The sequence below is a fragment of the Notamacropus eugenii genome, chromosome 1 (assembly GCF_028372415.1).
Source record: "Notamacropus eugenii isolate mMacEug1 chromosome 1, mMacEug1.pri_v2, whole genome shotgun sequence".
NCBI classification, from domain to species: Eukaryota; Metazoa; Chordata; class Mammalia; order Diprotodontia; family Macropodidae; genus Notamacropus; species Notamacropus eugenii.
Genome location: NC_092872.1, coordinates 611,391,932 through 611,902,762, shown reverse-complemented (window position 1 = coordinate 611,902,762; position 510,831 = coordinate 611,391,932). Strand labels below are relative to the sequence as shown.

At 42.2% G+C, this 510,831-nt stretch overlaps 4 protein-coding genes and 2 long non-coding RNA genes across 16 annotated transcripts; 2 read left to right on the top strand and 4 right to left on the bottom strand.

Moving 5' to 3' along the window:
* Positions 1 to 18,501: 18,501 nt before the first annotated feature.
* On the bottom strand, positions 18,502 to 21,217 carry EGR3 (early growth response 3). Its single transcript, XM_072634874.1, has 2 exons — positions 20,938 to 21,217; positions 18,502 to 19,646 (listed from the first exon to the last, which is right to left on the bottom strand). Exons 1-2 carry the CDS (start codon positions 21,089 to 21,091, stop codon positions 18,640 to 18,642), a joined length of 1,161 nt encoding a protein of 386 aa, XP_072490975.1. The 5' UTR covers positions 21,092 to 21,217; the 3' UTR covers positions 18,502 to 18,639.
* A 22,139-nt stretch (positions 21,218 to 43,356) lies between these two features.
* On the bottom strand, positions 43,357 to 314,148 carry PEBP4 (phosphatidylethanolamine binding protein 4). 3 transcript variants are annotated; one of them, XM_072634870.1, is made up of 7 exons: positions 313,915 to 314,148; positions 310,109 to 310,242; positions 308,232 to 308,361; positions 174,753 to 174,851; positions 63,790 to 63,835; positions 59,918 to 60,037; positions 43,357 to 43,679 (listed from the first exon to the last, which is right to left on the bottom strand). In XM_072634870.1, the coding sequence occupies exons 2-7, from the start codon at positions 310,234 to 310,236 to the stop codon at positions 43,585 to 43,587; spliced, it is 618 nt and encodes a 205-aa protein (XP_072490971.1). In that variant the 5' UTR covers positions 310,237 to 310,242; positions 313,915 to 314,148; the 3' UTR covers positions 43,357 to 43,584. The 3 variants fall into 3 exon arrangements, with proteins under 3 accessions (XP_072490971.1, XP_072490969.1, XP_072490972.1); XM_072634868.1 differs by lacking the exon at positions 313,915 to 314,148 and adding an exon at positions 310,374 to 310,615; XM_072634871.1 differs by lacking the exons at positions 43,357 to 43,679; positions 313,915 to 314,148 and adding exons at positions 53,874 to 54,099; positions 310,374 to 310,536.
* Positions 300,258 to 301,822, top strand: LOC140520721 (uncharacterized). The gene is made up of 2 exons (XR_011972624.1): positions 300,258 to 300,366; positions 300,876 to 301,822. It is a non-coding gene; the product is annotated as an uncharacterized lncRNA (long non-coding RNA).
* Positions 314,149 to 415,990: 101,842 nt separating the features above from the next.
* LOC140520719 (uncharacterized) lies at positions 415,991 to 428,026 on the bottom strand. 2 transcript variants are annotated; one of them, XR_011972623.1, is made up of 3 exons: positions 427,838 to 428,026; positions 418,994 to 419,757; positions 415,991 to 418,599 (listed from the first exon to the last, which is right to left on the bottom strand). It is a non-coding gene; the product is annotated as an uncharacterized lncRNA (long non-coding RNA). The 2 variants fall into 2 exon arrangements; XR_011972622.1 differs by having other exon boundaries at positions 415,991 to 419,757.
* RHOBTB2 (Rho related BTB domain containing 2) lies at positions 419,731 to 457,699 on the top strand. 7 transcript variants are annotated; one of them, XM_072634861.1, is made up of 11 exons: positions 428,735 to 428,867; positions 431,346 to 431,871; positions 436,619 to 436,820; positions 442,878 to 442,981; positions 443,310 to 443,495; positions 444,341 to 445,362; positions 446,475 to 446,593; positions 450,716 to 450,866; positions 452,152 to 452,240; positions 453,004 to 453,109; positions 454,387 to 457,699. In XM_072634861.1, exons 2-11 carry the CDS (start codon positions 431,810 to 431,812, stop codon positions 454,602 to 454,604), a joined length of 2,259 nt encoding a protein of 752 aa, XP_072490962.1. In that variant the 5' UTR covers positions 428,735 to 428,867; positions 431,346 to 431,809; the 3' UTR covers positions 454,605 to 457,699. The 7 variants fall into 7 exon arrangements, with proteins under 7 accessions (XP_072490963.1, XP_072490962.1, XP_072490965.1 ...); XM_072634859.1 differs by lacking the exon at positions 428,735 to 428,867 and adding an exon at positions 430,801 to 431,091; XM_072634862.1 differs by lacking the exons at positions 428,735 to 428,867; positions 431,346 to 431,871 and adding an exon at positions 419,731 to 419,836.
* Positions 457,405 to 504,003, bottom strand: LOC140520718 (tumor necrosis factor receptor superfamily member 10A-like). 2 transcript variants are annotated; one of them, XM_072634866.1, is made up of 10 exons: positions 503,786 to 504,003; positions 465,960 to 466,062; positions 465,356 to 465,472; positions 463,911 to 464,025; positions 463,499 to 463,575; positions 463,324 to 463,416; positions 461,950 to 461,987; positions 461,139 to 461,327; positions 460,224 to 460,296; positions 457,405 to 459,384 (listed from the first exon to the last, which is right to left on the bottom strand). In XM_072634866.1, the coding sequence occupies exons 1-10, from the start codon at positions 503,843 to 503,845 to the stop codon at positions 459,005 to 459,007; spliced, it is 1,245 nt and encodes a 414-aa protein (XP_072490967.1). In that variant the 5' UTR covers positions 503,846 to 504,003; the 3' UTR covers positions 457,405 to 459,004. The 2 variants fall into 2 exon arrangements, with proteins under 2 accessions (XP_072490967.1, XP_072490968.1); XM_072634867.1 differs by having other exon boundaries at positions 461,139 to 461,285; positions 503,786 to 504,002.
* Positions 504,004 to 510,831: the final 6,828 nt, after the last annotated feature.

Sequence of the window (510,831 nt, the reverse complement as noted above, 5' to 3'; positions counted from 1 at the left end):
GTTCCAACCACTACATTTTTACAGATGAGGAATCCTCAGAAGTCAAGTGACTTGCCCAAGGTCATACAGCTAATAAGTGACAAAGGCAGAATTAGAACTCAGATTTTTTGAGCCAGAGCCAGCACTCCTTTGACTGTACTACACTGCCTTTCTAAGAAGAAGGAAAATGTACTTCCTAGGAAAGGGAAGTAAATGTGATGAATACAATGAGGTGGTACAATGAATGGAGTGCTGGGCCTGGAGTCAGGAAGTCCTGAGTTCAAATCCAACTGCAGATGTTTATTAGCTGTGTGACTCTTGGCAAGTTATTTACCCTCTGTTTGCCTCAGTTTCCTCAATGGTAAAATGGGGATGATAACCCTAACTCGAAGGGTTGATGTGAGGATCAAATGAGATGATAATTGTAAAGCTCAGCATGGTGCCTGGCACATATAATAGGTGCTTCATAAATGCTTATTCCTTTCTCCCTTCCCTTTCTATACATCTTTCTCTCTCTTTGCTAAGACACAGGGCATTGTAATTTCGGTAAAACAAAGGTATCAAATTCTTGCTGTGCTACAAACTACTAGGTATTTGGTATAAAAAGACAAAAGCAAATCATTCCTACTCTCAAAGAATTTGCATTCTGCTGGGTGGATGGGAGGTAGAAAGCGCAGGATACATTATGTACAGGAGCCAGTAAATACAAGTAATACAAACTCAAACAGGAAAATTTCAAGAGTGACTGTGTTAACAATCAGGGAGGGGGTAATATCATGAGAAGCCCCATTGTTAAGGGCACCTGAGCTGTGCTTTCATGGAAGCTAAGAATTTAACATAGGTGGGGCAGAGGTGAGGCAGGAGTACAGACCCAGGGGACCATAAGGCCTAAGCACTGAGTAGAATTCTGTGCTAAGGCGCTACAGTTCAATGGAACAAATATTCATTACCTACTCTGGGTGGGACACCATGACAAATTCTGGGGCAGATATCAAGATAAGCAATGACTTAATCCTTACCTGTAAGTACTTAGTGATTAGTACTAAGTATCAAGTAGTGAGTGATTAGTAATAATGACTGACATTTACAGAACACTTTAAAATTCATAAAGTGCTTTTACATACATTATTTCCTGTCAGTCAATGTGAGTCATTCTGAGATCAGTGCTACTTTCATGCCCATTTTACAGATGAGGAGACCGAGGCTCTTAGAAGTTAAGGGGCTTACCAGAGATTACAACCAGGACTTTACCCTATGTCTCACCTGTCTCACCGCTCCCCCCTCCAAAGCCCTATCTAGGACTCTTTCTGTTGTACCACACTGCCTCTTTAATGATGAGATAGGCCCACCAATAACTATACTACAAGTGAGAAGACAATTAAGTGCATGGAAAAGGACAAATAGCATATTGATGGACTTAAAGAGGGAGGGATCATTTCTAGTTGGAGTGATCAGGGAAAGCATTATGGAGGGGGCAACCATATAGCAGCTATTTTGAGTTGGCTAGAGATACCCAGATATTGGATAACGATGCATAAATATAGCTAAGATCAAGAGAGGTATCCAGGAATATCCCCTTGGCATACCTGCAAGTTTTACTTACATTGGTCACATTGATATAGAAATGGTCTAATGACATATTTTTTAATTTTGGAGATGGGCAAGCCAACTTCATATTGACACACATTATAGATGGAAATTCACATTCTACATGTCTGTCAGTCTGTGGAGTAGTGTTGATGGCAGTAGTGTAGGTGTTGATTTCAACCTATGGCTAGTCAATGGGAAATCTGTAAAGTGGCAAGGGATGATCATCCCTTGGCTGAATTTGGGCCCAAACCTATCCCATATGTAACAAGGACTTTTTTTTTTTTTTGAAGTCATAGTGAGTGGAAGAGGAGAGGGTTGAAGTGGGGTGGGATATTAATTGATGGTCCAGAAGAACTGAAGTCTCAATATCAGTGGAATTTGCCTTAGAATTGTCTGTATTTTCTACTTGTTCTTTCTCTTGTAAGGCACAAATTGCCAAAAACCTTTGCAAGAGAAAGATTCTGTAAAAAACAATTAGGAAGGGCAAAGTGTGCACTAGACTTGGATGAAGAAAACTTGGGGTCACCTTGGCTCTCTTACTGTGTGACTGAGCAAGTTCTGTTACCTCTGTTAGCCTCCATTTACATCACCATAAAATAGAGCTATACTTGTACTACCTTCCTCTCATTGTACTGTGAGGAAAGTGCTTTTTAAACCATAAAATGCAATATAAATGTGAACTATTATTCATATTATTTAGCATATAGTGACTAATAAATACTTGTTAATTGCCTATTATTTATTATTGTTGGTTTTGATTGGAGGGAGTGAGGCACTGGGAGACTAGTTGGAGTCACAAGTGTTCAAAAGAAGGGTGGCATCAGATAAGGCTGAACAGAACCTTGGAGTACAGTTGGACCCTGAAAATTGTAGGTTTCCTTAGCCCAGATTCAGTTATTTTTCTAAGCAAAATGAATAAATGGAAGAGGGTTAAATGGGAAACTCTGTCATGACCCATCTAGAAAATATGCAGAATGAAGGCAGGTTCCAGGAGGTTAAGAAGAGAAGGACTGGTCTCATAGATTTTGCGTGATGGATGAGAATCCCCTCCTCACTTGGCAGAAATGATTTTTGTGTTACTTTTAAATTATGCTTAAAGTATTAAGAGTTTGTAAAAAATGTAATGACAGATGGCCAGGCCAGAACCAAAAGTATGATCAAGGACTAGACCCAAAGACGATACTTGGAAGAAGGTCTTGAGAAAAACTGAGGATCCCATTAATTTCCTGAAGTCTTAATTCTTTATTTAGCATCCAGACCAATTTAGACACTTGGGATCTAGAATTCTTCTTATTAGTTGGTTTTTTAATTCTTTTGGTATCTCCACTAAGTTTATCCTCTACTGCCTTATAGCAGTATCAAAAATCCAGTTTAGTGTAGTGGAGAGAATGCTGGATTTAGAGTCAGAGAACTTGGGTTCAAATCCTCTCTCTTCCACTTACTAGCTGTGTGATCTCAGTTTCCTCACATGTAAAATTGAAGACATTTTACTAGACATCTCTCTTAGCTCTAAATCTATGATCTTATGACCCTGGGTTCTTGAAGATTATGCCAATGGATAACAAGCACTGGCAGGTCCTAGCAAGTTGGAAAGGCTTTTAGTATGGGCTGGCAACAGACTTTCTGTATGTCATCCAAGAACCAGCTTAGCTGAGTTCAGAGAGGCTCCTCACCAGAAGGTTGGCCACCAGATGATGAATATTTTTTGGCCAGTGCAACTCATGATACTAAGGCATGGGGGGAGGGGGACTTGAAATCTCTGTTGGTATAAGAATCATCCATAGCAATAAAATGGTGTCTTCTTTGGGGGAAGCGTTTGAAGTAGGAACCTTTATAAAATTAATTCTTACAAAATTAAGCCACTTGTGTGTTTTGTCAAGGGAAAGCAGCTGGTGTTTCTCCTTAAGGTCTGCATGGAAAGGGTAGGGGTACTCTCCTAGTGGCCAGGTGTGATGATGGCAGTCATATCAGCTCCAAACCCTGGGGAGAATCAGAAGTGGGGGCAGAGAATGGGGACAGAGTCAGGGCCAGCTGGGGATACCAGCTCTTTCTGATTTGTATTATAAGTTAATGAAACAAAGTCTAAATATTATTTTTGTTTAATTGTCTAAAACGGTCTCTTTATATCTTTCTGCTAAAAATATAATTTTAAGATATTTTAATTCAAATAAACAAAACTTGTTTTGTAAATTAACAAGGGTCTTTCCCCCCATAAGAGGTGAAGTCTAAAGTTAAAAAGTAGCAGACATTAAATAGATAGATCATGGAATTACAGAATCTCAAAGTTAGAAGGAACCTCAGAGGTCAGGCCATGCCTAAATAGGAATCCCTGCTATCATATACTTGACAAGCAATCATCGAGCCTTCACTTGAAGACCTCTAGTAATAGAAACCCGCTTCTAGGGGAACACATCATTCCACTTTTGGACAGCTTTAATTGTTAAGGAACTGTTTCCTTAAATTGAGCTTAAATATGTCTCTCTCTTGCTTTCTATCCATTGTTCCTAATTCTGTCCTCTAGGGCCATGAATAACAAGTCTAATCCCTCTGCCTGTGACAATTATTGGGGATATCATGACTCTCCATGAGTTTTTTTTCCACCTCCAGGTCAAAACTTCTCAGTTCCTTTCACAATCTTGCGTGCTTTTATCTGGACATACCCTAGTCTTCCCTAAAATGTGACTCCCAGAGCTGAACACAACCTTGGAAATATGTGTATATCATCTGATCAGGGCAGAGAGGCACAGGATGGTCAACCCCCTCCTTGCAGACATTATATGTGATTAATTCAGCCTAAGATTGTTAGGGGTTTTTTTTACATCCATGTCACACTGTCGACTGAGTTGGCAGTTCATTGAAAATCCCAGAGCATTTTCACATGAACTCTCTGTCTAGCCCTGTCTTCCTCATCTCATATGTGTGAGGTTGATTTTTTTGAACCCAACTGACAAACATTTATAACCTGTTACATTAATCCCTATGATATTTCCTCTCTTATTAGGTTCACTCATTGTTCTAGCATGTTGAAATCTTTTTGCTTCCTTACTCTGTCATGTAATGTATTGGCTATCCCTCTTAGTTTTGTGTCATCCACACATCTGATGTGTGCCATCTACGCTTTCACCAAAGTCAGTGTTAAAAATGCTGAACAACCAAGGACAGATACAAATCCTTTTGACACCACACGAGAGACCTCTTCCAGGCTGACATTGATCCAATAATCATTACTCTTTAGGAGGTAATCATTCTGCCCTTCAGAATCCACCTAACTATACAATCCTCTAGTTCACTTATCTCCATCTTATTTACTACCATGAGAAACTTCATAAAACACATCAAGGAAATCCAGACCTTTATGTTTACAATATTCTCACATTCTTTTAAACTGGTGATCCTGTTCAGAAAAGGAAATTAGATTAAGTCTGGCATAGCTTGTTTTTGGTGAACCTGTGCTAACTCTTGTTGACTACTCCTCTTTTAAAATGCTTACAAACCATAATGTGAATAATCAGATATGGTATATTTTTAGTGATCTAGGTAAAACTCAATGCCACATAATAGAGAGAATCTAATCTCTTCCTATTTTTGAAAATCAGGACAACATTTATCTCTCTCTAGTACGGCAACCACAACCCTATTCTACAAGATTTTTCAAACCTCATCAATAATCATACCCTCAATGCCAAAGGATGTAGTTCACCCAAGTCTGGTGACTTCAACTCCCTGAGAGTGGTCAGATTCTTTTGATCATCTCATTTCCAATATCTTAAGTATTAATTCTCTGTTAACTAATTTTATTCATTTCTAGTGTGAAGATTGCTCTTCTTGTTAGAGAAAACAAATGCAAGACAAGAGTTCTATAGTTCTATTTTCTCTCTGACATCCATTATTATACTGCCTCATTCATTCCATGCAGCAGACATGTCACTTCTTTTCTTTCCAATATAGCTTTAAAAGGTCCTTTTTTGTTGGAATGTTGTTGGAATGTATCACCAGCTCCAATTTGTTGTGAATATTTCTGTTTCTGATAGTATCTGTATAGTGTCATGCCACTCTTTGTATTTAGAATCAATTTACCTGCCTCTTGTTTTCAGCATCTTAAAAATATAAATTGGTTGATGAATTTTTTGTGTATCTACACCAGTCCTTTGAGCGTGTTGTTGTTGTTGAGTTGTTTCAGTTGTGTACAACTCTTCACGACCCCATTTGGGGTTTCCTTGGCAAAGATACTGGAGTGGTTTGCCATTTCCTTTTCCAGTCCCTTTAGAGAATCTCTTATTTTCTTCCTTGTCAGAATCATTAGTGATTATATCATCATAATTTTATTCTTGAGAACTTTCTACTTCTACTGGGCTAACCTCCTTATATAATTTTAAGCCATGGGAACCTATTGATCCTTTCTTTCAACCTTTTGAAAGCTTTCTTTCAAAATCTAGGGCTCTTGTCAAACTATGAAGAGTCTTTCCATACTTTATCTATCATAAACTCTGAGACAGAGTTGTCATTCCCTCCTGAGGTTTGCATCATTTCTGTTCCAGCAACTGGTTTTTCCATGTGGTCTAGAATCACATTCAGGAAAAGAAGTTCTCTGTATTGGTATCTCTGACTTTTGAAGAATGAAATTACTAAGGCAAATCAAGAACACAATAGTTGTTCTGCTTTTAGCCAAGAAAGAATTCCAGCAAATGTCTCCATAGTTGAAGACCAGCATTATAGCTATATCATGCTTTCATGCTAGGTTTGTAATCTGTTCCCCATTTCTTTCTTCTGCTAGATGATCTGCAGTATATTCCTACTATAATGTTGCTTCTTTTTCTCTCTGTTAATCTTGCCCAAAACATCTTCAACTGTGTTCACTCTCGTGGTTCATGTATTTCCCCACATTAGTTTATGTCCTTAATAAGCAATGGTACTTTGTTATTCCCTTTATCTAATCTGCTCCATTTGAGTTCGGTAGGGTCACAGGATCATAGAGTCATCTAGTACAACTCTCTCACTTGCCATAGCCATATTCCAAATGAGTTACATCCCACCAAGCCTCAATAAAACATATGGGGTTGATTTTGCCTTCTTGTGTTAAGAACTTGAGTTTACCTCATTAATTACTCATTCTGTGTGTATTTGTGTATGCATATAAACATCTGCAACTGTTTATTTTATTGCAGCATATCTTCTTTAATTTTACCGGTTCTCTACGCTGATAGAATTCTTCTTTGTTGTATCTCCTCCACAGATATCCTACTTAGAAGCCTCATTCTGGTATGCAGGTAACCCTAAGTTACTGAAAACTGTGTCAGCAGAGTTCACACTCTGGTACATTCTACTAAGGTGGAAAGATTTCAAGTGTAATCTTGGTGATATATGTATTGACTATCCAAGAACCAGTTTAGTTTAATACAGAGAAGCTCATCAACAGATGTTTTACTCATAGATCATGGTGGCCCATGAAACAAATAAAATACAAATACAAAATGGTTGTTAGTCCTATCTACTTTGTTGTAACTGTCCTAGAGCTGTAGGACAGGGGCCAAAGGATCCTAAGAATAAAATAGTTTGGGGATCTTTTCAAACATTAATTCAACTATTGCTTCTCTTAATGTGAGGTCTCAGTCCAGTGACTATTCTATTGATAACTGGAGGAATGGAACCCAATACATGTTCACTTTCTTGGTTATAAATAAAACTGGAAGACATAAAGAAGTTGTGGTTAAATGAAGCAGGGCTCAAGGACTCCTTAAAGAAAAAATAGTAATGAACTTGTAGGAGCTGCTTTTTGCAAAGGCAAAACAAAACAAAACATTTCATAAATACCAGCTACCTCAACTTACAGTGCTCATGATAAACATTAGCAAATGAACCACCATGAAGACTGTTACAGTTTATATACCAATATCTATGGCAGAAGAAAGACAAGCTCTGTTCATTGTCAGTATATATATGGGCTATATGTGTGTGTGCATATATATTTTATATATGTATAAATGTGTGTATATACACACACACATATAATTGGTGGCTTCAGTGTAAAGATAAGAACAAGTTAGAAAGATGAGATATGTTTGAAAACGTTTTGAGTTTAAGAAATCAAAGTGGCCAACGGCTTGAAAATAATGAATACAGACTATAGAAAACATTTGTATATCATGAATACTTTTTCACAAAGGTAGTCAAAAAAGACTTGATACAGCAAGAACTGAGCATCTCAAAAAAATGAAATTAAATATACCTTAACAGAGAGGGATTTGCCAATTTCCAGTGTGTCAGTGGCTTTAGAATCAGGTGACCATATGGTCAGATCATCTATTGGTTATATCAGTTTTCAAATATCAACACAAAATTAGAAGAAAACTTTAAAACGAGAGAGAAACAATCATATCTAATGACAATATCTCCAGGTGAAGAGAGCCATGAGGCTGCCTAAATAGGGGTTAACTGGCCAAATTAGGAAAAAGAGAACAGGTTTAATTGGTATTGGGTCAAATGAGTGGCTGGTGCACTTCCAGCTTAGGTGAGAGGGGGACAGTCTCAAACAACAACCCAACAGCAACACCCCAAACCAACGGAGGGGAAAACAATCTGAAGAAAGCTTGGTATTAGGCCCAACTTAGCCTGATTATCCCTAGAGCATTTATAGATGAAACTGGAGGAAACAACATTTTCCAGAAATTGAAAAGGTTTGCCAGCATTTCGTAGCAATGTATCCATCCTATCATCACTGACAGTGACCAATTGATATTTAAGCCAGATAGATCATTTTGGGAATATGTGTGGATAAAAATGGAGGGAGAACAAATAGAGGTGAAATGTAATACTGCCTGCCTCTTTATAATTATCTAGTCTTATCATTACTGACTCTGGAAGCACCATATCTGGGCTCTATAACCTCAATGCTTTATAGGCCATGGGAGGAAACAGAAATGACCAATAAGATGATGAAATCAGGAAGTGTCCGGGCCTGGTATGCTGTGCTGGACTACAGTTTTAAGTAACAGAGGCAAAAATCTTACATCAAATTGATCTAATCAAATAGTAGATCTGTTGTTGATATTAGTTAATATAATGAATAGAACCGGTAGCATCACACACACACACACACACACACACACACACACGATACAAGATGTGCCCACCTGCCTCACTGCCATTCCAGGGGGGTCCCTTTTCTGGCCTGCTTTGGGAAATGAGGCTACACACATGTTGCAATCTAGGCACCCTTACCTCAGTCCAGGCCATCAATTTGCTGTGGGCTGTAGATTTTATAGTGAGCCTAGCGCACAGGTAACGGTACCAGCATCCTGGAGTTCACGAGAATCCTACACCTGCTTGGGCATACCAATTATACTCCAGATTGGGGAGTACCGTTTCTTTGGTCCTAGTAGCTTCATTCATCACTGCAGACTAATTGTATTTCTTTCTTACTCTTCCACAGGGGGAGAGAAAGGGCTGAATCGGAAGCTCTATGGTTAACTGACCACATGCAGAAGAAATACACAGTATTCCCCCCCAGTCTGTACTGTCTTGGTGCAGTTTTAAGCATTGGTAGTTTAAAACTGAGCTAAGATTTGTGGGACATCATACGTATGCTGAACTCACACAATTGTAATGGCAGTCAGGGATTGATATTTAAGGTATCCCCAAAAGAAATGAGAAATCATAGAACTGTGGTTTGTTGTTTGTTTTTTTAACCAGCAAAAGGTATCAAAGACGATATCAGCAACTCCTTACAAATGTACTTGCTTATGTCTACAAAATCTTTATGCAATTGGTCTAAGCCAGGCGTAGGGAACCTGCAGCCTCAACGACTGCATGTGGCCCTCTAGGTCCTCAAGTGCAGCCCTTTGACTGAATCCAAACTTCACAGAACAAATCCACTTAATAACAGGATTTATTCTGTAAAACTTGGACTCACTCAAAAGGCCGCACCCAGGCTTAAACTCTAAGCTCACACAACGTGGGTGTCCTCGATGAAAACACCATGAAGGCGCAGGTAAGCTTCTGAAGACAATTTTCTGTAGCAGATCACATTTTCACAGTCATACAAAATTGCATGGGAAGTATAGTAAATATAAGAATTCATTGTACTTGCTGCTTTTCTCTGCATTTTCCTTGAGTGGTGACCATGCACATAAGGTCATACAAGATTCTATGACAGATGTAACCATAGAGATGATTTCAATGTACCAAAACAGCATAAAACAGGGATATGTACTGAGACAGCAAACACTGGTGGTGCTGAACTCAAAACAGAGATGGATCCCTGCCGGTGTATATTGATTTAGAAAACTATAAATTCGCATTTTCTGTGTTGCATTGTATTTTTATTATGTTAAAACATTTGCTAAAAATCTGATTGGTTGCATCCAGTAATTTTTGCAGACTAATTGCAGCCTTTGGCTCTGAGTTTAACATCTCTAGTGCCATGCCATATTGTAATGGAGACTGACTTAAGTAAAGACCAAGTGAAAGAGGGATTCCTTATAGATGATGGCTTTCTCTAGAATGTTTCTTTCTGATGACTTTATTGAATCCTGGAAAACCATGGGATTCCCTCATTGTAAACCACAGTCAAAGGAGAATGGCCTCACAAACTACACAGGAAAAAAAAAAAAAACACAACTAAGCAGATAAAGAATGCCTGTTGTTCAGATTATGTTATGCATTTGGGCTGAATTATTTAATTGAATTAATCAGTACTTACATCTTGAACTGTAGGTGGGTAACGAACTAGGTTCAGAATTTAATAGGAGGAAGAGATTGGAATATATTGCATTTGGGAAATTGCAAAGTGCTTCCAGGGACCCCAAGCTGCTCAATGTTGCTCAAGCCTGTCTTCTTAAATACCAATATTATCTTGGTAATACTCTAGGGCTGTAATAGTGGAAGAGCCTGTTTCAGGTGTCTTATACCTTACCCCTTTATAAACTCTATTATCCAGCTATATTGGCCTATATGTTATTTCTCACACATGAAAGTTACTGTCTTCTGATTCAACTCTGTGCATTTTTTCTGGATGTCCTTCAGCCTGAAATGCTCTCCTTCCTCATCTCTGAAAACACCTGGCTTCCTTTAAGACTCAACTCAAATCTCTCCTTCTATAGAAGGCCTTTCCCAGTTCCCTCTGTAACTAGTTCCTTCCCCCTGAAATTAGCATCCATTTGCATTGTATGTATCTTGTAGGTATGTAGTTATGTGCGTGTTGTCTACCCCCATTAGAACGGTGAGCTCCTTGAGAACAAAGCCCATGTTTTTACCTTTCTTTGTATTTCTAGTCCTTATCATAGTTCCCAACATACAATAAGTGCTTAATAAATGCTGGGGGCTGGCCAACAACATAAACTGAATAATAATTATAGGTGATCCAAAGAAAAAGGAGAGACACATTGTGGTTGTTCAGTGACTTGCCTGGGTACACACAGCTAGTAAGGGTCTGAACTCGGGAACAGGAGTCTTCCTGACTCCAGGCCTGGCACTCTATCTACTGCTTCAGACATGTGGTGTTCATCAGTAGATTGTAGCACATTACCAATCAGAACAACTTTGGCTCCTGGGACAAGATTCACCAAATTCGCCCAAATCCAATTCAATCCAATAAATATTTATTAAGTACCTGCTGTATGCCAGGCATTGTGCTAGGGGATGAGTATACAAAGACAACCTGAGAAAACAAAAGCCTATGATCTGTAGGTGCTTATTACTAGGGGATAGGTGGGAATACAGCATGTAAACAGAAGTATACATGGAGTACCAATAGTTAAGGGGATCAGGAGAGCCTTCTTATAGATGGCATATGGGCTGATGTTCGAAGGAAGGGATGCTAAGAGGCAGTGGTGAAGCTCAGTGTATTCCAGGTTTTGGGGAAAGGTTATGCACAGGTACAAAGGCAGGAAAGATGGAATGCTCAGTTTGCAGAACAGCATATAAACCAATTGAACATAACATAAAATACATAAAGGGGAGTGATCAAAAAAGTGTGAAAAGGTAAGCTGGACCAGATTATGAAAGGATGTAAATACCAACCTGAGGAGTTTGTGTTTTATCCAGAAGACTATAATCACTAAAAGTTCTTAAGCAAAAGAATGACAGGGTCATCTGTACTTTAGGAATGTTATTTTGACAGTTGTGTGGAGGTTGTTTTGGAAAGGTGAGAAGCTTGAGTGAGGCTGAGTCCTATCAGGATGCTATTGCAACAGTCTGGGCAAGAGGTGATAAGGGCCTGAATTAGGGTGCTAGGCATGTAACCATAGAGGAGGAGAAGTATGCAACATAAGTTGTAGAGGCAGGATTGGCAAGACTTGGCAATTGAATGAATACAGAGTGTGAGGGAAATGGAAAACTAGAAGGGTTGCAAACATGGGCAACTGGAAAAATACAGTTGTACCCTTAATAGAAATAGGAAAGTCAGAAGAAGGGGTGGATTTGAAGAAGCGAAGGAAGGAGAAGATAATGTTTTGTTTTTGACATTTTGAGTTAGAGAATTCTTGTTGGAGATGTCCAACAAGGGGTCACAAGTGTAGGATTAGATGTTGGACAAAGACTAAGGATGGACAGAGAGTTTGGGAAGTCATCTGCATAGAAGATGATGGATAGACTCATGGAGGTAACCAAATAAGGGACACTACCCACTAGGGGTAGTTAGAGGCCATGACATAGATGATGACTCAGTAAAGGAGATCAAGGAGAGGTCAGACAGGTGGGAGAAGAACCCCCCCAAAAAAAGCAATTTCATGAAAACGTAGAGGAGAGTGTAGTCAACAATGTTAAAGGCCTCCATTGAGAAGTCTTATTTGGCAATTCAGAGTTCAGGGTTAACCTTGAGCAGTTTCAGTAGAATGGTGAGGTCAGAAGTCAGATTGAAAAGTATTGAGAAGTGAGTGGGAGGAGAGGAAGTAGGGATAAAGCAGTATGGATGGCTGTTTCTATAAGTTTGGTTGTGTATTCATAGAGAGATATAAGAAGATAGCTTGACGAAATGGAACTCAAGTGAAGGTTTTTTTTAAAGGAGAGGGGGGAGGGACATTTGGGCATGGTTTTAGGGAGTAGGGAAAGAGCCAAGAGGGAGGGAGTGATTAAGAAGAGTGTATTCGACAGCACAAATTCTCTGAGAAGGAAGGACCAAGGGTATAAGTCCAGAGGTTGGCTTTGGGCAGAAGGAGGGATAGATATTTCTTTGTCAGATACTGGAACAGGGTAGGAAAGAATAGGGAATGGTGCAGAGAGGGTTTGAAGTACATTTAAAGTTGGGGAAAAAAGGTAACTCACATCGGATGGCCTTTATTTTCTCAATAAATAGAAAAAAGCTTCTGCTAAGAAGGCAGGGAGAAGAAATGGTATAGGAGACTTGAGGAAAGATAAGTAGGTTTGAGACAGCCATTAGATAGAGTGTGATAGTCAGGGAAGAATAAAAAAGATTGTTGTGCAGTGGTGAGTGCTCATCTGAGACTAGTTGCTTATTTTCATGGGATCTCTAATTATCAGACTCCTGCTGGAATCCTAATGCTAACAGAAGCTATCCTTACCCTTTGTCTGTTAGAATGTTTTATGGAGAAATATGCCTTCCAATTATTTTTTCCTTTCTCTTCTCTCCTCAACTCAGACTTTAGACACTTTCTGCTCCCATTCCTTCCCCCTGCACCTAGTAGCTTTTTATGTCTTGTTACAGAAAAAAGATGATCTTCAAAAAGAAAGCCTGATTTTGTTGAAGTACTGGTACTGACTAAACTTCCTAAGTTCTTGCTCCACAAATGAGAGCTGGTTGGTAGAAATGAATGGCTTTTAGTTAAAGTTGTTTAGAGGTATCTTTGAACTGTCTCTCCAATGACCAATCAACCCACATGCTTCTGCCATTAGCTAAAGGACTTTAGAAAGACCTTTCTCCTTCTCTGACTTCATCTCTTCTTCCTCAACCCTCAGTGATTAATTTCCAAATGAGACCCTCTTGGATATGTAATTATGAACCCATTTTTAAACCTCATGTTCCCTTTTAGAGAGCCTTCTAGCCTTTAAGGTATCTGCAATATAGTGTCTAATCTACAAGACACACAGAAGCCTCCTACTTGAACTTCAGACTGTTATTTTAAAAGACAAGAAAGCTCAGTGCTCTTCTTTTCTCAGAGTGCCCTCATTTGGGCCAAACCTCCATCCTACTTACTCAAGTCCGAAGATTCAGAGTTGAACCTTCACTCCCACCTCATTTCTACCCAAAACCTGGCAGGTTGGGATGCAGGTGTGATCATATCTGGGGCAACCTTATCTGTTTACAAAGTGTGAATCAGTGATTACACCACATAGGGCTGGTGCCAGTCAGACAGGCTGCCATATTGCCAAGTAACCCACTGGTCAAGTCATGTTGAGTAATACCTACTAATGAGAAGCTACAGAACACACATTATATAGTATACTCTTGAAAAAAAGTATAAACCTGAAGGCTTAATTTGATTGGAAAAGACAGCATGCTAAGGGCAATCTACATGTAATAATGTAGAAACCAACACTTAATAAGAGGTCTTAACAGTCCACGGGCACTATGTGCTAAGCAGGAATTTAGACTGTGGGAAAAGAGACAACAGGATTGAAATCAAGCCTTGGAGGTAGATACTGTATTAGAGCAGTTTGTATGGTTGCTCATGGGCCCTGCCTGCCATGGGTAATATCAGTAAAAAGCTAGCCCCTTTCTCCACTTTTCATTATAGAAAACTACAGTTCAGATTGTTAAGAGTTTCCTAAGGTGAGGGAGGAAATTCAAGATGGTAGCCAACACTGAATTGTGTGGGTGGGAAACTTTACAAGATTCCATACTGCATTCTCCTTGTGTGTCTCTCACTTCAAAGTCATTCTGCTCCAAGGCCCTAATGCACCTGCTCCACCCAGGCCTGGACTGAGCTTCTTGGTGACTTGCCAATAAAAAAGAACACCCACCATCTACTCATTGAGTAGGGAAGTGGGGGGAAGGAGACAGAGAGAAGAATTGTCCCTTTAAAGAGAAGCTATTGGACATTTTCTGTGCTAATTATTTAATCTAGTTTTTGTCTTGGTGGCTAAGATACCCATTTGCCCACCATTCTCCCCTGCCAATCTTGTCTGCTATATGGCTCTCATAATTCTATGTTAACACATTGTCCTCAGTGAGGTTGAAGCTATGGAAAACTCAACAAAGATGCTCAGGAGTTTTCCCAATAGGTAAAGGAGGGGGAGAGGACTGGTTACCATCTTGAACCCTAATATGACTTCTCTAGCAATATACCTCATACTCCCATAGGTGCAAAAAGTGATAAAGAGAAGAATGGGAGATATGAAGACAACTGAGAGGAAAAGATTTGGGTGGGTGGGAGTGGGGAACATATTTCTGTGCTGGTTTGGCTGGCGATAAGTGAAAAACATCTAACCTAGCTAATACACTGATTAAGAAGGGGATGGGAAGGCGGGAGACCTTGGTAAGGGACTTCTTAAGGTGAGAGAAGTATGTGTGTTGTGGAAGACAAAAGGTTCCCTTCACACAGGGAACCAATAGGCAAAGACAGACCTGAAGACAAACCTTTGGCCATTTTTCCCCCTTTTCCTACTTCCCATGGGGAAAAAAAGGTAGATGTTGGACTTGTATTTCAGCAGAAAACAAAGGCCAAACATAGTAAAGAGCATCTTCTGTGCCCTGCTACCCTGGTTAGTCCATATGAAAAATTTCCAAAAGCCAAAGCCACCTTCCAACCAGGCAGTCAGCTCCAAATAAGACTGAAACAAAGCTCCACAAGTCCTGTCCCAGTAGGATTAGGGCTGCTGCATTTAGCTCTCCTCTTCCCATCCCTGCCCACCCTCACCTTTGGTGGCTGCCAAGGCAGTTTCCAGGCACCAAGCTCTCCCTCGCAAGTCTTCAGTCAAGCTGTAGGTAAAGCAATCCTCCCATTTTCTGTTTTCACAAAGCTTCAAGCAAGAGTCTCAACATGGCTGCAGAGAACCTTCGAGGTCCTCTTCTCTTCTCTCCATGCCCCCTTGGTCATTTCAGCAAGATTCCACGAACCAAGAGGGATTTTCTCCAAGGTTACTGATTAGTAGAAACCCAGGGGGCAACAGAGATGAGGGCAGTACAAATTCCTGATTACATCTCAAGGCCCCAGCTGTTAACTCTTTCCCATGAATTCATCCATGAGTGCTTCTCCTGCGGTTCTCACGTCTGGACAGACTGAGGTGTCCCAGTAGAGCAGTACCCAAAACCAGCTAAAGCCAAAAACCAACCAACCAACCAACAACAACAAAAAAAACCAAACCCAAAACCAACAACCACCAAAACTTTCTAAACCCAGATTCCAGATGGCACCAGAATCCTGAGGAAATTCACCCTCTTCCCATTTCACATTTTCCTTGTGAAGGTTTTCTGAGCATGAGAAGTAAGAACAGAAACCAAACCAGTCAAAACAAACAAACCAAAGCAAGAAACAAAAACAAACATGCTCTATACAAAATTAAAAGACTCAAACGCGAAATGAAATTTACAGCCCAGTTGATTGTCAGCAAACACAATATATTTACTGTATTAGCATTTGCTCACAGTGCAAATGGTACGACGTTACACCATTTCAATATTCCTGTTTTTAAAAATGCTGTTTGCATTAACTATATCATATTGGCATTACAATGTGACAAATGAGCAAATGAAATGCTGGTGAAGAATTTCACCTTTTCACAATATCAAGCATACTTTTGGTTACCTTAGTATAAGGTACTATAAATCCAAGAAATAAAAACATCCACAAAATATATTACATCTGGTTTGTCTTTTTTCTAAGTACTCAACTTTATACAAAAGTCTTTCAAAAAATATCATTCCCCTTAGGTTTTCCTGTTTAAAACCTGATTTTGTTTTGTTCCTCTCAGTTCACATAAGTTAAGAGTGCATTTTCTAGTTGTTTTTGTTTTTACATGCAGACATAAAAACCTGGATAGCACAACCTTTTGGCAACAAAGTTTTTTTTTTCCTCTTAGTTTAGCTTAAATGTCTGAGCACAGTTTTATTAAAACAAAAGAAAACTCAGAGCTGTCATGCAGTGACATGCATATACCAGAAGGAGCAAGAAAAAAAATATTAAGGGATATTCTAATTCCTCCTTCCAGCTTTGAAGTGACCAAAAATTTTGGTTTTGTTTTTGTTTGTAATAATTATCACATTATAAAAAGTATTCAGCAAAATACTGTCTCTGCAAAGAAAGATTTTACCCTTCAGCTGAAAAAAAAAATGTGGGCCTTTCCCAGACCTTTTCTCTCCTCTTAGGAATTAGGAAAAGGTAAAAACTCCCCTGGAATTTCACAACCCTTCGTCTTTCCATTTCCTTCTGTCTCAAGTCCCTTAGTATTATTTTATCCACCACCGAAAAGGTGCTTTTTTTCTTCTTAAAGAAAAAAGAGAGGTGGGAAATGCATAAAGTGACTTTAAAAGCAGACCCACGTTGTAAACTCCAGACCTATACACCCTCTCTCAGCAGCTTCCTAACCACAGGAGAAATAAATCTAATAGGTACATTCAATCAGACCTGTGCTGAAAGCTGCTGGGGAGAGCAACTTCCCCTCTCTTTCCACTTCAAATGAGCCACCATAACACATTCAGAGCTGCTTTGGGGTTGGGTTGGGGGGTCAAGTTAGGGCAAGAAGAAAGAGCTGTGAGAGAGGGAGAACAGAGAGGGGCAAGGTTTGGGTATGGGAAGATCATCCAGCAATAGAGGTCAATGCAAAAATCCCCATCTTCCTTTGAGGAAAGTTTGGATATAAACACACACATATACACACTAGTCATGTATATATATCATATATATGTATATAGAATCTCCTCCACAGTTAGCATTTCTTCCAAAAATAAAACATTTAAAGCTGTATATTTAAAGATTATCCACGTGCACTGCACCAGATAACCAAGTACCGTAGTGATATTATCCGGCTAAGGGAATACTCTGTGTGTGTTTTCACACATACACACATATATTTAAGTTCAATTTGTTGTACCATTTTTGTGTGTGTGTGATGACTAGGACAAAAAAAGGGCCATCTCTTCCGTGAGGAGAGGTGGAATATGTGACTTTGCACTGTATGTAAGAAACAAGAATACAACCGGACTCGGGGCGGGGAGAAGGGGGTGCTAGGCCAGCTAAAGGGGGAAGTTGGGGGGCCTTGCTCTTTCTGGAGAAGGAAGGAAAGTGGGGGGCGGGGGGCGGGGAACGGTGAGAGGGCTGAGGAAGAGAAGGGGAGCAGAATCTGTTGAAGTCAGTTCCCTAAAAAGAAAAGTCAAGGGAGAAGGGAAAACTACGTGGAAAGAAGGAGAAGAAAGAAAAAAAGCAGGCTCGGCCACGGCCGCCCCCTTCTCCAGGCAGGTGAGAGTAAGCGCCCTGAGGGCCATGGAGGGAAGAGGATGAGGACGCAGGGGCCCAAGGAGACCCCCAAGGCGGCGGCACCCGAGGCTTTTCTCGAAGGAAGACGGCTCCTCAGACCTGGTCCCGCCCCGCGGGCCGACCCCCGGGACGGGCGTGGGAAGGGCAGGGAGGCCCAACAGCCCAGAGAGCTCAGTCACAAACACACACACGACACACACACACTCACACGCGCACGCGGGCGCGCACACGGCGGGCAGCAAGCACTGCGCTTTGGTGCGCTCCTCATCTCCCCCCTCCCACCCCCGTCTCCAAGATGGGGGGCGGGGGAGGTGGAGACGGAGGGCGGTGGGGTATGCAAGGGTCGGACTGAGCTCCTCACCCCACCCACAAGTCTTCGTAAGGTCCCTGGTGAGTCCCACCTGCCCCCCGTGGATCAAGGCGATCCGAGTGGAACAAAGCGGGCTGGACGCCACCGTTCCACACCCCCCTGCCCGGTGAGGGGCGGCGGCGAGGGGGAGGGCTCCCCCATCCGGACCCCGACTCCTAGGCTCGTGCCGAGGGGGTGGGTGGGAAGCATCACAGGGGACTTGGGGGCCGTGCGTCCAGGGAGAGGCCAGGGCGCGGCCCCTGCGCCTCCGCGGCGGGGTGCCCCATTACTTTCAAGGCAGCAACGGGGAGGCACTGGAGGGGACAAGTGGGGTCTGGAGCCGGAGCCAGGTCCTCAGGCGCAGGTGGTGACGACGGGAGCCAGAGACACAGGGGGCGCCGAGGAGGCGGAGGCCGCCCCCGCCTTCTCCGCCTTCTTCTCCTTCTGTTTGAGGTGGATTTTGGCGTGGCGCTTGCGCTCGTCGCTGCGCGCGAACTTGCGCCCGCAGAACTCGCAGGCGAAGGGCTTCTCGCCCGTGTGCGTGCGGATGTGGGTGGTGAGGTGGTCGCTGCGGCTGAAGCTGCGCATGCAGATCCGGCACTGGAAGGGCTTGTGGCCGGTGTGGATGCGCAGGTGCCGGGTCAGCTCGTCCGAGCGGCTGAAGCGGCGGTCGCAGCCCTCGGCTGGGCACGCGTGGGGCCGTTCGTGGAGCGGGGTCTTGCTGGGCCGGTTGGGGTACTTGCGGGGCCGGATGGGCTTGAGAGTGAGCGGCGGCTGGGGCAAGCTGCCGAAGCCGGGGTGGATCTGCTTGTCCTTGAAAGCCTTGATGGTCTCCAGGGGGGTGATGGGGGGCGGGTTGACCCGGATGGGATCCATGCTCTGGAAGGGCTTGTGCTCCGTCACGGAGCCCATCTCGTTGGGGTGGTGGTACAGGTTGTAGTCGGGGATCATGGGGAAAAGGTTACTGTCCAAAGCGGGCTTGGCCGACTGGTAATCCTGGGGGGAATAGGCGAGCCCGGGGTTGCCCTGAGGGTCATGGAAAGACACGGGCTCCGAATAGAGGTCGCCGCAGTTGGAGTAAGGGGGCAACGCCGGGTACATGGGCTCCACCTCGCCCTGCGGCTGCACCATGCTGGCGGTAGAGGTCTGTGTGCTGAGCGCCCCGGAGGCCGGGGGCACCCCCAGGATGCCGGCGCTCATGAGGCTGATGATGTTGTCCTGACACCAGTTGGAGGGGGAGTCGAAGGCGAACTTCCCCAAGTAGGTCACCGTCTTGTTGCCCGGAGCGGGCTGGAAGGAGCCGGAGTAAGAGAGTTCCTGGTTGGGCTTCTCGTTCGCCAGACCGATGTCCATCACATTCTCTGTGGAGAGGGGGGAGGGAGAGAGGGGAGGGGTGAGTGAACCCGAGCGCCAGCGCCGCGCAAAGCAGGCCCAGGGGCCCAGACCCGTGCCCGGGTGCCGGGCGAGGGTGGGGTGCCAAGAAGAGCGAGCGAGCGAGCTAGTGGGGCAACGAGCAACGCGCGCCCTGGCGCGAACCGGGCGGTGCCGATCTACCGGGCGCAACCTGGGATACAGCGAAATACGTACTCTGGCTCGGGGTGTGGAGTATATGCAACACACACACACGCACACACGCGCGTCTAACACTCGCGCGCACACTCGCGCATAACGCGCACACACATGGAGCTTTATTGTTTCCCCCGAGGAGGGGCAGGCAGGTAGCTGGCTGTAGCTACAGGTAGATGCAGAAGCGGAGCGCAGTGGTCTGTCCCCCTCAGCCCCAACAAACTCAGCCGATTCTCTCCAACCCTTACCCCCGCGAGACCCCTCCCTTATTCCCTAGGATCGGTGGGAAAGAGGCAAGCGACAACCACCGGTACTATCGGATGCTTTGTCCCTAAAGCAAAGGGGGGGGACCCCGTGGGTCTGGAGGGACGCTGAGCGCCGAGAGGTAGCTCCCCTTACTGTGCCTGCTCCCCCGCCCCCACTCCTCCTTGGGGCCTGGAGAGGCTCCGGGCTCTCCGTGGAGGGGGTGGGGTGGGAAACGAGAACGAGCTGGAGAAAAAGGCTGAGGGCAACTTGGCCGGCGTTTCCCCTTCGGGGGCAGTCCTCCCTCCTCTACCTCCCTCGTCCCCTTCAGGGTCCCCAGGCACGGGATCGGTCGGTCCCTAACCCCGCCGCCCCAACCCCCACCCCGGCCGTACCCACACCCAGTTTCTCTCCGGTAAATGCCCTGGAAAGGCAGCGTCGCAGTGCCTCTCCCTACCGCGGGGACTCATCGCACATGGCTCCATTCCCGGGGGGAGGGCGGAAGGGCCGATCTCGTAGAAAAAAAGGCAAGACCCCCCCCTCCATGCACCCGTAGAAAGAGGAAGGGGGAGATCGCCACGCCTAGCGTGGAGCCCGAAGATCGGGCCACCTGCACGGGGAGAGAGCTCTGGAGCCACTAGCACCTACCTCCCATCAGCGGCTGCACCCACCCGGGATAACCAGAGCCTTTACCGCGGCGTCTCCAAGGGAGCCTCCCCGCAGCCCGGGAGGCGGGAGGGGTGGGTGGGAAAAGCAACTCGCCCCCCGGAAAATTCCCAGCGCGCCCCCCTCCCTCCTTCCCTCCCTCCCCTCCTCTCCCCCTCTTCCTTCCTTCCTCCTTACCTGTAGCCATCTGGTTGTAATGAGCCACCGCGTCGCTGCTGCCGGAGAAGAGGTTGAGAGAGCTGGGGATCTCCTCGGGGTACAGATTGTCAGGCAGTTGGTTTAGCAAACTGCTCATGGTCACCGGCAGCTTCTCGGCGAGTTTGCCGGTCATAGCACTCCCGAGCTGCCGCCGCCGCCGCCGCCGCCGATCGCTCTTAGCACAGCTCCCCGGGCAGCGGCATCCGAGAGGCGATCCGTGGTGCGGGGGAAAAGCATGCGAGAGGGAAAGTTCGGGGGGGAGGGGGGAGGGAAGGGGGGAGGGGGGCGGGCCGAGGGAGGAGAGCCCTTTTTGGGGGGTGTGGGTGGAAGAGGGGGGAGGGGGAAGAGGGGGTGCAGCCCTCTGTGCGCCCTTGGGCGCTGTGGTGTGAGGCTAGGCGCTATGCGGGGTGGGGGTGGGGGGCGTGTGCTGCGGGTGGGGGGGCGGGCAGGGGGGCCCCGGCTTGCAGGTGTTGGAGGCTGCCCCTTTACTGATCTCACACACACACACGCGTGCCTGCTTTCCTGGGACCCCCCCACACACACTCCACCAGCGCCACCACCGCCACCGCCACCGCCGCCGCCGCCAGCACCAGCAGCTACACCGCTTCTTAGCAAGCTCACTGCTGCCCAAATGCTCCCAGCCAGGGAACTCCACCAGCCTATTTATCCGAGCCCCGGGAAAGCTCCGTGACGTAGCTGCCCATATATGGACAGACAAAGCCCAGCCGAAGGGGCGCGACGTCACAATGGAAGCTCCTCACAATGGAACATTAGAAAGCAGGAAGCCGCTGCAGCCAGGGTTGCAGCGCTCGCACCGCTCGCGGTTCTAGTTAGCTGGAAAAAGAAAAGAAGGAAATAAAGAGAGAGAGAGAGAATGGAGAGAAGGAGACAAGGAAGCAAGAGAAGGCGGAGGGAAAAGGAGGGGAAAAGAGGAGAGTAGATAGACTAAGGGGGAGGGGGGCAGAGGAGAGCAAGGCCCTTGTTTCATTTTTGTATGTACGTAGTTCCTTGCACATAGTAGGTGCTTCATAAGTGTGTTGAGTTGAATTGGGTGCAGGGGAACGGAGTAAGAGGGGAAAGTGGGAGGGGGAGGAGAAGAGAGGAGAAAGGAAGAGAAAACAGAAAAGGGGAGAATAGGAGGGGAGATGGGGAGGAGGAGGGAAGCAGAGGAGGGGAAGGGAGAGAAGAGAATAGGTTCTTTCGGTTGCCCAAATCTCGGGACATAGTGCGAAGCCTTTTTGGAGAGTCAGGGTTGGGTTTGTAGGATGGGCTCCAGGAGAGAAAGGGAGGGGAAGGTAAAGCAAAGAGGAGGGGAGACGTAAAGGCGCTTCATATTTGAAAAAGCTGAAGCCACGTGTGTGTGTGTGTGTGTGTGTGTGTGTGTGTGTGTGTGTGTGTGTGTGTGTGTTTCAGGTCGATGAGGGGAGGGTGAGTTCACTCTATTGGGGGTCTGTAATGGGGTGGAGTTGGTCCAAAGAGCTTTTAAAAATTGCAACCGAGGAAAATCCCGAGGTAAACAGGCGGCGATCTCTCTTTGGTATCCCCTGAAGCCTAGAGGAAAAAGCTTGTGAGCCCCTCTAGCACTCCGCCTCCACCCCGCACCCTTGGTGTGTTCTCAGTCTCCCCAGAAGCAGCAGGGGTGACCTGGGGGGAGTCCGTTTGCAGCGACAGGGATCTTCCATCCACAATGCCTGAAACTTTCCTAATTAACTATAACCCCAACACTCTCCCCTCACCCTCTGAGCCCCCACTTAGGCACTCCCAGGCTCCCTGGGTTACTAGGGGGGAGCTGCGCTCTTTTTGCCTGGGAATCGGAGGGGCGGCCTGTCTGCGCAAGGAGGAGGGAGAGGTTGGAGTCGGGGGGCGGGGCATCAAATTGTTTGTAAGTTAAAGATATCCTGTCCGCTGCTTGCCCCCCCCCCCCCCGCCCCCAGCAAATGCCTCTAGGTAAAGAAAGGCAAAAAGGCATCTTGCAAAGCAGGCGAGGGATGCCTCTGGCGCAGAGGAACCATCACCCGAACCTGTCACCTCCGTAAAACTACAGTCCGCCCCAGACACCCGCCATCATGCCTCCTACTTCCACCCCGCAACCAGGTCATTTGTGAGACTAGGGGAGAAGGGAGAATTGTTCCCGGGGTCTTCATCAGGGATGATGGGTGGGGGTCGTGGATGCCGAATGGAATCTCGAACGCAGGTCTTAGTTACAGTTTGGGCGGGTCTTGGGGGCGGCAGATACTTCCCCGGGGGCCTCCTCTGCCAGCACATTACGGGACTGCTTGGCGTGAGGCGGGCGAAGGAACGACCCCGTTTTATTTCCGTGGGAGGATTCCCTCCTCGGCGGTCGCGGGGGCTGGGAGAGTCCCGTAACCCCCTAGGGCGCAGGGGATGCTTGGAGAAAGGCACGGATTTCTCCCGGCCGTGGGGGTGGGAAAGCGAGAGAATCCCCGGGTCCTCTCTGCGCGGGGCCTGGAGTCGGGGACAAGCGAGTGGGAGGAACTCCCCAGCCTCCCATTTGGAGAGGGCGGATGGATGCCAGCGGCCTCTTCCCTCCTCCGCTCTGGGGACAGACTGGGGTTCTCTCTCCAAACCATCTACTGTCCTGGGAAAGCGCAGGGATTCCCACCTCCCCCTTCTCCCCACCCCATTCTTCTCGCACCCCTTCTAAAAAAAGCTGGCTCCCCCGTTCCCACCCCCGAAGGAGCGGGGCGCAGCGACTCAGGGCGCAGGCCCGAAAAGGGCCTCGCCGCAGCTCCGTCGCCCCCGGGGGCTGCGCTCTCCCAGCTGAGCCCCTGACCGTGGGCGTGCGAGGTGTGTAAATGTGTGTGTGGATGTGTGCGCGCGGCGCGCGTGGGGACGGGGGAGGAGGCCCGGGCGGCTGCTAGGAGGGTCGCGGGGCGGCGGGCCAAACGGGGAAGCTCCATACAAGGAAAAGATCCGGTGACGCGGCGGTCGCGCCCCTTCTCGGCTCGATTTGGCTGCCAATTCCGGTCTCTGGATTTGCATATTTTGGCTACAAGTGGAAAAGGGAAGGGAGCGGAACCCGCAGCCTTTAAAGGAACCGCAGAGCCGGTCGCGTCACCCAGGGAGGCGGTCTGAAGGGTGGGAAGAATTAGCCCCGGCTCTCAAGCCTCGGGGTGGAGAGGAGGGCTGGGATGGGGGGTGGAGGGCAGGGTCGGGGAGGAAGAGGAGGAGGAGGAGGAGGAGGAATGGCAGCCGCCAGCTGCGCCTTCCCTCTGCACCCTAGCCAGCCCTTGGGGTCGCGGTGCCTTCGGAAGCGGAGCCTCCCACGAGGGTCAGGGTCTGGACCGGACGGCGAGCAGGGATGCCCTCTCTCCTCCGGAGGAGGGAGGGAGGAAGTGGGAGGGCCCCGGCCCCCCCTGAGCCGGGATGGGAGAAGCCTGCAATCCGACCCTCCCCCCAACTTTCTTCACACCCCCACTTTCCTGTCCCAGGACCCCATACTCCGGGAGTACAAATCCGCAAAAAAGTTCGACTGGCGAGAGCCAGCTGCTGCTTCCTGCCCTACAGAATGCCCTTGGCCTCTCCAGAAGATATCTATTCTGAGTTTGCTCCCCAGACATACTGAGTGTTTGAGGGAGAGGGAAAGGGATGGGGTCAAACAAGGGTGCAGGTGGGAGTGGGGGGGATGCTTGGTTAAATTCCCTACCTCTATTTGTTGGGTGCCTTCTGTGTACTTAACACTGCCTTGTAACCTGGAAGCAGGATGTGAGTCTTCAAGGAGCTGATTAAAATCTTTTTTGGGGTGGAGGGGCTCGAGATAAGACACTTTATAAAAGCAATTAGACATTCATACAAAAAAATTCCTTTCAGGCCTTTTTGAGTTCTGAGAGATGTGCTTGGCCAGGACGGGGGAAGGGTGAAGATTTAAAGTTTGGATCAAACCCTCCATCCCGGTCATGACTGTAATAATAAAACTACTTTTCCATCTAAAGTGTTATGTTAGGGCCAACGGGACAAAAGCCATTGAGAAGAATGCTGGAGGAGATGACAATGGAACTTTTTAAGATTAGCAGAAATGTAACAGTTGTCATGAAATATCTAGGAAATAAAATGAAGCGCTCACCACCCTCTACTCCTATCCCGAAGTGTTCCATTAAATGTTGGTCCTTCTGAAATACCCCTTTGGATCCAGTGAGGTGGATCTGAAAAGGGGAGGAGTGCTGCTTTTAGCATAATGGAAGTAGCCGTAGCTGTGGAGTCAAGTGCCCTGGGTTCACATGCTGCCTCTGCACTTTTAATTTAACAATTCATATTTTTCTCTGGGCCTGTTTTCTTTTTCACAAATTAAAGGTCTAGGTTAGGTGAGGAGTTCTTAACTTGGGGTCCGTAGACCCCCGCTGATAGAATTCATGAGGTCAGTGAACTTGGATGGCAAAAACAAATTACATTTTTATTTTCATTAATTTTAATTGAAATTTATCATCTCTTTCAATTACTTAAAAATGTGATTTTGAGAAGGGATCCCACAGATTACACCAAATTATCAGAGCGGTCCATGACACAAAACTTTAAGGACCCCTGGATTCGATTACATTTAAAGTCCTTTCCAGTCTTAGAATCCTTTGGGTCAATGATTATAGGTTCATAGGCCACCCCTTCCATCAGCTGGTGAAGATAGTTTGGTGAAGGGTCTTCACACCCAAGACTCTTATGCAATGTCTGGTCTAGGTGTGATCTGCAGAGAAGATCATTCCCACCACTCACACCTCTCCCTCCCCAAGGACATCAGGGAAGAGCATAAACTCAGGGGAGGGAAAGGGGCACACCTGTGTGAGTGATAGAGGCTGCTCCAGTAGACCCTGGCAACTCAGTTTCCTCTGATGGCAAGTCCTGAGTTCCTCATGGAAAAATGCTACTCATTCCTTCTCTCCAGTGGAGGGGCTGAGGATGTTTGTCTTGGTTTCATTGGCAGTCTCAGGTGAGATTGCTAAGGGCTTAATTACCTGAGCTTGAAGTCCTGAAACATGTAGCAAAGCAAGTAGGCACTGGCTCAGAGTGTCCTCACCCTGGGAGATGGTGAAAGGCAAGCCCAGCCCCTTTGATACCAGGTGCCAAGGGAACCCAACCCCTGTCTTCTCTTCTCTCCTCTCCTCTCCTCTCCTCTCCGCTCCCTCTCTCTTTCTCTCTCTCTCTCCATCTCCCTCTCTCTGTCTCTCACACTCTGTCTTCCAGGTTGTCAGCCAGTCCCACTAGATGTACCTTGGAGGTGGCATGGATGGATGGATATAAGCTCAAGGGACCCAGGAACTAGTGACTTCTTTTCCTTGGTGAATTCAAAGCAGGCCCTTGGATAAGGGCTTGGGGCAGCAGTGCTCCAGATCCCAAATGCACAAAATGCATCTTTCCTCCATCCTTTCAGTTTCCTAGTGTAGTAAAATCTCTTAGAAGAGGGTCGGGTAGAAGTGGTATTAGTGTATCTCTTTTTAGGATTGTCTTACTTTTCCTCTCCCTACTCACTCCCTACTTTATCCTTTTCTCAAGGTGTCCAGCAAAATCTGGAGGGTACCCCCTGTCTCCCACAACAGTGTTCAGATAAACTCCTCCTCTCGGAAGCGTTAACGACTTAATGTGTTGGCTTTTCAATGGGGGATTTGCATTTTAAAAGAGTACCACGGAAAAGAGAAATGTGCTTTACCAGAAAGGATGAAGCTTGCAGTGATAGAATGTGAGGCCTGGTCATAGAGTGAGATAGTTTTTTGCGGGATACAATGCGTGTGTGTGGGGGGCGGTCAGGGGGACTCTTTCTGTGCTTCTTATATTACACCTACATCATCTATATATAAGACTGGTCCTATATGTGAGGGCCTCATGGTTGGGAGACCATCCCTAAAATCCCCCTCAGCCTCCCAGATTATCCCCCGTGTTCTGCGGAGGATGGTAAGTTGCGGAATAGGCCTTCTACTAATACTAATTCTTGGTGGTATCTCATTGACAAACTAAGAGGCCAAGGCAGCTAGGAGGTGCAGTGGATAGAGCACCAGTGCAGGAGTCAGGAGGACACTTGACACTCACTAGCTATGTGACCTTGGACAAGTCACGTAACCCCAATTGCCTCATCTTGGGTCATCTCCAGTCATCCTGATGAATATCTGGTCACTGGATTCAGCTGGCTCTGGAGGAGAAATGAGGCTGGTGACCTGCACAGCCCTCCCTCACTCAAAACAAAGTCAAGTGGAAGTCATGTCATTATTTCTCTGATGGCATGGTCTTCTTTGGCAACAAAGGATGAACACACACAAAAGGCTGCCTCTGCAGAGAAAGAGACAAGCAGAGTGCTTGGGGCAGCAGGGCACTCGATTTGGAGTCGAGGACTTTGGTTCAAGTTCTGACTCTGTCCTCTTATTACCTGTGTGAACTTGAATAAGGCAAGATCTCTCCAGTTTAGTTTATTTGTAAAATGAGAGGATTGGACTGATGATCTTGAAGGTCCCCTCAGGCTCTAAATCGGTGGTATCATGATGTGTATAACTCCTATGGTTAATATTTATCAAGCACCTACAGTCTGCTCTTTTCTTGGTGAGTTGGACAGAGATTCAAGAGATTCCTGTCCTGAGAGGGTCAGGTTGATAACCAGATCTAAGAGAAAAGGTGTGTGTGTGTGGGAAAGATGGTGAAAGAAGACAAGATGAAGAAGGTAAGAGAATGAACAAAACTGTAGGGAATTGAAGGCAAATCTTTATCACTATTGTTGATATTGCAACTACCACCACCACAATAATAATAATAACTTACATTTACTTTAAAGCTTGCAGAATATCTTGCATGTATATTATCTCATTTGAACCTCACAGTAATCCTTCAAAGGAGGTGCTAACCTATATCCACAATACCCATTAACTCTGCCATTACAATAATCAATAAAAATACAAAGTCACATTCAGAGTTTTCTAGGCATACAGAATATTTTCCTTATGGTAATACTTTGAGGTAGCTAATCTAAGTGTCACTTTTCCTATTTTATAGCTGAATAAACTGAGGTCAAGAGGTATGAAATGATTTTTGAGCATCAGGTTCAAACTTAAGTTGTTTTGACCCCAAGATGAATATCCACCCCCATCCCATCCCCAATACCACCAGCATCTACCATTTGCCTTGTGGAGAACATTGTGTTGCTTACCAAGGATATAAAGACCTATGCCATGGCCTCTGATCTCAAGGACACATAAAGAAATACATAACAGTACAAGGCTGGATGTGTTGCCCGCTTCCTTTGCCCAGACTGAACCACTTGCTAGCTCTATGTCTCTTCTTGCCTTCTCCTGTGTCCATGTATTTGCACCTATTATCATCAGTTCTTAGAATGAACACCCTCCTTGTCTTCACTTATTGAAGTCCCTTTTCAAGGCCCAGGTCACCAGTCTTACCTCTTCCTTGGAGCCTTCTCTGATCCCTTGGGTGAGAAGCTATTCCTTCCTCCGTTAATCTCTAGCCACTAGGTTTAACTCTTCCTCTGAAATTCATAATTTTCTAATCCTGTATGATAAATATCTATTTCTTACCTTCTCCTGCTCATCCCGTCTCCCTCCCCATCAGGGTGTAAGCTCCTTGAGGGAAAGAAATAGATCATTTTTCATCTCTTTATATCCAGGGATGAGCACAGTGCTTTGAATATATTAGGTTGTTAATGTTTGTTGAATTGAATTAAATAGACCTACAAGAATAGGGTCCTGAACACTTAACTAGGAATTAGAAGACCTTCCTTCTCACCTGGATTCTGTCTTTTAATTGAGTGAGTCAGGGCAAATCACCTTCTGAACCTTGGTTTTCTTGCCTTCTTCAAACTGTAAGGTAAATTCTGTCAGTATAAGGTATTATTCTATTAACTCCTTGAGAGCTGGCAGAGACAGTATCTTACTTACTCGTGTGTCTCCAAGAACTCAGTGTGGTATTTTGTATGCACACTCAATATATATTTGTTCAATGCACATTCGAGGTGCCCAAATGACTAGCAGTTCAGGAGTTCAGTCAAGAGAGAGGGAGATCTCTGATGGGTGTGAGGTAGTCAGAGAAAGCTGCAATGAAGGTGTTTGTGGAAGGATGGGCAGGATTTGGATAATCAGTGAAGAGTCCAGATGGTGCAGATTCATAGAACTGAAGAGCTGAAAGAGACATTAGAGATCCAAAAAACGGTTCCCTAATTTTATAAATAAGAATACTGAGGCCCAAAGAGAAGTTAAATGACTCACAGGAAGTCCCGTGATTAGTAAGGTGCAAAGCCAGGACTGAAAACCTGGGTCTTCTGACTTTAAGCCCAACGTCTTTCTACTACAATGGAAGAGGAAGGAGAAAGATCTGGGAAGGGTTAATGGGAGGACAGGGGTGGTATGTTCACTGAGAAGGCTAACAGCAGAGGGATGGTATATGTGTCATTTCCCAGTGCAAATCTGAAATCATGCTTAAGTTCTAGAGCACTCAGGTGGGGAAGAGGTTGCTCAGGGGATTGAATCTCATGACTTGAGGATTTGCCGTATTAGTGCCAAGGGTACATGAAAATATTCAATTGAGTCATGTGTTCAGGTGGGTGTCATTTTCCCTGGGGGCTCATGGTGGGACATCCCCTCTTTAGAGTAAAGAAGGATGAATATCTATGTGAAATGGACCCTCAGGGGATGGGACTTTTGGAAAGAGGAACTTGGTACTTGTAAATCAACCGGAAAAGAGAAAAGTGAATGAGTGTGAGATACACACAGACGCAGAGAGGAGAGAGAGAGAAAGAGACAGAGAGGGAAAGAGAGAGAGAGAGAGAGAGAGAGAGAGAGAGAGAGAGAGAGAGAGAGAGAGAGAGAGAGAGAGAGAGAGAGAGAGAGAGAAAGCTGGAAAGAGAAAAAAAGGGGAAAAAGGACAGAGAGAGCCATCAGGATGGGAGAGAAACAAAGACTGAAAAAGGGAAAACAGAGTGAGAAAGCTCAACACAGAGAGAGACTGTTGGATACTTAAATGTTTGGGTTGCAGGGAGGGAAGTAGGGAGAAGAGAAGAGCTACACACAGATATACAGAAAGACAGAAAGAGGAGACAAAGGAAAGGGAGAGAGAGAGATTGAGACAGATGAAACAGAGACAGGCAGAGAGCTGGAAAAACAGACACAGAGACAGCCAATAGTAAGAGAGAGAGAATGAGTTAGTAGAGCTCAGCTACTTATTTCCATCCTAGCAAACAGTCTCCTTTGCTAGGTGTGAGGAGGAGCTGCCCAGGCCCCACCTGTGGGACAGGTGCCTGAATTCCACATTAGTGGTTGATCAGTCTCCTCCCCACCCCGTAGGGAAAACAATTGGGAAACATGGGGATTGCAGCCTTCTATAAACCTTGCACTCCTATCAGCTTCCAGTTACAGGGCCCTCCCCTGAGTGAAAAAATCTCTGACCCTTTCTCTCACTAGGTGAGGCATCTGAGGCTGCCCATTTGTTTTTTTGGGTGCAGATCAACAAGGTCAGAGATCTGGGAACAGAAAATTGAGCCAGACAATACCTCAATCACTCATCACTAGATCCTCTGTTTCTTCATTATAGCAACCCAGGAAAGGAAGGATGAGAGACAAAAGTATTTATTTTTACTGTGTAATGGGGTAGGGAGAGAAATAGATGATAAGATTGAAGCAAAGAAGGACAGACTAAGACACAGAGAGCTATAAAGGTACATCTATCTCTCTCTTTTCATATACATCTATGTGTGTGTATGTATAAAACTTCTTTAAGACTTTTGGTACACCTTGTGCATATGTATATATGTGTGTATGTTAATATATGCACATATGTATTTATATATGTAATATTTGTGTAGAGAGACAGAGAAAAACCGGTAGGGCTTGCTCAAGAGACCAAGATAACCCAACACATTAATGATGGAGTAGGAAACAGACCCTGGCAGTTGTTTTTGAGACATAGTAAATCTATGGTGTGGTACTAGGTAGACAGGAGGCTGAGATACTGTTTCTTCTCATTTCTCTCCAAAGAAAATGGTCCTGTCTTGTTGCAATTTTCTCTACAATAGAAGAAGAATGGATCCTATATGGTATAGTGCTGGGGTGGGGTTGGGAGTAGGGGTGGAACCACCTTCTTTCTGGATTTCCTTCCCTTTGAGTGGTCACATTTCTTGATCTGTTGTTATTTAGTTACTTTTCAGTTTGTGACCCCATTTGGGGTTTTTTTGGCAAAGATGTTGGGGGGGGTTTGCTATTTCCTTTGCCAGCTCATTTTATAGATGAAGAAATGGAGGCAAAGTTAAGTGACTTGTTCAGGGTCATACAGCTAGTAAATGTCTGAGGTCGGATTTGAATTCAAGTTCTCCTGATTTCAGGACTCCATTCACTGTGCCACCTACATGCTCTGATGAAGTGAAAGGAGCATGGGCTCTGGAATCGGAGAACCTGAGTTCAAATCCTCTTTGTGACATTTATTATGCGTCACAATCTCTTTGGTTCTCTTTTTCTTCATTTGTAAAAATGAGGGGGAATGGGCTAGATTTTCCTGAGGATCCTTCTAGTTCTTAATGTGTTATCACATGACCCAGAAAGATCAATTTCTGCTGTTTTCCCACCATATTTAGGGTTTTCCTCTAGAGGTGGAATCCACAGTCCCCTCTGGTTTCAGATTTCCAGAGCAGTGTTCCAGCTAGGAAGGAGGAGGACTAAGGCAAGTTGTAGAAAGTAACCAGGTGCTAGAGTGGGGAAGGGTGGGAGGGAATTAAGCAAAAGCAAGTAAAAGTGACAGGAACCCTGTTAACTGAATGACAGTGGCTCTTGGCACTTTTCATCTTCAAAGCACCAAAAACACTGTAATTAAACCTGGGTATGTGAGTGGTGAGCCATAGTTCAGAAAGGAAACTGAGGCCAGTGAAGACATAGACAAGTGACCTAAAGTTGTGAGAGAAATAGGAGGTGGTAAGTATAGTGGAGTTGAAAAAATGCCCACCCTAGGTTGGAGTCATTAGTCTGTTCACTAGTCTGTGCGGCCATATGACCATGAATGCTGAGCTTTCTTTCCTCATTTGTAAAATGGGGATAATGATACTGTACTGTTAGTTGCCTGTGCTTGAAATGAGGAAAGCACTTTACAAACCATGAAGGGATATATAAATTTGAAGTGCAGTTGTTTTGTGGAGAGTTGAAAAGATCAGGGTCCATACTTTGTTCAAAGTCTTCAATATCCAACTCTGAATTTTATTTACGGCAAGGGTTGCTAATTCAGAAGATGAGGGAATGAGATTGGTGGACATATGAATGTCTTTGGGGCACAGAAATCCAAATTAGTTCAGGAGGACTTTTCACAAGGTCCTGGTGGAGGGTTAGGCAGTTGAGCAGCTAGAGGCCACCTTGCTTATGGTATTAGCTGCCCTTGGGAAACTCTGCTTCTTGGTTATGATGGGAAAGATCCAGAACCAAATTCCAAAATGTGACCTCATTATTTTGTGGATACATTTATAGTCAAGACTTTCTGACTACCTCAAGGATCCCAAAAGCACCAAATAAAACCCCATGTGTTATTTTTAAGATGGTTTTTAAAATTAAAATTTTATTTTATTATTTATTAATAATAATTTTTAAAAAACCTTGAGTTCCAAATTCTCTCCCTCTTTTCCCTTCTTCCCTCCTAAAGAAGGCAAGCATTTTAATATAGATTGTACATATGAAGTTATACAAAACATATTTCCTATACGCTATGTTGTAAAAGAAAACAAACCAAAAAAAAGTATGCTTTGATCTTCATTTAGACTCCATTAGTTGTTTCTCTGGAGGTAGATAGTCCTTCAGAGTTGTCTTCGATCATTGTATTCCTCAGAATAGCTAAGTTATTCCAGTTGATCATCAAACAATATTGCTGTTACTGTGTACAATGCTTTCTTGATTCTGTTTACTTCACCTCGAATCAGTTCATATAAGTCTTCCCAGGTTGCATCACAATCACATACCACAACTTGTTCAGCTATTCCCCAATTGATGGGCATTCCCTCAATTTCCTATTCTTTGGCATTACAAAAAAAAGAGTTGATATAAATATTTTTGTAACATTTTCCTTTTTCTCTGATATCTTTGGGATACAGACCTTGTAATGGTTTTACTGGGTCCAAGGGTATGTAATTTTGTAGCCCTTTGAAGTCTTATATATTGTTAATATCATCTCTGTTTTTACTAGGAAACTGAATCAAGAAAGATAAGGTAGCTGTTCATGTTTTGGTTGCTTACTATTTATGAACTAACCACAGAAACTGATCACAAAGCTGAGAAAAAGAAGCCAGGAGTCCTTTGCCCCAAGTCTGGCCCCAGGGAACTCAACAGCACCTATATACGCACTCACCATGAGTCACTGACAGCACCAGAATACCTTCCAGTTTCCTCATCATACTGGTAATCCTTGTGGGGATTTTTCATTAGGTCATTAATTAAAGCAGGTAGGTATCATCAGGGACTGAGGCACCCAGCTTTCCTCTGAACTGAAGCCTAGTTTCAGAGCCTTAACAACTCAGCCGTTAGGTTCCCTGAGAAACTCATTTCTCAGATTTCTTGCCCTTCATTCTGTTAGTTTATTCCATCCTTGGTTCCAGCTTCTCCCTGAGACAGTTTCCCATTTTGAGTCAAATTCTAATGGCATCTGTAGGGAAGAACAGAGTAGATGGAGCACTCTGAAAGGGTCCAATCATTGGGTTGAAGGGTAGACTTGGATGAGCACAGATGAGTTTGGGTGCCAATTTCCTGTGCTCTGATAACCTCCTCACTCCAGGTCTCTCAAAATCTTAACAGATTGGTTCTTACAGGACATCATAGTAGGGGATATTGGTCATAGCCACAGGAAAACCTAGGGTATTAGCAAATGCAGAACCTCTGGCGATGATGATGAGAGAATCCTTTTAACATCCCTTTGTCAACCACTCTCCCTTATTCTTAGGCCTATATTGAAAATCAGGACTTTCTTCTCAAGACTCTAGGCTTTACCATTTCAATTTCAGCCCTATCCAGGTTTTTTACCCCATGGATCACTCAGCATTCCTGATCTATCCACTAAAGTCCCTTTCCAGTCCTTCCTTAGAGCAGGGAGGTGACCTTGGTTTCCCAAAGGCTATGCTAGTTGGAGCACAGGTCCTGCCAAGATGAAAGGACTTTGCATCCAAGTGTGGTGATGAAGTTTGTGTACCTAAGGTTGGAGAGACTTAATTCCAGGTTGACTACCTAGTGGTGACATTTTTAGCCATAGAACTCATGAAAATCATCTTTTAAGGTATACTAAAACTGTATAAGTGTCGTGAGCTATATGAGTGGAGGGTGTATTCACAGAGAACATTTTCAATACAGGGAAGTACTGAAACATTATCCCTTGTTTCCTCTTGGTGGAACATAAGCTTCTTGAGGACAGGGGATGTTTTAATTTTGTCTTTGGATTCTCTGTGTCTAGCATAGTGCTCAGCACAGAATTGGATTAGATTCTCATTTTTAAAAAAGGGAGGAAAGTGTTCTATTATGATTTGAATTTTACAGGTAAGGAAATTGAGACCTAGAGAGGTAAAATAACTTGTTCACAATCACAGAACTAGTGTCAGAGTTGACACTTGAATCCAGATCTTCTAAGTCCAATTCCAGTATCAAACTACACTACACTACTCCTAAAGTCTATGAATTATTGCCATGGTGTATTTACATATTAGAAGTCTTTTGGGATTCTTGACCCACTCCTGTTGCTCCTTCTCTTTCCCTCCATCAGTGTATTCTGTCAGTCCCTTATGCCTTTGTCATATTCTACCTTGTATCAATTATTCATGTCTCTATTTTATTTCCCCACCAACCAGATTGTTAAACTAAACCTGATGAAGGCAGGTTTTTTATTTGGTTTTTTTATTTTTTTATTTTTCTCTTCCCCCCACCTCACCCAACCTTGAACATGGTTCTATACATAATAGTGCTTTCAGAATAAATCTTGAACACATGATTTGAAGTCAGAAGATCAGATGTTAAAACCAGAACACTAGCACCTGCTATCAGAGTACCTTGGTCAAATCACTTAACATCGTCTTCGCTCAATCTTCTTATACATAAAATGAGTGGGGAGGGGGGGTGGAGTTTGACTAAACAATCTCTAAAGTTCCCTTCCTATGACCTTACCCTATGTATAGTAACAATAGATTCCACTCCAGGAAAAAAAAATCATGTAGAGTAATAGAATGTTAGAGGTGGAAAGGGCCACCTAGTCCAAAAACTGGTTATTTGTAGATGGGAAGACCAGAGTGGTGAGATTAAGGGATTTGTCACACAGGCACAAAGTAGCAGAAACAGAATGCAAACCTGTTCTCAGATTCCAAATCCAATGCTCTTCACTACATTACCCTGAATTTTTGGCAACAGAATCATTCTTAAAATGATCTTGAGGTGCTCTGTACTTAAAGAAACCAGAGATAGTGAAGCCTTCTGCAGAATGAATAATCTCTCTTTTGGATCCTGGCTTTTATTTTTATTTTTTGGCATATCATCCTCATTTTTAGTAAATAGATTTATGGGAGGACATAATTATGAATGGCTTAGAAGGGGAAGGCAGTAGGAGATGCAATCTGCCTTGGTCAAGGAAGGCTAGTGAATAAGAAGGAATGAGGATGAAGAAGACTTTGAATCCAACCTCTGACACCTACCAGTTGTGTGACCCTAAGAGTTATTTCGGCTTTCAGATTCTCAGTTTTTTCATCTGTAAAGCACTTAATAAAGTTGATGTGAAATCCAATGAGAGTGTTATGTGACAGAACTTTGTGAGTCTTAAAACGCTCTATATCGAGGAGGTCTTATAAACAATGAAATCACGGATCCCTATAAGTATCATTGAATTCCTCTTCACTTTTGCGCGTAAGGGAAACCCAAGGCATTGCCTGCGAGCCCAGCGACCCTAAACAATCACTCTCAACCTTACCCGCCTGATATTGGAACCCACCGACTTCACAACTGGGCTTCATGAGCAAGGTAGATGGAGAGGCTCGGCCATGACTCGGAGACACACCTCTTGACAGATGGAGAGAGAGAGACAGAAAGACAGATAGACAGAGAGAGGGAGGGAGGGAGGAAGAGAGGAAGAGAGAGAGAGAGAGAGAGAGAGAGAGAGAGAGAGAGAGAGAGAGAGAGAGAGAGAGAGAGAGAGAGAGAGAGAGAGAGAGAGGAGAGAGAGATATAAAGATAAAGTAAGGAGTGGGAAAAGGGCAAGGGCAGGGATGTTGACATCAAGAACCGGAGGCGGGTCTGAGGTCTGAGTGCCTTGGTCCCCTCTTTCCCTATACTCCTTGACGGTAGGCACTGGTTTGTCGCTGTGGTTTTTGTTTCTTTGTATCGCCAGCTCTTGGCTAAACGTTTAATAAATGTCGGTTGCCTTACCGCTCTTTGCATCAGTGTCTCCCTTCTTCTCCTAGATGGGACTGAAGCTTTTCCCCTGGCTTTCCTCCCGGAGAGGACCGGGCCCCTTGGGGCTACTCTAAAAGTGCGCCCGCGAAAGAGCTCCGCAGTCTCAGAAGGGGCTGGGGAGGTGGGCTAAGTGGACAGGTGGACAGGTGGAGGTGCTGGACTGAGTCCCAAATCTTAGAACCGCAAATTCCTGTTCTCTCCTCCCCCTTCCATCTCTCCTGGCCCTCTGGGCAGAGGTCGAGGCTTCTCCCTGACCTCGAGCGAAAGAAAAAGTAGCCCCAGTGGAAATTCGGCCTCACCTCGGGACCTCGCCCCACTTCCCTTCCCCAGCCACGCTTGGGGCGGGCGCCACAGGGTATTTCGGGCTCGAAAACAAAGCGTCAGATCTATTTGAGGGACTTTTGTTCCATTGGAGCCCAAGTTCGGGGTTCTGCGGCTACCCGGGGCTCAGCCACTTCCCCCGGGACCTGACGCGTTTCCCCTCCACTATGGCCCGATTTAGCAAGTCCGACGCGCCACTTTCAGTCTCAGCTTCTCCTTTCTCTCCCTGGCCTCGGCTGGAGATGGGACCCAAGTTGGGGGAGGGGATCTTGCCATTGCCCATTAATGGAAAGGGGAAGGTAGAAGATAACTTTTCCCATTTTCTATCTGGTCAGATTCCGGCACCCTGCGCTTAGGGAGGCAGCTAGTCCTGGAGGGGGAGGGGGGTAGGGACTGGAGGGTGTGAGCTTTTGTGGTTAAGATTCCACGGGACTGCCCACTCCTCTCGATCTCTCCCCAAGTAGCCTCGTGTGTCTTAATGATTGGTAGGCAATGGGTATTGTTTTTGTACTCAAGGGGTGCCCCGCACTGTATGAACAACGTGTGTAGACAGTTCGCCTGGATGCCTAGAGAGCTGAGTGATGCTACATGTTGTACCGTATGCTGTATCGTATTTGCATAGTTGTGAAAAAACCCTGGGATTTTGTGTGGGCTGCTGAATTTACAATATGTGCGCCAAGTGTGTGCCATGTCCTTGTGGGTCACCCTGCAGAATGGATGTTTCAGGGGGATAGTGTGGTATAGTGATATGGTGGAAGGGACACTGGATCTGGAGTTGACAGCCTGATTCTGCCTTTCTTATCTGTGGGAACTGAGGCAGGTCACTTAGACACATGTCTAGAAGATGAACTAAAAGGTTGTTTAGTTCAACACCCTCATTTTTACAAATGAGGAAACTGAGGCCCAGGTGCGTTAAATGACTTGTGCCAGTGCCAGTCAGCTCCTGTGACTTCAAAATGATCATTCTTCATAGGACTGTGGATTTAGATCAGGAAGGACCTTAGAGGTCATTTGAATCCTACTGTACCTACTGCATAGGAGGAAACTGAAGAATAGAGAAGTTCACTGATTTTCTATGATTAGTGTCTGAGGTGGGACTTGAATCCAGGCCTTCCTGACTCCAGTCCAGTGCCATACCCACTGTCACGCTGATTCTAGGTAAAATGAGTGAGCTGTTTCACATGATTTCTAATGTAGCTTACAGCTCAAAAATCCTATGATTCCTGTGGCCACGGATCTCAGTAGACATGGCTGTGCATTGCTTATATCTTTGTTTGCACTCTTTCTGGGGGCCTGGCAAGAGGATGGATGTGTATTCCCTTCTTCTTTCCAGAGGATTCCTAAGTTTTTACTGACACTCCTCTACCTGGGGCGTATCCTTCGAATTCCTTTTCCCTATCCAAATCCCACCCATCCTCCAAGTTCTACTTCAAATGCCCCCTCTTCTAGGAAGTCCCTGAGTCTATGGGAACCTCTCTCCCTTTTGGGAACTCTTTCTGAGGATCTTTGATACTTGTCTTGCACAAAATACTTTGGCTTTGGAGTAAGAGGGCATGGAATTAAATCCCATCTCTGCCAAGCACTGTGGAAGTTGGAGGCAAGCTGCTTGACCTCTCTGGCCTCAATTTCCTCATCTGTATAACGAGGGGGTTGGTTGGCCTCTGAGGTCTCTTCTATCTCTAAATCTATGATTTGTAAACTCTGATGTTAGTCTTCTCTCCTCTCACTAGTGTGACTGTATCAGCTTCCTTTTGTATCAGTGCCTAGCACATGATAGGTTCTCAATAAACATTTATCATGATCCTACTGTGTGCAAATGCCTATGAGTACATGAATGAATGAATGAATACAAGGCCTCTAGTGTATGTGCAGAAATGCCAGTGTATCTGGGTCTATTTATGGCCATTGCAGTATATACTTCCGGACTTCACATTTGAGTGTGTTTCATGTCTCTGCTAAAGGAAATGAGAATACCTAACTTACTGCCTTTGAGTCTTCCACTTTCACTTTATGAGTGGAGCCAAGCATGGTAGGTGTACCAAGGTGGGGGTTGGGGTTGGGGGTGGGAATCAATATTGTCTGTCTGGTAGAAATGTGAGCTTCTGTAAGGCTCACCAAACTCCTGGCAAATAACCCCAACTCCTCTTCCTTTATTTAACCTAATGCCCCCCTGGTCAGTGAGTTAATGATTATTTTCTAGGGAGGAATAAAGGTCATCTCTTCTTCCTCATCTTTACCCTCACCATAGGAAAAACCTGGCTCCAAGTAACTGAGGTACAAATAGGGGATCCTTGGAGCTGAGAAATCCTTTGCTCAGCATTCCTCTTTGGGCATGGGAGGGGGATAGACCTCCTTTTTGCTTTCCAAACCTATATCTTATGATCCTGCCTCCTAAGTGGGATTTTCTTTTCTGAAATTTTTAAGCTAAATGTTCTCAATTATTTTTCATATTACAGTACATTATGAGTGTCTATTTCACCCTGCCCTCTCCCCTCCCCCCAGGGAGGATGGGCATCTGGAGGTAGTGGACCAGGATGCCACACTGACCCCTCACTCTCACCCAGTGCATCTAAGCTGTAAAGCACATTAGAAACCAACCCCTTCATTTCACAAGGGAACCATCTGAGGCCCAGAGGGTGGAGGGTCAAGATCACACAGCTCTCAGCTAGCTAAAAGAGCTGGTACTCTTAGGACAGTATAATTTTAGAAGTGGAAGGGATCATAGAGATCCTTTAGTTTCAGCTGAAATTGTCTTAGAGATGAGAATATCTCATCCCAGAGAAGAAAAAGGATCCACCCAAAGTTATAGTGGACCGCAGGCTAGCAGGGATTCAAAACTCCTACTCCAGACTCCAGACTCCAGCCTCCAGTCCAAGACTGAGCCATTCTAGTAAGTCTAGTATCTTTTCTCCTTTTCCTTTCTTCTCCCATTTACTCACCAGTCTCCCTCCCCCACCCCATGCTTATTATGCCTTAATGGGCCATGGGAACTCAGTAAGGAACTCTGACCCAGTTACTAGCCCTGAGGACTTCTGACCACTAAATTTGGGGAGGAGGGTGTCCCGTGTGTGTGTGTGTGTGTGTGTGTGTGTGTGTGTGTGTGTGTGTGTGTGTGTATGTAAGAGACAAAGACAGACGAGAGAGAGAGACCTCGCCTGCTCGCGCCTCCAGGTGTGTAAATGGGAAAGTTAATTAGTGACTGTTTGAGATGCCAGGATGAAAGGTGCCGGTGGGGACTAGGTAATTTCAGGTAATATCAGGACAGCCTCTTCCAAGGTGGGCCCGGAGCCAACCCCTACTCATCCTGGGAAGGGAAAGGATGGGGAAACAACCCCTCACCCCACTCCTGAATTGAGGATCATACCCCCAGAGGGGCTGGGGGAAGGGAGAATTCTGAGCTAAGGGTCTTTGTTTTTATAGGGAGTTGCTCGTTAGTTGCTAAGGAACTGTAGATCTTCGTAGATCCAAGTCTCCATTGCCTCATCTGACTTGGGGAGTGGGATGCCGGGTAGAATCCATTGAAGCTGGGGGAGTCCATCTAGAGCCCTCCAATCTCTCTGCCCCAATCCCATGACTTGATCTCCTGGAGGTCTCTGCCCCTTTCTGCTATACTAACCCGGAGTCAAAGGATTTACAGCTGGAAAGGACTTTAGAGAGATCCAATCCTTCTGCTTTAATATGAGAAAACTGAGTCTTCCTTCAAGGCTCAGTTCAAGTGCTTTTTCCTCCATGAAATTTTCTCTGATCTCCCCGCCCCCCCCCCCCCAATGATTAGTGCTCCCTCCTTCACAAACTTTCCATGTACCATGCTTATTTTCAAAGAGTCTCCCTTTTTCTACCCCCACCCCTCTCCCTCGCCCCCAGTAGATTATTAACTTTGAGGACAAGGACAGTTTTGTTTTTTGTATCTTCAGTGCCTTGAGCAGTTGTTGCCCATAATAGGTATGCTTTAATTGTCTAATTGAATCAAATTTCAGAGAGATGAATAGACTTGTCCAAAGTCACAAGCGAGAAAAAACCAGAGCAGGGGTTTGAACCCATTTCTCAGAATCCAAATTCTGTGCTATTTCCAAATTATCAGCAGCTTCTTGGGCCCATCCCTAGTCCTTATCCTCTTCAGTCCTGCTTGGGCAGGCTGACATACAACACACACACACACACACACACACACACACACATTTGAACAGACCCCACCCCAAAGGGCAAGGAAAAACAGGTGTGGTGCTGACAGATCATTGGAAATTCAGAGGAACCCTAGTATGCATACCAAGCCTTCTTTGCTCTGTACCTGGAGTCATCTTTGTTTTTACGTGGAAGTTTTCCAAAGTGACTTGTTTTTCTCCCTCTCCCTCCCCCCGTCTCCCTCTCTCTCTCCGTCTCTCTTTCTTTCTCTCTGTCTCTTTCTTCCTCTCCCTCTCCCTCTCCCTGTCCCTCTCTCTCTCTCTCTCTCTCTCTCTCTCTCTCTCTCTCACACACACACACACACGCGCACACACACACACACACACACACTTTGTCTCCATCCTCCCAAACAGCAGTCATTTCAAAGCAAAGGTTCTTCTCTGGGAATGATCAGCAAGGAGGAGCTAAGAGAATCTGGCCAGAGGACAGGATCGTGCCAGGGAGACAGAGATGGGGAGGGCTGTCTTCGGGGCAGTCCCTGCCATTGTCACAACGAAGCACCTCGGAGTAGCATGGAGCAAGGAGGGGAGATGCAGAAGACTTGGCATAGCTCCTACTATCCATTTCCCCCAGTGTCTGACTCATACTGTCTGGGGTGTGAGTGGAGGGCGCTGGGTTTGCTTTGAGTAGTCAGGAGGGTGCAAGTATGTTTCCCTGTAGATGGTTCAGTTTCAGATCCCAACTGGTCATCATCCCCTTATCCCTGGTACTCGAGTGGTAATTTTTCTATATTTCTTTTCAATAGGCCTGTTAATTGGGGATCCCAAAGCAATTTGTAGCTTCCCTCTTCTTACTCCCAGTAAGAGAAAGATAGGGGGAAAGTATTAGTAGGAAAGCTGAGGCTGAGGTGAAATTTTCCAAAGATATCTACAGTAGTCCAGGTTGGTCATCTTTCTCCCTGGGGCCACCCAGAAAGGTGTGGCTTAGCCAGTCACAGAATACGCAGCATAGATCAATGTCTCATATTATTAATATTTTTTTCTTTGAGAATGGAGTGGAAAACAGGGTCAGGAGCTTTCTTCTAAAACTGCTCCAAAACTCCGGAATACAAGAGAGAATGAGGGGGGTGGGGGAACCAATGAAAAAAAAGCAAAGAAAATCAACAATTTCCTGAAAGGATAAACATCCGATCCACCCCACCCCCAAATAAACACCCTCACCACAAAGAAGGAAGAACACCAGAGGGAAATCTGTCTGTGTCTGGATTTGGTGCAGCCCTAGGAAGTTTTAGCCTCTCATTTCTCCTGGCACTAACCCAAGCAGCCAATGACACCCTGGTGCTGGGGTGAGTGGAGAGGAGCGGGGAAGAGGGTGATGTGTAGGGAGATGTTGACACACTAAAACAGTCCCCATTGTGGCTGCCTTCCATGACATTGTAAACGGTCACTTCCTTTTGCTTTTTTTAACTCAGATTGCGGGCGGGCGGGTGCTGTGGAACCCGATGTTACCACCCGTATTTCCTCTTGGCCCCCGAGGTTGGTCTCAAATGTAGTAATCATACAGGGACTCAGAAGAGAGTCTCCGAGTCGGTCCAGTTCTGGGATGCCTGTCCTTCGAAGGCCCTGGGGGATGTTTTTTAGGTTTGTTCAGGGAATTTCAGCCTGGCGAGAGAAGGGGCGGGGGGGTGCTGAAGGAGGAGTGGCTAGAGCTCAGCTAAAGTGGGGTGTGGTGAGAAGGTGATAGTCCTGAGTTCTGCCGCAGTACTTTTCATCAGATGATCTCAAAGCACTGTGCACTCAAGAGTAATTAACATCCGCCATAAGACTGGGTCAAGGTGGGGATGGGGTGTCGATGGGGACTATTAACTTTTGGAGGAAAAATGGGACAAGAATGAAGAGCTGGGAGCTGGAGCGGGGAGGGCTGGTGGGAGACCAGAAAGGTGCAGAGGGAGAGAACTGACTTTTTTTTTCTTTCTATATTATGAGTCAGACTCTGTGGGGTAAGCTAAGCCTCAGGGACTCAGAGGGAAAAGCCTCTGGAGGAATGTCAAGTGGAAGGGTAGGATGTGACTGTTTAATTAGGTAAGTGAAACCCCGAACCGTGCCCAAACTGAGCCATCTACTTCAGGAGTTCTTAACCTGGGGGTCCTCGAATCCCTAAAGTGTTCTTGGACAAATTTCAAGAGGAAGGGGAAAAAAATCTTCGTTTTCAGGAATCTCTAACTGAAATTTAGCATTACCTTTAATTCTCTTGAGATGTGGTTCTGAGAAGGGGTTACAAAGACTTCCCCATATTGCCAGTGGGATCTAGAACACAAGAACCTCTGATTTAATTGAACCCCCTCATATTAAAGGTAATAAAGCTGAGGTTCAAAAGAAGTTGAGTGACTTGCTCAAGGTCTCCAATCAAGTTAACTATAAAGCCAGAATTAGAATCTAGATTTCCTGCTCCCCAGCTTAGCACTCCTTACTCCCCTACCTTTCAGAGAACTTCCAAGTTTGTCTTCTCTCATTGATTTTCTTTTCCCTGCTGATTTTGAGAAAAAGAATGAGCAGAAGCCAACAGATCAAACTAGATGACAATTGAGCATGTTATTTTTATTTTTTTGTGGAGTGCAAAAAGGATTCCAAAGCCAGAGGCCATGGCCTGAAGTTCTTCTCCAAGTTTAAATGACCTCGAAGGGGGAAAGGATGGTTGGGCAAAGAGCTGGTACCTTTGACATAGAGCTTGGGAAGGAGCAGCCCAAGCCTGGCTCTGTCCCTGGTCATTCGACACTTTCTCCAGGCACTTGTAGGTCTAGCTAAAAGTCCAGATAATTTTGGGTGAGGAACTGGTTGGCAGCCACAGGAGAGCCCAGGTGGAAATGCTTTATGAAGTCACTAATGGACCAGGAACCTGAAATGAACAGTAAAAGGAGAGTGAGGGAGGGATGTTCAAGGTTTCTCTCTCACCATTAGATAGAAGGGTAACCATCAGGTACTCAATTGGGTATGTGAGGAAAGACTAATTATTTAATTATTTTCTTTCAAAGTTCCCCTCTCACTGTGTGTGTGTATGGGGGGGGCAGGAAGGGTAGAGATGATGGAGGTGGAGGAGGGCTAGTCCTACTGTGGAATCCTGTACAGTCTCTATCCACTGTATTCCCCCATTCCCTCACTCTTGATAGATCCAATTTTATTGGGTAAAATTCTGAGAGTATTTGGGGCCTAGAACCCTTGTAAACTGAAAGGAATTCAAGGTTATCTATGAACCCGCTGGATCCTGGAACCTAAACTTGATGTTTTCCTTTCTCTATACCTGGCCACTCTTGCTGCTGGATCTGAGAAAGGCAGGAAGCATCTGTAGACCCCTTCAAATATCTGTCTTTACTTCTACTCTTCCAACTTCCCTCTCACAAAGAAAAACAAACAAACAAACCCACCACCAACCAACAAACCCACACAAAATGTAACATTTGCTGGTGGGGCAGATAGGGCAGGGTAGTTCATGGCCAACAGCAAGGCTGAGATGTAAAAGACAACCTTTGGTGGGGATGGGAGAAGTAGTGCTGAGGGTTGAGAAGTGTAGGTTGGGAAGTTCCAATCCTGGTGCCTGTTCCAGGAAACTGAGGCAGAGCTGGGATCCAAGGGAAGAGTCCTAGAGAACAAAGACTTTTTTTTTTCCTTTTTGCTGTTGTTGGGTTAGGACTGGGGGAGAGGGAGTTATCAGGATAAATAAGGAGGGGCTGGGGGAAAGACAGAACGGGCAAAACCTGACCTATGAAGGGAAGTGTTGATGTCCTCAACATCAGCCCTGTTGTCTCTTGGAGAAAATACAAACCCCACAGTCTGGTATTTAGAGTGCTCCCCCAAACTGGTTCCCATTTACCTTTCTAGGTAAGCTCTTTGCTCTGGGACATCTGGCCTCCTAGCTTTTCCCTGTACCTGCCTCTGTCTTTTGTACAAGTCAGCCTTTCAGTCTGGTGGGTGCTCCTCTCCCCTCAGGTTCCTACAGTCCAAGCCCCGCTCCTATATCAGACCTTTCCTGATCCCCCAATCATTAGCATTCTCTCTTGAAATCACTTTGTACATACTTTATCTTGTGTATTGCTGTATCCACCCATTGGGATATGAGCAGGGACTGTTATATTTTTGTCCTTGTAGCTCAGAACACAGTGGCTTGTATGCAGGAAGCCCTTAATCCATATTTGTTGAAATGAATTTAAATAAATGAAATTCCTCACTCAGGACCTTGCAGCTTAAAAGAGGCCTTTGGGGGTAGGGCAATGCTTAACCCAAGGAATGGATTTCTAATTGTGGAATTTCAGGCATCTGCTGCTCGAGATTTTTGAGGGGGAGGGATGAGGCAGGGCTTCTGAGAGCCCCTCAAATCACAGCATTCTCAAAAAAAGAATTATCTCCCCATGATTGGGAGAAGAAACAGAAAGGATGTTGGAGGATCTGCTATTCCCATCCAAATGGTCCACCTAAGGCATTTATGGTTCTCATCTCCCCTGGATACTGACAGATTCACCTATCTGCAACTTGGGGCCACAGCACTTGCCCCAGCCAGCCTCTCAGGGAGTGCCCAGGGCTAATCTCCTGGAGAGGCAATGTTGTATATGGCAGAGAACTCAAGATTTGGAGACCGGAGCAATGTGGGTGCAAATCCTGGCTGCAATGCTTAAACAGCTTTGGGAGTTTGGGAGAGTCATTTAAAGTCTCGCTTTTTTCATCTGTAACATGGGGGTGAGAATATGTGCCTGATATGCCACACAGGTTATTGTGAATACAGTGTTCCTTAAAATAAGTGAATAAAATAATAATATTTTGTTTTTATTTTTAAAGATAAAAAAAATAAAATAAGAGCTAAGTGGTACTGAAGTCAGGAGGACCTGAGTTCATAATTCCATCTCAGACACTAGCTGTGTGACCCTGGGCACATCATTTAACCCCCATGGCCTCCAGAATAAGAAAAGAAAATAAGTGAATGGATGAAAAGCTTTTGTTATGTGCAAAACACTGTGCTAATGGATGGAGATACAAAGAGAAGAAGGGAGATAGCTTGCTCTTCAGGAGTTCATACTTAGATGTTTTCTGGCTAGTGTTCCCCAGAACCATGGCACTCCAGCAGTGTAATCATCCTGGAGGCAGTATTGGTCCTGGGCAAAATTGTAGAGTCAGTAGTCAAAGGACTTTATCTTTGGTGACTTCCTAGTTCTGCCTTTCCCTCTAACCTGCCCCATACCCTCCCAGCTTAGTGCTTGGTTTCTCTCTCTTTTTTATCTTTAAATTATTAGGTACATTCATTCCCACTAGAGTCTTAGCATTTTGGGGTGTTATGCTTCCTGGGGACATTTGTATTGTAAGTGAGGCTCTTGGGGAGGGAGAGGGAAAAGCTCAATTCAAAGGAATGCATTCCTCATGGAGTAATTTCAGGCTTCAATGGGATATATATGTGTGTGTATACATATATATTTATATATTTTATATACATACACATACACACATAAAATATATATGTAACATACATATAATGTATACACACATACATATATGTGTATATATTAGGGTCCTTCCAATTATAATGTTCCAATGTTTGCTCTGCTTTTGGGTCAAATCAAGTCAACAAGCATTAACTAAGCGCTTAATATGTGCCAGTCACTAAATTAAGTACTGGACATAAAAATAAAAAGCAGAAATGAAGCTGGTCCCTGCCTGGAAGGAACTTTCATTCGAATAGGGGAAATGGAGCTTAAAAGGGGGAGGGGGAGGTACCTACTCCCAGGGTCAGGGTGATGATGCCCTAAATATGAAGGATGGTTGGCCCGGGCTTTCCTCAAAATAGAGGTTCCTGGAAGAGCTCATTAAAGGGAGAAGGAGCCTTCAGGGGCAGAGAAAGGAGGCAACTGAGACAAAGAGAATGGGTAAAAGTCCAGAGAATGGGTAAAATGTGGTCTTTTGGGGGTTGGGACAAGAATAACAATTAAAGAGATTTTTTTTTACTCAAGTTTTGCTCTTTCGAACTGCCAAGGGATGGAGCAGCCCACAGAATAGAGAAGCACTTAGGAAGGAGGCAGACTGGCTTTGATTAGTGATCTTTCTCCCCCAACTACTCTTGTGTAGGCTCTTTACCTAGTTAACACAGAAGCATGGACTGTGCTGTTAGAGGTCATTTAGTCCAACCCATACCGGGGCAGGCATTTGTTCTATAACATCCAGGACAGGTATGCTACAAATTCTACCCATTACTCCTTACTCTGCCCTCTGTGGCAAAGAAGAATAAATTGATTTCCTCTTTCACAAGACAGCCCTTCAAACCATAGCATTATAGATGTAGAGCTAGAAAGGACCACAGTGGTCATCTAGTCCAAGCCTCTCATTTGACAGATGAAGCCCAATGAAGAAAAATGACTTGATCATTTCTGGCAAAATTCTAGAATGTGTTAAAGGAATATTTTATCAAAGCAAAGTGGAAAGTGTTAATCAGCAAAAGCTAGCATGAGCTGGTCCTTCCAAGTTAACTTCACTTCCTTTTTTTTAAAGGGTTGGAAACTGGTAGACGAGGAGAAAGAGATAGACATATTATATCTGTATTTTGGCAAAACTGAGATAAACTTCATGTCGTCTTTGTGGAGATGATAAAGATATGGGAGCTACATTGGTGTTAAACTCAAATAAAAATGGAAAGGGGAGATGAGAAGTAGAGGGGAGGGACACTAATAGATACACAAGGATCCCTGCTGGCTGCATATAGACAGTTTGAAAATGTAATGTTACCTATACTTTATGGCATTTTAATTTGTCAACATTTCCCAATTACATTTTTATCCAGTTCCCACTTCACTCAGGACCATCAGGGGCCAGGTGTATGACACTTCTGGGTTAGATTAGATAGATTCAGAACCAATTGAAGGACTAAATGTAAAGAATGGTGATAAATAAATAGATTCCAACCTAATGAAGTGTCTCAGGAATCTAGGCTTGACTCTCTTCTGTTAGACAGTTTTCTCTTGAATGAGGGTGCAGACAGCATGCTCTATTAAATTTGTAGATGACCCAAAGCAGGAAGAGACAGTTAACATATTTACCCACAGAATCAGGAAGCAAAGAGACCATGTCAGGCTAGAGTGAAGGGAGACATCCAATGGAAGGAGGTATAATGGAGCTGAGTTTGAAAAATCAACTAAGTACAAAGTCACTGAGTCTTGACTAGGTAAATGTTGGTCATGTGAAAAAGTTCTGAGGATTTTAGTAGACCACAAGTTCAGTATGAGTCATCAGTGTGACGTGACAGCTAAAAAAAGCTAATTAGACTGAATTAATGGGGAAGTGTCCACTAGGGAAGGCAGTAACAGTCCTGTGTGTGCTGCTCTGGTGAGATGAAATCTACAATCTAGAAGATGGTGTTTGGTTCTAGGCAGCTCATTTTCAGAAGGAAATTAAATTGGAGAACATAGAATTGGGGAACCAGGATGGTCAGAGGTCTCCAAACCATGCCACATAAGGAGCTCCTGAAGAAACCAGGGATATTTTTGCCTGAAGAAGTTTATACTTAAGGGGTACATGGCCAGAAAACCAGAATCTTCTTTAAAAAATGGATATTAAAATATTTGGGGTCAAGTGTCATTAAATTTTGAGTAGCACACCAAATCTTCTCTCTTGTTCGTCTTGCTGAACAATTACTTCAAAGTCTCCAATAAAAGAACTTTTGTGAACAGTTATCATGGCTTCCTGTGTCCTCAGACCTCCAGTGGGCTGGGGTGGTAGAAGAAGTATTAGATTTTGAAGTTCAAGGATCTGGGGTCAAATCCCGGTTACACCCAATTGTGTAGGTGGTACACAGGTAGGTAGAAGTCTAGGGGAGGCAGCGAGGTGGTGAACTGAATAGAGCACCAGCCCTGGAATCAGGAGTACCTGAGTTCAAATCCAGGCCTCAAACAATGTGACAAAAATTGTTACATGTAGGACCTTCACTTAACCCCAATAGCTTTGCCTTTCCCCCTCCAAAAAAAGAAAGAACATTTTCAGACAGCTTATGCCACCTCTCTGTCTGAGGCTCAGCTCATCTCCCAGTCTTTTTGTTTGATTTGTTTTTTTTAGTAGCCTGGTTGGCATGACTCCACGAGGGCCTAATGTCCTAAACTCCTTGAGGGTGAGTGGAAGCTCTCTTACCACTCACTTCCTAACATCTGGTGTATCAATCCCTTGCTAAGCCTTTTTTGTTACTCTCCCACTTTGAAGATCATTCTTTTTGGAAGAGAAAACAGAAGCAAAATGAGTTAATTAGTCCCTCCCTTCCCCCACTTCAGCCCATTATCATCATGCTCTCATCTCAAGTGTGTCTATGTGGTCTTTCCTCTTCCTCTTTCAGTCGGATGCAACTCGGTAAGCATTTATTGAGTACCTACTATATGGAAAGAGAATGTATGTTTATATAGTGCCAACTACGTGCCAGCTGTTGTGCTAAGTGCTTTACAAATGTTGCCTCATGTGATCCTTACAAAGGTCTGGGACAAAGGTGCTATTACAATCCTCATTTTACAGTTGAGGCAGACAGATTCAGTAACTTGCCCAGGGTCACTAGCTAGTGTCACTAGCAGGATTTGAGCCTAGGTCTCTCCTGGTTACAAGGCACCAGGGTTCTTTTCACTGGAAAAGATGCTGCTTACCAGAATTTGAATGTAACCCCAAACTGATTCTTTTTTCTTCCAAATTCACCAGGAATTGAATTGTTACACTATGTTCCAGGGAAAGTGAGAGAGGTGAGGAAGGATAGGGTGACATGGCCTCTGTGGGACAGACGGTGGGCCTGTGAAGCTGGAAGGAGGTGATGGCAAAAAGAAATCCCCTCCACCCCTGGGAGCTTCTTTCCTTCCGTGTCTCTGGGGGCACCTCAAGGTCTTGCGGGTCTAATAGATGCCCAACTGCTCCCATCCTACTCCAGCCATATCTGTCTCCAGCAATGTGGGTTTTAGTTTTCTTTGGAAGATATTTAAAACTGGGCACTGTCTTCAAGCCTACTCTTGGAAGCAGATCAGCCCAGCTTCAGCTTTCATACCCCAGTCACCTCTCTGACTCTATTGTGATGCTTTTTCCCCTCTCTCTCTGTCTGTCTTCTCTCTTTTTCTTCCTGTTGCACCCTTCCGTCCCTCTGAAAGGTCTTAAAGGAAGATGAGTGAGTCAGATCCTTGGTGAGGGGGTTGGGGGTGTGCAAGCAGGGAGCCAGAGGACTGTGGTTTTTTTTGTGGTTGCTGCTCTGAGAAGAGCCCCACCGTGTATGGCTCAGCCTCTTTCCACAAGCTGGAGTGGAGTCAGCTGTCTGTGCCATGTGGAACTTGTACACAGAAGCCTGCCAAGGTGAGCTCCTCCTGAGTTTTGGGGAGTGTGTGACTCCAGAGGGTCCAATTGAAATCTACAGTTTCATTCTGACTGAGATGGAGGTGCCTGATCCATGCAATGCTTTCTGGGATGGCACTCTGTGCCTGGCTAGGTGAAGGGCAGCAGTCAGTCTGCTTAGCAGTGCCAGGATACAGGGGGTCTGGCCTCAAGCCCATGGCTCCCTGAAGGTCCTCCTGTTCTTTCTTGTCTATTTATATGACAGGTGCTGGTGATTCCCTCGCCTTCTTGACCTTGCCCTGTTCTCACCCTCTGATCCCCAGACCTCAGTAACTTGAGTTATTTCTCTGACTTCTCCATGGTCATAGGAGGAGATTACAAAATTGTGCTGAGTCCACTGGAAATTTATTCTGTCTAATCTCCCTGGTGCTCTACAATCCTTTTATTCAATTCTTATTGATCCCCAATCATGCTCTCCACAAATATGGTTTCAAACTCTCTCTTCTCTCCTGAAAGAGTTCAGGTGTTAACCCTTCCCCACCCTCTCACTTTCAGCAATGCCCAAAAGATAGAGGCCATCCCAGAGTTCCTTTACTTCCCCTCTTCCACATCTCAGAGTTTCTCAATGTCTACCCCCATCCTTGAGGTGACCCTCCCACCCTCAAGTTGATAAATCTAACCCCTTCATCTTGACTTTTTCTCATCTCCATCTTCTCCATGACCTCGTTAGATCAATCATCTCCAAACCCCTACTATCTCTTAGGCTTTACTGGTTCCTAACTCTTTGTCTACAAACACAGACCTGAAAGGGAATGCCTTAGATGGCAGTCCATGATGGAAAAAGACTTTGCTATAACATAAGCAGTCATCTAGCCTTTGCTTGAACAACTCCAGTGAGGGAGAATTCATCACCTACCAAAGCAGCTCATTCTACTTTTGTATAGTTGTAATAGTTAGGAAGTTTTCCCATTCATCAAGTCTTGCCTTTGCCTCTTTGTAAATCTCGCCCACCCCCACTCTAAGTTCTGTCCTCTGGGGCCGAGAAGAGCACGTCTAATTTCTCTCCCACAGGACACTCAAGTACTCATGAAACTTCTCTTCTCCCACCTAAGCATCCTGCCCTCCTCAAATGATCTTCATGCAGCATGGGCTCAAGTCCCTTCGCCATTCAGTCTCTCCAACTAAAAAACAAAAACAAAACTCTTTCCTCTCCACCTATCATCTTATCTCCTTCCCTTCACTGCCAAACTTCTAGGAAGAACAGTCTCCACTTGTTGTCTCCAGTTGTTCCTCACCCACACACTCCTCAATGCCCTCAATCCTTTTCTTTTTGTAAATTTTTTTCTTTTACACTTAAATACAAATTGAGAAAAGGAAAAAAAAAACAACCCATCGCCATGTACACAGCAGACCACAGGAGAGGATTCAATATAAAACAATAAATTTTCATTTCAAGAAAACTAAATGATAAATACTATACATTGTTTATTTCCTTCTATTATCTGTTTTTCTGAAGGTGAAGAGCATCTTCCTTTCTAAGTCCAAGTCCTATGTTTTTCTAAATCAACCAGCTCATCATTCCCTACACCACAATATTCCTTTCTGGATTCAAATCGTCAATGCTTTTTAACCTGTCTTGCATTCTCATCCCTCTTCTGAAATTTCTCTAAGGTTATTAATGATCTCTTCAACACGAAGATCCAATGGCCATTTTGGATCATCCCCCTCCTTGACTTTTATTCTCTCTTGTTCCTTGACCGCCATGACTCCTGCACCATCATGGGTTCTCTTCTCAGTCTTCTTCAATAGTTTGTCTTTGTTCCATCCCTGAAATGTGAGAGTCCCCCAAGGTTGTGGCCCTCTTTCCTTATCTCTCTACACTGTCTCCCTTGGCAATCTTACCTCTTCCAGTTGTCTTGATGATCATTTCTATGAAGATAATTCCCAAGTCCCTTTTCTAGTCTTGGCCCCTCACCTTAGTTCCAGCTTCATTGTTCCAGTGCCTGCTAGACGTTTCTACCTGTATGTGTTACAGGTAGCATATCTCTGTTTCTCTCTCTCTCTTTCTCACATACACATACATATAGCACATATATCAGGGGATAGACAATAGAGTAATAATACTCATGGTACCTCCAACATATCCAAAATTGGCCCCCCAAACCCTATCTCTCTTTCTGTTAATGATATTAACATTTATTAATCATCCAGACTTGAAACCTTGAAGTTATCTGCCTCATCCTTACCCCATCTTTCCTCAAGTCAGTTGTGTATCCTTGCCTGTTCTAGACCTGAAATATCTCCTGAATCTTTTCTCCTTCCATTAAATCACCATCTCAAAGTCAGAAAAACCTTTAGAGCACATCTAGTCCAACAATGGAAGAGCACTAATTCTGGCCTCGGAAGACCTGGGTTCAAATCCTACCTCTGATACAGAGTACCTGTTTGGTCTTGGGCCAATCCCTTCACCTCTGGTTCTGTTTCCCTGGGTGTAAAATGAGAGGGTGAGACTCGGTGGTTTCTGAGCTCCTGTCCAGATCTTTGACCTGATACTCTGAACACTAATCCCTCCTGTGACATCCAGATAAGTGATTGCATAGGCTCCATTTAAAGCCTTCAGTGAAGGGGGAACTAGTGCCTTCCAAATCAGCTCATCCCACCTTTAGATTGCTAGGAAGTTTTTCCTTCTATCACCTTTGGTCTAAATCTGTCTCCTTGAAGCTTCTATCCATTTTTTTGTAGTTCTACCCTTTGGGACTGAGTAGAACAAGTTCTGTTACCCTTCTGGAAGGCAGCCCTTCAAATCCTTGAAGACAGCTCATGTACCAACCCACTGTCACCCCCAAGTCTTTCCTTCTCTAGGCTGAGCATCCTTCAGTTCCTCCAACTGAGTCTTGTGTGGCATAATATCCAGTGGGAAGCCACTGAAGGAATTCAGATGGGGAATTGCTATCATTAGATCTAGGCATAAAGAAAATGCTGTGGGGGATGGACTGGAGGGGAGAGGGAGAGACAGACAGACAGACAGACAGAAACAGAGAGGAGCTCCAATAGACCCTTCAAAAGGTGGACACCACAAGCTCTTAGCCAGGCACTGTTTTAGGACTAAGAAGACAGGCGAGCAGCTCTGTTTGCAAGTGGGTAGAGGGGGCCACATTAACTAGGGAGGGTCTCAAGCCAAGGGGCAGGTTCCTACTGATACCATCATTCTTACTGTCAATAGTTGCCTGCATAGGACACTGTGCTTGTCATTGTACCAGGCAAGTCACATGGGTCCTGTCTTTTATCTTGTTCTCTAGGAATTGAAACACTGATTCGATGCAGAGAGACCCTATCAGACACAGAGAACTGAATACTGAACAGGTTACTCAGTTCCTGGATGCTTCTGACCAGTGTCTAGGCTCTCAAGCACAGCTTTGCTAAGAATCCTCAGAAAAGACCTAATTTATGTTCTCTTTGGGGAAGATGACATATAAAGAGAAGCTGGAAAAGGAGAGGAGAATGAAGGAAGGAGGCTTATGTATAGCAGAGAGGCCTGGGCCATGGCAAGATAAAATCCAGAGGACCCAGGAGTAGAGTCTGAGTTTCCAGTGGGTGGAAATGGTATGAGAGTAGGGCTGTAGTGAGGAGGCAGCTGGGCTTAAATACTCCACACAAACTTTCTGACCCTTGGTTTTCTTATCTGTAAAATGGGAATGATTCTGGGGGTACCTGCTTCCCTGGGAGGTTATAAGGTTCAAATGAGATAATGTGCACTTTGTACACCTTCAAGTACTGATGTTAGCCTTGATTTTATTTCCAATTTGCTGGAGGAATAAAGGTGAGTGGGATTTCAGATGGACTGGAGAACTCGCCTTGGGCTCCTCCACCTGGGACAGCTTCTTGAACCCCTCTCTGCCCCCCAGGTGGTGAGTCAGGAGCCATACTGTTCCCATTCATTGCTTTCCCATGTACCTCCTAGACCACTGATCTCAAGCCTCTCATCAGGGACAGTGGCCCTGCAAAAAAAAAAAAAAATCAACTCCAGCCTAATAACAGTCCCGCCAGGATCCCCGCTTAAGTCTGTAATTTGTCTGGCTCGTTGGCAGGGCTGGCTGGCGGTGATAGGGGCACTGATGCTTTTCTACTGAGATTAATGATATCCTGGTGCTGGTAGGCGGGAGGCCTGAGCCTTTTATTTTTTATACCATTAAATGACATCCAGAGACTTCCACTCTGAAGCTGAAAAGCCCCCGTTCCACCACATTCAATTACCCCTGGAGATTATTTGCTGAGTGGGGGATCTTGGAGTGGTGAGGCCAACTTTGACTTTAGGGGGAGGAGAAGAGTTTGGATCAGATGATTCGGATCCCCTGGGGAAACCCCCTTTTCTCCCATTTGAGAAATCTGACTTGTAGTAGTAGGACCTCCCAGGTGCTCAGAGGACCCCGGGGTTGGGGGTTCGGGTAGAGAGCCAGGAGCTGGTGGTACATCTGGAAAGAACATCTATGAGCCAAGGGCAGGAGGCCTTGTGGGGGTTAACTGAAGCTGGCCTCTCTAAGAGATGGCTAGCCAGTGTAGATTTTTGTCTTTTGCCTGCCTAGTGCATCCTTTGGACCACTGCTGGCCCTTCTATGAGCACAGAACAGGGGCAGAAAGAAGGGAAACTATATCTCTTCTCCAAAGCCTTCCCTTCTCTCTTCTCCACCTCCCAATCTCTCCCTCGCTGGATTCTTGTGCTTTACAAGCTTATCATACTCCCATTTGGATCACAGCTGTCTTTGTGCATGTTTTGTCTCCCACACCAACTGTAAGCTCCTTGAAGGTACAGATTGTCCCATTTACCTCTGTGCCTCCTCCAGTACTTAAGCGCAAGGCACAGAACATCACAGGTGCTGATTAATAAGTGTTTGTCATGTGAATGCATGATGTCAGTGCTGGAAGGGAACTTAGAGGTCACCCAGTTCATTTAAGAAGAGGAAACCTGGGCCTCCAGTGAAGTCACTGACCTGCTCATTTACTTCCTGTAAACAATTCTGGCAAGAATAAGGGATTGGAAGGCTTCAGTGAGTTTTGGATATTATTAACTGTAAGGTTGTTTAAAAAATTATTTCCTAATGACAACTTTGAATAATTAAGAGTTGTTTAGACAGGGGGAGGATATTCTGGGAACCTGACCAGGCTTTTGCCCTCTCTGAGCTCAGGTGTCCATCTGAGAATCACCCTAGGAAGGCTCCAGCTGGGGTTCTGCCAAGCCCCTAGTTTTACCAGCTCTGCCAGGTAGGCGGTGCCCATGCAAGGTGAGAGAGAGACACCTTGCACAAGTATTCAGGGATGACTCAAGGGAGGGGCTGGGGCCTGGTAGGGGGGCATTGGTACAGGTTCCCAGAGTCTCCCCAAAAGAAACCTGGATTGGCATTAAAGGGTTGGGGAGAGCAGCAGGGGAGTGGCAACCAGAAACTTCTTTTGATGGGGAGGGGGAGGCTTTCTACCTCCCAACCCTTGGCTTCTGCTGTTTTTTAATTTTCCCTCTAAGTACAGCAATTTGGGGGACAGTTCCCATTTTAAGACAACAAAGTGTGTGTATTTTTTTAAAAGGCCTTGCAAAAGGCCTATCTTGTCAGACTTCTTGCTCTGAAATTTAATTTGGAAAATATAGTCGGTCACCTTACTCCCAATGACTCTTGCCTTATTCACCTATCATACCCTGCAGGCTTTCAACCCAGCTACCCAGAGTTACACTTCAGCGCCTGACAAGTCTCATCTCATCCTTTTTATTTGATTGTCAGGGGATGGATCTAGATTCAGGTGAGTGGAAAGTGGGGTTCCTCAGGGAGGAGAGTCAGAGCTGAAAGGGACCTCAGACATTATCTAACCCAGCACTCTTGGTTCATTAATGAGGATGTAGAGGCCCAGAGTGACTTGTCCAAGGTCACTCAGCCATGCACCCCCAGGCCCTTCTTCCTACATCATAAACTACCCTTCACCAGCTCATCTCTTGTTAGGGGTTGTCTATCTTGGGATTTCTCCCAGCCCCATTGGCTGGGGGTGGTGGTGGTGGTGGTGATTCTGATTTTCTGAGGCTGATTCTCTGATCTCAATCACAGACTTTGCCCAGGGAGGGAGGAGCTTTAGGGTAGTTGGGCCTCTCTCTGGTCAGTTCATCGTCACCCTTGGGAAGCATTGCTTCCTCCTAGGGAAGGGAGAGAGGGATGGATTTCTTTGTGACAGCTGGGCTCAGTAGAAGTGACCCTGGGCCAGGCACAGTTTCTTTGAGATTCTGTCAAATGGAAACCATGACACCCATTCAATCCATCTCACAGGATTTTGTGAGGATCGGAAGGGAGCACTTACTGAGAAAGCTCTTTCTAAGGTCCCAAATGTGAGCTGTGGTTATTATGGATGGGGCTGTCACTTGGGTCCCTCCAATCTCTTTGCTTTGGAGTCAGGGAAGATGAGGATGGCAAGGAGGGAAATTTTCATTCCTGGGGGTAATTTTTTGGTCCCTAAAAGTTACAGAATTTCAGAGTTGGCTGAGAAAGTGCATGGGGGCTGTGTATGTTTAAATAAATGAGTGGGTTGAGAATGTGTATTTCTATGAATGAGAAAGGGTGTGTGTGTGCATGTGTGTGTGTGTGTGTGCAGGGATCTTCAGAAAGTCCTTATGTACTTTAAGCTTTAACAACTTCGGCTGTTTCCATCACACTATTTAAAAGCACATTTTATTACAGTTTAGAATAACTCATCACAAAATCCCTCCCAATGTGTTCTTTCAGATCCCTGGACAAACAAGAAATGCTTACTGTAGATACAAAGATAAGCTGTTTCCTCCGGCTGACAGAAATGAAGTTCCCATCAGCTGGCCTTGGAATTTTACTCACAAGTTTCTCCTGTCATAGCTACCACTGAAAATGGCTTAAAAGTTAAAGTTTGGAGGCTGAACATCTGCTTATGGATTTTGGCAGACCCTAGCAGCATCTCTAGAATCAGCACACTCAGCCTAAATGGCGAGGGAGTAGCTGGCATGACTGGATGAAGGGGTGGGGGCAAGATCTGGTGCAGCGCTTTGCAGGAGGGGAAGGCCACAGGCCATGGACTGTCTTCCAGAGTGTTTAGTTTGATGGGCATCAAGTTGTATCCAACGAATCCCAAGCCTGGCCCCATCCAGGACCAATACTGAGTCAAGACCAGAGGAAGCCAATTGACACATGATCAGTCCAGTTTCAGAGCAAAGGCTTTATAGTGTGGAGGATATGGGTACTGGGATTGAGGTGGGAAAGCCGAGGAGCCCACAAATGTTTCCTGGGCCTGAAATCATTGCACCCCCGTTCTCTTTTTGCTTTCCTCTACCCTACCCAGAATCTAGAAAGGCAGCCCTTGTGCAGTCGAGTAAGGCAGAGGCTTAGGGTTGGAGGGTGAGAGTAAAGAGTAGAGATTTTCCTTCCTTTCTCACTCAGGCTCTTAGGATTAGATCCTAATTTGATGATACAATTTTGTCTTTCCACCCCTTTCCTGCCCCAAACTGATTTGTTCTGAAAGTCCCCCATGGAAAGAAAGGTTTCCAACATCATCTGTATTTCAGAAACTGAGGGAGTAGTCGGAGAACATACTTGGGTAGATGGGGAGGGGATATGCTGGGCGGGGGGGAGGGTGGAAGAAGGAGGGAAGGCACTGAGGGAAAGTATGTTGGAAGTCGGACAGCTTGATGGAATTTGTACAGCCAGAGCAGGCTGGATCCAAACCTGCCTCCTCAGCCCTTAATGGGGTCTAGTGCCGCAGTGGCTGAGCCAATTTTTGTGCCCAGACACGTCTGGGATTGGTTGGGACATTGCTCCTGTGGGTCTGCCTCTAACCTGGGTCTGTCTGCCAGACCTTAGAGATGAGGGCAGCAGGCGCTGAGAGAGGGAAGCATGTGTCCTCCCACTTCGGTTCTAACTCTCCACCCCTCAGGCTGGAGATGTTTGGATCTGGAGGACATGGATTAGTGATAGGAAACACACTTCACTGAATGGTCACTCACACACCCCATGCCCATATATCTTTTTTGTTTTTCCCTTCCTTTCTGGTCTTTAGAACCCCTTCTTGCAACGTGGAAGACACAATGGGCTGGTTGCAGCATCACATACTAGGGATCCCCCTGAAACTATTTTCTCATGAAAAGACAATTAGAAAGATAAGTCCATGTTCTGGGCCACAGGTAGCCCTGAGCGTATAGGCATGTACTCATTCACCCCTTCCTGGATTCCTGCAGCCAGTCTAGTTGAGGCCCTCATTACCTCTCACCTGTACTAGAGTAACAGATGCCCAACTACGTCTGGTGCCTCTAGGCTCCCCTCTTCTGTTTCCAGACTGATCTTTTAGAATCCCATCCTCCCTCTTTCACTTCCCTGCTCAACCATCTACAGTACGCTTTACTGACTCTCTGTCAAGTCCAAGGCCTCAGTCTTTCGAGATCCTCCCTGATCTGCCTCCTGCCTTCCCCTGCAAACTTATTTCTCATGCTTTGCCAACACAAGGCCTCAGCTCTGGTGAAATCAGCCTCTTTCACATCTTGCCTCCTCCCCACACTCCTCAACAATGTGCTTATTCCCCAGGGATACTAAATATGAAGGATGTGTTCTGTGAGGGTATCAGTGGCCACCTGTCCCCCATTCCCATCCCCATTTATAGTGCAGAAGGGTTCTGAGGGCACTTAGCTGATTCAGCAGTGAACAGGTTAAGAACAGCTGGCTATAATAATATTGAGAGCTAAAGTCTGGAGAGTTCTTTACATGCATTGTCTCATTCTATCTAATAGCCCCATAGCATAGATAAGGCTTAGGAAAGTCAAGCCACTTTGCCCAAGATCACACAGCTAGCTGGTAAGTATCTGAGGCAGAATTCTAATCTAATCTAATGACTCACAAACTCCACCCTCCAAAACGGTGGCTAACGTTCGAGAATTTATGCCTTCCTTCTTTAAAAGGTGAAGGGGCTGGGAAGGTGTTGTGAGAACACCTAGTTTGCTTCTCAGAGGATGAAGATGGGCCAGGGCTGTGCCAGCTTCTTCTCCCCAGCCACCCTCCTGCTGACTTGTGGGACTTCTTCATTCTGCCGTGACCGACATCACTGCTCTCTGGCTTACCTAGTGCTACATCCCTTCCCTTCCACCCCCTCATCTTGACAGGCTGTTGAAGTCTTCTTCTCCCAATTTCCTGGAATGGAAATCTAAACCCAGGAGAGAAGAGGGGGGAGGTTCACTCAGGGTCATGGATTATGCCAGGTAGCTGCTGGAACCTTGGGATTTTATTCCTCCCTGGCCAGGGACAGGAGGGGACCTAGGGATCTTGGCTCTCAGGTCACACTGGTGAGGGACTAGACTGGGGCTCAGGCTAGGGTTTAGGCAGGGTCCAAGGCTGCTTTTGCTTTGACCATGGAGGGATTGTGCAAGGAGGCAGAATCTGTGACTAGATCAGGTAGCCCCAAGGAGGACAAGCTGGCAGGGAGGCATTCCAGAGTCCTCTTGCCTAGATTAGACCCAATTACTGGGTGCAGATACCAGCTGGGGTGCTTGCTGGAGGGTTGCTGCCCATACATGTCACTGGGGACTCTAGGGGAGATTGCTCCCCCTCTGTTTCTGGGTTTCCATTCAAAGCTATGCTCTTGGTTTCTGGCAGATGGGGCCTCCACCAAATAAATGCCTTCCTCATTGGTCAGGCCTGGCCTTGAATTTTCCCAAAGAAGGGGCAGCCTTTGCTCAACTTGGACTTCAGAGGCTTATGACTATGGGGCCTGAGGCCTTCAGTACCCCAGTGGGGTCTGTTCCAGCTAGGCCAGGGGTCAAGCTGGAAGTCTTACCTCTCTTAGCTCTTTCCTTGGCATTCAGGGTGATCTGTTTTCCTTTTCCTGGCTGCTCAAACAGGATGAACTGATACCGATGGAAGCCAGTCTGTGGTGGTGGGCCAGGAGGCTGGTAGCCTGAGGATGGAGAAGGAGCAATGGAGTGAATACCTCTCTAGCAACCCAGGGCAGACACCCCTGAACCTTGTCAGGTTGTCCCCCAGTTACTCCAGGCAGAGGATAGATCTTCTGGGGGCCAGGTCTCCTAAATGTTCCTTTCTATTTACGCACCTAAAGCCCCTGAGATGGATGGACCCTCTTCTTGTAGCCAACAGATTCTCAGAGCCAATACCATTCATTGTTATCATCATCATCAGAGGATCCCCAGGGGTCACCCAATGGTCATCCATGACCAAGAAGGTCATCTCCTTCCTCATTTTACAAAAGAGGAAACTGAGGTCTGGAGAGGTTGCCATGTGACTTGCCCAAGGTCTTACAATAAGTGGTAGGACTGATTCAAACCTAGGTCCTCTGACTCCTGAGCCTGAGGTCTTTCCACTGTCCCAAACATCCATTCACTCACCGAATAACTCCTAAACACCTGTGTACAGAACCATGTGCTAGACACTGGGGAGATTCAAAATTTAGGTAATAAGTAAATAGTCTCTGCCCTCATGGACCTCACAGTTGAGTAATACTAACAATATAGCCAATGTTTACATATTTGCTTTAAGGTTTGCCAAACACTGTCACATACATTTTCTCATTAGATACACGAGCACAGTGCTAATATTATCCCTGTTTTACAGAGGGCACAAGTGAAGCACATAGAGGTTAAGTGTCTTGCACAGCCAGATTTAGGATTTAAACCAAGGTCCTCCTGACTTGTGGTGTGACCTGATATGGGGATTGGGGGACTGGGACAGGATGATAAATCATTAAGGTTTGGGATCAGGAAAAGCTTCCCCAGGGAGGCAGCATTGCATAGAGGGGCTTTTTAAGGAGTGGTAGGATTTAAATGGGAGTGTGTGGGATACATTCCAGGCATAGGGGACATCCTGAATTCCAGCATCAGTAGTGGAAAGCTCCTCTTCATCTTGGATGATCTGGTGAAGGCAGGCTAGGATCAGGCCTAAGGGAGGGGGATGGGAGGTCCTGTTTTGATGCTCTGCACTGACAGCCTTTCTGCCCAGGAAGAAGTTCATTTTTCTACCTTTTTTATATGTTTAGCAGCATTCTCTGTGCGCCCCCCTGCACCCCCCCGCCACTTCTTTCCTTTTTCAGCATTTCCTTGTGAACTAAGTTCCCAGGGGAGGCAGTTTCTTGGATGGGCCCAAGGATCTGGAAGTGGTTATGGGGGTGGGCTGGATTCATTTCAAAGGCTTGCTCATGGAAGCTCTCCCAGTGGGAGTGGTGGCCTGGGTTATGGCAGGAGAACCTACCGAGGTCTTCTTAGAGAAGAGGGAGCAAATGTTTGGCCCTCTCCCCTTTTTCTTCTCCAGAGTTAGGTTTGGGAGGGGAGAAGGATCTCCCCACCTCCCAACCCATGCAGACTGTGTGAACTTCACTTCAGTCTCAGAGGAGCTTAGCAGACCTCATCAAATCCTCCTTCCCCTCTCTTTTTTCTCTTTCAGGGGTGAGTTAGGCTGGAGCTAAGAGTCCTCCTGATCCCTTCTTCCAGTTGGGGAAACTGAGGCCTAGAGTAGGCACTGGCATCCTTTGGTGCTGTTTTTTTTTTTTTAGCCAGAAAATTCTGGAAAAGGACTTGAGGGAGGAGAATGGGAGAGAAGAAGGGATTAATGATGCAAGGAATGTGAGGAAAAAGCCTGGACTTCTTAACCACTTTTGCCTCACCTCCCCCACTAAACTAGTTCACAAGTCAAAGAGAAGCAAGCTTTCTGTCCTGGTAGGAGTGTTAGAAGTTGTCCCTTGGGAGGCTCAAAGGGCCTTGCACTAAGTGGAACAGCCCTTCCTCAGGATTTCTGAGTGTATGTGTGTGTGTGTGTGTGTGTGCGCACGCGTGTGCGAATAAATAGTGTGCTAGACTTCGAGTCAGGAAGACCTGGGTTCAGATCCTAGCAACTTACCTTCTGTGTGACTCTGAGCAGGTTTCCTTATTCTGCCTTTTTTTAATTTAAAATGTTTAATGATTACTTTCAGTTCCAAATTCTCTCCCTCCCGCCACCCCTTCCACTGCCCATTGAGAAGGCTAAAAATGTACACCTTATCCTCTTCTGAATTTCACTTTCCCCATCTGTAAAACAGAGATAATGACAGCACCCCTCCTCCAGGGCTGTAAGGATCACATGAGATACTGGCTTTAAAGGCCTTGGTAAGCACAACCCTTACATAATGACAGCTGTGATTACCATTAATGTTGCTGCTTCAGCCTGATCTTCATTAAATGGAATTTGGATAATAAGAATAGCCAACATTTATATAGCACTCCAAGGTTTGCAAATATATGTGCTTCATATATGTGACCTTCATTTGATTTTCGAAGGAGTCCTGGGATTATTATTATCCCCATCGTATAAATAGGGAAATTGAGGTTCAGAGAGGTGACACAATTAGTCACAATTAGTGACTGTCTGAGGCAGGATTTGAACTCAGGAGTTCCTGACTCTAGGTCTAGTGCTCTCTCTACTTTGCCATTAAGCTGCCTTTGTAATGGTATATACAACCTATGTACTGGCATATATGGTATGAGTGGAAAGGGTTCTGCTTTTTTTTTTTTTTTAGTGCTTAGGGTCAGCTATTAACATTATTATTATTTTTTGGTGACCTTCAGAGAGACCAGTGAGTCAGTAAGCATTGAAGTACCTACTGTGTAACCAAGCACTACAAAAAGAAGCCCTGGAGAAAGGGAGAAAGGCAAAAGTGTGTGCATTTGTAAGTCAATATCCAGGTATGTAGGCATGGTGAGTTTTAGCATGTGTCAATAGGAATGACTCTGTGTGTGTGTGTGTGTGTGTGTGTGTGTGTGTGTGTGTGTATATGTGTGTGTGTGTGATGGGAAATGACCTTGAGAACTTGAACCAGGAAATAGAAGAAAAAGTCTTCTCTAGGACTTCCCCCAGCTCCACCCTGAGCTTCCCATGCTAGGACTGTTGGGCAGAATCTCTCTCCTAGGGGTGATGCTGGGGAGCTCTTGCCCCATATGTTCACTTCATGACCCCATGCATCCTGGGTGCCTTCTGGTTTACTTCCCTGGAGGGATGAGGTTGGGAAATCTGGGCCCATACCTTCAGACTGAGGGGATGTAAAGGGATTCAGAGAGGGAGGGGAAAGCAGATTTTAGGGGCAGTTGGTGGAAATAGGTTAGGAGAAAGGTCAAAGACTGAGGGAAGTGACAGGTACACTTGTCTTCAATTTCCTACTAGGTTGTGAACTTCTTAAAGGCAGGGACAATTCTTCAGTGATAATAATGGTGTACATCTCTATAGTCCTTTAAAATCTTGAAAGCCCTTCTGTCACAGTACTCCTGTGAAATAGACAGTCCTGCTGTCAGTGCCCCCATTTTATATATGAGGAAATTGAAGTGACGCCCACAGTCCTACTCAAGTAGGATCTCGCACATAGCGGAGGCTCAAAACACATTTGTAAAACAAATGAATGTTGACCCTACCCTCAAATTCACCAGACCTCCCATGTGGGGGTTCTCCAGAGCCATGCCTCAGCACCCCAAAGCAGCTGAGTCATCGAGAAGCTAGCTAGACCTACCTCCTTATCTTACTGATGAAGAAACAAGAATGGAAGCCCTGTTTGAGAAAGGATTGTTTCATTTTTTGTACTTGAATCCCATGTGCCTTCTACAGTACTGGAACATAGCAGGTGTTCAATGGATGCTAATTGTTTGATTGATTCAGAGTCTGGAGTGGCTTACTTACCAGTCAGCTCGTGGCCCCTTATGTTCCCAGTCTTGAGACCATCACCCTAAAACAATAGAAACACATGTGGGTTACATGGGGTGAGGTGGAAAGTAGAGGAAACCCCAGGCTGGCTCCCTTTTCCTTTGAAAGTCAGTCTCTGATCAGGAGATGGGGGTGAGGCAGGTGGTATGGAAGGCTGTATCCACTGTCAGGGCCTGAACTGGGCCCTTGGGTGGATGCCCAGGGGAGGATGTGGAATCTGCTTCTTCTGCCAGTTTTAAGAGAGGTAACAGATACCCATGTGCCTGAGGGGCAGGCCTGCTTGGAAGGAGCGGGTGGGCTATCTTATCCCTGGAGGACCTCATGGAGTCCAAGGATCCATTTCCTGTCTCAGCTTCTCCAAATCTATGCGACTGCAGAGGGCTGGAAGTGTATTGTAGTAGAAAAGGGCATTGGATTCAGATCTGTGATTGTTGTTTAGTCATTTCAATCCTGTCTGACTCTGTGACCCCATTGGGGTTTTCTTGGCAAAGATACTGGAGTGGTTTGCCATTTCCTTCTCCAGCTCATTTTACGGATGAGGAATTGAGGCAATCAGGGTAAAGTTACTTACCCAGGGTCACCCAGCTACTGCCGCAGCTGGATTGGAACTCAGGTCCTCCTGAGTCCAGATTTGGCACTCTATCCATTGTGCCACCTAGCTACCCCTTAAAGTGACTTCCCCACACCTGGGTTCAAATTCTTCAAATTCTTCACCATTACCTCAATAATCTTGAGCAAATCACCTTAACCTTTCTATGCCTAAGATTCCTGTCTATCAGCTGACCTCCTGGGTCTCATAGCTAGAGTTCTAAAATGGGTATGAGTGGCCCCATTTTTAGGTTCTAAGTGGAATGAAAGTTTCAGGTTTCTGATAGAATGAAGTAGTCCTTTAGAACGGTGGAAAAACATTCTTTAGTCATCTCCTCTGAGAGTGCTCAGAGGGCTTGGCCAGTAGCTGTCTAAACTACAGACGGTGAAAGGGGAAAAGGAGGGTGGGATGTGGGTCAGAGGAGCCTGCTGCAGTGAGGGCTTCGTTTGCGGTGCTGACTCAGCTCAGGACCCCCAGGCAGGCCCTGTGGCCTCCTCTGGGCTTGCTAAAGTGCTCTCCCCCCACCAGTCTGTGGGATAATGAAGAGATGGAGGTGCGGTGTTAATTACTGTTTGTTTAGGGCTGGAGATGCTCAGATGAAAGGACTTGGAGCTAGGGCCCTAGGCTCCCTGGTGCCAATACCCTGGGCCAAGCTAGGGGATCCCTGTGGCCCCCAACTGGAGGTTTTTATAACATTAATCATGATGATGAAGGACATATCATAACTGGTTCACTTGGCACCTGTGCCCAGACACCCTCCCCCCCCCCCCACTCAGCTCATCTTCTTCCTTGGAGTGACATGAGAGGGGAGGCCATGGCGGCAGGGGTGGGGGGGGAGAAATTCACCCTGAACTCACACAAGATCTAGCTCCCATGATTGTGATTTTAAATCTGAAGCCCAGTTAAGACCCTCGATATCCCAACTAATAGCTGGCATTTATAAAATCCTTAAAGTTTACAGCATACTTCACAGGTGTTACTTAAATTGATCCTTGTAACCAACCCATGAGTTTGATTCTACTGTTGGGCTGTTATCCCCATTTTACAGAAGAAGGAACTGAGGCTTACAGTGGTTAGGTGAATTGTTGATGGTTACATGGCTAGTAAGTGTCAGAGATGAGATCAGAACTCAGGTCTCTCCGAGTCTGTGCCTGCAGAATTCTCCATCACCTTATTGTGCCCTTTAGGATCAATTTCCTTCCTGTCCTATGGCCATCCTTCTATTTCCCTGTGAAGAGTCCCTCATCTGGGACAGTGTCCTTCATTTTTGCTGCTAAGCCTTGAATTTTTCCCTAGTTGGTCTCTGATACCCTCAGGACTTAAGTCCTGTCCCCTGATGGGGGCAGGAGGGTGAGGCTGACGGTGCAGGTCTACAAGAAGAAGGCTGCCTTCTTTTGTTTCTTTCCCCAGTCTGGCTCCCTTGTGCATGAATCAATAGTGTCTTCCCTCAGTCTTCTCAATCCTTTCCCATTGTGGAACAGCCTTTACCAACTTCTATTTCCACACCAGGGACTCAACACAGCTGTCTGGGAGGAGGTCAGAGGGCTGAGCCTGCCCGGCTCATTCTCATAAACTGCTACCAATAGTTTGACAGATGCTGCTCACAACTACCCTGCAAGTCCCATCCCCAGCTCAAGGCCTCCTAAGAGGTCTTACCTCGACAAGGCCTTCCTTCTTTTCCAACTTAGTGTCCTGTACTCTCTCCTCCCTGCCATCCTCACTCCAACCCCAGACATCTTTTCTCGGAAGGGCTCTCTCTACCTGTATTTTTTTTCATTTTTGCTCACTCAGTACCTATCACAGTGCTTGTAGAGAGCAGAAACAGAATATTTGTTGAATAACATCGAGTTCTATATCCTACCTCTCTTTATTAGCCATACTGCACATCTTCAGATCCCAAATCCAGGATTCCTTCAGCTCCCTCACTTCCCCCCAAGCTAAGCTCTTCCCAGATTGGTTTAGTTAATGATTTGTTTAAACAAAACAATAGCAACCCAAAATTGCTGTTTCATTTTCCTCTCCTAGGGGAGGAGAGCCCCACCCAGGGACATGATTTTAACTCTGTCCATTGAGGGGGGGTGGGGAGTGGGAGTGGGGAGATCTGGGCTGGAAAGTTTGATTTCTCCCATTGACTTGGGAGGGAACTTATTCTCCCTCTGGGCAGTTTTCTCTCACCCACTGGAGCTTCCTAGGCAGAGAACTGACCTCTTCCATTCACTTTGCTGAGTAAGACCATATGGCCTTCTGCCCTGGACCCTGGGCCTCAGCTGGCTGAGTCAGCTTCTCAGGAACTTAAAAGCAGAAAGTCTGGTAAGGGCTAAAAATACTCGGAGGAAGGAGAGTAGTTGGGGGTCCTGAGTCAGAATCATAGCTGGGCCATTTCAGCTTCTTCCTGTGTACGGTGAGGGGCTTGGACAAAGGTTCTTTGACGTTCCAGAATGCTAGGATCTCATGATCTCTGGAGCAGCCTTCCTTTTGTGAGTTAAGGAGGGCCTGAAGCATTGTCTCAAATTCTCACTATTTGGGTCCTGGACTGGTGAAGTCCCCTTGAAATTCATCTGTGCCATGAGGGAGGGATCTTAAGGTGTGGGGAGGGTGTTAACTCTTATATTAAAACAATAACACCGTTGTGTCCATAGAATTGCATTAGCCAGCTATGTCAGACCTTTGCTAATGTTGTACTACCAGGAATCACTAACATGCTAAAGATCACACATTCCGGGGCAACACTGAGCCTGGAATCCAGTTTCCCTCATGTCCATTCCCATGCTTTTCCCATTATATTGAATATCTCCTAGAAGGGCCTATGAAGGGAAGGAGGGAAGTGGTTACAGAGAGAAGTACAGGAAATAGCACATGTTTGGGAGCCAAAGCCTCTGGGTTCAAGTCTGGGCTCAGCTACTTAATGCCAGTGTGAACTTGGTCAGACTCTTGTCTTTTTTTCGGACAGTCTCAGTTTCCTCATCTGTAAAAATTGGGTTATATTGGATGATCTCTAAGGTCCTTTCCTACTCTCAATCCTATAAACTGATGTACTCTTCACAGGTTCAAGTCATGAAGTATGACCAGACAAGACAGACCTGCTTAGGGATATAAGAGCTGGAGACCCTGGGTGGTGTCTAGCTGGGGTGGCAGAAATCATGAGAAGGGGAGCAAGGGGAGTGGAAAGTGGAGTGAATTTAGAATCAGAAGACCAGGGTACTATTCCTACTTCTGCTACATAAGAAACTTTGGACAAGTCATTTTCTTCCTGTGAGTCTCATCTGTAAAATTTAGGGAGAGGGAAGGTGATTGTATTAGCTGAACTTTGAGGTCCCTTCTAGCCCCCAAATCTGCAACATTAAGATCTTTGAGGTTTTGTTTGTTTTTTGGTGTTTTGGAGGATTAGTCTTTTTAAAAACAATCTCATTTTTCTTGATTTTTTGAGTATTTTTTATCATCTTTTCTGAACATATCCCACCACTCAATTTAGCTATTCCTTGTAATATAGAATAAAAAAAGATTAAAAAATCAGTTCATCACTCAACTTATTAAGTGGGCAGTATCTGTACCATACTACAACCATAGTTACTCTGTAAACAAAAAAGAAAGAAAGAAAAGAATAAAGGAGGGGGCGTGTTTTCTCAGCTTTTCTTCATGACCAAACACTAAAAAAAATTTTTTTTGAGGCGCAACATGTAGTGGATAAGCTGCTGCACCTGGAGTCACAAAAACCTTTAAAATCTCGCTTCAGCACATCCAGAAAAAGAACTATGGCATCTGAATGCATCAAAGCATGCTATTTGCTCTCTCTTTTGTTTCCTCTTTCACGTGGTTCCTCCATTGTTTCTAATTCTTCTGTACAACATGGCTAATGTGAAAATATGTTAGTATGAATGTATATGTAGAGCCTGTATCAGATTGCACACTCTCTTGGAGAGCGGGAAGAGGAAAGATGGGGAGAAAATTTAGAACTCAAAATCTTATGGAAGTGAATGTTGAAAACTAAAAATAAATAAATCCATCCATCTATGCAAAAAAAAAAATCTTTCTTTAGACACTTACTTATTAAGTGTGCAACCCTGGCCAAATCAATTAGCTGATTTGAGCCTCACTTTCCTTATTATAAAAGAGGAGTTTGGAATGGATGGCTTTTTAGGATCCTTTCTAGTTCTAAGCCTATGATCCTGTGACCTTAAAAGGGCCAAGTCTGCACTCTGCACCCTGGGCCATCTCCAGTCCTCCTGATGGATATCTGGTCGTTGGACTCAGATGACTCTGGAGGAGAAAGTGAGGCCGGTGACTTTGCACAGCCCTCAAATCAAAGTCAATTGCAAGTCATGTCATCATCTCCCTGATGTCATAGTCCTCTTTGAGAAAGGACAAGCCACAACCACACCTCCTACCTCACTGGGTTTGTGGTGAAGACCAAATCAAGTCAATGAACAACAAAAGTTTATTAAATACCTAGAAAGCACCTGGCTCTGGGCTATTCACTGGAGGTACAAAGATGCAAAATAACAGTCTTTACCCACAATGAGTTTATAGTCTCCTTCAGGGGATGAAATGTGTACACAGATGACAAAAACACAGGGTAGACCTACAAAACTCAGAAGCTGTAAGATCATGTAAGACAGGGTGGTGGGCAGCTCCAGCCTGTGGCTTCCTCTACGGTATGCCTTGAGGGGCTGGGGTGGGGGGAAGGTCTCTTTAACATCAACTGAAATTTTATTATCAATTCATTTCTTTTGGACCAACTGGTAGCTCATTGATTGGAAGGACTCTGGGAATAAGCCATAGTATACGAAGCTGCTATTAGAAGTAGCACAGAAAGTAGGGCAGGGAGAAACAGTAGGCCATCAAAGACAAGCTTCCCTACTTCACAGTTTTGCCCTGGGTTAGTTAATGCTTTCTCAGGTACTGTCAAGGCTTCTACACCATTGAAGTCTGGCTTCCCAGAGCCAAAGAAAATCAACAAGCATATATTAAACATTTAAGATGTGCAAGACCTTTTGAATTACATTCATGGTGATGGTGATGGTGTTGATAATTAGTAATAGAATCATGACATAATAGAAAGTGTATTGGATTAAGGGTCAGGAAACTTGGGTTCTAACACCAGCTCAGCGGCTCGTTAGCTGTGTGACACTGGGTAAGTCACTTATCCTTTAGGGGAGAGTATATCTACTTAAAGTCACATTACTGCTGGGAAGATCAAGTGAGATAATGGAGGGATGGAATAACCCTATAAATGGTAGAGTATCACACAGATATACACTTTGGTTAGAGAGATAGTGGGGTAGGAAGACATGAATTTGAACCTGGGGTCTCCTGTTTACTAGCTCTTAGGATGCTAGAGTTGGAAAGTCCCTTAGATATCATTTACTTTAATTTCTTCATTTTACAGATAAAGAAACTGAGAGTCAAAGAGAAGGGACCGTATAGGTAATAAATCTACTTGATTCTATCTCCATAATGTTTTTCATATCTATCACCTCTCCTCCTATATGACCACCTTCTTCCAGTTTATTTCATCACAACTTGCCTGGACTATCCTAATGGTTTTCTAATTGATCCTACTGATTCTAGGTTCTCCCCAGTCCAATTCATCTATAATCCGGGTCTGGCAAATGCACAGATCTCATCATTTCACTCAGTTGATAAAATCTGTCCATGTAGAAAGTCCTAGGGAGATGGCTTCCAGGAGAATCATAATTGTGTGTAAGCTGGAGAGACTATGGAGCATGTGTAGACATTCTATAACTAGTTACAGGTGACAAACTATATGGATTGGAGATTCAGTTGACTTCAAAGCCAATTGAAAGACACTATCAGTGTCTTCAAAAAGGTTAGAGTCAGCTTTGCTTCATGTGGGCCTGAGGGAACTGGGTGAGTCTTTCTCTTTCATGGTGTTGGTTGAGAGATGATACGGTAAGGGGAAAGGTGCTGGCCTTTCTCCTCTGAGACATAAGGCACTTAAGGATTGGGGCATGTTTGATCTTTTAATTTGTTTATTTTCCATTCCACGTGGAAGGAGCTTCAAGAGGTTCAGAGAGTGAGCCACAGGAATCTGGGAGTTGGAAACTAGGCTGGATTTTGCAACCCCATTTAGCATCGATGCCCCCAAGGAGCAAACATCAGTTTTGTGCCCTTAGGATCATGTAGCACATTCAAGAGTGACTTTGGGACCCCAGCCCAGCACAAGGACTCATCCAGTAGACATGCTTAATCTGGATAGGAACTTGGTAGAACAAATGCTATGTAGGAACTGAGTTAAGTTTGGAGCTTACTCCCTTAGAAACTGAAGTGATATAGGGGAGAGTATGTCCTAGAGGTAATGGAAGATATATTTGTCCATTTTTTTCTTACTGTTTTGATGTCAATATCCCTGTGCAAATGTTATCCATATCAAGTGGCTAAATAGAACCAAGGTGTTAGTCATTGGCTCCTAAGAAATGGGGGAAACAAGCTGATAAGAAAAGACACTTCAAGCCTTCATGGTACCCTAGAATCCTGAGGAGACATGGAACTGGCATACCTCTGGGAGAGGGATCTAGAGCACACAGAGTTGCTAAATTAGTCCTCTTAAGGGAATGACTGAACCACATCATTCTCTTGCCTCTACACTGTCATTGGCTCCTTGTTGCTACCAGGATAAAAAAAGCCTGACTTTGGATGTCCTCCGCCATCTTGCTCCAACCTACCTTTCCATTCTTATTTCACATTACTCCCTTTCCTAAGGTCTATATTCCATCCAAATTGCACTATTAGCTGCTCTCAGAACTTAACATTCTATCTCCCACTTTGTGCGTTTGCATAAGCTAGATCCATGCCTACCATGTCCTCCCTCTTCTCTGAATCTTTAACTTCCTTCAGGGCTCAGCTCAGGGACAGAGCCTACTTTGACCCCTGTTCTTGTCACAAGTCCCAGGCTTCTTGCCAAAATTGGTTCTGGATGTCATTATGCTGTAGGAGAGAGTTGATGGATGGATGGGCACTATTCTTCTTATCGTGTTCTGTTTCCTTGAGGGAATGGCTGGAGAGTTCATTTGTCCTTGACCTGTGGGGCTGGAGGGCAGGAGTGCTGCGGGTGCCCTGAGGTCCCTCTCATTAGCCCCCCTTTCCTAGAGTCAGTGATTGGCCCTGAGAAGGCCACAGAACAAGGGGCTTGGCTCAGCTGCTGGCCCCAGCAGCAATGGAAGACACTTTCCTCATTCCACTTCAATTACCCACAGCCAACTACCCGCCCACCCTGTCGTTTGCTGCGGCCTCAGGTGCCCGATGCTGGCTGACCTCTCTGGAGCAGAGGGTCAGCAGCACATTTCCTCGAGCGCAGAAGAGATGATTTAATCTTTTCACCCACCTCTTCCCAATGGGTCGGGAGGAATCAATCACTTTCCTTTTCCTGGCTACAAAACTCAGGCCCTCACAGTTGAAAGGTGTTCCTTTTGATGGGGGATGGAGGTGTGGGGGTGGAAATGGATAGTTCTTACAACTCAGAAAGTGAAGGAGAGAAAAGGAAAGAAAGATACACACACAGAACAGAGTAAAATGGGGGTGGGTGGGGGGTGGATAAAATCTGTAAGACTGCCTGAGTCTAGTTCTAAATTTTATGATTTCTATGAAATTACATAGGGAGATGGAGAGAAAAGCCCAGAGACAGAGACACACAAAGAAACAGAGAGACAAAAGAAGCAGAGGCACAGACACAGGGACTGAGATGAAGATTCAGAGACAAAGAGAGGGACAGATGAGAGACAAAACAGAATTGGTGAGAGTATGAGGAATGGAAAGATCCAGTAAGAGATAATGAGACATAGACCATGATCCAAAGAGTGGTACAGAGAGATGGACACACACACACACACACACACACACACACACACACACACACACGCACACACACACACAGACCTAAGGACAGAGAAAGACTAGACCAGGAAGAGTAGGAGGTAGTGGTAGTGGGGAATATGGGAGAGAAGAAACCAACCAAAGATGGAAGGTGCAAAAAAAGACAAGATGGTAACCAAAGTTACCTAGAGTAACCAGAATGCCCTAGAGTTCCCTATTCCTGGCTTTTGAGCATTGGTCCCCAAACATGAGACACATCTTCCTCTTTTGTATGACTGCCAATGTCTGGGGATCTAGAAATAGTGGCTGCCATGGGACGGCCCCCAGGCATGTTGCTTTGTTTTTGTAGGCTACTGCCAATGACCTGACAAAAATGCTGGACAGATTCTTTAGGGGCAATCTCCAGCAAAAGTCTGGACCATCTGACTAGGAAGAAACAGCTCTAAGGTAAAGGCTGGAAATGAAAGCACTTTCCATGTATTACCACACTGATGCTCAAAAAAGCCCAGGGAGGTGGGTAGTACAAGCATTTTATTTTACAGAAAAGGAAACTGAGGTTTAAGAGGTTAGATGTCTTTTTTTTTTGCTTGTTTACATTTATTTTCAGGGAGGACTTTTATTTGATGGGGGAGGTGAGGAGCTGTAAGAAAAAGGGAGAATAGCAATAATGATTAAAAAAGCAGGAAAAATGACATCAATTAAACATTAAAAAAAATACACAGGCAAGAAAGGAATTTCAGGAGGGGACAGAAAATAGGGTAATTTTCATTTTATTACCTTAATGCTTATATGTTTTTAAAGCAAGACGTATGGAATATATTTGTGGTCTCATATATTAGCCTTTTCCTAGTCTTCCTTGAACGTGTTTGTTAATGATTGCCTATTAATAACACAAAATATTTAAGGACAGCACATTCCTTACAAAAGTCAGAAGAAGGAAACGAGGGAGAAGAGATAGGAACTAAGTGACTGAGCACCCATATTGCTGAAAACTCGCTGAACACAACCAGAAGTCCTGCTCTGGGCTACTGTGATGGGAAGAACAATTTATGCCATAATATCGATATTATAAAAATGAACAATTCTGAAAAACTTAAGAATTCTGATTAACTAAATTATTAGTCATGATTTAGGATGAATGAGAAAGAAGAATGCTGCTCACCTCATTGCAGAATAATGATTTACTAATATACAGAAATAAGAAATAACAATTTGGAAGACACCAATATGGGAATATTTGTACTGTTTTTATATAATACAGGAGTTCTATAATCTTTACATTTCTTCTTGTTTCTTTCTTCCTTCCTTTCTCTTTTCTTCCCTTTCTCCCTCTTTTTTCTTTTTCTTTCTTCTCTCTCTCTTTTTTCTTCTTTCTTTTCCTTCCTTCCTTCCTTCCTTCCTTCCTTCCTTCCTTCCTTCCTTCCTTCCTTCCTTCCTTCCTTCCTTCCTTCCTTCCTTCTTTCCTTCCTTTCTTTTTCTCTTTCTTCCTTTCTCCCTCTCTCTGTCTCTCTGTATATCTCCCTGTCTGTTTCTCTTGTTTTAATTAGCCAAGATCCACCTTCTCACTCTCCTCCTCTTAAGTGACTTTTCTATGGTCTCTCTAGACTCTAGTGCCAACCCCTCTTTCCATTACACCAAGAAACTCTAGGCTGGAGTCCTAGGGTTTCTATTTCTAGAGAACTGACTTTCCTTTCCAAATTTTTCTGTTTTGTGTTTATATGTATTTCTCTCTGCCTCTCTCTTCATCATCTCATTCTGTTTCTCTTGGTGTCTGTTTCCATGCTGGCCTCTTTCTCTGCTTACTGCTCCTCATGACTCCTCCACCCTGATCTCCCAGGATAGTGAGGAGAGGAGAAGGGTCTTTAGTTGAAGTCTCTGGGATCAAGCCCTGTTTGTAGGTTGCTAGATGGGAGGTAGTTGTCAGCTCTCTTTCGTTGAAGTAAATTTCAAAAAGGAGACTTTGAGACAACCAGCACAGAAGAGTGCTCAAAGCTGAGCATCTGCCTTTTCTCTTCCAAGTATTATGCACTACCCCAGTAAGTAGAATGTGAGTTCAGACCTATTAAGTGTCCTACTTCTACAATGGCTCTCTGGACCTCTGAGTTTTGCTTCCTAACTTGGTTCCTGATGTGGGCTTCTGGGCCCATAAAAAGAGGTGATTAGGGAGGCAGAAAGGATGTGATTAGCAGGGATCAAGCAATCAAGAAGTCGCACTTTTCTCCTGAGGTAGGAACGTCCCATGCCCAGTGTGGAAAGGAGGACAGGCACATTCCGGTGATGCTAGCCAGGTCAGTAAGCAGAGTTGCTCAGGGCAGAAGGCTGTAGTTGTTTACAACTGGAAAAGTACATAAACTATAGGTTACCTCTGGGCTCCTGGCCAACTACTTGATGACCCTTCAGGGTGTTCCTACATGCCCACAGCTCTTTTCCTGGACTTCCAGAGTCGTTCGTTGCCCCAGACCTCAGGCATCCAAGCACCATGTTGAAGGCAAGGTTTTTCTTGCTCTTGCTCTCCAAAGGCACAGTCCTCAAGATCCATCAGGGTTATCAGAGAAGGCTGGTAAAACAGCAGCTTTTTAGGTTGGCATCCCACTGATGCCCTTGAGATCCACTTGGAGGAGTGGAATTGGGCCCCTGAGCTGAGGTGGCTTCTCATGAGTCAAAAAACTTTTTAAGACAAAACCCCTTCCCAAACCTTTTTTCCCCTACCTTACTGGGATCACTGGGCTTGAGGAGCCCCTGTCAGGGAGTTGTGCAGCTCAGACAAATGGGAGAGCAGAAAGAGATGCCACACCTGTTTGACTCATGACCCACTGTAAACAGATTATTCATACTACTATCATTCAGACATCCATTATTTAAATATGTATGGGGTGGCCATAAGTGCATTGAGCTCTATTTAGAACACACACACTCTGGCCCTGTCCTATAGGAGCTTACATAGGAGCGATCATTATTTGTCATAGAAATGAGGTGTTACTTGAGGGGACTGTGGTATAGTAGAGAAAGCACTGGATTTGGAGTCAGAAGATCTGGGTCCAAATTCTGATTCTGATTGTATGACCCTGGGCAAGTCACTGGACCTCAGTTTTCTCATCTGCAAAATGGGGGTATTTGTAACTTCACAGAGTTGTTGGGAGGAAAATGCCTTGTCAACATTAATATGCTAGAGAAAATGTGAGCTGCTTTATTTTAATTATGTTAACTAGACATAATAGGTATTGGAATAGTTAAAGGAGGGCTCATGATTAAAAGAGGGATCACACTTTTATGTTTTACGTCATGTCCCTTGGCAGCTACAGTGGGCATGGTGTAGCTTCTTGAAAAGCAGACTCATGGTATCACTGATTTCACTTTTGAAATAGATCATCCTGCTGGAGAATAGTTGTATAGGTCAGAACTACATAGACTGACTGATTACAAACAGATATGTCTATCTGATACCTGTCAGTCTGATTTGCTGATTATTGTGCTTGACACTTTAGGATGATAAAAAAAGAAGTGTGTAATACTGCTTGCCCTTAAGAAGCATATAATCTGTTTTCAGAGCCAGGGCTAGCCCATGAGACTGTAAGTGAATGAAAGAGAGATAAATGCTACCAGATCTTAAGGTCTTTCCTTAATTAGGTGCATCTTTCCACCTTCCTAACTACCCCTTTATTCTTCTCTCCCTCCTTCCCTCTCTCTCTCTTTTCTCTCTCTCTTTCCCTCTCTCTCTTCCTCATTACGTCTCCTCACCTACTTCTGGTTCTTTTCCTGAACTTACACACACACACACACACACACACAGAATTCTAGACCAAATCTAATGACATTAAATCTAATAGTGAGAAATGTAAAGTCCTGCTACTAGGCTAAAAAAAGCCAACTACACGTATCTAGTCTCTAAATCAAAAAGCTATTAGACACCTACTATGTTTGGGACAACTATGTGGCACAGTAGGTAGAGTGCTAGCTCCTCTTCTTGAGCTCAAATTCAACCTCAGTCACTTACTAGCTGTGTGACTCTGGACAAGTCACTTACCCTATTTGCCTCAGTTTCCTCATCTGTTAAATGAGCTGGAGAAGGAAATGGCAAACCACTCCAGTATGTTTGTCCAGAAAATCCCAAATGGCGCCAGGAAGAGTCAGACATGACTGAAATGACTCAACAACAACAAACCTCTCAGAGCCCCAGAGAAATCTCTAAGGTTATGAGTTATAGAGAGTGGTGTGGAGATTTTCATCAGTGGATGAAGTTTCCTTATTGGGAGTTTCCTACATAGATGAGGGTGTAGGTCCAGACCACAGAAGGGTGATGATGGAGAACAACAACTTCCCAACAAGATGTTGTATATCCATTTGGGACTAGGTGATGTGTCTACTTTCTTCTGACTCTAAAGGTCTGTAGTTCTAAAAACTTAAGCAAATGTGAGATGTTGGAAAAACTTCATGCCATGGTGGAAAGAATATGGGACTCAGAGTTAGGTACACTGCCTTCTGGTTCCAGCCTGGCCACTAACCTGGCTTTGGCTCAGTCTCACTGGAGCTCAGTATCTTTACCTGTAAAACGGGGATAATAATACCTGTCCCATCTAGCTCACAAGGTTGTTATAAAGATCAGATGAGATAATGGGTGTGAAAACATTCTAAAAGTTATTAAGTTCTGTACAAATATAAAGGATGATTAATATATACATTTTTCCCATGGGGGAGATTTGGGGCAGAGATGGGGGGGTGAGGAAAGGGAAGGGTGCATGAATCTCCTGTTTCCCTCTCTGATCCCTGTATCTCAGCTTAATTTCTTGATGACAGGTCCAGGGACCAGCCTATCAGGGCTGGCCTGAAGAGGCTAATTAATGGGCCTGCCGAGGGGCTGATGGATTGGAGGTTGTTCAGCTATGAATGCCCAGGCCCCATCCTGCTGCCTTTTCGCTCACCCAGGGTGTATGGAGCCAACGGCTGATGGTGTTTCTTAATATGTCTTGATGAAGGGCATTAGTATCCCTTAATGATACCATCTGAGCTCAGTCTTCTTCTTGGCCTCCTCTCCAACCCCTCCTTCCCCCAAGGATCCTCAGGATAGGGGAGAGAGGACAGGGAGAAGGGAAGAGACAGCTATATGATCCCAATCTACTCCACGTTGGTTTTAGGTGGTGGTGTCAGGGATGACCCATAGAAACTAGATTCCTCTAAAAAGGGGGAAGGGGAGACATCAGAACTTTTGACTCTAGGACTCAGTGGAAACCTGGCTGGGAAGTATTTGGTGATTTGACCAAAATAGAGGAAAGACTTTTTCAAAGCTGGTGGTGAGATTGGAGAAGTAGAGGGAGTGTGTGTGTATGTGTGTATGTGTGCATGTGTAGTGGTGGGATGGAGTTGGAGTTTGGGGATGGAGCTTAATTGTCTGAGGTGAGGAAGCTAGGCCAATGAGGCTATTCCCAGGTCAGTGTCTTGATGACCCATCAGCAGCCAGAAGGTTGGGGCTCTCAGGGCTTGGTGTTGATCAGGGTGAGAGCCAGAAGAGAGAGAAGAATGAGTCACACATATGCTCTCCTAATCAGTCTTTGCACTTAATGGGTATGACAGGATCCGGGGAGGGTGAGAAGGAGTGGGGTAAGGGGGTGTCTGGGAAGGGGATCAATGGAGAAGCTATGGCCTGGACCATGGGGTTAGGAAAAGTGGGTGTGGGAAATCTACACAAGCCTTGGCAGAGGCCCAGTACAAACAGATGACTGATTTGGATTGAAGTTTATGAATAAGAACATGGCTGGTTTGTTATTCCCACTGAGACCGAAAGAGGGGAGGGGAAGCAGGCCTGGGGAGGGGAGGAAGACAAGGTAACATCTGGAAAACCTAGTCAACAATGAGGACCAACAAGGGAGTTGAGGAGGGGGTGGCACAGTTTCCCAGCCCCACTCTTGCCCCATCCTGGAGGGAGGAGCAGGGGCCTCTTCTCCCTGGAAGGACAGAGCAATTAGGCCAGCAGCAGCCCAGTTAATCCCCCAAATAAACAGTGCTTGGGAAACAGGGATGGGAGGGGCCAGAAGGTTACCTCCTTAGCCCAGGTTGTTATCAACCTCCATCTCCTTCCTCTTATCTCCAGCATCCAGTCTTTCTGGATGGGTGGCTACCGTCCTGGGAGGGAGGAGTCACTAGGGAGGGGCTCCCAGCTCAAAGAGGCTAAACCTTGACTTCAATGTCTGGGAGTAGAGTAGAAGAGGGACTGAACCTGGAGAGTGTCCAGCCTGATGAGCCCACCTGGCAAGTAGCCTGCCATGTAGCTCTGGAGGTCATCTGGCATGGGGACTCAGGAGATTCTATGCTGGTACTCAATATCCCTTGGCTAGACCATCCATGGATGATTCCGACAGCCTTGGTTCCTTGGGGTCTCAAATACTGAGCTTGGAAGGAAGACCCCCATTAAGTAGGCTTGGAAGATGTCCACTACACTATGCCATTAGGCAGATCTTCTAGGCAGGTCAAGATGATTCTTCTCTCCTGTCCCTCAGTGGTCAAAAGGCATAGATTATGTGACCGGCCACCAGGTACATTTGCTCTCTACAGGCAGGTGATCTACAGGACAACTCTGCTTTCTTCATACACAACTAAATAGGCCAGACTACTTCTAGCACAATGTAAGATCTCACTAGAGATGAATAAAAGAATATTTGTAACATGCTTAGTTAGTAACATAACTTAGCATAGTGCCTGGCACATAGTAGGCACTTAATAAATGCTTATTTCTGTCCTCTACCCCCATCATTTCCCCATTCTAGGGATGACTGACACCAAAGGAGGCCTCCACCAAGGGGTCCAGCAGAAGGCCAAAACATATATCCACTGGGTCATTGGTATGGAGGTCAGTACAAAGACCCACTGTCCTTCCTGGTGGCTTTCCAACCATGTGATGATGTTCTGCCCCTGCCCCACCCCTCTTTACCACCATCCTTACCCTGCTCTTCTGAGTGGAGACAGAAGGATGGGAAGGCCAAAATGTGCAGTTTGACGGACTGGTGGTTCTGAATCCTTGACACCCCCGGTCCCTTCAAGGAACAAAGGCTCCCCCCTAGGAACCCTGATTGGGCCTCCTTCCTCCTCCGCTCTGAATCTATCAGGCATGTTGGGTCTACCTGGCCTTTTTCCATCAGGAACTTCCTGCCAAAGAAGGGAGGGGGCTCAGCTTGGAAAGGAGAGAACTTTGCTTGGGTGACTTGGGGTGCCAGAATCCTGAGAGAAAGCAAGGGACTGGCAGGGCTGGAAGCTGGGCTTGTGAAACCCTTTTTAAGTGAGATAAGCAAATGCTATAGGCCTCCATTCCAGTGAAGCTGGCCTCAAGTGACAAAGATATCAGGTCTTTTTTGGGAGCTCATCCTTTTCCACTCTTCCTTGATGGCTGTGGGTGACCCTCACAATGGGGCAGCAATTGAGCATCAGGCGTCTTCGTTTCAGTCTTCATATTGCCTCTAGATTCTCTGGACCCCTTGGTTGACCATGGCCTAGGTGCTACTGAAAGGGCCACATTCAGATTCTGGGTCAGGGAGAGCCTTCCATGTCTGTGTCAGATCAGGTTATCCAGATGGGTTGGGCTGACTGGGTGCCAGGGAACAAGCTTTTGCTCCAGGGTTCAGTTGTCTGCAGGTAGGGGACTTGTAGGGGTCAGGGCCCCTGGCTGTGCTGGGTAGACAAGAGCCCTTGTGTACCCATCTCCTCCCATCTGTATCCACTGTGAGCCAAGAAAAGCAGCCACGGAGAGGTGTCCTTCTTGGCGTTACCCAGTGTTCTGAGCCACCTGAGTTCCTGGTGGGGATGTGATGTAAGTCAGTGATGGGAGACAACGGAGGTGAGGAGTTGGGTAAGAGGCCCCAGCATTACCAGAAGACCTTCTTCCCTACTCTTTACCACTCCTGAGGGTAGCACCTGTCATATAGATCCCGTGTGTGTGTGTGTGTGTGTGTGTGTGTGTGTGTGTGTATGTGTGTGTGTGTGCTATGGATTCTTCTTTGTAGAAGGCTGTACTTTCTCAGAACCCCCATGTGAACAGCCTGAGGGAGTGAGATCTTTGCAGTGTGGTCAAGATCCCTGGATCAGCTTCTAATATCCCCCAGAAGGTATTAGGAGACTTCAGTGAGCACATAAAGAGGGAGAGATGAGGTGGGAGTAAGTGAGAAGCCTCAGGTTCAAATGGAGGAGGAAGTCATGGATACCAAGGGGGCTGGATAGTTTTAGGGGTTTTGATCATGGTGACTTTTTCCCCTTCCCCTTTCTTCATGTCAGAATGTACTAGCAATCTCCTAACCTTCCAGCCAGAGTCCTGGTGGCACCCTGAGTGCAGCTGTTGGGCCTCTAGCTTCCCCTGGCCCCTGACCCAATTGCAAGGTCTGTGGTTCTGGTGATAACCTGAGTGAATACTGGAGATCTGGGCTGGCTCTCACCAGGTTGGTTGCGTCACTTTTATTGTGCCTAGCAGGCAAATGCCATTCAGGGGAGTTTGGCAACTGCAATGAAAACACAACTGAGACTGAGACCAATAAACTCCACCCCAACCCCAGAGGAGCAAGGGGAATGATCAGTGTACTTGGAGTCGAGGACCTGGGTTCAGATTCCTGCCTTCACTTCTCTGGGCATTGGTTGTTTTCATCCCTAACATAAGAAGCTACATCTAGATGACTTGCTAAGGTGCTTTCCAGTCTGAATCCTATGAAATACTCTGGGATCTCTTAGGGATCAGCAAGTGTCCTGACCTGCTCCTTAGTAGCAGGTGGTAGGAGAAGGAGGGGATGGACAGTAGGGATGAAGGTCTCTGGTCCCCTAACACTCTGCCCTCCATGCCCAGGGCTCTTGTCATAGGCAGAAGAAGAAAGGAAGACACTGGGGCCATCTAGCTAAGGTCAGGGGCCTGAGTCTGTGGCCTCCTTTCTTCCCAGGACAGAGGACAATAGCACAGAAGTGGACTGACAACTCAGCTTCCAACCCTAGATGGGGAGTGTTAACAGTGTGCTGGTCATGTTGAAATGAACCTTTGCACAACCTTGGGAAGGAGGAAGCCATCCCAGGTGACAGCGCCCAGGGGCATACAGGGAAAGGAGGCCAGAGGATGGAGTGGCAGCCAAAGGGAGCCACAGCAGGGTGTGGAGGGATTCATTAGGCCCAGCCCCTCTGCCAGCTCTGCAAGCCCCCCAGCCTGAGCCGTCCCTCAGCCTCCTGCCAAGGTGACCTCAGCCTAGAGATGGTTTGTGATAGGAGAGGGCCCGCCCAGCTGATTGGGGTGATGCAGGTGCGTCCTCAGAAAGCTTTGCTAGCCTCAGGATTCTGGGCTTCCAGGAAGTCTCTTGGAACAGGCCGGTTCTACCAAGGGAGATGAGACAAACTTTTCCCCAGAACTTTTTTTTGGATGTTGCTGTTGTTAGCCACTAATTGCCCTGGTGGTTGTGGCTGCAGCACGGAAGCCAGCCGGCCTTAATGAAATGACAACTGATTAAGCTGTCAGCTCTGGAGCCCCCTGTGCTCCTCTCGGTGGGGTCCGGCCACGCTCCATTCAGCCCTGCACTCCCACATTGACAGCCCATTAATGTTAATACTTGCAGGCATAATGGCATGTGTGTGTGTGCGCGCGCGTGTGTGCGTGTATGTAGGGATGCCAGGGGGAGGCTTCACTTCCACCTCTGCCCTCAGATCATTGGTCACGCACGAGGGGCTGGCCTGAGGACATGAGCTGCTCAGCAACAGACTCGTGCAAGGACACCCCTGTCGAGGGAGGGAGAGGCACCCAGGTGCAGAGCGACATCCTTCCCTGTGGTCCCTGAATGTCAATTTTTTTATCGGGAGAGTTGGGGGTGGAGGAGGGGAGGTGGGACAGTCGTTAGAGCAGCCACTACCTTTTCCACTTATTTTTCCCGTGGTCCTAAAAAAAAAATCTTTTTTTTTTTTTTTTGGGTCAGTGAAGCTGTTGACACTCCCCATCCAGGGTTGGAAGCTAAGTTGTCAGTCCACCTTTGAAGCTCCCATCTCTCCCCACCCCATCATTTGTACACCTAAAAGGTGGGATGGTTGGAAGCATTCCCTACACTGAGACCCAAGGCCAACCCCACCCTGGATCCTCTGACTCCAAATCCACTGTTCTTTATGCTATGTCACAGCTAGCTGCATTTACAGCCCTTGATAGGTTGCCAACATGGTGGAAGGTCAGGAGAATATACCGGAGAAAACACATTCACAGTTTATCCCAGATCACACCAGCTGCGACTGAGTTTGGACTCTGAAACCCTGATATCATAGCAGAAGAGAAAAGATCAGGCTCTCCATCTCATTCATCTCTACCTAGTCCCCTGCCCTCACTGTCTAGTTTCTTTGTTTTCCTAAACAGCAGGGGAGAGGAAGGAAAAACAGGTTTCTTAGACAATTATATTTCTTAAGTTTACAAAGCACTTTTCTTCCCAACAGCCCTGTAAGGTAGAGAGTACAAATATTCTTATCCTTGTTCTACAGATGAGGAAACTGAGGCCCAGGGTGGTGAAATAATTTGTCCAAGGTCCCACAGCTCCTAAGTGTCTGAGCAAGACAAGAGCAGCCTCCTGATCTCCAGGCTTCTGCTCTTTTCCCCTAACTTATGGGCAGCTCATGTGGGGCAGAAGGGACTCCAAAGCTGGGGAGCAAAACCACCATTCCTTCTCCAGGGCCCCCGGGGGAGGAAAACTCCACTCCTAAATACTCATGTTGTGAGGGAAACCTGTAACCCTGCTCAGTTTCTGCTACAGAGGAGATTGAGCCTGGAGCTCTTGCTACAACCTCTAATGACTGGGTTTAGGGCCCTAATGAATATCTGCATGCCCATAAAACAGGCTAATAACCGCCCTCCACTTAATGCAGTCCCTTTCATCCTCACCAGTTCCCAAACTGAATAGACTGGGGGTGGGGCAGGAAAGGGGGGTGAGGAAGGTGAAGCATGGTTGGCTGGTATACCAGCAGAGCATATAGTTGGAGGCTGCCTTTCTTTATCCCTTCTCTGGTGCTGAAATAGCCCCAGGAATCTGGGTCGCTGTGGGATAATGGGCAGCCCTGGGATTGGGTAGGGGACCTGGACCCAACTTGGTGCAATAAGTAACCTGGTTCTTGAGGTCAACAAGGCCAGGTGTAACAGACAGAGACCAATTAGGAAAAGGGCATCTAGCACCTGTTGGGCACATGACCTCTCCTCTCCCCTGCCCAGTTACTGAGAGGGTACTAACTGAATCATCTGTGTCACATCCGGCACTGGGGACCAGCTAGACTTGGACTTCGGGTGAGTCTGAATGACCCAGAGCACCTGTATTTTGCTTGGGAGGTCTAATATCCAGAGGGCTGGCCAGGCCTCATCAAGTTTAGCTCACAGGGCCCGATGAGATCACAGCCCAAGGGACTATGGCAGCAGGCCAGTATGGCCTACCATGCAGGGAATATTTTTAAAGAGATACTCACCTCTGCATTCCCAGGGTTAGACTGATGAGGTACTCAAGTTGTTATTTAATTGTTTGTCTTTTTGTTTTTGTTTTTTTAAATTTGAATTCATGGGAAAAGAAGTCAGAATAAAACAAGTGATCAGAGTGACTCAGTACAAGGAAAACTCACTGGGAGCAGTGAGTGATCAGAGATGGGGTCATTCCCTGGGGGGAGCTCAAAGTCATTGGAAACAGAGACAGGAGAAACCCTGGATGGCACCATTTCCCAGATATTTCCAGGATGCCCTACTCTAGCTTTCTGGTCAGGGCCATCTGCACACCATGACTCATTCTGCCAGTGGCGATGAGACTTGGGCATGAGTCAACTCATCCCTTATGGTCTCAGTTTCCCCATCTAAATCTCTTAGTCCTTCATGACTTGTGAGAAGTAGGTAATCTGAAGATAACTGGGGACATAGGAAAGTTAAATGTGCATATGTGTGTGTGCATGTGTGTGTGTGCAAACTCCCTCTGCTACCTTCTGTTACTTTTGTGTCACCTTGTCTAAGGAAGTATACAGATATTATCACTCCCTTTTTACAGGTAGGAAGCTTGAGACCAAGGGAGATTAAATTATATCAAGGTCACATAGCAAAGTAGTGGCAGAACCCGGAAGGGAGAAAATAAGCATTTATTAAGTATCTACTGTGTGTCAGGTACTATGCTAAGTGCTTTACTAATAGTATCTCATTTAAATACTTGCCAGAGTCACACTGAGTATCTGAGGCCAAATTTGAACACAGATTCTCCTGCCTCCAAGGCCCAGCATCCTATCTACTGTGCCATCCAGCTGGCTCTACCTTGAGCTAGAAACTGCTCATTTGATTTTAGCCAATCAAACCTCATTGCACCATTATAACAAGAGGCTGCTGCACCCACAAGGACTATTCTGAGGGGGGAAGAACTTTCTTCTTCCTAAAATGTCTTGGTTGTCCCAGTTTCAAGCTCTTGGAAGGCCACAAGGAACTAAAGATTGGGTGAATGTCGACCCAGACTAGTTTGGTCTCTCCTCAAGACCAATTCGATGTTTAGACTCAACTCTAGATTTGGGGACAGACATATGCAAAGGACAGAGAGCTCTCCATCCATTCCACCCATTCCATCCCAAGTCCTTTGGCTAAGCCATAGAGGCAGACAAGGAATTTTGAAACAGAGGATATAGAATGGTCGCTGATGTGGGTGATAAGTAAATTCTTCACTCAACTAGAGTCCTAAAGAGCATTAAAGCAGCAGTCAGCACACATGCTACCAGAGCTAGAAGTCTTCCCACAACCTAAATAGGTGGGGGAGAGAACAGAAGAAGAAAGGCAAAAAATGAGAAAGGAGAGGAAAGGAAGGGAAAAGGAGGGAGGCGAGAGGAGAATAACAGGAGAAAGGAAAAGAGATGAGAGAAGGAAGAAAAGAGAGGATCAAAGAGGATGAGGAAGGAGAGAAGAAGGAAGCAGAGGAAGGGAGGAAAAGGAGAGGGGAGAAAAGATCAAACAGAAGGAAAGATGAGAGAAAAAGAGAGGTCAAAGTTAAAAGTAGAGTGGAGAGAAGAGGAAGGGTAGAGGAGGGGAGGGAAAGAAGAGAGTGGAGGAAATGGAATAGGAAGGGGACCAGGAGAAGAGAGTGGCCAAAGGCAGAAAGGTGTTGAAAGGAGAAAAGAGAGAAGGAGAAAGAAGCAGAAAGTAGAGGAGGGGAAAGGAGAGAACAGGAAGGAAGAAGGGGGAGAGGAATGTAGTGTGGAGAAAAGAAGTGGGACAGGAGGAGAGGAGAAATGAGGAGAAGAAGGAAAACAGAGAAAACAAAGAATGACAGACATGAGAGTCTGGGAGGGATGTGTTTTTGGACCTGCAGATTCAAGGTTTTTTGTGGAGCCCACTTCCATTTAAGGCTAAAATGTCAGACTGGTACCACCTGCCAAGGAAGTGCTTACCTAACCAATGAGATGTTTATCATCACAGAGTTGTTGATTCTATTAGTTTCTGTGAGACTAAAATGTTAGGGGGCAACAGAAGTAGCGGTGGAGATGCAGAAAGAATGAAGAGAAAAGGGAAGGCAATACTTCTGTTCTCCCCAATGGTCCTCTTGGTCGTGAGCTAAAAGAACAACAGGCTTTAGTGCATGAAAATCAAGATGGGCATGAGCTTCTGGGATGTTAGTTCTCTATACACAGTAAGCACTTAATGTTTGCTGAATGGATGAACTAATTAACTTATTTGGAGAGTGAACAGAAGCCTGTATCTTGAGCTCCTGCTCTCCAGTGTTCTTAGTTTGTGGTCTCCGTCTCTTGCCCTACCTTAGCTGGAGTTGGACAGAGAGGAGATTCTGGGAGAGATAAGAGTCTGGGGAAGTTAGTCATATCTCCAATGTCATCACAGGAAGACAAGAGCGGAAGAATGATTATCTCTCTTCTCCTCTCCTTCTCCCTCTCCCTCTCATTTCCCTCTCTCTCCCTCTCATCTCCCTCTCCTTCTCATGTGTCTCTTCCTCCCTTCTCTTCTCCTCTCTTCTTTTTTCCTCCCCTCCCCTCTGTGTTCAAGGTGAAGAGAGAACATAGAAAAAGCAATATAATGATAGAAAGGAGATCTGGTACCCTACCTCCACCCCCACCCCCACTCCCACTAAATAGCTGAGCAAAACTGGGGAAAATGCTTAATTTTTTTGAGCTCCAGTTACCTCTTTTATAAAATAAGGAGAAAAATATCTTACTTGCCTCAAGACAGGAGACTGGATCAAATGATCTCTTGAAATCCTGTCCAGCCCAATAATCTATGATTCTAAGAACTGGAACTTACTGGAATCAGACCTAGGTCAACTATGGGAGGGTATGAATATGAGGGTGCACAGGAGGTTGGTGTTATTTGTGGTAGTGGTGGTGGTGGTGGTGGTGGTGTGTGTGTGTGTGTGTGTGTGTGTGTGTGTGTGTGATACGATATAGTGTCTGGTGACAATTCTGGGTTCTACTAACCAGCCTGACCCAGTTCAGAGTCTCCCCATGCCCTGCTGACCTGTCTTGGACTGGGAAAAAGGTTAAAGCCTCCATCATGACCAAGAGGATTGCAGCCTGACTTGGCTCCTGGCAGGCACACAGCCCCCATCCCCTGCCAAGGTTGCCCCAACAATACCACACACTTCCTTTTTTTCCATAAAAGTCTCCCGGAAGAGAGAGTACATACACACACACACACACACACACACACACACACACACACACACACACACACACACACACACACACACACACACTTCTTGACCCAGGGCGCTGAAGAAAGAAGAGAGAGATGATGTTGGAGGGGGCATGTCTTTCTCACCCTGGATCCTAGCCTGGCTTATGCAATGCTTAGCTACATAGTCAGCTTGAGTACCTAGGGAAATATACTCACACACATCCTAGAGTGGGGGGGGGGGAGTTAAAGGAGGTGATAAATTATCTTTTGCTGTCATACTATCTCTCAACCACCTGCCATGAGCAGATCATGCCGACTGGTGATGGATTCTCACTGATGTCCTGTTGAGAAATGGATACTTGGGGGTTGCTCAGACATGATGTTACCCCCAAGACTGGAGCAGAGGGTAGGGGAGATCATGGCAGGAGAAGAGCCCAGACTCCTTGTTGGAATGTGGCCAAAGCTCTGGGGATAGGGAGTGACTGCTTTTCCTACCCCAGGAGATGCATGGAGTCTCCTCCTGGGTTGTGGCATCTGCCTGGTATACTATTTCATCAGAGTGAAACTGCCTGATGCCCTAAGGCACTGGGCACACGGAGCCCATGAGTTCAATTTACAAGTCCCCATCACCCTCTTGGCCTTGGGCGCTCTGTCAACAGTTTCCACCATCAAGGTGGATGGAGGTAGTGTGGTCAGCTAGGAGTGATTCAGGGGCATCAGGCTGCTAGCCAAGGAGGATCTGAGGGAGTGGGTCCTCGGTTGGATTGTGGTTGGACACCACTCCAAAAGACTGTCTGGGGCTTTCTTAGAACAAGATCAGACTTGGAAGAAAAGGTGTCCCAGAGGAGGAACTTCTGCATCCACACCCTGGTCCATTTTTTTCAGGAAGGTCTCTTCCTCTGCCACCCTTATACCCTCATGAAAATAGAAGAGGCCACTGTTCATCTAGGATACCTTAGGTATCAAACAGATTAGAGGCAGGGAGGTGGATAAAATCACCCCTCAGGGTATCTTCTAGCCATAGAATTCCATGAAGAAGGCTCACCAGACTAATATCTCCTTGCCTTTTGGGACTAGCTCAGCCCACGGAGAGTCTGGGCATTTTTGGGGGCGGGTTCACTGTTGAGATCAGTTAAGTTTCTGGAGTAAGAAAAGCCTGTCTGGGGAGTTGTCAGGCACCGGAAGTGGAGAAGGAGCTGCAGCTGGAGATGGGGGTTGGGGAGGAGAAAGATGGATGAGTATTTCACATAGCTCTGACTGTTCCTTGTTTCTGGTTCATTTCAATTAAATTTAACAAATATTTTAAAGTCCCTTCTATGTGCAAAACCTGTTAAGGACTTCTCCTTGGTACTGACTATAGGGAAAGTGTAAAGGAGTTATTATAGGAAGTCTTCTCTATGAGTACCCGGGGATTTCTGCTTGGTTTGGGTGGATCAAGTATTCTGAACTTTTTCCACTCTGTGGCTGGTGGCTTCCATTTCCCAAGAAATTAAATTCTGAAGTTCAACAAACAATTACTAAGTACCCACTATATTGGTACCATGCTAGGTGCTGGGAAGAAACAAAACAGTCCTTGCTACAAGGACCTTCAATTCTACCAGGGAGATACAATAGGTATAGAGGTAAGTAAATAAAGGTAATCTGAGGCAGGCAAGGGATAGTGCTATCGTGGGGGAAGGGGAAGGCAGGATCATGAAAGACTTTCTTAGGAAAGAATGGTTGAGATGGTTGAGGAAGTGGATGGATCCCTTCTCTCCAAATCTCTTATTTTCTTCAACACTATATTGGAGTGACAACTATCTATGAGATACCCCGACCCCTAGCAGAACTCTCCCATATTGTCATCTCTTTCATCATCATCATTCCATAGGAATTTCAGAGCTGCTGCTATATTAGACCAGACCCAGTGTGAACAAGTGATATGCTCAGGTACTCATGGATGGACCAGGGCAGTGAGTGCAGTTGGCAACTCGGTTGGGTTCTCCAGAGGCTCTTTGGTCCAGTGTCCCTCATCTGCCTCTTTATCCTACTACATTGTCCCTAAATGACATGGGACCAATTTTCCATGGCTCAGGGAGAATCATTTCTATGCCAAGCTCCTCTCTCTGACTGCTTCTCAGAACTGCTAAGAGCCAGCCCCTGAGAACTGGCCCCTGAGAACTGGCCGGGAAGTGGTCCGCTAAGACACAGAGCCCTCAGTAGGTCATTTTGCCCAGGTTGCTAAACCCTTTAGTAGTTGGTGATATATTCCTCTCCCTCTCTTTAAGCAGATCTTTTCTGTGATACCCAGATGTATAATTGAAGGCCATCTGTGGGGTGCTGAGGGGATGCAGATTGGCAGCAGTTAATTTATTGCTTCCTTATTTTTTTTAAGAAGTGGGAATAGGATAGGCAAAAAAAAAAAAAAAAAAGAGTAGGACTTGGCAAATCATCTTGGGCAGGGTTTTTCCAAAATCTATGTGGGGTTGGGTCACCCAGTATTCAATTAATATCTGCCGACTCATTGACTGACTGATTTATTGACCCATCATCCTACTAGGTAGGGCTTCCTACCTGTGGCCTCAGACACTAGCTATGTGACTGTGGGAGATTCACTTCACCCTGTTTTCCTCAGTTTCCTTATCTATGAAATGAGCTGGAGAAGGAAACAGCAAAAAACTCCAATATCTTTGACAAGAAAACCCCAGATGGGGTCATGAAGAGTTTGCTATGACTGAAATGATTGAACAACAACAAAAAATGCATCCATCCTTTCCCTTCCCACTGAAAAAAGTCTGAAAGGAGGAACCAAGATGCGTATAGCGTGATGAAAAACCCACCAGACTCTTCAAGGCTGAAGGGTTTGGGGTCTGTAACCTGGCTCTCCTCCTTCTTACCTCTGTGCCTTTGGGCAAGTTACTAAACATTTCTGGGCCTGTTTCCTTACCACTAAAATAAGAGCAGCCAGAATGAAGAAGGTCCTTGTGGCTTTGTGGCCATTACGTACGAGGATAGGGAACTGGGGTGGTTTAATCAGGAGAATAGAAAACTTAGGAGAGACAGGTTAGCTGTCTTTATCCTGTGAAAGAGGGATTAGATTCCCTCTGTTTGATCCTAGAAGTAATGGGTGGAAGCAATGGTGCATTTAAGTTTGATGTCAGGAAAACCTTCCCCATAATTAGAGCTGTCCAAAAGTGAAACAGGATGGTTTGAGAGACAGTGGATTTCCCCTCAGTGGAGGTAACTGAGCAGAGGCTAACTGACCTCTTTGTAGGGGGTATTACATACAATAGGGACTCTTCTTCAGGAATGGATTGGAATAGAGAGCCTCTGAAGTCCAAATTTACATTGGGTGCACCATCTCTTAGGTCCCTTCCGTTTTTCAAGTGATGATTCGAAGTACTGGCCACACTTGTGCCCCACACTTAACTCATTTCCAGGTTTCTGGGATCAAGGCTGAGACACAAGCGCCAATGTGTAAGCTAGCCCACCACTGGGGTTGGAACTGTTAGAGAAATAAACAAGATGCCATTCTGCCAAGGGGGAGAGGAGTTACATCAAAAAGTATCTCAGAAGGGGAGAAAGCCAAATTTTGTACGAGATGCAGAAGGAGGAGGGGAGGAGGAAAAAAATGCCTGGGTAATTAACTTAATAGGTTTCTTAAAGAATGCCCTTGTGAGTGATGTTCAACACATTCAAGTGTTGACAAGAAGGCATTGAACTTGACGCCCACGCAGCGGGCAGAAGCATGCTCTCAGATCCGACACACCTTTGTCTGAAACTTGTAGTCAAACTCAGAGGGCTCTGTTGTGCAATCCATTTTGGGGGATCTGTTACAGGGGGCCCTGGGCTTAGTCCTCTTGCTTCCAGAGAAGGGAAGGTTTGTTTTCCTTGGCAGAGATGTGAATGGAGTGGGGAGGGCAATAGGAGCCATTCTGAGTTCCCAGGTCCTCGGAGACCAAGGGAAGAGAGATAATCAAACCTCCGAGACTAGTTCAGATATGGGATACAAGAATCTTTGGGAGAGATCGGCTTAAAGGTCATCTTTCTGATTCTCTGTGTGATCCTGGGGGCTTAGCAGCATGAAGCCCCCGAAGAACTGCGTGATCTCAGTGAAGCAGTGTGTCTGATCCCAGGGTGCTACAGACATGCCAGGCCATCCAATAAAGGGAGGACAGAGTTTCAGTCCTGGGAAGAGAGTAGGGGCCAACTTTCCCTTTTTCCTAGATTCTCTAGTTTCCTATATTTTCCCTTTTTCCTATAACTTCAAGGTCAGGTCAACGTCAATAGATTTCTGGGTTCAAATGGCAAAGCAGAAGAAAGTCCTGGCTTAGAAAAGATGAGATATCTCAAAGACAGGAGGTGTGTGTGTGTGTGTGTGTGTGTGTGTGTATGTGTGTGTGTGTGTGTGTGTGTGTATCTAGAGGAAAGTGTGAGTTTTTCCTGGTTGATACCACAAAACTGTAAACGACCATCTCAAAGCCGAGGGAAGGAATCCTGCCTTCTGTTCATCAAGGGGTCCAAGGCTAATTCAGATAGGATGGAGCCATGTCCTTGCTTGTGGCTACTGTTCTATCCCTTCCTCTTCACTCACATCAAGCCCTTATACCTCTCTTCTGGATTGTTGTTATTGAGTTATTTCAGTCATATCTGACCCCCATCTGGGGTTTTCTTGGCAAAGATACTGGAGGGGCTTGCCATCTCCTTTTCCAGTCCATTTTACAGAGGAGGAAACTGAGAACCAAAGGGTTAAGTGACTTGCCCAGGGTCATGCCATTGGTAAATATCTAAGGCCAGATTTGAACTCAGGAAGAGATTTCTTCCTGACTTCAGGACTGACTCCAAATTTGTCTTTTCTCCAATTTTTCCCTTATTCAATTTACCTTCCACACAGCTGTCAAAATAATCTTCCTAATGTCTAGCTCTGACCATTTCAAGTCCTTACTCCAAGACAATGAAAAATAAAATAATCTACCAAAAAATTTAAGAAACTGAACAATAAAATAATCTACCCAAAACCTAGGACCATTTGGCCACCCTGGGGCAGCTAGCACAAAGGGTGTGACTTGAAATACTGAATAAAGACCAGCAGTGAACAGGGTATCTTTTGTGAGAAATGCATTGCTGTCTTAAAGGGACATGTGAACAGATATTGTGTGTGTGTGTGTGTGTGTGTGTGTGTGTGTGTGTGTGTACTAAGAGGTGGAAGAGGGGATGGGGTAGTAGGTCTGTGAAAGATTGAGTAGGATTTGCTAATACCTAGAATCACAGAATGAAGGAAAGCACTTCACGGATCTCCTGGAGCATTGTCCTGGTTCTAAGTAGGAAGGCAGAGGATTGGGACTTGAAGTCTGGTCTCCTGAGCCCTAACCCCGAGCTTTCTATTCTACCAACAGTGACAGGGAAAGAATACTTTGTGGTATCAGGGCTTCCAGACCAGCTCTTACTTGTCTCCTGACAGTCTCTCTTATCAACACAGTAGAAAGATTCTCCCAGATACCCTTGGCTCAGTGTTTCTCCTCTGACCTTTATGAAAAAAGGAAAAATTATCTGTCATAAGATTTGGACATAGAAAAGACCTTGGAGATCATCTGGCCCAATATCTTTCACTTTGCAGGCAGTGGAACTAAGCCACAGAGGGAGTTAAAATTTGGCCTCTGACAGGTACTGGTTGTGTGACCCTGGGCAAACCACTTAATTTCTGTTTGCCTCAGTTTCCTCAACTGTAAAATGGGGATCGTAATAGCATCTACTTTGCAGGGTTGTTGTGAAAATCAAGTGAAGTAAGATTTTGTAAAGCACTTAGCCCAGTACATAGTAAGCATTTAATAAATGTTTCCTTCTTTTCTTTATTATATGATATTAAGCAATCTGGCAATACTTGGGTTCCCCACCTTAGACACTTTCTACTTGTGTGACTATAGGCAAATGACTTGGCTTCTCTGAGCTTCAGTTTTCACATCTGTAAAATGGAAATATTAATACCTGCACTATCTACCTCACAGGGTGGTCCTGAGGCTCAAATGAGATAATGTATATAAAATGCTTTGCAAATTTTGTGCTATGTTGATGTCAGTTGTTATAATGGGCTTTTTTTTTTCAAACAGTTAAGACATCTACCTCTTTCCCCTCAATTCAATTAGACATTGATGAAATGTTTACCATGTGCAGAGCACTGTGTTAGGTGTTGGGGGAGATGCAAAGTGTATATAGTACAGGTCCTTGCCTGAAGAATGTTTATAATTGAACGAAAGGGTAGGATGCACACAAAGAAATAGCTACAATACAAAATAGACCATGATAAATGCACAAGATGTGCAAGCAAAGATTTGAGAAAGGAAATGCAATTTCTAACAATTTTTTCAGAGAAAGATTCTTGGAAGAAATGCTTGCTGAGCTTAGTCATAAAGGTTGATAGGAGTTCAACAAAGAGAGATGGGGAGTGGGAAGACCACTCCAAGTACGGGGTGTAGAGTCAGCAAAGGCATGAAGGTGGAAAAGTGTATGAGGGAGAACAAACAGGCTACTTTAGCAGGAATACAGAGTCTGCCAAGGGGAATGATCTGAGATGAGACTAGAAAGGTAGGTTGCCACCAGAATGTAGAGGGCTGTGAGTAGTGTCCTTTACTTACCTGTGATAGGGACATTCTAATGAGCTCAAGAAAGTTTCCTAGTGTTGGATGAATACTATTGACCAGACCCTGAATTCTGACCATTACTCAGTGCTAGTCTTCCTTGGTCGGCTGTCAAGAGTCCCAGTGTCCACTACATGCTCACCCTGAAAGACCTCTTAAGAATGTCCATGCCATATGCCTTCCACATCCAGAGAAAGAACTATGGAATTGGATCACAGAATGAAGCAGATCATTTTCTTTTGTGTTATGTTATATTTTTTAAATGGTTTTTCCCATTCATTTTAATTCTTTTGTGCAACATGACTAAGGTGAAGATGTATTTAATATGAATGTATGTGTAGAACCTATATAAGATTGTACCTTGTCTTAGGAAGGAAGGGGGGAGGGAGGGGGAAAGAAGGAGGAGAGAGGGGAAAAATCTAAGATATATGGAAGTGATTATAGAAAGCTGAAAACAAAATAATTTAAAAATAAAAAGAATATCCGTGCCAATCCCTTAGCACCAGAGAGTTAAGGGTGTTTTTCAAAATGAATCAACCAATGAACATTTATGAAGTGCTCACTCTGTTTCTGGTACTGTTCTAAGCACATAAAGTATACAAAGAAAATATAAATATTTTAAAAATAGTCCTTGTCCAGCTTCTATTCTTATTGGGGAAACAATATGTAAGTAACTGTGCCCACAAGATACATATAGAGAGAAGACCACCTTAGAAGTGAAGGCTTTAGCAGCTGAGGGGACTGAGGAAGGCCTCTTTTAGAAGGCAGAATTGGAGCCAGGTTTTAAATGAAGCCAAAGATTTTAAGAGGTGGAGGCGAGGAGGGGGAGCTTTCCAGCCCTGGGGGACACCATCAGTACAAAGGTATGGAGGCAGGAGGTGGAGAATTGTGGGTAGGCTGGTAAAGCTAGATCATAGAGAGAAATTTAAAGAGACTGGAAAGGTAGGAAGGGGCCAGGTTGTGAAGGCTCTAAATGCTGAACAAAGCTCCTGAAAGTAAAGGGCCACAACCATTATCACTGCCTGCCAGGCCCTGGATGAGCTGCTCAGGGAATTTCCCATTTGCTTTAAACAAGGCTGGGTTCTGGCTCAACTCAAACCAAAGCCTTGTCATTTGAACGGGATAGATTTTTCACTGTGACATCTCACATAGCTCTCAGTTCTCAATTTTTTTTGAAAATTTTTTTTCCTTTGAAGACACCTAGTTTTGGTAAAGGAAGTTTTGTTTTGTTAAAAACAAATAAACAAACCAAACGAATCAAACTCGGGTGCAAAGAATCTCTTCTAAATGGACAGCCATGTGGCCAGTTGCATTTCCTGGTTTTCAGCATAGGGGTAAGCACCAGGGCTCAGTGGGGACTGGAGCTGCCAAAAGGTTCATGCTTCATTTGGGACAGGAGTCTCTCAAATGGACACTTGGGGGAGAATAAGGCCAGAGTAAAGGCCACCACTCCTTGAGGAAGGGCTGCTGGTGGTGGAGAAGGGAAACTGGGGGGGCCTCTGGCCAGGAGGTTGCTGTTTCTTTGGTGGGATTTTGCTGGCGGCTCGACACTGGCTCCCAAACTGAGGTGAAATTCTCCAGACCAGACTTCCCCACCCCTGCCCTGCGTGGGACGTGTGAGGGGCCGGAGCTGGAAGACAGGAAGTGAGTGCAGATGTGAAGCTCTCACAGCTGTATAGGGAATAGAACACATCTGTCCCTCGTCAGCCGGGGCCACTCCCCTTCCCTTTCCCTGCCATTTTCCACGCCCCCCCACCCTGAAGCTGAGTTTGTATTTTCCATATAGCATATGTATTAGGCTTCAGTCCCATTAGGGGAAAAGATAGGGAAGACAAGATTGAAAAGGAGGCAGAAATATGATCAGGAAAAAGAAAAAATAAGGTCTCCCAAGAGGCCTCAGGCACAAGTGTAAGTTGCCTGGGACTGGACGCTAGTTTTCAGATTAAGGCCAAAGGCCGGGGAAGAAGGGCTGTCTTGCAGCAGAAGCCAACATGGATTTCTGTGATTTATTTGTGAATTTTCAGTGTTGTGTTGGGAGAGTCATATGTGTGATGAACGCACATTCCATCAGGTCCTGGTGGTGGAAACTGTGTCCATGGAGGCAGGGATCATGGAGGAGTTGGGAAAACAGCCACAGACCTCCCCCAATTAGCTGAGGGAGTAGCTTCCACTAAACAAATTTACAGTGGCTTAAACCTAGAGGACTGGAAGCTGAGTGGAATCAGGCCAGCCCTGTGGTGTGGTCCTGGGAAAGAAAAGAGACATTCCCCAATGAGGAGGAAAAGATTATTTGGCCAGTGGATCCAATCTCTGATAACTAAGGAATCTGCAGAGCTGAGGAGCCAAACTTGAACTGAGTATTTGAGTACTGAATCTGAGATTTGGGGGTGGTGCTGGGGGCTGGGGAAAGGGTATGAGGTCATCTGCTTTAGAGGTAGCATGCAACATCCTTACAAGTGATCCAACAGCCTTTTCTCAAAGGCCTTCAGTAAGCAGGAACACTCTCTCTCCCTGGGCAGCCCATTCCAAAATAGATAGCTCCCATTGCTAAAGTGTTTTCCCCTTCCAAACAGTTTAAACCAACCTCTCTACAATTTCCACCCATTACTCCCGCTTCTGTCCTCTGAGGCCCAGAGGAACAATTCTAACCCTCCTTTCACCAAGCAGCCCTTTGGATGCTTCTACACAGGTATGGCATCCTACCCAAGTCCACTTTTCTCGAGGCTAAGGCATCCCTGTGTCTTCCCAGGTCTTTGAGTGGCTTGGTTTTTAGTTCCCTCTTTGCAGCAGAAAGTGGATTGAATTTGGAATTTGAGGTCATCCAAACCAATCCCCTCATTTCACAGTTGTATCAAGGCCCAAAGCAGCTGTGGCTTGCCCCTGGTAACACAAGTAGCAAGTAACAGAGTTGGAACTGAGGATTTTTAAGTTTCAGTTTCACTGTTTCTTTACAGTTTTCCCATTTCTGACCCTGTGACCCATCCTTGTCCCCCTGCCTCTGGACATATTTCAGGGTGCCAGTGTCTCGATTGAGAGCAACCTTGTTTAGTACACTATATTTAGGCAAACCCAGATCAGACCAGACTGTTTTCTCTACTCCATCCAGCTCTCTCCCAAGGCCATCTTACGGTCTGATCTGCCATTGCTGCCACTCTCTTCACCATGTGAATTAGCATCTTGGGTGCTGGACCTCTGAAATCCTCAGTTCTGTCTCTGTTCTGGACCCCTGTTATACATGCTCCCCAGACCCTGAGGAAGTTAATCTGCTTAGCTTTGGAATTTCCAGTCTGAAGCTGAGTGCTTCAGTGAATACAAACCCAATATATCTACTGGCTCTAGACCAGACCTCACTTCAGAGTACATCTACCCAAGCCACGTTGCCATCTGTCCTGAAACCTCAAGCTCCCCAGTTCATCACAACCCTCTGCTTTCTAGTTCTATCTCTGGGCAAAGTAATGAAGTCAATAGTACTGTTTCTTTGGAAAGGGCACGTCCATTGACTGCCCTATGGCAGATTTTATCAACATCTCTGGGACTCCCAGACCAAAATAACCCTTCTTGGCCATTGTTCCTCTGTACTCTAGGAGAATAAACGCTTCTGGAGGGTGAGGAATATATGCCATTTTTGTATTTATATCCCCAGAGCTTGGCATGCTTTCTAGTAAACAGAAAGCATTTAATAAATGCTTTTTCATTCATTCATTCATTCATTCATTCATTCATTCATTCATTCATTCATTCATTCATTCATTAGTTCCTGCATTCAATTTTCTTTCTAAAATATGTTGGTCCAGCTGACCATAACATTCCAGATGTAACATGACCAGGGCAGAGAACAGCAGAACATTCTCCCTCAGTTTGGATAGTATCCCTTTATTAATACAACCTGAAAGCACATTAAGATCACTAAGTCCCACACTTATGCTTTGTTGTGGGGTGGAGGGGATTGTGTGTTTTCAAAGGTCGTTCCAGCAAAGTTCAAGTTTTGGCAGCCCCTACCAAGCAGGCAAGGCTCTGAGTGTGGATGTCATCAGAAGGATAGTCTAGCTAAGTCTGGAGAGGTTTGTAATAAGATTGAGCACAGACTGATGAAATATTTCAACCTCAGCAACTCTCAAAGACCATTCTCATTGCAACATGGAGGGATTACCCACACCAGTGAAATCAAGATTCTCTGCCGTGTTGAAATAAGAGGTCATATTCACTTTTGTGGCTGTCACGTCACATTGTGAACTCACATAGAGTTTATGGTCCACTAAGGGCCACAGGCTCTTTTCACAAGTCACTTTTGAACCAGTATATCCTGATTAAGTTTCATCCTATTGGATGTGGCCCATTATTCCTTAGGATCTTAGCGCTATTATCTGACAGTGTGGCTATACTTCCTCCTAGCTTCATTCACCTGCCTCTTCAATTAGCATCCCAGCATTAGAGTTAACACACCTAGTGTGTGTGCGAACATTTAACTTTTTTTTTTAACATTTTAAAAACAATTTTTAACATTTACTTAGTGTGTGCTAACACTAACACAATTAGTGTCTGGCACACAGGAGACACAATAGATGCTTTTTGATTGCTTGAATGACTGCTATATGTCTTTTTCTAAATCACTGATAAAAATAGTCACTTAATCTTTGATTGCATCAGTTTTTCACCTGTATAATGGGGTCATAATAATAGCACCTACCTCCCACAGTTGTTATGAGGAAAAAGACAAGATACTATTGGTAAAGCATGTTGCAAGTCTTAAAGCACCATATAAACTATATCTATTATTATTCTTGTTACTAAAAATGTTTTAAGTGGAGAAAGGCCAAGGTCAGTGTCTTTTGTCATTCCATTAAATAACTTCCTTCCAAAAGCTGACACTGATCCATGAATCCCAATGTTGTCCTTATGCTACTGTGTCCCTCTTTCTCATTTTTTTCTTCCTTTCTTCCTTTCCAACTTCTGCACACGCTTTATTTCAGTAGGGCAACCAATATTTCAGTAGGGCAACCAATGAATTTCTTATGTAGCCATATCAGTATCTTTGGACAGCTTCCTATTTTCTACCTCTTCTAAATCACTTGTGTTTGTCATGTCAGAAAGTCATTCTTTAAAAATATTTTCAAGTGAATATCTTTTGTTTTTGTATCACCTATATTTCCTGAGATCTCTCTCTCTCTCTCTGTCTCTCCCTCCCTCCCTCCATCCCTCTCTCTCTCTCTCTCTCTTTCTTCCCCCTTCCAGAGAATCATTCCTTATAATAAAAGAGGAGAATAAAAAAAAGGAAAAAAAATAATAGCAGAATGTCATCCTTGAGAGTATCTCCTTTCTTCATCTGACTTCCCTTGTCAAATCGTGGTAGAGGGGATTATTGGGACTCTATAAAATTTGCTCTTCCCAAATCTACTGTGTATGTTATGCTATACTTAGAGTTCCTCTCTATACCTGTCACAAATTCTTGTACAGACTTAGCAAGTTTAGTACTGGATAACTAACTTGGAGCACGCAGATGATATTTATTTCTCATAATATATAGCTATACTATGACAACTCTTTTTTTTGAATGAATAAAACCTTGCCTAGACTCACCGTATCCCAGATGAGCAGATTCAAAAGAGAGGGACAGATGTTGGAGCAAGGATATTTGTAAAGATGATAGTAGAGATTGAAAGAGACAGGAGAGTAGGTCAGGGGTGGTAGTGGTGAGGTGGGCATGGCAGGCACTGGGTTTAAAGCTTGGTTAGGGCTTTAAGGCAGCCTGAGACAATTTCTCCATTTTGGGATGGGTCTGGTTGTGAGCTGGTTGGTCACCCCACCCCCATCCCACCCCCACCCCCACCAAGGGGAGTTTTGGATTAGGCAAGATAATGGAATCCTGGAATTAGAGGAGATCTCACAAGCCTTCCATTTTAATCCCTACTAATTACGAATCTTCTTTTAAATATGTCTGACAAGATGTCATCCAGGCTCCACTAAAGTACTGTCATTGCCAAGGAGTTCCTCACTTCTAGAGGAAGCCCATTCCACTTGGGAAGAGCTCTAATATTTAGTTTTTCCTTGAACTGGGTAAAAATCCGTCTCTTTGACATGTCTACTTATATTCCATCTACTTGTAAGGCCAAGTAAAATTAATCTCATATCCTTGGATCAAAAGTGTCAAACACACTAAACTAGATTAAAATGTAATTGGGAAATATTTAATAAAATAAAAGAATAAGTTAATGTTAATATGTGGCTTTTTAAGTCAATGTTCAGCCCACAAGGATCTTTCATGTATGGCTTAGTGTCCCCATTTGTATTTGACTCCACTGGGATAGATAACCCTGTAATTATAGTGCTTCAAGAAAGCCATCTTCTTCTCTTCAGGCTGAAAATCTCCAGTCCCTTTTAGAGGACAGAGTGACCAGGGTGTGGGTCTTTGCAGGGAGTGGGTATCAACATTATTTCTTTCTGGAGGAAATACGATCACTGCTGCTTTTCTCCCTTTTCTCCTGGTTTCCACCATGCGGGCATGACCCAGCTCCTACACCTCTCCCTAGGTCACTAATCTGGGTCCCATTGCAATAGTGTTCCTCTCCTATGGTTCTACTTTCTCTCACATTCCCCAGTCCTAGGTGCTGGACTGTCTTGAGGATGGGCTACCCCCTCTCCAGATGCAAATGAATCCTCCCTTGTGCTGTCTTCTGTATTGCTGCTGTAACCCCTTCCCCTTGCCTTGGTGACTATCCTCTATGTCATCTCTCCAGCAGCCCCTCTCCCTCCAGGTGTTTTTGACCCTGGTGGAAAGAAATTCCTAGTTATGTCTCTGGATGTGGAACCTAGGTAATTTTCCTTGCCTGCTCAGTGGAAGTAATCCTATTTTATATTATATCTTTACTAACATATAAGTTATATACTGTCACCTCTCTGACAGTGATCAAGGCAGAGTGGTCTCATGGTAGGGACTGTCCAAAATTTTAACAGACTTTTGCAGACTAGTGGAAGATGTATTTGCTACACTCTCACTGCCACTGCCACCAACAGTCATCCCTACCATTATCCCCACAGTCTCTGGTCCCGTCTCTGGTCAGTCTTATCACCAATATCATCACTATCACCAGTGCCTTGGCTGCAACTCTAAACATGATCATAACCATTGTGTGGTCCCTCTGGACCAACAGGTAGTGAGGATCCTGCTAGTAACTGTGGAAGTGGCAGTTGCTATCACCACTATCCCTCTGGGGGTCAGGGCTGGAGGACTTTTCTATTAGACCTCAGATCCTGCTTAAGTCAGCAGGCAAAGTAGGAAGATACTGTCACTGAAGAGAAGTCTCTTGACCCAGCGATCATGTGAAGTGGCATCATCCTCATGAGAGGCAAGAGGACAACCTGAATGATTCTTGAGAATTGCCTCTCTGAGATTGTTTTCTGTGGTGAGCTGTACACATGCCATTCAAGTCATAAGATGGAATGACTTTTTTGTAGAACGGGGTCAAATCGAGGCTATTAGATCATCCACTGTCTCCACTACTGCCACCATCATCACCATGGCCACTATCGTCATTACAGAAATACATCATTAATGTTACAAGACATTTCTGATTCTTGCCCTCACTGTGCACGGGGATGAACAAATCAATAGACAAACCTGGCCTTGTGGGTCAGCCCATGCTGAGCTTTCCACTTTCACCCTGCCCTGGTGTTAACCACAAGAGTGACTCGACGCCCAGAAAAGAAAACAGAGCCAGTTGCTCAGAGATCCTCTTTGAAAGTGGGTTGAGTTCTCTGGCAGAAAAGCACAATGTAATTCCAAACTGGGACTCTGGTCCTGGGTCAACCACTTCTTAGCATCCTCCCTGTGACTAGCAGAGGACCTTGTACCAAAGCACCACTCAATTATCATTGTCTTTGAGTAAGGCATAGAAAACGTGACCCTTGATTGAGGGAGGGAAAGCTCAGTGAGAAGACCTCTTCAGCCCTTTGACAGTGTGTCTCCACTACAAAAGTCTCCACATGCTAGGTCTCAAGGCTATGAGCTATTCTGGGGAATCGACACCCAGCTGACTGAAGAGTGGGGGATTTGAACAGGAGACATGGAGTTGGTGCCTCCTTCTGGCCATGGGGTTGTCATGCAGGACTGGAGAAACTGGGGAAAGGTGTGTTTGCTGTCGAACTGGGTCCCAGGTGAGTAGGGGCAGCCCCAAGGTCCAAGCCCCTTGCCTCGCTTCTCAGAGACCCGAGGTCCCAAAGAAAGGGATAGCTCCGAATGGTTCCCCTCATCTAGCAGGGCACTGCAGAGAGAGGCTATTATGTAACCTGGCTATCTACTCCGTGTCAAAGCCAGTGACTGATTAGAACAGATTCAGCGCATATCTGCTCAGCTGTTAAGGGGACCATGGCTAGGTTTGTAGGTGATTCTCACACCCTCTGCTGGACAGATTTCACAGCTTCTGCCCTGGACTGGGCCCCACCCTCTCACTCTCCCCACAAGCCAGGGCCAAAGCTGCAGGTCTACTGATGCCACCAGCGGCACCACCAAGGCCACGGGCATGACCCAGACTGTGAGTCTCCCAGCTCCCCAGACCACAAGGCTGCACCTTTCTGAGAGGAAGCTAACAGATGAGGTCCCGGTCTTCCTTCCTGGGTGACTACAAACTACAACCTAAGACTCAGGATCCCCTGCATTAAGCAAGAGGTGTAGGTACATCACCTAGGGCTGGTGGAAAGAGGGTTCCCCTTCCTGATTCAAAGAAGGGACCTTGGAAGTCAGCTAACCCACCCCTCTCATTTTACAGAAGAGGAAACTGAGACTCAAAGAGGATTAGGGCTTTGCCCAAGGTCACAAGAGAAAAATGTAGAGGACTGAAACCAAAGTCCTCTGAATCTAAAATTCAGTACTCTACAGAAGCTCTCATATTGTTATTTTTTTGTGATGTCTCCACTACCTCCAATTTCTTTTACCCTTCTAAGCAGCTCTTTGTATTGATGATATAACCTTATGGTTTTTCATTCCTTCCTTCCTTCCCTCCCTCCTTCCTCCCTTCCTCCCTTCCTTCCTTCCTTCCTTCCTTCCTTCCTTCCTTCCTTCCTTTCTTCCTCCCTTCCTCCCTCCCTCCCTTCCTTCTTCCTATTTTGTTTTTGGAGATATAGGTGACACAGTCAATAGAGTTCTGGGCCTGGAGTCAGGAACATCCCAATTAAGATCCCACCTCAGACACTTGGGCAAATCACTTTATATCTGTTTGTCTCAGTTTCTTCACCTGTAAAATGGAGATAATAGCACCTACTTCCCAGGGTTGTTGTGAAAATAAGAACAAAATAATATTTGTGAAATGCTTGGCACATAGTAGGTGCTATATGATAATTATTATTACATAGTATGATTATCCCTGGGCTCCACTCCATCCAGTGAGGGAAGGTCCCTGGGCCAGGTGAGATGTAGAAGTTCCCCACTATCCCTAACTCAACTCCACCTTTGGACAAATGACTCTAATCTTGGGGGTATGCTGGACAATGCAGCTGCAGATGAAAGGGAGGCAGAGACACCTAAAACAGCATGATCCATCAGAAAGAGCTGCCCTAGGATTTATGGTTGGAGGATACAGGCTGTAGTCCTATCTTTACCACTTATCTGTGTGATCCTGGACATAGCTCTGTGCCTCAGTTTCCTCACTGTAAAATGAAGGGGTTAGATTCGGTGGCCTCTTAGGTCTCTAAATCAATCATGCTGTGATGCTCTGGCTTATCTGCCAAGGGATGCTGCTCTGCTATGCCCAAGGTCTTGCCAGCCTGGGACTTGAAGCAGGTCTGTCTGTGCTCAGCTGGCCAAGAGCATCGGGTTATTTCTAACCACTCCCAGGAGAGGAGGGGGCGGGCAGAGAGACAGGGGGAGGGGAGGGATACTTGCTAATAATCTTTGGAGGGAAGTAATAGGAAAGAGCACTTGACCTGCTTCTACCCAGCCTACCTGATATTACTGCAGTCCCTGAAGGGGAGGAGCTGCCCAGCTGAGACCGAGTAACTGAGACAGAGTTGGAGGGGGCTCTAAGATAAAGGCTGAGGCAGAAAACAGGAAGCTGTCTCTGATCCCTCAGAATAAGCAGGGAGTTAGCCCAGGAGCTGGGATGGGGCATGTGAAAGGAGAACTCATCACCAGCACTGGCTGTGATTTAGGAGGATCTGATATTGCTGAATATGCAAGGTTGGAAGAGACCTTGGATAGAGTAGGGAGGACAGTCCTCATCAGGAGGGAGAAATCTAGGTCCTTTCAGTCGTGATTCCTCCTCCAAGAGGAAATTCAAAGGGGATAAGGTTTTCCCAGGAGGTTTGGATCAAGGTGAGGGGTGGTCTAAAAATAGGATGGAACCATAGGATTCCAATGATCAATTTCCTTCCCCAATAGCTGGTCTCTGATCAGTGCTTCAGTTTGCTAAGGATCTCCTAGCTGGAAATGATTTTATATTCTGGACCCTTTTTGATAGACATAGGAAGAAGAGTTTGAGAAAATTCATTACTTCTTGGCAGGACAGAAAAGCCTATGCTGTGGAGCTTGAAATGCAGACCTGGGGGGACTTCATTTCTAAGGACTATTAGATTATGTGAGGCTCAAAAATCCAGAATGACCAAAAGAGGGAAAGCTTCTTGGCTTGAGCACACTTAAAGAGCAAATAGGAAAGGGCTTTAATGATGGCCCCAAGGACAAGTCAAGGATCTAGGATGTGTGCCTACAAGTGAAAGAAAAGGTGCTTGAGGGCCCAGGAAGGAGAAACCAGGTAAATGGGAACTCAACCAATAGACTGGCCCTTAGGGCCACATCTCTACCACTTGTCCTTTTCATCTGTGAAATAAGGGATTTGAGTTAGATAATGGAGACAGAGTTGTTTCTGCTGCGTCTGACTCTTGGTGACCCCATTTGGGGTTTTCTTGGCTAAGATACTGGAGTAGTTTACCATTTCCTTCTCCAGCCCATATTATAGATGAAGAAACTGAGGCAAACAGGGTTAAGTGACTTGCCAGGGTCACACAGCTAGTAAGTCTCTGAGGCTGGATTTGAACTCATGAAGATAAGTCTTCCTGACTCCAGGCCCTTCACTCTATCCAATATGGTGCCACCTAGCTGCCTGGAGTCCAAGGATTTTAGTTCAAATCCTGGCTCTGCCACTTATTCCCTCTTTGACACTAGATTGGACATAAACATAGTCTTTCATCTCCTGTCCCCATGCATTTTTACTTTTCTCTCGTACCTGTAGTGCTTTGCCTCCTTCATCTCTACCTCCTAGATTCCCTAGTTTTATTCAAGACTCAGTTCACATTCCACTTTCCTCAGGAGGCCTTTCCTGGTTCCTCCTGCTGCTAATTAATACCTTCCCCTTGCAGATTGCCTCTGTATACTCTGTAGGTATCTTATATATACATTATCTCTATGTGTTTGTACAGTCATAGAATTTGAACTCTTTGAGAGCAAAGACTGCCTTTGTCTTTCTTTGTATCCTTAGTGCCTAGCACACAGTAGGTGCTTAATAAATTCTAATTGACTGATTTCTAAGGTCCCTTCTTTAGCATACATTAATCCTGTGATATTGGAATCATAGTTTTAGTAAGACCAGGGGATGAATCCTTTTTTTCTCCAGTCCCTTTAATGTGTCACATAGCCTTTTAAAAGCTACCATCCTAAGAAGGTAAAAAAGAAAAAAAATCCTTTTAACCTCCTGAAGATCATTAAGAATAGATTTGACTTTTGTAATTGTGGGCTATGGTTTGGAGGTCTGCCATGATGAAGGTAAGGGATAGGGGGGTGGGGGTGTTTTGCAGAATCTAAACTCTTGGAGGTGGAAGAGAACTCAGAAGACCTGTAGACTAAGCTGTTTTTGTAAAGAAATCCTCTCTAGAACACGCCCAAAATGTGGTCAGTCCAATCTCTAGTAAAAGTCTTCTACATACTAGCTACAAAGGCAGCAGCTCATTCCACTTTGGGGCAGCTCTGTTAGAAAGTTTTCCCTACGTGGGGTGCAAATATGCCTCTCTGCAACTTTCTGTCTTGCATCTATTGTTCCTAGTTCTACCCTTTAGTCCATGATTTTTTATAGCTATCTCTCTCTGTCTCTCTGGGATATTATGGGGAATTGGAGGCAGGTAGATTTGTGTGTACGTGTGTATATGGATACGTGAATTGCTAGTCTTCCTCTGAAGCAGTGGTAAGCATCATTTAGCTCATAGAAGCAACGAGTACCAGTGTTCATGAGCCATCTTCATTGGGTCCTCGTTGGGAAAGTTAGGAGGTTCCAGGACACATCAACTACAGACTTTGACAGCCTTGACTCTGCCAACCATCATCAAATGTTTTAATTTTTATGTCTGAAGTTGTAATGCCTAGCACAGTGCCATATACAAATAGATACTCTTGGTCAACATTGGTTGAATTGAAGATGCACCAGAAGTGCAACAAAGACCTTAGCCAGGGGGTCACCAAAGCTTTGGTGATTGTGGTGAAGTGTGTGTGTGTGTGTGTGTGTGTGTGTGTGTGTGTGTGTGTGTGTGGAGAGAGAGAGAGAGAGAGAGAGAGAGGGAGAGAGAGAGAGAGCCTACAGTTTTCAGAGTCCCCCTGCTCTGCAGTCCAACAGTTCCATGCTCAGTCATCCAGAAAGCTCCTTCACTGCCCAGACCGGGCCCAACTCTGTGTGGTTGCTTGACACGATGTAGAGAAAAGGTTGGGGGGAGGCAGGGAAAATGAAAAGATCCCCCAGCAAGAAGCATTCATACAAAATGCATTCCCCAACATATCCCTCTGGCCTGTCGGAGCCCCTTCTGCTCACTGCTCTGTTTATACATGATAGACAACTAATTAACATCCAAACCTCTTGAAAGGTCTTTTCAGAGGTAATGTTCTGACAGATTATGTCAGCAAGGAGCACTGATTTGTCTAAGCACGGATCACATTGTTTCAGATTGAATGAGGTGAATATTAAACTGCTTTAAATGTACTCTTCATAAAGCACTAATTACACACTCCCAGGGGAGAACAGCTAAGGAATACTAAACAGCAGAGAAGTCAACAGAGGGTTCTTTTTATAGTATGTTGCTGGGCTCTGTGTTTTTCTGTCTCCTTCTCTCTCGCTCGCTCTCTCTCTCTTTTTTTTTACAGTAAAATCACAGCACGCTAAAGAATACACATTTATAGCACAATGCTTCTCATCTAATTACATGGCAATCATTAGTTTTAAGCTGGATGCATTATATTTTCTTTGATATATTATGCCTAAGGCATCGTTTTGCATCTACTGCAGCTCCTGGTAGATTCTAGTCCTCTTACTGTTCCCCGCTTCCATGCCAAACCCCAATCCTCTTTATCTCTCCCCACTATAACAAATGATTGTCCCCCACCCAGTAGAGTTTGTTTGTTGTCTAAAAAAAAAAATCACAATTTAATTGGCAGAAATGGGGAATGCACACACACACAGACACACATGCACACATGCACATACTTTCCTTAATTTAGAAAAAAATACATGTACAGAGAAAACCTCATGTGCTCCTGGGAGTTGTGCAATCTCTTATTAACCAGGTTGGGTCTTGGATATATAATCTCCATTCTGCATCCCAAAGATATTCCCTTGTAATGAATTCCATTGGATCATTCTGAATTCCTAGTTGGCTGAGCTCTATCACCCTCAGGGAAAGAGATATTTATATGAGTGTGTACATATATACATAATATACATTTACATATTATATATACACACATACAAAATATGTATATATTTTGCACATACAGACACGCACACACATATATGTGCAATGCTGAGGTGAACGTCAAATGGCAAAGAGCATCCATCCCAGCAAGTATCTGGATGGTCTTCATTCAAAGCCATACTAGCTACATGGCAGGAAAACTATTTCCATGGCATTATTCCTGAGGAATTTCTGACACTGGGAAATCAGCCTTTGACAGGCCTTGAGAAGAATGACTAGCCTTTGAGAAGCCCTATCTGGTTGACTTTGGAACTGGGCAAGGCCAATTTCAGGCCTTATGCCTTCAGGGAAGAAGGCACTAGTTGAACAGAAATTGCTTCAATTCAGCAAATATCTCTAAAGTGCTTACTACATGGGGCTGGGAAGACAAAACTGAAAACAAGACTAAATCCCTGACTGCAAGCAGTTTATATCAGGTAGAATAAGTTTAATAGGTAGGAATGATGGGAGCAAAGGAAACGTGCAGATGAACTTCTCTAGGAGGGGGGAAAACACTTTTGTCAGGAGCAGGAGTGTCAGGGAAACATGGGGAAAGTTTTATAGATGAGGTGGCTCTTGAGCTGAGCCTTTAAAGAAGGATTGTGAAAGGCAGAAAATGAAGAAAGAGGGCATCCCAAGCAGGAAAGACTGCTTGCTTCAATGCAGGCATGGTAGTAGGGATGTGAGATGGAATTTCTGACTTGGCTAGTTAGTAGTGCAGTTTGACCAGGCCGCAGAGTGTGTGAAGAGGATTGTGAGAAATAGAGCTACAAAGACAGATAGACTCTGCATCGTGTGAAGAGGATTGTGAGAAATAGAGCTACAAAGACAGATAGACTCTGCATCTGGACTTCTGGAGGCAAGCTGAGGAGTCTGTTTTATTTAATCCTTGGGGCATTAGGGAGCTAGTGATGATTTTTGAGCAGAGGAGTGACATGATCAACAACATGAATTAGAAAGGTGACTCAAGCAGCTATACAAGGGATGTGTTATTGGAGAGACTGAAAGCAGGAAGACATTAGGAGTCTATTCCAATAGTCCAGGTGAAAGGTGATAACAGTCTGAACCTCGATAGAGGCTATGTGAATGTAGAAAAGGGGACACAGAGGAGAGATTTGAGGAAATAGAAAGAATTGACAGTACTTGGCAGTCGATTGGGTGGGTGGGGAGCGTAAGAGAGAGAAGAGTTGAAAATGAGACATTTCCAAGCCTAAGTAACTGGCAGCAGGAATTCACTTCAATGGAAATAAGGAAGTTGGGGGGAGGATTTGGGACTTGGGGTAGTGGAAGATAAGTCAAGTTTTGGACATGTTGAGTTTGTGGTACTGGTAGGATATACAGGTAGAGATGTGGAGTTCAAATGGGAGATTGGAACTGGATAAATAGATTTGGGAGCCATTCCAATAAAGGTAGTAATTGAACCTATGGGAACACATTAAGATCATAGAGGGAGAGAGTATTTACAAAGAAAAGAGAAGAGGGCCTTTGACAGAACCTTGGGGAGCACCCATGCTTTGGATGAAATAAGGATCAAGGACCCTCTCCCCCCCAAAAAAGAGTATATAGACAAATAGGAAAAGAACTAGGAGATATCAGTGTCAATGAAGTCGAAGGAGACAGTCTCTAAGAGTAAGTGTTAGTCAGTAGTGTCTAATGATACTGAAGGTCAAGGAGGTTGAGTACTAAAAAAGAAAGACCATTGGATTTAGAAATTAAGAGGACACCGATTATCTCTGAGGGATCATTTTACCTTGGGAGGGTCAGAAGTCAGACTGTAAGGGATTGAGGAGTGAATAGATTGTGAGGAAGTTAAGGCAATGAATATAGATTACTCTTTCTAGGTGTTTAAAAAGAGAAAAGGATGATAGCTTGAGAGTGTGGAAAGGTCAAAGGAAGGATTTTTAAATACAGAGAACATGGTGAGCACATTTGTAGACCTTAGGAAAGGAGCTAGGGAGGTTGATAGGGAGATATTGAAGGTTGGAAAGAGAGGGAATGTTTGACTTGTCAAGCTGTTTAAGAAGATAGGAAGAGATAGACTCAATGGCATCTGGAGAAAGGTTAACTTTGGCCAAAAGAAAGACCATCTCATTTTCTGAGTCTAGAGCAGGGTCATTTTGAGGGTGGAGTAGAGGAGATGAGGGATTTTATGGATTAAAATGTGAAAGAGGAAGTCTGCTTTGGAGGGATGGAGATGCTCAAGAATGAAATTTTGGACACAAAGGAAATCAATTCCAGCTAAGAGGAAAAATGGGATTTGTCTAAAGACATGGATGTGGGTGCACAAGGAACTCACCAATCAGCTGAGATTTTTAAAATGAAATGTACATAAGATAGAAGCAATTTCTGGCAACAGTGGATGAAGGTAGGAGCCTTATAAAGTCCTGTAAAGGTTGTGTCAAGAGCACTAAAGTTCAGGCTGAGTTGAGGCTGGTGAGGGAAGCTAGAAACAACAAAAAATGAAGAAAAAAGACAGATGAAAGAATGGATAAAACTTTGGCTTGGGGTGCATGGGATGATAACTGACAACACAGAGAAGACAGAATCTTCTACTTGTGTTTTCTCTACCAAGGAGAATGAATGTCCTTTGTACTAGGAAATGACAGAACCAAAACGATAACCAAGGAGTTGATGCCCTAGATAAATCAGGAGATAGTAAGGTAGTACCTAGCTTTCCCAGGTAAGGCACATTCTCAGGGCTGGGAGATACGATGGCTGAGTCATTGTCAATGGCATATGAAAGATCATGGAAAATAGGAGAGGTATTATAGAGCACCATGTGACTTGGGGAAATGTCCCAATTTTCAAAAAAGGGAAGAGAACCATCCTTAAAACTATAGGTCAATTGACTAACTTCTGGGAAAATTCTAGAAGTGATCATTAAAGAAATGGCTAGTGAACATCTAGAAAGGTGATAATAAAAACTATCCTGGCTTCATCAAGAACAGATTATGCCAGACTAACCACATTTCTTTTTTGGGGGCAGGATTACTAAAGTATTAGAGGCTATTGGAGAAAGCTGTGAATATCTAGCTTTTAGCAAATTTTTTTTTAATATATAAAGTATCTTATGCTATTCTTGTGGAGAAAAATGGAGAAATAGGGATTGGATGGGCAGGTAGGTGGCCCAGGGGATAGAGTGCCAGGCCTGGAGTTAGGAAGACCTGAGTTCAAATCTGACATCAGACCCTTACTAGCTGTGTTACCATGGGCAAGTCATTTAACCCTTTTCCTCAGTTTCCTCATGTATAATATGAGCTGGAGAAAGAAATGGCAAACCACTTCAGTATCTTTGCTAAGAAAACCCCAAATGGGATCATGAAGAATTGAATAAGACTGAAATGATTGAACAACAATTACAACAAGAGGGGAGTGGATAATACAAGGAGATGTATTCAAAATTTGTTGGATGGACTCAAAGAATAATTCTTATCTGTTCAATGTCATTGTGGCAGGAGGTCTCCAGGGGAGTGCCCCAGGGATCTGTGTTTGGCCTTGTGTGGTTTAACATTTTTATCAATGACTTGAATAAAGGAATAGCCAGCATCCTCATTAAATCTGCAGATGGCACAAAGCCTGGAGGTATAGCCAACTTGCTAGACAACAGACTCCAGATATAAAAGGATTTTGACAGGCTAGAGCATTAGGTTGAATCTGATAAGATGAAATTCAATAGGTATACATTTACAGTCTTATACTGGAGTAAAAAAAAAAATCAAATACTTAAGTGCAAGATGGTGGAAACATAGTTAGAAAGCAGTTGTTCTGAAAAAGACCTGATGACTTTAGTGGACGACAAGCTACATATAATTCATTTGTATGCAGCATCAACAACAAGATCATGGGTTGCATGGAGAGAAACACAGCTGCCAAGAACAGGGAGGTGACTGTCCTTCTATCTTCTGTCTTAGTCAGAGCTCATCCGGATTAGTGTGTTTAGTTCTGGACACTACAACTGAAGAAGGACCTGGATTAGCTTGGCAGTATTCAGAAGAAAAGTAGGATGGTGAAAGTCTGGAACATTGTATGTTTGTCCTTAATTCTTAAAGAGGACCATGACATCAGGGAAATGATGACATGACTTGCAGTTGACTTTAATTTGAGTGGGGGAGGGCTGTGCAAGGTCACCAGCCTTACTTTCCCCTCCAGAGCCGTCTAGGTCCAATGGCCTGCTATTCTTCAGGACGACTGGAGATGGCTGGCCCTTGAAGTCTAAGATCTTATCAGATTCTCATTTTGAATGAGATGCACCCATTCAATGAATAGACTTCTTTAAAGGGATGGCCCCTTTAATAAAAAAAAAAAAATCAAACTGGGAGGGGAAGACCCTTAGGGTTCCTGTGTAAAAGAGAAGCAGTTACTATTTAGTATTTCCATTCACTCTGTGTTAGGAGAGTGGGCACCTGTTGTCCTATCTTTGAGCTCCAGAGTGAATTGGGCTTAAAACTTGGTCTTTGAGCAAAAAATCGAAAGGAATTGGGAACGTTTAATCTGAAGAAGAGGAAACTCAGGAAAGACACGATTGCTTTCTCCAAGTATGTGAAGGGTCATCATGTGGGTCAGGGGTCTAGTTTGTTCTGTTTGGCCCCAGAGGGTAGAACCAGGAGCAGCGTGTAGAAAGTGCAGATGGGCAGATGGAGTTGGAATGTGAGCAGTCTTCCTAATGACTGGAGTGTCCCCAAAATGGACTGGGCTGCTTCCAGAGGGGGTGGGTTTTCCATGCTGGGAGGTCTTTGGGCAGAGGCTGGACAGTCACTTGTCAGGGATATCACAGTGGGGATACTTTACACAGTTAGGCTAGGTAGTCATTTAGGTCTCTTTTAACTCTAAAGTTTTGTGAGTTCACCAAGGATGGCCTCTTTGTTGTCATTAAAGTAGAAATCAGGGTCACCTGCTGAAAACAAGGGCATGGTGATGGAGCTAGGGTTCAGAGAAGAGAGGAGAATGTTCCCAACAGCTGCACTGGGGCATGGATAGAGATGCCATCTTGAAAGCCTGGTTCCTTCCTATTAGGAGAAAACACATTGTCTCTAAGTTGTCAGTGACTTTCTGTGCTAGCTTTCAAGGGATTTTAAAAAAGGACCCTAGGGAAAAGAGAATATTGGTGAAATTTGAACTATTCCTAATAGGGTAGTTGTGGGAGAATATTTTTGGGCAGGGGATTTCCCCTTACCCCAAGCAGATGACTGCCCAACCACAAGACTGGCCCTATCTGTACCCTGGGGGGATGGGCACTTAGCTGGCAAGTATACGTAGAAGTTTTAAGCACTACACAAATGTCTTATTTTGATGTTCCTCTTCTCAATCCATCTGCCAAAAAATACTAGTCAGGTGAACAGAATCTATCCAGGAAGGGTTTTATGTTGCATTTTTCATGAGATTTACGGAAGGTTCTTTGGAGATCATGCAAACCCACCTGTGCATTTTAAGGATCAGGAAACTGTGACCCAGAAAGGTTAAATGAAGCTTGGAAGGTGTGATAGGCACATACTCAGTTATTTTTCACAGTCCCCTTTCAAGGCTCTCACATAGCTTGTGGACCTTAGGTGAGCAGAGTCATGATGATGAGGCCAGATTGTTAAAATTAAGGGCCATTAGGAAATTCGGGATCCCCACCAGACCTCTGATCTCCTCTGTCACCCACTTCTGACCTCTGTTGAGATCCTATTTTGTATATCTCAATAGAGGTCAGCAGGGGCTAATGATGCATTACAGTACAAGCCATGTTAAGCTAGGTGGTGATGGTTCTCCTCAAGTTATCTCATTCTTCTTGGCAAAGTAGTGTGATGGGGACCAGTAAAAGTATAAAGGGCTATGATGTGTTTCTTGGTTGGCACCTAGGGGGAGCCCCAAGTGAGGTTTCCCAAGGTGTTCTTCAGTACTTTCTCGACCATGGGGGTTCCGAGGACTATCCTTCATGTCACTCATCCTGGTATATTCCTTCCCCAGTGATTCCCATGAGGGTCTGTGTACCAGTCCACAGTTGTCTAGTTTGGTGGAAGGCCAGCTCATGGGAAAAGGGGTGGAGTGGTACTGTAGGAGTGGAGGAGGATGGTGGGAGCAAGTGAGAGGACTTCAGCCAAGAAAGTTAATGTTATGGGAATCTTCTGAGGGACTGAGTACTGACCTACAGCACACCACTAGGGTCTCTTGGCCAACATATTCCTGGCACATTCAAAGTCAACAAGATGCCATCCATTTTACCTGCCTTGCCATGTCACAAGCAGGCAGAAGACAGGTTTTGATTTTAGAAGCCAAAGGAAATAGTTCTCCAATGAATACTTTTGTCCTGGCCCAGGCTAGTTCTGCTTTCCCAGACTGGGACACAGCACTGTCTAGGAAGCAGACTGAATGAGTAGGGATAGGCAGAATCTGCAGTAGTTTGAAGCATGAAGAACTGATTTCTCCCTGGTGGGGGCACAAGCGGAGATCACTTGGGGGTGGGGACTACATATTCCAATACCATTTCTGCCCCTTAAGCACTAAAACTCCTTTGAAAACTAAGAGACTACCCTCCCCCTCCCCCTTGACATTACAGTCCTACTTTACAAGGAAATTTTGGTGTTACATCAACCATAATAATAATGATAGCAAACATTTATATAGATCTCACAATGTGCTACGTACTATGCTAAATGCTTTACACTTATTGTCTCATTTGATCCTTACAACAACCCTGGGAGGTAGGTACTATTATTATCTCCATTTTGCAGATGGGAAACCTGAGGCAAGAGGAAATTAAGTGATATTTCAATGATCACACAGCTAGGATGTGAACTCAGGTCTTTCTGATACCAGGCCCACCGCTCTAGCCACAGTACCACCTAACTTCCCATAACCATAATATCAACATAACAGCCTCTTGTCTGGGACTTGACCATATGACTCCACATCCTGCTTCATTTTCCCCTATTCTTCATAGGATTCAACTAAGAAGCTCATTTAAATATCTATATTTTTAAAGATAGATGTGGTATGTGTCTGGTCAATTACATTTCTTGTGGTGGTATCCAAAAATGAGGTAGGATTCTAGGATGTATCTGGAGTTCCTTCTCAAGAACCTTAAGTCCTATAAGTATACCTCAAATCCTGCTATTAACCCCATGGCATGCTATAAAGAATAACGTCCTTATCTTGGTATTCATAGCCCTCTACAGTTTATCTCTAAACTACTTTTTTCTTTTATCAAAAACTTTTTTTTTCAATTAACAAGCATCTTAATTAACTCTCTTCCTTCTGCTTCCAATCCCTTACCACCATTGGGGGAGGTGAGGGAAAACCCTGCAACAAATACAGAAGGTCAGGGAAAAACAAATTCCCACACTGGCCATGTCCAAAAATACATTTTTCGCTCTGCATATTTAGTCTACCACCTCTCTGTCAGGAGCTGGGCAAGATTCTAAATCATCAGTCCTTTGGAATCATGGTTGATCACTGTGTTGATTAGAGTTCCTAAGTCTTTGAAAATGATTTGTTATTTTATGTTATAGCATAAATCATTCTACTTGGTCTGCCCACTTTTCTCTGATTCAGTTCAAAGTGAGGCTTGGGTGATGCCCACTCCCCTTCCAGCCTCCAGGCTTATTTTCCCTTCATGCAATCTGTGTTCCAGCTGCACTGCCCTATTAATCACCCCCATTCCCATCTAGTGCTCCTTTCTCCACGCCTTTGTTCTCTCTGTACTTGGAATAGAACCTCCCAACCTCATCTGTCTTATTGGTAGTTCTTCCTTCCTTCTGGGACCAAACCCCAAGTCTCCAATTTGGAAGGGAATTTGGTTACCCTCTAGGCCAACATATACCTGAACAAGAGGCTCCTCTATAACACATCCAAGCAAATGATCATTCAGCCTTGACCTGAAGATCTTCATTGAGAGAGAAGCCTCTGTCTCCCCAGGCAGCACAGGCTGTGTTGGACGGTACTAATTGTTAAAAGTTATCTGTTAGACATCCATTCCATACTGAGTTCTTTGTGGCTTCCCCACGTTGCTCTGAGGTCACACAGAACATGTCTGATCCCTCTTCCACGTGACCGTCCTTCACAGACTTGCAGATAGTTATATCTCACTTGTGTCTTCTGTCCAGGCTAAACATCTCCCATTCCTTCAATCCATCTTCACAGGGGCTTTCCAATCTTGGCGGTCTTCCTCACAGTTTTCTCTGGTTTATCACTACCCTTCCTCAGATGTGGTACTCAAAGCTGAGCATGATACCGCAGAAGTGGGCAGCGCACAGTGACTGTTACCTTTCTGGATCTGAACATCTTTTAGATGGCCTGGTGCCTATTTTAACAGTGCCTAAGACTGCTCTAGGTTTCTTGGCTGTCATAGTGAGCTTACAATTCACAAAAACCCCAAGATCTTTTTTAGATGAGCTGCTGTCTACTCATGCCTCGTCCCATCTTGTGTTTGTGAAGTCGATTTTAGAATGCACAGGTATAAACTATGTTAAATGCTGTTAAATTTCCTATTTTTTTTTGACTCACTGAAGAATTTTAGCCTGTCAATATCAGTGTGCTTCCTATCTCTCCCAGCTTTGTGTCACTCTGTGGGTTTAGTCATTCAAATAATTCAGAATCCAACTAATTTGACTATTGTCTGGTCCACACCTTTCCATCTTTTCCATAAGAATAGCATAAGAGAACGTCAAATCCTTAGCTAAAATTCTGATAAAATAGCTCTCCCCTGAGCCATCAATTCAGAGGAGATATTGTTAGTCTTACATGATTTGCTCTTGATAAAGCTATGCTGGGGCTTTGTAATCACCAATTCCTTTAGGATGTGTTCATGAACAATCTCTTTAATAATCAGTTCTGGGATTTTGCCAAGAATCAAAGTCAAGCTCACTGGTTTATAGTTTGCAGACTCCAGACTTCTTCCTTTCTATGCAATTGAGAAAATTGTTCTTGTCCAGTCCTGGGACACTTCTCCCCCATCTCTCCTGTTCTTCATGATCTTTCAAAGTTCACCCACTGCTCAATAATCAGATTTGTCAGTTCCTTTTGTATATCTGGCACTGGTGCCTCGAAGTCATCAAAAGCGGGTGGGTGCTTGCTCCTTGCCAAGACCAAGTCCTCTCAATGTTCACTCGACGCTCTCTTCTCCCATCTTCTCTAGCAGATGGTACTGATTCCTTCTTTATCATCTTCAAACAGGTACAATTTTCCCCTAGCCTTAAAAACTCTCACTAGACCATATCATGACTTCAAATTGTGATCCTACATCTCTCCTTCATTTTCTTTGCCAAATTCCTTGAAAAGGCTGTCTGCTCACTGCCCTTTCATTTATTTTTCATCCCTTTGCACTCTAGCTTCCAATCTTATAACTAAACTGAAAGGACTATGATCTCTTAAACTACTGGATCTGATGGTCTTTTATCCTTTTCCACTGATGTCTGCTGCATTTGACACTCTCTCCCCTCTGGGACTTCATGGCACTCCTCTCTCGGCTCTCCTCCTTGTATACATGCTCCTTCTCAGTCTCCTTTGCTGGCCCAATAAACACATATATGTATGCATATACATATGTGTGTATATATGTACAAGCATGTGTACATACATACAGATTTATTTATCACTTCCCTTCCCCCCAACTGTGAGTACTCCCCAAGGTTCTAATCTCATTTCTCTCTTCCTTCTATCTATTCTCTCAGTCAGGTGTCATATTAGTAGATAAAGTGCTGGCTTGGAGTCAAATCTGACTTTATACATTTGCTAGTTGTATGACCCTGGGAAAGTCATTTAACTTCTGTTTCCCTCAATTTCCTCAACTGTACAATCAGGATAATAACATCACCTATCCTGAAGGGTTGTTTGCTGTGAGGATCAAATGAGGTAATATTTGTGAAACTCTTAACACAGTACCTGGCACATAGTAAGTGCTATATAAATGCTTAGACCTTCACTTCCTTCCCCCTTGTAGCAATCTCATTGACTCTAATGGATTTAACTATCATTTCTATGTAGGTTACTCCTAAGTCTATGTACTCAAACCTAGTATCTCCCCTGAGCTTTGGTTTCACATCACCAATTGGCTATTAAACATTTAATGTTTCAGAGACATCTTAAACCCAATAGTCCTAAACTTAACTTATTTTCTTCCCCTTTCCCTGTCCCCAAACCCTCCATTCTAAACTTTCCTATTTCTACTACTCAAAATTCAACACCTACTGTGTGCTAGGTACTATGCAATGCTGTCAAAGATATCACCATCCTCTTAGTCTCCGGCATTCAGAATCCAGGACCTCAGCATTATCTTGGACTCTTCATTCTCCTTCACTCCACATATCCCATCAGCTGCCAAATCTGCTGTGACCACCCTAGCGCAGACCATTATCACTTTTCCTCTAGATTGTTGTAAAAGCTACTTAATGTCCCCCCTGCCTCACATCACTCATCGCTCCATTTTATCCCATATGCTACTGCCAAAGCAATTTTTCTTGAGCTCAGATATGACTGGGTATCTCTCTTACTCAACCAACTCCAGTGGTTTTCAGTTGCCTGTAGGAAAGTAAACTGCTCTGCTTAGCTTTCAGAGTCTGGTACAGCCTGGCCTTAGTCTATTTTACATTACTCCCTATCATGAACTCTGTGACCTGGGGAAACTTCTTTTTGTTCCTCACACAGGCCTCTCCATCCCTCTTCTCCATCCCTGGAATGCACTGCCTCCTTATCTCTGCTGTAGCAGAGCGTTGGTCTTATCATTCCTGTGATCCTCTTTTTGCCAAAATACCGACAAAACCCCACTTTTTTGTCATCCCTTGCTTTCCTTGCCAGCTTTGATTCTTTCTGGTATTGTTTTCATTCCTGATTGACTTTTAAAAGAATAATGACATACTTTTTGCATTCACCCTCAGAGACCTACCCTTGTTGATATCTATGTGATAGAAGTTAGTCTGTGAGTTCCCTGTGCATCCACATTTCCTCTTCCTTCTCATGGGAACTGCTTCCTTTGTGTCTTTATAATTTCTCATCCCAATAGGTCCCTTTGATACACATCAACCCAAATTTGTCCCTGTTAAGCTCTTTATTTAATATTTCTTATTGGCCTTATTTTGTGCAATGGTTCTTAGACATCTGAGGCTATGGCTTTATGACTGCCTCCCTTCTTGGGTTTGGTCTCTATTTCTGTTCTTCCTACACAATCATTCTCTATGGTCTCCAACTTGGACATGCTTAAATAGTTTCCTCCCTCCCCCATCCTTTTCATTTTAAAGCACTTTTCATTAGATTGTAAAACTCCAGGTAAATAGATTTGTACTAGCCATTGTTAGGGGTGCCCTGTCCCTAACCAGGAGCCCATCATTCCTATAATTTAAGCCATTGCTTAAAAGTGGAAAGCCTCTTCTCAGACACCATTTTCTTCACCAGCTGTTCTCTTCCCAAATCTACCTTTCTTTTCTAAAGCCCTTACCTCTGATGAGTGAAGTAAGGGAAATACCACCTGTGTCCTTGGGTTCTTGTTTCTTACTCAGTGCTTTGCAATCTTTAACAATGACTTCTAGATTCCAAAGAGTGGTATCATTTATGCTAATATAAAACAGTCCACATGGTCATTTTGACAAATCTCAGGAGGTTCTCTAGCATTTCGTACATAGGCCATGGGAACCGACTTCTCGAGTGTCATCCATTTGGGTACTCCTCAGTCAAGAGTCATTAAAGACCACTATTTCTCTCTTCTTCCTCTGACCCTTGCTGGGTGACTGCTTCTCAGGCACCTTCAAGGATCCACAAAATCACTCCTTGAATAGTGGAGATTTCCTTTTTGCAGCCACTGGTTTCCTCCCTTTTGGGGAAAGTTTCATAGCTGATTCCTATCTCCAAGCATCCAGTGGGCTTTCTCTTCCCATTTTTCTCTCTGGGTGACATTCTTTTAACTCTCTGGCATCCCAGCATAGGTCATAATCCTTTTCTACTTTATTGAATCTTTTTCTCCTTTCCTCTTTGTCTTCACATTGAAAACCCTTCAGATATATATTATATTATAGGTATATTATATGCACATATACATATATATTATACACACACATATATATTATACTCTATATATTCTCTAGACATTTAGAACTCTTCCCCAGTAGAGCTTATTCATCTGTCCAGCTTCTCTGGGAGGAGGGCACTAGGATCAGAGACCTAGGTGGAGGAGGAAGAAGGGTGAGAAGACAGAGAGAGGACGGGTCCTGGCCAAACTCGATCAATGAGACAATGGGTACCACTGTCTCATCAAACATGTGGGTACATATAAGCATATGGGTAATACATATTATATATGTTATACATACATATTTTAAATAGCACTTCACTTTCCTGATAGTTCCTCTTCTGGGAGGGAGACCAACCCACAATCTGAGCAGAGACAACAGTCACCTGGCAGTTGGTTGGTTGGTTGGTTGGTTGTTGTCCTTCGTTCTCGAAGAGGACCAAAATGACATCACCATGATAGAGTGAAGTTTCGGTGTGTCCGACGGTGACTGATCAGACCAATATGAGCTCAGAATGCTCTACCACAGATTGGGCACAGGTAGTCGGTGTGAATATCTGGGGTGGTTACTCCAAATTTGTGCATCCTACATTTTCTTTGTGCTGTCTCACAGCACCTTTTCTGATGCAGACACTGCCATGCTATGTGGTCCTGTGCCAGTGTCTCCCATGTCACACAGTCAAGTTCAAAGTTCTTGAGAGAGACCTTGAGAGGGTCACTTGGCAGTAGGAGAAATACAAATACCACATACAGGTCACTACAAAATTCACGGCGCCCTCAATGCTTGCTAGAGATAAGTACTGTGTAATCCCCAGATAAGTATAATACAGAGTGGGGAGCGAAGGGGAAAGAAAGGAACTATCAGACAAAGAGCTCTAGGTGTTTTTAAGGTGGTAGAAAACTCTAGCAGCTGGGCAGAGAGTCAGTTGCGGCATGTGAGGTGGTACCTGAGTTGAACTGTAAGGAAGATTAGGACTGTGAAAGGCAGAAATGAGAAGGGAATGAATTCCAACTTTTGTAGATGCTTGGGGGTGAGCTCTGGTGTGCTGAATTTGGGGAACAGCCAAAAATTGAATTTGTTAGAAAGCAGATTTATACGAAAGGGAATGATATGAAATAAGACTGAAAAACCCTAGAATATGGAAGGCCTTAAGGGCTATTGTAAGGCCTCCCTTTGTGTTTTATTCTAGGAGCAGTTATGGAGTTAATAAATAATTGCTGAATGATTCGTCAGTTCCCATCCTTGGAGAAGCCAAGAAGCTCAAGGTTACTGACTGTCATCCTTAAGGTGTCACCCTCAGGTTGCTCAGATGATATCAAAGGTGACTGGGCAAGTATCAGAAGACATGAAAATAAACCTTTTCAGGGTTTCCTATTGGAAGGACTCAAACCTTTGCCCAGCTGAGTGGGAAATACTGTGCTTCCCTACCCCTACCTACACCATGTTTATTGGAGCTGGCCAGTTTTTTCTTTTTTCTTTTTTTGGCCTCTAACTCTGTTTTCACTCTAGCTAAAACTATTACACTGAAATACCTGAAGAGAAAACTGAGAGTTACAATCTGGGAACTTTAGAGCCTTTCTACCTCTAGGGAACAAAGCCTTCCAGAGACCATCCTAGCCTTCCCCACCCCCTACCCATTTTTTAAAAAAGAAAAATGAAAGAATCTGATAATTACTTCTATCTACCACCCAACTGTACTAATTACCAACCTATTTCTTCACAGTATGACAGACACCAGCTCTTGAAAACACATAGAGATAAATTAGCACTAATTGGTTTTCCTCTGGCTGTTTGAATTAGTATTTAAGGCTCCAATTACAAAGCAGAATAATTGCTATTAATGTCCTGTCGCAGTACAAAAGGCAGCTCTCTGGAGAACCAGACCAGGTGTATTATTACTCTGATTACTGCGTATTTAACCTGGCTCGTTAAGAGGGAGATGCGGGAGACAGTTTCAACATGGTGGGCAGACCACTTCCTATAGGCACATGACTGAAAGAGTGATCCGCCAGTTGGCTGGAGGAAGAGGGCAAAAGGAAAGAATGGAAGCAAACATAAGGATGGCGGAGGGGAAGAACCCAGTGGGTTTTAAGTCAGGACTCCTGGGTTCTAGTACCCATATATTTGATGTTACCCATATGTTTGTATGTACCCATATGTTTGATGAGATCATGGTACCCATTGTCTCATTGATTGAGCTTGGCCAGGACCCTTTCTCTCTCTGTCTCCTCACCCCTCCCCCTCCTTCGCCCTCTCTCCCTGAGAAGCTGGACAGATGAATAACTCTACTGGGGAAGAGCTCAGAATGTCTAGAGAAGACATGAGAAATTCCAGGCATTGTCTTTAGATTTATTACTATGTGGTGAGTGTAAGGGCATTGTCTTCCAACATCATTTTCTTTAGAGCTTCATTGAATTGAACTTTTGGAACCCTTGGGCATTGATATCATAATTGCTAACTCCTCGGTTCCCCTTCCCATCTCTTCATTTTCCTTCTCTACTTGGGGCCCTTTCCTGAACAGATTCAAAGACTTATTGGACAGACCAGAACCTGAAGGACATGAAAGCATTGTGGGAGCTCAGTGAACAGAGGGGCTGTACCATAGTCTATTTCACGATGGCCTTTTAATGATCACTTCATGGAGTCATAGACTGTGTGAGCTGCAAAGAGACTCTGGTGATCATTCAGTAAAACCCCTTTCTATTACAGATGGGAAAACGGAGTTTCAGGAAGAGGAAGTGAATTAAATGGTAGAGCTCTCACTAATCAAGAAAGAGTGACGTTCTTGACCTGTAAGTGACAATAATCTGAACTAAATTGGCCTACGCAGAAGCATGATTTGTCTTTTTATACCCCAGCCTATTACTACTTACCTGTTTCCCTCCCTGCCTACAGGCAGTTAAGTGGCTCAGTGGATAGAGTGCTGGGCACAGAGTCAGAAAGACCAGAGTTCCAGTCTACCTTCAGACACTTACTACCTGGGTGACCTTAACCTCTGCCTGCCCCAGTTTCCTCAGTTGTAAAATAGGGATAAATAACCTACCTTCCAGGTTGTTATGAGAAGCAAATGAGATAATATTTATAGTGCATATAGTAGGCACTTAATACTTGTCTCTTTCCTTACCCATTTAGTACTCCCTTTTCCCCTTGGGCATGGGCATGCTATACTGGTTCTCACCCCCATTCCATACATGATGCTCAGTGCTTTCTTATGTCTGAGAGAAAAGTGATCTGATGAATTCATTTTCCTTATGATGTTGAGAGGCAACCTGGAGTAGTGAATAGCTATTGGCCTTGGAATCACGAAGACTTTTTCTCTGACATATACTGGCTATCGTATCAGGGTAGATCCCTTAACCTCTCAGCATCCCAGGCAGCTCTCTAAGACTTTAAGTTATAGTTCCCTAGAAGTTCCCACCAGAGATGAGATTAACCCCTGCCCCCACATCAAAACACTGAGGGCACTAGGGATTTACTAGGTGTCCCTTACTCAGAATACAGGCATACCTGGTTTTATTGAACTTTGCTTTATTGAACTTCAAAGATACTGAATTTCTTACAAATTGAAGGTGTGTGGCAGCCCTGTGTCTAGCAAGTCTGTTCGCCATTTTTCCAACAGCATGCGCTCACATCCTGTCTCTGTGACACATTTTGGTAATTCTCACAATATTTCAAACTTTTTCATTATTATTGTATCTATTATGATGATCTGTGATCAGTGATCTTTGATGTTACTATTGTAATTGTTTTGGGGGGTCAAGAACTGTGCCCATATAAGATAGTAAACTTAATAAATGCGTGTGTTCTGACTGCTTCACCTACCACTGGTTCTCTCCAGCTCTCCCTCTCCTCTGGCCTCTCTATTCCCTGAGACACACCAATATTGTAATTGGAATAATTAATAACCCTACAATGGCCTCTCAATGTTCTAGTGAAAGGAAGAGTCGATTGATGAGGCAAACTTGCTTATTGTCTTATCTTAAGAGATTGCCACAGCCACCCCAACATTCAGCAACCACCACCCTGGTCAATCAGCAGTATCAATATTGAGGAAAGATCCCCCACCAGCAAAAAAATTATGACTTGTTGAAGGCTCAGATGATGGTTAGCATTTTCTAGCCATAAAGTATTTTTAAATAAAGGCATGTACATTGTTTTTTAGACATAACACTATTGTACACTTAATAGACTACAGTATGTTATAAATATAACTTTTTATATGCCCTAAGAAGCAAAAAAAAATTTGTGTGACTAGCTTCATTTCCATATTTGCTTTATTGTAGTGGTCTGGAGTTGAACCTACAATATTTCTGAGCTATACCTACATTTGCATTTTCAAAAAAGGATACTCAGGGGGCAACTAAGGTGGCAAAAGAGATAGAGCTCTAGCCCTGGAGCCAGGAGGACCTGAGTTCAAATTTGATCTCAGACACTTACTAGCTGTGTGAACACAGGGCAAGTCACTTAACCCAGGTTGCCTCAAAAGAAAAAAGTATGCTCAGTAAATTAGGAAACTGATGGCTAAGTAAATGAAGGAACTGAATGCTAATGGCGGATATTTAGGCCACAGTTGGAGACAGGTTTTATAGGAAGGTAGGAGGACTAGGTAATGCCATGGGGAAAATGTATACTTCAGGTCTTTGTAAAGTGGGCTCCAGGCCTAAACTGAACCCATCCTGTGTGGAAGCAACAAGTACTAACAGATGTGGAGAGGCCAGGCAGTAACAGTGTAGTACAACAGACAGAGTGCTAGACTGGAAGTCAGGAAACCTGGATTCCAGTCTTGGCTCTACTATTAGCTGTGTGGCCTTGGTCAGGTCACTTCCCCATTTATGCCTCAGTTTCCTTATCTGTAAAAGAAAAGAAGTGGGCTAGGTGATCTCTAAGGTCCCTTCAACTCTAATATGCTATGATTCTAAATGAAGGGGAGAAAGGAGGAAGCAGGAAAAAAAAAACATAGGCAGGGGGAAGGAATCTGGTTAAGTCTAGAAGAGGCTGGCTGACTCTGCCTGCAGGGTAATTGTAGGGGGCAGGCCTCCTAGGCAAAGTTCAGCACTAAGACTAGGACATGACTGGGTCATAGGGTACCTTCTCTAGTCTCTCCCCTCTAATTTACCCTTTTTCTCCCTTCAATCACCTCTGATTTCTATTTTTTGTCCTTTAAAGCCCTGGCTTTCTCTTTTTTGGGTTCCCTTTCCCTGTGGATAAATGAGTAGAGGCAGAATTCTGCTTGATATAATAAGTTAAAACTTCATAAGAATCAGAGCTATCCCATCGTGGGATGGGCAGCTTCCCCTTCTGTCTAGGGGACGCTGGTCTGGATGGCCTTGAAGGCCTAATGGTGAAACTTAGTATTCCATCTCTCGTCTTTCTCCCTCATTCTCCTTCCCTATTCCTGAATCCCTTATCTTTCCTCTTCCAGCTAAACCTGAACTAGTCATTTTATTATCCTCAGCCTGGCCTTAGGAATCCCAGAGTCAAGAGAGTCTTGAGAAAGGGATTGGGGGGGTGGGAGAAATGGGGAGTGGCCTCCAGATGGCCCTGGCCCAGCATCTGAGCTCTGGCAGCCCAGGAAGGGAACGTCACTGACAGCAGATCCATCCTTAACAACTGTGCTGGGAGGAATGTGCAAAGGCCTGAGGGTGGGTGTGCTTGTGCGTGTGGGGGGGGGGGGGGGGAGGAGGAGGGCGGGGGATTTCTTTTTAAGAGACAAGGTGGGTGGAATGGGGGGAGCCAGCTGGCTGTGGGCTCTATTTCTCCTGACAAGGCTTTACCCTGTAGGTGTGAGGAATTCCAATTAAATATGCTGCCTATTTGTCTGTGTGTGGGAGAGGGTTTGCTGGAAAGGAGGGGAATAGAGGCAGTTTCTCTGCCTTGAACCAGCAAAGCAGAAATTAGCTCCGTTCATCACAGGCACACAGGGCTTCCCTCAGCCCTCCTGTGCACTCAGAGGAGCAGAGAGAGGAGGGAGGGGGTAAGAGTGAGAGAGAGAGAGAGAGAGAGAGAGAGAGATGGGAAGGGTGGTTTTATCCAAATCTGAGAGTTTTTAGAATCCCTGAGTGGGCAGGAAGGTTTGCCCAAATTTGGGGCTCCTTGGGGGGGGGTTTCCCATTCTCCAGGGGCTGCTAGCAAATCCATCTGTCCCCATTGAGGAAGTCTAAAGAGAGACTGAACTCTCTAGAGCTACTGAGAGCTCTGTTAGATGGGCAAGGATCTTTAACTAGGGTGGCAAGTTGGGCTTAATGATGTGGGTAGGTGGGGGGAAGCATTCCCCTTTGAGCTAAGGGGAGGTGCAGGGGATCCCCTTGAATACCCCCCCCCCCCCACCAAGCTGATGATGTGACATAAAGGTCAGGAATTTATCTGAGGAGGGGCATCATTTGAGGAAATGTTACTTGCTAGTGCTTGGGTAGAGGTCACTATCCCAGGGCCTTTGGAGGCACGGTTGTAGGCCCCCAAAGTTCATGTGAGTCATCTCAAAATCCTTGTCCTAGATGCTCTCCTTCCCCTTACTAGAGGAATTTGGCGGACCATATGAGAGAGTAGTTAGACATAAGATGTGCTGAAACTAGGGGATGAAATTATTTCAACTTTAGGAGGTAGCTTTGGGAAACTACTTAGAAGCCTAGAATCTGAGGTTCTTTGAGCACGTCAAGCTAATTTGTGTTCCAAAATCTTATTATGATTATTACTGTTCTTCAAAGTCTGTCATCTGATCAAAGGAGATAATATTTATAAAGAGCTTAGAACAGTGTTTGGCACATAGGAGGTGCTTAATCAATGACTATTCCCTTCCCCCTTTCCCCTGTAGTTCTGGTACTTCAACCATCTCTTTTTCTCCTGTCCCTCAAACCATTCACAATCCATTTTTAGTCCCTCAGCTGCCTTCCTTCCACTATTAGCCTCTTTCCTTGTCTCTTCTTCTCTCCATTCCTCTTATCTTTCCCTGTAATCTTTTCTCCTCTTTAACAAGCACTGCCCCCTCCTTCTCGTTCTATTTCCAATGTCCCCATTAATCCAAATGAGGTCATATGCTGGGTTTCAGGAAGTTTAGTTGCTGGGGGTGGGATGTGGGTAGGGGAATGGTTGGCTGGGTATTGGTATGGTTAAAGCATTCAGGTTGTTGACCACGAAATCCTACTCTGGGGACGGCATGATACCAACAAACACAGCCCCTTTTCCATCAGCATTGAACTGGGACCTGCTGGGATAGAAGATGGAAGGAGGAATGGCTCAGCATCATTAGCAACATGTTAATTTGGAAAGGCCGGGAGCTTAGCTACAGCAGCAGATAAAGATCAGATAGGGCAGGCCCGGGAGGGATGAGGTAGCAGCAGGTCCGATGCTGCTGAAGTTTGAGGGGAGATTTGGGGGCTGAGGGAATTGCTGAATTTCAGGCATGAAAATCTCTTTGTGAATGGCAGAGCTGCTCTCCCAGCCCTCCTCCAACTGGGAGGGAGGGAGTGAGGGAGAGAGAGGGAAAAAGGGAGGGAGGAAGGGAGGAGAGAATCCGTTGGCGAGGTATTTTCCCGGCGCCAAGGATAACCTTGTAGGAGGCAGAGGGAATCCAATTAGATATGCAACACCGGGGATGCTGAGGGCGTGTGGGAGAAGGTTCCCTTCCGCTTGCTGGTTTCCCTGGGACCTGAATGGCAGCCATGAGAAATTGCAGCCTCGCTGCCTTATTCCATTCACCTCCTTCCTACTCTCCTTTACAAGAGAAACCGCACCCTCTCTCAAGCTTTACCTACGAGTCTTAGGTTATCTATCCCCCCATTCTCTATTTTCTTTCAACATATGCTTAACTTCCAACGTGGGACAATCTTCATGAAGCAAAGAAGGTATATATTTAGGGAGCGGTAAGTTATACAGTAAGAGTCGCAGGGGTCATACATGACTGCTAGCCTTCTTCTCCAGGTGAGGGAGAAACGTGGGGTCTGGTTGATTTCTCTACCCTTAGCAATCACCCAGCCAAGGTTGGACTCCCCTCTCCCCTCCAAGGACTGATTTCTAAGACAACACCGTTTTCCCCAAGGGACATAATGAAGCAACCTCAGAGAACATACCCTTTATTTTAATTCTAAATGGAATTTAGGTGCTTGTATTCCCCATCAGCCATAGTTATACCCCAGCCCCTTTGAAACAACCTAGGCAGTTGTAGGTCTTAGTTTCTTGAAGTTACCATCCAAGTGTCAGCTACCTGTTCATTCCCAGAAGTGGCTAATGTGTGGAATTATGGTGGGTGGAGGAGTAGGGGTGAGGAGTGGGCTGGGATTGATAATGCCCACAGACAGATCTGTGAGGGACAAGGTGAAAAGCAGTCTTATAGACATATGGACAATGCAGGGATTGCTGTATTGGCTGTGCCAAATCAGGTTCCAGGGAGGGTCTGGAGTGAGAGCTCTGGACTCCCGCCTCTCATAGTTCTTCAAACCAAGGTATTCTCCATCACACACAAACTTACACTTTCTTCCCCCCCCTCCCCCCCATTCTACCATCCCTATGGTATGGGGAGCTGGCTCTGAAGGCGGAGTTTGTCCTAGGACATGATTCAAGAGATGGGACTGAATGAGCTATCCTGCTAGAATCCTGGGGAGTTTCCTTGTTTTGCTTCAGGGCACTGAGAAAGCATCCAAGACCTGAAGCATCCTTGTTTGGCCTGCTGTGGGCTTTGCCCCCAGTCTTTCCCTCTCCTCCCCTCAACTGAAACCACGTGAAGGGTGTGTAAAAATCCCACAGCACAGAGAAACTCCATAGCAACTTTCCACTCCCTGAGGTTTGACTCCTGGCACTTTGATCACTCTGTCATTTTGTTTAAGGCTATACCTGGGAGGTGTGAGGAACTCCAATTAAGCTTTCAGCCAGTTTGCCTGTGTAGGGGGACCGGAGGTTGTGGAGGAGGGAAGCCTCAGCGTTAGCAGTGACTAATCCTCACAACACCAATTATCAGCCTCCTGGGGTGGGTGGGTGGGAAGTTGGGGAGGGAGAGGGCGGGGGAGGTGGGGAGAGGGGGCTTTCCTCCTCGACTCAGCTGCCTTTCAGCATCCTCAGTAAGCAACTCCTCTTAACAGCACCCCCTACCCCCATATGTCCTAAAGTTCTGGGAAGTACTAAAGATCTCTACTCTGGCAGGATCTGCAGAGCCCTGAGAGGGAATCCTAACACCCTTTGGGTCCTAAGAACAACTTCATTTTACATATGGAGAAACTGAGGCCTGGAGAGGGAAAAGAAGGAATCTTCATAAGGACACATAGGAACAAATTACTAATAGTTGGGACTAATCCTCTAGTTTCTCATCCTGGGCTCTTTTTCCCTAGGATACCCTGCCTCTGAATACAGAAATCAAGTATAAATTCCAAGAGCAAATAGAGGAGGGAGACAGAGATACAGAGCTTGGAAGATGGGGGAGGTTGGGAGGTGAGGAAGGAGGACCAAATTTGGGTGAGCAGGAGGAAGCATGGGGCACTAGGGAAGAGGAAAGGCCCGAGGGAGATCAAGTCCTTTGAAAATGACCCCATTATCACCCCTGGGATTTTGCTTGGGTGCCCCTGGGTGAGGTCATGCCCCAGGATGCCCCATGGTTTAGATGAAGCAAGGCCCAGGAGGAGTTTGAGGAGTAATGAGATAGAGGCTCTCCATATCTTTAACTTTCAGGAGAACATTAATATTCAGGATGGGGATGCTAAAGGAGTAATTTTCATGGTGTTTTATACTTGAATTTCTAGGCTATAAAAGGCTAATACAATACAAAGAGGATTGTTCTCAATTGTGCCTAATCCCCACAGAGGACAAAACAGGGGGAAACAAGGCTTTACAATATAGTATGAGGGTTTTAAGTCAGATATGAAAAATTTTCTGAAAATGAGAGTTGGAAAGACTCCTAAGTACCTAAGATGCTTTGGATTTAGTAAGAGAGAGAGGGTTAAAGATCTTCCCATTCTTGAGATGTATGACTACATTTGGAGAATGTTTGGAGTTCATCAGAAATAGGGCTTTTTATTTCCTAAATCTTCTACATCTCCCCTTGGGTCCCATGGTAGTTATTATTACCCCATTCCCACCCCAATAACCCCCCAAGTTCACTTTCCAGGACTTTTAGTCCCAACAAGTTGACTGGAAGTAGCTGACTCACAAATGGGCAAAAGGGAAGAAAAATGGGCTACTCTATCTCTCCTCCACTACCTTACTACTCTTTTCTGTGAACAATGACTCCAGGAACCTTCCATGAGACCCTTCCACTAATCCAGGCCTTTCATCCTTTCATCAAGGCTCTCCAAAACCTGCTCCTTTTCTCTACTCTCCTATTCCTTTTGATGACATCACCGTCTTCCCTGTTCTTCAGGTTTAAAGTCTCAGAGTCATCTTGGATTTGTCCTTCTCCTTCATTCCTCTGACCCCCAAACTGAAGGAGTTGCCAAGTTTTGTCACTTGGGTCTCTAGAACTTTTCTCTTATTGGTCTCCTCTTTTCCACTGTTAGGGTCGCCACCTTAGGGTATACATAGAGCACAGGCCCAGTGTTCTGGCACATGTAGACCACATTCTGTGTGCCTACCTACCATCACCATTCTATTTTCAGCCCTTTCTATTTCTTACCTAGATGATGGTGACATCGCCCTAGTAGGACTCTCTGCTTCTGGCATCTCCCCTTTTCCAATCCATCCCTCATAAAACTGACAAGGTAATCTTTCTAATGCCTGGGCTTAATTCCATTCTTTCCCTGCTCAAACATCTTCAGTGACTCTGTTCTTTTTGGGTAATATTTTAGCCTGGCATTATCTTCTACAACTTAACCCTAAGCTGCTTTTCCTATCCCATATCCCTCTCTGGTTGTTCTCTCATCTTAAGCTTCCCTCTCCTTCTCTCTGCACTTGCATATGATGCTTCCCATGCCTGGAAAGGCTTCCTGCCTTTTGATTACATAATTTGGTGTAGCTAATCCTCCATTATAGAGTAAGATCCTTGGTGTCAGAGACCTTACACGGCTTATCAAAACACCTTACTCCAGTGCCCTACGCACAGGATCATAGGATCAGTGTTGGAAGGGGCCTTAGAGGTTATCTGACCTAACACCCTCATTTTACAGATGAGGAGACTGGGTTCCAGACAGGTTCTCTAATGACAGAGGCAGAATTGGAACCTAGCTCTTCTGACTCCAGAATCAGTGTTGTCTGTAACTGAACTGTGAAGAGATGCCTAATAAATGTTCTCTGAATGGAATTAAATTCTAGCTTGACTAAACTCAATTCATAAAACATGTATTAGGTACCTCCTGCATACAAGTATGAACATGGTGGTCTTGAGTATCAAGCGAATTCAGCATTTCTAAAGGAACTGGCACATTCATGATTGTCCTGTAGATTAATCAGCTGTTGATAAAACTTTCCACCCATCCCCACAACAGTGCTCAGAAACCAGTGGGCTAGCTAACTAGTTCAGCTCTCAGAGGGTGATGCTGGGAAGAGCCCTCTATAAAGGCTTGTTGAACTGGATTGTATTGTATGGGACAGAAGTATAATTCATTTCTGGAGCTTGGTATTATGGGACCTATGTGCTTCTCAAGGTGGTGCTAACCATATGGAGAAGTCTTGGACAAAGGGCGCCAATGAGAGTTTGACCTTGGAGCAGGGAGGTGTGCAATAACATAATGTCATGAGTCTGGCCTACTGCTGAGTACATTGATGAGGGAAAATGACCTGTGGTCCCCTTCCAGGCTGACCTAGGTCCTATACAGTTCTTTCTAATATCCTAGTCTTACCTGGGCCCCTACTCCAAGAGAGAAGAGGAATCCTTTTTGCCAATCCAAAGAGTCAAAGAGCTGATCACCCTTAGCAAGATGTAAGATACCCTTGGGGGGCAGTACCCCTGCTCCTGGCCTTCTACTGAGGAGTGGGGAGAGATGGCTGGGGGTGGGAGACAGGGACCTGGGGAAATTCCCTTAGGCCTCAGGAGCTGGGGCTGGGAGCAGGAAGGGACATGGGGGTGGGTTCCAGGCTCTTCCTCACACTTCCTTGGAGATCGCTTTACATAACTGGGCTGCTTAGTCACCGATTTTTACTTTTTTTTGGAAACAATTTTCTCAGCATCACAGCCTCCTGTCTCCATTCCCTACGAGTCACTGATGCTAGGGAAGTCCCTTTTCTTCCGTTCCCTTGGCAACCCGGCATATTTGCCTTTCAAATGATCCAGGGCCTGGGCGGGGTAGGAGTTCCCTCCCCCTACACCCCTCCCTCCCACGCTGCCACTGCTGCCTGATTCGTCATCCCAGCGCCTGAGGCTCAGCCACCAGGGGAATGTGGGAAGCCAAGACTGACTCTCCTACCTCCATCCTTACCCTGGACCTTCACATCTCTTGGCTTAGAGTTGGATAAAAATTAGAGACTCTGGCTAAGTGGTAAGAGTCACCCATGCTGCCAGCACTCTAGGAGTGCTGGGCTTTCTTAACCCTCTGTGAAGAGCGGGCCCAAAGGGCCCAAGGTGGTGGGAGGGCTCCTCTCAATTCTGCCAATAACACACTGGCCCACTCTGCTACCAGGCCCTAGGAGCAAGCTCCACTGTTCCTTACTGAACTTTTCCTTCCTTAGGATTGGTGAGAGGGTCTAAGATATGACTGCTTTCTCCAACCTCTCCCTGCATCCTTCAGTACTGCCCAGTGACACAGGGACAGCTACCTGGTCATCCCCGGAGGTGAATGAAGACTAGAATAACTATATGGAGGTACCATAGTAGCCAGGGAAACTGAGGCAAGGGAGAGGAACCCATATTAGGTAATGAGAAACTAGGAAAATGTCCGAGGAATCTGAGTTTGGTCTACTCTTCACATCCTTTCAGTGATAATGAGAATGTACTTGATCAACATTGCTAGTGGTGTTATGGAATTAAGACTGGACTCATTTGAACATAGTCACAGAACTAGAAAGGAGTATATGAGATCATCTGGTTCAGTCCCCTGCCTTCAGGAAAATGAATGTTGAAATCACCCTAGAGAGTCTATTGAGGTCTCAAGAAATGGAAAATCAGAGACTTCTTTGGCCCAATTCAGTGCTTTCCCTTGGTAGCTCAATCCCAGATAGACTTGGAATGGGGATAGGGGTATGTGGCACTGGACAAAAAGTAGCTCTGAAGACCCCTTTCTCACAAATGGGCCATATAAAGAAGGTCCCTGACTCTAAGAAGACCCACTAAGTGGGTTGAATTAGACATCTTTCCTCCTTTGCCCTCTTCTAGGATACCACTACTAGGTCAGTTCCAGGAGCATTTGAATTTCAGTTTGCATATCTGAAGGTTCACCTCTGAACAGGGAAAAAGCATGCAGCCACACAGAGCATTCCTCAAAGTTAAATGTACACAGTGAAATGTAACCTAGTAACCAACGTCCTATAAATCCTGTTTCCTACAGGCTACCAGGGCCAAACTAGCCCACAAAGCCCATCAGTTTCTCCTGGACTTCTCGCCTAATCTGTATCTGGCATCCTCAGCTGTAAAGAGGTGCTAGTTGCCCAGAATCTTAGAACCAACTAAGGCTAAGAGTACCTGGCCAAGTGCCTAGGTCTTCCAGTTTTTGATTGCATATCCCCACTGCTACCTCGAGGTGGGGTTCTGGGAGGTTTGACAGCAGGGGCAGATTTCTTGAGGGAAGGTGGAGAGGAAGAAAAGGTTTAGGTTGGAGCTCAACTCAAAGCTTTCCAATGCCTTGTTTTCCCTTGTTCCAACTTAATTTTTTTTCTCCTTCTAAATTTAGATCTTTTCTCAGTCCTTTCTGAGAATAAGCAAATGATGCCTAGCAATTTTCTGCACGCTTTTGCTTCTGTTTTATATTGTATTGATTCTCCCTCAACACCATGTCTTGCATCTGTTCCCTCCATTCAATCAATGACTTATTAAGCACCTACTATGAGCCCAGCAGCACATCAGGCAATTCACATGGCTACTATTCTAGTTTGAGACCTTATCACCTCTCCCCTGCGTTAATGAGTTTCTAACTGGTTTCCCAGCCTCCATTTTCTCTCTTCTCCAGTCCATTCTGCACACTGCTGCCAAGTCAAGAAGCATTTATTAAGCACCTGTTGTATGCTAAGTACCATGCCAAAATAATCTTCTTAAGGCACAGGTCTGACCACGTCATGCCCCTGATCAGAAATCTTCAGTAGCTTCCTATTGCCTTGAGGATCAAACACAAGCTCCTGTATGTAACATCCTCCACAGTCTGTCTCTCAGTTACCTTTCCAGCATTTGGGGTTCTTGCCAAACTGGACTAGCTGCTCCTCAAATCAGCGTGCTTGTTATCTCATTCCATTCATGTAGGCTCTCTCCCATGCCTGGAATGCATTCCCTTCTAATTTCTTAATCCACTTTTCATATTCCTCTTCTTTCAGGGCTCTTCTTAGTTACTCCCACATCTGGGAAGCCTTCTCTGATTTTTCCTAGAATAACTTGTCTGGATCTCTCATCCCAGTTACTTCTTAACCTATATTATATTCATCAGTCTACATGACATATCTCATGGCCTATGTCCCCTTTATTGCAAGCCCCTTGAGCTCAGGGACTATGTGATTTTTCCACCTTTGTGTCCCTAGTTAAAGTGAAGACTCTTCCCAAGAGCAGTGGAAGGGTACACAATGGGTACAGCCAGGTATTGGACACACAACAATGTCAACAAAGAATCTACTGGGAAAGGGATGTCAACACATAGATCAATGGATGATAAAATTAGAGGCTCCTAGCAAGAGTAAGATATCTAGAAGAAAGCTCTCAGCACCTCAGTAAAGGATTAACAGGAGTAAGTGGACAAGGTAGGCATGGATAGGTTGTGATCTGCATCCTGCCATTAGTGGACAGAGCACCCACATGGTGAGAACACGTCAGCAGTTCATGGAATGATCTCTGATACTAAGTGTCCCTAGTACATAGCAGATGCCTAATGTGTGTTTGATTTGAAATTGTTGAAGGAGTAGAAATGGTTTGTGAATGAGTTGGTGAAAAGTTCACTTCTAGAAATCTTATCTCCTGGTTGATTCCAGTGCCATCAAGGTTGTTGTCTTTGTCCTTCATTCTCGAAGAGGACCATGACATCAGGGAGATGATGACATGACTTGCAGGTGATTGATCTGAGTGAGGGAGGGCTGTGCAAAGTTACCAGCCTCACTTTCTCCTCCAGAACCATCTGGATCCATTGGCTGGATATTCACCAGGACTACTGGAGACGGCCCAGGATTATGAGTGTTAGAGTATCACCCAGTTCAGGTCCTCTCTTTTTTACATGTGATGCCCCCACTGGGGACTTTTTATCTATCGGAGGAAGGTGACCAAGACTACATGAAAGGTGTAGGCAAAACATACAAAATGACTTTGGCAAACTATTCCTGCATGCTCACTTTCCTCTGCTTGGCTCAAATCTAATCCAAGTTTTGGGGCCTCTGAGAGGAGGCTGGGTGAGCTTTTCTGGGGAGGTTACCCCCTGGTGGATGATTGCTAGGGACCTAATTGGGGCTGCCCTTCTCAGAGGGATGCCAGTGTATGGGATCATAGAGTTAGAGCTAGTAGGGACCTCAGACATGACCTAATCCAAGCCCCTCATTTTTTGGTTAATTTTTACTGATATATTCTGTTTTCCTATCACTTTCATTTCTAAATATATGCCTCCTCCTTCTCCTATTGCCCCTTTCTTTTCTTCTTTTGACAGAGCCATTTCTTGTAGGGGGAGAGAGAGAGAGAGAGAGAGAGAGAGAGAGAGAGAGAGAGAGAGAGAGAGAGAGAGAGAGAGAGAGAGACAGACAGACAGACAGACAGACAGACACACAGAGAGAGACAGAGACAGAGAGAGAGAGAGAGAGAGAGAGAGCAGCTCAATCAACAAATCAATGGAATTTGACACTGAATGCAGTATTCCACACTTTATCTTCCATCTTTATCAGGAAGGAGGGCAAGTAAACTTTCTCTAGGGCTCAGTTTAATTATTTTAATTACATAGCATTGTTTCACCTTTTGTTGTTCTTTCCACTAATATATTGGTTTTTTTTTTTCCTGCCAACCCTCCCATTTTACAGATGAAGAAATTGGGGCTCAGAGAAGTGAAGGAATACGATCGTAGTCTGGCAGATTATGTCAGAGGTCGGTAAGTCCTCTGACCTTAGAGCCAGTGGTTTTTCCGCTTTGCCACACTGCCTCTCTTATAATAGTGGTGCTAAGAATAGTAATTAGAAGTATCCATCTGGAAATATTTAGGGAGTGATACCATTCTAGGACCTGAGAGAGAGCGTGTTAGATGAACGAGACAGGTTGATTGTCTTCAAGGAGCATACATTTTAGTCAGGGACGTAAGACAGCAAATTTATACTTAGTACTTAGGCGCAAAGATGAAAGATTACTACATAGGAAAGAAGAGTGAGCAAAAGCTACATGTTGGGGGACTTTGGATTAGCGTGGCAAGAGCTGGTGGGGTCAGGGAGGAGGCAGGGCTCCCGTGGAGCCTGGAAGGATTTAATGATGCGGAGAATTCCCATAAATATAAACAACCCATGAATGGAGCATTCTAGTCCATGAAGGGCTAGAAATGGGTCTGAGGTGGCGGGAGGCAGGGATTGGATCGCTTGTCCGGATTGTGTCGGGGTTTTCCCTGTGGTTTCTAAGTAGAGCACAGGATTTGATTAAAGCAAGTGGCTGGAGGGGGAAAGGCAGGTGAGCAGGTCAGTGCCTTTCGGGGCGGAGGGGCCAGGGTCGCTCTGGGCTTCGGGGCTGTCCAGGCTGACGGGGTCTGATCCCACATGGTCCTAGGGTCCGTCCTACGGGGCCCGGGAAATGGGGAGAAGCGCCTGACCAGGGGCTGTCCCGACCCCTGGGTGACTTAACAAACGACTCGGGAAGGGGAGGCAATTAACAAGCCTGCATTTAAATCAGCAGCCAAAGAGGTGTTCGTAACTCAGCCTTCGCGAATTGTGACAAGTTGTTAGCTTTCGCGTGTTAAATGAAACCAGCCTCCAGGAAAAGCCCCTAAATCCAATCTGCATAAAGCAGGTCCCTGCTGTGAAAATGACGGCAGCGAGAACCTGATTCACTCCGCGGGCGAGGCGCGGCCTCGGTGAGAACGGCGAGCGCCAGGGCTCGCTTCTCCCCGTTACATAAGCCTGGCACAACCAGGACACTGGCACACGGGCGCCCCGAGGGGGACAGCGCTCAGCAAAGGCGGGCCTCCGCCCCCAGCGGCCCGGCCGGCTGCGCCAGCAGTCCAGCCGTCCCCTGTAAAGTAGCACTGTGAAGAAGGATGCCGGACACTCCTCTCTTCATCTGCCTTCCCTGCCAGGGAGGGCATGGGGTTTCCAGTTCCTTTGTTTTCCCCAGATTTTTTTTCTCCTTTTTTTTTTTTTTTTTTTTTTGCAGTGGTGAAGGCCATGGACTCCCCTCTTCTGGCTGTCAGATTTTCCCAGGCCCCCTCTGCAGGCAGGCAGCTGCTTCTAGGAGAGGTCCCCACAACGCATCTTGCTCCACATTTGTCGGGTGTGGGCTCCCCAAGGATGGGTCCCGGGTTTATTTATTTGCATTCTCCCCAAAGGGGTCAAAGATTGGAATGTAAAGCTCAAGGCAAAACTTTCTGGGGTCCTGGTATTTTGTACTGGAGAAAATGTCTGGAAGGCCCCCAGTTTACCACCATTCCTTGGAGCACCTAGTGACTGTCTTGTCTCTGTGACTTTAGGCAGGTTGCCCTCTCCTCAAGTGTTAATGCACTCCATTCTCACCTTCTAATTGTGTATTCAGTCTCCTTCAAGGGGCTGCTAGGTGGGGCAGTGGAGAGAGCGCTGGGCCTGGAGTCAACAAGACAGCAAGACCCCTGTTCAAATGTGACCTCGGACACTTACTAGCTGTGTGACCCTGAGCAAGTCACTTAAACTGTGTTTGCCTCAGTTTCCTCATCTGTAAAGTGAGCTGGAGAAGGAAATGGCAAACCACTCCAAACTTTTCCAAGAACCTACCACCATCACCCAGGGGTCACTAAAAGCCCAACAGGACTGAACAACATCTTCTTCACAACTCAGCTCAAATATTGCTTTCTATATGAAACTTTTCCCCCAACATCTAGTGTCTCCCACTTCTCCTCAAATTTGTCTTGTATCTATTTGCCATGTATCCATATAACTTTGCTTTCTCTCTTGGATAAAGTGACTTGGGGACAGGGACTGTTTCACTTCTACTTTTGCATCTCCAGAGCTAGGCCCATGGGGTTGCTGCATGATAAAGCTTGTGGATTGATTGATAGCCCTGCTCCCTGGTGTTTTGGAACACCCCAGGCCTGGCTTTCTGGGCCTTCTCCATGGCCCTTCCTTTCCTGGAGCCCTGGAATCAGCACCAAACACAGCCAGTAAGAGGCCAAGTTCTTGAGGTCTGGGAAGGTTGACAGAAACTCCTAGAAACCTTGCAATACAAAGGAGACAGAGGCACTCCTAAATGGATGGACTGGTGTTAAAACATGAGGAACTGATATCCACCCAAAATGTGGAGGAAAAACAAGGCAATCCCCTTCTACTCCTGGAGGCTTATAAGGCCTTCTGCAATTCCAGGAGCTTACAGATTCAGAAGTTCTGGAACTATCCAGCCTTGTAGACCTGGGGGTTGTGGATGAGACTACTCTGCTTCCTTCCTGGAGTAGGAGCCTTGATGCAGAAAGAAATCAACCATCCTTTTGGGACTGGGAAAAGAGAAGATAATTTTACCAAGAGTTCAATGCATGGTCAGGTAGTCCTCTCAAAGCTGTCCTTGCCAGTCCAAAGGGTCTTCTGACATCTCTTTAAATTTAAAAAAAGTACAGCAGATAATGAAGATTGTATGCGAAAATACAAATCTCTGTTATTTAAGCTTATTTTTCCTTTTAAGGATATAATAAATTTAATATACTACTTTCAAAGCTGTCTGGTTTCCTCCTGAACTTTCTTTTGTTTGCTTCTCTGCATTTAAAAAATACATAATGACCCTCATTTTCTTTCTTTTTTTTTGACAATATTATTTCCAGCTCCCCCTCTCTCCAACTGCCTCCATTAAAAACAAAACAAAATTGTTATAACAAATGTCCAGTTAAGCAAAACAAATTTACATACTGACTATGTCAGAAAATATATGCCTCACTCTGCACTTTGAGACCACCATGTCTCTGTCAGAGTCGAGCAGTTTTAGTTATAGTTGAGTTGTAGTTCACCACTTCATTGATCAAATTTCTTAGGTCTTTCAAAATTTTTCTTTACAATATTATTCTATAAATACATTTCCTGGTTCTACTCATTTTACTTTGCATCAGTTCATACAAGTTTGGTTTCCTTGAAACTATCTCTTTCATACTATCTTATTGTAAAATAGTATTCCAGTACACTCACATACTGTAACTTATTCAGCCATTCCCTAATTGATGGATAACCCCTTAATTTCCAGTTATTTGCTACAACAAAGAGAATTTTTGTGCACATGAGTCTTTTCTTTAGGGTATATACCTAGTAGTGGTATTGCTGGGTCAAAAGGTGCATGGTATAGTGATATTTTTGGGATGTATCCAAATTGCTTTCTAGAAAGATGGGATGAATTCACAGCTCTGCTGAGAATGCATTAATTGATGTGTTTGTCATCTTCTAGCCCCTTTAATGATTGTCAGCATTCCTCTAATTATTAGTGATTTGAACCATTTTTCCTCATAAGGATGATGATAGCTTGAATTTCTTCTCTTGAGAATTGCCTGTTCACATCCATTTACTATTTATCTATTGAGGCATGGTTTTTGCTCTTATATAATTGAATCAGTTCCTTATATATCTTGGATCTCAGGTTTTTATCAGAGAAACTTGATGCAAATAGTTCCCTCCCTCCTCCCCCCCGCAATTAACTGATTCCCTTCTAATTTGAATTTCATTGATTTTGTTTATGCAGAAACTTGTCAATTTTATGTAATTAAAAATGTCCATTTTATATTCTGTGGTCCTCTCTTTTCCTTCTTTGCTCATGAATATAGTATTGTCATTTTCATAGGTATTTCTTTCTTTGTTCTTTTAATTTGTTTACAATATGACCTTTTATATTTAAGTCAGTATCTATTTGGAACTTTTCTTGGTGTATGGTGTGACGTCTTAGTTTAAATCAATTTCCTGCCAGATTACTTTCCAGTTTTCCTAGTAGTTTTTGTTGTATAGTGAGCCTTTTCTTCAATAGCTAGGGTCTTTGGATTTGCCAAACTCTGTTTGGATATGTTTATTTTTTTTGAAGGTTACATCACTAGATCAGTTGATCAGTTGAATCTTTCTACTGATCAACTTTTTAAATGTTTTAACCAGTATCAAATTAGATGATTACTGCTTAGTAGAATAATTTCGGATCTGGTACTGCCAGGCCACTTTCTTTCTCATTTTTTTCCCCCATTATTTCCCATAAGGTTCTTGATCTTTTGTTTCTCTGGATAAATTTGGTCATTATTTTTCCTAATTCTGAAAAGTCATCTATTGGTACTTAGATTGGTATGGCTTACAATAAGTAAATTAACCTAAGTAGTATTACTGTGCTGTTAGATTGACTTGGTCTATCCATGTACAATTCATCATTCAGTTCAGTCTTCATATGTGTATTGAAATTTTTTGAAGGGGAAATCAGTGTTAAATGACTTGCCCAGGGTCTCACAGCTAAGTAAGCGTTTGAGGCTGGATTTGAATTTGGGTTTTCCTGACTCCAGGGCCAGTGCTCTATCCATTGCAGCACTTACCTGCCCGTGTAAATGAGTGTTTTATAGTTGTGTTAAGGTAGTTTCTATATGTTTTGGTAAGTATAATTCCAAGTATTTTGTACCTTCTATAGTTACTTTGAACTGAATTTCTCTTTCTATCTCCTCCTATTGAGTTCTGTATGAAGAAAAGTTGATGATATACAAAAAACTATATAGAAAAGCTGATGAATTAGGTGAATTAGTTTTATATTCAGCTAATATTCTGGTTATTAATTTTTTAAATTAATCTTCAATGGTTGAATCTGCAAAAAATAATAGATTTCTTTTCATGCTTAATCCCTCAATTTCTTTTTTATTATATTATGATGTTAGCCTTCCTCTCACTAAATAACAGATATCCTTGCTTTACTGCTATTCTTATTGGAAAAATCATTAGCACTTTTCTATTATATATATGATTGACCCTTGATTTTAGATAGATATTAGTGACCATATTAAATAAATGTCCATTTATTTCTATGATTTTTAGCATTTTTATAAATAGAAACTGATGTATATTGTCAAAAGCATTTTAGCATCTATTAACATAATCATAATTTTTATTATTATAGGTAGGATTTATGGTATTATGTTTCTTTATATTGAACTAATCCTAAATTTCTAGTATAAATTCAACCAGTTTGTAGTTAATAATTTGAAAACAATTATAGTCTATGCGTTAATATTTTTATTTAAAACTTTTTGCACCAATATTCATTAGAAATAATGGTCTATAGTTTTCTTTCTCTGCTTTGTCTTATCCTGGTTTTGGTATCAACACCATATGTGTATCATAGAACAAGTTTGGTAGGATCTCTTCTCTTTTTTTTGGTAAACATTTTATGTAATATTGTAACTGTTCTTTGAATATTTGATAAAATTCACTTGTAAAACCATCTGGTGCTAGTTTTTTTCCTTTGAGAGTTCATTTATAGCTTGTTTTATTTCTTTTTTCTGAAACTCAGTTATTTAAATTCTGTTTCTCATTTTGTTATTCCTGGTATTTTTTATTTTTGTTAAGTATTCATCTACTTCATCCAAGTTATCCATCCTGTTGACAGGGCAAAATAACTTCTAATAATTTCCTTTCTTTTATTTTAATTTGTTGTAAATTCTCCTTTTTTGATACTGGCAATTTTTTCCCCCTCTTTAAAAATCAGATTAGCTAGTTGTTTATTTATTGTACTAGTTTACAAAAACCAGCTCATAGTTTTATATATCAATTCAATGGTGCTTTTACTTTTAATTTTGTCAATCTCTTCGATTTTCAAAGTTTCTATTAGTTGAGGTGTTTTCATGCGTTGTTTTTCTAGTTTTTTCTTTTAGCTGAATGCTGAATTTGTGGATTTCCAATTATTGTTGTTGTGTTTGTCCTTCATTTTCAAAGAAGACTATGACATCAGAGAAATGATGACCAATTATACTTTCTGGCTGATGGAAGTATTTAATGATAGATATTTTCCTCTAAGGATTTCTTTGATTTCATTCCCAAAATTTTGGCATATTGTCTTATAGTTGTCATTTTCTTTGGTCATTTCTATAAATTGTTCTTTGACCCATAAGTTAAAAAAAAAAAGAATTTTAATCCATTTTTAAAGGCCCTTTATTGAATGTAATGTTTATTGTGTGGGGTTGGGAATTTTTTGTTTACTACTTATGTTTTTCTGCATTTGTGGAGTTTTAACATCTTAATACATGGCTAATTTTTGTAAACGTGCCATGAAAGCTAAGTGATACATATACTCTTTTCTGTTCCCATTCATTAATTACCAGAAGTCTATTATAACTAACTTTTCTGATCTGTTCAGGTTCTTAACTTTCTTGTTAATCATTTTGTTAGGTTGTCTAAGTTTGTAAGACCTACGCTGAAGTCCCCAATTGTTTTACTTCTATTGTCTATTTCTTCTTCTAAATTGATTACATTTTCCTTTATGTATTTAGATGTTTTGTCATTTGCTGATTACATTAAGTATTTATATTAATTAATTATCTATGGTGCCTTTAGGAATTCTATAGCTTGCTTGTTTATCTTTTTTTAGTCACATTTTAACCATTCCCTTGTCTGAGATCATGGTTGCCCTTCTGATTTCACTTTAAGTATAATGAATTTTGCTTCAGCCCCTTATTTTAACTCTGCAAATGTTTATATTTCTAGTATGTTTTTACAAAAGTATTGTCAGATTCCGCTTTATAATTTATTTTGCTATTCCCTTCCATTTTATGGGTGAGCTGATAATTATGGATTATTATTAATCATATTCATAATTATTGTTAATTCTATATTTCCCTTCATCCTATCCTCTTATAATTTTCTTCTTCTTACTGCCTTTTCCCTCTTTAGAAAGGAAGTAACTATAAGAGGAAAAGTGTGCTCAATATTCAACTGCCTTTCTTTTCTTTCCCTTATTTAATCCCTGATTACAGACTTTTGCCCTTTATTACTTTGCTTTTAAGTGCAGACCTCCCCTCCCCACCCAGAACATACTATTCGTGGTTGTAGTTTACATTTGGTCATGGTCAATCTCTCCCTTATTCCACCCTTCCTCCCTATTGCCACGTATTTCCCTGTTGAATTAGAAGCTTTTTATACCAGACTGTGTGCGTGTGTGTGTGTGTGTGTGTGTGTGTGTGTGTTTTCAACCCTTCTTTTTCTGATTTATATGAAAGAAAGGTCCATATAATATCCACTTCCCCCACCCTCTCTTCCATGTCTCTATAGCATTTTTTTCATTCACCTTGCTTATATGAAATAGTAAGCTCCATCTCCTTCCTCATCTTTTATTCTCTAGTGTATTTCTTTTCCCCTTCCTCTTCTTTTTCCAATTAAGATAACCACAAGAGAATAAAACTACATCCAGATCCTCTCTTTGGTTTAACTCTTTCTATTACTCTTGGGTTCTGAGGGGCCCTTGTTTCTTCCTCCCCATTAAGAAGTAAATACTTCCTCATTGCGCAGCACCTTTCAAATATATATGAAATTGTTTAGATTTCTCTCAGTTCCCATATTTGCATTTCAGAGATCCTATTAAGCTTTGTTTTTCTCATCAGGAACACTTAGCAGCCACTCATTTCATTAAAGGTCTATTTTTTCCCTAGTAGAATTATATTTGATTTTATTGGGTAAGTTGTTCTTGATTGTAAACTTTTAGTTTTTACCACTTAGAATGTAGCAATTCCAAGTCTTCTTGTCTTTTATTGTGGTAGCTTTCAAATCTTGTAGGATCTTGACTGTACTTCTTTGATGTTCAAACTCTTTCTTTATGCCTAGCATTTTTTCTTTAACCTAAAAACTCTGGACATTGGCTTTGATGCTTTTTGGACTTTTCACTTTTATGTTTCTTTCAGGAAGTGACTTATGAATCCTTTCTATTTTTACTTTGCCCTCTGTTTCTAACTGTTCTGGGCAGTGTTCATTCACAATTTCTTGAAATATATCTAAAGATTTTAGGTTTTTCAAGTAATCTGCTGATTCTTAGATTATCTCGACCTGTTTCTGAGGCCAGTTGTTTCTGATAGGAGATACTATATATTTTCTTCTATTTTTTCAGTTTTAAAATTTTATTCTTGTATTTCTTGTATTTTGGAGTCATTGATTTCTGTTTGGTCCATTCTAATTTTCAGAGTCCTAAAAATGTGGGTAAGATTTTAGAGCTCACATACCAAGCAGTTTATTCTTCTTTTGATTCTGTTTTCTAGAGCTCGTTCACAATATCCTTTTTTTTAATCTCCTGTTTTGTCTTTTCCAGGAATTCTAATAGGCCTTGTGGCCAAGCTGTACCTTTATCTGAATCTCTGCTCATAGTCATTGTGAAGTTACTTTCTTCTTCTTGGCTTATGTCCTATCTCTGGATCCATAAAATTTCTTTATGAATTGTATTATTCTTTTTATTTATATTTTCAGCTTTGCTTCCCAAACAGGGATTTTTTTTTTTTTACCAGAGTCAGGCTTTGACTACTCCTGAACAATTGTGTAGGATGGTGGGGCCCTGGTTGATCCCAATATGCATGGTTTAGGTCCCATTGCTAACCCTCCTTTCCACTGGTGTTTTCCATGTACAAAGTGCTGGCAGGTTCCAGGCTTACTTGGATTCTCTAGATCCAGGGTGTGGAGCTCTTCGAGGCTCTCAGGGATTTGTCCATGTCAGTTTGCTGCAAGCTTTCAGAGTTCTTAGAGCATGTAAATGGATTGCTGCTCTTTTGGTAGGAGCTTTGCCAGCTCCCTCCTACAACCAGGCCTGGATCTCTGCAGATAATTTACTGCCCTGGGACTTCCTCAATGGAAGACTCCAGTCTTCCCATGTAGAGTCCAGGCCTGCCTGACTGGCCACTTTGGGGTTTGCTGGCTGGAGCACTCCATGGCTGTTGGGACTGGAAGGCCCCCAGGTGCTAAATGTGCCTTTCCCAAGATATTCTGGTTGGGGGAACCTCTTTAGTGCCTGCAGGCTTTTGGATGTCCTGTTTTGCCAACCTAGGCTGGATGAAGAATCATTTGAGGAAGAAACTCAGAGATGGTGTATTGTTTACTACATGCATATAAAACACAATCTACCTTGATATCTCCTGCTCTTTTTGAGAATTGTCTGTGAAAATTATAATTCCTGAGACAGAGAACCTTAGGAGGCACATGAAGTAACTGCTAGTCAATAGTATTACCAAGAAGTGTCATTGTCCCTCGACCTCATTCATGGGAAGTTTGGAAGAAGTTTTGGAAGAAGGTATAGACTACAAAATTTTGAACAGGTAAACAGTATCTTATGCCATAACAATGAAAATTCCTTAAAAGTGGGCACTGTCTGACTTGCTTATATATCCCCAGTGCCTAGCACAGGGCCTGGAACATAATATGCATTTAATAAAGGCTCTCTCTCTTTCTCTCTCTTTCTATTTATCTAAGATGCCTTGTTTGTTAACCCTGTTTTCATCACCAGACCTGTGTAGTGGGTATATATCGGGCCCACAAGGTAGAGGAAAGTAAGAGGAAAGAAAGGTCACCATGTACCAGTGAGATGCTACCAGTCGGAGTACAGGCCTGAACGGATTTCTGAGAGCCTTGGCACTTTTCTACAGCTTGTAGAAAAAAGTTGTTGGTGACATAGACTAATTGGAAGCATGTGGATGATCTCATCTTATTTGGAAAGGCACTGGAAGTGCATGAAGAAAAGCTTCTGATGGCATCAGATCAGTTAGAAACCACTGGTCTGAAACTGCCAACAGACAAATGTCAGTTCTGTAGAGGCTGTGTTAAGTATATGGTTCCCGTTCTATCTCAGTGGGGAGCGAGCACCAGCCTGAGAAGATGGACACTCTTGTCACCTGGCAGAGAGAGAAAGACTTGTCCAGGATTTGGTGACTAATATCACAAATTTATCTACAACCATGCAGTCATCACCGAGCCCCCTGAAGGTCCCACTTATGGGCATATGGTTGAAAGGAGCCAAAAGCAGAAGGACAAAAGAAGGTCATTTATCCTGAACATAGAGCATTAGCACCAGGGCCATTTTTGGAGCTAATGTCTATAGGAATACTGCTTATCTGCAGAACACAATAGGAAAATGACATATGATGTCTTAAACCCTTTCACCTGATATGCATGGAGCCTACCTAGTCAAGAACCAGACAGCTGTCAATAGTCAGGGAAGAAATAGAGTTTCATTTGCCAGCACTCATTCTGCTCAACTTTGAGATTTTGTGAGTAGATTAATGATAATCATAGCTAGAATTTATTTATATGGCTTCTTGAGGTTTGCAAAGCACTTTCTACATGTTATTGCATTTGATAACTCACAGCAACCCTGGGAAGTAGATGTTACTGTTATCCTCATTTTACAGATGAGGAAACTGAAGCAGAGGAGAAGTGATTTGACCAATTGGTAAGGCAAGATCTGAATTCAGGTCTTCCTGCCTTCAGGCCCCAAACTCTAATCACTGTGCTATCTGTGGCCTGGTTAATAAAAATTTTTGTTGTTATTGTTCATTTGTTTAAGTTGTATTTGACTTTCCATGACTGTACTTGGGGTTTTCTTGACAAAGATACTGGATTAGTTTGAGGAAACTGAGGCAAACAGGGCTAAATGACTTGCCCAAGGTTACACAGCTAGTAAGTAAGGCCACATTTGAACTCAGGTCTTCTTAACTCTAGGTTCTATCCATTGAGCCACCTAGCTACCCCAAAATAATAACAATAACTAATAATAATAACAATAAATGAAATTACATAGCACTTTAAGGTTTGCAAGAAAGGCTTATAAAAAACTTATTATTTTGATTTGCATGACCACCTTGGGAGATAGGTGCTATTATTATCTCAACAGTACAAATGAGGAAATTGAGGCAGTTGGAGGATAAGGAATTTGCCCAGAGTCACATAGCTATTAAGCGTCTTAGGCAGGATTTAAACTCAGGTCTTCTTAACTCGAAGTCTTGCACCTTACCCAGGTTCTACCTAGTGTTCTACCCAGCTGCATAAAATGTGTTAGCCATGTCCAAAATTCTTTGAGAGAAGCAAAGCAAGAGTGTTTTAACTGATTTTTAATATGCTGGGAACCATGGAGCCTAGACAGGAGACTCAGTGGAATTAGCATGGGCACTTTCTAGTATATATAAATCATGCCATCAAGAATGATGCCAAAGGCTTTACTGCATACCTGATGAGGTTTGAATGAGAACCACATTTGCCTATTTTTAAAAATGATTTTTTTGTTTTTTTTTGTCTCCCCTCACAATCTTATCCTGATATGATCCTATCTTCTCCTGCAACGAACCTTCATTTGAACCAAACAGATCAATTACGTTACAAAACTGATGTTTGACAGCGCATGGAAATTTCCACCCATGTGACTGCTATCCCTATCTCTCTATTGAGAGAAAGAAAATGTTTTTCATCCTCTGTCCTCTACAGCCAATATTCGTCATTACAAGTAGTCAGAGTTTGACTGACCGTCAAAGAATCGTACATCTAAAGCTAAAAGGGGCCTCAGAGATAATCTAATTCAACTCCTTCCTTTTATAGATGAGGAAACTAAGGCCCAGAAAAATTACTTGACCTGCTCAAGGTCACATAGTAAATGTCAGAGATAGAATTTGAACCCAGGTCCTGGGACTCCAGACTCAGTCCTCTTTTCACCATACAGGTGGTATTTTCATATGTGGTGTTGTGGTAGCTGTGCATATCATCCTGTTTACATCAAGTTTACTCTGCCTTAGTTCATTAGTCTATTCATGTTTTTCATTGTTCAATCATTTCAGTCACGTCTGTGACTCTCTGTGACCTCATTTGGGATTTTCTTGCCAAAGATACTGGAGTGGTTTGCCGTTTCCTTCTCCAGTTCATTTTACCAATGAGGAAACTGAGGCAAACAGGGTTAAGTGACTTACCCAGAGTCACACAACTAGTGTGTCTGAGGCCAGATTTGAATTCAGGAAGATGAGTCTTCCTGAGTCTCAACCCAGGGCTATATCCATTGTGCTGCCTAGCTGCCATCTTTCATATACTACAGTTTAGATATTCTCCAATCAATGGAGCAACCACTGTTTGCTGGTTTTTGTTACCACAAAAAGTGCCTCTATGACTATCTTGGTATATATCATGCTTGTCTATTGACCTGTGCTTTAGGGTCCCCAAAGACAGAGAAAACAAAGATCAGCACATCTCTCAACTGAGAAATCAACTACCTAGCTATGACTTTAGCTCAGAAACTAGCCTATGGGATTATGTATGCAATTCCTGGCAGGGCCTCCAGCCAAGATTTAGTGATATATTTCTACAAAATCTTGATGGTCATGGAAGATTACTAGGGATCCACCCCATACCAAGTAGTCTGGCTTCCAGTCTACAAAATGGTCCTGGAGAATGGTTAAGAGTCAGTAGAGTACAGCCACTAAAACCATTGATAGCCACAGGGAATTTCTTTGAACAGAAGCCATGGAGAGTTAAGGAAGTGGTCTCAAATGAAGGTCTATCTATCAACCATAAATAATAAGTCGGCTTTAGTTGGTGGCCCATAGAGAGAGAATCAAAGTCACAATTCAAATGATAATGGAACTGCATGTTGTTATTTTGTTGAGGGTCAGGGAATGACTGTTCCAGACTGAGGGGAACCTCTGCCTAGAAACAGAGTAGGAATGAGATAGGAAAACTGAATCTGGAAGCTATCCTTTCCTTATTTTTCCCAGTTGTGAGTACCCTAAGGGAATGGAACCTATACCTATAGCACTTACCACATCAGGGAAGGAGATATAAATTGTTCATTTCTGCCTTTTACAGGCTTAAGATTGAGTTGGCAGAGCAGTGGGTTTGAGGATGCCAAGGAGGCAGAATGGACATTGGGTTACTGTACTAGTGATTGGATTAGGTCATCAGTGACCAGATTGACACATGACACTTCAGGGTTAAGTAGAACAGACAAAAAGAAGGGTCACAGACAGTGGGATGTGACTTAACAAAAACAGCAAGAAATCCTGACAGGTGATGCTAAGTGTTATTGATTTACATGTGACATGTATTTGATCTAAGTATGCAATTTTTTATATGTACTAGCTATTAAGTTTATGTAGGAGATGCGTTTGGTCTATTGCATAAAGCTCTAGTGTATTTATTGAATACATGTATCTTCACATGACTTACCTAATTTGGGAAAATTGCCCATAACTACATTATGTTCTAATTAATGGATGTTTATAATATGTGCCTTTGGATGATCCTATGGACCTAGTATGATTTGCAGGGACTACAAATTTTTATTTTCCCAAGAGGAAGATATTATAGGGATAGAAAATGCCTTGTCCATAATGGAACTTTCCAGTTTGATGTCAGTTACCCATAAGGACTAAAGAAAGGAAACTTATTTTCATTGGGAAAGGTCCGGTATGCCAGAATCCAGAGAGGCTAGCGATAGGATGAAACATTGCACAAGGCGTTGCAGTCTTGGAGAGAAGATGGGGAGCTTCTTGGAAAGGGGAATTCTGGGGGTTGTTTGGAGCCTCTGGGGGCAGAGAGCTAGCTTGTGGGTAAAGGCATTTTCAGTCCCATATTATGTAACTGTGTGCAGACATTTAGGAGGCCTTTGTTATGTGCAGAGCAGGTAACTGATGGAAACACAAAGTTTAAATTAAGACACAGTCTCTGTCCTTGAGGTACATATAATTTACTGGGAGATAAAATATCATTACAATAGGTATTCTACATGATAAGCAATAGAGAGTTAACAAAGAGAAATCTACTTCTGGATAATAAAGACAGGACTCCTCCATATCACTGTCCCTCTGAGGTTCCTGGACCCAAAGACAGCGCCTTTGTGAATTGACCTATAGTGGGATAATCATCTGATCGTGGCAGAGTAGGAGCTGGACAAAATTACTTGTAAGTCCTTTTCTTTTATTCCCATTTTTGGGGTTAAATGACTTTCCCAGGGTCACACAGCTAGTAAGTGTCTGAGGCTGAATTTGAATCAGGTCCTCCTGATTCCAGGGAGTCACCACCTAGTTGCTTCTGTATCGCTTTTTCAAAGTAAGACAAAGATGTTCCAGGTCTGGCCACCAAGAAAAGGAAATTCATAACTAATTTACCCCTTGCAACTTCTGCAAACAGGAATTGGGAAGTGAAGAAACTGGAAACCTCTCTCAATCCTGAAGGGAAGGAACTTGTCAGCATCCACAACTTCTGGGCTAAGGGCTGTGATCAGAGGCATAAATGCAAATTCTGAGTTAAATTTTGCAAAGGGGTTCCACTGCCCCATACTCCTTATGCATAATGGAGAGATCTGGCCCTGTGAGCCCAAAAGTCTAATCAGTTGTCTTAGGTTCATTCTACAATGGTATGAGTTGAGTTTAGAGAAAAAAAAGGATGGTAGAGGGGCAGGAAAGGGACCTCATAACTGAAGGACCATCCTGTAGAAGAAGATTGGAATTATTTTTCTTGGCCCCGGAGAATGGAACTGGAATGATGGGTAGAAATTATAAAATGGCAAATTTAGACCTGTGTTAAGAAAAAAAGTCCCTGACAATGAGAGCCTGCTGAAGATGAAATGGGTTGTCAGGGTGGGGGTGGGGTGGGGGGTGGAGGGGGTTGGTGGTAGTGGTGGGGTGGCAATGGTAGTCTTCAAACAGAGGCCAAATAATCCCTCGCTGGGGAGGCTGTAGATATTGGAGTAGAGGGGTTCGGCCTCCAAAGGCCCCTTTCCCTTCTGTTATTCTGTGAGTAGGGAAGACCTGTGCCTGGCCCTGTGTGTCTGGAGGGGTCTAGATCAGCAGGTTGTCCTGGGGCTGAAGCCCTTCCTTCTCCTAGGTCCTGGGATCTGAGGCTCCCTGGAAGCCCATTAACCATTGGCTGTTAGTGCCACACAGCCCTCCCACCTTCCCACAGGATGTGCAGCTTTCCTTGTGTGGGTCTGTGGGAAGGCAGCACTTTGGGCTAATGGGGCCTGCAAAATTACCCAGCTAACTGCTCCAGTTTTCTGGGGCTCTGGCCAATCACAAGGGTACTGGTTGTTCTCCCCTACCCCAGTAAAAAAAAAAATAAAAGTTACTGCTGTCCTATTGTTCCATCATCTTAAGCCCTGGGTGAGCTTTGTACCTCGCAGTCACTCCCCCTTCCCAATGCCTCCAACTAAAGACTATATTTAAGGGTAATATAAACAGTTGGATCTTTACAGCTCTTTGGATGTATAATATCTATACATAGTTCCTGAATTTCTATTTGAAAAACAATAGCCCCAAAGTCCCCCCCTTTTTTATATGATATTTGCAACCACACTGACAGTAACAACAATTAGACCCCATCTGTTTGCTCAGAAAGGAGTAATTGCCAGCAGCTGTACATTTCTCCAGAAGCCTGTGACGTGTACTTAGTGTGGGAAAAGCTACCCTTCTTCCTTCAGAGAAGCTGAGAGCAGGCCCCAGAGAAGGCTCTCTGGGCCTCTCGGAGGCTGACAGCACAGATATTTCAATCCAGAGTTTTGTTTCTTGCTGTTTCCATGTCTGTGGGTCAGGATCCTACCTGAAGGGCCCAACACACCTAACTCAACCTCTCTATGCTGGTTGAGGACTCCCTGGCACTAATGAGGATCTTAAGATTTCCAGCACTAGCTAGGCCAGCTAGTCCATGTCTTTTTCCTTATCTTTTGTTGTTACATCATTTTTCAGTTGTATCCAACAATTTGTGACCCCTTTGGGGGTTTTCTTGGCAAAAATACTAGAATGGTTTGCCATTTTCCTTCTCTAGCTCATTTTTTACAGATGGGGAAACTAAGGCAAACAGGGTTAAATGACTTGCCTAGGGTCATACAGCTAGTAAGGGTCTGAGGCTGGATTTGAACTCAAGAAAGTTGAGCCTTCCTGACTTCAGATCCAACACTCTGGGCATGATGGCACCATCTAGCTGCCCTATTCCTTCTCTAATATCCTCTATTAGCAGCCATGCAGCTTCTCCTTAGAGTGTATAGATAAGGCAGGGAGGGTTCCTGCTTCCATGGAGTTTACAATCTAGAAGCAGAAATAAAACCAAGATATTGATAACCATAGTACCTGATGGAGTGTGATTGGTCTATGGGAGAGGTGCAGACAGACTTCTGTGGGACACAGAAGTACGAACTCTGTACTAAGAGGGGAAAAAAATTCTATTTTGGTGAAACCACAACCCTGCCTTTGAACATACAGCCAGTAGGAGGCAACAGGATGGGAACATTTGGCAGCCCATCCAGGCTAAAGAACAGCTACATATAGTGTGTAAGGGTGTGTGTGTGTGTGTGTGTGTGTGTGTGTGTCTAGCATTTATACAGCACTTTAAAAATAGTATCTCATTTGGCCCTCACAACCATGCTGGGAGGTAGATGCTATTACTATCCCCATTGTGTAGATGAGGATGCTGAGGCAGTTCTTCACAGGTTAAATGACTTGCCCAAGGTCACACAGCCAGTAAGCATCTGAGGATGGATTTTAATTTGGGTCTTCCTGAATCTTACGTCCAATTTTCTGCCCATTGCACCACCTACCTATCTGTATATATAAGCAGAATAAATACAAAATAAATACAAGGGCATTTTGGGAGAGAGAACTTTAGCCACCAGGGTGTGGGGGAAGGTTTCTTTCAGAAGGTAATAGCTTAAGTTGAGTCCTGAAGGAAGCAAGTGATTGTTCCAGGCAGAGATGAAGAGCCAGGGCATTAGACACACAAGCACACACAAAGACAGGCGCCCTCTGCGACAGGCAGCAGGGCCAGTTTGGCTTCATGGTAGAACGTAGCAATAGGAATTCTGCATAATGAGGCTAGAAAGATTAGGACCTGGGCACAAAGGTCTCTAATTCCCAAGACGAGTTTCTATTTTATCCTAAAAGCAATGAGCAGCTATTAGTGTTTATTAACTATGGTAATGACATGGTCAGATCTGTGCTTAAGGAATATCATGACTCATTGCATAGAGCACCTGCCCTGGAGTCGGGAGGACCTGTGTTCAAATTCAGCCTCAGGCACTTCCTAGCTGTGTGACCCTGGGCAAGTTACTTAACCCTGATTGCCTACCTTTCCCCCCCCAAAATGGAATATCGTGTTCTTTGGCCACTAAGTGGAGGATGGAAGGCAGGGAGACCCAGAGGGAGGCTGTTGCTGCTGTGTAGATGTTAAGGGGGCGGCCATGTGAGTAGTAAGAAGGGGTTAGATGTGGGAGATGTAGTGGAATTGGACATGACAAGATCTGGTCAGTGACTGGAGCACTGGACACAGGAGCCCAGTGACACAGGAGCCCACTGACACAGTTTGGATGAGCAGAGAACCCAGGAGGGAAAAGGGTAGGGTCAAAGAAAAGACAGAGACTTGGCAGAAGGCACAGGAAGTATTGAGAGATGAAAAAAAGCAGATGGTAAATCTGAGGAGCCCTGGTGAGGTTGTGCGAAGTAGAGATAAAAGTGCTGGATTGAGAATTAGGGGAACTGAGTTCGAATCCTGCCTTTCTAATTTACTGTTTTACCTCAAAATCTAGTTCAGATATTGCCTCCAGGACCCCAAGGACTTTCCTGGTTCCCCAAGTTGTTAATGCTCACTCTTTCCTCCAACAACTTTATATTTTCTTTATACATACTGACACACACTGGCTGCGTGACCCTGGGCAAATCACTTAACCTCTCAGTCCTCTAAGTAGCTCTCTAAGTGGAAGAGAGAGGACTGACCTGCACTGGTAGAGAGAGTTCCCTTATCTAGGAATTTCCTCTATCAGTTAAGTTATAAGTCCAGGCCTCCACCCCATACTTTGCATTATTTTTCTTTGTAAACATAGCCTTCCAGGAGACTGAAGAGTTTCTGAAGTGAGTTTCACTCACTTTGGCCATGGGATTCCCAGGGCCTAGCATGGCACTTTACACACATTTGGTGCTTAATAAATGCTTATTGAATGGAATCAAATTGAACTGGTCCATTTTTTGGCTCCAGCAGCGGATGAGGAGGGGACAGAAGAAGATGAAATCAACGAGTCCAGATAGTGACAACCCCACACCTGAACCCAGAACCAGATTAGGGAGTGTTAAAATAATACACAGTTCAGGCCCACTCAGAGACAACACATGGCTGAACTTGGCCAATTCTGGACCAGCTCCCAAAGAGAATTTCTTTGAAGTAATGTCTGTTTCTTGGAGGAAAGGCAGGACACAGGCCCTACTAGTCAAGACCATACCACCCCCTCTCACCCTTATCAGATCCTGCATATAAACATACAGACATACATCTCACATGTACACACATACAGCACATACATGTGGAAGCATGTATGTGCATTATGTCTGAAGCACACACAGAATGAGAGTATTCCAAAGCCATAGTAGCCCCACCCTCCCTTTCTCCTCTCCCCCCCAAACCTCCGCTCTCGCTTCTACCCTATATGTGCAATCTTGTGAAAACTCCACCACTCTTAAGGTTAATAAGGCTCATTTGCTTAAGATAGCACCTGTTTCTATGGTGACTCCTGCCACCCAGAATCTGTTCATCAACTGAGACAAGAAAACACCAACCCCATCCCCCTAGGGAGAGCTAGTTCTCAGCTAAGTGCTCGATAGGCCAGCAGTTCTAGGAGCCCTGTGCCCCTGCCCTCCCACCCTGGGGATGCCTCCTCCTTCCCCCCCAAAAGGGAGTCCTTGGGCTGGCCCTGAGTTCCTAATGTGCTTCCTTCTCATTGTTTTTCTCTGCCCTGGTAAGGTAGAATCAGTGCTGGGGGATGGGAGGAGGGGATGAGGGTTTGGAGATGCATTTAACTGGCCTTCTTATGGCCCTAGACCATTCATGGTGGTCTCAGTGTTCAAGGTCTATGAAGGAAGAATCTAGAGATGGAGTCCTTGACTCTTTGATGCAGTATATCATGAATTCCCATTCCTAACATCTCTGCTTCCCTGTTGGCCAGGGTGGACCACTGGGCCACACTGTGCTTAAACATAAGACACCTGGCAAAGACAAATGAGATTGGAGTGGTGAGGTGGGCACAGGAGACAGGGGATGTAGTGTGAAATGTAGTGTGACTGATGCTGGTCTTGGGGAAGGACAGAAAGCTGGGACTGAGAAGACCTTAAGTCAGTATGCAAGGGGGTGAGGGAAGAGAATGGAAGGGAGGTGAATATATATATATTCTCTCTATATATCTATATCTATATCTGTATCTATCTATCTGTCTGTCTATCTATCTATATATATATAGAGAGAGACAGAGACAGAGACAGAAAGAGAAAAAGACAGACAGAGACAGAGAGACAGAGAACATCTACTATGTACCAGGCACTGTGCTAAAGACTTTACAAATATTATCTCATTTGATCCTCACAACTCTGGGAGATAAGTGCTATTATTACATCCACATTACAGTGGAGGAAACTGAGGCAAACAGGGGTTAAGTGAATTGCCCAGGGTCTCATAGCAAGGAGGCATCAGAGGCCACATTTGAACTTAGGTCAGCCACTAATGGGACCCAAATGTCTTTTGATGGCTTCACATGCATGTAATATTACGTATTATGTATTATTATGTAGCCTATTCTGTCCACATTCAGTTCTGTCTCCACCACTGACTGTTTGGGCCACGGATCACAGGAACCCTGGGTTAGTATTGAGAGGGTCTGGCCCTCTCATTTAGCAGGGGAAACTGAAGCAGAGAAATTACATGACTTGTCCAAAGTTACACAGATACTGCATGACAGAGCTGGCTCAGGCCTCAAAGCAGAGATCCTCAGAATTGGGAGAGGAACTTAGTCATTAGGTCTAATCTTTCCCTCAGTGCTACATGTGCTGGGTGCTCTTCTCTTTTCTCTTTGTGACCTCTTCAGCTCCCATGGGTGCAATAGCATCTCTGGGCAGCTGATTCTCAGAAACATCTCTAAATTTCTATGTAGTCACTTTTCACAGCTCCAACTCCCCCCTCTCTGATCACCTATTAGACATTCTTCACCAGGTATCCTGTAAGCAGGTTAACTTGTAACAGGTAACAGGTCTCATTATCCTCCCCCATCACCCTTAACCTTATTCCTAACTTTCTTATTACAGTTATTACAGTCTTCCAGGTTCTTAACCTCTGCCTCTTCTTACTCCTCACCCTCACTCCCCCCATATCCAAGCAGTTGCCAATCATGTTTTTTCTAGCTTCCCAGTATCCCTTGTATACATTCCCTTCTCTTTACTCTCACAGGTTCCTAAGCCCTCACGTGAACAATAGCCTTCTCATTGGTCTTGCCAAAAGGTTCTCTCTACTCCAATTATCTTCCAAAAAACTGCTAGAGTGATTTTCCTGAAGCATACATACATCTGAGTCAAATCAAGTCATCAAGAGTTTAGGAACCACTTTCTACATTCCGAGCGTGTGTTAAACACTGGGGATACAAAGAATGGAAAAAGCACAGTTCCTACCCTATCCTACCCATTCTAATGGGGGAGGCAACATGGCAGCCTTCAGGTTGACATGAAATATGCTGTGTAAACAGAAGGGACTCTGAGAAGGGAAGACCTCTAGCAGTGGCGGATTCCCAAAGTCCTCCTGTTGGAGGTAGGGTTTGAGCTGAGTCTTAGAGGAACTCAGGGTGCCTAAGAGGTGGAGGTGAGGTGGTGGAGCATTCCAGATGTTTCAGACAAACAGTGCCAAGGCAAAGAGACAGGAGATGGAGAAGCACGTTAGAAAGACCCAAGAAAGCCAGTGTTGCTGGTCAGTAGAGTGTGTGTGTGTGTCAGTAAGATGATGGTAATTATGACACTATAAATAATAATGATGGAGTCTTAGAGGGAATAAGGAGCCTTTGGAAGTGGAGTTCAGGATGGATTCGAGTGGGGAAAGGCTTGAGGTGGGAAGAGAAGCTAGGGAGCTATTGCAACAGTCTCGGCAAGAAATGAGGGCCTAAGTCAAGGTTATGGCCATGGAGAGAAGTGGATGTATATGAGAGATGTCACGAGGTAGAAAAGACAAGGTTTAGCAAGGGTTTGAAGCCTGGATAACTGTCATAGGGAGGTTGGGAAGAGGGGAGGGTTTGGGGCAAAAGAGAATGACTTCTGCTTTGGATATGTTGGGTTTGAGATGGTTAGAGGGTGGTCACCCTCTTGCTCAACAGGAGGGAATCATGGTTCCCTCTTATCCCTAGGACCAAAACAACCTGGCCCCTTTGTATCTTTCCCTCTTCACCCCTTTCTCCCCTCCACAAACTCTTGGAGTCACTAATGGTAGCTTACTTGGTTGTCTCTGTGCCCCTGCAAGGGTCATCTCCCAGGCTAGGCACGCTCTCCTTTTTAGCTACTGTCCATGAACCCGATCCAGCTTAGACACTACCTTCTGCCTAAGATGTCCCAGTTACTGGAGTCTTCCCCTCTGGAGTTACTTTCCTTCTCTGTGTGTATCTTTTTATGGATCCACTTATGTACATGTTGTCTCCCTCATTCACACTGAAGCTCTCTGAGGACAGGGACTGGGATTTTTGTTTTGTTTCAGCCTTTCTTGTTATCCTCAGCATTTAGCACGTCTGGCATGTAGTAAGTGTTATTGACATTGCTTGTCAATTAATCTGTTTGAATACTTCCAGTAATGAAGAGTTCACTATGTCATGAAGTAGTTGAAAACAGATGATTCCTTTTTAATCTTTTCTTTAAGATGAGTATCTCCATATAATTCAGCCGTTCTTCATATGACATTAATTATGAACTGTTCTTAGAATGAGGTTTGGTTGGACAATGTGTCCAGCAAAATATGACCTGGAATCAGACAATAAGTTGCAGATGTAGTGCAGGTTGGCGAGCTGGTGCTGGTCCTAGAGTCAGAAAGACCTGAGTTCAAATCTGGCCTCAGACACTTACTAGACCCTGGGTAAGTCACTTCAGCTGTCTGCCTCAGTTTCCTCAACTGTAAAGAGGGGATAATAATATTACCAACCTCCTAGGGTTGTTGTGAGGATCAAATGAGGTCATTGTAAAGCACTTTGCCCAGAGCCTGGCACTAATGACTGCTATATATTTATTCCTTCTGCCTCCCAGATTTGGTTGATTAGGTACAGAAGAGAGCACTCTGTTTTCATTCATGCAGTCTCTCTATATTACAATAGCTTTTCTCTTTTCTTTGAAAGCAGCTTGTTTTATAGTAAGCCAGAGATTTTCCCCAGGAGCCACTGTTCAAGATACAACTCTCTCCTCATTCCATATACTATGTCTTTCCTCATCCTGCCCCCCACCTCACCCCTTCCCCCAGTTCCTGGAATGTCCCTGCCTCCTAGAGATGTAGATGGAAGAGCAAGACAATTTCTGCTTTCAAGAAGCTCACATCCTCATAGAGGGAGAAAACACATGGAGGTTTTAGCTGCAACTCAGCTGGAAAGGTCCAGCAGACCTTGGGTAAATTCTTCTCCTTTAACCACTCCCATTGATAAAAACCTTTTCTGTTTCTGATGTTGAAGCATCTCATGGGTCTGATGAGAACTTTCTTTTCTGGATCCCCAGAAGTTGTAGCTGTTGAGAATGTGGAACTGCAGTGTCTGCAGAGGTACCTGCCAGGTTTTCTTCCACAAAGGGTGCTCTTCTTCATGATGGCTTCAGGTACCAGGCTGGGGCAGGACTGGGGAGTTTGGAGGATATGGCCATTCTCCATATTCTTGGACTCTGGGTCCTGAGGTGTCTCCAACTGGGGTTTGAAGTGAGATAGTAGTTGAGGTGATGGCTGTGGTTTGACCTACTCAGCTGTTCAATAGTGGAAATCATATCTTATAACCTCTTTTGTATCCCCATCTGGCACAGAGTGGCCATAAAGTTAGGTTATTAAGGAGCAGGTGGTTGACATCTTGAATCCCTCTTGGGGAACGTGGCCTTGTCTTATGGTCTTCCTTCTGACCCAGACCCTGTTTTCAAATTAGATTTCTTGTTCAGTCATTTTTCAGTCATGTCTGACTCTTCATGGTCCCATTTGGGGATTTCTTGGCAAAGACACTGGAGTGGTTTGCCATTGGCTTCTCAAGCTCATTTTATAGATGAGAAAACTGAGGCAAACAGGGTTAAGTGACTTGCCCAAGATCACATAGCTAGTAAGTTTGAACTTGGGAAGTCCCTAGACCTTTTTGGCTCTAGGTCCAGGACTCTATTCCCTGTACCACCTGGCTGCCCCCATCTTCAAATCAGATAACTTTAAAACTTTAAAGTACATAAAAAGTGTTATGAAGTGCAAAATGGATCATTTTGATTACATTAAACTGAAAAGTTTTTGTATAATCAAATCCAGTGCAACCAAGATTAGGAGGGAATCAGAAAACTGGGAAAGAATTTTTGCAACTAATGTCTGTGATAAAGGCCTCATTTCTAAAAATATATAGAGAACTGAGTCAAATGTACAAGAATACAAGCCATTTCCCAGTTGATAAATGAGATATGAATAGGCAGTTTTCAGAGGAAGAAATTAAAGCTATCTATACTCATATGAAAAAATGCTCCAAATCACTATTGATTAGAGATGCAAATCAAAATAACTCTGAGGTACCACATCATACCTATCAGATTGGCTAACATGACAGAACAGGAAGATGATAAATGTTGGAGAAGATGTGGGAGAGTTGGAACACTAATTCATCGTTGATGGAGCTATGAGCTGATCCAACCATTCTGGAAAATGCCCAAAGGGCTACAAAAATGTGCACACCCTTTGACCCAGCAATATGGCTTCTAGGGCTGTATCCCCAATAGATCATAAAAATGGGAAAGGGTCCCACATGCACAAAAATATTTATATTTTTTTGTGGTGACCTCTTTGTGGTGGCCAAAAACTGGAAATCAAGGGGATGCCCATCAATTGGGGAATGGCTGAATAAATTATGGTATATGAATGTAATGGAATACTATTGTGCTATTAAGAAATGATGAACAGGAAGACTTCAGAGAGGCCTGGAAAGACTTATATGATCTGATGCTGAAAGAAAGGAGCAGAACCAGGAGAACGTTGTACACAGCAACAACCACAGTGTTCGAGGACTTTTTCTGGTAGACTTAGAACTTCATTGCAATGCAAGGACTTAAAAAATTCCCAGTGGTCTTCTAAGGCAAAATGCCTTTCACATCCAGAGAAAGAACTATGGAATTCAACCACAGATTGTAGCAGATCATTTTGTATGTGCGTATGTGTGTGTGTGTGTGTGTGTGTGTATTACGTTTTGTTTTGTTATATGATTTCTCCCATTTATTTTAATTTTTCTATACAACATGATTATAGTGAAAATATATTTAATAGGAATGTATGTGTAGAACCTATATAAAATTGTATGCTGTCTCAGGGAGGTGGGGGGCAGGGAAGGGGAGAGAAGGAAAGAAAAAAATCTAGGTTATACAGTAGTGATTGTGGAACACTGAAAATAAATAAATTAAAAAAAACTTTAAAGTGCTATATAAATGTGAGAAAGAGTTGCTATTACTTCCACTGACTATATTTTTACCAACTGAAGCAGACATGGGATCCTTGTAATAACTGCTCAATTCTTCCAAATACTTATTTAATCAGCTTTTGTATACCTGCTAGGGAACCTATGGATGCATTCTTCCTCAAGAATGGCCATACCTACTGTTGATCACATCTTCCCCTTTTGTTTTCTGACCTCTTGCCCTTTGACCCTATGGTAAGCTGCCTTAGTTCCAGTAACTCCAGGGTGGAGCTTTATGATCATACGAAGCTACTACAAGGAAGAGGGAAGCATCTTTGGATGGGGCGGGAGTGGTAGAGAGGGAAGAGAATAAGTATTTATTAAGTGGTGGGTGTAGCAGAAGCGGTGCTAAGCTATACAGATTTTATCTCAGTTGATCTTTTCAACAACCCTGTGAGGTACATGCTATTATGATCCTTATTGTACAGATGGGAAAACTGAGACAGAGTGTAAATGATTTGCCCAGGGTCATATAGGGTCTGTACTACAGAGAGCACAACTCCCATGGGCTAGCCATGTTGTTGGGCAAAGTGTATGTTTGCCCAAAAGAACTCACATGGGGCAAGCTTTCACATGGTGGTCAGAAGTGATACAAGGATACTCTCAAGGTCTCTCTGAAGAACTTTGGAATTTATTGTGTGACACGGGATATACTGGCACAGGATCACTCAGCAGATCACTCAGCAAAGCAGAACTGAAGTAGCTCAAAAGAAATGTAAGATACGCAAATTTAGAGAATCCACCCTAAATGTTCACATGGGCTATTTGTGCCCAATCTATGGTAGAGCATGCTCAGCTCATATTGGTCTGATCAGCCATAGGTGGACTTGACTCTAACATAGTGATGTCATTTCAGTCCTCTTCAAGAATGAAATACAACAAACAACAGCTAGTAAGAGTATGAGGCAGGATTTGAACTCCGATTTTCCTGACTCCAGGCTGAGCCCTCTATCCATTAAGTCTACTAAGTCTCCTGCAAGGGAGATGTAATGAACAGGCACACAGTCCATCCAAGGATATCTTGAAATAAAGAGATTTTATAAGTGACCTAATCCAACCTCCCACCCAATACAAGCAATCCCTTCTACACTATTCCTAACAGATGGTCATCCAGCCTGTGCTTGAATATTTCCAGCAGCCACATAGTAAAGGGGAAAGAGTGTTGGATCTGGACTCAGAAGACCTTGGTTCAAATCTTGGCTCTGCTGCTTTTGACCTGTAGGGCTTGTTACTCCCCTAGACCTTACCACCACCACCTTCCTACATGCTTAGCAAGCCTGAGTTCAGCTTGTTTCCAGGCATGCCAAATGGAGGGATCTTTCCCAGCACTTCAGAACCAGGGTCATATTCTCTACCTAGTTTTAATCCAAAATAAGAAGGTTTGGCAAGCCTGTTCTGGCCATGAGTGAGTGACTGAGGGACTAATGCTGTGGAATAACAAAGAGTCTTCTGTTTGGCTGAGGAAGTACTGGAAATACTGATGGCAGAGTAGACGCTGAAGGGGAACTGAGGGTGCCCAGAAGGGGTTCCAGCAGATGACCTCACTCCTTCTCTTTCCTTGTAGGCCTGAGTTTTCCAATGAAAAAAGACTGTACTGAGCAAACTGGCCAGGGAGGAGCAGTAAACCCTATCTTTCACCTGGCTGCCACGTGTCTGTGAACTCATGGTGCCTCTGTTTCTTTGGTGTCTTTGGTGTTTTTTCCTGATTGTAGGTAAGGGAGTATCCCAAGAACAAGCTACAGCCTTTGAAAGACCAGAAGTGCCACCAGACATCTTCTCAGCAACCAGAGTTGGCATTAGTCTATTATGTCAACTGAGAAGATACAGTTTCCAGGTTTGCTGGGGACTGGCTTTCTTTTCTCCTCCGTAAAATAAGGAGTCTGAAACAGGTGACCACTATGACCCTATAACTGGGAGCTCATTACCACATCTCCGGGCTAATTTCTCTCCTTGCTCTAACTCATCTTCCACAGTGCCACAGTGAATTTCCTGTAGCATAGGTCTGATCATTTTGTCTCCCTATGCAATAATAATCCAATGGAACAGAAGAAAGAGTACTAGGCCTGGAGTCAGGGAGACAAGTTCAAATCTGGTCTCAGACACTAACTAGCTGTGTGATCTTAAGCAAGTCACTTCTGTTTGCCTCAGTTTCCTCAACTGTTAAGTGGGAATAATAATAATAGCACCTATTTCCCTGGGGTTCTTTGCTAAGTGCTTAGCACAATGTCTGGCATCTAGTGGGCATTATGTAAATACTAGTGTTATTCTTACTATTCATTTGTGCCCTGGATCCCTAATACCTCTCTGTTATTTAAAGCTTCTTATCATCTGCCCCCTTCCTATTTCTGTGGACTTTACACAGATATACTCACATTCATGCACTCTATGGTTCAATAATACTGACCCTATTTCATTTCTCAGCCACAGCATTTCATCTCCTGTGTCCATGCTTGGGTGCTGGTTGTCCCCACATTCCTGGAATGCTCTACATCCTCAACTCAATCTCTCAGAATTCCTGTATTCCTTCCAGTGCCCCAGGCCACATGAAGCCTTTCCTGATCCCCCATTTGCTAGTACCCTTCCTCCCCAAACCATCATATTCATTTTGTAGATATTTTTATGAATTCTTAAATATGTACGTCTCCCTTGTTAGAATGTAAGGTCCTTGAAGTCAGGGACTGTTTCACTTTTGTCTTCATATTGTAATCATTTAGCACAGTTCCTGGGACCAGAGTGTTTAATAAAAGCATTTTGAGTGATTTAGTCATTCCATTCCATTATTAGACAGTGTGTTAGAAAGTTGCTCTGAACCAAACTCTGGTTTCCCTTATCATAAGGCTGAATCTCAAGTGATGACCTTGAACAGTCTAATCATGTATTTCCCTCAATGAATATCTCTCCAGTCACTGATGCTTTGTGTGCACTCACTCCTCAGAGGTCAGCATACTTCCAATTTATTCTGTTCTATTCTATATATTCTATTAATTTATATTTTATTGTATTTATTACATCCTATCCTATCATATTATACTTACCTCATTCCAGTGACTCTGAGCACCTTCCTCCTTTCCTTCCCCTCACTGCTGACCTACAAACCCTCTTCCCCATTCCCTACTGGCTACTCCTTTGCTTCAATTATTCACTTCAACCCTCCCCCCATGCTTCACTCCTTCCACTTTACCCTCTGAAATATCTGTTTCGTAATGAACACTTTAAAAGTCCTTTAATCATAAACCTCTTCTTTAATTATTTGCTCCATCTTGTGGTCCTCACTGGGACCTAGCTCCCTCTTGATGTTATTTCTTTCTTCACTACCTTTTCTAGTACAGGCTGCTTTCTCCCTTACATCACTCTTCCTCTTCCCTCCAATTTCATGGTCCTAGTGGGAGAGTTGGAATACTCCTTGTTGCTCATTTCCACTTCCAGGTTCTCTCTCTTCCACCTTCATTAAACAACTTTAAAGTTCATGACATCTACATTTATTTGGAATTGATTACATGACATGGGAGACCCTGGCACAGGACCGCTCAGCATGGCATGCCCTCATCAGAGGAGCCACTCCACTCTAAGGGAAAAGCAGAATTGAAGTAGCTCAAAAGAAACACAAGATGCCTAAATTTAGAGAATCTCCCCAAATGTTCACATGGACTATTTGTGCCCAATCTGTGGTAGAGCATTCTCAGCTCATGTTGGTCTGATCAGCCACAGTTGGACACACTGTACTTGACTCTAACATAGTGATGTCATTTTGGTCCTCTTTGAGAACAAAGGACAGCAACATCCACATTTATCACACAATTCATATTCTATTAGCCATTATCTGTTGATCCCCAAGACATTCACCTTCCTTCCTCAGTGAGTTCAGTGCCTAGTTCATTTTTTCTCTCCTTCCCATCTCCTGACCTCATACCAGGGGACTTCAACATACATGTTAATGCTCCCTTAAATACACTAACTTCCCAGTTCCTCAATCTACTCAATTCCCATGACCCACTCTTATATTCTATCTCTGCTAGACACAGAGATGGTGATACAGAAGATAGATTTCTGTGAAGAAGGTCATAAACTGAAGGAGGTTGAGAGCATTTGGGTAAGGATTAAAAGAGAAAGAAACCAAAGTGATACTGAGGTATGGGCATACAACAGACCGCCTAGTCAGAAGGAGAAAATGTACAAAGACTTCAGATAACATATCACAAACCTAGCACAGAGCTAGGATATAATTAATACTAACAGGAGACTTCAATGATCCTTCAGTGATCAATGATCTGCTGGAATTCTTAGCCTTTCCAAAAAGCAGAACAGGTGGTAAATTCTTTCTTTGTCTTGACGATCATTTCATTTCTCAAAAGATGGAAAAGGTGACAAAGAAAGCTGCTATTTTTGGACCTGATTCTGGACAATAAGGAGGTATGGTTACCAAGGTAGTAGTGAGGAGAACCTTGGGAGAAAGTGACTTTGAGTTTGTGATAGCAATGTAATTGCTGTTTGTGGGTGTTTCTCCGCCGTTTTTGGAGAACCAATGGCATCACAGGGTAATGTCTTGGCTCATTCATGTATTGGATTTAAGTGGGGCAGTTGCACAAAGTGGTCAGCCTCACTCTCTCTTCCAGAGTTTTTGACACAGTGGCAAGACAATAGTCAGGATGACTGGCGATGGCCCAGGATGCAGCAGATGACTTTGGTGTCTTTGATGTCTGCCCAAGCTCTAAGCTCTCTGCAGCACCTGCTTCGGCTGCCTTCATGACTGTTGGAACAAATTGTTTTCATCTGCCCATTCCGGGAAGAGTATCTAGAGACTCAATATGCAACACACAAAGAGTCTATGATTTAGAAAGGAAAATTCTAGCACGAGAAGTCACCATATCTATGATTTAGTAGTGTGAGGATGTGGTAAGTGGGGAGGACCAGGGATGGTCTGACAAGCATCCTGGATTTGGGGAGGGTAGATTTCAGAGTTCAGATAAAGGACATCTCACATCCCAACATTCTATAGTGGAAGTTTTCCCAGGAGGAATGAGAAGCTCTCAAAACTGAAATTCTGACAACATAAACATAAATGATTCTCATGGAGAAGGAAGTAGCTGTTAAGAGAGACTTGTGGAAGTACAGTGGACTTATGGGACCAATTTAGAATGGAAACAACAACTTGTACAGAAGATGGAAACAAGGGTCCGTAACTGAGGAGGAATATAAAAGAGCCCCTTAGTCCTGAAAGTATAGGTTCAGGAAAACAGAAGCTCAAAGTGCCTGGCAGTAAGTGAAGAGTAAAAAGGAGAAGAGAAAGGGCTTGTTTTAAAGACACTTTGGGAGTAAGAGGGAGATTGAAGGAAGCTGAGAGGCTCCGAGAGAGGCAAGGGAGAACGACTCGGCTCACTGTGTACCTCTGTTTTCTCTACAAGTGACTTCTGACTGAGAAGGATAAAACACAAATAAGTTAAGAGGTGCTTGAAACTAAGATAAGTAAGAAGATAGTAAGAGAGTGCCAAGTGCTTTAAATGAGCTCAGGACACTCAGAGGCCTAATATAATTAGGGAGGAAGGAAGGAAGGAAGGAAGGAAGGAAGGAAGGAAGGAAGGAAAGAAGGAAGGAAGGAGAGGGGGAGGGAGGGAGGAAGGAAAGGGAAGATAGAAAAAAGGAAAGTAGGAGGGAAGAAAAGGAGAAAGGGAGAGAGGAAGTAAGGAAGGGAAAAAAGAAAGAAAAGAGGAAACAAGGAAGGAGGGAGGGAAGGAGAGAGGAAGAGAGAAAGGAAGGAAAGGAAGAAGGAAGGAAAGGAGAAAGGGAGATAGGAAGTAAGGAAGGAAGATTGCAAATGTTAATTAAACACTTACTATGATTACAGATGATAGGGGCAGGAATGCAAGATACAAGAAGTAAAGAAAGAAAATCCTAGGAGCTCTAATGGGCTGGACTCTTAATAAGAGTCAAAAATGCGATATCACAGCCAGTCAAGTGAATGCCATCTTAGGGCTACATTAACAGAAGCTCAGTGTTTAGGTACAGACAAGGCCTGAACTCTAAAAACTATTCCAATTGAAATCTCATGATTTAGGCCATTTGCCCATGGTCCTTTTGCCCTCTGGCTGGTCATGCTATACCCCTAGTTCTTGATGTCACATTTCAAGAAAGACATTGACAAACCAGAGTGCATTCAGAGATGGGCACACAGGGCCTGGAAACCAAGGCATAAGAGGAGCCATTGGGGAAATGAGGAAGAGTTCACCTGGCAGAGATAAGGCCCAAGATGGACCATTGCCATCATGCATTTGAAAACCTGCTGTGTGGAAAAGGAATTAGCGTTGTTCTGTTTGACCTCAGAGGACACAGTTAGGGACTGAAGGGTAGAATTTTCCAGGGAGGAAAAGTTTGACTTTGATATAAGGAAAGATTCTCTAGCAATCCAGTGGGGGAGAGGCTGTTCTGGTAGGCAGCTGGCTCCCCATCAGTGGAGGACCTATAGAAGTGGATGGATGTCTCTTGCCCGGGGTGGATTTCTATTCAAGGAGAGGTTAGACTACCTGGCCTCTGAGGTTTCTTCTAGTGGTGAGAATCTACAATTCTATGGCTCCACTTCTGATTATGCACTGCGAGTACCTAAGGCCTGCCTCTGAGATGGCCCAATTTGCTTCCTTCAAAGAGCAGTTGTCTTGAGTAGGAAACTTAGCCGTAGAGCATGGTAAGGAGAGACTTGACTGTCCATCATGGATCAAGGATGGAGTTTAGGCTGCTGGCCTCTGTCCTATCCACTGGGCAGCCCTCTTGTGGACAACGATCCCCATTTCCTCTCAATGCTTCTTTCTGACTTATCTCCAGGCTGTGGGACCCAGAGATGCTGCCCTGTTTTGTCAATGTTAACCCTCAGTCACCGATCCTGCTGAGCTCATAGCTGACTGGGCAAGAGCCTGTTCCATTGTGGACTCTGTGGGGGGGGGGGGGGGGGGGAGGGGGGAAGAGAGAATGAGCATTACTGTGTGAGAGATAAAATAAGTGTGTGTTATGTATGTGTGAGACAGTGAGTGTATGAAAGAGAAATAGTGAGAATGTAAGTGTGTGAGAGAAGGAAAGATTGAGAGCAGTGTGTGTGTGTGTGTGTGTGTGTGTGTGTGTGTGTGTGTGTGTGTGTGTGTTTCTCCCTGATCCAGGAATTCTCCTGGATGGCAGAATTGGTTTCCATAACGACTTTCTGATATAAACATATTTGATAAAAATAAGTTAACAGCAGAGCTGTGGTGGAGTACAGATTCTCAGAATGTTGAGAGAGAGAGAGAGAGAGAGAGAGAGAGAGAGAGAGAGAGAGAGAGAGAGAGAGAGAGAGCTACTTGAAGAAAATCATTTTCTTTCTCTCTAGCCATCCTTCCTTTATAGCCTTCCTATACACCAATTCAGAAGCCTTGTTTATCAGATTCTTCATGAACAACCAGCTCCTCTCTCCTTTGCTCCCTCTCCTTCTCTCTCCCTCCCTCCCTCTCTTTTCTCTCTCTGCCTAGTTACCTGAGGCACTACAGTATGTACAGGATAATATGATAAATTCATTTCCAATTCACTGCATTATCCCTTGAATATTTTAATGACTCATTGAATGGAGTAAAAAAAGCTCTTTCAAATGAACAATTATGCTGCATTAGTCGAAGGGCTGATTATATTTAAACACTGCTCACATGGATAACAGGACACAGCGACCTGAGCATACCAGAGCTAATTTGGCTCTTATCTCTAAATAATTTTACACCACAAATTACCATGAAAACCTAAAGGGCTTTAAAAACATTCATCAAAAGATAATATTCTACTTTACAGAAACATTTTATTGAAATTATTTTGAATGGGAGTGAAAGCATCTGTAGGGTGTGACAATGACAGCAGTGCTAAGTCCCCCCGGTGCTAAAGGAATGGTGAAGGGTGCTGGGTTTCAGAAAACAACAAGCCGGCAGACAGTGGTGAGGACAAAGTAGCCATCTGCTGGGATACCATGGCAGCATGAAATCACCTGGACCCAAATTTCAGCTTTGCCCACTTCTGGACCCGTTCCATGGAGTTGTCTTTGGTTTGAGAAGATACTGGAAAATGGGGCTGGGGCTGTTATTAGAAGTTCTTTTCATTGAGGGCAAAAACATGTGGCTGTGGAACTGGGGAGGTGAGAGGCATCAACAATGGCGGTGGCAGTGATGGAGAAGACAGTCTAACTCTAGGTGCGTGCATGTGTTGGCATGTGTTGTATGTATAGTAGTTCTCCAGAGAGCCCCACTTCCATTCCATGAGGGTTTAGAAGCAATGCAGGCCCTGGGAGATGGTACCCTTTTGAAAGAATCTTGGGAATAGGCAAGCAAATGGGCATATGCCATGAAATGCAAGGTCTGGGATGGGGAGTCTCCACTGTGGGGAAAAAGTACTCAGGATTATGGGGAAAAGCCCTAATCACTCTATGCTAGGTATTATGGTCCTCTGTCTGGCTCAAATTTTGTGTGTTCGTCAGTGATGGGGGTTGAGAAGGAGAGGCTTTGTATCAGCCACTTGGGGTTTGCTGACCCAAACTCTCTGAGATCACTGGACCTGATTCCAACAAGTCTCACATGGTGAAGGGGAGAAATCAGACGAACTCTTTTTGTTATAAGGCTTTGCATGTTTTGACATTCTTAGAAATTTGGCTTCTGTGAGGTGCAGAATGGGGTTGAATAGCACCTAGAATACAGAGTGGGGTCCTCAGAAGTGGGCTGTTAAAATAGGTCTTATTTCAAAATTGGATAACTTCCTCATGACCACTGAAAACATCACTGGAGGGGCAGGAGGGGAACTTTATGTTGTATAGTTAAATGGAATATCTTCCAGTTATTATTTAAAACAGACAATTATAATACAGGAAAAACAGATACCTGAACAACTTGTTCGAATCCCAACAGCCAACTCACAAATGTACTAATAAATAAACCACAACATAATGCATTGCCTTGCTTTATTCTTTGTCTCACTCTGGGTTCCAGGTAATAGTCATTATTCATGTTTCTTTAATGTTTTGAGATTTACAATACCTTTTCCTCACAACAACCCTATGAATAGGCAAGGTAAGCATTATTAGACCCATTTTACAAATAAAGAAATTAAAAGAAAGAAGATTAACTGACTTGATCAAAGTCATATAGCCAGCAAGTTGTATGTATTGGACCCCTTTCTGATGTCAAATCCAAGGCATCATGGTATTTCTCCTATGAAGGTAAGAAGTCTTTTTCTCAGTCTTACCTGTTTTCCCATCATTGATGCAGTTCTGGACACAAAAGAAGTGCCCAAATATAGTTCTTTATTGGCTTTGATTTCAATGAAAATTGACAGACCAGGAATCAAAATAAATCTCCAGGTTACCATAGGCCTCCTGATTTTTTACACAGATGATTTTTATACCAATTCTTGAGGTCTCTATTTTACAGAGAAGGAAACTGAGGTACAAGGTGGTCAAGCAAGTTCACAAAAGCTAGAGGGGACCCAGTCCCATCTCCTCTTTTTACAGGGGGGAAACTGAGGCTTAGAGAAGTGATTTGCCTCTAAGTTTAGACCCAGCAGCAGAGCCGATGACTCAGACCCAAACATTTGGGCTTGTGCTTCACCTTAGGTTTCTGTGCAACTGACCTCACTGCCAAAAAGCTGGTGCTACAAAGTGACCTTGCCCTCTTGTTTGCATTTTCCATGTATCTAACTCTCCCAACACATGTATATTGACTAAATCCAAGGGATAGATGGGAACAATGAACAGAGAGGGGAGGTAAGAAGTGCAGCAGAGCAAGGAATGGATTTCTATTCTTTTTTTCCAAACCAAAGATTTCCTGGTCAAAATTTAGAATCCCTGGGAGTTTCTAGGAAGATCTCTTTGGGTGGGGAGAAGGATGGGAAGGCAGGTGAATGAAGATGTCTTTATTTGTTTTAAGCTCTCTGTCATCCCTCATGATGTTCTTTGTGGAAAGTATTAATATCCCATTTTCATGTATTCAATCTTCCCATTAACAATGAAGACTAATGAAAATACCTGCATGAAAAGCCCCAAGCACTAATTTCAAAGACAAATAAAAGAGGAACCTATATGCATTTCTCCTGAAATGAATGATATAAATTTATTGACAACTTAATTAGACTTTTGTGCTAAAGATTATTAGATGAATCAGACCTGAAAAACCTATCATTTTAAAGTAAAATCAAGGACATAGCAATGGTGGGAGAAAGCAACCATTTAGTTCTGCTAGAAATTTCTCCTAAATGGGTACTCTCCAGAAAAAGTAGGATGGGGGGCGGTTAGGCGGGGAGGGAAGGGGCACTGACATACATTAAGTTCATGTAGGGTTTGTTTCCAAGAAGCTCAGTGTTTTTGCCATCACTCTCCGATCCCACCAGATGTGAAAGGCTGAATGTGAATATAGCTGGGGTTCCAAAGTTGATTATTTCCATTTACTCTGCATGGGGAAAGGAAGGCAGATAACTTTTCTTGTTTTATAGAAGGGAAAAATGAAGCATGGTGACTTTCTCTAGGCCTTGTTGTGTGTTCATGGAATATCTGGGAACAGAATCCAGTTACTCTGACTTTTAGCCTTCTTTTCCATTTTCTATATTAGTGTTTTCCTAACCCAGACTGTTCAGTTCAATTCAACAAATGTTTATTAAGATCCAACTAGGTGCCAGGCACCGTGCTAAGCTCTGGGGATGCAAAAAGGGGTAAAAGATAGTCTGTACCCTCAAGGAGCTTACAATCCAGATAACATGCAAACAAATATATACAAAACAAGCTATATGCAGGATAAACAGAAAATAATTAAAAGAGTTGAAGTTAAAAGGAGTTAAGGAAGGTTTCCTGTAGAAGGTGGGATTTTAGTTGGGACTTAAAGGAAGCCAGAGTGGGTCAGCAGTCAGAGCAGAGGAAAGAGAGCATTCTAGGCATGAGAACAGCATAGAAAACACCCAGAGCCAAGAAATGATGTGCTTTTTTGTGGAACAGCCAGGAGGCCAGTGCTACTGGAAGGAAGAATACGTTTACAGGACTAACGTTATTAAGAGCCTGGAAAGGTGTGTGTGGGGGGTAGGTTATGAAGGACTTTGAATGCCAAATAGAACTTTTTGTATTTGCTCCTAGGGGCAATAAGAAGCCAGTGGAGTTTATTGAGTAAGGTGATGACATGATTGGACCTGTTTTAGGAAAATCACTTTAGTGGCTGAATGGAGTCCCCAGTAGGGAAAGACTTGAGACAGGCTGACCCACCACCAAAATATTGCAATAATCCAGGCATGAGGTGATGATGGCCTGCCCTAGAGTGGTGGCAGTGTCAGAGGACAGAAGGGATGCATTTGAGAGATTTGGCAAAGGTAAAAGAATTTAGCAACAGCTTGGATAAGCAGGGTGAGAGGTAGTAAAGAAACCAGGATGGCCCCTAGGTTGTGAGCCTGAGGGGCTGGAAGGCTGGTGTTGCCCTCTATAGTAACAGAGAATGTGGTAGGGGGGAAAGCGGAAAGATAATGAGTTCTGGTTTGGACATATTTAGTTGAAGATGTATACTGGACATGCAGTGTGAGATGTCTGAGAGGCAGCGGGAGAATCAAGGTTGGAGTTCAGGAGACAGATGAGGGCACTAGAGGTAGATTTGAGAATCATCTGCATGTGTAATTAAATCCATGGGAAATGATGAAATCATCAAGTGAACTAGTGTAAAGGGAAAGGAGAAGAGGGTCCAGGACAGAACCCTGAGGGATATCTACGGATAGAGGGCCTGATCTGGAGGAGGATCCAACAAAAGGAGAGGTTGAATAGGTAGGAAGAAAACCAGAAGATAATGGTACCCCCAAAATCTGGAGAGAAGAGAAAAGCAAGGAGGAGAGAGTGATAAACAATGTCAAAGGCTGGCCAACAATCAAAAATGTATTTATTTTGGCCATGGCAATTCAGGAAGACCATGATGGGGCTGGAATTGGAGTCAGTGAAGAGAGTGTTCACAACCATGAAGCTTCTTGAACTTTTCAGATAAACTTTATTTTATTCAATATAGCCTATCAGAAGTTGAAAAACTGACTTGGTCTTCCTTCTCTATCAGAATCTTTCCAATCCTTTTCTGTCCTCCCACTCAACAAGACCTGAAATTGTGCTGTGAAGAGAGATTCACTGGAGAGAATTTAGACATTCCCCCAGTCTAAAGTATGTTACCTAACCTCAACTGGGCCCTCGCACCTGCTAGGCAATCCTACTGATCATTCCCTTGCCAACCCGCTATTCCACAGTGGTCCTTCCAAACCTTTTCATCTTTCCTCAAATTTCCCATGCTTCTCTCCCCCCACCCCCACTCTACCTTCTCATCTGAGAACCTTGCCTCATATTTTCCAGGAAAGAAAAGGAGGCCATTTGTGGTGAGTTTCCTTTTTTCCCCTCTTCCTCATCTTCTATCACTTAGATGCCTTCTGTCACTTTCTCCTTCTTCGCCCCTGTCTCATGTGGCCAAAATAAATATATTTTTGATTGGGGGCCAACCTTATGGTGATGGGCCTCTTTGAACTAACTTAGGCTGGTCCTTAGATGTCAGTCATACAACCTATTCCCAGGTCCATATTTGAAACCTTTCCAAATCGGTAAGAGCTCCCAGGGCTTGTATTTCATTGGCATAGCCACAAGAACCTGAAGTCATTGCCATCTTCTAGATGAAGCATCTATTCAGACCACTTTAAGAGTACTGTGTTCAGTTCTGGCTATCACATTTTAGGAAGGACACACACATAGAAGAGGAGCACTCACAACCATACTATATATTGAAGGATCTAAAGAGGTAGGGACTGATGTCAAGGGATTATATGGCTCTTGCTTGATCCTGCAGAGCAGAACTAGGTACAGTGGGCAGAAATTGTACAGACACATTTCAGTTCAATAACTGGAGTTATTCGTGTAGTGTGATGCCTCGGAAGGTAGTGAGCTCCCCTTCCCTGGATATTTTTAAGCAGAAATGGGATAACTACTTGTTAGGAGTGTTGTAGAGGGGATACTTATTTGAGTGTGGGTTGAAACCAATGAACTTTTAGGTCTCTTCCAATTATGAAATCCTATGATTCTAAGTTTCTATGATCTAGAGGCAAGGCCCTTTGATAATAAAAGTTTTATAGACCAATAAAATTTTGCCTGAAGCTGATGCTTGGGAAAATATTGTCCCACTGCATGGTGCCAGAGTACCCCTAGATTATACTGAGGACCCTTCCTCCCTCTGTCCCTCTGGGTGGGATCCAGCACCCTATATCCTGCAGGATGTGATGTCTTCTTTCTGTGTGGCCCCTTGGAATTCAGAGCCTATGGGGAGGGGCAGGACCTAGAGGAAATAACTGAAGAAAGCCACCATTTCCTGTTTGGCACTCTGGCCAGGGACAGCCGGTGAAAACCGGCCTGAAATTCAACACCCTTAGCTGTGGTGAGGAGAGCTGTGAGGCTCGTCCTGGCAGTTGTTTGCCGGACAACTGCCACCTACTCCATTTCTAAGTTGGGCTGCTGATCTTGGCTGGCCCTTCCACTCCAAAGATGTCATAAGAGAAAATAACCCTATTGTAAGAGCTTGGGAGGAGACAGAGAGGCCATCTTGTTTGCCCAGAGCCCTGTTCCATTCTTAGCTAATGTGGCTTCTGTAGTACAAAGTCAGAACTCGGGTATAATGGGAAGAGAACTTGCCCAAGTCAGAAGACCTGGATTCTAGTCCCTTTGCCAGACCACTTCCCTGTCTCTGTGCCTCAGTTTCCTCATCTGAGAAATAAAGATGTTGACCTAGATGATTTTTAAGGTCCCTTCCAGTACCTGTACTCTCTTGTTCTAAGATTCTAGGAACTTCTTAGAAGACAGCCTTTGGTCTTGGGTTAGAGCATAAGAATATTTTCTATGATCCCAGAGTCTTATGGAGACTCATTCCTTCCCTTCTGTTACATGTCCTTTCCCTTAAGTATGCCACCTGGCACATCTTCCTGACTGAAAGTCAGCAGCCCCCTAGAAAGAGGGTATTCCAACACCTTCCTTTTCTCCTTTCACCTTCCCTCCTGGTGACCCCTCATAGGAGCTGCTCTATGCACCTGCTCCATGACACCTCCTTTTGATGAGAGGCTTTTGATAAGGGGTGGGTGTGGTTTGCTCAACTCTTCCTTTTAGAGAAGAAAGGCAGGAGATACAGAGTAAGGGAGGCCTCCCAGCACCTCTTTCTGGCCCAAAATCACCAATAGCAGAGGCCAAAACTGCTCTTTGGTAGCTGGCAACCTATATATGCCAGACAAGTTTTGGAAGCTGATTTTCACTTATCTATGTGTTGCCATCCCTTCCCCACCTCACTTCCTACCTCTTTCAGAAGCTATTGATTAGATAAAGCCCATTCCCTGTCCAGAAGTTCATTGCCAGTGAATATCTCACTTGCTGCTCCCAGCACATCACAAGTAGAGGGGTCAGAACCTTGGCATACCACTTTTAACTTTCCCAGTCCTAATGGAGGGCTCTCTAGCACCTCTAGACACCACCGTGGAGCTGCATTACACTACACCCATTCACAACGAAAGCATTCACAACTAATGGAAGAAAGGGCTCACGTGCTGAACCTAAAATTAAAAACAAAATAAAACAAAAACCACCACAAAATAGACACTCTTACCTCTCCATAGCTCCTTAGCCTCTTCAGGCAACATCAGGAGCACAAAGATGAAAGAACTGCCTATGAGAACCATTCTGGTTAGAGTGGTCTCAGGTTCTACCAATGGGACCAACCAGAATGTTCTAGAGTCCTGAAATCCTTGCATTTGGCTCAGCAGTGCTCCAGCTCTCCTTCTCTGCCCCCAGACATCAGTCAGGCTCTGAAGGACATACTTTGATTTAGACATGCAATAAGGAAATGAAGGGGGTTGTGGAGGACAGGTGGCGTGACACGAGGGACTCTCTGCTTATCTCAGACTCCTCTCCCAAAGGGAACGTGAAAACACCAATAAGCTCAAACTTTCAGCTATCAGCCTTCACGGATAAGAAAGTATTGATAAATCTACTCACACTGATATCCACTATCAGCCAATGTCTCCAGTAGCGATTTTTAGGATAATTCCTGCTGGGGGCGTCTGGATCAACCATCATCAATACATACTTCTTATTCTGAAACAAAAATTCAGAAGAAAATTCAGTGTCATCGGTGATCCGAATAAGAGAGGGCGCTGAAGACCCCACCCTCCATGGTAGCCAAGATACTCTGCTCTTGTGACAACCTATCCAGGGGCTGCCATTGCTGACAGGTACTGTTCGGTTGCAAGATTTAGAGTCTGTAGGGTAAAAGTAGGGAGGCAGGATCCCTGAATCTCCCTTTGATGGAGGAGAATCTAGTAATCAACAGGTATTAACTGAGCATGTACCATGTACTCTGTTCTCTAGGAGACACTTTAGGGAACACAGAAGACATAAAATGGGGCCCTACTCTCAATGAGTCTACAGGCTGAGCAGACTTATGTAGACTTAGGAGGAGACATGAGGAACACAAATAATACAATATACAATATACAATATAATACAAAATACAAATAATACAAATACTAAAGTGTGTATTACAAACCCCAAGTGCTTTATATAGTATTTCAGAGATGAGGGTAGGCTGAATTTAGCATGAAGAGTTTAATGAAACAAGTGGGTTTGGAGTGGGGCCTTGGGTAGGACTTAGGTGGGCAAGAGGGAGTTAGAGGGCATCTAGGGGAGAGAGAATGCGGTGAGCAAACTCAGGATGAGAATGACAACACTGCCATAAGGAAAGGGAAGAGGGATAAAGTTGGGTAGATAGAATAGGGTTCACTTATAAGGCTTTAAAGAAGGGAATTGTTGTTCATCAGTCATTTTCAATTGTGTCTGACTTTTCTTGACTCCATTTGGGGTTTTCTTGGCCAAGATACTGCAGTGGTTTGCCATTTCCTTCTCTAGCTCATTTGACAGATGAAGAAACTGAGGCAAACAGGGTCAAGTGACTTGCCCAGGGTCACACAGTTAGTAAGTGAGGCTGGATTTGACAGCTGGCAGTGAGATGGGTGCCCTGGATAGAATGCTGGGTCTGGAATCAGGAAGCCTCATCTTCCTCAGTTCAAATCTGCAAGGTCTCCTGGAACCTTGATCCTCACTCAGGCTCTCTCTTCCCCCAGAATCAAACAATGGCCAGGCAAGCTATTTTCATTTCCAAGAGGTGTTTCCTGACTAGGGATCGAGGCAGTGCTTGGTTTTGTGATGCTGGTTTCCTCCTTAGTGATCTAGGCAGACAGTTCGTGTGCCTGCTAGTGACTCTGAGATGGCTGAGTGGTGCCCTCAGAAAACCTCCTCTCATCCTAAGGTTGGTCTCCTGATTTTGAGCCTAACTACCCATCCCCCTTCAAAGAGCTCAGCAGGAAAGAATGGGCTTTTGTGGTCCTGACCTTCGCATCTTTTGTCTCTGCGTGCCTAGGGAGCTGGTTCCCAGCCCTACCACTAACCACATCCTTCAGCAGGAGTTCCCGAACACCCTCGCAAATGCTGGGGGGTTTCTACCTCAGCTTTCTCCCTCCTACCAGATGAAATGGGGCATGGGGAGTTAACTCCTTGCCTGGCTCCATAGAGTCTGTCCCAGGCTCCTCCACCCCTCTTTTCTGTTCACTGGAGCATTTGCTCCAGGCAGGGAAGGAGAAGAGGAAGGTAATCATTTTTTTGAACAGCCCAGACATAGGCAACTGATTTCTGGCATTGCTGACCTATCTACGAGCACAGAGAGCATAGAGCAATATGTGCGCGACTAAGGCAGGTTGTTTGGTTTGCTTCTCCAGAGATTTTTTTTGTTAACTGTTCCATGTGAGTTTGTCCTGACTACTCAACAGAGAATGTCAGACCCCTGAGGGCAGGGACTAGTTCATACTTCTCTATGCTACCCAGGACCTAGATGTGACTACGTCTTCAGATGAATTCCAGAGGAAGGCATAAGGGACTGTTGGAGTGAGAGCCTGCCCAGAGGCAAGAAGATAAATTCTATAATCTCTCAAAATTCTCTTTGGATTCCTTATTTATGTATAGCCTTGTTGATCTAGGGCAGAGTGCCTGTAGTGATAATACAGAAGTCTCTAAGTGAAAGAAATTCAGTATTTAGGTTCTTAGTTTTACTGCTGAAAGATAAGGCAAGATTATGGCTTTTCTCTTCTATTTTTCAGGGGGAGAAGTGCAACTCTTTAATGATAATATTTATAGCTGATATTTATATAGTGATTTAAGGTTTTCTAAGTGCTTTACATGTGTAATCCCTCTTCTGAGATGCTCCCTTACATTGCAGTCAAAATGGTGAGATCCCCAGGAGGTTGTTTTTACTTTGAATTCTTGGCTACCCTGTGGGTCTGGCCTTCAAATATTATAGCTCATGAGCCCCCACTGGTGCACTTTCCCTTGACAGTTAGCCAATAGACACATAAAGCAAAGGCATTTATTAAGATGGCACAGTAAGAACTGTAGCAGCGAGCCATTCCTCCCATAAACCTGGGTCATTCTCTTTGATAAATATACACAGAGTCTGTGGGAAGAGTGGGTACAAACTTAGGGTTCAGTAGTAATGAGGCAAACATATGGGAAATACATGTGCCCAAGGCCAGTCACTCCTCCCCATACTGTTGGGCCTCAAAGTCCTTTCTTTCCTGTGGAGTCCCCCCAAAGCTCTTCCGTGGACACAGAATCTCTGCTGGGTAGAGCACAATGACTCTCATAAATCCACAGCTGATTCTCTTCTCTGCTGCCAGAGGTCATGCTCTTTGAAGCTGCTTGCAGCCTTAAATAACTGCACCTCCGTATCCTTGTCTATCTTGAGTGTATGTCTCTGCCCCCTCAACCGTGCCTTAAACTCTCTGAAAGTGACTTTTCAGCTACTGGAAGGGGTGTGTAGCTCCCTCTGGGTAAGGAGCTACACAGCTAGACACCTTGGTTGATGGAAAGAAGAGAAAAGAGAAAATCCTGTTCTTTCCCTTCCTCCCCTTACCCTCTCAACTCCCACCCTTGATGAAGAGTTGGGTTATTCCTTGACTACTGGCTCCTGCCAGGACTTTTGAACTGTTCACTGTCTCCGGAGCTTAACTATTTAAAGCTTCCAGAGTCATGGCCAATTTTCAGCCCAGTCAATCTGTTGCATCTTTTGACTCAATCAGAGAGAAGTGTTCATACTTGTAAAGGGATTATTGAATATTAACACCTTGTTAACAAATCCACAACTCCTCCTCTGTGACTATATCAACTGTGTACCCCAAAAGGCTGTACAATGTAGTAGAAAGAGCAATGGATTTACAGTCAAGAGGATCTGGGTTCAAATCCCCCTTCCCTCTACATATACTATCACCTTTGGTCCTTATAATATTTTTCCTCTCATTTTAGAGGAGATTGAAACTCAAAGAGGTTGATGAGCATTGGAGTCAGGATTTGAGCCCATCTCACCTGGCCCCAAGTCCTGCAAGCTTTCTACTAATCATCCTGCTTTTCATAAGGGAAAGGCAGGTCAGAACTTCTATGGAACATCCAGCACAACACAAAGAATGGAAAAGTACTTTAACCAATGAGTTATAATTGTAGTTATGAATTAATATAATGATTATATTAGAATTAATATTAATTAATAAAATTAATTAATAATTAAGTTATAATTATGAATGTATTTCACTCAGGGTCATAGAGCAAGACAGTTGCAGGTCTAGTTCCAGATGCTGTACTGCTTACTCTTGTGCTAGATTACAGCATCAAGTACTATGCCCTACTAGAAGCAGACAGCACATAGAGAAAGCAGGGATGATGAAGGGTTCTTGAAGTGTCCTCCCATGGGGCATTTACTCAGAAGCCTGCCCACAATTCCATGCATTTGCTTCAAGATCAAGATTTGCATGTTTCCAGCACTTTTGAGTTGTGCCCCTGGCCTATCAGCTCCATTTGCTGGGGAATCTTCTTGTTATAGCTTGTCATGGTTCCAAATTCCCAGGTCCAGTCACTAAGGACTATATGGAATGTCGTTAGTAACTGCATGGAAGTGTCACCTTAGTAATAGGCAGTATGTTTTTCAATATGATACCTTGGTAGTCACTCTTTTGACACAGTCCCTAAAGCTGCAGATGCAGTTTCTTGGTATGGATGGCAACTGCAGAGCAGATAGCCATTAGAGTATTATCTCCAAAACAAAGCTTAGCCAAGAGTTCAAAGAGGTCGACGGTGGGTAATAAATAAAACAACTTGAGGTTTAACGCAAGATCAGATAAAAGAGGCAGTGAAAGAGCATGAAATATAAAAAAGATACACACTTCAGGGGATACCCGCAATTAATGGAGGGGAAAAAAGAAGTATTATGGTAAGAGCCTATCTGAGGCCACCTGTCCAAAAGGAGGACATGCACAAAACTAGCATGAAGAGGACATGCATAGAATTATGATAGAAAACTTCATTTATTCTGCTGACATATATGTGACATATAGATGACATATGTGTGTATGTGTATATGTATATGTGTGTATATATATATATATATATATATATATATATATATATATATATATCCTCTAGCTAAGAGCAGAAATGAGAAATGACTAATGTGATATTCTATTTTCCAGGTAGAAATGATCTTCCCAACAGTCTCAGAAACTTAAAAGTACTGAATGAATGAATGAATGAGTAAAGAACTTATTAAGCACTTACAATATGGAAAACAATATGCTAAGCACTGAGGATAGAGATAGAAAGGCCAGGCAGCCCCTGCTCTCCTGAGCTCCCATTATAATGGGTGAGACAACACACAAGCAAGGTTTTAGCTGTGAATAAGATGGAAAGGTATCCTAGTACTTAGGGTGCCATGGCAAAACAGATGGGAACGATAACAGTGTTTGACTATGCCAAGCACTTTGGTGGAAAGAGCTTTCTTTTCTGGATCTTTAGTAGCTGTGACTTTGGCACCTGTAGGAGTAATCAGGCTACATCTCCACTGGGGTGGCAGGCCATGATGATGGTTACAAGTGTTGTGCTAGAAAAATTATTATTTCCAAGGCTCTTGGGTTCAAGTGCTCTGGACCATCTCTATCAAGATCCAAAGATGATGGTCAAGGTGGTGGTGGTGGTTTGAGTTGCTTGGGGCCTACTGTACTCTGTCTCTTCCTCATGGTGCCATGCTGCTTCAGCTAGGTTGATTTACCTGCCCTATTGATAAGGGGAACTGATATTGTAGCCAATAAGAAGGAATTAGTAAAGGAAATAGAAATGACTGGAACCTGGGGAAGAAATGCCCATGCTATCACAAGGTTCCTGGTAGACAAGGATGCGAATGCTTGCCATAGATTGATGTGTACTCTAGACATTACAGGAATGGATTTCAAAGCATTCAGAGAAAAGATAGGCCACATTTTGTGGCCTGATATCCTTAAAGACAAGCTAATTTAAGAGGCTTGAGAGGCTCTCAAGAATGAAAATCTGAAGACATAAATGAAAATTATAATGAAGAGAAAGAAAAGGAGGAAGGGTCTAAAAAGACTTATGTGACCATGTAGAGATTAATCCAGGAGTTCAAATTTGAAAAAGACAAATACAATAGATAGAAGCAGGAAGATGACTGAGAATGAATGCAGAAGAATGGCATGATCTTATAAAAATAGGAATGTGAAATCTCAAACTTACCTAAGGGTCGTATAATTGGTATAAGTGAACAAAAAGGGTGTTTTGTTTTTTTTTTTTAAAAAAAGATAATGTTAGGAAGAAAGAAGAGAAACAAAGAAAAGATATGCTTAGTGATGGAGTGAATGAGATGATGGCAATGGACAATACAAATAATTCTCACTTTATGTTAAGTGGACCCTTCTTAGACCTAGTCTATTTAAAGTGATTTTTATATAATGTAAATTGGCTGCAGGGAAGGGAGGGAGGGAAGTAGGAAGGGGGCCATGCTCCAGAGGAGGTGGGGGGGAGCGTCACATGGTTCAAGGACACAGTGGAGCCCAGGGACAGAGAAGCGAAAGCAGGAGGAGCAACATGCAGAGGTCAGGGTCAGCCACTTGGCCAGAATTGAGAGTAAGAATATTGGGGACAGATACGTGGGGGCTGCTCATGGATACAGATAGCAGAGGACAGTCGACAGGCAGGGGCCAGAGATAGACACAGTACCCAATTGTGGATGGAAGGAAGACAGGGGAGCGGGGCAGGGCTGGACATGCCGGTGGGGGCAGGAGCAAGGAGAGAAAGAGAGAGAATACAGTACTGTAAAGTTAGCACAAGTGTTTTTTTTTTAAATGTGGATTTCTTTCAGAATTCTTTACATAAAGTTGAATTTCCATAATATGAATTTCCATAAAGCTAGAACTATCTGTGATGGGAAGACACAACTACTCAATTCCTCTTTTGTTTCTGTTACCAAGAAGAATGATATTCAGAATGAAAAGAATGGAACGAAAAAATGGTTAGCAGGGAATTGAAACTCAAGATAAGTAAAGAGCCAGTAAGAGAAAATCTAGATGTGCTCAGTGAGTTTCAGTGACCTGACCTATCAGGAATTCTGTGGACGTGATTGCTGAACCACTATTGGTGATATTTGAGGAATCATGGAAAAAGGGGGAATTGCTATAGGATAAAAGATGGGTAAATGTTATTTTGATTTTGTTAAAGGGGGTAAAAAAGCATAATTTTCAAATTTTGGTTTGATATTGATTCCTGGTAAAAATAGATCATTTTAAAATGATAGTTTTATGTACTCAAAAAGAGATTCAGTTATCATTGTGAGGTAAAATAGGTTCATTAAAACAATGCTACCAGGTCAGCTGTGTTTTCTTTAACAGGACTGACAGGTCAATAAAATGCCATAGATGTGATATACAAATGGAACCAAGAACTCAAAACTCATTGTATAGGACTCTCCTTTATTGATCGAAGTGGGTCATTCAATGCTTCAGGACTGTGTGAGGGTTGGAGTTGGCAAGAGTTTGAGAAAAGAGGGATCCTGGTCTTCTGGCTTCTAGCTTCAAGAGAGATATTTTATATTTCCTCTAGGGAGATCCCTGAAGGGAGAGAAAGGCTCTGAGAAGAAGCGACATGTTGAAATGTCAGCACTTCCATCATGTCCCTGTCCCTAGCTTATCACATGAGAGATTTCAGGGAAATTCTCTGTGGGTGAGATCTCGATCTCCCCTTCTGTCTCTCTCTTTTCTCTGTCTCTCTCTCTCAATTTCTCTCTCCCTCTCTCTTTCTGTTTCTAGTAGGAGAATTCATTTACTCTGTGCTTTACTGGGTAGCCTAATCTATACAACACCAGATTTCAGTTTGCCATCAGCTTGAATAAATAGGTTTATTTCCTATTTACTGTGGGTGGTTTTTGTAAAACAAAATTGATGGGAAAGGAATCAAGTCTTGGATATACAGCTGGGAGCACTCCTGAATGGGTTTTGAGGCCCCTGGTTACTTATGGATTTATGTATTGTACATGATCGTCTCTCATGATAATCTTGTGGACAAAAAAGATCTGGCCTGGAAGCTGGAACAGATAGGTGGATCCAGAGCTGGTTTGCTAGCCAAACACAAAGTATTTTGATCGCTCTCTCTATCAGGACCTGGCAGGAAACCTATAGAGGTAGCTGCAGGATTCTGTCATTGGCCCTGTTCCGGTAAACTTTTTAAAATCAGTGATTTGGATGAAGATACAGATTACATGCTTATCAAATTTATAGATGACATGAAGTTGGCAGGGCTACCTCTGACAGAATAATGTTCCAAAAAGAGCTCACAAATTGTACTTTTAACGTGGGAAAGATATGGTTAGACAATATTTCACTTGGAAAAGATCTGGGGGTTTTATTGAATTGTAAGCTTAATAGAAAATCAACAGTGCAACATGACAGCCAGAGAAGCTATGGGACTTGAAGCTACCTCATAATAAACACAGAATTACAGAATGTCAGAGTTGGAAGGCTCCTCAGTGGAGGCTGAGTCCAAGCCATGCCTGACAAAGAGCAGTGTCTACAACATACCCAACGAGAATTCAACAAACCTTTTGTCTGAAGGCCTCCAGTGAGGGGAAACCTACTCTCTTTGGAGACAGCCCAGTCTATTTTAAGGTTGCTCTAATCATTAGGAAGTTTTTCCTTCTATTAAGCCTAAATTTGCTTCTTTGCAATTTCTATTCATTGCCCTACTTCTACCCTCTGGGAATAAGCAGAACACGTCCATCATTCATCTGCATGACACTCCTTCAACTACTTGAGAAGACAGGTACCATGCTCTGTCCCCAAAGTCTTCATTTCTCTAGGCTAAGCATTTCTAGTTCCTTCACAGAAGAGATCCTCCTACGGCACGTGCTAAAGTCCTTTTATGATTCTGGTCGCCCTCTTCTGGACATGCTTCAGCTTGGCTAGATAATCCCCCAAAATATAAAGCAGTATCAGATACTATACCACAGTATAGTATAGTATCAGACTACAGTCTGATCAGGACAGACTCAGGTAGAACTATTTAGTACCTCCTTATCACTCGATATTATGCCTTATTACTGGATTTTGAATAAAACCAAAGACCAAAATAGCTTTTTTTTTGTATATCATACCACACTTTTGATTCATATTAAATTTGCAGTTCTCTAAGACCCCCAGATGTTGTTTAGGCAAATCATTGTCTTCGTCATGCTTCCTCCATCTTGTACTTGTCTTATGTAGCTGATTTTTGAACCCACTAAAAGTTTTTACATTTCTCCATATTGAATTTCATCTTTTCCAGTTTGGCCCAATATTTGAGCCTGTCAAGATCTTCCAGGATTCTTACTCTTCTTGCTTTGCTTCTTAGTAACTATGTGACCTCAAACAAGTCACTTAGCTTTCTGGATCTTATTTTCCTTAGGAGCTTGGACTAGACAACTTCCAAGGTCCATTTCAATTTTCAATCTATGAATTCTGACTCTGTTATCTGGTGTGTTAGTTATCCCTCTCAGATTCTTGTCCACTGGAAATTTGCTAAGATTATGCCATCTATAGACCTTTGTCAAAGTCACTGATAAAAATGTTAAATAGTGCAGCGTCAATCATAGATCCTGGGCATTCTCCTGAAGATATCCCTCTAAGCTAACATGAAACCATTAGTGACTACTCTTTGGAAGTGGTCATTCAACCAGCTGCAAATTCACCTAATTGTATAAGTTTCTAGCTCTTATTTTTCCATTTTTTCCCCCACAAGAATAGTTTGAGAGACATCAGCATCAAATGCTTTGTTACAATCTCTTTGTGTAAACATTCTAGCTACAATAATGTGAATGAAAAGGACAAAAATTCCCAGCTACATACTGTTATTATAATGACAAGCTTAGCCCTGGAGAAGAGTTGAGAAAATATTCTTCCATTCTTCTTTTGCAAAGGTGGGGGGATGACTCTGGATATCATTGCATATATTGTTAGAAATGGTTGATATGTTGGATGATTTTGCCAATCTGCATTTTGCTTTCCGTTTTAATTTTTGATATAAGTAATGGTTTCCTGGCAAAGGGTCCGAGGAGGTACATATTCAGAAATGAAAGTGGAAATGAAGCAAAAGCTAGCAATAAAATTAAGAAGAAATAAATAATATGCAGATGAACTATTCTGAGAGTGTTCTCCTGCTCTACCATGTAATAACCCATCAAAATAATAATGGCCCATCAAAAAAGGAAATAAAGTTACTCTGACATGACTCATTCTTACTGAACCCATGCTGGCTCTCTATGATCACCACCTTTTTTCCTGGATGTTCTCTAATCATTGCTTTAGTAAGACATTTTGAAATTTGTTTCGGGAATCAGTCAAACTCACTAGCCTATACTTTGCACATTTTATTCTCTTCCCTTTAAAATAAAAACTGGGGCAATATTAGTCTTCTAATATTTCAGTCTCTCTCCTGTTCTCCACAATCTCTTGAAAAGGTGGTGATGATCCGACTACTCATCCTACCCCAGTCAGGTCATATCTGTTCCACAGACTAACGGGCACAATGTTTTAAGAATAATCTTGACAAACTGGTCCATGCCTAGCAGAATATGACCAAGGATAGTGAAAGAATGAGGACTATTCAGGCTATTCTTTTGCATCTTTGTGTCCCTAATCCATATTTTATTTAATATTTCAGTGGCTTGTGATTTTATCAGTCAGTTGTCCCTTCACCCATGAAGGCTATCGCTATTCCTGACTTAACAGAAAGTCTTCTAGAATTGCCACAGCTGAAAAATTCATTTCTCTGTAATGAATCTGGTGATGAGGTTTGCACCTGGGAGGTGCCTGACAAAGGCTCACTGAATTGAAAAAGACATGGAAGGGAGAGGAGAGGGAGGGAGAGGCATGATAGTTGTCTTCAAATACTTGATGAAGGAAGACTAAATTTGTTTCTCCTGACCCCAGAAGGTAGCATAATGTAATGGATAATGCTGAACTTAAGAGTTGTGAGGTCACAGTTTCAAATCCTACCTTGGACACTTATTAGCTGGGTGATCATGGTTGAGTCCCTTAATTTTTATGTGACTCAGTTTCCTAATCTATAAAATAAAGAGGTTGAACTTGGTGACCTCTAGGCTCCTTCTCATTCCTACAAACCCAAATGGCAATGAAACAGATTTCAAAGAGGAACAGTTACAAAGAGGAACTTCCTGACAAATAAAACTGTTCAACAGTGGAATGGGGTATATCATTAGAGAATGAGTTCCTGTCACTGGGAAGCTCTTGACTTTCTGCAGCTGCTGTAAATACTTCAGGCAAGGGTCAAATTATGTGACTTTTAGTATCCCTTATACCTCTGAGATTCTAAGTAAAGTGAGGCTGAATCAAACAGTGTCAAGGTGGGATCTGGCCAGAGAATTCCCTTTTGTGCCTGTAGTTTGTATCCTGTCCTCACAAGCCAGCTCCCAATCCATGACAAAAACATGGAATCACTTGCTTGAATTCCATGGTGATTTAACTTTTTAACAGCTTTTGGCCTAGGTTCTTACTAAAAGTCTAAATAAATTCCCTCTGGAGCACATGATTATTACTCCCTCAAAGAACTCTAGTAGAACATTAAGACACAAGAACTTCTCAGAGAAACCTCTAGATTTCTATTTTGTAGAAAATCACTTTCTCAAGTTGAGTAGAAGACTCAGAAACTCTTGACTTGTTTCCTTGACATTCTCTCCTCTTCCAGGACCACTCTCCTGAGGACCAGCTGCCACCACCTCATGTCTCTGGACAAGAAGACACAGTCATTTTTGCTTTAATAGAAAGAGCATAGAAATACCAAGTCCAGTTGAATTTAGCATGTGGAAGATGGGCTCAAATGAGATATTTCTAAAGTACTTAGCCCTGTGCCTGGCACATAATAGGCACTTGATAGATACTCGTTCCCTTCCTTCGCCTCATATTGTGCCCCAATCTGAGAAAGGGGAAACCTTGTATCTCCTCGCCTTCCCAGCAGTCTGATGAGTTGGAGCATTTCCAGTGATCAGAACCACATATGCTCATTGTGCCCTTTCTGGGCTATGATGTGCTTTCGCATCCCTTCTCACTGCATCTCTATCCAGACCTTGCAAGATAGGTAGGGCAGGTGCTGTCACCCCATTTTGTAGGTGAAAAAGCTGAAGCTCATTGCCATTAAGCGATCTGCCTCAGGTGACACCATGAGTGGAAAGCAGAGTGAGGATTCAGATCTGGGGCTCTTGGTTCTTAGTTTGGTGTTTTCGCCTCCCATGGCACTGCTGTTCCATAGGTAAAACAGTAAAGGGTGATTTGGAACTTTAGTCACTGTTTCACATCTATGTCATAACAGGCCTGCCTAGTCTTCTCATTTGTCCCCTGGAAAGGCTGACAGCCCTCTAACGTACTCAGCCTCTCTCCCAAAAGTCTTTAAAGGCAAGGACACATGCTTTCCCCCATTTTACAAATAAAGAAACTGAGGCACTGAGCTGGCCAATGACTTTCCTCAAAATCATTCAGTGAGTTTTGCAAAGAGTTAGGGATATATCTTAAAAGCCACACCTCCTGGGGGACCATCTTGGACTTAACATTTCCCGTCCTTGGCCAGGAAGTTCATTACACTATCCCCAAATGCCATTTTCTCTTCCCAGGAACTTCTGACCCCTCCCAGCTGTTAGCCTCGCAGGTACTAAGTCTTCTGGGAGACAACAGTAACCTCCAGAGACTAAGCCCAGACAATCCCCCCCATCTGGCTGGGCTTGGTCACCCCCAACAAGTGTGAAAATACCACCTTTGCAGGCCAGAATCTGACAGAAATTGGGAACCTGCTGCTAGCTACATTCCCACTCCTTCTCATGTTTGCTGTTATTTTTTAACACATTTTTTTTTCATAAAAGCACTATCCTCTTCCCCAGAGCTTGCCTGTAGCGAAGGCATGGTCTGTACAACTGCAATTATTTCAGAGAACAGATGGAGTGAGGAGCAGAAAGTCTGTTAATAGTAATAGAAATGCTACATGTTAACCTGGACAGCACATGATGACAGTCCCATGACTACCCGTTCTGTTCCTACCAGCTGGGCAGCCAAAGTAGGAATGAGATATTCACAAACAGCCATCAGCCACGTAGCCACCTAAAGTTAGAACTCAAATTCCTTCACACCAGGGGCTTTGGAGACCACAGGGGCTTAGGCCTACAGCAGGAAGAGCCAGGCCACCCCTTGGGCCAGGGTTCACCAAAGGCATTGCCACCCTGGTTTACTTCTTATGTCACCTCAGCTCCCCTGACCACCCTGGGCCTCACACGCAGGGAGTTCTGGCCAGGCTGAGGGAAGAGTCTGTGGACATTAGACTGGAGAAGGATCATCCAAGCGTAAACTCAGGGTTCACCTTCATGTGCCTAATTAATATGCTTCCCTCCAGGAAGTTATATAGATCCCAGGAAGCTTAGCTCCTTAGCATGGGTCTAGATCCAGATTTCTTAATCAGTTTTTGTATACTGACCTCTTTAGTAGGTGGACCCTTTCTCAGAATAATATTTTATTATTTTATTTATAATGTCTCAGACTAAAGTTCATAGAACCCAGGTTAACAGTTTCTGGTTAGGAACCATAGTTTGATTCCCAGAAACTGAGGTCCTAGGCATCAATGTCCTGACAGATACACAGTGAGTCAGAGTAAGATACAGACAGCAATGAAAAAGGTGAGTCCTAAGTCACAAGCCAGTCCTCTTTCTCACTCTGGAAAGAATCTCCCCTCTGTGTGCAGAACATATAGGAACAGCCTACTCAAGTCCTACAGAGGGGCTCATTACCATTTAATGGATTATGTATTGATTTTTAACTAGATGCACAGAACTGAATAAAGCTTAAAAAATTATGCCATTTTCTCAGCCTCATTTGGACAGGTTTGGAAACTGAGTTTGGAACAGCCTAGAGATTGTCAGGAGCATAAAATGAGATTAAAACCTCTGAGTTTTCTGGTCAGGCACTGTTGCCTAGGGGCTCTACGGATGCTGTCAGAAGCAGGCCAGAAAGTGGCTTCTCTCAGCCAGCTTGAGACTACAGATGCTATGAAGGGATTTCACCTCCCTGGAGAACTGGGTAGCACAATGGCAGAAGGCGTTTGACTCAGAGATACCATTACATATTGCCAACAAGTAAATCTTTGTAGTCTATATGTTTTAAATTTCACAAATGTCCAGAGATTTAGGTGTGGAGTGAATTTTTGAAATGCAAACAAATACCGTATAGTCAAGAATATAAGTCAACCCCAATTTAATTTCTTTACTTACTGGTTTCTGCCTGCCCCACTCTCCCTCAGTCTAATTCAACAAATATTTATTAAATTCCTGCCTTTTGCAAGGTATTTTATTAGGGGCTGAGAATGGGGAAAAAAAACCAGTTCCCACTCTCTTATATTCTACTGGTGGTGGGAAATAACATTTCTTTGGGTAAATATATAACAATAATAACTCACATTGAATGAGTGCTTTAGGGTTTACAAAACACTTTTCTCACAATAATCAGGTGACATAATTAGCATAGTTAATGTTATCTCAATTTTACATGTAGGGATATATGTTCATGTATAACCTCAAGCTCCCACAAGTATTTCATTCATTGGAGAAAAACCTCTTTTTGGTCTATGCCTCCCCAAAGCCTCTGGTCTCTGCATATGACCCAACCTAGATTCTGATTGGAAACATGAATTTCAAGCTTCAACTCCAAGAGACACTAGTACTCTAGAACTAGAGTTGAACATCTGGCGTCTATGAACTTTTTTTTTTTTTAATTGATAACTATTGCAACATAATTGATTTCTTTTATAATCTGTATTTTATGTGTTGAAAAATATTATTTTGAGAAGAGGTCCTTACATTTCATCAGACTACTGAAAGGGTCACTGACACACACAAAAAAATTAAAAAAAAACCTGCCCTCAATTGCTGTGTTGGCTGAGAGGAATCAAGGGAGATCTCTACAATGCTCTGTAAACTGCTATATTATTTAGGTGCTAATACTTCCTATACTTCCAATTGTGGGGAGTTTTCCTAGTACCTTTCTATGGGTTAACCATCAAGTCCTCTTCCTGCCAGAGGTGGTGCTCATCTGAGAATGAGTATAGAGAGCGTTTAATACCAATTTCAATTCCTTGTTATTCTGATTTCATTAAATGCTTTTTGCTTTGAGTTCATGTGTCACATGACTTGGTCTAATATAAAGAGATATATTGGTAGGGACTTTGAGTTGTGAATTTGAAAAGATTCTAACAGTACCTAGATGTAGCTGAGAGGTGGCCATGCTGAAGGGTCTTGGAATACATATGAATGAAGAAATGGAAACTCAGAGAAATAAAAGTAAATTGCCCAGGGCCACATAGCATGAGAACAGGATTTGAACCCAGGTTTGTCTGACTCCAGAACCAGGCCTCTTTCCACTATAGTACTCCCGTTAGATAACAATGAGGTAATTTGAAGAGGAAAAAAAAACTGGGAATTGGGGTGAAGGAAGTGGCTCCATGCAGAAGAGAACTCCTGAGCTCAGTCTCAGAGGAAGATAAGGTATCTGAAAGGTGGGGATAAGAGGAAGTTGGTAAATATTGTGTCAATGAACAGAAGTGGGAGACGGAATATCGTTTGGGGAAGAGTAGTCCGTTCTGACTGGAACGAACAGTGTGTCATAAAGAGTCATATAAAATGAGGCTGGAAAGGTAGATTACAGCTAGAGTGTGAGGGGTTTAAATGCCAAGCTAAGGGGATTCTATTTTATTCAAGAGACAATGGGGAGCCAGTGAAGGTATCAGAGCAGAGGGGTCACACTGTCAGACTAATATGTTGGGAAGATTATTTTGGCAGCTGTGTGTAGATAGAGAAGGGAGAGACTGGAGGCAGGGAGACCAATTAAGAACCATCTGTCATCTGTCAGTGTCTTCAGATTGCTCTCCAACTAACTCTGTGCATATCTATTAATCCACAGGTTTATAAAACACATATTAGTGTAATGCCCAGTCTCTTTGATGAAGAGTTTTTTCTTCTCTGAACACCTGCAGAGTGTACGAATATGTCTGCGGGTGGTGGTTGTGCGGACGACATCTCTGCCACCTTTCACTTCTAGATCTGAGCCTGTGAAATTCTGTTCCTCTAGGCAGCTCAAAGAGTTCCCTGCCTCACTGATCACAGGCACAGACAGTATGATGTAGAGGGAAAGGTAGGAGATTTGAATTTATAAGACTTGGTTTCAGCATCTGTCTCTGATCTGAGTGATTCGGAGTAGGTCATTTCAACTCAATTTCTTAATCTGTAAAAAGGAAGAGGGTTGGTCTTACTAGAACAAAGATTCTTAACCTGGTGTCCATGGACCCTTGAGGGAATCTGTGGATAGATTTCAGGGGGTCCAGAAACTTGGATGGGGGAAAAAATTACATTTTTGTTTCAATATAATTGGTTTCCTTTGTAATCCTGTGTTTTGTACATTTAAAAACCTTGTTATGAGAAGGGCTTCATTGGCTTCACCAGGTTGCCAAAGGCATCCATAACATAAAAAAGTTAACCCCTGGAAGTGATCTCTCTGGTCCATTTCAGTTCTCAAACCCATGATCCTAGGTGTGACCTTTATTCCTCTATGGTCAGTGGCTACAAGGACAATAGTTGGTGATACAGTGGATAAAACGCTGGGCCTAGGGTCAAGAAGATTGGAGTTTACATACACCCTCAGACACTTACTAGCTGTGTGATTCCGGGCAAGTCCTTATGAACCTCAACAGCTGGTGCCAGTAACAAATGCCTTACTCTCTTCCCACTTTGTCTACCTTACAACAGACTGGCAAGGCAAATATTATCAGCCCCACCTGCTATGGAAAGAGATTAAGGTTCATCAAGAATAAATGACCTACCCAAGGTCCCACTAAACATCACAGTCAAGACTGAAACACACACCTTCTGGTTCCAGGGAAGAGTTCTATTTTACTATGTTGTCTTGCAGTGGACCAGCCTATGGCATCTATCAATCCAAGGTCTACTCAGAGAGGGCATATTTTCTTAAACATCCTGAAGTCTGAAATTAGCCAGTGAGCTGGAAATGGAGAGTTTACCTGTCTTCATTGAAAAAAAAAGTCCTCCCTTTATCTAGCTCCTGATTGAATCACTGCCAGCAGCAAGGGACTGTTGTCCAACTCTAAGCTTGGATTCTGACCTAAATAAGCAGCCACTCCAAGGTAGGAGCCAGGTGTCAGAAGTTAACCTCCCCACAGGGAGCAGGAAGGCTCTTGACTAGATACCACATGTAGAATTTGTTGTAGAGGTGGTTAGCAAATCAAAACACCAACCCCCTCCCTCCCAGCACTATAATCTGAATTTTGATACCAGGCAACATCCAAAGCTGGTAGGCACAGCGTGATATTTCTGTTAGTTGGATTCAACCTTTTTTTTTTTTTTTTTTTGAGAACTCTGGTCCTTTAAACCTCAGAGTACAATCCAATCCGGTCCAATCCAATTCAACTCTGACCCTCAGTAGATGTTAGGAAAACAACCTTCTCCACTAAGTATTTCTTCACTAGCTGGGGAAATGCTAAGCTGGAAGCCAGGACATCTGAGCGCTAGCCCATGATGTAAGTAGGGCAGGGAGGCTGCCCCAGGGCTCAGCTCCCAAGGAGAACACAGGATTAGATATGTGGAGGCGCAGGAGCTGGAAATGGACCGGGGGAATTGGGGCCACCATTGCCACCCACGCCACAAGATAATTTGACTATGGAACCTCTGCCTTGCCAGCTCAGCTAAGTGGCTAATCACTCTTTCCCCTAACAGCCCTTCAATTACTTAGGATAATAGGATTTTAGAACTAGGAAGGACCTTCGAGATCACCTAGTCCAACTCCCTCATTTTACAGATGAGGAAACCAAGGCCTTGAGTGGGGGAAATGATTTGCTTAACCAGGTCTCCTGGCTCCAAATTCTGTTCTCTTTCCACTGGGCTGCAGCTGCCTCCAGCTCTTCAAGGGTAGTTAAGCATTCTCAGTATCCAGTAGTGAGCCACAGAGAATCAAGAAGATAGTTCTAGAATCCCCTGAGCTGCCTTCTATGTTTGATAGGGTGTAGCCACCTGTGCTGAGGGCCTTGGACCATGTCCTACACTGGAATCGCAAGGATCCAACCATCCTGCCTGATCTCTGCTTAGGATTACCTCAACTTGGAGCTAGAAGGGATCTGAGAAATCTAATCCTGTCATGGTCCAGACCCAGAAGAACTAAAATTCAAACCCAGATCCTCTCCTTTCACTCTCCAGGACAATGAGCTCTTTCTGTTTAATGAAGTTCTGTCCCTTTAGCTAAAAGACCTGGATTGGAACCCTGACTCTACCACTTTTATCGTTTTGTGATCCTGAGCTAGTCATTTCAATTCTCCAGGTCTCAGTTTCCTAATCCACAAAGTTAGGAAGTTCTTTTAGGTGACTTCCAAAATCCATCCCTTCTCCAAATTACTCTGTTCTGATGGTGGACTCAAAAAAACCAAGACAGCTAGGGCTAGAAAGACAAGAGCAGATAAGGGCAATGTTTGCCTTCCACAGCCCAGCACCCCAAGTTGGTGTCTTTCATGTTCCGAGTTCAGTATCTGGAGTACTGCCAACAACATTCTTTCTCTCTATCTCTGTCTGTCTCTGATTCTCTCTGTCTCTCTCTCTGTGTCTTTGTTTCTGTCTCTATCTCTGTCTTTGTCTCTCTCTTTCTGTGTGTGTGTGTGTGTGTGGGTGTGTGGGTGTCTATTTGTCTGTCTGTCAGTCTCTCTCTCTCTCTGCCTCATGTCTCCACCCAGAGCTGCCCCTTGGAAATCTTAAGACTATGTCTCTGATACAGTTCGTGTCTGGATCTCCACAGATATTGGGATTTATTCATTCAATATTTATGCTGCATCTATTTTTATACATACTTATTGTCTCCTCCTTTAAAATGCAAGCGCACTGAAAATAAGGATGGTTTCATTCTTTGTGCTTGTATCCCCAGCACTGGCACATAGTAGGCGCTTAACAAATGTTCACTGATTGAAAAGGGCCCCTGGCTCATGTATAGCATTCAAGGTAAACAATGCATGTACTTGGTACAAGTCAGTCTTTACTCAGCTCCAGAGAGTTATGTGCAGAGAACGCATAGAGGCCTCAGAAAACTCATAAACAATCCCTTTCCATTGAGTGTTATCTTACTTAGGATCCTATAGTCCTCCTGACTCATGGCACCACCACGTGATTTGGGCTCCTTTAAAAAGAGAAACAAGCCTGGATCTGACAGGCAACCCTCTCCTCATGACTGGTTGCTAGGAAGGCAGCCTCTTTCCCATCAGATTTGTACTTCCTGAACAGTTCAGGGAACTAACTAAGTTGACCCATCATCTTGTGGATTAGATCCCCTCCTGTTCCTCTGCATAAGATTCCTCCTCTCCCTTGGAGGGTGAGGTTCAGGAACTTTCAACTCTCCTCTGGAAAGCTAGAGTGCAGTAACCCACCACTCTTTTGTGTCACTGTTACCTCTCTCAAGCTGGGGCCGGGAATAGGGTCCCGAGGAACTTTCCCCACATGTTATGAGAATAGAAACTGCACAGTATCTATTAATCTCTCCAACAGGACAACAGGTGTCCTGAACCTGTCACTAGTAACCCAAAGAGGAATGTCTCCCCTCCTCCCACCTCAGGACCTGTGATACAAGACTCAGATCTACTCTTGATTTTGCTTTATTATTTTTTTTCCAAGGGGAGGAGGAGTGGAGAGGAAAAAGATCCATTCTTCCATTGGAAAGGTTTCCTTTTAAGGCCAATACAAAGAAGTAGCTCCACTCACAACAGTCCGTCACACCACAGTTTGAGCCAACAAATTCTTCCCTCATCATTGAGACTCATCCTCAAACACTTGCCAAAGGCATGAACACACCCTCCCATAGCAAAAAATCCAAAAAACAATGAAAGATCCTTAACAACAGCTCCCTTCTCTGTGGGACTTTACCAACTGATCAGTAAATTCCCCTGACTGATCTTCTGTATATTCTGTCTATAAAATGATAAAGGACCTATAAGTATAGAAAGTATGGTTTTCCAATTTTAGAACATTAGAGTTGAGATCTCTCCCTTAAACTGTGAAAGATGTACCTTGAAGACATACCAAAAGAAAAAATATTAATTTGTTTCTATAGCACTTTGGGACTCATGAGGCACTTTTGCTACAACTCTGAAGCAGAGTAAATGTTATTTACCCATTTTTCAGATCATAAAACTGAGGCCAAAGTGACTCACGTGGCTACCCTGCTATTAAGTGGCAGAGCTAATGTTCAAAGCTAGGTTTCTTTTCTGATGGCTCTATGTGCTATGCCACACTTACAGACTGGGTAGTGCTCATGCACCCCTTTCATAAGAGGCTCTTCAGGGTAGATATAGAATTAGCTTCAAAAATGGAGGGCAGATTATAATGAGTTATTAATCTGCAAGGGATTTTTGAGGGAAATTGAGAGCTTTACAGATGTAAAACACCCCCCCCCCCCACCTCCGCCTTCCCCACAGGTGTTAGACAATATTGCTCTCCTACAAGCCTTCCCTAGAGCCACTTTTGGAAACAGAACATTGACCCACTGATGGATTCTTCTCTTCTCTTTAGTCTGAGGCAAATGAGAAAAGCAACATCCCTATACCCTAGTTAGGGTGACTGTGACTTAAAGAAAATAACTCTTGGTTTTTGGTACCCTTGCAACCGGCAAGCTAGGCATGAATTCTGCCATAGGCAGTCAGCCAGGACGTCTCTGAAAATCCAAGGTCTTTCTCTTAGTGACAGTGACTGTTTTTCTGATGATATGACTGGAGCAGTATCGAATCTTAGAATATTAGGGCTGAAAAAAAATATTAGAAATCATTTAGTCCAACAACCCCTTTATTTTTCAGATGTAGAAACCAAAGCAAGAGAAATTTGCATAGGTGAAAAGACAAAGGGGGCTAAAAAGCACATATTTCTATCTCTATCTATTTATCTATCTATCTACCTGGAGGGAGAAGAGCTAAAAGGGAACTCATTGCTCCCTGAAATGACTACATAAGAATGGTTTGTATATAAAGAGGTCTTAAAAGGAGTCCCAGCTAAGGTGGGCAGAATCTACATACCAGAATGGACTTCATAGGCCACCCCATATGCGAACAAGAGTTCTTTCTACAACATCTCTATGAAATGATTATCCAGCATTATCAAAAAGAGCTCTCATGGAGAAGAACAATTCATTTCTGAGGTAACTCATTCCAATATTGAATCATTTGGTTAGGAAGTTTTCCCTTGTATCAAGATGAAATTTGCTTCTCTACAACTTCATGAATTCATGGTGTTGGGAGACCCTCCACTCCAATCTTCATGTGAACCAGAATCCCCTCTAGGACATAACTGATGGGTGATCATAAAGCCCACAGAAGGAAACATAAGGACCGGTTCTTGCTAGGCAAATGGTTATTCTACTTTAAGGAACACATATACATGGCTGAACATATTTCTTGAGAGCAGTGAGCAAGGAAAGGAAAATCAGACATGGGAGCACTTCATGGCATTGCTGTATAGTCTGAGGGTGGGATTTTGTCTTTTGGCAGACTTTGGCCATGCCTTTATTTGGCCCAGCAATTGCTAAAATGAAAGAGGAAGAGAGGAAAAAATTCTTTTCTAAGATTGGTGTCAGTTGAATTTTTCTAGGTTGGATGGTGGCCTTCTTTTTTCCCCGTCATTGCTATGAATAAGGCCATTTGTTTTGTTTTACCCTTGTCCTGTATAGACACTGATCAAAGGTTGTACAGAGAGATAGAAGCCACTCTTTATGATCTCTGGGAAGCCAAAGGATACTGAACTGCAACTCAAGCATGCTGCTGAAACAATAACAAGTGGGAGACAGAGGCTGGGAGTCCCACTTCCTGAGTTCAGTGTTCCTAGTGGCCAGATGAGCTACTGGACTGATGAAGTGCTTCAAGTAGCTCCTTCACCTTGGTAGTTTCTTTGAGAGACAGCTTGATATAGTGGAAAGAGGACTAGCCCCAGAATTAGAAGAGACCTGGGTTTAAAATCTATCTTCAAGACATTTAATATTAGCTGAGACTCCATTTTCCTGGGGTAATCCTATACCACAGGTTTGTTGCAAGGCTCAAAAAGGGTGTGTTTGAAATGCTAAATATATTTTAAGTTTTTGGTATAAACTTTGGTATAGACTTGGTATATAATTCAAGAATTCCCAGGTATGAAAATTCCCTCTGCTTCTGCAGAGTCAACTCTTGTGCAACATTTAATCTTAGAGAGTTGCCTTCAGCATTGAACGGTGTCTTTAACAATGGCCACACAGCTGGTATATGTTAGAGGCACAACCTGACCCCAAAGCCAGTCCTCTGTTCACTAAGCCATGCTGCTTCCCAGACAAATATTAACTATTATTAGTCTCTTTCTCCACCTACATAACTTTTGAGATTCTAATATAAAAAATACTCTTTAGAAAGCATACTGGTAAATTGGAAAAGATTTTTTAAAAGACGAAAATAAGGAATTTTGGAGGAGCTACAGAAGGATGGGTACACTAATAAACTGTTGGTAGAGACATGAACTGGTTCAACCATTCTAGAAAACAATTTGGAATTATGCTGTAAGAGTGGCTAAAATATTCATGCCCTTTGACCCAGAAACCCTATTGCTGGGGGATATAATAATAATAAATTATAATTATAATACCATTTATATAGAATTATAAAATTTTCAAAGTGCTCTGTGTGTGTATGTAAACATCCTCACAAAAACCCTGTGAGGTGGCAGTAGTCATGGTAGTAGTCGTAGTCATAGTAGTAATAGTAGTAGTAGTAGTAGTAGTAGTAGTAGTAGTAGTAGTGGTAGTAGTAGTCATTGTCCTTCATACCTGAAGAGGACCAAAATGACATCACGATGTTAGGGTCAAAATACAGTGTACCTGACTGTGGCTGATCAGACCAATACAAATTCTGAAGGCTCTGCCACAGATGTGCCACAAATAGTCTATGTGGACATTTGGGATGGAGATGGCTCTAAATCTGCACATCTCCCTTTTCTTTTGAGCTACTGAAATTCTTCTTTGCTCATAGAGCATAGCGCCTTCTTTGATGCACGCATGCCATTCTGGGTAGCTCTGTGCTAGTGTTTCTCTTGTCTCATAATTGAAACCAAAGTTCTTCAGAGAGACCTTGAAAGTGTCCTTTTATTGCTTCCTCTGACCTTATAAAATAGTCTTTTTGGTTTTTGAACAATGTGGCCAGCCCATTAGAACTGCTCTCTTTGCAACAGAGTTTGAATGCTTGGCAGTTTAACTTGAGAGGACCTCAGTGTCCATTACTTTATCTTGGTAGGTGATCATCAGAATCTTCCTAACACAATTTCAAGTGGAGGCATTCAAGCTTTTCTGGAAACATTTCTGACATGCTGCTGGTAGACTGGGTTTTACAGGCATACAAATGAGATCAGCACAACAGCTCGATAGACCTTCAGTTTGGTAAGTAGTCTAATATTTTTTCTTTCCCACACTTTCTTTTAGAGCTTCCCAAATGCTGAGCTAGCTCTGGAAATATATGTGTTAATGTCATCATCTATGTGTACATCCCTGAAAAGTATACTGCCAAGCATACTGCTAGGTGGCGCAGTGGGTAGAGTACTAAGCCTGGAGTTAGGAAAACTCATCTTCCTGAATTCAGATCTGGCCTCAAACACTAGCTGTGTGACTCTGGGCAAGTCACTTAACTCTTTTTGCCTCAGTTTCCTCATCTGGAAAACAAGCTGGAGAATAAAATGGCAAACCACTCCAGTTTCCCAAATGGGGTCACAAAGAGTTGGACATGACTGAAAAATGACTGAACAACAACAACAAAGTCAATTTATCCATAGCATTCAAAATTTCCCCATTCTCTCTAACTGATGGTTCCATGTATGAAAGGTATGGTGCTGGCTGGAGAACTTCTGTTTTCTTGATGTTAATTGTCAGTTCAAGCTTAGCACAAGTAGCACAGAACTATCCATATTCTGTTGCATCTCAGCCTTGGAAGCTGCATTAAGTGAACAATCATCTGTGAACAAAAAGTCGTGCACAAAGTTTCCCTTCACTTTAGTCTTGGTTTGTAGCCTTTTCAAGTTAAAATACTTACCATCAGTTTGGACCTTGGGGCCATTTTTGTCCTCTTTGGAGGCATCAGACAATATCATAGAAAACATCATACTAAAAAGCATGGGAACAAGTACACAGCCTACTTTACTCCAATGCTCACAGGGAAGTATGAGAACATCATCCATTATCCAGAACCCAGGCAAACATGCCATCAGGAAATTGACATACAATACTGATGAACTTCTCTGGGCAACCAAATTTTGACATAGTTTTCCATATGTCCTCACAACTGACAATATTAAGGGTGTCAGTCAGAAATTATGTACATACTTTTGTTCTCTTGGAGTTGTTGGGCAGCAAACATCATATCGACCTTTTCTCAGCCCTTGCTCAAGCCACACTGGCTCTTGGGTAGATGACCATCTTCCAGGTGAAGGATCAGGTGACTAAGGAGGACTTTGGCAAGAATCTTGCTGGCAATGAAAAAACCCCTTAGGATTGTCACAGGACAATCTATTTCCTTTTCCTTTATAGAGATGGACAATGGAGACATCCTTGAATTGCTGATGGATAATCTCTTCTTGTCATATAACCTGGAAGATCCCAGTCAGCTTTTCTATTTACAGTAGGCCCCCTACCTCATAGATCTCTGCTAGAATGGAATCAGCACTAGGCACTTTGCCACACAAAAGGAGCTTAATGACATTCAAAACCTCTTCTTCATGTGCATGTTTGACTGGAGAGGGACTGGCTTCAACCTGCAGTATATGGTCAATGGCTTCAACATTGATTGATGATAGTTTGTTGAGAACACTGGTTCAGCCCATCTCTCCATAATTATGTCCTTATCACTAATCAATGTGGCTCCATCAGCATTGAGTAGTTGAGATGCACCATTGATCTCTGGCCCATAGTCTTCATGATATCATAGAAGTGCTTTAAGCTGTTACTATCAGCATAAAACCAAATTTAATCTGCCTTCATCCTGAGCCCCAAATCCTGCATCTCTCTAAGCTTCACTTGCACTTTACTTCTGATGGAGTTAAATGCTGCCTTCTTAGAGATGAATAAACTATCCTGCTGGTAAACCTTGTGGAGTCCTCATTTTTCATTTAGTAGCTTCTGAATTTCCGCATCATTTTCATTACACCAATTCTGATGTTTACAAATGTCCTGACCCAGATGAGTAAGTGTGGTAGTATATACCAGATCTCTGAAAGCACCCACTGCTTTTCCACTGCATTTCAATGTTGCTTCAGTGTGTTGGCTCAGATTTCTCTCCAAATTAGCAACAAACTGGAACTGTTTGAACAGGGAGAAGTCTCTAATATGTTGACATTATGTCTTCTGGGAGTCATTAAGTCTTCTGGTGGTCATCTTGCCTTGGGGCCACAACTTTTGTTGATTACAGATGTTTAGCTGGCAGAGGATAAGTCTATGATGGGTCCAATGCTCCATGTCACACATCACCTTAGTCATTCCCACATACAGTCTGTCTCTTCTCCTTACAGGCACATAGTCTATTAAGCACTAGTGTTTGCTGCAAAGATGAATCCATAAAGTTTTCTTGTATTTAGGTAAATGGAAGACAGTGTTGGTAATGAGAACATCACGAGATACATAAGTCTTCAGTAGCAAGTGACCACTGTCGTTGCTGTTTCTTACTCCATTCCTCCCATGGACTCCCTGCTATGCCATGTCTCAGAGTCTGTGCCTATTCTGGTGTTAAAGTCACCCAGAATTACAAGATTATCCTTTTTCAGTATATTGTTAATGACAATCTTCAGTTCTTCATAAAATTTTTCTTCTCTCTCCCCCTCTCTCTCTCTCTCTGTTTGTCTCTCCAAACAACCCTATGAGGTAGATACTATTCTCATCCCCATTTACTAGAAGAAGAAACTAAGGCCATATTTAAACTCAGGTCTTCCTGGTTCTAAGTCCATCATTGTACCCACTCTACCAACTAACTGCCTCCCTCATTAGATTGTAATGTTATTGAAAGCAGGGACCATCTTTTGCCTCTTGTATCCCTAGTGCTTAGCACAATGTCTGGCACATAGAAGGCACTTGATATATTTTTATTAATTCATTGCCTCTGTATGTACCCCCAAAGAGATCAAAGATAGTGAGAAAGGTCCCATATATACTAAAATATTTATTGTAGTACTTTTTTGTGGCAGCAAAGAACTACAAATTAAATAGATGCTCATTGATTGGAGAAATGATGAAAAATATTATTTCATGAATGTAACTATGGTATAAGAACCATTAAATATGAAGAATTTAGAGAAGCATAAGAAGACTCATATGAACTGAGGCAGAGAGAACAAGGAAAACAACATATACAATACTGTAAACTGAAAGAACAATAATAGCAAAAAAAACCCTAAATTAAATGCTGCATAATTATAATAACCAAAACTTACCCTGCAGAAGAAATGAGACAGCACACCATCTCTGAATAGTGGTATGGGGCTGTGGGAGTCAGATTTACAGACTGACTGTGAGATACAGTCAATATGTTTAGTTTTGCTGAATGATATATTTTCCTCTTTCTTGGATCTTTGTTACAAGGGATAGCTCTCTGAGTAAAAGAGACTGGAAGAATATATTTGGAAATGAATGTAATAAAAAACCAAAAGCCATTAACAACAAAAGTTGTTTTAAAGAAAGCCTAAAGGTACAATTCTGCATACATCTTTTTCTAATGAGGAAGAAACTAAATCATGAACCCATGCCAATCCATCCTCCCAGAAACAATTGCAAAAAGGAAAATGTAAAGAAGATTTTGTAGATGGTTCTGCAACTACAAATAGCCATTTTCCATTCTGGAAGCAAAAGGAAACTATTGTGTAAGCCAGGCTAAGAGAGACATGACAACCAATTAGGTGAGAGGGACAGAGGAGGGGATGAGGGAGGAAAAAGAGTCAAAGGTGACTCTGATATTTTGAACTTGGATGCCTAGGAGGGTGATTTAATTGAAATCAGAAAACTGGGAAGGGAAAGATTTTGAGGAAGATGATGACTTTCATTTTTCAACACATTGAAGTTGAGCTGCTCACTGGACATTCATGTGGAAATGTCCAGCAGACAGTTAGAGATGTGAGAGTAACGCTTAGGGCTGGATATAAAGATTTGAGACTTCTTGCCCTGTTCACAGGCTTCCCTATAAGATCCCCCATAGCTGTGTGTCCTTTTATATTTATTTCCAAGATCTCCTGCAATTCTGAATCTTATTCTCCCATTGTCCTATTCAAGTCATTTTCCCAAATTTAGAAAGACTCTCTCTCCCCTCTCTATCTTCTTCCTTGACCATTTTGCCCATTTCTGCATACTCTAAGTCCTCATTCCTCAGAAGAATAATGGAATATAAATTTGACACAGGTTCTTTCACCTTCCTTGTTCCACCAAAGGCAAACACTGGGGATTAGTTGTGCAGAAGAAACCCAGGACAAAGAAGACAATCTGGAAATAGTAGACAAAGTACTGAATTGGGAGTTGGGAGACCTCTCTGGTTCTGTATCCTTCTCTACAAACTCTCCTGATTTATAGGTCCAAGGATAGGGCTATCCCGGTTCATGAAACAAAGCAGTGACATCAGTAGCACACCCCTAGTACCAGTGCCATGGGACAGATCACATTCCAGAGTAGGGCTTTCTCTCTGAGATGCTGATGATCACACCTTTCAACAGTCATCCCCACTAGCCCCACCACCTTCTGCCACTCAAGCAACAGCCCTGGTAACAGGGATGTGCTGGAGCCAGCTCACCAGGGCCAATTGTTAAATCTTCAGTGTGAGCATTTACCCCTTAGAAAATCAGCAACTACTACCCAAAAAAGAGCCTCATATATTGCTTCTTTGATTGTTTAGAGTTAAGAAAATGATAATGAGGTGGGTTAAAGTTTAAAGTGTTATGTGTTTTCAGGGATCTTGTTAAACATTTACCAACTGTCCCCACTGACTGGGACCCCAAGTCCCGGCAGAGAAGGCAGAGGAAAAATCAGGTGGAACTGCAAGGTATGGATTAGGGAGAAGAGAATGGATTTCCCTTGTAGTAACCATGCTTACTTTGTAAGAATGACTTTGAAAGAAATATGATCAATGATTATAAGAACCGATTTTTTTCACAAATTCCAAGAACCAAGACCCTGCAATACTACTCAAAGGTGGTAGTTGTTGAACCCTGTGCAAATAGACACTTCTAAAGAGCTAAAATGATGCTAAATGCCTAAACATTTTAAAACAAACCTTGCAACATTCAGCCTTAGTCATTCACTTATTTATTTATTTAGTCTCTGTGCCAGAGCACTTTCTCTCTTTCTTTCTGCCTTTCTGTTTTGGGGGGAATTCAAAAGCCGTTTTATGCCTCATTACCTGCACACTGTGAGTGATGTCTGTCGGTCCGTGTGCTGTAAATACCTTAAATCATGCTTCATTAAGAATATCTATGGTGCTATTAAAGAGCTATAATAGACAACGAGCTAACAGATGATTAAAGATGAACTCCATTTGTGTCAGTCACCAGCCAGAGAGCAAGAGAGCTAGAAAGCAAGAGAGAGAGAGAGAGAGAGAGAGAGAGAGAGAGACAGACAGACAGACAGACAGACAGACAGAGACAGAGAGAGACAGAGACAGAGAGACAGAGAGACAGAGAGAGGGAGGGAGGGAGAGAAAGAAATGAAAGGGAGAATGTGGGAGAGGGAAGAAGAGAAAGAGGAGAGAGAACACAAGAGAAGTGGAGAAAAGGAAAGAGAATGAAGAGGAGAGATGAGGGAAAGAGGCAGATAGAGAAAGAGAAAAAAAGATGGAGAGAGAAGATAGGACACGAGAGAAGAAAGACAGAGACAGAGAGATGAGAGACTTTTTCAAGTTTTCAATCAATCTGCCAAGGTGTAGTAAGGTCAGGGCAGGATGAACCTTTGCCATTGGATGAAGGAGTGTATAAAGGGAACAGAGTTTTTTAAGAGGTGTTCAAGAAACAGGAAAAGTGTGAGTGTGTGTATGTGTGTGTGTGTGTGTGTTTATACATGTGTGTCTGTGCAGACAGTGCTATCAGCCTTGCCTGTTTCCATGCATACAGTCAAATTCCACTTTGAGAAAGAAAAACAGAGAAAGAGATCAGTTTTTGATAGCTGATGGAGGCAGGTCCAAAACAGAGAGAGATCTGCATGTCAGGAGTAGGAGGGGCTATTAGTCAAAAGGTCACAATTACAGGGATGTATGTGAAAGGGATGAGCTCACCTGCATTTTGGGGAAAGGAAAGACATAACGGAAAAAACTATCAAGAAACAATGGGTGTGGTCTCCTTATTTGACAATAACTGCTGGGAAAGCTGGAAAGTAATTTGACAAAAATTATGGTTAGATCAGATATATCATATGCCACAATAAGTATCAAATATGTGAACTAACCATGAAAGATTGTAGCATAATAAAAAAAATGGAGAAGAATAGAAGGAAATACTTTTTACAATTATAGTCAGGAAAACTTTCAACCAAACTAAGGACAGAAGCAATCGTAAAAGATAAAATAGAAAATTTTGATTATATAAAATTGAAAAGCTTTCACATGGAGAAAATAAATTTACATACAGTATGGAAAAAACTAAGTATAAAATAATGTTTAAAATAATTAATAAAAGTATTGGATCATATTAATGTGTAAATATATCTGGCCAAAAAATCATTCCAAAGGATATGGATGGGGTAGTTTTCTAAAGGAGAATTGAAATACTATATGAAAATAAGTTTTGAATAATTAAGAAGAGAAAAGCAAATTAAAACAACTCTGAGGTTTCACTTCTTGAAAGCTGGCAAAGATGACAGAGAAAGGGAAAAGTTAATGCTTCAGGGAATATGGGAAGACAAGCACTCTAAAATACAACTGGTGAAATTGTAAATTGGTTCAATTATATTAGATAGCAATGTGAAATCTAGATAAGAAAAGTGAGTAAATAGTTCATATCTTTTGACCCAGTGATCCTACTACTGGGCAAATACTCCAAGGAGATGAGAGAGAGAGAGAGAGAGAGAGAGAGAGAGAGAGAGAGAGAGAGAGAGAGAGAGAGAGAGAGAGAGAGAGAGAGAGAGAGAGAGAAGTGCAATATATACTGAAAATACTCCTGGTTGTATTGTGTGTGTGTGTGTGTGTGTGTGTGTATAGTAGTAGTAGTAGTAGTAGTAGTAGTAGTACTAGTACTAGTACTAGTGAGCAGTATATGAAGTGGGTGGCCATTGATTGGGAAATGTCTAAATAGATTATAGTATATGAACGTAATAGAATGTTATTGTACAATAAGAAATGACATATATGGGCAATTCACTGAAACATGGGAAGATACATGTGAACTGAGGCAAAACTAAATTAAATGGAAGTAGGAGGACAATGTGCACAGTGACTACAAATGATGGAAATGAAAAGATGGCTAAAAGGAAGCTCAGGATAATTGAGAAACCCCTAACAGTCCTAAAAAAGTAGATTAAGAAACATACTTCCTCCTGGCAGAAACATGGGCAAGAAGCAGATCAGAGTATTAGAAACACTTGCCAGGAACAATCACTGAATCTAGTACTTTTTGTTGGACTGTCTCTGTTTCAGGGCAGGATTCAGTTTGGTGGGAAGAGCTCACTTTTTTTTTATAAGCTGGCAAAATATTAAGAGTATAGAACACAAGTCAGGATTCGTATCCACCATTACATATATCAAGGGCAGGGCAGAATACCTCAAGGGAAAACTCTACGTAGTGGTTAAGGAGAAGGGATGGAGAGGGATACAAAGTTCTACTCAATCTAGTGTTTCTAGATCACATTAACTTTCAGTGAGCAACGGTGAAATTAGAACCCAAAGAAATTAAAATGTTGTCTAATGGAAAGAGAAAACCTGGGTTTGAATGCCTTTGCTTCTTACTACCTGCATGACCTTAGGCAAATCACCTCCATGGACTTCAGTTTCTTCTCCTCTAAAATTAGGAAGCTGAACTAGCTGACCTTTAAGTGTCCATGAATGCCCATGAACTTAAATTTGTTTCCTAGAAAGTCACATAAACAATACAAGACTTCATTTTACCATTTCTGAGAAGGGTTGAGTAGTTTTCTCATCCATTCCTTATTTTTGGATCAAGATTACTTCTTCCATTTCTTTTTCTTTTTTCAAAAAATGTAAGTTATTTGTTTTCGGTTTTCAACAATCACTTCCACAAGTTTTAAATTTTCTCTCCCTCCCTCCTACCTCCTTCCCTGAGATGACATGAAATCTTACATGGGTTCTGCTCGCTCTTTCTTTCTTTCTTCCTTCCTTTCTTTCTTTCTTTTTTTCTTTCTCCTTCCTTCTTATTTTAAATTTATTTGTTTTCAGTTTTCTACAATCACTTCCATATATCTTAGATTTTGTCCCCTCCCTCCTCTTCCTCCCCTCTCCCTTCTCTCTCCTTCCCTGAGAGGGCATGCAATCTTATATAGGTTCTACACATACATTCCTATTAAATACATTTTCACCTTAGTCATGTTGCATAGAAGAATTAAAATGAATGAGGAAAATCATGAGAAAAACCAAAACAAAACAAAACATAACACAAGAGAAAATAGTCTGCTTCATTCTGTGTTCCAATCCCACAGTTCTTTCTCTGGATATCCTCCATTTCACAGAAAGATAAAATGAGGAACTCAGCAAGATGGTTACTGGTCAATCATTAAGTACTTATTGAGGGTGTACTTATTATGTGCAAAAATACTATGTTAGATACTTTTTTTTCAATACAAAGTCATGTCAGACAGTTCCTGCTTTCATGGAGGTGATCATCCAAGTGAGATCTGCCATGTTGTTTGTCCTTCATTTTCAAAGAAGACCAATGACATCATGGGATGATATCTTGCCTCTTGAGTGAATTATATTTAAGTGAAGCAGAGGTGCACAAAGTTGTGAGCCTCACTCTTTCCTCCAACATTATCAAAGTCCAGTGATAAGACAAAAGTCCGGATGACTGGCAATGGCCCAGGATAAAGTGAAAGACCTTGGCATCTTTGATACCTGACCAGACTCTAAGCTCCTGCTTCAGCTGTCTTCCTGGCCATTGGAACAAATGGTTCTCATCTACCCATTCCACAGGGGGAAGTCTTTCCAAGATTGGGGTAGACATCCCCCTAATTAACTGATGGGTTTAAGGCCTGTCCTTTACCTTCGACCTGGTTTAGCCCATCTGAGAGTCTGAGGTGAGGCTGAGTGCCCAGGTAAGCACCAAAGGTAGATAAGCAGCACTGGAAAGGTCTCAACGAGCTCTCCCATCAGAAGTGTTAGAACTCCTTGAACACCCCATACACCCCAAGGGAAAAGCCATAAGCATTGAGGAAAGGCCTCACTGAGATACAGGGCTCAATAGTGGCCAAATCTAATGCAACAGTCAAGGATAGAAAGAACCAATTGGAGACCAGGGGCTGGGGAGAAGCAAGGGGGCTTACAAAATGGCAATTTGGTAGCAAGCTTCCTTTGAAGGAATCTGTGTGTTGTGTTGCTTGTGCTAACAATAAGACACCAGTTCTTCTTGGCATCTTTTGACCCAGACGGTATTTCCATGCCTACTGCCAAGTTGTACCGGCTCTGCCTGCACCACTGATGTGAGACATGAGGCTGCTCACAGCCCCATGCTGCTGTCACGTTCTCTGACACTCTGCATGTCACCTGCCACCCTGACTCAAACGTGCTGCCTGGCCCGGGGTGTTACTACTACTCCAAGCTCTTCTACCAACTTATTATAAGGAAAAAGAAAAAAAAAAAAATATATATATATATACATAGACACACACATATGTGTGTGTGTGAGGAGGTTGAGCATTCCTCTGACTTCTTTCACATGGAACCAACCCAAGATACGCACATGCCCAACACCTTCACCTGCTTTCTGCTCCTTTGGGTTCAAGACATTTGGATACAGAGCTGGGAAATTTGACCTGAGGGGGCCCTGGGGAGGGAATGGAGAGCATGGTGGTATGAAATGAGGGGCTACCCAGAAAGCCTATCAGGCATCCCAGACTCCGAGGAGCCTGGGAGAGGGTAGAAGGCTCTCTGCTGGGTTCCCAGCTTGCCTTATTGCGATGATGCAGGCTCCAAGTTTAGAATGGAGTTTGGAATAGACTTAGGTTAAGATTCCATCGGCTCTATGCCATGTCCCACTTCCAGGAAAAGAAATGGGTTTGTTGGAATAAGAAAACAGACTCAGAAAGCATCTTGGGCATCCAACAGTTCTTAGGAAATAGCATTTAGGCAAACATCATTTAATCAGCAGCATTTGGATCTACTTTCCTTTGACATCTACACATCTACACTGACAAGCTGGAATATGTCCAGGGGAGAGCAAGCAGCCAGGACAGTGAGAGGGCCTGGGGACAATGCCATATGAAGTTTGGCTGAATGACAAGGGGACGTTGGGCTTGGATAATTCTTAGTGGGCAAGCCGATGCTGTAGACTGGGAGATGTTTGGCATGAATAAGACTTGGGGGGGGAGGGCGGGCATAACTGTGATAGTATTTGAAGGACACCCATATGGAAAGATTACAATTGCTTTCCTTGGCCCAGGAGGTTCAAACAAAGAGCAATGGGTAAAAGTTATAGAAAGACCTATTTCCAATTCGTTCAAGGAAAACATTCTTAACAATTAGAGGTGCCAAAAAATGGAATGGGTTGCCTTTGGAGGGGGGGAGTTCTCCATTAATTGGGGACCGGTAAGATGGCTATGTGCCAAAGATGTTACAGAGACACTTGCAGCTCACATATGTATCTTTTGGTGGTTCCTTCCAACTCTGAATATCTATCATTCTATTCATCTGAAAGCTAAAGAAAGGGAGGTTAGGAATGCCTGCAGTTGTAGAAGGCAAACCTTCTTAGGGACAGCCATAGTACCATAGAAATGCTGGCCCTGAATCTTAGATCATTCAGGCCAATTCTTCCATTTTTGTAGATGAGGAAACTGATGTCTCTGGATCACCCAGGTTGATTAATGGGAGAACTGGGACTCATCTGATTCTCAGATCCACCAGGGTCTTGACCTCACCTGATGATCTTCTGCCAACCCACTCTTCTTCCAATCTGACTAGTGTTACCAGTCTGATTCTTCCTAAATGCTCTCATACATAGAACCCCACTGTAGCAGGTGGATTCAAGGATGTGGAAAGCCCCAGGTCAGAAGCTGACACTTCTGGGTTCAAGTCCACCACATTCTATTCTACTTCCTTCTTTTTTTTCAAGTCCAGTTTTCTCTGAAAGACCTCTTTGTGAGTAAATGTCATCCTTTCAAGAAAGCACTTCGAGATCCTTAGAGAGCTAGAATACAAATTTCTTTTCACCCTAGGGAGAAAGCTAGACACTATTATTCCCTATACCCCAGTGAGGAGAAAACTCACTCTTTTTGCTTGCTTCCCCACTTCTTGGCCTACAAATCCCTTCCTTCACTCACAGCACCAACCTGCAAGGAAAAAAAAAAAGACCCTGACGCCTCCCTGAGGGCACAGAGAAAGGGGAGGGGAAGGCAGAGCATGAATTGAGCCTGATAATTGAATCTCCGGGGTGCTTCGAGATGGCTGGGGGTGGTGGGGGGAGACGTTGCTGGAATGGAGTTAACTGGAAAATGCCATTTCCGTATTGTTAGAGGCCTTCAGGCCTAGAGCCTCCGATCATTTACTGGGAGTGCTGGCACTCTCGTGCATCTGACCCTAGCTCTCCCTTTGGGCCAGAGGCCAGCCGGGATCAGCCGCTTTAGGACAGGGAAAGAAATTAATTTTTGCTCCCTAGGGACTGCAGTTTGGTGGTTTAGCTGTGGGAGATTATGCTGTTGAAGAGAGAATTGAGACTACCCCTCAGGAGCTGTTATTGAACCTCTAAAGGCCTGGGAGAAAGGGGAGGGGGGAAGAGAAGGGTGGAGGAGGGATAGAAAAAGGTGAAAAGAGACTTTCTTGGTAGCCCCATCACTTCAGACTTAACGGACGTTCCCTTCCGGGAGACTTTTGCCAATTTCTCCTCTGAATATTTAATGTCTAGCTCCTGCCCTCCACCTCCAAGGTATCAGTCCTTAAAAGTGGAGAGGCTGCTGAGTTGGATACTTTGCTCTGCATTGATGAGAGGCAAGAAATTGCTTTTGCCAATCGGCCTTCCTGTGATGACCCTGACCTTGTGATTATTCGAACAAATTCATCCTGACTTGTCCCCCACCCCCCTCACACCCCACCTCCATTATCCCCCTCATCAAGACCATTCCAGTTGTATCCACGTCTCAATGTTCTCCCTTCCCCAAAACCCAGCACTGAAATCATCTCCCTAGGTCCATCTTTGGATGCCACCTTTGCTAACATTTGGTAAATAGATGATACATAAAGACATCATACAATGTGCCCAACCACAACACAGAATAAGTCATTTGAAATCTGTTTTCTGACAGAAATTTGGTCCCAGTAGGGTCTTCTGTGAATGTGAAGGAAAGACTAATTATGGTTCCTAATCAAACAAAGTCCTTGCTAGAGAGAGAGAAAAAGAGAAAGAGAGAGAGAGAGAGAGAGAGAGAGAGAGAGAGAGAGAGAGAGAATATGCTACATCTGTTTCCATCTCACTCGCTCACATGTTTAAATACATGGATGAGGTAGCTACTTAGATTTATTGGGTCCTGAGCAATTAACTGTGGCTTCCTCGTCTTTGTGTCCCCCAGAATACTTAGTACAGAGGCTAGAACACAATAGGCACTCAATAATAAATATTTATTGAATAAATGACACTTCTCTCCCCACTGCTTTAAGTGGAAATAAGCCTGAAAAGCTCAGACAACGTCTGAAATTTTGCAAAATGTTAAAGTGCTAGTGTTAATATGTTCCTTCCTAGCAAGCTGCATTTCTTTGAAATCTGGGCACTCAGTATCTGAATACTGAAGTCCGGCAGGTTCAGGAGCACTGCATCATTAGCACAGTCAGAACCATAGCACAGACCGAGCAATTACCATCCAGTGAAACCTTGGAAGCTGTGAAGAGCTTTCATTACTGGGGGAGTAGCAGGTCACTCACCTCTAGCCCCCATCTTGGGCTAAAACAAGCATTTTTCTGCACTAAGGATTCCAGCTTCATTTAAATCAGTAATTGCTTTGATTCCAGTATGTATGGGACATGGAGACTACATGACTAAGAATTATATTAGTCAATAACTTTGCTCCTTTTATGAATCATTAGTCAGCTCTCTTTTCAGCCCTTTCCCACACTCAGTTGAGACAGTAATGCAGATTGGGCTGGGGTGTGCAGAGGGCCAGAGAGACCTGACTGAAAGACCACTTGTTTGGGGGGGAGGGGGGATTAATTGTTCCCTTCAGGTTTTAGAAGTAAGATTCCATCAGTGGGTTCCAGCAGCGAATGTTCTTTCTGCTTCAGCTACAGAAGGAAGTCCTTATTTGGCAGCTAGCAAGTTTCTTACAGATGCCTTGAATTTGCATAACATTCTAAACTTATGGGATCATAGAATTTAGAAGTTCATCTAGTCCAACTCCCTCATTTTACAGAAAAAAAAAAAAAAAGGATTAGGATCCGAAGTACAGAGACAAACTCAAAGTCTCCAAGATAGTGTGGAGCATTGCAGAGGTAAGAATCCAAATCTTTTTACTCTAAATCTAGTGCTTATTTCACAAAGATAGTATTGGGAGGGGGCAGAGGGTGGAGTCAAATTATCCCCATTTTACAGATGTGGAAACTGAAACATAGAAAAGATGAACAATAATACTACTAATACTAAGTGACATTTATCTATCATTTTAAGACTGAAGTAGAAAAGACATCAAACCCCCCCCTCTTGTTGTTTTGTTTTTTTTTACAGATGAAGAAACAGAGTTCAGAGGGGTTTAATAACCCTTTGTCGCACAACCCTTAAGTGCCAGCGATGAGATTCAAACATGGATGTCTCCACACTCTGAGGTCAGCACTTGTTCTGCTTCACAGCGTTGTCTTTACTTAGGGTTGACATGAAACTAGAACCTGTAGCTATGGATTCTTTTCCTGATGCTCTTTCCACTGGACCAGGCTACCTTCCATATGTAATGAGCCATGTAATAAGGCTTTGAGGGGCTCTGAAGGCAGCCACCCCTGACTATCCCTAGGGGTCAGGCTGCTTCCTATTGTCATGTGTGTATGTGCCCATCATTTTCTTTCTGGACTAAACAGATCATATGTATAAGCCCTCCAGTGACCATACCAGTGAGATTAATGGACAACATCACTCTTTCTTTTCTTGCAGCAGCTTGACTGTTGGTTTGTCTTAGTGAATTTACAAGATTTAGAGTTGGAAAGAACCTCAGAGAAGACCCTCTCCTCTTCTTTTAAGAGGAGGAAACTGAGGCTCAGAAGAGGAAATGACTTGCCTATAAGCAAGATCCAGGATTTGAATCCAGGTTCTCTAACTCCAAATTCTACTGTTTTCATTCCACTTTCCTGCTTATCACAGTTCTTGGTTAGTTGGATAAATCTAAACATAAAACAGCAAAACACCTATATTAGACTACAGGATTCATGAGACTGAAAAATTCTTTAACAGAAGGAAAAGAAAATCCTCCAACCAAACTCATGACTCCACGTGACTTCAGACAGGCATGCAATGCATTGAAATTCTTGTTGTGAAAAGCATTTCTAAGCATCTGTGTGTGAGGTCCTCAGGGGTGTTGCAGAAAGGGAAGTGGGCATACCCATTTAGAATTCCCTAGGGAACAGGATTCATGTGGCTACTAACAACAGCCAGGGGGATGAAGGAAATAGATTCATGGAGATAGAACTCGTTCTACATAATCTTCTCAAGAAAAGAGAACTGGTGCAATATCTCCTTTTGACTTCCCCCACAGATCCTGGTAGGGTTTCCTTCCTGCAGGGCATCTGAGATACTTACATTTTACTGACTGCTGACATCTTCTGAGTCTCTGTCAGGAAACAGCATCCTTTCCCCTCCTGGGTAATGAGACTATACCACAGGCTTGAAATAAAAGGGAAGATGCAAATGAAGAATACTGTGGGGCTGACCAGCCTCAAGGATATCTCTTTAGGGGAAACATCACAGAAGTGGATGTGTACTTTCCTGACTCCTGAGGTCCTCACTCAGGCATCTCTAACATGCTCAGAAAGTGCAGGAGATCAGTGAGGGAAAAGGACCAGCTAGGAGCCAAAGGGGTTAATGTTCTCTTCCCCTGAGCTTTCAATTGGGAAATTTGAATTTTTGATCGAGTGATTTGTCAAGATTGTTGTGTATTTACTGTAATTACAGAACATCAAATGTGCATTGACGTAATTACCATAAATATGTGTAAAGACATGATAACGTGTAATTATGTCATATAATTCTTTAATAAAGCATGTGGAGGAAAAATTATTCTGCACATGCTCAGTGCCCATCTTTTTCTTAATGTTGACACTGAAGCAGGTTTTATTCTCTCCCCCCTTCAAAATTACTGAGACAGTTTTTTCCATTATGGATTAACTAGTGGAAAAGTGTGGTTGGAAAACACAAAGACACACAATTATAGGCATGCACACACACAGTTGTGTGTATACAGACACACGTACACCACAGAAGAAAGGCATTTAAAAACTCTGCATTAGGAATGAATAAAGCCCCAGACTTGGAGTCCAGGCTACTGATCTCTGTTGCCGATGGTGACACACTGGGTATCTATCTGAGTTTGCCCTCTCCTGTTATTGCCTCCATTTCTCCCTTGCCTAATTGAAGAGGACAGCACTTCCTGAAATCCAGGATGGAGGGGGAGGTGAACAAGGACAGCTTTAAGCTCCTCTGAGGTGAATTCTCACTGGCCCTGAGAATCCAGATTATAGTAACCAGATTTAGGAGAAGAATGTCTTTATATGGTCAGAAGGAGCTCCCTTTCCATGGAGAAGGAGGAGTTCTTGCTACCCCTCTAAATCCAGGGGATCATAGGATGGCAGAATTAGAAGGAGCACAGAGGTTAGATGGGGATATGGGGTGATGCATTGGATAGAGGGCCAAAACTGAAGTCAGGAAGACTCATCTTCCTGAGACCTGTATCTAACTGTGTGACCCTGGGAAAGTCACTTAACCCTGTTTCCTCGTCAATAAAATGAATTAGAGAAAGAAATGGCAAACCCCTCCAGTATCTTTGCCAAGAAAACCTCAAAACAGGGGGAAGAAGAGTCAGATGTGACTGAAACAACTGAACAACATAGAGGTTATCTAATCCATCCTCCTCATTTTTCAGATGAGGAAACTGAGACCAGGAAAGGGAAGGAATTTGCCTGAGATGAAGTAGAGGGTACCAGATTAAAATCTGTAACCTGTGACCTTAAATTCATTCCTTCTGGTGCAATGCACCGTGCCTCCCTAAGGAGAAGGTATAAATTTCCTCCTGGGCCAAAGCAGGTCTTTAAGGTGAACAGCCTCTGACATGTCAGAGCAATGTATGGAAAGGAAGTTGGTGTGTCAAATCTATAGATTTGGAGGGCTGGAGAGCTGGTCCTGATGAGACCTCCCCCCAAATCATTATCTCCCTCTTCATGCCACATGCAGGGTTTGGATTACTTTCCAAAAGGTTTCTTCTTGTTTCCACGGATTATAGACTTTTAAGCTAGAAGGGACCTTAAAGGCTTTCTAATTCAACTTTTTCATTTTACATATGAGAAAACTGAGGTTAAGAAGTTAAATGATGAGCTCCGAGATGAAACATATATAATTGACAACAAGACTTGAACCCACATCCTCTGCCTCCAAATCCAGCTCTTCTCACACTCTCTCTCCAAACACTCAATACAGGCAGATATCAGCTTGTTCTTCAGGCCAATGAACACTGCAGACACCAAGCTCTTTGACTCTAGTGAATCCTTGGAATAGAGTAGTAGGAAAGTCAGTGACTCTTGAATATTTAATTCCTACTGCACTAAGTTCGAATCAGAGCCTTGGATGTTATTTTGGTTACCCCTAGAATTTTTCCTCTCTATGCCTAGCTAAATCATATGGTTATTACCTCAACTTTCTAATTAATAACTTTGGCAATCATATATACCAGATTTCCCAGGATAGATCAGTTTCTAATATTATCCCCCACTATCCCAATAAACCTTTGAAATGTCCCAGAAATACTATGATTTGAGCAAATGGTTACTGAATGAACCGAGTTAGTTAAGTATAAAAATAAGGCAATACTTAAGCTACCAAAAAGAGTCAAAGGCTGAAGAAAGTCCACATTTACTCATGAAAACCTGTGTATTATGTGTGCCAGTAGCTATGTGCCTAGTTAGTATGCTTATGGACCATGCGTCAGTGGTGTGGTGGATGATAAGCATGATGCACACACACCAGCCAGTGTGATGGCAGCAATTGGTTTCCATGATTGGCTTTTCTAATGTTTCTAGTTATAAGGTTTGCAAACATTATGCCTTGTGTAGTAATATAAAAAGCCTATGCAACTGCAGCAGCAGGGCAGATGTGACTGACTTTGGATCTTGACCTTTTGTCTAGAAGACACAAGTGATCTAAGCATAGGACCTATGATTGTAGCATATACATTTCAATTATCTTCAAGGTGATACCTCGCTCAAGAACATCATGAGGTGAAGTGACCAAGGATCCCATGAAATGATATCTCTTGTTGACTCTGGATATACTAATGCCACCAACTCCTTTATTCACTTTTCTAAGGAGAACCTCTGTACCATCCTTCCATTCAATCACCATTCCTTTATGACTTCTAGTTTCATTTATAGCAAGATTATAAATGCTGAGGTGGCTCAGTCCATCCAGTCATAATTAGTAATAATTAGATGAGTTATCTACCTTCTCACAATTAGAGTACCAGTGACCAAATTAATATTTATGGTTGGTCTAACGTCTGGATGATTGTTAACTCTCTTTGTCTCCTCTTCCAACATTCTGGAATCACATTTTGTACTTTCTACCCTTTTCCTGGTTTGGCATGGCCAAAAAATTCTGAGCCTCGACATCCATAACTATGCAAACAGATCCTCAGACAGCAGGGACAGCTGTTACTCAAAGTCATTCTAGTGTGGTAAAACAAGTTAGAACCTGAGTCATGTTGGCAGGGCCTAGAAGAGCACTGGGTTACCTCCAGGTCTCAATGTTAAATCTGGATAAGATTTCTATGAAAGCTACGGTGGAGCCCCTTGGAGGAAGACGTTGAAGACATTGACTGGATCCTCTACTGAGAATATATAGGAAAACACAGACAAAAATTGGGCATGATGACAATGTGTGGAAGGAGTAGCTATGTAATGAAATTACACATTCATCAAAGTATTAAAGATACAAAGGAAATAGGTAGTAAACTAAGTGATTACTAATACTATGGTTGGGGTATTCTGGGTGGAAAAGAAGGATTCTTGCTTAGAGTAATAGGAATAGTTTCAGTCCTGTGTCAATTGGCTGTTGTCTTATGGAATATCATGGGCCAGGCTAGGTCTAAGGAACTCCAGTTAAGGATTAAGTTAGAAAACTTAGGCATGACTGACTGAGATTAAGTAAATTTCTTTTATATGTAGATGTGTGTATGTTCCCATTTAAGATGTTAATTTCTACATAGGTTCTCTAAATATGATTCATAGATAGCATGGATGAACATCTCTGGAATCTGTCCCCTCCCCTCTTGAAGGAAACTTTGATTTTCTGCCTTGAAGGGAGCAGGAAAAATGTTGTGGCTGAGTGCTTATTCCTTCCCACTCCTTGCCTCTCTCTGAAAGGGGTAATTGGGCATCATTTAGATATATCTGCATTCCCTTCATCACCTCAGGCTAATATTGGGACAAAATAGATTCAGAACAAAAGCATCTTCCTTGGTCATTCTTAAGGGGGAAGAGTAACTACAAGCTTATATGAGCCTGCTTAGTCCATTCTCATCAAACACTGGTTACACAAATGTCCATCCCAAATAGTGACTAGCAAGTAAAACCATCTATCATGTAGACAAGAAAAAGAAATCAGAGAAGTTACAGATTAGAATACAGTCAATTTCTCACTATTCATGGATTCCATACTTCTGGATTCACCTACTCATTGAAATTTATTTGTGACCTCAAAATCAGTGTTTAGAGTACTCTCGCTGTCATTTGCAGATGTGCAGAATGGCAAAAAGTAAATCACCTGATGTTGATGTTCTGGGCTGAGGCTGAACAAGGAGATGCTCAGCTTTTTTGGTTTAACTCTTATACTGAAACAAGTATCTTTTTCATGGTCTGCTTAATGCCAGGTTTTTTTTTTGTTTTTGTTTTTTTAGCATTTTTGTGCCTTTTGCTGGTGATTTTACTGTTTAAAATGACCGACCAAGTGTAGTGTTGAAGTGCTATCTAGTTTTTTTAAGCACAAAAAGGCTGTGATGTGCCTAACAGAGAAAATACATAAGTTAGATAAACCTCATTCAGGCATGAGTTATGGTGCTGCTGTCCATGAGTTCAATGTTAATGAATCAACAATTTGTCACATCCTGAAAAAGGAAGAGGAAATTCTCTAATCTATATGATTTTGGATGCTGCTCTAGAAAGTGCCAAAGTAAATGTGATCAGAGGCTAGCAGGAGCCTACCCTTGTATTTCCTTTAGGAGTAATGGCTCAGTATTTGTTAATTCAGTGTTTGCAGCAACTTTATAGAACATAACTACAACAAATGACAAGAATCAACTATATCTCAGAAAATGCACAAAAGTGAAAGACTTCTTCTGATGAGAGTGAGATAAGACCTCAACCGAGAGAGATCCTGATCTCACTTAAGGAGAAATTCTCTCTCCAAAGTCTCTTGAGAGGAAAGCTAGAAATTACGGATATGCTGAGGAGTCTGATTCCCTTATATGCCTGTGGCTTTTTTATTTTCTGATTTCACTTTCTTTCTCTCCCAAAGAGTGTGCTGAAACATACATATCCAAAGAAGCTCTGGTTTCAATTCTGCCCCTTGCACCACAGGTACTCAAGTGTCATGACATATTCAGCATTTTTTTCCACCAGTTAGGAGTCATGTCTCCATCTGCATGTGCATTTCACAAAATCCCACAGGCTTGGTTTGAAGATTAATTGCTTATGTACCACTATCAATAAGGATAGGAATTGGACTGTGATCTCACTGGGATAGAACAATTATCATTGGTATAGAAACTTCTATCAATGCAGGTCAGCACCTTCTCTGCAGCTTAAAGTCTTAGAGAGTTTCCTAGCACTAAGTCCCTTGTCCAAGGTCATACAGTCAGTATGGGGCAAAGTGAGGATTTAAATCCAGGAACTCTTAACTCTGAGGCCAGCTTTTTATCCACGATACCACACTGCCTCCCATTATGACTAATATTACAGTACTATTACTATTGTTAATACTAATACTAAGTGGGAGTTTTTATTACATAGCACCATTTAAGTTTACAATGTATTTTCCTAACAATGAGGTAAGATAAGGAGTACAAGTATGATTATCCTCATTTTGCAAATAAGGAATTTAAGCTACAGAAGAAAAAGTGATTTGTTCAAGGTCAAATGCAGTTCTCCTGATTCTTTATTTCCTGGTCTATTAAATCTGAATTTGTTATTTTCTTTTCCTTCATGACTAAAACCTAGAAAATGTTCCACCTTGTTTCTCTCTCTCTCTCTCTCTCTCTCTCTCTCTCTCTCTCTCTCTCTCTCTCTCTCTTCTCTGTCTCTCAATGCAAAAGGGAAAAAAGTATGCATCGGGAGAGTTGGTGGTAGGGCAAAAGCAGATTATTTAAGATTGGGGTACCATAGATCTCCGAACCCAAGGAACTAACTCTCTGAGGGATTAGGAAGGTCCAAGGGGCTCGGTGCCATGAGCTGGACTTGAACAAGTAGGAAGACTTAAAGGAGAAACTTCAAGGAAGCGGGACAGCTATTCAGCAGTCTTTCCCTTCCTCCTGTCTCCAACCAGAGCCCAGCGATTCAGAGCACAGGGACCCAAAGCCCTGCTCCCTTCATCAAAGAGCCATGGTATGTCTAGAAGAGAGATTTTGTGGGAAAATGTACTTGGAAGAACATGCTCTAAAACACCAAGTGTCTAAATTCTCCCTCAATCTTTGGAGACAATCAGAAAATCTCTTATTCTGTAGAAGAAGCGTACCACTGCAGCCAACCTCCTATTGTACTGATTTCTAAATCCTGATTATCTCATCCCCTTAGGTTCCCACACTAACCTCTTCCAGACACTCGTTCTCCGACCCACACCTCTGGGGTCAATCAATCCTTTGTTTCAGAAGTTGCACTCAAGCCTAGTTCATTCATTGCCTAGCTCATTCCATTATGTCCTATGGATTCCTACTTAATTATTCACAAAATACCTTCCCATCCTTAAACTTTTCATCTTTATCATTCTATCTTTTAACTAACAGGAAGCCTGTGTTCCCATGAGTATACCATGTGGCTTACAATTCTTTTCTACTGATGGTCATTTTCTCAACTAGTCCCCGCAACTCAAAAGGCCAAGAAGTGATGTTGGCATACTCCTTGATCCCTACTGCTGATTATAAACTAGTATAATTTGACCAGAGTGGGCCCCTTCTTCTAGAAAAAGAAGGGTGGACAAAGAGACAAAAATAGCTAGAATAATTGAAGAAGTAATAAACGTATTCCCTGACACCAAAGGCATCAACCCATGTATATATCCTTATCTAGCTTACTCATGATAGATGTGACTAATCACACACAAACATACACCATGCACATACAGACATTTTTTCATGTGTACATAAAGAAGATAGTCCTTGAAAGCAAAGGACCTAACTTTAGGGGGGAAAAGGTTATTAACAAGGTACAAACTGCCTACGTCAGGTGTTTTCTTTATGAGATGTGAACAAGTCTCTTGAGTGAGTCAGAGAAAGTAATGTCATTGTATGAAAAATGACTGGACATGTCCTTAAGAGACATGGTCCAATAAGTTAGAGGCAGTTGATGCAAGAGAGAAGTTGGGGGAGAACTCAGCTCTTCAACTCATGGAAAGGGAGAGAAAGATTTTCTCTCTCCAGGGAAGTCTCAGAAAAAAAATGCTAATATTCACTCTGATAATCTTCACATTTACCACGGCATGTAGCAGTAGAGCTAGTTGGCCAGAAGGAGGCATTCCATCCAATGACTGGAGAGTTAGTTCCAGAGATTTGAAGGCACTGATGAGGGAAACACACACTCCAGACAGACACTGCTACAGAGAGACAGTCACCCAAGGCATCTTCAAAGAGTGGAATCTTGGAGCAAATAAGAGAGATGGTTGTGGATTCGGGAGAGAGCTATCCCAAGCAATCAAGAGTCAAGCTGTGGAGACCCCAAGATCCCAGATTAGTAACTCACTAACCAGATACGCTGTGCTCAAGCTGTAGGTTTGTGAGAAATCCACTCAGAATCGAAAGCATTGATGTCCTGTATTTTCAGAGTTGAAGTTGGCTAGGCCACATGTGTTCCTTACATCTGTGCCTTGCTACCACTGTACTCTAAATGTCTGCCAATTTTTCTCAGAGGTGCTGTGTGTAATTGCTGGAGAATGTACTCCAGGTTTCTGAGAGGAGAATGTTTTACAGCAACTATTTAAGAACATGCCATCTTAGTAAAATGCCTTTGCCAAAAACTGATTGTGTCTACTAACTGAATGCTAATGGGAAGCCTACCGGTAGGGGCTCATGAGCTCCACTAGTAGAAGCCAAGACCCACAGATAATACACTAGAGCATGAGACTAGCTCTAGGGGACCCAGTCCCAAAGTGAGGGGTGTCCCAGACAGGGTGCTAAAGGTTTACATATGTATGGGGGATACGGACCTGTGAATAGTGGCAAAAATATAGGAAGTCACTAAGCCCACCCCTTCCTGTGTTGCTAAGTGCTTCTTTGAGGTTTACTGAAGGTAATTTGTAGGGCTCTGACACTAGCTGACCAGTGATGGTAAGAACTGCAAAGAGTTTACTCATTCCATTATAAGTATCAGGGGAAACTGGAATAGCTGGCTCATTACTTTTCTGTTTTTAAGTTTGAGCCCACTCTCCCTAGAGACCCAATCTGTAGAGAGGGGAAGATTGTGTCTCTGGTTTGGAGACATATTTTTGTAACTTCTGTCTTTGCTACAGAAATACAAGCAAACATACTTCCCAGTAAACATACTTTTGTAAAAGCTAATTTATGTCCACTGATTAACTGGGGAGTTACAGTGGGGAGTACGCTGGATAAGGGCTAGTGAGTGATTAGAATTCATAATTCCTCCCAGTCACCCCCAAAACCCTGAGGGGAGCAGAAGTCATCCACCTTCTGAGGACCAAATTTGGTAGTCCATCCAGTGAAATGTTTCATAAACATCCAAGAAAGTGAATTAGAAAAGGGACACTTCCTGAGAGGTTCTCTCTACATTCCGGTGCAGGTCACTCTGAAGTGTATGAGCTGCATTTCCCCTTCATGCTTCCTGCCTGAAGAAGCTGCTAAAGTTGCTCATTTAACCCTCCTTGAACTGGGAGAGAGACCTCTGTAAGACTTCACCCTGAGGGCAGAAGGTGTAGGATAGCGGACTATGTATTGCTGGGAGTTCTAATGGCCCCAGAACCATGGAAAGAGGAAGACTACCCAGCACACTCTCAGAGGAAGTTCAGTGCAGAAATGCAGTTCTAAGTACAGTGGGACTGAAAGTTGAATGTAAAAGAATAGTGACATATGCAAACAGAGAGGGGTTAGGAAGCCATTAGCCTAGAGAACAAAAACAACTAGTGAAAGTTTGCCTCTAGAATTCTTTAATAACTAGCACTCTGACCAAGCTGAGCCAAATACTAATATCCTAGTATCAAAAGAAAAGGGTAGGATTTGACTTCCTGATTGTGTGTATTTTAAAAAAATAAAAAAACACCCAAAACTTAGGGATATACAAACAGCACTTGGAGGGTGGGAATTAGAAGGCGGACTGGCACTGCAAACCTCAAACAGGGTACACTACCAGGTATGGAAATCATGTCCAAAATGTCCTCTTCTAAAAGAGGAGCTAGGAGGAATCAATGAATGAGATTAGCCAAACATTGCTGTGATTTCTACTCTTTCTGATTTTATCATTTGGTCTCCTGAGTAGACTAAGCAATCAGGGGAGAGAGAGTGCCTTTGGACAAAGGGCTTCTTACTGTCTTGCCAGATATCTCTCTTACTGGTAAGCTTGTAAACTGACATTATGGTTTATCAAAGTCTCATAGAATTTAGAGTGAGACCACTCCTTTGAGATTGTCTGAACCAGCACCCTCTTTGTAGATGTGAAAACTGAGACCCAGAAAGAAGTAACTAGACCTCGGTCCACAGGTACTAAGTAAAAGAGCAAGGGTTTGAACCCAAGTACTCTGACTTCAAATCCAGCCAATTCTTGTAATTTAGTTATCACAAATCGGTCTCCCAAAACCGAATCACCTTTCAGGAAATCAAGTTCCTGAAAATGAATCATTAAAGACTAAGGGTCTGCTGATTTGGGAAGGTAGCCATCTCAGTAGCCAGGGGCCTCTCTATTATTTTAACTAGTTTTTAACTTCGACCATCATATGAACTATGTAGATTGTAGACCCTGGGCTAGCAAACATCCTGCGGAAAGCAGTTTTTGGCATTTACAGCCCTTCACAACCTGGCTCTAGCATACTTTGAAAAAGTATTAAATACACACTGCTCTCCTCACTTGGTTTCATAGACAGAGAGGTCTACTTGCTGCACTTCACAGAGATGTGCCACCTCCCCATCTTTATGCCTAGAATGAACTATCCCCTTCAAGTCTTTCCCTGTGCCCATAACTGACAGAATTTCAACCTGTCCCCCTTCCCCCTTTATGTACTTCCTATACATTTTGTTTCCACTCACTTGTTTCCACCCAGGAAAATGTAAACTTGGAGATGAAAGAGTCAGTTTGGATTATATCTTGTTCTCTATGCCCCCTCAGCCCCCCACCAGTCACAGAGTAGGCATTTAAATGCTAAATGAATGAATAGAATGTGAATGAGCTCATAAAGGCAATGAAGCAGGGTCTGAGAGTCAAGTCCATTTTTGAATGAGTATGACCTCATGAGGGTGTTTTATTATCAAGGAAAAAAGTTTGTCATACTTGCAACCTTATCCTTGGTTCTAACAGATCTAAAGGGTATAGTATTGAGCTCTCTGTTGGTCACATTAGGGCAACTAGGTGTCACAGTGTCACAGCAGTCACTGGGCCTGAAATCAGAAAGACTCATCTCTTTGAGTTCAAATGTGGCCTCAGACACTTACTAGCTGTGTGACCCTGGGCAAGTCACTTAACCCTGTTGGCCTCAGTTTCCTCATCTACAGAATTATCTGGAGAAGGAATTGGTGAACCACTCCAGTATCTTAGCCAATACAACTCCAAATGGGGTCACCAAGAGTTGTCCAAGACAACCACGAGAACTCATGAGATTTCAGAACTATAAACAGAAAACACTTAAGTGTTTTGTTGGTGTGTCTGATTCCAAGGGATATAGAGAGAGGTAAGATGGTAAATGAGACCTCAGTCAATTAGGGTGGATTGCTAGAGGTAAGTAGTGGGGAGATGAAGAAGAGGTTAAGTAAATTAAAGTAAAAAAAAACAACAACTTGTGTCCTTGTGGCAAAGAATGCTTCAAAATTTATACCATAATAGCTTGTATTTCTGGGCAAAAAATTATTTCTGCCTTTTACTCAAGTTTCCCAGTGAAGCTTCAAGTTTGCCCATAGTTTTGAAGATGCTGCTCAGTGAAGAAAGTTCAGGCATGAAAGACCTTGGTTATATATATATATATATATATATATATATGTCCATGAAATGGAGTGTGGGATTTTAATCTGGTTTGTGGGAACAGTTATCTGCTCTGGACATTTTATCAGCCATGTGGCTTTTCCCCTCTCCCCACATGAAACACTACACTCCAGATGAGACCGCCAGAGCTCATAATCCTCCTTCCTGGGGAAGTTACACCATCCAGCCCTAGAACTCCATCCTGAGACTGAGCTATCATGATGGATAAGTGAGGGAATGCAAATTCACCTAACCTCCTATATCTAGGCAGGCCCAGATCAGGCTTCTTATCTACTCACTCCAGGCATTTTTCCAACCTTCCCCTTGCCCCAAGCCTTCTAACTCTTGTTCTGGGAAAAGCAATCAGTTTAATACTACTATTGCTTCTGAAAGGGCTGTGTCAAATGCTCAGTTGAAACAATTTTCCATGTGTGGGCTGGGGCTTCCTGGAGATACCTGAGATCCCTTCAGGGAGTCCACAAGGTCAGAACTATTTTCATAATAATACAAAGATGTTTTAATTTCTAATACAGTAAATATCAGTAGATGTTACCCAAATAAACAAAAGTTCTTTGGAGGATCCTTAATTAATTTTCATAATGTAAAAAAAAAAGTTCAAAAGACAGAAAACTCCTAAAGGTGACAAAGAAACAATTTAGTAGATACAAGCTTAGTACACACTGAGTTGTTTCCTTATTGTCTCCTCCACTGGAATGTAAGCTTCTTGAGGGAAGGGATTGTTTTTGCTTTTTTTGGTATCCCCAGTGCTTAGTATTGTGGTTGGCACATAGTAAGCATTAAAAAATTGCTTGCTTCCTGAATGAATGACTTTTGGTAGAGAGATGGGGTACGATAAGCAAGAAAAGTTGCATAGGCCATCAGAAGCAGTCTTTCATTATGTAGGTTTTTCCTTCTCACAGGGGAGGGTTAAATGGGGAAGGGAGGTATGTTAGATAATAACTATGGTATAAGACAAAAAAGATATCAATAAAATTTTTATAAAAGAAAAAAAGCATCAGTGTGATTTCCAGATCACATGACCAACATGATGGAGGACTAGACATTTTCTCTGATCCTATCCTCCTAAATTCTTCAAAATAGGAATTATGGGCAAGACATAAAGTAATTTCAGTTTGTCTCCACAGTCTAGGAAACATCAAGCAAAGTAACAATTCAATGAACTAATTTACAGAAGAGAAGGCAATTCTCTAGGTCCAAACGTATTCTCTTGTCAGCCCTTCTTCAACCCTCTACCATGGTCTGGCAGCAGGGCTGCACAAGCTCAACCAATAGGTTTTCAGTAGAACTCAACTCCTCACCCCCATCCTGTCACCTCAGTGGTGGAAAACCAAAAAGCAGAAGCTTACTCAGGCTGTGACGGCATTATGGCAGTACTTTGTGTAGCAATAGAGCTCCTCCAAAGAACTCAGAAAGAGAGAGAATTGGAGCAGAGCACTTGTATGTGGCAAAGAGTCCAGTATCTAAGTGAGGCTAGCTCTGTTTCCTGAGGAGTCATTTAGAGAAGAAGCAGAAGCAGAAGCATGTGAAATGAGGTCCACTTCCCAGGGAAAATACCATCAAAGAATGTAAGCAATAGAAGAAGATAAGAGAAAAAAAAGATTGAAATTACCAAAGATCTCAGGATGAAGAAAAGACCTTAAGTATAAATAGATACATCAACAAGGAAAATCTAAATATAAGGGAATATGACCTCCAGATCAGGTAAAAGAGTCCAGATATCTATGAATAAAATATTGTAAGAGAAAGGAAAATGAATCAACTCCTGATGAGACAAAAGCCCTGCAGATTCCCAAGAAAACATGGTATCAGAGCAGCTTGTTCCCAAATGGTTTAAAAGAGAAATAAGAATTGTGAAACCAGAATTTGTGGCCTGCACAGCAGAATTAATTGACAGAACAGAAAAACTTGAATACATGATGGCAAGTTTCACCAAGGAAAGAAAAGAGAATAAACTACTGGGAATGTAATTACACAGAAGTGAAGAGCTATCTGGAAGAAAAGAAGCTAAAATTAATAACATTAAAAGAAAACATCATCTCCATACAAACAAAACATTGATCTTGAGGCAGCATGTGTAGAGACAACTGAAGAATTAACAAATTAAGACTTATGGATCTCCCCGAAGAATGTGACCTGAACACCATAATGCAAGAAATAATACAAAAAAACTGCCTAGAACTTGTAAACATGGATAACAGTATCAAATCAAAAGAATGCACAAATCTCCTTCAGAAAAACAAAACAAAACAAAACCCTATGCTGCAAACAACGAAACATATAGTAGTTAAATTGAACAATCCCAATGACAAACGACAAATTCTGCAAGCAACCTCAAGAAAGACCTTCAAACGTAAAGGAAAGGAAATTCAAATAACCCAAGACTATTCTGCACCCACTAGAAAACCTCAGGAGGGAAAAGAATAATGTATCCCAAAGAGCAAAAGAGCTCAAAATTTAACCTAAAATATGACACATCCTGCAAACTTCAGCCTGTTAATGAAAAAAATGGCTATTTAATAAAAAAAGAGGTATTTGAAGCATTCCTAGAAAGAAAGAAAACCAGACCTGAAAAAATTATTTGCTTTTCAGACACCTCAGACAGCAGATATATAAGCAAGGTAAACAAATATTGCAACCAAGGACAACAACAACAAACTAACAACCCTAGAGATCATGAAGAGATTTCTTTCTAAATGCACACAAAGAGACAAGTGTGAAAGCAGAAGACAAACACAAGAGATGGTGGAGAAACAAGCCTGAAACATCACAGACTAAACTTCACAACATCCTGCCTAGAGGTAAATCAATGTTATTGTTGTTTGGGGGAGGACTAAATAATAGAACAGGAGGGCACATAAGGAGACGAGGGGAAGAAGAAGATAGTGGATGTGATGTACCCTAATTCAGTCAAAGGCTAACAATGAAGGAAAAACAATTCCCATAGTCTCTTAGGAAGTACGCCTACCACCTACAAAAGAATTCTATAAAGGAAGATGGAGAAATTCCAGTGAGTATAAAGTGTTGTGATTTGGTGCTTAGAGACAGCACTCATGCTACCCCAGGAAAGGGGAATTTGAACTCCTGTTGAGAAGTGAGGGGTGGGGGGTGGGGCTGACACTCAGAAGAATGAAAGGGAATAGACCCAGGAAAGGTATTTCAAGTAAATGGTATCCATCCATGGTATCTATCTATCTATCTATCTATCTATCTATCTATCTATCTATCTGTCTGTCTGTCTGTCTGTCTGTCTGTCTGTCTGTCTGTCTGAACCACGGGGAAGGCAGAGGCTAATAATGAACTATATAATCAGGGTGGGCGACTAGATGGTACAGTGGATGGAGCACTAGGCCTGGAGTCAGGAACTCATCTTCCTCAGCTCAAATCTGGCCTCCGACATTTACTAGCTGTGTGTTCCTGGGCAAATCATTTCACCCTGCTTGCCTCAGTTTCCTCAGCTCTAAAAGGACCTAGAGAAGGAAATGGCAAATCACTCCAGTATCTCTGCCAAGAAAACCCCAAAGAGAGTTGGGAAGAGTTGGACATGACTGCAGGGTGATACATTCTCTACAGCCTGCAGGAATCAGTCTTTCTAAGAATGAGGCACAACAAAGCCTTAGGCTTCTGAAATCTCAGCACTAGGCTGAACCTATTAGACCATATTAGAAAGAGCTGTTCGTGACTCCAAAACACTTCATTCCACTCTTTCTAAATCTGCGTAGTTCCCACGACTAAGTCTATTCTCCCAGGTGGAGTCTCTTCTCTGGGCACACAAGCCAGCCAATAATACCTATTTAGTAAACTCATCAAATGACATCAAGAATTTTTGAATAGAGCCAGCATCCTGGGGGCAACCAGGAATGAGTGAACCAAGAAGTTTCCAGTTTGGTCTGGGAGTTAGCAAAGTGTGGCACTTACAGCACAAAGGTTACATGAAAATATTTAAGTATAAAAAAGCTGGGATCAAAATCTCTGGGATCTGAAATTTCATTATCATCTTCATTAGTGCAGCTAGAGCCTGGTCATTTAGGGGAAGAGGTCCAGTAGAAACCAAAACTCATATCAGCCCAAAAGCCTCCTACTCAGAACCAGATGGGAGGGCTCTTCCTTCTACCCCTGACAAAGATGCCAGCTCAGAGGCCACCTCCTCTATTTAGCCTTTACTAGTGCTGTAGGACTTCTGGAATCCTTATGGCACTTTCATATTCTGCCTTATATTAGAATTACTTGTGTCCTACTAGATTAGAAGCTCCCTGAGGGAAAGGACTTTATGTCTCCTATAGCTGGAGATATCAAAATCAAAAGAAAAAAATTAAAAATATGACATCACCCAACATAGCAGCAGGAACACCCATGCATCATTACCAATATCAGCATGCCACCTTTTTCACCTTATCTCCAGCCCCAGTCTCTATTTGATGTGCCACATTATTTGGATGGTGGAATATATCAGATGGTAAAAAGTACAGGCTCAATACAGAGTCAGTCATAGTTCCTAGCCAGCAATTGGCTTCTAACCCAATCCAATTACTTTTATTAGGTAATATAGCCAGGTGCTGTGCTAAGTGCTTTATAATTTTTATCTCATTTGATTGTCACAATAACCCTAGGAGGTAGGTGCTATTATTATCCCCATTTTATAGATGAGGAAACTACGACAAACAGAGGCTAGGTAACTTTACCACACAGCTACAAAGAGCCTAAAGTCAGATTTGCACTCGGGTCATTCTGACTCCAGACCTGTTACTCTATCCACTTTACCATTTGGTACTCACTATGCATAAAATAATATGGCATAATAGAGAAAAAGTTGACCTCAGAATAAAGAAGATCTGGGTTTAAGTCTTGCTCCTGACACATATTAGCTCATACTTAGACACTCAGTACCCCAGACAGTTCTCTAAGAGTAGCTGGTCCTGGGGAACTGCTAATCAGCACATCTCTATTGATTTTCTATATTACTGGTTCCCTCCCCTGATGAAATCACAGGTTTACAACATACACACACACATACACACACAAACACACACACACACACACACATCTGTGAAAAGGAAGACATACAGAAGACAAACACCTGAGGGGGTGGTAGGGAAAAGTGAGGATATTTTTAAAGATAGGGAAGATAGACATCAGGGAAGGAGCTAGCAGAGAGTAAGAAATTACATATTATATTGGAACATTAATGCATTGGAACATTAATGGTGGAGTTGTGAACTGATCCAATCATTCTGGAGAGCAATTTAGAACTATGCTCATAGGACTATAAATACTATACAGATTATACATACCCTTGGACCCATCAATACCACTTCTAGGTCTGTATCCTAAAGAGATCATGTAAATAGGGAAAGGACCCACATGTACAAAAATATTGATAGCTGCTCTTTTTGTGGTGGTCAAGAATCAGAAATTGAGAGTATATTCATCAGCTGGGGAATGGCTGAACAAGTTGTGGTACATGAATGTAATGGAATACAATTGTGCTATAAGAAGTGATGAACAGGCAGACTTTAGAAAAACTTGGAAAGACTTACATGAACGGATGCTGAGTGAAGTCAGCAGAATCAGGATAACATTGTATGAAGTAACAGCCACATGGTGCAATGACTAACTTTGACAGACTTTTCTCTTCTTAGCAATGCAAGGATCTAAGACAACTCCAAAAGACTCATGATGGAAAATTCTATCCACATCCAGAAAAAGAACTCTGGAGTCTGAATGCAGATTGAAGTATAATATTTGCCTTTTCTCTCTCTTTTTCTTTTTTGGTTTGTCTCATCTTTCTCCTGGTTTCTCCTATTGGTTCTAAGACTTCTTTACAACATGATTAATGTGAAAATAGGTTTAATATGAATGTATATGTAGAGCCCATATCAGATTGCATGTCATCTTGGGATGGGGGAGAGGGGAGAGATGGGGAGAAAATTTGAAACTCAAAATATCATGGAAGTGAATACTGAAAATTAAAAATAAATAAAATCTTAAAAAAGAAATAAATTAAATAGAGAGAGGCTGGTTATAAAGACAATCTGCTAAGAGAAATGGGAAGGAATAAGATCAAGATATAAGAAGAGGGGTTAGTGTTAGTAATAAGGGCCATCTCTTCATCAGAAGTGAGGGGGGAGAATGGAGGATGATGTCAAATAGTTTTGAGATGCTGAACAGGGGAAAAGAGGGTGCAAATGATTTGTTTTCTCTGTAAAATATAAGGGAGAAGAAAGGGGAAGAGGTAACATGAGAGTTCTGATGAGGGAGGAAAGAGTTTGGAATAGGCACTTGGGGAATGCATTAAGGAATCAATCAGGGAAAAGTAAAAGAGTTATCTTGTGGTAGTGTGGATCCCACAAAAGATTCACTACAAGTGTATATTATCTAATCTCAAGTGTTAATCAGAATATGAATATATCTGTAGGGTTCACTGTAACTTAATTATATAATAAATTATATTTAGTCTCTATCAGAATTACTCATTGATCCAAGTCTCCATGTATGGTGCCTGGCAGCAGTCTGTTACACATCCATAGTGTAGAAGGTGATGTGACCTTGCTGGCCTGGTAGTTTCTATGAGCACAGGGATAGGACCTTTCTCTTTTTCCTTTCTCCAAATAAAAAACTAGGTTCAATAAATGGTGCGCATTGACAGTATGTACATGACAGAGCTAGAAGCTGATAGAGACTGGAAGGAAGAAAAGAGAGAAAGAAAGGATCCAGAAAAGGGTCCAGAGTGAGTGGAGGGTCATAGCATCCAGAGAAAGAAAGGGAATCTATGGCGGGGCAGGAAGGGAACAAGCATTTAGGAAGCACCGACTGCGCACCAGGCATTGTGCTCAGAAGTATAATGGCCTTTGGTGGCTGAGTCCAACAACCTCATTTTTCTAATAAGGAAAATGAGGGCCAGTGTGATGAAGTGACTTCCCTGGAGCTTGTATTTGAACTCAGGGTCCTGTTATTCTCAATCCAGAGATCCTTCCACCATACCAAAGAGAAGTTTATTTTGGAAATGCTGTCCTCATTTCACACAAGGAAATTAGCACTGAAAGAAAGGTGAATTTGAATTTTTCCTCACCCTACATGAGAAAATAAAGGCTATGGAGCTAGGGGTCCCATTAGGACTATATAACAATCCCACAACATTCCCATTAGGAACGACCAATTCAAAAGAGAGAAAGAGAATACAACAGCAAGGCCTTCTTATCCTCCACTTCAAACAATCAGTGGTCCAAGCTGCAAGTACTTTGGGAGAATGGAAAAAATTCTGTAACACTGAGGATTTACGTACATCTTTGGGTTTCATGCTTGCTCACTTGAATGTCTGTTTTGATTGCTCCTTTGACAAATAAAACTTTTTTGGGGGGTAGGGATAATATTATGAACTGCATTATTGTAAAGGGAGAGTCAGTCTTGGTATACTGGGAGGTACCATACCTACATTTTACAGGTTTACTGGATAGGGGCCCTAAGCCAAGAGAGTGACCAAAGCATTGGGTCCTGTGTCTCTGACACAAAGATTATATTTGTAATGAGAGTAATCAAGAAAGCTCCCTAATGGGCTACGGTGCAGGGCATACGTGCTCTGGCCCTGAAAAAAGAGACAGGTGCTTTGGATCCAAACTGAAGGACTTGTACTCTGGTGATACAACAATCCTATATTAGTCTCCACGGTCCCTGTCACTGGAGGCTGAGTCAAAGAGGATTGGTGGCTGAACCAGAAAGAGCCACCCACTCAGAAAGCTTCAAAGAAACCAAAGTCTCTGCCCTTCTCTTTCTTCCCCTCTTTGGAACAAGCTGAGACTCTGGGAGCTCTCCCTTAGACTCTAGTGAAAAAAGGATAGGATTTCTATTCCTTCCCCAGCTGTAGCTAAGGCAGCTTACATGCATATGGCAAATGGGAGCATGTGACTCTCTAAGTAAGCCTGAAACTAGATGTCAAATTCCCTAGCTGTCTCTTCTGCTGGGTGTTTTTTTCCCTCAGCACAGGTTACCAAATCTCAGTCCTGAGATTGGTGTTTCCAGCCTTAGAGGTTCAAAGTCCCTGAGACATCTAGGGGCTGGCATTTCTGCCATTATACTCTTTCTTAGAGTGGATGACCACTGCCAGGAAGATGAGCCATTTGTGCCTAGCTGGTTTAAAGATATAGACCTTGCACAGGTTTCTTGAATGGTGCAGATCCAAGGTAAAAATAAAATGCCTAGTCAACAATCCCACAAGTCTCCCAGGTGCCTTTTCTACAGCCTGGGAGAATAAAACAGGAGTGACAGTTTATGACTATTTTATATGTTAATAGGATACTGTCCACTCAGCTCAGTCCTTATAAGCATGCACAGAGTCCTGCTGATGCAACTCCTCACGTGGATGAGGTTGGGGAGAGTCATGATGGTGTGTAAGTGAAATGCCTTGGAAAGATTTGGAGCATATGCCGATATTCTGTAAATGGTTCCGGTCTGATATTCATGTGACAAATAGCAGCTTCTATGACTGACTGCTGTGGGAGAGCTGGACTTGAATTTGGGGATTCCAAAGACTTCAGTGAGCCTCATTTTCTCACTTGATTTTGACTTCTTCCACTCTGGCAAGAGAAAAGAGCCAATGCCCAAAGAGAAGAAGCCTCTAATCCTCCTCAGCCAAAGCCAACAAGTGGCCTGGTGAATGGGTGCCTTGGCTCTTTACCTCAGCATCTGCTCTCTTTCTTAGGTGAAGGAGGTGGCTATGACCTTATGAGTTTTGAAAGGCCAGAAGAATGACCCACCTGAGATCCAGAAGGTCCTCGAGTGAAGTCCGTGGCAAGTTTCGCAGCCAACACATCTTTGAAACCCCCAAGGACCCAGCCATCAATAGTTGAAATAGGGACTCAACTAGTAGGGATACTGAATTTGGATGTGAACATAGAAATGGCATTGTCTGAACCTACTCTCTCCAGAGACCAAGGTGGTATAGGGGAGAGTGTGCACCCCATCCCAGGTGTTTGGGGGAAGAAATGTTCATGCTTCTGTTATTGTTATATGGTCTAAGTAAACATCTCTTTATAAAAGCTAATTGATGTTGATTGGCTAAATGGAACTGAGGCCTAATCACTACTGTTAACAGTGAGGAGAACACATTTGAAACAGGCTTCAGCCAAGAGAAGCAGAGAAGAGACATCCTAACCCCTCAGGTGTACCCCTGGAACCCTGAGGACAAGATGTAGCTCGTCTCATAGAATGAGGCTAGAGAGGTTTTCTTTTAAATATTTGTTAATCTGTATATATCAGTCTTTTGTATCTTATTTTGTGGTAGAAGAAATATGTAGCTGATCAATCCCTGATATCTCCTACTTTGTACATTTAGTACCTTTCCTAGAAAGGATTCTGTTAATCTCTTTTCAAGAGACCCTAGACATGAACCCTACCTAAGCTTTACCAAAGAAACTCCCATCCCCCCCACCCAAATTTTACTCTGGGAGGTAGTGGTGTACAATGAGCCAGACACCAAAAAAAAAAAGCCTGACTCTCCTCTCTTTGGGAATAGGCTCCCTCTAGGACTAAGCTGGTCCATGTGAGTCTGGAACCAGGGCCTCCTTATGGGCAGGAACCCATACTTCCCCCTTACCACATAAGCCATACCCTTACATACTAAAAAGGACCTTAACTAAAAATGTCTATGGCCTGCAAGCGGCATCAGATAATCAAAGAATCACAAAGTCTCAGGGTTAGAAGGATCCTCAGAGTTTATCTAAGAGAAGTCACTCAATCCCTCGTTTTACAGATAAAGAAAATAAGGCCCAGAGAAATGGAGTGGCTTGATAAAGGCCACACAGGTAGTTAGAATCACAGCTAGGATTCAAACCCAGGTCCTCCGATTCCAAATAGGGTTCTTTTTCTTCAGCACCATCCTGACTTTATGACGTGGTTAGTATTCAAGCCATCCTGACTGCCTGTTGTGTATGGCACTGCAAAGTCTAAGGTAAGAAAGGTCAAGTGATATAAATCCTCAATAGACTTCCTAAAATGAAGTGCTAAGAACTAAACATAATTCTTTCTAGAGGTGGTCTGATTAAGGCAGAGTACAATGAGATTGTTACCTCTTTCATTATAGATAATATTCCTCTCTTAATGCAGCCTAAGATCGCATTAAGCTTTTTTTGTGTTTAATTATCATGCTGTCGACCCATTTGGGGCTTGTGGTCCATTAAAACCCCATAATTCTAAATTATTGGAGGCAATCAGGTTTAAGTGACTTGTCCAGGGTCACATGGCTAGTAAATGTCTGAGGTCAGATTTGAATTCAAGTCCTCCAAACTCCAGGGTCAATGCTGTGTTCACTGTGCCACCTAGCTGCCCCACCACTCTCCACACCCTAGCCCTGCCATCTTTATCACATGAATTGCTGTCTAGTTATGACTACTCCATCTTGTAGTTATAAAATTGGGGACTTTGGGAGGTGGGTGGGAAAAATCAACAATTTGATTTTAGTATAGGGAGCTGGCAGTGGAGGAACTCTCTCCATGCATGCAGATCAACATGATTACTTAGAGGTCCTGAGAAGTTAGGGGACTTGTCAGAGGTAGTACTTGAATCCAGGTCATTTTGACTCGAACGTTGGCCCTCTGTGTACTATGGCACAGTCTTTCTTGAAGGTGAAAGTAGTGTAGAATAGTATATTTGCCTGCATTAAGCTTCATATTTTTATATCTGATCCTTCATATATGCCTGTCAAAATCTTTAAGGATCCCAGATCTATTGCCCAACACATTAGCCAGTCTTCCCAATTTCATGGTAACTGAAAATTTTAAAAGCATGTTATATATGCTTTTAAACAAGCCATTGATAAAAAAAAAAAATACTGAAGAGTACAGGGCCATGGATCTATCTCTGGGACCCTGGAGACTTCCTTTCAATTCAACACTGACCCTTGAGTGACTTCTTTTAGGTCTGGTCATTCAATCAGTTTTAAATATAACTAACTGTATTACCATCTAGCCCATGTCTGTAGAATAGCGTGAGAGACTGTCGAATGCTTTGCTGAAATCTAAGTATGCCATGTTTACAACATTGCCTTGATCTGCCAGTTTAGGAATCTTGTCAAAAAAGAAAATGAGGGTTAGTCTGACTTGACCTTTTCTTGATGAAGCCATGCTGGCTTTTACTGATCACGGCTTCCCTTTTTGCCCTGGTTCTGGACCTCCGCTTGAGAAGTAGGGAAGGTGGATGAAGAAGAAACAGAAAATTAGGCCATCACCACTTTACCCACCTAATTCTTTAGCCAATATACGTGCACCATGTTTGAAATATGTGGGAACAAATGCTTAACACGGTGGATGGTTTGAATAAAACAGAATAAAGCTCCTTCCCTCCAATTCCCACTCCTTACCACTCCCATTATTCCCCCCACCCTTCACCAGGTTTTTAAGACTCTTATCTCTTTAGGAAATGGTAAGTGTATATACATACACACATATACATACACATACAAACATATATATATGTATATATACACATATTATAATATATATCTATAAATACATCAATGTTGAATATTTTTTCAATTTTCTATCAAGTTATGCAGAGTCGCACATGGGGGTTTAAGATAGGGTAGAGTGAGATTTTTTTCCTGGAAGAGGTGAGATTTGGGATTTAGGCAACCTAGATAGAAGGGATGGGGTGAGAGAGAGAAGAGGAAAAGCTATCGAGTTAGAAGTGGTATTGTCTAGGAGAGGAAATTGCCACATATAGAAATAATTGTGATCCAAAATAACATTAAATACATCCGGACAGTACATTTATGTGAGGTCTGAGATGAGAAAAGTCATTACTTCTTGGGATTCTGGGTAGATTTTGTACAAGAGGCAGCATTCCAATTGTTTTAAGGACAAGTGAAAAGGAAAGAAAGGGCAGTGCAGACATAAAGAACAACATAAGTAAAAGCAATGAGGTAGTCAAATGCAAATAATATTCAAGGGACAGAGTGGTTTAGTTTGGCTGATGCAGAGCATGAGAGGAAAATAATATGATAAGGGTATAAAGGCTGAGTGGCACCTGATTGTGTTGGTCCATCAATGGCAGGCCAGAGAGCTGGTGCTTCACTTCAGTAAGCAGTGGGATGCCATTGATAATTTTCTGAACAAAAGGGTGACATGACCAGACCTACCCAAAAGGAAGGTTCTTCTACTGGCAGTATGAATGATGGATTAAAGAGGTAAGAAAGGATATGAGGGAAGCAAAATTAGGTGGTAATTTAGTAGTCTAGCCTGGTGGCAATAAAGCAGGGAGGTGATGAAATCTGAAACTATCAGAGGGGTAGAATTTACAAGACTTGCTAACAGATTGGATCTGAGAAGTGAGGAAGATGGAAGAGTCAAAGATAAAACCTAGGTTCTGAACATGGGAGACTGATGGTGCTACTGATAGAAGTCAGGAGGAAGAGTGGAGTTTCTTCATCTGGAAGAAGAAGAGGTTCCTTCTAGCTCTAAATTTCTATTAATGGCAACTCTAGAGGCTTCTCAATTGCAGGTTTAAGCTATAAGATTATCTCGTCCTATTAAAAATGGTACTCTCTTTCCAGGAAGAGAATAAAAACTCACATCTCTATAGTACTTTCAGCTTGACAAAATGCATTCTTCACAATAATCCTGTGAGGTAATAGGGTAAGTGGCAGCATCCTCTTTTTAGAGTTAAGGAAACTGAGGCATAGAGAGGTCAAGTGAATTATCCAAGGTCACAAAGCTAGTAAGTGTCAGAGCTAGGACTCAAACCAAAGCTTTTGACTCTAAGCCATGCTGGTGTGTCCCGGCCCTAAAATAAAACACATTCTGATCTCATAGGGTAGATTGGGGCTCTCTTGAAGGGCTGTGAAGAAAGAACATTGCCCTGGGAATTGGAAGACCTGGGTTCTCCTTTGACCTTTCCACTGACTAGCTATGTAACTTCACTTTCATGTGTAAGGATTCCATTTCCTCATCTGTAAAATGGGAGATAAGCTAGGAGATCTCCATTGTCCCTTCCAACTTTAAACAGATTACGTGATTCTAGGGATTGGGGGGCTATAGCAGATCATGGAAGAGTCTAAAGTCATCATAGTATCTCAAATCTAGCATCTATTTTGATGGGAAGTGAGGAAAACTGGGAATCATCTAAACTGAGCATAAGGTAGAGGAATCTGGTAATGAACTTAAAACAACACACAGAAAACCTATAAGGCATTTGATACCTTAAAATAATGACAACAATACTGTTATATAATACTTTTATATATGAAAAGTTAAGAATTGTAAAAGGGTAGCTTGACTTGAAATACAGACAGAAGAAACTTTTGCTAGGAGTGAAAAGATTTTTAAGGAACTCAGGAATCAGAAGTCAACCAAAAAGATAGAAACTACTGACACCAACCTGTTTTCTCTCTATGCACTTACTGAGGACATTCATGATCAAAATATGAGAAAAGGAATAGGCTGGCTTTCCAAGGTGATTTTTCTAGAGCAGTCCACATGTGCATAAGTACACAGTTGACTAGGCAGTACAGAAAATATGAGACCCTGCCGTACCTATTGTTTATTTATCAGAAGACAAAAAAGCATTTGATCAGACAGAATTAAATGTAGCCTTAAATGTAGACTCTCCTCAGACAAGACATCTCCTACAAACATGTTAAGATTAAATGAGATTCCAAGACAGTTGCAACCACCAAGATAACTTTGTTCAGCTATTCTCCAAGTACCAATATCAATGAGGCATTTAACACAGAGATGTATGCCCAACAGGAAGATGCATGCCTCGGTACCAGCGTTATAAAGGATTTCTTGCGAAAAGCTTAAGTAAGGGAGATTTTAAAAGTCTACAACAACGTTGCTCCTATTTTCAAATAACATTGTGTTGAATTAATGAAAAATACTATAGGTAGCCCTAAACAAGATTCTCATTCACTCACAAGAGATTGGTTGAGTCATCCACATTCAAGAAACAAAGTGGATAAAGAATGTGCATTACCAAGATTATGACACGTGGTCATTGAATTAATCCATCACAAAAAGGTCCTACGCATGAGCAGTAAGGTAAAATGGAAAGAGTGCTGGATTAAGAGAACCTGAGTTCAAATCTCAGCTCTGTTACTCATTACCTGTATGACCTTGGCAAATCACTTAACCTCTCTGAGTCTGTTTCCTCATCTATAATATGATCAGATGGGACTAGATGGCCTCTAAGGTTCATGCATTTATAATACTATGATTGGGCAAGATCTTATTGGGGAAATTATGCTGCATTCCCAATAATTATGAGCTTCTTGAGGTCACCAAACCCCACATTTTAACATCAGTACTCTTCTAGTGATGCTATATGGCTGAGAATCATGAGATACCCCTATCTCAGAGGAATACAAACTGTTAAGTCTGAAAAGTCAACGAGAGGTGTAAAAACCCTCTCCAGACCTCCAGACTTGCATCACTGCCTACTGGACATTTCAAACTGGATGTACAGTAGACATCTTAAACTCCACATGTCCAAAACTGTACTCATTATCTTCCCCCCCAAAAAACCTTTCTTCTCTTCTGAACATTACTATCACTATCAAGGGTATCACCATTATCCCAGGTAAGCAGGTTTGAAACAGAGATGTCTCACTCTCACTTCCCATATCCAATCTATCAACAAGTTCTGTAGACTTCAACTTCTCATTAATATCTCTTACATATATTCCCTCTATTTCTCCCCTCCCCCCCTACTCCTGACAGTGCCATCACCCTGGCAAACGCCTTCAGGGTCCTCATGCTCTATTACACTAGCTTGCTGGTTGGTCCTCCTGCCACAAAACTCTCTTCCAGTCAATCCTCCATTCAACTGTCAAATCAATCTTCTTAAAGTGCTGATCTGACCATGTCATCCTCCTATTCAATAAATTCTGATGGTTCCCTATCACTTCCAGGATCAACTAAAAAAAATCCTGTTTGTCCTTACAAGCCCTTCACAATCCAGTCCCTTACTAACTTTCTAGTCTCCTTATACCTTATTTTTCCCCACATACTCAGCAATCAAGTGACACTGGATTCCTTGATGTTCCTCAGAACAAGATTCCCTCTCTCAACTCCTAGCATCTTCATTGGCTGCTCCTTTTGCCTGGAAAGTTCTCCCTGCTCTTCTCTGCCTCCTGGTTTTCCTAGTTTCCTTTGAGTCCCAGCTAAAATCCCATCTTGTACAAGAAGTCTTCCTTGACCGCCTTTAACACCAGCGCTTCCCCACTGATGACCATCTAATTTATTATATATTTAATGTATATATTTGTACATATATATGCATATCTTGTTTGCATATGGTTGTTTTCAAATCGTCTCCCCCATCAGACTATGAACTCCTTGAGATCAGGGACTGTCTCTTGACTTTCTCTGTATCCCCAGTACTTAGCACAGTGCCTGGCAGATAGGCACTTACTGATGCTTATTAATTGACTGGCTGTAGCATATTAATAAAAGTGACTTGTATAGCAAAGGCATGTGTTACTAGAAAAGGAGGCAGGCCAGTTGTGCAGCAAGAATGAGGGAGATAACACTATCACTATGTGTGGCACTGACATCCACAAATTCCACAAACACTGAGTAGGCAATGGCTAGGAATATTGTATTCCTAGCACTAGGAAGATGAAGATAGCTAACAACACAGATCTTGTTCTCAACGAGCTTAGTCTAATGAGATGTCTATGTGTGAAATCTTTTTAAAAATGAAAGCAAGGCCTCTAATTTGCAGGGCGAAAGGAGATAGGAATCAAGTACGATGAGAGAGGGAGAAGGTGCGACTGTGCAGGTGTGGCAAAGATGAAATTCCCCTGAAGTAGCAGGCTTAAGTACTGACATAGTGAATTGAAAAGCAGAAAGCCTTTGGTCCAAATCTCAATTAGCCAGGAATAAGAGAAGCAAATATTATCTTCTACCTCTCTCTGCTGGTGCAACAGTCCTGACTCCAGGCAGCTGTCTCCTGTGCCTGCCTGATGTGCTCACTACCAGGGAAAGAAAGGTATATTGAAAGCCCAATCATATAATCTGTACCTACAAATCTCCCACTACATCTCAGCTAATCTCTAGGTTTTCAAAGAACGTGGTGACTTGGTGGCTTTTTAGCTGGAAAAGCCGGCTCCTCCACTGGTGAGTGCAGCCACTTCTCTGCCTCTGCTGTGCCTTGTGAATTGAGTCTGAATCACTGCATCATTAGTTAGATGATTCCATGTGCTGAGGAGAGAGAATTATCTTCAGCACACACTGAGCTTTAACTGGGAGGATGCAAAAGGAGGGGGAAGAGGCCTGGATCAACCTGCCCCTACTGCCACTACTGCCAAAAGGGCCTCTTCTGGTCCTTTCTCCAGCAAAAACAAAGGCCCATCCATCCATCCATTCATTTAACAAACGTATTAATGGTCTCATGAGAGTGAGGCCTCTTGTTAAGGGATATGGGGGGTGGGGGTAGAGGTAAGGGTGAGATTCAATTATGTTGGAGACCCAGGCCCTGCCCTCTACACAGTTCTGGAGAGGTCTAACATCTCCTGTATTTGGAGCCCATTCCATGTTCCCTAACCATGACAGTAAGTCAGAGAAAAAAAATAAAAAGGCCTGGGCAGTTGAGAGACAGGGGGATCACTTCTCTCTTCACCTTGAAGGTGTAAGGGGGAGGGTCACCTACAGATGCCTCAGTTTACCCATTAATAAAAGGGAGGGGAAAGAGCTCCTAATGTAGCCTGCTTGGAGAAAGCTGCCGGTATTCATTCATTAGCATTTGTAAAGGGCTTTGAGAGCTGCAGATGGAGTCTGTTCTGTGACAAGCCTAAAAATAGAGCAGGCTGTGTTCGGCACCTTTTTTACCATGGGCTCTGGAAAGGGTGCTGTGGGTGGGAGAGAGAGGTAGACCTGAGGTCTCCAGAACTGGGCAGTTCAGCAGAACCCCTGGGCTCTCAGGAGCATAATCTGGAGCTGGGGGACACTGAGGAGGCTGGGGCTCAGGGAGGAGGAAGGTGAATCCACTTCCTCCCCCAGACCCAACCCAACCTAGCAACAGCAGGGGAGCACTCACCTCACTTCTCCTCTCCAGCCCCTGCTTCAGGATATCCTAAAAAGTGGCCTTGGGGTGTCTGGCTGGAGTGCTGAGCTAGAAGTCAAGGAGACCTGGGTTCAAATCCCAAATCAATTTACTGTATGCCCATGGGCAAGTAACTCAACTGTTAGGAGACTCAGTTGCATAATAGTATCTGTATGACTCACCTCAGCAGGCTGAGTAAGGACCAAGTGTGATCATGTAAAGCACTGATCCATCAGCCAGCCTTGCTTAGGGCTGCCAAGACGAGGGGACATGGTCCCGGCTCTGCAGCGGCTTGCCTTCCGTCGGGGCTTGTGTGGGTACACATGTACACACACGCGTTACAGGCACCCACACCTCTGTGCACGTATGCATTATGTATGTACACACAAGACAGATGCGAGGCACCTCGGGCAGGGAGGGCACTAGCACGCGGGGGTCACACGGAGGTGTCTCTGGTACCCTCTCGGGGGAGCCCGGGGCTCCAGAGGCAGGGCTGAGCAGAGGGCGCTCCAGGTCTACCAGACCACCTAGGCAGAGGTACGGATCTGGAGGAGGAGGCCCCGGCGGCTGCGGGGGGCGGCTAGGGGGCCGGCTGGGAGAGGCCAAGGGCGCCTTCGGGGCCCGGGGCCAGGCTGGAGGCCGAGGCGAGGGGAGGACAGGGGACGGGGGCCTGCACTCGGGGCCCACGTGGGGAGCAGCTCCCGAGGTGGAGGCCACGGCCCCATCGGGGCGCCGCGGCGAGGGCAGGTCACAGGTGGGGGTAACTCCAGGAGGCTGGAGAGTGCGAGGCGCGGGGTCTGCGGCGGCGCCCGTAACGTCACTGCGTTATCCGAGGGCCGCCCTTCGGGCCCCTCCTGCCCCGCCCGTTTCATCCGGGAAGGCCACAATTCAGGGGTGTCCAATGTGGGGGGGAAGGGGGTTGGCAGACGTGGCAGGATCTGAACCCACGCCCCAGTCCCGTCCAGGCCGCGGCTTCCCGAGGCCCCCGAGGGCTCGGCCCGCGGGTCAGCGGGGTGACTCACGCTAGACTCAGCGCCGAGGGGGCGGCCCCACCCAGGCCGCCTGCCCCGGGGGCGTGAGCGGCGCGCGCCTCAGCCGGCCTGGCCTCCCCGCCCCTCCCCGCCCCGGGCGCGCGCCGATCTCGGGCACGAGCGTCCCTCCCCCCTCGCTGCCTGACGGGGAAGGAATTCCCTCCGCCCCGGTGCACAAACGCCCTTCCGTGCCGTTAGGGGGAGGAGGGGAGGTTGCGCCTCTGAGTAGGAGTAGAGGAAGACACGACTCCTGTCCCCTCCCGTTCCCCCATCCCCCAGGATCCGGGAGAAAAAGGGAGAGGATTTTCCCCACCGGATGCGGTGGGCGGCGGGCTCATCCCGGGGAGAGAGGGAGAGAGGGAGAGAGGGAGAGAGGGAGAGCGCGCACGGGGCAGCCGGGGACCGCGGCGCGGGCGCGGGGGCGGGGCGGAGGCGGCCCCGGCGGAGGAGGCCCCGCCCCCTGCCCCCGCCCCGCCGGGACCCGGAGCCTGGGCCCTGCCGAGTTCCCGGTCCGGGACCGCCGCCCTCCCGTCCAGAGCTCCGGGCTTTGGGTCAGCTTTGCCTCGCTAGAGGCTTTCAGACTCACACTCCCAGAGCCCTAGGGGGCTCAGCCCCTCCACGTAAAACGACCCAGCAGGGGTCTGACCGAGGTTGTTCCTTTTCTGATGTTTTCTTAAAAACACACTTTCCTTGAAGTGGGGACTGCCCCAGAAGTCTGATCCTGAATACCTACCCTGGTTAAGAACCCGCCCCAAGGGCTCATTCCACCCACCCGGGAGGAGGGAGGAGGGAGGAGGGAGGAAGGGAGCGGGGTGCAGCCAAGTTGGGCTGTCCACCGCCAGAAACTCCCCACGGGTTATTAGATTGTAAATCTCTTCCCTCCGAGCCCGAAAGCCAAGTACTTAGGAACCAGGCAGTGTATTGGGGTCAGAAGGTCCACAGCCCTGGTGGGGTGGCCTGGGATGGGCTGTTATCAGGCACATTTTCATTCATCCAACCTTAGTTTCCTAACTCAGTTTTACTCTCCCTGAGATCTGGGCTGAAAAGGTCCTCAATCAGTGGTGCCATTGCCCTTCTCTCTCTGGTCTCAGCCCTGGATTATTAAAGCACTCGATTTTCAGGCGTTAGCCGACGGGCCCTGGCAGCCAGCCACGGCCCGCTGGACTGCCCTGCCCTGGTTTCCCTGCTGGAGTACCTTGGGACCCGTGCCAGACCAGTGTATTCACCTTCCTGGCACCAGCCCTCCAAGAAATCCCCCCCAGCTCACCCACCCACTTGCCGACTTCCCCCTCCCCGAGCCTTAGCAATTGGTGCACAGAATGTATAGTAGCAGATTCCGAGTTCCAGGCTGGAAATAGAGGGGCCTTTGCTGACGTCACTGCATGAAATTCACCATCTGCCGCTAAAGCCGGAGAAGCTCGGAGAGGTTTCATAGGAAGCCGTGGCTCTCACTTGGGCGGCTCATCGGATTTGGGGGTGATGGCCACAGCTGGGTCGTAAACCGAGGGGTCCAGGTCATGCCCACAGCTGGGCTGTGGGGTGTGGGCGTCTCAGTTATTGCTCTCTGCTTTTGTTTAAAAAAATGCGCACCACGAACCCCATATCAAGGACTGGGTCATGCTGGCTGTTTGTCAAGGGGCTTTCACAGTGGTCCAGAGAAAGACCCTCTGGTCAGGAAAGCATGAGCTGTTAAGGATAGGGACCAGACTGTGTTTCTGAGATCCATAATTGTGGAGTCCGTAGTGACTGTAGGAAGGGGAGGTATTTGAGCCTTTCTCCCCTTGTTGATTCTGGTGAAGCAGGTTGGAATGAGAAGACAACTGGATGGATAGATGCATTTGTGACTTTTAAAAATACTCTCCTGAGAAAGTGGACAGGTCTATTTACCTCTAGAAGAAAAAATAAATTATATTTTTCTCTTCTCATCTTTTCTCAGTGAGAAATCAAGAATTTTTTTTTAAGCTATTGTGTTTTAATATAAGCTGTAAGCAGTGGTGGATTTCTCTTTTATGCTTCTCCATCCAATGAGGTCTAGGGGATTTACTTACCTCCAGGGTCACAATGCCCACCTGTTTTTCAGAGCCAACACAGTCTGGCTGTTTCACAGGTATACCATAAGGCAATAGAGTTTCAAATTTCAATTTCTGTCTTTGGAAAATGGGGCACAAGTGTCCCCAAAACACTAGATTATCAGGCTTCAAGTGGTGACTCCAATCCTTTAAAAAGTCTCAGAGAAATGAGTTTGACCCTTGGACCAACTTGGGTTCTCTAAAAAATCAGTTCCCTTCTCTATAAAGTGGGAGGATTGGACTTGACCTCTTAATGTCTCTTCCAACTCTACCAATTTTGAATTTTCAAGAAGAGGGATCACTCTGGGTCAGGTTGGACTCTGGTTAGACCCTTTGTATATCCCTCAGACCTATTCCCCACACGTTAGAATCATGTGAGAAAGACTTTTCTGCTCTGCGTCATAGCCTGAGGTAGTTCTGGTTTGACTCCAGCCTGGAGAACCATGTTCCTACTTCTTCCATGGTCTAATGATAAGGAGAAAACAGAATCCACAATAGAATCCACCGAAAAACTAGTACTGAGAGAGAAGCAGGGAGACTGGGAAGATGATTCCAGAGGGCAAGAATTAGAGCTCATCTATTGCAAGCAAATTGAGAAATTGACTTCTTGTTTTCAATCTCCCTTGCTCCTTCACATCTCCAACAAATCAGGTCTTTAATAAAGCAGTGCTTTTGATTTAGCATGTCCATTTTAAAGAACCATGATACTCACTTCAGTCAGCTAGGTGGCATAGTGGATAGAGTGCTGGGTCTGGAGTCAGGAAGACCTGAGATCAAATCTGGCCTTAGACATTTACCAGTGGTATGACCCTGGGCAAGTCATTTAGCCCTGTTTGCTTCAGTTTCCTCATCTACAAAATGAGCTGGAGAAGGAAATGGCAAACCACTCCAGTATCTTTGCTCAGAAAACCTCAAATGGGGTCACAAAGAGTCAGACACAACTGAAAAAAAATGATCGAACAGCAACACTCACTTGTCCTTCCTATGGTGGGGATCTTGGCTTCACTCCTTCCTCTCATTATTCCAAGAGGGAAGAGGAAAGGAAGGGAACAAGTATTAAGTGCCTACTAGGTGCACAGGTACTATGTTAAGTGTTTACAGATATTAACTTCTGCCCATTCTGAAATGAGCCCCGAAATCTTGCCTTTGCTCTGCCCTTTTACTCCATGCCCCTCACAAGGCCTCCTTGATGCTTTCCAGCCACAACTACTTTGTTCTCTGGGCCAAGTCATCATCTGACCAAATTCCTCCTCTTGACTTCCACTCCCTTTCAAATAGCATTGGAAGATCAAACACAGAAACAGAAGTCAGACAACTCCAGCCAATCTGAGTTCAAATCCCAGCTCTGCCACTTACTGTAGGAATGTTGAGCAAATCGCTTAGCCTTTCTGTGTCTCAGTTCCTCATATTTAAAATGGAGGTTGAATTCCACAGCCTATAAATTCCTTCTAGCTCTAAATCCAGTGACCCTCCAAAACATGGACAGTCTCCACTTAGAGCAGATAAGATCTCACCAGGGCTCAGCTTCCCAGCTCTTGAAAAGACTGGGAAAAGGGCTGCATAGATGCATTTGAGTATGCTTTAGTTTAGTTATTCTTTCTGATAGTTAACTGTTAAGAGCCTTGGTTCTATTTAATCTTGTTTCTTCACAATGACAGCCATAGAAAAGGGAGAGGGAGGCCAAGTGGGAAAAGGGCTGATTGATAAGGGAACAACTTCTGGTTTTTCTGCGTGATTCTCTTTCAACTCAGCTCACCAAGACACCCTTTAAAGTCATCTCCACTAACCTGGGCAGACCAGGCTTTATGGTCTGCTGCATTCCAACAAAGATACTAGATTGAAATCAGATGAAAATGAATATCAAAGTCTGCCTTGAAAGGAAAAAGAAGGCACAAAAGGGGAGCCTGGGAATCCATGTCCAGAGGGCAAGTACAGTCCCACTTTGCCTTGGTGATGATGGGGAGGGGAAGAGGGGAAACATACTGAATGTGTGAGCATGTAACATAGGACAGTGGTAGAAGGCCTTTGCATTGGTAGGACTACATTTTTGGTGTCCCAGGACTGAGTGTGCCACTTTGGGGATGGAGGAAAGGATATGGGGAACAAATATCTCACTCTTGAGTGGGGGAATAGCAACTTAAGAAGTATAGTGACAAGAGATTCAACAAAGGCACTGGCCCCCCAAAAGAAGACTCAGTGAAACCCAGATATAAAAAGGGGGAGGAGGATGTGTGGAGAGTCCTAGGTCTCCAAAAGAACTATATCTATCTACAGATTCTCTGTATTTGGACTTTTTGTGTACTAAAAGCTTTTGTAGGCCTTGTTTTTGTTTGAGGCAGTACAATAAAGTAGAAAGAATGATGGCTCTCATGTTAGAGACCCTGGGTTCAAATTCTGGCTGCCACTTCCCATGTGACTTTGGGCAAATTGGCCTCTCTGGGCCTCAGTTTCTCCATTTGTAAAATAAAAGCTTGAACCAAGTCACTTTTGAGATACCTTCCAGCTTCATATCTATGATTCTGTGAATTAAGTTTGTCTGTGATATATTTTGTCCAAAAGGCTTTTAAAAAGAGCACTTGATGATAGCTAGGTTCTGGGGTGTACAGTACTGCTGTCCCTGGATTTTGGGAAGGGAAGCAAGTAAGCAGAAAGTAATTTTCCAGTAGCAACTAAGGTACTCAGATCTTTCTGCAGCTGGCATTCAGTACAAAGACAGTAAGTGTATATGAATAACAACAACTGAGAAGAAACCTTTCAGGGTCACCTAGTCTAACCTCAAATAATACAAGAATCTCCTCCACATCTCCAGCAAATGGCCATTCAACTTCCACTCTACCCACTAGTGATGAATAAATGGTAGGCTTTAATAGAAAGAGCACTGGATTCATCTTGAGCCCAGGGACTTGGGTTTCATCTCACCTCTGACTTTGGGTGTCTGACGCAAAATCGCTTTGTCTCTGTGAGCTCCTTTTTTCCATTATAAAATGGGCATCACCATTCTTATGCTACCAACCTCTTCGAATTATTCTGGGAAAAGTGTTTTGTAACCTTAAAACATCGCATAAACATGAACTATTATTATTGACCTAGGTGTCCCATTGTTGGACAGCTCTGATTTTTAGGAAGTCCTTCTTTTTGTAGGGCCAAACATTTCCTCTCCTTTTTTTTTCCTGTCGCTACCCAGCTGCCTGGTGCTAGTAACAGAGCAATAACCCCCTCCTCTTCCAACCCCCTCCCCTGAAAAAGGCTGGTCACATTCACTGATGCTAGTGAAGAGCAAAAGGAGACAGGAAGCGAAACCTAGCAGACAGTCCCAGATCTTGCTTGCCTCAGATCCCTAACTTGTTCAGCATGTTCCACAACTATTGTATGGCTGCAAGTGTGGGGAAGAGGGTAGCCCCGTAGCAATAAGTGCCAACCCCTCTGGGACTGGAAGCTATGGGGCTGAGGCCCAGGACACATGCTGGCTCCGGCTGCCTAGCAGCTGCAGGAATTTCAATTAAAATAAAATAAGGTCAGGACAGAGGGAAGGAAAAGAAGTCAAAAGCTTTTTTTTTAAGTGCCTGGGAAAACGAAGAAGCAGAAAATTATTATTTCAATTACTATGAAAATGTATTTTATTAGAAGATGGGGATTCATCATTGACACTCAAAAGCCCGAAAAGCAATATCTAGCACTATAATACCGCTGTCTCCGTGCCGGGAGAATGAATTATTAAATCAGAAGATGAATGTTTTGCAGTTCAGTTAACTGCATCTGTTAAAAAGAAATAGTTACAAACTTGCTCTCCATCTTTGAACCAGCCCTGCTAATCCTGTCTCTCTCCCCAGCCCCCACCCCAATATCTCTTTAAGCACCCTGATTCCCTTCCACATTTCTATGAACATTCAAGAGGAAGGGGGAAAATCAGACAAATTAAATGCACACTAGAGATTTTTTATTATTATTTAAAAACACACACACACACAAACCCAGTTGCACATAGTTCAATTGTTGCACAGTGGCGACCATGTGAGTGTAGTGCATTCTTATGTATAGCAGCTTTTCCTCCGCTCCCCTGGCTGCCTCTGTTCTGCATGAATAAATATGTATAAAATGTAACGTTGGAAAGAAATAAAATCCGATAACTGAAAGATACCATTTCTCAGACTGGGAGCAACACGCGGCACCAGCTTTTCTGAGTCTTTGGTATTTATGTAAAGAGCCATTGAAATGATAATGCGGAATTTATTATTTTTTTTCAAGGCCGAGTAATTTTCAACTGCTCATTGAGGTTTTAAGAAAAAGAGGTTCTGGTGGCCGACCTCACCATTGCTTCCCTGGGTGGCGTCTGGGCTGGGACTCTGCCCAAAGGTTATTGCTGGAATTTCCTCAAAGTGGGAGCTGGAAAGACCTCAAAGATTTCACTGAAAATATCCAACCCCCTTCTTGAGCAAATGAACAAACCGAGGCCCAAACTTGCCCTGAGGTCACAACTAAGAAAGAGAATGTTGGATTCAAACCAAGCCTCTACCTCTCAAACGTGTGCTCTTTCCATTAAACCAGACTTCCTTATATGCCTCCCAGGTCCATTCTGTCGATATCATGGCCTCTAATGAACGCTTTTCTTCCCTTGGCCTCATCTCATTTTGTTCCTGGGAGAGAATTACAGCTCCAGCTAGGATTTTTCAAGGTCATGCTGTCCATTTCCCTGCCATTAGGCAGGACCTCCCCTAAATCATCCTCCAAAGGGGGAGGTCAATGTTTTAAGTCTCCAGGTGTTATCTTTCCCTTATTTTAGAAAGAGTTGGGGGGATTCCACTTCCAGAGATTATTTAGGAAGTCAAGAACTAAGCCAAAAAGTCAAGGTTCAAAAGGCAAATCCTCTCTGCACTGGTGCCAGTGTATGTTCATTGGGTTTTCTTGGTTTAATCATTCAACACCTTTGGACAGTGGGCAATCAGTCAGTCCTTCTGCTGTTTCTAGATGTGGGACATGATGCTGTCTGGCAGCCTTAATCTAGTTTGGTGCAGGAAGGAACAATGAGCAAATTTCTGTGAATTCAAGGATAGAAAGGAATACTCAGATATTCTCTACCTACCAGATAAAGTGGAGTGAACAAACTTTGGAAGCAATAGGTTTCCTCTCTCAGGAGGTCTTTAAGCAGAGGATAGATTAGCAACCATTTCTCAGATATGTTGTAAAATGGATTTCTGTTGTAGGGATTAAATTAGATAATATCCCTTTTAACTCTGAGATTCAATGATTCCACAAAGTACAAATTCCTTGGCTCTTTACTCAAAGATCTCCTCTATCTGTCGCAACCTACCTTTCTAATTTATATTCAGTGGCCTCTAAGAACCCTTCTGGTTCTAATGTCCTGCCCCTATTCACACACTTAATCCCCCAGCTAACCCAGATCACTCAATATCCCCTGTGCACATTCTGTTCCCTGAATCTTTGCCTTTGCTAACACCATTTCTGATACTGATGCTTTCCATGCCCAACTCTGACTGTTTAAAATTGTACCCATCTCTCTATGCTTAGTTCAGCTTTATAAAAGGAAAAATTTCCTAACCTAACAATTAGTACTGTCCAAAAGTGGTATGTGCAGTCTATTAAGGTAGTGAGTGCTCAATCATTGAAGATAATCAAGTGGAAGGCAGATATCTATTTTTCAGGGAAGTTGCAGAGCAGATTTCTACTCAGATTTGGGTTGGACTAGATAATTTTTGAGGTCCTTTCCAAATCTGGGATTCTCAAAAGGAAAAAAAAACGGCATCTTTTCCATGAAGGCTTCACAGACCCCCAACCCCAGTAAAAAATGATTTCTATTTCTCCAGACTCTCAGAGCACTTTACAGTTCCTCTTATGCACTTTCAATAGTTTACCTTTTATTTTAGTGATTTTTCTACATATCTATCAAATTCCCCCTTACCAGATTGTAAGTTCCATGAGAGTAGGAGCCATATTTTTTTTTAATCTTAATTTCTTCAGGGTTTAATTGAAACTCTAATATGTAAAATATTCTCAAAGAATGTTTATTAAATGGATGAACAAATGAGATTGTTTAGGATTTAGGAGTCTCATTTTGTCTTTACAAGATCTTTAGAATATAAAGGTATCAAGGGGATCCTTCACTCTTCTTGTCTTCTCAGACTGGAATTTCCAAACAATTTAGGGCCAGTTTGACCTTCTTAGGTGTAAGTCAGTGATGTCCTCCACCTGGTCCTGAAGTGAGGCCCTCAGAAACAGACATTGCTCTTAGAGAGGGCTGACCTTATACTTTGTAGGGTTTGGGATATCAGGATCAATGATCCCTGGAATTTTGTCATAGAAGTTCAGAGGTCAACCAGTCCAAAACATTCAGTTCAGCTGTTTTTCAGTCATGTCTGATGCTTTATGACCCTGTTTGGAGGTTTTCTTGGCAGAGATACTGGTTTGCCATCTTTTGCTCTGGCTCATTTTACAGATGACATGAGAACAGAAATTTGGATTGACAGGGAGAGTAAGGGTAGGAGTAGAGCTCCCAAACTTGTGGCTCCTAAGTATCCAATCCTCAACAACTACAGTAGCTGAGCTGAATAATGGCTTGAGTTATTCTTTCATCAGAGTCACCATTATTGGGGTATATAGGGTGTTCAGGGAGGACTTAGCACTTCTAGCATGAGGGCTGCTCATCTACATTTGGTGTCTCAAAGTCAGAGCATGCACAAGAGGGGAACTGACAGATCTCAAACCCATCCATGAGTTAGGGGGATGTCCACCCTGAGCAAGTGACGACTTTCCCCAGTGGAATGGATGGATGAGAATAATGTGTTTCAACAGCTGTAAAGATGGCTTCTCTCAGAAAGAGTTGGTAGTTGTGTTTTGTTTTTTTCTGGTACATCCTCAGGATGGGGATGTTGAATTATAAATCCCTGTATTCCATGATTGAGAGTTGGAAGAAACTTTAGTGATTATTTAGAGTCTATACCAAACCCTTCATTGTATAAATGAGGAAACTAAGGGATGGAGGAGGTCAGTGACTTGCCCAAGATCATAGGTTAAGTATCAAGAGAATTCAACCCGGAACATCTGACTCTAGAGCCAGTGTTTTTTAAATCACATGACCTATTGTGGTGCATATAACAAAACCTTAGTGATCTGGAATCAGCAGGGAATGAGTCATAGGAATGATAATGTCAGAGCTGGAAGGGAACATGTGGTACAACCCACTCATTTTTACAGATGAGGAAACTGAGGCCCAGAGGAGGGAAGGATCTTCTCAAGGTCACAGAGTGAATTAATGGGAAAACTGTTTGACTAGCTGTGTTTTCCTTAATAGTTAAGCAAATAGGATTTTATTTCAATCATTTTGAATGTAAAACTTTTGAAAATATATCATATTTTCTTCCATGTTCTTAGACAACAAAGAACATAATTTAAACCTTTCTTGATAACTCCAGATCTTTATTATGTACATCAGTCATCTCAATGATACAGAAATTTCCTCAGATTCAAGAGAAGTAAGAGAGCTTTTTGTCGACCTAAAACAGGGGTTCCTAGCCTGGAACTAAAAAAAACCTGATAACTGCATTTTAATATAATTAGGTTACTTGATGATCCTTTATATTTTATTTTATGCATTCAAAAAAATTATTCTAAGAAAGGATCTGGAGATTTCACTGGCTTGCCAAAGGAGTCCACGACACAGAAACAGTTAAGAATCCCGGCTCTACATGCTCCCGGATTGCTGTGCTTTCTGAATTCTAGTACCTTTTTTTCCAATAATTTTTTTTCTTGTTTCTTAATACTGTGAGTAACTACCTAGAACAAATTGTCTTTTAAAATCTTCAGTGAACTAGGGAGCCAGATAACCAAGCTTGTCAGAATTGTGTATAAAGTAAATGTAAAAAGACTCTGAGGATCTAATGAATTGTCTCATTCATAAAGTGCCCATTATCGGGGTACACTATGCCCTTCAATAATTTATTTCACATCTTTAAGCCTCAGGCTTCACCTGCTTTGCCAATGTTATGAAGACTATAGTGAGGGCCATGTGAAATAATGGGAAGGTACTTGGAAACCCTTGAACCATGTACAAAACGAAGGCATTATTATGAACTCAGATGCATGGACTTTATAATGTTTGTTTCAACTACTTTGAAGCCTTAAATTGTTTCCATTCTGATTCTCAGCTGCTTTGCATCTCCCCATGAGTGAGACTATACATTACATCAATTTGGCAGAGTCCTAGATAGGGCAAGAGTTATATTATCTCCATAAAGTGCTACCTTTATCTACAAAAATCTCAGAACTAGAATGTCATAGAGGACTGGAAGAGATCTCAGAAGCTATCTTGTCTAACCTAGCCAAGCAGAAGCACTTTCTCACCAGATGATCAGTCCACCTACTCCTTTTCTGGTCATTCAGTATCCTTAATGACATCTTTTACACCACTTTCCAAGGTCATATTGTTGGTAATATGCTACAGCCTACTGACAATCCACTATGTCCTTCCATTGAACTGTTTATTGTCCTGTGTGTCTCTGATCTTGATTCTTCTGAGATCATAATGGACTATGAGTCACAGACATATTGCATCATTGGGAAAATAATGGTGTTGAAAAATAGTGTTTTTGTAACTGAAAGTATCCTGGGGTAGGTTAAAAACAGTGAAGCATTTCCCTAATGTGATACAGCCAGTTCTCCTATCCAGTTTTAGGTCTAGCGCCTGTTCATGTGTAGTACTAGACCAACAATACAATACATGCTTAAGGACCACTCCCATTGGCTGCTTGGTCAACCGCCTGCCATAGTTAGGGCAACCTGCATTCTTCGTTTCTTTTGTTTTTCATCTGTGGATGGCTAGGCTGATCTCTTTTAAGAAGTCCCTAAGTCTCTATGCCATTAACACACTGTCATCTGCGAAAGGGAGCATCTGGCAACAGATTTCAAGATTTCCATTTGGACTTGGTGCAGGACCTCCTTCATGACACTGGCAATCTTGGATGGCAAGCAGCTGCCTCTCACTTTTGTTCCTTGTTTGATAGAGTAAGAGATTCACTGACCAAAGTTATTTCTGTGGCTCCATTTATCAAGGAATTTTGTATGATATTAATATACATGGAACACAGATTCTTTAAGTACATCTTTCCTCTAAAACATTAAAAATGAAATTACATCTTAAAAGCACTATGTGCAGCAATTTGGGAGCACAGAAATGGACTCCTTCTATTTGAAAAGAAAACTGGGATGAGGAGCTGGGTGGATAAGCCATGGCTGTAGGAGGCTTCTAGACCCTCCTGACCTCCCTTGGGTTCTGGTGATACTTTGTACCTACTGTAAAATGTCAAGAAAGGAGCTAGTAGTGGCAGCCCTAGGGTTTTCTGGAAGGAGGAGAGAGGAATACAGCCAGCCAAAGGCAGAAGGCTCTATGCTGTCTCCAAAGCCGGAGAGGGTGGGGAGAAAGGGACTAATGCTTCATGCTCCTTGACCACTCCTGGAGCTGCCAGCAGAGAAAGCATCCTTTGTGTGCTGACAGGTTGTAAACACACACATCAGACAGCAGGGGGTGAGAGGCTCTCCCAACACTATGCCAGAAACACACACGCACACACGCACACAGGGCATGTTTCAAGACCCGCTACAGAGCAGGAGTGATGTTGGCTCCAAGGCTCCCCTCCCCTCCCTCCCCCGCCCTCTCCCCGCCTCCCCAGTTCTGGTTACGAAACCCTGCCGGGGACATCCACATATGTGGGCAGCCGGGGGCTTTCCTCAAATCCACAACAGCTTCTCGGAGCTGCTCAGTAGAACATGAGCAGCTTACATAAACACTGTTTCAGAGACACCTGCAGTGTGGGTTGCACAGAGTCAGGGGGTGGGGGGTTGTTGGAAATAGAGAGAGATAGTGAACAGCTTCACCCCCTGTGGTGGTGGTGCTGAGGGGGACAATGGAATATGGATATACATATGTACATACACATAGATGTTTATATGTGTGTATAAATATATATGCATATACACACACACACATATAGTTATGACTCAAGAGGTTTGTCATACTCTTAAGCTGTAATTGGTAGGCACGGATGAGGTTACCCAAACCAAATATTTCTGATACCTCACAAATTTGAGTTCCCTCCTCTCCACCTAAGACACACACACACACACACAGAGGCATGCACAAGAACACACACACACACACACACACACACACACACACACACACACACACACACACCCCTTCCAAATATAATTCAGTAACAAAAGGAAACTCCAGGATTTTTTCATTTGTTGTCATAGGAGGGACTAGGTATGTGGAGGTGAAGAGACTGTAGGCAAGGGAAGCTTATTACCATCCAGGGAGCAAAGCCTTCAGGGTAAAAGAAGGGGATGAGAGTCCAGCAGACTTTGGGAGGTCTCAGATTCAGACTCATACAACAAGTTTTATGAGTTCTGAATTCAATGGAGGAAAAACCGTGAGCCATATGGGGCTGAGTTCATAGTCTGGGTAAAGGGTGAGGGGGTGGGGAGGGGATTAATTGGCTGGGGGCTGAAAACTCCCTAACAAAGTAGAGGAGGTTGCTGCTGAATACCCAGGTCTCATCCAAGTGCTGGCTTGATCCTTTTCCCTCCTCCTTAATTTACCTGGCCGCCAAGTCAGTGGGATCTCCACCTACCCAGGCTCTGAGTCATCCAATTGCTCAAATCTGCTTACAGAGTTGGCAGAGGAGTAGAGGGCTTCCCTCTTGCAAACACAGAGCCTTGTCCTGTTGGGGGTGGCCAGAGTGGAGTCTGACTTTCCTGGGGAGGAAAGAGTATAGATCCCTGTATTTCTGGAGTGACCAAAGCTTGGGGAGGGGACCTCTTTCATCCTCTTCTTTATGGGAGCTGAGGGAGGGGGAGGGGAAGGAGGGGTAGTCTCTTGACCCCCTACATGCTCAAGCTGAGGCCAGAGTGGTTCTTTCTTGACCACAACTAACATATGTTGCTCAAGCAAGAGGCCAAGAGCTCATATGAGTAGCACAGCACCAGACCGAATAACTAGTCAGGCAGGAGACTGAGAACGCACATCCAACCAATAGCTAAATTCCTTATGACTCAAATTGTGGGTCATTATGGTCCAAGGTCAAGGTGGGTAGCCCCCAACAGCTTTGATATACACAATAGCCCAGGCTAGAAGATCAGGGAGTTGGAGCAGAGATAGTTTCCCAGTCTGGATTATCTGGTCTGGATTCTCATCACAGAAAGAAATAGATGAAAATAATAAGCAGGGAAGGAAGATGCCTGGGCTTCCTCCTCCCTTTCCCTCATCCTGTCTCCAGCTTAGACACTAAATGGGGTCACTTTTTCCTCATTCTTTCTCTTTTCTGCTCCTTTATTGATCTTTTGGCCATAGAGAACATCCTAAAACTATGAAAACTTCTAGATTTAAAGAGGCAAATTGGCAGAAAGCTTACAACTGACTACTACATGGTGTCCCTATCAAATGGAACATTCAAGAAGAAATATTATCATCTGATTTGCCACTGCACCCCAAATACTGTGAGGGTTTTCCATCTGACTCAAAGTTTAAAATTCCTTTGGGTACTGTTACCCTTGATTGGAAGGTGAGCTCTTTGAGTGCAGAAAAGGTCTTACTCTTCTCTTTGTGTCACTGGTGCTTTGCATGTAGAAAGCACTTAATTTATTTTCATTCATTCAATCATTTTTTCATATTCACATTTATACTGTAGACTTTTCAAGGCATTTTCATATCTGGCAGCTCTGAACCTCACAAGAACAGATGATCTAGGCCCTCTAGGTCCTCGAGCATCCCTCTGACAGAATCCAAAGTTCACAGAATGAATTTTGTTTGTTCGGATTCAGTTAAAGGGCCATACTGCAGGACCTAGAGGGCCACATGGCCCTGTGCCTTGAGGCCGCAGGTTCCCCATCCGTGATCTAGGTCCTAGTTTGAAGGCAGATGTCCTCATTTGACAGAAGAGGAAAATGGACCCAAAGACATTAAACATGTAGGCTAGGGGGGCATAGAGCCCAAACCCAGGTTTTCTTATGTTATTGGGACAATAAGAAGAAAATTGGATGAGATCATAGCATTTAGAACTGCAAGAGGCACCTGAGATCATCTAGTCCAGTGTGCTCATTTTTATTTTTTACGTTGTTTCCATTTATAATTTATATTTTTACACTGCTGGAGAATTGAGGTGAATTGCTCAGGGGTACACAGGTAGTAAGTATCAGAGCCAGGATTTGGACCCAGGCCCTCAGATTCATAATCTGACACTGTTTCTCTCAGTCAGTGAAAATGTCAGTTTGTCCTGTTACATGGCATCCGAGCTTTTGTCCCTAGGTAGGGAGGAGTAGACATGGCAACTGAGGATTGATTGATGATTACAAATCTTGGTGTACATTAGTTCGCGCGCGCACACACACACACACACACACACACACACACACATACACTAAAACAAAACGGCATGATTCAACATACATCTCTAGGAACAATGCAATTATCTCTTGGATTTAAGAATTGATGGATAGGAGTTTTAATTACCAAAACCTTTTCATCCTCCCCCACAGAAAGAAAGAAAAAATATTTTCTGGCATGTTTATATGATAATAAAATGTAATAAAATTACATGTTAGAGGGGCATGTCGTGTGTGCATAAAGGGGGTGCCATACTCAGCACTGTTTTGTCACTGGAGCCAAAAATATTATTCCTTTCCATCTATCAGACAGAATGCAAAGTTGAGGCTTATACTTAATTTAGTTCAGAGCAGGAAAATTTCAACTAGGCCAGGGAATGAGCAGCTAGGGGACTGTGGACATAAGACCTGATTCCTCTCTTTGAGGCTCTGCACAAAGGAAAATGGGGAGGAGAACAATAGCCCAGCAAGGATTTGAACACAGTCTGAGAAGGGGCTGAATGAAGGTTGAGAGTTATTGGTGTCTGGGAGGTAGGCCTTCTGAAAGAAAGCTCTCAGTGGTCAGGAGATTTTGGTTCTAGGTTTGTGTAATTTTGGTTAAACCACTTTACTATTCAAGACATCAGATTTCCCACCTATAAAAGGGGAGTACGTAACCCCACCCAGCCTGCCTCACATTGGTGTTGGTAAGTTCCCATCAGAGAACAATAGGAAGGGCTCTGAAAAACATGAATAACTACATACAAGAGAAATTGTTATCCTGGAGGCAAGAAGCCCAGAGTTTCTAGACTAGATTGAAAGGGGAAAATTGTAAGATCAAGGGATGATCTGGAGACTGCTTCCCTCTTTCCTTTCCCTGCCCATGCCCACAACTTCCTCTGGCCTTTTCTACTACTATAGGTCAGAGAGCTTTACCGACTCTTCCTAATGTGGTCTTGTTACATCCGGAGTTACTGGGATTTCTGGCATTGAGATTTCTCCCCAACACCATCCAAGTCCTAGAGAGGAAAAGTAGTTTGCCAAAAAATTACACAGCAAATGCAAGTAAGGAATTCAGTTCAAATCAATAAGCATTTAGGAAAAACCTACAATGTGCATAGAATCTAAGGATACAAAGACAGGAAAGAAACAGTCCTTGACCTCAAGAAACTTACATTCTACTTGGAAAATCCGATGTGGACACAAATAAGCAAACGTATGCAAAGTACAAAATAATTTCCAGAGGAAAAGAATGCTATCAAATGGCACCAGGGCTGGAGAACAGGGTTGGAGTAGAAAGGTCTCCTGGGAAGTGGCAGGCACCAACACTGTGCTTTGAAGGGAGTTGAGGATTTTGTGAGGTAGACATGAGGAAGGCGTGCATTCCAGACATGGAGGATTATTTGTACAAAAGCTAGAGATGGGAGATGGCATGTCACGTATGGGGTAACAGCCATCAGGTCCCTCTAATTGAAATGAACAGAGTAGGGAGAATAATAATGTGAAATGAAACTAGAAAGGTGGGTGTGAACCAGATTGTGGGGACCCTTAAATGCTACCTGGGAGTTCTCCCTCCTCCCCCTCCACTGCCACCCTCCTTCGCTTCCTTTAAGTCCCAACTAGAGCCCCACCTTCCACAGGCAGCCTTCCCCAACTCTTTTTAATTTTAGGACCTTCCTTTTGTTAATTATCTCCTATTCATCTTGAATATAGCTTGTTTTGTACATATTTATTTGCACATTACCTCCCCCTTTAGATTGGAAGTTCCTTAAGAGCAGGGGGTGTGTCTCTTTTTGTATCCCCAGAACTTACCATGGTGTCTGCCACATAGCAGGTGTTTAATAAATATTGTTTGATTGATTTATCCAGAGGCAATAGAAAAGCATATTTCCTAAGTCCCCATCCAGCCTTCCCCCAAAGGGAAAATGTCCATATCTTGGGGAAGTCTCCCCTTCCTACTTCCTGTGCTAGAACCCTCAGACTCATTCCCAACTGAAAATAAAAAATGCAAGCAGATGAAGTCCTTGCTGGGAAGATTTTACCCCAAAAGATGTCAACCGGGAAGTTAGAGGGCTGATGGATTATCAAAGGCTTCCCCAGTTCTGGGGATCAGCTCCATGCCAAGAATGATGGTCAGCACCTATGGCCAATTGTACTATTTTCTCTTCCCCATTCAGAGAATCATAGACTGCCTGAACTAGTAGAAAACTAGGGGATTATGTAGTTCAACCTTCTCATTGTGCAGATAAGAAAACGGCGGCCCCAGAAGATGAAGTGATTTGTCACATAGTGAATTAATTACAAGAGTAAAACTGGAGTGCAGGCTCTTGTTCAGGGTCTTTGCCCCCTGCTTAGAGGATTGCCTTGTGCTTTCTCCTCTCACTTTCCCTCCATCAGGGAATCCCAGTCTACCAAGGTCAAAGAGTGAGGGACAGTCATCATTTATCAAACTGAAGAAACAAACCCTTAAGGTAGAAAGGGGAGTAGAAGGTTGTGCAGTTTTAACACCAGTGTACCTTTCAATGCTTTTTCAACCACAGAAGTGTCTTCAGACAGAGGAGTTGGGGTAGACTGGGCAGCTGGCCCAAAATTTAGATGAAGGTAGAGTGCTGACTTCCTAAAGGGGATTCCTACAGCAACATTAATTCCTGTCTTCTAGCATCCCAAGGGCTGACACGTGGAAGAGGACTGAGATTTGTCTCTCTAGGGCAGAATTAGAAACAATGAGGGAAGCAGATTTAGGCTCACTGTAAGGGGAAACCTCCTAACAATGGAAACTGTCCAAAAGTGGAAGGAGGGAAGGAGTTTGTAGTCACTGGAGGTCTTAAACTGAGAGCTAGATGACCACCTGATGGGGATTCCTGCTCAGGTATAATAGTAACTGCTGTTGATAATGTCCATTATATATTATATATTATTATAGAGGTACAATGGGTATTCTTATTCCAGCTTTACAAAGGAAGACGCTGAAACTTAGAAGGTTGTGTGACTTGCCTATGATTACACAAGTGACAAGAAAGGAATTTTAGTCCAGCTGTCTTCTGACTCTAAGGGCAGCATTCCCTCCAGCTGACCACACTGCTCCTCAGTAGATTTCCCACTTTTCCATAGCCTTCCCTTTCTCCCCAGCAGCATCCCTTCCCTCTAATTCCTCACTGCCTTCTCAGATGAGTCCTCCCCACAGCACCTTTGCTTACTCCATTACCCATCCTCCCCTTCCCTCTTAACAGGAATGGTATGGATCATGCTAGGTGATCCCTAAGTGTCAGTCCCATTTTGGAAGTTTTCTATGATTCTATGACAACTCAGACCCGGCTGTAGAGTTGGGAGCACATGTGTCGGGAGGGATTACATGCATACACATGATGTTCCTTTTCTTGTTTAAAGGGATAGGAACAGAAGTGGGGGTGGGGGGGGAAGAAAAAGGTCTGATAGGAACTGAAGGAAGTTTCAGTAGAAGAAGGCACCTCAGAGTTTGGGGCTGCTGTGCCTCCTTCACCATTTCTCCACCTCTACTTCATGCCCACATCCTTGGCAACTTCTCTTCCCCACCCCCTCCACACCTCTTTGGTCAAAACCACTTAGCATTTGGGTATAGCCCAAATAATCCACAAGGTCGCTAATCACACCTACACACCCAGATCAGTCTGAATGACTTCTGTCTTAGGGCTGTCAGCTTTGTGCAGCATCGCTTAACACACCTGGAAGCTTGACTCCAATGTAGAGTCATAGTTAAGCTGAAGCCAAAGGCAGCAGGAGCCCAGACTTTACTGGACCCCCAGGGGCTACGACCAGAACTTAAGCTCCCACCCCTGTCTTCCTCTCCAGGGAAAATGGCATCTGTTCATTTAAAAAAAAACCTTAAACTGAAGATGGCACAAAATTAGTTCCTACGACAGGCAAATTTGCTCCTGAAACGCTCTGCCAACCTGCTAATGAGTCGTCTTGAACCTTGCACGGTGTTACCTCTAATTTTGCAGCCTGCTAGGATTTGAGTTTTGTGGACAGCCTCACATTTGGTTAGGAATTATAGGCTGAGCTGCTGTTCGCTCCTATTATTGTGCTGTCAATCTTGTATTAGCACATTATAATATGGTACACTGAATGCATCTGTTCTGTATATCACAAGTCCTAATTGTCATTTGTTGAATCATTTTGTCTTATATGATTGTTAAACAATTATTTCATCTCAGGCGGCTTAAACTTTGATTACTGTATACTATTTACAGGAGATCAAAGAAGAAAAAACCCCACCATCAGCTGCTTCCACCATCTCTCAGCCTTGATGTTCACAAATATCTGGATTAATGTGGAAAGAATAGCAGTAATGCTCAGCCACAGAACGGGCAGAATTTCCTAACCTAGTAGAAGAAATAACTGTTCAGCTAAGGGAAGGGGAATGAGGAAACAGATAAGGTGTTCTGTCTTGAACTAGCAAAATTGGCAAGATCAGAAGAAATTGATGACAAATGGAGACAGAGTCCCTCTGGTCTCCCCATGCCTTAGTTGATCCTGCCCTGATACTACAAAGAATTCTCTATAGGTCAGCTACAACTCTAGCCTCCTTAAAAATGAATGTAGTAAATTCCATAGCCTGGGCAGAAACAAGATACAGAGTGTAGAATCATGGAACCATTTTTTTTTTTTTTTAGAATGACCAAGACTACAAAGAACAGGGTAGGGTAGGTGCTATCACTTGATGGAGGGCCTTTAGAGGCCTATCGTCACTCCAGGAAGTAATGCTGTAAGGGTGGGGGTCCAAACCACCTCATCCCTTTTAGCCCAGATAACTTCTATCAAGTAGGAAAACATCTCAGATTGTTCATTAGGTTTGAACAAGGTATAGTCACCCTAGGTAGGATGGGAAGTTTGTTTGGACTGAGTAACGGTCACACTCTCTGGGGCTGTCACAAAACATCAAGTTATTTGGAACTGAGAGATTCAGTACCTGGCAACAAAGAGGAGAGAATGTTTTTGCTAAACTCCTGAGAAGGAATTGGCTGAGGTGGAGGAGCAGAGCCCCAGGCCTAGGCTTCAGCCTTTATTTCCTCTCTTTGTCTCTCTGTCTCTGTCTCTCTTTCTCTCTCTCTCTCTTTGTCTCTCTCTGTCTCTCTCTCTGTCTCTCTGTCTCTGTCTCTGTCTCTGTCTCTCTGTCTTTCCTTCTTTGCTTAGAGGAACTTCTGGACTTTAGAGGATCTGGAGCATTTGGATTTTTTCCTAGGTATTCTATGGGTCAGAGTCATTGAAACAACTGATGTCTGTGCCTGCATTGGGAGCCGAGAGTGAACTAGACTCAAGGAGGAGAAAAGATTCAGAGTTCTACAAAGAGTCTAATAGAAAAGCAAAGGGTAAAACATTGAGGATGTCAGCAAAGGGACTTTCAGGAACTCTGGAGTATCCTTTTTTCCACATTTTGCTCTCTAAACTTGAGCCCACTTTCCCTTGGATTCTATATGTGCTTTTGGAAAGAGCATATCACAGATTTGGGGAGGTGGGAGTGGGGATATTTTGTATCAACTGTTCTTACTGTATCACTTTAATAAATACCCCTTCCTCAAATGCAATTAAATCTGACCGACTAATTTATCTTAATGGATAATCATAGAGGGAAGCACACCAGTGCGGAGTTCATGAGCTATTGTACTCGAAAAGACATTCCTTAGGGTTAATCCTAGAGCATTGTGGGGATATAGTAGTTGAGCTATATAGACTGAACTCCAGGAGGATGGAGACCTTTCTGTGCCCATCTCCTGCCAGCCTGTACCATCAGGGTGAGAGGAAGAAGAAAGTTCATGGGGAGGGTGACTTCTGTCGCCTGCCATGCAGGTTCAGTTTCTGTCTCCTGTTTCATTGTCTTTTGTCTAATCTTGAACCTTCAGAGGGAAAAGGAGAAGTGAAACAGGAGCTTCCATCCGTATTGTGCTTTAACCTTCCTGATCTTCTACCTCCCCTGGGAAGAGGAATGGTATTTTTTACTCTGTGATGACCATACTCACACCTGGTTATCCTGTACACATCCCAGTGATTCTGAACCCCTGTAGGTAACCATCCAAACTCCATTTTCCATTCTGCTCTGCCTGACTCCTTATTCTGTTCCTCCTCAACCCTTTGATCCCAGTGTCCCAACTAAACGCTACCCATCCCTTTGACTGTGACCTCTTTAATACTTGTTCCATGGACAACAAACTTCTTTTCATCCTAAATCTTTTCCTCTTCCACTCCTTCCATCTTACAAAGCTATCACTGCAACTTGGCTCTCCATTGATAACACAGCCTCCCTGAGCACCCATTCCAGTATTGGTTGCATTTACTTTTGTTCTCCTCAGCTTACTGGTCAAGGTAGGAGAATTGGAATACTCCTTGCTCCTTGTTTCCAATTCCAACTTCTTCTTCTTCTATCTCCATCATTCAGTAACATCCCTTCCTTTGAGATTCATACAAAACATTTCCCACCAAAAAAATCCTATAGCTGTTGTCTACATACTTTCAGATCATTTCCCTTCCTTTCTCAACCAGTTTAGTACCTGACTTATAATTTTTCTCTCCTCTCTAACACCTGCCCTCATACTGGGGGACTTTCATATACATATAATTAATATAATATATATTATTTGTAATATATAATATATATTGACTCTCTTTCAAACACTAACTATTCAGTTCCTCAACTAACTTCCCATGACCTATTCATCCACCTATTCAGCCACACACAAAAATGTTTATACCCTTGATCTTGCTATCACCAACAAATATATCACTTTCAGGTTCAAGAATCCTAAAATTCCCTTATCTGGTGTTAATCTATTGATTTTCCACCTCTCTCTCTGCCTTCCTTTACCAAATCCCTACTCTTCATCCACACTATGACCTCCAATCCCTCATCATTCCTGCACTAGCCACTCTCTCCTCTTTCCTCCATCTTGACCTCTTGGTCAACTCTATACCATCCTTTTCTCTTGATTCTCTGGCCTCCTTATCATATTACTGATTTCACTTGCCAAGCCTCAGCCTTGGATCACTCTGCCATTTGCTTTAAGGACTCTTATATGTGCTGCTGAATGAAGGTGGAGAAAATCAGGCAATTGTTTTGACTGGGTCCACTACAAATTTATTTTGCATAATCTCAACTGGTCACTTGGTTCTGATAGGTAATTTTTTTTATATGTCTCCACTATAAACTCATTATTCTGCTTTCCATGGTAGCTCTTCCTAACCTTTTTATCCCTCCTCAAATCTCCCGTGGTTGCCCCTACCCTTACCCCTTCAGCTGAGAACCTTGTCTTGGAATTAAAATTTTATATCTATCTATCTATCTATCTATCTATCTATCTATCTATCTATCTATCTATCTATCTATCTATCTATCTATGTATCTATCTACCTACCTACCTACCTATCTATCTATCTATCTATCTATCTATCTATCTATCTATCTATCTATCTATCTATCTACCTACCTATTTAATCTATCTCTCCATCTCTCTATCTCTCTAGATATATATCTATATTAGTCATTCATGGTGAGCTCCCTTTTCTCCCCTCTTTCCCATCTCGTATCATTCAGATACCTTCAGCAAAAATCTCTTCCTTCACCCTTGTCTCATGTGAAGAGGTGGCCTTACTCTTTACCAAGGCAAGCCCCTCTACCTGTACATTTCACCGTCTCCTTCAACATATTGCCCCCTCTGACATCCCCATTCTATTACTTAGCTTCCATTTCTCCCTCTCTGCTAGCTACAAATATGTTAATGTCTCCCCCCTCCTCAAAAAACCCTCACCTGATCCTTCCATCCCTTCCGTCTTCTTTCTTTTGGTGGTAAACTTGAGAAGGTTGTCTACAATAGGCATCTCCTCTTTCTTTCCTTTCACTCTCTTAACTCCTTAAATTCCAGCTTCCTACCTCATCATTTAACTAAAACTCCTCCCTCCAAACTTACTAATGATCTCTGAATTGCCAAATCCATTCTTTCTCAATCTTCTTCCTTGACCTCTCTGCAGCCTTTGAGATCCCGTTGATCAGCCTCTTCTCTTTGATACTCTCTTCTATCTAGGTTTTTGGGATCCCACTCTCTTACTTCTCTTCCCACCAGCTCCTTCTCAGTCTCCTTTGTTGTATCCCCTTCCAGATCACCTCTAACCTTAGGTGTCCCACAGGGTTCTCTTGTGGGCCCTCATTCTCTTCTCCTTCTGTCCAACTTTACTTTGTGATCTCATTGAGTTCTCATGAATTTAATTGTCATCTCTATGCTGATGATGCTCAAATTACCTACTCTGCTGTTACCTCTCTGCTGACCTCTGGGTTCATCTCTCTAACTGCCTTTCAGCCATCTTGAATTGGAGGTTTGGTGGATACTTTAAATTCAACATGTCCAAAATAGAAACCATTATCTTCTCTCCTCATCCCTGAGCCCCTCCAAACTTCCTTATTGCTGTAGAAGGCATCACCATCCTCCCACTTCCTCAGGCTTATATCCTTAATTCCTCACTATCTCTCACTAAATCTATTGCCAAGGACCGTCAATATCATCTTTTCAACATCTCTCCCCTCATGCTAGTACCACTCTAGTGCAGGCCTTCATCACCTCACACCTGGACTGCTGCAGTAGCCTGCTGGTTGACCTCCCTGACTTATCTCCCCCCACTCTAATTTATCTTCTACTAAGCTGCCAAAATGGTTTTCCTAAAGTGCAGGTCTAACAGAATCACCCTGCTACTCAATATACTCCAGTGGCTCCCTCTCACCTCCAGAATAAAATGCAAAATCTATTGATTGACTTTCAAAGCCATTCATAACCCAGAAACTTCTCCCCCAACCTTTCCAGTCTTGTTACATCTTATTTCCCATCACATACTCTTTGAGCCAATGATGCTGGCCTCTTGGCTGTTTCACAAACAAGACACTCTATCTCTTGGTTCCAAGCACTCTCTCTGTCTGTCCCCCATGCCTGGAATGCTTTTCCTCAACTCTGCCTACTGATTTCCCTGGCTTCCTCATCTGGTCACTGGATTCAGATGACTCTGGAAGAGAAGTGAGACTGGTGACCTGCACAGCCCTCCCTCACTCAAAACAAAGTCAAGTGCAAGTCATGTCATTATTTCTCTGATGGCATGGTCTTCTTCAGCAATGAAGGATGAACACACACACACACACACACACACACACACACACGTATACATATAAAATCATCCTTACTACAGGAAACCTTTCCCATCCTCTTGTAATTCTAGGGTCCGCTCTATTTCCTATTTATCCTATACATAGCTTGTTTGTATGTGTTTATTTCCTTCTTATCTCCCCCATTAAATTGGGAACTCTTTGAGGGCAGGGACTATCTTTTGCCTCTTTTTGTATCCCCAGAGCTTAGTACAATACCTGATACATAAAAGGCCCTTAATAAATCCTTATTGATTGACTGACCGCACTCATACTTGTGGGTGAGAGTTGACATAGTAGCTTGAGAACATGAGCTATACTTCCTTTTCAAATGGTGGCTGATTACCTCAGGATATTTTCTCTCTTTCCATTAGCAGAGAAGCATGGTGTGGTGGAGAGAGTGATGGCCTTATAGTCAGGAAAGACAATTCAAATCCTGCTTCAAACATTTACTGATTATGCATACAAAGGCAAATTACTTAACTTCTCTGAGCTACAGTTTCTTACCTGTCACACAAGGGATAATAATAATAGGAAATAATTTATGCAAAGCACTCCAAAAGTCTTAAAGTATTATATAAATGTTGCTTATTAACAGGCTGATACTATGCCTTTGTCAGAACTGGAGGATAGACCAAGAGATAGCTAGGCTTAGATGGGAAACATTAATCAAGGATAGTTCTAGACTACAAAAATATGCATACCCTTTGACCCAGCAATATCACTACTAGGACTGTATCCCCAAGAGATCATAAAAATGGGAAAGGGTCCCACATGTACAAAAATATTTAAAGCAGCTCTCTTTGTGGTGGCCAAAAACTGGAAATCAAGGGGATGCCCAACAATTGGGGAATGGCTGAATAAATTATGGTATATGAATGTAATAGAGTACTATTGTGCCATAACAAATGATGAACAAGAAGACTTCAGGGAGGCCTGGAAGGACTTATATGATCTGATGCTGAGCAAAAGGAGCAGAACCAGGAGAGCTTTGTGCACAGCAACCACCACAGTGTGTGAGAGTTTTTTCTGGTAGACTTGGAACTTCGTAATAACGCAAGAACTTAAAAAAAAAAATTCCCAATGGTTTTCTAAGGCAAAACGTCTTCCACACTCAGAGAAAGAACTATGGAATGCATTTGTAGAATGTAGCAGATCTTGTTTGTATATGTGTGTGTGTGTGTGTGTGTGTGTGTATTATGCTTTGATTTGTTATATGATTTCTTCCATTTATTTTAGTTCGTCTATACAGTATTACTATAGTGAAAATGTATTCAATAGGAGAGTATATGTACATCATATATAGAATTGTATGGCATCTTGGGGAGGGAGGGGGGTGGTGGGAGGTAGGCAGGGGGGTAAAAATATAAGCTTTTTGGTAGTGATTGTAGAACATTAAAATTAATTAATTAATTAATTACCCCCCCCCCCCCAAGAAAAAACAAAACAAAACAAAACAAAACAAAAAAGAATAGTTCTTGTAAGTTTCACTCTCAGTTAATTCTTGCTCTTGTCAGTTTTTGTAAGAAGAGGGCATATGCCTAATACAATGAGCCTACCCATTGAGGTTCTTCACTCGTTCTCCTAGCTCCCACGATCCCAGATCTCCTCCAAAATTAATACCTCCCTCTATCCTTTGCTACCTCCCCTGCCGCATCAACTTTGCTCATCTTATTTCCTCTTCTTTTCTGCTTGCTTCAAAGTCCTACCTATTCTCCAAGATCTAGTTCAAGTTTCACCTGCTCTATGAAGACCTGACTTCCTTGTAAGGGAGACAGTGACAGCAGCCTCCTCTGAGCACCTGAAGATGGTTCTCTTCCTACCTGTCTGAGACCTCCTTCTCAATCTTCAGACATATCTCTCCCTACTGGGTCCTCAATTGCTCACTCTCAGTGACTTTATCAGACCTCATTTTTTTAATCATCTCTATGCTGATGACCAGTGACTTCTCTAATCTTCAGTTTTGCACCATCAGCTGTCTATTGGACCTTTTAAGCTGGATGTGTGAGAGATATCTCAATCTCAGCATGTTTAAAACAGAACTCATCTTTTCTCCAAAACCTATCCTTTTAAAATTCTCTATATGGCTATGTATTTTCTATATCAGCAGCTAGGTGGTGCAGTGGATATAGTCCTGGGCCTGCAGTCAGAAATTCTCTTCTTGAATTCAAATCTGGCTCAGAGATGCTTAAGTAGCTGTATGACCCTGGGCAAGTCACTTAACCCCGGTTGCCTCAGTTTCTTCATCTGTAAAACTAACTAGAGAAAAATTGGCAAACCACTCCAGTATCTTTGCCAAGAAAACCGCACATGGGGTCACAAAGAGATGGACATGACTGAACACAAAAACAACAGAGTTGTTGAAAGCACCACTGTTCTTCCAGTTTTCTAGATTTGTAACTTCAGTCTTATCCTCAGCTCCTTACTTTTACTCACCCCACAGATCCAATCGGCTGTCAAATTTTGCCATTTCTATCTCTGGAACATTTCTGCTATCCAATCCCTTCTTTCCACTCTTACACAGCCACCGCCTTAATGGAACCTCTACAATAATCTAATAGATTATTTCAATAGCCTCCTAATTCATCTCCCTGCCTCAATTCTTCCCCACTCCAAGCCATCCTTCAAACAGTTGCCAAAGTGATTTTCCATAAGCACAAATCTCTCCTACTCAGTAAACTCTGGAGGCTACTGATTGCCTCTAGGATAAAACATAAACTCTCCTGTTTCACTTTTAAAGCCCTTTACTACCTAGCCCCAGCCTGTCTTCCCGGCCCCATTGTACATTACTTTCCCTTCTATATTCTTCAATCTAGTCAAACTGACCTTTTCTCTGTCCCTCACACATGACACTGTGTCTTCCCACTGGCTGTCTTCATACTTGAAATGAATTTCCTCTTCTCCTTCAACTCCTCGAATCCTTTTCTTCTTTCAAGACTTCACTACCACATTCGGCACATGGAACCTTTCCGGATCCTCCCTTCTGTCCACAACTACCTTGTAACCATTTTATATTTATTACTATTTTTTGTTCTGCTCATATTTACTCTATATTTACTTGTGCTTATACTGATCTCCCCCATTAGAATGTAAGGCCCTTGAGAGCAGGAATTGATTTCTTCCGTGTATTTATATGCCTAGCACCTAACACAATGCCTGGTACGCAGTGCATGCTTAACAAATGCTTTCTGATTGGTTCATCAGTATTTCTCTCCTTAATATATATTCTCTGTCTCCCCTTCTGGGTAACCGGCTTTCTCTCTTTGTATTTCTCTCAGTCATTCAAATCATATATTGAGTGCCTGATCTGTGAAGCATACTATGCTAGCTATTATGTGAGAAACATCTGTAGTAAGCATGCCCTAGTATTTATCATCCTGAGTCCTTGCTGTACCATTGGCAAAACCTTGATTTTGGCATTGATGAAGTAGATCTCTTTGGCAAGGTATAAAGTCAACACTCAGAAGCTTCTGTTCTAGCAAAGATCCTTCTTGAGGACATACTCTCATTGCTCTCACAGAAGAGACATGGGTTCTGGTACTCACTATCTTCTTGATAAAATGTGAATTCCTTGTTTTGTCCTGGATACTTGTCGCCCAATTGATACTACATTGATGGATGATGAATTCTTAACTATTTCATATACCCAAACTTCATTCTTAGTCTTTAAAAGGAAGTAAAAAAAAAGTCAATAGCAAAAGGCTGAAGATCTGGACAGAGGCAGGACCAGAAAGGACAATGTTTATACAGAGAATGAGACTTTTTCTGGCAACGATAGAGGCCTGCATATCCATGATGGTACTCTAGGGAACCACAAAGCTCCACAGACTGTAACACATGGAGGTAGTAGTGGGCTGAGAAGCTCATTGGCCAGGTGGAGGAGTTCCAACACCAATGTCCTGGGCCCAGAGGAGAAGTTACTGGATCCAGAAGAGAAGTTCTTGGACCAAGTAGGAAGTAGAGTGGAGAAATGGTGATTGAACAGAACTTCTATGTGGTCAGAGTAAACACTCTTCACTGATATTGTGAGTCTTCCTCTGGGGAGGAGAGGGGACTATTAATATGGAGTATTTCTTCTTATGGGTGTTTGCAAGGTAGTAGTATCCCAAAATCTTCAGGTCTTTATAGGTCTCTGGGGACATGGAGTTTACGAAAGGAGGAATGAGAGTTGTTGTGACCATTGATGGCTTCAAGTATTATTCTTTATGTTTTTTGTTAAATGAAGCTTTTTGAATATTCAGTGTCATGTTAGTCTGAGTGATTTCATGGGAAACAAAGGCCTTTTTCCTTTTGTTGCGGAGACTTAGACATAAGCCTTTTTTCCCCTAATGTTCTCAGGGGAAAACACTGAGTGAAGGCATAAGCCAAAAGAATAGGATTATTTCCCAAGACTGAAAAGGATTGCCTCAAAAAAACTGTGAGATTCAATAGAGGGAAAAACAAGTTTAAAGAAAGCTTAATAAGACACCCATTTAAATAATGTCACACCAAAAGACACATAAGAATGAACAACAGATAGATGGAAAATGGAAATGATCTTGTAAAAATTATTTTTATAACAACCTCTTCTTACCATCAAGGAGAGTATAGCCATCCCCTTTTAGACTCTAACTCTAATGCCCCAGATGTGCTAAATGAATAAATAGAAATGTCACTGAAGAAAACAAAGATGAGAAGTACTAGATTAGATCAAGAATACACAGAGAAAATCTGTTCTGGAAGTGACGCATTTTTGAAGGTATGGAAGGATTGATTATCAAAGTATTTGAGAGGAGAATACCAAAGATGTGAAAAAATTTTCAGATTCTGTCTCTACCAAAAGGCATATGAACCCATATGCCTACTTTCCCATTTATGCAAAATATTTGTGAGAATAATTTATACACACATTGAAGGTATCTTGTATAAAGGTTGACAAAGTAACAAATAGGCTTTCACAGATGATATTCTAAAACAGACCCCTTCTTTATAGTCATATTATTGATTGAAAAATGTAGAGAATACAAGATTCTGTTGAACTTGCTATTTGCTGATAAGAAAAAGAAAAAAACCAATTAGAACATAATACCACCTTAAAGACTCTCTTCCAAAAAGGTGTCCTGTGCATTTGGCAAAATCAGACAGGATTCCTTGGGAGAGAGAATTGTTTGACAATACTCTTGTTATTAATATCAGGCAAGACATAAAATAGGGAGTGTACGCTTGCCAAAGCTTTTGCTCCTATCAAGTAGAATTTGCAGCACAAGAGTCCAAAGTGAAGAGGGATTCACAGTAGGATGAGGTACTCTCTATATTTTTGCTTAGAGATGACTTTGTGCTGATTGTGTCAAGTTCTAGAACCCTACAGAGCTTCCTAAAGAATATTCATAATCACTCAAAAGAGTCTGACCACATAGCACATAGGAAGAACCAAGAGGATGAAGAATGCCCATTGTTCAGACCATGATAGACAATTCCCGGAGCTCATAGTACAATTGTCTGAGAGAGACAATACAAATGGACAATTGGTTGGGTCCAGAATTTAACAGGAGGAGGAGAGCAGGTTAGATTGTCTTTGGGAAATCACACAATTCTTTCATTGACTCTGAATTTTCATTGACACCCTGCAACAATCATCCAGAAAAGACCCATCATGTAATGAACATATGTATCGTGGCTGCTATTGCCTCCCACAGCAAGTCTAATATTCTCTACCTGGCTTTCACAAAATCAGAAAATCTCAGAGGACATCCAGTTCAACTGGTACATGAATACTGTAATTATTGTTTGTTGTTGTTTGTGTAATTAAGGGTATGTCTCAAAACCCTTTCAGGCTTGGTTGGTCACATCTGCATATGAAAGCCCACCAAAGGTCTAGAAAGGTAGAGGAACCAAAGATCTTCCCCCCTGGTCTTAGGTCTGACTTCGTGACTTTTCCTTGTGAACTCCTCTGTAAGAGAATGGAGATGAAAAATTAGGGAGTCCTCAGCCCCTGACCTATTTAGTAGTTATTAGTCAAACAATCATGATGCGGTTTGTAGACAGATTAACCCTCAGAGTTTGAAACTGGGAGATGCATTGAATGCTTATCGTGAGCTAGAGTAAAGAGATTCTAAGCTCAGCGATGAAGATGTTGGATCAAAAAAAAAAAAAAAAAGATATCCTTCTGAGGGCAATAGCAAGTGAGTGACTACATACTATTGTTTATTCTAATGAACTTGATGCCCAAGACTGCACATCTCCTGCTGGTGGAGATGAAAGGTTTCATAGCCAAGAATCTAAAGGAACAAGTCAGTTTACTCCATAAGGGAAAAAAGAAAAGGTCTTTTTTTCTCATAGAAAGAGGGCAGGATCTAAAGCAAGAGTTTCTGTTTTTTCCTAAAAGATTACAACAGGAAGAGCCTATGGACTTTAAACTAAAGAGCCATGGCAGAATTTTCTCTTCCTTGGGGAAGAGACAGTCAAAGATTTCAGCTGAGCCAGAAGCTGGTGGCAATGGAGCAGAATTCAACCCCGTAGTCTCTGTCAGAATAGTATCTAGCAGAGGAATATCTGGTGGAAACTATGAGACTAGTAGGGAACAATGGCAATGCTTAAACACAGGAAAAACAGACCTAGCACTGATGGAAGCATGTGTTGCCCCTCCACATGTACGCTCTGTTCCCTGTGTGTGTTCCTCTTCTGAATGACATTGTGCATATTTGTAGGAGAATAGATCCCAATTTTATAGGGGAAAAATTCTGTTTCTATTTTTTTTTAAACTCATTTCCACTACTGAATTCCTTTCATCTGTGTCCTGTGGCCAACTACTAAAGATAAACATAATGGTAGGGCCTTGTGAGCTATGGAATTTGGAGTCCGAGGACCTAAGTTTGACTGCTGGTCCTGTTACTAGCCATACAAACTTGGGCAAATCATTTCCCTCTGTGAGCTCCAGCTTCCTTGTATGTAAAATGGAGATAATAATAGCATTCAGCTCCCAAAGTTGTTATAAGAATAAAACGACATAATATTGGTGATCCTCTTTGTAAAGTGCTGTATAAATGCTAACCATGATATGACCTATTTAGGCCGCAGGTGATGTAGTGTATAGAATGTTGTCCTTGGGATAGGGAAAACCTGAGTTCAAATCCAGTCTCAGTCATTACCAACTTTGTGACCCTGAACAAATCACTTAAGCTCTTAATCTTGGTTTCCTTAGTAGTCATAGCAATAACAGCAGCCGCAGCCACAGCAGCAGTATCATATCAATAAATTTAGGGGCCAGGCCCAACACTCTCTAAAGACCCTTCTAGCTCTACATCTCTGACTCCCAAGTCAGTTTCAGCTCTAATATTTATAATTTACTACTTACAATTTGTTCTTTTAAACCTCAGGTCCTCTTTGGAACTTTCTTAGGACTAACTCACAGTTCTGTGGAAACTGTGTTTCCTATAAGAAAGGTGGCCAAGGTCATAGGGATGGAGCTGGGCTTCTCAGAAGAGACCAGGAGACCAGGAGGAATGGTAGACACTGATCCCGGGGGCCCCTTGATGCTGGAAGACAGGGCCAGAGAACTGGGGGTGGGGGGCAGTCTGTGACCAAAACAGCCCTTGGAAACAACCAAGGTTCTGCTCACACTGTCTGTTGCCCTGGGGGTGTGAATTCTGAGAGCTGAAAACAGAAAGGGGAGAAAATTTAAACCTAAGAGAAACCTAAGAAAGTCATCAAAGCGTAGCCAAGAAAACAGAAACCCGAAGAGGAGGTAGAGGGTAATGCCGTAAATTACAGCTTAAAAGCCTCATTTTGGGCAAATTGCTTTTTAACAAGCAGACAAGCTCTATCAATAGCATCTACCGTATGTTTTTATAAAGTGCAGAAATATGTTTTTAAAAGGCCAGTAAATAAAGTTCCTATCGATTTGAACTCAAGTGTAATCTGTTTTTCTGTCTGCTACCAACACTGGTAATAACGCAAAATCATGTAATACGGTATTTCAACTAATGTGACTATACATCACTGCACAGACGCCCTGCTCCAGAGCGATCTATCACCTTCTATTGGTATTGCTTAGCTGCGGAATTTATAAACTTGCTCCAAATTGATGCAATGTTCAATTTTCTTTTCCAATTTATTTTTGGTTGAGCCAAGCAATATTGAGGCATCTGAGCAGGCCATGGGGCACTTCCAGATGTTACCTGGAAAACCACATACTTCCTGTGAGAAGAAATTAGGAGACATGCGCGAACTCAAATCTGCTGGTGGAAGGAGGTGAGGCCCTGAAAGGAGTCAAATTATGGAGGAGCATTCCTGCACAGGGACCTCCCAATGTTTTCCATGCACTTAAAAAGGAAGACCTAGGAGGATGACTTGTATTTAGTGAAAAAACATGAAAGTTTAAGGTTTAGTAATCTCTTAAAAAGGGGTCACTAGGTTACACAGCATATAGACTATTAGGCCTGGAATCAGAGTTCAAATCTGGCTTTAGAAACTTAACTAGCTGTGTGACCCTGGGCAGGTCACCTAACCTTGTTTGCCTCAGTTTCCTCATCTGTAAAATGAGCTGGAGAAGGAAATGACAAACCACTCTAGTATATTTGCCAAGAAAACCCTAAATGGGGTCACCAAAGGTCTGAACAACAACAAAAAACTCTTAAAATATACATTTCTATGGGAAAGAATGCTGCTCTTAGCTTTTGTTAGTTTCTGATGGGGGAGTGGGCAGAGAAAGGGAGCATAATATTCCTAGGGGGAAAGGAGGACCAAGGACTCAAAAAGAAGTGTCTATGGTCACCAATGATGAATTTGCTTTAGGGGTTGTGGGGTACAGTTCTTTAAAAGCCAAAACCTTCTTTCCCACTTCTCGCTGTTCCTCTTTCTCATGAGCACAGCCCTGACTCTAAAAAGGTATCAGATCTGAGATCCTAAGAGAGCCTGTTAGATTTATGTTCTGATCAGACTAATAAAATGCATGAACTTGGCAATTTATTACAAGATCAGGTGGTGCAGTGGGAGGAGCAGTCGCCTACAAGCCAAGACCTAGGTACTAGTCTCAGCAATGTTTCTAACTAGTTGGGATCTTACATAAGTCACTTGAACTCTTTGGAGGGGTCAATTTCTTCACTGTAAAATGAGGCAGTTGGACAAGGTGATTTCCAAGGTCTCTTCTAGGTATAATATCTGATGATTATTATGAAAGGCTTGCCATCAAATCAAGACTTCACATACACAAAAAAAGAGAACTGATCTATAAAATTTCTTGCATGAGTGGTCTGAATTCCTGGTTTTACTTTATACATGGCAAAAAAAAACCAACTTGGGACCCTTGAGAGAGTCTACTCTCAGCTCTGCCCCTATCCAGTATCCATGGATCGCTGTACCAGGGAGAAGGTGGCTCTTAAGGAACATGATTCCATGCTAGACTGGTCTCTCTTTGTCACTCCAGTTTCTGACTCTTCCCTTGCCTTCACCCCATCTGTACAAGTAGTTGCCAAGTCCTATGGATTTCACCTCCATATCATCTCTCGCACACTTGACCCTTTTCTGCTCATACCTAGGTTCAGGCTCTCTTGACCCATCACTTAGAACACAGCAATAGCCTCCTAATGGGTGATTCTATTTCAGGTCTTTTGCCTTTCCAATTCCCACAACTGCTAAAATGAGACTTGTTGCAGTTTGGGGTACTGGGAATCCGGAAGTGGAAGGATACAGGGCCGGTCTGCCTCGAAAGAATTCTACTACTCAAGCCTTCTTTCAGTCAAGAGACAAGGTTTATTGTCACTAGTAGGAGGGGTAGAGATTTTAAGAATCTTCGAAATTTAATGGGGGTAAGACTGGTACTTTGATACAGAAAAAGACTATAGGAAGATCTGGATGGGATTAAGGAGTGGCAAGAAGTTTGGGGTGGGTCAGGTGCAGACAATGAAAGGAGTTAAGTGGTCTGGGCCACAGCGAGAGGACAGTTTAAAGGATGATTGAGTGTCTAGGTAGAAATGTGTGGAAAGTTCAGGGGCCTTTTTAAGGGCCCTTTTAGGGGTCCAGGTCTCATTCCCCCATCACTGATGAAAACACATCCTTAAGGACAGAGACCATTTTATTTGTGTCTTTGTGCCTCCAGCATCTAGCACAGTTGTTCAGTTGGACATTACCCATGGACTTGTCCCTGGGTTTTCTTGACAGATAGTGGAATGGATTGTCATTTCCTTCTCCAGTGTGTCCCCATTTTACAGGTGAAGAACCGAGGCAAATAAGGGTTAAGTGGCTTGCCCAGGGTCACACAGCTAGTTAAGTGTCTGAGGCTGGACTTGAACTCAGATCTTCCTGACTTCATGTCCAGTGCTCTATCCACTGTACCGCCTAACTGCCCTCATCTAGCATAGTACCTGGGTTGTAATAGGCACATAATAAATCTTGAAACTATGAGAAACTTGAGAACCCTGATTAATGCAGTGACCAACCAGGATTTCAGAGGACGTACGGTGACACCTGCTCCCCACCTGCCTTCTGACAAAGAGGTGATAGACTTGGGGTACACAATTATACACTGATCTTCAGAGACATCCAATGCTCATCTCCACATATTTGTTACAAGCATTTTGTTTTTCATTTTTTGTCACTTGGGAGTGGAGAGGTGGATGGGATAGGGGGAAACAGGGAGAAGCAGTTATAGAGTTGCCCAAAGAAAGAAAAAGCAAAGAAGGTCACTGGAGTATTTTTTAAATGCAAAGAAAAAAGTAGATGGAAGGCCAGAATGAAACATAGATATGCAGGACAGCTTTGAAAGTTCCATGTTGAATTTATTAGATATTTGAAAGGAAAAGCATGATTTTCAGGCTTATGTATAATCATCTTTTTCAGTTTTATTTTGAATTTGGAAATGTTCATTTTAAATGTTTTTTGATTGATTGTTTTACATTAAGGTTTCATTTCCTTTGCCTCTTTCATCAAAACTGTCTCCTTGACCTCTTCCTCTTATTAAGGCTTCCTGGGTTATCAAGGTTCCTTTTCTGAGCAAAGGTGGGAGGGGAAGTCTGTGTAGATGGGACCTCCCTCCCTCTCCACCTTGCCTGTCATGGTTTTCTGGTCCCCACAGCATGCTTGCTCTCCACTTGTGACTCTGTTGCTGTATCAATAACTCTTTCTGGTGCTAGCATCCTAGTCAGGTGGTGCTATGTAGAGATAACTCTCTTTAGGTCCCTGTGCAGTCTGACATCAGTGTTTCATGTCCTGATAGGCTATGAGTGTCATCTCTGCATATCCAGAAGCTGTCTCAACGATCCTCTGGGAATGAGGGGAAAAGGGCTTATCTGAAAAGGGTAGAGAGGTACTGTTATTAAGTGTATTTGAGCCTCAGTTTCCTTATCTACAAAATTATAAGGTTGGATTAGATTATTTTTAAGGCCCCTTTAAGTGCTATGATCTACTACTTAATGCTAGGGATAGGAATAGGTAACTACTGGGGGAAGCATGGAACAGAGCCCAGGGAGAGGTTTATCCAAAGAGGAATGGTTTAAGGAAGTAAAAAGCAAGAAGAGAAGACTTGGGAAGGAAAACTGACATCAAACTTACTTTGTTTTTCTCCCACATTCCTCCCTTTGGTATTTCCAGGAAAATTTAACTCCAGTAGTGAGAATTTAGTATTTTGTACCAGGAAAGCCTATGATACAGAATAGGTTGGCAAAGTCCCATGAAGAATCAGACAGCACTCAATGTTTCCATCAAGGCGGCTGCTTATTAACTCCTCATACTTGGGGGCAAGTGACCCTGTGGCCTCCTGAACAAATCCTCACTTGCCTCAAGGGGGGAAGCTTATGGGACTGGCCAGAGCTAAGCCTGTCTATAACTTTACCCATCAGACTTGAACTTGGAGAGCATCAGTCAGTTCTTTTCTTAGTGTCTCAAGTATGGGAAGCACATACTGAGATTAAAAAAAAAATCCAGATCAATCTAAGGCATCACTCAAAACTAATAGTGGTGGGGTGGGGCTGAGGAGTGGAGCAAAATGAACTCTAGCGCTCTCTTCTGGGAGTCCTATGGAACGAATCTGACTTCCTATGGCTGAGTCTCTCTAACAGAAGTGTTCTGAATGTAACTGTCAGCTGGGGTCTGGCAAGAGGCACCTTGGTGTAATGGATCTTTCACCTTGGAGATTATAGACGCTAACTATTGGAGCTTAAAGGGACTGAAGAGTTCTCTAGTCCAGCTCTCTTGTTCTGCAGAGGCTGAAACTAAGGGGCAGGGAAGTTGCCATGTGCCAACATCACATAGCAAGGAAACATCAGAGCCAGGTCTTCTAAGTCCAGAAGCCCAGGAAGCCCCTGGAACAATAAAGGTACTTTTCTAAAGGAGGAAGCTGACGGACACAGCTCATACAGACAGGTTTCAAGGAATAAAATAAGAAAACACAGCAAAGCTCCATATTTGTATAGGGGTTTTAGCTTTTCAAGGTATTTTATTTATGCTATCTTACTTCTCCCAAACTACCTGGTTTTTAACTACTGTGTGTGTGTGTGTGTATGTATGTGTATTTAAAGTATGTATATTGTTCCCCTGGGTTTGTCAAACATGGCTTGAAGGGAGGCATAAATAGATATCTCCGGAACCTTGCCCACATCTTTTCCAAGAGAGACTTTAATCCTTGTCTGGAGAGAAGCAAGAGAAAGGGTCCATGATGCTGGCCTACCATGAGGCTCCAGTAAGGTATAATAGAGAAGGAGCAGGAAAGAGTCTTGGGGGACATGGATATCACTTGGATAAAAAAGGAGATTGAGGAGTAAGGGTTTGACAGATGGGAGAACCAAGCTTGGCCAGTGTCATGAAAACCCAAAGAGGAGAGAATATCCAGGAGAAGGAAGTCAATAACATGAAAGACTTCATAAAGATCAAAAAGGATGAGGATCAAGAAAGATTATTCAATTTATCAGTTCAGAAATCAGTGGTAATTTTATAGGGAGCAGTTTCTCTTGGATAATGAAGATGTCAGAGTCGTAGGCGTGTTTGTAATCAGCAGGGAAGGAGACAATAGACAGGGAGAAACTGAAGATTATAAAGAAAAGAGGAGGATTATATAGTCTACTGAAGGATAGGAAAGGGAATAGGATCAAGGATGGAAGGTGGACTAGGAAAATGGTGGTGGTGCAGATACCAGAATAGAATAGAAAAAACTGAAAGAATTAAGGGTAATATAAAAAAAATGAATGATATGCATTTTTTAAGGACCTGGACATGCTTACTATGTAGAAGACAAGATCTAGGGGAAGGGAAATGATGCCTGTCTCTAGATAGGTATTTGATGGTCTTTATGTGGAAGAGGTACTAAATTTCTTCTAAATTTGGACAGAAGGGCAGCTTCTGGGAGTGATAGGTATAAATTATATTGAAGTAGGTTTTGCCTCCATAAATGAAAAACTGCCTCACAATTAGGGCTATCCCAAGATAAATGGGCTTCCCTAGGAAGGAGTGGATTCCTCATCACTGGAGGTCTTTAAGTAGAAGGTGAATGACCATCTAGCAAGGATGTTACTCAAGTGCTCACATATGGTTCAGACTACATGATCTCTGAGGTCCCTTGCAACTCTGAGATGCTCTGGTCTCATGATTAAATGTTTTAAAGTTTTAGTACTTAGAGTGGTAAGCTTTAGTTACCTAGATTTTAAAATTCACCGATGTGGACAAGCTCATTCCCCTAAGACATGAAACTGTATAAATGGAAATAATAATACTTGTACTGCTTACTGAATAAGGGTAGTGCTTGGTAAACTGTAACCCACTGTATACATGTAAGATAGTATTGTTTTTCGTATTCAAGTTGATGGAGTCCCAGCTCAGTGCTCTTTTAACTGGATTACTCCAAGGTACTGGGTCTATCTGCACTTATTTAGTTGCCCCACAGGCAGGGATGCTCACCCTCAGATTTCGGAGGAGCTGGGCAGGGTGTATTTAACATACCCCTAGGGTGCTTCAGTTGTGATTACATCCTCTCACTAGCCTGCCTAGGCTGCAGATGAGCCTGTCCCAGGGTTCACATGGTAGCTTGAATGGCCAGAATCTCTGGTTCTAGCAATACTTTTGTGCTGAGCTCTGGGGCCCTGGCCAAACCACATGCATTGTGTCTTAAGTCTCTGCCAGGTTCCTATTTCCATACAAATAGGAAAGAGGCTGAAATTTTCCTGTAAGCCAGGAATACTTCTTTCTATTACGAAATTATAAAGAATTTCCCCATCATTGAATAGAGATCCAAAGAATATTGTGGGGTTTTTTACCTGTATGGATGAACTCAAAAAGCTTTTCTTTTTTTTTCAGGCATTGCTGGTTATAGCTACATGGAAAAGGCCAGAAGTTGAGCTAGGTAGGTTGGAGGGTCAACAACCTTGTGCCCTGGCCTTAGTTTTGTATACAGTGTGTGTATAAATTTTGACTCTTTGTTAATCTACCTGGGAGTGTAGAAGGGGTTTGGAGTTAAAAAAAAAACCCCATCAACTGTTGAATCCCAAATCCCAGGCCTCTTTTGCAGTTATTAGGTGAATAACCCCCATGTGGAAGGTCACTAGTATAGTTTGGCCTTCAGAGACTAAAACTGGTAAATATAAAGAATGCTTACTAAAAATCATAGCAAAGCTGTCCATAGAAACCTGAATTCAGTGATTGGGAAATTCAGTCCACATATGAGCTTAAGCCTGAGAATACTGGCTAGGTAGGAGGCCCCTGTTCTAAATCTTAAGGAGCTTGGCACCTGGGGAAAAGCCTCTCCTGGAAGAGATAGAGAGATAAAGAGACTCTGGGAAGGAACCAACAAGCTAATATCCATAAAGAAAAAAAAAGCTAAGAAAGGATTTGCCCCCCTAGGGAGAGCTGTTGCTAGTCATATGGGCTGAGACAAAGGTAGATGCTTTTCTAAAAGAGTTGTTTTTAAAGTTTCTGCCTTTAAACTAAAAGAGCATGGTAGCATGTAGTCTTCTCAAAAAGAAGAGGTAGGTCCAAAGCTCAGGACTTCAGCTCACGTCAGAAACTTGAAGCAGAGAGAAGTTCTACCATTTGGGGCCAGTGGATTCTGCACACCTGACACAATCTGCCAGAGACTATGTGTCTGAAAGACACTGGAGAGGCAACAGGAGGGTGGCTGGTAGACTGGCCCTTGGTGGAGATGGTGTGTCCAGGAGAAAAGCATTTAGTAGAGACTGTGGTTCCAGTGGAGACCAGCAAGGAACAGACCTGATAGAAATGTGCCCCTCCACACATTCATGTGACCTGGTCACATGTTTTCCTTGATATATGTCCATTCTCCCCATTGATAGTATTCATACTTTTGGCGAAAATGGTCACCTGATCTGTGTGGTTTTAAATGTTTTTATTACTTTTTATTTTTCACTTCATTATTTTACTATTTTTTATGGCATTCAATGCTTTTGTTTTTAACTATTTTATAATTATTGTAATTATTTGTATAACTATTAACTGGCTAACTCCTGTTAAAAATCAATACTTTGGTGGAAGCTTTGGAGGAATGATAAGGGGTTAATAATAAGCACCTACCTTCCAAAGGATCAAATAAGATATTATAAAATACACTGTGCTAAGCACTTTACAATATTATCTTATTTGATCTTTGGAAGGTAGGCACTATTATTAATCCTCTATTATCAGTTAAAGAAACTGAGACAGACATGTTAAGTGACTTGCCTAGGGTCATAGTGTCTAGGAAGGGTCTGAGGCCATCTTTGAATTCAGATCTTACTGACTCTAGACTCAAGCTCTTCATCTATTGGGCCACCTTGCTCCCTGGGCTCTGAGGCAGTGGTTTCAGTAGATGTGAACTCACAGGATATCTTGAACTTGAGTTAGTCTTTTCTGGAGGACCTGCCTTGCAAGGTGCTAACTACAGAACAACCCAATAATCAAAGGGAATTTTCAAGAGGCAGACTGCTCATAGGTGCCAGGAGGAAACTTTAGTGGACACAACTTCTAACCCAGGAATAAGGCAATTCCACAGGGCAGCCCTGGATTTGGCTTGCCAGTTGGTTGGGGACATTAAAGCCTTGGTCTCAGTCTGTGGCATGGTAGTGAAAGCTTTCTAAGCCAGTCTTCCATCTGGGAAGCAAGGTTGCCACCCTGATAATGGGGGGGGTAGAGGAGGAGACAGTGTAGTGGGGTGGAGATTGCTGTGCCAAGCTAAGAGTCAGAACTCCTCTTTTCCATTTCTGGCTCTGTCACTGACTCCCAGTGGGAGCTGTAGCACATTCCCCTGCCCCCAGTGTTTTCACCTTTCTCACCTGCTCCCTTAGAAGAATCTCATCTTATTTCTAAGATGTCAGCATTGTGGCTCACATTCCCTCTGTGAATTACTTTGGACTCCGGGAGCAAAGGCAGGAGGGAGGCATCAGAAGGTTTGTAATCCCAAGCTGCTTGGCTTTTCCCTTATGGGAGGCAGCCTGCAAAGGGTTAAACCCCAAGTGCACAGAAAAACAAGTCCCATCTGGCCCTGGGACCAAGCAACAGCCTGCCCAACCCCCAGCCCAGCCCCCAACCTGGGCTCCCGCTCCAAGGACACATTGCATTTTCAGATTCCAACTTGTGGCTGTGATGATCTAGAAATCACCAGGCACCCCACACCCCGCATCTCTGAGTAAGTGGGAGGCTTCATGGTGGGGAAGACTCTCACATTTCAAGCATCACACCTTCCACATGATCCTGCCATGGGGCCCCCTCATCCAACCGTTCCTTAGTCTCACTAAGCCTTTGTTTCCTCACCTGTGGAGTGAGGTTTATGGACCAGATCACCTTTAAGGTGTCACTGTATACCTATGGTTCTGTTCCCTGAGGCCACATAGTCTTTTCTTAATGGGAAACTAAACAAGGGATTCAGCCATCCCAACTCCTGGCCTACTGCACCATCTCCTCAGGTTCAGCTAACTCCTCTTCTCCACTGAAGAAGAAAACTTGATACTAATGTATCCAGGCTTCCAGTTGGCATAGCATATAGAATGCTGGGCCTAGGATCAGTAAGAACTGAGCTCATATGTGGACTCAGACACTTAACTAGCTGTGTGCCCTTGGTTAAGTTACCTAAAAAAACCCCCCAAAACCTGTCTCAGTTTCACCAGTTGTAAAATGGAGATAAAGATAGCACCTACCTCCGAGGATGGTTGTAAGGATCAAATGAGATACTATTTGTAAAGCACTTAGCACACACACAGAACCTGGTGCTTAATGAATGCCTTTTGGGGTCACACTGATCAAAACCAGATGTGCTGTCCTAACTTAAACTCTTCTCCTTCCATCCAACCTTTGCTTTCTACCCTCAGAGTATCCTGTATCCAACCAACACTCATGAAACTGTAGAACTGTAGAGTCAGAAGGGATCTTTGAGTTATGGGGATATAAAAAAGAATATGACTGCCTAAAGGAGATTACAGTCAAGGACAAGAGGAGGAGAAAGGCCAAGTACACAAATGACTATCACACAAAACAGAGTGTAAGTATCATGATAGGTATATACAAAATGATAAGAGGAAGGGGAAATTGCATCTGGCTGGTGGGAGAAATGGGAGACTTCCTGGAGGAGGTTGAGCTGGATTCAAGGATGGCAGAGATAGAAGGGAAGGCTGTCCAGTCCAAGGAAATACCTTGTGCAAAGGGGCAGAGTGGGAACAATGAAGGAACTTGTTCAGCCATATCTCTTTGTGACCCCCTTTAGGTTTTTTTGAAAAAAGAGACCGAAGGGGTTTCCCATTTCCTTTTTTAGTAATCAAATAACAAAACTTTTAATTACTCATTTCATCTCATTTTACAGTTGAGGAAACTGAGGCAAGTAGGATTAAGTGATTTATCCAAGGTCACACAGCTAGTAGGTATCTGAGGCCAGATTTGAACTCAGAAAGAAGAGCCTTCCAGACTGCAGGCACTACACTGCATGCACTGTACCACCTAGCTGACCATTGGGGAACTTACCAGAAAACAACAAGTATAAGGTAGGTTGAGGGAGTAGTGAGAATCTTGTATATATTGTGCCTTATGTTCATTCATTTGTATGTTGTCCCCCCATTAGATTGTAAGCTCCTTGAGGGCAAAAACTATCTTTGGACTCTTTTTGCATCCTCAGTGCTTAGCACAGTGCCTGGCATATAGTAGGTGCTTAATAAATGTTTATTGATTGCTTGTACACACAGCTGGCTGGATGGGGACTCAGCTAGTTGGATAACTCAACTCCTCCTCTCCTGCCTGCCTCCCCCTCCCCTTCCTTCTCCTCTCCAAAGGAAGGTAAATTTGGATGGCCAAAAGATGCCCAGTTGACTTGGGTTTTACTGGTTGCTTCCCTTCCCTTCCCTTCCCTTCCCTTCCCTTCCCTTCCCTTCCCTTGCCTTCCCTTCCCTTCCCTTGCCTTCCCTTCCCTTCTCTTCCCTTCCCTTTCCCCTGTCCTGCACTGTCCTATCCTGTCCTTTCCCAAAATCTTAAACCTATTGTGCTCTGAAGCTGGGATGCCAATGGTTCCCTGCCTAAGGGCTCTTCTGGACCCTCCTGGCTTTAGAGTGATTATCAATAGTAACTGTTGCTTTTTCCCTCCCAGCCTGATGGTGTCTTTCTTTTTCTTGGCCTCATTAAAAGGGCCATGCCCTGGCTACTTCTTCAACAGGCCTATTAAATGAATGGTAGTTGTCTCACACTAAGTGAGTACCTGTAAAGACCTTAAAGGGCCCAAGGCCTCCCAGTGCATCCTGGGTCATCTCCAGTCATCCTGATGACTATCTGATCAGATGGCTCTGGAAGAGAAGTGAGGCTGGTGACCTGCACAGCCCTCCCTCACTCAAAAAAAGTCAGGTACAAGTCATGTCATCATTTCTCTGATGGCATGGTCTTCTTCAACAACAAAGGAGGAAGACAATTAATTGATTACTTGATAGGTTGGAGACAAATTATGGGATGCCTTTGAACATACCTGGCAAAGAATCTTGGACTTTCTTGTTAAGCAATCGGCAGATATTACAGGCTTGTGAGCTGTAGATCATCCTGATCTGAGCGTGCTCTTGCTCTGTAGTAGTGGACAAAATGGTCTGGAGGAGGGGGTAACCTAGGACAATCGTGAGGCTGATCCAGCTCCACTTGGACTTAAACTTTGTAGTCAGTCCTGGGAAGAGGTGCCTAAAGGCAGTGAGCTTAGAGTTCATTGGCATGCACGAAGGCTTGGAGAGCTTCCATCCAGAAATTAATATGGCCTACCAGGCTTTCCTAGGAAGCGAAAGCCTCAAGGGACCTGCTCTCTAACAATTCCATTGAGTTCAGCTCAGTAAACACTTTATGAACAAAGTACTATACTTGAGGATGGGGTGGGAAAACTCATAAAAATGGCTCATGGACACAGGGTTCCACGCTGTTTACAGTCTCAGCCGACGCCTTCAGGACAGTCTCCAGCCACCGGGCGCTACTCCCTCTCCTTCGCCCCACCCCTCAACTCCTACTAGCAGTTCTGTTCCTGCTTCGCTGCTGCCTTCACCCCATCTAATCCTGAGCCAACAGCCCCTCGACCCTACTTAGTTCTCATACTACACAGTAATGGAAAGAAGATTGAACTTGCGGTCAGGAGTCCTGGGTTCGAGTCACCAAAGGATGACCTTTGCTGGCATAGAAATGGATATGAAAGTACTTAGGGTAAGGGGAGCAGTCAGATTACAGCCACTTTAGTCTCTGCATGCCCGGCTCCCGGGAGCTCTCCCGTGCTCTGGGGCTGAACTCCGCACCAGCACCAAGTTGGGAAGCGATTCACAAAAAAGTTGAGCAATTCAAAGTTCCGGTCTCCACGGCAACCGAAACTCAGACCATTTGGATAGATGGAGCCTTCTCCCGAGTCAGCATCCGCTCAGCTGCGGAGTTGGAGGCGCGGGCCTGAGCAGGAGTGGTTGCCAGGGAGACGGGGAGTGAACCCAGGCCTTGCACGCATCCCAGATCCCGCCGCCGCCTGCCTGCCTGGTGATAGATTTTGCAAGTGAATGGAAAAAAACTCCCAACAAGGGAGAAACTGATTTTCCACAATTACACTGCAAGAGAGGCTCGGCGGGCGAGACTTGATTTCCCTCCGATACCGGCGAGGGGGGGGGGGGGGGGGGGGGGAAGGCAGCTCCAGGTGTACCTAGCGGACCAGCGGCGCCGGTGTCTTTCACGCTCAGCTCCCTGGCTATCAGGAGAACCTGATGGCAGAGCTGATGCTAACCACTACCCGCTCCGTGCAGTGGGCCACTGGGGTGCTTGCTGGCACCGCGTGCTACACTGAACAGCTACTGAATGGAGGGATTTTGTGAGGAAGCCAAAACAAAGGACAGAGGGAGACGGCCGCTGTGTTTCCCTGTACTCTGAAGGTGCAGCTCTCCTTATAAAACCAAACCCCCCAAACGCCAAAGAATCAAACTTGCTACCAGCGGTCCTCACGGTATTCCAGCTGTCCCATTTGGGGCAATTTTGTCCCTCCCGGAGGGACACTTCCATCACTAATGGTAATGACAGTTGATGAATACATAGGACCTAGTGGTCACAAAAGGCAATTTTATCTGTTAACTCATCTGATTTGCAAAGCTGTAAGACATGTATTAGAAAAACCACTATCTCTCATTTAAGGGGCAGCTAGGTGGTACAGTGGATAGAACACCAATGCAGGAGTAAGGAGGAGTTCTGAGTTCAAATCTCACCTCAGACACTTGACACTCACTATCTGTGTGACCTTGGGCAAGTCACTTAACCCCAATTGCCTCATTCTGGGTCATCTCCAGTCATCCTGATGAATATCTGGTCACTGGATTCAGGTGGCTCTGGAGGAGAAGTGAGACTGGTGACCTGCACAGCTCTCCCTCACTCAAAACAAAGTCAAGTGCAAGTCATGTCATCATATCTCTGATGGCATGGTCTTCTTTGGCAATGAAGGACGAACACACACATCTCCCATTTAACAGGTGGAAAAACTGAGGCTCAGAAAACAAATAACCCACCCACCCTTACACAGCTAACATAGCTCAAACCTGAAGCCTCTAGATACCAAATGTAGGATTCTTGTTTCACTGCATTGCCTGCCAAAGCTGCCTCTCCTCTGGGCCAGGCCAGATTTCAGAGTCAAAGCAGTCTCTCCTAGGTTGACTGGTCATTGCATACATTCTTCCAATCCCCAGATATTTGTGGAATGTCTGCTAGGTGCCCCAGGACCCTGTGTTGTCTGCAGAACATCCATTCCTCCCTATAAGAAAGTTCACTGCTGCTCCAGGATAAAATACTTCAATCAGCAACCATCACCAAAAGATTCTTTGGCTAAGTTAATAAATACTTAATTGAGCCCTTGACTCTGTCCTACTCTGGCTACTCTCCAACTTGTTAATGTCCTTCCTAAAATATGGCACCTAAAACCAACCCTCCCTGTGGTCTGAGCAGTGGGATTATCACCTCTGAGTCCTAGACACTTGACATCTCAGTGTAAAAGGGCAGAGGAATTTTATAGAGGGACTGACTGAGGAATAAACAGCACAGAGGACTTGGCTGAGGCCAAACAGTGAGGCTTCAGAAGCTCTAATTCAGTCTTTAGCCTCTAGGTTGTAGAACCCTCCAGGAGAGGTCAACAGGTCAAAAGATTTGGAAAGGGTTTCGTAGTACCCTGCCATCTTTACCTAAACCCTAGCAAGCTAGCCACAGTGCTTCAGCCACTGGGAGGAAGGGATGGCAGTTCATACAGGAGAGGACTTTAGTCCTGACTTCAAGAAAAGAGCCTTCCACTCCCAGGCAAAGGAACTCCCTACAAACAGGGTGCCAGGGATCGAACAAATAGGCATTTGTTAAGTGTCTACTATTGGTCAGGCACTGTTGTTAATGCTGAGGATATGTGAGTAGGAATTGTTTCATTCTAAAAATTGTAGCATTGAAATGATCTGGATAGACCTGGGAGAAAGGAAAGGCAAAGGAAGAGGAGTGATGAAAAGTATTGACTGATAACTAACTCAGCTTCCTCTCTAGCCAGAATGGGATTCTCAGTTGGCTGTATATGAGATCTGAAGTTCTAAGGATCCACCCCAAGCAGCACTGTTGGGCAAAATTTGAAATAATAATAGCTAGTATTTGTATGCTGTCTACTATGTACCAGGCACTGTGCTAAGTGTTTTACAAATATCTGATTTGATCCTCACTTTTATTATCCTTATTTTACAGTTGAAGAAATTGAGGTTAAGTGATTTGCCCAAGATCACACAGCTAGGAAGTGCCTGAGGCCGAATTCGAACTCAGATCCTCCTGACTCCAGGGCTCAGTGCTCTATCCACTGTATCACCTAGCTACTTTTTAAAATAATTGATATGTACCTAGTTATGTATATGCCATCTCCTCCACTAGAATGTAAACTCCTTGAGAATTTCTATGGTTGTTTTTGCTTCATTTTGTACCATCTGGTACAGAGGCTAAGTGCTTGGTACATAGGAATCACTTAAAAGATGCATAATGATTGAAATCCTGTTTGAGCCCTTTTTGGGCTGTGAAGAGCCATTTTACCACTCACCATCAGGGACCTAGTGCTTTCACCTTGTAGCAGATACTGGAGTCAATATCCCTTTGTCCTCCATCTCCCATTTGAGTAACTGAGGAGAGTAGAGAGTTGTCCAACAAGAGGGTGGAGGGTTCAAGCTGACAACTGGTCAAGGTTGAAAGGACAAAGAAGAATTGAGCTGGAGAGGAAGGGAGTGATGGCAACCAGGGGGAGAAAAATCAGAAACTTATTCTTCTTGTACCAAAAGATGAGAGAACTTTGAAAATTCATCCCTACTTTCTTTGAGAAACTTTTCTATGGAACTGGAGAATCACCTCTTCTACCAGCCAGGAATATCAGGCTCAGAAAGGACTTAGAGTTGGGGGAGCCCTCATTTTTGGGACAATGAGGGATTCTGATATTTATGTCTCTTGGGGACTCATGGTTGCTTATGCAAGAGTCTCTTTTGTTTTCCACTTTGGATATATCTTCTCACCATAGTAGTCCTCTTTCCATTTCCCATCTCCCTGGCATCTATCTTTCATCCAATTTTGGTTGGCTCTTGTTCCTGGTTCATTGAGTTGGTTGGTGAGGGAACAAAGAAATCTGGAGTGGGAGTCAGCAAGCCTGGACCCTGGTTCTCAACCAACCACATGGAGTTCGAGATCATCAGAGATGATTGTGACTAACTAGTCCAACACCTCAAGTTACAGATAAGGAAACTGAAGTCTGGAAAAGGGAAGGGGATTGGCTTAGATCATACAAATAGTTAGCAGCAAAGCTAATATTAGACTCCAGATTTCCTAGTCAAGTGCTTTTTCTACCAAACCTCACTTTAGCTCTATGACTGAGCACTATCACTTCTCTGTGAGCTTTCAATTTCCACATCCATAAAATGAAGGCAATTTATTAGATGATGTCTAAGGTCCTTCAGAAATTATCTGGTTCTAATTCCAGCCAATAAAGTTAGTTCCATTAGGAAAAGGACTACAGTGTTTTCTCTCCCAAGGTGCTATGAATTTTAACACAGGACTCCTAAAAACCCCAAAAGCCTTCAAGATACAAAAGAATTACACACTAAAAAGGAAATATCATCCATACCCTCTGACCCAGAGATTCCACTACTAGTCATATACCCCATGGAGGTCTTTGATAAAGAGAAAGTCTTCATAAATACATCATTTTTGAGGAAAACAAAATGTGGTACATGAACATAATAGAATATTGTTGTGCTTCTATAAGAAACAAAGAACATGATGAATACAGAGAAACACGGAAAGGCTTATTGAACTGATGCAGAATGAAGTAACAAAGCAAAGAAAAAAGAAAAGCAATGACTACAAGGTAAATGAAACCAACCACCATAAAATAATTGTAAGTCATAGCTACACATTTACAACCCCAAAGAAGAAATATAAAAATATACCTCCTACTCTTGTAGAGGTGGGACATGGTAGTGGTACAGTGCATGTACTTTCAGAAAGGTTGGCTTTTTGGGTTTTGTTTTGTTTTTTTTGATGTTCTGACCATTTTTTGTTAATATTTTGGTCTCTTTTTCTTTTAAAAATATTCATTGTTAAATGGAATGACTAAGAGGGGAAAGGACAAATATAGGGAAAATTGATGTGAAAACAAAATATTTCAATGAAACTTTATTTAAGACCTGAGGAAATACCAGTCAGGACTAGGGGGAGGCAGAGGAGCTTTCCTAGGGAATTTCAAATTAAATTCTGTCTATTCGGAAAGTTAACCCTGTCTCCAGTTTTGCTATTAATTATTGTTTCTCATATTATAGAAGTCTTCAAGCAAAGAGGGTCATTGTCATACAGGTCCCTTGGAAGATGGAGATGTACTCATGTCATTCAGTCAGAATCAGGAGACTGAGTTTCTCTGCTGGCCATTTCATTGTCCACATCTTGCTTCCCTCTCAAAGGGCCAACTTTCAAAGAAATGAAATAGGTCGAAGAACCAGTTGTGGTCAAGTTCTGACACGACTCAGCTTTCCCTCTCCAGTAGGAGAGAAATGATGTTCAACGAGCCCTCTCTACTGGCAGCTCTCTGAAAGGCAGCCACGAGGATGAAAGAAGGTAATTTCTGGACTCTTCCCAGGGCTCCCCATAAAACCATTCCTAGCATTTTTTCACATTAAGCACAAGCTTCAAAATACATAACATGCATAAAGAGCATTCCAACATTGACCCCAAGGTCAATGAGAGCTCCAAAGCTGCTCCGCTAGGGGGTCAGAAGGAGGAGGGCAGAACTTACCTGGAGTGCAGCAGCTGATCACAAGCACCATTTGGTGGCTTATTTTGACTAAATATTCTTGTTAATGAGGTGTTAAACTCAGCTGTTTCTATGAGCATTTTTTTCACTTTCTTTCCGTAAGTGCCCTCTAAATTGTGGTGCCATGAGACAAAGCCCCAGTTATGGCTCTGACACTTAAAGTCAAATCTCCTGAGCTCTACCCTAATCAATACTTCTTCCATTATCATTTGGGGTGGGAAGTGGAGGCTGCCTGAGAAACCTAACGGCATTTAGAATGAAATGCAAGGGCCCTACAGAATATATAGAATGTTAAGTTCCTGGAGGGTAGGAACAATTTCTTTCTTCTTGTTTTGGTCTTGGTACCCCCAGAGGCTATATCAGTGCCTGTGGTTCAGTCCTGCCTCACTATCTGTAACTCCATTTGGGGTTTTCTTGACAAAGATATGGAGTGACAAAAGGTATTGGTTTGCCATTCCCTTCTCTAGATCATTTTACAGAAGAGGAAACTGATGCAAACAGGATGAATTGACTTGCCTGAGGTCACACAACTAGTGTCAGAGGCCAGATTTGAACTCCCAAAGATGAATCTTCCTGACCCTAGGCCTGGCACTCTATCCACTGCACCAACTAGCTGTCCCCATATCAGTGCCTAGCATATAGGAAGTGCTTGTAGTTAGATGCTAAATAAATACTTCTTGGTGGTATTGGTCACAGAATCTGAAAGTTTGGAGAGATCTCAACTTCTGAGATCTTTATAAAAATTCCCTTTACAACAAACTTGACAAGAAGGCATCCACATCTTTCATGAAAATCTCTAGTGTGTTGGATAAAGATGATGATGCAAGTGATGCCACCACCTTCTCTCCTCTCACTCTCTTAACTTCCTATAGTCTGACTTTTGATCTCATCCTTCAGTTTAAACTGTTCCTTCCAGAGTTACTCATGAGCTCTTCTTTGCCACATCTAATAACCTTCTCTTGACTTCTCTTCATCCTTCAACACTGTTGATCACTGTCTTCTTGACTCTCTAGGTTTTCTTGCATTGATCTTTCCTGGTCCTCCTTCTACCTGTCTGACAGCTTCTTTTCTCTTTTGCTGGATCTTCATTCTTTAGGTATGGGTTTCTCACAAGGCTCTGTCTTAGGTCCTCTTCTCTTTTCCCTCTCTATAATGTTTGGTGATCTCATCAGTTCCCATTGATTGAATCAATGCTGATGACCCTCAGATCTACTTATCTATCCCTAACCTCCAGTCTAGCATCTCCAGCTGACATCTCAAACTGGATGTCCTGTAGATGTCTCAAATTCGACGTGTCTGAAATGTCCACTTAGGCCACCCCTCTTCCTAACTTCCCCATTACTGTGAAGGATACCACCATTGTCCCAGGTACTCAAGCTTGAAACGTAGGTGTCACTCTTTCTCACCCCCATATCCAATCTGTTGCCATGGTCTGTTAATTCTATGGTTTCAACATCTCTGAAAAACATCCCTTTTTTCCTTTGACACTGCCATGACCCTGGTGCAGGCCATCATCACCTCACATCTGGACTCCCTGCCACAAGTCTTTCCTCGCTGCAGTCCATCTTCAATTTAGTTGTTAAAGGTGCAGGTCTGGTCATGTCAACCCTGTCCTCAAAAACCTCTAGTGGGTGCCTATCTCCAGGGCCAAATATAAAATCCTCTGCTGGCATTCAATGCCCTTCATAGCCTGGGCCCCCACCCACAAGCATACCTTTCTAACCATCTTATACCTTATGGCCTCACTCCCACTCCATATACTCTGCAACCCAGTGACCCTGGCCTCCTTTGGCTGTTTCTCAGATATGCAGCTTTCTCCCCACTGGATATTTCCCCTGGCTGTCTCACAGTCCTGGAATGCTCTCCCTCTTCTTCTCTACCTCCTGGTTTCCCTGGCTTCCTTTGAGTCCCAACTAAACACCCACCTCCTACAGGGAGGCCTTTTCTGATCTCTCTGAAGTCTTGTGCCTTTCCCTTGTGGATTATCTCCAGTTTATCCTGTGCATAGCTTGATTGGACATAGTTTTTTGTACTTTGTCTCCTCCATTAGACCGTGAGCTCCTTGAGCACAGGGACTTCTTTGTGGGCTGGACACTTAACACAGTGTTTGGCACTTAATAAATGTTCATTAACCAATTGTTGAGAGTGGTGTTAACAATAATGGTGGTGGTGATGGTAAAAGCAGGTGTTGTGATGATAACGATAACGTGGGAGGTAGCTTGACACAGTGGAACAATCTTTGGGCTACAATCCAGGTAAATATGCCTTCTAGTTCCAGATGACTTCATAGTTGACCTTGGGAAAGGCACTTAACTTCTCTCTATCTGCCGTTCCTCACTCTCACCCCACAACAGAACATAAGCTACTTGAGGGCAAGAAGTCTTTCATTGTCCCTCCTACTCCCAGTGCCTAGCATAGTGTCTGACACATAGTAGTCACTTAAACACTTGTTGACTGATTGATCTCTCCTTTAGTCTCATCATCAGTGTAATATCAACCTTACCTGCACCAATGGATCTCAGTTAGGACAAATGAGAGAATGGATAAGAAAGTACTCAGAAAACTCCAAGTGTAAAGGATTACTCCAAGGAAACACTTTGCATTCTTAAGAAGTTGGTGATAGAAGCAGGAGTGGGTGGCCTGTCTGTCTACATTAGAACTTTGGCAGCTACACTTAACCAAGAGGGGGCAAATACCAGCAGTGGGGCTGCAGTCGTAACAACAGTGTTGCCAGCTGGCTTCAGCAAATATGGGCAAGATTTTCTTGCCACAAGTATTCTCATGTACTGTGATGTAGTGGAAAGTCCAATGGAAGAGGAGTCAGGAATCATAGATCATCTGATTTGGAAGGGACCCGAGCAGCCATCAGCCATTGAATCTCCTCTAGACTCCCCAAAGAATTTCCCTCTGACATGCTTAATAAGTGGTCACATATGCAGCCTCTGCTTGAAGACCTCCAGTCAAGACCTATTGCTTCCTGAGGCCTCGGCTGTATCACTTTTAGGCTCTAATTGGTTATTTTTTCTTGCCCTCAAGCATGTTTGATTCTTTGCTACTTCCACCCAGTGCTCCTAATTCCACTCTCTGTGGTAGATTAATAGAGAAAGCTGAATCTCTCTTCCACATACCAGTCCTTTTTATTTCACTTCATCTCCCCAGTCTTCTTTCTCCAGGCTAAGTTTCTCCAGTTTGTTCGACTGGACACCATGTGGCAGGTCCTTGATCCAAGGCCCTTAATAGTTTGGGCTGCCTTCATCTGGACATTCTCTAGTTTTTTAGTGTGGTGCCAGGAACTAAACACAGTTCTCTAGTTAGATTTTGATTGGGTTCACACAATAGGTCAATGGAAGGGCCAGAAGCAGTTTCCAATAAGAGTCAACAGTATGATATGCCATCTAAAAAACTTAATATTGATCTCTTTGTGCCTCTCCTAATGGAGCTTAAGATCATATTATTTTCTTCAGATGTTGTATCACACTATTGACTCATATTGGACCATGAGTTTGGCTCTATTGTTGTGTGATCTTGGCAAGGGGAAGAGGGAAGGGAATAAGCATTCATGGACTGCCCAGGCGCTATGCTGAGCCCTTTACAAATATAATCTCATTTGATCTTCATAACAACCCTGGGAGGTAGGTGCTAAGAAAGTCACTTAGTCATCTGTGAAATGGGGATATTATACTACCTGGGAGGGGGGGATTGTCAGGAGGATCAACTAAGATAGCAAGTATGAAAGTAGGATCAAGGGGTCATACATTTAGAGCTGGAAGAGGCCTTTGAAATCATGTGGTTCAGTCCCTCCATTTGACAGATGAGGAAACTGACGCAAAGGGAGGTTAAGTATCCTGAAAGCTTAAAAAGCAGTATTTAAACCCAGTGAGTCTAAACCCAGCTGTCCTTCTCCACACAACGTTATCTCTCAAATTCTTTGAAGATTATTAAAAAAATTTCAAATGTAAGGTACAAAGTATTTCATATAAGTGCATTTACAACCAGTCAGGTTTTCATTAAATTGATGCTTCCCTTCCCTACCCCTACCCCTACCCCCACCTAGATTCTCCTTCAGTTATGATCTGGTGACCCCCTATGCTTTAGTGGGTGTCCTATAGCATGACCCATGGAGAAAGAATTCTGCTATTTCAAACCTAAAAGTTAACCCAAAATGACTGAAATGGCCAAATGACCCTGCAGAGCCTCCAGCACTTTTCCAAAACTACTTCTCTATACCATCATCTTTTTTTCTCTACAGAGAGAGGGCCAAGAGTCATTTCAACATTCCCGCCAAATATTCACTCCTCTGTGTCTCATTACAAATGTAGCTCAGTCTTTGAAAAGCCTAAAAAGTCTTTTCTGACATTCCCAGTAGATCTACTGTTACCAGATTCCAAACATGAGAATAACCCCACACAGAAATTTGGCTAAATAATTCTTTTTTTTTCTAAGTCAGGATGTTAACTCATTGAACTTGCCTTTCATGTCTGATGCTCCATCCGTTAAACATCCTACACAATTTTTCAAAGAAACATTATTTGATCCGAAAAACATCTGCAGAAATGGTCAGGGACATATTTTCCTAGCATAAGAACTTAATGCTTAACATAGTCATTCAACAATTTATTTGTTTGTTCATCTATTGTCCATTCATTGATTAATATTCATCACATATCAGATACTCTCACATGGACCATGCCCACATCTCTACTAAGTTCAATCTGAGTTCTTTATTGTAAGCTCTTTCAGGGAAAGCTATGGTCCTTTTCAGCTTTAAATAAATCTGTGATCTTACGAACGTTGTCTAACCAGTGTCTGGCAAGCTACAGGCTCTTCATAAACGTCTGTCAGTGATGACAATTGTGTTGAAAGATCCACACTAAAAAGCTTAAACCATTCATTCATTTGTTCATTCATTCAGAACTTACTGGGCACAGGTCAAACACACTGCCAAGACCTTCAACAATAGAGTTTACTGCTGTTTTGGAAATGAGTTGTATGAACACGTTTTCTACCAGCCCTTGGTAGTAAGATAATGAAGGCCAGAAAAGCATAGTGGTTTAATTCGGAATCAGGAAACCAGTATTCCACTAAACACCTCTGGAGGTAATTCAGTGCAAACTCTAAAGCAAATCACTTCTCTCTGGACCTCAACTTTCTCATCTATAGAATGGGGATATCAGATAACTTGGCTACTAAGATTCTTTCCAGCTCTAACATTTGATTCCTACATCATTACCTGACTCTATTTCCTCATGGAGGTATCAACACTTTGAGCTGGGTGTTTTCCTTCCACTAGTACATGTAAATTAGAGATATGTGGTATAGCATGAAAAGCCCTGTATTGGGAATCAGGCTTCTAGTCCCAACTTTGCCACTAATTTGCTGTGTGATCCTGGGCAAATCATTGACCCACCTTTATAATTAGGTATTACTGTTCCAACCCTGTCTTTATCTACCTCCTAAGGTTGTGGGATCTAATGAAGTAAAATGTTCTGTAAACTGAAAAGCAGAATTGATGCCCCAGAGGATGTCTCATCCTTCCCACTTTAGAATTCCTTTTTGTGTCTGCAGAAAGCAAACCTAGCGCCAAGATAACGGCTGCAGAGCAACCTCCAGGTCAACCAGGAGTCAGAAGGACCTGAATTCAAATTCGGCCTCAGATACTCACTACTCGTGTGACCTGGGTGAGTCACTTAACCCTACCAGTTTCTTCCTCTGCAAAATGAGATGGAGAAGGAAATGGCAAACCACTCCAGTATCTTTGCCCAGAAAACCCCAAATGGAGTCATGAAGAGTTGGACGTGACTGAAACAACTGAACAACAAGCAGAGCAAATTGGAAGAGAGGGCTCCCTGGATGTATTTGGTTGGCAGGTCAATAATACCGACAGCAAGGAGGATGGGTCCTTCACTTTGTGGCCCAATTTCTTGGCCCTTTGTGGTCCTCCTACACTATACTCCAGCTTCCTTGGACCCCTCAGTTTGTGCCTCAGTTGCCTGGTCCCCTCTTGGCTCCTGTTCTAGAAGAATGTAGTTGTCCCTTGATTAGGTGTTCCTACAGAGGGTGGCTCTGAGCAGAATCTTAGCATTGCCTTCCTGCTTCCTTCCTCTAAACTGGCTTCCATGAAGGGTCCATCAATGGATCCCATGGGGTCAATGAACTTGAATATGGAAAAAAAAATCTTTATTTTCACTAATCTTTGGTTTCCTTTGTAATCCTACATATTTCATTTTATGCATTTAAAAGCATCAATCTGAGAAGAGAACCATGGACTTTACAGACCACTGAAGGGGTCTGTACCACAAAAAAGGTTAGAGGAAACCTATACGTGCTTGAGGACTTAGATGTCCTGGAGCAGCTATTGGAAAGAGGCTGCAGGGTCTATAAGAAGGTTTCCTTATGCCCACCCTCTACCCCGCACAGCTGTTGGTGCTCTGTCCCCCTGAAATTGCTTTGTATTTATTTACTTTACATAAACTTGGTATTATACTTGAGTACTTGTTGCTTCAACTCAGTAAAATATGGAGTCCTCAAGGGCATGAATGATTTCCTTTTTCTCTTTCTATCCCCAGTGACTAACACAGTGCCTGGAACATAGTAGGTATTTAATACATGCTTGTTGAATTAAAAAGAATTTTTTAATGGGAAAACCCTTTGCAAACATATCATTGGCTCTGGTCCACCTGCCTCTCTCACCCAGGATCCCTTGGGACAAGGACAGTCGACTACTGTGGTGTCTCTGGGGGAGGGTTGGCTAAGGTCCAGGCTACGAGTCTGGATCATGGAGTAGAGCCAAACAGACTAATTCTGGCCTGGGCTGAGCCCATATCTTGTCTCATTCACACCAAGGTCCAACAGATGGAGCCAAGGAGCCACAGATGGTTCACATTTAAGATAATATTTAAGGAATAATAAAAAGAGTTTGAGACAATGTTGCATCTTGGGTAGAGAGCTGATTTAGGATTCCAGAAGACCTGAGTTCAAGTCCTACCCCTGACACATGCTGGCTGTGTTACCCTGGGCAAGTCACTGAACCTCTCTGTACTCTTTTAGGCAAGTCACTTAGACTACAAAGGACTGAGCTGCTTTAGTAGAAGGAATCCCTCACAGCAAACAATTACCCCAGTAAGCTTGGCACAAAACAAGTTAATGCGTGTTGATTTACTGATTCAAGTCTTTTTGACTCTAGAGCAGAACTCTTTCCATGACACAGTGCTCTGATTCTCCCAAAATAAAGGAGTATGAATTATAGAGTCTCTGAATCTCAAACTAGAGTCCAGCTAGTTCTATCTATACCCAAACAGAACCTCCCCAGTTCAGCCCCTGTACCATATCAGGCAAAGTGTCCTCCTGACTTTCTTTGAAGACCTTTGGTGAGGGGGAGTTCATTTCACTTTTGGAGAACTGTCATCATTAGGAAATGTTTCTTTAAAATAAGACTAACTCTGTCTCTCTCCAATAGAATAAGTCCAGTATCTCTTCTACTTGAGATTTCTTCAAACTCTTGAAGATAGTTAATGTTTCTCTCTCCTTTCTCTATTCTTCTCCAAGTCAAATATCCCCCAGTTCTCATATTCTTATGGCATGGACTCTAGACACTTCACCATTATGGTAGCCTTCCTCTGGACATTCTCTAGTTCATCCATCATCAAGCATTTATCAAGTACTTACTTCCCATCAGGTACCACACTAAGCATTGGGAAGGCAAAGACCAAAGGGAAGTAGTTCCTGTTCTCAAGAAACTTGCGTTCTAATGAACGTATATGCGAATGTAGGCATATATACATACATGTAGGTATATAAAATATGCAAATTGAACAGAAAGTAGTTTGGGGAGAGATCTTATTAGTGCTTTTCCTAAAATGGGATTCACAGACAGAACTAAGCACAGTAGTCTAGATGTGGTCAGACCAGAGTAGCATACAATAGGACTCCCCTAGTCCTAGACATTATGCTTCTCAATGTAATCTAAGATCAATTTTTTGAGCTGTCATGTCAAATCTAGTTTGGGCTCACTGTTCACAAAAAACTCTCCATCTGATCTCCTGGCTATTATTCCTTGCACAGGACATGCCTGGAATGCTCTTGCTCCCCATCTCCCTGTCTTGACTTCCTTCAAATCTCAGTTAAAATCCCACCTTTTGCAAGAAGGCTTTACTGATCTCTCTTAATGCTAGGGCCTTGCTCTGAGACTATCCCCAATTTATCTTTTGTGTTCATAGTTATTTGGGCGTTGTTCCTCCCACCCCTGTTAAGATTGTGAGTTCTTTGAAAACAAGGACTGTCATTTGTCTTTCTTTTTATTCTGAGCACTTGACACATTATTTCTGAACAAAGTAGGTGTTTGATAGGAGGCAGCTAGTACTGGGCCTGGAGTCAGAAATATCAAGTTCAAATCCAGCCTCAGACATTTAATAGCTACATGACTGCAGGCAAGTCACTTAACCCTTATTTGCCTCAGTTCCTTGTCTGCAAAATGGGGACACACTGGAGAAGGAAATGGCAAACTGCTCTAGTATCTCTGCCAAGAAAACCTCATGATCAAAGTCATGGGATCATGAAGAGTCGGATGTGACTGAACAGCAACAAACAGAGGTGCTTAATAAATCCTAGCTGACTTTTAGGTGAAATGTTTCCTAGTCATATGCTTCTGAATTTTATTTTTGTAAATAGTATTTTATTTTTTCCAATTACATGTAAAGACAACTTTCACCATTCATTTTTATAAGATTTTGAGTTCCAAATTTTTCTCCCTCCTTCCCTCCAAAAATATTGCCCCTCCCAAAGACAGCAAGGAATGCTTAACATGAATTGCATTCATGTTAAAAATATGAAATTTATTTTTTGACCCAAATGTAAGTCTTGACATCTATACTTATTCAATGTCATCTCACTAAAGTCAGTCTATTTAGTATTTACTAAATAGTAACTGTTTCTTTTTTACCCAGGAACTCTGAGGATCTTTCCCTCCCAGTTTGATTTTTTTTTTTTTTTATTAAAGGGGGCATCCCTTGAGTAACTATTTAAAGAAGCCTATTCATTGAATGGGTGTATCTCACTCAAAGTGAGAATGTGATAAGACCTTAGCCTAAAAAGGTGGGGGGGTCTCCCATTGCATCCTGGGCCATCTCTAGTCATCCTGATGAAAATCAGGCCACTGGACCCAGATGACTCTGGAGAAGAAAGTGAAGTGGGTGACCTTGCACAGCGCTCCCTCACTCAAATCAAAGTCAACTGCAAGTCATGTCATCATCATGGTCCTCTTCCAGAACACAGGACAAACACAACTAGAGTCAGCCTAATGCCTCAGTCTGTTGAGATGTTTTTGGATCCTAGCTCATCATCTACCGTGTTAGCTATTTCTTCTAGCATATATTATTTCCACTTTTGATAAGTATTCTTTTAGCCGAGTTATTGACAAAAATATTAAACATTATAGGAGTGCTCTTTCCACATTAAAACAGATGAACAACACAACATAGTGAAAATAGTACTAGGCTGAGAGTCAGGAGACTCAACAACTTCTTCTATATCTACCACTAGCTGTGTGACCTTGGACAAGGCATTAACTTCTCTGAGTCTCAGTTTCTGAGAGTGTGCAATGGGGCTAATAATCCTTTTTCAGCCTATACTAAAATAATATGATGATGATGGTGATGATGATAATGATAAATTGAATCAAGGCCATGATCTCCTCCTTTAGTAAAATCAGTCATATCCTCTGACATCAACGCTTACTCAAGAATATTATTACTAAATCTGAACCTCATTTTGCCTCTGTTCTTTTTACAGCCCAGAGCCTTTACTATTAGACTGGACCCTACCGTGTTTCCTGTAGAATATCTTTATATAGCAGTTTAGAAAGGACTTTTAAAAATTCACCATCTTGCTTGGTCCTCAGAATAATCCTGTGAAGTAGGAAGGACAAGTGCTATTTATTCCCATTTTACAACTGAGGAAACGGAGACTGGAAAAAGAGTGATGTTCAAATTTCCATGCCTCATAGGATCACAAATATAGCATTAACCAGAACCTTAGCTATCTAATCCCATCTAGGCCAATCCCTTCACATAGGAATAGGAGACTGAGGCTCAGAGAGGTTAACTAGCTTACCCAAAGTAACACGAAACGTCAGGGTCAAAACTCAGATCTGGCTCTCTGACTCCCAGGCTCTTTTGACCCTGCCACAGCTTTGTTGCGAGGCATAAACAAGATAATGGATTCGAAAAATGCTTAATTAACTATGAAGTGTTCTTCAAATATATACATACATATGTATATATTTGTATATCTCTATCTTAGCTATAGCTATGTTTTCGATAGTGTGCGCTTTCTCTCTCCGTATGTTTCCAATCTGTCAGGCTCAAGTGAGATTTGTTGCAATTTTTGTCTAGCCCTTGAAAAGAAGTCCCTAAGGCACCTGCTATGGAGATGATGAGACTCCCTCTAAGCCACAGTCAAGCCAGCTGGTAGCCCACAGACCGTACCATGCCTTTCAGCCATTATTGTCTGAATCTCTGACTTGCTGTGATTGATGAGGCTTGTGACAAAAACCAGCAGGCTTTTCCAACACTAGCCTGTCTCTTAGTGAGTCAGATTGAGCGTAGCCCTTTCTCTTGGGGGAAGCAATAGTCTTCCAGACCATTCCCCACTATCCCACTCAGGCCTCTCCCTGGTCCTGGTACTGAAGTACCTTGGGGTACCGAGTCAAGTTACAAGTATTTACGAGGCACCTATTCCTGGAGATACTTAAGAAAGTAAAACAAAACAAAACAAAACTGTCCCTGCCCTCAAGAAGCTCTCAATCTACTTTACCTGGGAGAAGAGGGGAGAAAGGACTGAATGGTTCTCCCTTGTTTTCTTTGCCTTCACAGCTGTTATAGCTGCCACTTATTTTCCTTGGCTCCAGGGCCTGTCCTCCACCCTCCAGGGTCTCATGGTGTTGCTTCAGTTTCATCTCAACCCAACATTTATGGAGCACTTCTAGGTAAGATGCCATTTCATGCCTTGGAGAAGCCGCTTCTCTCTAGATCTGTTTCTTCATTTGCATGTGATAGGGGATGGGGAGAGGGAGGAGGAGAGAACATATTCTTCTTGGGAACTACATCCCTGATAAGCTAGTGTGGAGCAAAGCATGATGCTACCCCCACAAAGACTTTGGTTGGAGAAAAGGTTTGCAGCAGACCTGGTGGGAGGCTGATCCAAGTGGAAAGATTTGAGCAGAGAGGCATAAGAGGGAGAGGAGGAAAATGTTTGTGAAGTTAGGAAGCTGGGCTGCCCAGTCTCTAATTCTTCCCAGAACTGGGAGGCTTTTCCTCTTTTATGCCAGGTAGTGATGGTTCCACCCCTCCTAGCTGGATTCCCACTCTGAAAAGTTATGGCCCCAAGATTCCTATTCACTACAGATCTGGTGCTGAGATTTAATGTCTTTCAGACCCAGAGGCTCCTGAGTTCCAACTGATGAACAAATGACTAACATCCTTTATCTTCTCCCAGGTTGCCGAGTAAACAACTATAATTAATGTCTATTCAACTAGCTCATGGTGTCTGACTGATCAAACTCACAACAGACATTGTTTAGAAGTTTGGGAAATAATTTGGTAACTGGGTAGGCTGTGCCAGTAACCCCAGAAAAACTGTTCTTTTTCAAATGTCCGATGCCAGTGGCCTGTACTGAAGCCTTTGTAAAGGGTTTTCCCCACCCCTACCAAAAAGGCCCATCGCCCCTAGATCTGCCTTGGCCACACACGTCCCTGTAGGAAATACTTGGTAAGTGTCTTCTACCTGAATGACGAGGGTTTATTGCCTGGGTCTCCATTAAAGTCCTCCTCCAATGCCTCCTTCTGGTTGGAAAGTATGTGTATCCTGTGCCCATGTCCCAGACAACAGAGCCCATGCTCAAGGCATGGGTGCTTATCCATCAGTCCTGCGGGAATGCTTGAAAAGAGAAACCAAGAATCCTGGCTTCTAGTCTCAGCTCTCCCCTAACTTGCTTCTCTTTGGACCTCAATCACCTTTTCTTGTAAAGAGGCTGGATGGGCAATCTCTGAGGTCTCTCCGAAGTCAAATTTCCACCATTGTGTAAATTTTCACTGAATCCAACAATATCTGGGAGTTCGCTAAGTGCCTATGTGACTTGCCCTGTGCTCAGAAAGGCTTATGCTGCCATCTAGTGGAAGAACTGAAGGAGAGTTGGCAAGCCCCAAGTCACTCAAAGCGTTTGCAAACAGGGCTGAGTAGACAAAGCTAGTGCCTGTCGCCATGCGGCAAGCTGTCTGTCCCTTCAAATAAACAGATCATGGTGTCAGGTGCATGAGATGAGCAAAGTCTGAACTGGGTCTCATGATCCTCCGGCATAAAACCTAATATTTTGCTCTTATTGTTATTCTTATTTGCCACCTGTTGTAATCCCACCCTTCAAATAAAACCAGCTCCTCCATAAAGTCTTGCCTGATTCTTTCCAGTCTAGGCAGTCCTCTCCTCTGTCCGCTATATGGGCAGAAGTAACCTCTCCCTTCTCTGAAGCCTTATAGCACTTATGACCCTTATCATACTGCAACATGTACCCTAGTTATTTACATACTTGTTATCTTGTTCAAACAAGACTTTAAAAAAAGTCATTTCCCTCCAATTACATGTAAAAACAGTTTTTAACATTCTTTGTGAAGTCTTGAGTTTCAAACTCTATCTCTCCCTACCTTCCTTCCCCGCTCCCTGAGACATAAGCAATCTGATATAGGTCTTTTTTTTTGGCGATCACGTGCTAGTCAGAAGTGATGCAAAGACACTCTCAAGGTCTCTCTCAAGAACTTTGGATTTGATTGTGAGACATGAACGACACTGGCACAGGACCGCTCAGCATGGCATGCTACATCAGAAAGGGTGCTGTGCTCTATGAACAAAGCAGAATTGAAACAGCACCAAGGAAACATAGGATGCACAAATTTGGAGTAACTGCCCCAAATATTCACACAGACTATCTGTGTCCAACCTGTGGTAGAGCATTCTGAGCTTGTATTGGTCTGATCAGCCACAGTCGGACACACTGAAACTTCACTTTATAATGGTGATGTCAGTTTGGTCCTCTTCGAGAACGGAGGACAACAGCCAGTCAACCAACCATGTGTAATCACGTAAAACATTTCCATATTAGTCATTTTGTGGAAAAAGGAAATTTGAACAGAATAAAAAAAATGAAAGAACGAAAGTGAAAAATATGCTTTGGTCTGTATTCAGATGCCATCAATTCTTTCTCTGGAGGTGGATAGCATTTTTCATGACGAGTCCTTTGTAACTGTCATTATATCATTATATTGCTGAGAATAGCTACGTTGTTCACAGTTCATCATACGGTGTTGCTGTTACTACGTACACTATTACTATATACACTGTTCTCCTGGTTCTGCTCACTTCACTCTGCATCAGTTAGTGTAAGTCTTTCCAGCTGTGTTCCCTGTTGGTTGCAATGGTTTTGTTTGTGCAACTAACCAGGATGAGTAAATGAAACATATGTTAGACTTACTACGTGCTAGTACTTGCCTTCAAGAAGTTTACATTCAAATGGGAGAATGTAATCCATCATGGATTACATCCATATGTTTGCATTCTTTATGTCTTACATGGCAACTTGAATAGTCCTCATACAGGGAAAATACTCAAGATATGTTTCAGGTGAATTGAAATGATATATTTGGAGCTGTGTAAAGCAAGTGCCCTTCAGTGCTTTGTTGTGGCAGACCCTGTGTTCTTGAAACTTGAGTGAGCTCAGTTCTTGGTAGCTCCTACCCAACTTAAAAGGACCAGCCTGGATTTGGAAAGGTTCGTTGCTTGGCTGGATATGAGGTCAAAGCATCTCTTAAAATATGTACTAGGACACAGAGGGTTTGCGATGCTCATACATCAAGGGCATACCCATCTCAACATAATCAGGGCTTCTTGAAAGAAGAACAAGGCAAAGGAAAACTGCATTTGCTTCTCGTCTTGTACTTCTACATTACTTTGTGTTAGAACTTCACAAATGTCAACCCACCAGAAATCAAGCTCCCCAAACCCTGAATACATAAAACTCTGTGCTTTCACTCTCTCTCTCTCTCTCTCTCTCTCTCTCTCTCTCTCTCTCTCTCTCTCTCTCTCTCTGTCTTTGTGTCTCTGTCTCTCTCTGTCTCCCCCCACCATCTGACTTAGTGATAAGCACCTATGTATCTGATTTCAAGTCTCTCATACCCTGTACTGAACCTATAGCCTTCATCCCGTCCATTAGCTATCCTAATGGATGACTTAGCCAGAAAGAGGCTAAGGGTTTCAGGCTGGGAAGTCCATTACCCCTTTGCTGTCGGCTAAGTTAGGGGTCTCAAGAGTCTTGAACAAAGTCTAATGTAGCTCTTTCTGTGGCAGCCTCCCACTGCACACCAGGGCCCCTGACTTTCTCATGGTCTTTAGATGCTAAGGAGAGACACAGTTGGGGCATTTAGTTGCCTCTCAAAGACTTTGCTAAGGGTAGTGGACATTGGTGTACTACTATCACTCTCTCTGGCAGAACTTTTCAAAGGACAGAGTCAAGCTCTGTAGTAATACTTCTGGACTTAGTCTCCCAAGGGACAGCTGTCTGGTCACATGGATGGCTGAGGGAGAATTTCCAGAGAACATATCATGGGATTACTGAGCAACTGACACACTTTTGGCACATACCTGAAACATGTCTGAACATAGCTGAAACACACTGCAAAGAAACGCAGAGACACGCTGCAAAGGGACACATAGATGGCCCAGGGACATTTATGTAGACACATGTAGAGTAGATATAGGAGCAATGACTGCCATTGGCCATTCATGGTGGAAGTGGGGATTTTGAGATAGAGAATGCTTGATAAAACTCCTTTGAGTGTGCCCATGTCTGTGGTGAAAGCAAAGGACAGAGTCCAAGAGAAGGAGGAGTTAGAAATACAATATCTATGCTGAAAGGAGGTTGCAATTTACTTTTAATTTCCAATCAGTAGACTGTATTTAGCATATTTAGGAAGTGAGTTAGTTCTTTGAGGATACGTAAAGTAAGAAAATTAAGAGATCCTTGTGGATGGGTCTGCAAGCCATAAGAATGATGAGTATATCTGAATGTATCTGTTAGCCTACATTTACAATACCCAGGGCACTAGGGAAGGCTGAAGTGTGCAGCTGGCAGTAAGCTGGCAGAGTCAATCTTCAGCACCACCTGGTGGCTCAGGCAGGTACAATCAGTAGCTCAAAGCCATAGCCTGTAGGTAGGGCTAATCTAGACTTCATTCCCAGGGAACGCCAAGTGTCCTCATGGGGCTTATGTGGATAGACAAAAAACCTTTCCCATGCAAATATTGATGGTAAGAGGGGAATCGGTTAACCTGACCAAAGTTCCAAAAAGTGTCTAGGGAGACATAGGGGAGAGGGTGAAGATAGAGCCCTCTCAGCCCCTTCCACTAAATAAACTAGGAAGTATAGGTAAATACTGTTATATTTTTCCATATACGGTGTCGACATTTGACTTTTATGCCTATACTAAGTTTGCTCCAGTTGAGAATTCATGGTGCTCCTGCCTTTAAAACATCAGAGAAATATATTTGGCCACCTGGGTGGTAGAGTGGTAGAGTAGAGCCAGAGAGATCTGAGTTCAAATCTAGACCCAAACACTCACTAACTATGTGATCCTGGGCAAGTCACTTAACCTCTGTTCTCCTCAGTTTCCTCATCTGTAAAATGAATATAGTAATAGCACCTACCCTCCAGACTTGCTGTAAGAATCAAACGAAATAATAACTGTAAAGTGCTTAGTGTGGTACCTGGCACAGAGTAAGCACTATATAAATATTAACTGCTATGATGATGATGATGATGATGATGATGATGATGATGAGAGGGATGACCTCTTGACTCAACACTTGACTCTTCATTTGCCTATTCTGTGGGTCTGCGAGTCGGTAACTTGCCCTTGACTTTGGACTTACCACTTCCATTAACATCTTATGCTTATGTTTTATCAGGGAAAGGAGGTTAGCCTGAGTTTTCAAAGGCTGCGTCAACAGAGTCCAAGCTCTGGAAGGCTTCTTCCATGCTGGGAAGACTGAGTGTGTGTTTGGCGATAGGTGCCATGTGTGCTGCACAAGTACCAGCCTGATTAAGTCATAGGGAGGTGGATTAGGCGTGTGGGGAACAGGTACCGTGATGCTCCAAGTCTTATTTGCTAATTACAAGGAAGTTGGGATCTGTGCCAATGGAGATAGTGGGACATGAGTGGAATTATATATCCCTTTGTCCAGGGATTTCCTTTAGCTCTTAGCTAAATCTCAGTGATCTCTAAATCCTGCCCCAAGATGCCTAGCTCCTGACCTTCTTGATCACAGAGCCAGCCCCTCAGCTCCCTGGGCTCAGAGGTCTGCAGCTGTCATTGTTGTTGTTCAGGCATGTCTGACTCTTTGTGACTCCATTTGGGGTTTTCTTGGTAAAGATACTGGAAGGTTGGTGCAACTATTATCTTCATTTTACAGATGAGGAAACTGAGGCAAACAAAGATTAAGTGACTTGCCCAGGGTCACACAGCTAATAAGTGTTTGAGGCTAGATTGGAACTCACAAATAGGAATCTTTCAGACTCCAGGACTGGCACTCTATCCACTGCACCACTTAGCTACCCTTCAGAGGCCAGCAGGTCACCTCTAATTACATACCCCCATGTTATTGCTCTTGCAAGAAGCTGGGCAAGAACACTTTGGAGGAGCTGTGGCTCTGTGTTGGGGTGAGGGAGATCTGTGGCTACTGGGGTTGTGAAGATCCCCTTGAGTTTTAAAAGGCCCCTCATTATGTTCTTAGGACACTGGTAATCGGTAGTGGGGCTTGTTAAGGAGGAGGTTGTGGGTCTGAGTGACTATGGGAGCTGAAGGATTAGACAGTGCAAGAGTACAGAAACAGAAAGTCTTTGTTTGGCTTTAAGGCGGTACCTGCATTGGGGAGAGGACTGTGTGGGTGTGCCTCTCTGGGTCACTTAAAGGAACATTTTGGGCAATGGGGCAAGGATACCCAGGAGGTTCAAAGGCTACTTTTGAGGAGGGTGGGGTGTGTTGGAACATTAAGGCAGTGGGCAGAAGCAGATGAATCCAGCTCATGTCCAACAGGCTGGCAAAAGTGAGTTTACACTGGATCCTAATGCCAGTGTCTATGGAGTGATTTTTGTATTCGGGGTCCGTGACATCAAAGTGCTATCAGAGCTTTCAGTAGTTTCTACACAAGAAAAGAAAATGCCTGGGTTGGGGATGGGGATGGGGATAAGAGATGACTCAGAGCCAGAATAGAACATTGAGTGACCCCAGGCTCCAGCTCTTTCTCCTCAGTTTCTATCTTGACCCCTTTGATACATAACTGTCCTTGTATTGGAAATATAAACAATACAAACATTTAGAAATAGCCAAAGAAAAAACAGGTAGTAGGTATCCAAAGTCCGTATAAAGGCCTGACTCCTGGGTGTGTGGATCTAGTCTCTAGGACTAAACATTCCTCATGTGAATCCTGGTCTACCCTGATCCTCTGATCTGAGAGTTAGAGGCTGTTGTCCCTCAACACCTCCTCTTATGATTTAGTTCCTCTTTTTGGACCCAGAGACACAATTGGCCAATAATCTTAATCCTTAATTTAATTATCCTCAGTGGGTGTCAAGTGCAAAGGGCATTCTCAGATAGATCAATCCAGCATCCAGAGTTCACAGTCTCAAACCAGCCCCATTCAGAAAGAATGAGTCTTTAAAGATAGGTTCTGGCTTTGCCAACCAAGGAAAAGACACAAATGACACTCAGGAGAGAAACCCAAAGCCACACAACCACTAAAAAATAGGTCACAAAGGTCCCCTCATCCCAGGTTTCCCAGAAGCATCAGCTCCTCTTCCCATTTCCCAGAAAGACAATTATCTTTTCTTGTGTCTCACTTTCGTAATATTCATAGACCACCCTTGCCCCACAAACCAAGAGCAGTTTTGGGAGCAAGATGCTGCTAAGTCTCTGCGTCAGGAGCAATTATTCCAAGTTCTCATAATGTTTGCTCTACATCATATGAGAGCAACTCTCTCATGGTCCTGGCCTAGGGTCAAGAATAAGACAACCCTTATCTCTCACCCTTTTACTGAAGTGAGGAACACTAGCTTCCCATGAGCAATGCCACCCTTGGTGGTAGGAACCTTTCACTGGCTGGTCCATTTCTGCTTTCTAGGTACTTTCCTTCCCACGAGATCAACAAGCAGAGTCTTGGGGAAAAAATTCTGGAGCCCCTAAAAGGTGCATCCAGCCTTCTGAAGCAGACAATGCCTCTAATCTTACCAGGCCTTGACATTGGGTGAAAATGAAGGAACCAATGCGGTAAGGGAGGGGACGTTTAATTTGTGTTAGATTTCCAGAGTATTCATACCATAGACTTTTAAGAATCCCACACTTTGACCTTCTAGTCTAAGAAAATGTGGATGTCCAGAGCAAAGAATCTTTGTATCTCCCCTAGATTTGAAAATGTGTTTCTTCCTCACAATGTTTTGCTGTCCGAGGCTTTGAGTCTTCTTTATAATGCATGAGACTGGTGTCACCATAAACAAGATCCCCATGAGCCATAGAGAGGACTTTTTAGTATTATTAAAAATTGTACATGTGGAAGAAGTTATATTTAAAAGCATCCTTCATTGCACCCCCTGCACATTTCACCCAAGGTGGCCCATGGCTTTGCCTGCCTCTATCGGTCTCTAAGAATGCAAGCGGCATCCAGCCATCTGAGGCTCCATGTTGCTCTCAGCAGGTGTTCAAGATCCAGCTGGTGACAATGACAATGATGAGGACCTCCCACATGGTAGACTCACCTCATCAGCCTGGGAATATTTGATGGAAGGTTTGCCCCAAATGCCAATCTTCTGCCTGAAGTCATTGCACTCAGGGACATACATGCAGCCAATATCCCCTATCTCTGGGTAGATCACATTGAGGTTGCCCCTGCAGAGAGAGAGAGAGAAGGACATTGAACAGTGGATTTCCAGAGATGTTAGAGGCATTGCTAGGCTATAGCCTAGCAACCCAAGAAATGTGTCTGGGGGGGGTCTAAAAATCAAGTCAATCAGGCTCCATTTTTAAACCCAAGGGGGAAAACCCTCAGGTTTATAAAACAGATGGGAAGGGCAGGGAATAAGTGTTTGTATCACAACTATTATGTGCCAGGCACTGTATTAAGCCCCCTTCCCCCCCCTTTTTTTACAAATATTATCTCATCTGATCCTCATAATAACCTTAGAAATAGCCTCAATTATGATTCCTGTTTCATAATTAAGGAAAATGAGGCAAGACTAAGGTTAAGTGACTTGCTCAGAGTCATACTAAATGTCTGAGGCTAGATTTGAACCCAGATCTTTGTGGCTCCAGGCCCAGCACTCTATCCACTATGTCACCTAGCTGCCTCTACTCATGTTTGTCTGTTTTTTTAAATGAAGATTTCTTGCAGGGGCCCTCAGTCGAGCTCACAGAATGTCTTTAAATGGGATTTGATTTATAAGAGCCTAGTCTGCACAGGGATTATTTTAGGAACAAATAAAATGGTTAAAGCAAAGTACAGAGGCTCAGGGTTGCATACAGGCTGAGAAGGTAGCTGTTCAGCTAATATGATCTGGGGGGAGGGTGCTAGGAAAGTCTCTTATTCAAGAATATTCCTCAAAATGTCTGAAATTACACAGTTAGGAAATCATTCCTTTAGGACAAGCTTGGGCTGCTGCCTACTTTCCCTTTTAAACCAAACACTTCTGCCAGGCAAGTAGTTAGTAGCACATTAAGACAAGAATGGTAAAGTGTAAATGAATTGTCTTCCCCCTTAACAAATAATGATAAGAGTCCTAGGAGCTGCTGTTCTCTGCAGTCTAAGCTAATTCACTTACTGAGTCAAAGCTCAGCAGAAAGTAAAGTGTCTTTTTCAAAGACTAAGCCTCCCTTATAAGGGGAGGGAGGGAGGAGGAAGGGAAGCAGGGTGTTAAAACCCGAAGGAATACTCTGGAGACTGTTCTACCAGAGTTTTTGACCCATGAAGTACATGCTGACCTTCCTGAGTTTTGCCCGGCTCTATTTCTTTTAATCTTTCTTTAAAAATCCTGAGTAGAGTGCTGGCCTCCATATTTCAGGGTCCTGTAATATGTCCATATGCTAGTAAGGGCCAGTATCCTATGTCTGTAGTTAAAGCCCTTTCCCCTGTTTGGCCTTGGGTCATGCCAAAGTGCTCTGTTCTCTGGCAAAAATAACCTAGGTTCTTGTTCGGAGAGAGGCACTAATTAGTGTCATCTTTAAAAAATAAAAATGGAATCCTCTTATGCAGGGGAAAAGGTTGTTTTGCAGAGAAGTGAGTTTTGTTATCATGTGGGATTTTTGTCCAGCTGGTTCATGGCACTTTTGCCCACTCACCAGGGAAAAGAAAGGCTGAGATATAAGCCAGTCACTTTCAGAGAACAAACGTTGCTCAGGCCCACAAAAGAGCAACCTGACTCAATGGTACTCTTGGCTGAGGTGATCCACAGGTTTGATCCCCTAAGATTACATCTTTTTCCCCTAGGACTTCTGCCCAGATCGCCTAGAACCAGGGAATCTTGCCCCCCCCCCCCCAGGCAGGAGAAAACTGTACCATGGGTTCCCAGAACAAATTGCCCATTCCATCCTGACCCTTCCTTCCCCCCATGCCCATTCCATCTATGTGGATTCTACTCACTTGCAGAATAAAGCATCCTCTTGGGAGAGAGTCTGATAGACACACATCCTATCCTCATTCTTTGGCAACTGGCCAGCGACCATCATCATCGGACCCAGCATCAGGGTCACAGCCGTTAGCAGCTTCATTGGCACCTGCAACAAGGCAAGAACTTAAGTCTTTAGAGAGACATCAATCCTCCCCTTTCAAGGATCCCTTTCCATCTCCTCCAAACCAAGTAGCCAATGTCAGCCCTGGACGGGAGTTAGAATAAGACAAAAGCAACCTTTTCCATTCAGCTCTCAGTCACTGGAGATGTAAACAGTGCAGTTGGGTGGGTTCCAACCAGGATCCAACTTGCAAACACTCCTTCCCTGACCCTGCCTGAGCCCCAGCTGCTTCCAGGGAGGAGTTTTGCTGTCACTGTATTCCTGGCTGCACCTCTAGATGGCCAAGGCTCTTATATAATCCACTAGTCCGCCTTCTTTGGCTTGCCCCCACGCTTCTCCTTGGCCATTGGTCAGAAGGCTAACATTCCTTGGCTTTCAGGCTATAGAGCATAAGTACCTTTTTCTTAGAAGCTTGTGACCCTAGAGTGGGTGGTGGGAGGAGGGGAGGGCTATTCAGTGGAACGAGGCCCTTTCATCATTTTTTAACTGCTAGTGTTATCTGATGTGGTCATTCCCACTAACCTGCTCCAGCCCCTTGCCCAGCTGGGTGACTGTAAAACTGAGTAGACCAAGAATCACCTTTCACACTTTCCCTTTTGTGATCCACTCTTCGTTCCACTACCAGATTAATCTCTCCCTAATACAGAACTCAAATTACTCCACCCCTTGGCTCCAAAGCCTTCAGTGGTTCTCCCTGCCTCCTGGACTAGAAGTCAGGAAAACCTGAGTTCAAATCTGTCTTCAGACTCTTCCTAGCTGTGTGATCCTGAGCAAGTCATTTCATCTCTGCCTGTCTGTCTCAATTTCCTCATCTGTAAAATGGGGATAATAACAGCACCTACCTCTCAGGGTTGTTGTGAACATCAAATGGATAGTATTTGTGAAATGCTTTGCAAACCTTAAGGCATTGTAGAAATGCTTTTATTATTATTTTTACTGAATAAAATCTAAAATCTTTAGCCTAGCATTTGAGGCCCTTTTCCAGGTGTATCTCTCTCCCCTCCTCCATCCCTGCCCATCTGTACTGTTTGCTCTAGCCTAAGTAGAGACCTTTATTCATTAATATATCCCATATTTCCTCAGGTAAGAACTGAGTTGTTAATTCAATGACAATCTCCTATTAAGTACCTACTATGTGTGAGGCATTGTGTTAGGCTAAGAAGATAAAGAGAAAATTTAAAAAAAAATCCCTACTTTCAAAGGGTTTACATCTAGGTTGCTGGGGTAGATAAAACATTTACACAGATAAGCAAATGCAAGATCATTTTAGGAGGATAAGAACATTAATATTTGAGGGGGCGGAAGGGGGGAGGGATAGTGTGAAGGTTTCCTTTAAGAGGCAAATCTGAGTTGAGCTTTGAAGGAAGTTAAAAGTTCCAAGAAACAAAGAAATTGAATTCTATTGTCATTGAGAAAGGAAAGGGAGGGAATAAACATTTATATAGCACCCACTATATTTCAGGTACTGTGCTAAGGGCTTTACAAGGATTATCTCCTTTGTTCTTCCCATCAACTCTGGGAGGTAAGTGCCGTTATTATCCCTACTTTACAGTTGAGGAAACTGAGGCAAACAGAGGTTAAGTGACTTGCTCAGGGTCACACAGTCAAGAAGTTTTTGAAGTCATATTTGAATTCAGATCTTCCTGCCTCCAGGCTCCATTGTGCCATCTACCTGCCCCATGAAATAGGCTTATTCTTAATGGGAAAGTAAAGGGGGGGGACTTAGGAGCTCTTGACAAAATAAAGATAGGACAGATGGAGGGGAAGGAGAGGTGTAGATATAGCTAGCTGTGTGACCTTGGATGAGTCACCTTCCTACTCTGGGCCTCAGTTTCCTTATCTGTAAAATGAAGGAATTGAACTAGATCATTTCTACGGTCTCCATCATGTCTGATATTCCATAAGTTTTTTTTTTTTTGCTTCCCTTCCTATTTAAATCAAATGCACAAAAGCAGAAAAGAAAAAAAAAAGATCTCTTATCTATTAAATGCCAACAAACTCACAGAACCTCAGTTTCTTCATCTGCAAAATGATTATCCCTATATGTGTGCTACTTACCTCGTAGGGTTGTTGTAAGGAAAACATTTAAAGGTACCACAGAAATGTCTGGAATGATTAAGTATTGTTGGTACTTACTAAGTACTGGTCCTTTTCAGGTCAGATGCTCCATTTAGAAATGGCATTATAATGAGACAGTGCTAGCAATGCAATTTCAACGTTTTTTAAAGGAAGAAATGTCTCTTCATAATAGTTAGGATCCTATGAAAATTTGTGCTTATTTTTTGGATTTAGCAAAAGCTGTATGCCTATGTTTAAGTTAGTTGGTGGGGGAGGGGATGTTCTACAGATGGAGGAACTGAGAAGCAAAACTTCCCAATGGGGAGACCAGAAAGAAAGGCAGAAGATCCTGAATATCTCCATCACCGGGCTGGGGAAATTTCCCAGGATGCTAGATCACTCACACAGTATCCAGAGACTCAGCACAAAGCATCTCCCTTCCCTCTGCATACTGTGTCCCCTGACAATATTACAAAGGATAATTTGATCCTTTGAGCCATTGAGCCAAAGGCCAAATGTCCCTCTGCGCTTGACTGGTAGCCTGACTCTTAGTGGCAGACCTTCTCATAGCAGGTACTCAGTCATGCTGTCCACTGGCTACAGAACAGCTTAACATCCTTCAGGGCCTGCTCTGGATTGGCTTTAGCTACTTTGGAGGACACGGGACCTCTTTTTTCTAGATCTACCCAGAGGTGGTGTCCCAGAAGCCAACAGCTAGACCTGAACATGTTCTTTGTGTGGCTACAAACCATACTAATGACTCCATCTACCCTTGAAAGTGAAGGAGTCTGAGGCCAAATCCGTGGCCTTATGTGAGAGGCAGAGTCAAGATCTTTAAAATGAAATATATGGTGGAGATTTGGAAATACTTTCAGACACATTTATCCCCTCATCCAGTGTCTGAAGAGCCAAGTTTTATAGACTTTTGTGAGTCGGGAAGAATTTAAGCTTACTAGCTCAAACTAGGCACATATTTGCTAGTATCTCTTTCCAAAGGCACTCAAAGTCTTTTATTATAGGCATGATCACTTCTCCAGATAGATCTGAGGCAGGGAGGGTCTAGAGATAATTCTACATGTTTCATACAGGGGGAAACTGAGGCTCTGAGAGAGTATGGGATTTTATTTTTTAAGCTTGTCAGAAATAAGTATATATAGAATTCAGAGTTCCTGACTAATAATATCAGAAATTTGAAGCTTGAAGATATGTACATAGGATGTCATTTACTCCCACCCTATCATATCACTGATGGGGAAACTGAGGCCTATAGAGAAGTGACACAGATAATAAGGAGCAGAGATAGGATTTGAACCCATATCCATTACTCCCCCCCCCATACCATGCTTCCTTTAACTATCAGAAATATATTTCTAAAACCCTTGAAAACTTGGGAAGATTGAGCGATTTCATAAATACTTTTGCTACTCAAGGACAAGAGACTAGAAGGACCCATACAGAAGCTCAATTTTTTGCCCACCTACTCTGGCTCCCTGTGTTATATTTCTTGATGTTTAATTTTTTTTTAATCTCAACCAGCTTCTGAATGAGGACTCCTAAATTAGTCTCAGCTAGTAGATAACAACGACCCCTATGACCTACCCAGAGCAGAATGGGGAATGATGGTGGTGATAGGGGGGATTCGGTGTAAGATTGTGGTCCCTGAGGGACAGCTTGGGTCTCAGTATGGGACCTGGGCCCAAAAAAGTGGGGATACCCTTCTCTCCACCACAGATAACCACAGTTTGGGGCCACTGTAGACTGACAAGGTCAGGTGGCCAATGTTGAAGAAAGGCCCCTGAGCACCTGTGTGACAGTTGACTGTTGGTGAGATAGTTCTGAGGGTTCTACAAAGATTCTTGGCATCTGTGTAGTTGGGTTGGGGAGAGAGAAGGTGGTAGTCAGGAGGTCAGGCTCCTGATCTGGAATTAATAGGAAAAGAAGAGTGGATGGATTATTTAAGCATTTTCCTTCCTAAGTGTCCAGGTTGAGATTTTCTTAATGCTCAAGGGATCTGGAGGGAAAGGAAGAGACAGAAAAAGAGAGAAACCCAGAAAAAGATACAGAAAAGGGAAATGCTTAGAGGAAGAGACTCAAAACAGAGAGAAATAGAGGGAGGGACAGAGAGATGAAAAAGAAAGCAGAGGAAGACAGGAAAGAATTTAACCGTGCTTGTCCTGAAGGTGGTGAAAAATATTTTTGTTCACCAGTGCTATAGAGTCAGAGAAAGGACTGGGAATAAAGACATCCTAGTTCAAGCCCCCCGACCCTTAAGTCATCCTTACTGAAACAATCAGTCACTCCCGATCTCACAAAACTCCACAGACTTTTCTTTAAGGGACTGAGGCTGGAACACGTCTCCTTACTCTTAATGCTTAGGATCTGCCCCACTCCGCCACCAGTCCCCACATAATCACTCAGAGATTTAGGCCTTCTTCCTTTTCTGGCTTTTGGAAGAGATCAACTTATTGAGAGTTAGCTAGTGGGTGAGGGGGATGTTCTACAGAGGAGGAAAATGAGAGGCAAAGCTTCCTTAAAGGGGAGCCAGACTGACAAGATTTGTTTGTTGACCTGATTGGGAGGGGGGGAAAGGGGGAAGTGGGGGGGGGGGAAGGGGAAGTGGGGGAGGGAAGGAGAAGGACACAGGAGCCTCCTCCAGTTTCTTCTTCCCTATTCTAGAGTCAATGGCTCTAGACAGGGCACTTCTAGCTCCCTCTGTGTAAGCAGAGTGGCATGGACTTTTCCCCAGAAGTCCTTTCTGCTCGTAGGCAAGTTCCCTCAGGGCCAGAGAGCAGGAATTGCCCTTGGGACAAGCAGTACCTGTACCAAGCAGATCCTGTCCCAATACTCTAGCCCTTCATTCCATTCAATGGTTTGGCTGGTGGCCTCAGGGCAAAGAGTCTGATCCCAGGCCCCCATTAAGCAAGACAGTTCGAGTCATGAAAATATCGTTTGCCAGGCTAGCCTAGTCAGAGAGCCTCCAGTTAGGCTTGGCCTTTCCTAACTTGTAAAGTAATGCAGTAATGAAGCACTCCCGGGCTGACCCTCCAGCTTCTCTTGGGTTGGCACATTCGTGTAAGATGCCTCTGTCCTTCTCTGCATTTGCCCATTCTTCTGACCTTGGAGCCATTTGTTTCTCTCTGTCACTGCCTGGCTTTGCACAAAGTATCTCCATTATCTTTGGACTGCAAGGCCCCTTATGCACAGTTCCCTGGACTGATCATTTAGTTAGCTGTTTGAGCTACTCCTCCAGGAAGTCCTACACTGTTTCTTTTCTGGATAAGCCAGTTAGCCATGAGCACCCAGGATTATCATAGTTTATTATTATCATTATTATCATAGTTGAGGAAAAGAAGACACTCTGTGGACTATTACCTTGTCAGGTCTTTAGCCTATAAGAAAGCTGACTTTGCTAGGTCTTTTTAAAAATGTTGTTTTAAAAATCCCCCCCAAAATTCTGTTTAGCGCCTACGTTGGCCTTCGCTGCATAGCTTTTCTTCCCAAGGCTGCTGAACCCCCTTGTCTTGGGTGCTTAAGATAGTCTTACTATGGGTGAAAAAAATCCTTTCGGGATTTTGTACTCACTTTTCCCCTCTCTAGCTCAGAAGAGATAGCACAGGTAATATCATTTGGCTTCTCACCCTCCCCAAGATGCTGCCAATGAAAGAGTGTTCTACAGACGGGGAAACTGAGGCTTATAGAGATGTGACAGCTTCCTTGTAAAGAGGAGAGGCAGGCTTATAATGTATAGCTCTTTCCGTCTAACAAACCTAGCTTAGAATGTTAAAGAAGGAATAAAATTATGTTCAAGAGATTTAGAAACTAGTTCCCACATAAACAATACATGCAGTTTTGTGGGGTTTGGGGAAAGAAGGGAGGTAAAGTTATAGGGAATAAACCTAGAGCCCAAGAGACTCAGGAGCAGAATATTCTGCCTTCTCTAGGGAGTCCAGGCACCATGAGAGTCATGGACAATGACTATCTGGATAGTTGAACCAAAGACAAGGATGGAGTCATTTCATGGGAGTAGATAGGTCACATTAAAATAAATTGAATGGGCTGGCAGAAATCCAAACCTGACAAAATGGAGTATCCATTGGGAGGCCAACAATCAGGGACTGGTGAACCCAGTGTGGACAAAACTCAAGTACATGCACTGGGAAGGATAAGGGGTCCCCTTTTGAAGGCTTGCACCTAAGCACAACTTCCTCTCAATAATGAGTTGGTGAATGTTGGCCATCATGCCTCCTCACCCCACTTCTTTGTCTTCAAAGGGACAACCTGCCTCAGTGTTCTTTATAAAAATTATGGGATGTAGAGGGGGTTTCAAAAAAGAATCAGACAGTCCAGAAAAGTGTAAATAGGCCTTTATTATGACACATTTTAAATCACACAGTGGAGCTCCCAGGTTCTAAAATGAAATACCTTGGGGGAATGTGGTGTGTGTGTGTGTGTGTGTGTGTGTGTGTGTGTGTGTGTGTGTGTATTTGCCATTAAGTCTATGGAGTAGGAACCACAAGAGAAAAAAATACAAGCAGGAAAGTTGCTGGAACCTAGGTTGTCACTTTAGGCCACATCAGGAAGAGGAAAGGGATCAGGGAAGATGTCTTGGAATGGCCACACATAAACTAAGCACCATGTCTCCAATTGTCTCTCTTTTGCTCCTAACCAGAATGGCCACACGAAGACTCAGCTCTCTTTTGCTCCTAGCTAATGTGTGGGACATCTTGGGAAATGTTACGTCTGACAACAGGACAGTTCATAAGGAAGGAGCAGGTTCTCACTCAGGGAATCTGGTTGGTTTTCCATCTCTGATGTCATAGGTCAGGAGATACTACAGTACTACAGATACTACTATAGTACCCAGAGAATAACATAGGGGTTATAAATACAGAATATGGAAATTTCCAGAAAACAGGCGGGAAGAGAGGGCAAGTCCAGAGTAGAGGCAGCCTGTGGAAAGTGAGTCTTATGGGTCTCAGGTCTATAAGCTCTAGGTTTTTTGGATGGTCATACCAGGATTCAAGAACATTTCCTTCTCCTGTGATACTTTCAAAGTTTCAGTCTGTTAGAATCCCAGTGATAGAAGGCTCATACCAATATAATAGTATGAAGGTTTCCTTCAGGTTTTCAAGTTGAGTCTTAAACTGTGACCCTCCCAATGTATATGACCCTCATACCCCAATGTATCATACATACTCTGATGTATGTACTTGTGCATGCCCAGTGGGCATGTTCATACATACAGAGGTGGTCACTTTCCTGTTCCAAAGAAGCACTCATCAAGACATTCACATGAGACACCGTGGGGCCACTCAGGCATGGTCTACATGTGGGAGACTTTTCCTAGGCTACTCCCTCAAGCCTGGGGTTTCCATGAACAGCTTAAGCAAGGGACAGGTGGCTGATTTCCCTTCTAGGTACTTCTAGTATGTTTAGGGGAGCCAGGGCTTATTAGGAAGGGGACTGGGACATTTGGGATCTGATGGGCCTATGTTTGGAGATAAATGAAGCATGTAGTGAGTGTAGAGCAGAGGTCAATTACAGCTGGGAAGTGCAGTCCAGCTGTGGAGTTTGGTCCTGGGTCCTCTTCCCCCTTATGGAATTATTGTGGCGCACAGGGGTGTTCACTTATGTCTGTGTCTGCCCAGGGTCAAGGTCTGTACTGCTCTAGCATCCTGATAGCATGCACCAGAATTGGAGTGATCAGTGATGAAAGCTGTGCTCAGATCCTGATTTCCTGTCCCTAGTATAAGATGCCTAGATGCAGGTATCAAGCAACTCTAATGAGGTCCTCATCAAAAATATATTATTGAGCTCAATATAGGGCATCCCCAAATATAAGCTGAATCCTTAAGATGAAATCTCTTTAAAAGAAACAAAAAGATGTATAGCTATACTTTGAAAAATTTATAGGCCTTGCTTAATTTTTAATACAAGTCAGATTTGAGAGGAAAGTGTGGTGATAATGCCACCAGGGCACACTGGAAAATGGTGGCCTTATTCCTTCCCCAGTCCCCCAGCTGTTCTGGCTCTCACATCCAGAAGGGTTGGAGAGGAAGGGAAAGGTAGCTCTGGAGAGGAACTCCAGAATGACAAAATCCTGGGAGTGGCAGCCAGGGGCAGATTGCCACCTATTTCCAGGGGACCACATGGGTTACCATGAGGAAGAAGTGACCTCCCCTCCCCCACCAACTTTCTTTCAGGAAGTTACACTCCCTCCCTGGTTCTGGTGTTAGTGCTCTGGGAGAAAGCCTGATTGCCCTGGGCTGGTTTCCGTGCCCAGGAATCTTTCTCCCAAGTTGGCTCCTTTGGGACTCTGCTGTGAAAGAGCAACACACCTGATGTTCCAGAACCAGAGGAACTCCTCATACACCAATGTACACACCCTAATGTATGGACTTGCACATGCCTAGTGGGCATGTCCATATACACAGATGTGGTTACTTTCCTGTCCATCAGGACATTCATAAAACACCAGCACACACTCAATATACAAGTATATACAGATAGAGGTGTGTATACATGCATGTGTACATTAAAACATGACTAAACATGGAAACTGAAGAATCTTATTTTTTAACAAGATATTTGTGTGCTGGTGAGCAGTGCCAAGTTCCTCAGACAAATGCACAGGTTTTGGTACAGTGATTTCATGGTACAGTGATTTCAGCTACCATTCCCAAATCCAAGCCAGGAATTTTCTGAGTCAGTGAAGTCACTTATTTCAATACTTCAAGGATCTGTGATTTCGTCAGTGTGGGTAGTTCCTTTCTCAACCCAGATCACAATCCAAAGAGAACTTAAGTTCCTGGTCCCAAAACAAAAGCTATCACCCTATAGCCAGATTTGGTAATGGGCTTCCTCAAACCTAGTCATCTGGTCTTTGGACATAGGACATGTAGCCTGTTGCCAGGCTCATACAAAGCCTTTTCTAGCTTGGCAGAAACTGCTAGTGCTAGTATTCATTCCACTGGCATGGCCTTTGAGAATCCAGGGTCACCTCCATACCACAATGAGGCATCCAAGTAATTGAATGGAGGCGTCTGTGAAATCAAGCTCTTAAGAAATGGTTAGAAGCCTCCTCCACTTCCTGGGTAACTGAGTATAGCCCTAGATTTCAGGGAATAGAAACATTCCTTAAATCCAGCTCTACAGAATTTATTGATCATATCTGAACCACCAGTGGAAACCACAAAAAGGATATAAAGACACTTGTACTAATCAGCTCCAACAGCCACTCAGCTTCTCAGCTCCATTTTGGTCCCTGAGAGGCAAAATATGTCCAGATGGGTCTGAGTGGCAACAGTGGTTAGGGGTAGCAGTATTTTACACTCTGGGATGAGGGGGTGGGGTGTGTGGTAGTAACATCAGCTACTCTGGAACTTGAGTTTTCAAAAGCATTAGCCTATGATAATCAGAGTGGCAGCAAAACTTCTGAAGATGTCAGTCACAAGTAAGTTAATAAGGAAGCACACCAGGGCTTGATAAAGAGTTCCTCTCCTTTAACAGGAGCCACGCTCATGGATTACTCAGTCAAGTTTGTGTCTATCCGACCCCTCCTTCCTGGGGAATGGGGAAGATTCCTGGTTTGGTCAGGCTGCATCCTTCCACACTTTGAATGATACTTAGCAGTCACTAAGGCTCTTTCCAAGTGCATTGCACTAGTTTTACTTTTTTTCCAAAAGCTCTTCATTCCCATAAACATAAAACTATAGAAACTCTTAGCAGAGTCTTTAACAAAAGCATTGAAAAAATATTCCAAACCTTTGGTAGAATCATTGTCTTTGGAACATCCCAGAAAGGATTCCTACCAGGAGGAAGAGTCCAAAGCTATTGTCTAGTCTAATCATCGCTGTCCACTTTTCCTTGGTAGTGCTCCTCAGTTTCCGCCACTCATTGGAGGAAGGACCCCACATCTATGTGCATAGATGTGGTGATGTTAGCCCGGAAGAAGGAAGACATACAATAGGTCACCTCAACAGAGAAGAGAAGAAAAATGATGTTCACTGTCATCCAGACTTTTTGCACTTTGGGTTGGGAACACAAGTGGGATTCTTTACCCAGGGCTGGTTTAGGAGTATAGGCTAGCCCTAAAATTCATGAGACCAATGACAAACTGCATGGGTAGCTCCCAGGTCAGGAGAAACCATCAAATGGTGGTACTCAAGGTGCCAAACCCCATTGCATCTTCATATTAGAGACTCTTCTTCCTTTTTGGAAGTCTCTTTTGGGGCCATATCAACCCTTGGGCATTGTAGATTATGGGAGTCACATCCCATCATTCTACTATGCTCACTATTTCTCTCTGGTTAATGTAAGATATGATTACTGGTCACCCTATACCTCAATATGGGGATGACTGTGCTGGTTCTTCACCCTGAAGTGTCTGGAGGAGGGCCCAGCATCCACTTCAATATCCATACTTTATACCTCATACCAGACTTTCTCTATTTCCCAGATCCCAGAGGAGTGAGATGGGGAACTGTGACACATTTGGTTGTTTTAGAATTCCTGGATAAACGCCAAGTGGTAGACACAGGTGATTTTTTACTGTCTATCCTAGTCCTCTTGTGGGAGGTACTTTGTTAGGTCCTTACCCTAGTCCCTTAGGATCTTCCTATTCATCCTTAGGGCTTCCCATTCCTCTAGTTCTTCTAGCCTCATCTCTATTGACCTTTTGTGGGAGATCTGTTGTCTGCACACACAAGGCATCCCAGTCTTGTCCCACTCTGCTTAGAGGAACACACCCAAACCAGTCTCAATGGACCTGCAACTTGTGCTTAGACTGTTTGGGAAGACACTCTGTCCCTTTGCATGGCCTGCTTTATTAGCTGGGGATTGGTCTGGCTAAGTTAGAATGGACATTAGAGCATCAGTTGGCTAGGAAGCCTGACCCTCCTACTACCTGACCTCATTCCACTCTACAGCTTTCTCTTCCCTCCTTCCTTCCTTCCTTCCTTCCTCTCTCTCTCTCTGTCCCCTACCCCACCCCTTCCCTCCCCTCCTCTCCTCTTCATTCCTTTCCTTTCCATTTGTAAAGTCTGAACTTAAAAAAGCACATACACTGCACTATTCTTAAGCTATTGGTTGTCTTCATGGTCCCATACATTGTACCTCTAATGGGCTGTGGCAGGGGGTGGAGTACTAATGGTAAAATTTTTAAAGATGCTATCCAATTTCCTCATCTGGTTATTAAAAAACAAAAACTTCAGGTGGGCCCAGATCTAAATGGGGTATTGTTTGTGAGGAGTTCCCCCTATCATTCAAATGGAACATTCCCTAAATCTTATAGAATCATTCACATGTGTTCCTCATAGTTGGGATGGAGGATGGCCTACTCATACTCCGTGGGCAGCACCTAGCTAGGTCAATGTTTCTTCACCCCTTCGTCTCCCTTCATCTTTTAAGTCCTAGTCTCCTGGTTAGGAGATTGTATCTTCCTACTATATCATTTCCCACAATAGACAGGAATTCAGAATCTTACAGTTCCCATTTTTATTTGAAGAAGATAGATCATTCTTTAGATTGCTTCCACCCATCCTTTGACAGACTTCTCATCTACTCTCCTTCGTCATGTGTGAAAATAGTGTGGTCATTAAGATGACACCTCTGTTCTTCTGGATTTAGAACTGGGAATTACACATCTTGCATAGTTTTGCTAGTTCTAGTTTCCTGAACTTGTATTGATCCTGGGTAAAGTCTGATCCAGGATTTTCAATTCATGTCAAATGTCTCTATATGTTATCCACAGGCATAGTAGCTGGGCCTGGGGTCCACCAGTTGAGGAACTCCCCTTCTGAAGGGAGAAAATCAAAGGTTAACTCAGCAGAGATATAGGGAGAAGAACCAAAGGGATGCTTTGCCCTAATGAGGTTTTCATAAGGCTGCTTCTCCAATCATTCCCTCTACTTCTATCCATTTACCTGGGATGAGTCAATAGTCAGATCTGCTACTCAGAGTCAATGTTATTATCACTTCAGTATGTTATTCAAATTCTTTCACTGTTTTCTACTTATATTTTGCACTATCTTCCAACTTATCCTCCTGCCTCAAGTCTGAGCATTCTCCCTTGCTTTAATGGCTAATCTTTCTTTTACATCCATATCATAATACCCCAACTGTACCTGCCCATCTTATTAGCCTCTAAGTCACTTATTTTCTGAACTATCTCATATTTTTCACATAATTTTACTATTGGGGCATCAAATTTTAAAGTCTCTCAAGACCATAACCCTTTTTCTAAACTTCTTTTTCTCTCTTAATTGAGTATGACCTGAAATTTCTTGCCTTCACTGCCTCAGAATTTATTTCTCTCTTTACATGTGTCTAATTCTTTCTATTTATGATGCCTTGGCCTATATTTTAAAACTAGATTGGCACACAACTTAAATGGATCCAGTCAATTCATTTAACAAGCTCGCTCATTTTGTTCTTATTTTTGTTACTGTCACCTATGGGCCACCATAGATGAAATAAACACCACTCTCTCCTCCTCCTCCTTTGGTGCACTGCTCAGTCTTCTCCATCCCAACCTTTTATCCCTTCATACATCCTGTCTCTCCCTCCCAATTCCATAACTTCCTCAACTTCTAAGATATATTCTCCAACCTACCTCAATCACAAATAGAAGTATTCATAACTTAGATTACCCTCCTCAACCTCTTTATCCTTCACTCAAATGAATTTAACCCAAGTACAGGAATTTGCTTATGGGTCTGGCACTTTCTATAGAGCCTTTGGGAAGCTTTGGTTTCTTGCAGAATGACTCAGAACCAAGTGAAACATCAGGATTGAGGAAGGGTGTAGTTGCATTTTATGTAATAACCAAGTACCTTCCCTGATATCAGAATTTCTCTGTTTCTCTTCTGATATATCAACCCTTAGGTAGGCAGTCAGGGAAGTTGTATGTTGCATCTGTTTTCCTTCCCCCTGGGCATCTTGTATGCTATGGTTATGACTCCCCAATAACTAGGAGGTGCCCTTTTGTAATTAAGAGTGTTTATGTCAATATGGGCTCCAATAGATGACAATACAGGACATATCAGAAATGGGTAGAAATGTCTATGTACTCAGTTTGCCACAAGAAACTAAATGTGTACTTTAAACATCTGTCATGGGGAGAGGAGCAGAGTTGAAGGGGGGAGTGAATCAAGTGAGAACAAACATGATTCCAACATGATTCCATGATTCTACAATGCTAATATTTCCCATAGACTGAGTCCTCCAAAATGATAAACTCTAAAGCAAAGTGTGAGAAATGAGCCTAACCAACAAGCCCCCAATTGTGAGAAACATGCCCACCTTAAACAAAAAAACAATACTTGTTGTGAAATCAGGAAAGCTTTTATCACTCTTTACATTCATCCACCCTGAATGAACAGGTAGTTCCCAAGCAAGACTACAGGAAGACTACATTTGTTCAGAGCAAAGCAAGCCCTTTATACTGTTCCAAATTTTGGACTTCCTGCCACACCATCTATATTGGCCACATGACTTCACGTTCTCCTCTCTAATAGGTTTCCCCTAAAACAGCTCATCAAGTCTGCACACAAGTTTCTGACTTTTTAAACCTGACCATATTAGGTCATAACTCGTATCACTAAAGCTAGGATGAGTTTTAACCCTGTGGAGACAGAACTCCTTCCTTGTTTCTCACAAAATCCCCTCTTTTTTCTTTATTAAAATTTTTGTTTCCACACATAAATCCAATACCTCCTCGCTTTCTTTCCTATCTATCTCCCCTTTAAATAAATATGATAAGGGAGCAAAGTTGATCGACAAATCTACAGATTACAAGGGGGCAGTCCCCTTGTTATAAGTACAGATAGAGATTCAAAAGAAAAAAGGAAATCAACGAATTGTCCTCTTAGAAGTTCCATTTCAGTCTGGGGAGGAACATCATCTGATGCAGTTTTCTGGTCTGGTTGTGCATTCAAGTCATCTTCAGCACAGCATCTCAGCATCTTCTTCCCTTTATCTTCCTGTAGAAATCTAGACATCCATTCTCCTAAAAAACTGATCTTGATACAATTTTAGATTATCTTTCCTAAGTCTCATACCCTTATCATTCTTACGAAATCAAAATTTGAACTTTGGCCAATTGTCATGTTTAAGAAATTCACATTAGAATCCAGTTTTTACATTTTACATTAATTCACTATTCATTCTCCCATCAGGAGGATGAGATTTCACTGAGGAATTAATAACAGGCTCCAGTATATACATAAATATGTATTTTTAAAACACAATACATATCACATCATAAAACAATTCCAACTTCTGGTCATGTGATGCTTCTTTTAAAGCATTTACAAGACAGACCACAAATCATTCTTCTTTTAGCATTAACAAACTGAGACAAAAACAATATTAACTCAATATGCTAACTTCACAAGTCCTCGACCTGATTGTCTCAATACTATTACTAAGAATTGAAGGACCCTAACTTACTGTTTTGGTCTAAAATCCTAAGCCTAATAGCTTAATCTTAGACTTATATATTTGATATATCTAGTATTATGCTTATAAAACTTCAGATTATCAGAATTTGCCATTAAGAATAGGGACATAGATGGAGCAAAGGAATCTTTCCCTAAATTTACGTCAATTCTAGGTAGGAGCAGATTGTAAAATGGCATTTTAGCCAGGCTTAAAGTCTTCCAGGTGTCAGTGGGGAAATTGAGTTAGGAAAATCCTCCCTCGGTTCAGGCAGAAGAGCCGTTCTCCCAGCCTTCCCATGAGATTACCCTTTTTCAGTTCATACCAGCATCTCACAGACTCACTGGCACCATGGATCAGTGGCTCAGACAATCTTTCTTACTATCCATACATACCTGGAGTTAGACTCAGAAGAATAGTTAATTAATTATCCCATAAAATCTTAAAATAACAAGCTCCAATAATCAGTTTCACATATGACTATAACTTCACATTGGCTGAGGAACATCTTTAAAGCTTGCACGACTTAAGTCTTAAGTAGCTTGCACGACTTTCTATACTTGTTCTAGTTCCTGATTGAAAAACAATCATAAAATCAAATTTAATAAGTTATTGCTCTAATAGATTTAAATCTATTTTCCAAGCTTCTCTATCCCTTTCTAACCATGCTCAGTCTAAAAGAACAAGTTACACATATGATAAGTTCAAACACTAACTTCAATTTATGGTCATGAAATGAATTCAAATTAAAACAGAAATATTTAACTTTTCCATCAATGAAAAAGTATTACCAGAGGTTACCTACCTCTAAGAAAACTGCTCTGAAATTATTTTCCCCGAACTGAAGATGTCTAGTCTCAGTAATTAATTCAGTCAATTTTGTATTAATATCCAATTGCTTTTACACCATTTTGAAACCTGCAAGAACTTTATTCCAATGGGAAATGGGCCCAAGTAGGGACCTTTGTTCCTTACCCCAAAAGTGCTTCAGTTCCATTTGTCCAAAGGGTCCTGGAAAACCTCACTTTGAAAGCTCCTTGGATTTCCCCACTTGATCTGGCTCTCTTGAGGCTCATAAGCTTTTCCTTATTGCAATGCCAAATCTCTGTTCTACTTCACACCCATAATCCTATCAGTCCATTTCTCCAGCTATTGGCCACTCCCATCATGACCGTCCCTGTAACCCCCCAGACCATGTGGGGCCAGCGCTGGACTCCTTCCTCAGGCCCTCTGTGAATAACATCCACCTTGTTTTCTTGAAAGTGCTCAGACTCCATTCAGCTTGCTTACCATTAGTATTATAAGGGCTCAAGATTCAATCTGGTTGCTAGCATTCGTGAAACAAATGCCCAGATTCTTTAAGAGTCTACTCAATTTTGAGCAACTTTAACAACCTTTGATTTTCTTTGGCTGAAAGAAGGCTTGGGCTAAATTCATTTGAGCATGACCCAGGGTGTCATTATTTTGGGGCCCAAAGCACCCCTAACCTCACAAGTCCATACAATTACAGTTAACTTTAAATCCCAGTCTTGTTCTATGGAACAATGATTCAACATCACATTTATACTTTTGTTTCCTTTATCTAATTATTCCCATAACATTTAAAAAGAATGTTCTTTCTAGGGACTTTAATCTTTCATGAGACTATATAAGAGTACCAGTTTATCCAATTATTTGACTGAAAACACCAAGATTCCACTACTTGCATGGTGCTCACATCTTAAACTATCTGCTTTGATTTAAAGAAACATGCCATAAAGATGAAAAGCAAGGACCTAATTAGATATTATCTCCACCTTATAACCAAACTCAGAAATAGTCAGGAGGGAAAACATTCCTTTTCAAAGGAACACAGTGGGAAAACTGAGCCAGAGAGATCCCATCCCAGACTAAGGACAGGATTGTACCCTGAGGCAAACTTCTGACTGTAACAGTCACATTCTTCTCTGAGTATGGTCCCAGAGGCTTTTACATGAGATGGCAGGTTTCACTAATCAAAAATTTTACCGGGACTTACATCTTAAATTTTTCCTAGAAGTCAACCATTAGAGATCATTTATCACCAAAACAAGTTCCTTGTTTAAGAGCTTCATATACAAAAAGTTTACCAATTTGATACACTTTACATAGAGACTACAACTTTAACAAACCAAGTTTACTCAAGTCTGAGGTGTGCTGCTTCCAGGCTTTTCTAGTCTTAGAGACCCAAAGTGGAGCTGGCCCCCTCCTTTCCTTGACAATAGGAAAGAGTCAATGTAATTTTTTTTTTTTTGCTTTTCCCAGACCTGTCTGTGTAGCTCTAAGTTCAGATTAGATCTTAAGAAGTCCTTCTGTAATAATGACCAGACTTTTAAAGGAAAGAGGGGCGGTGAATGAGGATATTGCCAGGAGGTTGTTTGTCTTAAAATATCACAGAGCTTCCTGGAGTCATAAAATTCCTGGTCTCCCTTATCTTCTCCCTTATCTTCCAACATCCATAAAATCTCAACATCAATGTAATTCACTTATAAATTTTGTAGGCCTTCTAAAATCATACAAAAGATTTTGCAAAATATTTCTTTATACAACACGTATTTCCCTCTCTTAAAAACAGTTTACAATTTACTTGAAACTGACAAAAATTACAAGAAAAGACTTAAAACCAAGGCCTTTGCTTAATTACCAAGTTTCCTTTTACAAACATACTCTTGTAAGTGCTTAATTTATGACAAAAACAATTTTAACTAAAACTTCCTTCTTAATAGCAGAAATGAACTTTTTAACATATTTGATACAACTTTAGATTAAACAGGTCTGAAAAATCACACACACATATGATTCTCATTTTCTCAATAGGAATTCTACAACACAGACACTCTTACACAGAATTCATAACCCATTCAACAATTTTTTTTAACAATGCAATTTGCAATATAATAGCATTTAGATAAATTATGTTTTCAACAAAATACTTTATTACATATTTAAAACTTGAAGCAGTCCATTATCCATTCAGGTGAATGCATTTCCACATCACCTTGCACAGAAATTCATCTCTTCACCAATATGTGGACACACACTATCACCCCAAACCACTGTATCTATTTTCATAATAGTCAAGATTTCAAATGGAAAATCTCTCATTATATAGCAAACATCAGCATTATCAGTGTATTTATAACCATGTATAAGTTTCAAATGATCACATTTCTATTACATCTTTTTAAAACCCCAATCCATATATAACTAAACCCAAATTTTAAAATTCCGTAACAATTACATTAGGTTAATGTTGTGTCTAACATCTGCCCATCCTTGTGTCAAGCACTTTAAAATTATAAATCCCAAATAACAATATATTTTTTGGCCTAATCCTGATAGGAAGAGCACTCTGAGATGCTGCTCTTTATTCCTTCATGACAGATTTTGACTTGAATCATATCAAATCTAGATTTATAATCTTTAATGATAAACATTTTAACCTCCCTCCTTTTTTTTCTTTTAAGCCAAATATTTTGGGTACTTAAAAAGAAAACATTATCCATAACTTCACATATTCCTTTGAAGGAACATGTGGTGACAATTCGCAGGTCTGAATAACCTTTTTCCTCTCCTTCCTTGAAGAGCTAAAATCCTGTCTCCTTTTTGAGGCTTATCAGATAAGAAAAAGCTGCTTTAGGCTCTTCAATTCCTTACTCCCATTCCTTCCTCTTGAGAATTTCAGGCTATGCATACTAAGAAATGCATATAAAGTTCTACAAAAAGTTTGAAATCACACTTGTACTCCTCAGGTTAGCTTAAAATATGCCAATATTCTAAGACTAGGCTTTTGGTTCAGGTAGAGACCTAAGGAATTTAATTTAATGGTAACAGGGCGTTACCACTCTCCCCAGGCAGGAGTCTCCATAGTTTCAAAAGATTAAATAATTGACTGCCTAAGTACTCACCTTCCTTCTCTTCATCTTTCAGAATCCGGAGAGAGTTAATACTTAACATGCATCTAAAAGAAATCATTGAAATTCTAAAGTGAATCACATTTAAGGCTATAATAGAAAAGCCCTGAGTGAAGTGTCTTAAAAGACAGAAAAAGCCTTATTTTTTTTTGTTGTTGCAATTTTAAACACATTGTATGGTATCAGATATATTGACTTAATTTGAACATAAAATACAGATTTAGCTTTGAGATCTCATTAAATCAAACTCAACTTTTCATTGCAAGCTGCCTGCTTGAGATTTTTCTTTTACTTGCTAATTCCCATTACAGTGAGGCAGGAAATGGCCAAACAGAGGCTTGGCCTTCCTCTCCCTTATTTGAGGGAAAAAGACCTCCCCAGTTCCTACAAAAAGAAAAAACGTTTTGAATCAGATTAAAGAGCCTAGCTCAGACAAAATGCCTAAGTAATTTGAAACAAAGCTGACAAGGTGTGACTTCCAAGCATAACTAATAGTAATAATTGCAACTCACAGTAATTGCTATCTTTACCATAGTCAGCACCCATTTTTAAATTTTTAAATTTGATAACCTTCCATAACTTTGTCTATTTGTTTCCCAATCAGGCTAAACATTTTCCGAAGTGTGTGTGTGTGTGTGTGTGGGGGGGGGGGTGTGAGGGAGTAACTAAAAGCACAAGGTCTTAGCACATAGACACTCAGTTGACCCATCCCTCCTTTACATTTCGAATAAACTAAATACTTACCAATTTTTTCCAGTTTCTTTGTTCCTTTAAAAAAAAACCCTACGTTATGAGCTAACAATTTACATATCGAGAGAGCCACATTTTTTTCTCCCAACCTCTGTAAAAGGAGCTTGTTAATTTTCACCTCTGAGCCCCTGCTTCCTCTGGGCTGCTTGGGTTCTGATTCTCTATCAGTTCTCAAAGGCTACTGGCTGTTTATTATTTAACTTTTAGTCTGGTATTCCAACGTAGCCAGTGTTGGAACCCAAAGGAAAGAACCTTATTCTCCCTGAAAGCCAAATGGAAGTTGTCTCCCAATATTCTCTTTCTCTAATTATAGACCTTAGAAATGTCTCACCACAAAACACGAAACACTTTGCAAACACACACAGACAAGACATTTAATAAAGCATTATAGATTGCACATCAGTTTTGGATTCTAATTCAGACTGGTCAAAAACTCAGTTGTAATATACTCTGACTGATTTTTAGCCAATTTCCTTCCCAGAATCTAGATTCTTCCTCCTCCCCCCTCCTCCTCTCTACTCTCTTTTGGGAGTAGATAGAGGAAAGAATATAGCCAGCATTCCTTCGAATGGGCTTCCAAAGGAATACTCAGAGGATTTCTTTATTCCCTTTCTGGGGCCATTATCTTAAGAGTGCTCACTTCCCATCTTAGGACTTATAATTGAAGGTCCCTGAAGATCTGATTGTACCTAAGATTCCCTATGCTTAGACCCCCTTTCCATATCCCCCATCCTGGGCTGGATGGGTCCTACGGAGAAGAGCACTCACTTTTGATCCTAGGCAAACCTCACTTATCATCCTAGGATCCCAAGACAGTTAACGCAATACTTAATCACCGATATTTTCCTGCAGTTGCTCAGGTCCCTGAGTTATGCTCCAGCCATTCAATCTATTGTTTTACCTGCATTCCTGGGTTCCCAGTGATTCCAAACAGTCCCAGAGAAGTTAGCAGTCAGAAGAGGGGAAACTTGCCTGTGGATGTTTGGGACATTGAAAACCAATGGGTGCATTTCCCATCCCCCACAAGCAAGCTTCCTTTCTGATGCTAAAGATCCCAGACAAGCCCCCAAACTGTGAGAAATCAGTTCAACCAACAACTGTGAGAAACATGCTCACCTTAAACAAAGAACAATACTTGTGAAATCAGTAAAGCTTTTTATCAATCTTTATGTTCATTCCCCCTGAATGAACAGGCAGCTACCTAGTAAGGCTACAGGAAGACTACAATTTGTTCAGACCAATACAAGCTCTTTATACTGTTCCAAAATTTGGACTTCCTGCCACACCATCACATGACTTCATGTTCTCCTCTCTGATAGGCTACTCCTCAAACAGCTCATTAAGGCTGCATACAAGTGCACACAAGCTGCACACACACTTTGTAAATCTGACCATGCTAGGTCACAACTCTTACCACTTAAAGCTGGGATAAGTCTTAACTCTGTGGAAATAGAACTCCTTCCTTGTTTCCCACAAAAGCAAAATTATTATCTTAGTTTTCTTCTTTCTCTCAGAACACCATAACATCTAGATCTAAACCATTAACTGCTATTTTAAAAGATAAAGACAAAAGGAAACAAGGGAAATCCCACTAGAGGATTCAGGGATGGGAACTGCTTTTGCTTCGACAAATGGAGTAAGGCAGAAAAAGGAGGGGGAAAAGAGAAGATTATACTCGCATAATGATACTCTGGAAGAGTGTCCACAGATAGAAAACTAGAGTTTTACCTACTCTCTCTAAGCCTAAAACTTCACTTGTTCAAGAATTTCTTGCAAAAGTGCCCTCCCGTACTTCCTCCAACCCCCAAATGACCTATATTGTTACATAGGAATATAAAACTAAATGAAAAGGAATACAAAACTAAATTAAATGGTCATGTCAAAAGCAAGATACTAAGGGTCTGCATTTCCAAGCTAAAAAGAAAGAGAAGAAAAGTGAAGATTCCTACCTCAAACATTTCCCATAGATTTTTAAAAAATGTGTTTGAAAGAATCCCATGCTCTCTGTTTCTCCCCTTCTCTTGAGAAAACATCAAACATATATCCTTGCTCACATTCTCCACGAGAAATCTGCTAGGGCTTGCCGAAAGCTAGGAAGACCCTAGCTAAATGAGACCATGACACCAAAATCTCAATGGAGTGACAGGAAGACAAGTGAGTTTTGAATTGGCCAGAATATTAAATATAATTTTGAAGATTACTGCTGGTAGACAGGCATAATAAAGAAATGTGGACCAGTTGCTTCATTTGATCTTTGTTTCTTGCCCTAATTTTATTTTCATGCCAAGCAAACAGGTTCTTGGGAAGGTGGTAGCCTGATGGCCCCTTTGACCTAATTTTCTATTTTGGCTGAATCTTTCATATGGATTTTGGGAATATGGATCCACAATTTGGGGTGTAATTGAAATTACAAAGAATTTCCCACCATCAGTTTAAAAATCTGAATATTATACTGCAGGAAATAACACAATGAAATTGCAGACACTTTTTAGTACAAATAATAATACATAGATTGATCAATTCCACATATCTCCATCAAAGAAAAACTACTCTTGAAATCCCAAGGCATGTTGTGTTTTAATTTTTAGTTGTCAAAGAACACATTTTGCGAGCATCCACAATCTCAAATAACCTCAAGCAAAATAGAAAAGAGAAAAACTTCAAATATTCCTGCAACACCTTCCCCCCAAAAGTGAGCAGAATATTTAAACCACAAATACCCTGAATAAAGGGAAGAAAAGGAAGCTAGATATGTATGATGATCAAGAAGAAACTAAATGAAATCAATTCTCTAATATTTCTGGACTATTGTTCTTTAAAAAAAGGACAAAGAATTGGAACAAGGAGCCAAAAGAGAAATGAACAAAAGATAGGATCTAAGGAACTAAAGACTCAAGGACACCTTAAAGAGACAGGATTAGGGAAGGAGGAAGAACTGAATAGTTCACTGTCCCCTTTAAGTGACTGTCTTGGGAAGGGGGCAGATTACAGAGTAGGAAGTTGCTTGAGTTGTGAGAGAGGAGGCATGGGCTGAAGACACTGTACACCCCACTCAGTCTGTAGGTGAGCAGAAGAGGGATGTTATTTCTTCAGTTTCTCAGCAAGTGTGAGGGGAGGGGGAAAGTAAGAACAGTGGACGGGGAAGCCTTGGGAGGGGAATAGAAAGTGAATCTTGCACTAAAGGGGTAAATTAAAAATGATAGTTAAAGAATGCTCCTCTTGGGGTGAGGGAGATCTATATTTGTGATGAGAAACTGGGACCTTATACAGGGAGAATGTGTATAATAGATGACTATCTTCTCTAAAGCAATGATTATGCCTCCTAAATCTGCATTCCACCCCAGGAGAGGATATTAATAGGGCCCTGGGAGTAGCCAACATAAAGAGGATTATATTGGCCTTAGTAGGGATAAATGATCTCACTAAGGACTGGAGGTAGAACTATAGTCAATGGCTCAGGTTAGAGAGTGACTACTAGCTCACCTACTGCTTACTTTATGAACTGATACTTCTTGGAATAAAGCACAGAAAAAAATCCTAGAAAAACAAGGTGGAGGATGGATGGTCTTAGATCTGTAAATAATAGGGTAGAGGAGATAATTCAAATGTGGTACCACAGAAGCTCTACCTCTCATGAAAATAGATGGAACCCCAAAAGAAAGGGATATATCAGAGTATAGTCCATGAATTAGAAAATAGAGTTCAGGGAAAAAAATAAGCAGAATGAGATAGAAATAAGGAAGAAGAAAGAACAAAAGAAATCTTGTAGAAAAGGCGAACCACAAAAAAAATTAAGCTATGATATTCATGGGGAGGGGGCTGGATTTTGAACCACATAATCTGCACAAGAAAGAAGGGCTAAGGATGGGTGAGAAATAGATAAAAGATGAAATGAATAAATGAATGAATAGAAAGAGAAATTAACTTACTAAAATCCAAAGAATGAGAGAGAAGGCAGGTAAAGAGAAAGTGAGAGGAACCTGTGGAAAAAGGCTAGCATCAGATTAATGTTAACCACAACAATACAACCTAAGGTTAAAATACTGGCTTAAAAGAGGAAGGGGATGAAAATTAAACCAAAAAATAATGGAAGAAAACACAAACCTGGCAATCATAACTTTAAATGTGAATGAATTACGCATGCCAACAAAACAGATGAGAATAGCACAATAAGGACAATAATTTGCTACATACAAAGCATATCTTAACAAAGTCACATAAAAAATAAAAATAAAAGTCTAGAACAAAATTTATCATCTATCAAGGGATTCCCCCAAATCAAGATTTGCAATCATATTATCATAAAAAGCAAAAATAAACATTTGAAAAATGAAGAGATAAACAGGGAAAACATTTCTTCTTAAAGACATCATGAACAATGAAACTGTCACAAACAAGCATAATCAGGCACTATATCGTACACTTTCTAAATATATAAAAGAATTAACACAATAATTGTGGGAGACCTTTAATGTTCTTCAGAGGATGTCTGTAAAAATCTAACAGAAAGTCAAACAAAAAAGACTGTTAGAGAAATTAGGTTTGAAAGAAATGGTATTTTCTGAACAGAAATGTTGAAAAAATAATGTTTTTTCAGCATTAATGATATCTTTACAAAAATAGCTCTTCCATCATTAGTATTGAAAAATTATATGTAAACATAAATTTGCAGAAATATTAGACATTTTTACAGGCTACAAGATAACAAAAACAAGGAACAGAGATGAATACATAGACCAAAAAGGAGACAATAATGACATTCTGAACAAGCAGATCAAAGAGCAAAACATTAAAACAATAAATGGCTATGTGAAAAAGAATGACAATGCAACAATGCATCAAAATTTGGGGGATTCAGATTGAGTTACCTCTCTAAAAATACACGCTAACAAAATAGAAAAAGAGAGGTCTAATGAACTGAGCATACAATAAAAACAGGAAGAAAAATGAGAGAATTAAATTCACAATCCAAAAAAGTCATAAAAGAAAAATTGAAAGCTAGAGAAATAGATAGAATGGAAAATAAAGGCTTGTAGAATTAATAAAGAAAACTAAAATCTACTTGTTTGAAAAGACAAAAATATCAGGGGGCAGAGCCAAGATGGTGGAGTGAGAGCAACTACTCACCTAAGCTGTTAGACAAACTCTTTCAGATACCTCTAAAAAGAGAATCTGACCAGATTTTGGAGGGGCAGAATCCAGTAGGAGACAGACTGTGGCAGATTCACAGCCCAGGACAGATGGGAAGATTGATGGAAAGGATCTGTTCCAAGGGACTGTGGAGGAGCATATAGCACACAGCACACAGGCTGTACCAGCACGTCCCAGCTATGGCGGGGCTGAACAGAAAGCCCTGGGTGGTCTGAGGCAGTGGCTGCACTGCAGAATTTCAGGCATATCAGCCCAGGATGGGAGTCCAGCGGAACCAAGCAAGTGAGAGCTGTGGAGCCCAGGTACCTGCAGCAGCTGCTCCTGAGACTATCAGCCTGTGGACTAAATGTCTGTAAGTCACCTACTTGAACTTCCAGGAACCAAAATGGTGGAGTGATCAGTAAATGTTCTCTCCCCCTCCTCTTGTTGACCTTGAAAGAACCATACAGTGTCTCCCCAGAGAAATCCTGAAACAGTGGGATCAGCAGAAGGGTCAAACAGTCTTTTAGCACATGAGGCTAGGAAAATTGCTAAGGAGGGTCCCTCTTGCTGTGAGTGTAAGGGACCAGTGCAGGACTGGAGCTGTCCCAGACAGCCCCATCTCAGCAAACTGGGAGGAGATCTGGAGCCCCAGGGGTTGGAGTTCTGCAGCCACCAACACCAGGACCCCAGGTGTGCCTCAGCATCCCAGAGAAATCAGGAAGACACTAGGGCAGCTAGAATCACCAACTACTGAGCTTGCCTATGCTATAGCTCAGCAGAGGAGACCTCCTGTAGCCAGACCACCCCTCGCCCACACTTAACAAGTTAGCTCCAGGGTAAATCCGGGAAACACAAAAAGACTTCACCTGGCCTCTGCTTTCTCACATCAGCCAGCTCAGCACCAGGTAAGCTGCAGCATTTTAGCTTCTAGTTGAAAGAGGCAGAGGTCACAACACACAAAGCCTCAAGTTCAAGGCACAAGAGATATGGCCCTAGAAGCAGAGATCTACTTTAAAAATTAGGAAAAGGGTGACTATCATCACCATGAGTAAGAAGCAAAGCAGGAAAGAAAAGACCATATCATCTTTCTATGGGGATAAGGACTAAGACATGAATACCAAAGAGGTCAACATTGAGACTGCACTCCTATCTGAAACTTCAGAAAGGACTAGGAACTGGTTGTAAGCACAAAAAGCACTCTTGGAAGAACTGAAGAAGGATTTTAAAAGCTAAACCAGAGAAATGGAAGAAAGACTGGTCAATGGTTTTATTATTTTTTAAATTTTTTATATATATTTATAAAAGTTTTTTTATTTTATTTGTTTTGTGTTCTACAATTACTTCTATATAACTTAGATTTTCCCCCCTCCCTCCCTTCCCCTCTTTCCACCCTCCATTCCCACTCCCTCCCTGAGACAGCATACAATTTTATATAAATTCTACATATACATTTCTATTAAATGCATTTTCACCTTAGTCATGTTGCATTGAAGAATTAAAATGAATGGGAGGAAACATAAAACAAACCAAAATGTAATACAAAAGAAAATGATCTGTTACATTCTGCAATCACATTCCATAGTTCTTTCTCTGCACATGGAAGGTATTTTGCTTTGAGAGACCACTGTGAATTTTTTAAGTCCTTGCATTGCAATGAAATTCTAAGTTTACCAGAAAAAATCCTCGCATACTGTTGTTGTTGCTGTGTATAAAGTTCTCCTGGTTCTGCTCCTTTCACTCAGCATCAGATCATACAAGTCTTTCCAGGCCTCTCTGAAGTTTTCCTGTTCATCATTTCTGATAGCACAATAGTATTCCATTACATTCATATACCACAATTTATTCACCCATTCCCCAATTGATGAGCATCCCCTTGATGTCCAGTTTTGGGGTCAATGATTTTAAAAGTATGAAAAGACAACAAAATCAATAAACCTTTAGCAAAAAAAAAAAAAAATCAAATTATATGATAGAGACATAAGATTTAAGCTGCTTTTCACTATCTGACCTGGTTATTGACAAAGTAAAATTGTGTTAAGGCCAATTTTGTAGGAAATTTTTAGCAGAGAAGAAAGTTTCTACATGTGTCCTGATCTGGATACTACACCCAAACCACAGGATTGCATTAGATATGTCCAGAGGAATAGAAGGAGACACATCTATGAAATGCATAATTCTATTGCTGTTTGCTTTTGCCCTTTGTGCCTTTAATCTCGTAAGGTCTAATTATCAAAGGGGACCACGCCCTTTAAATTTGTCAAAATGTTATCAAAGGGGATTGCCCTCTTTGATTTTGTCAAAACTCAGGCCATCTGTCCTTTTTCCCATTACATTGCCTCCTCTCATAAGTCCCATAGTTAGAAACCCTTGATGAAATGTATGTCATATCAGTTAGTGATTTCATGGAGGAACTCATTCTTCTCAATAGAATCAAATGGGGGGATGAGAAAAATGATTATAAACAGTGAACCAGAGTCTCCTCCTTTTTCTAAAGACCTAATTTTAAAGTTCAGTGGTTTGATAGAGTGCTGATAGAGACTGACTAACTTTCTTTTTCATATCCCACCCAAGTTGGGTAGCCATGAGGTATAAATTCTTTGAATGGATTGCCTGAGGCTTCAGGTAGTCTAGGTATAGAGATAGTCTCTCTGTCTAAGGGTGACATGTCACTCTCAGCCCCTCATTGAATATCTACTCTTCAGAAGGTATATAAATTATAACCTGCCCACCATGATTGTCTTTGGTCTAAGAGAGAGGTCGAAGGATCATTCTTTTATTAATAAACATACTAGCCTTATTAATAAAATGATTAAATTACCCAGAAAAAAATTAAATTACACAAATAAAAAATTATTGTGGTCAATTCACATCAAAGAGGGTAAATGATTAGAATCATTTACATACAATTATATGGTAGTAAAATTAAGAATTTAAGGGATATGATTACATGATCAGTACTTAGTGCAGTGTTCCTAGTAGTTGTTTTAATGTTTATTGATTGATTACATACAAAAATGTAGAATACCCAAATTAATAAAAGTAAAGATCATAAAGAAGTCTAATCAAAGAAGCTCAAATTGAGCAAGTCTTAAAGAAATATCAAAGGAGTGAAAGACCGTGGTCCAAATGGATCAACAGGTAAACTTTGTCAAATGGATAAAGAGTGAGTTAATGTCTATGTGTTATGAAATGTTTAAAAAAATAATTGAGAAAGAACACTATCCATTTCCATTTTGACAAATATCCTAATACCTAAACCATGGAGGGATAAAGCATAGAAAGAAAACTTAGATCAATCTCACTAATGAATACTGATGCAAAATTTAAAATAGATTTTTGGACATATTTTGTTTTCATAAAACAAAAGATTTGTTTTTGCTTAGATTTCCCCTACATACCTAACTTTTCCTCTCCCAGAGAGCCATGTCTTATAACATAGAATTAAAAAAAAAGAAAAATTCACCCAAACCAATCAACATATTGGAAATTATGACATTATATACAAAATTTCATGCCTTTTGGGATCCCTTTTCTCACAAAGTGGGTGGGGGTGTCTTCTCTCATTTCTTTTTTGACAACTAGGTCAGTATAATTTCATAACATTAATTTTCAATAGTTTTGTGTTTGTTCTTTCCATTTACATTGCTGTGGTCACTGTGTATATAGCTTTTTCTGCTTACCTTACTTTGCACAGCTTCACATAAGTCTTTCCATGGTGCATAATTTTCAGATAACATTCCAACAGAGACTTCAGCAATATATTTTAAAAATTACTTACTATTGCTGAGTGAAATGAGCAGAACCAGGAGAACATTGTACACCATAACAGTCACATTGTGCAGTGATTGACTTTGATAGACTTAGCTCTTCTCAGCAATGCAAGGATCTAAGACAACTCCAAAAACTCACAATGGAAAATGCTATCACATCCGGAGAAAGAATTTTGGAATCTGAATGCAGATGGAAGTATACTTTTTGCTCTCTTTTTCTTTTGCTCTTTTGTTTCTTATTTCTCGTGATTTCTCCCATTGATTCTAATTCTTCTTTACATCATGACTAATATGAAAATATGTTTAAGATGAATGTATAAGTAGAGCCTATATCAGACTGCATGCTGTCTTGGGGAGAGGAGAGGAGAGAGAGGGAGCAAAATTTAAAACTCAAAATTGTAGGAAAATGAACATTGAACATTAAAAATAAATAAATTATAAAGCAATAAAATAAAATAAAAATTGCTCCCTATAACTAAGTTGGATTTATTTCAGGGATGCAAAGAGTTTCAGTATTAGGGAAGTCATCAACATGATTAATCTTATTAAAAACAATCAAAACTGCATGATTATATAGAGAAAAAATATTTGCCAAAAAAATTCATTTATGTTAAAAACCTAAAATGCATAGGCATAGAAGCATACTTTTAATATGCTAAAATGAATACATATGAATTGAAAAGCTGTCATTATTTGCATTAGTCAGGAGAAGGGCTCTTGGGAATTATAAAGGTAAAGCAAGGATGAAACTTGTCCCTCTTATACAGTTCTATTAGAATTCTTATTGAAATAGCAGTAAGAAGGAGAAAGAAAAGGCATTATCCCTACTTACAAGACAATATGATGGTTTACTTAGAAAACTCCAGAGAATCTCAAATAAATTGAGACAAATAGCTTCAGTAAATTTACAAGATACAATATCATTTTATATAACAATAAATCAAACCCAGAAAGGATGATAGGAATGTGAGAAATAATCATCTAACCAAGAATTCCACCTGGCTATTGGTGAATTTAGGGGGAAAAAAGTTTTATTTCACATTTCAGATGGGTGGACCTGGCCTTTAACCCCTTGTGAAGAAGGGTATTTTAGTAGGCTCAGGCACACTTTTTGACAATTACAAAGCACTTTTATGATTTCTATGCCAATTCACATTTTCCTTTTGGATCCCATTGGTCAGGCATGTCAAAGTTCACAGCCTATCCCAAAACTCCTAAACCCTACCCCAACATGGGTCTTCATCTCTGCTTACATCTTTCATTTCTGCATTTCAATTTTCCCCTCTTTTTCATCTTCATTTTCTTTATACTTCATTTAATAAATGCTTTATAGCCTCCTCTCAGTTTGTCTGCATCATCCATAGCATCGGAAAAGAATTTTCTCAATTGGTAAGAGAATTGACAGAGGCTGTGAATTGAAGATTATGCCCAGGATATCCATAAAAAGACATTTCATTGTCTAAGACTGCGTCTGGGTTAATAGACATCATCCTTGGTGAACCACACCTAGTTCAACAGTATTTGATACACTGGAAAAAGGTCTTCTCAGAAGAAAGGAAAAGAGCCTCTTCTTAGATATGCTGATTAACAGGTGGTCAACAACCCCCATACTTTCCTCCTCTATTGGCAGTTTTACCTCTTACGTAAGCCATCACTATGACTTCAAATTATGTTTCATATAATTTCTGTGGAAACAAAATTCAATCATCCCTTTGTATCAGTGAGCACCCCAACATACACAAGGGGGCTGCAATCACAGGTTCTTAGGTCTACATTTAAAAGGCAACTTTTGAGGGGTTAACAATCACTTTAATCAAGCACATGTCTTATTCACCTTTTTCAGGGGAGTCAGCAACCCGAACTTCAAAAAAAATACAGAGAAATTAAAAGTCAACAGATATGGCTTCCTCTGGCCAAACAAACACTTCCAGTCAGTAAGCCCCAAAGTAATCAACAGACATGGCTTCCTCTGCCTGATCATAATTCAACAGAGAGGTACAACTGTCTGACCATGATTAAGGCAGGAGTTGGGGGGGGGGTCCTTAGTGTCTTCCCAGAGTCATCATCTGGCACTCAAACCTTCTTACCAAAACTAAGCCCCAAAGTAAAACCTCAACTCAGAGTATTTACACCTTTTTTAGAGCCAGAAGGCATCCCAACCCTTAAGAACAAGTGCCTCATTAACAAAAACTGTTGGTGTACTTTCAAATTTTCCCTAACCAAACTCCCCTTAATGGGCAGGCTCATTAATGGGTGGGGAAGATTTTTAATCACATTAACAATACAAATACATATACTGTTACTAGTTAAAGAAACTCTTGTTTCTGTACTTTACTCCTAGTAAAGACTCTTGATTGATAAAGGCAAGATTCAATCAGGCACTTGATTATATTAAAACAAAAACAGCCCAAAAGCCTAATTTTACTTGCCATTACACCCTTCCAGGAAGAGACATCTCATTAAAAATAACTATATAATGAATAAAATATCTGGAGGGAGATCTGTTAAGAAACCTAAAAATTTAAGCAAGCATGATTACAAAATACTTTTTATAAAAATAAAAGATTTATGTGAAGAGACATTAACTGCTCATGGTTGGACCACTCCAATATAATAAAAATCATGATATCATCTACTTTACAGATTTAATACTATATAATTACTACATGGTTATTTTATAGGGTTAGGAAATATAATAAAATTCCTTTGGATGAACAAATGTCTAGAATTTTATGGGAAATAATGAAAAAATAAGAATGAAAGGAAAATAGCATCTCCAGATTTCAAAGTATATGGTAAAGTAGAAATCACCAAAAAAGGTTGGTATTGGTTAGAAACAGAAAAGTAGATCAGTGGAACACACTAGATAAACAATCAGAAACAATCAAACTCATAGCCTTATGTTTAATAAACTCAAGATTTGGCAAAATGAGCTAGAAAAAATAGGAACTAATTTGGAAACAAATAGATTTAGTCTAGCAACTTACATCAAATTCCATACTAAGTACCAAATAGATATGTAGCCTACAAATAAAAAGTTCCAACATTTCTTTAAATGGAGCAAAATGAAAGGAACTACTTATATCCTTGATGTCACTGAAAAAAATCTTAACCAAGCAAAGATATCAAGAAGATAACAAAAGAAAAAGTAGATAATTTTGAGTACATGATATTGAAAATATTTTGCAGAAAACAATACAGCTAGGTCTGGAAGGAAAACTTAATTTTTTATCTCCTTCCCACCTCTTCCTGCCCATTGGGAAAAAAAAAAAACCCTCGTGACAAATATGTAGTCAAATGAAACAAATTACAGGATTGCCCACATCCAAACATTATGACTTATTTTGCACCTTCAGTCTGTCACCTGGAGATGGGCAGTCAGCTTTGTCAACATTTCTGTGGAATCCTGGTTAGTGATTTTATTGAGCAGAGTTCTTAAGCACTTTACAATGTTTGAACAAACGGTTCTTAAAAGAATTGCAAATTTTTGACAACCATATGAAAAATAGTTCCAAGTCACTAATATTAAGAGAAATATAAATTAAAACAATTCTCAGGCCTTGCATATACTCCAAAATTATAATGATGTTGGTTGGTTGCTGTCCTTTGTCTTCGAAGAGGAACAAAATGACATTACCATGATAAAGTGAAATTTCAGTGTGTCCAACTGTGGCTCATCAGACCAATTTGAGCTCAGAATGCTCTACCACAGGTTGGGGACAGATAGTCTGTGTGAATATTTGGGTTGGATATCCCAAATTTGCGCATCCTGCATTTACTTTGTGCTGTTCTCAATTCTGCTTTGCTCAAAGAGCACAGCACCTTTTCTGATGTGGGCACACCATGCTGAGCGGTCCTGTGCCAGTGTTGCACAGTCAAATTCAAAGTTCTTGAGAGAGACCTTAAGAGTGTCCTTGTAGTGCTTCTTCTGGCCACCATGTGATCGCCTGCTCCGTATGAGTTCTCCATGAAATAGTCTTTTTGGCAAGAGTACATTTTGCATTCAAACAACATGGCCAGCCCATTGGAGTTGTGCTCTCTGAAGCATAGTTTGAATACTTGGCAGTTCAGCTTGATCAAGGACTTCAGTGTCTGGTACCTTATTCTGTCAGGTGATCCTCAGAATTTTCCTAAGACAGTTTCAATCCAACACCTGAGGTTTGTTGAGTTTCCTTCTGGCCAAGGATCATTTAATTGTTTCTGACTGGGTGAAGGATAGATTCTTTTGTACAGATTTCCCTTAGGCTGGACTAGACTGGCTTGAGTTGAGTCTCTCTTTATCCGTGAATGTCATAGCCAGAGTCATGTACTCAGCCCCTCATTAGAATAGGCCCACCTCTCATTATAATATTCATTCTCTCATTCATCAATCAGAGATGATTTCCACCTGTCAGGAATACCCACTCTTCCAAAGGCATATAAGCATTGAAAGGCCTCCATGGTTTGTCTTTGGTTTATGAGAAAGAGCCAAATAACCATCCTTTTATTTTATTTTAAAAACTTATTTTATTTTAAATTTATGGAATAAAACAAACATTTCCATAACATAGTGTATATATTTTTTAAAAAAACATGGGAGCAAGCACATCGCTTTGTTTCGTTACAATGGTGACTGGGAAAGCGCTAGAGCGCTGTCCTTTTTCCAGAACCCAGGCAAGCTTGCCATCATGAAATTGCTGTACAATGCTGATTAACTTCTCTGGACAATCAAATTTTGACATAATTCTCCATAAGACCTCACACCTGACCTTTGTCAGATCTACAAACATTGTGTACAGACTTCTGTTCTGCTCCCGGCATTTCTCCTGGAGTTGTTGGACAGCAAACACCATATTGACCATTCTGTGGCCCTTTCTGAAGCCACACTGGCTCTCAGATAAATGGCCATCTTCCCCATGAAGGATCAGACTATCAAGGAGGACTCTGGCAAGAACCTGGCCAGCAAAGACTAATATGACTTTTTCAGCCATTTTGTCAAATGTCTTTGATGAGGAAGCAACAAGGTCAGCTACTGCACTGATGGTAAATTCATCAATTTGAAAAGATCGTAAGCCAAGACAAAGTGCAGGGAGTGTTGGTGCATGGCTTTCTTTTGCAGATGATTGTGCACTCAATGCAGCCTCTGAAGCTAAGATGTAACAATGGAATGATTCTCTGCTGCTTGTGCTAATTTTGTCCCAACAATTAACACTCCAAAAACAGAGGTACTCCATCAGCCCCACACACCATCTATATGTGGAACCATTGGTTATAGCAAATGGAGAAATTTTGAATGCTGCGGATAAGTCCAGTTACCTTGGTAGTATACTTTCCAAGGATGTATACTTTGATAATGAGGTGGATGCATGCATTGCCAGAGCTACCTCAGTGTTTGGGAGGCTCTGAAGGAAAGTGTGAGTAAAGGTATTAGACTGACTACCAAACTGAAGATCTACAAAGCTGTTGTGCTGACCTCATTGCTGCATGCCTGTGAAACCTGGACAGTATACCAGCGCTATGCCAGGAAACAGAATCGCTTCCATTTGAACTGTCTTAGGAAGATTCTGAAGATCACCTGTAAGGATAAGATACTAAACACTGAGGTCCTTACTAGAACTAAACTGCCAAGTATTCAAACTCGACTTCAAAGAGTGCAACTCAGATGGACTGGCCATGTTTTTCGGATTAAAACATTTGCTTGCCAGAAAGACTATTTTATGGAGAACTCAAATAAGGTAAGCATTCACATGGTGGTCAGAAGAAGTAATACAAGGACACTCATAGTCTCAAGAACTTTGGAATTGTGTGACGTGGGAGACACTGGCACAGGATCACTTAGCATGGCATACCCTCGTCAGAGAAGATGTTTTATTCTATGAGCAAAGCAGAAATGAAGTAGCTCAAAAGAAACACAAAATGTGTAAATTTAGAGAATCCACCCGAAATGTTCACATGGACTATTTATACCCAACCTATGGTGTTGTATTCCAAGCTTGTATTGGTCTGATCAGTCACAGTCAGATTCATTGTAACTTGACTCTAGAATAGTGATATCACTTTGGTTCTCTTTGAGGATGAAGGACAATAACCAACCGACAATAATAATAAAAAAGATTGCACAGGAAACCGCAAATCTATTGTGTACAACTTGCTATCCCTCTTAAATAATAATAAAATTATTATGCAAATTTCTTTTTTTCTTCCCTGCTCCACACTAGAGATGGCAACCATTAGACACAAATATATATATATATATATATATATATATATATATATATGTATGTATGTATGTATGTATGTATGTATGTATGTGTGTGTGTGTGTAAACTGATGTACAATTATTCTACATACTTCTATTTATCAGTTGTTTCCTTGGATGCAGACAGTATCTTCATACATCCTGTATTGTTAATTTGAGTACTTATAATAATCAAAATTCTTAGTCACTCAAAGACATTCTTAAAACGATATTGCTGTTACTATATACAATATTCTCTTGGTTCTGCTCATTTTGTGCAAGTCTTTCCACATTTTTCTAAGATCATTAAGCTCATCATTTCTTAGAACACAGCAGTATTCCATGACAATCATATACCACCACTTGTTCAGCCATTTGCCAATTGATGGGCATCCCTGCAATTTCCAGTTCTTTGCCAATACAAAGAAAGCTGCTATAAACATTTTAGAACATACAGGTTCTTTTCCTTTTTCCCTAATGATCTTTGGAAATAGACTTAGTAGTGTTATTTCTGGGTCAAATGGTTTAATAACTCTGGGCATGATTCCAGATTACTCTCCAATATGGTTGGATCAGTTCACAATTCTACCAACAGTGAATTAATGTTCCAATTTTTCCACATCACCTCCAATATTTGTCACTTTCCCCTTCAATCATTTTAGTCAATTGGGTAAGTGTAAAATGATATTTTGATGTTATTTTTATTTGCATTTCTCTAATCAATGATTTAGAGTATTTTTTATATGAATATAAATTGTTTTGATTTCTTCATTGGAAAACTGCCTGTTTTTGACCATTTATCAGTTAAGGGATGACTTGTATTCTTAGAGATTTAACTAACCATCCTTTTATTATTCCCTAGCCATAGTTAATAAAATTATTAATTACCCAGAAATTATGTCTTTTGGACTTTTTCTACATCACAGTTTGGTGACCAGAACTTGGCACTCAAAATTCTTAACAAAAAACTCCCCTATATCCTTTTGGGCCCAGGTGGAGAATTTCTTTACAAGGGGGAGCTTTCTGTTAGGACTCTGGCTGTGTGAGTTGACTCTCCCTATTACCAACAATTAGATTTTCTCTGGGTAAGTTTATATGCTCTATGTCTGTTCATCTGTTTTGGGGCTGTAGCACTCTTGAACTTTCACTTTCAAAAGCAGGAGGTCTCTTTGACACAAACTACACAGACAAATTGTGAAGGTATATACATGCACAAATTTTGGAGGTATAGGCCACTTGGGAAATTCGAAATTCATTTTGAAATCTCTGATCATTTCAGTTCTGCTATAAGTGGGCTTGACTAGTTTCTTACAGGTGGAATTTCTGGATAAAGGAAACCAAGGCAAGTTGTGAGAGTATTAGTTCTGTAAAAGAATGTAACTTTTGCATCTCAGCTTTGATTTCTGGTCTCTAAGACTGTGTATTCTATCTGTGTCTGTCTTTCATCTCTGGGAGATTTGCAAAGATACAGCCTGCTTATTGCTAGGTGGTGCAACTGAAAAAGTAGGGTAAGATACCCTCAGGCTATAAAGCTTGGAAGGGTAATTTTTTAAAAAGAGCTTTCTTTTTGTCCTTTGATTGTTGCCAAGATCAAAAGACAAACAGGGAAGGGGAAGCTTTCCCCCAATTTATAAGTTTGCAGATTTGGAGATGGAAGCAGAGAAAGCATTTTTCTCTGAGTACTTTCTTGAAGTAGAGTCACCAAGTTTTTCTTTTGGGTATGGCACTAGCAACCACATTAAGCTGATGAAGATCTCAGATCAAGTGGCTGAAGAGAACCTACTTTGACTCTTAGAAAGCCCACCATCTCAAGTGAGATTAATTAAACAAACCACTTAAAGTCATTTGACAGAAAGGATTTTTTTGGTCACTCCAAAGTTTATGAATTCAAATTTAATTGGATCCTGAAACTGAAGTTTGTAGATTAGATTCCATTTAAATCTGGGGAACTGTCTTTGCCCGCCCAATATATCAGGGCAATGTGTTTAAAACTACAAAAATAAGTTTTTTTGACTTTGAAAACACTTTGATCAAGGTTTTTCTATCAGAAATGCACTCACTTTAGAATTTCAGCAATTTATGTTTAAAATGTATATTAACATTGTAAAAGTTGTTTTGTATAATGTTGGTGAAAATTGCGTGAGAACTACAACTCTTGATTTATGATTTAGTGTTAACTGTCTCCAGGTTCTGAAAAATGAAAAGCAGTAGGAAAGACAGGAAGATAAGCATGACTTTTAGTTTGGAAAACTGTTTTTTAGGCAAGAGAACAGATCTATATTGGTAACTGGAAGTCAAGCCTTTTATGAGCTCTTAACAGGGTTCGGAGATTACAGAACTCTACTCCTGGGCTACAAGACTTCTAAAAAGTTTTGTTTTTTAATCACTAAAAACACCTTAATGGATTTTTTTTAAAAAAAGAGATTTGTCCCACAAACTTCTCCCAGGACTAGAAGCAGGCAGTGCAGGTTTACATCTTCCTTTTGGGAGAATGAGAGAGGCTTAGAGCTCTTTTGAGCTAGTAGACAACATCTGAATAGTAGCTAATCATGCAACAAGTTATAATTTTGGTAATTAAATTAACAAAAATAAATTAATAAATTATAATTATAGATAAATTACAGTTGTATATAATATAATTTATATTTCATATAAATTTATATATAAATTATAGATAAATTAAAAATTATAAATAAATTAATGAAAATATATGGTAAATTAATGAAATTAATTGAAAGTAGCTCTATATAGGTGCAATCTGAGATATGTCAAAAAATGAGTTTGAAAGATTTGGAAAGAAAACGAAAGGCTGGAGGAAAAATACAGAAGGTAGATAAGAAGGGTTGGGGACAAATAGGGGACAGCAGCAACACTGAGGACGTGCTCCAAACCCTTCCTGTCCCTACATAGTTGCTCTGGGTACTGATATGCCAACTCCAGATGATATAAGCATGTTGTGAGGGTGTGAGGAAGTCTTGACTGTAAGTAGACAGATTGAGAATAGAAATTTTGTAGCTTGATTTAAAAGCCAATACAGACAGCTATAGTGGTTAGGAAAAATTTGATGAGCAAGGTGGTGTGATAATTAAAATCTCTTACACGCTGGCACTTTTAAAACCTTTGGCAATGGATTAGCTGGAAACAGTGAATCCCCTACTATGAAATGTGTGGCATAAATGTGTAAAATATATACGAAATAATTTAAATTATAAATTGAGGTTCTATGTAATACTATTTGGAAAATAGATCCAGGTATAATTGAATTTATTCTGGTCTCATTTTTAAGTGAAATTATTTATTATTATTATACTATATGGATCAGGAAACTTGTTAGCCATGTGATTTTAAGCCAAGTTATCTCAGTTATGTAATATGTTGAAGAAAAGTGCCTAACATTCATTTGATAATTCATTGTATTAGGAATAGTGTTAAAAAAGTTAGCTTTTCTTTAATTCTTTTGGGTTATGGATTTAATTGTTAGAAAATTAATGTAAATATGTTATTGAAACACCTCTTTAGAAGTATAGAAAATGGTTACAAAGATTTTCTGTGAAGTTGGCATAACAAGAAACCTCTTTGAAGTGTCCTTATCTGTGAAAGGTAGAAGCCCCAAATCTGCTAACAGTTTAAAATATATAGTAAAAATGTTGGCTATTGTGATTTATAACTATATATAGGTCCTTAAATGTTTCCTTGTACCATTCAAATGAACAATTACTTAATTAACTCCTGTGAATGCTCTTTAGGGTTTCTGCCTAGGGAAACTGGCCACACCCCCCCTCAGCATTAGATCAAGTACCCTGGGTCTCTATTCTCCCTGGACTAAAGCCAGCTGTTCAGCTAGACTCTTATAATATTTTAACCTAGCACACTTTAATAAAAACAGGTGTGAATTTAAATTGCTCATAAAACTTTATACGTATTTCCTAGTATTTTTAACATGAAATTAAGTATATGTCTATATTGGAAAACTTTATGTGGTTACTTGTGATGTGCAGCTGGAAGTTGCCATGGGATTTGGAATTGGGAAGCTGAATACTTAGAACAGCTCCTTATCTGGAAATCCTCATAGACAGGTAAAGGAGGCTAGGGGTTGAGAATTGATCCAGCTCTTTAAGGAAATAGGGGAAAGGTTATAGGGAGCTGGGAATCGTCACCATGTATCTTTAAAAAAATGAATTTAGGAATATGAGCTTTCTCTTTTGAAGTGCTAACAGTAGATGGGCATTGGACAAACTGAAATTGAAATGTTACCATTAATGATTATAAATCCAGAATGGATTGGATTGGATTGGATTTGGTTCAAAATCTGTCCTGAAGGAAATCAGAATGTAGTCTAAGTGTATTCTATCGGGGTAATTATGGTAAATCAGAACCTAAATATTTGTTATTTGGTATTAAGAAATTTATTAGCGGTGTGACCTTGAGCAAATTACCTTATGTCTATTTACCTCAGTTTACTATTCTGTAAGGGGATAATAATAGCACCCACCTCCCAGGGTTGTTGTGGGCATCGCATAATTGTCTGGCATAGGGCAAGGACTATATAAATGTTAACTGTTATTATTATGTCTTTAATTAGATATAATTGCTTCATACTTGATAATTTTATATGGGATTTTAGATTTGATCAGCATATACTACCAATGGTTATGAGATAAATGATTTTCTGAGTAAGGTAATTTGGAAATGCATTCAATGGAGTTAAGGCCACCTGATTGGTAATGGGTTTGTTTCAAGCTTCAAATACATAATATTGTCTATGGTATTGTTATATTTCTAAATTTTCTTATATTGTGAAATTTGGTAAACTATTATATCAGATACTGTTAGAAAAGCCACTTATAATCTGGATAATGAATTATACTATTAAAAGAAAGAAAAAAATGGTTTTGAAAACTGTTGAGTCATATCAACCCTGCTGACCATGTATTGTACTATTCTGAAGTACTGTAACTTAAGAAATTATAAATTCCCAGTTTTGCCCAAATTTAAGAGGAAATTTCATCTAGTCATTGGGCTATTTCTTCTGAAAACTGTAAGAATATTGGCTAAATTATTAGGGGTTATGATGATAAGGCTAATTTAATTGGGTATATTTTTGGCATTGCTTTGGTTAGAAAACTGAATCTCCTCCATATTAAAAACACTTTTTGACTAGAAAAGACTGGTAATTAGGAATTTATTTTATTTATAGTAATTAGGAATTTATTTCTGATACTTAGGATATTTTTTAACCAACTTAAGTCTCTAAACTTAAAACTCTAATGTTAAAGATTTATTTTTGCTTTCGGAGTTGAGCAAGAGATAGATATCTGTCAGTTTAGAGGTTCATTTTTTTTTAGGGTAGAAATTCCTTCTTTTATTGAATGTAATAAAATCTAGCATTTAAATGTTATGTAAGCATAACCTACCTAACTTAACTTTAATTATGATCAAGTTACCTAATTGTTTATAAAGTCCACTCTTCAGGTTGATTCAGCATTTTCTATTCCATGAAACAAGGGTAGAAAACACTGATTTTCATGTCCATCTATTTGATAGAGGATTTTAATATCATTAATAGTTGCAGTCATTTTCTTCTCTTCGGAAAATGTACACATGGTATTCTGACATTGAGAAATGAATCAACTCTTAGGAAATTTAGACTGATTATTTGATTGGTAAAATGTGCTTAACTCAGTTTTAAATTCAACTCTACCTTTATACACACCCTGGCTTTCACCAATCATCTTTGTGCTGGAATTTTCCATCAGTTTAGTGTTGTCCCAAGCACAAAATCTGTAAGTGAGGGGACACAGGTTATGAAGTAACATGGCAGGACAGAAGAAACCTTCTTCTTCCGAATGTTCAGGAGGGCAGAGATTTATGCTTAGCTGAAGATTCATCATTTTCGCATGTAACAGCATTATAAATTTTGTCAAGCACCTTAGAATAGGTAGGTGTAGTAGAATAGGTAGGTGGTGTGACACTGTGTTCAAACCCTTCACCCAAGAGTAAAGATGGCATAGAAGAAGCAACAGAAATCTGGTTCTGAGATGATAATAATAAATTTGTATTTTTGCTTTGTTCTTCCTCATTAGGAAAAACTTTTTGCTATGATGACCCAGGATTGTCCTTCCAACATTTCTTACTTGTTCACATATGTCATCTCTAATATCTGAAATGTCCCACATTGCAAGGAAAGAATCAAAGCATGAGTCTTCTTTTGCCTCCCGCACACAGGATTTGTAGGAAAAGTTGTAGTTATGAGCAGTAGCAGCAAAGAACAGCTCAATGCAGGTGATGCAATCTTGTAGATCTATAGCCACAGCTTCTATGCCTGCCATTCCCAGGTACGCTTTTCAGAAATAACTCCAACTTTTACCAACAAGGCAATGATTGCTGCTTGCCAGAAGGAAACAAAAACGGTTGTTTTTTGACACAAAGAAATTTGTCAACAGGCTGGATTGGATTCACTTCTTCCCTCAGTACTTTATAAAACAGCACAAGGCAATACATAGCAAACAGTTGAGACACGTTGTTGAATATAACTAAATAAGTCCAAGCATTTTTAAAGCTAGTTCCCTTCATCATATACACCAAGCAGCTTACAGATTAGAGCAATAATAGTTGTAGATGGTCTGACAACAGAATACTGCAGGACACTTAGTGTGCACCCAATACTTCTCCCATTGCCCATGATGGACAGCAGCAGAAAGGAGGCACATGTTTCTGCTGATCTTTGACTTCAAGGATTAATACGGGATTTGGATACTGGTTAGTCAAATAATTGGAAATGAATCCCATGAAACTGTATAAGACATAAACTTCATAGCATTCTCGGCAAGTATCCACATAATCGCAATGCTAGGATACTTCAGAGCTATCCAGCTTGCCTAGCTATATATAGGCACCATCCAAAGAATCTTTCTAATTGGCTTCTGTTGTTCAGGTTGAATGTAATGCACTAAATGTTGCAAAATCCCCCAGAAAGATATTGGTACAGTCGTTAGTAAAAAGATTCCAGCAATAAACCATGCTTTTGTGTGTATCCCAACCTCTAATTTCTGCAGCTCCCATACGCACAGAAGTAGAGAGACTACGAAGGCCACCAGGTAGGGAAACACCACGAGGAGCTGAAGGTGTCCACGCAGCCAGCGCCACGGCTTCGCGAGTGAGAGCTCCTCTTTCTCCTGCACCCCAGCTCGGACGGACACAGCAGCCGAGCCAATCCGGCAGGGCCAAGTTGCTGCCATCCCCCCCCCCCCCGACTCTGCCCCCCTCAGCCAGCAAGCCACCCCATGTTCTGCCCGCACGGTGGCGACAGCGGCCAAGACCCGCAGCCCCCTCCTGCCCCTTCCCCCCAAAACCTCCAAAACAGTTTAGAGGTTTCTAATTATTTTATTGCATGAAAGTTAATTGATTATCTTTTTATATCAAGATAAATCTTAAGCTATTTTTTTGAGAAAGAGAAACACTTTTAGAAAGGAATATTTAAGTAAAAATCTGCATGTATCCGTATTTAAGTAAAAGATCTTTCATGTGATTTTTAGAAAACCTGACAGTTTTGTTGTTAATTTATTGCAATAATTTGATATTAATAACAACTGTGTCCAGTCCTTCTGTGACTAGTGAGACTTTACAATTTGAGATGAAACCTTTTGGGGTACCCTGAATATTCTTTTTGAGCTTCATTCTTAGGTTTGTTGTGTCATTGGGCCCTCCTGGAAAAATGTCAGCAGTTAGCAGCTCAATGGGAGTGACATCTAAGATCTAAGGCTACTGAATATTCATCCCTGAAAATAAGGTTGGGAAGTTACGTTGGAAAGATAAACGCTGGACTCTCTTAATTTATTTTCCCATATTAGAAATATGCCTACTTGGTTCCATATGCTAGACTACTTATAGTGGTATAGGCCTTTAGGACCAGTACCGATGTGTTAAATTTAAATTTCTGCTTCTTCCTCTCATAGCAAATCTCTTAAGGCCAGACAAGCTGAGATTTTTTTGTGATGAATCTCTTATTGTCACAAACGTAAGAGTGTAGTCAATATTTGTGATCCTTAATAACTGAATCCACCCTAAGCTGTGATTATTGGAATTTGCTATTTAAGACCTTACAGTACTTTAACTGATATTATTCTGAATCTGACTCCACATGTGATCCTCAAAGAATGCTATTTGAGCCAATGATCCATAATGCCAGCAACCCTATGGAGTTGACATCCATGAACTCCAGGTGGAGTTCTCTTGGGAAGGTTGGGAGAAGGACTCTTGGCATGGATTAGGGTAGGATTTTCCTGACTCCATTTCCCTAGTATGATATTTCCTCTTTAATGTTAAGTAGCCTACCATATCAACCTGGTTTAATACAATTGGCTATCTTTATGACTCTGGCCTGAAATTGACATCCAGACAGGAATATTTCCCCTTTACTGTATTGATATATCTGTCTTCTTTTATGGCAAATTTCTATAATCATGTTAGGTGATGAGAATAAACACAACTAAGTAGATCTTTTAAATTAATGATTGAGTACATCTAAGATACTATGATGAAATGCAGGTAAAATATTTGAGACATTTGACCTAGAATTTTAGTCCTTTCTATATCCTAAACAACTAAGTAAATGGGTATTTAGTCTTCTCATCTCTTACTAGTTAGATATATATTCCTGTGTAAAATAAGGTCCTTTAATTTCTCACAATGGTATGGGGATAATTAGGCAATGATATAAAGACTTGTGAAATTTTATAATCCTGTTATTGGTGAGATTAATACAATTGCTGTCTCAATTTAATGGTAATTGAAAAAATATCAGCACAATTAGTAATCTCAGAAGAAGACTAGTGTTCTATCTTACAAATGCCTTACAGAGACATCTACTTAAAGAGAGATCCACTTTTACTAGGAAATGGTCACTTGAACATGGCTGGAAGTTGAAAATGTTTTTTTATATTTATTATATTATTATACTATATTTATACTATATTATATTACATTATATTATATATAACTTATTTAGTAAGTACTATTCTTAATTTATATACTTATTCCATCCCAGTGTCTTTTGTTACAATTGGAGTTAATATGGCAACTTCTGAGAAAATTCACGAGTCCATCTTCTTATAAAAAGTGTCCTGTTATTCGTTCCTTGGCAGAATCTCATCCTTTTAATGGGGAAATAAGCAATGCCAAGTATAAAAAGTGGGTTCTAATTTTTGGTTTGTATTTGAGTTTTTTAGATATATCAATATAACCACTAGCTAACCTAAAAAATGTAAGTTCTCTGGTCTAAAAGGTTCTAAATTTGATTTTCTACTAGTAGAGATATAAGGCTTGAGCTAACTCTCACTAATTGACCTGGTTATTGGCAAAGTAAATTTAAAATTGTGTTAAGACCAATTTTGAAAAGAGATTTTAGCAGAGAAGGAGATTTGTATAAGTGACCTGAACGGGAGAAGCCAGTCAGCTGGAAACTGCTCTGACATGACACCCAGACCAGAGGGCTGTACTACATGTTTCCAGGGAACCAGGGACTTCTGAGCCTTAAGATTTGGTGGACCTATGAAATGGACAAATTTATTTTTTTTTTACTATTTATTTTTTCTCTATGTGCCTCTTATCTTTAAGGTCTACTTACCAAAGGGAATTGCCCCCTTTGATTTTGTCAATGCATGGATCAATCTCTCTGCCTTTTCTCCTCATGTTGTTTCCCATCATAAGACCCGTAGTTTGAAACCCATGATGAAGTGTTTATGATATCACTTAGTGACTCATTAAGGAGACTGTGTCTCTCAATAGAATCAAAAGGGGGAATGACAATTGATTATTTCTTTCATATTAGTAACCAATTATAGTTGAGATTAAAATTTTCCCTTTTCTATTTCCTCATTTAAAAATAAACCCCTCTAGGTTAGACAGTCAATCCTTGTGAAAGACATTGCTGATAGATGAGATTGTCTAAATCCCTGGGTATATCTAATCTAGATGGAATTCCTCACCAATGTTCATTGCTCACTGACTTGAGGGAGGGTAGATCCTTTTGCACAGATTTCCCTGAGGGGGGACTAGTCTGATTTGAGTTGAGTCTCTTTGTTCACTGGTGACGTGGTGAGAGTCATGTATCTGGTTCTCCATAGAACAGGCTCATCTCTCATTATAATATTCATTCTCTCATAACTGCTAACCAATCAGAGTAAATTTCCACCTGTCAGGAATACTCACTCTTCCAAGGACATATAAGCACTGAGAGGCCTCCATGATTTGTCTTTGGTTTATGAGAAAAAGCCAGATGACCATCCTTTTATTAATTATTGGCTAGTTATAATTAATAAAATGATTAATTACCCAGAAATTATGTCTCTCAAACTTTTCATACATTATAATCATAAGAAATGAGTATGAAGATTTCTGAAAACCATGGGAAAGTCATTATGAACTTACATGGAGTGGAGTATGCAGAAATAGGACAATATACACAATAATTACAGCTAGTAAATCAAAAGAAAGTCAATCTCCAAGGCACTCGAACTATTATGGGGCCCTGAGAATGGGCAATGAAATACACCTTCCTCTATCCCATTGAGTTAGAGAACAAGTAGTATGGAGTAGGCATCCCTGGTCAAACACTGTCACTGTATTCATTGTTCTGCATCATTGTTTTTTCATTACATGGAGAGGCTCAGTGCTATAGGATAGGAGAAAGGTATATCTGGAAATGATTGCAGTGAAAAAAATAAAAAGTATCAATAAAACTTTGAAAGAAAAATCAAAATTGACTGTTTTTAATTGCCATATATTTAGATGCTAAATTTAGAAACTCTGAGCCATGTAGTAGCTAGGAGGCCTTGCTCTTAACTCTCATTCAGGTCATCCGTTATCAGGTTTTCACCCCAAAAGAGAGCCAGGGTTGAGTTCGACCTGCCACCCACTGTCTAGCCTGTTTCCTTCCCCTCAGAAATCGTGGAAGAAATAAGTACACTCTGAATCCTTTAATCTTTCAGGTGTGACAAAAGATTACAAGTGAACCTTGGGGGGTAAGTGGTTCATTAGATTAAATTATTCTGATTTTTAAGGTGATAGAAATACTGTTCAGTTCTCCATTTGTATTTTATTTGTGCCCTGGTCAAGGGAAAAGGAAGTCAGTTCACACAGAAATATAATCAGGGAAATGGACCAATGAATTCAATATACAAAATTCAGGCAAGTAAATCTCAAGCTTGACAAGAAGCTTTTCTGAGATTGAGGAAGGGAAAGGAATAAACACTTATTAAGCACTTATTACGTGCCAAACATTGTGCTAAGCTCTTTACAAATATCTCCTTTGATCCTCACAACAACCTTGTCAGTTAGGTGCTGTTATTTCTCCCACTTTACACTTTGAAGAAACTGAGGCGGATAGAGGTTAAGTGACTAGAGTATCTGAGGCAGGATTTGAACTCAGGTCTGCCTAACCAGCACTCTATCCACTGTGTTACCTGGCTGCCTCTGGATCCGCAAGTTAGATAGTTAGATGACTGTGCCTGGTCTGGAGAGATTCAGAATGGATGATCCTGATATTCGATTACTTTAGCCTAGTGCTTTCTTGTTTCTCTCTTTCTCTCTCCATATACACATAGATAATATAATCTGTATATGTTACACACATTATACATATAGCTGTTTATTTTCTTTGTAACAAGTCCTGGGGGAGAAAGACAGAGATTTAGAACGGGAAGGGACTTCCAAATCCATCTAGTCCAATCCCCTCATTTAAAAAATGAGTAAACTGAGGCACAGAGAGTTTAAATTATTTACCCAAGGTCACTCATCTAACGAAAGTTTGAAACAAAATTTGACCCCCAGGTCTTACTGATAGTCCAGTGCTTTATCCACTAGGTCATGCTGTCCTCGGGGGTATGGCTCTCAAATTAAGAAGTGACAAAGATTATAAGGGTATAAATGTATTAATACAGGTACTGAAAAAGTGAGATGCAAGCATCCATTCATAAACAATCTGAAAGACATGGAGGAAGGGCTCAGTCAGTATGAAGAAAAGAATTTCTCGGTGACCAGAACCAAGTATACTGTTGTATTTCTTTCACAGCCATGTTCCAAATAAGGCTCATCACTCACTAAGAAAAGAAGGTGAAGGGGCTCGCAGAATACCTCTTGATAGCAAGCTATCAAGGACAAATTTTCCTTTAAAAGCTAGAAGAGGGGCCACAGTACAATAAATAAAAAATTACAGAGGACCTGAAGAGGCAGAGTAAAAAGTAGGTTGGAAAATGGAAATATACCACCCAGAGGATGAAAGGAAGAAGGCCACCTCTTCTCTTTGAGCTAGAAAATAGAGGGTCTTCTTGAAGAGGAGGAGGTTGAATATTCTGAGGTAAAAGCCGCTGCTTGTCCTGTAAGGAATGATAAAGTGGATGTCTGTACATCAAGGGAGAGATCAGTCACTTAAGGATCAAAGAAAGAAGAGGAGAATGGCAGTTGCTGACTCATTCCTAGGAGGCACTGATATTAACAATAAATGTATCTGTGGACTTCCTGGGACATGTGTCTAAGACATAACTGAAAAATCTCCTAAGACTTTTCAAAATAAATAACTACTACCTACTTCTGGTAAGTCACATGGACTCCAATGGTACTGTCAAAAGAAACCTAGAAAGCACTGCCAAGGATTATGAAGTCTTTGGCAAAAAACTGAAGACCGGAAGGGGCACAGGTGGTATTTTCATCACTTGTCTCCCACTGAAGGTAAGAGATGAAGAAGAGAAAAGCTGTTTTTGGAAGTGAACAGAAGGCTGAGAAGATGGTGTCCAAAAATAGATTTGGATTCCTGGGCCACAGCTTAAACTATAGGAATGACAGACTCTCCTGGCCAGGGTGAGAGAATGTCTTACAAAAACACCGGTAAGAATATGCTTAATTTGAACTGATGCACAGTAAAGTGAGAAGAACCAGGACAACAATTTATACAACAGCGACAACGACGACGTTTGAAAGACATATAACAAGAGAAAGATTTAAGAACTGATCAATGCAATGGCAAACCATGCTTAAAAAGGACTCAAGATGAAACATGCTATCTTCTAAAAGAGAGGTGATGGATGGATGTGTGTGTGTGTGTGTGTGTGTGTGTGTGTGTGTGTGTGTGTGTGTGTAGATACAGATAGACATAGATAAATATAGATAGACATAGATACTCATATGTCTAATATATATATATATCTCAATTTGTTGCAAAGTTGTTTTTTCCCCAGCATGGGAGGGCAATAAGAAGGGAAGACAGATATTTTTACTGAAAAACATTTTTTAAGGAAATATGTGTATTTGCTTCATGTCTTAGAAATTAATTATAAAGGCTTTGGACTGAAAAGGGAAATGAGGAAGGAAAAACATCTACATCTATCAGACAAGTTGTTATTTGTCCTTCGTTCTCAAAGAGGTCCAGCGACATCATGAGGTTGATATCTTGACTTGCAAGGGAATTAGTTTTAAGTGAGGGAGGGCTTTGCAAAGTCATCAGCCTTACTCTGTCCTCAGAGTCATCAGAGTCAGTCCAGTGGCAAGACATAGGACAGGATGACTGGTGATTGCCCCAGATGCAATAGAGGAGCTTGGTCTTTTTAAGCTAAGGTCTTTCCTAGGTCTCAGTTTGTCTGAAGCAAAGCCCATTCAGTTATTAAAGGCTAGGTAAGAATTGGGGCAAAAGATGACCTAATTTGCCTTCATAAAAGAATCAATCAGATAAGTCATGAGCAGCTAAGTGTACAGTCGATTCTTCTCATCACTTTTTATATACCTAGTGGTAACGCTGCTCCAGGTCTCAATTTGTCCAGTTGGCATAGCTCTGAACAGAGTATGCCACTTTCCTAAAGGTAACAGAAATACCTTTTCTTCCTGATCCTGATGTTTTATTGAGCCACAGACCCCACAGAGGGCTAAATAAACCCCTACATAGTAGTTACCTAAGATCTGGTCTTCTGCCTAGTGCTCCTTAAGTACCAATATTTCCCATCTTCCTGTATATTATTCACTTCCCTTCACTCTCTAATTCTAGCCATATTGACCTACTTTTTTTTTAGATTTTTAAATTTGTTTTCAGTTTCCAACAATCAGTTCCAGAAGTTTTAAATTTTCTCCCCCTCACTCCTCGAGACAGCATGCAATCTTATATGGGTTCTGCACATACATTCTTATTAAACACATTTTCACATTAGTCATGTTGCATAGAAGAATTAAAATGAATCAGGGAAACCATGAGAAAAACCAAATCAAAACATAACACAAGAGAAAATAGTCTGCTTCATTCTGTGTTCTGATTCCATAGTTCTATCTCTGGCTGTGGATGGCATTTTGCATCGAGTCCTTTGTGAATGTTTTGGGTCCTTGTATTGCTGTGATGGGTTAAGTCTATCAGAAACAGCCCTCACACCCTGTGGCCATTACTGTGTATAATGTTCTCCTGATTCAGCTAATTTCACTCAGTATCAGTTCATATAAGTCTTTCCAGGTTTTTCTGAAGTCTGCCTGTTCATCATTTCTTATAGCACAATAGTATTCCATTATATTCATATATCACAGCTTATTCAGCCATTCCCTAATGGATGGGCATCCCCTCGATTTCTAGTTCTTGGCCACAACAAAGAGAGCTGCTATAAATATTTTTGTACATGCGGGACCTTTTCCAATTTTTATGATCTCTTTGGGATACAGCATATTGGCCTACTTTTTATGCCTCACACATAATCTCTGTTTCTTTGCCCTGGACATCCCTTATGCCTAGAATGCTCTCCCTCCTCACCTCCACCTATCTTTAAGATTTAGCTCAAGTGCCACTTTCTACAGGTGGGTGTTTTTGGTCAAATCCCTTCTCCCAGCCCCCTAGTATCTTCCCCTCTAGGGCTACCTTGTATCAACTGTGAATGCATATTATGTACAACTATATGTGTACACATTGTCTTCCCCATTAGAAGGAAAAATTTTTGAGAGTAATTTTTGCTTTTTCTTTGCACTTCCAGCATTAAGCACTGGCAGATAGGAAGCTTCTAATCAATGCTTCTTGACTGATTGGTTGATGAGGGTGGGAAACCAGGACTCACCAAAAGACTGAGGGTTCATCTACCTATTGTACAGCTGTCCTCTCCTTTATGCTCAATGCATACAAGTCCACATTATCCCCTGAAGAATGATGTGGGCCTAATTTCATAATCTTTAGCAATTTTTAGCATTAAAAGTACATGAAAAGGTTAAATGCAAACATTCATCCATAAATGATATAAAGAAACAATATGGAAGACAAAGAGGAAGATCTCCATCAGTGTGGAGAAAACAATTTTTCAGTGACTAGCACCAAGTGTACTATGTTGTATTTCTTGCATAGCTAAATGTTGTTGTGGTTGTGTTCATCCTTCATTTTTGAAGAAGACCATGACCTCAGAGAAATGATGACATGACTTGCCCTTGCCTTTGTTTTGAGGGAGGGAGGGCTGTGCAGGTCACCAGCCTCACTTTCTCTTCCTGAGTCATCTGGATCCAGTGACTAGCCACAGTTAAATGACTTCAGTGTTCAAAGTAAGGCTCATCATCTAAGAAAGGAAATGCTAAGAAATGTCCCTCATTGTCTCCCTTGAATGTTGTATCCTATTGCCTATCCAGAGCTCCAGATCTGCTATGGACTCCCCAGTCTCTGCTTTGACAGAAAATCTTCGTACAAGGATCTAAGGTCACTTCTGATTCCTAATATTCACAGGTTCCCAAATGATCAACTAGAAAGTTCAGAACTTGGACTTCTTGAATGTTTTCTAGGCCCAGCCCAGTGGTACCTGAATCACCAGATTCTTCTGGCCCCTATAGTCTGGCATAACAGAACTATTAGATATTGGAGATGCTTGCATCAAGTAGTCTGTCTCCATTTACCATAACTAATATCAAGCCCAGAGAAGAGTTATGTAGTCCTTGCCCATTCTGAGGCATTACTCCTACTTCTGAAAGTAGACATTGGATTTGAAATCCAACTTTCTCTGGCAAGAAGTGTATATTATGAGAGGCTTAGAAAGAAGCAAGAGAAAAGTTTAGAGTGCCAAACATTTCAATAGGGAAAGCTAGGTGGGGTGGTAGATGGAGCACAAAGCCTTGAATCAGAAGACTCATCTTCCTGAGTTCAAATCAGGCCCCAGACACTTAACTAGCTGTGTGACCCTAGCCAAGTCACTTCACCCTGTTTGCCTCAGTTATTTCATCTGTAAAATGAGCTGGAGAAGGAAGTGGCAAACCACTCCAGTATCTTTTCCAAGAAAACTCCAAATGGGATCATGAAAAGTCATACATAATTGAAAACAACGGAACAAACTACCCCTAGGCCTATGCTCTAAGATAAAAGCAAGAGAAATAGGATCTATGCATAAATATTTATAGCAGCTCTTTTTGTGGTGGTCAAAATTGGAAACTAAAGGGGTTGTCTTCCTATTGGGGGAAAAGCTAAACAAATTGTGGTGTATACATGTAATGGACAATGATTGTACCACGAGAAATGATGAAATGGATAATTTCAAAGGAAACTGAGAAGATCTCTAGGAAATGATGCAAAGTGAAATTAACTGAAATTGAAAAACAACTTGTACAATGATTACATTATAGCATAAAATGACTTTGAAAGACTAAAACTCTTGATCAATGCAATGATAAAACATGAGTCCAAAAGAATGAAGATGAAAGATGTCACATCCTGATAGAGGATGAGCTTAAAACACAGAGAGAGAGAGAGAGAGACAGACACAGAGACATATCACTTTTAGACAGGTCTAAGGTAGGAATTTGTTTTGCCAGGCTGAAGCTATGTATTAAGGGCTTTCTTTTTCAGGGTTTTGTTTGTTTACTTGTTCTTGATTTGTTTAGTGGAAGGGAGTAGTAGGAGGGACAGTTTAGTTTTTTAAAAACATGCTTATTAAAAAAAGTTCTTTTAAATTATCATGGCCTAATCCAATGCAACGAAGATCAGGAGGGAAGCAGAAAACTGGGAAAGAATTTTTGCAATTAGTATCTGTGATAAAGGCCTCATTTCTAAAATATATACAGAACTAAGTCAAATTTACAAGAATACAAGTCATTCCCCAATTGATAAATGGTCAAAGGATATGAACAGGCAGTTTTCAGAGGAAGAAATTAAAGATATCTATAGTCATATGAAAAAATGCTCTAAATCACTCTTGATTAGAGAGATGCAAATCAAAACAACTCTGAGATATCACATTATACCTATCAGATTGGCTAACATGACAAAACAGGAAGATGATAAATGTTGGAGTGGATATGGGAGAGTTGGAATACTAATTCATTGTTGGTGGAGCTGTGAGCTGATCCAACCATTCTGGAGAGCAATTTGGAACTATGCCCAAAGGGCTACAAAAATGTACATACCCTTTGACTCAGTAATATCACTTCTGGGACTGTATCCCAAAGAGAACATAAAAATGGGAAAGGGTGCCACATGTACAGAAATATTTATAGCTGCTGTCTATGTGGTGACCAAGGACTGGAAATCAAGGGGATGCCCATCAATCGGGGAATGGCTGAACAAGTTGTGGTATATGAATGTAATGGAATACTATTGTTCTATAAGAAATGATGAACAGGAAGACTTCAGAGAGACCTGGAAAGACTTATATGAACTGATGCTGAGTGAAAGAAGCAGAACCAAGAGAACTTTGGACAGAGCAACAACCATAGTGTGCGAGGAATTTTTCTGGTAGACCTAATCCTTCATAGCAATGCAAGGACCTAAAAAATTCCCAATGGACTTTTGAGGCAAAATGTCTTCCACATCCGGAGAAAGAACTATAGAACTAGATCGCAGAATGAAGCAGAACATTTTTTTTTTGTATTATGTTTTGTTTTGTTTTATAGTTTCTCCCATTCATTTTAATTCTTCTATTCAACATGACTAAGGTGAAAATGTATTTAATAGGAATGTATATGTAGAACCTATATAAGATTGCATGTTGTCTTGGGGAGGGAGTGGGGAGGGAGGGGAAAAATTTAAGATATATGGAAGTGATTATACAACACTGAAAACAAAATAATTTAAAAAAAGAAAATTAAAAAAATAAATTATCATGTCCTTTAAAAGAGCTAATGTGTATATGTATATAGTTTGCCTCCAGAAATAAAGCAAATGCTCCTTGCATATGCCACTATATGTGTAAGAGTTTTAAGTGCTTTATAAAGAAAGGCAGGCTTAAAAATGAAGAGAACAAATGATGATCTCACCTGAGAGATTTGCATGGTGATAACAGAGCTGATAGCCGGTAGAGACTAGAAGAGATACAAAGAGATAAGCAGAAAAAGAGGACAGAAGAGGGGAGGACTGGAGGAAAGGGGAGGATAAGAAGGGAGAGGAGGGGAGGGGAGAAAACAGGAGGGAAGGAGAAAAAAGCAGAGAGGAGAAACTGGTAACACCAAGAGAGAGGATTAGGTTCTGTGGTTCTGTCCTTTTCTTTAACGGAAGATAGATCTCTGAAACCAAATAACCAAAGAACATTTATTAAGTCCCTACTATGTGCCAGGTAATGTACAAGCACTGGGGATACAAAGACAAAATTGAAATAGTTCCTGCCCTTAAAAAGTCTACATTTGAAAGAGGAAAAATTAAAGAATCAAAGAAACTTGTTCTTGCCTGAGAAACTGTGTGTCATATAGTCATGGGGAATGGCAAAACGCTGGTGGGAAAGAAGGGGAATTCCCTTTATTACTCCTTCAACTGGAATTAGAAGGCCAAAACAGGAATTGCTGGTAATGGCCACCTGAGGAACGCTCATATACAGGATTGCAAACGTCTCTGGAGATTTACATCGAGAGACAAAAATAAAGATACCGCCGGGTTTAATGATTACCCTATGAAAGGTCTCTGTCTTGACTTCTTCCTCCTTGTCATACATCCTTCCTCTGAAACCAGTTAACAAACATTTACTATTGATTTATTTAGTGTTACAAATGTTTGTTGACTGAAATGTGTGAATTATGTGCTCACAAGTGGGGAGTCATTTCCAGGTTGTTGGGGTGGGGGAATATCATTATGTATAGCTTTTCCTAGATTTCCCAGGCAAGAGAACTATAAACCAGGAGAAATGCAAATGCCCTCTAAAGTGTTCTTGGGCTCTTCAGTTCCTGAATTTCTGAACACTGGTATATATACTTGGGGGACTACTTTAGTCTTAGAAGCTGAGTCTGCCTGGCTGGGCTCATGTAGAACATAAATTCCTTGAGGGTAAGTACTGCTTTGATTGTGATCTTGTATTCTCCCCAGTGCCTAGCCCAATGCCTTGAACATAGTAGGTGTTTAGTAGGTATCTGTTGAATGCTATAGGCTTAGTGGGTACTGATGACACTGTTGTACAGTATGGTGTGAGGCTGAATTACAGAAATGATTTCTCAGTTGTCAGAGGATTGATGCCCTAGAACAAAAACAGAATCTCACAGAACAGCTGGTTTGAGGAATATCCTTGAATTTCAATGAGGGCACCATTGAAAAGAGTCTCTGGGCATGTGTAGAACTTTCAAAGTATTGTAAATACTGTCTCCCCAAAGAACTATTTTTTTTTTTGCTTGTATCACCAGTGCTTAGCAGTGTTAGGCATACTGTAAGTGCTCAGTGTGATGTATAAAAAGTTTGAGAGACATAATTTCTGGGTAATTAATCATTTTATTAAGTATTGCTAGTAGATAGTTAAGAAAAGGGGTCAATGGTATTCTCAAATGCCAAAGATGGATCGAGTTGGCTTCTTGATATGCCATTAAAAGAACAGGTGTTCCTGACAGGTGGCAATCAACTCTGATTGGCTAAGAGTTAATGAGAGAATGAATATTATGCAGAGAGACAGACCTATTTTAATGAGGGGATGGGAGTCATGATCGATTAAGTCACTCTTATTCCCAGATCACCCCCAGTCTTGGGCAATCTAGACAAAGAATCTACCTCACCAAGCCTAAGTAGAATACCATGGGCTTCCCCACTTGTCTGAACAAGATTGAGGGGAAAGTTAATCTAATCTTGTTATTAGCCTTGTTCTTCAGATGCTGGCTTGACCTAGTAGAGAATGAGGAAATAGGAAAGGAAAAAACCCTGGATCTCTCAAATAACTAGTTATTTAATAATCAGTTCTCTCATTAATAAATGCCTGTTGATTGATATGCTACCACATATTCCCTCCTATGGAATGTAAGCTTCTTGAGGACAAGGACTGTTTAATTTTTATCTTTGTATTCCCAGGACCTAGCATATTGCTTTGCTCATAGTAGATATAGCAGATACTTAATAAATTTGTATTTGAATGAATTTAAAAAGGCAAAACAAATGGAGAGTGCCCCTTTTGTTTCAAACATGGTCTTGTCAGCAGAAGTAGGGGCACAGGTCCTTAGAGTCTCAGACGGACATCATTGCATTCTGAGTGGATCGTCTATATGTTCTCAGGAGATGTTTTTGTAGAAATAAGGGAGCTGGAAACTTGACTGACATATACTGTTGAAATACTACAAGATTGGCAGGTGCCAGACACGAAAAAATGAAGAGGACTTCTAAAAACCTCAGAGGGTCTGCACTTAATTGGTTGCCTATGTCAAAATTGGAAAACCTGTCTACTAGAGTTCTAGAATGCCTGAGGGCACTGTATAATGACTTTGGGGGTTTGGAGAGTATGAGGATCTTCAAATTCCTAACTACAACCCAAGAAGAGGGTGAAAAAGTTTCTAGTTGTGTAGAGAAATTAGAAAAGATATTTCAGAAAAGTGATGGTCCAAGAAGCAGTGACCTTAGATCCTAGAGAACCATTTCAGGCTTGCTCCAGGGTTATAGGGAACCTTAGAAGGTAAATTACTATTATGACAACTTGTTGTTCAGCCATTTCAGTCATCTCTTTGCAAAAATATTGAACTAGTTTACCATTCCCTTCTCCAACTCTTTTGCAGATGAGGGCTGAGACAAACAGGGTTAAGTGACTTGCCCTGAGTCACCTGGCTAGTAAATGTCTGAGACCAGATCTGAACTCAGGAAGATGTCATCCTGACTCGAGGTCTGGTGCTCTATCCGTTATAAAAACTACAGTTGCCCCAAAAGTAGGACCAGCTTACCAGTCACCATTGATACAACTACTCTGGGAAGAAGAAAGATAAACCATTAAAAAGAACTATTGGAAGAAATGGATGTCAGCAAAACATGCCCAGTCCAGGCACTGATGCCCAGTGGGAGGGAGGGTCTGATTAGACAAACTCAGATCCTACATTCTGTGCTCCAACATACACTATTCTATTCCTCACTTATGCTGGAATGAAAATGCTTCACTATCAGAAGACAAAGACTTTAGCCATTGGAACTGTCTGAAAGAAGGGAGCCTACTGAGAGGAGTCAGTTTTTTGGGGAGTATCAAGAGTATACTCAAGGATGGAACCAACATTTAGTGTATCAGAAACTACAGCCTGATAGACTGGTGTCAGGAATCTGTGAAGGGCAAAGGGACTTCAGGCAGTAGCTACTTGAGCCCATTTCTCCAGGGTTCAAAGGACCATATGCTGAAAAGGACTGAAAGATGGAGAGGATCAAATGATCAGCTGTACTTGATAACATGTATGTTCTGGATGACCATTATGTTTGAATCTTCCTATGAGCAAAACTTGATACCATCATGACTGCTGAAAGAATCAAGTCTCTGTGGTCTTAATGAATGAATGAATAGCATTTATTAAGCACTTATTATGTCCCTACAGCTGTCCCAAGTGGCTGGGGATAGAAATGCAAAATCCAGATTTTTTTTTTCCGTTATAGATCTTACATGCTAATAGAGGAGACAAAATGTGGAGGGGTATGATGACTTGGGAAGGGAATTATCCTTGGGGAGACATAAAGATGCTGAATAAAAAGGACAGTTCACATCTATCAGGAGTTTATCACAGAAAATTTGGAATTTCGGGTACATGGACTCAAGTGCTATCTCAAGTTTTTGTTTTGACTGGTACAAACTCTAACCTCCTTAGAATACTGTAGGAAACAGTAACAATGATAATGATAATATCAGTATCATATGAGCGGACTGGCCTATGAGGGAGAAGGGGGTTGTTCTTGGAGTATGTGCAAATATCCCCAACCTGGTTTCGGTCTAAGTGATCATATGGGAATTTGGACGGAGCTGGTTTAGGATCATGTGTGACAGAGGGGCTTGTTTTATGTGGTGACAAAAAGTCTATTTAAGCTGAGACCTCATGTGAAGTATAAGCAAACCTTTAGGAACACCCCAAATCCCTCACTGATCAATACCTATGAAAACACTCTAAGATTATGTGAGACCCCTGAATTTACAAGAGAAAACTCTACGCTTGGTCAGCAATAGCCTAGTAGTTCCAAATGATAGCTTATACACTCACACACACACAGAGTGTGAGACTTGCATTAAGTGTGTTCACAAAAGGGTCATGATAACTTGAACTACTTATCCTGAAGGCAAAAGCAGTAGAAAATCCATGGAGGTGGCAAGAATAGACTTTGTGCTTTCAGAAAAATGGAAGCAACATCCTAGTAGTTAATGACCACTTTACCTGAAGTGATAAAAACAACAACTAACGTTTACTTTGTTGTACTTTGAGATTTGCAAAATGTTTTACAAATGTAACCTCATTATATCCTCATACTAAACCTGGGAGGTAGGGGCTGAGATTATCCCCATTTAAGAGATGAGGAAACAGGCAGGTGAAGTGACTTTTCAGGGTAACTTAGCTAATAAGTGTCTGAAGTGGGACTTGAATTCAGGGCTTCTGTTGAAGGCTAGTACTCTATCACCTGGACCACCACCTAGCTGCCAGAACCCAAACTGGAATGAGAGGATATTTACAATGTCCAAAGAGGGCAAGGGCTGTTGTGGGAGAAAAATTTCTCACTGTTAAAATCGAAGTCTTCACTGTCAAAATCCACTCTGATCAGAGTCAAGATTTTGTGAGCAAGTTACTGAAAGTATTTGATATGGAAGGAATTAAGAAAACTAGAACCATTACTTACCATCCCATCTGGAATGCTTCTATTGCCAGTGATCATGGACCTTTGATTTTGTTAGTTGTGGAAACTTTTGGTGATCATAATCCATCCATACCTTAGAATCTAAGATAGTTGCCTAGAATTATAACAAAAATACAAAGCCAAGAGCCATTTCCCAAGAGTTTAGTGATCAAAGGTTAATAAATGGTTGTCAAAAGAAGAATTTCAAACTATTAGCAATTATATGAAAGATTGTTTCAAATTACTAATAATAAGAAACCCGCAAATCAAAATAACTCAATCTTACATTCAAAAAATGGGCAAAGATAACAAAACATGGAATTGCTCAGTGTTAGAGATGTTGCAGAAGGAGAGAAATACATATAGAGTGAGTGCAGACTATTCTGGAATTCTATTTGGAATCATGTCCCTCAAAGTTATTAAAATGTCCATTCCCTTTAATCCAGAGATCCTACTGATAGACATATACTGAAAGGAGGTCAAAGACAGAAAGGTCCCATGTGCAACAAAATATTCATGGTAGCATTTATTGTGACAGCAAAGAACTAGAAACAAAGTCAGGAAATGGCTAAATGAACTGTGGTATGGCAATGTACTGAAATACTACCATGTCCAATCAAACAACAAAAATGAAGAATCCAGAGAAGTATGGAAGACTTGTATGAACTGATGCAAGGCAGAGAAAATAAGCATCTCAGCAAGTTCCAACATGTGTTCAATTGTTGGAACAAAATAAGGAAAACAACATCATAATACATAATGATTACAACAATATAATCAGAAAGAGCAGTAACAACCACAAAAATGAAATCAGACGCGATATAATTTCATTACCAAACTTGACCCTCAAAAGAGTTAAGGAAATGTCCCTCCTTCCCTTCCTTGAAGAGGAGGAAGTATAAAATGATACATATATTGTCAAATTTAATAGATGCCTTGGTTAGGTTTGTTAAACTTCATTGTTTCTCTTTTTTAATTGTTGTTGGGAGGAAACATATTTAGGAAACAGATATGATGTAAAAACAAAAGACATCAATAAAATGAAGGTAAGATTTTAGAAATTCTCTTTAAAGAGAGAGAGTTGCCTAAGACTCAAGTCAGGTTGAGTAATAACCAGCTGCTGTTAAGTGTCAGAGGCTAGGTTTGTACACAGATCTTCTGCACTAGGTCCAACTCTGTCTTCATGAAAACATGCTGTGTCTCTACTTCAATTATGGCCACTCTTCCTCTGTTCCTATTATTGGTTTCCTTGACTTCCTTTAAGTCCCAATTAAAATCCCACCTTCTACAGGGAGCCTTCCCCAACCTCTCTTAATTTCAATGCTTTCCTACTGCTAATTATTTCCTATTTATGCTGCATGTAGCTTGCTTTGTATATATTTGTTTGCATATTGTCTCCTTTGTTAGATTATAAGCTTTTTGAGGGCGGGGACTGCCTTTTCCCTCTTTTTGTATCCCTGGTGCTTAGCACAGTGACTGATGCACAGTTGGTGCTTAATAAAAGTTGATTGATTGATTGTACCCACTTGTATACTTGCAGTGTAGAGTCATCATCTGACATGTTTATCATATGCTTATAACGCCACCAGGAATTATGTTATAGGATCAACGCTGTACTTTTTGATGTTTAATTAAGAACTTCTTTTGCCTGTGATTTGGAACAATGGAGTCCTGAGGAGACCTAGAGACCCATGAATAATATGTCATGAAGTTAAAGGTTAAGGGCGGCCAAATGCCAAGGTATGTTTCTTCAGTACAGAACACAAAGAGGAAGCAGCTAGGTGATGCAGTGGATAGAATACTGATAGAATACCTCACTTCAAATCTGGCCTTATTAGCAGTGTGGTCCTGGGCAAGTCACATAACCTCTGCCTGCCTCAGTTTCCTCAGCTATAAAATGAGGATAATAATAGCATCTACCTAGTAGAGTTGTTATGAGGATAAAATGAGATATTTGTAAAGTGTTTTGCAAACCTTGAAGTACCAGATAAACATTTATTATAGTTAATTATTAGGAGGAACAAATGCCACTGTGATCCTCAGTTTCATTGTCAGGAATTCCAGCGGAGAGATAAATCTCATTAAACTCTTACAATAATAGAATTTTAGATTTAGAGACAAAAGGGATCTTAGAAACTATCTAGCCTAATCTTTTCATTTTACAGATAAGTAAATTGAGTCTAAGAGGGCAAGTGACTGGTTTAAGGTCATGTGGGTCTATAAGTAGCTAGATTTGACCACAAGGTCTCTGATTTCAAACCCTGTGCTCTTCCCATTACACCGTGGGTCACTAGAAAAGTCATGAAATAGCAAATTACTGAGGAACTAGAAAGTAAATCGATCTATCCATATAAACTCACATGAAAAAATGCTCTAAACCATTATTAATTAGAGAAATACAAATTAAAACTTTGAGATATCTCACATCTATCAAAATGGCTAAATGTTAGAAGGGGAAAATGACAAATGTTGGAAGGGATGTAGAAAAATTGGGACACTAATACATTGTTGGTGGAACTGTGAACAGATCTAAGCATTTTGGAGAGCAATCTGGAATTATGCCCAAAGAGCTACTAAACATATACTTTGATCCAGCAATACCACTATTAAGTTGATCAGAGAAAAAGGGAAAGAGCCTATGTGTTCTAAAGTGTTTAAAGCAGCTCTCTTTGTGGTGTCAAAGAACTAGAAATTGAAAGGATGCTCATTAATTGTAGAATGGCTAAACACACTGTGGTATATGATTGTGATGGAAAACTACTGTCCTGCAAGAAATTGTGAGCATGGTGATTTTTAAAAAACGTGGAAAAAGTTGCATGAATTAATAGAGTGAAATGAGCAGAACAAAGAGAATGTTGTATATAGTAACAGCAATATTGTTCAAAAAAGAACTGTGAATGGCTAAGCTATTCTGAGTATTATAGATATTCAAATCAACTACAAAGGTTCTATGAAGGAAAATGTGAACAAGAACTGAAAAACAGAAGTATTCATAGTATGGTACACACACACACACACACACACACACACACACACACACACACATTTATTTATTTCAGTGTCAAACGGTGGCCTTGAGGGGAGGGAGACAGATCAGAATTTAAAATATCTATAGAAATCTATAGAAAATGAAATAGAAAAAAATTAAAAAATAAAGTAAACCAATCCTCAAAACAGCAAAAGAAAGTTATTGGGTCCCTTCTGAGACAATATGTCACTTTGTTACAATGGGACCTATAGGGAAATTGTTTAGACCACCAAGTGACCATGTGAATAAAGAGTCAAAGAAGCGGTCTAGCAAAAGTTCCACATATAGCTTTCAACCACACCTCTATCTCTTGAGGAAATCGAATGTGGGCATACCCTGGGTCCGGATTGCTATGAAGATAAATTCAAATTTGAGTATCTTGCATGAGGGGATATGGGATGATGCTAGGACTAATTGATCTGTTGTTACAATGATCTAGCTAGAGGAGAGAAGTTAAATCCATAGGTCACCTTCAGTGCAGGTTCCAAAGGAGGTCTCAGAAAAACAAAGGTCAACAGAGTATAAGGGATTTTTTTTTTTTTTACCAGACCTATGATTTAATAGATAAAGGGCATTCCAGGTGAGAAAACTCTCCACCAGAAACACATAGTGTTTCTATTCCCTTTGGAAACATTGAGTTGCAAGTGAGTGATTTCATATGAATTTTGCTTGAAGGTAAGTTCAGTAAGAACTAATTTGTTTTGGCTTCATCCCAAATATATTGACATAGAATTTCTCCTTTCTTCTGGTTTCCTAAGCATTGTGATGCGGGTATCTCTAGAATAAGCTCTTCTAGGATTGCTGAATATGCTACTCTTGATGTTCATTACAATGGCCCCAACCCCACTTCACCCAACAGAAAACATTAGGAAAAGATGGTTTTGGGGGGCTCTGTGGGGATTCATTAAGACTCTCTGGGGGCTCAAATCCATATTTTGGATGAAAAGTTGCTCATTCAAGGATCCCTTTTGTTTTCTTCCTCATTAAACTTTCCTCTATACAGTTATGAATGTTTACAAGTGAGTGGGATAGTTAGTCTTGATGTCAGGCATAGGGTTCTTGGGTCAAGACTGAACCAAAAGAATGAGGAAACCACTCCTGAAAAGTGTCCTAAGATTCTTCATGCTTGAAAGTCTGTCATAAAACTTATAAATACGTCTTATGGGCTCCACTTTGTACTGCTCCCAGAGAGCTGTCTTCCACAATATTTTCTAATACATCAAACTTTATGCATAAGACAGAGGAGTGGGAGGGAAATAGTCTTCCCTAGGTTAAAAGAAGTCATCTCTTCTATCCCAGTTGGGGCAAAAACAAAAGTGACATTGGGGAAATCATCATTAGGAAATGCCGAGCTTTTCAGCAAGGAAAATAGGAAGGTACAAGAGTAATTATCCAGGTCCAGTGGGTATAGATGGCTGTTCTTGAAGCCTGGAAGATATGACACTCTTACTGACTATGTGACTTACAGCCAATCACTTTACTTCCCAATTCTCTCTAGGCAACTCTTTAAGACTATAAGTTGTAGAGAAGGTACCTACTTGCTCTGATTGAAGGGGTTACCTCACCCACTAGTTCCTAATCCAAATGAAATCAGAGATCCAGTCATATCTCTGTTATAAAGGGCAGAGGTGGGAGAATCAGATTAGAAGGGGCTACAAGAGGGTCATTTCATGCTAAAGAGTACCTTTCCTTCTCTCTCCATCCTGTATCAAATTACCCCTAGGCTAAAAATAGAAGTATTTATATCCAAGTGGCTCAGCATCTCCTGACTTCTCACTTTACCCCCTTCCCCCACACATACACCTCTTTTATCTTTTGAAGATCCCATGATCTTCATATTCCATTAGTGAACTCTCCTGGGGAGGGGGTGGGGGGTGTTGGGGGAAGAGAAACGAATATAGATGGCCTAGGCCTATTCCAGAGTGACTTCATATGACCACTATGGTGTGCGTGACTGGTTCTCCTAAGCAATGCTTTGGGTTAGAGGTGACCTTGTCATCCAGAATGTGTTTTGAGTTTGGTCAAGCAGAAGCCAAGTACAAGAGAAGAGTGGGGCCAAAGAATGAGAAAGAGAAGAATTAGGAGAAGAAAGATAATAATTTGGGAGGAGAAACGAGAGAAAAGCAAGCATAGAGAGGAGAGGAGGTAGGAGAGAAAAAGAGATTTGTGGTTGTGGAAGAGAAAGACCTCTGAGAAAGTATGAGCTGGGGAGAAAATAGCAGAGGGGACATGAGGAGAAAGGATGGAAGGAGAGAGAAGAACTGGCCAGGGAAAAGAAGAGAAGAAGAAAGCTGGGATAGAGAGAGAGAGTGTGTGTGTAGGGGAATTGCAAAGGAGAAAGGTGAGATCGAGTGAACAGGAAAAAAAAAAAGAGAGCCAAAAGGGTGAGAGGGAACACCTGGCTTCAGAAGGAGGAAGAGGCCTGGAAAATAGCAAAAGAAGTCAAATCAAGAAGCATTTATTAAGCACCTACTATATGCCAGGCACTGTGTCAAGTGTTGGGGATACAAAGAAAACCCTTTCCCCTTCTTTCCCCAAAAAGAATGAGAATAGAGAGGGAAAAGGTGAGATGGGACAGAGAGAGGAGGAAAGTAAGGTGGAGGGAGAAGGGAAACCTTTGGTAGAAGATAAAAAGTGGAAGGGATTAGAGATGAAGTGAGGAAGAAAAGAGAGAAGCAGATGTAGGGTGAGGAGCTAGGAGAATAAATGAAGAGAGAGAAGAGAGTTGGAGGATGAGAATGAGGACTGAAATGGAAAGAGGAAGAAGCGGGTAGGAGAGAAAAGGAGAAGCTGCAGCAGGGCAGAGGGAAAGCTGGCTAGGAAAAGAAGGGAATACATATTTATATAGCACCTACTAAGTGTTTTATGAATATTAGCTCACTTGATCCTCACAATAGTCCTGGGAAGCAGGTGCTGTTATTATCCCCATTTTACAATTAAAGAAACTGAGGTAGAGTTTATGTGACTGACTCAGGGACAAAGATTAAGTGTACAAAGCCAGATTTGAATTCAGGTCCTCCTGATTCCAGCCCAGTGTTCTATACCCTGTGCCATGTAACTGGCAAGGAGATAGAGAAGAAAGAAAGGAGGAGAGCTATGGCAAAAAAGAAGAGAGAGAAGGGATAGCTAGAGAAGAAAGGGAAAAAAAATATGGGAAATAAAAAGGAGAGGTGAAATGTAGAGAGAGTAGGAGAACTGGTGGTAGAGGGAGAGAGCCCAGCACAGTTGGGATGTAGAGGAGAATATTAGAGAGATAAGCTAAGCTGAGAAAAGGACATATGGGAGGAGGGCTAAGGAGAAATATTAAGAAGAACCAGAGAGAGGAGGGCAGGAAAGGAGAAGAAGAGCAGAAGACAAGGAGAGGAAGGAGAAGAACTTGTAGACAAGAGAGAGACAGACAGACAGAGAGAAAGAGACAGAGAGAGACAGAGAGACAGAAATAGAAACATGAAGAGGAGAACCAAAAGGAAAGAGAGAAGGTCTGGGGAGGAGAAAGAAAGATGTGGGGTGAGCAAAGAAAGAAAAGCAGGAGATGAGAAAGGAGAGGTACAGTAAAGACAGGAGAGCTTGAGAAGAGAGAGGAGGGACGGCTTAGGGAGAAAGGATGAAAGGGAAAGAGAGTAGGAAAGGGGAGACTAGAAAAACTTAGATGGAAAGAGAAAACTGTAGTACAAGGAAAGAGATGGAGAGCCAGAGGAGAAGAATAAGAGTTAGAATAAGGAGAGAGTAGAAGAAAGGGGAACAACAGAGGAGAACTGGGATGGAGAGAGGAGAGATTAAAGGCAACGAGATCAGATGAGGACAAGGAGGAGGAAAGTGGATAAGGAAAGACAAAAGACTGGGTGAAGAGAGGACTCCTCTGGAGAGAGAATTGGAGAGGAAAGAGGAAAGAAGCTGAGGAGGAAAGAACAGTGGGATGGGAGAGAGAGGAGGTTAACCAAAGTGGAGAATGAAGAAAATTGAGGAAGAGAGTGAGAAGCGAAGCCACTATGTCAGAGTAGAGTAGAGAGGAGGGTGAAAGAGGAGAGAGAAAAATAGACTTTTGAGCAGGAGAATGGGGAGGAAAACTGGGGAGAAGGGAGGAGAATGGGAAGAAAAAAGAGAAAAGAGTTGTAGAGAAAGGTGAGCAGAAGTGGAGATTGGATGAGATATGGCAGGCCAGATTTCCTTTGGTCCTACTTTTCATGTCAGGGTTACATAATACCTGGAGAGACCTGCATTCCCCTGTTCCTCACACCTCGTCTCTTTTGGTACAGGCTTTCACAATTGCAGCTGCTTCTCAGGGAAGGTCTATTTCTGGATGCTGTTTTCATTTGACCTATATTAAGCATAGTCACAAGGCAGAAACAAGTTGGGGGCGGCATGCTTGCTCTTTGCAAATTTTTTTTTCGTGCCACCAGCAAGGAAGCCAGACTAACTGGTGCCTACATCTTATGATCCAAGGGAATACAGAGGTTGATGGGACCCATCACCCCCTGCCAGAGTAAGTAACCAGCAGAGAGACTCAGGCGTCAGTATCTCAGGCAGAGCAGGATCAGGCCCCACTTGGCCTGGAGATTTTTTTGCCTCTTTCCTGGGAATGCTTCCATTGGGCCCTGACAAAAGGCAATTCCTTATTCACAGCTGTGCCTGCTCAAGTAGGTGACTAAGTCTGAGTTCCCTAAAAGCTCCATGTTCATGAGCATCCCATTTCAGGAGTTGAGTGCTGGGCACCAACTAGTCTAGGATTAGAATTCATAGGATTATAGATTTAGAGCTGACTCAAAGGTCATCTAGTTCAAGCCCTTACTAAGTGAGTCTTAATCATTTTAAGACTTACTAGAGACATAATCCCCTGTTAATTGAACAGGGGAATTTTCTAAAAAATGAAAGTATTGGAGCAGCATGAATTGGGCTTCTGGTAGCATCTTGAGGCAGATAGAGAAGACCAAGGATTTTTGTCTGCTTGTTCATTTTAAAAAATAATACTTGTTTTCCCAATTACATGTAAAAATGTTTTTTAATATTAAGTTTTTAAAATTTTGAGGTCCAGATTCTCTTTCTACCTTTCCTCCTCCCTGAGACAGTAAGCAATTTGATATAGGGTTATACTTGTACAATCATGCAAAATAGAGCATAACAGAAAGGTTGTTGAGCTCAAACTCAGTTTCCTCATCTATAAGAAGAAATGGCTGGTGTAGATTATTATGACTTTTAACTCTAAGTAGGAAGTTGGTATAGAGCACTGAGCCTGGAGTTAGGAAAAACTGAGTTCAAATCTGGCCTCAGACACTTAACCAGCAGTATGATCCTGGAAAAGTCATTTGATTTCTCTCAGCTTCATTTTCCTTATCTGTAAAATGAGGATAATAATAGCACCTACTTGACAGCATTGCTGTGAAGATAAAATGGGATAATTCTAGTAAAACATTTTATAAAAAGCACTATATAAGTGTTATTGTTGAAAGCCCCTTACCTGGAGCTCTCTATCCTGATGAAATCACAGATTAGGTCCAAAAAAGAAATTCTTTTGTTTGCTGTATGACTTTAAACCACATAATACTCTGATGAATGAATGAAAAAGCATCTGTTTCCTTCCTTCTCTTCCCTTTTCTGTTCAATGACCAATGAGACAGAGGACTATATATTTTATTTAATCCTCTCGACCTCTCAAGTCTCTCCAGTTAGTATTATGCACAAGGGATAAAGTAATTTCAACTGTCTCCAAGGTCTAAAGACATCAAGGACCTTAAAGAAATAACTTAATGAACTAACAGCGGAAAAAAAATCCCTAATCCCTTATTTGCTTATTCACCACTCCCATGTGCTATCAGGGCTACACAGCAGAACTCATCTCTCCTCTCCTTCTTTCTTCCCATAACACCATCAGGGAAAACCAAATGGCAACTGGCTGAGAATGCAACATGGCAGGGTTCTATGCTGCAAGAGAATTGAGGAACAGAGGGATGGAACAGGGTGCCAGCATGTGTGGTGTTCCATTAGACCTTTAGGCAAGGAGACTGATATCTAGCTGTGGCTGGTTCTAACCTAACAAAAATCACTTGAGGTCAATGTAACATAAATTCCACACCATAAGAGGAGACTAAGATAGTTTAGAGATCCACCCTCCAGGGAAAGTACCATTAAAGGGGAAGGAGTCAGAACATGGACTACAGAGGAATTTTTTTTTAAAGACTGACATTATCAAAGATCTCAGTAAGAGACTCTGAGCATAAGCAACTAAACCAACAGGAAAGATATTAATAATAGAAGGGAATATGGGCTTCATATTAGCAAAATGATTCCAGACATCTATGAATAAATGTTTCAAGACAAAGGAAAATGAATCAATACCTGATGAGACAGAAGATCTTGTAGATTTCCAAGAGACTATGAAACCTCAGTAGGATGTTCCTGAATATTTTAAGAGAATTAAGAATTGTGAAAGCATTGGATAAGAAGCCAGAGGAAGAATATCAACTTCCCTGACTCCTTGACAACCTGTAAAGCCCCCCACCCCCATCAGTCTATTTGTGAACCCTCAAAATGTAATTTAATCTGTAACCTGATTTAGTTTACCTATAGACTCTGATGAAGTTTGTTTCCTTAGTGGGTGTAGAATGTATGAGATTATGACTCTTAAGTGTATTGAAGGAAATGTGAGATTATAGATAGACCTTCTGTTTAACTTTTATGGCCTAAAAGAAATGTGTAATAGTATAATATGTAAAAGAATTTTTTCTCTGATATAATTTTGCCTCTAAGAGCACTTGTTAGGGTCTTAATTGGGGTTCAGGTTTTCTCTGAGATCTGAATCTATGCTTGAGCATAATAATAAAGCCTCAGTTGTGACCTCCATAAAAAATAAAAAAAAACTAATTGTGAAAGCAGAATTTATGGTCTGAACAGCAGAAATAATTAACAGAATATAAACATTTGAATTCAAAATGGCAAACCTTATCAAAGAAATAAATGAATAAGGAATATATACAGATATAAGTAAAGGACAATCTTGAAGAAAAACAAAAAGTAATAACTTCCAAAGAAAACATGATCTCTATGTAAGCAAAACATACTGGCTTTAAAGACAGGATGTTTAGAGACAACTTTTAAGAATTATAAGTATCTCAAGACATAACAAGTAAAAAAAAGTCCTGAACACCTATAATGCAAGAAGTAATACAAGAAAACTGCCCAGAACTGAATGTAAAAAAAAAAAAAGTACCAATGAAAAGACTGCATAGATTGCCTGTAGGAAAAAACAAATGAATAAAACCCCTACTACTAACTTCAGAACACACCGATTAAACTGAATAATTCCTATGACAAGCAAATTCTTCAAGCGACTAGCAGAAAGACCTTCAAATACAAAGGAAGGGAAATTTGAATAATGTAAACTATTCAGCACCCACCCAAAATTGCTGAAGGGAATAGAATAATGTGTTCTGAAGATCAAAGGAGCTCAAGATGCAACCCAAGGGGACATATCTGAGCCTAGCCATTCATGAAAAAAGATGAGTGATTCAAAAAAAAAAGTATTCAAAATATTCCCAGGAAAAAAGCCAGAACTGAAAAAATAATTTGTTTTTCAAGCACCTCAGACAACAGAAGTACAAAAAAAGATAAGTAAATATAGCAACCAAGGAGGCACAAATATGGAAATAAATTACCTCAGGGGGCAAAAAATAAAGATAAAGGATTAACAACAACAATAAAATAACAACTGAGAGATCATTAAGAGACTTATTTCTAAAAGTATGCAAGGAGATAAGAATGAAAGCAGAAGTCAAATATTAGGGCAGCAAAACAGGCCTGAAACATCCTGACTTAAGTCCACAACACTTTGCCCACACATGAATCAAGGTTTTGGGGGACAAATTGCAGAATGAAAGGGTACATAAAAGAGGAAGAGGGAGGAAGATAGAGGGGAACATGTGGTGTACCCTAATGAAGTCAAAGGCCAACAATGAAGGGAAATAACTCCTTGCAGTCTTTCAATAAGTGAATCTACAGCAGAATGGGTGAGAAAGCAAAAGAAGGGATTGAAATGTTGCTAAATGGTGCAGTGGATAGAGTGCAGGACCTGGAGTTAGGAGGACCTGAGTTCAAATCCAGACTCAGACACTTACTAGTTGTGGGACCCTGAGCAAGTCACTTAACCCTGTGTGCCTCTGAAAGAAATGATTATCAGACAACAAATTACTTGGGAGATCCCTGACCTTATCTATAAGGAGAAGAGCCTATTGAAGTATACTTACATGGGGAGAAGAAGTATTTTATAAAGGGTGGTGGTGGAAATATTATAACAGGTATGATTTTGTAGTTAGAAAGACCATTTTTCCTGCCTCCAGCAAAGGGGAATTATAGCTCCTAGAGCAACTGATATCCCGAAGAGTAGTATATTTATTCTGTAACTAATGACATCTGTACTTGTCTTCTCCTTTAGAATGTAAGTTTCTTATGAATAGGAATTGTTTCATTCCAGTACAGTTCTTGGCAAATAGGAAGCACTTAATAAATGTTCATGGTTGATTGATAGGTTAAGTACCTTGCTCCAGTATCCCACCAAAATATTAAGAGGGCTTCCTCCAGCACATTGGGTAGGTCTTCTATTAAGGATTTATGGAAGAATGTGGACAAGAATCATACAAAATGTAAAAAGGCACAGGTGAGTTACAATCTATACCAAAGGAGAATATTCACCTTGAAGTAATCTGTAAATCACAAAAGTTTGGAATACAAGAACTATTGAAGGATAAAAGAAATCTAGACAGTCCCAGCTTAAACATCCCCAAACTTCCTAAACTGTTCTATATTAAAGTTCCCTCAAGGCCAAATCTAGTCATTCTAGTTTTCCTTGGGTAAGTGATTCCTTTGAAGTCTTGCTCAATATCTTTTCAGATTATACCCAGAATGAATCTGTGATTAGCCTGCTTGGGCTGTCTGGCCTGAAATCATTAGTCCATTCTTTCAATTCCAGGCTTATGCTCAACCAATCAGTAAGCTTCCTACTGTAATGGTATACTTGTGGTGAGCCAATAATAGCATGGCATAATCCCTTAGCTAAGTATATTTCTAATTTCTCTCAACACCAATGGAACACATACACATAAATAACTCTCTCTCTTTCTCTCTCTCTCTCTCTCTCTCTCTCTCTCTCTCACACACACACACACACACACACACACACATACACACACAATTTTAAAGTTTACAAAGTAGTTTCCTCACAACAGCCCTATAAGGCAGATATAACAAGCATTTTTGTCCCCATTTTATAAATGGGGCAACTAAGACACAGGGAAGTTAAATATTTTGAGGGGGTCTTACAGGTAGAAAAGGCAAGTTTTCTGATTCTAAAACTAACTGCATTCTAATACCACACTAGTTCTCAACAGTGACCATTACCTACTTTACAGAACTGTATTAAAAAAATAACAAAATTCATTTGGAGGAGCAAAAGCCCCAGAATACCGAAAGAAATAATGAAAAAAAAGTAAGAATTTAGAGGCAGTAGCACTTCCAGATCTTAAATTATATCATAAAGTCCTCAAAACTATTTGGTATTAATTTAAAATGGAGAAGTAGATCACTGCAGCAGATTAGAAAAGGGAAAATCATAAATAATGGAACTCAATAACATAGGGTTCAATAAACTCCCTAAATATAAATTGCTTAGGAAAGAACTTCCTATTTGAATTAGAACTGTTAGGAGAACTGGAAAGAAATTGGATTTATACTAATGCTTTAAAGAATTTTCTACACTAAGTTTAAAATGAAGGTGAATATTAAAGATGGCACCCCCCCCCAAAATTAGAAGAGATTCAAATCACAGTTATGGATAGGAGATGTATAACTAACCTAACAAGAGACAGAGAAATTTACAGAAGGAAAAATGGATAATTCTGATTATATGAAATTGAAAAACTTCTGTACAGGTGCATTCAGTAAAACCTGGAAAGACTTACATGAGCTGATGCTGAGGTGAACAGAACCAGTAGAACAATGTACATAGTAACAGCAACATCGTGTGATGACCAGCTTTGATAGTCTTAGCCCTTCTCAGTAAGACAATTCCAAAAGACTCATGATGGAAAATGCTACTCACATTCAGTCAAAGAACTATGGAGTCTGAATGCAGATTGAAACATACTACTTTCTTTTTTTGTTTTTTTCTTGTGGTTTTTCCTTTTTGTTCCAATTCTTTCACAACATGACTAATGTGGAAATATGTTTACTGTGATTGTACATGTATAGGCTATATTACATTATGTGCCATCTTGGGGAGAGTGGAGGAAAGGGAAAGGAAAAAATTTAAAACTCTAAATCTTATAAAAGTGAATTTTGAAAACTACCTTTACATATAATTGGGGGAAATTTTTTTTAAAGAAAAAGAAAAACTTCTGCACAAACAAAATCAATGCATATAGGGTTAGAAGGGAAAGAGTTGAATAGGAAAAAAATGTTCGTATCAGATTTCTTAGGCAAGAGTTTGGTATATAATATATATAGATAACTAATAGATACATATAAGACCAAAGGCCATTTCCCAATAGATAGATGGTCAAAGATTATGAATAAACAGTTCTTAAAAGAATCGCAACCTATTGACAATCATATGAAAGAAGGCTACAAATTCCTAATAGTAAGAGAAGTGCAAATCAAAACAACCCCAATGTTCCACCTCAAACCTTACAAATTGTCAAAGAAGATAAAAAATGGAAATAGTCAGTACTGGAGTGTTATGGAAAGATGGGCACACTAAGGAATGCATTGTTGATGTAGCTGTAAATTGATTAGCCCAATTATTTTGGAAAGAGATTTGGAATTATGCAAATAAAGTAACTAAAATATGCATATACTTTGACCAAGAGATTCCACTACTGGGTATATGTTGCCAGTAGAATACTAATCAGAAGAAAGTCCACATATACACCAAAATATTTATAACATCACTCACAATGGTTGTAAAGAACCAAAGTAAAGGTCTATTGTTTGGGAATGACTAAACAAATTGTGGTACATAAATATAATGAATGTGTTATAAGAAATGGCAAATATGATGAATACAGAGAAGTCTGAAAAGACTTACATGAATTAAAGAAATGTGAAATAAGCAGAGCCAAGAAAAATATACGCAATAACAACAACATAAATAGATAGGACAACTACAAAACAATAAAAAACCCATGTATGTTGCAAAGTTACAAAGAACAAACGTGGTCCCAAACATACTTCCCTCTACTCCTTAGCAGAAGGAGAGCCTATGGATGTGGAACATTGCATATATTATCAGATTTTTAAAGAAATGTATTGATAGATTGTGCTTATTTTTTCTCTTCCTCTTTTAAAAATTTCTGTTATAATATTGGATGACTTTCTAGGAGGGGGAGGGGAAGGACATGGGGAAAATTTAGGCAATACAAAAACAGAAGATATCAATAAAAATTCATAAGAAAACAAACTAGTGACCATTACTTCACAATCAGAATAATTCAAACAGATACACATCAACCATAGCTTCAAAAATCTCACTTTACTTCTCGAACATGGTTCATTCTGACACGACTTTCCCAAGGCCATAATTGCTACATCTCCTCTTCAGGATTCAACCTAGGCATTTGGCATGTGTCTTTTCTCTGTCATCACCTGGAACTGGCTGTGTTCCCCCATTGTTAGGGGGCCAGTCACTAGCTCCTCAATTCCATTTAATCATTTATTAGGTAGCATTTATTTCAATGTTATCAACAAAAGAAAGAACAAATCTACCCTACAGCTTCTTGGACTCGCAGGGAGGATTAGGCTCTCACCTTAGTTCCTACATAACATTGGTCCCATAAAGTTCATGTCCAGATGTGTCACAATTGCGAAATAAATCCTTCCACTGGGCTGGAGTCTATAAAGTTGTTCTTAAAGATCACTTCTTGCTCCCTGGGTATCAGTGCTGTACAAGATGAGAAATTTAGCCTGGGCTCAGGCTCTCACCTTCCTATGGTTTGCTCTCTGGACCTTTCAGAACTCCTCAAATACCTTCCATCTGATGTCATGAATCAAGTAGACACTTAGATTTTACAGAAGCAAATCAAGCAAGTGCCTCCACAGACTGTCAGAGCCTCCTCTTCAAACACATATATAGTTTGCTAGCTGTAACCAGTTACATAATGTTTACGCCTGCTCTAGTCTCTCTAAGGCATTTCCCTCACATGTCCTCCAAATTCTCGAGAATGTAATCTCCTTAATGTCCTGCAGGTGGAGAGATGCCAGCTGAAGGGGTCTGGGCGTGTACCAGACTCCCACCCAGATCCCCCCCACCCCTTACATTTTACAGGGAGACAGCAGAGAGAACTCGGGAAACTGACAATTCAAAGAAGAGCATGATAAAAGTCAAAGGAGACATAAAAACAAGAAATGCTGTAGAATAAAGACAAGAAAAACAGAGGAGAGATTGAGTGTAAGAAGGTGAGATTTGAATTGGGCTTTGAAGATTGGGGAGGTGTGAACTTATTTCTACTGGTTTAGGAGCCTGAATTGGAGAAACTGAGGTAGAACCCAAGCTTTTGTATTTATTACCTGTGTGGCCTTGGACAAATTATTTAATGTCTCTGTGTCTGTTTCCTCATCTGAAAATATAAATGGTCTTTATCCCTTCCATCTCTAAATCTGTTTATAATACTATTATCCTTTAGTAGGGAGAGAAGTCCAGGCAGGTGCAATTTTTGTTGTTCATTCATTTCAGTCATTTCTGTGACCCCTTTTGGGGTTTTCTTTGCAAAGATACTGGAGTGGTTTGCTACATCCTTCTCCAGCTCATTTGACAGATGAGGAAACTCAGGCAAACAGTGTTAAGTGACTTGCCCAGGGTCGCACAGCTAGTAGGTGTCTGAGGTCAGATTTGAACTTGGAAAGAAGAGTCTGTTTGACTCCAGGCCCAGGGCTCTGTGCACTATGATGACACCTAGCTACCCTATTGTAGCACAATAGCCTTGAGTAAAAGTCTGGTTGTTCAGCGGTCAGTGTGGAGGCCATTGGTCTGGTTAGGGCAGGGGCTGGGTATTTTGGGAAGAGTAACCGGAGATATTAATACCAGGTTTTGAATTCAGAGAGACCATTAATACTCAGTTCTCTTCCCCCTTCTGCTTCTCAGTTCTAACATAACAAGGTTCTCTTCCTCCTTGCCTTGCTTATAGAACTATATGGGGAGTTCTTGGTTGGGGATGGGGTGACTTCATGAGAAACCCATTGGGGTGGGGAGTACCTGAGAATTGAAAGGAGGCACCTTGACCCAAGGAAGGCTTCTCTGTCTCCACATTCTTTTTAGGTTACTTTGCTGTTTGTCAGTGGCCCAGATGAATTTATTTTTCCTCCTTCACACAGCATACTATCCATTTTCAGTATGCGCTTACTATAATTGCCTCATTCAGCTGGAAATACTGCCTCTTTACCATTAAAATCACTATGGACCCCACTTACAGACCAGTCTTCTCTCCCATCCTTACCCCATCTCCCTCTATACAAAATGGCAGAGCCCATGACTAGAAAGTCTACAGACAAGCCTGTCCAAATATGAAAACGGCTAGAGAGGCCAATATGAATGATGCCCAAAACTAGGTCTGGGCATATAAGCTCACTGATCTAACATCACTTTTCTAGGGCGCCAGCTTAGAGTCAATTCATGGTCATTGCCTTCCATCCTAAAGTTCATTTCCATTTTGAGGTTCATAATAAACTTTCTGAAATTCCTATGCCCCAACTCCTATCCTTGAGTCTCCTTAGCTTTTGGCTCCTGAAGGACTTTAGATATCTGTGTACCCAAACCCTAATTACTTAATCACCCTTCTGCCCTGGTATCTGAGTGCTGGTCTTAGTACCCAATTTTTTCTTTACCTTTTATTATTTGTCTCTATATACTCTTTTTAAAAATTTTTATTTATTTATTTTTAGTTTTAAACATTCACTTCCACAAGATTTTGAGCTCCAAATTTTCTCCCCATCTCTTTCCTCTGCCAACCCCAAGACATCATGCATTCCAATTTCCCCTTCCCCCAATGCACTCTCCCTTCTATCATACCTCTCCCTTCTCTCATGCCCTTCCCCTCTATTTCTTATAGGGAAAGATAGATTTATATACCCCATTGCCTGTATGTCTTATTTTCCATTTGCATGTAAAAACAATTTTTAACATTTGTTTTTAAAACTTTGAATTCCATCTTCTCTCCCTTTCTCCCTTCCTACCCATCCCCACTGAGAAGGGAAGCAATTTGATCTAGGTTATACATGTGTAGTCATGCAGAACACTTCCATAACAGTCATGATGTAAAAGACTAACTACATTTCCCTCTATCCTATTCTGTTCCCCATGTATCCTATTCTCTCTTTGGATCCTCTCCCTCCTCAAAAGTATTTACTTCTAATTACTCCCTCCTCCCATTTGCCCTCCCTTCTATCATCCCTCATCCCCTGTTTATTCCCTTCTCCCCTATGTTCCTGTACTGTAAGAATTGAGTGTGCATGTTATTCCCTCCTTACCTGTATTTCTTATTTTCCAGTTGCATGCAAAAACAATTCTCAACATTCATTCCTTAAACTTTGAGTTCCAACTTCTCTCTCTTCTACCTCCCCACCTATCCCCACTGAGAAGGTAAGCCATTCAATACAGGCTATATATGTGTAGTTTGCTAAAAACTTCCATAAGAGTCATGTTGTGAAAGACTAATTATATTTCTTTACATCCTATCCTGCCCCCTATTTATTCTATTCTCTCTTTAGACCTTGTCCCTCCCCAAAAGTGATTACTTCTTATTACTCTCTCTTCTCATTTGCCCTCCCTTCTGTCATCCCCCACCCCACTTATCCCCTTCTCCCCTACTTTTCTGTAGTGTAAGATAGATTTTCATACCAAATTGAGTGTTCATGTTATTCCCTCCTTAAGCCAAATGTGATGAGAGTAAGCTTCACTTTTCCCCTCTCACTTTCCCCCTTTTCCCCTCTATTGAAAAAGCTTTTTCTTGCTTCTTCTATGAGAGATACTTTGCCCCATTCTATTTCTCCCTTTCTCCTCCCAATATACTCCTCTCTCATATCTTAATTTTATTTTTTTAGATATCATCCCTTTCTATTCAACTCACTCTGCCCTCTGTATACATACATAATGCATACATATATATATGTATATATATATGTATGCATTATGTATGTATAATCCCTCTAACTACTCAAATACTGAGAAAAGTTTCAAGAGTTACAAATATTGTCTTTCCATGTAGGAATGTAAACAGTTCAACTTTAGTAAGTCCCTTTTGATTTCTCTTTCCTGTTTAACTTTTCATGCTTTTCTTGATTCTTGTGTTTGAAAGTCAAATTTTCTATTCAGCTCTGGTCTTTTCATCAAGAATGCTTGAAAGTCCACTATTTCATTAAATTACCATTTTTCCCCCTGAAGTATTATATTCACTTTTGCTGGGTAGGTGATTCTTGGTTTTAATCCTAATTCCAAGCCCTTCAATCCCTCAATGTAGAAGCTGATAGATCTTGTGTTATCCTGATTGTATTTCCACAGTACTTGAATTGTTTCTTTTTGGGTGCTCACAATTGAAACTCTGAAATTTAGCTATAATATTCCTAGTTTTTCTTTTCAGATATCTATCAGGAGGTGATTGGTGGTTTCTTTCAACATTTATTTTACCCTCTGGTTCTAGAATATCAGGGCAGTTTTCCTTGATAATTTCTTGTAAGATGATGTCCAGGCTCTTTTTTTAATCTTGGCCTTCAGATAGTGGAATAATTTTTAAATTATCCCTCCTGGATCTATTTTCCAGGTCAGTTATTTTTCCAAAGAGATATTTCATATTGTCTGCTATTTTCTAATTCCTTTGGTTTTGTTTTTATAATGTCTTGATTTTTCATAGTCATTAGCTTCCATCTGCTCCATTCTGATCTTTAAGGAATTATTTTCTTCAGTGAACTTTTGAATCTCCTTTCCCACCTGGCCAATTCTACTTTTTAAGGCATTCTTATCCTCACTGACTTATTGGATCTCTTTTGCCTTTGGAGTTACTCTATTTTTAAGGTGTTATTTTCTTTACCATATTAGGGTCCTCTTCAGCAAGCAGTTGACTCATTTTTCATGATTTCTTGCATCACTCTCATTTCTCTTCCCAATTTTTCCTCTACTTCTCCTATTTGATTTTCAAAATCCTTTTGAGCTCTTCCTTGGCCTGAGACCAATTCATATTTTTCTTGGAGACTTTGACTTTGTTATCTTCTTCCATTTGTATATTTTGGTCTTCCTTGTCACCCAAGTAAGATTCTAAAGTCTGATTCTTTTTCAAATTTTTGCTCATTTCCCCAGCCATTACTTGACTTTTGAGCTCTTTGTCAAGGTAGTTCTCTGCTTTCAGTGGGGATGGGGTGGGGGTGGGGGGTTGTGCTGTCAGCTGCTTGATCCGCCCACAATCTGTGGGCCTACATCTCCAGAAACAGCTGCTACCTCAGCCCTTGCGGCAGCTTCTGTTAGCTCCTCTACCATCTCTGCTGCCCTGGGACTGGGACCAGACCATTCTACTCTCTCACAAAGGTCCAACAGATTTTTTTCCACTGACTTTCCAATTTTTCCTCAGCATTTTGGGCTTGGGAAGTCTGGAAAGCACCACAGATGCCAGAGATTCACCCCCTTCACTCCTCCCCTGACCCTCCTGCCTGCTCAAGTCCTCTCTGTGCCCTCCAGCTCATGCTGGACTGCACTCTGCTCCCAGAATGGCACAATAGAAGCTTTCCATCAACCTTCCAGGCTGTCTTGAGTTGGAGATTTGCTTCATTCCATCATTCTGTGGGTTCTGCAGCTCCAGAATTTGTTTAGAGACATTTTTTACAGGTATTTGGCTGGACTTGGGGGGAGAGCTCTAGCAAGCCTTGGATTCTACTCTGTCATCTTGTTTCTACACACTCTTTTAAAAGAAAGAAACAATAGAAAAGTGGGCCTTCTATGGTATATTCAAAAGGAAAAAATATACAAATTCAGAAATAGTACAATAGGATAAATTTTCTGGAAGTAAATGTAATTACCATAGCCTCATGATAAATGGTTCTAAACTTCATAGATTGTAAATTATATTTGAATTTCCATAAGCTTAACATGGACATTATGAAAGCTCATCAATAAGCTGCAAAGCTTTCAAACAAAAGTGGTTTCTTCTTCTCAGAAGAGAACCCAGGCAAAATTCAGGATTCACCCACTCTGTCCTCTGGACAGAGCACACCGGTCCATTTATCTAACTCCAAGCTTTTTGCTTGGGGTACCCTAGATTAACTTCCTCCTTTCCCCACTAAGAGACAAATAAATAAAGGACAAAGAGTTCATATCAACACATGGGTCATTCCCAAATTCCATAAAAGGTATATGTATGTGTGTATATGTATGTATATATATGCGTGTATATATATATGTATGTGTGTGTGTATATACATACACACACACACACACACACATACTTTGGGGATAGGGGGTCCAGTTGATCAGAGAAGAGCTTGACAAATTTGATGGGTTCTCCGTTTGAATGGATCTCTCTTAAAGCAAGGATTCTTCACCTGGCATCCACAAATCACTCATAGAAAGATTTCAGGGGGTGCTATTAATTTAAATGGAGAAAAATTACATTATTTTCAATATATTTTGTTTCCTTTGCATTTTATTTTTCCTATATATTTTATATTAAAAATTGAAAAACATCATTCTGAGAAGAGGTCCATAGGTTTCAACCATACTACCAAAGGGATCCATAACACATGAAAAAGATTAAGAATTCCCTGCTTTAAAAGGAGAACAGGAAATTTCTGTTGTAGTGTGCACCTTTGAGAAAGAAGAGGAGAGTCCATAAAATTCTAGTATGGCATTCTACATGGAGAACAAAGCCTGGAATTTATTCACACAGTTTAGATCACAGTTTCTCTTGGAGAGAAGTGGGTAAGATTGCAGATGTCTATCAATTCTTCTCACAAGCTACATTTAGACACCCCATGGGGCCATTCATAACTTATGTGAAAAACAATCTCACACATTATTATTCCAGTTGTCTATTTGGTGCCCCTGAGATCCCCTAAAGGGTGGTCACAACTGAAAAGGGAACTTTTCTTGGCAAATGACAGAACTTGAGTATCCCTCTCCTTCCTAGGTAGCTCTCTCCAAAGTCCTGATTTCCTGACTCAGGAACTTTCTACCCTGGAGGGCTCCTGGGCAATTTTAGTTGTAGGTTGAGTTAGAAAGCTTAGGCGATCCTCAGTCTGCACTGGGCTCTGTTTCTTTATATATGTCTAATGATCCTCTTGGTGGTGGTGCTGGGGAGGCCTTTATGGCTTAATCTACCTCTTATTTTTTTCTCTTATAAATACTTCAAAATTTCCTTGAATTGATTTTTAACTGACTCATTGGCATACAGTTGTCTTCCCTGGTAAGAGCTACACTGCTTGAGAGTGGAGTCTGTTTCCTTTTCCCCCCCTTTGTCTCCCTGTTGTTTGATAAGTTATTTGGCATACAGTAGGCACTTACTGTTGATTGAATCCCAGGTCAAAACTCTAATGATTTGCAATTTTATTGTTGTGAGCACCCCTTCTACTGATGCAGATTGCGGTCCCTCTCAACTTTATAGACAGAATTCATGAGCCTCTGTATATTTACAAATAAATTCTGAGAAAACACACTCCTGTGTTCTGGAGTGTTTGGAGACAAGGGAAGGAAGGGAAAGAAGAAAGGCTGTAATGAGACCAAGGAAGCTGTAGACAGGAGCAATGGCAGGAACAGAAGTGGGGTGAGGGGAAGCAAGAATAATTAGAGCTTGGGGAGCAATAAGGAGGCAATAAGCAGTTCTATAACACCTACTGTGTGCCAAGCACTATGCTAAGTCCTTTTCACAAATATTATTTCATATGATCCTCACAACAACCCTGCCATCTAGATTCTGTTATTATCCTCTTTTTATAGTTGAGGAAACTGAGGCAAATAGAGGTTAAGTGACTTTCCCAGAGTCACAGAGTTAGTAAATGTCTGAAGCAAGATTTGAACTCAGGTCTTCCTGCCTCTAGGTCCAATGCTTTATCCAGCTGCCCCAGGAGTTCCCTTAAAACAGGGAACCAAGTCAGCTTGGGGATCCAGGAAGGGTGGGTGGCACAAGGGCTCAAGTTGGAATTCAACGCTGGATAATTTAGCAAAGTGAAACCAATCAACAAGCAGTGATTAAAAGCTTACTGTGTGCTAGGCATTGGGCACAAAAGTGAAAGTTATTGGTTGCCAAGCCTAGAGGCCTGTATTGGGCTACCTGAGTCTTTCTTACCTGTCCAGGTCTTCGGCTGGCCACGCCGGATGCACATATGAGAGAAAGGACGTTCCAGAGTCAAACAGGGGTTGAGCTTTATTACAGGGTTTCGGTTACAAGTGCAGGGGGTCTTCTTTCTTAGGACGAAGAGGGGGAGATTTCCTAAGAAGGCTAAGCTTAAGGGAATGGAAGTAGAAGTACAAGCGGGGAGAGAGGGGGAGGGGAGAGAGGAAAGAAAAGAAGCGGAGCCCTACTTTTCTCTTTGGCTCCACACGTGCTAAGAGAGCTTTTAGGCTTCCTCAGTCCTACTTAATCTTCAGCCACACAGTTTGCATCTCAATACCGTGCTGTTAGGTAACTAGGTGTGCTCCAATCCGGGACGACCTCGAGGGCAGGGAGACTCCACCCATCAGGTATCTCCCGGGGAGAGGCGGAAATACCCGAGCTAGCCGAGCTAGCTCGGTCTGACCTTCTCGAACCCCCGCTGTTCATGGAGGGCCTCGTAAGACTCTAAGATTTAGAAGTCCCACTTTTACCTGCCCGAGACTGTCCACACGGAATTGAGCTTCCAGTCCCAACAATTGGTTGCAAGGGTTTGCAATCAAGCCAGGGAACCAAGGAATATGTGTACAGGTGTGTGTATGTTTAGTGGACAGAGATTGGATCTGTGAGTTCATTGTACTAGGGAGCTCCTGAATTAGAAAAGGACTTAGACTGTCCCCCTCTCTGTACCTTACATTACAGGTAGACACAAAAACATGTACCAGATAATTAGGGGCTGAACATTAAGTAGTTTGGGGGATGGGAAAGGTTTTGACTATAAAGTGGTACTTGAACTGGGCTATGCAGAAAACTGGGAATTCTAAGGGATGACAGAGAGGAGGATGTCCATTCTGAGCATGGAGAACCACCAGGGCAAAGGCATGGAGATGGGAATGAAGCATAGGAGGAATGATAAGGCGAATTTGGCTGAACCACCTTATGCATAAAAGGAGTATGTAAGGAAGTCAGAAGGGTAGGTTGGGGTTTTGAGAGGTTTTAGTTGCCAGACAAAGAAGTTTATGTTTGAGGAAGGGAATGATGTAGTAGATAGAACAGTAGATTTCAAATCAGAGAGACCTAAATTCAAATCTTGCTTCAGGAATTTATTATCCGTGTGATCCTGGGGAAGTAAGTCACTTAAGTCTCAGATTTGCTCATCTGTAAAGTGAAGGGGTTTGATTCATTGACCTCTAAGGTCCTCTCCAGCTATACATCTATGTGATCCTATGATCCCTGATAGGGAAAACAAAAATAAATGCCCATATACACAAGAGAGACTTTGGGACTTTGAAGGGCTCTGAGGGAGGAGAAGGAGGTGGTGCCGAGTTATCAAGGACAGTGCAGCCTCAGATCTGGATTTTCACACATCCCTTCTCTTCCTCTAGCTCATCAAATTCAAACCCACAAATTTAAGCCCGCAAGTCACAGCAGACTGTCCTCTGACTTCTCATTTCCTGTCTACAAAATGCCTATTTCTATTCCTTACTTTACCACTAGAGGGGGTGGACTCTGAGACATTTGGGCAAACTACTCGTAACCCTTTTCCTGAGAACACATAGCAAGTGAGCCAGGGGACAGATTTGCAGCCTGTTGGTGCAACTGGGATCCCAGACCGCTTCACCTTATGTGTGACATAAACCCCATAGGATCATTAACTCTCTTCTCCCTCCTTTGTCCAGTTCATTCCTCCCTGAGGGCTTCTTTTTTTAAAAAAAAATCAATTTGTTTGGTTACATTTTGAGCTTGGAGTTGTCTCCTTCCCTCCCAACCCCACATTAGATAACTCAATAGACAGATAGACAGACAAACAGACAGACAGACAGAGAAATAGATAGATAGATAGACAGATAGATAGATAGATAGCGATGTGTATATATAGATATATCTAGATAAATACTGAAAAACAGAGAGAGAGACAGAAAGACAGAGACAGAGAACTATACAATACATACTTTCATATATTAATGTACTTTCTCTGGAGGTAGATAGCATTTTCCTTCATAAATCCATTACAGTTAATTTGAATGTTTATATTACTCAGAATAGCTTAGTTATTCATAGTTACTCTTTGAGTAATATTGTTGTTACTGTATACAGAGTTCTCTTTTTTTCGCTCATTTCACTCTGCGTTATTTCATGTAAGTCTTTCCATGGTTTTCTAAAATCAAACTGTTCATCATTTCCTAAAGCACAGTAGCATTCTGTCACATGCTACAACTCAGCCATCCCCCAATTGATGGGCATCTGCTCAGTTTCCAGATTTTTGCCAGCACAAAGAGAGCTGTTATAAATATTTTAGAACATATAGCTTCTTTCCCCTTTTTCCTCTGATCTCCTTGCAAGCAGACCCAAAATAGTGGTAACACTGGGACAAAGGATATACACAGTTTTATAACTCTTTGGGCATTATTCCAGATTGCTCTCTAAAATAGTTGGATCAGTTCACAAATCTACCAACAGTGTATTAGCGTCCCAATATTTCCACATCCCTACAACATGTCATTTCCCACTTCTATCGCATTAGCCAATCTGAGATGTGTGAAATGATACTTCAAAGCTGTTTTAATTTGCGTTTCTCTGATCAGTCATGATTTAGACCATTTTTTCCTATGACTAGGTATAGCTTTGATTTCTTCTTCCAAAAGTTACCTGTTCATATTCTTTGACATCTATCGATTGGATTTGTATTCTTATAAATTTGATTCAATTCTGTATATATTTGAGATATGAGGTCTTTGTCTGAGAAACTGTTTATATTTTTCCCCTTGATACTCTCCTTTCCTTGTAATCTTGGCTGTAATTTTTGTTTTATTTGTATATGAGATATGAGGCCTTTATCTGAGAAACTTTATGTTTTTTCCCTCAATATTCTCCTTTCCTAGTAATCTTGGCTCTAATCTTTGTTTTATTTGTATAAACCCTTTTTGATTTAATACAATGAAAATTATCCATTTTATATCCTACAAGCCTCTCTATTTTTTTAATCACAAATTCTTCTCCTTTTCATAAATCTGATGGGTAATATGTTCCATGTTCTTCTAATTTGCTTATGATATCTCCCTTTATATGTTGGTCACATATATATTTTGACCTTATCTTGGTGAACAGTGTAAGATATTGATCTATAGTCAGTTTACAGTATTCCCAATAATTTTTATCAAATAGTGAGTTCTTATCCCCAAAGCTTAAATCTTTAAGTTTATGAAACACAAGGTTACTATAATCACTCACTACTGTGTATGGGATACCTACTCTATTCTACTAATCCATCATTCCATTCTTAGTCAGTATCAGATAGTTTTTATAATCACCACTTAATACAGTTTAAGATCTGATATTACTAGACCTTCTTCCTTTACATCTTGTTTCATTAATTCCTTTGCTATTCTCGATCTTTTGTCTTTCCAAATGCATTGTTATTATTTTTTCTAGCTCAATAGAATCATTTTTGGTAGTTTAATTGGGATGGCACTGAATAAGTAGATTAGGTAGAATTGTCATTTTTATTATGTTGACTTGGTCCACCTATGAACAATTAATATTTTTCCAATTATTTAAATCTGATTTTAGTTGTATAAAAAGTTTTATAATTATATAATATAGAATTACATATGTATATACAATTATATTAATTACTATTGAATTAATATACTGCTTGGATTTCTCTGGGTAGGTATATTTCTAGGTATTTCATATTGTCTATGGTAATTTTAAATGAATTATCTTTTATGATCTCTTCTTGCAGGGCTTTGTTGCTAATATATACGAATACTAATGATTTCTATAGATTTATTTTATATCCTGCTACTTTGCTAAAATTATTAATTATTTCACCTAATTATTTAGTTGAAACTCTAGAATTTTCCAGGTACACCATCATATTATTTGCAAAAAGACATAGTTGGGTATTTCCCTTCAAGCAGTGATTGACTTCGTAAATTTAACCAGCTCTTACAGAAAGAGGGGTATTTTTTTTCTTTTTTTAAGAGAAGAGGAATTAGATTCATTCTTTACTCAAGAGAGCAGACTTAAGGGGTCCATGGGTGAAATCTACAGAAAACCTGATTTAAGTTCAATATAAGGAAAACTTCCTAGTCTCATCCTCTGATCACATGTAGTATTTTTCCTGGTGTACACCCAGGTGGGAGTTTGGGAAGCCTGCTCTGGAAGTCTGTGATGATGTACAAAGGAGAGGGGCCAGGCTCTCCTCTTCAGAGCATGTATAGGTATTATGTGACTACTTCTTGTCAAATAATAATAATAGTTATTTTGATACAGTGCTTGAAAGTTTACAAGATGGGTAAATGGGTTATCTCATTTGAACCTGATAACCACTCTTTGGTGTTGTTGTTCAGATCTGTGCAACTCTTTATGATCCCGTTTGGGTTTTCTTGGCAAAGATACTGGAGTGGTTTGCTATTTCCTGCTCCAGCTCTTTTTACAGATGAGGAACCAAGGCAAATAAGGTTAAGTGACTTGCCCAGGGTCACACATTAAGGGTCTGAGACCAGATTTAAACTTGAAAAGATGAGTCTTCCTGACTCCAGGTCCAGCGTTCCATCCATTGTGCCATCTATCTGCCCCCTTTGAAGTAGGTGCCATTATTATCCTCATTTTACAGATGAGGAAACTGAGGTTGAAATGTGTTAAGTGGCTTGCCCACCATCACACAGCTAGCTAGCAAATGCCTGAAGAAAACTCAAACTTGGGTTGTAGCAGGGTTATGACAGTAAATGTTTAACATCTAGCTTTGGGAGATAAAGGTGGGGGAATATACTTATGAAACACTTTTAATTTAGTTTGCATTATTAAATACATTTTCCTCATCACTTTCGTTAAGTCTAGACAGGCAACAAAACCATAATAAATTAAGCTGTGATTTGTAACTATTCGTTTATTTCCAAGGTGTAAGTGTTACATTGAGAATTTAGCAATCATCTCTCAGGATCCCATTAGAGCAGCTCCAGCACTCACTGTTGAGTCTTCCTGACTCTTCTTCCAGTTCTCCATCCATTGTAATACCTGACTTAACTGCTTTAGAAGATGACTATGTTGATTAGCTGCTGAGTTGGAACTGACTGCAAACAAAAGGCTCCCCCAGGGCCAGTTAGACCTCTCTTTCCATTCTGATTTTGTCTGAGTGAGAAAAGTGAACTGCTGTCAGACTTCAGGGGGAGAGGAAGGACCTAACTTAGCCTGTCCTCTTTGTGTCTACCCTTTTCCTGGTCATCTATGAAGGAGGACTTACTGGAGAGAGAATGATATTGTGAGATTTGAAAGGTCAGAGGACCAGAGGTTCAGGGCTGACTCCAAACCAGAATTTGACTACAGCTGAAGCCAGTTTGCCAGTATAGGTCCAGGAGATCATTACAGTATATAGCCCAACTGAAAATGGAGATAGCAGCGAGACATTAACCTTCAAGGAAGGGAATGACTTCTCCATTATCTAAACACCATTCAGAAGTGTACTTGGTGAGGCAAACGCATAATGGCATCTGAATGAAGTTGGAGCCCACACATTCCAGCCACTGAGGTAGTATAAGGGACAGTGTTCCCTTTGGAGGGATGTGTTTATGCTATATTTTCTTAGTAAACATACCTTTGTAAAAGCTAATTAATGTTAATTAAATTATAGTGAGGCACTAATCCAAGGTGGTTGGTTGATTGATTGTTGTCCTTTGTTCTCAGAGAGAACCAAAATGACATCACTATGTTGGGGTCAGGATATACAGTGTAGCTGACTGTGGCTGATGTGAATTGGGAACACAGTCCAGTTGAACATTTGGAGTGGAGATGTCTCTAAAAGTTTCTTTTGAGCTGCTATAATACTACTTTGCTCATAGAGCACAGTACCTTCTTGGATGCAGGCACACTATACTGGACTGTTCTGTGCTATATCCCCCATGTGTCACAATTGATTCCAAAATTCTTCAGAGAGACCTTGAGAATGTCCTTGTATCTCTTCTTCTGACCTCCATGTGAGCACTTGCCTTGTGTGAGTTCTCCATAAAATAGTCTTTTAGGCAAATGTAGTTTGGCATTCAAACAACATGGCCAATCCTATGGAGTTGCTCTCTCTGTAGTAGAGTTTGAATGCTTGGTGGTTCACCTCGAGAAAGGACCTCTTGTTAGGTAATCTTCAGAATCTTTCTAAGACAAGTGAAGTGGAAGACATTCAGTTTCCTGGCATGGAACTGGTATACTGTTCAGATTTCACAGGCATATAACACAATGAGGTCAGTCTCATTCAGTTTGATAGGCAGCTTAATACTTCTTCTATCCCACACTTTTCTTTGGAACTTCCCAAACACTGAGCTAGCTCTGGCAATGTGGGCGTCAACCTCATCATCTGTATGTACGTCCCTAGAAAATATACTGCTAAGGTAAGTGAACTTAACCACAGAATTCAACATTTCTCCATTTGCGATAATTGATGGTTCTACATGTAGAAGTTTCAGTGCTGGTTGGTATAGAACCTCTGTTTTCTTAGTGTTAATTAGTAGGACAAAATTAGTACAAGCAGCAAAGAATTGATCCATATTTTGTTGTATCTCAGCCCCAGAGGTTGCACTGAATGCACAATCCTGTGTGAGCAAAATGTCACGCACCAATGCTCCTTCCACTTTAGTCTTGACTTGTAAGCTTTTCAAGTTAAATAATTTACCATTAGTGTGGTAGTTGACCTTGATGCTATTTTTGTCTTCAATGAAAGCGTCCCATGACATCACTGAAAACGTCATGCTAAAAAACATGGGAACAAGCACACAACCCTGCTTCACTCCATTGGTTTTTTTTCCCTTTAAAAAATTTTTTTTTATTAATTTTATTTATTTTCAGTGTTCTACTATCACTACCATATAACTTAGATTTTTTCCCCCTACCTTCCCCTTCCCTCTCAGAGATGGCATTCAATTTTATATAGGTTCTACACATACATTCCCATAAAATACATTTTCACTGTAGTCATGCTGTGTAGAAGAATTAAAATGAATGGGAGAAATCATATAACAAACCAAAATGTAATGCAAAAGAAAATGATCTGCTACATTCTGCGACTGAATCCCATAGTTCTTTCTCTGGATGTGGAAGGCATTTTGCCTTAAAAGACCACTGGAAATTTTTTTAAGTCCTTGCATTGCAATGAAGTTCCAAGTGTACCAGGAAAAACTCTCACACACTGTGGTCATTGTTGTGCACAAAGTTCTCCTGGTTCTGCTCCTTTCACTCAGCATCAAATAAAATAAGTCTTTTCAGGCCTCTCTGAAGTCTTCCTGTTCATCATTTCTTATAGCACAATAGTATTCCATTATATTCATATACCATAATTTATTTAGCCATTCTCCACTTGATGGGCATCCCCTTCATTTCCAGTTTTTGGCCGCCACAAAGAATACTGCTATAAATATTTTTGTACATGTGGAACCCTTTCCCATTTTTATGATCTTTTGGGGATACAGTCCCAGAAGTTATATTGCTAGGTCAAAGGGTATGCATATTTTTGTAGCCCTTTGGGCATAGTTCCTAATTTCTCTCTAGAATGGTTGGATCAGCTCACAGCTCCACCAACAATGAATTACTGTTCCAACTCTCCCACATCCTTTCCAACATTTATCATTTTCTTGTTCTGTCATGTTTGCCAATCTTATAGGTGTGATGTGGTACCTCAGAGTTTTGATTTGCATCTCTCTAATCAAAACTGATTTAGAGCATTTTTTCATATGACTATAGATATCTTTAGTTTCTTCCTCTGAAAGCTGCCTGTTCATATCTTTTGACCATTTATCAATTGAGGAATGACTTGTATTCTTGTAAATTTGACTCAGTTCTCTATATATTTTAGAAATGAGGCCTTTGTCACAGACACTAGCTGCAAAAATTCTTTCCTAGTTTTCTGCATCCCTCTTAATCTTGATTGCATTGGGTTTGGTTGTGCAAAAACTTTTCAGTTTAATGCAATCAAAATTATCCATCTTGCACTTCATAATGCTTTATATCTCTTCTTTAGTCAAAAATTCTTCCCTTCCCCATAAATCTGATAGATACACTATTCTTTGCTCCACCAATTTGTCCATATTATCAATCTTTATACCTAGATCATGTACCCATTTGGACTTTATTCTTGTGTATGTTGTCAGGGCATTGGTCTATGCCTAGTTTCCACCACACTTTTATCCAGTTTTCCCAGCAATTTTTGTCAAACAATGAGTTCTTATCCCAGAAGCTGGGGTCCTTGGGTTTATCAAACAGTAGATCGCTATATTCATTGACTACTGTGTCTTAAGTACCTGACCTATTTCACTTGTCTACCCTTCTGTTCCTTAGCTAGTACGAAGTGGTTTTGATAATTGCTGCTTTATAACACAATCTGAGATCTGGTAGAGCTAGGCCACCTTCCTTATCATTTCTTTTCATTAGTTTCCTTGCTATTCTGGAACTTTTGTTCTTCCAGATGAATTTTCATATTCTTTTTTCCAGCTCTAGAAAATAGTTATCAGATAATCTCATTGGTTTAGCACTGAATAAGTAAATTAATTTATGTAGAAATGTCATTTTTAATTATATTGGCTCGGCCTACCCATGAGCAACTGATGTTTTTCCACTTACTTAGATCTGACTATATTTGTGTGAAAAGTGTCTTGTAATTGTGTTCATATAGCACCTGGATTTGTTTTGGCAGGTAGACTCCCAAATATTTTATAGTGTCTACCCTAGCTTTAAATGGGATTTCTCTTTCTATCTCTTGCTGTTGGGGCTTCACTCCATTGGTGAATGGGAGTGTACTGTCCATTATCTAGAACCCAGGCAAGCATGTCTTTGGGAACTGGCATATAATACCAATGAACTTCTCCAGGCAACCAAATTTTGCCATAATTTTCCAACCTCATTATTACTGATAATGAGGAAATATTAACTGGTCCTAGTCAGATGACATTGAAGAGATAACTAAGTGAATGAAATTGAGGAAAACATATTGGAATGGAAGCTTAAGCCAAAAGCACTGGAAAGATACCCCACTATCCCTCAGGAGTATATACCCCTAGAACCATTAAGAGAAAATGTAGTTGGCCATCCTTCTAGAGAACCAATTTGTCAGTGGGAGTGGGAGTTGGTGGGATAAGGGGCCTCCAAAATTAGTAAGGCTTCACTAAGAATGAAAGTTGTTAAAAAATGAAACTGAGTGCTTTGTCACTAGAAATCTACAAGCAAAGGACTGATGAGAAACCATCAGAACATGGTTGATGAGATTCTAAGGTAATTTCTGAGGTTTGTTCCAGCTCTGAGACTCTAAGATGGGAACTATCCTAGCTTCCTGTTTGCATTTCCTCATGTCCCTTGAATACATTCAATCTGAGAGATAATCTAGATAACTCAATGACTCCAGGGATTCCTTCCATGCTCTGACAAGTTAGGAATGAATTTACAATGGGAAGAAGGCATCTCAGTCCAGAGAACTAGGGTGGACAAATCTCATAGTCAGCTTGTGCGGGTTCTAAAGAGTAAATGCCATTGTGAGGCCCAGAAAAGTATAGATGCAAGGGTACCACACCTGTTCAGTTGCTTTTTAGTCATGTCCAACTTTTTGTGACCCCATTCAGGGTTTTCTTGGCAAAGATACTAGAGTGGTTTGCCATTTCCTTCTCTAGCTCATTTTATAGATGAGGAAACTGAGGCAAACAGGGTTAAGTGACATTCCCAGGGTCACAGAGCTAGTAGGTTGTCTGATGCCAGATTTGAACTCAGGAAGATGAGTCTTTCTGACTCCAAACACAGTGCTGTATCCAATGTGTCACCTAGCTGCCCAAAAGAATGAAAGTAGCAGGTAATTAAGGGCTTAAAAGCAAGGTGTCAGACTGGGCTCTAGTGAAAGAACTGGTACCCCAGAAGTTTACATATGGTAAGGAACCAAGGTCTAGGGCTGTATGTATTTTCACCTTTACATTGCCCCATATGGTTTCCTGCTCTTGCCTACTCCCTCACTATGCTCCTTAGCCCATCCCCAATCTAAGAGGCCCCTAAGAGACTTAGGGGGATATGGGGATAATTTCTTTAAGCAATGTCATGTTTTAGAATAAGCCCCATTCCCCCACCCCCCAAAAAAACTGTAAGGTAGTCTGTCTTGGGAACCTCTAGCCTCAGAGTTCTGAGACCTTTCTTAATTCTCACCCCCTTCTCAACAACTGGACTCTCCCCAGGCTTCCCTACCTAGGGAGTAGGGCCCAGTGATCTCTAAAATTCAATTTCTTTCTCTAGCATGGCAGCAAACTTGTTTTCAGATCCTTAGCCTCCATTCACACTGAAGTGAGGTGTCAGAGCAGAGATGCTTTTTAACCAAGATGCAATGCCTAAATGAAGCGGATAAAGTTCTGGCAGTAGAATTTCACCAACTTGCTGTCCCATACCAAAGCCAGCCTCAACACAAGTTATGGTTGGGGAGGCCTGGAAGCAATCTGGTGTGCTGGAAAAAGCAATGAACTTGGAATCCAAGAGCTGTGCCCTGATTCTGGCTCTTGCCAGACTAAGTCAAGTGTGACTCTTTGGGTGAACATCTGGCCCTACTGAAGCCTCAGTTTCCTAAAGGGAATACCTGTATTACCCACCTCACAGAATTGCTATAAGGATCTTCAAAATCTTTTTTGAGCTCTTCCATGGCCTGAGACCATTGCATATTTATTTTGGAGGTTTTGGATGCAGAAGCCATGACTTTGGTGTCTTCCTCTGATGATATCCTTTGTTCTTCCACATCCAAAAGGATGGAGGAAAATACCTATTCACCAAGAGAGTAACCTTCCATAGTCTTATTTTTTTCCCCTTTTTTGGGCATTTTCCCAGCCTGTTACTTGACTTTTGAGTCTTTTGTCAAGTGGAGGGTGTACCCTAGGGACCTTTAAGTTCTCAGTTCTTCCAAGGTGACACAATCAAGGGAGAAGAGCTTACTCCTCTCCTGATCTTCACTCTGGTTTGGGGGCAACCACAAACTTTTCTGCCCAGAATCTGCAAGTAGGGTTCCCTCTCCAGAGCCTCCACCAGCTCTACCAGGCCAAAGTTCCCCCTCACCCCAGGGCCAGCTGAGATCCAGATCAGCTTCTTAATTCCTCCAGAGTCTTTAGGCTGAGAGCTCCTAAAAATGGATGCTGCTGCCTCAGCAACCGCAGTCACCCTGGGGCAGGGATAGACCCTGTTCCCTTCTCATCCAGGTGAAAGAGCTTTCTCACTGACCTTTGAAACTGTCTTTGGCATTTGTGGGTTGAGGAATCTGGAAACCTCAACTGCTGCCCTTGATTCTGTGCCCTGAAGCCTCCTCCAGTCCTGTCTTTGCTGCACCATTCAGCCAAGGTTGAGCTGTGCTCCACTGTGAGCCTGGTGTGATAGACCCTTCCTGTAGGCCTTCCAGGCTGTCTTGGGCTGGAAATCTCTTTCTCTCTATTATTTTGTGGCTTCTACTGCTCTAGAATTTGTTTAGAGTCATTTTCTACAGGCATTTTATAGGCTTTGGGGGGAGAGCTAGAGTAGGTTCATCCTTCTACTCTGCCATCTTGGCTCCACCATGCTATAAGGATCAAATGAGATAATGGAATTGAAAAGCTCTATGTAGTCATTCATTTATTTTTATAAGCATTTATTATCTCTCTCCAACTGCTTCCCAACTCTACTGAATAGTAACAAAAAAGAAAACCTTCACAACAAATGTGCATATAATATTCCATATAATTTTTTCTTTGTTTTTTATCTTATGAGGGGGAAACCCTGACAGGAGAACAGAACTCCAGGAGCTCTGTGATGAACAACTTACTTATTCTATGACCAGTCTGATGATCAGCTACTTATGAACTTAGCTACCTGGTCCTCTTATGGGTGATCACCAGACCTTTACAAAAATGAATTATTAATGTGGTGGCCCCAAACTGGAAAGCAAGGGGATGCCCATCAATTGGGAAATGACCGAACAAGTTGTGGTATATGAATGTAATGGAATACTACTGTGCTATAAGAAATGATGAACAGACAGACTTCAGAGAGACCTGGAAAGACTTATATGATCTGATGCTGAGTGAAAGGAGGAGAACCAGGAAAACTTCGTACACAGCAACAACCACAATGTGGGAGGAATTTTTTTGGTAGACTTAGCCCTTCATAGCAATGTAGGAACCTAAAAAATTCCCAATAAACTCGACGCAAAATGCTTTCTACAACCAGAGAAAAAACTATGGAATTGGATGACAGAATGAAGCAGACCATTTTCTCTTGTGTTATGTTTTGTTTTGTTTTATGCTTTCTCCCATTCATTTTAATTCTTCTATGCAACATGACTAAGGTGAAAATGTATTTAATAAGAATGTATATGTAGAACTTACATAAGATTGCATGCCATCTTGAGGAGGGAGTGGAGAGGGATGGGGGAAGGAAGTGGAAAGAGGGGAAAAAGTCTAAGATATATGGAAGTGATTGTAGAAAACTGAAAACAAATAAAATAAAAAAGAATCATTAATTATAGATAAATATTATATGTAGATACATAGATAATATTAAAAACAGTATTATTTCTCACCTGACTCAACTCTTGGATTTCTCTGGACTTTTTCTGGAGTCATTATGCCCCAGGAACCTCATCCCTGAGAAATCTCATCATCCTGTAAGATCTAATCAGCCTTGGTACTCCCACTTCATCAGTACCTTCTGTTCTCTGATTCTCTGATCAGGCCAGAGCCATGAACTCCAAAACTTCCATTTAAAGAGAGACATCTCTTTAAGAAGATCCTGGACCAGGCCAACCTTCTCTTTATTTCCCACCTGACTGAACTCTTTTGAACATCTCCATCATAGCCCCCATCACCTACCCACCTCCTCCTCTTCAAGCTTCCTTTTGTATGTTCTCTGCCCTCATTAAATTGCAAACTCTTTAAAGGCAGGTACTGTCTTTCTTTTTCTTATTTGTATCTTAGCACAGTGCCCAGCACATAGTAGGTGCTTATAAATATTTGGTGACTGAGTGACTGACATTGTCTCCTTTGGGGAATCATGAGTCCTCATGAGCTGTGAGCTGATCCAACCATTCTGGAGAGAAATTAGGAACTATGCCCAAAGGGCTACAAAAATATGCATACCCTTTGACCCAGCAATATGGCTTCTGGGACTGTATCCCCAAGAGATCATGAAAATGGGAAAGGGTCCCACATGTACAAAAATATTTACAGCAGTATTCTTTGTGGTGGCCAAAAACTGGAAATCAAGGGGATGCCCATCAAGTGGGGAATGACTAAATAAATTATGGTATATGAATATAATGGAATACTATTGTCCTATAAGAAATGATGAACAGGAAGACTTCAGAGAGGCCTGGAAGGACTTATATGATCTGATGCTGAGTGAAAGGAGCAGAACCAGGAGAACTTTGTGCACAGCAACGATCACAGTGTGCGAGGATTGTTTCTGGTAGACTTGGAACTTCATTGCAATGCAAGGACTTAAAAAAATTCCCAGTGGTTTTCTAAGGCAAAATGCCTTCCACATCCAGAGAAAGAACTATGGAATTCAATTGCAGAATGTGGCAGATCATTTTTTGTATGTGTGTAATGTGTTTTGATTTGTTAGATGATTTCTCCCACTCATTTTAATTCTTCTACACAGCATGACTACAGTGAAAATGTATTTTATAGGAATGTATGTGTAGAACCTATACAAAATTTTATGCCGTCTCGGGGAGGGAAGGAGAGGGAGGGGAAAAATAATAATCTAAGTTATATGGCAGTGATTGTAAAACACTGAAAATAAATAAAATTAATTAAAAAAAACAATTAGAGTTGATTGCCATCACTAGGAACACCCACTCTTCCAAGGACATATAAACTGTGAGTCCACTGCCATGATGGGGTCTTTGGCATTCAAGAGGGCATCTTTTATTAATAAAATGCTAGTATTATTAGTAAAAATGATTAATTACCCAGAAAAAAAAAGAAATGAGGCCTTTATCAGAGATACCAATTGTAAATATTCTTTCCCAGTTTTCTGTTTCCCTCCTTCTCTTGGTTGAATTGACTTTGTTTCTACAAAAACTTTTCAATTTAATGTCATCAGAATTATCCATCTTTCATTTCTCTTGTTTGGTCATAAGTTCTTCCATTTGCCATAAATTTGACAGGCAAACTATTCCTTGCTCCCCCAGTTTGCTTATCGTGTCAACCTTTATATCTAAATTGTGTACCCATTTTGACTTTATTTTGGTGTATGGTGTAAGATATTGGTCTTACTGGTCTATGCCCAGTTTCTGTCATACTGTTTCATAGTTTTCCCAGCAGTTTTTGCCAAACAGTGAGTTCTTATCCCAGAAGCTGGAGTCTTTGGGTTTAACAAACAGTAGATTGCTATAGACTTTGACTACTATGTCTGGTATACCTACCCTATTCCACTGATCCACCACTCTATTTCTTAGCCAGTACCAACTAGTTTTGATGATTGCTGCTTTATAATATAAGATTTGGTATGATTAGGCCACTTTCCCTAGCATTCCTTCTCATTAATTCCCTTGATATTCTGAACCCTTTGTTCTTCCAGATAAATTTTGTTATATATTTTTTAACTCTATAAAATAATTTTTTGGTAGTCTACTGGAGTATTAATTACAACATGATTCATAGACATCAAGTAGGTGCAGTGGATTATGTGGGGATTCTCTTCCTCTTTCCCTCAAGATGTATATAACCCAAAGATATTGGGTGAGAATGGGCTGAGACCTAGAGAAAGAGAACATTTGTCATTCTTGAATTCTTTTACATAGCACCTGGCACTTAGTGGCTGCCTAATGAATAATAATGTCCAGCATTTATATGGGACTTAAAGATTTACGAAAAAGCAGTTCACATAGGTTATCACATTTGGTCCTTATAACAACCCTGTGAGGCAGGTGTTATCATTATCCCCATTTAACAGATGAGGAAACTGAGGTCAAGAGAGTTTTGTCTGTGGTCTCACCACGAGTGTCTGAGAGAAGGTTCCAGCCTGGTACCTAACTGCCTCTCTGTAATAATACATCCTGCTCCAATAAAATAGTCCTTGAGTGATGGTTTGATTCACTTCTACTCACTTTCTTCCATTCCTGTTGTCTGTCCTAGTCCATAATAGCCCTAACCTGTAACAGGCAGTTGACTACGCTGTATGATTTTGAGCCATGTCACACATGGGGCCCTGGAACAACACAGCTCCAAGGCCTTCCACCTCCAAAGGGATCATTTATATTTCAACTTATAATGAAAGATGAGCTCTGGGGACTTTCAAACCTGAGTATCCTGGGACCCCTTCTTCTTTCTGCTGTTATAGTAATCTGCTTCTGGCCTAAAGGTATTGCCAGACCTAAATTGTTGAGGCCATTAGCTCACTTGATCTTTTAAACAACCCTGTGAAGGAGGCAGGGCAAGTAATATTATCTCATTTTGTAGACAGGAAAACTGAGGTTTGTAGAAATTAAGTGACTTACCAAAATTAGTGGCAAAAGTGGGTCTCTATCCCAGTTCTGTTAAATGCTAGTCTAGCATATTCTGTTATACCAAATTATCTCTCGACAATTCATGTTTCTATTCCCTAGAATCTCTGTGGTACCTGCTTTTCAGAGGGGTGAACTGAAACCTTACGCTGTCCCTAAGGCACACAGTACACCGGTGGGAAGTCTAGGAATTAAAACCAACTATCCTCTCTCTCAGCTGTTCACTTCTGCTCTGAATATTTCCCAGCAGCCTGCTTTCTGAGGTCACCCTGTGGGACTTCCCGGGTCCCCAGGGGTAAAGGGAGGGCAGCCTTTCACCTTATCAAACAGTCAGTCTTCTAGAGGCCTCTCCAGGTCAGGTAACTAGAATAGCTCCCTGGTGGCAAAGCTGGAGGGAAAGTGATGTTCCCTGGAGTGGGGGCAGCCTCCCAGGATGTGCGTCAGAAACAGCCCAGCCTGGGAGTGAAATTTCAATCTGAGTCACGGAGACAGAGAGAAAGAGGGAAGCTGGGGCAGAGTCAAGGTAAGAGGCCAGGGCAGTGTGAACACAGCTCCTCTTGGGGTCCCCACTTTAGGAACTAGGGATGTAGTCAGGCAGTCAGAAGTCCTCTCTTGCCTGTCCCCAGCACAGCTCCCCAAAACCAAGGGTGGCAGTAGTGACATCACTGAATATGGCAAAACCAGGGAGGGGAGGAAGCTGACCTTGTTCTCCCTAGGGGGCAGGGCCTCCTAGTCACATCTCTAGTTACAGTAACCAGGGTCCCAGCTTGTTGGGCTCATCACAGGCTATGCTGTGAATTCTGGCCCTTAAAAACCAATGTTACCTACTATTCCCTCTCTCTGCCCCAGGTGCCTCCAGAGAGGGAAATGTGCTAGGCTAGGCCAGCCTCCTTGGAGAACCAACAGGTAAGATTCCCCCTGATAAAAGGAGGGAAACCCCAAATTTGTTTCCCCCTGACTCATACAAACGTGTTAGTTCTCACTGCTCTGAGCAGGACCTCCCCTAGACAGTCTGATCATTTCATTCATATGCATGGAGGTAGGGATCAGTTTAGGGAGGGGGCATGGGAAGAGAAAGGAAGGTAGAGGAGATAGGGAGAGGATAGGCACATGTAAGGTAGCTAAGAAAGGGATACTGGGTCTGTAACCACTGGTCTGCAATATTGGGTGGAGGGGAGACAGACAGACAGACAGAGAAGACAGAGAGAGAGAGAGAGAGAGAGAGAGAGAGAGAGAGAGAGAGATAAGGAGAGGATGGAGGTGGAATCAGTCAGTCCCAGTGTTGTGTGCCCTTCTGAAGCATGGATTCCAGGGCCTTTCATCTTTGTATGAACCCAGCACATGATGGGGAAATGGCAGGAGGGTCCTGGATGGAGCTGTAGTCATACCCCACTAACCAGTTTAATCCTTATTAAAGTGAAAGATCATTGTCAAGGGCCTAACATAGCAACAGCTTGGTCATGGGCAAACCCACAGCTGTGCCAACAGCTCTGCCCTTTCCCTTGTTTCCTTCCCCAACCTGGCTGTTTCCCTCACCTTCCCTCTATCTGCTAATACTATTGTTTAAATGCCTACCCCTTGCTTTCAGTACCCTGATTGCCTCATTACCAACCCCAGTCCAGGGAAAGAAAGAACCCCCATGTAGTCTCTCCCACCCCCATGAGTGGCAATAGTTCTCCAAAAAAGAAAACTGATTCTCTTCCCAAAGCTGGTTTTCCTCAGTTATTCATATCCAGCAAGGAGCCATGAGTTCCCAAGTTTTCTATTCAGCTCTAAGAAACTCTTTAAGAACACTATGAATTATGAACACAGTTTTGTATTCCTTTCAAGGCAGGAACAGAATCAGGGGATAGGACTCAGAAAATAAAGAAACTGAGGGTGAAGGTGCTCTGGGGGCTCAGAGTTCACTCATTTGCCCCACAGGAAGCTAGAGCACTAGCTGGGCCTGAAGTTTGGGGAATGAGACCATTGGCAGCAGCTGGGATGGGCACAGTGCCTAGTCTGGTGGCTAGCTTTGTTGGGATTGGGGTCATGCCTGGGTCTATCCATTAGAACATTCCAGCTGCCTAAGTGTGTAGTCAGCCTTTCTATAAGGCCTAAAGGGACTTGGCCCTATCACACCATCCCTCCCTACCCACTTCCCCTAAGAGTAGCATTCCATCCTGGACAGTTAGAAATATTTCCCCATATGCCTCATGGTATATCATCACCTCCTTCTCTCTATACCCGCCCTGCCCCACTAAACCTCCTGGGGAAAATGTCATCATTACTCTGATGCATGGAAATATTCCGTGCTCTCTGACTATAAACTAGGAAAGCAGACTGCTGCAAAGGCAGAACATCTCAGCTCAGTGACTCTACTTTGAATCGCGAGTTCATCATGACTTGCTCCTGAATACCAATGACAGTGGTAAGGTAATAATAATGATAGCTAGCCCTTATAGAGCTCTTAAAGGTTTACAAAGCACTTTACAGATGTTATCTCATCTGATCCTCACAACAGCCCTGGGAAGTAGGTGCTATTATTTCCATTTTTACAGAGAAGGAAACTGAGGCTGAAAGAGGTTAAGTGACTTGCCTAGGGTCAAACATCCAGTAAATATAAGAGAACAAATTTGAACTTGGATCTTCCTGATTCCAGGACAGAGTCAGCGCTTAATCCATTATCCCACCTAATTGGGGCAGGTAGGTGGTGCAGTGGATAGAGCACCAGTGCAGGAGTCAGGAGGACCTGAGTTCAAATCTCATCTCAGACACTTGACACTCACTAGCTGTGTGACCTTAGGCAAGTCACTTAATCCCAATTGCCTCATCCTGGGTCATCTCCAAGCATCCTGATGAATATCTGGTCACTGGATTCAGATGGCTCTGGAGGAGAAAGTGAGGCTGGTGACCTGCATAGCCCTCCCTCACTCAAAACAAAGTCAAGTGCAAGTCAAGTCATTATCTCTCTGATGGCATAGTCTTCTTTGGCAATGAAGGATGAACACACACATCCTACCTAACTCTCTGGCATCAAAAGATATTATAAGTAGGAGAAACTATCATGATCTAGTCTAGCCTCTTAATTTTATGGATGAGGAGACAGAGGTCCAGAGAGGGGAAGGGACTTGCCCAAAGTCACCTAGCCAGTTTTTGGCAGATCTGGTCAAGATCTCCAGGGTTGACCTGCTGTTGAGGAACTATTATTGACACTAAGTAATAGTATTATATATTCTAGTACAGTATCTTTCCTGTAGTATGCACTGAATATTTGTTGAATTGAACGATAGCACAGTCATGTAACAACACATTATAATGATGCATTAATAACCATGATCACACTCATGTTAACACTGAAAATAGATTGATAATCCTGTTTTGATATCAATAACCTGCATCTAGTGTTTTATTTTCCCCCAAAATATTTTCATATCCATTGTCCTTTTTCCATTGTCTTTTTGGACACTTTGGACTTTGCTCATTTCTTTGGGGTCCTTGCCTAGTTTTCCATAAGTCTTTTTGTACAAGTCTCTTCTTACCCTGTATGTGTGAGTGGTGAGGTGGGAGAGGATGTTCCTATGCATTTGCCTCCATCCATAGTTGATAGTAGTGACTGATTTTTGGCTTTCCTCTGCATCATGGCTCCATTTCTCATAGTTGGTAGAGGCTTCAATAATATTACTGGCCAACTCTGTCCACCCTAACTTCCATTTTGACAATGAGCCTACTCTCCCCACGGATTGAAAACTGTCTGAAAAAGAACCCATCTTTCCCCTCCCCAAAATCCATCCCTCTTACAAATTTCACTATTTACTTTTGGGGGTACTACCATTCTTGTGCTCATTCACATTTGCAACTTCAGTATCATCTTTGACTCCCTACTTTCCTCCATGGCCCCAGATCCAATCAGCTATCAAGTCTTGTTGATTCTGCCTGCTCATCTCTCTCATCCTCCCCCTCCTCACCATTCACATGGCCATCATATTGAGGGCCTTATCACCTCACTCCTGGACAATCACAATAGCCTCCTAATTGGTTTCCTTATTTCAATTCTCTCCCTTCTAATCCATCCATCACCCAGATGCCCAAGTGATAATACTAAAGCAACTAGTCTAACCATAAACTCTAGGTGCTCCCTCTTGTCTCTAGGAGCAAATACAAACTCTTTTGTGGCATTTAAATGCTTCCAATTTACTTTTCCAGGCTTGTCTTATTGCAGATTGCACACTTTTACATGCTGTGTGGTCCATTCAGCCAACCTAGCCATCTTGTGACTCAACATTCCATCCATTCTCTCTTTTGTCTTTGCACAGGCCTCTATGCCTGGAATGCACTCCATCCTCACTTTGCTTCTTAGCATTTCTAGTTTCCTTCAAGGTCACCTTCTATGTGAAGCCTTCCTTGATTTCCCCATTTGTTAAGACCTCTCCAACAACATTCCCTTGCCTTTGCATGTATATACCTAACTGTACATGTTGTTTCTGTACATGTACATGTAAATACCTTGCGGTCAGGGAGTATTTCATTTTTGTCTCCAGTACTTAACACAGGTCCTGACCCATAATAGACACTTCTAGATAATTGCTGATTAATAATACTTCTGCCTGTCTGAAAATGATATGCAGCCCTCTTGGTTCAGTTTGTTCCCTTTTTAAAAGCTTTCCTGATGCCTTTTATTTTTTATACAGTAAGCATTTCCTAATACTGTTTCCTGTCACTGAACTCCCTCTTTTTACCAAGAAAAACAGTTAAGCACAACTAACCAACAGTGACTGCTTCTGGCAGTATATGTAACATCCCAGTCCTGATAGCCCCTACCTTTCTACCAAGAAGAGAGAAATGTGTTTCATTTTCTGTTCTCAATGACTAAAGTTAGTCACATCAATTTATCTGTTTGCCTTTAGTACTGTATTTATTTTACGTTATTATTAGTAGAGCCATTGTGTATTGCCTTTCATTCAGCATTAGGTCATTTCCATGCTTCTCTGAATTCTTCATGCTTGTCTTTTCTTCTTTTTTGCAGGATAATGATATTCCATTTTATTCAACATTATTCCCCAATTAGTTCAGCCATTTCCTAAATCATGAATACCCTTTTATACCTTGAATACCCCTTAGGGTTGGCTGCAGGCACCTAAGTGGCACAGTGGATAGAGTGTTGGGCCTGGAGTCAGGAAGACCTGAGTTCAAATCCAACCTCAGACACTAGCTGTGTGACTGGGCAAGTCATTTAACACTGTTTGCCTCAGTTTCCTTATCTGTAAAATGAGCTGGAGAAGGAAACAGCAAACCACTCTGGTATCTTTGCCACGAAATCCTTAAATGGGGTCATGAAGAGTTGGACACCATTGAAAAATATTAGCCACAATGTGCCACCTGTCGCCGCCCTCAATGCTTTTAGTTGTATCCTTCCTCACTCTCTCATTCATCAAAGATTGGAATGGGTTTTTAACTGAGGGGGCTTATAGAATTCTGTCTTGTAGAGTCATTTAAAAACAGGATTGGTTCTCAGGGAGTCAGAATGCTATAGTGCAGATATGTCAAACACTGCCAGCAACACTCCCTGGTGCAGCCAGAACCAGATTAAAATGTAATTGGGAAATATGTAGCAAAATCAGTAAAAATATGTTAAAATGTAGATAACATTACATTTTAAAACTAAGTCAACGTGCAACCAGTAGGGATCCTTCTGTACATATTGGTGGCTACCTTTCCATCTGAGTTTGACACCACTGCTATGGTAGAATGAGTCCTAAATAGTAAGTCAGGAGACCTAGGTTTTAATCCTGGCTCTTCCACTAACTATATATATGATGCTGGGCTAATTACTTCTCAAAGCCTCAGTTTCCCCATCTATGAAATAAGAAGACTGTATCAGAAAAAGTCATTCATGTCCATAAAATCATATGATTTATCTATTGGAAGATATCATAGATAGCGATAAGAGGACATAGTGAATTTTTCTTTTGTTGTTGAGTTGTTTTTCAGTCCTGTCCAACTCTAGGACAGCATTTGGGGTTTTCTTGGCAAAGATACTGGAGAGGTTTGCCATTTTCTTTTCCAGCTTATTTTACAGATGAGGAAACTGAGGCAAACAGGGTTAAGTGATTTGTTCACTAGTAAGTGTGTGAAGCCAGATTTGAAGTCAAGAAGACCCATCTTCCTGACTCTAAGCCCAGTGCTTTTTCCAGTGTGCCACCTAGCTGCATACAGTTATTCAATAACAGCTTTTTGAAATCTTTGTCAGTCCTAGAATCTCTTAGAAAGTTCCTAGAAATCTATTTGTGAGCATTCCCTAAAAGTAATTTCTCAGGGAGGAGATTGGAGAATGAAGTTGTGGGGAGTTTGGTAAATTCTTATTACTGGGATGTTAGGATAGACAGGGTAGACTTCCCCAAAGGTCTACTAGACCTTTAGCACAGTGGCCCGTGGAAGAACTTGAATTTATTTTCACTGTTAGATGAACAACAGTGGCCTACCACCTCTGGAAATAGCCCTGGTGATGTAGTGTCCTGAGGAGCAGATGGCTTAAGAACTTGTCTAGCTTGCTTTATGAAAGTCAGTCGGTCCTGATTAACAGATTCTTTCCCTCCTTTTGTTCTCTTGTACTTTCTTGGTTGTTCCCTACGTGGACTGACCTTGTACTCCTCACCTCCAACTCAGATGGTGGAGGGCAAAACCAACTATGAATGGCTACAGCCTTGAGCCACAGAAAGGCCTTTATGTCTTAATGTCAGGCAGCTAGATGGCACAGTGGAGAAAGTGCTGGGCCTGGAGTCAGAAAGACACATGTTCGTGAGTATAAATCTGGCCTCAGATACTTAACACCTGTGTAACCCTGGGCAGTGCACTGAACCCTACTTGTCTGAGTTTCCTCATCTGTAAAAATGAGCTGCAAAAGGAAATGGCAAACCACTCCAGTATGTCTGCCAAGAAAACCCCAAATGAAGTCACGAAGAGACACACGTGACTGAAATGACTCAACAACAACAAAAAGTTTGCTTCATATCTGTGAACCTGTGCTCCAGTCTTGGATCTGCTACTACTTACAGTATTTGATCTCGGCTACACCTTTTCTAGGATACCTAGAATCACAGATATAGATCTGCAATTGTCCTCAGAGCTCACTAATCTAATCCCTTCATTTTATAGATGAGGAAATAAAGGTCTAGTAGATGAGGAAATTTAGGTTCAGTTAAGTTATATAGTTTGGCCAAACCAATACAGCTATTAAAGAGCAGAGGCAAGATCCTGATTGAAGCCCTATTACTCCAAATTTAATGCTCTTTCCTCTATACCATGTTTCCTTCCTTAAGGGATTTTAGATGAGATGACCTCTACAATCCCTTCTAGCTTTAGATTTTACAGATCTCCAAGGTTCCTCTGGTTGATTGATTGCCTTTGTCTTGGGACTCTGGGAGTAGCATTCCCATGTGGAAATCTCCCTTTTGATCCATGGTTCTCTCCTTGGGTTGTTCTTTAGGTTCTGCCTTGTTTTTCTATCTGGACAACTTTGGTTTAATCTCTTTATGCTTTCATCTCTCTATTTATGGGGTTTGTCCAGTTGTTCTCCTGGGATCTCTTTGGGGATAGAGCTTACAGGGAGGCCCTATTTTACAGATGTGAATCAAAAGTCCTTTCTCTTTTTTGATGACCTTCTACAACCCTCTATCCATTGTTTGCTATAAAGAGAGTGGTCACCCTGGGCATTTGACCTTCTTTCTCCAGGTCTCTCATTCTGGGATGCACAGCCAAATAAACAATCTGTGGGGAGCACTTGGGTCTTTTTAGAATCCTTATTTAAAAGCCCTGTCTATCTTTTTTTTCCTCCCCAAAGAGATGCCAACACCTCGTGGAAAAGCTGTGGAAAAGCAAGTCTATTTTGGGGGTGATCTGGCAGCTCTTCCTCCCCAGAGCTTCTCACTCTTCACTTGGTATTGCCCAGGCATGATGGCTGGGGAACTGAGGCTACTCTCTTTTCTGAGCCTGGGATGTGGAGGAGGGGGCTAAGAACTCCAGCATGGTGCAAAAATCTCCAAAGCCAGAAAGTTCTTCTCTGATTCTATCTTCCATGAATTTCTATTGGGTGGGGTTTGGGATGTGTGTAAAAGTTGGACTAGATCTCTAGGGGAAGAGCCTGATAATTCCTTCCTCTAATCAATCAATTTACAAGTATTTCCTAAACATTATGTGCCAAGCACTGTGCTAAGGGCTAGGAATAAAAAAAACAAAAAGGAAACATCGCCTGTCCTCGAAGGGTTTACATTACATTCTGTGGGGAAAGACAGCAGAGACATTCCATACCCTAAGCTGCAGGAAGCAGTTAGGGGAAGGAAGGGTTAAGGATCATCAGGCTGGAAACTCCAAGTCCTCAGTTTAGTTTCTAGTTCTATGTGTCTAAATAACAATAATAATTATACTTTAATGTTTCACTAGATCTGTGATCATGAGAAAAGATGATGACCCACCTAGACCTTCTTATGCTACGTGACAATTATTCATATCCTCCTATAAATGTTCTGGAGTGGGTGATGATCTTCATAATGTGCTAGAGTCTGTGTTCTGGTTCTTTCACCATTAAGTGGGTACATTTGTTATTCCTTATTCTTGCTCCAAAATAGGTCTATCAAAATAATTAGAAGAAAAACAGATTGTGTACCTCTCATAGCTATGGGTAAGAGATATATTCTTAACCAAACAAGAGATAGAGGTAATTACAGAAGATAAAATAGCTAACTATGACTACTTAAAACTGAAAAGCTTCGCACAGACAACATTAATTGCATCTAGGATAAGAAGAAAAATGGTTGAATGGAGAAAAAAATCTTTTCATTAAATTTCTGATAAAGGTTTAGTATCCAAGATATACAAACAATAAGTATATAGGGGCTGGAGCAGAATCTATTATGTTTCATCTGATGTAAAGAAGTCAGGGTCAGCAGTCATGATCTCGGATAAAACAAAAGCAAAAACAGACCTAATTAAAAGAGATAGTAGGGGAAACTACATTTTGCTAAAAGGTACCATAGACTATGAATTAATAATAACATGAACATTTATGCACCAAATGCAATGTATTCAAATTTTTGAAAGGAAAGTTAAATGAATTACAGAAGGAAGTAGACCAAAAAACTATATTAACAGGGGACCTTGATTTACCCCTTTCAGAACTAGATAAATCTAACCACAAGAGATATAATAGATCTCTGGAGAACACTGAATGGGAATATAAAAGAATATACCTTTTTATCAGTTGTACGTGACATCTTCACAAAAATTGACCTTGTATTAGAATACAAAAATCTCACAAACAAATGCTAAAAAACAGAAATATTAAGTGCACCATTTTTGGACAATAATGCAATACAAATTACATTAAATAAAGGTCATTGGAAGTATAGATTAAAAATTAATTGGAAACTAAATAACCTGATCCTAAGTAATGAATGGGCCAAAGGATAAATCATAGGAACAATTAATAATTTCATTAAAGATGACAATAATGAGACAGCATACAAAAATTTGTGGGATGCAGCCAATGTTTTTTAAAGTAGTCACCCAAGTCACCAAGACAGCTTTTTTGGCCTTGGTAAAGGGAATTATCTGAAACCCAATGGGAATAACTATTGCCATTTTCTTTCTGATGCCTAAATAATGGGACATTGGCAACTTTCTTTATATCTTAGATGCTAAATGTGAACTAGGTTATGAGGCAGAGCTGTGACTAGGGCTACACAAGAAGAGAAATAATGGATGACATTTACATGGTGCCTCAAAGTATGCAAAGGAATTCTTCCTACAAGACCCTGTAAAAATAGGAGCAACTAGTATTATCCTCATTTTACGAATGAGGAAACTGAGGTCCAAAGAGTTTAAGTGATTTACCCATGATCAGAAAGCCTATTAAGTATGAAGCCAGAATTTAAAACAAGGTTTCTCCTGCATCCTAGTCCAGGGCTCTTTACTCTCTGTCATACTTTTCTAAATACAATGATGATACTTCTTAATAGTTGTGCCCAATGCTTAGCACAATGCTTGGCACATAGTAGGCACTTAACAAATGTTTATCAACCAAATAACAATCATTTATTGATATAGTACTTTTCGTGATAGATTTGAAAAAAGATTTGGAAACAGTCAATGCTCACTGATTGAGGAAGAGTAAACAAATTATGATACATGAATGTAATGGAATATTACTGTGGTGGAAGAAATGATGAATGTGAAACAGAGTAAAGCAACAGCAAGAAAACAACAAACATAGCAGCTATTATGATATGAGTGAAAAGAACAACCACACACCAAAAAATCCAAAGTGAATGTTGCAGAATTATTAAAAACCAGTGTGGCTTGAAAGAAGAGATATGACAGGACACTCCTAACCCAGCCCTTTGTGGAGGCAGGAAGTCCACAGGTTTTACATATTGCACATATTTTCAGACTTTTTGAATGTATTCATTGGTTGTGCTGCTCTTTTTGGTCTTTAAAAATGACTGTTTGTTATAAGGTATGACTCTGGAGTGGGAAGGGAAAAGGATACTGGGGAAAACTATAACGATATAAAAAAATAACATCAAGAAAAGCTTATAAAAAATTCTGTTCTCTAGGATCTGCTGCTGGGGTGTGTGTGTGTGTGTGTGTGTGTGTGTGTGTGTGTGTGTGTGTGTGTGTGTGTGTGTGTGTGTGTGTGAGAGAGAGAGAGAGAGAGAGAGAGAGAGAGAGAGAGAGAGAGAGAGAGAGAGAGAGAGAGAGAGAGAAATCAGTTATACATGCTAAGAGAAGACTCAAAGCCTCCAGTGGATTGTAATGTGAGGCAGAGCATAATTTTCAAAACCATCTTGAGGATCAGAGCCGTCATTGCTGTTGTTCAGTCCTGTCTGAGTTTTCATGACCCCATTTGAGGTTTTCTTGGCGAAGATATTGGAGTGGTTTGCCATTTCTTTCTCCACTGGATTCAGGCAAACAGAAATTAAGTGACTTACTCAGGATCACACAACTAGTAAATGCTTAAGGGCGCATATGAACTCAGGTCTTCCTGACTCCCGGCTCTCTATCCACTATGCCACTTGCTTGTTGTAATTAGGGCAGGGCAAATCAGGTTTTGCCCTGGGGCACTGAATTTTGATGATACAAATACCATTTATATTCTTTCAACTACATAGTAACAATTGAGTTTGCTTTTCAAGGGACCTAGGGTCTTTGTAACATGTCTCCCATGATAGCCCCCTCTTCTAATTGGTGAGTAGAGGATCTTCATTTTGAGAACAAAGCTAAGTCAACCAACCTTCATTCCCCTATAGGCTATTCTTCCAAATCTCTGGTCTTCATCACCAGGACTCAGCAGCTTTCTTTTCCTTCTAATCAGTAAGCATCCCTTTCTCATGCCGGGCTTCTTCTCCCACTTGGTGAGTTCTTTCTAGTGGCTTCCCTTTTGAGGCTTGGCCCAGTCTAGCTTTGCTTCTGATTCTATGGACTTTGCCATCATCCTAGCAGGTAACTTCTCTTCTCCCATTCTATTTTTAAACTTCCTTTTTGTTGGTGTCTTTCTCCATCAGAATGTCACCTCCTAGAGTCTCTTGACCTCCAAGAGGTCTCCATCTTTCTTTCTTTTTTTGGCTTATATTTGTGTCTTCAGAACTTAGCACAGTGCCTGACATGTAGCAAATATTTGATAAATGTTTGTTGACTGTTTGCTTGCCCTTCTCAGCTAGTAGGGATTCATTAGTTAAGCTACTGTATGGCACATTTCTTCCCTTTCCTTCCATAGCCAGGTAAGCTCTTCCCTGACCACAGTTTAGCCCACTCTCTCCACAGAACCCCATAGCCTGACTAAGTTCTGGGATCTCTACCTACAGGGTCTGATGTCCCAGTGTCTTTATCTCCATGCATCTTAATGTCCGGGGTCTCTTCCCACTCCCCCCTCAACTGAATTTGTCTTTAAAAAAAAAAAAAAGAGAGACTCATAGGTACGTTTCATGCTGCCTGCCCTGGATACCCAGATTGCAAGTTATTGCTTTTATGAGGGCACACAAATGTCCATCCCAGCACTGGAAGGCAGCTGGGGGAGGAAGAAGAGAAGACTTAAAAGTCATGGAACCATTGAAATGGAAGCTAGAAGGGACTGGAAAGATCATCTGGAATCTGAATGACACAGTGAATCCCAGCCACAGTGAGTAACAATTAAGGCTTCAAGTCAGGGACGGTGATGAGGAATTGACCCTTAGCAGAGAGATGGTGGACTTCAGATGGAATATAAAACAGGCAGCTAGGTAGTGTGGAGGAGAGAGTTTTGGACGTGGTGCCAGGGAAGACTTGAGCTCAAATTTCGCTTAAGATATTTGTTAGTTGTACGACTATAGGCAGGTCACCTAACCTCTCTTAGACTGTTTCCTCTTCTGCAAAATGAGGACCATGATAGCACGGACCTCCCAAGATTGTTATGAGGATCAAATAAGATAACATATATAAAGCTTTTTGCAAACTTTAAAATTCTGGCCAATATTGTCATAGGGCAGTTAGATAGCACAATGGATAAAGTGTTGGGCCTAGAACCAGGAAGACCTGAGTTCAAATCTGGCCTCAGAAACTTACTAGTTTTGTGACCCTGGACAAGTCACTTATCCTCTGATCGCCTCAGTTTCCTCATCTGTAAAATGAGCTGGAGAAAGCAACAGCAAACCACTTCAGTATCTTTGCCAAGAAAACCCTAAATGGGGTCATGAAGTGTCTGATGCATTTGAAAAGTGACTGAACAACTACAAAAATATGATAGGCATAACCAATGTCTTGATTTGTCTGACTTTACTTCTTTGTTACAAGGATGGGGACAAGGAGAAGCCGTGAGAAATTACGGCAATGTAAAAAACATCATTAAGATATTTACATACATACACACATATAAATATGCATACATATATATTTACAAATATTTTAAACAGAGAGACATATCATCTCATTTTACACTTTATCTTCAGGCAGGGGAAGTATATTTTTCTTGTGTCTTATTGATGGGAGGGAGGAGGACCTGAGCCAGCGTCTCCGCTCTCTCAGTTCTCTTTCTGCTCGTCTGTTTCTTAGCTTTTCTGCCTCTGAGCTCCTAGGCTATGGCTGGATCCCATATCTTTGATCATTTCCCTTGTTTTTCTTCTGCCCTATCTCTGCTCCAAGTGTTATGTGTGGCAAACATGGGCACCCAGGACAAAGAGCATGAAACATTTCTATAAAGTCTTAAAAAGAAAAAAAAAAAGACAAATTCAGTTGAGCTCAGCTCCCAACCTGTTCTATTTCTATAGCTTTTAGGTTTAACTCAATAAACTCTCTCCACTCCCCTTTTACTGAAGGAATGCTAGTCAGACCTTTGATTTCTTAAAGTCCAGTTAGCCTCCTTTTCCAAGTTTACTACTTGCCCTGATTTGTCAAATCTTCCCCCCAAAATCTTTTTTTTTTTAAATTAGTCTTAGGAAAGTTACTAAGGTCTTACAGGGGTTAAATATAGTCAAGAATGTAGATGTGACCTGCCCTTTTGGGGTGGGGCTAGAAATATCTTATAGAGAGCTGGAAGGAACTTCAAGGGCATCCAATCCAACCCATACTTGACCAGGAATCCTATTTACAACATACCTGACAAGTAGTCATGTAGCCTCTGCCTTAGAAGCCAGGAGGTGGGCAGAGAAAGATCATTACCTCCGGAGGCCACCTATCGGAACGATGGACAGTTCTAATTATGAGTCCTTCCTTGTAGTGAGCTGAAATCTGTGAACACAGTTTTCTTTTTCAGCTAAGCAGCTTCAGTGACTTCAGCTGATTTTAGTATAGCAGAGTTTCCAGTCCCTGGGGCACAATGCCCCAGAGGTGCACGCAATTGTGTGACCAGAAAGAATGCAGCAGAACAATTGTATCCCATAATAGACTTCTATTAATGCTTTCTCACCCTGAACTTCTCTCTCCACCCCTCCCTCCAACTTTATCTCTCACCTTTACCTTCCCTGATCAATCTCTTTATCTCTATGAATTACTTTTGTCCTACAGCCTAGGGAGGCTAGTGAGACCTACCCCTCACCAAGGAATCTGAGTGAATTTTCATTTGTGATAGGTCAGAAGCCCTTCTCTAAAATAAAGGGGTGTGCTATCTCTATATTTAAGCATTCGTGGTTGACCTCTTCCTTCCATTGATTGTGAGGTTCAGATTTTTTAGACTTCCATGAAGATGATGCAAGCCAGCTGGAGTCTTATCTTTGGCAGTGGTTACTGCTTGCAGAGACAAATGTGAGGAGTGACCAGAACCACATGAGGAATCTCAGAGACGATGACCAGTTCTGCTTTGAAATTGTGGCACTTTGGAGAAGAAACAGCTAGAGGTCAGTGCAGTGGGAGTGGTCCTGACACTGAAAGAGAGACAAAGACCAGGAGCCAAAAGTAAAGATGTGCAGTTGCTGAGACTTCTAGCAATATGAATCCTGTCAGGTGAGTAATCTAGGAAACTGACCTCCTTCGCTGTCTCCCCTACTTTTTCTTGTTTCTAGACCATGATGCTGATCAGGTCTGGATAACCCTTGCCTTATTCTTGTTAGTTCCAAGTATTGCAATAGATAGAGCACCGGAGCTGCATCAGACACTTATTAACTTAACCTCTGTCCTCCTCAGTCCTCTCGGTTGTAAAATGGCGATGATAATAATTGCATTTATCTCCCAGGGTTATTGTAAGGATCAAATGAGATCGTATTTGTAAAGAACTTAGCATGGTGCTTGGCACATATTAAGGGCTTAATACATTCTTGTTTCGTTAAGTGATAACTTACAACTTTGGGCACTACTGGATATCTCAGAGGTGCATTTTTGGTCTGTTATGTCTGTAGCAAGATAGCTTTGAGAGCTGGTGTCTGTAGCTTGACCTCTGGATTGAATATGATAACTTTGGGAGTCAATACATGAAAATTCTGTGGTTAGAAGATAGTCCTGTTTATACAAGAGAATTTTTTCAGAGGTCAGCTTGTTCTTGTGATGGGGAAAGATAGTTTGTTTTACTGGGACCCAGTCATGAGTTATTGCTAGGTACAGTGTCCTTGGACTGGGGAGAAAACTATCAAGGATAGTGTTTTGAAGCTTAGGGAGAAATATGATTTTGGAATTAGGGTCCAAGCACAAGTACCCAAGTACATCATCACTTCCTTTTTTCTTTTTTTTTCTTCTTTCCTTCCTCCTTTCTTTTTTTCTTTCTCTCCTTCCTTCCTTCCCTTCCTTCTTCTCTCCTCTAAGATCTGTGAGGAAAACCAAGAACAGATATAGGAAACATTTGAAGATAGATGCCTCCTATTTCATTCCCCGTTCCTATTTTATTCTATGTATGACAACCAGTGCTTCTTAGTCCTGAGCCACAGGAGCCCATATGGGTTAAACCCACAGTTTAAGAAGTGCTGAAGGGGTTGCTAGTGGAAAACATTTAAGAAGCCCTGTGATAAACTGTGTAATCACTGCAGAATAAATGTCTGAATCTTGTAAATGCAGGGGATCTTTACCTGAGTGAGAGAGAGGAGCCCAAAGGAGATGATGCAGGCTTATGAGCACTGCCCAAGCAGTCTGTTTTATGTTTTAGTATTTTGAGTACTTTGCAGGGTGGTTATTCATTCATTCAATAAATATCTATTTAGTGCTATTACATACCAATCACTGTGCTTAGCATTGGGGGATACAAAAAGAGACAAAATTCAGTCCCTGCCATCAAGGAGCTTATAATTTAATAGAGAAGACAGCATGCAAACAAATATATACAATATGAACTATATATAAGATAAATAGGACATAATTAATGGAAGGAAACCCCTGGAATTAAGAAGGGTCAGGGAAAGTTAGGGGCAGCTAGGTGGCATAGTGGGTAGAATGCCAGGCTTGGAGTGAGGAAGACATCTTCTTGAGTTCAAATCTGACTCAGGCACTGACTAGCTATGTGACCCTGGGCAAGTGACTAATCCTGTTTGCCTCAGTATCCTCATCTGTAAAATGAGCTGGAGAAGGAAATGCCAAATTACTCTAGTATCTTTGCCAAGAATAGGGTCTCAAAGAGTTGGACATAACTGAAAATGATGGGAAAAAAAGGCCACTTCATCATGTGAGAGATGGGTAAAGAGAAAGTGACAGAAGACACCTGAGGAAGAGGAGAGAAGAAGGAGTTCGCAGCAACTGGCCTCAATTATTTTCTGTAAAATGTGAGACAGTGGAGGGATAGGAGTCATGGGAGGTTTGAGGGATGGAATATTTGGAAAAACATCTGTGGAGAGTGGACTAATGAGTTGATCAGGGCTATAACAAGATTTCCTATCAGCACTGAGGACTCCATTGATATGGTGTAAAATAAGTTTGTAGTAAACGCAGTCTGAATGGTCATGTGATTTTTTCCACTTTCATTCAGCAGAATATGTATAGACATGAAAGGGGACAAATGGTGGAAGTGATCCAACGTTTGGCTGCAAATAATCGGCTATATGATAAGGGGGCTAGGGATTCAAGAGAAGAGAACAGTATAGAGTTGAACTGGTTCACAAAGGAGTCAAAATGAGGAAAAGAGGAGAGTGGCTAGGGCAGAGGAGATGGTTTTAGCACTTAGCACAGTGATTGACACTATAGTAGGCACTATATAAATACTTATTCCCTTCTTTCTTTTTCAATGGTAGGGAAGGGATAAGCAAAATTGACCATATCAATAACAAGAACAAAAATCATATGATCATATTAATAGATGCATAAAAACTTTTGACAAAATACAACACCCATTCCTATGAAAAACCCTAGAAAGCATAAGAATCAATGGAGCTTTTCTTAAAATGATAAGTAGTAGCTATCTAAAACTGAGAGCAAGCATTATCTATAATGGGAATAAACTAGAAATCTCCCTAATAAGATCAGGAGTAAAGCAAGGATGTTCATTAACACTATTGTTATTCAATATCATACTAGAAATGCTAGCTATGATAATAGGATAAGACAAAGCAATCGAAGGAATAAGAAAAGGCAATGGGGAACCAAAACCATCATTCTTTGCAGATGATATGATGGCATACTTAGAGAACCCTAGAGAATCAACTAAAAAACTAGTTGAAATAATGAACAACTTTAGCAAAGTTGCACGACATAAAATAAACCCATATAAACAATCAACATTTCTATAAATAACCAACATAACCCAGCAGGAAGTGATAGAAAGAGAAATTCCATTTAAAATAACTGAAAATAATATAAAATACTTGGAAATCTACCTGCCAAGACAGATTCAGGGTCTACATGACATTACATATTACAAAATACTTTTTGTATTGCAACTACAAATACAATTACAAAATATTTTTCTCAAAAATAAAGACAGATCTAAGCAACTAGAGAAATATTAATTGTTCATGGCTAGGCTGAAGTCAATATAATAAAAATGACATTTCTACTTAAATTAATTTACTTATTCAGTGTCATACCAATCAATTTGCCAAAGAATTATTTTGGAGAGCTAGAAAAAAAATTCCTCTGGAAGAACAAAAGTTCAAGAATATCAAGGGAATTGATGAAAAGGATATGAAAAAAGATGGCCTAACTGTACTAGATTTCATAATTTTACTAATAAACCTGTAATCATCAAAACAATCTGGTACTGACTAAGAACTAGAGTGATAGATCAAAGAAATAGATTAAGTATGTAATACACAGCAGCAAATGACCATAGTAATCTAATGTTTGATAAACCCAATGATCCAAGCTTTGTGGACAAAAACTCATCATTTGGGAAAAATTTATGGGAAAACTGGGAAGTAATTTGGCAGAAATTAGATATAGACCACCATCTCACACCATAGTCTGGTACATAATTTAGACATTAAAGGTGATATAAGCAAATTAGGGGAGCATGGAAAAATTTTCCTGTCAGATCTATGGATAAGGGAAGAGTTTATGAACAAGCAAAAAATAGAGAGGATCACAGGAAGTAAAATGGATACTTTTGATTATATGAAGTTAAAAGGAAAGCAGAAAAAAATTTTTTACCATAAATTTCTCCAATAACATTCTCACTTCTCAGATACATGGAGAACAGAACCAAATTTATAAAAATAAGACTCACTCTCCAATCTATAAATGGTCAAAGGAGATGAATGGACAGTTGTCAGAAGAAAAAATCAAAGCTATCAATAGTTATGTGAAAAAAAATGCTCTAAATCACTCTTGATTATAGAAAAGCAAATTAAAACAACTCTGAGGTGCCACCTTACACTTATCAGATTGGCTAACATGACAAAAAAAGGAAAATGACAAAAGTTGGAAATGTCAGAAAAGTAGGACACTACTTGGTGTATGCACTCTTGGTGGAATTGTGAATTGCTCCAACCATCCCGGAGAACAATTTGGAACTATGCCCAAAGAGACATAAAACTGCATACCCTTTGACCCAGCAATACTACTATTAGGTCTGTATCCCAAAGAGATCAAAGAAAAAGGAAAAAGATCTGCATGTACAAATATATTTTAGCAGCCCTTTTTATGGTGGCAGAGAATTGTATTGAAAGGATGCCCATCAACTGAGGAATGACTGAAGAAGTTATGATGTATGTATGATTGTGAAAGAATATTATTGTGCTATAAGACATAACAAAAATCTGCAGAGACTTATATGAACTGATACAAAGTAAAGTGAGCTAAACCAGGAGAATATTGGCACAGTAATGGTAATACTGTAATAATGATCAACTGTGAAATACTTAGCTACTCTTATCAATACAATGATCCAAGACAATTCCAAAGGACCCATGATGAAAAATGATATCTGCCTCCAATGAGAGATCTGGTAAATTTATTTGATCCTCACAACTTTGGGAGGTAGGTACTATTATCCCCATTTTACAGCTGAAGAAATTGAGGCAGAGTTTAAGTGACTTGCTCAGAATCACATGGTTACTAAGGATCAGAGAGGCTAGATATAAGCTCAGGTCTAATATTTTATCTACTGTGCCATCTAACTCCCTATTTCAATATTTCCTTTTGTCCACTCGATTAATTTCAGGCCCAGCCAGTGAAGATTAATCCAAACAGTTTAGTACCACTGGCAAAGTATGGCTTTGGGAACAGAAAGGAAATACCATCTGGGTGTTTTCGGGATGAATGCCTTTAGTGGCCAGAGATACTATACCTGTGCTAGTGATTAAGTAGAGTACTACCTGGCAGGCAATTCAGATATTTCACATGCCTGCTAAATATGCCTTTTTGAAGCCTTGAGGAAGCCAGTGTCATGAATGCAACAAATAAAGGCAAAAGAGAAGGGATAAAACACTTTTTCAGCTGAGTGGCTCAGAGACTGCTGCAAGAAGAAATAAGCAATGAACTAAGCCTTGAAGAAAGGATGAGGAATGTTTTCCAAGTAGGAGACATGGGTAGATGGGGGAGATGGAAGGTCTGATTTGGAGAACAGCTAGATTGACTAGTTGAGTATGTGATGGGAAGCTATGGGAATTACGGCAGAAATGTAGGCTGAAGAGAGATCAGGAGGACTTTAATGCCAGCCTGAGCAGTTTTCATTTTACCTTAGAGGCATTGGGAAGGCCTGAAGGTTTTTGAATAGTCAGTAAGTAAGCAGTTGTTAAGCACCACCTATTTGCCCAAATGTGTTTAGTGGGAGATTAAAAAAAAAAAAAAAGGCAAAAGACAGTCCCTGTCCTCAAGGAGCTCCCACTAATGGAGGAGTCAAAAAGCAAATAAATATGAACAAACAAACTATATAAGGATAAATAGGAAATAATTAAAAGGGGAAAAGCATTAGAATTAGGAGAACTTGGGAAAGGTTTCCTAGAGAAGATAGAAATTTAATTGAGGCTGAAAGGAAGCTAGTAGGCAGAGAGAAGAACCAAGAGATGGAATGTCTTCTTTCTGGAACAGTAAGGAGGCCAGGGTCATTGGATGAAAGGAAAGGTGTGGAGTAGGGTGGAGGGAGTTGGGTTATGAAGGGCTTTGAATGCCAAACAAAGAAATTTTTTTTTTGATTCTGGGGTTGATAGGGAGGAACTGGAATTTATTGGGGGGTGGAGTAAGGTGTGTAGATAACATGGTGGGACCTGTGCTTTAGGAAAATCACTTCTGTGGTTGAATGGAAGATGGATTGCAATAGTAGGGACAGACTTGAGGCAAGCAGATTCACCACCAGATGTGAGGTGATGAGGGCCTGCACGAGAGTAGGGGCAGTGTCAGAGGAGAGAAAAGGGCATATTCAAGAGATGTTGCAAAGATGAAGTCAACAGTCCTTGGTAACAGATTGGCTATGGTGAGGAAAAATTGTGAGTATGACACCTTGATTGTGAGCCTGAAGAACCAGAAGGAAGATGGTGGCCTCTACCAACGTAATAGGAAGGTGTTGGGGGGGGGGGGTGATGTTTAGGAAAAAGATAATGAGTTTAATTTGGAACCTGTTGAATTTTGGGTGTCTATTAGATGTCCATTTCAAGAACTGAGGAGTAATACGAATAGAGTTATGTCTTAGGAAGATTGTTTTTGATGATTTGTATAAAGTATTGACTGAAGAAAGAAAAAATATGAGAGAAAGCCTGAGCACTCATTCTCAGTTGAGATCCCTCGACCCCTCTTCTTCACTAGTGCGGCATGACTGCTTTCCTTAGGATCTCACCTAGTATGAGGGTTGTTTTGCTCAGGGATCCTAAGTTAGGAATGCAGGAACCCTGGTTTGGTGCCTAAGCAGTATACTTCCACCCAACTGGCTTGATTACTTTTCAGAGTAAATTAACATGCACTCATTTGCTCTCCACTGTCTTGAAGCACTAACTCATTCCCTCTCTTTTTATACCAGGAATCCCCTGGGTATTGAGAGCATGAAAGCTCAAAACAGAGCCTGATTCAGCCTCCGATTTCCTTTGTGAATACCCTTTGTGCAGCCTTGTGCTATCCATTCCCAATTTCCTGAGCTGGCACCTTATCTGGGAGGAAACCTACGAGAGATTTGGGCTGATGTCTCTGTGAAGATATGACAGTACTATAGTGACCTCTGGACAAGGAGATTGGCATTTCCGTAGCCTAATCATGAACAGTGATTCATTAAAAGGACAGGCCAATTTCTCATCCATCCCTGCTAGGACTCTTCATGGACAGTAACTCTGCTTCTGCTAGCAGCTGACTCTGAACTTTGTCTCCTTGACATTTTTGTGGTGCCATTAGGCTTAGGTTCTCTAGGGACAGGGGAGGGTGCTAGTAGATGCCAAATTTGCCTCCAGGGAGATACAGAATTTTACTGAGCTTCCAGTAACATTTACTAAAAGGGGTGCAGAGGTTAGCGCTTTCAAATACACTAAGGGTTAAATTTAGAGAGTACCTCCAAATTTTGTTTTCTGCAGTGCAAAAGAGGAGAAGGGTCAATTTAGCTTGCTTGAGATTAAACAACTATGTAGGGAGTCACAAAAATATGACCATTTGGTATGACCAACAACATACCTTCCTTTTGACGTTGCCATGAAGGCCCTTGGGCCTTCTTCCCTTCCTGGGTCTTTGTCTTCCCAACGCTAAAGGCTTTATCTAAGTTGTGGGAGGGAGAGATCTTTTCTTGGGATCAGGGATATGTCCAGTGGTGAGTAAAAGCTGTGATTCAAGATTCCAAGAGTGTGATTGCAAAGCCAGGCAGAGGGGGACAAGTTCAAATGTTGAGGGGGAGGAAAGAGTAGGCAGAAAAGAAAGAGAATAAAGAGGAAACTACATTTGTTACCCCATAATAAATATAGAGGAGGTAACAGTAGCCAAGGTGCTTCTGGTCAGAGGCTCTACCTCTGTTTTAACTGCTGAGCAGCCCAGTTTCCAAGATACAATTTAGATGAGTCTATACTTAGGACTATCCCTGAAGTGGGACTAAGGCAACAAAACAGCTACTATTTCTTGCCTGATCTGAAAGTCACTCTCAAGGTTGACATGGGGGCATGGTAGGGGAGTGATGGGAAGTTTCATAATCTAAAGCAGGCAGTCTCTAACCTCTTTTGTGGAACCCTTGGGCAGTCTGGTAGAGTCTATAGACCCCTGCTCAGAATAACTTTTTAAAAATCATAACTGATAGAAAAGCTAAATTTTAGTTATCAATTAGTGGAAATAAAAATGTAATTTTTCACCACCCAAATTCATGGACCCCCTAAATTCTATTTAGGTCCACAGACATGTTCAAAGTTCCTACTTGAGGGAATATTTAATTTTGCAATCAGCTAGAGAAATGTGAGACCTAGGATAACAGAAAGCAGTGTGTTTCCTTTAGGTGGCTTGACCCTTTTTGTCTTCAATTTGTTCTGCTCTGTTCTTTAGACATCTGAACCCTGAGAATACTCTTAGGATGCCTAGAAGCTGAGAAGTAAAACCAGCCTTTATTTATGCTCCTTCTTCCTCCCAACAGTTCCCCATGGTCAATACCTCCTGTTGCACAAAACCAGAGGGATGAAATCTTGGCTCAAGTCCTACCTTGATTTGGTCCTGTGCGCCTTTCTCTGAGGCTTTTTGACAGGGAGAGATTGATTCTGGGTAGGCCCATCATCAGATTGGTTCCCCAGACCCAGCAGGAAGTCCCCTCTTCAGGGGGAAAGGAAAGTCTAGTACTGAAAGTTGCAGTCACAGCAGGGTTCTAATCTGGAGAAACATATTAGAGTTGGGGGTGGAGCTGACTCAGGAATGAGACCCTGCCAAGAACTTTGCCTAGCTGCCCCAGGCAAATTCTGCTCCCCTGGAGCCAATAAGCCAGATCACGGGGCAGGGCATTATTACCCTGTGATCCAGTAGGAGAAGAGAGCTCCAAAGTTGTAGCCCTGCTGATGCTGAACTTGGGAAATAAACTGCAATTATGATCCACCCCATGGAGCCATCAGCTTTGTTCTAAGAGGAAATTTGGAAAGGGCGGAGAAGAGAGAGGAGGGGAGGAGGTTAGGAGATTTGCTGGGGGAAAATAATCAAACCACCACACCACCCTTTCTCATGCCTGACTTTGAAAATAATCTAACCCAACAATAACCAGGGTTCTTTCAGTGGTTGCTGAGGTGGCTTCTGCTATGGAGATAGAAGCTCCTGCTTTATGGGTTAGGTGAGGTGCTGGGTGTTGGGGCAAAGCAGGGTGGGTCCTGGAGCTTCTGCAGATATGGCTCTTTTGGAATAGCTCTGTTCCTGTGGGATGGAGGTTACAGATAGAGAAGCAAATGCAGCCAGATTTGGGTTTGAATTGTTTAGTTTGCTGAATTGTCTTGTGTAGTTTGGGCTGGATTATGCTTTGGCCTTTCATGTTGTCCTGAGATTCAGAAAGGGGAGGGAAGGGGAGGAGTAAGGGTGAGGAACAGTCTTGGCTCGGGCTGGGTAGTGCAAAAGTGTCACACCAGCTAAAAGCAGGGTGTATGGAATGAGGACGAGTTCAGTGGCTGGTCTCTGCATCTCCTGGTCTGCATGGCAACAGGGAATAGATGAGACCTGTAGCATCTTGGCTGTGGACGATGAGCTCAGTTTAAAGGTGATACTGGGAAAGACAGGAGGGTTGTGCTGAGGGTATAGGAAGAAGGTGGAGCTAATGATCTCTAAGGTTCCTTCTCTCACATTCTCTGATCCTATTGTTCTGTGAAGGGAGTGTCTGTGGATAGTGTATGATGAGGTCTGGGGATGGAAGAGAAAGAGGGCTGCCCAAACTCAGAGAGTGGGGTATGTGTGTGTGCGTGGTGAGTGGGTGTAGGGGAAGTTGGAAGGGAGATAGCATGGTGGTGGTAGTGGTGCCGCCACAGATTCTAAATGGCAAATCCTGAAAGTTGGGGGTGATTGAAAAGAATTGTGATGTGGGGAGGCTGAGGATTGTAAGAAGGGACTGACTGACTATAGGGACAGATCAGTGGTTGGGACTCAGGAAAACTAGAGGTCTGATCAGATTGTACTTTGGTGGGTGGGGTAGGGGAAGGTGGAGCATTAGTCTGACTTGGAGCTGGCTCTGTTGGAGGTGAGAAGGATCCCAGGCAGCACCTGCATTTTGTCAACAAATCATCCCCTCTACCAAATCAGAAACCTTAAAGGGGCAGAGGTCCACTTTTAGTTTCCAAACTCCAGCAATGCCCTCCCTTGCTCTCGGGCCACCTTCTGAAGTCCGGCTAGGATCGTGGTTGAGCCTGGGAGGTTAAGGTCTTCGTACCTAAGGGGAGCAAAGGTCCTTGCCCCCGAGCTATACTTTTACGTGACTCTGGTGAAGGTTCAGCTTCCTGTTCTGCCTCCACCTCTTCTCGGCAGACTGGGACTTTAGCCTGCAGGGAAACCAGTGGGGTATCTGGAACCAGAAGGAAACTAGCTGTTCTCAAGAAATGCTCTATACCCCCTCCTGTGGATGCATGTGGATTGCTCAAACGTGATGTATGCTTGAACCTAGCAAATCATTAGGAGCTTCTGAGAACACGGGGACTATGGCTGTCAGAAAACAAACATGGGGGAAGGATTTACTGGTGGACATTCTCGGAGGGTTGCATTCTTTTTGGGTGGAGGGAGTTGCTTAAATGGGTGAGACTCGTATCCTGGAAGTAAGGATTACAGTCACGTGGGCATGAATTTACATCACAAAGCCTAAGATGGAAGTGTTGTGATTTAGACAGGTGCAAACTAGTTGGAATTTTAAATGTATGGGAAATCTACATTCGGATAATCTGGATTTGACTATACGATTTACAATTTTTTTTAGTAGTGATTATAATGTAATACCAGGCATATACGTGGGAATCTTCATTTGAGACCTAAATCCATTATTGTAATTGAGCTTCTTACATTCACCGGAAAAAGAGTTTCAGGGATAAATACGCCGCTACAGGTTTAGGAAAATAAAGGTATAATCCTCCCTACCTGGAAGGCAGGTTATGGTTATTTGACCGCTGGAAGCGTTCTCTAGTCCTCAAATTCTAAGAACCTCACAGTTTTATTAATGGATAAAGTAGAGGGAGATTGGACTTTTGACCTCTGGAAATCTCTAGTCCTCAAATTCAAAGGGTCTTATTATTTTACAAATGGATAAACACACAGAGATGAACTTTCATAGAGTCATTTATTAAACCAAGAGTCACGGCTAGGGAATTGACTAGTGCAAGGGTTCTTAACCTGGGGTCCATAGGTTCCTTGGATGGATTTCAGAGGGTCCATGAGAAAACAATTATAACTTTGTTTTCTCTAACCTCTATATTTCTGCATTTCCTTCAATTATTAAAAAAAAACATTATTCTGAGAAGAGGTCCATTGGCGTCACCAGACTGCCAGTGGGGCTCATTACATAAGGTTTGGAACCTTTGGAGAAATATCTGATTGGCTTGCCTTCTGTACTCTTTAGAGAAGAGTGAGGAAGGTTCGCGGTAGGGGTGGGGAATGACGCGTCTTGGAAGGGAAGATAAATAAGGGAAATGAGAGTGTGAGGAGAGGGCGGGAGGGCTGGAGAATGAGGACCTAGGACTAGGGAATCAGAGAATTAGGACGTAGGCAAAGGTTTGGGGTGGCATGCGAGGAAAGATGCCACAGTAGAGAGGCTGCAAAGGGGCCTAGCCGTCAAAAGTCTGCTTTGAACAAGGAGTCAGGCTCGGTTTTAGCAAGGAAGGGAGAAAAAATACCTCCAGGTATCTCTTTGGCCACCAACCGAGTAAAGGGAACAGAGGTGTGAGATGCTCCACCTTTGCTGAGGCTGGAGAGTCAGCGAAAACCAAGAAACCCGCTCGGGGAAGCAGGTGACCAGAGGCTGAGCGGAGGGGGTAGGGGATAGTTATTTCTCCAGAGGCGCGAGGGAGGCGGAGTTGGGGTGGAGGGGGGGCGGTGAGAGAAGGGGGCGGGAGCACCCAATCCTTCTCTCTCTTCTCTCTCATTCTCTTTCCCCTCCCCCACCTCTGCACCAATGGAGACGCACGATGGGCGGACCCCGTCACAGCCGCCGTTTCGGGGTGTGATTTTTTTTTTTTTTTTTTTTTTTGTGAATGGAAAAAAGGAGGTCGCCCGTCAGGTCTCGAGACTGCAGCACAAGGCGGCTTCTCTGCGCCGTCACAGCAAGCGGAGTGGACCCGGGCGCGGACAAACCGTTGCAGCCTCGCCCCTCCCTTCCTCCCTCCCTCTGCTCTCCGCGACCGAAGGAGGGGAGCGGGCTAGGCCGGCCAGTGAGCGATCACGCAGCGCTGGGACCCCCGCCTCGGTGCCCGTGACTCTGAGCTCCCCGCGGCGCCGCCGCAGCTGCCCATGACCCTGAGCGCCCCGCGCCCGCGGATATGCTGAGGCTACTCGAGAGGCCGCGGCCGCAGTGCCCAGCGCCCGGGGATCGCGCCGCTGGCTCCGCCGTCCAGCCGGGCCCGGCCGGCCTGCCGCTGGGGGCCAGCCTCATCTAGGAGCAGCCTCGGGCCTTGGCCACCGCATCCCACCTGCACGCACGGGATCGACCCCGGTCACCCACTAAAATGAATGTGTTTTGCAGGACGAGGCGTGATCCTTGCCCTCCACATTACCCAGTCACATGTAGCGGTGTAAGTAAACGATTAATTCATTTTCCTGGTGGTGGCCGTCAGACCTCGCCCTCCTGCCTACTTTGTCCTCCTCTTTCCTTCTTACTTCCCCCTCCATTTCTTGTCTCTAATCATTCCCACCCGTTGCCCCTAGGTCCCCTAGCAATCTTATTTGGTTGGGCTGGTGGCTTTCTCGGGTCGGGGGGAGGGGGTGTGGAACAACATTTTCCGGGTTTCGTAGAGAAGCGGAGCTGCCTTTACTCTATTGGTGTTTGTGGCGATTCTCCTTTTATTTATTTATTTCGTGTGTTTGCGTGTGTGTGTGTGTGTGTGTGTGTGTGCTTGTGTGTGTGTCTGCGTGTGTGTGCGCGTGCAGGACAGCATATCCTCAAAAAATAAAGGAAGAAAGACACCCCAGATGGGTAGCGAGATTTTGTAACAAGCAGCTGGATTCTTTTCCTAGCTGCCGGCCTAGAAGGCTCAGAGCTTGCAAAGTAGTACGGAGACGTCCTTTCAGGGTCTTGGCATTTTCCTGCACCTAAAAATGTGGATGGCGTTACTTAGTTTTTTTTGTTTTACTGGTATTTCTTTTCTGCAATAATGTTATTATTTAAAACTCTAGACCCTACCTTCCTTTCTTTCAGTCAGGATGTTGGATGCATTTTGCATCTACCTGTTCCAGAAATATTTCTGGTCCTAATAAGAACTAGTTTTAATAAAGACATCATACTTTCCCCTTATTTTTCAGGGTTCTCCTTTCCTTTTTCCTTGTGTAAGATGCAGGATATGGGAGATTCTCGGGTGGGTTGCTAGGAGACAGACTAGGCTCCCTGGGAAATTCTTTAGTTTCCTTGACAACCAGGGATTGGGGCAGCCTCTAATGAGCAGACGCTCTTATGTTGTGGGTGGGAAAAGGGGACTTTTCTGGGTTCTAATAAGTGGGGGTGAAGTTGAGATAGGAACCCAATGAGCGAAAAATCTAAATAGATCAGGTCTTGTGGGACTAGGCTGAGCACAAAAGTCTGGGGAGGCATAGTGAGGAAAGCCTGTGGGGGAGCAGTAAGGGTTTTGGGGGGAGGGGCTGTTAAAAGATGGTTTGTATTGGATAAATAAGAAAGAAGGAGGTAAATGGGGGTTCATAATCTCTAGAATGGAAAGACTCAAACTTGCATATTGAGAGTTGGGGGGAGAGAGATCAGTAACTGAGTCTATAAGTATTGTTAGGAAAAAGTCTGGAGACCAGAAAAGAAAAAGAGATCCTCAGGGAACAGGGTCATTGAGTGTCAGTCATAGGAGCAAATTAATAGAATTCACATTGTAATACTTTAGGATTTAGAAATACTGTCATGGACTGATAATTGTAATAATACAACAGTATGATAATGTTTTGCAGTAGAAAACTATTTCTGTCTCAGATACAAGTCCCCATTTAAAATAGGCCTGATTATGCTACCAGGGGCCTGACTTAATTGGGCCATGCTATATTATAGAGGGAGATGTAATTGCATATATAGATATGGAATCTAGTATTATATAATTCCAGCATTGCATAATAAGAAAAGTAGCTCCTTTTATCCCAGAATCTCAAAGCAATTTGCTGATATGAATTAATCAAGACTCAGTGGACCTCATGAAATTCTCATCTCCATTTCCCAGAATGGGAGGCCACAAGCCCTGCAGGGAAGTGAAGTGGTTGGTTCCTCTCTGAGCTAGCTTCCTTATTGAAGCTAGGCAGTGAACAATTTTTTAACTGGAGAGATATAGCATAGATTGGAGCTAGAGGGTCGTGGAATAGGGAAGAAGTCAGGTATAAGAATAGGAAATTGAAAAGAGCCCTGGAGAATGAATGGTCAAGGAAAATTTTAGATTGGACCCAACTCCAGTAAATCTTCATGTTTGATTTGACAATACAGGATTTTTTCCTCCCTTACCCCCTTCCTGCTCTCCCCCTCAGTTTGCTTTTTCTTAAATGTGGCTCATGTGGAAGTAACCTCCCACTGGAGTTTGACTCTCTCACTGCTACCTTATTGGTTAGCTATCCTCTGCTTAACTCTAGTGTTGCATAAGTTTTTCTTTGCTTTTTTTTTCTTTAAATCAACAAAACTCTGAGTCCAGAAAGGGGGGTGGCTATGCTAGTCTCCTGGAGTCCAGTCTGTGCAGGAAGGCTGATGATACTGAAATATAGCTGGATTTTTTTAGCTTAACTTAAAAGCCCAGAATCAAGACATGCTTTCTCTTCTCATTTTTTCTCTTTTCCTGGAGCTAGAGGTATCTGGGAAAAAGTCACCCTTGAATTTTTCCATGGCAGTCATTTTAACTTGAATTTTATTTTTTTACCATCATCTCAAAGATTTCCTAAAGTACCATTTGATATCCTATGTACTAAAGAATTTTCATCATTTAAGTTGCTACTTCTTTGCCCCCTCCCCAACCTTCCAGGCAAAGCACCCTCCACGTAATCAATGCCTCCAAATCAATCCTCCATAATCAACTAGAAAGCACCTACGAAGTGAACTGTACTGGGAACTTGAATGACAAAGACAAAATTGAAACTGGGACTTCTGTGCCCTCTAGATAACTTCTTTACTTTTATATCAGAAACCCACTTTTTAAAAAGTGATTCTTGTTAGTGGGATGAAGAAAAAAGGGAGGAAGGAGACTCTTCCCAATGGGGTAGGACTAGGTCTGGAGAGTAGAGGAGGAACCAGGACTGCAGGATGAGTTTGTCATTCTGAATAGGGCCACCGGTGTGGTGCCAGTCCAGTGGGGCACATATGGTGGGGCAGGGGGCATTGTCAGGGTTTAGACTACCTTATACTAATGGGAGAGAGGGAGCTGGGAGAAGAGAGCATCCCTGGAAAAATCCCTGCTGTACTTTTTTGCTCAGATGCACCCACTCATGAAATCCTCCGTTGCCATTGTTACTTGGATATTTTGGTTCTGCATTCCTGCACGTTGGCACAGTGTTACAGCATCCCAGGAGCCTCACAGGAATGTGGGAGCTTCTATTCCCTCCCTCTCAAGCTGGCCTTTAGGGTTGGATAGGTTAGGGAGACAAGATTGTAGACCTCTTAAAATTCTTTTCTGCTTTTGTTGAACCACAAAGGGTTAATTCAGTTTGCTCCAGCTTCCAGGATTCCTAGCCTGCCTTTCTTTTACTCTCTCTCCACACCTGGCATAGCTTGCATACCCTGAATCCCCTCTATGCCTCCTTTACCCTTTATACTCTGCATGTATATACATGCCCTATATGACAAACATCTTGTTCCCCATGTATCCCCTGCATATTCTATCTGTCCTGCATTCTCTGAACCCCTTGCTCATTATGTATGACTTGCTTGTCCTCTGTATGCTACACTCCTTGCACCCCCTAGCCTGTGTGGTCTGCCAACCCTGTACCACCTACGTACCCTCCACAGCTCTCCTGCCATGCATGGCCTGCCCATCCTGCCTCCTGACTATACCCTATATGATATATGTGCTCAGAGTATACACAGGAGTGCTTGAGCACAGTGCTGGCTCAGCTTTTTGACTTGTACCTGAGTCTTTCCCATTGGAGTAAATTCTCAGGCTACTGTTGTGAAGCCTGCTAGGCAATGCTCCCTTGACCTGGGGACTTCCCCGTGCTACCTCTGTGAGACTTCACATGGACATAAGCACTTTCTGCTTGTTTATCTGAATGATGATTTCCCTATCCTAGTTCTGGAGTTTCCTCTCAACTTGGCAGAGGGGGAAACTGAGGCAAGGGCCAAGTGGAAGAGTAGTCACTACTGAGTCTGTGCTTGATCTAGCTAGCAGTTGAGACTCAGGAGCCCCTGATATGCTGTTTGATGGAGCATTCCTAGTTGAAACAACCAGTAAGTGTGAGGAACTTCCTGCTGGGGTGCCCTAGCAACTGTGACTTTCAAAATGAGGATTTTTTTCTGCTAAATGAGTGGAAAGTGTCTATGGGAGCTTGATCTCAGTTTCCTGGAACCAGGACATAGGATGTCTGGGTGAGATGGTGACGTAGGAGTCATGGGAAGGGCCGCAGGTTCAGAGAGCAGGCATGAGCATCAGCAGATAAGGCTTGACAGCCTTCCCAACTTTGCCCTAATCACCATCCATGGGTCCCAGGAAAGGCCTGGTGGGAGTTTCCAAAAGAAAAATGGAGGGGGAAGGGAGAGCCTGCTGCTGGCTTTGACAAGTCCATTAAATTTTAAAGTGGTTCTGCCTCCATGCATGCTGGGAAGGGGTGGGGACCTGGCTGAGCCTTCATCTTCTCTCAGCTGTTTGCTGTTCTGTTGCCACTGCTGCGCTAGAAAGAAGAGGGCAGGGTAGAGCAGGGGAGGAGGGAGAGAACCTTGTGAGACTGACACTCCTTTGGTGAAAATCAGAGGACCCCACCCATGGTCTTGAACAGAAAGGGTATCGCCTCCCCCACCCAGATGCCTAGCTTGGAGGTGGTAGCCTGATGGAGTTGTCCCCTTTGTCCCAGTCTTGGTGGGACCCTTGCCCCCTTCTCTTTTAGTCTACCTGTTTCTTGATGCCAGGGCTTTCCCTTTAATGCTTATGTTGGCCTGGCACCCACCACCACTTACCAGGGCAGCTTTGTCATCCCCCCCCCCCCCCCATCTTTTTGCACAGTGAAGTTGCCCAGGGAGTTGTTCAAGCTCAACTCCTCCTTTCCCTTTTGGGAGCTGCTGCCTTGAGTTGTTAGTCCTTTTCTTAGACCCTTGGGAAGATAACTTGGAAAGCAGCCCTGACTAGACCCAGTCTTTTCTCCCAGGTCCCAATTAATGGATTCTGACATGGATTATGAGAGGCCAAACGTAGAGACCATCAAGTGCGTCGTGGTCGGGGACAACGCTGTTGGCAAGACCAGGCTCATCTGTGCCCGTGCCTGCAATGCCACCCTCACCCAGTACCAGCTGCTTGCCACCCATGTGCCCACAGTCTGGGCCATCGACCAGTACCGGGTGTGCCAGGAGGTAAGAGGTGCAAGATGGTGGGGCTACATCTGTTACTTTTCCGTACCTGTGGCTGCAGGCTACTATACCCAGTTTGGGGGCTGAGGCAAAAGTTAATGACAGATCTCACAGTACAGCTCCCTGGGCAGGGTTGTTATCTTAAGGGGAAAAAGCTTTAGGAGACATACCTAAGGGAGTCTCCATAGAGAGTGATCCATTTTAGCATCAGTTCTCCATTATCATCCCTAACCAAACAGTCACCCAACTCAAACTTGAATGGCTCCAGAAATGAGGAATTCACTACCAGCTGAAGCCAGTCATTGCAAGAGGGTACAGAGAATGCATCTTAGATTCAGTCAGAGTTTGGCTTCCTGTAACTTCCATTTACTTACTGGTCCTCGTTCTGTCATCTGGAGATGCACAGAATAAATGTAATACATCTTCCCCATGATGCATTGGAGATGAGAGCCTGATTGAGTTGTCCTCTTTGTCCCAGCCTTGGTGGGACCTTTGTCCCTTTCTCTTCTAGTTTTCCTGTTTCTAATCTCTTTGTAGATGCCAGGGCTTCCCCTTTAATGCTAATTTTTAAATTTAATGCTAATAATTTAATGTTGGCCTGGCACTCACCACCACTTACCAGGGCAACTTTGTCATCTGCCCCCTCCCCATCCTTTTGCACAGCGAAGTTGCCCAGAGTGTTATTCAAACTCCTTCCCCTGTTGGGGGAGGCTTTCTTAAGTTACGTTAGTCCTTTTTTTAGACCCATAAGAAGACATAATTTCAAATAATTTGAGTTAGCTATCATTTCTCCCTTAATGCCTTTTCCTCTCTACATTAGAGACCCCTAGTTCCTTCATCCATTCCTCTTATGACAAGAGTTTCAATTCATTGTCCCACAGACATGTTCCAATTTATCCATGTCTTTCTTAAACCATGGTTTCTCCAAACTGAATAAAATGCTCCAAAATGGTCTTAACAAGCTAAGTACAGTAGGACTCTCACCTCTGTCACTCAGAACACCATCCTTCTATTAATTCAGATTATGATTGAGAGAAGGATTGAGCCATAATGGATTGAGAGTTGGCTTGGGAGTTTGAAGACCCAACTTTGAGACCTACTTCAGATAGATACTGGTTGAGTGACCTTTCCATACCATAGGAAACTCTACTTGTAGGATACTTGCTGATCTGTGTTAGTAGAAGTAATTTTCTCCCTGTGAATTTTCCATACAATTCTGGGGAGAAAAAAAGTAAATTAACTTTTTTTTATTGCCACCTTTTACTGAGTCATACTGAACTTTCAGTCCACTAAAATGTCCAATTCTTTTTTTAAATTTTTATGTAGACTGTTAATGAGCTATACCTCTTGTTCTATAATCAATTGATTTTCTGAACCCAAGTGCCACGCTTACATTTATCTCAATATTTTTCTATATCCTCATTGGGTCATCTAACACATTAATTATCATTTCCACTTCTGTATAATTTACATATCTGTTAGTTTCACCGCTGACGTTTTCAGTAGGAGTCATTAATAAAAACATTAAGTAGAAGAGAGTTAAAGACAAAGCTCTGTGGTACTCCACTAAAGACCTTCCTTCCTCTTTACATTGATCTGATTGATGCCCATTGGTTGATTCCTCCAACTCTGCTCTCATGCAGTCCACATTTCTTCATCTTGTCCATAAGGGTATCAAGGGAGACTATATAAAAATTATTGCTAAATCCAGATGTGTTGTCTTAACAGTTTTTTTTGCTCAATTATTAGCTTAAGAACTATTGGAAAAAGAAATTAGGTTAATCTAGTGCAGGAGTTCTTGATGTATTTTGTGGCATGGATCCTCTGGCAGTTTGGTAAAGCCTGTGGACCTCTTTTCAGAATAATGTTTTAAATATTTGAAGGAAATGTTAAATTTCAATTAGAAGTTAGTGAAAATACAGATGTAATTATTTTTTCCCATTCAAGTTTATGGATCTCCTGAAATCTCTCAGACCTCTTAAGGGTTCATGGACCCCAGCTTAAGAACACCTAGTCTAGTGTAATGTATTCTCAGTGAACTTATGCTAGCTCCCAGTAATTAGCCTTTTTTCTTTGTAAATGTTTATAAAACACTGCTTAATAATCAGTTACAGAATTTTTTTGCTTTCTTTTCTTAAAATAAATTTTATTGGTCTTTTTAAAAATATACCAACAGTTCCTCCAGTATCTCTTCTGTCTTCTCCCAAGGAACCATCCCATGTAACAAATAATATTTTAAGACAAAAAAAAATTTAAAAACTCAGCAACAAGTGAGTTCTAGAATTTTACTTAATTCCTCCCCCCTACTCCCTCCACACCCAACCAACATTCTTCAGTGCAGACCAAACCAGATTAAAATATTATTGGGAAATATTTAGCAAGATAAATAAAAATACAGTAGAACATAGATAATGTTAATATGTGGTTTTCTAAGCCAATATGCAGAACACATATTAGAGGCTTAGTGGCTCCCATTTCTATTTGAGTTTGATATCATTGGTGTACAGAATTCACTTTCTCTCTTTGAAAAGTGCTGGGTTTGCCCTTATTCAGCCTTTGCTCCCCTTCTGGTGGTCCATAATTCTTTGGTGCTCCTTGTCAATAGTTCCTTTATCATATCCCTAAGTTGTTCTGGTAACCTGGGATGTAATTGGCCTAGAGACGTGATATGAACTCATTTAGAGAAGCTCTAAATTGTTTCCTTACTGATCTTTGGATTTTCAGACCCTCTCAAGGTACGTTTGTTGTTCCTTTTCCAGTCTGGAAATCCTTCTCCTTGCCAGAGAAATTGGAAGTAGAATAGCTGTTGAGTAACTAGCTCCATTTTCTCTTTGTCATCTTTTAAATATTATGGCATCCTCACCAACTTCTGGTCGATCTTCTCCTTGTTCTTTTTGCACCTAAACATGCTCTTTCAAAATTTTTTTGTTACACACAGCATTTTTTTTTGCAAGCCTCAGCTCATTTTCACCTTAGCCTTCTTGCTACCATTCTTACAGGACCTCGACAGGGTTTTGTTTTTTCCCTTGATTATGTATCTTTTGCAGTTATCTATCTCTCTGTCTATCTATCTATCTATATTTTGCTGTCATTTAAAATCTGATTTAAACTAAAGCATCTTGGGAAGCTGAACTGGTATCTATGGAACTCTTTCCTTTTTCCTCATCCTCTTTTACTTAGCACATCACCCTGTACGTTCTCTCCTTTTTGAACTGTGTTCTCAGGCTGTAGCATCATAGGGTAATAGATTTAGAATTGGAAAGTACCTTTGAGGTTATCTGGTCCAACCCCTGTCTTTTTACAGAAAAGGAACCCAAAGCCCCAGACACTTATCTCCAATAACATGGCTACTAAGTAGCAGATTCAGGATTTGAAACTAGACCCTCTACCTCCAAATTCTGCCCAATTCACCACACTGCCTCCCCGATAACATCAAGTGTTTTGTTGATTGAGTCAGTTTCTCGGTTTTTCTGGCATTCTTGTTGCAGTAACTTTTTTATGTTGCTGAAGTTTCTGTAAGAAATTATCAGCACCCTTATCTTTATCCATTTCCCATTTTTTAGAGCGGCTTATTTTGGTTAGGTTCATATTATAATAGACCTAGATAGAGCTGGAAGAACCTTGGGGGTCACTTAGTCCTCTTCCCCCACGCCCCACTATGCAGAAGAGAAAAATGAGACCCAAGAAATTTAAGTGACTCACCTGCCCAGGGTTAGCCAGGTAGTAATCCAAGGTGACCTTTGAACCCAGGTCCTCTGACTCTTTTCACTGTATTACTCTTAGAGTTACATTGTATCTTCTTTTTATATTTGTAGTTGGGTGTTACATTTCCTTCATTCAATAAACACTCTCTTTGGGTGGAAAGTCAAAGATAAAAATGAAACCAATGGAATGAATCACAAAAAAAAGAAGAAACTAAAAAGAGAGAGCAAACAGTCCACTCCGATCTGCATTCAGACTTCATAGTTCTTTTCCTGGACGTAGACAGCGTTTTCCATCGTGAGCCTTTTAGAATTGTCCAGAACCTTGCATTGCTGAGAAGAGCCAAGTCTATCAAAGTTGGTCATGGCACAATGTGGCTGTAATTCTGTACAGTGTTCTCCTGATGCTGCTTCCCTCACTCAGCATCAGTTCATATAAGTCTTCATAGGTTATTCTGAAGTCCTCCTGTTCCTCATTTCTTATAGCACAATAGCATTCCATTGCATTCTTATACCACAACTTGTTCAGCCATTCCCCAGTGGATAGGCATCTCCTTGATTTCCAGTTCTTGGCCACTACAAATAGAGCTGCTATAAATATACATACCCCAAAGTGATATTCCTGAGTCAAAGGGTATATACATTTTTATAGCCCTTTGGGCATTCCAGGATGGTTGGATCAATTCACAACTCCACCAACAATGCATTAGTGTTCCTGGCCTCCTTTATTTCATAGAATTTGAGTTAGAAAGAGACCTCAGTAGCTCTCTAGTTCAGTCCAACCAATATAAGTGGTGGTCCAGCGTCTGCTCCAGGACCTCCACAGAGGAGGAAGCTGCCACTTCTCCAGGCAGCCTGTGCTCCTTTAGGACAACACTTGTCTTTCCTGACATCAACCCTAAATTAGCTCTTTGGCAGCTTTCACCTCTTCTTTCTGTTTTGGCCTTTTGGTGCCAAATGGAACAAGTCACATCCTTGTTTCACATGACAACCTTTGAAATGCTTGAAGATTCTTAATCACAGATCATATTTTCTCCAGTATGCTTTTTTCTAAAAGGTCCAGACCAAACAGAAATGAGGGGAGAGGCTTTTGAATCACTATATATCAAGGTACTGTATGTAGTATATATTGACTTGATTTGGAGGCTCTTGTTAAGTCCTTAGATTTTCCCCACCTTTTGCTCTGTAAGAAGATGGTCTCAGGAAGATGAGCTCATGTCAAGTCAACAAGGAATTATTAAGTATCTTCTGTGTGCCCAGCACTGGGTTAAGTGCTAGGGAGACAAAGAAAGACAAAAATGGTTTCTTCCCTCAAGGAGTTGATAATCTAATGGGGGCAGACAACAAGTAAACAACTACCTACATACAAGATATAGACAGGATAAATTCAAGGTAATACTTGGAGAAAGCAATTCCAGAAATACTAGAATGAAGGGGGAAAGACTTCTTGGAAAGTTGGGATTTTAGTTGAGAATTGAGGGAATTAGAAGGCAGAGAGAAGGCAGGAGAGAGCATTCCAGGCATGGGGGACAACCAATTGCCTTGTCGAGCACAATGGTTAACTCCACCAGTTGCTCTATTTCATCACCATGGAAGACTTTTGAACCCTCCTCTCCTTTGGCTATAGCTTTTCCATGCCTTCCATTTATTTCCTATCTTTTCTTCCTTTGCTAGCATGTAGTCCAAGATGATATGGAAGTCCAGGACTTCTCTTGCTTGCACTTCAACTGCGTTTTCCTTGGTGGTCTGGATTGAGTTCAGAAGAGCAATCCCCTCTGTGTCTTCTTCTTCTTTCTTAAAGATGAGGTAGCCAAGCAGCGCTGTAGATATGGTACTAGACTCAGCATCAGGAAGACCTGGGCTCAGATCTGGCCTCGGACACTTTGCTAGTTGCATGACCTTGGGCACATCACTTAGCCTCAGTTTCCTAATCTATAAAATGGAGACAATAGCTACATTTACACCTCCCTCCCCTGGGATGTTGTGAGGATAAAATGAGGAAATATTTGTGAAAGTGCAACCGACCATAAAGAAGAGTGGAACATTAAAAAATAATGGGTGCAGATGGTATTAAAAAGCCTTTGGCCCATGTATACAGTGGGTAAGTAAAGGGAGCTAGGACCAGATGCCTGGCAGGAACACCAGTCTTCCCACCCCATTCTTCTCTACTACTACCTTAGGACTTTTAGGATTTTCTTTTGCTGTAAAGGTTGCCTTTGCTTTTTATTTTACCCTGTTGAGGAGTTGGGGGAGACCCAAACAGTTTGAATTGTTCAGGTGCAGCCCCCCACTTCCAGCGTCCTCTAGCTGATTTTTAGGTGGATCCTAAACAGAGATTCTCTTTTTCTCCCTCTCAAAGGTGCTGGAACGTTCCCGGGATGTAGTAGATGATGTCAGCGTGTCCCTTCGTCTCTGGGACACCTTTGGAGACCACCACAAAGACCGGCGCTTTGCTTACGGGAGGTAGGACCAGCCCCTGGCTACCTGCAGGGAGCCAGGTGGGTGGGTTTTTCCCCCTTCACTGGGGAGGGAGGTGGAGTTGAGACACCTAAAGCTTGAGTTTTCCAAGGAGAGGGGAGGGACTGAACTCTCAGAGTTCCCATAGGGTAGATAGGGTACTCATGTCTGATGTTCCTGTTCCAGTGCCCACAGAGATTCTACTAAATGTATTCTCTTTATATAGATTTGTGCATACGTGCATATATATGTGCATGCATGTGTTACACTGTCTTTATTTCTGAGAAAGGTGACCCCCTAACGGCACCTACTTCTTTGTCATCCACACCTCCAGATCCGATGTTGTGGTTCTTTGCTTCTCCATTGCGAATCCCAATTCCCTGCACCATGTCAAGACCATGTGGTACCCAGAAATCAAGCACTTTTGTCCTCGGGCTCCTGTTATCTTAGTGGGATGCCAGCTGGACCTACGCTATGCTGACTTGGAAGCTGTCAATAGGGCCAGGCGCCCTTTGGCCAGGTAGAGGGGCTGGGACCTGGAGCCATCTAGTATGGGAGGGAAGTGTTGTGAACTTCAGGGACTCTTTCTTCTGAAAGGAGCACCAAAAGTGACAACCTAAGAAAGAATCAAGAGAGAGGAAGCAGGTGGGAGAGCAGAGAATGGGGCTGGAAATGGAGGTCAAAGGAGGAAAATAGATTATGTCCCCAGGTGAGGAGTACAGGCAAGGTGGTCTGTGCTTCACCCTATGAGGTCTTTATCCCCGTGTCCCTTGGTTTCAGTTGGAGTTTGGAAACTAGGATTTTTCCCAGTCCTATTGCTCATTCATTCGTTCAGCAAATGTTTATTGAGCCATCCTTGTGTTAAAAGTTATGGAGAATAAAAAAGATCAAGAAGATGTATTTATTACCTCAAGAATCTCAAAATCTAGTTGGAGAATCAAGATTAAACACATCTGAAACAAATAGCAATTTGGGGTAAGTTAGTGGTTAGGTATAGATGCTGAGTGTCCCAGGAGAAAGGAAAGAGTGATACTATGGGCTATTCTGCCCAGGGAGTGCTTCCTGGAGGAGGATGCTGGGTTAATTTTAGTATGTTAAATTTAGGTAGGACTTGGGATGAACCTTAAGTATAGAATTATAGAATACAAGTATAGAATTTGGATAGGTGAAAGAGCAGAGGGGAACAGCCTGAGCAAAGAGTCCAAATGGAGGAGTGAAAAAAGCCTAAGTAAGATTCTGTGGGAGGGCCTACCTAACTGGATCTAGACCTTGAGTAGACTTCCTTGACCTTTGAGATGTTTAGGGAAGGAGCTACCTCTTCCTCTCTTCTACCACAACTCCATTTTTCTCTATCTTCCTACCCAGGCCCATCAAGCCAAATGAAATACTGCCTCCTGAGAAGGGCCGGGAGGTGGCCAAGGAGCTGGGCATCCCCTACTATGAGACCAGTGTGGTGGCTCAATTCGGCATCAAAGATGTCTTTGACAACGCCATCCGGGCAGCCCTCATTTCGCGTCGACACTTGCAGTTCTGGAAGTCTCACCTGCGAAATGTCCAACGCCCCCTGCTCCAGGCTCCATTCCTCCCTCCCAAGCCCCCACCGCCCATCATTGTGGTTCCAGACCCCCCATCCACCACTGAGGAGTGTCCTGCCCACCTCCTGGAGGACCCTCTCTGTGCGGATGTCATCCTGGTGCTGCAAGAGCGGGTGCGCATTTTTGCTCACAAGATCTACCTCTCCACCTCCTCCTCCAAGTTCTATGACCTGTTTCTCATGGACCTGAGTGAAGGAGAGCTGGGGGGTTCCTCTGGGTCAGGGGATCCCCGATTAGAGGAACCCCAAGGTCACTCTGACCACCACCACCACCATCACCACCACCACCACCATGGGCGGGACTTCCTGTTGCGGGCAGCCAGCTTTGATGTATGTGAGAGCACAGATGAGGGAGGGGGTCCTGGCCCAGCAGGTCTCCGAGCTTCCACAAGTGATGGAATCCTTCGGGGCAATGGGGCTGGCTATTTGCTTGGGCGTGGCCGGGTACTCTCATCCTGGAGTCGCGCATTTGTGAGCATTCAGGAGGAGATGGCAGATGACCCTCTCACCTACAAGTCACGACTGATGGTGGTGGTGAAAATGGATGCTTCAATTCAGCCTGGTCCATTCCGGGCTGTGCTCAAGTATTTGTACACTGGGGAATTAGATGAGAATGAACGCGATCTCATGCACATCGCTCATATCGCTGAACTGCTGGAAGTGTTTGATCTGCGCATGATGGTGGCCAACATTCTCAACCATGAGGCCTTCATGAACCAAGAGATCACTAAGGCCTTCCATGTCCGTAGGACCAACCGGGTCAAGGAGTGTCTTGCCAAAGGCACCTTTTCAGGTATGGGGGACAAAATGGTCATAAGAGTCAGGGAGAACACCTGCAGTAGGAGTCGGGATAGAGAGGGGATTTTCTTCACTTGCATCACTGTTGGGTGTTGGTTGGTTCATAGTGCCCCTTTGGGAGCTTGGTTGACTCTGGCTTCCTTCATGATGACCAGAGGGGAGGTTAGCATTATCCCAGTCCCACCTGGGCCAGTGTGTGAGTGAAAAGTCAATCACTGCTTGACTTTATCTAAGCAAAGCCCTTCTCTATCTGTGCTTTGGACACTTTCTTACCATCCAGAGGCTATATAACTCCTATCTGATGGCATTATTCCTTGAATTTTCTCTCTCATTTCCTGTCTCTCAGCATCTCCTCTCTTCTGGAAGGTGGAAAGGGTGAAGATGAGGGAAATTTGGAACGAGAGTTTTTCTGTTAAGTAACTGGAACACCCATTTTTCATGCCTTGGATTGCTGCATTATCCAATCCCTAGGTCTTGTGCCCAAAGAATCATAGGGTCCTTGTTCCAGGAGTTTGGGTACTATGGAGGTAGGAGCAAGGAAGTCCTCGCAGATCTTAGAGGAGGTGCAACTTTAAGGAGATTCTCTGATTGCTAGCCAGACTCTTCTGGCAGACCTAGAGAGTAGTTCTTTGTTTTAAAGTTAAATTTTATTTATTTCCAAATGAAGATCTACCTTCTCTCTATCCTACCTCCTCCTCCTCCCATCCCCTGTTGAGAAAGCAAGAACAACAATTGTTATAAACACGTGTAGTCAAGCAAAACAAATTCTTGCATTGACCATGTCAAAAAATATATTTACGTATGTGTGTATATATATATGTATATATATAGATAGATAGATATAGATATGTATATTTCAATCTGCCCTGAGTTCATCCCTTCTCACTCTGGAAGTGAGTAGCATTTTCCATTATGAGTCTTCCAGCTGGTCATCATATGGACCAGAGTTCTTAAGGCTTTCCAACTGGTTGTTATCTTTGCAGGATCACTGTTGTTGTGTAAATTATTGTCCTGGCTCTACCTGTCTGGCTCTTCACTGTGCACTTTTATACAAAGTCTCCTGGGAGGGAGTTCTTTTAACCTCCTTCTTTCCTCTCCTTCCTGCAGATGTGACCTTCATCCTGGATGATGGGACCATCAGTGCCCACAAGCCGCTGCTGATCTCCAGCTGTGACTGGATGGCTGCCATGTTTGGGGGGCCATTTGTGGAAAGCTCCACAAGGGAGGTGAGGCTTTGTGGAAGTGGGACATGAAGGGGAGAGGCTCCTGTCTCACCTGTGACATCACTTAGCAAGTACTTCTCAGGTGCCTGCCATGTGTCCACATTGTGCTAGATATGGTGGGGATATCAGATTGTCCTTAAAAGAAGTAGGCTAGGAGAGAAAAAAGCCAAAGGCACATGAAACAGGTAGAGGTTCCTCAGTGGGTCAAAAATAGAAATAATCCCTTTTGCCTTTAAACCTAACCCTTTTCCCAAGTTCCCTATTTCTGTTGACAGCATTACTATTCGTCCAGTTACCCACGCTTGAAACCTTGGCGGGCTTTGAGTCTTTCCTTTCTTCTATCCATTTAGACTCTGAGACCTATCGATGCTTCTTTAGAAATGTGCCTTGCGTCCATCTTTTCTTTCTGTCTCCTAAAGTACAGACCCTCATTATCAGTCTGCACTGGTAGAGCCATTACGGGCCCTCATACTGGTCTCACCTATACTATGACAGCAGCCTCCTAGTGCATCTCCCTACCTTTTCTCTCTTCTCTCCAAATCATTCTCCACCCCTCTGCTGTCAAACCAGTCTTCCCAAAGCAGTCACATATGGGTCACCTCCTCATCTCAGAAACCTTCCACAATTCCCCATTGCTGATGGGATCAAGTCCAAACACCTTCCTGGCATGCCAGGCCTTCTTCCAGCCCTGCGTCTCTCCCTTTGCAGCCCTAGCTCCAACCCTCTGTTCCAGTCAGACTAGAAGCATCCCCTGTAATGGGCTTGGCTCACTCTTGAAGCTGACTCTTTGTCCATAATAATAGCTGCATTTATATATAGATTTGAAGTTTGCACAGTGGCCCTGAATGAAAGAAGTGGTATAGGCATTCATATTTTACAGGAAACTGAGGCTCTGAACTGGGAGGAAGCAGTTTTGAAGCTCACATTCTTTTGGAATGCTAAAATTTGCAAAGCATTTAAAAAAAATTTTGGTCAATAACCACCCTGTAAGGTAGATAGATAGTACAAGTATTATCCTCATTTTACAGATAAGGAAATTGAGGCACCCTGATCAGATTTGCAGATGATGCAAAGCAAGGAGGGGTGGCTAACCAAGTGGATGACAGTCAGAATCTAGAAAAAAAAATCTTGGCAGTCTGGAACATTGGGCTGAAAATGTACTAAGATGAAATTTTAAAAGGAATCAGTATAAAGCCTGCTATTTAGGTCTGAAAAGTTGGCTTCAAAAGTAAAAGATGGGGGAGGCATGCTTAGACAGCAGTTTGTCTGAGAAAAGATCTGGGCATCAGAGTGGATGGCAGAACTCAGTAGGAGGCTTCAGGGTGAGATGGAAGCTAGTAGAAAGTTAATTTGATCTCAGACTGGTTAAGAGGGACATCACTTCCAGAGATAAGGGGCTGGCCATTCTCCGGCTTCAGCTCTGGTCAGATCACATCTGGAATGTTGAGTTCAGTTCTAATGAAGAACATTGGTAAGCTGGAATGACTAGATGGGATGGTGAAGGAACGTGAGTTTATGCCATTACGAGGATGGAGAGATGTTTGGTCTGAAAAAAGGAAACATGGTAGCCGACCAAGTATTTGAAGAACTGTCATGCGGAAGACGGGGCAGCAAGGTGGTGCATTGGATAGAGTGCCAGATCTGGAGTCAGAAAAAAACTGAATTCAAATCCTGCCTCAGACAACTTACTAGTTGTATGACCCTGTGCAAGTCACTTAGTCCTGTTTGCCTCAGTTTCCTTACCTGTAAAATGAGTGTTAGAAGGAAATGGCAAGTATCTTTGCCAATAAAACCCTAAAAAGGGTCAAGAAGAGTAGGATATGATTGAAAGAACAAAACAGCAAAAAACCACATGTGGAAGAGGGCATTAGCCTTTTCTCTTTAGGAGAAACGAAGTCGTATAGAGATTCAGATTGTTCATAAGTCTTCCCTTGTGTCAATTTGATTTTTCCAAAAGTGGAATGGGGCTGCTTTAGGAGACAGTATGTCCCCTCCATCCTTGAAAGTCCTGGGCTAGACTGCAGAATCTTTGAAGTCCCTTCAAACTCTGATATTCTGGGATTGATTGCTTGTGACTTGTATGTGATCACAGTGCTGACATGTGTCAAGGCTTAACCTCAAAGCCTAGTCTTCAAACTCCAAGCCCAGGCACTTTCTGGTGTATCACATTGCCTCCTGTGCCATCCTTCCAACTCCATGCTTTTCCTCGTGCCTTCTCCCTGTCCAGATGGTAGCCCCCCTCCCTATAGGGCCTAGCCAAAGTTCCACCTTTTCCTTTTCCTGTCACTCAGGCCTTATTGAATCAAGCCCCCTCTCTTCTGTACCCCAGTAATATTGCTGTGTATCTTACTTATTTTGAGCCTGGATTTTAGAGGGTCTTCTTGTCTCAGTCTGTCCCTGAAAGGAGGCATTCCTAAAAGAGTCATATAGACTGGTAGTATTTAAAGCAACAGACCTTTATTATGGCCTTCACACTGAAAAAGACTTAAGACCCTATATGAGATGCCTGGAGGAAAAGGCAGGGACATTCAAGGATATAATCAGGGAAGTTGCAAGATGCTTGGATACCATGGTCTTCAGACAACAGCATGTACAGAGAAAGTCAGTAGTAGCCCCCCAAGAAGCCCAGCAAATCCAGGTTCTGCCAAACTCGTGTCCCTCTTCCTAGTAGAAGACACCAGGGTCCTTTGTCTCCTTCCTACCATGATGATTCAATGGCACAGTAAGACCATGATTTTATCAGAAGGGAGCAGGTTGTCACCCAAGCATAGTCTCATGGGTTTCCTGTCTTCAGTGACACAGACAAGGAGACTCCATGGGTAGCTCTAGGCAAGGGGAAGTCCCTGCCATATAAGCATGGGCCATGGGAAGTCTGCTAAGATTTCCAGTATATGAGGCAGGAAGAAAGGAGCTGTGTCTAGAGTAGCAGTAACCAACTGTAATCAAATCCCATGGATCTCAGAGAAGCTGGGTTTTTTTACTATCATGGTGGACTTACATGTATGTGTACAGTTACCCCAACTAGACTATAAATTACTTGAAGACAGAGTCAGTGTCTCATACTTCTTTTGTATTCACCACACCAAGCCATGGCTGGGCACACAGTAGATGCTTCATAAAGACATGAGGGACTGAGAAAATAACTTTAGATGGTAAACCATCAAATATTAGGTAATATGGTAGACTCAAGTGGTAAAGGTCATGAGGGAAGAGATAATCCGTGTAGGCTAGTTATAATTACAGTTAACATTTGACTTTCACCACCAGTATTCTGTTACTTTTTCAACCACCAATGGAGTAGTTATGGAAGGCTTCATAGTAGGGCCTGAATTGGACTTTGGGGGATGAGTAGGACTTGCAGGGGAAGGATCATGAGAAGGGCCCATGACTTTGCTCCGCTCTCTGCACATGATCTCACTGAAGTCAGCTTGACTTTAAGGTTCTATCTAGTCCCCCGCATAGCTCTGAAGGAACACGTCTGATGAGAAAGCATTTTCAGTTGCTGCACAACTCTGAAGTGATTTCATGGGCCAAGGGCCATAGCATTCAAAACCAGAAAAAGGAGCCAGCTGGCATGAGGTTCACGCTTTCTTGTTCTTTGTTCCTTGCAGTAGGCAGGAGGCAAGCAGAGCTGGTGACAGAAGGTTTCTGAAGGTCTCCAAAGCTTATGAATTAGAGGAGGAAGACAAGGAGGAGGCTGGAGGGTGGTCAGGCTTCTGAGCAGATAGAAGACTTAGGAAGGGGAACTGCACATGCAATATAAATAGGGTCTTTGTCAAGGCTTCCACTGGAGACAGATCTGTGGGGTCCCATGGAAGAAGGCAGACAGGGTGGGAGCAGGCAAGCAGTCTACTGTGTGCCAGGCACTGGACTAAGGGCATACAAAGAAAGACCAAAGCTGTCAAGGAGCTTGCAGGATAAACAACATGTAGATAACTATGTACACACAAGATATCTACAGGATAAATTGGAGGTAATTAACAGAGGGAAGTATTGGCTTTTTGCAGAAGGTAAGACTTCAGCTGAACAGCATGGAGGCCGGGTGGTACCACCCTCTGGGCAAGCCCGAGGCAGGTGTTCCTCAGGGCAGGCTTCATTCTTTTCTGGACTCCTTTGCTTCCCCAGGTCATGTTTCCTTACACCAGCAAGAGCTGTATGCGTGCTGTGCTGGAATACCTCTACACGGGCATGTTCAGTGCTAGCCCTGACCTGGACGACATGAAGCTAATCATCCTTGCGAACCGACTGTGTTTGCCCCACCTGGTTGCTCTCACAGGTAACTTGGTTTATCAGGAGCACCCCTGCACCCCGCCCCACACACCAGCAGAAAGATCTGAAGAGCTTTGTATATGTTCTCCACACCCCCATCCCCCAACACGCACCTGCCTCTGGTATTATGGCCCATGAGTGCACTGGAATATGTGTTAGTGTGTCTGATTTGGTGGGTGTGTGATGATACAAAGGCAGAACTTTGTTACAAAGGCTATTTATTTCCTACTGTGTTTCTAATTCTGGTAGTTGCTACAAAGTGAGGAATAATATTTGGACCATGGGCTCATTCTTTTGTCAGCTAGGAAGTGCCATAGTGCACCACAGGGTGCAGGGTGGCATCTTCATAAGTTCAAATCTCACCTCAGGCACTTACTAGTTCACCCTGGGCAGGTCACTGTACCCTGTGTGCCTCAGTTTCCTCCTCTGTAAAATAAGCTGGAGAAGGAAATGACAAACCACTCTAGTATCTTTACCAAGAAAACCCCAAATGGGGCACTGAAGAGTCAGACAAACTAAACAACTCATTCTTTTTATAACAGCTATACTTGCAATAGGCATGACCAACTAAGTTTTAAAAAAATGTAACACTAGCTAGTATTTTTAAAGTGCTTTAAGATTTGCAAAATGCTTTACAAATATTATCTCATCTGATCCTCACAACAAACCCAGGATGTAAGCACTGTAATTATGCCCACTTTATGAATGAGGAAATTGAAGCTGAAAGAGGGTAAGTGATCTGCCCAGGCTCACACGCAGGGAAGTGTCTGAGGCCAGATTTGAGCTCAGATCTTCCTGATTCCAATCTAATGCTCTATCCATTGGTCACCTAGCTGCCTCAATTTTGCTTTTTCTATAAAAATGGAACTTATTAAAATGGATAGCATAAATGTTTACTAGAACTATTTTATTTAAAGGATCATGTAATACAATTTAGAACAAGATTCAAAGAAACATAAATACTTAGGTATCATTTAAGTGTATCATCCACTAATTTTCTGCTGCTATAATAGAATCCTGGTTTCCCCCTAAGTTTGAGTAGATTTCAATAGATTTCCCCTGACTGCCTTTTTTTTCCTTTGGCTTGTGAAGTTTTGTTCTTGGTTTTGGGACCCCAGCTAATTTTGCCACATAGCTAAGCCCCTGCAGCCTTTCTCCCTTCATAACTATAAAAGAGCGTGTGCAAGAGCTTCTTGGCCTTCTTACAACCTCATGGACAATGTATGCATCTGCAAGGGTATCTGTCTGTGCATCCAGTGCCCCAACTGATTCCTCTGATCTGTTTGTCACAGAACAATACACAGTGACTGGACTGATGGAAGCCACACAGATGATGGTGGACATAGATGGAGATGTCCTAGTCTTTCTGGAACTGGCTCAGGTAGCTGGGGCTGGGAGAGTGCTAATTACTTAGCACTGCTGAATTGGGGCCATCCATGCAAAGGGTACTCAGAGCTGGTAGAATGGTATAGAGGAAGCAAACCTAAAGGCCAGTTTGGTTCTCTGCAGTGTCCCCTATCTGGTCCATCTCCTGAGCCTGTGCACTTAACTATGCCTGGCACACAGCAGAAAAGGAACCCTCCCAGAGATAGGATAGACACAGGGCTCAATCTTGAGGACTTGGTGGATGGGGGGTAGGGCCCCACGCCTTTGAAAGGTGGGCAAACTAACTGCTTGTATAGTGTGCCCTGGAAGTAACTTCCTGCAAAATAGTCTGAATATACCTATTCGTTAATTGGGATTAACGAATCCCAGTTTGGGTGAAGGTGTTAGATGTGACATGCCAGCCCATGTCAGTCAGTAACCTCTTAATGTACATGAAACAGATCCCTTCCCAGTTTGATGATGGCTGATGGAAGTGGGGAGAAGAGAAGGAAGAGATCGAGAACGTAGGACACGACTGGGAAGAGCAGGCCTAGGTCACTGATAGGACACAATAGGAGGACACGTGGTAGTATGTGTCATGTAGAGAAATCAAAGGGATTTTGCCCAAGGTGGGGAACCCTTAAGATGATGAGGAAAAAGCAGAGATCTCAAAGATCCCATGATCTCTTTGTCCCTTGTCCAGAAGGCCCAAGAGCATCTGTAATGAAACCACTGTAGCATCTGGTAAAAATTACTGTTGTGTTCTTTTTAATTCCCAGTTTCATTGTGCGTACCAGTTGGCTGACTGGTGTCTCCACCATATCTGCACCAACTACAACAACGTCTGCCGAAAGTTTCCCCGGGATATGAAGGCCATGTCTCCAGGTGAATGCTTTAGGTCCCAGTTCCCCACCCTCTTACCCCCACTTTGTCCCTCCTCTCTAATCTAGGGACCATTAAATCCATGCCTGATCCTCTATTCTGGTCCCAGAAATACTGGAAAACAGCAATTCAGTCTTTGGTAACAGTAGCTAGCATTTATGTAGCACTTCCCAAGGGCTAGGCACCAAGCTAAGTGTTTGCAATTATTATATCATTTGATCCTCCCAACAATCCTGGGAGGTAGTGCTATTGTATCTCCATTTTATAGAAGAGAAAACTGAGGCAAACGAAGTAAGTGACTTGTCCAAGGTCACACAGCTAGTTCAGGTGACACTTGAACTCAGGTCTTCTTTAGTCCAGGCCCAGTGCTCTCTCCACTGAACCACCTTAGAGCACTTAATACATATTGACTATATGGTGCAAAGGGTCATCAGATCCTATGATTCTGAGTTGGAAGGGACCTCTGAAATCTTCAAATCTAGGAGTTACCATTTCTGGATTGAGAGATGAACTGAGAAAGAAGGGCAAGAGAGCAGTGCATGGCCTAAGATGGAGGGGCACGGCTCAGTTAAGGGAGGAAATAAATATTCCAGGAAGAGTTGGTTGTGAGGACTGGTATTCTGCTCAGGGTGGTATAGTAGAAAGGGACTGGAATTTTGAAGTCTTGGACAACTTACTTCTCCACTCTGAGCCTTGGTTTTCTCATCTTCAAAATGAGGGCCTTAGACTTAAGCAATCTGCCCAAGGAATCTTCCAGCTCTGAATTCCAGGATCAGTTCAGACCTTTAATTTTACAGATAATGTCCATAGAGTTAAATGACTTGCCCACAGTTACATAGCTATTAGGTATCTGAGGCAGGATTCAGACCTGGATCTTCTGACTCCCAAGTCCAATGTCCTGTCCACTATGCCACTCTACCTCCCAAGACATCCTTCAAGTCCAGGTACAAACTTTACCTGAACAATGAAGCCTTCCTTGGTTGCCCATCTTGGAAGCACTCTCATCTTCTTCTGAACTCTGATGGCAAGGGTGTCTGTCATTTCAAACTGCTTTATATATAGTATATGTTTTCTCCTAGAATAAAAACTTTCTGTAGGCAGGGATCATGCCTATTAATCAGGCTGTTTCCCCACAGTGTCAGTTGCACACCCAAGAGGCAGTCAATAATGGTTGTTGATCACATCACTTGAGGGTCTTCTGGGAACTTTGAAGGAGTATGTTTAGATGTTAGGTGGCTCCTGGATTTCCCTTTCTAACCCATCCCCATTGTGTTCTCCAGAAAACCAGGAGTACTTTGAGAAGCATCGGTGGCCACCTGTCTGGTACCTAAAGGAGGAAGATCATTACCAGCGAGCCCGGAAAGAGCGAGAAAAGGAGGACTACCTCCATTTGAAGCGGCAGCCTAAAAGGAGATGGCTCTTCTGGAATGGCCCCTCTTCTCCTTCCTCCTCTGCGGCTTCCTCTTCCTCTCCCTCCTCCTCCTCAGCCGTAGTTTGAGAGCTGCCTCAACCCTCCCAGGACGACCCCACTGCTATTCTCTCCTATCCACCTGCCCCAAACTCCTCAGTCCTCCTTTATCTGCATTTCCCCCCTCTCCCTTCACCAGGGACAAGAGGACCTAATCAAGTAGGCCTATGAGGGTGGAGCAGATAACACCAGCCAAACCATCTCTGTGGAAGAAAGACCAGGCTGTGGTGAGAGGCATGGGGACTAGCTGAGAATGGGAAGGAGCCAAAGCTTCCCAGGACTCCCCAAATGAGGCATCAGGGAGAGCCAACATCTCAGTTATCCAAACTCTTTCTTCCCATTTGGAATTTGGAACCCTAGTCATGGCTGGAGATCCATGAACCAAGGCCATCCAAGACATCTGGGTTTATGGGAAGTTGTGATTTTTGGAAAGGGCTTCTTTTTTTATTGGGGGAGAGGGTCTCAAATTCTTTGGTGAGGAGAGAACATGGTTTCTCTCAGAACTGACTGATGTCTTTCCAAAGGACTTGTAGTTTGAAAATGCATTGGGGGAAATTTCACTTAGGGTCAAGTCAAACGCTGCAGCACCCCTGTCCCTTTATTTGTAAGCTAGGACCTGTCCTCACTCCATCACTAGAGCTGCTCATTTTAAAGAGTGTATATGAGAGGAAGATGGCAGGAGGGCTAAAGAGGGCCTTCTTCCACCTATCACCCAGGCACTTTACAGGTGGCTTTGTAGACTGGGCAGGGAATCTGGATCTGAATAGGCTATAGCTGTTCAAAGCTCCCCAGGCTAGAAATGATGATGCCAGTGAGAGACTCTTTCCTGCTTACTGTCTTTCACAAGGCTGAAAGAGAACTTATTCACTGGACAGAAACCAACAGGGATAGGTAGGAGTGAGTAGGAAAGGAAGGAAGGTAGAGGGGAGTGAGGGTCTGTGCTCAACAATTACCAGTTCATAGGACCTAGAACCAGAAAGGGCCATGGAGATGATCTAGTCCTTCTTCCTCCTTTTACAAATGAGGAAACAGGTCTAGGGAGTTTAGGTGACTTACCTAAGGTCACACAGGTAGTTTGTGGTAGATCTGTGATTCAAACCCAGATACTTTGCCGCAGCATCATACTCTTCTCAACCTCTTATCACAGTCCAGTTTTTCTTTTGGGGGGGGCATGAGGGGAGTTACAAGGGGAGGCAGAAATAGCTAAAATTCCCCCCAAATCCTTCACAAATTCTACAGAATGAAAAGCTAAATTAAGCTTTATTAAGCCAAACAAAAATCCCTGAGCCAAGACAGAAAGTTGCTGGGGAAGAAAGGATTGGGTTGTAAGAATAGCTCTGTGGCCAGTTCTCCAGGTGGAAAGGGATTCATCTCTGCTGTTTCCTGACTTTAGGGAGTTCTGGAGTTACTGATTGGGAGTGGGGGTGGGGTTCAGATGGGCTGGAGGTGAATGCTTGGCTCTTTGAAGCCTAGTGATCGACACTTCTGTACACAATGGCTTCCTTGTCCTCCCTGGCTGACCCTTTGGTTTTCCCCTTCCTGAGAGAAGGTCACACACCTGGTCTTTACTGGGTGGTACCATACGGTATTTTGTAGTGTGTATGTGTTGGAGGGGAGGTGTTGCATTGAGAGGAGTTGGGGAACTGACTTTCCTTTAAATTTATGGCATTTCCCCCCTCCCACGCACACACCCCTCAATTCTGGAAAGTAGAAAAGGGATAGTGTCGAGATCAGGACAGGAGATCATCATTTTGAAAAAGAGGGAAAGGTTGTGGTTCTAAGGAGGGCAAGAAAGTGGTAATAGCACCTATAGCCCCCATGGGGCAAAAAGAGGGCTGGCAAAGCTCCTTTCTCAATACTCCTTTCCCCGAGCCCTTTCCCTGGTAGCCTTTCTTTTCACTAATATTTTTGGAAGCTATAAGTTTTAAATAGGGGTCTGGGAGGTAGGTGGAAACCCTTCAGAGCTTGACTGCCTCTGGGCAGTTGTGGGAAGGGCCTGCCTGGCTGCCTAATATCCTAGTCTAATGCCTGGATTCCACAGAGCTGATGGGGCAAAGGAAGCCCAGGGATGTCAGAGTTGGGTGTAGTCCAGAAAAATTCTAAGAGGCTGGTTTGACCGCCCTGTTCAGCTTATTGTAGAACAAGTCTTGTCCCAGATGAACAGTTAAACTGTGGGGAGCTCTAGAGCTCCGTTTTTCATGTATGTTATCTACCCCAGGGTCCATTTCCCAAGCCCACTGGTCACCTTGGTGATGGGCTGCCCTCTGCTGGCCTTCTCTCCTCCCTATACACCCAGGCACAAGGGTTAAGGCCAGTGATATGTTGACAAATGCTGCTTTTACCCTTAGTTTTTCCTTAAAAGAAAAAGTGCACGTACAGTTTGGTGTGGTTATAAGCCTCCCTGCATAGGGGGCAGGGTAGAACTGATTTTCACAGGGTCTTCATGAAGCCCACAGACCCCCCGTGGAAGAAAGGGAGGGGGTGGGACAGGATGAGGAGTTGCCCAATAAAAGATGGAAGGGTGGGGAGCTCTGGAAGACCTCCTTGTGTCAGTGGGGTTTCCAGAGTTTTTAGGTCTGTTCAGAGTAAGAGGGTAGGAAATCAGTTGAGGGAGAAAGGGAGCAATCCAGCCAAGTGATCTGGGTTTCCTGATTGAAAAAAATGATTTCTTCCTTTCAAAGGCTCTTTTCCTAGGTAGACCTGGATAGAGCCTAGGAAGAAAAGAGAAAAAAAGGACTGAAGGACAGTTACTCCCTCAGGGATCCCTCTCCCCTTCTCCCCTGCTGTGCCCTCAGAGCCAATTCTATCACCCTCTGGTCCAGTTTGTGGCCTGGGGTACCAACCTAGCTGAACCAGTCCTTAGAGGGTGGATGAACTTTGACCCCCTAGCCGCAAAGCTCGGGGAAGAGATGGAGACATCACCCTCACATCTCCTCAGGCTTTGGGGTGAACTCCAAGAAACTCACCCATGCAGGGCATGGCTGACCGAATTACAGAGGTGAAGGACTGACTATTCACTGGGAGGTGGGAGGGAAGGAGGAGAAAAAAAAACCAACCCTCTTTTTATACAAGGTTTCATATTTAATTTGATCATAAATTCATAAATACATAACTTTTGTACGTAATTCCATTGTTATTCTCGTTCGTCTGGAAAGACTTGGAATTTCCTGAATCAGTTCTGAGAAGATAGAGATGCAAGAAAATACATTCCTTCCATTTACAATTGCATTTTGTTAGTAACAAAGCATTTCCCTTTACCCCACAATAAGATAGCGCATCAAAGCTTCCATTTTGTGCAGGAGGGAATTAAATGCAGTCACGACTGTTCTCTGGCAGGATCAGAATTCACAGAGATCCCCTCAACTGGAAGGGAACTGTTCCTGGGATACATGGAATCTCTTATCCCAGGCAGCAGGGCCTGATTGAGCAGCAGGACATGACTTCAAATTTCTCGGCAGAAGCAGAGTCATGTACCCAGAGCACACACTGAAATGATATTTACTGAACTAAAAACACACACACACACACACACACACACACACACACACACACACACACACACACACACACACAATGCCTCATGTTTTTAGAGCAGTTTTCAAAGTGCTTTTTGAATGTTATCTCACTACGTGCATTGGTAAACATGTTCCCAAGTCCAAAAGCTAATGATCAGACAAGTGATGTTACCTGACTGACGTTACACAAAACTAGTGTTTCTCCCGCTTGCAAGGGGGAGTAAAAAATGATACCACTTTTTTGGGGATACCACTTTTAGAACATTCACTGAATTTTAAAAAAATAACACATTTTAAAGTTATTTTTTAAAAATTATAGAATGAAAAACAGCTACTAATAAACAGCTACCTTTGTTCTAAACTCTGAATCAAGACTTACATGTTTATAATACTGTCGTCAGGGATATATAGCTATACAAAAGTAGAAAAATGTAAACATATGAAAAACTCATAAGCTGTATATGAGCAAAGTGATTAGAGTTCAAGAGAATCATTCCTTCAGGAGAGAAGAGTCTTCTCTTTGGTCGCGGAGATGTTTAGAGATGTTTCAGGGCTCCAGCTGTTTCCCTTTTTTGCAGCTGATGCTCCACTACCCATAGATACACATACACATATATAAGTATATACACGCACATATATACACACAAATTCTAAGGCAAATAATTCCTACTCATGCCTCTGACCACCACCTTAGAGCCAGTGGGTCCTAGGGTATACAAAGCAATGGCTGCCTGATCTCATATTTACAACTAGAGATCCTAAAACAGATCCTTGATTATCTATCTCTTGGTTTTACAAATGGTAAAAAAACATAGATTTCAAGAGTTATTCACATATCTTCAAGAGACCTCAACTATCTCTGTTCCAAGAGAGTCACTGGGTACCCATAAGATAGAATCCTCAGAGGCCAGGGATTCACATATCTTCCATGGAAAGACAAGATGTGTCAACATCTGAGACCCCCTCCACCTTTATGTCAGACTCTGAGTTTGGCTTCTCCTCCTCCCTTTTCTGGTAGTTATAGAGTCCACTGCTGATGAGTCTGTCATGGATGGTTTCTCTAGCCGCCCTCTGGTTTATCTTATCCAGGGTCTCCAGCAGGACGTTCACAGTAGCGGCCTTTCCAGTTTTATTCAGCCATGTCATAAGCAAGCTATGTGGATGGTCTTTGACATTACTTTCACTGGCTTTGGCTTGTTGGATCTCATTAGTGCTCAGCCCCAGATGCCTCATATAGCAGTTCCAGTAGTCAAAAGGCACCACTTGTTCAAAGATAAGGAAAGACTTCTCCAAAGCTAAAAAAGAAATAAAGTTATGGATGCAGTTAGTTGGAGTGTGGGGTGGGGGTGAGGGAGAGGGAGAAGACTTCTAGAGTCAATGAGGCTAGCTGACACAGGGACCAGCTACTGTGATATAGCTTGCCTGTTTTAGGCCTACTTTCCTAATCAGTTATCAACAAATACTTTGACCATGTTGGAAGGTAGGGGACAGGTATGCTGAAGGGGACTAAAAAAAACCCGGCTAAAACAAAGTTTACGACATAGGTCCTCACAGGGCACACAGTATAGCTAGGGTAAATGCCATTTGGTAAATGCCAAATAAATGCTATATGCTGTGAGTACTTCAAGAATTCGGGGGAGGAGGGCAGTCATTGTGGGTTGGCATGGATTCAGACAGGCAGGGAGTGGCCACAAGAAACATACCGAGATTTTCTGGGGTCTTTTCAACTTTCATTTCAATGACTCCGCAGCAGTCATTACTGCTTGACCTCTGCACATTCATTGCTTTCAGGACCCCACCCCAGCAGCACTAAGCAGTCTGGGTGAGGTGAGGAGAAATGTAAGGGGAGGTGTCAAATACTCAGCCCTTACAGCCCACAACACTGCAGAGTACAGCAGGAACCAGATTAAAATAGAATTGGGAAATATTTAATAAAATGAATAAAAATATAATTCAACGTAGATAACATTACATTTTAAAACTAAATTAACATGCAGGGATCTTCATATATGCTGGTGGTGTCTATTTGTGTTTCACATCACTGGTTTAGGGCATGCTCTTCAAGCCCTCTGTTCCCTGGCACTCATCCTACACCCAAGCCTTTTAAAAGAAAAAGACAGAGAAAAAAACTTACTCTTGATATGGTCACCATTCACTGGAAATAGTGATTGTGGATTGTCCTGAGGAGCCATCGTATTTGCCTGCCCCTGCAAGAGAGAATGGGAAAAGCAGTGGAAGTGAGGAGGCCTGGGCCCTCAATTCTGTGTACTATGTGCAGTGTACTGTGCGGCATTGAATAAAAACATCTCTGGACTTCTCTAGGACTCAGTTTCTTCAACTGTAAGACAGGGAGAGTTATACCTAGCCTGCCTATCTCAGAGAATGTAATACTGAGTCCATACTTCTCCTAATTCCTTTCCTCTTGGCCTCCTAGCTAGTCCTATAAGAGTACCCCATCTCTGCAGGAAAGCCAGTTCAGGTCCCTTCTCCTCATCTTTGGGGGACCTTGTCTGCTCACTGATGTGACCACTATGCTACCTGGACGTATAGGGAGGGTGGCAGTCTCTACTTCAAAGATGCCATGTAGCCAAGAAACCACAAGGAATGGCACAATGAGGTGCTACAGTCTATTACTTACTAATAAGAATAGCTAATGGCTACTATTTATAGAACACTTGAGGCTTTGCAAAGTGCTTTACAAACATCCTCTCATCTATTCTCACAACAACCCCGGGAGGTGCTGGGAGGGGGCTATTATTATTCCCATTTTACAGATCCGGAAACTGGCCAACAGAGATTAAGTGACTTACCTAGGGTCACATAGTAAGTGTTGGAAGCTGTATTTGAACTCAGGTCTGCCTAATTCCAGGTTTAGTACTCTATGCACTGAGCCATCTAGCTGCTCTGTATGACCTTAGGCAAATCACTTAATTTGTCCAGACCTCAGTTTCTTCATCTGTAAAATGGAGGGGGAGGGTGGGTGGAGGGCAGATGAGATGAGTGCTGAGACTTCTCTTTTAGCTGTAACTGATTTGATGATCCTACTCACCGGATGATTCCCATTCTGTGTTGAGGGCATGGGAATGGTTATAACTTCCATCAACTGTCTGTGATTTTCTTCAACATGATTCTCAGCGGAATCTGCTTTTCCCTGACGATCATTCTCCTTCTCAACATGATCCTGGGCCTTGGGATGCTGTGGGTGATAACCATTCCGCAGGAAGGATACTAAGTATTCCTTACCACAGAAAAGAAGGTAGTCAGAATTCTGAAGTTATAGGCCCACACGGGTTGGGGGAGATTCTCTATAACTGCCCCAAAGTATGAGATTTTCTCTCTTTTTCCCCCATCAGGTGCCATGCATGTCTGGCCCAGGGAGGAGTACAGGGGGGAGAGAACATTCAGAAAGCATCTGGGGGAGCTTCTTGGTCTAGGCTATAGTTATACTTCCAAAGCAGGGAGAAGGGAGGTTCTGGGGGAAGGAGATTGATGTTACTCATGACAAAAAGACATGTTACTCAGGGCAAAAAGATATGTGAGTATCAAGAAAAGTGTGGGGAAGAGAGGAAGTTGTAACTCTCAAAGAGACCCATGTGTCACCTCTGACACCGTCCCTGAGACTGAAGTTTCTGCTTGGGAACTATTTACAAAAACCCTTTTATGTTCAGTGGGGTGACCCAGAATGTGACCTCTAAGTAAGACTGCCTAAGGAAAAATGGTCAAGCAAGGATGTGGAAGAAATACATAGAATTTTGAACCCTGAAAGATGTGCACCCCAGATGTGTCTCAGTGTGTGCAGGGGAGACATTCTGCAACCCATTTACAAATAAACAAAACACATAAATATAACCATCTCTCACCTTCAAGCCCAAAGTATTCCTGGGAGGTAAGTTATTACCTAGAAAGGAAGGAGAACATGCCTGATCAGGGGGAAGCTCTCTATCTTTCCAACAGTATCCCACCAAGGGTGCAGGATGGTACTGCCTATACAGTGAGCATTAACTAGTTATCACCTGATTAAGAAAAGAGGGCCAGAGGACAGGAGAAAGGGTTGCTTTTCTAGCTCTCTGGATCTAGGTGGGGGAAAAACAGATCTCAGGCAGCTGAAATGGTCTAAGGAGACTTCTTCAGTCAAAAGGAGGTAGTCAGATTTCAGAAGTCATGGGCCGATGGGTGATGCTTCTGTATAACTATCCTCAAAGATGAGGTTTTCTCAAGTAAGGGAGAGATTTCACCCAGTAAGGGGAAAGATACTGACCTCTCCAGGCCTGAGTTTCCTCATCTGCAAAATTCCAGCTCTAAACCTGTGATCCTAAGATCCTTTTGTACTTGTTCTGTCTGAGCTTTGCGCCTCCTGTCCTGTCAATCAATCTAGCACAAAGCTCTTCATTAATGCCTCCTACCTGCCCAGCACTCAGCTCAGTGCTATGGGGGAGGGGGCTGAAAGAGGAGAAAGGGGATAAAATATAGCCCAGTCCCTGACTGCACATAACTTAACTGGAAAGAGAAAACAGACAAGTATAAAGAAATTAGCAAATGATGGGAGATAATAAACAAAAATCAGCATATAGTCAAGTACTAAATTGTGTGGCACAGATGTGAATGGAAATGATGGAGAGATGAATAACAACCGACATTTATATGACTCTTTAAGGTTTATGAAGCACTTAACATATCTCACTTAAGCTTCACAATGATCCTGTGATTATTTTATTATTATAAATTATAATAATTATAAATTATATTTTGAAATGATAAATTATAAATATATAAGTATTTATATAAAAGTAAATATTATAAATTAATATTATTATTCCTATTTTACAGATAAGAAAACTCATTATGTGGCTGAATAAAATTGGAAAGACTGCCTCTATGGATACTCTGCTGGAGACCCTTGATGAGATACACCAGAAATGATTCAGAACAATCTTATAGCCATCTGCTACCTATTAGCAGCAATGACTTGCTTGTGGCTACGTAGGTCATAAGCATCAGGGATGGGATTTGAACTCAACTCATCCATTAGATCCCCTGATTTGATAAAGAAGGACTAGGGATGGCTGGGGAAAGTTTCATGAAGGAGGCAAGGCTTGAGCTGGGTCTTGAAAAATGGATGTGTAGGATGTGTACTGGTAGATATATGTGTTGGAGGGGAGAGATGAGTTGGGAGGGGGACAGGTGAATAATACAACATGAACAAGGGAACTTAGCCCACTCTTTATACTCTTTACCTTTAGAAATGCTACAACAGTGCCTGAAAAGACAGAAGAATATACCCAGCCCAGTGAAAACTGCTATCCCCGGTAGCCAATGAATTCTTGTATCTGAGGACAGAAAAGGAATGGTAAATTTGTGTACTCAGATCACCCAGTCCCCACCAACTACCTCTACATGCTGCATAAGTACCTGATGGCTGAGGGTAGTCACACTTCAAGTCACTCCAGGGGCTGCAAGGGCTGACTTCTACCATCCCTTTGGGGCACCTGAGCATAAAGAAATAGGAAGGTCTGAACCAGATGTAGGTGAAATCATTAAAAAAAAGGAATGCGGGGCCACATTCAGAAGATGGTCAAGGAGAGGTGAGATCTGAGGGCCTCTGGGGTGGATATACTCTTCCAAAGCAGAACAGTGAAGCTGTTTTGGGAAGAGAAACAGAGTTTACAGATGAATGGCCAGACCCAGAAGTACTTGAAAAAAGGGAAAAAATGATCACTATTTACATGGAAGAATGAAGGGAAAAGGGATTGATGGAAAAGACTTTTTCTTTATCTCCTACCAATAATCCCCAGGTCTGGGGAGACTCTCATTGGGTGCTTACTTGGGTTTGCAGTTTTCACAGACTTCGCAGGGCTGGTCTTTTAGACAGAAGGTGCTGGACTTGCAGCGACACTGAGTATTTTGGGTGGTGTTACATGGTGTCACCTCTTCCTGGCCTATGTGTACAGAAAACTGAGTTATATCTGAAACATCATCTCCCCTTTCACCCTTCATGGCCAGTCAGCTCCAAACTTCTCTACCTCCTCTGCTGCTCCAAGGCAATTCAGTTCAGCCTGAGAAATGTTTTTTGATAATCTTCTGTGTGTCCAGTATCAGACCTAAGGATTAGGCCCTGTGTGGTGTGAGAGATAGAGAGAGACACCCAAGGGAATTCTAGAGTACACCTGAGAAGCACACAACTGGATACAGAGAGAGACTGCTAATCACACACTGCTTTGTTTTTGTTTTCCAAAGGTAGGTGAATGGCACAGATATAGAAGGTTACCAACATGGGATGGAGGAACAGTAGGAAGGTTTCCTGCAGTGGGGAGCTCTTGATCTGGGCCTTAGAATATGGGTAGGGTTTGGGTGCTTGGAAGAAGGGGTAGAGTGTCCTGAGGAGGCATAAAACCGAGCAGGACTGGGTGCAGGATACCGGTTATTAAATTGTTGTAATGTAATACAACAAACACACACATACATAATACATCCATGTGCATACAAATACCTACATGTATATGTATGCATTCCTGTACATGTATAGGTATAGATATGTATGTTTACATAATATATATATAGATGTGTGCATATATACATATATATTGCATATTCATATATAGTGCATATTGTATTTTATGCATATAATATGTGACTATGTAATATATTATGTGAATAATATATACTACATATAGCACAATCCTTGGCACACAGTAGGTATTTAATAAATACTTTTTGACTTGAGCTCATTTATCAGTTGTTCTTCAAACAAGGAGTCATATCAAAGTTAGTTGCAAGCATTTTGCACACTCAAAGGACAGATGATAGGGGGAGTCCATGTAAAATCAGGATCATTGCAAAATACACTCATTTTTAGAAAAGGAAGTATGGAGAAAAGCCAGACTCCTCAAATACAACATGTGCTACCTCAAACTCCATCTACACTTGTTTCCTGAGCTATCAATGGTTTCTTTTGACCGTGTGCTATTGGTGTTTAATCATAGGAACCAAGTTGTAACGCTCAAAAGCTGTTTGGATTTAGATTCCCCCATTGCCCTCTGCTGGTTAAGGGCAGAAATAATCTTGTAATTCAAGTTCCTTAATTTACGTTCACCCACACCTCATCCTTCCATCCCTTGCCTCCAACCTTCTTCTACAACAGAACTACACTGTTAGGACTGGGAAAGACTTCAGATATCACCTAAGTCAGTTCCTTCATTTGAATGATGAAGAAAATGAGATCTAATACTCTTTCCATGACCCACCCTGTGTTTACTCCATCCCCAGTACCTGACTTGCAGATTTGACAAGGGATACAGGAGTCAAGTCCGTTGGGGTACTCCGTAAAGTCTATTCCATTGTGGCAGGGCCTACACACAGCTATTGGGTTAGTCTGTAGGTATTGTCCTAAGAGACAAAAAAGCAAAGTAAGGGGTGACTTTTTCTATGGCTCACTCAAATGGGATGTTAGAGGTTCAAGTTATGAAAGCAGGAGAGAGTCAATGGCAAAATCAACTCTGAAACCCTCACTTTCCTCTAATCATTCCTCCCACGGGTACAGGGTTTCACCATGCAGGGTAACCTTCCCTTCCCCCACTACCCTCTGCTTTTCAGCTTATGCGTTTATCTTCCCCCCACCCCATTAGACCGTGGTGAACAGGAATTGTCCTATGCCTTTCTTTGTATACCCAGCTCTCAGCATAGAGCCTGGCTTACAAATGTTTATTGACTCTGACTCTGATGGACAAAGGGCTTGGAGCTCCCTCTGTGTTCCTAGGATCCTAGGCATGGGCAATGAGGACATAGGACCGAGCTACTTCAAGATAACAGCTCATCCTCTCCCAGAAAATGGGGGGAAAGATGCAAAGAGGTAAGAGATTTTCACTCAGAATACCTGCGGGACATTGGATATTCAGGTCACGTCTCTGGCGTTGTTGGGAGATTGCTTCATCGTGAAATCCCTCTGCCTGTGTGGTGGCAACTGAATTCATGACTAACTGTGGAGAGAGAGGAATGAGGATTGGCATGAACCTAGATCCCCCTCTCTTTCTCTAGACCATCCCACTCTCCATCCCTACATCATGCCTGGAATGTCAAGTTAAATCAAGTTAAACAGGTATAAATATATTAACTGAATTGACATGGCTGCTATCCCTGATAAATGTAGTTTCACCCCTCTTCTGGGATCTGATTGTTGCCAGACTGCTGACATATCCTCCTGCATTCTGGGGCTGAGGGAAGAAATGAAGTAGGGAAACACCTTCTCCAACCACCCTAGCTCCTACTTTGCTTCCCCCTAGCTGTAGTATCAGTGGAATTGCAAGGATATAGGCTAGACCTCCCCCAGCAAAGGCGTTCCTAATGCAATCTTCCTATAGTCATGCTGTCAGATGTGGAGATCAGGATCACGTCCTCTCTAAGGGACCTCAGAATGGAGTGGGAAGCAAGAAACAAAAAAATGTAATGTGTGAATAATTGCTCCCTTTGCCCAACATGCCCATTGACTTAGGAAGGTGGGATCCAGCTCAGGAGTATCCCCCTAGGATTTAATCCTCTCCCTCCCCTAGCAAGGACCTCCCCTTAAGAAGCCTCAAGTCTCTCCCCTACTTCTCCTTCACATTCCCCACCCAAATTGGTCTTCAAAGGTGGATTTAATAAATTGGCAAAGATGATAAAAAGCAGAAATAGTCAGTGTTGAAGTGACTATAAGGAGAGGGGCACACTAATATAGTACTGATGGAATTGTGAATTGGTCCAATCGTTCTGGAACATGGTTTGGAATTATATGAAAAAAGTCACTGAATTATTTATAAATTTTGACCCAAAGATACCCCAAGTACAATATAAAATTCCTTAAAGGCAGGAACTCTTACATTTCTGTCTCAGTGCACAGCACAATAAATGCATTTATTAAGCACCTACTGTGTATCAGGCAGAGTGTTAGATGGTGGGGGTACAAAGAATAAAACAATCTTTGCCCTAAAGGAGGGCTCACTCTAAGGGGAAATAGAACAAGTACATCTCTAAGTATACAGAATAAATACAAAGAGATTAAGTACAAATAAATATAATAAGGTAGTTTGGGGGGAAGAAAATAAGCACTTATTAATCACCTACTAGGTGCCATCACTGTGCTAAGTACTTTACTAATATTATCTCCTTTGATTCTCACAACAACCCAGGGAGGCAAATACTATTATAATCCTCACTTTACTATTGAGATAACTGAAACAAACAGAGGCTAAGTGTCTTGCCCAGGGTCACAGAATTAGTTAAGTATCTGAGGTAAAATTTGAACTCAGGTCTTCCTGATTCCAGGCCCAGTGCTCTATCCATTGAATCACATAGCTACCCCCAAGGCAGCCGTGGGGAGGGCCCTCACAGTTGACCCCAAGAAGGTCACAGATAGAAAGAAAGGTCTAATTTATACTAATATTCATAGCATCACTTTTGTGGTAAGAAAAAAGCTGGAAACTAAGTAGGTACAAACTAAAGAGTCACTGGCTAAACAAATTGTGGCATATAGATATAATGAGTTATTGTTCAACAATTATAAGGAATTTGGAGAAACATCAGAAGAATTGTATGGACTGATACAGAGTGAAGAGAACAGAATCAGGAGAAAAATACCAAAAAATACCCACTTAAAGAGAGACAGTTGAATTCTTATTGATTGGCAAAGACCTGTGTTGGTCTCAGAGAACAAGAAAGAAATACTCTTTGTTCAGGTAGCTATATAGGCACAACAGCTTTGGGTGTGGAGCTGTGCTATCAGAGGTGGTCACTTAGTTTTGCCTAAGTTGTTTTCTTTGTTACCAGGGGAGGTTCACAACAGAAATAGAAGAGATCCAAATTAACGAAACAAGAAATAAAAAGCAACATCATTACAGAAAAAGAAACTGAACAAGCCACGAGGAAGTTTACTGTTGGTAGAACTGTGAATTGGCGCAATCATCCTGGAACACAATTTGTAACATAAGAAAAATCTTTGACTTATTCCTAAATTTTGACCCCCAAGATATATGCAATATAAAACTCCTTAAAGGAAAGAACTCTTCATTTTTGTTTCTGTAGACCCAGTGCTTAGCATAATTTTTTGTTGTTCACTTGTTTCAGTCATGCTGACTCTTTGTCAGCCCTTTTGGGGCTTTCTTAGCAGAGGTAAGGGAATGGTTTGCCATTTTCTTTTCTAGCGCAGTTTACAGATAAGGAAACTGAGGCAAACAGGGTCAAGTGATTTGCCCAGGATCACACAGCCAGATTTGAACTCAGGAAGATTCATTTTCCTGACTTCAGGCCTCAGTACTCTATCCACTGCACCACCTAACTGCCTTAGCACAATTAATAAATACATTTATTTAAGTATAAAAAAATAAGTACCTACTATCTGGCAGATACTGTGTTAGATGCTGGGGTACCAAAGAATGAGAGGTGTAAGGACTGCAAAGAAGGCGATAAAGGCTAGGGGGAAAGGGAACCCTGATTCAGATGAATTTTACAAGTGAATTCTTTCCAAAGTTTAAAGTGGTTATGTTGCACAATTTATTCTCAAAAAATGAGGAAGAAAACACTGCACCAAATTTCGTTGATAAGACAAATATAGTCAGTATTAAAGTATATGTTGACTTAATTTGGAGGATTTTTGTAGAATTCCTCTATTTCTTCATCCTTTGTAACAAATATTCATGTGTAAGCTGCAATTATCTTCATAACAGCCTTTTGGCAAAAGTGCATCAAAAACACTGAAATATAATGTAAATAAATATCTCACACAATGATCTATCTTGTCTTTGGATACACAGTTAAACCAACTCTGCCAACTCCTTTTTTTTTTTTTTTTTTGCCTCTCAGAGGAGAATCAGCAAATTATCCTTCCATTTAGCAACAACTTCCTTTTGTCTTCTCGTTTCATTTTTATCAAGAATGTCAAGGTTGATAACGACTCAGACAGGATTCTGTCTCCTCGTTGGTCAATGTATACTCAGGTCACTATTTACGTACCTGGTGCAAAGGATGACTCAGAGCCCCAAAGTTCAAAGAAACAATCTTTTCATCAGAATCACAATCCAGTACCTTCACTTGGAAGCAATTCATCTAGGTGGTTAGTGCAACAAGTCAACAGGAAGCTAAGTGATAGAATAGACTGTGTGCTGGACCCAGAGTCAGGAAGGCCTGAGTTCAAATCCTGCCTCAGATACTTGCTGGTTGTGTGACCCAGTTACTTCACCTTGCTCTGGCTCAGTTGTCCCATCTATAAAATGGGGATAATAAATTATCTTTGTAACATCCCTGGAAAAGGTCTCCTTCTTGCCTATGACACTGCTATCACCTTAGTGTGAACTGTTACCACCTCACACCTGAATTATTGCATTAGCCTGCTTGGGGGAGGGAGTGGGTATCTTCCTGCCACAAGTCTCTCCCTACTCCAGTCCATCATCCATTCAGACGTCAAAGTGATCTTTTTAAAGTACAAGTATGACTATTGTACCCACTCTAATCAATAATCAGTCAATCAAATACAAAATCCTCCATTTAGTGTTCAAAACTCTTCCTAACCTGCCATCCTCATCCTCACCTTGCCACTCATGCTGTTTAACTCAGCCTTGGATACTCAATACATTCCCAACTCCTTCAGCTCCTCTTCTGATTGGAGGATGGAACGCTAAACTCCTTCCAAAGCTTTCCTTTATAGAGGGCAGGACCCTGGACTTTCTAGCTCATTCCACTTTCTGAAACCTGCAGTTCTGCTTATTTTGAATTCCAGGGAATAAAATGCCCCGAAGCAGGTTCTCCCAAGCAGGACCTCTCCTGCTTTGCATCATCCTTCCCCTATTAGATTGTAAGCATCTTGAGGGTAGGGGCTTCTTTCTTGTTTTTATCTGTATCCTCAGAGCTCAGCACAGCGTCTGGCACATAGTGGGCACTTAATAAATGTTTGTTGAATTGAAAAAAATTCTTATGTCTCACACTCCTTCACAGTCTGTGATTTAGTTGACACCAGCTTTCTCATTGTTCCTCACACAAGAAACTACATCTCCCATGCTGAGCATTCTCCCCACTGTCTTCCATCACAGAAATGCTCTCTCTCCTCATCTCTCTAGGTTTTTCTGGCTCCCTTTAAGGTCCAGTCAACATACCACCTTCTACAAGAAGTCAATTCTAGTGCTTTCTCTTTGTTTATTATTTCCAATTTATCCTATATAAAACTTGTTTTGTCTGTAATTATTTGTATGTTACCTCCCCATTGGACTGTGAGATCCTATGGAATGGGGGCCACCTTTTGTCTTTCTTTGTATCCCCAGTGCTTACATAGGTGCTTAATAGATACTGGTTGACTATCTCCCAGGTCTCTTATGACAATAAAAATGGGGATAAAAAATGATAAAGGTACAAAGCCATCTTGTATTTTTCTTTTTTGTTTATCATGGGTTATTACCATGCCAAATAACTTATCACCAATGGCTGGTCTTCAAGCTTTTTCTCAGAAAAAAGACACAGTCTAGAGCCAAGCCTGGAGTCAAAGCCTTCCTACCTCTTCTAGTGCCATTACCCTGGCAGAGCCTTCCTTGCAGGCCATACTACTGAGGAGAAATTTCAAGACCAGAGACATAGGTAAAGTAGTCCTTCCTTCAAAGAATCTCCCTTTCCCTTTTGGTCTCCAGACACTTTTTCTTCCTTCTGTTTCCAAAGAAGATAATCTGCCATTTGGTCTGTTCAGAAGAGGCTTGGAAATGCCCCAAGAGTAGAAGGGTACTACATTCCATTGTCCAGTGGTATCTCAGCCAGATACTAGTTTGCATCTCAGCCCTCAAACACCTGCCCTGATCATTAAGATGCCTTCACCTCTCCTACCCTGACCACCTACAACAAAATAAGGCACTGGCAGAGATGTTGGGGGAAGATATTGTAATAATAAAGCATAATATGGTTTCTTTTTGGAGTCTTTATTTTTCTTTTTGAATGAGACAAGAGGAGCTTGGATCCCTTGCAAAATGTGTTCTTTGTCATATCCTTCTTAAACCTCGTCTTTAAAAAAAAAGGCTTTATAAGAACCTGTTGACTCAAGTTACTCTCTAAGAAATGGGTTTTTGGGGGTTAGATAATTTTAAAGAAGGAAAGCCTTCCTGATAACTATATTCCCCCTCCCCAGTTCCCTTTAGCCAGTTGGACTTGGGGGCTGGAGGAAAAGAAATACATAAATATTAGCTATCATTTTTTAATTTGCACTTTAAGATTTACAGAGCACTTTACATATACTGTTTCATTTGATATTTACATCAGTTCTGTGAGGTAGGTGCTATCATTAAACCTATTTTACAGGAGAGGAAAACTGAGGCCCAGTGGTGAAACAACTCATCCAGGGTGACACAGCCACTAAGCGTCTGAGGCTGGATTCAAACTCAGATCTTCCTGACTTCCTGACTGTGTACCCTGTAGCTGCCTACTGATTCTATATTATTTAATATCATGTATCCAAACATTACTTATGGTGACATGTTAGTAATGGAAAAGTGCCTGAGAGAACTGAATTTTAATGATGTTTAGTTATGTTCTTAGATTTCTTTGCTAATTCATGACACCATTTTACCAACTGATTTGAGTAAAAAGGCAATTTTGCTTGTTGGCCTATCTGATTTATAGGCCATTTGAGATGCATTTCAATGCAATGGAAGAGCAGATGGAATTGGAATCTGGATAAATTTCTCACAGGAAGAACAAATGACAAATACATAATCCACCTCCCATTCCTCACCTTTGCAAGTGGATTATTAAAAAGCAAATACGAGTTTGCTCAAGATACTGGCAATCTGTAAGTCAGGAAGCCAAGTATAGAGCATCTTCCCTACACACTCACACTTAATTGATCTTTTGTTAATGTATTTTTGCTTAATTTGAAGATTTTTCCCACCCATTCATAGGCCCATGTGACGTGCTTAAATCACAAAGAAGCCTAAGTTAAGAAGGAGCTTGCTGAATGGGTGGAACAGGAAGGGTGGAGCAGAGTTAGGAGAAAGCTGGTGAGAGCAGTTAGGGCAGAGGAGAGAGAGAACACAGGCAGGCACAGCTAGTGTTGTGAGTGTTTGCTTGTGGGAAGGCCCGGGGCAGGGAGGGAGGTGAAGGTGTGTCTGTGGGGGGGGTGGGGGGAAGGCTTGGGAGTGGCTTTGTCCCCTACAGTGATAATGTATATTGACTTCTTGGTTACTATGATGGATTTGGCTTTCTGGTGTTGGGATTTGGCTTTCTGGTATCTAAACAAATGTTTTCTTTCTGCCTTCTATGTGGAGAGTCTGTTAAACTTTGTGATTGAGAACTATGCCGGCATATTCATAGTCACCATCAGTACTGTGAATATTGCCTTGCTGATACAACTGCACAGCCACATTCAGTCCTTCCTATAACTACCAGCAATGGATGTTTTTTTTTTTTTCACAGTGGGGAATACATTTGCTTTGTAGAGAGTGATGTGGTCAGAGGAAGAGAGATGAAGGCATTCCAGTGACCAGGGCAGGTGTCTGAGGGCTGAGATTCAAGTAAGCACCTGGATGAGGCACCACTGAACAATGGGATGCAATGTCCTTCTGCATCTCCAGGCCTTGTCTTCATGGCCCAAATTGCAGGTTCTCTTTATATAAAAACAGAAGCAAGGAAAAGTATCTGGGAACAAAGAGAGGTAGGGAAATTCTTCCTTGAAGGAAAGACTACTTTACCTCTGTCTCTGTTCTAGAAATTTCTCCTTAGCAGTATGACCTAAGTGGCTTTTCAGTGGTTTCACATTTTGGATTTCCGTCATTTTCAGTCATCTCCTGTTGGGGTGTAAGCTCAGTTCTCACGTGAATGGTTTTGGGCAGGTAAAAATGAGGGCTTCTTGATTGTGAGCTCTCATGAGGCTCCCCAGGGAACAGCTGGGAATTGAGGAGTGAGACTTGAGCTTTCTTGTTTCTCCACCTCTTCTCAGTGGAAACTTGCTGGGGAGAGCATCTCACCCTTGAGATTGGTCTGTGGTCTGAGCACACCTTTTTGTTGATTAGCTAGGGGCTGAGAGCATGCACAGTATCCACGTGCGGACTATGCAGCTGGGAGAGCTTAAGTGGGGACAGGAAAGCCTGAGTGGGGTCCCTCCCAGGGGTCCCTCCCCTCTTCCGCCTCCGTCCTCTCACTGTGTGATCCTTGCTCCTTAAAGAGGAGAGGGGTTCCTTTCTGTTAGGGGCACTGACCTCCACACCATCTGGGACACCACACTGATGGACATCAGGTAAACTGAGTCTGGTGCAGGGAAGGGTGAACAACATGGTGCTGGAAGGGATGGCCCCACCCCTGGTTTGCGTTTGTTACTATAGTTCCAGCTTGTGTTCATTACTATAGTTTCAGGTTTGTTTGTGTGTGTTACAATGGTTCATTGGGCTGGCTGGCAGAGACTATATAATCAGAATGCTTGCTTGAATAAATCAGAGTTGCTTCATGACCCGCTCTCCCGCCTCATTCTTTTACTCGCGAGCTCCACAGGAGGACGAGCAGCCTGCTGGTCAGGCATGAGACTTGCTCCTCTCGGTGTGCTATGCTGATACCATAGCAACTTGGCGCCCGAACTGGGACCACAAGCAGGGGGAAGGAGCAGGAAGCTCAGCCAAGGGAGTTAGGTCCCTCAAGAAACTCAGCCAAGGGAGTCAGGTCCCTCAGGAAACTCAGCTGAGGGAGTCAGGTCCCTCAGGAACCCCAGTTGAAGAAATCAGGTCCCTCAGTAATCCCCCGAATGAGTCAGGCTCTCCAGAAGCCTAGACAGCCAGGGCTCATAGAGTCCAGCATACAGGAGCTATCAGGACAGGGTCAAAAGCGGATACCTGAGCGCGACAGGAAACCGTAGCCTGTTTGTTTCACCGAGTGCCTCCGGGAGTGGATCCGAGAAGCGGAAGCAGGAGAAGACGTGCACATTCAGCTCGAGTGAGACGAGGTGTAACCATGAGTAAAATTGAAATGAGGCAAAGCTCACAAAAGTTGAGTCAGGATCAGTACACATTCTTTCTATATAACATGCTGAAGAATGTGTTCATAGAGGAAGACAGTGGCAAGGCAGTGCAAATGAGAACATTCACCACATCCTCACAGACAGCCCCGTCAGAGTCAGAGAGTAGTACAAGGGACAATAGCCCAGAAAGGCAGCCAGCACCCATATATCTAAACTTAGAAGAGAGATGGAAGAACAGATAGATGGTGCAGGATTTGCAGGACAGTGTTAAAGAGCTAACTGATAAATTGAGAAACCTACTGAGGAAAGAAAAAAGACACCTCAGAGATAAAGCTTTGAAACTCCCAGGTGGAAAGGAGGAGACTAGGAGCCACTGGACTTTGTTCCAGAGTCTCCCTCACTTCCACTTGCAGTTTCACAACTTTTTCTTTCAAAAACATTTTTAAGGAGTGGCCACAGATGTGAAACTTTCTTGAGTAAAAGTTAGAACCATCAAGATTTTTATTTTACTCTATAATCCAGAAATGGTGTTAGAGAAAGCAATTTGTAATCTGAATTTTGTTGAAACTAAAAGATGTTGGAAAAGTTATGTTATTTAGAAAACCAGGTATTTTCACCTTTGCCTGTTAAAAAAGTTACAGCTAAAAAGCTGCTGTTTTAATGCTAAACCTAAAATTGTTAATTGATTACTATGTGTGGAAAGAAATGAATGGAGTAATAATTTATTTAGACTGGTTCTGCCCATTCAGAACAGTCCTCTTATATGTTTGGGGTTGGCAGGCATGGGATCCATGCCAATTCCTTTTATTTTGTAAATCTGCCAAGGCTCCTTTCATGTGGACAAGGTCATCAGTCCTAAGAAAATTGTTTGGCTTGTATAATTCATAAATAATGAATGTGACTTGCTCAAAAGTTGTAACAATTGGCTTTTATATCAGGACAAGTTTTAAATTTGAGAAGGAAGGATCTTAAATGAAATCTCTTACGTATGTGAGTCCTGTTAATCTTCATTGCTTATTTCAACTCCATGGGAATACAAATAACTGTATTTGGCTTTAAGTTGGGATTAGTGAAATTTGCTGTTTGAGGTAAAAGCATTTGGGACCATAAATAATTTTGTTTAAGTTTGAATTTGGGTATAGTTGTCTGCATTAAATCAGTATCTGAAAGAATATGCCAGAAGTTACTCAGAGAGACTGTGATCCTTCATCCTGTAGTGTTATCAGGTGAAATTTGTGTCTGGAGAGGAAACACTGAGGGGACAATTCTAGACTCAATCTAGGATGGGATCCTCCTGGTCAGTTTCCCCACTGTGTCCTTTTATAAAGGAATGTTTCTCACCTGATTGTTCCTGAGTCTGGCTATAATACAGATACTGCATGATTGGAAAATTTCACTCCTATCTGAATTCAAACAGAGTCAAAGATGTTTTATATTTAGAAATTCTTTAATACCTAAGAATCTGGTTTGTTATCATCTATTCATTTGTGAGAAGATTTATGGTACTTTGCATAGTACTTGCATAGTGGCTAAATAAAATTTCTCTTCCATAAGGTCTCTCTCCTTGGATACCCGAGTTTCAGGTATCCAGGGCTTGTGGACAGTTGGTTGGTTTTCCCCCCCTTACCAGCTACCAGCTTTCTTTGTGAAAGTGCTGTGGGCTGTATCTGAAACTTGGAAGTTACTCAAATCTCCCCTCTTTTCTAAAGCCACATGAGCAATTAAGTTGGATTCTCTGCATTAGGGTATAAAAATTGTGCTTCAGTTTCTGTAAGCTGCCTCCCTCCACAAAGTTCCCTGACCTGGTGGAAGGACGTCCCTTTCTCAAGAATTGTAATATCACCTATCACCCTCTGAATCGTCAAGTTCCTCATACTGGTTAAAGACCTAACCCCTCCAATGTTGGGACCCTGTGAGGCAGGGTCAGCTCTACGTCCAGTCTCAGCAGGAAGCAGTTTCAGAAGCTGAGAACTTCATCCATTATCCCAAAATATGTTGGGTCCCATCTGTTTAAAGGGAGACAGGATGGGGTGCTTGAGTACATGTACTTGGACCCCAGAATTCAGGCCAGGTAGAAAGGATGAATTGGACCCTGAAGGAGCATATTGCTAAGTTTAAAGTTGAAACTGGCGAGACCAAAGGTGAGATGCTTTCTGTGTGGACAAATAGGACATTACAAGAGGGATTGTAGAATCAACTAAGAGGAGAGAAAGAGATTTCAGGTCCAGGGAAATAGACCAACTTTTAGAAGGAGACCAACCACACTGTGCCCAAAATGTAGGAAGTATGCTTCACACTGGAGAGTCAATTAAGGACGTGTGTAGTCATATACTTCAATGTTTTGCCACCCGTGGTGTCCCACGACTATTAAAGACAGACAATGGCCCAGCATACGCTGCTTTGGCCTTCTAAAAATTCCTTTCAGAATTTGAAATCTGTCATGTGACTGGGATCCCCTATAATCCCATAGGACAAGCCATAGTAGAACGTGCAAACCGCACCATAAAACAATATGTCCAAAAACAAAAAGGGGGAGTTTCGGGACCCAGGTCCACTGCACACAATCGCAGGTCCATGACACACAATCGCAGGTCCATGGCACACAATCAATTTTTGGAAATTGGCACTGGCACTATACACATTTAATTTTTTAATCAATTGAAATTAGCACTTTACACAATCAATTTTTAAAATTCGATGAGCATGGTCTTACATCTGCCATGAAATACATGGTCAGCTCAGACTCACCACTAGAACATGATACCATATTAACTTGGGGCAAGGGTTATGCTTGTATCTTTACAGGAGACAAGGAGATCTGGGTACCAGTGAAAAGACTACGGATTGTACAGCACCGGGAAGAAATCACAGGGATTCTGCCAGAGAAAGAAGAGGAAACTACAACGCCTGAGCCATGAAATTAGTCAGCTGCATCTTACTGCTTCTAACAGTGAGCCAGGCTGAGGACCAGTATTGGACCTTTGGACATTAGCAGACATTTTAACTTTACAGGACTGGTGAAGGGCTATCCTTGGTGTTTGTACAATTAATGTATCAGTGGGATTTAGGGAACAATTGAGGATGGATCACTAATTCTGTCAGGCCATTCTAATGTTATAAAATGATGTAATAGCTATTGGAGATGAACTGCAGCCCATAGAAACACAATTGGCTTTAAGATGTGATTACAGATATCGTCATTTTTGCATGATGAACAAATTGTATAATGATACTGAATTTAATTGGGAAGAAATAAGAGCTCAGTTGCATGGTTTAACACTCGCCAATGTTTCAAGTGAAATGAAACTGTTGGAAAAATTGGCATTGGATGTAAATACTCAGGGGACGAAAAAATTAATACCTGAGAATTTTGTTTCGGACATGATGCAACCTTTTGATCAATCCACCTCATTGTTTAATTGGCTAGGTCCATTGTTGTCAGGAGGTATTGCTATCTTGATTGTTATATGTCTTGTGCCAGCATGTCTCAAATGTGCCCTACCAACTGTAAAAGATGCAATGTGTATGCTTACTGAAAATCAATTCAAGATGAGAGATGTACAAACCCGAGAAGGTCATCGGGTCTAAAACAAAAAGGGGGAGTTGTTAGGGGCACTGACCTCCACACCATCTGGGATGCCACACTGACAGACATCAGGTAAACTGAGTCTGGTGCAGGGAAGGGTGAATAAGATGGCGCTGGAAGGGACGGCCCCACCCCTGGTTTGCATTTGTTACTATAGTTCCAGCTTGTGTTCATTACTATAGTTTCAGGTTTGTTTGTGTGTGTTACCATGGTTCATTGGGCTGGCTGGCAGAGACTATGTAACCAGAATGCTTGCTTGAATAAATCGGAGTTGCTTCATGACCTGCTCTCCCGCCTCATTCTTTTACTCGCGAGCTCCACAGGAGGATAAGCAGCCTGCTGGTCAGGCATAACACTTGCTCCTCTTGGTGTGCTATGCCAATACCATAGCACCTTTCTCCTGGGGAAGAACTCACCTGCATATGGACATGTAACCAAGATCCTGAATAAAGCCTAACCCTTGTTTGACTCTGGAAAGTCTCTTCTCTCAATACATTTATCCAGCTGGCCACCGAAGACCTGGGAAAGGTAAGATGACTCAGGCAGCCCACGGCAATTAGGCCGGGACAATCTCCAATACTATGACACCATTTGGGGTTTTCTTAACAAAGATACTGGAGTGGTTTGCTATTTCCTTCTCTGGCTCATTTTACAAGTGAAGAAACTGAGGCAAACTGGGTTAAGTGACTTGCTCAGGGTCATACCACTATCAACCATCTGAGATCAGATTTCAGCTCACAGAAATGAGTCTTCTTGACTCCAAGTCTGGTTTCACATTTACTCTATTCATAATAATATAAACTCCAAATAGTCGCACTTTTGGGAAAAAATGGCTATACTAATGCCTTAAGGTGAATATGACTTTCCCACAGGGGCAATAAACAGTCTGAGAGAGAGTTACATTTCTAACCAAAGACACAGTACCCAACTTTTTAATAGAAATAACCACAAATGCTGCATTTAATCAGTTTGAAAGGGCACAAAGGAAACCTTGCGCAGGTTTTACAGAAGATTGGCTGCTAATTGCATCTTTTCTCTCCAGGGCCTAAAAGCCTCATTTTCTGCATAGACTTACAGAGGCTCTCTTCAGTGAGACTTTGTGGAAGGCTGGCTTCAGGCAGCATTTTATCTATCTCTCCTCACTTCACAATAGCCTTTTCTCTTTGGAGCTCCATACTGTCTGCATATGCTACTCATTCCCCTAGAAAGGTCCTAGAGACACCCACATATTCATAGCAGTACTAGTTACAAACAGAAGGACAAAACTAGAAAAGTCAATACTTTGTGACTGGAAAATAGTTGAACAAATTGTGGCATAGGGATGTCATGGACTATTACTGTATTGTAAGAAATGAGGAATTCAGAGAACCATAGGAAGACCTGTATGAATTGATGCAGAGAGAAGAAAACAGAGCCAGGAGAACAGTATAGACAATGATATCAATTATGTAAATGGAAAAAAAACCATTAAAAGGCATCAGAATTTAGATTAAATATAATAGATAGTCTTGATTCCAGAAGGCTGGTGGTAAACATAATCCCTCCCTCCCCTTGGTAGAAGAAGAGTTAGAATTAGAGTGTATAAAAACAATCCTGTAGCCCAAAGGGCTTCTAGGCCTGTATCCCAAAGAGATCATAAAAATGGGAAAGGGTCCCACATATACAAAAATGTTTATGGCAGCCCTCTTTGTGGTGGCCAAGAACTGGAAATCAAGGGGATGCCCATCAATTGGGGAATGGCTGAACAAGTTGTGGTATATGAATGTAATGAAATACTATTGTGCCATAAGAAATGATGAACAGGAAGACTTCAGAGAGACCTGGAAAGACTTATATAAACTGATGCTGAGTGAAAGAAGCAGAAGCAGGAGAACTTTGTATGCAGCAACAACCACAGTGTGTAAGGAATTTTTCTGGGAGACTTCGCCCTTCATAGCAATGCAAGGACCTAAAAAACTTCCAATGGACTTTTGAGGCAAAATGCCTTTCACATCCTGAGAAAGAACTATGGAATCGGATCGCAGAATGAAGCAGACCATTTTCTCTTGTGTTACACTTTGTTTTGTTTTTATGGTTTCTCCCATTCATTTTAATTCTTCTATGCAACAGGACTAAGGTGAAAATCTATTTTAAAAGAAAATAAATAAATAAATAACGATTAAAAAAATAAAAGTTCATGGACCCCCTCAAAAAAAAAAAAACAAAACCCCAGTCCTGAGATTTCACCAACAATGGGTAAAGACAACAAAAGATTGGAATAGTTGGTGTTGAGGGGCAATAGAATGATGGACACACTACAAATTTGTTGATGGAGCTGTGAGTCAGTATAGACATTTTGGAAAGCAGTTTGGAAATGTGCAAATAAAGGGACAACAATGTCGAACCCTTTAACCCTGAGATTATGCTACTAGGCATAAACTCCAAGGAAGTCAGTGATAGCAAGAATGTTCTCATATGCACCAAAATATTTAAAGTAACACTCTTTGTGATGGCAAAGAAATAACAACAAAGTGACGCAGTGTTTCCATGCTTGCTGGTCTGGAAGTCAGTAAGACCTGAGTTCAAATTTGACCTCAGACACTTGGCAGCTGTGCAATGTGGGATGAATCACGTAACCCTATTTGCGTCAGTTTCCTCATCTGTAAAATAAGCTGGAGAAGAAATGGAAAACTTCAATATCTTTGCCAAGAAAACTCCCCAAAATGGAGTCATCAAGAGTTGGACTGAACAACAACAAATCATGTCTATTGATTGGGTAATGTCTAAATTATGATACATGGACGTAATGGAATATTACTGTGCTGTGTAAGAAAAGATAAATATAATGAATTTAGAGAAGTGCGGAGAGACTTACATGAACTGATGCAAAGTGAAGTAAGCAGGCCCAAGAGAATAAGAAAAACAACAATGAAAACAATTCAAATGGAAAGAACCACCAGATTTAAAAGTGAATATTATAAAATACAAAGAGCAGGCATGACCCCAACCAAAGAAGACATATGGGAAGTCACCTCCCCCAATGGCTTGCAGAAGCAGGAGGTCCACAGGTATGGCACAATGTATGTGTTTTCAGACTGCTCTCATGTATTGATTGGTTTTGCTGATTTTTTTCTTTTTCTTTATATTTCATAAAAAATTATTTGTTATATGGGATAGCTCTCTGAGAAGGAGAGGGAGGGATACGTGGAGAAATTTAGGTGTTGTAAAAATAAAAGATCAATAAAAATTTATTTAAAAATATTAAGGCAATTTGACAAGAGCCTCTCAGTTCCATTTTTCAAATCTTCTCTTTATCATTATTGCTCATCTTTTTCACTTTGGTCTTGGAAACCTTCTCATTAAGGCTAATTCCTACACATGTGCTCTTAATCACAGTCCTAACCCAGCTCCTACAGGACTTTGCACCAGCAGGTGTCCCTTCTTTCTCTTGCATCTTTAATCTCTCTCTACAGTTTTTAATCATTTGCCTACAAACATGCTCTTTCTAAATCTTTCTAAAAAAAATATTTAAATCCTTTTGTCCTACTGGGCTACTATCTCAACCTATCATTTCTCTCTTCCCTTTCTGTTAAAGTTCTTGAAAAACTCTACACCCAATGACTTCCTCTTTATAGATTCTCTCCTCACTCGTCATTGTAAACTCCCTTCTGCATCCACTACTCCACTGAAACGATTCTATTAAAGGTCATGAATACCTTCCTTTATACCTGAATATCTTCTGTTGCTAAATGCAATAATCTAGTCTTAGCTCTCGGCTTCTAAGACATCTATGAGCCTTTTAACATCACTGGCCATTATTCTTACTCACTCGCTTTTCCCTCATCTTCAGAAACACAATACTCCCTTGGTTTTCCTCCTACCTCTTAAATTCAGATTCTTATCCCTTGCCGATTCCATCACCTTCCCTTGAATCATTTGTGAGTATGCTCCAAGAGTCTGAACTTGGCCCTCTTCTCTTCCCTCTCTATGCTCCATCCCTCAGCAATCTCAATCACTCCCAAAACTTCCACCAGCACTTATTTGCAGTGATTTATAATTCATTATTTGCAGTCTTGACCCTTCTTCTGAGCTCTGGTCCTTCTTGCTTCACTCAGCCCATGTACGTCTTCATGTGCTTCTCTGTATTCCTTACATTAACTTTTTAGAGCACAGTGATATTCCATCACATTGAGAGACCACAGCTCATTTAGCTGTTACCCCACTCCCTCTTCAACAGGAATCTACTTTGTTTCCAGTTCTTCACTAGAAAAAAACAGTGTTGCTATAAATATTTTGGTGTATATGTGACCTTTCTTCTTCCCAATGACCACCTTAGGGCATCTACCTAGCAATGGAACCTCTGAGTCAAACATCAGTGGACATCTTAGTCATTTTTTCTTCCTGAAACTTTTTTTTAACTTGCTAAAATAGTTTCATTATTCACATTACATTTCAGAGGATAAGACTGTGATGGTAAACATGACCAATTTATCCTGAGAGAAGTATATTTCCATATGTCCAGAACTGGTTAGTCATTTTTTCACTTCTATGTAATTTTACCATTTGTACAAGCAACATTTTAAAAACGTATATTTTTAGGGATGCATGACAAAAAAATGCTGCCCATATACAGAGAAAGAACTGATAGAGTCTAAATGCAGACCAAAGCATACTATTTCTTCACTTTATTTTTTGTTTTTTTTCTTTTTCGGCCTGTGTCTTCTTTCACAACGTGACTAATATGGAAATGTGTTTTGCAAGCTCACACATGTATAACCTATATCAAATTGTTTGCCATCTCAGAAAGGGGGAAGGGAGAGAATTTGGAACTCCAAGTTTTAAAAAATGAATGTTAAAAGTTGTCTTTACATATAATTGGGAAAAAATAAAATTTTAAAAAGGTTTTTAGTTCTTGTTCCTCTTTCAAAATTGCCTACAGAGCAAGCTTATTAGCTACATCAGACAACTGGCCTTATTACTTTATAATCATTTATAACTTTTTTCCTTCCTATCTCCTTCCTTTTTGCTGACTCCAAGCCCTTCCCTTCTATCTACTGCTTGAATCAAACAAAGGCTTTGCAGGTACTAGCCAAGAGGGAAGCTCCAAGAACCAGACTAAAGCTGAAAGTCTAATAACACCCAGGAAGATCTACAGAAGGAATCCAGGAATGGGGCTGACCTAAGTTCCTTCATGAGTGGTGACATGGGTGATGTTCAGCCTTTATTCAACTTCATAATAACATTCCAAACAGAAGTGGTGACTTGCTTTTAAGCATCTTACTGGACTGTTTTTGCTGCCAGACTTTGGCTAATGTGGTTAGTGATTTAGATGGTAAACAACCAGAACTGGAAAAGAAGAGAACCACCCTAACCCTTAGTTCTCATTTAAAACCACCCAAAGACACGAAAAGAGGGTGAGTTCCCGGTGCTTACTTCCACTCGTCCTTCCACCTTTGTCTTTCAGAAAACCCTTTAAACCACAGAGGTATAAGCCCTCTCACACCTAGATTTAGAGGGAAATGAGAGTAGAGAAATACAAAGAACAAGAAACTGTGGTGCCTAAGCTGTATCGCTGTCTTTTCTAGAGACTTCAAATATAATAATAATAGCTAGCATTTATGCAGTGCTTTAAGATTTACAAGGCATTTTACATGTTATTTGCTTTCTAAGGAGAAAAGTATTACTACTATTCAAATTTTATAGAAGAGAAAGACTCAGAGAGGTTATATAATTTGCCAAGAGTACAGAGTCAGAGGTGGTTTTGTGGTTGTTTCAGTTGTGTGACTCTGTGACCTTACATGGGGTTTTCTCTGCAAGATCGTGGTCATGTTCGTCCTTTGTTGCCAAAGAAGACCATGCTATCAGGGAAATGATGACATGACTTGCACTTGACTTTGTTTTAAGTGAAGGGTGGCTTTGCTGGTCACCAGCCTCACTTCTCCTCCAGAGCCCTGTGAATCCAGTGACCTGATATTCCTCAGGATGACTGGAGATGGCCCAGGATGCATTGGGAGACCTTGGGCCCTTTAGGCCAAAGTCTTCGCAGGCACTCACTTAGGGTGAGGCAATGGCCATTCATTGAATAGGCCTGTTTAAGGGCCCCTTTAATGAGGTTCAGAAAAACAAAGACATCAGGGTGAGTGGGAAACAGCAACAGTTACTAATGATAATCATTGTAAAGGTAGTGGGTTCCAGGAGCCCCTTGGAGTCCCAGTTTCATAGTGTAGTAGGTTTAAGGTTTTGGAAGAGGAGAGGAGAGGGGAGGGGAGGGGAGAGGAGAAAGGAAAAGAGAAAGGAAAAAGGAAAGGAGAAAGGAGAAACAAGGACGGAGAAAGGAAAGGAGAAAGGAAAAAGAAAAGGAGAAAAGAGAAAGGAAAGGAGAAAGGAGAAAGGAAAGAAGAAAGGAAAGGAGAAAGGAAAGAAGGAAGGAGAAAGGAAAGGAGAAAGAAGAAAGGAAAGGAGGCAGTAAAACCCAGGTCAGCTGGGCAACTTTTGGCCATCCAAATTTACCTTCCTTTGGAGAGGAGAAGGAAGGGGAGAGAGAAGAAGTTTGCCATGTCCTTCTTCAGCTGGTTTTAAGATGAGGAACTGAGGCAAACAGGGTTAAGTGACTGGCCCAGGGTTCCACAGCTAATATGTGTCTGAGGCCAGATTTGAACTCAAGATGAGTCTTCCTGAGTCCAGGCCTGGTACTCTATCCATTGCCCCACCTCGCTGTAGGTAAAATCAGAACGTGGTTCTTTGCTCCAGTTCCAGCACTCTGCCTACTTTGTCAGCCTAGCTGTTTGTCTCTCTCTGTCTCTGTCTCTGTCTCTCTCTCCCTCCATATGTATATCTATCTATCTATCTATCTATCTATCTATCTATCTATCTATCTATCTATCTATCTATCGATCTATCAGTGCTACAGTGCCTCCTGGAGGAGAAAGGGTAAAGATGAGCTAATCCCACTTTGGAAAGTAGCTTTAAGCAATGTTGACATGCTCTTGCCAACAGTGAGGATTTCAACCAATCTCTGCCTTCTTACTTTGTGCCACTTTTGCCTAGGGCCTATAAATCTTTTTGGTCCATTCAACAAACATATTTTCTTCTACATTTCTTGACATTGCGTTGATATCAACAGAGCAACACAAAGTAGCTGGTATTATTATTCCCATTTTACAGCTGAGGAAACTGAGGCAAACAGGCATAAAGTGATCACATAGCAAGCAGGTACTTGAGGCTGAATTTGAACTCTGGGTTTCCTGTCTGGGTCCAGGCCTCTGTCTAGCATGCCATTTATCTATCTTATCCTCCCAGCTCACACAGTCAACCCTCTCGTTCAGGCCATCCCCGCCTCTCACCTGAATTATTACAAGAGCTTCCTACTTGGTATCCCTACTACAATCTGTCTTCCTAACAGCTGCCAAAGTGATTTTCCTAAAGTATAAACCATGTAAACTACTCCCCTATGCTCCCTAACACTCTAGTTTCTTTTCTTTTTTTAATATTAATTTTATTTGTTTTCAGTGTTCTACAGTCGCTACCATATAACTTAGTTTATTTTTTCCCCCCTCTCCCGTCCCTCCCCACTCCCTCCCCGAGATGGCATACAATTTACATAGGTTCTATACATACATTCCTATTAAATGCATTTTCACTATAGTCATGTCGTGTAGTAGAAGAATTAAAATGAATGGGAGAAATCATATAACAAACCAAAACATAATACAAAAGAAAATGATCTGCTACATTCTGCAATTGAATTCCAAAGTTCTTTCTCTGGGTATGGAAGATATTTTGCCTTAAAAGACCATTGTGAACTTTTTTAAGTCCTTGAATTGCAATGAAGTTCCAAGTCTACCAGAAAAAAAATTCTCACACACTGTGGTTGTTGCTATGTACAAAGTTCTCCTGGTTCTGCTCCTTTCACTCAGCATCAGATCATATAAGTCTTTCCAGAACTCTCTGAAGTCTTCCTGTTCATCATTTCTTATAGAGCAATAGTATTCCATTACATTCATATACCATAATTTATTAAGCCGTTCCCCAATTGATGGGCATCCCCTTGATTTCCAGTTTTTGGCCACCACAAAGAGGGCTGCTATAAATACTTTTGTACATATGGAACCCTTTCCCATTTTTATGATCTCTTTGGCATAGAGTCCCAGAAGCAATATTGCTGGGTCAAAGGATATGCACAATTTTGTAGCCCTTTGGGCATAGTTCCAAATTGCTCTCCAGAATGGTTGGATCAGCTCACAGGTCCACCAGCAATGAATTAGTGTTCCAACTCTACCACATCTTCTCCAGCATTTATCATCTTCCTGTTTTGTCATGTTAGCCAACCTGATAGGTGTGATGTGGTACCTCAGAGCTGTTTTGATTTGCATCTCTCTAATCAATAGCGATTTAGAGTATTTTTTCATATGATTATAGATACCTTTAATTTCTTCCTCTGAAAACTTCCTGTTCATATCATTTGACCATTTATCAATTGGGGAATAAAACTCTAGTTTTTTATTGCCCTCAGGATCAAAAATAAACTCCTCAGCTTGGCATTTAAAACACTACACAATTTGGCACCATTCTGTCTTCCTGGTCTTATTACACATTGTAACTCATCCTCTATAACCTAGTGAAATTGGCCTTCTTGTGCATCCTCACACACATCTCTCATCTCCCTCCCACGTCTGGACTGCACTCTTCCTTTGCTTCTGCCTCTTGGAATGTCTGTTTTCAGGGCAGCAAAAGTGACATCTTTCTGCATCAGTCCATCCCCTAGAGCCCAGGTCCCTCTCCATCTGTCCCCTCTCCCTCCGTCCTTTAGCTGAACTCAACAAAGTAGGGGATAGAAATCATGATCTCAGACAAGGCAATATCCAAAATAGACTTAAAAAATATAAAAGTGAATCTACGTTTTGCTAAAATATATTGTAGATATTAGTAAATTTAAATATTTAATATATATGCACAAACATTTAAATACTCAAAGGAAAAGGTAAATGAGTTATAGGAAGATATACTTATCCAATAATAGTTGGAGACTTTAATGTATTCCTTTCAGAACTAGACAAGTCTAGCAAAAATAAACGAGGAAATTAAAGACTTTTAGACAGAATTTTAGAAAAAAATGGATAGATCTCTGATGATTACTGTCATTCAGTCAGTAAATATCTTTACCATTATCATTAGTAAGTGGAAACAGGAAGGATTATTCATATTTCTCATCTGTATATGGCATCTTTACAAAAATTAACCTTGTATATTAGGGTATAAAAACCTTAGAAACAAATACAGAAAAGTAGTAACTTTAAAAAACATCTTTACTGACAACAATGCAATAAAAATGATATTCAATAAAGAATTCTCAAAGAAAGAATTAAAAACTAGCTGGAAACTATTTTAATCATGGAGAATTGGTGAGTCAAACAAGTCATAGAAATGTTAGATAATCAGATGATGATAAGACAATGTACCAAAATTTTTGAAAGGTAGGCAAAAGCAGTTCTTGGGGAAAATTGTATATCTCTAAACACTTTCATCAACTGATGAGAAAAAGAACAAATGAATTAACTGGGCATATAACTAAAGAAACTAGGAAGCCAGTCAATTTTTTTAAAAAATATACCAAAATAAAAATCCTGAAAAAAATCAAAGAAACTGACAGAATTGAAATGGAAAATTATGGAATTAAAAATAAAAGGAGGAACTATTTTTAGAAACACTAAAATAACCATAAACTAAATTAATTTTAAAAAACCAAATTGCTTGTATCAAAAGAAAAGTAGAATTCACAACAAATGAAGAAATAAGGGATAATTTTAAAAAATCTATTTTGCCCAAATACATGCCAGTAAACTGACAATTTATAATAAAATTAATGAATATTTACAAAAGTATAAAATACACAGGTTAACAAAAAAAAGAAATAGGGAAAAGAAATTGAACAAAACATAAATGAACACTCAGAAGGGAAAAAAAGTCTGGAACCAGATGGATTTCCAAGAGAGTAGTATTAAACATTCAAGGAATAAGTAATTTCCATATTACACAAATTGTTTGCAAAAAAAAAAAAAATAGCAAAGGGAGTCTTACCAATTTCCTTCGCAAATATATTTTGGATACCTAAGTCAAGGATATTGACTTAGAGACCAATATTCCTAATAAACAATGTGAAACCTTCAAATAGGCTACAACAACATCTCACAAAGATTATACAACTAGACTAGATTACATTCCTTCAGGAATACAAAGTTAGTTGAATATTAAGAGAGCTATAAACATAACTATATAGAGCTGTAAACATAACTTTATATAGCTGACCATATTACCAACCAGAACAAAAAAAAAAAATCATGATTGTATTGAGACCACACAAAATAAGTATATTTTAATTACATAAAATTTGGTCACATAATTTTGATTTACATAATGGAATAATTTTGGAATTATTAAGTGGAATTCCCAAGTACTTAGTGTTGTTTTTTTTTTCCTTTTCAAGATAAATGCCTGGTTTAATGTTTAAGAGATGGCACACTAACTGAATAATAAACTGACTAGTGTGTTGGTATGGGTAAGAAGTCACTTCTACATTAACATTAGCAGTATTTTCCTTAAGAGAGAAAGAAAGAAGAAATAAAGGTGGAAACGGACAGTTTTGAACCAGGGTTGTCTGACAAAGACTACACTAAGAGAATCTGGGTGTTAATCCTAGCTGCCTTTAAGTGGGTGGAATACTTCTTCCCCTGGAGCTAACAACAATTCGGTCTATCTTCCGTCCCCAGGAGAAGCCATTATCTAAGCATTTCTAACAACTTGACTCACTAAACAAATCGGCTTTCTAACATTACTCACACTTGTTAATTTATCCCCTTGGGAACAGAGAAGCTAAAGTAACCTTAGTATCCTGGGAGTAGGTAATGTACTGGTAAAGTTGGGGGGAGGAGATCCCATGACATATCCATAAGCAGTACCATCCTTTATCTTTCATCTTTCAGGAATCTTCTTCCCTCCCCCCAAGTAACTGACTGACCATGGAACCCAGATATGAAATATTCCAGATGATTCAATCAACCTTCCAAGAAGGAAAAGCAAGGCATAAAGACAAAGTACCAGAACTGGAGTCAGAAAGGCCTGGGTTCAAACGTGTTTTTAACATTTACTAGCTATATCGCCAAATCAGTTAACTTCTCTAAACTTGTTTCCTCATCTATAAAAAGAGAGAAAAAATGCCAATAACGTCAATAATCTAACAGGGTTATGAGGCTTAAATGGGATGTGAGCGAGATACACATATACAAAATACATACATATATAAACATACATATGTGCTGTTTACACTGTGTAAATACCAGTTATTATTAAGACCTCAGATGATATCAATTCCTACGGTCCCAGAATATAGGGCATTCATTTCCCGAGTCTATTTATTTCTTCAAATACTTATTAAACAGCTACTCAGAACCCATTAATGGTAATAAAAAAATTAAAAGCTTCTTTAAAAACTTACATTCTACTGAGTTTAGGAGAGTAAAGGACATCTAACATGCAGACAGGCAGTATGATACAGGAGAGGTGGTGGTGGGACCAATAGAGAGAACCCTAGGAACATCAGGTAAGAAAGAACACTTGGAGCTGGGTGAATCAAAGAAAGTTTTATGAAAGAGGAGGTGCTGAGCTAGGACCTTGAAGGAAGATAGAAATTCTGAAAGGCAAAGATGAAGATGAAGAAAGCGCAGTGCTGATAAGAGGGATGGATTGTCATGAACATATATATTGAATGTAATATTGTGAGTTATGGGACAAATGCAGGTATGCCCTACTTTAAGAAAATTAAATATACAGACTAATATACAAATATGTAAACTATATACAAACGTAATTGACAAGAAAAAATGATTTAAAGAGTGATTATTCCAGGTACATTACAAGAGTTCTTTAAAGAGTGTATTTGAAATGCAATTCAATGTATAGACTTTTATGGGAACATAAGTCTTGAGTAAATGGAAGTATAACTTTTACTTAAGGAACATGCCGATGATCTCTTTTAGGTCCTTAGATTATCATCATACTAGAGCCTGGAAAAGGAGTCAAGAGATCTGGAGTGTTCTGCTGAATGGAGGAAAATTAAGGAGATTGCTAGATTCCAAATTTGGACACCTGGGGTTTTGTGCTGGTCCAAAATTGGTTGTGTGGCCTTATCAATGTAAGATCTTCCCAGTGGACCTCAGGTGTCTCATTTGTAAAATGTGGGGGTCATACTAGATTGCCTCCAAAGTCCTTTCCAGCCCTAACATGTTCTGATTCTACTATACATTTTGAGATCTATGCTCTCTCACAGCTCATAATTCATATCAGGAGGTTTTGGTGTCATGAGATCCTTTGGCAAACTGGTGAAATCTATGTACCATTGAAGAATAATGTTTTGTTTAAATGCTCAAAGTAAAATACACAGGATTGCAAAGGAAACTAGTTACATTGTTATTTGTAAGGATACATTTGTTTTCACATCCAAGTTCATGGGACTCCCTGAAATCTATTCCCCAGGTTAAGAACCTCTGATATCGATCAAAAGGGGAGGTAAGACAAGGCATAACGACATACAGTTTGTGAGCATAGGAAGTAGGTATAATGGGCTGAAGGTACTGGAGAGCTCTGAAGGGCAAACACACAAATACACATTTGGTGAAGAAAACTATGGAGTCCCACAAGAGATGTGTAACCAGCAGTGACTCAGCTGGAAACATGCAGCATCTAAACTGCTGAGGCTAGGGGGAAGAATTCCCCCAAATTGATGCAGAATGAAATAAGCAGAACCAATCTATACAGTAGCTACAACAATGGAAATGTTGTTCGTCCTTCATTTTCAAAGAGGACCAATGACATCCAGGAAATGGAAATAACCCCAAACCAGAATGCACCTGCATAATTATAATGACCAAGTTTGAAAACCAAGTAAAGAAACATTTACCTTCCTCTTTTCTTTGGAGATATGGAAGACTATGGTTGTGGAACATATTACACTATCAAATTTTAATTTTGCTTAACAGTTTACCGCCTCCCCCTTTTCCCCCTTTTTCCCCTTTTTAAGCCTTTGTTCAAGGAATGGTTTGCAGATCTGAGAAGAAGGAAAGGAAGGGTATTTTCAGAAATGATGGGATATTTGAAGAAAAAATAATCAAAGTATTTATTAAGTTTAAAAAAATACTGCAGCAACAAACACTGATCATGGTTTGTGGGAGAGATAGGATGATGAGGCTAGACCCTGTTAGGCCAGTTAAGCAGGAAAAAAATCCAAATTAACTCTAGCCTTCCAGACATGAAATAAGTAGATCATTTAGTGTAGTATAATATAACCTCTTGAAAGTTATGATTCTTTTTATTAAGAAAAAGTTATTTTATTTTATTTTATTTTATTTTAATGTTGTATTATCCCCTCCCCAACTGGAAATAAGGTGTATAATGTATATACATTTTTCAATTAAAATTAATTTTGTTTTGAGAGATATACTTGAAAATAACTGGCAATAAACTGAGGAAGTCACCAAGCCAGCAATTGAAATAGCTGAATTAGTCACATTTTTACTATAATGAAGACACTAAAACCTGAGGAATGTCTAGAAAAACAAGACCAAGGAGATTACTTTCACAGGCCACTGCAGCACCTGTGGGGATCCTAGAATTTGGCCAAAGAGAGGGTACTGGGTTATGTATTTGTTTTTGTTGTTCAGCCATTTTTTCAGTCATGTTCGATGGCAAAGACACTAGAGCAGTTTTCCATTTCTTCAGCTCATTTTACAGATAAAGAAACTGAGGCAAACAGGGTAATGACACCAATAAATGTCTGAGATTGAATTTGCACTCAGGTCTTCCTGACTCCAGGCCTGGCGCTCTATTCACTGTGCCACCTAGCTGTCCTGTGTATATGTACGCATCTTCTCTTGTACACCTATGTATCTTTTTGGGGGGGAGGGGGTGGAGAGGCAGAAAACGCATCTAGATGGTATAGAAAAACAGGCCTGGAGTCAGGAAGATCTGAGTTCAAATGCAGCCTCAGACAATTCTTTAACTAGAAACAGTGTATGTGCTTGTATTGTTAATGTGATTAAAGATCTTCCCTACCCATTAATGGGCCTGCCCATTAAAAGGATTTTGATTAGGGAAGATTTGTAGGAAGGCCCACACCTTTTGTTAATAAGGCATGGGTTCTCAAGGGTTGGGATGCCCTCTAGCTCTAAAAAAGGTGTGTGTGTGTTTGCCCTTTCTTGCCAAAGAAGTCCATGCCATCAGAGAAATGATGACATGACTTGCACTTGACTGTGTTTTGAGTGAGGGAGGGCTGTGCAGGTCACCAGCCTCACTTCTTCTCCAGAGCCATCTGAATCCAGTGACCAAATATTCATCAGGATGACTGGAAATGACTCAGGATGAGGCAACTGGGGTTAAGTGACTTGCCCAAGGTCACACAGCTAGTGCTTGTCAAGTGTCTGAGGTGAGATTTGAACTCAGGTTCTCCTGACTCCTGCACTGGTGCTCTATCTCCACTGTACCACCTAGCTGCTCCTCTTAAAAAGATATAAATACTCTGAGGGTGAGGTCTTACTTTGGGGCTTAGTTTTTGGAAGAAGCTTTGTGTGTCAGATGAAACTCAGGGAAGCCACTAAGAAGCCCCCCGGCTTTGAAAACCTCGATGTTGGTGCTTCCCTCTCTGGCAACTATGGTCAGACAGTTGGACCTATCTGTTGATTTGTGATACATATATTGTTTATGTCAGACAGTCTGGAAGTGCTGTTTGTTGATTTCCTGAACTAAGTGAATGATATATATGCTTGATTAAAGGAGATTGTTAACCCCTTAAAAGTTTCCTTTCCTTTTAGAAAAGCAGATCAAAGAATCTGTGATAGCAGGCTCCCCTGTGCATGTTGGGGTGCTTACTGTTACATTGCTATAAATTTTCCCCAGTTTTCTGTAGGAGAGACTTCTTACAGAAGGTACAATGTAAGCTCCTTGGGGGTAAGAGTTGTCCCATTTGCTTGTATTTGGGAAAGGAACAAGTACTTATTAAGCACCTGCTGTGTGCCAAACACGGTAATAATAATAGCCCTCTGCAGCTATCATTTGCCCTGTGATATATGTGCATCTCTGCCACTTAGCACAGTTCCTGGCACATATAGTATGTACTTAATAAATGCTTTATCTATTGCTATCGCTGTCTCTATATATCTACATCTATATATATCCATGTATATAATTGATAATTAATTTATGAAATTGCAAAATGGGGCAAGTATGCCCAGTTGTTTGGGCACTCACTGGGAAAGACCACAATGGCAGCAGGAAGTGAGACGGCAATCACACTTTAATATGGTACAGATTATAGGGTTGAATGGGCACTGACAGTACAGAAAGAAATAGTGAAAAGGGGAGAAGGATACAGAGGCAGACAGATGGGGACAGGGAATGGGGAGGTGGAAGAAGGCAGGAAGCAGTGGAGATGAAGATGGGGAGGAGGAGAGGCAGAGCATATCACTAATGTAACCACAGATTAGTTGAGAGCACTGAGCAGTGTAGACCCCGTGTCAATGCAGGTGCACAGAGCATGGAAGGATGAGTCAGAAGTTAGAGGTCTCATTTTCATATGGTTTTGGTGGAGGACAGACTAACTCTTTTCTGTGCTACCTGGGGGTTAGTTCATTTTCATATCCAAACCACCTCAAACTTGTCAGTATAACTTTAACATCATCTCAAAAGTAATCACTTGGTGTTCTGCTGTTCTTACTGCAGATGTCTGGAACTTGTCGGAGATTTACGTATCGTAGGAACCAAAATCTCCAACAGCAGCTTCTAGATGGCTTCTGCTGATTCTGCACATATCACCAGGATGTGAATTTTGGTTAACAGATGATACAATTTGTAAATTATGCTCTTTCGATCTTTGGGATGGTTTGCACATGACTTGCAACTTACTTCCTGCCACTTTATATTGGCTACTTACAACCTTACTTATACGGACTGGAAGGGAGTGAGGGGCGGGGGTGGTGGTCAAGGGGGCCAGAACAAGACACAATTTTAACATCTTTCTTTCTTTCTTTCTTTCTTCCTTTCTTTCTTTCTTTCTTTCTTTCTTTCTTTCTTTCTTTCTTTCTTTCTTTCTTTTCTTCCTTCCTTCCTTCCTTCCTTCCTTCCTTCCTTCCTTCCTTCCTTCCTTCCTTTCTTTCTTCATTCCTTCCTTCTTTCTTTCTTTTTCTTCCTTCTTTCCTTCCTTCTTCCTTCCTTTCCTTCTCTACATGTGTCTATAGCTCCACCTCTATCCACCTATCTCTATCTGTCTCTATATCTGTAGCCTCAGGTAGTTTGCTAGAACTGTAAGTTGCAGATGTTCCTCTGTATAGATCTAATACTAGAGAACAAAGAATTCAATCTTCATCATTTTAGAGGAGATGAAAACTGAGACCCAAAAAGGTTAAGTGACTTATCCAAGGTCACACAAGAAGGATTTGATCTCAAGTCTTCTGAATCCAGTCAGTGTTCATTCCGCTATACCAAACTGGTTTTGAAAAACTGGCAATAATATCTGCACTACCCATTTCATAGGTCTCAGTAAAGAAAGTCCATTGTGGGATCATATAACTAAGACATTATCATGGCTACAATGACTATATTCCCTTTATTCTCACTCTGTATCTTATTTCTAATTATTCTTCACGATCCACCTAGTTAGTACCCCTAACTCAGCTAGCTAGTGTATAATAGACACCACAGTTGGGGTCAGCAGACTTGGGCTCTAGTTTCTCCTCCAATGTTATAGCTATATGACCTTGGGCGCTTGATTTAATCTCTCTAGACTTCAATGGCACTCTCTGTAAAATGAGGTTATGTTTTACTTGCCTGAAGTAGATGAAACAAAGCTCCCATTTCTATTCAATATTTCTCCTTCAGCCTGCCAGAACCAGCCCAATCATACCACTTCCTTTCTGAATGGATCCTGATCCTATGTCGATCAATATTCTTACTTTTCACTCAATTCCAATTGCAATGGTTTGGTCAAACAGATTGTAAACTCACTAGAATGCCTAACACAGGAATGGATACCTAGCTAGCTCCAAGATATCTGCTGACTGATTTCTCCACCAGCTCCTAGCACTTTCAGTGCATGAACTAAGGACTCTTGGCTTCCCTTCCTGGGAAACCTACCCAGACCCTCCTATTCAGAGTCATAATAGCTACCTCTGGCTTCCTCCAGCCACCTGATCAGATGGACAAAGCAAAAGAGACCTGCCCATTTGCTTTAACTATGAAGCAGTGTATCCTCTATGTAATATCACTGCTAGTTATGTAAGAAACAAAACAATCATTTCAAGAAAAAGTGACTAAAGGAAGAACACCCTCTAGGACATTGAACAACCATCTCTCAAGTTTTACAAACCACAATCTCCAGAAACCAAGCCCTTAATCTTTTCATGCCTAGAACTCTTGCCCAGGGGCCCTATATACCACCTTTGTTATCCCACTACTCAGAAACCTATGCTAGTGACACATTCACTTCAGTTCATTCCATAGTTATTTCCTCTCCAGTCACTTTGCCCTCTTCTCTCCTTCCTCCCTTCCTCTTCTCAGTGTTTCAGTCCCAAAATCTTAGCCAATAAAGCTCTGTCCCCTGTGTGGCTTCACTCACCATCCCTGTAACTTTGCAAACCAAAATATACCTCTCTGTCAGATCACTTTCCATATGTGCTGCCTCCCCCTATTAAAAAGAACTCCTTGAGGGAAGGAACTGTCTTTGTTGCATGTAACACAGTACTGTCCCACAGTAAGTACTAAATAGTAGTTTTTTTATTCAATCTTACCATAGGTACAAAACTCATCTTTTTTTAAAAAAAAATCTTTCTGTGTATTTATATTTTCAATACACTCTATATTTTCTCTTCTCTTTTCTCTATGTTATTTATGTAGGAGTTTAAAAATTTGTTCAAGTATTATTGCCATTTAGTTTTTTTTTATCTTTTTTTCAATTTTCAAACATTCATTTCTTATCCTTCCTCCTCTCACCTCCTTCTGGAAGGAGGGAAGAAAGGAAGGAAAGAGAGGAAAAGACAGGGAGAAAGGAAGGGAGAAAGGGAAGGAAGGATAAGGCTAAGTCAAAAGGCAGCTAAGTTTTACTGTATGCCAGGTACTGTGTCAAGCATCAAGAACACAGATACATTCAGAAAGCTAATCCTTGCCTTAGGAGCTTATAGTCCAAATGGAAAGACTACACCTCAAAGGAAGCTGCAAAAGGGAAAGCTAGCAAAAGGTGCCCCGGGGGTGGTGGAGGGGGTTGAATAATAGAGAAAGTCAGGAGTAGAGCCTGGAAAGGAATGCAGACGTATCTGGCTTGGACATTGTCCTTAATATGGACGTTCTGGGAGGAACTGGACAATCAGAAAGGTCCACAAGAGCACAGTGTACTTCCACTGTGAAAAGTCTAGGATGATGTGAATTTCCAGGGTGAGGAGGCTTCTGTGGCATGGTAGAGAAAGTCTGGAGATTTATAGGAGTGAAGCCCAGAAAAAGAGAGAGTAAAGAGAGGGAGTATGGGAAGAGAAAGGGAGAGAAACAGAGAAAAGAGAGCACTGTATCATAGAAGCACAGTCAAGCAAAATATGTTCCCACATTGGTCACATCAAAAAAATGCTATTTCTTAAAATAATTTTTTAAAAAAAATTATTTTAATTAAAAAATTTTAAATTAAAATTTTAAATCTTGTTCTACATAAATAGCCAATCACCTGCCTGTCATGAAGTAGGCATTATCTTTCTCTATCAGTCCTCTGGAATCATGAGTGATCATTTAATTGATCAGGAAAAGAAGATGACAAATGTTGGAGGAGCTGCAGAAAAATGGGCATATTGGTGAAACTGGGAATAAGTCCAACCATTTTGAAAAGCAAATTTGAATTATGCACAGAAAGCTGCTAAACAGTGCATGGCATTTGACTTACGTGTCATTGCTAGGTCTATATCCCCAGTAAGGTGAAAGAACAGAGGGAAAAGTCTTGTATTTACAAAAATATTTATAGCAGCTCTTTTGGTGGCAGCAAAAAAGCTAGAAATCAAGGGAATACCTATCAGCTGGGGAATGGCTAAACAAATTGTGTTATATGGATTTAACAGAATACTATTGTGTGACCCGAGACAAGGAAAGAGATGATTTCAAAAAGACATTGAGAAATTTGTATGAATTAATTCAGAGTGAAGAGAACCAGAGAACAATGTAGACTATGACCTCAATATTATTATTATACCCATTTTAGAGAAGGAATTAGGTTCAGAGAGATGAAATGATTGGAAGGCACTCCCTCCTCATCCCCAAGGCTTAGATTCCCTCTCTCTAGGTTCCAGAGCAATTTTAACCATTGAAGACTTTCCAGATCACCAGCTGTTTAGCACTCATCTTTTCCTAAAATTACTTTATATTTACTTATCTTGTGAGCAAATCAAACATCATCTCTTGCCTCTCCCACTCTAAGCATAGGTACCTAAGGTAGGACAATGTTGTTATCCATAGGAAGTACCTAATAAGTGGCTTAGCCAAGGTCAAAAAGAGGTAGGAAACAGTGAGGGATGAAGTTCTTCTAACTCCAAACCTGGGGCTATTTCTACCGTCATATGCTGCCTCAACATGTGCCCCAATACCTTCCTTCCAGTCTACTCCTAGCCCACCTGACAGTCTCCACCCCCACTCCTACCTCAGGTTAGAATAAAAGGAAATGGAGCTGTCTAAGTAAGGTGGGGCTTAGGCACTTCCCGGCCTCCATAACTTACTTTGCTCATGTTATTCTTTATGCCTGAAATACCACTTCCCTTCCTGTGGAATTCTGATACCTCCTTTAAAGTCTACCTTAATTATCTCCTTTCCTGATCTCACTAGCATGAGAGATCCCTTTTTTGCTTGGGCCACAGATAACATTTTCTGTACCTTTCTTAATATGCTTATTATGTGATGTGCAAATCTAGAGACATCTCCATCCAAATGTTCAAATGAACTAGTTGTGCTTGACCTGTGGTAGATGGAGCTTTCCAAGTTTGTACTGGTTTAATGAGCCACAGTCAAACACACTGGACCTTGACTCCAACACTGTGATGTCACTTTGGTCCTTTTTGAGTATGAAGGACAAACAACAACATATGTATTCCGCATTTTAATAATAATAACATATGCTTTATTATTTATGCACCATGTAGGCACCTAGGTGGTGCAGTGGCTAGAACACCAGGCCTCGAGTCAGGAAGATCTGAGTTCAAATCTGGCTTTGACACTTACTAACTAACTTTGACACTAACTTTGACACTAACTAACACTGACCCTAGGTAAGTCACTTAACTTCTATTTGCCTCAGTTTCCTCATTTGTAAAATAAAGATAATAATGGCACCAACTTCTTAGGGTTCTTGTAAGGATCAAATGAGACAATAACTGTAAAGTGCCTAGTACATAGTGAATGTTATATAAATTTTAGGGTTTTTATTATCTTAAAAATAATATACATATCAAAGGATTTGACCAGGAAGTTTTTAAATAAAGAAATCAAAACTATATATATACATATATATATATGTATATATATATATATATAAATGTAAAATATGTATTATATATATGTGGTCATATGAAAAATGCTCTAAATCAATATTGGAGAATTGCAAATAAAAAGAAATTTGAGATATCATCTCACATCAATGAGATTGGCTAAAATGATAGAAGAGAAAAATGGCAAATGTGGAGGTTTGGACACTAATGTACCGTTGGTGGAACTGTGAACTGATCCAGCCATTTTGGAGAGCAAATTATGGAATTATGCCTCAAAAGTTACGAAGCTGCCTCTGACCTTTTGAACCAGCATTACCTCTATTTTGGGCCTGTTTCCTAAAGTGATGAGGTAAAAAGGAAAAGAATCTGTATGTTCTAAAATATTTATAGCAACTCTCTTTGTGTTTCCAAAGGGCTGGAAATGGAGAGGATGTCCATTAATTGGGGAATAGCTAAACATCTTGTGGCATATGGTTGTGATAGAATATATATACTGTGTTATAAAAAAGTGATGAGCTGGCTGATTTTAGAAAAACCTAAGAAAGACTTGCACAAAATAATGAAAAGTGAAATGAACAGAAACAAGAGAACATTCTATACAGTGATAGCAATACTGCTGAAAGAACAGCTGTGAATGACGAAGTTATTCCAAGTATTATAAATACTCAAATCGACTACAAAGGACCTATGAAGGAAGATACTATCCACCTCCAGAGAAAGAACTGATAAATACAAGTATGCATACTATGGTTTTACATATACTTATAAATTTGTGTCAAATGGTGGCCTTTTCTAGTGTGGCCTCCTCCAGTGTAGGGTGGGGAGGGAAAGGGGGAGATATTTTGGTCCTTAAAATGTAACAAAAAAATTTTTTTAAAGAAAAAGTAATATACATAATTTAATTTGTATCACTGAACATGTATAACCTTTATCATTTTTATCATATTTATCATTTATCATATTTATCTCTTCTCAATAAGGGGGGAGGGGAAGGAGGGTGGGGGAGAATTTGGAACTCAAAATTATAAAAAATGAAGGTTAAAATGGTTTTTTACATGTAATTGGAAAACATTAAAACTTTTTAGATGATAATATACAAATTTAATAACTATATTTAAACTTACTAGCTATGTGATCTTGGGCAAGTCACTTAACCTCTGTTGGCCTCAGTTTCTTCAACTGTAAAATGAAGATAATAATAGCATCTACTTCCCAGGATTGTTGTGAGGATCAAATGAGATAATATTCATAAACTGCTGAGCATAATTCCTAGGACACAGTACTATATAAATGCTAGCTTCTATTACTATTATTATTACTGTTTCATAAGTTATATTTGTAGGAATCATATCCCCCTACTAAAACATGTTCCATGAGAGTAAGATCTTTGATCTTCAGCCAAACTTTTTTTCTCCCTCAGTGGTCCTTACACACTGTTCTGTACTTAAGAGATATTTGTTGAATTAAATTCACTGAACTGGGGTCCGGAAGACCAGAAGGGGCCAGCGCTGCTTAACACTTTTTTAAATTAATGACTAAGTCTTAGAAAGAAGGAATAGGTGGTAGATTTATCAAACTTACACATTATATAATATTAGGTCAGGGGTTGTTAATGTGCTTGCATCAAAGAGTTGGGGTCTAAAAGAATCCATTAAGATAAAATCTTAATAAATGTAAAATCCTACATTTGGATCTAAAGAAAAATTGCCCACTAAAAATCAAGGTTAGTATGACTGGGGATATTAATGGATAGAAATCTCAATATAACTAAATAATGCAATGTAACAGCAAAAGAACCTTTCAAATACTTGAAGACAATTGTAATATCATGTCCCTTTACTCCCTCCAAATCTTCTTTTCCAGGTTAATATAAAGTTTCTTTAACTTATTTTCAAATGGCTATGTCTTAAGGCCCCTTTAATCACCCTTCTCTGGACCTCCTTCCAGATTTTCAATCTTTTCTAAAAATCTGATATTTAGAAATGAAATCACCAGCACAGTTATGGTCTCAGCAGGGCAGAATATCACAGGATTATTGTTTATTTCAGTCTGAAGTTGTATTAGTTTTCACTTCTTCACTAGTTCACTTCTTGACAAACGGTCAAACCACCACCTCCAGCATATCCTGCTCCAAGTGTCTCAAAGATTCTTATCAACTGCTCAACTAGCTAATGTGAGCCTCTCTAGGGGAGCAAAATCTCAGCAATGTTCCCAGAAATTGCAGAACAGCTATACATTAACTTTGATTCACCAGAAAAGGTTGTAGGCACCTCCTCTGGTATTGTCTGTGCATCTATTTTCCTTCCCTCTCATTGCATGAGTAGTCCCCAAATTTTTCCAGAAATTACAACTGTCTTTTATATTCCTGCTGCACTACTTTTATTAGTTTTATTTAACTCTAAACTCATTTTTATTATTTTTAGATGTCTTCACTTTGAGCTTTTTAAGGTCTTCTCTTTCCTTATCTGGAAAAGACTCCTCATTTAGTTTCTCTAGTCCCATTTTTCTCCAACTTAGAGGAACAGTTCCTTTCTCCAAGTCATCCTACACTATTCAAGCTGCAGCAAAGGTGTGCCCACCCTACCCTCATCATTTTTTTCAGTCTGAGCATTCACATCTTGAAAATCAGTAAATGCTACAGAACAGCATTTATTGTTCATTATTTAAATTTATTGTTCATTATTTAAATTTAAGACAGAGATGGAGAAAATGTTAGCATAGATAAAAAGTGTGTCCTGAATGCAGAACCAACTGTTAAATATTTATCAACATGCTGCAAAGGAGCAGCTCACATTAGCACTTTACAGTTAATTAACAGAAGAGTCTGCTTACCTGCGGCTTTAAAAACCTTTTGTTCTGAGATGGCAGGATCACAGATTTAGATTTGGAAGGGACCTTTGACACTATGTGGTTCAATGCCCTCATTTTACAAAGCAGGAAACTCCAGGAAGGTTGAGTCACTTACCCAAGGTCACCCAGGCAGTAACTTTCAAAGATGGAATTTGAATTCTACTTTTTAACTAACTTGATTCCCTTCCCGAACTCATTAATGGAATCCAGCCCAATTGTTCTATAGACACTCACAAAGGGGACCTTTTGGGTCTTCAAAATGAGACATAATTGAATCACTGATTGTAAAATAAACTAAATTCTTTGAAGGCATGGATCCTTTTTGATTCTGTTCTGTTTTTATTATGTTGCCTTCCTGGGAACCTCTAAACAAGACCACTAAATGGATTTGATTGTGGATGGTGGTAGAGATGATGATGGTGGTGGTGGTGGTGATGATGATGATAAAGCTAATAATAATAATAGCTGAAATATGTGTATCAATCTAAGGTTTCCAAGGTACTCTGCATCCATTATCTCCTTTGAAACTCATATCAACCCAGAGAGAGGCATCATGGCTTAGTGGATGGAGATCTGTAGGGCTACCTCTCATTTATGCTGACTGTGTAATACTAGGAAAACCCTCCTTTCTCCCCAACTTTCCTATTTATTGTCAAGGCCATGTCTATCCCCCCAGCTACCCAGGATCAACCAAGACTCCTCACTTTCCCACAGGCCCCCATATCTAATCTCTTTTCATTTCTCTCTTTGCACCAACATATGTTCCATTCTCTCTATTCACACAGCCATCATCCTAGTTCAGATCCTTCTCACCTCTCCCCTGGAGCTACTACAGCAGTCTTCTAATGGGTCTGTCTGCTTCAAGTCTTTCTGAATTCTATCCATCCTCCACTCAGCTCTCAAAGTGATTTTCCTCAATTGAATGTCAGGGGAAAGGGGAAGCATTTATTAAATGCCTATTTTGTGCCAGGCACTACACTTTTAAATACTTTCATTTGATAGTTAGAACAACCTAGGAAGTAGGTGCTATTATTATCCCCATTTTACAACTGAGGAAACAGAGGCAAACAGAGGTTAAGTGACTTGCCTAGGATCCACTGTGTCACCTAGTTGCCTCAGTAGCTAAAGATTATATCCAGGATAAAATATATATTTGGGATGTAAAGCCCTTCAGAATCTGGTCCCTTCCTACCTTTCTATTCTTCTTACACTTTTCTCCCCTTCACACATTCTCCTAATTTCTATTCCTAGAATATGCCATCTCTCAACTCTCTGCCTTTGAACCAGCACCAGTCGGTTTTTTGTCTCCAGCTCCTAGCTTCCCAGGCTTCCTTCAAGAGTGCTCAAACCTCCACTTCTTCAGAATGCCTTTCCCAATCACTGCTGCTGCTAGTGCTTTTCTTCTCAGAGGTTTTTCTGTCCTTGGTATTGTTCAGTTGTTTTCAGTCGTGTCTGACTCTTTGTGACTGCATTTGGGGTTTTCTTGGCAAAAGTTCTGGAGTGGTTTGCCATTTCCTTCTCCAGCTCATTTTATAGATGAGGAAACCAAGGCAAACAGGGTTAAGGGAATTCCCGACCGTGACGCAGCCAGTAAGTATCTGAGGCCAGATCTGAAGTCCTGATTTCTATCCAACTCACTGCACCACCTAGCTGCCCTCCTTCTCATATTACCTTCATAAAGTGTCCTTTGTGTAAAGGTACACATACATATAAATTCTTTATCTATACACAATTATTTACATTGTTTCCCCTGTTAGAAAGGGAGCTCCTTGAATGCAGAGACAGCATCCCCCAGGATTTAGCACAGTGACTGGCTTTCAGTAAGCACTTAATAAAAGCCTGTTGGTTAATTTCAGAGGTGCTGATCTTCAATGATAAAAGAAATTCCTCAGAAGTAATTTTATAAATTTTTAAATAAATTTTATATCAGAAACCACAGGTCCAGTAAAAGAATAACAGTAACAAAAAATAATTCTTTAAAGTAGGTCCAGGTATTATTATCCCCATTTTAGAGGAGGAAATTGTGGCTCACCAATTTTAAAGACACAGTTATTAAAGTGTCAGGGATCATGATTTAAATCCAGGTCTTGTTGGCTCCAAATCTGGCCCCTTTATCTCTCCCCTGGCACAGCAAGTGTTCCGTTCAGCACTCGGAGCAGAACACACTGCCATTTTGCGGTCGGTGCACATGTCCTAGTCTTCGCAGGAATCTTTTTTTTTTTCACCCAATGAGTCATTCTTCTGTGAAAGAGACTATGAAAATCCTGGGGCACTTTCACCCTCCCTCATCTGCTGTGAAATGAAAAGCGGCGGGCATAAGGAAGTAGGTATGAGGTGGGGGATGGGAAGCGCGGAAGAGTTAGGAGAGTGAGTGAAGATGCTCTGAAATCTCAGCTAGAAATTGGGGAGCCGATGACTTCCTCAAAAATCCCCTAAAGGAAACACCTAAGGGGAGCACCCTTCCCACTAGAGAATCCAAGATCTCGGGCTGTAGGCTTCACCCTTTCATTTGTCCAGACCGACTCCAAACCCAGCGGTCTTTTCATGAAGCTCTCCTCCACGTCTCTGCCCGGAGTCACGAGGCTGGCAACCCTCCCGGCCCCATGCTGCCCACCACGGCGCAAGGTTTTCGGTCCCATTGCCTACGTCACCAGCCTCCCGGGCGAGCCCAGCGCGCGTTATGCCTAGACTTGCCCTCCGCCCAGTTTACAGATTCCGACGGTCCTTCTCCCACGCGCGTCCCGCGAGGGCAGAACAAGGAAGGGAAGAGGGGGATGGATTAATTGACTTACCAGACACAGGAAAGTGAGATCCTTCCAAGGACGGCATAGCGTAGCCGTGGCGTCGCTCATCCCCCTAGGATCAAACTTTCCCAGGGGCTCCCAGTCCGACCACGTTCTATTCCGTGCAAGTGAGGACCCGCTCGTGCTGTGCTGTGCTGGGCAGGGCAGGGCAGTCCGCGTCCGGCTGGACTCAGATGCGCCAAAGTAAACCTCTCGCCTCTAGGGATCAACTTCGGGTGCGAGTCCGACTCTAACTTAAGTACGTTACAACATAAGCCACGCCCGAAGTAGGAGGTGTCTGAGTGGGAAGAAGAAGGAGGATCAGGTAGGCTGAGAAATTCTCGGAAATTTCGTAGAAGAGCAGAGTTTCAGTTTTACTTTTTATTTTTTTTTTTTAACTACGATCTCTATATTTATCAGGAATCTCTTATAGACAAAGTGTCTCTTTCAATAATAATGGTCAGCATTTATATATCACTATAAGGTTTGCAAAGCAATTTACAAATTTTACTTCATTTTTTCCCCTTACAGTAACACATTGTGAGTAAGTACGTAAGGCTGGATTTGAGCTCTTATCTTCCCGACGCTAGGTCCAGAGCTCTATCTTTTGTGCACCTAGACACATCCTCTTCCACTATGAGCTGAGAAAGCATTGTCACACAGGGCTTGGAGCCAGAAGACCTCACAGGAATTTGAGTTCGTACTTTTCCATTTATCAGTAATGTTATCTGGAATAATTTTATGCCTATCAATTTCCATATCCACAAAATATGTTTAATATTACCTCTACTAACTACCTTACGGGGAGATTATGAGGATGAAAGGAGATCCTAGGATCACAGATCTAGAGCTCAAAGTGACTTCAAAGTCCAACTCCCTTATTTTAGAAGTAGAGAAATCCAAGGCACACGGAGATTCAGTGAAGGGTCCAAGGCCAGAAGCTGGATATGAACCTAGCTCTTTTGGCACCAGAGCCAAAGTTACTCTGATTTAACTAAGCTGACCCCTCAATAAGACATGTCAAAACACTCTGCAATTATAAAGTTCTGTACAAACATAAGATCATTAATTCACCAATCCTGTCATGAAATTGGCAGTATTAGGCTGTAAAGCAAGATTTTGTTGCCTAAATTCTGAAGGAGGTACAGTTTTACTTTCTATGCTCAGGTCCTCCTGACTGCTCCACTGGTGCTTTATCCACTGCAACTCCTAGACATTTGACATTCACTAGCTGTGTGACCTTGGGCAAGTCACAATCCCAATTGCCTCATCCTGGGTCATCTCTAGTCATCCTGATGAATATTTGGTCACTGGATTCAGATGGCTCTGGAGGAGAAGTGAGACTGGTGACCTGCACAGCCCTCCCTCACTCAAAAGCAAAGTCAAGTGCAAGTCCTGTCATTATTTCTCTGATGGCATGGTCTTCTTTGGCAAGGAAGGATGAACACACACTTTCTGAGACAAGAGGCAAATTAGCCAAAGGGTTTAAAATCTGACCTGTGGGAGATACTCGATCCAGGGTGGAGTGCAGGGATTTGAAACCTTGAAGTATTTATGCTTACAAAATGTTTGTCGTATATAGGGAGTGTGCAATGTGAAGAAAACAAAGCCAAGAAAACAGCACACGATTGGTATCCTTCTTTCTCAAGGAGGACCAAAATGATATCACTATGTTGGAATCAAGATGTGTCTGACTGGCAGATCAGACCAATAGGAGCTTGAAAGAGCCTTGGAAGACTCTACTACATGTCAGGCACAAATAGTTTTAAGTGGAGATGGAATAGAAATGTTTCTAAATTTGTGCATCTCACATTTCCTTTGAACTACTGCAATTCTTTGCTCATAGAGCACAGCACTGACATTTGTGTCAGACTCCTAATTCTTACAATAGATTCCAGAGTTCTTCTTGAGAATGTCCTTGTATCACTTCTTCTGACCTCCATGTGAGCACTTGTTTTGTGTGAGTTTTCCATAAAATAGTCATTTAAGCAAACTTACATTTGGCATTCAAACAACATGGCCAACCCATTGGAGTTGCACTCCTTACAGTAGGACTTGAATGATTGGCAGTTCAGCTCCAGAAAGGACCTCATTGTCTTGGTAATATCTTGCCAGGTGATCTTCAGAATCTTCCTAAGAAAATTCAAATGAAAATGATTCCATTTCCTGGCGCAGGGCTGGTAGACTGTCCAGGTTTCACAGGCATATAATAATGAAGTCAGCCCAATAGCTCTGTAGACCTTCAGTTTGGTAGGCAGCCTAATATCTCTTCTCTCCCACACTTGTCTTCTGAGCCTCCCAAACACTGAGCTAGCTCTGGCAATGCATGTGTCAATCTCTTCATCTATGTGGAGCCACATGTATGTGGACATCCCTAAAAAGTATACTGCTAAGTGAACTTATCTACAGCATTCAAAATTTCTCCATTTGCTGTTGGTTCCCTATTTGAATGGAGCAGTGCTGACTGGTAGACCACCTGTGTTTCCTTGGTGTTAATTGTTAGGCCAAAATTAGCACAAGCAACAGAGAATCTGCCAGGCCTAGAGGCCTGAGGGCTACCCGAGTCTTACCTTACCTATTGCAGGTCTTCTGCTGGCCAAACCGGATAAACGTATGAGAGAAGAGACTTTCCAGAGTCGAACAAGGGTTAGGCTTTATTCAGGGTCTTGGTTACATGTGCAGGGGGAACTCTTCCTTAGGAGAGAGGGAAATCTCCCAAGGAGGCAAAGATCTTACAGTAAGAGAATGAAAGCAGAAGTTTAAGTGGGGAGAGAGGGGAGAGGGAAGAAAGAAGAGAGGAGAGAAGGAAGAGGGGCCTCCTGTCCTCTAAGGGCCCCTCAGCGCTAAGAGCCTTCAGGCTTTCCTGACCCTACTTAAGTTCTCCGGCCGCATAGTTTACACCTGATATACCGTGCCTGTTAGACAACAATAGGTGTGCTCAGATCCGGGGGATGCTCTCTCCCAGCGTTTCCCACAGGAAGAGGCGGAAATGCACGAGATAGCTCGGTCTCACACCTCAATTCCCTGCTGTTCCCTGGGGGGCCTCATGAGAACTCTAGGGTTTAGAAGTCCTCACTTTTACCTGCCCGAGACTGTCCACATGGAACTGAGTTTACACCCCCAACAAGAATCAATCCATACTTGGTTGCATTTCAGCCTCAGAGGCTGCATTCAGTGCACAATCATGTGCAAACAAAAAGTCGCACACCAATGATTCCTTCTCTTTAGTCTTGACTTGTACCCTTTTCAAGTTAAGTAATTTATCATCAGTGTGGTAGCTGGTCTTTATGGAATTTTTGCCCTAATTGAAGGCATTTGACAACATCACTGAAAACATCATGCTAAAAAGTATGGGAGCATATACACAGCCCTGCTTCACTTCATTGGTGACCAGGAAAGCATGAGAGCATTATCCATTATTCAGAAACTGTGCAAACATGCAGTCATAGAACTGAATTACAATACCGATGAACTCTGAACTCGTCCAGGCACCAAATTTTGCCATAATCTTTCACAAGCCCTCATGACTGACTGTATCAAAGACCTTGGTCAGATTGACAACTGTTGTATACAGTTCCTTGTTCTGCTCCCCATTTGTCCTGCAGTTGTCAGGCAGCAAACACCTGAAGCCACATTGGCTCTCTGGTAGGTAACCATCTTCCAGGTGAAGGATCAGTCTATTAAGGACGACTCTAGTAAGAATCTTGCTGACAATAACTAAGAGAGAGAACTCCCTAGGATTGTCACAGGACTACCTATTTCCTTTTCCTTTATGGAGATGAACAATAGAGGCACTGAACTCCTTGAACTCCTGGGAGATAGCCTCCTCTTGCCATATAACCTGCAAGATTTCAGTCAGCTTTTCTTTCATCAGTGGACTCCTTGCCTTATGCATCTCATTTGGAATAGGATCAGCACCAGATAATCTATTAAATGCCAATATTTGATCCAAAGATGCATCCATGAAGCTTTATTATGTTTAGGTACATGGAATAATGTTGATGATGAGATGGTCATGAGATGCATAAGTCTTCAATAGTAAGTGACCACTGCAGTTGCTGTGTCCAGCTCCATTCTTCCCAAGGACTCCCTGCCATGTCTGGTATTCTCAGCCTACTCTAGCATTACAGTCACCCAGGATTATAAGCTTGTATTCTTTTGGCACATTGATGATGAGGGTCTTTAGGTCTTCATAAAATTCTTCTTTGATCACATAAGGGTTCATCGCAGTGGAACCATATACACTGATGAAGGTGGTATGGCACTTTCTTGCAAATGGCAATCACATTGTCATGAGCCTGTTGTTTACTCCTTTTGGGATGCATACAAGCTTATTGACTAGATTGCATTAGATTAGATTAGATTTGATACTGAAACCTATGCCACCTCCACTATGGCCACTCCAGAAAAACATGAATCTGGCTCCAACTTGGATAAGCTAGCCTTCATTTGCCAGATTTGTTTCACTCAGGGCTACTTTTTGGCTATGATACTGCTCAATTCTCTCACAACAAGACATGTTTGTCTTTCAGGTCTACTGGATTTCATATTTTCTGTAAGTTTGCATACATTTCATGCACCAATAGTACATGGAATCATTTTTGTAAAAGTGTGTGTGTGTGTGTGTGTGTGTGTGTATGTGTGTGTGTGTCAACCACAGGGTGGGATCGCCACCTGACTTAGTAAGTATGTCTTCTTCATGCCAGGAGTTGAGTGAGCAGTGTAGTCCTTAGAAAAGGCTGCTCAGACATCCAGTGAGCTGCCAAATCCCACTGCTGCTTCAGTCCAGTGGCATGATAACCCTTTAGCCTGGGCCACCTATATGCAGGGCAATGACTACAGGGCCCAGTGTATCTACACCTGCTGCATCATCACTTGCTTGTTACCACAAGACTTTGAGGCAGGTAAAAATGATATGAATGATATCTTTTGACTTGGCAGAGATATTCGATTTAAGTGAAGCAGAATTGTACCAAATCATTGGTCTCTTTCTTCCAGAGTCATCAGAATACAGTGGTAAGACAAAAGTCAATATAACTAGTGATGGCTTGGGATGCAATGGATTACCTTGGTATCTTCAATGTCTAACCAAAGTCTAAGTGGTCCACATTCCCTGCTTCCACTACTGTCATGGCCCATTGGAACAAATTGTTCACACCTGTCTATTCCACTAGAGAAGTCTTCACATACTTGGAGTAGACAACCCCCTAATTCACTGATGACCCAAGGCCCCTCAGTTACCCTAAACCTGGTTTAACATGTCTGCTGAAATGATTTACTGGGGTATGGTTGTGGTGCATGCTACAGCTCCTTGGAGCCACAGGTGAGAGTTAAGTGGCAGGTGGATACTAAAGATGGAAAGCAGCTCTGAAAATGGGCTTGGCAACCCTATACCAGAGCTTCTAGTCTCCCCTGAACACTTGTGCACCCACACACACTGACAGCACATTCAGTAGACATGGCACCTGGGAGAATGCTACAGCAACAACATGCCTAACTACCTATAGCAAATGACACAGGTACATTTCAGAAGTTCTTACATATCCATAGTATAAGCAGCCAATTAAACATGCAGGCTATTTAACAAAGTGAAGCTAGTTAGCTGCAACGATAGGTCTATATATAAAAAACAATTTAACTGTAAGCAGTGGCATATATAGAAAACAATGAACAGAAATTGCTATAGCACGAACAGAACACAAAAAAGCCAAATGAACATCAAAGCAAATTAAGAAACAAACCAATTCAAGCAGGTGATGATTCATATTGCAACAGTAAGCATGAAATTATATACAATGGACTTTTCAAATGGGCAATCTGTAATATTGTCTCATAGATACATCTGTAACCCTCTTCTGGTTTTCTTGCAACATCATAATTTACCTTAGTGACTGATTTAATAGCCCTAGTTCTCTTGCCACTGACTGATTGATCTTTCTGCGCCTGCACTTGAGCTGGTAGTCGATAGTGTCTCACCCTCCGTGTCATTACTGCCTTGTTTGTCCACACCTGGTCTGGCAGTCCAGGCAGGGGAAGATGGTGATGTAAGCACTCACTTGAAGTACATCCCTTAGTTGAAAGAGAGATTGAAAGGGAAAATTGAAAGAGAGAGTACCAACTAGCTACAGTTTCAGCTCAGAGCAGTAACAAAAACAAAAGATATTATATTGCTAAGATACGGTGTCAAAGACTTTCAATCTGGACATAAGAGTTCTATTGAGAAAATCTGGTGCTCAAGGGGCTCATAAGTTAGCTTACACATACAAAGTGATCCAAAGACTGGAAGCTTTCCTGCTTACAAAACAGCCCCAGAGAACAGAGGAGGCCCTATTAGGATTATTCACCATGACAGTGCACTGCCATAGGAGAGTAAATTGGACTTTCTAAAGAACAGGTGAAGAGATCTGATGAGAGACTCTCACTTAGGCAAAGGATGAGGAAAAGAGATGATGCACCAGTTGTACAAAAACCTTCTGATGGAAATATGGGTGATGAAAAGGACTCATCCAGGAAAAGAGATTGTATGTATTATTACAGGGCAAGAGAACCAATCTGAGAGGTAAGCCCTTTCCTGCCCAAAACTGTTACAGAGATTCCTAGGGTGCAGATTCAAACTACAGAATAGGAACGTAACACCAAACAGATAACTAAATACAAGATGTCTGTGAAATTCAAAATAATTTCCAACTGGGTGGAGGGGTGGGGATTGTCTTTATTCTTTCTTCCTAGTTCAATAATCGTACTTTAGGCCAGGACCTAGCTCAGATCCTGGGTCCTCTTAAAGGTTTCCCTGAATAACCATTTGCCCAGAGCACCTAGGATTAATGAAGTCAACAATGGTTGGATGAAAGAGCTTCTGAGGTTCCCTTTTAAAGCTTTGATGCTTCTGTGATACTCCATCCTTTATCAGTCTTTCCCTTTTAAGAACGTATATACTGTAAGTATTATCTGTATCATCTGTTATGTTCAGAAGTTATTCTAATTTCCTTAGAAGCTAACAATCCATGGGAAATGAAATATATTTTTGCTATGGTAACAGTCTCCTTAAACACCTT

Coding starts and splice junctions, on each gene's coding strand:
- EGR3 (XM_072634874.1), bottom strand. CDS start 21,091: ATGACCGGCAAACTCGCCGAGAAGCTGCCGGTGACCATGAGCAGTTTG. Junction 19,647..20,937: donor TTACAACCAGATGGCTACAG/GTAAGGAGGAAG, acceptor CCCTCTCCACAG/AGAATGTGATGGACATCGGT.
- PEBP4 (XM_072634868.1), bottom strand. Junction 308,362..310,108: donor GAGGATGCTTTATTCTGCAA/GTGAGTAGAATC, acceptor CTCTCTCTGCAG/GGGCAACCTCAATGTGATCT. Junction 63,836..174,752: donor GGCTGATAGTGGATATCAGT/GTGAGTAGATTT, acceptor CTATTGTTTTAG/GGTGATGGTCTCAAGACTGG.
- RHOBTB2 (XM_072634861.1), top strand. CDS start 431,810: ATGTGTTTTGCAGGACGAGGCGTGATCCTTGCCCTCCACATTACCCAG. Junction 442,982..443,309: donor CGGCGCTTTGCTTACGGGAG/GTAGGACCAGCC, acceptor CCACACCTCCAG/ATCCGATGTTGTGGTTCTTT. Junction 445,363..446,474: donor TGCCAAAGGCACCTTTTCAG/GTATGGGGGACA, acceptor TCCTTCCTGCAG/ATGTGACCTTCATCCTGGAT.
- LOC140520718 (XM_072634866.1), bottom strand. CDS start 503,845: ATGAGCGACGCCACGGCTACGCTATGCCGTCCTTGGAAGGATCTCACT. Junction 464,026..465,355: donor TTGTCAAATCTGCAAGTCAG/GTACTGGGGATG, acceptor CTGTACACATAG/GCCAGGAAGAGGTGACACCA. Junction 461,988..463,323: donor CTGTTGTAGCATTTCTAAAG/GTAAAGAGTATA, acceptor CTTCCTTTCTAG/GTAATAACTTACCTCCCAGG.